This window comes from Copadichromis virginalis, linkage group LG11 (genome assembly GCF_057382275.1).
Source record: "Copadichromis virginalis isolate Kocher_CV1m ecotype Utaka linkage group LG11, C_Virginalis_male_GT1.1, whole genome shotgun sequence".
NCBI classification, from domain to species: domain Eukaryota; kingdom Metazoa; phylum Chordata; class Actinopteri; order Cichliformes; family Cichlidae; genus Copadichromis; species Copadichromis virginalis.
Window position 1 is genome coordinate 10,706,824 of NC_140628.1, and position 506,210 is coordinate 11,213,033.

The window sequence follows — 506,210 nt, forward strand, 5'->3', positions numbered from 1 at the left end:
ATTCACGCTCCCTAGGGGTTTCTACAGCCTGTGCGAGTTGGGGAGACGTCCCCGTGTAGCACATGCGTGTCCATATGTTTATAAAAGTGTTTGAAGTATTTTGTGCCACAGAGAAGCATGATAGGATTTCAGGTGATAAGGGACAACAGCATTACAGCAAGGACGCAGCGACTTTGACTGTTGTTTCATTTGACGAACTGAGCTGAGAGATAAGAAGTTAATCCACCACATGCAGGAAAGATTAACCTCCGGACCTTTATTTATTCAGATCAGATTAGATTCATTGAGTTCAGCCTGAATGATGGTCTCTGAGCAAACAGCAGGGTTTTAGTGCCTTGCTCAAAAACAAGTGCTGCTCTTTCATTTCCACACAAGTAGCTATACCTTGACCGGACACTTTGTTAGGGGGACCTTGCATGGACCCTCTTTTTGCCTTCTAAACTCCCTTAATTCTTCATGGCACATATTCAACAGAGTGCTCAAAACAATCCGAGATTTTGGTCAGTGTTAACATGACAGCGTCACAGGGTTGCTGATTTGCTGGCTGCACATCCATCCAAAAGGTGCTCTACTGGATTGAGAGCTGGAAACTGTGGAGGCCATTTCAGTACAATGATCTGATTGTCATGATTAAGAAGCCAGTTTGACATGATTTGAGCTTTCTGATGTGTTATCCTGCTCCAGCCATCAGAAGATGGGTACACAGCATGAACAATACTGGACATGGTCAGCAACAAATTTAAGCATTTAAACTGTGGCCATGTGGTACTAAGAAGCCAAAGTGTGACAAGAAAATTACCCCCCACACCTTTACACCACCCCGAATCATTGATACAAGGCAGGATGGATCTATATTGTGACCCTGCCATCCAAATGTGGAAGCAGAAATGGAGATTCATCAGACCAGATAATAGTTCTCCAGTCTTATATTGTCTAATATTGGGGAGCCTTTGTGACACGAGTAGCAGTGCAGTCTCCTGCTGCTGTCAACTGCTTCAGCGTTTGATGTTTTGTACGTTCAGAGACGCTCTTTTGCACACTTTGGTTTTAATCAGTGGTTATTTGAGTTACTCTTGCCTTCCTATCAGCTCAAATCAGGCCAGCCATTTTCACACTGACCTCTGACAACAAAAAGGCATTTTAACCCATAAAACTGATATTTTCCCTTTTTCAAACAATTCTTTATAAACCCCAGAGAGGTTTGTGTGGGAAACTCCCAGCAGATCAGCAATTTCTGAAATACTCAAGAAACAACCATGCCACATTCAAAGACACTTTAGTCACCTTTCTCCCCCATTCTGATGCTCACTTTGAATTTCAGCAGGTCTCTTTGACGATGCCTTAAAGCCTAATAGCTCTGAGTTTCAGCCACATGATTGGCTGATTTGATAATAATGATGTGTAACTAATACAGAGACTGTATGAATAAATTCTGTCTGAACAATTTCAGCCTTTATCTTCCTTTAATGAAGTACGTGTTAATTCTCTAAAAACTGACAATCTAATAAAATTATATTCAAGTTTTTTACACACATTCAGTGATGAAGCATCCATGAGAAATACTACAGCATCATTGTTGTGTCATGACCCCACTGATGGGGAACTTACCTGGCACACACATCTAAAATCTCAGAGTTTTTGTTGTCTGCAGGAATATGGGGCCAGTTATTTGTACTGCTGTAACGTACAGTTAGACAACCGTATGATAGGGTGTTGCCACATTTTATTTCTGATTAAGTCAGGGAATGAGGGAAGATTATGATCTTGCCTAAATTTGTCCCTCACAGAGAGATGTTTTTGAGCGTCCAACACAATTTTTAGTCGACCCTTCCCACGTTGATACTGTACCTCCTTTCTGAGTTAAAAGGCACTTTTGTGTAAGCATGCTCATTCTGAACATTCTTTTGTCCTTCTGTCAGGACAACCTATTAATGGGTATCTCCTGCTGGATACATAAAGCCTTGCTGCCGCTCAAAGATAGCTGCAAGTTCAAATCCACTCAGGTCTAATGACGGTGCCACACACAAGCTACACAGCTTCTCAGCAAGCACAGAAGGCCACTCATGAAAGAAACTGTCCACATCCGTTCTTTTTTCCTTTTCAGTCATAAAACAGCCGTTGCATGCAAAGTGTCTTCCTGTAGTTACCCAGAGTGAAAATGCTATCTTTGGGTTGTCGTTCATTCTGCACATGGCAGAGCCTATTCAAGACAGCATATATAAGAAAAAAAGAATGAATTTAAAAGCTTGTGTGACAGTTTTTTGTTATTTAAGTGTGTTACCTTCTCACAGACTCAGACTGCCCATTAAGAGCAACAATCTCTCTCCCCAAGTTGTGAAGAATGTACTTTACTCGGCATTGCTATTTTTAAAATGATGTGTTTGTTTTTCTTTCTCAGTCCGAAGCTTCTACTTATGAAGCTGTAAACCCAATAGTCCATAACCCCTTTACTTGTTTGCTCATCTACTCTCCGCCCTTTGAGCTTTCTTTATGTTGGTGCTTGTTTCCTTCGACCGTATTGTGCACTCAGGGGAAACCAGACACATCAATAAACATGTTCCTCTGCAGCAGCAGGGGTTTTCGTACACACTGTGTATCACCTGGCTGTTCTATCTGATAGGAGACACAATCCCCCGCCCGCCACCCTGCCCTCTTTGTGTTATGGATCCAGCACTTTATCACAAACGGCCAATATGATTACACCTACAGCTGGGGACACGGCTGCAGTTAATCTCAAGGGATTTTTTTTTAGCTCTAATGATAGTTTCAGTATTAGGACTGGTGGTTAAACACCTGATCGCTTTTTGGCAGGTTGCCCTGAGCTGCAAAATCTCACTAACTCCAAAAACTTGATGAGACCACGACCAACCTTTCTCCTTTTACCTTTTGAAAGAGGTTTAAACTAGTGTCTTAACATTTGGCATTTTTGAAGCATTTATACTTTTATTTATTAGAGATGCATTGCATTTGTTTTTGGTTTTTGTTTTTCATCTACAGCATCATTGTTTAGTCTTTTCCCTTTATTTTTCTATAAATTGCATTTCTAGGCTAGGCTTCAGCTCCCCACAACCATAAATTGCACAGGCAGGTAAGAAAATGGAAAGGTGGTCATTTACTTCGTGCCTTATGGTCATGTGTAAAAATTCAAGAGTTCTGGTCCAGAATATCTGAAAACATTCATGATCATTTAGGGATTCTGTCACACACGATTCATTTTAGGCAGCGACTCAAAATCAGAGGGAGAAGACTAACATTTTTTTGACTGTTTGGTCAGACACATGCACACGCTGGAGGTCGTTTTGTTGGGCTCTCGCAGTGCTTCTGCTGTTCCCCCTCACACAGGCACAGGAAGCAAAAATAGGACCTGCTGATAGGTTGATCCAGAAAGCCAGCTCGGCTCATGTAATTCATGTAATGGCCACTCTCCGGGATCTCCTGCATACTCATGCGACTGTGTTAGGAGACACAGGAAACCTTTATGTGACAGCAGCAATAAGGACTCTAGTAAAAAGCAAAAGTAGAGACAAATCCGTCAGGAGCCATGAGGAGAGAGCAACGGACACTGGACGCCGTCTGCAAAAAACATTCTTTTTGGGGGGGATTACCACTGCAGTGCAACTGTAATCACTTTCATTTGCATTAAAGGAATTGAAATGGGCTCACAGTGGTTTAAGTTTCCCAATATCAAGTGTTCCCTTCACTGTTTTGATCAGTGTAGTTTGTTTAAAGGGCTCCTAGGTGTGGAAAGACAGGGGTGGAGACCTGAATATGTGTTTTTATATTATTTTCTGTGCATTTTTTGGGCAAGCATAAATAAAAACTGTCCATAACAACAACAACAAAGCAAGATGGATGGATTCAATGCAAAAAAGCATCATGAGCAGCAACTGCTCTCTGCCCTTTTGATTTTAAACAAAACAAGACACTAAAGGTTTCCCTGAGGTGCAGATTGATTACGGCCGTTGCTCTTACTGTGTCCATCGTCCTTAAAGGGTTCAGGAAAAGCCAAATTATCCTCATGTCTTAATTGCTTAACTTTCATAACATTCTCTTCTTCAACTTTTTAAACAGAGGGTATGTCTTTGAGGAATTAATTATGTCTTTTAGCAGTCTACTTTTCCCAACAGCTTAAATATAATGCATCAGGAAAGATAATAAGCTATTGACAGAATTAGGGTGAGGATTATTCTGTTTTATCTTCGCAGAATGAGATGAGATATGGACGCCTCTTGTATGAATTGTTTTCTCCTGTGCTGTTTAAATGGTGTAATTTGCTCCAGAGGCCTGCCTTCGTGTATTTGATGTGAGGGCCAGCTGAAAGATACCTTGGCCTCAATTTGCACCTGAAAGCTCCCGTGTGCTCGCCTCTGTTTAATTATGACAGCGTATCCCACTCGGTCTTTTTCTCTTTTTTTTGCTTGAAAACAATCGTGTAGTTGTACTGCTCTCTTTCTGTGCACTGAGACATCTCTCTGGTGCACGCAAACACTCCCACACGTTTCCAAATGCCGGTCCCTCTGCATCAGAAATGCTCCAGACAATGTACTGGTGAGCCGAGCAGGAAAATGTAAATGACTTTCTTGTTCATTAATTATGCTATAAAAATGTAAATTGCTCTGGTGACAAAAATGCAAATGGACTAAGATAAAGGTCTCTTCTGCTAAAGGAAAATGTATGAAAGATTCATTTCTCAGAAAATGTAGCTCTTTATTTTGGAGACCAAAAGAGGAGAGACCTGCAGCAGCTCCTGGCTGGCCTTCATCAGCTCTGCGCTGGATCAGACGCCATTAATCTGACCCGCTGGCTCTCACACACAACTGACGTAATTAGAAGTCAAGGATTGGGGACGCAGCTCCTCATAGCTGTGGTGTTAAGTCGCTTGTTTTACATCTGAGAATCTCCTGTCTGTTTCCAGTGGTCCTGTCATACCACCAATCACTGCCAGGACTTATCACCACGGCAACAAAACTGCATTTCCCTAGTAGCAGGGGAGTAGTGGGGTGCCCGCTGATAAGGAATGAATGGTCTGTTTAGTTGGTAATAATAAAAATAATAATAAAAAGAAATGAAAATGAAAATAATATTATTATCTTTGTTTTTATTGTTATATATGGACTTTAGTGGTGAGGATGCTGCGGGAGATCAGAGCAGCCAAATATTCACAATAATAACGTGCTCAGGGACTGTGGAGGAAAAATAATGCACCGGGCAGCAGGCCTGTCTGTCAGACTGTCCCTCTCACTTAATTTTTGAAGAAGTAACAGGCTCCTAGTCAGAAAACGACTGGTTCAGGCACAGACATGATGAAGAAATGCAGAAGTGGATGTGATGCATCTTTTACATTCAGGTTCTTGAGGGAATTTTGAACAGGTTAAAAAACTGAAACTAACATAACTTACAGTGATGGAAATACAGTTAATGGTTTATTTATAGGGAGACTTAAAGATACTTCATACACTTTAGGAATGGACTCTGAGACCCTTCTTCTTTGAACTGATGGACAGAGGAGGTCAGGCAGGAGTATCCGTGGACTGTGATGTTCACAAGCAACACTGTGATCTGTAGTGAGAGTAGGGAGCAGATGGAAGAGAACCGGAAGAGGTGGAGGTATGCACTGGAGTGAAGAGGAAAGAACATGAGTGGAAGTGGGACAGAATAAATGTGTGTGAATGAGACACACAGGAAGACAGGTGTACGAGTGGACCTGCAAGGAGCTGAGGTAGTGAAGGTGTTTAAAATTCAACAGACGTGCACAAGTGAGGTGAATAGAGTGCTGGCATGGTGGAGTTGGTGGAAGTGAGTGTCCGGTTATTTCTGACAGAAGGATAGCAGCAAGAGTGAAAGGGAAGGTTTACAAGATGGTAGGGAAACCTGCTATGATGTATGGTTGAGAGACTGTGGCACTTCAAGTTTTCACTCAGAGTGACCAGAACAGACAGAATTAGAAGAGAGTACATCAGAGGGAGTGACAGCTTAGGGTGAGGCAAGGCTAAGGTGGTTTGGATGTGTGCAGACGAGGGAGAGTGGATATACTGGGCAAAGGATGGTAAATATGGAGCTGCTAGACAAGAAGGGAGACTACAGAGAAGCTTCATGGATGTAGTGAAGCAGGACGTGCAGAGGGTTGGGGTGACAGAAGAGAATACTAGGGATAGGGTGAGATGGAGGAAGATAATCTACTGGGATGATCCCTAAAAGGAGCAGCCAAAAGAGAAAGAAGAACTGTGTTCATTACCTGGAGTCTGATCTAGCCTGTGAAAGCTGGGGGACCAAGGCTTTTCTTCTATTTCTTTTCCACCAACACAATGGCCAACATAAGAACCAGTTTCCACTAAAAAAAAGACAGGTGCTCATGCTAAAAAGCTGCCACCAGCATCGCACTATAAACCTTAAACATGGGACACTGCGATAGTCCACAGAGGTAAATCAAACCTGAATAACACAAGTTGCTAGTGAAGTTCATTACGGGATCTTTTTCATTCAGCATTTTTAAAGGTTAACCCACATTTCCCCTCCAAAAAGCTTGTCATTTGATAAATGTATAATATCAATTCACTTTAGATCGTTCTAGCCTGTACATGAAGGTCAAAGGTCACTCTTTTGAGGACACCAGTGTTCACATTCTGAATCAAGGAGACGAATAGTTTGAAAGATGTGTAAAAGAGGCCATGTATGTCCACTGTGAACCACCATTGCTGAACAGAGGTGGTGGCTTACAACACCAGCTGTCAGCCACCTGCAGTGCAGTCTTGAGATCCCTTCTCGGGCACTTTAACCCCCACTCACTCTTTGCCTCTGGTGACCTCAATAGATCACATGTTGGGGTGGGACAAAGTCTCACAGAGGTTTGACCCTTATGCCTAACCTTCCATGTAACCTGACATACACCTCCCAACAAATGAAGCTGCATGTCAGGTTGATGCACCACGCAACGACTTGAGTGATGTGGTTAAAAGTGCTTTACACTTACGATTTCTTTCGGAAGTATGAATCAAGCTTTAACTTCCAGTGGTGGCAATTTCCCATACCTTTTTATTAATACCTTGGCCCATGTTAGGTTTCACATGACAAATAGTGGGTCAAGACCATCAGGACTACCTCCTTACATCTCTGGAGCTCTGAAAAGGAACTGAAGAAGCCTCTTGGATAAGAGTTGAAACATTCTTCGCAAACTTAAAGAAGTCCAGTTACCATTTTCTTCAAACTCCTAAGACTACTCGGATGATCGAGAACTTACAGAGACAACCGGCTCTACCAATGTGTTTTTACTAAAGCAGCAATATATAACAACAATAAAAGTAACCAGATATTTATCACTGATTCTTTTCAAATGTCAGCAGCATTTTAGAGGTGTAGTCTCTCACTGTGAAGGCACAAACAGTAATACACTGCTGGGTTGATAAAATATAAAGACGTATTACAATCTCTTTTAGATGAAAATTTTAATCTAAGAGTAATTATGAAACACGAGTTTTGCTGATTTTAGTTAAAGTGCTTGTTTTTAATGAATCCACTCAGTACGAACAGGACTCACACTGAGTGGATTATGCTGGTGGATAATTGCTTACCTCTGAGTTGTAGTTCAGTAGGACAAGTACAGGCATCTTGTAACCGCTACTGTTTCAGTGAATACTTTGAACATGAATATGATTTTATGAATTCTAAGACTGCATAAAGCAAAAAGTCTTTATTTGACTGTTAGATTGTGAAGGAAAGCAATTAGGACGCTCATGAAGACACGTAGAAATTACGTTTTAACTTGAGGACATAACAAGATGACAATTTGGAGAGTCATTGTATCGGTTTCTTAATCAGATTGTCGCCTCAGCCAGGCTTACAGACGGTCTGAGTGCATCTAGGAGACTGCAGAGGGATCTGCAGAACTGAAGAGCTGTACAGTAATTAGCAGCATTAACTGCTGAGGAACTGCTCTGAAATCAGGAGAAGTGCACGGGGAGCCAGAGAAGAAGACATAACAAATGTGTAGTTGTGTCAAACAGCTTGTGTGTCAGATGACTGAAGTCCTACAGCAGTGTGGGAAAATTAGAGCGGGAGCGATCAGGATAGATGGCGATACTGCCCGAGAGCTCCCAGCAGATTGTTTAAGATCTTCCTCCAGCTGCAGAGCTGGTGCTCTGTAGAACCACGTTTCTCTTTGAGGTCTTGGGCTTGCACAAGCACAGATAAGTGAAGGACAAGCGAGGCTGTTGACGTGAAACACAGTCTGGAAATAACATCATTCTTATCGGGCTCCCTGAAACACAGTGTGCAGAGATGGTGTGAGATTGCTTCTCCGTGGAGCCACTTCTTATTGAGGTGGATGTGGATTGTGAATCACACGCCTGTTCGGGAAAGGTCACCGTGGACAGGTAAAGACAAGCCAGACCCAGACTCCCCTCATTTGCTTCCCAGCTAACGCATTGCTGCTCCGGCAGCTCTGCGTGGTCGTTTGTCATCTGGTTCTCCGCTCGCGAGGCGCAATCGTCCTCCAGAGCAAGGGGAGAGGGAGCGATTACCATGGGTTGTTTGTCAAGGTGTGAACAAGGTGGATGCGAGTAGAAAAAGAGGATGATTGGTTGCTTTCAAAAGTGATTTGTTTGAAAAACAGCAGAAGGCTGGGGTGTACCTGAGACTCTGAGAAACAAAAACACCCTGAATACAACAAAAAATTACTGATGAAAAGACTTTATTTTACCGAGGAAGGATGCCATCCAAGTTTTAAAATGTTAATTAGAGGAGAAATATAAATAAGTGGAGCTCTGAGACAAAGCTGGCCACTGGAAAAAGGACGAGACTTTCACAGAACTGATTCCATGTGTGTGTGTGTGTTTCTCTATAGATTTAAGAAAAAAAGAAACAAAAAAGAAAAAAAACTCTGGCTTAGTTTAGTCAGACTCTCCCTGAGGACACGGAGCCTCCATCTGCTCCTGTTATATGATACCTAACACACACATCCTGTTGTTAGAGGACCATTATTTCTTTAAAAATGACTTTGAGCAGACAATTTTCACCTGCTGAAGTCTTCACAGCATTTAATGAGTTCATTAAATGCCCTGTAAACACATTTTATTTGTCAGCTCCTGCATGAACAGCAACCAGCAACATGAACATGAAGTCACCTTTAAGTAAGAAACATTTCCGTGATTGTTTTTTATCTTTTTATTTGATAGAGACCACAAGGAGAAAGGAAGCGTAAGTGGAGAAGGGAAGTTCATCAGCAGGGTTAAAATCATTGCATTAAAAACAGGGATGGTTCTGCCATGGAAATCACTGCATGAGCTCAGCAACACTGTCTGTGAACACAGTCCACTGTGTGTCCTCACAGTGTGCTCTACCGTTGCAAATAAGTCATTGTGAACACAATCCAGAAACACAGATATCCTCTCTGAGCCAAAACTTATTTAAAATGGACTGAGAGTAAAACTAACACTGTTCTATGTCAGACAGATCAAAATTTGAATTTAATTTTATAAAACATGGACACCTCATCCTCCAAACTTAAGAGAAGAGGGACCATCGAGCTTTGTCATTGACACTCAGATCAAAAGCCTGCATCGCTGATGATATGGGGGTGCATTAGTGCCCATGAAGGTTGCACATCTGGAAAGGCACCATCAATGCTCCCATACACATGGACATCTTTTTCAAGGGAAGACTTTACATATTTCAGCAAAGACAACAATAAAGTGCATACTGCACCTGTTACATGCAGGCTTCATAGTAGAAAAGGTGTTGAACTGGCCTGCCTGCAGTCGGGATCTTTTTGGAAACCTTTCAATAATCATGAAACGAAAAATAGGACACAGACAAGAAGACACAGGGATGACAAGAATGGGACAACATTCCTCTCCCAAAAGTTCAGCAGCTGCTCTCCTCAGTTTCCAGATGTTTACAGACTGTTGTCAAAAGAAAAGTGAATGCTACACAGTGGTGAACATGGCCTTATACCAACTTTTTTGAGTCATCTTGCTGCCCTCAAGCTCAAAATGGCCTCATTTATTCTTAAGAATTTTACATTTCACGAGTTGATATGTTTTCTATGTTCTGTTGTGAGTTGACTATGGGTTTATGGGGGTTTACTGGTAATATTCCAAACTGTTTTTGTTTGCAATTTGCACAGGGTCCCAACTTTTTTGGAGCTGGGGTTGTACAATGATGTCAGAGCAACATAGTTGCGCCTCATGTCTTGTTACTGTGTTGTGTGGACCAGCTGTGGCCTAAATGTCATGCCCAGTGGTAACATGGGTAATGGCAGGTGCTGATGTCTGACATCTGGCCCATGGTTGGTAGATCTGTCACTGAGTTGTGGTAGTCATATTCACCCTGAGTGTATGCAGTCAGTCAAATGTGGTCAGAGAGAACTGCACATGTGGACTGCACTGAGCTACAATTGGACCGCACAGCCACAGCTTTTTGGCTTATGACTTCAGCTGGAACAGGAAAGTCACAGTCATTTTAGGGAGGAGTTTTCTGACGTTTTCTAGGAAGGTAAACTTTAGAAACATACAAATCGAACATCTGTCATGAGGAAAACTTGGCTTTCATAAAAGAGAGAGCTGGGTCTGAACCAAGACCATTTGTTGCACTGTGATTAATTGTCTGATAAAATGATGGAGGGAAGCTACAAGCAAGTGGATTTTACTGAAAAGCAAAACTTAATAAGCCCAGATGATCAACAAGCCTTTGAAAACACACGGTTTAGATCAGTAGTTTGTTGTAGGAGCCATCTTCTTATCTGATGATGTGATATTTTCCCTTCAAAACATGATTGATCCATCCCCATGATAAACAGTTAGAGAGGTGTTTTCTTTTGATGTTTTTCTCACCCTTGAGAAAAATACTTTCACATCACATGATTCTTCAGTGACTTTTTTCTCCAGAATACATCAGGTTTGTTTGGCTGTTCATTTCTGAACTTCTGATGCTGAACTTCAGATCGTCACCACTCATCTGCAAAGTTTGAACAGGAAGTGAGTGGGGTTGGTGTTGTCACAGCTGTGTCACTGAGATGACCACGTTAACCTCGTAACATCGAGCACATCACTGCTAGCATGTAACCGGGTTAGAGTTGGGTCATGGTACTGAAATGTGTTTTAACAGCTCAACAACAAACATTAAAATTAAAGTGTTAACCTATGGGCATTCCTCAGGTCCACTAAAATGTTACCACACGCTACAATACTATACAGGGAGTGCAGAATTATTAGGCAAATGAGTATTTTGTCCACATCATCCTCTTCATGCATGTTGTCTTACTCCAAGCTGTATAGGCTCGAAAGCCTACTACCAATTAAGCATATTAGGTGATGTGCATCTCTGTAATGAGAAGGGGTGTGGTCTAATGACATCAACACCCTATATCAGGTGTGCATAATTATTAGGCAATGTCCTTTCCTTTGAAAAAATGGCTCAAAAGAAGGACTTGACAGGCTCAGAAAAGTCAAAAATAGTGAGATATCTTGCAGAGGGATGCAACAGTCTCAAAATTGCAAAGCTTCTGAAGCGTGATCATCGAACAATCAAGCGTTTCATTCAAAATAGTCAACAGGGTCGCAAGAAGCGTGTGGAAAAACCAAGGTGCAAAATAACTGCCCATGAACTGAGAAAAGTCAAGCGTGCAGCTGCCAAGATGCCACTTGCCACCAGTTTGGCCATATTTCAGAGCTGCAACATCACTGGAGTGCCCAAAAGCACAAGGTGTGCAATACTCAGAGACATGGCCAAGGTAAGAAAGGCTGAAAGACGACCACCACTGAACAAGACACACAAGCTGAAACGTCAAGACTGGGCCAAGAAATATCTCAAGACTGATTTTTCTAAGGTTTTATGGACTGATGAAATGAGAGTGAGTCTTGATGGGCCAGATGGATGGGCCCGTGGCTGGATTGGTAAAGGGCAGAGAGCTCCAGTCCGACTCAGACGCCAGCAAGGTGGAGGTGGAGTACTGGTTTGGGCTGGTATCATCAAAGATGAGCTTGTGGGGCCTTTTCGGGTTGAGGATGGAGTCAAGCTCAACTCCCAGTCCTACTGCCAGTTTCTGGAAGACACCTTCTTCAAGCAGTGGTACAGGAAGAAGTCTGCATCCTTCAAGAAAAACATGATTTTCATGCAGGACAATGCTCCATCACACGCGTCCAAGTACTCCACAGCGTGGCTGGCAAGAAAGGGTATAAAAGAAGAAAAACTAATGACATGGCCTCCTTGTTCACCTGATCTGAACCCCATTGAGAACCTGTGGTCCATCATCAAATGTGAGATTTACAAGGAGGGAAAACAGTACACCTCTCTGAACAGTGTCTGGGAGGCTGTGGTTGCTGCTGCACGCAATGTTGATGGTGAACAGATCAAAACACTGACAGAATCCATGGATGGCAGGCTTTTGAGTGTCCTTGCAAAGAAAGGTGGCTATATTGGTCGCTGATTGGTTTTTGTTTTGTTTTTGAATGTCAGAAATGTATATTTGTGAATGTGGAGATGTTATATTGGTTTCACTGGTAAAAATAAATAATTGAAATGGGTATATATTTGTTTTTTGTTAGGTTGCCTAATAATTATGCACAGTAATAGTCACCTGCACACACAGATATCCCCCTAAAATAGCTAAAACTAAAAACAAACTAAGAACTACTTCCAAAAACATTCAGCTTTGATATTAATGAGTTTTTTGGGTTCATTGAGAACATGGTTGTTGTTCAATAATAAAATTATTCCTCAAAAATACAACTTGCCTAATAATTCTGCACTCCCTGTACAGAGCATGATTATTTTGAACACAAGGCTCACTGTATTTATCAAACCTAAGTCAAATAAATAAGAAAGAGTGGAATCAACCACAGACAGTAATGAATGCATCTTTAATAACAAATAGGGTTCATGAAAAACAGGGACAATCTAAGTCCTCTGGGGTAATTGGCAGCCTGCAAATTGAAAATCCAAAAAGTTCCCTTTGGTTACGACTCCTTTGTCTGCCATGTGTTTGTATGGAAAGAGGAATGTGGTCAAATACTAAAAACCTGGGTTACTATTATGGAAGCCAAGGTAGTGTCTCCATTGAGGTCCACAAACACAGTTGCACTTTTGCATGCGTCATGGGCATCTCTCCATCTTTGCTGCTTGCATCTGCGTGCATCTGAGTAAACAAGTTCAAAACTGAACTTTGTGTGTGTCTAAGTCAACGTCTCAAAGAGAAACACTGAATGGGAGGCAAAATTTGGTCAGATTACACACACCAAAGTGTGGGAGACCTCTGACTGATGATGTATGTTGTACTCTGTGGTATCTGACCTTCATATTCACTTCCCACTTTGATCTGGTGCAGGTGAAAAATTTGGACTGATTTTATAGACAGTGAGACACTTATTTGAAGGGTGATCATCTTGTGGTTATGCTGTAAATACTTTGATGATTTTTGCCATGTAGGACAGTGTAGTGATGAATATTATTAAGAATGGAGCATTCGGATTTGAAGGATTTGATTCCAGGATCTCTCCAGAAACTTTGAGCTGGTCACAAAGCGTCATTCACCAGCACCTGCTGTCTTCTACTGTAGTAGAGGAAGTGAGATTCATTCATTCATCAGTGACGTTTCGTCTGTATCTGCACACTGATCTTTGAATGTATGTGGAGAGTTAGCATCTTTACTCTGTCAGAAACCCATTTCCCTCTCATTCATCCACTGCAGCCACATCCTGGGCGGAGGCACCCATTTAACTTTGATATATGATGGCAAGCCAGAGCAAAGCCCCAGGTTTAGCTCGCTGACGTCAGATAAAGTACCTTTCTTTAGCTCTTACTAATGATGTCCTCCCTCCTTCTTTCTTTCTTCCCCCAATGGCTCTGACTTGTTCCCCCTGCACTGCTTCTGTCTGCATGTCAGATCAAAGGTGAGAGCCACAGGGAGGGCTCATAGGGAAAAAAAAGACTGATAAGACACTGTCTTCTCCTCAGCCTTCTCCTCTTTGCCTACCTTGCTCCATGATGAAGATGAAAGTGAGTAGAGGTGCACTCTCAGTCAGCAATCACTTCAAGATGGAAATTGGCATCAAAGAAAGTGTACTTCCCTCAGAAGCCGCATATAATGATGGTCCCTCCGGAGCACACTGTAGTTGTAAAGCTGATCACGGCGAATCGTGGAATAATTTCAGTCAGCTTTTATGCAAACTCTTATCACTGAAGATCAGTTATTAAAATACTTATGAAAACATTGGAAATCTCAAAGAATAACAAGCATAGCGTATAAAGAGAACACTCATGTCAGTTCAGCGTCGGTATGTTAAGTTGGGAAGAATAAACCTTTGTGGATCCATTTCACCTGGTTTGGTGCAAAAGTGGCAACAGGTGCGCTAGAAAGGCAACAAGAAGGCAATGGCTGTTCACAGACCATCTCTGACTGACTTTTCTCTTATTTTGTTTTAGCCTGAGATAATACCTGCATCTCATTCAGGTTGCACAGGTATTCCAGCACCTCCAGGATGGCGCATCCATATGTGACACTGCAAGAAGGTTTGCTGTGCCTCGTAATGTGGTCTCAAGAGTATAGCTGAGATACCAGAAGACACCTGGACCTGCTGTAGAGAGGCATCAATCCATCTTTTGCCGTGTAAAGACCTATCTCCTGGTATCATCTCTGAACTCTTGAGATTGTGCTGGGAGACACAGCAAACGTTTATATGGAGGTTCACATGCCTTGTTGTGGCCTCTCCAATGCGGCTGTTGTCATGTTAATTTGGACCGCAGCAGATAAATTGGAATCACAATGGTTTATTCTTCCTAAACAAACACCCTGATATCAATGAAGTTTTGAATGACTTTGTGTGAAGATTTAGTACTCCCTTGAATTATGTTCAGTGATGTAGGTACAAACAAATGCTCAATAAAAATCAGGATACCTAGGGTGGACAAATATATATATAATCTGTAGTCTGCTTCATTAGTAAGCAATCTACTGTATTTACCATTAAATCCAAGGTTTTGTTGTTATCTTTTTGTTTTATCAGATTCATTCATGCCAGTTGCTGAATACATGCTTATCTGTCTAGAGGCTACAGTGCAATACAAAAACTGATTGGATAATGACAACTACATCCTTTTATTTATTTATTACATATTTTGTTCCTATAAACATAGTAAAACTTTTTTTTAAACATCCATTGACAGTATGTTCTAGTGTTAAAGTGAGATTTTCAAAAATCCCCTCTCTAGAAAGAAAATTTTTAAAAATGTGTCACAAAACAGGAATTGTCAACCTTTGTTTACTCAATTTTCATTTTATCCTCTAGAAAATAGCGACTGTTAGTACTAGTACTATTACTAGCAGTACTAGAAATAGTTATTACAGGGCGTTAATCGCAATATCCGTCAGGAATGTAGCTAAAGGCTGTCTTTGTCGTTGTGCACTGTGTTAATAAAGGTTATTTAAATCCAATATGGCGGCGCCTACAGTGCAATCGTGAGCCAGGAAAACAGGTCGTTTGCAACGGTTTTTAAGGCTGGTTGGGATGTTTTCTTTAACACGGACTGGCGTATTCTGTTATTGCGAGCACAGCGCGGAAATAAAGGAGTAGGAAATAAAACGGTGAGTAGCTTCACAGAAGACATTTTCCCTCCTTTCCTTCATCCTTCAGCGTGTGTGCAGCTGACAGACTCCACGAACATGCACACAGCAGGTGTAAAAAGGTGTTTCCATTGTGTTTAATTCGCATTAAAGAGAGGAGTATTCGCTTATCTATGCGGATAAAGCAGCAGGTCAGGTTTATCACGAGCAATAACAACACGCAATACCGCTGTAGCATAAAGACGGAAAAGAAACCATGTCAAAACCCCTATAACGTGCATGTAACAAAGTCACGCGATAATTGGCGTGACGCATGCTGTATCAATGTAACAGGATGTGGACTATTTGTGGTTTTAGAATCCAAAATGTTTTTGCTCTTACTTGATTTGCTTGCTTGGTGCTTCTTACAAATATGCAGGCAAATCGTGTATAACTCTCATGTCAGAAGCCATATAGCTTATTACACCTCATTGTTAACAGTGTAAGACAAGCTGAACTGAATTTAACGCCTGCATTTATATGATCGTTTTATCCAATGAGGCCAAAAGTTGTTAGGAGTTGTAAATTTGGGAGCATGTGGTCAGAAAGACAAGCTGTGGTAACACAGTTTTGATGGTGTTTTGAGAATATTCTTATAAATGTATCCAATACATTTGATTACTGGCAACATTATCGTTTCTTGAGCAAATGTAAGTAAGTGCACCTTTACTCATTGTCTTAATATATGTGAGCTCTGGCACCAGAAACAGATGCATTTGACTTCTGACATATTGAAACACCTGTCCTATCTGAGCATTTATAAAAGATTCTCATAATGACTGACTGCACAGCTCTCCCCCAGATCCTAGTTTTCTGCTTTAAAAATATATTTTTAAATTGTCACAGTTACTGTTCATTTGAAGAATTAATCAGCCACCCCCACCCCACCCCTTGCTGAGTACTGGAGTCCAGCACACAGACTTGGACATCAGCTTGAGATGAAGCAATGTTTTACTCTTTGTAGGAGACGCCCGAATGGATGAGGCCAGTCACCATAGAAACATTATCTCAGTCTTTCGCCTCAGCCCACTCACTCGCACCGTCAGAGACGCGCACGGCGTTGAGTGCTCGTCTCTCCCAGCTTCAGCCTGAGGGGAGGAGTGTTGGCTGTTGTGATGCTAGCTTATACTCGAGAGAATATATTGAAGACAAAAAAGTCCCACAAACAGGTGGGTGGAGGAGAACCAGTGGCAGCTGACAAAGCTCAGCTTTCTCCAAGTGATTTGTCCATCCTGGTCAGTTGTCTCCTTATAATCTAGGATGTAATTTTTTTTTAAAAAGCAGTGGTTTTTATTGCTAAAATCAGGTCATCTGAAACTTTCTCTCTCATGCTGATTTGTTTAACTGTCAAGTTTTCATAACATCAGCAATCCTACAATACAGAGTAACCTTTTCCTCTGAGCCCTCCTCAGCTTTAGTCATAATTTATATTTTCCCGACTGACTTGATGTCAGTCTGATGTCGGGGCGTGCTGATCATCTCAGCCTCCGCTTTGATGCTTTAAAGGTCTCTCCTTCTGAGATCCAGATGCGTCACTGCTGTGAAAATATTCTCCTTACAGGTCAGGTTAGCAGCAGTAGTCCTCCGCAGCCAAGACTGTGCTGATTGTACGAGCCTCTCAGGTTACCTTGGAAACTGTCTGTATATACACGTCTGTGTCTGGGTGAAATCAAATCAAGGTTAAATGGGTTTTCGTACATACTGCTGACTGTCTGACCGACATTAAGCCAGCAGAAAGTTTAGCCTAACTGCTCTCTGATCATTAAGGAGGAAGGGAAACCTTTCTGAAACAGCCTACAATCAATCTGTTTTTCTTCTTTCAAGTTGTTAGCAGTGGGAGTGGTAAACTTTTTTAAATTTATTTTATAGAGTAATCCTGTTCTGGATATTTTCTTTAATGTAGTATTTTGTCCTTTTGACCTACCAGTAATTACACAAATTGAGTGAAGCTGCCACTTCCATGCAGGTGATGTCCAGAGGCAGCTGGGTGCACTTAACCTCCTATAATGAAGTGGGAATAATCTAAAAGTACAGGGCCGATTTAAAGCCGAGAAATCGGTGTGTCATTTCATGTCATCTGACTGCAAATGACATTCTTTCATCCGAGCAGGCAGGTGGTTTGATACCTTAGATTCAGAGAGAGGCAGAGCTGTAATCACATCGCGCTGAATAAACCAGTCGTGCTGTTGTGTGAGTGACGTTGATGCGATGGACACAGGCTGTGAAGCAGCAGTGGTAAAAAGAAATTAAAAAAAAATCAGAGCTGCCATAAATTAATCGCAGTGGATGAAACTGTCACTCAGTCTGTTCACAACAAGTGGACTTTAATGTAATGTTGCTCATTCCTGTAGATTCAAGTCATCTGAAGTCATATGCACTGATGTGGGAAACCCTTTTCATACCTACTGCAGAACTATCAGAACAATCTCCAGACTGAAAACCTTTTTTTTTAAACCCCTCAGCCCTAAAAGGCTGATGGGGTATTGTTGTCATCCTGCGGGCAACATGGACACCCACGTTTGTGAATAAGATAACTCGAGAACGAAGCAATACAGGCACTTCATATTAGTAACATAGTTGTATCTAAATGCTAAAAATTTCGGACAAGTTTGAATCTCAGTGACCTTGACCTTAAGGTCAAGTTTAAGTTTTTAAAAAAAAAAATAATACTATGAATGCAATAACAAGAGAACAAGCCAAAGTGGGATTTTGATATTCATACCATAGATGTGTCTACTAAAAGGCTGGGTACCACCGGCTGCCGTCAGTATTTTTAAATCCTTCTAATCTGGAAGGGTTACGCATGCATTTGTTACATCTAAACTGGGCTATTCTAATGCACTTACAGTCCCTCTGGGAAATATTCACAGCGCTTCACTTGCTTCATATTTTTTCAGTCATTTTACAGTCGTAAATTCATTTTTTACCTCAAACAATACCCCACAGTGATAAGGTGAAGAAAAGGTTCTTGCAAATTTGGGCTCCTTAGTAACTCCTGATCATCAAAGCTTATTTCAAAAGAACCTCGTGTCTTTGCTGCTGCTGCACCAAAACTCTGCAGTGACCTCCCAAATGACCCAAATTCAAATGTTTAAATCTGAGTTGAAGACGCACCTTTTCTGTCAAGAATTTGGAACTGTGACCGGAAGATTTGGTTATTTCACGTAAACATTGTGACTGCGTGTAATGTCAGTGTTTAAGGAACCTGTAAAACACTTTGGGGTTTAAATGTGCTATAAAATAAAATATACTTAGTTACTTATTGAATATTACACCATGGAGGGCATATCTGCCCTGTAGCCTTTTAGAATAATAATGTCAGACTCTAGTGGGTTTGAAAAATAAGTTTAGCTTATTCCACTCCACAAAAACCTGACTATTTTCTTTCATCTCACCATTTGGTCACATCGATGGAGATCCAGCACACACTGCAGTTGCACAAGTTTGGCCGGTCAGAGTGAAACTTCCAGGAAGCGATCCAAGCGTAGGAAAGGGCCGAAGGGGCACGAAGAGGCAGCTTTGAAAGGGAGAGCAGCAAAATCTATATCAGATAAAGTATTTGATTCATGTGGGCGGAGTCACGAGCCTTTTATTGTCATTTCTATGTAAAGATGGAAACTGCTGTTTCCATTTTCTGTCAGTTAGATGTTTTAATGTGTGTGCATTCATGTTGTGTGTTTTATAAGCTATTTAATATATTTACCAAAGGTTAGGGGAAAGCTCGGTTAAAGCTGACCTCTACTGAAAAATAGAAACTTTAGTATTTCACTAGCATGTCAACATTTCCACCACTGGCTGTTTTCCTGTTTTATCAGACGCAATCATGCGGGTGTCCGTGAGAAGGCTGGCGCTGTATCCCCTGTTTGCAGCCCAAAGGAGCGGAGCCCTCCAGAGTCCATTTCTGCACCAAATTTCACCCAGGAGTCGCACCCTGTTCAGTGAGACGGGCGTGTGGGAGAAGGACTATCGAACAGAGACCAGACGCAAAGTGGAAGGATGGTGGCACCCGCGAATTATGGCGCAGTGGCGGAAGGATGCAGTGGAGGAGGTAAGAGGGTCTTTCAAAGTATCAAATAATAAGCTCAAGATTAAATGAATGATTGTTTTGCTTTTGGTAACCAGCAGTTACAAAAAAACCCAAAACTCAGTTTATATATGACACAGCAAGTGCTCCAGCTTCCTCTCACAGCTCAGAGGTATGCATGTTGATCTAATTGGTGATTTGTAAATTGGCCCTGAGATAGACTGGCAGTCTGTCTCTTGCTCAGTGTCAACTGGGATAGGCTCCTGTCCCACCACAATCCTGGTTAGGCAGTCTGGAACATGCATGGATGGAAATGCACTAAATCCTATAATAATCCTAATTATTATATAATCCTAATATAATAATCCAATAAATCCATATTTAGATAAGAAGCTGGAACAAGCAGATGGTTGGCATTTCATTTGCCCCACATGCTGCTGCTGTAAAAATGTGTTGAGGTAAACTGCTAGTAGAAATGAATGTCTGATATGTCGAGTGAGAAACATGAGTCATCCTCAGTAAATACTTGACATAACAAAAATACTTCTTTCAGATGTTCTATGGCCTAAATAGAGGTCATTACTGTTGAATGAGTTGGAAATCATAATTGTGCTCCACAAATCAAGGTTGCACCAACAAGTAGACGTCTTTTGTAGAATCTAAACATCATAAGCACAAACAAATGTTTTGTTTGTCCTTGCAAGAAAAACACAGATGTGTGTGTTTAAAAAACTGCTGATTTTATTTGAGTTTCACAAAACCTCTGCTGTGTCTACCTTGGGCCAAGTGCGTACTATAAATGAGGACAGTGGTAATTAGCTCCCCTCTTTAACCGAGCAAAACATTTTTAACCCACGAGTGAGTTCAAGAAATTCAAATGGATCCACACAATACAGAACAAGCCTGGTAGAGGTAGGAGCTGAAAGATTTCAAAGACTCTGGAAAGAAAACCAGTGAGAGATGTGTCTGAAGACCCCAGAACGACTGCAGAGACACAAGTGGATGACTTAACCAAGGCAGGAATGATATTCTCAAAGAAGAAAATCATCAAAAACCTGCACAAGAATGGATTGTGAGGTTGCAGACCATGGAAAAACTCCACTTCTGCAGAAGAGACACCTTCAGTCCAGACTAAAGTATGCTAAAGAAAACCTGAGGAAAGATTATAATTATTGCAAGTGCGTCCTTTGGCCATATGAGACAAAACTAGAGCTCTGTATCAGAGATACCGCTCATGTTTGGAGAAAGAAGAGGGAGGTAAACAACTAAAGAACTCCCCAGTGAAAAGTGGTGGTGGGAGTATTGTTTTGTGGGAAAGCTCCAGTATGTCTGGGATTTTGAATCTCACCAAGGTGAAAGAATCATGAAGAATTTAAAATAAAACTTCAAGCAGTCAGCGCAAAACTGGGTCTGCGTCATCGCTGTGTTCCAGTATGACAGCAACCCAAACATTCATAGCTCCTGGAAGAACAGCCTTCAGAATGCCAAAGTGAGCATTACTGACTAGCATGGATACATCCTGAAAAACTGAAACTCTGTGGGGTGAACTGAAGCCCAGGGTCCCTGCCAGAAGACCGTTAGATCTGGAAAAAAATGGGCTGTGATTGGAAAACGAGTGTGAGAAACGAACAACTGCAGGCTGTTATCCAGCTAAAACGGACTCCAGTGTCTGATTATTAGCATCAGTGGGGCTAATAATTTTGACCCTGGTAGTATTAGCTTTTGTGACATAATTTTTTTTTCTGTGTGCAAAGTAAAATACGCATCCAAAGTAAAACTCTGACGTTTGGAAAAGCTCTGTTAAAAATTCCTTGTTTTGTTTAACAGCAATTGGGAAATACTTATTAGCACCTGAGCTAATAATTCTGTCCTCTGATCCTGTATTGAAACAGATCCACATGTATACATTTGAGGCACAGTTAGACGAATAGGTGCATGCTTCTAAATTATGCCCTCATCTATTATTGCCACTGACCCTCGCAGCTCATCTCAGACTCGGAGCTCTGGATGATTATATATCCTAATGGCCTGACAGTGTGGCAGTCTGGGACTGGCTCACAGTGATTAAGTGCATTTACCACAGAACTCTGGACCTAATTAATTTACTGAAAAATTCATGACTCACGTTTCCTGTAATCACGTCTTTCTGGGTGTAACTGGTACTTACTGCGTTGCTGTGGCAACAGCATTGAGACTGTAAATCACCAGCGGTCTGCACTGACACCATTTAAATTCGGACACTATAATCAGCCTCTGTTAGAGCCTTATACAGTAATATACCCCGAGTCAGTCGGCGCTCACGATCGCTATGTGATGAGCAGCTATTCCTGTTCTCATCAGTTTAATGGAGTCTCTGTTGTATGGGATTCATTCAGAGGCCAGACTGATAATGGAGAGGCTCCTCTGCTGTGTGCTTTCAGGATTAAAAGTCAGTTTTATGGTCATTTGTCTCATGTCTCATGATTCTATAACGGCCTCTTCTTCTTCTTTTTTTTCCTCCAGAGTCCCCACAAGAAGAAGTTTTATGTCCTCTCTATGTTTCCTTACCCATCAGGGCGACTGCATATGGGCCATGTGCGAGTGTATACCATCAGTGACACCATTGGTCATTTCCAAAAAATGAGAGGGCATCAGGTATGTCAGCTTTTATTTTATTCTTTTATTTTGTTATGTTTCTGCCTTGTACCATCCCTATTGAAGCCGAACATGCTCTGCTCTCACAGCAGCAGTTGTTTAGCGGTGCCATATTTCAGAGTCCCGAGAGCTGTTTAGCTTTAAGTTTGCTGACTCTGTAAGTAAATTACAGGGTTTTATGGCCAACACAGAAATTCCATAAGTGATATTACAGGACACACTGCTGTTTGATGTAAATGGATTGGTACTTATAAAGTGCTTTTCTGCTCAGTTTAAACTCTCAAACTGCTTTCTTACAAAACTCTATTATTTCTTTGTTGTTTCAATGCCTCTTTGCAATAAGTCTAAAGGCTGTTTATTTCTAAATCATGCATTTGTGTGCACTCATAAAAAACCTTCCAGATCTTCTCTGCCAATGACAAACCGCTTATTCTGCTATTGACTGTTGATTGATGGTGTTTATCGGATCGGATGATGATGTGGAGGAACGTTATCTTTGGTGAAAAGCGCTATTTCTGTGAGGTCTGTCTAACATTCACACTCCAGTGGATGCATCTGAGAGCAGTTTGGTTAGTATCTTGCTCAAGGATATAACCACCAACCTACTTCCTGTGCTACAGCCAGTCCTGAATTCAACCCCACCGAACGCTTGTGGGATCAGCTTGGGCGTGCCGTTCGTGCCAGAGTGACCAACACAACTGGCCGACTTGTGACAAATGTTAGTTGAAGAATAAGACGCCATCCTACCCCAGTGTGTGACCAAGCTGGTGACCACCATGAGGAGGAGGTGGTGCCAGGGTGCTGTGCCTTTGTATGTGTACGTCAATCATCTTCAGTGTTGGGAAGGTTACTTTTAAAATGTATTCCACTACAGATTACAGAATACATGCCCCAAAATGTATTTTGTAACGTATTCCGTTACGTTACTCAAGGCTGCACTTTTTGCAGCAATCTCCTATAGAAAAATATTCCTCACCTGTAAAACAGGTTCGCAGCTCCGAACCGTAAAGGCGTAAAACCGTAAAGGGACCTCTGGCTAATACTTCGGGGTTCGTGTCGGGCTCGTAGCTGAAGACTAGCTTTACTTTGTTGTCTGAGTCAACTTTGCTAGCGAGAGACAGAGAGAGGCGTTGAAAGGCTGCTCCAACAGAACTTATTGCTTCGGAGGAAAACGCGAACACGGTGTACAGTCGAGTCTTAATAGCTTACTTACAACTTGGCTCTTTTTGGCTGCAGTGGTTATTGTTATATTTACATGCTTCCATCTCCCGTTTTTGCTCGGTGACAACTCGTACTTTTCCACTCTCCTTTTTCTCCCTCCCTCGCTCACAGACACATAACGGGTATGTCAGTCCATTCAACCTGCAGCACGGACTACACTGCCCATGAGGCTACATTGTTTACAGTTATGCCTGTAACACTTCTCCTATTGCCTTCATATTAAATAATTTTTGTGAATAATTTTTTAAAATATTTCTTCACGTCATCATGCGGGCCGCAAGTAGAGGTGACATGGACCACGAGATTGAGACACAGACATTAGAGCCTCCTAATGCGTGTTTTGTTTGGGTTTCCACCGGCATGGAAACTAAAAATAGAGAGAGCATAGCCTAACATATGAAACGGGAAAATACTGCCGTGTAATCCATTTATTTCAACAAAGTAACTGTATTCTGAATACCACCTTTTTAAACGGTAACTGTAACGGAATACAGTTACTCATATTTTGTATTTTAAATACGTAACGGCGGTACATGTACTCCGTTACTCTCCAACACTGATCATCCAATATCCAATAAGTGACACCAAACAAGAGTCAATAACAGAATAAGCTGTTTGGCACTGGCAGAGAAGATCTTTTAAGTCTTTCATGGGTGCAACTCACAAATGCATTATGCTTACGAATGTGGCAACATTAAAGGAGAAATACACAAGCTTTGTAGTGGTGTGGGATTTAGTGCCTAGAAGCATTGTTACAACAAAGGACCATTCACACACAAATAATACATACAGGAGGAGAAGCAGGTAACAGGTAAACACTGAGAATACCCCATGACAATAGCACATTCAGGTGTCCATCCCTGTAGGAATGAGCCTGTTCTGCCTTTGAGCTTTTAACTTTTAATGCACGCCCCAGTTTGGCTTATTGTGCGCTATCTTCCCCTCACCGCACGTCTCTCCCTGTGACAAACAAAAACTTACAAAGGACGTGACGCCCTCAAATGTGCTGTTTGAGACACACACTTGGTGTTATTGTGAGGAGTTAAATGTAATGGATGTGTTTTGGCTGTTGTTTAGTAATATTGGGAAAAATGGTGAGTCAGTCCTTCATTGAACTCGTCTTTGATACAAAACATGACGCTGCATTGACAGTATGATTGCTGCTTTCTCACTGGAGCCACTTCAAAAGGCTCCCCTCACCAATCTGTAACCCACTTTTTTTCTGTTTATTTCTGCTCAACAGTTCTTTAATATCAGCTGTGTTTACACTGCTGGACTCACTGTTTACTCTTCCTCCGAACTGTGAAGCTTCCCATCTATATACACGTGTAATGCTTATGCAGTAGTTTGACTTGAGCATTAATATGAGTGTGATTAGAAGCTTAAGTCTACCTCAGGGAGCCTGTTTCTTTCAATTAGATGGCCGATGTTTACACCGCCGTGAGAGCGTGTAATTAAATTGTTCTTTGTTGTACTTTGATTTCTATTGTACATCCCTTTGCTTTTTAAATGCTAATTTCAACGCCACACCCAGGTGCCAGTTTATTACTCTAAATGAGAGTAATGAATCCTACCTTCTCACAGGTGTTGATTCAGCTGTAATGTCAGCCTGTATCAGTGTCTCGTGAACTGTTTTTGGGGCAATTACCATGACAGGAATTAGAAAACATTTTACACTTAACCCCATCAAGGAGGAGGTAATGTTTTTTGTAATGTTTGTGTATGTGTGCGTGCGTGTGTTACTCTTACTGCCTCAAAAAAAAAACTGTGTAGAGTGGGCTTTTGGTTACAAGCCATTAACATTTGGATTAGATGCACCAAGGTCTTTAAGATAAGATAAGATAAGATAGAACTTTATTAATCCCTCGGGTGGGTTCCTCTGGGAAATTCGACTTCCAAAAAGCACAGCAACGACCGAAGTTACAGTTACAGAATTGTTATATATATATATATATATATATACACACACACACACACACACACACACACACACATATATATATATATATATATATATATATATATATATATATATATATATATATATATATATATATATATATATATATATATATATATATATATATAAATACAGAGACAAATATAAATAAAATATACAAAGGGGATAAATAGAATAAATAGGAATAAAAAATAAAAATACAAGTGAATTGCACATTTAAGGCCAACTTAATGCTTTATTGGTCAAAAATTGACAAAAACTTTCAATAAAATTAAAAATAAATTAGAGGTTATGATTCTTACAAATATAAAGATTTAAAATATTGTCTCATGTTTGACCTCTGACCTCTACTTCAAGGTCAATAGATTATGCTGAAGGTCATAGTGATAATAATCCTATATAGGGCTGTTTAAAACGGTCTTTCTTACTGCCGTTGTGTGCAAAGACAGTATATAGTGAATGATATATAGGCATTAATATCACTATACTTTAAACCTCTGACGTCTTCTTCGAGGTCAAATAAGGTCAAACTTTCGTAAAATGACTCATCTTTAAGGCTAATATTGAAATTTACTGCCTGCTGGGATTCTGAATATCACATTATAGTTTGCATTCAACTATCATGTCACATTTGACGTCTGCCTTTCTTTCAAGTTTCTTTCAATCCTAAGTTTGAAGAGTTTAATTTCAGTTTAGTTTTTTTTTCAGTATTGCTGTATTTGTGGCAAGATTTAGGAAAATCAGTGCACAGCAGGACATTTTGAAAGCAGCTGACTCAGTCTTGTAGACATCCGAAGCCTCAATAAACACGTCCACAAAAGTCTCTTCGGATAGTTTGTGATAACAGATTTGACCAAATGAACACATGACAAAACTACGTTTATTTCTGCTGCACAAAATTATTTCAGAGATCTGGTTTTTATTATAGTAGTTAACTTTCATGACTAGTTTTAGTTTTTAGTTTACTTTTCGTTAACTTTAATAACCTTGGCTGACACTGAATCCTTCTTACAATAAAGTGAGGAATGAGGTCGGCCCATAAGCAGCTGTTTTGCTTTTCCTATAAGGTGTTTCTATGGTTTTTAATACCTGCTGTGGTAATTTGGATCCTCGCTATGAGGTCTCCTTGTAAGGTTAAAATTAGGTGTAAATAGAGTAAAATCCATACTCTCGATTACCAGCGCTCTAGTCTGTTATTGACTCCACTCTGTTTCAGCTCCTAGTGCTGCAATCGATATTCAGCACTCTGTTTGATTCCACTAAACGGCGGCCGCTGATGAAGCCGCGAGCAGTGTCTGTCACATGGACCGTGCTCCTGCGGTGACACAAACACCTGCTCAGTTCTTTGGTTAGACTTTGTCTGTACATGATCTATCCACCCAAGAAGAAAGGTGGGTGTGTGACAAGTTTCTCTCTTCCTCCGTGTTTTCTGGTCCAGGTGCCGTCTTTACACGAGATGCAGTGTTATTTTTGTTTCACCTGCCCGTCTTCCTCTGGCTGGTTTGTCTCTGAACAGAAACCTGGTGTCACATCACTGAGAACTACTTTGTTTCTCTCAGCATCGGTCAGAAAGTTGAGTTTGTTCTGCTGTATGCACTCAGTCTACCCTATTCACTAGTTAACTGAGAAAGGTACTCACTCTCCTTTAAACAGTTATGTGTAATGGGAGTTCTTTCATGTGTCACATACTAAATTAGAGAAAGTTTTAACCTAGACCTAACCTAGTTCTTTATAAATATCAAAATATGAGGTAATCAAAACAAAAAAAGATGTTAACTTTTAACCTTTATTGGAAGTACAAAGCTCGTGCTAATAATCACAGTAAACAGTAAAAATTAAAGTTGTTCCTGAAACTTCAAGTGTGGTTTTTTTTTTTTTTACACTTGTTTTTGTTTGGTTTTTTTTACACTTATTTTTTCTCAGAATTCTGAGAAAAAGTCGGAGATTCTGAGATTAAAATCAGAATTCTAACTTTAATCTCAAAATTCTGACTTTTTTTCTCAGAATTCTGACTTTAGTCTTAGAATTCTCAGATCATAGTCAGAAGTCTGAGTAAAAAATTTTTCTCAGAATTCTGAATATAATCTGAGAATTCTAGGAAAAAAAAAGTCAGAATTCTGAGATTAAAGTCAGAATTAAAATCTCAGATTTCTAAGCAAAAATTTAGAATTTTGAGACTAAAGTCAGAATTCTGAGGGAAAAAGTCAGAATATTGGAAAAGGGGAAAAAAAAAGATGTGCCCACCTTTTTTTTTTTTTTTTTTTTTTTTTTTTTTTTTTTTTCTTCTTCTTTTTTTTTTCCCCTTCCCCCTTCGGTGACCCTAACCCTCTTCCGTAGATATTAAAATGAGTTTGATGCAAAACATATAAGCGTGACAAATGGTCCTAATTATTCCAACCATGACTGAGTACCGTTTTCAGTTTAGATAGATATCATGGGCACTGCTGCTGGGTGTAATTATATATGTGAAAACAACAACGCTTGTTTCTTGCTTAGGAAAAATAATAATTTTTACAGTCTATACCACATGTGTCAAAATCGCGGCCTGCCGACATTTAAATCCAGCCACACGTCACTTGAGCTTCTTCACACAGAATTCAACAAAAGGAAAGTTGATTTTTCAGAGCAGACAATTTCGGCTGAGACGAGACCCTGAGTCTACGTGATCACCAAGTGTTTTCTTCTCTCTTTTGTTCAAAAAACGTTACTTTCTGGTGGGTTTTTTGGTTTACAAAAATTCACTGTTAACTATTACATTTGCACTCAGTAACCTTCATGTTCTATTGGATTATAACCATAATACGACCGGCTGGCAGCCTGTGGAGTTGAGTCCTGTGGAGTTGTGCTTATTGACAAAGAGACTCATTGAGACTGATGGATATGTATCGACAGTCGGAATGATGACGCTGCTGATTATCACAAATCATTTCCTGACATAAGCTAGAATTAATTTAGTTTCAAGACTGTAACAAAACTATTAGTTTGCTTAAAAGTAGGATTGCTTTTAGTTTGACAGAGATGCATCTAATGGGCACTGATGGTACACAGACATCAATATCAGCTTTTTCATTATTCAGCTGTCAGAGCAAATTTTCAGGCTTTTTCATTTCATGCTTATAAATATTAGCTGGTGGTAGGTTCAAATTTATCAAACACACGTGTGTATTGGTACATTTTCACCACATTTAGAGCATGAAAAGGAATAAAAATGCTAAAGACGGGCGCCAGTATATCTCACTGCGTTGAGCAGCCGACAGATGTACCAAAAGGTTACTGCAGGAACCCGGGTCATTTCCTGTGTGATGATCCTCCTGCACCACCTTTTCTTCTGCCCTGCTGTCCTGTCCAATATAAAGGCTGAACTACCCAAAAATAAGCTATTTAAAAAGACTAATAGGGCTGGTCTGCCTCTACACATACACTGATGTGTAAGGGTTGGTAAGGGGTCGTTAACCTTTGAATGGGCTAGTGTAACGAGGAAACGTTTATCAAGTTGCATTTCAAAGTGTCAGATGGAGTGGAGTTTGTCTGGAGCTGTGTGGGTGGACACTTGCATGTAGCATCATATCAACAACATCAGTCTCCCAGCTCTTCTCCTCTGCTTTCATCCCATGGTGCCCTGCCCTGATTGGCTCTGACTTTGCATTACAGTGACTTCAGTGACTCTCTTGTCCATCTACCACAATCTCTTGTCAATGTGCTGATTTCACGGCCACAGATTCTCAAAAAGTCGGGGTAGCTTCACACTTTCTGTGGTCACAAGGATAAGTGGAGCTATTACCAGTGAAGTATTTACGCTGGATCAAGAGTGTAGTAGCACATCTGTCCTAACATTTTTCCGCTTGCAGTTCACATCGTGGCTGCTTTACTCACAGTGTGGCTGTATTCCTCCTGAGCTCTCTTAGCCTGATACCATCCAGCACTCGGCTTTACAAATGAGGCCCCTGCAGTTACCAAGGATACCAATTCGTCTGAAACATCAGACCAGTTAGGATCCGTTCAGCGATGCTCTCCAGCTCTCGAGTCCTCGTCGCTCTGCCTCTCCTCTACTTTACTCACGCCTTCCACTCCTGTTCTCTCATTTCGTCTCGCCCAGTAAGCAGAAAAACACCATCGAGGACCCAAAAAGATGTCGCCTCGAGTGTTTGCCTGGGGGAGCCGTGCGTTCAGAGAGGATGTGTATAGAAAGTGACAGTATATTTACAACAAGTTCAGGGTAATAATGTAAGCATGCTGACCCTTCTTTCTAAGGTTAAACCAGTTCCTTTTACATTTTAGTAAAACATCGGCTCTTAGTCTGTGTGCTTTCATCCCGATGTGTAAGCTCCCAGCAGGGATTTACACATCACCATAAAGTTGATGCGTGCAGAGGACCCTCGTTCCCTCCTAGACTGACTTGTTTTTTTTGGTTTAATAGTTACTGATTGCATAAATCCTGCTGTAATGTGAACAGCATGCTGATCAGAGGTGCTGTCAGTTAATTATGTGAATGATGCACGTTGACACCACAGGGCTATTTTCATTTTCCTCCTTTCACCTGGGAAACTTTCTCCTCTTGGTCTAAGTGTGATGTTAAGTCTGAAACCTTCAGTGACACTTTTGACCAATATTTAAACAGATTTCATATCGTTTCAGAGAAGCCATTTTTTGGTTAATTCAGCTCCTACTCTATAAAAAGTCCTAAAAAAGGAATATCGAATGGCTTTCACATTTTCCAGAAAGCTAATGAAAATGACGAGTTCCCTGATTGTGTCTTCAGGTCTTAAATCCAATGGGCTGGGATGCCTTTGGACTTCCAGCTGAGAATGCAGCCATAGAGAGGGGGCTTGACCCAGAAGACTGGACTAAAAGGTATTTGAACTATTACATCTCAGTGTTTGTTGTTTTTATATACTAACTGGAATTGGCCCACTTTTGTGGTGCTAGGTTAGACCCTGTCTTGACTTACAAATGTAGACCGTGCCTGCAAACAAATGAATGGCTGTCTAAGGGAATTCAAACAGTTCTTTAAAATGAATACTGGCATTGCCATTTAGTCATCATTTATAGTTGTCAAATACACAATAAGCCATAAAATGCTCTGAATTACAATTAAATTCTAAAATTGCATTTAAGTAAACAAAATACTAAATGGAAAGTTATACCTTTAACCGTTTAATTCAAACATATTTTGTATTTTTATATTTCTTATCTTTAATTTAAAATGACTTCTGTTGTTGCTGGATGTCATCACTCAGACATCCCACCGATGCGGTGAGTTTCTCATCTCGAGCTAACAGATTACATGCTCCGGTTTCTTCTTTTTCCTTTAAGTCTTTTTTTCATACCAATTTTTTGTCCAAAAGATATTCAGAACATCCGTTATTTCAGCCAGAGCATCGCTTTTTATTATTATGTGTTTTTTTTAAACAGTGCTCACAGAAACACTTTGGAAACGTTTGCCTTTTTCCAGCTTCCTCTTTGAAAACAATTGTTTCGGTTTCATCAGTCAGATTTTCGCCAAATTTTTTGCCTTAGTTGTCCAGACGTCTCTTTTGCAACACGTCACCGCTCTCTCTGCTTCACCTGGAGGTAAACCTGTCTCCTTATAGAGAAAATGGAGGCATGGCAGTATGCAGATTATATGCAGGCAGCACAAACCTGTTGGTTCAGAATGATTTAGTAACGTATGCATAGTGGTAAGAACAAAATAGGCTGGTGTACATGTTTCATAACTCCAAAGGTAATTTTGCTAAATGAGGGCTATTGTCATGTTCAAGAAACCAGTTTGTGGTGGTGGAGGTTTTGTGATATGGCCTGATATCCTGCTAGAAGAAGCTATTAGACGATGGGTGCACTGTTGTCATAAATGATGCTCAACTGATATTAAAGGTCCTAAAGTATGCCCAAAGAAAAACCTCTTCCACAGCATTACACCACCAGAAACCTGAAGCTTTGTTGGAAGGCAGAACAGATCCATGCTTTCATGTTGTTTGTACCAAATGCTGACCCTACCATCTAAAGCAGCAGAAATTAAGACTTAACAGACCAGGCAACATTTTTACAATCTTCTGTTGTCCAAATTTGGTGAGCATATGCCATCTGTAACCTCAGTTCCCTGTTCACAGCTGACAGAGTGGCACTGGATGCAGTCCTCTGTTGCTGTTGCTGATCAGTTTAGCTGATTAAATATTTGTGTTGAGCAGTTGAAAAGGTGTACCTAACAAAGTGGCCCATGAGTGCACTATATCCTAACTCTAGCGCCGTTCCTCTCGCTTCAGTAACATACAGTCTATGCGGGAGCAGCTGGACACTCTCGGGCTTTGCTTCAACTGGGACCGGGTAAGCAGCACGTGATGATGAGCTGAGCATCAGACAGAGAGTTTTGGCAGCTTTCAGGCCCCTTTTGCTCCCTTTTGAGTCTGATTCTCACTTTCCTGACAGGAAGTGACCACTTGCCTCCCAGACTACTACAGGTGGACGCAGTATCTATTTATCAAGCTCTTTGAAGCGGGACTGGCATACCAAAAAGAGGTATTAATCGTATTTGCGCTCTGGTTTATCCTGGATTTCTTTTAAATGAATAATATGACTTGCGCAGGTTTCAGATCCCTGACTGGTACAGTAATGATTGAAGCAGCTCAGAGTTTTCTCTTTGACTGGATTAAATGGTAGACAGGCTGGAAAAAACATTTTTCATTTTGTGTAATAAAATGCAGTGGCCTTAAAATATGCTTTTAAATATGAGCTACTTCTTAAGCTGTGCTTTTCAATTTGTGAGCTCATGTGTGCCGTTTGGGTGTGTGCTGTGTGCGTGCATGTGTGTTATCCAAGGCTGTGGTGAACTGGGACCCTGTTGATCAGACGGTGCTGGCTGATGAACAGGTGGATGAAAATGGGCACTCCTGGAGGTCTGGAGCTCTGGTGGAGCAGAAGCTACTCACACAATGGTTCATCAAGACTACAAACTATGCCAAGGTATGACTGTACCGCGTGTGTGTGAGAGGCAGTGCTAGAGCTACACCAGTATGTGTGTGACAAGCAGCATCTGAATGGCTGACCAGAAACTTCATGTGGGCAAAAATGAGCTGCGGAGCCCTCTGATAACAATCATGGCTGACACTTCAGTAACAGCAGCTGCAGTCCTGCTTCTCTGGTTCTGCAATCAGACCCCTGGAGACCATCATTTATAGCCTGGCATCTCTACTTCAAGGAAAAAGAGACCAGAAGCCTCAGTAATACCACCAGGTGGCCTGGCTGGCTGATGAGAAGCCTCCACCTTTAAGCAGAGGGGTGAACAGGGCTGGTGCACGGTGAAATTAGCCGTTTTGGACTTACATGAATCAGCCTCAGAAAGAAAGTTCATACATTTTTCATGGAACTCATGCATGTGTGTGCATGTGCTTGCACATAGAAATACACTGTACAGGCAGGTACCTATAAAAGAGAAAAGTTTGGCTTTATGTGCTCAGTGCTTGAACACTTTAAACTCGAATTTATCTTAGTTTGTTTACTGAGTTGAGAAAAATTGGGTAGAAATGTTTCTAATAACATTTTTTTTTGTTTCTAGAGCTGCAATGAGGAATTACATTCATGTTTAGTTAATGTTAGTTGATCTTAATTTTGTGGGGCATCTTTTTTGGTGTCTAAATGTGCAGAAAATCTCCCAAAAATTGCAATACCAACAAAATAATTCAGCTTCAAAGCCATCCAAAACTTTAAACATAGTCAGAGATACAGAACATCAAAGCAGTAAATCCTCACATTTGCCTAGCAAAAAAACAAAGTTTGACATCTCTGCATTCAAATTATGGGTTCAGTCACTGCCTGATTATTTCAGCTCTTCTTGTTTCCATCACAATATAAAAGAAAGCATAAGCAAGTTTTTGTGAGTGGGGTTTCATTTCATACTGAGATAACATTGAAACCAGTGCCTGGGCGGTGTGAAATAAATGTAAAAAAGAAAAACATTGGAAATGATGCAAAACACATGTAATTTCCAATAAAACAAACCCCAAACTTGCGAGAGCACCAGCGCGTCCGTTTGAGGGTTTTATTCGTTGCTTTGTCACTTTGATTAAAAAAATAATTTCGTCCGCAGTCGGCTGTCGCTCAGGTTCAGCCGCGGCGCCGAAGTCGCCCGTGCGTGTCCGTGTCAGAGGTTTGAGCGGAGGTGGAAGCAGCCTACTGTGACAATGTGTTCCTGCATTTCTAATTTTCTCTGAAGAGCAGAGAAGTGGGAAGGAAGGAAGAGGAAGGTGTTAAGGGAGAGAAGTGAGAGAGACAGATGGAGGGAAAGGCGGACCGTGTCAAACCAGAGCGTGACAAATAAAAAGCGATGTAATTGGACTGTGATTTCCTTTTTTTTTTTTTATTTCTGTCCGCTCGCCTCTAAACGTGTTCGAGTCTGTTAGACAACATTAACTTCAGGCAATATTTATTCAGTTTAGCTGTCAAGTTATTCCACATTGTGCAACGACTGTGTATTATTACTAAGATGGATCCTTTTTTTTTCTTCCCATGTGGAGCGTGCAGGATGCTAAATGATCACATGGCAGGAGCAGGAGTTTTCAATTTCATGCATAATCACACTTGTTGCACTCAGACAAATGCTGCCTGCCTATTACACCACGACTGACATCTAAATGATTCACAAAAAGCGAGAGCTCAGTGCGCCGCTCACATGCAGTATTGTTCAAATAGCTTCCAGAAATGTTTGATTTCCTCCAAGTAAATTAACACCCGACAACTGAACCCACTTCCAAAGTGCAGCTGTTTGTGTGTTTCCTCACTGTGTTAATATATTTCCCAGAAGTGTACTTGACATGTCTCACTCACACATGCACACACACAGTCCTTGGTTACTCTTATTTCATGCTCGAGCTTTTCTTTGTTGCCAGGGACTCATGTCCTTGCTGTTAATGTTTTTTCTGGCTTTTGTGAGAAAAACACTCACTGCCTTTCACTTTAAAGCCGTGCCCGATTCTCACTCGTAGCTTTTTTTTCGTCATCTTTGTTTTGCTGTGTCTCCTTCCAGCAGCCTCTCAGTTACGCTGACACACGTTCTTCGGGATTTATGCCCCTTTTTTCCCCTCTCGCTCTGAAGGGAATCCATAACTGACGAGCTGCACTCATGCTAGCGATGACTATGGCTAGTGTTTATGTTTGTATTGATAACTCTGTGATGAGGTACTGCATGCTGAACTGCACCACGATGGGGTGGAGGGGTGGTTTGTGGGTAATAGATGCTGACAGACTGAAAAGGAAATTGAGAATTATAACATCTCTGGCCTCAGACCAGCTGTGGCTTTTTGGCTTGAGCCTCGTTGATATGCATAGCTTCCTTTAATCATGCAGTATAAATGTTGTTGTGTGTCTGTGTGTGTGTGTGTGGGGGGGGGGGGGGGGGTGTATGGGCTTATGGGTGTGTATGTGAAGTGTGGGTGTGTGAGGTAGTGTGCACACTATATAGGCGATTGCTTTGCGATATCCAGGAAAGAGGGCGAGCAGAGGTCACAATTTTTGAGAATCCCTTTTTGTCTGCATAATGTGACCTGGTTGGCTCTGCTGCTTTGTCAAAATAAATTGGCTGCGCTTTGAAAGAGGCCACACGGAATTGGAGTCAATTGCATTATCCTAGACAGCCACATACAAAGAATATCTCTTTTCCACAGTGAAGTGGAAAATTAGCTCCTTCCAAACTTGTACAAAGTAGTAAACTTGTGGCTTTATCTCTTTCAGCCCCTCCTGGACGCCCTGCAGGACCTTCCAGAGTGGTACGGGGTCAAAGCCATGCAGGCAAACTGGATTGGAGAGTGCACCGGATGCTACTTCGACTTCAAACTGAAGGTGGATCTCGACTCCTTTCTCTCTCCTCTTCACTTTTCTTGTTTTCTTTCAGTCTCTCAGCACTTTCCCAGCAAGTGCTCCCTCTTCTGTGCTTCTGTTTTTCATCTCTTTCACCCCGAGCACTGATTGCCTGCTTTGAGTTTCTTTGACAGCTCTCTTTTTATCTGTTTCTATTAAAATCATGTACCAAAACATCGAAATCCATACTTATTATTTGCTTTCACTGCATCTGCTACAAGTAGCAATTTACCCAAACAGATGATGTCGCAGATTACTTGCTGCTGAAAGTCGTATTTAGGCTTCTTCACAAGCCTGTTGTCTCAAACTGAGAGACATCAAAAAGCCAACTGAGAACCCAATTACTGGCATTATTAAAGCAGTTTTCCTTAAAAATAAAAATCACTCAAGTCGGTTCTTTAATTGTGATATTTTGTAGTATTTTTATATTTATAGAGGAAAGAGGGTTGGATAATAATTGGAAAGGGTTGTTATGAAGGAATGTAAAATTAAAGTAAAAACTAGAGTTTGTAAAATGCTGCTGTTAATTGCAATTATCTCCTATCAGTATGATTTTTAGCGTGATGGGTACTAATTGTTAATTAGAATATCCTTAAATAACTGTGCGCCATCTAAAAGTGATCTCAGGATGTTTATTGTAGCTAAAAGAGCCCAGTAAGCCCTGAAGGTGTTTTATATGTCTGAGTCACTGTGGTCAAGTTTTATAAGCTGTGATTCAAAATTTGTGTATATATATATATATATGTGTGTATATGTTATAAAAATTGTTATGTTATAAAAATGCTAACCGTTGCTTTGTTCTAGTTTTATTTGCCATCTTACAGAAATATGGAATAGAAAGCCAGCAGGTCCTCGCTGTTTATTCGACCTCTGTGCCGCTGTGGATGTGACAGTTTCCCACATGCCTCCTCTCTTATTTTCCAGGTGAATGGGAAGGAAACAGGAGAGACCCTGTCAGCCTACAGCTCCTCCCCGGAGACGGTGTACGGAGCTGCTTACCTGGCCATCCTGCCCTCCCACAGACTGCTGCACGGCAGTAGCTCAGTGCGCTCCGCTCTGCAGGAAGCCTTTCAGCCAGGCAGAGGTTGGCATCTCTCCACACTCGCAACCAGCTTGTGCTCAGGCTGTTTTCAAACTGGAGTTTACACACTTTAATATGTTCTTGTATGATTACTAGCTTTTCTTTGAAGAATTGCGAACTATATTTTTTATACACTTCATTAAAGTTTTGTATTGTACTTGTCTTTATGTGTTCCATATCCTGGAGTGGATGCATGTTGGATACCTTGCGCTAATGTAAATATTTAATTTCGAACACAGTCGAGGTTTGGTTGTAGAAGCTGCAGTGGACTGTTTGTTAATTGGGTTCCCCTTGAACTAGTCTCAGTGGTGAACAGTTGTTGATAATGAGCTGCCAGGGGAAGCAGCGCTGCCTCTCATTCCCCTCCTGCCCTTTGCTCTTCAGACTCCCTGACAGACATCACCGCTCACAACCTGTTCACCGGCCGTGAGGTTCCCCTGGTCATCTCACACAAGGAGACTTTTGATGACTATCTGGATACTGTGGTTGGTGCGTTATGAACAAGTAAAAAGGATTGAAATAAGCAGCATCTTATGTCTGTTGAGTGCTTTTACCTTCTTGACATGTTAATGCTGCACATGTATGTTACAGGTGTCCCAGACTGTAATGAAGAGGATCTGTCTGTAGCTAGAGCTCTGAATCTGAGTTGGGCATCAGTGCTGAAAACTCGTGAAGATGGGACACAAACCCTCATCAACTCTGAGGAGGTCAGCACTAATACTAATCATTCTTTAATAAAAAGCAAACAACACTATTTTCATTCTTTTGTCCCTCTTCTTTTATCTGTTGCATAGTTCTCAGGCCTTACCAGAGATCAAGCCTTTAACTCTATTACCCAGAAGGCCAAAGAACAGAAGGTTGGAGGCTACCTAACCAGCTCCAAGCTCAGAGATTGGTTGATATCCAGACAGCGATACTGGGGCACACCCATCCCTGTGGTGCACTGTGGGTCATGCGGTCCGGTCGCCGTCCCTGAGGAGGAGTTACCAGTTACTCTGCCAAAGCTGCCATCGATTACAGGAAAAGGGGCGTCGCCTCTAGAAGCAGCACATGACTGGGTCAACTGCAAATGTCCCAGGTGAGAACGCTGAGTATTATCAGCCCTGTATAACGCACAGCAGGACTGTAGACTTCATTTATCCCACTTCATGTGTCTCATTAACCTTTCGTGCCATTACAAACAAATAGATAAGCAGTGTATAAGAAGGAGGGAAGGAGAAGGTACAGGATGTGACATCTTTCTTAAATCCTTAAAAAAAGGGCACATGAATTTGTGTCATGTCACTTCTGCTAATGGAGAATTAGTATTTGTAAATTGTCTATAACACGCAGTGATGCTCACAGGGCCTTACGTTCCTTCCTAATATTCAAATTAATGTAGAAAATGCACATGAAAGAGTAGCAGCTAGGAGGTGCTGAACCCTCTGTTATGCTTTTATAGACCACACAATAACAGTTTTAATGAGTGCATATAATTACTACTATAGCCTGTACTTGTTATACTGGTCAGCTGCAGTTTATTATCTAAGAACAAACATATAATGCATAAAGTGTCAGTGTCACTGCAGCCAGAAAATGCAGCTTGGGAAGCTGTTTATAGCAGCTTTTGTCATTTATGCACCTTAACATTTGCTTACAAGAGTCCAAAGAGTTTGTTGGCTACCATTGAGTGAGCCATATTATTTATTGCATAGCTGCAAATAAAATTCTTCAAAAGGCGCAAACTCCACAAAGAATGGCTGAGAGGTCTTTTTTTGTATTAGATTAACTGGAACAAGGCCCCACAAACAGGAAAAATAGCAATAGAGCAAAATCGTATTCTTGCATCAGGATTAAACATGTTTACGTCTGCTATAATGTTGAATCATTTAAAATAGAAGTCTCTGGTGACCGTTCGAGGAACTGCCTCGGAGGTCACTGCTCTGGTTCTTTTCTACAATTTGAAAAATCCGGTCCGATTAGTGTGGGAACTCCTGAATATGTTCACTCCAATCAAGCCTTTTGTTCAGTTCTGTATCTCATAGATCCCATTTGCACAAGTATCACTGGATCAACACCATCTCCTGAAGCACTGTTAGTATTAGCATCAGCACAGCCACACGTCCGTCTATGTCATACTGTATATGAGATACACGGTGTTATTCCTTTTCTAGCACAGCATAAGCGTTTTGGGGAAATGATCATGCCTGTTATGGCGTTTGTGGCCGCCTTTCCTTCCTGTGTTTCCTCAGGAGAACAACACTGACAAAATGAGATCGCTGTCAATCGGGCCTGAGAGGACTGACAGCTTTACAGGAACACTTTGCATTGAGTGCAAGCCTGTAAATTGCATGATTAATACTTTTGTTCATTCGGGGTTATGTAATCAGTGGCATCTCTGACACGAGCAGCATGAGATGATGATGATGATGATGGGTGTTATATAAGCCAGCTGTGTCTCGAGAGATGCACACGAATGCCCTACAAGCACGGACATGCATGCATTTACCTTTTATGCACAGTGCCTAATCATTCACACACACGGACACACACACACACATCTCAGCAGCTCATCAGTGAATGTGCTGAATGCAGAATGACTGCTCAACTGGCGTCTCCAGAGCGCCTTGCTGACATGGGAATTCCTCTCTGAATAAGACTAATCACCGCCATGGCACCATGTTGATTAAAACCAAGGCCCACTCAGTCGCAGATGGCACAAGTCATCAGATTGTGTTCACTCACTTCCACAAAGCTACTATAATTCCCCCCCATCAGCAGTGATTGATGGCTATAATCTCAAAGACGCCGTTATCTCCTCTCTTCCCATCTCCCCTCCGTTGTTAAGTGTCTGTTGAAATTTGTTCTCGTCACTTGTCGACCATGTCCAATTAAAGTTTGCGAGGAACACAGACGGGCAGGGCGATGAGAGATGGGTGGCAGGAATGCAGTTTTGTCTGTCCTTGACGAAGTCATTTCCTGCGTGCTCATCTTTGTCTCATAACCTCTGCAGTTCTGTAAATTGGTCTGCCAACTGAACCCTGAGCTTTGATTTAGTCTGGTTTAAGAAGGTGTGCGTGCAGGTGTGGGTTTGCAGGTAAAAGGCGAGACTGCTTAGTTAGCACAACACTAACATATGAGCAGGTGGACACACAGCAGATTGGGGCCACGTTGCTGTAGTGGAGAGCTTTCGAGTGGACAGCTGCCTCCTTTAGCTGCATCTGTTTGAGAGCCTTTTGGCTTTTTCTGGCTCACCCTCCAAACACATACGCACATTTTACACACTCTCTCCAGCACAGGTTTGTTTTAGCTACCAACTTTTGTTGTTGGGCTCCTTTCATGGCTTAGAGAAGGCCCATCTCTGGACAGAGCACCTTTGTGTCATCAAATCTCATCCTCAGTAGTCTGGGACCAGCTGTCCATCAAATAGCCACAATCTGACTCCTGATTGGTCCATACTGGCCTGTCTGAGGAAGGAGAGGAGCATCCTTTTTCTTTCTTTCTTTCTTTGTGCACACTAATTTTCTCTTTCCATTTGAGCGCTTTTGTGATAGACTGGGTTTTGTTATACTGCTGGGTTTTCATCATATGAAATAACACCTGACTTCCAAATATTAACTGTGCTACACCTTAGCCTTGTTGCTAGGCAACCTCCAGCTCTTACCTCATCATCACAGCCTTATTATAGACTGGTATGGTAGGTGGTCGAGGAGTTTTTGCCTCTCTACGTGCGCGTGTCTGACTAAAAAAATGTGACTGTGAGATGAATCAGAACGCGTCGAGCAGTAGACGGAGTTTAAGATGAAACGGAGGCATCCCACGAGGTCCAGGAGACGACACCAGCTCCGCTGCACACACTGTAGCAAAGCTCAGAGCTGTTTCTCTGTTTGTCTTTCTGGGACACTGATTTTAAATCTTTTGAGACTCATTATAAGTAAAAGGCAGATGCTTTCACCATTCCATTAAATGCTTTTAAACTGAAGCAGAAGTACTCTCCAAAAGCCCCGCCTCCTTCCCCCTCTTTGCCGATGTCCTCTCCTGCACTGTGAAAGTGTTGCTGGCAGATTCGCATCACATACCCAAGTGCTGTTTGGCTTGGATAGAGAGGGGCACAAGGTGGCATTTCCAACACAAACACATGATCGTGTGTGCGTCCTGCCAGTTCTTTTCCTGTTAGCACAGCCTGTTAGTCAGGGCACAAGAACAGAGCTCTGGTGCCAGGCTGGCTTCAGCTGTGCTTCTCCACGGGGACATGACCCCCACAGCCAGATGCAGGCAGCGTTACACACACACACATGCGCGCGCACACCCACGTTAATCACATAATGAGCCATTTTCTCTGAGCATACAAACAGACATCATTCATTTGTTCACTTTCTAATTTATCAGCCTGTTTTTTTTGTTGTTTTTTTTCCCAGTCCTTCCTTTGCCAACTCTCTCTTTGTCTCTCCTGTCAGATGCAAGGGCCCAGCGAGAAGGGAAACTGACACCATGGACACATTTGTGGACTCGGCCTGGTATTATTTTAGATACACAGACCCTCACAATGCATACAGGTATAAACAGCCTCCTCTTGAAGCTTTAATATGTTCCTGTTCATCCATCTCTGGCTCAATGAGGCCAACAAATGTAGACTTATTTACTTTTCTTTCTTGCATCTTTTTTTCTTACCTTCTTTCTCACCTTTTATTACAATCGTATTTGTTTAAGAGAAAAGAGGAAGTTGCAAAAGGTTCTCCAGCAGTAGGAGAAGAAGCATGTCTGTCTATTTAGATATGAAGAAAGGTCGCTGTGTAATCGCTGTGTAAATACAAACTCTATAAGTGCTATTGGTGTAAGTTGTACTCAAACTATGATTATGCTCATTGTTAGATCACCCACTCTCTCTCCCACTTGCCTGCTTGAAACACTTGTATTGGGTTGTGTACACGCAGATATGCATACGCACTTCCCTGAAAGTTGCACTCTTTGCCGATAGAGATTATGGAGCAATGGCCGTCACCTGCTGGGGTGGCGGTGATACCCTGAGCTTAACAAAAGAGATTAATTTCCCAGTGCCCTGACCTAGCCGTAAAGCTGCTTTAAAAAGGGAGGGGGACTGCTCTCTCCATCACTTTTCTTTGCCGGACAGATTACGGCACAACAGAAAAAGCAATTACACCATTTGTGCATTTCAGTTGGATTGCTGAGCCGTATACATGCGGGGTGGGGGGTTGGGAGCGAAAATGGGAAGCGAGTGATGTTTTAAAGTAGCAAGTGCGATGAAGGAAATGGGAACAGGGTGTTATGTATTAGACTTCCTTGGCCTCTTGCCAGAAGTGAGTCCGAATTATTTTCAGCTTTGTGAGTTCATAACTCCCCTCCACCCCGGTTCAATTATCTGGAGGTGCTATCAGGCACAGAGGGAGGGTTGGAGGCAGAGACGTGTGAAGGAGAGTAATGATGTAAGTCTTCCCTAAAAAGCGTCATTACCGATACTCCATCATGACAGCCAGGCTGACTACACGCGGCTGTCCTGCCAAGATCTGAAAGCAATAGTCATAGTTTCACTATTAACTTGTGATGGCAGCCAAAATGTAAGAAGGCATTACTTTGGTACTTTTTTCTGAGTCTGAAGAAACTGAAGAGGCTTCACGATGCTTCTTTTCCTCTCTGGATTCTCGTGTGTCAGATTAAGCCTGCCCCCTGGAGGAAGACGGCGTGCATGTCTACCAAAGCACGTAACTACAAACTAGTCTCATCTGAAAAAATGCCTACTGGGATTATAATTGGGCATTTTGCAGCTTTGAGTTGCTAATTCATTCATTTTTGGCATTGATTTTAAACATCAAAGTGCTTCAAGTGCAGATAACAAAATGACAAAGACATGAACGAGAAAACATAAAATGAATCAATTAAAATTAAAAAAAGGTAAAATAAATGATTACTGTGTAGTATTATGGCGTTAAGTGAGCAAAAGATAAAAGTTACATCGTGATAGAGCAAACCAGCAGCCTCTGTGTTTACTGAAAAGACTTCTTCCACAACATTGGTTTGTGTGGACAGATGATGATGTTTGCACAATCATTTATAGCGTCTGTGAGAGCCCAAAAAAGCTCCTATATGAAACTCAACAGACCTCATTTTAGGAAGGAAGAGATCATTCAAGGTCTTCAGAAATCCTCTCCCCTTCTTCACTGACACTTCTTCACCCTTCTTATTGTTCCTTTTCAGTTTAGCATTGTTCTTGATACTACTTTAGGCTAGTAAATGAAGTGAGCACCTCTTTAAATGTCCTCTCCGTCTTCAGGCCTTTTGAGCGCCACTTGGCAGACCACTGGCTTCCTGTGGACGTGTACATCGGAGGGAAGGAACACGCTGTTATGCACTTGTACTATGCTCGCTTCCTCTGTCATTTCTGCAAGGATCAGGGTCTTGTGGGTCACAGGTGGGGTACACTGTGGTTTATGTGTATGTTTGTTTTTGTTTTTATTTAGTGTGCATTTGAATTTTGAGAGTGTTTGTAAGTGAAACACTCTCTTTATGTGTTACAGGGAACCTTTTCGGAAGCTCCTGGTCCAGGGTCTGATCAAGGGCCAGACGTTTAAGCTTGCAGGCAGTGGCCAGTACCTAAAGAGAGAAGAAATAAACTTCACAGGTACATGCTGCGTGCAGCTGGAGGGTGTTTGTTAATGTGACACATTTGTAACAAGTAGAAAGGAGGGGGGCTCGGAGAAATGACTGATCTTTTTTCTCTGTAATGTGTGGTAACACTGCCTCCCCGCCTCCTTCTAGCGTTGTTAGCGAGAAGCCTTCTTCATTTAAGCGCTTCAGATCGCACTTTTCCAGTTGAATGACGGGTTAATCAGACACTCTCAGGAAAAGCCAAATCACATAAAATCCTTTGAAGATACCAAAACACTGTTATACTTAGCATTTAAGGATTTATTGATTGGTAACAAGATAAACAAGAGATACTGCTAGTTATCAAAGTAGGACGTCTATTGATCCCAGCTATCTCTGACCCCATCCTGTTTCTTCCAGATAAGGAGCCAGTGGCTCTGAGTGGCGGTCGCGTTGAGGTGACGTGGGAGAAGATGAGCAAGTCCAAACACAACGGGCTGGACCCCCAAGACGTGGTCCAGCAGTACGGCGTGGACACAGTACGACTATACATCCTCTATGCGGCACCGCCTGAACAGGACATCCTGTGGAATGCTAAGAGTGAGAAGAGTCTGCAAAATTACACAGACAAGTTACTCATGATGTGTGAACTTAAATAAATCTTGTAAAAACATGCTCTTTCCTGTGTCCTGTGTGTGTTGACCCACTCCAGCCGATGCTCTTGCTGGCGTTCTACGATGGCAGTCTCGACTGTGGCAGCTGGTGACCAAGCTGAGAGCAGCACGGCAGCTCGGAGATGTCCCCAACCCCAGGCTGCTGAAAAAGAAAGAGCTCGCAGAGGCCAAAAAGATCTGGGAGAACAAGAACTACGCAATTCAAGAGGTAACTGCTCTGCAGCCTAAAGGCCTTTACACACCGAGCGCGTCGTGATGATGAGTTGGTCCTGATGTTTCTAAACAAGAAAGGGAAGAAACTGAGATTCTGGGTTCATCCGATTCTCACTAGAAGGCAGCAGAAGGCAGACTTAATGGTTTGATCCAGGAGTTGAAGCTGTATAATGGCTGCTTTTGTCCATATTTCATGATGTCAGTTGGGCACTTTAAGCTCTTTTTGACAGAGCTAGGATCACATCTGTGTGTTTAGCTGTGTGTCTGAAGTAAAACAGTATTCTTTTACTATTTCCGTATCATCATTTTGAGCTACGAACACATTTATTCCCAAATGCAGTCTAACATATCAAGTGTGTTTATTCGGATCCGAAAAATTGAGCTTGTTTCGAAAAAAGTCAGTGCTGCAAATTTGTCTGTGTGAGCAGCTCCAGTGAGAACGAGTGAATCCAACTCCAGGCCTCGAGGGCCGGTGTCCTGAAGGTTTTAGATGTGTGCTTGATCCAACACAGTTGATTTAAATGTCTAAATAACCTCCTCAACGTGTCTTGAAGTTCTGCAGAGGCCTGGGAATGAACTATTCATTTGAATCAGATGTGTTGACCCAGAGTGATGTCTATAACCTGCAGGACACCGGCCCTTGAGGCCTGGAGTTGGACACCCCTGGCTTAAGCGTCTCATTGTGACATTAAACTGTGACATATTGCAGCACTTCTCACCAGCAGGGGTCAGATATGTGCCCGTTGTCAAATCTCGGGTTGTCAGTGAGATTTAACATTCACTGTCCTTCGGCAACATATTGCATCTGTCATTTTGCTCCGTTTTGAATTTCGCTCTCAGCTTGTTCCTCTTATCTGTGCTAAAGTTGTTGATGCCTGGTATTAATTAATATCCTTCAGCCTTTTGCCACTTTGTTAATTGTTACAGTTGGAAGGCACGTTAAGAAGTCTTTTCTCATTTATAAGGCACCAAATGACACCAAGTAATATATCACTCGTTACACAGTCTCGCAGTACAAAGTCCTGAGTTGTGGCATTTCAGTGCTAAACATCCGTCGCAACCTGAAACCCCTGGAATAAAGGGTAGCAGCAGAAGGCGCTGGAAATTGATTTTAAACTGTCTCCTTTCACACTTTATAAATAGCCTTCTCTGGCTGCCAGGTTTGATAGTCGCTCTCTACCCCCCGCCTCCCACCTCAAGGCCATTGCTTTCAAAGGACCTCAGGCTGTTTGCCCTAAGCCCTCAAAGCCGAGGCTGTCCTTTGATCTGTCCCTCAAAAGCCTCGTTGATAAACCTGCTCCCTGTGGACCCTCCCAAATGGCTCCCTTTTCCATGAAAGCTGAGCAGGGGAATGTTGACTCGCTTTGTGGCTTCAGCTGGTCCACATGACAATAACAGACTGGAGGCCCGTCTTCTGAACCTGTCATTGTTTTCCAGTGATTCATCAGAGGCACACTCTGTAATAATAAGTGACAACACCAACCCATCTGGAAGCAGCCATATGTCTAGGATCCAGAAACGCATCATAAAGCCTCAGACTGTTGTTTTTACTCACCAACTGTGCCGTGTTTCTCTGTTGGTGTTTTCAGGTGACGACTCACTTCACAGAGGACTTCCTGTTCAACGCAGCCATATCTCGCCTAATGGGACTCACTAACACACTGAGCGTGAGTGCACTCTCTTATATCTTGAAGGACAGTAATGTGCAAAAAAGTCCATTTCATTATATTTTATTTCCAAGGAGCCAGACTTCCTCTTGTAATTTTTTAATGTGGTCACAGACGATGGTTCTCCAGGGTTTCTGAAGGTCTTTCAAGGTTTTTCTGTGGACATTGGCTGCTTTTTCACTCATTTTCAGTCCAGTCTCTGTTTCTTTCGTTGAATCCATGAAAAATGCCTAAGATAACATAGTTTGACAGGCATAAAATTATATTTTTGCACCAAGCACTAAAGCGCTATTAGCCTAAAACTTAGCTAAAAATAAATAAATACATCAATACATCAGATGAGCAACATCTAAAGTCATGTCCTTAAGAAATAGGAAAAGGAATCCAGAAAAGAGCTGATAAAGGACCTGATAGGTCTTAGTGTAGCTGTCAAGAAGCTATTCTTAAGGCAGGGACAAATAGCTGAGGAGTGACATCAGAATCAGTGGTAGCATGTTTGATGGAGTGATGAATCCAACTGTGAAATTTTTGTTGTTAATATGTACAGAGGAGCCAGGAGAGAGATACAACAGCAAGTGTGTACAGTCATCTTTAACACAGTTGAAGCTCTGTCGTGGTTTGAGAGCCAGTGGTCATGGAGATCTTGTCCAAACAAAGTAGAATCAGATTTTGATCCATCATCAAGAAAGTGCTTGATTGGCAGCAGTTTCATTTTTCAGCATGACAATGATCTCAAACACACTGCCAGTGCAGTAGAAGCATACCTGCATAGAAAAACATCAATCAGTTGTAGATTGGCCTCCTCAAAGCCTGGACCTCAACATTGTTGAAGCAGTGTGGGATCATCCTGACACTGAATAAGACAGCGAACATCCAAACAGCATTAATGTTTGTCCTTCAAGATGCCTGGAAAACTGTTCCTAAAACTGCTTAAAGAAATGACAAGAAAGCTGCCTAAGAGAGTTCAGGCTGTTGAAGAATAAAAGTGATCACACCAAATATTGACTTTAAAGCTCATTGTACAAACTCTGTTTTTGCCTTCTATACTGTACTTTCGTCAGTGTTCTCACGTTTCAGTAAATCATTGCACCTATTTCCCCATTTTCCTTGCAAAATATGAATAAATGAGGCGTGACTCAACTGAGGCGAACTAACTGCAAATATGGTACAAGTATTGTTTGAACTGAACACACTGGAAATCACATTTTCTCCACTGCTTCTGTGTGTCTAGAGTGCAACAGTCAGGCTGTTGCAACACAGCGTGGAGTTTGAGGAAGCTCTGGCTGCCCTGGTTATGATGACAGCACCCATGGCCCCTCACTTAGCTTCTGAGCTTTGGGCAGGTTGGTGAAGTTCATGTGCATATTTAATGTAAAGAAGAAATGTGTCACATGATGACACACACAGCTTCTTACACTTAACCGCTTGTCGGATGATATTTAAATAGTTGTAAATGAGGATAATTTTGGCGTGTAAAAGAGGAAGCGGCCTCTGCTAAACTTCTAATTTACACTAGTGAACACCCAACGATGAGTGGTGATGATCAGTACACTCTGCCTGAAATAAACAGTGCTGAGAAGCTAAACAACAGAAAGGAAGCTCTAGCGTCACTTTCTGTGTCTTGTGTGGAAGCGTGCCCTTGCGCTGCCCTGGAGGACATCCTTTTCTTTTCATGGATGCACGGACGCGAGCTTTCTGCATACAGCCGAGAGAGGAGAGAACCAGAAAACAGAGTCCAGCTGAAAGGAAAGCGTATAGCGTGTGTGCTGGTTTTAATGAGTGACAATGAGCACGTTTTGTGTTTGTGTGTGCTCATGTACATCATGTACGTATAGCAGAAGAAGCTATAGAAGCTTAAGTTGTTTTTTAGTGAAACAAAGTTGAGCACGATAGCATCAGCAAACTTCGTTTTGTTTGTCCTACCCCCACCCCATTTAAAAAAATTCCTCAGTTATTCAGCTTACTCGAGTTTCACTGCATAGTTTCCCCGGTACGTGTTCGTCATGTTTTGCCCCCACAGTCTGAGAATCACCAATGCAGAGCGTTATAAACAGGACATACAAGATGTGTGACCTCTGCCGCACTGTACTTTACTCTCTGAGCCCTTCATCGTAATTTCACACACACAGTGCAGGATAGAGGAAGTTCACATCCTTCCCTTGGGCCTCCAGAGGACAGGAGCTCGCTGTAAGAATAGCTGCGTCGTTGTTGTATGACCCATTACCGAGATGTTGTCTCAGCATAAAGATTAACAAATACAAGCAACATTAAAGTAATCCGCAGAACTAAAAATTAAATGTGTATATAACTTTTCTTTCTTTAAAAAAACAAACATTTCTGGCTGACTCTTTTGTACCTCCGCATACGTTTCCTGAGAGTCGGCAAATATTGTCCATGTTGGGTCTTTCCCAGGTCTTTGCCAGGTAAAACACCCCCTCAGCCCCATCCTCCAACATGAAGGGGATGTCCTGCAGCAGTCCTGGCCGACTGTGGACCCAGAGTATCTGGAGGTCCCTGACTTTGTGGAATTGTCTGTACTGGTAAGTTCAGATAAACGTGAACTCACTCAATATGCATCACTGCTGAAGGTTCTGACTCTGTGACCGAACAATAAATACAGAAATAAATGGTTGTCAAAGTTAAATGAAGCGCTTACATTTCCTAATTCCTTTTCTTTTGTTGGTCATTGCACTTGTACATGTAAACATTGTGAAGACAACCTGCTGAAGTTCAAACTGAGCATCAGAATGCGGAAGAAAGGTCGTGTAAGTGAACATGGAATGATTGTTGGTGTCAGATGGGCTGTTCTGAGTATTTCAGAAACTACTGGGATTTTCCCACCCAACTGTCTCTGGAGTTTATACAGAATGGTCTGACAAAGCGAAACTATCCACTGAGCAAACGTTCTGTGGGTGAAAATACCTTGTTGATGCCAGAGGTCAGGGGACAATGGCCAGACTGCTTTGAGCTGATAGCAACAGGAATTCAAATAACCACCAGTAACAATCAGGGAACACTCCATATTATGGTGGTTAACACATTTACCTAACATGCAGAATAATCCTCAGTTTGACACTGGGAGGAGACACAAACTGGACAACAGAAGATTAGAGAAATGTCTTGATTTCTGCTGTGATATTTGGATGTTAGGTTCAGAATTTGGTGTTTTAAAAAAAGACAAAACGCATGTATCCATAAATAATGCTGGTGATGGTGTTCTAATGGCACACATTAGTCCCTTAGTACCAATGTTTTAACACCTACCTGAGTATTGCTGATGCTCATGTCTGTCCCTTTAAATGTGCACTCAAATGCCACCAGCCACCAGATCTCATCCAGTCGAGCACCCTTGGTGGTCCAATCCAGTACTACCAAGGTGTACCTAACAAAGTGGCCAGTGAGTGTATATACAGAACTTTATTAAGACTGTTTTTCTCATACGTCCTCTAGCATTTCCTGAAACTCTCCACTTTTACTTCCATGATTACTTCCATAGTCTGTAATTTTCAGGAGAGCCTATGATTAGCCTCTGTGTGCTTGTGCGCGCGCGGATAGATGTCTTTACAAGTTCGTGCGTACCTGTGTGTTTATGCGTCAGCATGTCGGACACTGTGCTTAAAGTTAAAAAGACAAGTTGGTCAGTAATTAGAAGTTAAGAACAGAGTTCCTGCCTTGCTGTCACTCACTCACTCGTGTACTTTCTTTACAAAAAACCCAACAAAAAAAACGCCTGTTAGCCAAAATGAAGCCTGTGACTGGTTCTAAGCGGAGTACATCATCATCGGGAATTCAAGTATCGGTGTTTTTCAACATGCAAAGACAATCAGAGGATGTATCCAGCTGTGATAGTGTTTTGGTTTTTTTTAAAAGAAAATCCATTTGTATCAGAGTGCTATTCTTCGTTCTGCCCTGGATATCCACTAGGCTAATAGATAAAAGCTCCAACTGCTGTAATGTGACTATTTTCTCTTTTAGGAGGTAGTATCCCCCTGAGAAAACCTGCTAATCCCTTCTCACACGCACACACACCTGTGATTTCAACAAACACTACGCTGAATAACAGCGCTGCTCATTCACTTGAGTTTTACGTGGAAAAAGAGACGAGAAACACGAGACAGAAATGGGTGTGTCCACTTATTCTATTCCCACTACAGAGATATAAATCTCATTGCAGTGACATTTTGGGAAATCAGCACATTTCTGTGTAAATACTCAGTTAGGTAAGGGTTACCTTAGCAAGAAGAAGTAGTGTTTATGGTTAGGACGGGTCTCCAGGAAACCCACCAGCACACGTCTGAGTGCGGGTGGGTGTGCCCAGTTCTGTTCTCACAATACTCCATATGTATTTTCCGTGTCTTAGTGAAAATAATACTCTTTTACACATCTCTGAGTCACACGCACTGTATATATATTTGAGCTTCCATTGCTCAGTGATGATGATGATGGTGGTGGTTTTCCCTTAGACTAAGAGCTCTGTTGTGGCTTTCCTCACTCTCAGTCCTCTAATCACGTACTCGGGTTTGTCCCAGAATGGAGGCCAATCCCGAGCACACGCACACACAAGCGTGCACACCCTTAATTTACAACCACCTAAAAGCAGCATCATGTTCAGCGTGTGCACACATACATTTGCTTCCAAACATACAAGACCGAGTGTCCTTACCATGCGTACCACTAACTATGTGTTTTAAAGGATGCACTGTATATGTAGAGGGAAAAGGTGGAGTCTGCTATTTTAGGAGTTTTGTGCCAGTTTATAATACAACTTTCAATGGCAGTACTTTTGTTTTTCAAAATAACCGAATGGAAAAAAACTTTCAGTAACTTCTTTCATCTGTCGCCTTCTGTTTCTTACTCTTAGATAAACAACAAGTCCTGTGGCATGGTGACCGTCCCTGTGCAGGTGTCCAAAGATACCAGTCGGGTACAGCAGCTGGTTCTGGAGAGCCCCGTCGGACAGACGTTTCTGCGCGAACGCAGCATAAAGAGAGCCATCTTGTCTCCCAGGACTGCTCTCATCAACTTCCTTGTTGATGAGTGACACTGGATTGTTCACCACTGCTTTTGAGACAGACAAAAGAGGTGGACTTTTTAAAAATCTATTTAAGAAAACCTGAAAGGCTGAACGTCAGTTCAGATAAAAATTGAATGATATCAATGTAAATATCTATATAGGCATTTTATTTATGTTTTCTATTTTAATAAAAGAGCAACTGCAGGTTTCCAGTCTCTTTAATGCAGCACCTATCTTTTCTAAATCAGACTCCCAATTATTCAGGACCTCACCTCCACCCAAAGACCACTTTAGATTCCAGTCATTGTTCACATTCTCTACCTTAAGCATCGCACTCACAGCTTCACACCTCTCAATCTACCAATGCACGTCTCAGCCAAGTCATGCAGATGTGCCTTATCAGCACTTGTGTGCACCTCCGAGCCTGTTTTTGGGCTGCACAGACATAGACTGCCATTTGGCTACTGGATGCGGCGCTGCGTGAACCCTGGCCAGCTGGAGTTAACTGAAGGGCCTCACGCGGTCAGGGGATTTTTAACCTTGCCACCGCATCATTTGTTCTGTCCCTCATGGCCAACTATGCCTATTCATGGGCTCTGTGTCTTGACATTAGACCAACATGACTCAGCCCTTAGCGCTGTCCTGGCAGAGCGCACACACCAGAGGCACTGAAATGTATCTGTGAACACGCCTACTGGCCTATCTGGAATGAGTATGAGTAAGCAGTCACTTGATATGTAAAACAATTTCCCCCTCGTCAAGTTATTGTGCCCACACCTCCGATTAGTTGAGTTTTTTAAAGCTATATGGATAATAGCTAAGGACATGCTTTTAATTTGATAAGAATCATATTGGCCAGCTTGCAGCTGATAAAATCATGGCTTGCTGTATATATTGTTTTTAGTTACTCATGCTGAATTTTTAAAATGTGCAGACGCACAAAAAAAATGTTTCTTACTGACCCCCTCAATCCTTTTCCCATATTTTGGTGCTTTATCTCTCAGCATCAGGTGACAGGAAGAGGCTCACAAGAGAGACAGAATAACAGGAAGTGAAACCAGGAATTAGAGGAGGGGAGTAAAGAACTTTAACTCTGTTCGTTGTTTTTCTCATTGTCACAATGGCTTGATGCCGTCGCAACCGAAAACAAAGCGAGACAAAGAAACGGAGGCATTTACCTTCTCTGTGCTCATCTCTGTGTCACACATTCAAACAGTCTGTTTTAAAATAGGCATTACAACCAGAAGGAGTTTGTTTTTAAACCCCTGATCTCTTCCTTTTTTGCAGCTCTTTTCACACCTTCATTTACTTTTCTCACTGGTAACAGCAGCTAATAAGCATGGCTGAACTTCAGGTGGCCTCAAAAATGGGCCCTGAGTTGCTGTTTCATTAAACAACAGTTACACTGTTGCTCTCTTTAGAGCAGTCTGAGTGACATGATAGAAAATCCTTCCTGGACTAAAGTTAGCCCCTTTGAATAAATTTGATCTGAACTGCAGTGATGCATTCGTTTTGTCACTTTCAGCTCATGGCATCATTTAACATTTTTTATCATCTCTGCAGTTTCCATGACGACGAGGATCATTGAAAAGGCAACAATAATCCACTGTGACTCACTTTCTCTTCAGATCGCAGTCATACCCTTTCTTACACAAGACATGTACAGCATGGATTGTCTTTGATGAGATTAACTAAATCACTCCTCTGCCTCTTGAGAAATTCTGCTGTTGAGACGGATGAGGGTGGAGCACACAGCAGCGCAGTCCCGGTCACCCTCCATTGCAGCAGTCGAGTCCCTGGACTGGGGCTGTGTGTTCCCACAGGGGGACGTTGTAATGCCACAGCTCATTATCTTGCAGGATGACCTCAAGGCTGGAAAAGTAGTCATCTGTGGGTACTCTTTGCTTACACAATGAGCTCACACACAGTTTCATTAGTTCCTTAATTGTATTTGAAACGAAACTCTTGGGTAGTGTGTGATTATACACTTAACTGCCACACCTTAATTTATTAATTTGCAATACTGTGCAAAAGTTTTAAGTCACCCTTCATTTACTTATATTTTAAATCTGAAATAGGTGCAGTGATTTACTGAAAGATGTTAGAAAATAGATCGAAATGGAGTATGTAAGGCAAAAACTGAGTTGGTACCATTCTGATGAGTCTGAAAGACAACACTTAGTATGGCCGTCTTTATTCTTCAACACAACCTAAACTCTCTTGCCGTTTCTTTAAGTAGTCTTCAGGAATAGTTCTACAGGCTTCATGAAGGACATTCAAAGCTCTTTGGATGTTTGCTGCTTTTTTTCTGTTCTCTATCAGGATGATCTCACACTGCTTCAATAATGTTGCGATCTGGGTTCTGGGGTGGCCAGTCCATGGCTGATGGGGTTCCACTGTGCGTATCTAGATACGCTTTTACTGCACTGGAAGTGTTTGGGATTATTATCAAGCTAAAAAATGAAACCATGGCCATATGGTATTCCATGGTGGATCAGAATCACAATTCCATTTTGACAAGATTCCCAACACAGCTGGCTGAAATCCAGCTCCAAAACCAGGACACTTTGACGAGCCCACTGTGTTTTACAGACGTTTGTAGACACTCTGTTGCACATCTTCCCTGAGCTCCTCGCTACATACTGATGACAATTTGAACCACAATTTTCAAATTTGGATTCATCACTCCATCAGACCTGTTGTCACTGATTTTTCAGTCCAGTTCTTGAGTAATTTGGGATACCTCAGCCTTTTCATCTTGTTCCCCTTCCTTAAGAATTGCTTCCTGACAGCCACCCTTCCACTGAGACCATTTCTCATGAAATTTCAGTGAACAGTCGATGAATCAACTGAAGGGTCAGGTGTTTGTTAAGGACATAATTTTTAAATTCAGTTCATCTGCTGTAGATAGTTTGCTTGAATGATTTCACAGGTCAGTATTGAGTGGCTTAAACAAACAAAACAAAAAGAAAACATTCATCTGAAAAAGGTCAGGTACAAGGACTGGACTAAAAATGAAAAGACTTTTAGAAAGCCTGGAGAAATACTGCTCAAGACCACTTAAAAAATGACACAGTCTGGCTGCTTGGAAGCAAAATGTAAAGAAATAAGGAGTGGTTTAAGACGATCCACTCTAGATTATGTTTACTGTGCCGGCTATATCCCTCTCTGTGCAGAGGAACACTTTCTAAGGTGTTTTGTTTTGTATTGAAAGGATCCATGTATAATCTTAGTACAAACACCGATGTCCTCACTGTAAAGCTGTCCAAGGCTGTATCATAAAGCATTGGCCAGTGTTCATTCTTCCTTTGCTGTTCTTTCATCCATCTTTACATGCAGGTTTTTCAAACATATCTATTTATTCCACCTATTTCCATCTAACCAGTCAAATTGTTGTGTCTTGTCACGTAGAGTTGTTACTGCTAATGCTTCAAAGTAAAAGCCGACAATTCCACAAACTGCATCTGCTTTTATGGAAGCGTTAATGCCTTACAACAACAAAAAAGACTTCTGAGCATTAGTTTAAGAATATATGGCATTATCTGCTGTGCAGATTTCATTAACTGCTACATTTTCATTGCTTGTTTACAAAATGCCTTGGCACATATCCTTATAAAAGAGTAACAACAGAGCTTTGGATTCCTGGAAATAATAGTAGTTAGTGCTACTAACTGTCCCCTCTAAGATATGATGTAACCATGAACATGTAGGAAGTCTGAAACCTGGCTTTTTTTGTTTGTTTGTTTATATCCCATTTTTCTCTTTTAATGAGGCTCTAATGACACAATTACCATAACGGGTGAAATTAAATGAGCTCATGTTTTCCAGAGTTATTGTCACCACATGCTTGGATTTTCCCCATAGATATTTAGCAAAGTAAATGCAGAACATAGCAACACCAATATTATGGATGGCACACAGATAATATTCAAAATAGTTTTTAATTTAAGTCAGTCTGGAGATATAATTTTGTCACTTTTATGATGCTTTCTCAAATGTTTAGTTTATTACGTTTTGTACAAGACATCCAGGGTTCAAATCCAGGACACTCACTGCAATTTCATGTCAGAGTGCCATGTTAGCAACATTTTAGATATAAGATTTTGGACATATTCATTAATGTCCCACACTGCATGCTGCAACTGCATCTTTATTTGAAATAAATAATATTTTATAACTTTGTGGATGCTGGTCAATTTATTTAAGCAATAACACATTTGAGCAGCTGCTCTGGTTTGTCCTTTTTCCCCTTCTTTACAGCAATAGTGCTCCCAGCTGTCCTGATGAATGTGTTTAAGGGGTAAGTAAAGCAAGTTAGGCCTCCTGCTTAGGGGGGGGTGATTGCATTACAGTGACTGTTTCTTCAGGCTAAACCTTTTACTTTTATTATGCCACCAGGCTTCATATATATATATATATATATTTTCACAATAACTGTGGCTGTCAGACAATATAAGCACACTCAGGCTTTATGTAGGACGCATAAAATATTTTCTGTCTACACATTATGAGTTTGTCCTGCTGCACCCCAACTCTGCCTCAAATATTCCAGACGGGTCAGGACACAATGCAAAGGGGTTACACTGTGTGTGTGTGTGTGTGTGTGTGTGTGTGTGTGTGTGTGTGTGTGTGTGTGTGTGTGTTTTGCATGAACAGGAATGTGTGATGTCATTCAGCAATAAACAGACAGGCCTGTTAATACCCAAACCACATAAAAACACACCCATGCAGTAGTTACTGTACAGCTTTATGAATATTAAATTACACAGATTGTTATGAGAAGTGGGACTAGTTTAAGCAGTTGTGTCAGGGGCTATACTTTTACTTTTTAAATCTTATTTTACCAATGCTATTTAATAACAAGTAACACGTTACTTTAAGTAATTTCAAGTTCCAGCTTCTGCCTTCTTTTATTTCCATATACAAATTGTCTTCATTTTTTCTACCCTCAACAGTGAACCCGTTATTGTCAGGATTGTGATTGCACCCTGTTGACTGTTTAAATAAAGGCAACAATAACACACGTCCTTCCATGGAAATGTGAAGTTATTAATAACGGTATAAAATGTAAAAAATAAATTTTAAAAAATGTCCAGTTTAAGAACAATAAAACAATGAAAATAAAGATTAGTAGAGGTTAGGGAAGTGGAATGGTATTTTTTTCTTCTTTTTCCTCGAAGAAGAACGGGAATTGAGTCAACTCGGTGATATTTTTAAAGATGACACATGATGTATGGAACAGTTAACAGAATGGATGCCTGCGAGCTGAGCTATTTTAAAACCAGATATATGGTATCTGGTTACATAAATAACGCTGATTAATGGCTGGTGTGTGGGAAAGCTCTTATCTTACTTGTCCTACTTGATTTGAGCGCTGTGCCTTTAAAGGAACAAACTGCTCCGTCGTTAAGTTCCAACTGTCGACCCGGCGGCCACGTACGGCTCGGTGCCCCAGCGGTTCTCCGGCGTTTTGGGTTAACTTCTCTGTTTTTGACTGCTTTCTAGTAGTTTTTCTTTCAGAGGTGCGAAAGACAAAGTTTTTGAATGAAGCTGTAAAGCAGCAACAGCAAGAGGAGGAGGAGGAGAGGGCGGTTTGTGGGGTCGTCCGGGGGTATCGGATCTGGGATCGGCTCACATTTATAACCAGACGGACGGCGGCTTCTTTGGGGCAGAGCTGAGCTTCACGGACGGACAGTTTCACCGAGGAGGACGTGGAGCTCGAACTGTTTGTTTAAAGGACGGGGAAAAGGTCGGAAATATCAGGCGGGAGGGGGAAAGTTTATTTTCTTCTCTCAAGACTGCGAGCTGTTGGACTACTGACTGTAAAGTTTGCGGATATTTGTGTTTAAGCTAGGCTAGATACAACTACTTGCAACTTTACTGAAGCAGAGCCGATACGCATTTTTAAAAATGGATAAATACGAGGATTTAGGGCTCGAGGCGAGCAAGTTTATCGAGGACCTAAACATGTATGAAGCATCCAGAGATGGCTTGTTTCGAATGAGGAGGGATGCGGGAAATAACCCCGACTTTGAAGAGACGAGGAGAGTTTTTGCCTCTAAAATGACTAAAATACACATGCAGAAACACCAGGAGGAGATAGCCAGAAACAACGAGGCCATTAAAATGAACGGAGGTCACAGCAGCATACATTACACCAAAGACAGACCGCCCATCAACAGTTACAGACAGCCGAGTGAAGCTGCTGCGAAGCCCCCACTACTATCTGGCCCTGTGCCGAGCACCGCTGCTGGGAGTCAGTACGCACAGTTTGACGGCCAGAGACACCACACGGGTATCCAGTCTGAACTTCCTACCAGCAGGACTTACGAGTACGGAAACAATTACGACAGTAAGGAGCGCTTGGAGCCCCATTCATACCAGCATACCACCCCTTCCCCGCCTAGCTCTGGAAACCCTTCTCATGCGCGTCACCCAGTGAGCCAGCCGCCTGCTTGGGCCCCATCCAGAGACAGCCAGCCTGCCCCATCTTTGTCTGAGTCTGGGAGCAGCAGTGCATCCCAGCACCTATCCCAGGCACCTTCTACCTTCAACAGTCTTCTATCCCAGCAGAATCAGGCCATTTCTTCACCTGTCAATAGAAGTCCACCATCTCCTGCTGGGCCAGTTAAAGGGTGGGTCGGAGAGCCCTCTGGCTCAGCAAAACCAGACCTGGCGCCTATCCTGCCTCTGAGTGCCTTCACAGGAGGAGCTGAATTGCATGTGCAGCAGCCCTCCACCAAGCCTGCGTCCCATTACACGCCACCGCCAATTTCTAAACCATCTGCCAGCCATAATGGTCCCGTGGCAGCCTCCTCTGTCCTTTCTACAACTTCTGAAACGCCTCAGCCCAAAGCCCGGGTGACATCTTCTGCTGTAAACCCAAGCAGTGTCTCCAAAAGCATCATTCAGGGTCAAGGTCAGAGCCAAATGCCTGCCTGTGGACAGACCAACAGTGCTGAAGCTGAAGTCCCGGGCTCCTCTAAGCCTGTCCAGCTACCCTGTCATTCCGTCCTGACACATCCACCTGAACAAAGTCCTTCAGCAGCTGAAATAAAATTAGAAGCCCTCACTAAGCGACTGGAAAAAGAGATGGATGCCCAGCCAAAGGCTGACTACTTTGGTAAGAATTCAGATTGCAAGTATTAACAAGGGGATTTCTGCCAGTTGGGCAACTGAACCACCAAACCACAGTCCAAAACATAAACCACCATGAGACATGTGAAACCCAGAGCAGAAGAACAACAAAGGGTACATGTGCCAGTGAATGAGGCAAGTTGGTCACTTGCTTCATTCATTGACACGTGTACCCTTTGTCAGCTTTTGTAATCCTTCTGTTGTGGGTTTCTGTTGCAGACGTGCATCTTGTGTGTTTCTTTTTTTGGTGACATGAATACATGCCAACACTTTTTTTTTTTTTTTTTTTGTCTGTGAAACTGCACGTCGACCGATGCCGTGGTGGTCCTTTCCCCCTTTTCCGCTCTGGAATCCAGACGGAATAATTTTCTAATTTGTCATGTCTCATGTAATTGCTTAATTGCCTACCCACAACAAACCCTTTGGCAGTAAAAGAATGTCAGAGGCCAGAAAGAAGACTGTTACCCTCTTATCTCATCTCAGGGAGGTAATTGATTACTATTGAGGCCCTTAACTCTGTACTTAGAGCTTTATCACTTTGGATCTGTGGGGCATTAAGTTTGTAATTGTATTGATGCTCCTCCCTCATCCAGTTTGTTTGATTGACACTAGAATGATGTCACTGACAGAGACCTGTGCTTGCACCCTTTTTTTAAGATTGCACTTTCTGTAAGCACGTTGTCAGGTTTGTGCATGCACCAAGCTCAAGCACATGGAAAACTACAATGTCTCCCATTCAGTTTGATATAAACTTGGGAATATTTGGCATAAAGTGTTTGACCTCGTTATATCGCAAGGAGCACTTAAAAGAAATTCCCAGCTTTCCAGCTCCATCTCTGGAGAATTTTTATATAAATCTGTCAACATTTGAGTAATTACTGCTAACAATTTAACAAAAAGACAAACCAAGGAGTTTATGTGATTGCTTTGGTTTAAGTTGATCAATGTGACTGTAAATGTTAGAATTTGGGTTCATATGAAGAACAAACAAGCCGCTGCTCTCAACTTGTTGAGTTTGGGGGGGAAAAACCCTGCATATTCTGGTTTTCATTCCTCCTGTTGGTGCATGTAGCACTGAAGCTGCTCTCTCCAGACTGCAGGTGCTATCAAAAAATGAATACGCAAAACATGCTGGGGAGAGAAACAAAATACAAAAACAGATGCTTGCCTTTGAGATCAGCTGATAGGCTGTAATCACAGATGCAGATCCTCAGGTGTTCAAAGCCAAAGTCATCTTTGAAAATAGGATTCGAGAGAGAAACATGGTGGGAAGGAAGAGAGAGCAGGAGACCCCGACACACGCACATGTAGCCCACCCATGAATCCTCGCTGGAGGAATTTCCTGCTGGAATGTCACAGATGTAATTCGCCTTCTTCTACCTCACTCCCCCCTCCCAAACGTGCTTATATTGGTGTGTAAGGAAAGATCCTCTGGCATACGCCACAGTCACTGATGAGGTGCACAAATAGCCAACGCAATGTGGATGTGTGGGAGAGCACAGTGTGCAACAGGCCGGGGTTGAAGATTTCAAAATGATGCTATATATGCCTTTATTTTCTCACACACTGTCCTACATAGCCCACACAGTTCCTATATGGAGTTTCCCACCAGACCATGGCTCATCCTCTGAGTCATCACTTTATACCAGAGGTGGGGGGTAAAAACTAGTGTAGGCTATTTTTTACATGCTTAAGTTTCTCCTGAAAAATCCTACTTTTGAGCTCTTTTAATGTTTTAATTTGTAAATCGTTTGTAGTAGTGCTTGAATATCAAGTTACTGATATATGCCTGCATATATTGGGCTATGTTGTTTGCATACTGTGCTGATTGGTACGGAGCCCCTCTGATGACATGGTCCAAAAAATAAATAAATTGTGGACACAAAATACTACTTCGTGCCCACGAAATGGGTATAACGTGCCCATGAAGTACTTATTTGTGGTCACGAAACACTTGACCGATAACCGTGATCCTTCCCAGGCCCTTGCAGTTGGTTGACAATGAAATCTATCCCGGCGTCCAGGTCGTACTTGCGTCTGTAAAGCAACTGGGCTCTCAATATCCTGTTTAAATGTCTCTCCGTAATAATGGTTCCTTGCATTGCAGGCTTTTCAAAATGCATTTGTAGCTCATTCCCAGCCTAAAATAAAACTCATTCATACTGTTTATGTCCATGGTGTATAGGTTTAGTCTAATCTTATGCTACGCAGCTGTCCAGGAATTGTATCAATGTGATGTGTGCACGCTATCTATTTCGTTGCCACAAATGCGTAATTCGTTGCCACGTTATACCCAATTCGTGCCCACAAATTAGCATTTTGTGCGCACGTTATACCTATTTCGAGGGCACGAAGTAGTATTTTGTAGCCACAATTTATTTATTTTTTGTACCATGTCATCAGAGGGGCTCTGTAGATTGGCATTAACTGCAGTTGGAGGTTCTGGGAAAACGAGTTCATTGCCAATGGCTGCACCAAGGGAACACTGAGGAATGTCTGAAGGAAGAGAGTGAGGAATTTAAGAAATGAAGTCTTGAGATACAAAGAGGAGGGGCAGGGGGGTGTCCCAGACGAGTTTAGGGGTGCCTGTGGTGTAGCTTGAATGGATGAGCAGACAGTCTGAGACATTTAGGGACAGGTTTGTGGATGCAGCTTTGTCCTTGGCTGCAAGAACTTGAGAGGAAGTTAGATTTATGGAGGAGTTCTTTCAAGAAAGAAGAAGCAACATCCCAGAGTTCTCCCTGGCCTCTTCCTCTAACTTTCACATACACATCCAGTGGAGAGTTTTTAGTGTTGCGTTAAGATGGAGGATTAATTTATCCCATCTGGCTGTTGAGTGGAAAGCTTCATCTTAACTCTTCCCAGGGATTCTTGGCTTCTGCTCTGGCAGGCCTTTTGGAGGCTAATTTATTTATTTTATTTTTGATCAAGTATGTGACTGGATATCCTCACAAGCTCACATCTGCATGGTTTTGTCTGTGTGCGTGCACTTGTATGTATATGTGCTACAGTAACTGGCAGAAGTTGGTATGCTGTGTCACTTGTCACTTCTGGGTGTGATGTGTGTGTGTGTGTGTGTGTGTGTGTGTGTGTGTGTGTGTGTGTGAGCAGATTATTGTATTGCATTCATGCGTGTGTCTTTTATAGAGTTCATGTGGTGGATGTGTTCATCTAAGTTAATGTAGGTGTAGTTGACTCATGTTAAAGTGAGTGAAGCACAAACTGCAACAGTGAGTAACAGTTTGTTTTGTTTTTTTAAGTTTTAAAACAGGAAAACGAAAGTGACACTACATTTTTAGCCTGTTTTCCCTTGTAGTGCATACAAATCAAACGTAACCCCCCCCCCCCCCCCCCTGAAAAAACAGTGTTCTGTGCTGTATTTGTACCATTTCTTCTGTTTTTGGTTTTGTGTTTTTGGGTTTTTGTGGTTTTAAGAAGACTTGAGATTTGATCTTGACTTATTCAAATAGGGTATTTTAGTCTTCGTATGACTGCTTTATCATGTTTTCATGTAAACAAAGAGCTTACATAAGAGCAACATTCTTTGGCTTTCTAATAATATCCCTCTGTCATCTCTAAATCTTCTTTCCAGCCAGTGGGGCCCCTGATGATGTGCACTCTGTGGTGGCATCAGGAGAGGTTTAGCTGAATTATAAATATATATATGTATATATAGCCCAACTGTATTACTGGAAGTCTGTTTTGAGAATCATTTGATGAGCGCTATTAAATGTAACAGCATGTTTGTGGAGGACACAGTCATATGATGAGTGTTGGATACAATGGAAACAGAAGTTTCTTTGTCAGTGTTGGAGAAGCTGAGCTGTGTTAGGTTGGGCTGGGCTGTAACACTCTTCTGCTGAGCTCCATTTCTTAGTCTCTGGGGAGTTTTACTATTAAAAACACACGCAAATAACCTCATGCCTGCCTTTACTTAACTTCCCCCTCACTAAAAGAGAAACTTGAGGTCTCACTTTCATCCTCCATCGGTGTCATCGCCCTTTCTGTTTTAACAATTAGGTAGTCATATCTCACTGATTGATTTAGCAGCCCATCAGTCAGCAGCGATGGCGGTCCATATGTCAGTTTGCCTTATCATACCATGTCCTACTGTTTCTGCTCAGAGGAGGGTTCTCTGGAAATTCTCTCAATCCTCATGCAGCTCTCGGTATAAATAGTTGCATATTGATCACACGGTAACCTTGTGTTGCTCAGGAGCTGTCCAGAGTCAAGGGAGAGGTTATGTAATGTTCCTGGCGTGCCATCATGTGAAAGGCTTGTTGAAAGGACAGAAATAGTAATCTTCACCCAACGAGAGAGAGAGAGAGAGAGACACTCCCATGTCTTGATATCGGGACACATTAACTGTGTATGTTGTAAAAGTAGGACTGCTCTGATTCTTATCAGCTCTTTTATTAATAGACTTCTAAGTCTTCAAGCCAAGTCAAATAAGCAAATACTGATGTGTTTCCCCTTTCAGTCTAAACCAGCTTCCTGAAGTTTTCTCTTCTCTCTCTCCAGAAACTGATGAAATAACCTTTTGTTTTTATATTTGAAATTAATATCGTGTGCTGTAGTAACATGAATTTACCTGAACCGTGACAGCCATGTTGGTTAAATGTGTGTCTTCTTGCCTGTGTTCTGTTCCAGGGCCGTGTGTGAAGTGTAATAAGGCAGTGCATGGAGCCAATCAAGCCTGCCAGGCTATGGGTAGCCTCTACCATGACAACTGCTTCACTTGCAGCGCCTGTAGTAAGTACACACAAACTCCCGTGTGCCGCATACTCTCACTTTTGCTCCCATTTAAACACTTTTCTCCACACATAAAGCTGCTGTCACCTCCTAACTAACAGGCTGCCAAAGAAGCTCTACTCTTGAATCAAAGTGGTACCTTCTTCTTTGCTCATTCACTGCCCCCAAGCAAAAACATGCAATTATTTAGGGATTACTGTCCTCTGCTGCTAGTGTTTGGTTTCTGGGTGTGCCAGTCACTCGTTCAGCCCAGACAAAGGCATACTAAAAGTCTTTTTGCCGGCCTAATTCATCTGTCTTTCAACAAGCTAGCTTTTCGAATAATACTTAGTGTCTCTCTGAGTGTTTTTAAGGAGTTCAACTCTTAAACCTACATCCACACTTGGGAGGAATGTGTGCTTTGTGGCACATGGACGGAAACAAGAGTGGCTTGTTTCACACTGGACCGGTTGGCTACAGGGTTTATTTGTTCAAAGATGCTTTGGCATCGACTTCAAAAACTAAATCTCTCATTTGTTTGTGTGTTTCTTTAAATATTGCTTACCGGGGGCAGATACAGTTTTTCAACTTTGAGTTTAAATGAAAAGTGTGGGAACGGCCGCACGTATAGATCCTGTGGATTCTATCAACGTTGTGCTAAATAATATTTAAAGGGTTTAGTTTACTTTGTCGCTTTCGACCTATTACTTATGGTTTGTGGTTGACCTGTAGCTAGATGTTAATTTCCTTCCCCCACTAAAGCATGACCTCACTCATGGCTTCAACCATTAAAATCTCTGTCCCAATTATCAGATCATGGGTATGCAGGGTATTTGTGGCACTCTGGAGATCTCTGCCAAGGCTCATTATTCTGTACCACTGCTGACCTTTCTGGTTATACACTCAAATGTGTAATTAACACCTCTATTTCCCTTTACCCTCCGTCATGTTTGTTTGTGAGGAAAATGGTGTAGCTGAATTATGATAAGAGATGCATAATATTGCTGGGTTTAGCAGTATCTTGTAGACCTGATTTCAGACATGGATCTCATTAATTTTTATGTTCCTTCAGACATGTATGTAACAGTATGGATTTAAAGGAGCTGCCAAAAATGCATCAAAAACGAACGCAAGTTGCAAATTAGAAACAGTGCATGAGATAAGATTTTATCTGTTAATGTGTTAAAATATAACAAATCATGTTTTTAAGGAACTGAGCATTTCAAAGTAAGTAAGAGAGATGGGCACAGTCCTAATATAGCTGTACCTAGTAACATTTATACTAGTAAGAAGTGACAACGGCGCTCATTCAGGCATGAAGACGATTAACGGAAAGGACTGCATGTCTCTAAGGGTTTACATGGTGGCTCAGAGTGTAGCTGATTCCTGAAGTGGTGGGAGAAAGTTTACACAGCACATACCTCTCATGGCTTGTTACAAGCGAGGGCATTAGGGTTGTGTTTGCTCCGAGCGGCCCCAGGGGAAAGCATCTCATCTGGGGAGGAATGCAGGCATGGGGGCCCTCTGTAGCCCCAGCTCCAGGAGGACAGTAGGCGCTGTTGTGTTAGCTGGGAGTACAGTGTGAGACAGGGAGACCATTTACCACGCAATACAGAGCCAGCACACAGGAACATAACGAAAAATATAAATGCATATGTAATACTTGCTGCATAATCGAGTCAGCTACGCAGTACTCATGTATTAAGCATTGCCCCTTTTTTTTTCTTTTTTTTCTCCTGTCTCCAAAATGTGTGTGTCAGCATAACTGCTACATGTGTTGAGTTGCATAAGATTTTATGACCATGAACCTCCTTCTAGGCTTTCAGTCTACCAATCTGCCCCCCCCCCCCCCCCCCCCCCCCCCACACACACACACACACACACCCCAGGTGACTGTGAAAGGCAGGCGGACATTCCTGGTGGCCAAGAGCGCTCAGGCTGCACGTCTGAGATTCAGCACTTCGCTGCAGGGGTCTTCCTTCTAGTTTAATCATTTACTGTTTACAGACATTTAAAGGTAAAAACACAGTTTCAGTTAGAGAGAAAAAGCCCAAGTTTTACTTCTCAGATGGTCTGTGGAACTGTTTAAAAAAAAAAAAAAAAAAAAAAAAAAAAGTGTAATTCAGAAGAAAAAAAATTAAAAACAGCTTCTTAAATTTATATGCTTGGAGACACTCAGGAAAACTTGCATCTGTAGAGTTAATCTTGATGGAAATAAAAAGGAAATTGTGGTTGTTGTGGTTTGTTTTTCACATTTATTTTACTATGATAGCCTAGAACTGCAGCAGTGACGCAAAGAACAGTGATAAACAGATTCTGCTTTCTCGATATCAGCCCATAATACAAGTCAGTCTGCAGGCTCTGGAGGATACAAGCCAGGATCCTATTGGTCCTTCAGTTTGCTGGTATGTTAACATCTGGAGGCTACATTTTCAGGGTCTTGACCAAACAACCGAAGTTCAAAGAAGTCTTAAAAATACTCATTTTCTTTGTAAATTAAAAGTACATCAGTGATTTCATAGAACAGGAAATGATTTTAAGGTGAGAACAATCTCTGACATGTCACAGTTGAGGACCTGATTCGTTGAGGTTGAGGCTTGATTGGGAAGTCATGGCAGGGTCATTAGGAGTTGCTCATTTTCTGAATGGGATCACATGAGGGAATTCATAGATTTGCTTAATTAGAACCGGCCCTGTGTTTTGGCTCTGTCCCTCAGGTGTTTTACATTTTTATGAAAGCGCCGTAGTCGTCGTTTCTTGTGCTTTTCAAACCGTCACTGCTGACTCCTGACTTTAATTAAGCTCTTATCTTTGTGCAAAGCCTTCCCTCTGTGACTCACTTAAAAAAAAAAAAAAAAAAGAAGAAGAAGAAGAATGTGAAGAAGAGGAATGGTCCATAATTCACTTTCATCCCCTTCATCCTTCCCTTTTTCCTTTAGGGACACAGTTCCAGGACTATCAGTAATTACTCACGGCCAGTTCCCCACCTTGGTCTGATCAGAATGACTTTGCTCTTCTTTAGGTAGTCTAGGCGACACTTTGGTAATGCATGGTCATTTTTACTCAGTTAAAATGGGATCATGAACTTGTAAATTCCTGAAGAAGTTAATGTGCTACCCAGTGAAAAATAGAAATCATGAGGTTTCATGGTTTAGATCTCATTTTACTTTTTATTCCAGCTCATTGCTTCCAAACAGTCCAGTTATGACTTTAAATCGTCAAACAATTAGCTGAAAGATGAAGCAATGAGAAATCATTTTCCGAGAAAAAAGCCCCAGTACTTATTCTATTCAATTCAATTCTTTATTTATTTGTCACATGTAGTTATAGCTGGTACAACATACAGTGAAATGTTTTTTCTGGCTAAAAAAGTACTCCCCCCGACTGTGCAAACATGCTAAAAAGGATTTTACATAAGCTAAGAAAAAAAGGAAAAGAAACAAAAGTTAAAAGTAAAAAAAATATATAAAAAAACAATGTAAAAGTCCATATGTTTGTGCTTATAAATATATATCCATGACGTGCAAGATATTGCACTGTAATGATTTGAATGAGAAGACTATAAAAATATACATATTTACATAGTACAGATGTATATAATAAGGTACGGATAAGGTTCAGAGAAGAAAGATAAAGTGCAAATTATGTACTGTGTGTGAGATTGTCCATCATGTTGTCCGGTTTGTGTTTTGGTTGAGGAGTCTCACAGTTTGTGGGTAAAAACTCCTCCTGAACCTTTCTGTTCTTGTTTTCAGGCTACAGAGGCGCTTCCCTGACCTCAGTGGCCTGAACAGTTTGTGGGCGGGATGGCTAGAATCCCTAATGATCCTGATGGCCCTGGATCTGCACCTTTCAGCATAGATGTCCTGCAGTGCTGGTAGAGATGTTCCCATAGTGCGTTCAGCTGTGCGCACAACCCTCTGCAGGGCTTTCTGTTGCTGTACTGTGCAGTTCCCGTACCACACCATGATGTTGTTGCACAGGATGCTCTCAATGACACCAGTGTAGAATCTCCTCTGTATATTCTTGGAGATCTTAAACCTCTTTAGACGCCTCAGGTGATAGAGGCGCTGTCTGCCTTTACTAATGAGGAAGTCCGTGTGTGTACTCCAAGTGAGGTCCTCGTTGATGTGGACACCGAGGTATTTGAAGTTGGAGACTCTCTCCACATTCTATCATGAAAAGGCTTTTTGTTTTTGTTAATTGGTATAGGTTAGGATGTGGATCTGTCTCCTGGAACAAGTAGACTGGTTACACAAAAAAAAGTAAACAGATTGTGGGATGGAGCCTGAGAGATAAAGAAGACTGCGGTTCACTAAGGTGAACCCCTCCCTCTCTGCTGTCCCCTCCCTCATCTCCCCACTTCCAAAATCCGAGGAATGTTCTTTCTTCCTGTGGGACCAGGGCAGGCGTAGCTATGTGAAGCACACAAGGGCTTGGTACGTGTGTTTTGACAAAAAGTAAGCATACCCAGCATATGTAAGGACATTGGATAGGAACAAAGAAGAGCAGTGCATTATTGGAGGATTTGGCCTATGGTGTCCATGACATTCAACAGGGCACTCTTTAATCAGTTTACCTGTCCAATAATTAGATTTAATGAGCCCTTTATCTGCACGTGTTAGATCCAGATGTGTTCCTTGCCTGATCTGTGCCACAGTAGTGTTATATTAAGACACCAAGACACTGTGAATCCCTGAATTTGATTAATCTGCTTGGAATTCAGCAGGACGTAATGAATACTGCAAGACGGCCCATTACCTTTTGAATAGCTGTAATTAATCACTACATTCTTAATGCCTTAGTCGTGGTGTAACTATTTTCTGAGATGAAGCTCGTGGCTCATGTAAGACTTTCCAGTATGACAGTTCAACTTTCTGTCGTTAAGTTATCTTTTCAAGCCTGTTCTAAACTGCCTAACGTTCGTATTTCAGTAAGAGGGAATAAGACGATTTTGTTAGTCAAAGCTGTGGACAACTTTGATGCTAATAGACTGTTCTCTCTGTTCTGCAGGTCGAAGACTGAGAGGGAAAGCTTTCTACTATGTTGGAGGGAAGGTTTTCTGTGAAGAAGACTTCCTGGTGAGCAGTCGATAAAGAGTCAATATTTAGTTTTCTTAAACTGGATTTTATGGTCTGATAACCATCACTGGGACTTAAAAATGCAAAAAAAAAAAGCATTAGATTTAGTTTAGATGCCAGTCAGTATCCTTCTGTCATGGCTCATTTCTAAAATCAGATAACTTTGTGATTTGCCTAAAATACCAGAAATCACAGGTTCCCACCATTTGTGCGCAAGATCGCCAGTTCAAGACCAGAAAGAGACGAGTGTCCCAAAGAGCGTTGCATCAGGAAGGGCGTTCGGCATAGGAATGTCTGCCAAATCAAATATCCCTCCACTGTGGCGACCCCTTGTAAATAAGGGAGCTGCTCAAAGAAGTTTTTTTTTGTTGGGTTTTTTTTTGGGGGGGGTGTACATCGTTCCTTAATCCAACCCATGATCATTGAAAACTGCTTCATTCCACTTGAATGCAAATGGCAATCAGAGACATGACCTTCTGACAGAGTTTAGAGAATTTCCAGTATTCAATGTGAATAACTTCCTTAAAATGAGACTGGAAAGAGGTCTGTTACTGGAGAAACAGCTTTCCTACTGCTGATGGGTTGGAGGGCAGTCAGGCCAATTGGACCATCAGAGTATTCCCACGTGTACTTTGCAAAAAATTGAAAGAACATTCCCTGTGCATAATCATGGATGCATTCAACTCAATTAAAAGCCTAAGTTAGAATTTGTCATGAATTTTTTTGTCTGCGTTTTACAGCTGGTGTTTATGTTGCGTTCATGTGAAAAGTATTTTACAAATTCATTCTTGCTCTCTCAGCAGCCCTGTGTCTGTTTACCCCGCGAGCCCTCTCTGTGTAAAACCTCCTGTAATTGCCCTTCCACCAAAAGCTCGTAGCTTCTCAATTAAAATCAACATTTATACTGACTTAAATTTGCTCCGGCTTTGCTCTCTGTATGAAGTGGTGATATATGCATATGTATTCTGCCAGGCCTGTACGTGTGCACTGTTCTCACTGATATTTTCCTACATAATATTTTTGAAATACTTAAATATACTCAAAACAAACTACACTGTACTGACTTTGTGACTAAATCGGAAAAAATGTCACTGAAGCAAATGTTACTGCAACAAACTGTAGAGATGGTTTTAGTTCAGCTGCCCAGATGGCCTGGGATTTGGCCTAGGGTAAACACTGTGGAGCTGTTGAGGGGTTCTATTGTGAGAAAATCCGTTAATAAACCATATTTGTGTTTTCTCTGTTGTAGTATTCTGGTTTCCAGCAGTCTGCAGACAAGTGCAACGCCTGCGGACACTTGATCATGGACATGGTAACTGTTGGGTTCCTCTCGTCAGCTGAATGGGCTTCTGTGTGATTTTTGTGTGTCAGAGTCTGGTGATCTCGGCACTAAACGTGGTTACTTCATCCTAAATGAGCATTCAGTGCACACATCTGGATGATGACTTAATAAAGAGCGTTGGCTCTGTGTCTTTGTCTGTCTCCTCAAACACAGACACACAGGCTTGTGGTTTAGAAACACCCCGATGTGATGTCATCACAAGTCAGGAAGTAAAGTATTTCTGTTGGCATGAGTCTGCATATGTTAACCATTCAGTAGGCTGAGTAAAGGAGATTTCTTAGTTTTTCTTGCTGTAAATAAAATGTGTTAAAATTGGGTCAATCTTTGTGATTTGTTTGGTAGGTAAGCTTGCTTCTTGTATTTTGCTGAGTTATTTGTCTTAGACTATTCTGGGCTGTGATGATGACTCAGTTAACCCACCAAAATGTTCTCTCTTTTTTTTCCTTTTGTTTTTTTTTTTGTTTTTTTTTTTGTTTTTTTTATATGATGACCATTCAAAATACCAAGAAACATGAAGCGTGTTACTCATTCCTCTCCATAGATCCTGCAGGCCCTCGGGAAGTCGTACCACCCAGGCTGTTTCCGCTGTGTCATCTGTAACGAGAGCCTTGATGGAGTGCCCTTCACTGTGGACACCGAAAATAGGATCTACTGTGTCAAAGACTACCACAGGTGAGTGTCGCTTGTTACACAGTAATTAAAGGAGCACCTGGATTTGTCTGGGGTGGATTTAGTTTAAAGTGACGCTGGGAAAACATGTCCAGGTTTCATGTTCCAATTGAACTCACTAGCACAGCCCTTTAACTTTCCTCTGCTATGGCGGGATCAGGTTGAGAAGGCCTGCACGGGTTGACTAAATTTCCCTCTGCCACATGTGGCAGACACATGAGAAGTTTATTCTGGCAGGGGGCAAGAGAGAGAGGGGGAGGGAGGAAAGAAAATATCACTGTCCAGTTAGAGGTGTGACTAGTGGCACAGAGCCATGGCTCTTCCCATTATTGGACATAATCTGCAATACAAGTAGGGGTCTGAAAGGTTTTATGTATGAATCCATGTGTGGGAACTGTTAACCACTTTGACAAACTGCAATCACATTTGAATGTGCAGCACCTGTAAAGGCTCGCTCTCCACAGCGGCTCTGCAGTTCCAGCTGTTTTTTTTTTTTTGTTTTTTTTCCTGCTGGGACAGCATGTACAGCAGAACCAAGCACGTGGCCGATCTCTGCCTGGCAGCCCCCAAATGTTCTCTACGCTGATTAAATCAGACAAGCCTTATTGTGTATACAGCTATGTGACTTTTGGCCACAGTCATGCCCATCCACACTGAGAGACCCTTTGTTTTTTCCTCAGACTTCCAGGTGCCTGCCACGTGTGTGGAAATAATGAATCCAGTTTGCGCTTTAATTTTCTACTCGTTCTTGGATTTGGGGAATCACGTGTGTGAAGTGAAGCCAGCACATCTGCAGACCTGGCATTTCCTTAGCTGAATCAGGAGGCGGGGGGGGGGGGTGTAACGTCTGGTAAAGGGACACTGCATATGAACTGTGATCTTTAAAGTCTGGATAGAGTTCATTTTAATTCAGCTCATTTAGTTACTACATTTACCTTAGTCGTTACAGTTTTGTTTTTTTGTTTTTTCAGTTAAGTTTTAAAAAAGTCTTTAAAAGTTTCTCTTTCCATCTTACTTTCCCAGGGTCCTTGCACCTAAATGTGCTGCCTGTAACCAGCCAATCCTGCCCTCAGAGGTAAGCTATCGCCACCTTGTTTTCTCTGCTGTTTTACTTGGGTAACATCAGCAATGTGCATTTGAACATTTTGAGCTTTTCTCAAAAGAAAACACCAAAAAATACTTTGTCCTGGGTTTAAAAAAAATAATAGGTGGTGAACATTTAGTTCCACAAACGGCCACTTGAAAAACGCTCAACTACACAGTAGAATCAAACGTGTTTACAGCCTGTGACACACAAACTGTTTTGCTCTTTCTGTAAACTTAAACCAACAACTGTCACATGCAGCAGGACGTTTTTAAATCACTCCTCCCGTTAACAAATTGTTTACTAAGTTTGCTAATGTTAGCTGATAAATTATCAATCCTCTCTTTTGTGCATATTTGTTCATTTGTAAATCAAAAAAGTGAAATTAAAAAAAAAGATGTCCAGTTGGCTACTCATCCCTTTATATATGCAGGTGTTAATTTAAATTACCATATCAAACTGGCACAACACAAATCATGTTTTTATACCCACATAAGATATATTTTAGTTATACAAAGGGTGGGAAATTCTTTGGTTACATCAGTTAAAAATAAGTGAAAGACAACCATACAGTATAATAAGCAGCTTAAATCAATCAAATAAAATATGACACAAAAAACGCCTGTCTCAATAAGGTAAAAACTAATCTGGGTAGAAATCCAAGTAAATATAATTTCATATTAAAAATGTAATTCATAATATGGTATGAGAGACCTGTATGCCTGGAAGTGCACAGACAGTAAAGAGAATAAATAAAATGCGATCAAGGCCACTAGCCAGAGTAAACTGGGCACCGTTCATAGTAAACACCTTCATCTCTACACCATAAGGACGCAGCTTTGTTGGTTAAAAGCAGCGCTGACATTTGAACTCCTCTATGGCAGCTTCAAATACCTTACTTCTCTGGTGACTGGACAATATCTGAAATATTTATTTAAACTTCAGATCCACTCAGTGGTTACTGTAGGCAAGCTGGACTGTGTTGTAGCACATAGGTGCTGAGAAAATTACTCAGTATCCAGATAAGTATATGTAATTTGGAGCTGAAATGTGAACCTGTGTACAGGATATGATCATAAAGTGCCAGGTTTTTATCTTTACTGTAGAGAATGATTAGCTCAGGTTCACAGGAGGGCAAAGACTGTGAGAAGAACCATAAAGCTAAGATGACTAAGAAACTGTAGGAGTAGAGCATGATCAGCTATTTTTACACATGGACTGTCATTCAGTAAGAACGTGATTGATTATAAATCCTTAAGACCCAAACACAGAGCTCAAGTTTCAAGCTGGTCAAAACAATGTGAGGGCTCATCTGAGTTATCGTTTGACGGGAGGGAGAAATAAATTGAGTACATTCACAACATGGAATGAAACTGCTCTGATACTGGAGCAACCAGTGGCAGTCATGTCTCAACACTCGCCAAGATGATTGCCAAGCACTTGAGCTCCAAAGTTGTGATGCAGAGGAGTTACAGATCATTCAGCTCGTGGCTTGCATTGACGTCCCTGGGCTTCTTATCGATCTTTTGAAGCTTTTGTCAAACTGAGAAGTTGAACAGAAGGAGAGAGTGGAGCATTTTCTAGTGATATTACCTTCAGTGGTTTGTTTGGGTTTTTTTGTTTTTTTCCAGGGGTCTGATGAAACCATTCGAGTAGTATCCATGGACAAAGACTATCATGTTGAATGTTATCACTGTGAGGTAAGTAAAAACACCTCGAAATGTAAAATGTGTGTGTTTTAGTGGCTCTTAGCCAGTCGCTTTCTGAATAGCTCATTAAATGAAATTATAATGAGTAGATCCCCGATCTTAATTACAGTCTTGGTAATTATGCTGTGCTGAGCAGAGCAGGTATGCAACACCTCATCATCACCATCTGATCATTTTCTCAAGTACCCGTTGTTTGTTCTTTTGCATGATTGACAGCTTCTTTTTTTTTTTTTTTTTCTCATAATCACTGAGCTGTGAGAAGTGCCTCTGTGTAACTACTGGATGGTTTCTTCTCAGCTTTTTTATTTTTTTTATTTTTAAGTCTTTCAGGTTGTTCAAAACACAAAATCTAGTGTTAGAAACATTTCTTTCAAGAAATCTTGCAGCACAAAAGAAAACCCCTGCTGACCAGAGCCATTATTGCTGTCAAATCTTCCAAGATCAATACAGAGCAACAATCACACCCTTTGTCAACTGTTCTATCTGCTGAAGCTCACTCAGTAGACATGTCTCAGCCATGTTCCTGCTTTATGCTGTGCAGGACTGTAAGATGGAATTGAACGATGAGGAAGGTCACCGCTGTTACCCGCTGAACGGACACCTTCTCTGCCACTCCTGCCACCTGAAGCACATCCAGCCTGGCCGCTCCTCTTCAGTCGCTGCTGCCTCCTACTAACAGCGCTCCAGGTGGTGGGAGACACCTGATGGATCGGAGAAGGAACTGCAAAATATGGACTTCGGGAATTTATTTGCAATTCTTGTTGTAAAGGATTGAGACGTCCTGAAATATAGTTTGATATGTATATTGACAGGAATGTCAATGAAGTGTCCTTTATGCAGAATCCAATAATGAAGTACTGCAATGCACCAAAACCCTACTTTAAATGAAGCATTGCATGCAGACTTTCCAGAAGTGTTGTCATATTATAGATTTTCTTTGTGTAAATATGAAATGCCTTGGTTGTGTAAATATCCTAGACTGTGTGCCTTCAACTTCGCCTCCAAACTTCTGCTGTTAATTTCAACATTTAGTTACATCATATAATAACTTAGACACATCTGTGTCACACGAGAATAAAACGATACTTAATTCCAGGGGTATAAGAGACGGGCATCATGGCACTGAAAGAATCCTGAATTGGAATCTCTGGAATGATTTGGCAAAACCAAAGATTGGAGTGGAAGTATAACTCTGAGGGGGAAATGTGTGTTTGTTTGTTTGTTTGTTTTTTTAACCCTTATTTTGGGATAAATCCTGCTAACATCAATGGGTTTTTTTCTTTTAAATGTCCCAGTGACCACTGAAATTAAAGCTAATTTACAGGATCCTTCAAAATAATTTCCCAAATGTGTTTTATCAAGTGAGAGACTTGGTTATACTGTTAGTCTGTTCTAAGCACATGGAGAAATAGAAGTGAGTTTTCTATGCACCTATGACAATGCTGGTATTAGAACTGTAGATCATTGCATTTTTTTTTATAAATATTTATATATACTGTAGGCCTATAATCATTTGTCTGTTTTATTTTTTGGGCAATTCCCCTTTAAATAGTTATTTCCCTTCCAGAACATTTTCGGTTTGATGCTTTTTGCCATCCATATTTCATTCATATACTAACTTAATGCTTGCTTGCTTGACATTTGCAGTCCTTATTTTGTAACCAACTGTGTTCTGTTTGATTGTTGTAAAGGAAATATTTAATTAATAAAATACAACAAGCCAAATTTGATTTAGACTATTAAATTGCTATTTCAGACCCCTTAACAAGCGTCTCCTGTTGCTTTTTCACCGTCGTTATTTATTACTGATTAATTATATTAAGCTGACAAACAGGCTAACAGTGTAACTTCTTCAACATTGGCTGATATCCATTCAGCATAGATGCTGGTGCTAAAGAACAACAGGTATCTGATTGCGTTGCCTGTGCTTCAGCCAGACCACGTTTGTTTACAGAGCCCGCACCACTGTATCCAGAGGACAAGTGGGGCTACGACTGTATGCTGAGGCTGACTAAAAGTGCAGTGAGTACTGGCAACTGCACTCTGTTGTCTAGTCTTTTTCCTCTAATCCCAAAGCAGACAACAGTGGGACCAATTATGTCAAGACAAGGCAACTATACATGTTTTAAGTTTTCAACGGATGAGGTAAAGTACGAATTGGGAGAAATTGACCCAAGCTGGTGTGCTGTCACACTCATGGGAAGAACCACCAACAATGTAAGTGACCCAAACACTCTGATTGGAACATGGGCTAGAAGTGGGTTGTATTATTACTGTGGACACCGCACTCTTTTGGTTCGGGTTCCTCTGGGAAGTGAGGGGGCATGTGCTATGGTACGGCTGGGAGCTCCACTCACACTGATCAGAAACCAGGTAAAAGCCCTACCACAACACAACACATGCACTTTAGCTGCCAGACGTAAGAGACACATTTTGGCAAAGAGAGGGACCCAGGGGGCACATGCGTATGACCCAAGATTGAATTCACCCACCTGGATTGACTCAATAGGGGTGCCCAGGGGAGTTCCAAATGAGTATAAACTAGCAGACCAAGTAGCTTCAGGATTTGAAAGTATATTCATCTGGGTAACTCCAAACAAGAATGTTGATTGCATAAATTATGTCCACTATAACTTGCTGAGACTCTCTAACCTAACCAGAGATGGCATGGAGGGGTTTGCGGAACAGTTGGGTCCGACCTCGCTGATGGGAGTGCAAAATCAAATGGCCCTTGACATGTTGTTGGCGGAGAAAGGGGGTGTATGTGCCATGTTCGGAGACGTGTTGTACCTTTATCCCCAACAACACTGCCCCAGATGGCTCAGTAACTCAAGCTCTGGAAGGGCTGAAAACTTTGTCTAAAACTATGCATGAACACTCAGGAATCGACAACCCGCTGGAGAGCTGGATGACATCCGTCTTCAGACAATGGAAAGGGTTTGTGATGTCTGTAATGCTTTCTATTGCATTATTTCTAGGGATATTGGTGACTTGTGGTTGTTGTCTCATTCCTTGCACCAGAGGATTGTTGGAAAAGGTAATCACGAGGCCAGTGGACCCCGGAGCAGTGACCCCGGTGTCCATGATGCCATTGATGGAGCTAGAAGTAACTGAGTTCTGTAACTTCTGAGCTACAGAAGGTTAAAACTGCATACATGCCTACAAAACACATATAATACATACAATCTAGAAACAGGCCTGAGCAAAGGCCTGAATGCATTCAGCAACCTGTTGCATTTGAGTTTGCTTAGTAACAGGTGACAGAAGATGTGTCAGAGAGGAGGACAAGTCCACGGGGGCCTTCAGGACCTGAAGTCATCGCCATATTTGGAAAAGATCTAAAAGCTGAAGGACAGTAGGTTTCAAGAACTGGAGTTGGAAGCCCCTAGTCTACACACATTCTCTTTAGGCGCAGGCAGACTGGCTGGCTAAAAAAAACGCAACAAGGAAGAACTCGACCCTATGATCTTCTGATTTGTTTAGGCGCCGTGTTCACTAGCTCTGAAAATAAGCACGATGGCGTCACCTGCTGGCATAGAGAGCAACTAGGCCGAGTTTTTTCTCATTAAGTTGTAACTACTACTATTTATTCATTTAACAGTTATTGTTCTTTTTAATGTTATACTTCAACCCGTTCTCACTCCCAAAGCGTAACATTTTACGCTAGGTGACAAATCGTCACCATATTACGTTTTCGGCTACCCACCACGTTCCTAAATGACGACCTCGAAAAAGAACGAGTAAACCTAGACTGCAAATACTTACACTGTTGTGAAATAGGAAGTTCTCGAGTGGAAACCGTCGTGGGCCAGTGGCGCAATGGATAACGCGTCTGACTACGGATCAGAAGATTCTAGGTTCGACTCCTGGCTGGCTCGCTCTTTTCCACTCTCCTCATATGTAAATTTAAGAAAGCTTCCTTGTTTTACTTTCACTTCCGTAGAACGAATTACGTCTCCATCTCCACGAGATCGTAGGTATTGTGATGGTTCTGACACAACCTCTAATAGTTATAACAATAATACTTATCTGTGTTTATCCAAGAAACTTTGTCTTCCCCCAAACAACCAAACTGAACTGAAGCTGTACTTGTTGCCAAGAAAATTGACTGATTGATAACTGATCGATTTTGATTCTTTGTACCACATTGAATTGGTCAAATCTTTCTAGAAATTCCAGCAAGTTCAGGCAACAGGCCTGCCTCTTTATTCTTCTGGTCACTAGCAAACAATATAATCAATACATCCACTATTTCTTGGAATTATACATCTCTAGCAAGTCATCCAGCATTTAACTCTTATATAAGAGAATGAAGGCTAAAAATACGACGAGCCAGCCAGGAGTCGAACCTAGAATCTTCTGATCCGTAGTCAGACGCGTTATCCATTGCGCCACTGGCCCACGACGTGACAGACTCAGTGCACACCTGCAATTCGTTAGCGTACCACTCTTCCTCTCTTACTTTAAAAGGCTCCGTTGGTCAGCAGATGTCGCTGTTGAGCTTTACACAAATAAGGTGGCAGGACGTCTCAAACTAATTGTCGAACACACTTTTTTCTCAATATACTGACTTTAATCTCAATTATGAGATTAAGTCTGAGAATTCTAAGGTTAATCTCAGAGAAAAAATTCTGAATTCTGAGAAAAAGTCAGACTTTTTTCATAAAAATTCTGGAAAAGAAAAAAAGAAAGAAAGACGTGGCTACTTTTTCTGTCTTTCTAGTGGTCCTAATCCTCTTCCATAAGAACAGGCTAATCAGACAGAAACACTAGTTACATTTCGTCACAGAGTGCCCACCACAGCAATAAACCAGGTAACTACACTCCCAAAGGCAAACTAATATTAATGGTTTATTTTCACCATCTTTCGCTAGCTCACCTAAATTAACCAATCTGTGTCTAACCACACAGACTAGTCCCGCCTTCTAAATCGGCAGCTAAAACTAATGTATCACTTTGGTGATTAAGGTGAAATAAAGGTGAAATGTGGATAAAAAGAGATTAATTCTGAGATTAGAATTCTGAAAAAAAGTAAAAATTCCAAGAAAAAAGCCAAAATTCTGACTTTAATCTCAGAATTCTAAGAAAAAGACACAAATTCTGAGATTAATTCTGAGAATTATGAGATTGATCTCAAATTTCTGAGATTAGAATTTTGAGGAAAAAAGTCAGAATTCGGAGATTAAAGTCATAATTCTGGAAAAGAAACAAAAAAGAAAGACGTGGCTACTTTTTTGTCTTTCTAGTGGTCCAAATCCTCTTCCATAAGAACAGGGTAATGACAATACAGAAAGAAACACTAGTTACATTTCGTCACAGAGTGCCCACCACAGCAATAAACCAGGTAACTACACTCCCAAAGGTAAACTAATATTAATGGTTTATCTTCACCATCTTTCGCTAGCTCACCTAAATTAACCAATCTGTATCTAACCACACAGACTAGTCCCGCCTTCTAAATCGGCAGTTAAAACTAATAAAGGTGAAATGTGGATAAAAAGTTGCTGGAAAGGTGCCAATGTTGTTTTACCAGCTACAAATATCCATCACTACCTGAGCATACTATTACAACAGGCTTTTAAAGATTTATTAATAATATTAAATATTATTATTTATTAATTTAATAAATATTGGTTATTTATTAACCAATGACTTGGTGTTTTTTCTTTAACATGTTATAGGTAAGGAAGTTGATCATAGAGACAATTGGTCTTAAAGGTGCACCATGTTTATGTATCTTCGGTAAACCATACAGACTTGGTGTAGATTCCTCTGGGTATAACCTGTGGTATGAGGTTCGGTCAATAGCATTGTCTATCACCCTCTTTCTATAACCACTTCCTGGGTCTCGTTTCAGGGGCTCATAAGACCTGCAGTCAGCTGAGCCTGAAGATGTCACGGTCTGGCTGGGGCAGACCGTATGTGTTGCAGAGGAGGACTCAAACGCAGACCAAAACGTGGTGTGGATTAACAAAACAAGCCGTTTATTGAGACTAGCAACGAGGGTACAAAATAATAGGGCATCGGTGAAAACTAAACAATAACCTAAACTGGGTGAACTAATAACAAAACATGAAAAACCTTAACCATAGTGAACTGACATGGGTACCTGGAGATGAGACATGGATGCGCAGACGACCTGAACATGGCATGCAGAAAACAAAGTGTAACACTGGTGGTGCAATACTAGACCTGTTAGTGCTACTTCTTGCCTTCTTTGCATGTAGTGCGGGCAGTATAGTTACCTTTAACCACAGTACGCGGACAGAAGGGAAATATGGACCAGATCAGACAGGTTCTAGATTCGTAGAAGCCAAGGGTGTATGACAACAGAGGACTTGTACACAGTAGGTGTAGAAAACACAATTGCATTTATTAGCAATTATTAAAGTTGTGCACATTTAACAAAAGTAGAGCGCGCTTCTTGAAAACAAAATAAAATAAACCCCACAAATGGTCGACCTAAGGATATATTGTCTTTTGTGTCTTTTTTTTAAAAGTCAATTTCAGTCTTTCAATGTTCAGTAGTCACTCAGTGTGTTTGTAACCAGTCGGGTTACAATCTACCAGTTCATCCGGCTCTTTGGGCTGGGCTCGCCATCCAGTACTGGAAAAGGGATCCTCGATTCTTCTCAGGTCCTCAAAACCAATCCAATCCAAATAAGCAAAGGAAAAAACCTGACCATGCAAAGCAACAAATGCTACACGGGGCTTCACAGTGCTCACGTTGGCTCACGGCCTCTGGAATACAGTATCACTCTTATTATTCTCGCCGAAAAAAGGACTTTCACTATCCAGCTAGCTTCTTCGCCGCACGGGTAAACTGATCTTTCACCGTCTGTGTCTCTGGCGTATCTTACTGGCACACGAAGGCACGCACAGGTGTCTCAGCAGCGCACAGACTGGGGGGAGGGTCAGACCGGCCAATGATTGGTCGCTCAGTGGATCTGACAAACACACTCTAAAGGACTAAGTCCTGCCCCCACACCATCTATATACCACATATACATATGTACATATTAAACTTATGTTTACATGCTTTTTATCAGTATTTATTATAATTAATTTAGTTTTTATCAATATTTATTCCCATCGTGAGAGTATGAATATTTATACTTTTAATCCCGTTTTTAACACTGGGTTACACTATCCCCTCTTAGAATCATGCAAGTCCCTTTGCATGGGATAGCTAAACGGTAATTGAAGGAAACTGTTTCCAGGGCCTACTCCGTGGATCGGCTTCCTCCGAGGCGTGGACGTCTATCAGCAGAGAATGTACCTTCACCTATCAGCAGAGAATGTCCCTTAGTCTGTAACACAGTCAAATATATTCTCAAGTAATATTCAAGCATGCCATTCAGCGTGTTAGTACGAGCAGCTCGGGAGCAGCTTGGGAGAACAAGAAAACAGAGACTGCTTTAGATTGTCTTCCCAAAGTGACTCAACTTTATTCACAAGTACAACAGTTTATATAGAGGGTAAAATTCATGAGACAGCAGATTTATCAGTTTAAACCAGTACAGACCAAGATAAGGGAGCGTCTTCCTGCCCTTGGGTGAAGAAGCATCCTTTGTGTAGTTTATTAGTTCAGCTACAATTGTGATTATCTCAGCGACATATTTTCAAGGCACAAAACGAAGAGTTCTTACATTAGTGAAATCTGAAACAAACCATTTGGCCTTCAACAGGCGTCTAAAAGATTAAGAAACTGATGTAGCTGAGGGAGTGATCTCTGTGGTATTTCAACCTTGTTGAATGACAGAGTTTTCCTGTATAATGTCACTATAAAACAATATCCAGTAAATGCTCCCATGGTACTAAAATACCTAACAGTTCCCCTCTTTTATTATTTTTAAAAATAATAACTCAAATAGAAAGGAAAAATCACAAATGTAATAACATAATATAAAAAGCAAATCATAAAATGTAATAGTTCACAACCTAATGTTCAATATACACATCAGGAACATCATTGGTAACATCTGGCACATCCTCAGGATCAATTTGTGCTAATTGCAAATACATTGAAGTAGCTGTACTGGTAGCTATATGGGTTATCATTGAAAATGTGGCTTGCAGAAATGTGAACAGGGTTGCACTTTACAATACGAAATAGTAAATAAAAATCCTAAGATTAATGCAGTAGATATGATTAATAACCTAAATATATAAAAAAGACAGTTCTTTAGTCGTCTCCTGGCCTGGTCCCAGGTTCGAGAGACACCGTATAAGCGTCGTGTGATGACAATGGGCATTTCATTTTCTCCATTATCAGGATGAAACGAGTCTATCTTTATCAGGTTAGACATTGTGTGGTACTCTAGGCTTTCTGTTCCTGCTGGATGTTCGAGTACCTTGTTGTTGTTCAGGCGGGGGATCAAAGGGCTTTCTGAGTCTTGGCTCTTTCAGGCGTTGTGTGTTAATCAGTGATTGTGTGTGTGTAGGTGGATTGGATCCGGGCGCTGGCTCGCCTGAGTCGTCATCTATAGGTGTATTGAATCCGGGCGCTGGCTCGCCGGAGACGTCATCTACTTGATCCGACGCCTTAGGTGGTTTGGTGGGGCTGGTCTTAACCCTGCTGGCATGAATCCACTGAGGTTGTCCGTCTGTTAGGATGCTGGTTCTCGTCACTGCAAGTACAGTCTGGGGGCTGGAACACGCGGCCTCCCCGAGTGCCCTTGGTTTTAGCGACTTTACCAATACCGCATCTCCTGGTTTCCACGGATGGGTTGGATCTATGGAAGGGAGAGGCTGAGAGAGACAAACTTTCTGATAGTTATTATTCAGTGTTTCTACCAGGTTATGAACATAGTCAGACAATGCAGTGTCTATGTCCCCTTCCAATAGCGGTGCCCCTCTGGAGGCTGACCATGGTGTTGGAAACGGTCTTCCCATGATTATTTCAAATGGAGATAATTTGGTTGCTGCGGATGGAGTCATTCTAATCTCGCAGAGGATTTGAGGAAGTAGTTTGATCCAGGTCATTCCTGTTTCTATCATTGCTTTAGTCAGGCGATTTTTGATGGTCCTATTCATTCTTTCTACAACTCCTGAACTCTGAGGATGGTATGGCACATGATATTTCCAGTCTATTGCTAGAGTTTTAGCACACTTTTGAATTACTTCTGATGTGAATGAAGGTCCTCTATCACTGTTAATTTGGTGAGGTATTCCAAATCTGGGTATTATTTCATTGCACAACTTTTGACAGACTACTTCTGCAGTTTCTTTTGATGTTGGGTAAGCTTCTACCCATTTACTAAATTGGTCCACTATTACCAGTAAGTACTTGATGCTTCCTTGTGCTGGCATGTGTGTAAAATCAATTTGTAATGTATGAAATGGGAAATCTGGTTGTGGTAAATGCTGATGTTTTGCTTTTGGTTTTCCTACATTAGTTCGTGCACATGTTAGACAGGTTGCTAATATGCGTTTTACTGCGTGTGATGTTTTCTCGATTACAAATCTTGATTTTATTGCTCCTATTACCCCTCTTTGTCCGACATGACTCACACCGTGAAAATGGCGGACAAGGATTGGCAGTAGTGAAGATGGGAGGGCAATCAAACCCTCAAGGTTCTTGTATAAGCCGTCTCTGTTATCTAAGGTACAATCATTACTTTCCCAGTAAGTGTAATCTAAGGCAGAGGCTTGCTCTTGTATGAATTTTAGGTCAACATTTGTTTCTAAATAGTCTGGGAGCGTGACAAGTGGCAGCTGTAAAGGCAAAGATAATACTTCCCTTCTGGGTGGTTGCTGTGAGGCAGCAGCTGCTTTCGCGGTTACGTCTGCAAGAACATTTCCCACTGCTTCGTCTGTGTCAGCCGTGCTGTGCCCCTTCGTTTTAACAACTGCAATTGCCAATGGCAGCTGTATAGCCTGCAAAAGTCTTTGAACAAGGTCAGAATTAGCGATCGATTTTCCATCAGCAGATCTAAATCCTCTTTGTCTCCACAATGTGCCAAAGTCATGCACCACACCGAATGCATAACGGCTATCAGTGTAAATTGTTACCCGCTTATCCACATGTAACTCACAGGCGCGTATTAAAGCCATGAGCTCTGCTTTTTGTGCTGAGTGAAATGGTAATGAGTGAGCCTCTAGTATGATGTCAGGCAATGTCACCACCGAATAGCCACAAAGAAATAAGTTGTCATTTGGTTTTGAACAGGACCCGTCCACATAAACAATGACTGAGTCTGGGATTGGTGTCTGCTCTAAGTCTGGGCGTGGTGCTGTGGATTCCTGTATACGTGTCATACAATCATGATCGTCAGGGTCGTCTGAACCATCCTGTCGGTCAGAGGAACACAGCATACGAATGAGTAAGTGTGCTGGCGAATTGGGTGTGCTGCTTGCTTTTATAGTGAGATTTGCTGTTGAAGTCAGTGTAGCTTCATAACCTGAGCGACGTTGTGCGGTCATGTGTTGTGTAGTTATGTTTGCTAGAATGGTCGTGACCTGGTGATTGGTGTGTAGAATAGTGTCATGTGAGAGTGTGAGCTTCTCGCAGTCCCTTATCATGATAGAGCAAGCTGCTACTGCTCTCAGGCAGGCCGGCATCCCCTGAACTACTGCTGGCAGCACCTTTGAATAGAAGGCTACTGGACGGTAGCCACAGCCATGCTCTTGGGCCAATACACCTGCACAGGTTGTGCCGTTCTCTGTGACGTACAGGTGGAACGGTAAGTGGTAGTCAGGCAGACCCAAACAAGGGGCGGAGGTCAGCGCTCCCTGTAATGCATTGAAAGAGGCAGTCATTTCTGTGGACCACAGTATTCGAGGAGGCTTGTCTTTTTTGCAGCATTCACGCAGAATGTGGTCATGAAAAGAACAGTCTGGTATCCACTGTCTGCAATAGTTCACCATGCCTAGGAAAGACAGCATTTCTTTCTGTGTAGTGGGCTTAGGGACAGAGGTCACAGCTTTGACCCTGTCTGTAGTCACAGAACGTTGTCCGTAAGACAGTGTAAATCCCAAATATTGAACAGAAGTCTGACAGTACTGCATTTTCTTTGCTGATGCTTTGTGGCCAGTCTGTTGGAGGTGCTGGAGTAGCATGTGTGTGGCAGTTTGACATAGTTTTTCACTTTCAGCACAGAGGAGGAGATCATCTACATACTGGATCAGAGTACAGCCCTCTGGAGGAGTGAAGCCGTCCAGGGTAGCACGTACCAGCATTGAGAAAGCCGCAGGGCTGTCTACCATGCCTTGGGGTAAGCGAGTCCATGTGTACTGCTTATCTCTATGTGTAAAAGCAAATATCGGCTGTGTGTCTTCATGCACAGGTACTGAGAAAAAGGCGGAGCACAAATCCACCACAGTAAAATGTGTAGCTGTTGCTGGAATAGATGTCAGTATGCTGGGAACATCTGGGACAAGAGGAGGTAGAGGCATAATGACTGCATTAACTTGCCTTAAGTCTTGTGTGAAACGCCATACGCCAGGTTTGTTAGGCTTTGGCACAGGATTGACAGGAGTGTTATATGGAGATACTGTGGGCTTTATTACTCCAGCTGTCAATAAATCTCCTATGATGATGTCTAAGGCTGCGGCTTTTTCAGCGGAAATGGGATATTGCTTGACATATACCGGCTTGTTGTTTTTCAGCTGAGCATGATAAGGTGTACAGTCAATAAATCCTACATCATTCTCACCTCTTGACCATAATGTCATGTTTTGATATTCAGCTGGCAATGTGACAGCAGAGATAGTACAGTGTATGGGGTAGGTTAGATCTATGTGTCGACATGGTGCAGTGATGTCATAGCCTATGTCTGAGTTATGTGACAAAACCACTGTTTGGCCTTCACTGGTGTGAGCAGTTATCATGTTGTTGAACAGTGTGAGAGAAACAAATATGTGGCTTCCAGGCATGGGGCTACCTGGTAACGGTGTTTGCACATGTTTTTGACACAGAGTGTGACGTGGGATACCAGTCAGATGGATATTGAGTTCATTCTCCGCTGAGGCGTCCAGCTGACACAGAGGCTGTTCCTTCTCCATGGTGTCGGTGCATAGGGCAGAGAAAACATAGCTGTTATCAGTATCTGCAAACATTTCACCCTTTGTGTTAAATGAAATACACAAGTTCATTTTTGCCATTAAATCTCTGCCTAATAGATTCACAGGCGAGTTTGGAATAATTATGAATGGATGATATGTAATTTCATCTGGTTTTGGGCCCCAGCGTGTTTTTAGAGAATGAGTTTTGGGGCATTGCACTAGAGTTCCGTTTATTCCCATGGTGTTGATGCACACAGAGGAAACAGGCCCACTATAGAATTTTCCAGACAGTGAACTTTTAGTGGCTCCACTGTCAACTAAAAAGGAATAAATCTTTTCACCTATCTCTATATCTAACATGGGCAAGCTTTCTGTGTTACGGGACAATTGCAAATGCAGCATCGTGTGTAGTGCTTCACACTGTCCCTCATCTTCACCTGGGCCTCCCTATGGTTGGTCCAGTCTTTCGTTATCATATGGGTGGGGATTAAAATGTGGATTATAAGGTTGCTGCCTAAGTGCAAAGGGGCCATTATTTTGATGTGATTCCTGTCTGCGTTGCCAGTTACCTTGTCTGTAAGAGCTCTGCTGACGCCTAGTGGCAGGAGCTGGTCCTGTGTTTTGTGGTTGAGACCTATGTGCTGCTGATTTGCATTCCCTCCTCCAGTGTCCTATTTTTCCACAATAAAAACATACGTCTCCACTCCTATCTCTCCTTCTGAAATCTCCCTGCTGCGCTTGTTGAGGGGACGGGGCCCCTGCATACATCATTTTTTCACTTTCCTCTGAGCCTTCAACATCAAAATTCAACAACATCTTAACACTTTTAGCCTTCGTGCTGTTGGGGAAAAGATCTGCACCAGCTTTTGTTTTGACAAGTGTGATAAAGTTCTTTATTTTCATGTCATAGAGATTATCAGTGGCAGTCATCTTCAATAGTTGTGAACATTCTGGATGAATATTGTTTAAGAATGTTGTTATGAAAATCTGATCATTTCCTCCTTCAGGCATGCATGCCTCATTAGTCCAGCAGTGTGTGAAACGTTTCATAAACACTAGAATAGATTCATCTGGCTTTTGCTTACACATGGTTACTGCATTTAAATCAATTTTATCTCTAGACATTGTGAGCAGAAATTTCTTTAGATTTTGAAAAAAGGCTGTGATTTTGTCATCATTTATCCACAAAAACGAGGTGGTGTTGGCTGCTTGGTCATTTTTAGGGTCTAGTTCCTCTACTTCTTCAATAAGCTGAGATTCAGTCACACCTGGGATTCGTTGACATAATATATATCTATAGTCAGGCCCACCCAAGTGGTGGTATCTGGTACTTCTCTGTAATGCAGAAACAAAGGCTGTAGGATTTTGTAGAGGATCGGGAAGTTCTTTAATGGTTGCTGCTAACTCTGAAATTTTAGGGGGTTGAATGCAACACATGTCCCCTATTATCATGAACGGGAGGGAGGTGCTGACGTCATTAAATTGTGATCCTTGCTTTTCTTTATAACGGGTGTTTTTGTGGGGGCCCTCTTGAGTTTTTTCCTCTTTTTTCTGCTTTAAGTAGTTCCTTATTAAATTTCTGGTGTTAGTTATTGCTTTTGGCACAGTTAAACCATTCGCTACTCTAGTGTGGCGCTGAACATGATTATCTATGACGGAAACGGCTTGCTGCAGTTCAGCTTCCGTACGTTCAGTTAAAGGATCTTTCATGATTTCCTCACACTCTGTCATTAACTGTTTTGTTTGCTTTTTATGTTCCTGTAACTCTCTTTCTCGTTCAGTGTATTCTCGTTCCTGTCTTTGATCTAGGTTAAACCAGTCATCTTCTTCTGATTTAGGTGTCATTTCAGTGCCTTCCTCACTCCTTTGGGATTTTGCTGTTATATCAGGATATACGCGCTGATGACGTGCAGCCGCCGCAGCAGCTATTAATTCTGTTTTTTCATCATAAGGCGGCGGAGCCGTAGGTTGAACGGATGGGCATATAAGGCTAGTTTTTTCTGCAGTGGATTTACTAGAGCCTACACTGGCTTGATTTAAAGCATTTACGTCTGGCTCGGGTCCTTTTTTCCATAGTGGTAGCATGCGATTGGTCACATCACGACATTCTATCATATATTTTTTACAGGACTTTTTAATCAGCCTACTTTCCTTATCACAAATAGTATTTAACATTTCTACTGACCTGTTTTCTGGCGATAATCGTTCGGGATAGGGCTCCGGAAATACATTAGGATGCATTAAAGTTATAGTTCTTAAGTTCGAGACGAAATCAGTCACGTAAGCACTTCCGCATGTTCTGGATACGTAATCATGGAAGTCTTCATTGATTCGCGAGCGTGGGTTAAACGTAACCGGAAGTGGGAGTCGTACTGAGCCGCTATTTGTGATTTTATATTTTATTTTTTTCGGTTTTACAGTTAATTTTGATTTTTTATCGGACCCGTCTAAGGTCTTTGAATTATTCTGACCCATGGTCAGTGATTTCCAGAGGGGTTTAGACGCTTTGAAGGATTTAAGTTAGTTTTTATTTTTGCTGTGGCACACCTGAGGTTACTTGATTTTTTTTTGCTAGCAATTTTATGTTTTTAGTGAGCAACTTCTCACTTTTTAACGAGCAACTTCTCGTTTTATGACCCCAGGCAACTTCCTGTGTCCTTTCTGCTGGTGAGCAACTTCTTAGTTTATGACAGCAGGCAACTTCCTGTGTCCTTTCTGCTTTTATTTACAAAACAACAGGCAACTTCCTGTGTTTCTATGTGGGCCACTAAAGAAGGCTCCTCAGTGTATCCCACTTGTTACTATGTGGGCCACCGAAGAAGGCCTCGTCAGCGTATCCCGTTTCTATGTGGATCACTGAGAAAGGCATAACACAGTCTTATAAAATAAAAGACGAGTGCCTACCTTCGTCAGGATCCCACTTCTCGACACCAAAATTGAAGGAAACTGTTTCCAGGGCCTACTCCGTGGATCGGCTTCCTCCGGGGCGTGGACGTCTATCAGCAGAGAATGTACCTTCACCTATCAGCAGAGAATGTCCCTTAGTCTGTAACACAGTCAAATATATTCTCAAGTAATATTCAAGCATGCCATTCAGCGTGTTAGTACGAGCAGCTCGGGAGCAGCTTGGGAGAACAAGAAAACAGAGACTGCTTTAGATTGTCTTCCCAAAGTGACTCAACTTTATTCACAAGTACAACAGTTTATATAGAGGGTAAAATTCATGAGACAGCAGATTTATCAGTTTAAACCAGTACAGACCAAGATAAGGGAGCGTCTTCCTGCCCTTGGGTGAAGAAGCATCCTTTGTGTAGTTTATTAGTTCAGCTACAATTGTGATTATCTCAGCGACATATTTTCAAGGCACAAAACGAAGAGTTCTTACATTAGTGAAATCTGAAACAAACCATTTGGCCTTCAACAGGCGTCTAAAAGATTAAGAAACTGATGTAGCTGAGGGAGTGATCTCTGTGGTATTTCAACCTTGTTGAATGACAGAGTTTTCCTGTATAATGTCACTATAAAACAATATCCAGTAAATGCTCCCATGGTACTAAAATACCTAACAGTAATGACAGGGGAACCAGCCTTCATGGGGATGACCACAGAATCTTGTTCTGTCAAGGCACTGGTAAAAGCCAGGCTTAGACCTTGAAACAGGGACTGGGCAATGGAAACAAGAGGATTTCCCAACTGACTATATTGCAGTCGTTCTGGTTGGGTTCTTGTTCTCTCTGAGCGCCTTACAGTCGCTGTGGCTTCACTCTCAGTATTTGACTGACTTGAGTTTGCTTGATTATCATTTGAGTTGTCTTCTTCCACTGGCCCATCACAGGTAGATCCATCGGGTAAGTTGGCATCACTCTCGCTTTCATTGTCAGTGGTTGAGTGTTCCACCATGGTTTCACTCTCCTCTAGGCTTCCATATCCAAGTGGATTTCCACATTCAGGTAAGTTGTCACATCCGGTTAAATTGTCAGCTCCAATCAAGTTGTCATGTTCATGTAAGTTGTCTCCTCCAGGCAGGTTGTCATGTTCATGTAAGTTGTCTCCTCCAGGCAGGTTGTCATGTTCATGTAAGTTGTCTCCTCCAGGCAAATGAGTTTCAGTATGATCGTGATCATTAGGGTGTGTCTTTGGCTGGGGAATCTCATAGACTCGAGTGACCTTTATGGGCTCTTGAAGAGGTTCCTCTCTGAACCAACAGATATCCTCATCTTCCAGTTCTGAATGATCACATCCCTCATGTTGTTTAGGTGATTGCCTTGTTTTTGGTTTGCGTACATGAGTTGGTTGGACAGGTTTCTCTTCAACAGGGGCAAGAAAACCACAAGGGAGCAAGAGATCGCGGTGGACTGTGCGGACTGGGCCCTCTTTTGTTAGGGGTTTTATACTGTAGACGGGCAAGTCACCTGCTTGGTTCACCACAACGTGAATATCAGTCTCCCACTTGTCGGCTAGCTTGTACTTGCCTCTGAGACGGACTGCACGCACCAAAACTCTGTCACCTGGCTCTAGTTTTGAGGGTTTCACTCGCATATCAAATCTTGTTTTGTTTCTTTCTGCCATTTTGTTAGCATGGTCTGTTGCTAGTTTGTAGGTCTCTTGTAGAGTTGCCTTTAGTTTTGTTATGTACTGAGAATGCGACTTGAAACTTTTGTTGTTAAAGGGCAGCCCAAATGCTAGATCGACTGGCAATCTTGGCTGACGGCCAAACATTAACTCATATGGGGCAAAACCAGTTGTATCGTTTTTCGTACAATTGTACGCATGAACGAGTGGTTTGACATAGTTGTGCCACTGAGTTTTGTCCTTTTCCTCAAGAGTACCTAGCATACTTAGTAACGTCCTATTGAAACGTTCTACCGGGTTTCCTCTGGGGTGATAGGGTGTGGTCCGGATTTTACGAATGCCCATGATCTTGCAAAGCTCTTGGATAATGTGGGACTCGAAGTCGGGACCTTGATCGCTATGCAATCGTTCGGGTATCCCGTAGTGGACTATGAAGTTGTCCCAAAGGGCTTTTGCAACGGTCTGAGCTTTCTGATTGCTGGTAGGGATGGCTAATGAATATTTCGTGAAATGATCGGTTAATACAAGCACATCCTTTACATTACTTCGATCAGGCTCAATGGACAGGAAGTCCATGCAGACTAATTCGAGGGGTCTGGTGGATTTGATATTCACAAGTGGAGCTGCTTTTTCTGGAGGAGTTTTACGTCTTACACAGCGGTTGCATGTTTTGATCTTATGTTCTATATATGCTGCCATGCGAGGCCAATAGAACCTTGTTCGGGCAAGATCTAAGGTACGTTCAGTGCCTAAGTGGCCCATGTCACAGTGGAGGCTTTGGAAGACTGAGTCACGGAGCTGTTCAGGTAAGACAAGCTGGTAAGTAACATCTCCTCCATCTTGGCGAGTTCGGTACAGGATGTTATTGTGCATCTCCAATCGATTGAGCTCTCGGAGTAGAAGGTTGATGTCAGGAAGTTCAGCTCGCACAGTTGGTGGGATCTTTTCTCCAGTTTCAATTTGTGCAATAACTTCCCTCAGACAAGGGTCTGTTCTTTGTTCGTTTGTAATCTGTTCAGGGGACATATGGGGCATAACAGGAAGACCACCACAGTCATTTTCATTGACAAAGTCACCTGGAATGGCAGCTGCGGAAATGGCTAGCGAGTGAACCAAAGGGATGGTGTCATTTTGAGAGCTGCAGACAATGTGTTTCTCACAGATGGCAGACACTACTTCAGGACTTAAACTGCTGTCAGGTAGGGACAGGTGAGTCTGTGTGAACTGCTGTATGCGGTCGAGCTCTTTTTGGGAGACTGCGTCGTTAAGCAACTCGCCATGTGGCCGTCTAGAAAGGCCATCTGCATCTGAGTTAAGCTTGCCTGCTCTGTACTGGAGCTTAAAGCTAAACGTTGACAGGGCAGCTAGCCATCTGTAACTCATGGCATCCATCTTAGCAGTAGTTAATATGTACGTCAGAGGATTATTGTCTGTTACGACAGTAAACTGATTTCCATATAAGTAATCTGCAAACTTTTCCGTTACTGCCCACTTCAAGGCTAAGAACTCTAACTTATGGGCGGGATAACGAGATTCACTCCTAGACAACCCACGGCTTGCATAAGCTATCACCCTGGTCTGGCCATTCTGCTCTTGATAGAGCGCGGCGCCAAGCCCTGTAGTGCTGGCGTCGGTATGGAGCGTATATGGCAGTTTAGGGTCGGCAAAACCCAATACAGGCGCAGTACTGAGCTTTTCAATGATGGTTTTGAAAGCAAGATCACAAGAGGGAGTCCATCGCTCGCCGAAAGGTGTCTTGGGGTCATGGTACTGGACAGACTTAGCTTTAGGCTTTGTGCTTTTGCGCAAAGGAGGGTAGCCTGATGTTAAGTCAGTGAGGGGCTTAACGATACTCGAATAGTTCTTAATGAACCGCCTGTAGTACCCTGAAAAGCCTAAGAATGAGCGGAGCTGTTTAAGATCACGGGGCACAGGCCAGGTACTTAAGGCTTCCACCTTTTCAGGGTCAGTCTCCACTCCCTTGCTGGACACAATATGCCCAAGATATCTGACAGAAGTTTGGAAAAATTTGCATTTTTCGGGTGAGAGTTTGAGCCCATATTCTTTCAGGCGATCAAGAACTTTCATTAAGCGAGCCTCATGTTCTTCAAGTGTCTTGGAGAATACAATGATGTCATCGAGAAACACGATCACTTCGCGCAGGTTCATGTCGCCCATACATTTCTCCATGAGCCGCTGGAATGTGCTGGGGGCGTTTGTAATGCCTTGGGGCATTCTATTAAATTCCCAAAAGCCGACGGGACATATGAACGCCGTCTTTGGTTTGTCCAGCTCCTCCATCTCAATTTGGTAGTACCCAGCAGAGGTGGGACCAAGTCATTGTTTTGCAAGTCTCAAGTAAGTCTCAAGTCTTTATCCTCAAGTCTCAAGTCAAGTCTCAAGTAATGTCAGGCAAGTCAGAGTCGAGTCTCAAGTCACTGGTGTAAAAGTCCGAGTCAAGTCACAAGTCTGAAACTTTGAATTTCAAGTCCTTTCGAGTCTTTAAAAAAAAAACAACGAAAAAATAATGTTGCAGTTATATGCTAAATGTAAATATTAGACCATGTAATTTTAAAATCTGTGTTTTTCTCAACACATGACAAAATAGTGAACTTAGAAAATATACACAAATTGTGAAATTGCACCTCTATAAAATGCAGCTCAATTAAACCTAGCTCCAAGAATAATTTTCACCGACAGTTCTGAGATAAGCTGCATGTTATTCTTGGATGCGGTTGTAGGACCAGCTTTAAAATCGCATGACAAAAATATACACATTAAAAAAAACTGTATCACCAACGTAGCCTGGACAACATTTGCTAGTTAGATGAAGTCAGCTATCTCATCTTAGCATATTTATATGCATATTTATAATTATACGCTTCTTGGAGTGAGTGCATACACTCATGAAGTTTAGTAACTTCAGGTCACTGCAACAAGCCCAGGTACAGTTTACCGACGGATGGGTACAGGACCTTGAACTGCACCGTGTAGAACGAAAGACCATCGTACGTATCATAAGTTTACCAGTCTCACAAATTGTCGTCATAAATACACATTCGTTAACCGTTTATTAATATAACCTTTGAGCTCAACGGTAATTAATTAGTAGTGGAAATAATTTCTGGTAGCATCACAGAAATGTAGCAGTGACAACAATATTGTATGCTGTAATCGTACTGGGCAATTAGTGATACAAAAACCTGTTTTATCCTGTGAATAAAAGTATATGTTTTTGTCAATGTACCATAATAACAGAAGCGAAACGCAATATTGTGTCAGGACAATTCACTATTTATGCACAATAAATAAAGGAGCATAGCGCGACAATTTCTGTTCAGCGCCAGACTTGCTTGTAACCTATATCACCAATTATGTTATGAAAATGACGTATTAACTACTAAAAAACACTGACCTTCGTGTAAATGCTTGGAGCAGACTAACCTGTGAGCTGGAGTGTTCTGGGATGTTATATTTGATCTTTGAATGGCTGCAATCCAGGCCATCCGTCGCGTCTTTGTTACTTCGGAAACATGGCTCGAACAATTTCTCTTCAACGACGTAATCCGATAACAACCGATCTCTTTACCCGTCGGCTTCCCGTGGCTGTCATGCGACCGGCTATTGCAGTTAATCATACAACGGCTTCTTGACATTTTTGTGTTTCTTTTTATCGCTGTATAACTGATTTTAATTGAAAGCCTGCGTGCGCTAGTACCGCTTGCCACGAGTTCCCAGAATCCTTTGCGGTTCTACCCGTGAATGACGTCACATTTTCAATCTCTATATAATATGCATGTTAGATTTTATATTTGGGGTAAAATATCAAGTCTTTTCAAGTAAACCGGTTCAAGTCCAATTCAAGTCCCAAGTCATTGGTGTAAAAGTCCAAGTCAAGTCACAAGTCTTAGAACCTTTTTTCAAGTCAAGTCTAAAGTCATAAAATTAATGACTCGAGTCTGACTCGAGTCCAAGTCATGTGACTCGAGTCCACACCTCTGGTACCCAGATTTTAAATCCAGGACAGAGAACCATTGTGACCCGATCAAGGTGGAAAACGTTTCCTCCAAATTGGGGAGAGCGTAAGCATCTTTTATAGTCTGCGCGTTAAGCTTTCTGTAGTCGATACAGAGGCGGACTTCACCATTTTTCTTCCGCACGACTACAATGGGTGAAGAGAAAGGGGAGGTAGATTCCCTGATCACGCCAGCTTCTTGCAGTTCTTTGAGGTGCTTACGGACTGCTTCCAGGTCGTTCGGATGTATGGGACGCGCTCTATGCTTGAACGGTGTTTCATCTGACAATCTGATTGTGTGTTTCACTTGATCCGTCTTTCCAAAGTCAAGATCATTCTGTGCAAACACTTCGGGCATTTGGCTTAGCTTTTCGGTTATGCGTTCCTTCCATTCAGCGCTAATAGGGGAAGAGTCAAAGTTATATGTTACATTTGACTTCTGCTCAGTTCGGGATCTTGGAGTTCTCACTGAGTGTTCGTGAGATAGAACTCTTTGATATGCACTGACTTCTCCGATGACACAATTTAGAGGGATTGTCACATCATGTTCGGATTCATTAGTAAGTATAACTGGAACAAGGTAAGGTGCTCGTTCAGGTAGGTCTATGAGACAAGGTTTCACAAGGATGTCACCAGGTAAGGCTGACATTCGTGGATACTCTAACAAGACAGACTTTTCACCGTTACCGGCTGACACAGCTACAGCACCATCTAGAACAACAGTTTGGCCTGCTGGAATCAACTGTGGCTCTTTGTTGTGCATCGTCACTAAACCAAGACTACTGTCTTTGGACTGTTTGTGTCGTGACTCAAGAACTTTTAGAACTGCCCTATAGCCATATGGCAGGTTCAGCTGCAGTTCATGGCATGTGTTAGAGTACAGCTCATAAAGTACATCTAATGTGTTTGTCCCAATTAGCACTAAGGACTGAGAAGCTGTGCGCACATCGGGGACAACTAAGGCAAGTGTCGGCACTTCAGCTTCGATGCCAAGGAAGTCCTTTGGGAAAGTGACATGCAGTTCAATGTAGCCTAAGTAAGGCACAGACTGACCGTTGGCACCCTCAACTTCTAAAAGTTCAAACAATGGCTTAATCTCATGAGAGGACAAATGCTGACGATAGTAGGACTCGGGGACTGTAGTCACCTGGGAACCAGTATCTAGCAAACAACTCACTGTGTGACCATTAACTTTCACTTGTGCAGTACTCTTTGTACCAATTAGACCTTTAGGAAAGTCGAAGGAATCTGATCTTGTGTGTGACTTTAGGCTGGCACGCTTTTTAGGTGAAGCTTTTTGTTTAACCTGGGTGGGACGGGTTAACAAAGCATCAGCCTCCATTTGTCCCGCAACGGAGGCAGAATTTAGTTTAAAGAAAGCTGGTCATTCTGCCTGTCCCATATCTGCCTTCTCACTCTTAATTCCCTTCGTTTTGCAACTACAAGGGCAGGATTGGGCTCTGACTCACAAGTGGCTACTATATGTCCATCTTCCCCACAGCGGAAGCAATACCAGGGCTTGGGCCTAGTACTGGGGCGGCTGGGTGGAGGTGAGTTTTCAGGTTTGGCATGGTCAGGTTTTTTATTTTCAGGTTTCCTTGTTCGAACTGTCTTCAGTGTTGCTTGTTTCTTTGGCTTCAAAACGGCAGCTAATTGGCTTTTTAGATCGGCAACTTGTTTTTTCAGCTCTTCTAGACTATCTGACTGTGCTTGGCGAACATCTGCATTTGTTTCAGTGACCGTCTGTTCATGAGACACTGCTTTTGGTTTCGTGGCGCTAAAGTGTTTCTTCATTCGCGTGTTTTTAACTTCTTGTCGGTTTTCTGCAGTACGCAGGAGAAGCAATAGCTCTGCATAAGTGGGCGGCTCCTTATGCTTTAGCTCCAATTGCAACTCCGTTAGCAAGTTATCATCCCAGCAGCCTCTGTAAAACTGTTTAAGAAGCTGCTTATTTACTTCATGTGGTTCAAGCCCACCTCTGCGCACGGTGTGATTGACTGCCACCTGCAAACGAAGCAGATAAGCAGAGGGCTTTTCACCATGATCTTGGAGGGTGTTCATGAAGCGTACAAACAGTTCCTCACCATCTTCGACGGTGCCAAAAGCTGAATCCAGAAGTTTAAGATAGTCTGCAGGAGTGGCTTCTGGCCCAAGAGGGCGGATGACATCAGAAGCGGGAGCAAGGAGACTTTCAAGAATCTTACGAGTTTTTCCCAACTCGGACAAAGAAGCATCTTCCATCAACAAGTCAACATGAGAACGCCATGTTTCATAGTCAGCTTCGCTGTAAGGTCTGGGCATCTTGCCAGAGAAAGCTCTGAGTCTTAATGTAGAGTGAGCATGTGATGTCTTTTCAACACTCTTGACAACATGCTCGACTACTACTTTCTGAACCTCTGGTGGGTTGAGGTCAGTTGGACTCAACATTTGAGGTGTCAAGTTTGGTCTCATGGGGCGTTGGAATGTGCCCTGAATGGGTTCAGGAGGGTGAGGCAGTTCAGTTAAGACTGAAGGTGAGGCTCCAAGTTGTGTGGATCCTACCACAGGGCAAGTCTGATCAGCAGCATCATTTTCAGGGTTTCTCTCAGCTGTCTCAGCAGCTTCAATGGTGTTCCCTATTGTGGATAGGGCCTCCCGCAACACTTCTTCGAAATCCTTCCCACTTAACTTGGCTAAACCCTTCAGGTTGCTAATGTAAGCCTCAGTAACACTGCCCCCTACGGTCTTAGTATAGACGTCAGTTAAGGCTCGAATGCGGTAACTGACATCTGGATTGTCAGTGGACTGTAAGAGGTAAGGCAGCTTAGGTGCTAATATTTCCACGGCTGCACCGGACTCGAACTCTACAATCTGACTTTTGTGGAATGCAGAAGAGTCATCATCGACAGCGAGTACTCTACGAATAGTACCATGTTGCTCCAGAAACTCAAATACCTCTTTGTCTTTATCTCTATCTGTAACACCGCTAACAATAATGGCATTTGGTACTTTAACGGCATACTTCTCGACAAAATCCATTTTCATAGTATGTGAGCGTCTGATCAAGGGTCAAAGAGGATTCCAATGTTGTCACACAACACTCTAGGCTCCTGGCTGGCTCGCCACTTTTACTTATGTAACACTGGTGGTGCAATACTAGACCTGTTAGTGCTACTTCTTGCCTTCTTTGCATGTAGTGCGGGCAGTATAGTTACCTTTAACCACAGTACGCGGACAGAAGGGAAATATGGACCAGATCAGACAGGTTCTAGATTCGTAGAAGCCAAGGGTGTATGACAACAGAGGACTTGTACACAGTAGGTGTAGAAAACACAATTGCATTTATTAGCAATTATTAAAGTTGTGCACATTTAACAAAAGTAGAGCGCGCTTCTTGAAAACAAAATAAAATAAACCCCACAAATGGTCGACCTAAGGATATATTGTCTTTTGTGTCTTTTTTTTAAAAGTCAATTTCAGTCTTTCAATGTTCAGTAGTCACTCAGTGTGTTTGTAACCAGTCGGGTTACAATCTACCAGTTCATCCGGCTCTTTGGGCTGGGCTCGCCATCCAGTACTGGAAAAGGGATCCTCGATTCTTCTCAGGTCCTCAAAACCAATCCAATCCAAATAAGCAAAGGAAAAAACCTGACCATGCAAAGCAACAAATGCTACACGGGGCTTCACAGTGCTCACGTTGGCTCACGGCCTCTGGAATACAGTATCACTCTTATTATTCTCGCCGAAAAAAGGACTTTCACTATCCAGCTAGCTTCTTCGCCGCACGGGTAAACTGATCTTTCACCGTCTGTGTCTCTGGCGTATCTTACTGGCACACGAAGGCACGCACAGGTGTCTCAGCAGCGCACAGACTGGGGGGAGGGTCAGACCGGCCAATGATTGGTCGCTCAGTGGATCTGACAAACACACTCTAAAGGACTAAGTCCTGCCCCCACACCATCTATATACCACATATACATATGTACATATTAAACTTATGTTTACATGCTTTTTATCAGTATTTATTATAATTAATTTAGTTTTTATCAATATTTATTCCCATCGTGAGAGTATGAATATTTATACTTTTAATCCCGTTTTTAACACTGGGTTACAAAAGGGCTTAAATACATACATGAGGTGATCAGGGGAAGTGGAGACACATGGGGGAACAGCTGACTGACATAAACCTAATGACAGGACCAGGAGAGGAAAGCTAAATACAATGAACAAAGAACACATGACACTGTCAGAATAAAACAGGAAACACTAAAACTAGACATGACAACCCGAACTTGACAATGTAAGACACAGACATGAAACACATGAAGAGCAGGGGAGATTTACCATAGTTGGAAACACGAGGGGGAAATAATAACTAGAAACACTTAGGCATGATAACAAATGAACTTGAAAACCTGAAGGGCTTAAACATAAACTATAAACATCAAAATGAACTAAAACTCAAAACACTGGGTCATAAGACCCAGGATCGTGACAGAAGAAGTCACTTGAATGAGTGACAAAACGTTTCTCCCACTGAAAACGCCACATCCAGATGAACAGAATCAACTTTTTGGAATCACTGTTGTCAAGACTGTCTCCAGGATCCACCCCTTAACTTCAGTGAAATTCTGACTGCCATGAAGACAGTAAGTCGAAGTTTATAACATAATAATAATAATCATCCTGAAGGCTAATCAAAGTTTATATATACTTAACCCAGCTATTTTTAATAAAGTAAATTAAAGTTAGGAGAGTTGTGAGCAAATTCTAATTCATATTCTATTAGCTAATATACAGCATTGTGCGACAAGCTATTATGTAGCAAGCTATCATATGCAACCCTGATAATGTTAAATACTACACGGTTTGTTTAACATACTAGTTTGCACATTGGGACATGAGCAAATAAAGTAAGAGTAGCACAATTAATTGCCCATCAGAGACTGACCGAGTTTTTTTGTCCTTTTTTGAAACAGAATGGATCCTAGATTTAGAAGAAGGAGAGGGGACGGCTGTGCCAGTCTCTTTGACACAGAAGAGGCCATGACAGTCAAAGCCGAGAAAAGCCCATGGGCCTGAGCTCTCTCACCTGAGAAGGTAAAAGAGTCAGCAAGGATGGCTGTTCTGTCAAGGTGGGGACCCTGATAATGAACACCATCTTCTGCAGTTTGGAATCTTCAGGGGCCATAAGCTTCAGACTGGCTGAAAATGTACTGGATTATGCTAGGTATGTAGTTCCTCTCTCACACACACAAAATATAAGTTAAAAGATTATTGTACTTTTATTCTCTGTTATCGGTTTAATAGAGAATTTTCCTTCCTGCTGGCTGGATCCATACCAGATATTGACCAGAGGTGGATTTCCAAAACCTTGTACAAGTGGTTGCGCTTTAATCAATCAGAGGTGGACCACACAAAGGTAGACAGAATGTGCAATTCACTGACTTCAAGTGCTCTGCCTGCACTGGAGCAGTACTTTGGCCAGCCCCTGTTCCTTTGGATGGATAGGACGCTGTGGCGTGTGAGGCTGTACTGTCCACATCCAGACTGTTGCAAGTCAGATCTTATATCTGCTGGACTACATTAGTAGATCAAGCTCATAGTTGATATCGGCAACTCTTATTACTTGGCTTCAGAATATCTTGCCTGTAGGAGCTGCAAACAAAAGATGATCAGCTGGAGCCACACCATCATTTCCCAGCTAGATGTTGGCCATCGCAATTCCACTTCCCATGTCTTCTGACATACTGTACAAGCTGGGATGTGACATCCAGGTTGTGTTCTTCATGCATCAGCGTAGGTTGGGAAACAGAAGCAGCCAAAAAAAAGCAACTGGAGGAAGAGCATGCTAAAAGCTGGCTTGAGAAGCAAATTCAGTTTCTCACTGCCTGCAGGACCTAAATATCATTGACTGATGCAGGTATATGCCCAAGATGTCCTCAGCAGGCTGGATAAAGTGAAGGCCTCCATCACATCCCTGTTTGGACAGGCTATCAAAATGGACTTCGCCAAGAAGATTGTGAGGAAGCTGGCAGGTGAGCCCCGGTATACAGCTGCTTGGGTAACAAATGTTACTAGGAGATTTGCTACTGGATGCCCAACTGATTCCCACGCTCTCTACTCTGGTTTCATGGCCCAAGTCACCAGCTACATCTTTTTGTGGCATGACAGCGACCTGCAATGACTCAGGGCAGCTAAGCCCACAGAAGCAAGGAAACAAGTCACATGTGCCCTACAGAAGCAGATGTGACAAGCTACATCACCAAAGCAGAGATGAGGACGGTGAGGAAGTCATGCTCAAGCAGTTGACTGAGGCATAGGATGGAGAGAGGAGCTGCAACACTTTTGTTGTCCCTCTGATCCACTCTGCAAGGATGCCAGAAATCTGGAAGACCCTACGAAAAAAAATCCCTGCCTTGAGTATGAAGGGTTCCTATGGTTCCTCACCCACCTGCAGCTGCTTGGCTGGTGGATGTGCCTTACACCACCCAGCACTATTATAAGAGGAAAAGACAGAAGGAGAAATATAGTGACAGTTATGTAAGGAAGACTAATAAAATCATGTGTAAACAGTGTCAGCAGAGGGGGACTCTACCACACACCAGCAGTAATTTGGCATTTGGTACTGCCAAGCCACAGCTGCCATGACTCTGGCTGAGTGGGGGGCTACTAGCTCATATAAAGCATTGGGTGCAAAATTATTATTAGTGGTGACAAACATAAGGCCTGGGGGTCTCAATCGGCCCACTGGATGGCTTTGGAAAATATGAAGAAGAATATGGGGGCCTACATTTTTTACTTAACCCTGTATTTTAAGTTTACAGCTTTTGTTGGTGATAAGAACCCCGACCTGCCGCATACACCCACACAGAAATAGTTAAGTAATTTGTCCCACACGCCATCAAACTGTTTAACTCCTCTCTGGAGGGGAGAGGGAGGGGAAACAGGAGGACAAAGGAGGGGGGAACAACTAAGCTGTAGTGCCTCTTCACCTCACTGTGCAATACCTTGTGCAATACTTATGTAAATAGTCAACAGTGCAATAGACCTCAATACTTGAAATGTGCAATTCACTTGTATTTTTATTTTTATTCCTATTTATTCTATTTATCCCCTTTGTATATTTTATTTATATTTGTCTCTGTATTTATATATGTGTGTGTATGTGTGTGTGTGTGTGTGTATATATATATATATATAATATTCTGTAACTCTGTAACTTCTGTCGGTGCTGTGCTTTTTTGGAAATCGAATTTCCCAGAGGAACCCACCCGAGGGATTAATAAAGTTCTATCTTATCTTATCTTATCTCTTATCTTAAACAATTAAATGAAAGCAGTCGAGAACTTGATAGATTATTTACCTTATCAAGAGAGAAGGAGGCTATTACAAAAGTATTTCAGTTGTGTGGTTGTTCTGCCTTTGTTCTGCAGGGATGGCCCAACTGAAACAGATTAAGCTCCCAAGTGGTTCCATTTCCTTGTTACCTCTGAAAGAAACCTACCCAGCTGCCTGCCCTTTCCTGCCTCCTCCCATTCTCTTGTACCTCACCAACCTGTGATGGGTTCATGGATGTGCTTTACACCGCCCAGCATTATCATAAGAGAAAAGGGCAGGGGGAGAAGAACAGTGGCAAAAATGAAGTGGTACGCAAGGAAGAATAATACCATCACATGTAAACAGTGTTGGCAGCAGTTGGTGCTGCCAGGCCACAGCCACCAAGACTCTGACTGAGTGGAGGGCAGGAAGAAAGATGCTCTACCCTGACTCTAGTACACTGCATATTTAATGTAATTTCAGTTTATTATAGACCATAGAAGTGATCCGTTCATTGTGGGTTATGCCATATTACACCATAACCCAGAAGTTCTTGTCTATTGTTCAATTTCGCCACGTTTCTCTTTTGTCTTGGTGCATGCTCAATCATCCAGGTAAGGAAATCCCAGAAGGCTGGACTGAAGGAACAGGGAGAAATAGCCGAGGTATGCCAAATTGCACAAGGACTGGACTGAAAATCAGTGGCAACAGGTCTGACAGAGTGATTAATCCAAATTTTACATTTTTGGTTTGTATTATTGGTGTTTACTGAGGAGCCAGGAGAGCTGTACAGCAGTGAGTGTTTACAGCCATCTGTATAACACAGTGGAGGCTTCTGTCATGCTTTGGGGCTACATTTGTGGTGGTGGAGATCTTGTCAGAATTGATGGAATTATGAAAGCAGGGCCATCAGATTTTGGTCCACCACACAACAACATCTTTTAAAATGTCCAATTAGCTACAGCTTCATTTTTCAGCATGACAATGACCCCAAACACAGAGCCAATGCAGTAAAAGAGAAAGATGCACAGAGGAAGACTATCAGTTATAGATTGGCCTCCACACTGAAGCGGTGTGGGATGCTTGTGACACAGAACAGGACGCAGCCAACATCCAAAGAAAATATCGGCGTAACTTCTTAGACAGGTACTAAATCTGTTTTTTGGTTTGTTTGTTTGTTTTTTGTTTATATACTCTATCCAGAAAATCAGTGGACCTGTTTCCAATTTTCCAAACAAAATATAGAGAAATGAAGGAGTGGCTGTACATAAATGTACAGTAACACAGAATACTTTGTTTTTGAGTTGGAACTAATCTTCCAGTTCCTCGACAAGTTTCGACATATGTTGTTATTTTATACATTGAGCAACACATGTAAGGCAGTGTGCATGTCCACAGGAATTTGTGTGCTGCTGCTGCGTAGGTTGAGCTACACCCTCACATGTCATAGGAGGATGTTTTGGTAGCTTATGATTGGATTCCTGTTGCCTGTGAGAGTTTGTCCTGAGGCCTTTTTAGCTACAAGTAGGCTACACTGACACACTTTATTTGAATAGAAATTGCAGTTGGCATTCTTTGTCTGCACTGAATTGCTTTATAGGATGTTACATAATCTCCTTCTGTGTCTTTCCCCCCTCTTTTGTACACTATAGCATATACATTTAACAGGTAAAGGAGGTGGAGACGTCCCATTTTGTGGAATAAATACAAACAAATCTTATTATTAAGCTCCAAATTGTTACTAATTTAGTTTGTGTAAATCACAGGTGTTACAGTTGCTTTTACAGTTGTAAATGACAGAATGCCTTTTTTTCCTCTAGAAAATACACGAACACGTGCAAAGAAGAAAGGTGTACAACCCGAATTTGTAGCTAAAATTACCCCCTCATGTCCCACCTATCCTACCTCATTCTTTCCAGAAGCGAGCGCACGCACACCTGCACACGCTCACACACACATACATCTCTGCAATCCCGCCCCTTCGGTGAACTCCCCCAGTGACGTCAGCAGAGTCCTCCCAATGGGCTTTGTGGATGGGCTCCGGCTGCTCCGTGCAGAAAACGTGCAGTCAGCTCGTGTGGTTGGTCGCACGGGGGGACAAACAAACAGAGCACCGCACGGAGGGAGAGAAAGAGAGAAAGAGAGAGAGAGAGAGAGAGAGAGAGAGAGAGAGCTGCTGTCACTAGCGCTGAATTCAAAGATTAAACGCAGGGGTTCAAGGAGACTACGAGGAGGAGGGGGCATGCATGCATGCACTGATCTGTAAGAGTAGATTTTCTTGTTTGGGTTTTTTTTTCCAATCCAGGGAACTGAAAGTGGAGAACTGCTGATGAAGCTGCAGGCGCACTGAGGCGCTGCCTGGATTGTTTTTGCGTCTCACTCCCGGCATTGTTGCTCGTGTTTCCCGGGATGGAATAATTCCTTTCTTCGCTTTCATCCAAGGAATACCTGCGAGCCTACCCTCACCGCTCTCCATGGTGCTTGAAGGGTAAGCAGAAACCGAGGTGTCAGTGCATTGTTTGTCATCAGCGCACGGATCTTCTCCACGCCTTTGTCCAATCCGGTGATTCTTTATGCGTTTGTCACCTAAAAAGCAGTGATGCACATTTGGATGCATAGAAACACAACCCCCCCTGCCCTTTGCTTCTTGTTTCAGTAGAGAGATGGACGGCATCGGGAACACCATGCAGAAGAAGGCTGCCGAGCTGGAGCGTCTGGCCGAGGTGCTTGTCACCGGGGAACAGCTCAGGTATGTCGGTCGGTTCAGCTCCAAGTTCTCGTAGAATTCACAGGGTGTAGCGTCCTACCTTGTTTTTGGCAAAGTTTGTGGTACCTTTCGTGTGATTTGACAGCTTTAATAGCAAGGAATTCCTAGCAGTTTTTAAGTTACTATGCATGCTCATGTCAGCATGTTTTGGGTACATGTAAAAGGCCATGACAGTAAATAAGGGAAGCGGGTTTTGGGAGATATTTGACAGCAGGTTAATAACCATGCAACCACGTGGCTCCCTCTCCATGCAAACGGGTACAGCAGCCTGTTTTTGTTTTGTTTTTTTGCCCCACTGCACCATGCACAACCAAACAAAGACATTCGCACATGCATAACCTTCCTCGTGCACGCTGTTGCTCCTCATCTCCACTATGTAACGCATTTTCACGTTACTATATCACTTTAATGTCCAGAATCTGCAGGATCCTGCTTTGCAGCATTCATTTCTGGTGCTCCATCTATACAGTGCCCTTTGAGCCCCGCAGAGAATGATGAACTTACTAACCCGGTGTCATTATCAAGCCCTGCCCATTCATCCTATCAGGGATTTGTACCAACACTGCTAGCAGTGTTGTTGACATGCTGTACCCTTTGACCCACTGTACTGTAAAAAAGAAAAAAAGACTACATAACCAGCAGTTCATTCACTACTTCATACCCCCAGCAATGAATAGAGGCCCAGTTGGTAAAGCATGGCATCAATGCCTGGAATTTCAGCCCCCAACTGAACTATATGGAAATATGTGGCTAAAGTATGTTTTTGTGGTTGTGTTTTGAAGTATGTTGCTTTCCAAAAAACCACAAGCAGTATCACTTCAGTCTTCCTAAAGAGATTAACAGTTTGCTTGCAACAGTTTTCCCTGTTTATCATTATATGCTCACCATGTGTGTGTGTGTCAGTGTCCTTGGCACTGCGGCACACTGAGATTGCCAGCTGGCATTGTGGTCAGTGTCAGTGAACGAAAGGTTGGTTGTGGAGGCTGTTCCAGGGTCTCCTGAGATGCCGCTGTTCTGGGGAAAGGACTCAAGGTTGTGGCTTGTAAGACTTGCTCTCTGGCCTAAATCTTAATTCCTGACAGTTTCAAAGATGTCTTTTTGTCACTGCCTTGCTTCACGCTTGAACAGTTCAACTGTTTGATGGATTGCAAAAAAAATTGAATATAATAAAATAAAATGAATTTGGTACACATATAGATTTTGGTGCCACGCTTGATGGCTGCTTTTTGGATGGACAAACACTGAGGAATAAATTTAATTTTATCTGTTGCCATCGCCAGGTCAGCGTTTCCCATACTATGGATAGTGCATGAATAGAAACCAAAACTGTTCTTGGCTGCTTTTTTGTATGTATGTATGCATATAAAAAATGACCTTCAGTGAATATAGTAAACATTATTTATGCTTGCAATCAGCATGTTAAATTGCCTTTGTGAGCATTTAGGAATGCTGACGTTAACATTTAGATTAATGCGGTGCAGTGGGTAAGTGCAGTCTCCTTCAGTGGCTAGTGTGGCTATAGAAAGTCGGAAAAATTGTGTCAGGCACTGTCCTTTATTTCTAGCACTCAGCGAAATGAAAACATAGTCACTGTTTCAACCCGGTTTCATTACCTCACTGTTAAATCTTGTGGCCACCGTATAGTTATAGTACAGGGCAGCCAAAAATCACGAATCAGTGCTGTGCAAAGGTCTCGGGCCATATGTTCTCTATTTTCTTATTTCTTAAGGACATGACTTTAAGAGTGGTTTTTTAGGATCACCACTTGCCCAGTTTTCCACACCATGCTGCAAAGTCTTCAGCTAATAACACCTTGTTGGTGCACAAGCACAATTTTATCTTTGGCATTTTTCATATATTTAACTAAAGAAATGCAAGAAAAACTGGCTGGTAATACACAGTGCCTAAAATACAATTAAAATTCATTCTTGGCTAAGTTTTCTCTTATGTACAGTATTTGTTTTATCTTCTGCCCTCAGCTGAATGTCTCTATCCAGCTTATGCAGTGAGCTAAACATAAAATGGCTTCAGTAAACACTCAGGAGACCGCGTGCCATTCTTCGGAGCTTTACTGATCCTTATTTTCCTTTTTTGTAAAACTGTAATAACAGAAACAGAATACAGTGTATTCACTCTCCATACAAATACACAAAGATTACATTAAATATTGTTGACTTATGTAAACAGTCACTACACAATCAAGAGATACAGAGATGGTAAGAGATACAGCTAACACCACATGCTGGTATGCTTCATGTTAGCAGGCTAAACAAAGGGCTAACAGCTAGCTTGTGCTAGTAATGTAACAAACTCGCTAAACACACAAGAAGCTCATTACTTTGCTGAACAAGGTACTAATAAGTGGGAACAATAAACCGTTTTGCCACACTTACAGATTATGCCTTTTCAAGGGCGTCAGATGCAGGAATTTACAGAGACACAGCCAAATGGACCTTCCCTGTCGAGCGCTGGGAGAAAACCACTGCTTGCGCTCTAACATGGTGCTACCCTGTCAACCCACTAGATGGCAGGCTTTGCCCAGACAAGATCAGGAATAAACATATTTTCTGACATGTTGCAACAGTTAATTACAGAACGAATGATTATGACCCGCCATATAACAAACTTATAAAAAACATGCCTTAGAAATAACAGGAGGGACAGAATACTCCCCGCCTGACGTCTGCAGGACGTCACACCAACTAAAGCTGAATCCCACTATTACAAAGGATATTAAGAGTCTTTCAGACTTAGCTCTTAGGTACCAACAAGACGACTTCACTGATGGGTCTCAGGTACACTCTACATTCGCCACTGCGGATGATCTTGACTTCAATCTTCCTTACTCTGCCATCTTGACTGGGGAAGGTCTTTGTGACTAGCCCTAGTGGCCAGTCAATCCTGTTTTCTTGTCCCTCTTTGAGCAGGACCACATCTCCAATTTGTAGATTGGGCTTTGATGCCCTCCACTTGCGACGACCCTGTAGTCCGCTGAGGTACTCTCTCCTCCATCGTCCCCAGAAGGTACTGTACACGTCTCCATTGCGCTCTAAACAGGTCCTGATCGTGGAACTGACCTGGTGGTACTGGGGGCGCACCAACCTTTTGTGTGAGTAGCATGGCAGGAGTGAGAATCTCAGGATGCTCTGAGTCAGCAGAAACTGTGGTAAGTGGCCTTGAGTTGACTATTGCAGTGACCTCCGACATGAATGTCACTAACACCTCATGTGTGAGCTTTGCATTTCCATGCTGCAGCAGCATTACGTCAAGGATCCGCCGACTGACGCCAATCATGCGCTCCCAAGATCCAGCCATGTGCGATGCATGTGGAGGGTTAAATTGCCACTCAGCTTCTGTCTCCAAGATACTTGTTGATTTTGTCATTATGACAACCCTTCTTGTCGATTTGGAGTTCTCTGCAAGCACTCACAAAGTTTGTGCCGCAGTCGGATCTGAGTAGTTTAACAGCACCTCGCATGGCAACGAAACGGCGCAGAGCATTAATGAAAGATGAAGTGTCCATTGCTTCTATCACTTCGATATGTATGGCACGAGTGCTCATACACGTAAAGATCACTGCCCATCTCTTGGCCTCTGCTTGACCTCCTCGTGTCTTTCTGACTGTAACAGGCCACGGACCAAAAACATCTAGGCCCACACACGTGAAAGGAGGGTCTGTACACATTCTGTCTTCTGGTAGATCTGACATGATCTGCTCTTGTTGCTTGCCCCTTAATCTGCGGCATATGACACAGTTGAAGATGACACTACTGACGGCTCTTTTCCCACCCACAATCCAAAAACCTGCAGCTCTGATTGCACCTTCGGTGAAGTGTCTGCCCTGATGACATACTTGTGCGTGAAAGTGTCTGATTATGAGCTGGGTTATGTGGTGTTTACTGGGAATGAGCATGGGGTGTGTCTCATCTGTTGACAGTTGAGCTCTTGCGAGCCGGCCACCGACCCTAAGGACTGCATCAGCGTCTATGTAAGGACTCAGCTTGCTAAGTGGACTTTGTGTGCGAATGGACTCACTCTGCTCCATGCGCTTGATGTCATCCGCATACACCTCTTTTTGAACTGCACGAATGATAGTAACCTTGGCCTGCTGGAGCTGTTCTTCTGTAGCATAGTTGTTGCACTTGTGCCATCCACGACATGTGCTCTCTGTTTCACCTTTAAACGACTCGGCAATGTGCAGCAGTCTGGCAATAGTTTTTAGCAGACGACTCCAATTTGAGAATCTCTCGAACCTTGTGGTCCCGAGCTCTTTTTTTGACAGAAAGGTGGCACAGGATACGATATCTGGGCGCAGCTCAGTGTCGTTTTCAGGGCAAACAAGGTCAAAAGGTTCTTTCTGTATTTGTCGTTGGCCTGAATCTGTAAGGAAGGCAGGTCCGCTAAGCCATGTAGAGTGAGACAGATGCTCAGCGGGCAGTGCTCGTGTGGCATGGTCAGCTGGGTTTAGCTGTGTGGGTACGTAATGCCATTGGTGGGTCTGGGTAGAACGCCTAATGCGCTCCACACGGTTATGCACATACACATAAAAGCGTCTTTTTTCATTGAAAATATATCCAAGGACCACCTTCGAGTCGGTGTAGAAGTTCACCTCATCGATAGTAGTGTGAAGCTCCTGCTGGACCATTTCCGCCACTTCTACAGCCAGCACAGCAGCACAAAGTTCCAGTCTTGGAATTGTGATGTCTGGTTTTGGAGCCAGCCTGGCCTTTCCAAGAAGAAACCCAACTTCACTGAGCCCATTGCCTGCTGTGAGTTTCAGGTAAGCGACGGCTCCAACAGCTTTTGTGGATGCATCACAAAAAACATGCATTTCTTTTCTCTGAGATTCAGATAGTGAGATGGATGTATACATGCGGGAGATCTTGAGCTGTTGTAAGTGCTTTAGGGAATCTTTCCATTGTTGCCACTTGTCCTGTTTCTCCCTCGGCAGCGGTGCATCCCATTCGCTAATGTCCATAGAGATCTCTCTCAGAATGGAGCGGCCTTCGATGCTGACTGGCACAGCGAAGCCGAGTGGGTCATACAAACTGTTGATGACTGACAATACACCACGTTTGGTGAAAGGCCTGTCATTGATTTCAACTTGAAATGACAATTGGTCTGTCGACAGGTCCCAGCCTAACCCAAGGCTGCGTTGCATGAGTGGGGCGTGTTGTCCACGTTGGAGTTCCTGCGGGCCTGTGGCTAGATCTTCACTTGGGAAGGCACTGACGACTACAGGGCTGTTGGATGAGATCTTGTGAAGGCGGATGTTAGACTGAGCCAGCATCCTTTGTGTTCTGTGAAGGACGTCAATCGCCTGGGTCTCAGAGGGAAATGACTTTAGCCCATCATCTACATAAAAATGGCGCTCAATAAATTCCCTTACATCACTGCCATATTCTTTCTCTCCTTCCACAGCAGTCTTCTTGAGTCCATAGATGGCAACTGAGGGGGACGGGCAATTCCCAAAAACATGGACTGTCATGTGAAACTCGTCCACTTCTCCATCGAGGTCGTGATCGCGGAACCACAGGAAACGCAGATAATCACGATGGTCCTCTCTGACCGTGAAGTTGTGAAACATCTGCTCCACGTCAGCCATCACAGCATGTGGGTCACCTCGGAATCTGAGAAGCACGCCCACAAGGCTGTTATTGAGATCTGGGCCTTTACACAGTACTTGATTCAGAGACACATTTTCGAACTGGGCGCTTGAATCGAAGACTATTCTGATTTTTGCTGGCTTTTGGGGGTGGTAAACACCAAAGTGTGGGAGATACCAGCATTCTTGGTGGGGTTTGAGAGGGGGTGCCCTTTCTGCATGACCTTTGTCGAAGATCCTTTTCATAAACTCCACATAATGATCTTTCATCTCCGTCTTTCTCTTTAATGTCTTCCGTAGGGACATGAGGCGGTTGAGAGCCTGCTCTCTGTTGTTGGGTAAGCGACGTCGGGGATGACGAAAGGGCAGGGGGGCGACCCAGTTATTTGCATCATCTTTAGCAAACTCTTTGTGCATAATGTTCAGAAACGTCTTATCTTCTGCAGAGAGTGCCATTTTGTCATCATCAGTAGTTTGTTGAAAGATGTGTTTGCCCAGTTCATCTTTGACCTGTGTGCTCTCAAAAAGGGGGCATTCTTCTGTGATCTTCACTTTTGTGTAGATTCTGTTGCCACAGGGAGAGAGAAAACTGGGGCGGCCATTATCCAGTATGTTAGTCTTGTAGGAGTTCAATGTGGGTCTGTGAGCTCCCGAGAGGCAAACATCCCCAACAATTACCCATCCAAGATCAAGCTTTTGGGCATAAGGTGCTTCATTGGGCCCATTTGCCTGGCGTCGAACCTTGTGAGCCTGAATTACATCACGGCCTAAGAGGAGGAGAATATCTGCCTCTGGATCAAGAGGGGGTATTTGTGCAGCTATGTGAGCTAGGTGATGATGAGCAGCTGCAGCTTCTGGGGTGGGTATCTCACTCCTGTTGTCAGGAATCTGATTACACTCTGTCAGTGTTGGTAGTGGTATGGACACTTTTCCGTCCACACCCTCAATGACAAAGCCGTGAGCTCTACGGCCTGTTTTGTTCGTTGTGCCAGAGCATGTTTTCATTGTGTATGGAAAGGCTTCACCATGTACATTAAACATGTCAAAAAAGGGAGAACGAGCCAGTGACACATTACTTTGGTCGTCTAAAATTGCGTACATTTTCGTTTTCATTTGAGGGGCTGTGCTGTGATATACTTTCACCATGCAAATTTTAGAACAAGACCGTCCTTGTTGTCCCTGTCCACATACCTCAGTGCAGTTAGATGTAGTCACTGTGGAGCTCGGGATGTCTGGCTCCCCGCCGTGTGCCTCTGGTGTAGAATCAAAGCTCCCACTTCTCCAAGGGGGTGGCCCGGCATGCATGGCGGAGATGTGGGTATCGCTTTTGCACTCCAGACAACGAATATCAGCTTTACAGTCTTTGGCCCTGTGTTCTGTTGATGAGAGACACTTGTAACAGATCGAAAGCCCTTTGAGCAGACTTTTCCGCTCATCCAGTGTTTTCATCCTAAACCCTCTACATTTTGCAAGTGAATGGGGCTTCATGTGTACTGGACACCGTTTGTCGGGATCAAGAGAGTGAGTGTTAGATTTGTTGCTGGGTGTGCCAACCTGTGTTTTGTTTGCTGTTAGCGGGGCTCTAAAATGTGATTGTCTCACCAGTGGCCTTTCTATCCTCATGTGCCCAGTGCTGTAATTTTGTAGGATAAAGCTGGGGTCAGTTTTCATTTCAGCATTGCTATTTACGAACTGGACAAAGTAGGAGAAAGGCGGATAGTGCACTCTGTGTTCTTTCTTATACTTGGACCCCTGTTTGATCCATGACTCTTGCAGGGTATGTGGGAGTTTTTCCACAATTGGGTTTATGCCTCTTGGAGTGTCAAGAAAGCTGAGGCCTGGCAGATATCCTTCGTTTTTTGCTGCTTCAAGTTCCAGGAGGAGATCTGCAAGTTCCTGTAGAAGGTGATTGTCTCTCGGAGTAACTCTGGGAAAGCTCTCTAGGCGTTTGAACAGAGAAGCTTCAATAACTTCTGATGAGCCATAAATCCTGTCTAGCCTTTGCCATAAACGCTGAAGACCTGTTTCTGGATTGTTAACATGGACAGCCCTGATTCTCAGAGCATGCTGGAGAGACTCCCCACTAAGCCACTTAGTGAGCAGATCGAGTTCTTCACTGCACTTTAGGTTTAAATCTTCAGTGGCATTGTGAAACGTAGATCTCCATGCTAGATAAGTCTCTGGCTTGTTATCAAACACTGTCAGTCCTGCTGTCAGTAGGTCACGACGCGAGAGGAGGGCAGCGAGGTCTGATACATCTGCTTGTCGTTGTGGTTTGGCTGCTCCAACATAGTTGGACCAATGGGGAGGTGGAAGTTTGGGCTGCCAAACAGGTGGAGAACTGGGGGGGTACCCACGCGCAGCTGCTGCTGATATGTCCGGCCCTGTAGTGTGGGTGTTGTCTAAGTCACATTTTTGCTCTCTACTGTGTTTTGACTCACCTTCCATATTAGTGTTATTGTGGAAGTGGGTATCTACATACTCTTGAGTGCGGCTGACAGCCGCAGCTATTGTGGCAGGAATGTCTGGTGGCTTCACAGACTCTGCTTGGTCCAGAACTGCAGCCTCTAGGACCCTTGCAGCTGCAAGTGCTGCTTCGGCTTCTCCCTCCTGCTTCAGAGCATTTAGCGCTGCCTCCATCCGGGCCTTTTCGACCTCCATGTCTATTTGGCGTTTGGCATATTCTGCTCTTGCTCGAGCAGCTTCGGCTTCAGCTCGTGCTCGTGCTGCAGCAAGGCTTGCTGCTGAGCTGTTTGACCGGCGTGAAGCTGCTGAGCTGTTTGACCGGCGTGAAGCTGCTGATCTGCATTCCGACCTGACTTCCAGCTGTGAAAGCTGCGAGGTGTCCCCGTGGTTGGACATGATTGCTGTCGCTGGAGTGTCTCAGGATCCTGGCAGTGCACTTGATGCGTGGACAATCTTTTTACTCTTCTGCCCTCAGCTGAATGTCTCTATCCAGCTTATGCAGTGAGCTAAACATAAAATGGCTTCAGTAAACACTCAGGAGACCGCGTGCCATTCTTCGGAGCTTTACTGATCCTTATTTTCCTTTTTTGTAAAACTGTAATAACAGAAACAGAATACAGTGTATTCACTCTCCATACAAATACACAAAGATTACATTAAATATTGTTGACTTATGTAAACAGTCACTACACAATCAAGAGATACAGAGATGGTAAGAGATACAGTTAACACCACATGCTGGTATGCTTCATGTTAGCAGGCTAAACAAAGGGCTAACAGCTAGCTTGTGCTAGTAATGTAACAAACTCGCTAAACACACAAGAAGCTCATTACTTTGCTGAACAAGGTACTAATAAGTGGGAACAATAAACCGTTTTGCCACACTTACAGATTATGCCTTTTCAAGGGCGTCAGATGCAGGAATTTACAGAGACACAGCCAAATGGACCTTCCCTGTCGAGCGCTGGGAGAAAACCACTGCTTGCGCTCTAACATGGTGCTACCCTGTCAACCCACTAGATGGCAGGCTTTGCCCAGACAAGATCAGGAATAAACATATTTTCTGACATGTTGCAACAGTTAATTACAGAACGAATGATTATGACCCGCCATATAACCAATGGCGTGTCCAGCGGGGTGGCCTGGGGGGGCACAGGCCACCCCCCAAACCAGACTGGCCACCCCAGGTGCCACCCCAAAGGCAAAACAATAAAATTCAATCAAATATCAAATGTCCGATTATGTTTTCACGGTGACGCTCAGATATCCGAGTGTAAGTGAATGCAGCATCGCTTCTGCGCTATGCGCATCACGTTAGCAAAGGTAGGAGAGGAAAGATGGCACTGCAGGAAACAATTTTTCGGTGAAAGAAAATGAGGACAGAATAAATGTCCCGGTAAGTAATATCAAGTTTGTTGAGTTTAGTAAACTTCGGTGAAATTAGAATACCAAGGAAAAAAATAACACTTAAAGAATTATTGCAGCTGTGGAATATTTCAGACAGTATGCTACTGAGGGCAGCTAACATAAGAGTTATGCGTTATAAGATATAATCTAAGTCGTAACATTGCTGTATGGGGCTGCAGATTTGGTTGCAGGTTAACATAGCTGGACTGGCCATCGGGCATACCGGGCATATCCCCAGTGACTTATTTTTTATTTTTTTTGTAATGGCATGAACAATGAGAGGTGGTGGATTGGCCAGATGCAGGTCGATGTGTAGAAATAACTCCGTTGTTTGGTGGTGGCTATGACGGGGCTTCCACAGAGGCAACAGGTGGATGAGGGAAGGGGAGGCAGGAGGAGAGACCCGAAGCAGCCACCAGTCCGAGTGTCAGGTGAACTGAACTTCAGGTAAGAAGTTATGACCTGCAGTCTATCTGGGTCAGATATAAACCAAGTTTAGGTGGAGTTTATTTTCATGTTGCTGACTTTTTACTGTCAGTTGCAATAACTCATACTGCGTTCTAGCCAGTTTGACGGAGTTTTTATACAGCTGGGTGGGTGCTATGATGTTACTGATAGTGAACTTTATTTTATTCATAAGGTTAGTAGAGTTGCCAACGGCTCCTTAAAAAAATGGAATGGTCCCTCATTCAGAGAAAATATTACACGTTTCGTATTGAGCTGAGAAGAGACGCAGTTTGTCCCGGACTTTAGCTAGAATGGAAAAAAGACACAAAACTGGATTTATTCTGTCTTTATGCTGCACAGCTGCCTCTTCTCTCATTCTCTCCCCCTCCCTCTCCTGTTGCTACTTCAATCATGAAACTGATCAATGATCAGCTGATCGGCTTTTCTCTCTTGTTTATCGCCCACTTTGCGCCAGAAAGAGGAAACCAGCAGATGTTGCGCTAAACAACAGCAGCACGTTTAAGCTTGATCGGCTGTTGTTAGAATGTATTTAATATTAATTTCTAGTATCAGCTGATGTTTGCTGGAGCCACAGCTGTAAAGCTGCTGGTCATGATGTCTGTTTAGATATGTGGTGAGAGGGAAACATGAAGATGAAACCAGGAGATGTCCTTACTGAACCATCAGAGCTGAACAGGTGATGGAGAAACAGGTTTACCTTTTAGGTGACATGAATGAGTTGAAGGGAAGTTATGAACTGTTTCTGAGAGACAAATAACACCAGGATCCTTTTTTATGTAGCAGACAGCTGGTAACTGTGCAGGGGCGGGTCTAGCAAAGTTTTGCCAGGGGGCCAGGTAGGGCATTAACAGGGAAAGGTGGGCACAAAGAAATACTTTTCTTTCTTATTCTCATTTAAAATACCTAGTTTTTATTAAATAATTATCTAAATCTTACAACCAAAGTTTTTATCTGACGTAAAATGTATAGAAATCATACATATACCAACAAGACTGTACATCACTGTCACAACAGGGTTTGTTTTCAGTCAAAGTCTTTATGGCTTTACTACCTGGTGGGTCGGTCTGTAGTAAAAATGCCCAATTTTTTTGTCCCAGTCCAGCCCTGCAGGTTAATACTGGCAGTGTCACCATGCCAGCTGACTGTATTTTATCATCAGCCAGTGTTGTTCTTTATCAATATTACCAAAGTTTACGATAAGGCAGCATAGAAAGTATTTACTTGCTTTCAGGTTTCATTCAAATGTTAGTCTTTTCAGTTGTTTCCCCACTTTTTTCCTGTTTCAAAATCAAACACCAGTTTGTGAGAAGATTATCTTCTTTTTTTAACAGGCAGATAAAGTTTTGCATTGGCATTGGCTAATTTGTCAATTGTTTGTTACAAATGTTCGTATTTTAATTTTCAAAAATGTTTTTGCCCAAAACATATGTGCACTATATGTCAGTAAAAATACTATGCAAATATTGCTGTCCTTGACTGCTGAGTAAACACTGACAAAGCACTGATTGTATCTCTTGTACTTTATCAACGCAGTATCTAAAAACTTTGCACCGTAGTGGTTAAAATCTCATTCTAATAAGAGTTAAAAGTGCATTTGGTTATTAGGTTTATAGGATTATTGAATTATGGTTAAGGGTTGGTAGAATTTTTTTTTAAAACATTATCTGCCAATTAAATCTGCCACCCTTCTCCAAATCTGTGCCCCTACCTGGCCCCCCCAACAAAAATTTTCTAGACACGCCACTGCATATAACAAACTTATAAAAAACATGCCTTAGAAATAACAGGAGGGACAGAATATTTTATACTCGAATGACTCAAAGGTCAGTGTTAAGTAGCTTCACAGACAAAAAAAAATTCCTCCGATACAAGGACTAAAGTGAAAATGAGGGTAACAAAGCAACCAATGTCAAAAGAAAAATTTTGAAAGACCTTCAGAAAGCCTGGAGAACTATTGCTCAAGACCAATTAAAAAAATACAATTAGGTCTGGCTCCTTGGAAGCAAAATATAAGGAGATAAGGGATGCCAAAACCTTTGGACAGCACTGTAGCTTGTGAATATTTGTAATTTGTTTTGTTTCATATTATTAATGAGAGTTTTCTGATTAAACATGACCCATGGTCCTTCTCGGTTTCCCTTCGCTGCATCCTATTTAAAAAAAAAAAAATCCTGGAAACACTCTTACACACGGGACAGTTTAATGTCTGACTTTCTCCTTTTGTGTTTGGCTGCAATTCCTTTGTTTTTTTAGCTTTGTCCTGGAGTGTTTGCTCATACAAAACGCAATGAGAGATTTAAAAACGTCACATTCCCTTTCAGTCTGAGAACCGCAGCATTCATAAGTATAAGATTACACTTTGCTGATGAGAGCAAGCAGTGCCCACACCTTTGTTAGCTCACTTTATCATGAGTCAAGCTCATGGAACATGAATGACACAGTTTCCGTTACTGATAACAGCAGACTGTTTTAAAATATGTTATCACTTGTTTGTGCTCTATCGTGTTGACTCCTTGTATCACAGAACAGATCTGTTTCAGGCAGATGGCTTAAAAACAGACAGAGAAGCAGCTATATGGAAGAACAGGCACATGCAGCTGTTGTAGTAAGTCTTGTGACCAGTTCATAGCTGTGAATAGATAATGTGTTGCACTGTGGCTGAGTCTGATGGTTATTAAGTGTTCATGAATGCTTCCAGCCTGGGACTCAGCATGCCAGTAGGCAAAGACTCTTTGAGAAAAGCTTCTCCCTGTTACTGTGTGATTCAGCACAAGTTAAAGAAATGAAACGACTTTGCTTTCTGCTTCCTCTCGAGTTGAATTTATGTGAGGATTAGACCGGAGCTAAATACACAGAGAGGATGATGTCAGGATTGCATGGATGCAAAGTCTCCAAGTTTTTCAGAGGAGCTTGTTTGCCCATCGTGAGTCTTGGCAGTAGAGTTGGGTCGGCTTGGACTAATGCTGTCATAGCTAATCCGGCGTGATGCTAGCCAGCTGCATACAGACTCAGCATGAAGTGGAACTAGCTAGCTGGAGGAAGCTTGGCTAAGACTGGTGGACTGTTTCACAATACCTAGGTTCAGCTAGAGGTCACTGTGAAGCCAGCACATGAAGGATCTACACCAGGGGTGCCAAACATAAAGCCCGGGGCCCAGAATGAGCCCAGCAAAGACTTCAATCCAGCCCACTCAATAGCTTTCAAAAATGTGAACAAGTGCATTGATTTTTAACTTTTTAACTGTATTTTCATAGGTTTTACTAATAAGTCTTCCCAGCTACAGAAAAGTTATTAAATAAACAATTAAATGACAGAGAAGTTCTTATTTTTCACTATTTACTATAGAAATGTCCACATTTGCTTTTTTTTATAGTGCGCTCACATTTTAAAAACAAGAAACTTGAAACTTTAGATTTTATGTATGCAGGACAGTGTGGGAATGGGTTACCAAAGCTTATCATGCAGAAAACCGAGATGTACTGTTGAACTAACACTTTGATTTCTTATATCAAGAGATCTCAGGGTTTAAATGTTTATTTAAATGTTTTTACACTGGCATAAGGAGGAGTTTCACTGGTTTGATCTCAAGATCAAAGTGGGCGGTATCTGGCCCATGATGGAAATTAAGTTTGGCTTGAGAGGTTCATCATGTGATCATGCAGTCAACCTTATAAATCCCTGCAGATAGTGTTTGAATACTGTGTTTCATCTCAAACCAAAAATATGCATTTGCTGTGTTTTCATTCCACTTTAAATTTCAATTGTGATACCCTCACATCGATAACCAAATCAGGACATGTAGTCAGCAACAGTGCTTAGCTGTTTGTTTTAGAACAATATGAGCAAAATGAGTGTAAAATGATACACCATGCTGCTCTGGTCTCTCCTCACTGTTATTACAGTCTCTTTATATGTTACAAAATCAATGCACCCTTTCAGGTGCAAAACAAACAACAACAACAACAAAAAACCCAATTTCTGGTGTAATTTCTAAGGACTTGTGCTGAAGTCAGATTTTCTTCCCCTCTGCTACTTGTTTACAGGCTGCGGCTCCATGAGGCGAAGGTGATCAAGGACCGGAGGCACCACCTCCGGACTTACCCGAACTGCTTTGTAGCTAAGGAGCTCATTGATTGGCTAATCGAACACAAGGAAGCTTCAGATCGAGACACGGCCATCAAGATTGTGCAGAAACTTTTAGACCAGAGCATCATTCACCACGGTAGAGCTTTGTTTCTGTGAGAAAGTGTATGCGTGTGAGAGTGGATTTTCCATTTTCTATAACAGCAAGGGTCCCTCTCTCACCCTCTGTTTTCTTCCTGACATTTTCTGGGAACAAGCCGTCCCTCTTAATGGATGATTCTCTGGGTCTCCTGGCCAATTTGGCTCCAGTGGAGCGTCTCATACCTGCTTCACATTTGACCACTGACAGAGGCCTTTTTCCTCTTAAGTTATTACTTAGACAGAGCCAACGTATAGAAACTAGGCTATAGATTAATGACCGAATGTCAAAACCCAGTCTGTGATCCTGTAACGCTTCTATACAGTCTGAAAGAAAACATCAGGACAGCTTTTGTTTCTCTGTGTGCATCTGTGTTTCTTTGCATGAAGACAGCGTTTGCCTGCATTATAGGCTTTGGGTTCTCTCAGTCACTCTCTAACAGCCGCTTCCTGTAGTGGCTCTTTGTCAACAATTGTCCATGTTGTTATTTAGGCATTGTTTGGGGGTTCTCGTTAAAGCAGTTTCTTTTAAATGTCTGCAAATTCTGCAGAAATTTACAGACTTCATGATCGGAACTGGTTTTGATGATCGGGTTCCTTAGTGTCACCGTGTTACTGCAGTATCACAGAAAGGGAAGGAATTCCATTACATTTGCCAAGTACGTTATCTTGGACTCAATGATGAGCTGATTAGAATTCAGAAGTCAAAGGGCCAAGTCACTGTGACCTCATTGGCCATAACTCAGGAATTTATGGGCTGGGTGGTGCTATAGCTAGCTGTGATATACTCGAGGCTAAAATCCATGTCACAGGGGCCTGGATTCAAGTCTGACCCAGACCATTTCCCCTCAAACTCTCCTACTCTCTGTACCATCTTGTCCAATGAAGGTTAACATGCCTAAAAATAAAATACACCAAATACTTATTATGGAAAAATTGGACGCAAATGTTTGAAAAACGTAACTTGAAAATTAAAAAAGGTAAGAGCCACTATGATATTATAATGTATAACTTAGAAAGTTATAAGTGCTGATCATAAGTCACCAAATGATGACGGACATCATTCAGACATGGTCGGCTGCTGAACTGGTAGCAAGAACCTTTGGTCTTCTTTCGGCTGTTCACCTTTTGTGGATCATCTTCCTCCATTTCACACTATTCCTAGCATCCTCTTCTGTCACATCATCTCTCTGCATGACCTCCTTCAATACCTACATGGATCTTCTGTGATCGTCCTCTTTTCTTCATGACTAGCTGTTTCATCGACAACATGTATCATTACGTAAAGCTACTTGAAATACTACCAACATTTATTTAGAGTCTTGAGTAACTTGACCCAGCTGTCTTAGCTAATTATAGGCCAATCACCAACCTTTATTTTGTCTCAGAAGTTCTTTAAAGAGTAGTTGTATGACCTCTGTGGTTGTCCTGCTTAACCTCATTGCAGTGTACTACACTTATGACCACAATAATTTATTACAGTGACTAGAGCATGCCACAAGTATTACAAGGTATTGTGCTGCAGTTTGAATCATAAGATAAGATAAGATAAGCGTTATTAGTGCCACATGTGGGAAATCTTTTGGTCACGGCAGTAAGTACAAGTTTAAGAGCAGTAAAAGTTAAGAAAAACACAATAGGATAGGGTAAGATAAAATAGAATAGATACTATACAGCAATATGTAATAGACTCCAATTTGTTAATGTAAATGGAGCTTCACACACTAAGGTTAATAATGGAGGTTAATAATAACAATGGAGTTCCACAGGGTTTTGTGCTAGGACCAATTCATTTGACATTATACATGCTACATGTATACGTGCTACATGTATGCATTTTACATGTCACCGTTTGTAATGGCAGCCTGTGTGGAGGGAGGAAGAGGACCCAAATGCAGACACTTGGAATGAAACTATAATTAAACAAAAAGCGAGCCATTTGTTTGTGGCTGGGAAAAGGTACTAAACAAAAGGTAGATGCACACTTAGGCAAAGGTTCAGGTGACAGACAACAAAACCTTGAACATGATAAAAACATGAACATGAAAAAACCTGAAAACATGACAAGAACTCAACAGGCAAACTGACACTGAACAAAGGATGATAAAGGACTTAAATACACAGAAGGGTAATGAGGGAAGCGGAAACACATGGAGAACATAGCTGACACATGAACATGACGCCACAGGGGAAGCAAAACTAACTATTATACGCAAGGAGAGGAACATGGGAACAGATAAGAGGAACGAGGCACAGACATAACTAAAATCATACATAGAGGAGGAGAGACTTACACAGGAAACAGAGCATGGAAAAAACTTTAGCTAAACGAAACCTAATTAAGGCATACTAATAATAACACCAGAACTTACCATTACTCTAATACATCATAAGAAATCAGACATACAAAATAAGCTCAAAATGCTGGGTCACAGACCCACCGCCATGACATAGACAGTATTACTGGAAGGCAGAGCATTCATTTTTATTACTACTCCTCCATCCACGATCCCTCCTTTGTACATTTCCAGGCTATCTGAATCTTGGCCGTTTGTCTCCAAACTGCTCAGCCTGAGATATCCCTCTGACATACTCATTTCTGTCTGCCAAAAATGAAGTTTAAGCTAGTAACTGAGTTTGGACAGACAAATATGTAAACCACATCTCGGCTGGTTGGGAGAGTAAACAAAAATGTGGCAGTGTTTTTGCAGATTAGCCCTTTAATCTAACTTTCTTTGCCTCTTTTTGCGTTCAGTGTGTGACGAGCACCGGGACTTCAAAGACATGAAGCTGTTTTACCGCTTCCGGAAGGATGACGGCACATTCCCGCTGGATAATGAAGCCAAGGTGTTTATGAGGGGCCAGAGGATCTATGAAAAGTATGAACAAATAAACTTTTCTGTTTTACCTTTTTTAAAATGTAGCATTAAGGATACTGTGTTGCATTTGCTTTCACACCAAGTGCTAGATTAGAAGAAGGTTCTTATATCTGCATAAAGACCAGGAAGTCTCTGTGTAAAGGTGAGAAGATATGCTCTCAGTAATTAGCTTCCCAGTTGTGAAGTTTTTCTGTAGCCAGCAGAACCTGAGTGAGCTGATCAGTGAACTTCAGGGATGATTTTCTAGATTCTTGATTGAGCAAATTTTGCCATTTACCCTTTCCCAGTGTTAGAGTCAGATTTACTAAACAGGACAAAATAGCATTTAATGTGTGCCATCCCTAAACAGTGCTCATGGGTGTGGTTGGTTTTACTGGTAAGTCACCAAAGTTGCACTGTTTGCTAAACACAGATGCAGTTAAATTCATATTTAAAAACAAAAGATGATTTTTTTTTCCATTAATACATATTGTCACTATCAGCAGCAAATTGCATGCCACAAACGTTAGTAAATCAGTTTACATACTTGATTTAAATATTGCCCTCCCTATATTTTGGCATTGAGAAACCATTCCCAACGATTACATGTAATTTTTCACTGTGCTCTTTTTGTAAATACAGACAATACTGTGTTTGGTGCATACGTTAGTAAATCTGGCCCTTAACACTAAGCAAATGGACTTCTGGGTCAAGCTTTAGTTATAAAACAAGCTCAAGAGTAGCATCAATTTCCCGATTTGACTCCTAGGTAGATGAAAAATTTCCCAGAATGTTAAACCTCTGGTGCATAATGTTAAGCATACCGCAAATGAATTCTCTGATCAACATGATGATTATCTCTGTGGCTCATTTTAGGCACAGCAGCTCAAACTAGCTGCTTGTCAAACCTGTTTGTGAAGAGAAGCTGTTCACAAGAAAGCTGATTTACAGGGAGGGTCATGGGAAGCAAAATTACTTGTTTTTTTTCCTCCCAGAAACTGTGGGACTGCACCGAGGCTCAGAACAAGATAAATTAGGAATATTTTGTGCTGTACATCATGCAAAGCCTCTAGTCTGGGCTTGGAAATGAACCTAGTAGGTCATCTTTAAAGGCCGCAGCTGTGAAAGCATTTGATAGCATGAATGGTGAACTGTGACTTTATGTTGATATGTGGTTTCAGTTTTTGGAGCTTCATGGCTACTTGGAAAGCTGTGCCACATTCCATCCACACATTTCCGGTTGTCCTCTGTATCTCTTTGTTAGTCTATGTCATTCTGCACAGCATGCTGATTGAGTGCATCTGACATACCACCCCCATTAATTAGAAAATTTGTCCTGCTGCTGAATTCGATTCAGTTAGATTAGAGGACACTGCATTGAGCATGCCTGTTTTTTGTGATAAAAGCCTGCAAAGTTAGGAAAATTAGAGGATATAGAGATGAGTCATAGCTTTATTTAGAGGAGCGCTTGGGTTTAAAGGGGGGATGCCACAAATAGCATGATCAGCTCTGTAACCGTGTTGTTTTTCCAGTAAATAGGAGACTAACAATTTATAAATATAAAAAAACCACCAAACTCTTCCTTTCTGCCTCTCGCGTGTGTATGTGGCATTATTTTTTTGGACTTGTGCACTGTAGTCTTCCTGTGCCGCTTTTAATTTGTACACAGTGTAGGGCTGCCACAAACGATTATTTTGATAGTCGACTAGTCACCGATTATCTATGCGATTAGTCGACTAATCAGATCATCATCCACTGGACATAAAACTACAGCTTATTGCACCAGCAGCATCTGCTCTTATATAACTATCATTAGCTTACAGCTTTAAGCTTTTAAGGTGCTAACTAAAAATAAAGACAAGATGATAGTTTATTCAATTTTAATGAAATTTGCAGATTGTTTCGGTAAAGTTTAATAAACTCCTTGCTATCTAAAATATAACAGGACACCGGAGTATATTCTCCAGCATCTCACACTTCTGATAATCAGCTGTCTGCTTGACGTTTATTCAGCTGTGTAAAAACTATAACTTTAATCTCAGCCAAACCGATTTACTCAGGAACAAATAAAATACAAAAAAAAAGCCAAACAATAACATTTTTAATTTATCTAAGTGACTCATATATATTTAACCTGAGTCGCGAAAGACGGCGGTGGGTTTGAAAACAATTTGCCGGGAGTCCGGTGTTCTCACGGCGCTAGTGACCTAGCCCCCGGCTAGCTATCGAGCTAGTGGGTAACAGACGTTTCCGAAAACGTCGGAGCGCTTTTGAAAATATGTGGTGTCCTGATAAACTGAGCAGATATTTGAGGTTTACACAGCTACATTCTCGCCTGAAAATATGTTAAACGTTTATTTTGTGACCCAGAAAGAATAATAAGAGTAATATTAAAACTAACTAGCTACCGCCATTGTTGGAAACTAAGCTGGGCCGCGCTATGAATTCTGGGACACAGCTGCTTCTTCTTCTTCGGGGTTTAACGGCAGCTGGCATCCTTGTACATGCTGTGCTGCCATCTTCTGTTTCAGTCCGTTATTACACTCTTAAATCCTGCTATTATTCCTGCGTCTTTTGCGATCTTACAAAGCTTCAAACGACACGTCGACTATTAAATCAGTCGTCGACGATTTTGATAGTCGACGTAATCGTGACTAGTCGACAAATCGTGGCAGCCCTAACACAGTGGCACACTGTTATTAACAGAGACCTATTTCTTATGTGTTCCTGAGACAGCACACACAAACACAGTTATTGCATAAGAGAAAGAAATATTCCAAGGGGAGACATCTGTCGTTTCAGCCCTCAAAGCTATGTGTTTATGTAATCACCGCGGTGCAGTCCAGGACACACACACACACACACACACACACACACACACACACACACACACACACACACACACACACACACACACACACACACACACTTATCCTAGTGGTTGAATTGCTTCACTGCTGCACTTATGACAAAAAAAATCTCTGTGTCTCTTGTGCTTGAGTGCAAAGTGCACTCATGTCCCACTGAGGGAAGGTTGTTGTCCCTACGCTTCCTGTTTTCATAACAATCTATGATTTAGTTCCTGGTAATCACTTCACTTGTAAACACTACACAACTGAAATGAATGAGACTTAAGATACACAAGAACCAACGACCACAGCAGAAGTTATCAAGCTGTCAGGAATGTGGTTTTATTATAAGGCTTCTATACAGCACATCGTACCATATAATACTTTGATTCGTTTATTAAAAAAATTCTTGACTCATCTCTAAAGTGCCCAGGATGTTTCATCCTTATGGCCTCAGGGTTAGGCTCCCACAAGTTTGATAAGTGGATATAAAAATGGTTGAAACATCCTTATTTCTAGATGAACAATATTTTCTATAGACATTCGTGGTTGCCAGAGGATGCATGAGGCATTTTTAGTACAAGAATTATCTGTTCATTCATTTCAGTTATAGTTTGCCAGGCTAGCACAGTAAAATAAGATGGAAGACATTCTAGCATAAATCTTTTTTTTCAGTGAAGACACCTGTCGTGGGATGGAGTTAGAAGAGGACCCGAATTCAGACTCAGAGCAGAATTAACTCAATTTGGTATTTATTTTAGTTGTGACAGTAAGTCCATAATACTGTAGGAAATACAAGTGCAGGTGAAGAGAATCTAACCAATGGGACAAGAGGAAGCAAAACTAAACACAATACACATGAGACTAGAGAAGAGACAAGAAAGCAAAACACTAACTGAAACCCAAACCCCAGACTGAAGAGAAACGTCCAGAATAAACAAACTAAGAACCCAAAGGAGCATCAAGTAATAAAGAATTTAGTGCAAAACCCAAAGTGTTCGGTCAAAACTCCAGGATCATGACAACATTTCACAGAAGAAAAAGAAGGCTTTACTAACAGAATACTACACAAAAGTCTTGAGCCACACTTTAATCCCTTATATGCTGCTTTAATTTTTTTCACTCATTTTCAGTGCAGTTCTTGTCTCTGACTATTTTCTTAGTAATGGTTTTTGTCTGTTAAACCACAAAACGCTGAGCTACGAATCATGCAAGCATAAAACTACCACCTAACTCAAGGGATGAACCAGTGTGTCTACACATACCCGAAAACTTAACAAAGGGCTAATTTTACATGGTATCTTTAGGCACTTTGTTATTATCTGCCAGTTTTCCTCCTATTTCTATAAAAATGCCAACGAGAACGCAGTTTGGCAGATAAAAAATAGTGTTTTTATTCCAACAATTTGCTCTGTCATGGTTTGGGTTGCATTTCAGCCGGTGATGTTGAAGATCTTGGCAAAACCAATGGAATGATAAACTCAGAAAGGTGCCGTCAGATTGTGTTCCACCATGCAATACAAACTGGAAAGTGTCTAAATTTGCAAAAGCGTCATATTTCAGCATGACAATGATCCCAAACACCAATGCCAATACAGTAAAAGCATACCTGGATAGATAAAAAGACAATGAAACACCATGAGACATCCATAGGCCTCCTCAGTGCCCAGACCTCAACATTATTGAAGCAGTGTGGGATCATCTTAATAGAGAACAGAACAAAAGGCAGCCAACATCTAGAAATCACTGCACCTATTTCTAATTTTTCCAGCAACATATATAAAAATGGTTTGGCTCAAGACTTTTGCACAGTTCTGTACATTAAAATAGCTTTGTGTTTTTTCCTTCAGCCAGTTTTACGTCTATTTTTTCTTCTACTGGAAAATAAACAGTTCTTGTCACACGTTAATTGATCTGTGATACCATCAACTGTCAAAACAACATAAACAACATACTGCAAACAAACCACAAGAAGTTATTTTGACAGAAGTTCCTAAGCGACAGAGGGGACACTTTAAAACGTTGTTTATCATGTAGCTGTTTGTGCGTGTGTGCATTTGCACTCTTGTTGATTATGCCCGAATTTCTACAGAATTTAACCTCTTCCACCTTAGAGACCCCTGTTCAGGGTCAAAGTACCATCCAGAGTTGTAGCTGAAATGTTTAGGTTCAAAAACATCAGTGTTAGTGACTCGTTGTTTGACAAAAACTGTTTATTCTGTCATGTGCAATTTTGATTAATTACAGTAAAATATTTTATGATGAGTGTCTCATCTGAAGCACCCAAACTGCACAGTTTTGGAGCCCAGAGTTTCAGAGGATAATCATGCTCATGTAGATCTCTGATATAATAAATTACCTTTGAGTAGCTGAATTCAAGTGGCTCAGGTGGTAGAGCAGGCTGCCCACTGTTTTCAGGGTTGGCGGTTTAATCTCGAGCTGCCTTTGGCAACAGGTCAAATATATATAGAATGCACCTACATGCTTAATTTGAGCCTTTTTGAGATTAGCCTAACACTGCTCTATCCTCACATACATTCACACCTGCAGTAGTTTCTGGTAGCCTCACTGGAGCACCTGTGAGTTATGTTCTTTGGTGACGGATGGTGGGTTTTCTACCCATTGGTGCACACACAACAGCTGTTTGGTGTCATAGGGGGCTGGAGCCTATTCAGGCTGTCAAAGGGTGAAAGACAGGGTACACTCTGGGCAGGATAAAGGTCTGTCGAGCTAACGCAGAGAGACGCAGTTTTGAATGTGGAAACCCTAACCTAATGCATGTCTTTGAACTGTGGAAGGACGCTGTGCCAACATGAAAATTTTACAGAAATTATTTCATTTGCACAGCTTTGATGCAGATCACCTTAGCCAGCATTTGAGATTTAATCTAGGTACATTACAAGATGTAAGATACAATCTCTTGTCTGTGCGCTGCTGTTGTCATTCCCCACGTTCATGCAGGAGTTTTTTCATGTTTTTTCATCAACGTTTGCCACATCAGTGCGTACAGACAACGAGATAAGGGCAGGCAGGGATGTTTGTTGATTTCACAGGACTTGTCAAGTCTATAAAACACACCAGTTTCAAAAGCAGAGACTGCTTTTCATTCCCAAGGCCGCCCTTCAGTCTGAGCCTGGTCAGCCTCAAGGAACCACAGCGCTCACTCAGTGTACTGGTGGTTTTACATGTTTTCTACTTCAGCTGCAAATTGTATATACTTTCCGTTATTGGTGACCATTTTTCCGCATTCCAGACATCCATCATGCTTAACCTATATTTTGTTTTTTTCCCTGTCAGAGACACACAACCTTTAATTCCTTAACATAACAAGTTATAGCTGTGAGTGTGGTCACTGCTTTATGTTTGCGAGGAGATGTGACATTTCCAGTGGTGGAAAATCTTGTTTTGTTTCAGTAGGAAGTCGTAATAATAAGTGATTAAAAGAGGAAGATTCATCAAAAAAGGAATCAAACTTTTTAGGATGGAGGCAAAAAAAAAGATTGGAGTACAGCATTGCAAAAGTGAACTTATGTCATAGTAAAGGTGTTAAACTAATCCTTCATTTAAGAGCCTGAGATTAGGACTGTAGAAGTAAAGGTTATTTGATATGACAAGGTTTTTTTTGGCACTGCAGGGTGTCATTCACATAATGTGTTTGCTACACAGTCTGTGTAAAGGAAGTGCATGCATTTAGTTTATTAAGCTGTAAGTAGCCATAACTGCATAAACTCCACAAGGTCCACTTGTGTGAGCATGCCCAGTGGAGAAAAGTGCATCCGCCCCATTCAGCCCTTGCACGCTAATACATAAAAGAGAGAAGTTGATCAGCAACTTATAGCAGGTGAGCCAATCATTCCACCTGGCACTGCTCCCTGAATTAATCTGCCCCACCTGGTATCCTGCAGCTCAGCCAAAAACCACCCCTCACTGCTGCAATCCCATTCATATTCTGTGATAGCGTGACTCATGATAAGATGGCAGGTGGGTAAAGTAAGTAAAATAATTCATAGCACCTTTCAAGATAAGGATCACAAAGTGCTTCATAAAAAGAGGAAATAAAAAAACCGCAAAACTAATAATAAACTACAGCAATATCCACTAGTTAAAAGCAAGTCTATACAAATTAAGTCTTGAGCTGCTCTTTGAAAGTTGAGTCCACAGATCTCAGTGGAAGAGCATTCATAGTTTAGAAGTTGCAACCTCGAATGCACAGTCTCTTTTAGTTTTCAGTCTGTAACAAGGAACCACCAACAGGTTTTGGTCAGAAGACCTCAGGGACCTGCACCTTATATTTGGGAGAAAGAGTTTGGTAATGTAAGCAGGCATTTGACCATCCAAAGCTCTGAACGTGATCACCTAAATCTCAAACTGGTTTCAAATGAGACAACTTAGAGGACCTACTAAGTACCCTCACAGTCACATTTTGGACCATCTGTAGGTGATTCAAAGATGACTTACTGAGGCCAGTGTACTAAAATAGTCCAATTGTGAGGAAACAGAGCCATGAATAATCATTTCTAATTCTGATTTAGACACCATTCGACTGAGGCAGTCACACACAAGGCTATTAATGTTTATCAAAATGAAGAGCCTAGTCAAATGTACATCATCAAATGTTCACCATAGGTTCAGTCATTTTATTCATAAATACACAAGGTTGTTGATCACAATGGGAACAAAGCTGTCAGGAACACAAAAGAGAACCAGTCTTCCCAGTGTAGGTGAAAGACACTTAGCTGTCACCCAGTTATTTATAGCATCAATACAGTCTTGAATGACAGATATTTTTGCAACATTTGTTAGAGAGAAAGAAGTATACAACTGGATATCATCTGCATAACAATTATATGAGACGCAAGATGTGTCTTAAGTGGTTGTAGTGCAAACAGAGCTGCACCTTGGGTTTACACCACATGACAAAGTGGCAGATGAGAACATAAACATGTCAGCAGCAACTGATAAAAATCTGAGGTAAGAAGAAAACCGTTCTAGAGATGATCCAGAGATGCTCACTTAAGACCTTAACCTGCCAATCAAAATACTGTGATCAGTTATGTCAAATGCTGCTGTTAAATCTAAAAGTACAAGAACAAGATATTCTCTCTTTATATTTCTCTTAGAAACCCTAAGAAGAGCTAAACCTTGGACAGGTCATCGGCCCATCATAGGTGCAGACCACCACTCACTCTCTTGTTTGCACCTACAGCCAGTTTAGAAGGCCAGTAATCAGCACGCCTTTGGACTTCAGGATGCCCGTCACACAAAGATACATTCAAACCAGTTAGGTTCTTGTGGGAGACAGAAATGCAAACCACTTCACCATGCCCATCTTACATAACCATTAGTGTTGCATCCTTTAAAAGCTATTCTTTGGCCATAGAGTCATCACTACCCCACCCATATGAAAGACTAAATTTAAAAGCAGGGAAATGCCAAGTCTCAGTGTTTGTCACTCGGAGTTAGGTAAACTGACTGAACAGACACTCTGAGTTCATATCAGGGTCGTGGCAACTCCTCTTGTTCCACTTAATGCTTCCATGATCCATTTATATGTGTATGCAAAGCGTCATAGTCCTTTCTATTACTTAAGTGGTTACTATTCAAAGTTCAGAGTTCACTTCACTGAGCCTGTCCCTTGGAGGTAGCATAACACGATCTGTTGACTTTACCTGTTAAAATGGATTAAATTGCATTGTGTAAACAGATCTTGTGGAACATTGTGTCCATTTCTTTTAACAGCATGTTATGATGTTTGCTGCTAATGTGAGCCATAGCAGTTTATTCCAGTAAAGCCACCAATCCTTCAAAATTCTGCATCTAAACCAGCCAGTGACCTTAAATGACTAAAGACTTGAGCAACACTGGGCTTGCACTTGTTCTATATTTCACTCAACCCAAAGGTTGAAATTTGAGGATAACACTATGTCCCTGTGAGCAACTCAGTGACGTCATAGTTCTTCTCTTGACTAGTTTCGGTTTTCTGTGGATGTCAGTCAAAGTTTAATGAACCACAGTGAGAGCATGAATGTGCTTTTTTTATAGAGGCGGCTTTTCACATCCTGCAGCTGAGTTGGATTTCATTTAGTTTTCCATTTACTTTCATTTCTTTCATTAGTCTCTCTATTTGTGTTACTTAGCACAGAACCTGTTCTGTCAGGAGACTAATGGTTTTGTCGCTAAAGCTTTCCAATCAAATATTAATTTGTCTCCATCGAGATGTTGAAAGAGTAGGAGGTTTGTCTGTGCCAGGTAAAACTTGCTTACTACATATACTGATTAATGATATACTGTGGATTGCCTATACAAAAAGCGAATAAATAAATGCATGGCAGGAAATGTATTGGCATAGTTGCTCTTCTCTGAGAATTAGATGAGAAGGCCACTCTCCAATGATAGCAATAGAGTGCATAGCCTAGCTTAGAATAAAGGCAAGAAACAGAGACACACTTAACCTGTCAGTATGTTTAAAGCTCATTAACTTACATATTATACCAGTGCCTTTTTGCATTTGGGTTATGTTGCCAATTTCCTGGCTGAGTATAGTTGCACACTTGTCTGTAGAGGTTTGAACAGCTTTTTGGCTTTGGTTAAGCCAAACTAATCTGATGGTTTCTTTGGAAATAGTTAATAGTTACTACACAGACATGGGAGTGACATCTTCTCTTCTAACTCTACAAAAAAAAAGGGAAAAAAAGCCCAGAGGAGCTCTCGTTAATATGTCTGTCATCTCCAGATTCGGGTTTAATCTCATCACTGAGTCGCTGATCCGGTAGGGACTTACGGAAACTGTCTCCTCCATAGTTAAATTAATATAGCTTTAAAGATTATCCCATCACTAGTTCTTCTGTCCTGCTTGGATCAAATGTTAAGTTAGTGGCTGATTCTTAGTCTGGAGCCAAATCACCCAAAGCTTTTGGATGCATCTGATGTTGAAATTATTACTTCTTTGAATAAGTTCTTTGAATATTATGATTATTTATACAAATCTCCAAACTGCTGATTCATTCATGCATGATATCTGTGTGTAATACACAGTCCAGGCTGTGATATTAACCGCTCAGTGAATGATTGATAAGCCACTAAAACTGAATGTGGGAATACGTTTTGTGCCAGCAGAACAGGACCAACAGCGTAGAAAATACATCTTTGAGGCTGTATTTCATTTTAAGCATATGTTTTGACATGCAGATGGCAGAAAGCCCCCTGTAACTTGCACAGCTCTTTGATGGCATTGCTTAAGTGTATAGGCTGGTGAGTGCTTGCATGTGAGTGACAGGTGTGAATGTGGTTTTGAGAAAGTGGGATAGCGAACGAGTCGACAGTTCTGCTCCTTACAGGCGTGCACATGCCTGTTTTTGTTTGAGTCTGTCACCGGGTGCCACTCAGAACAGACTACAACACCTGTTTAATGCAATCCTTGTTTTGTTTTTTGTGTTTTTGTGGAAACTATATTAAATCTTGTGCCTTTACATTCAACTCAGCTGATTCCAAAAAACAACCCTCCATTTATCAGTGAAGCTTATCCAGAAGGTTTGCCTCAGTGTACTTACTTTGTAATCGTGTAGGTTTGATATATGAGGTTTAAGGAATGGCTTGAATTTATGCACACTGCTCATGTGCTAATCTGGAGACAGCTACAGCACAGGCTTTGTGCATTTTGAAAGTGAAGATTAGAGAGTGAAGGAATGACCAGAGTTGCTGGTTTATAAGGTTTTCTCCACAGGGAACTACCTCTGAAGAAAGTTTACTTTTCACTCAACCAAAGGCTCGTAGCTTCCATAAAACCTTACTTTATTTTCCAACAGCTAGGTGAGACTTTTATGTAAAATCACTGTAACTTTAAATAAATTTGTCGGTGCCAGGTGCACCACGTGCACCAAATGTGCCGTTTCATCTCTGCAGCACCCCACTATCACTCCTTTCCCTCGGTCTCAACTTCATTACTCTGTTCGCTCTAATTTTCTCCATAGATTAATGAACACAGAGAACAACCTACTGCAAACCAGAGAGGAGGAAGGCAAGTCGTTTGAGCGGACGCTGGTAGCCTCAGAGTTCATCGATTGGCTGCTGCAGGAGGGGGAGATGCCAACCAGGGAGGAGGCTGAACAGCTGGGGCGGAGGCTTCTTGAACATGGGATCATCCAGCATGGTGAGGATGGAGTCAAGGGAAGGGCCTTGTTTCCTCCTGTCAGTTATTTGGTTAATCAGTACAATCATTTATCTCCCCGTTGAATTGGTAGTCAGCAAAGGGTTTACCAGTTTACCGTTTTAGTGTCATAGATATGTCTAGATAGAGCCAACCTAAATTACAGTTTCTTTCTAGGCAATACCCATAAGTAGGCCTCAAACCTAACAACAAAAACTAGGTTAATATGGTCTCTAAAGGGTGCCTAAAATATGAAATCTTTATTAGTTTTGCTCCTTAAAACTCATCACTGCCCATTTTGGGCTTCTAGCCATTTTGAATTGACCCACATTATAGTGTCACACTGACTGGGAATGCATTTCACTGCTTATGAGTAGCACTGGTGTCATTTATCCCCCAAAAAGTAATGTTTTACATTACAGTATTTTAAAATATTTTTATTCTAATTCAATACATTACTTATAGAAAGTAATTACTTGCACTGGGGCATTGCTCCATTACTTTTGTGCTAATTTGCACTGTCTGAGATGCAGTTTCACCCATGTGATTGCCAGTTAAATGTATATTATTAAACTATATATGTGCCTACATAGCAGTAAAAGTCCTCTTCCTAATGAGAACACAAGCTCTTTCACTTCATGTACTGTTAGTTGGTAAAAAACACATAATACTTAATACATACTACATAATACTGTGGCAACAGCGTTGCTTCCATAGAAACCTCGTGCTTTTGTCACCTGCTGGAAATCAAGCTTTTGTTTCTTGCATGGTGCTGAAACACACTCAGCTTGAGGATCACTTTCTATGTGCGTCCTTTGCTATATGGAACCTTTGCAAAGTTCTTGGAGAGATTTATTGCCATATTCCAAGCAGCGGATTGTTGTTTCTGGCCTTTGCACACTTTGCAGTTTACAGTTGGAGATCACTCTTCTCTTCATCAGTATCCTCAATGAGATGAGTATAAGCCAATGCAAAGAAATGTTTAAAACATCATACAGATAACTGAAGAACTTATGTAAAAGAAGGAACAATGCAGTTGACATGCGAGGCGTGTGTTTTTTGTGAGGACCCAAATGCAGACCACAAAAAATGAAAACAGGAATTAACTGAAGCGTGCCGTTTATTAAGGCAGACATACCCAACGGGGAGAAACATAAAAAACAAACTAAACAGAGGAACGCCTGAACTGGGGGAAAGACATTAGAGAAATCTGAGCATTAGAGAAACCCTGAAAACACGGGAGGGACACAGGAGAGCCACGGGTAAAGCAGATGTGACGACAAAGGTCGGGGGAAAACTCACACAATATATACAGACAGGACGTGATCAGGGGAATTGGAAACAAATGGGAAACACAGCTGATACAACCGAACATGACGCCACAGGGGAAGCAACACTAAACACGCTTAACATAGACCACGTGACTGTCAAAATAAAACAGGAAAAAAGGCAGACTAAGACACTCTGACTTAACAAGGGAACAGGGAAGTGACAATGGGTGACAACGCACATGACAGAGAGGGGAGGCATGGAATAAATGCGAGGAGGTGAACGTGGGAGCTAAATGGGGGAAAACCCAGACATGAGGAACAAACACATGCGCATAAACAGAAATGCAAGGTGAGCCTTTCCGAAAGGTCGCTTTCAACTGATTTAAAAGTGCTTTTGCATGTGAACAAATTTGATGTTTTAAAAACTTGTGTTTGTGCAGACACAATTTTGTGTGGAGGGTAATCACTGACATATACATTCATATCGTGTCCAGTTGTAACTGTGCGTTTAATACCTGCTAAGGTGTCGCTGATATTTTCCTGAACATGCTTGACTCACACACTGTGGATGTCAGTATTTTTCCAGGGGCTTTGGTTCTGCGTTTGTTGTTCAGGGCTTCCATGACAGGTTGGCATTTTGCTGAATGATGGTTATTTGGACCCTGAATGAGTTTCTGCTGGGTCATAACTGCATCATGAAATTTCTCTGGTTCCCGTTCATGTCTGATTTAATTTGGCTTGCTGCAGAGAGATCACATGACCTTTGTATTTTCATTAAGGAAAATATGTCTTCAACAGTGTTGGGGGTCGTCATGTCTGGATTCCAGACTGTAGATAGCTAAACGGAACAAAACGTTTTTGAAATGCCACTGCTGTACATCATGGTTGCCATGTTCTGCAGTCCAGACAGATTTAAACAGAGAGGCAATGATAACCTACAGATGAAAAAGAAAGAGGAAAGACATGAGTGATGGAGAGGTGGTTTATCATATGTTATCAAGTTATTCCTACCAACTCTTCCCTTTTGCTACTGCTTCTCTTCAGCCTGAATGCCTGTCGTCACAGAGTAGGTCCATCTGGCCCCTCTTTCTCTTGTTCACTTCCTAGTTTCCATCTCTCAAGGACTGCTGCAAAACTAAGCATCTCGAGGGACTTGGAAAGTGGTGTTACTCCACACATACGCATGCACACACACACACAAAAACACAAACAGCAGCCTTGTTACGTCACTTATTTAAGGTGATAGAAAACTTCATTTGCTCCGTCACAGAGACACGGCACTGCCATCCCCCTTGCAAAAATAAGTGCTCTAGTATTACAGAAATAATATGTGGACTGTGTATGTTGTTAACAACACTGTGTTGCAGTAAAGTTATAAATAGCTTACTCGTACACACCCCGAGTTCCCATGAAAAACACATTATAAAGGGGGTGGAGAGTAAACCAGCCAGATTTCTGTTCTTTTCTGTTGTGGTCCGTAGTCACATTCATCTGTACGATGTATGGTTGGTCTGGATGGATCTACTTTGTGTTTGGCCCAAAGCCTGTGTTTGGTCAGTGTGCTTAGTGTGGCGCGCTGGGGAAAATGTTTTCCTACACTGTGCTTCTGAATGAGGTACAGACAGGCAGAATAAGCAGATGACAGAGTTCCAGGTAATGCTTAAATTAAACAGAGCAGGGCTGATATATCACTGTGCAACAGGCAATGAGCCAGGAGCCAGCTGTCATCACCAGGGGTGAGGCTTTACATGATAAATCAGATTACAGAAGAAAAACCAGCATTTCACGTCAGTCTGTGAAGAGGAGTGTAAAGCACAGTACAGGCTTTTTACTTTTAAAAAACACAATAAAGGGACTTTGTTGAGCTGACAGAAACCACAAAATTGATGCATGACATGGCCACGAGCCAAATGTGTGTTGCTCATAAAAATGCATGATACCTATAAATGAGAAATGACTATGAGAAGGCTCATTATGTAATGATTATTGTAATAACATAACATGCACTAGTGGACACCTGCGCACTTAGACTTTCTTCTTACAACTTACTTTATATTTTAACCTTCCGAGACCTTTAAGCTCTTGTTTGGGATGGATTTTTATTTTCTTCCAGCTATTTGTGATTAGAAGTATATAAAGTAAGCTTCATCTTTGGACAGAAAGTCATTCTTACAGTTTTACATTCTGTCTGCCCGCGTGCTGAACTGAAAAACGTTTGTAGTGCGAACTGTAACGTGAATGCTTGATTTACTACAGTAATGAGTCTCTGCACTACTGAAGAATGTAATTTGATTACAGTAATGCATTACACACAAATCTGAACTTTACATATATATATATATATATATATATATATATCCAATATCCAATAAGAAGCAGCCATTACTATGAAGGAAATAATGATTTCTACAGCTCTCTTTTTTTTTCTCCAAAAAGGAAGACATTGAGAAACATCAGTTATTTAAATATACTTTAGGTTCACTAAAACCTTAATAGTCTGGCTATTTCAGTGTGGAGTAATGTTGTATTTGTCACAGCCAGAATGGCCGGTGTGTTTGTGGAGCAGACCCGAAAGCAGACAAGGGAGAGACAGAACTGAATCTTTAACAAAAAGCGAGCCGGTTATTTTGTGCTGATGTCAAAAACGGAAAACAAGACAAGGCTGGTGCAAAACTAAACTGGGAGCAGCTAAATTACTATTATAACTATAACATGAAACATGAACCTAAGCAATAGAAATAAAACTCTGTGACCAGCCGTGACTTGACGTTGAGACAGCAGACAACCAAACAAAGAACAGAGGAAGACAGAGGACTTAAATACACAAAAGGGTAATGTGGAAAGTGGAAACACCTGGGGAAACACAGTTGGCATAAATGAACCTGAATGCCACAGGGGAAGCAAAACACAATGAACATGGAACACAAGACTCTTCAAAATAAAACCGGAAACACAATGGGACATAGACAGGACAACATGAAACACATGACATACTGTATTAGAAGAAGAAACATAAACCAGATTAAAAACTCAACCAAACGAATAATACTAGAACTTAACGTATCTCATTAGTAATACAGAATACAAAAAAACTCAACTACACCCTTAACTTAAGAATAACACCTGAATTTAACATTATTTTAACATAGGAAATCAACGATACTAAATAAATGAAAAGACGCTGGGTCACAGACCCACCCCCTGACTGTATTGTGCTGTTTTGCATTGTTTTGTGGGTGAGTATTAACAGGAACTCATTTCTAGACGGCAATAATCTGGCTTCAAGAGGTTAACTTACATAACCTGAAACAGGAAATTGGGTTTCTGTCTATAGCTGGTTGGTTGAAAAGATTAAAACCCCCAAAATACTTTGAGGGGGTTAAAAAAGACGTCACGCGGGCATTATGTGACTCTTCAGCCAGGAAGAAGACAATATCAGCTTCTCTTCTCTCTCTCAAACTGTGCATCTCACCTCTTTTGAAACCACAGTAAGAGCAGTGACATTGACAGCAGTTTGACCGGTTTACGTGATTAGTTTCACCTTGGCATGCTTGTTAATTTTGATAAAAATGTACTCATATCTCATCTTATCAGCACAGCGAAAATAAGTGAGGTCAGTGCTCTCAGTGGTCATCGTGTTCTAGCGCAGCTCCAGGGAAATTGTTACTTGCGTTTGAGGTTCTAGATCAAGGCTCAATAGGAGTAAGCTTATACATTTCAGATACATAACAAAACGTATTTATGATCTTCATGTCCATTTTCCCTGTTATTAGTCACCAACAAGAATCACTTTGTTGATGGGCCGCTCCTCTACCAGTTCAGGATGAACTTCCGGCGACGTCGGCGACTGATTGAACTTCTTCACGAGCGAGGGCGCAGCATCCCAGAGAGCCACGACAGTCCCTTCTGTCTCCGGAAACAAAGCTCTGACGGAGGCAACACCAGCTTTCTCTCAGGTGCACACTCCATCTGACTCTCAGTAACTGTGTAAAAGCTTTGCTTCATTATTTCCTTTAATTCCAAACTGACAGATCAGCTAAATAATCTGTGTCCTCCTTTCAGTCATTTTAAAAGTAAAACATTGTTTTTTAAATCTAAACTTTTGCTGAACCCCAGCTCCTCCGTGAGAGTATTCGCAGACGTTTGGTAGAGACCTTGGGAAGTTTGTCACCTTTCATAGGAAACCTTCACTGTGTCCATGTGTTCATGAAACATTACTCTTATTAAGCAGTTTAAATATTGCCCCTGGTTATTTGATTCAGTGGCATATTTATCCAGTTTGCCTTATCTTCTGTTGACACACATACCCAAATCCACTCTCCGTAACCTGTGTCCTTGGTGGTGTCTGCCTTATGAAGATAACAGAGCAGCCCTGTTTGTGTTACTAGGCATAAGAGCAGAGCACAAAGTCTCTGTCTCACCAAAGTGGCACAAAAAATATGGCAAAACAAAGAGAAAGTTAAGCATGCACATTTAAAACTATTAAATAGTTATTAAAAGTCTAACCTACTTAGGAGGTTACACAATATATTCCAATGAGAAAAGACTCAATATTTTATATGAATGAAGTAAGGGGCTCTATGTAGTGCTGGTTTTTCCTGTCTTTAGATTGGTCTGCAGCTCCAGAGGCCACACTGGTAGACTGTAAATCAAGCCTTTATTCTGCTTTGCCTTCTTTCTCTTTTTTCTGGCTGTCTTTCAGACTAACAACTCAGTTTGTGTTTCTCTGTCTCAGTGAGTCCCACAAAAGAGATAAAGGTGTCTGTCGGAGTTCGTCGGAGCAGCATGAGCAGCAGCTGTGGCAGCATCGGTTATTGCAGCAGTGGTTATTACAGCAGCAGTCCTACGCTCAGCAGCAGTCCGCCTGTCCTTTGCAACCCTAAATCTGGTATGACAACATAGATATCGAGTGTATTTTGTAATGGGCCCCACTCCCACTGAACATAAAAAAAACTATGGAGCAAGAACTATATCGTCGCTTAACTGTCAGGTTTTCTAAAGCTGTGGTTTAAAGTTGCTGCATATAGAGTTAAATGAAGTCTTCAGTAGACAGTGGCAGTTATAATAGTTTAAACTAACCTCATTAATAAATGGGAATAAGTCCAAATGATTTTAGTTGTTGTGTGTTCTTACTGACAGATTCATGTTATTTACTAATTGTAAAGTTATTTTTTAATATAGTGGCTCTACTTTGGATTTTTAAAGCGGTCATTTAGAGAAGCAAAGAACTTCTGACTTTTTCTCTTAGACAGTGGACAGCTTCAGTCTGTGTGCTGCTGCATGCAGCTCTGTCACGTGCTAAACCAGAGGTGTCAAAACCCTTTTTATGTAGTGGTGCACACAGAGCCCAGTTTGAGCTTGTGTGGATCTACAAACTGTTCCCCGTCCTTTTAGTGTAAAGAAATCCAAGCACACATTTATTCCATAAGATTTCTTAAGAAAAATAAATTAAATTTTGAAAAGAGTTTTTCCACATTGTATAAAGAAATATTACATAAATAAATAAAAAATCAGCACAGGTCCCCTGACGTAAACTTTAATGACTAAATACTTAAAATGACAGAAAAGGTTGTTGTGCTGTTCTTTTAACCAGTGACTCAATATAACAAAAAAGAGAAACATTTCTATTGTAAATGCTGAAAAATAGGAACTTTTCTGTTCTTTAATGTAACACTTAAAGCAAAACACTGTTATCTGGTGCTTAGTTAGTTTGTTGCAATAAGCCAGGTCATGGGTGATGTCTGGGGGCCAGGCCAGCTGTATGTTTGACACTCCTGTGGTAAAAAAAACAAAAAAACAGAAAGAGAGCTGTTTGTGTAGCAGGAACACAAGACCTCCACTGCACAGCAGGTTTCTCACTAGATATTTTACTTTGTGTTTTTTGAAATTAAAGTTACTAAATTAGGCTTCAGACTTGCTCAGTTGGAAAGAAGGAAATGAAGCGTGAGAATCAGCTGCCGTCAGTGAGAGAGGCGTCAGGTGGACTAGTTGAAATCCTATATAATTCAAATTGACAAATATCCATATTACAAACTTGACAACTAAACGCATAGAAGACTCACAACAGGTCATATAACAGACTGCTTAACCCACATTTATTCTATCGCAAACTGTGAATTAGCTTGTTTTTCTGTGGGAAGACATGCTGAAGAAAAATCCTAATGAGCGCACGTTTACTTCAGTGGAAAGCAGATATGCACTGCTTAAAGGAAAGTGACAATCATACCTGTCATTTGGAAATGAACGGCTTTAAATTCTCTGTGCAGATTTGAAAACTTGGCAGTGACGCCCTTGAGCCGTGTGTGTGTTTCTGAGTGTTTTATTTTGGCTACTTTGAGGTGTCCTCTGATGTGTTTGATTCAAGCAGAGTCCTCGACAAGAGTTTCTTTGTGCCAGCAGCCCCCCCTTTTACATTAGCACTTGCTCATGGTGCACAATGAGCAGGAAGAGGAAGGCACACACACACACACACACACACACACACACACACACACACACACACACACACACACACACAGAGTAAGGGTATTTCTCTTTTGCTTCACATACGAGGAGGAAGAAACTCCATATAAGATGAATGGGGTGAGCTTTGACCAGTGTTTTGTTTCTATAAAGTCACACCATTAAAAAAGGTTATGTCATCGTGACACAAAGGGGGCAGATAACAGAATGTTAAGAGAAATTGTCCTGTATATCTGATCAGATTGGAATTCCACAGAGAGATTATGAAAATTTCCAGCTCTAGAGGATTAGCGGTCCTTTGCACTTCACTTCCTCTTCTTTATCAGATTACAGTTAAGTGTTGCGATGTAGACCATAAGTGATTTGTCAAGCACGGGCCACTGGCTTTCTAAGAAATGTCCTTGCATTTTTTGCTTTTAGATTTTTGAGAGTTATTCAGTGATCTTTGCGGCACATATCGAGTTGATTTATAGTTTGTTATTAAATACTAAGCACCTGTTGAAATCTGAACTCAATGTGCACACAAAGGCTGAAAGCTGCTTACTTATTTGTATTTTTCTACTTTACAGAGGCTATAGACATAAGAGTTTGTTAGACCCTCCAATTCTCCAGTGGTAAAGGAGATCTGGCTATTCTTAAAAGCCTATCAGCTAAACATATGCAGCCCTATGATAGGTCCTATTATAGGAGATGAGGAACTGAAACACCACCCTGCATAAGAAAACTTAAAACATAGAGACAGAAAACCATTCGCACTCACATTCACATGGATATAAACTAGAAAAAAGCAAAAGGAGTGAGGCATGAATATCTGTCTGGACTTAATCTTCAATAAAAAAGCTTTCAAAACTGGAACAAACAACTTTGGTTTGGCCAGTCAGGGCTTCTTTGACTGAGACACCATATTGATAAAATATTTAAGAAGATGATATGGAAAAGGTCAATGGACCTGACCTAAAGGAAGGAAAACAACAATGTGAAGGAAATGTCCAATAGATGAGTGGGAACAGCTAGCGGGAAATCAATTAGTTTAATGTCCTGGAGAGGCTTTAGTTGGAAAAACTATGGTCAGACGCTTCATACTTATGGCCATTACATCGCATAAAGCAACTATAGCTTCATTCACAGACTCATCATAAATGCTCATAAATCATAGCAGTCAGTAATAATGCGATCACCAAGCCTAAGAAAAGTTGTTAATAAAGAGCATTGTCTAAAGAGCATTGAAAGATCTTATTTATTTTAACTTTTGTATCTCACCTTTTGCTCTCCAATTTCTTTTCATTTTTCCTCCTTAAAATGAGGACATTTCCAATTAATTTAATCTAATTAATTAATAAGACACAAAAGTCTTTTGGATCCTTGTGGAGAGTCATGTCGATGCAAGTACTGGTAAGGGGAAGCTGGACTAGAGGAAGGAAAGCTATACTGTTTCAGGAAGCAGGGTGCCTCAAAGGCATTATTAGCATGTGACCAACACTCATAGTTTCTACACACACACGTACATGTTTAACCAAAAATAGACCTGTTTCATGTGTGCATGCCCAAGCCAGTGTGTCGTCTTATTGCTGTAACATTGTGTGTTGTGTTGATGTGTCTTTCTCAACAGTCCTGAAGAGACAAGTGAGTCCAGAGGAGCTGCAGAGACCAGGAGGACCTTTTATAAAGAAGACATTCACTGTAGGACACACACAGACACACACTCGCACACAGAGAGCTGAGGTCTAACGGAGACTATTTGAGCAATCACACATGTCCTCACACACACACAGACACACGCGAATATATGTGAAAGGTCCCATGATTCATGGGCGTAAGCAGACAGCACACATACATCCCTCCCTATTCTTTTTAAGTTAAGTGTGATCACCAAAGAGTCTCAGCTGAGCATCACACGACAAAAATCCAAAGTATAATGTGCAAACAGTACTTTAAAGTACATTATTTCACCATCTAAAGTCACTGAGCATGGGATTGAAAAGAAGTGAGATATTCTGCGTCTCATCTGCTGCTGTTGTCCTCAGATTATAGGCGATGCTGTGGGCTGGGGGTTTGTGGTGCGAGGAAGCAAACCCTGTCACATCCAGGCTGTGGATCCAGGTGGACCTGCTGCCGCTGCTGGCATGAAGGTAAGACTGGTAGAAATGTGTGAACTCCTGAAAGAATGATGAACCCCTGCAGGCTTCTGTCATCAGATGAATTGAAGAGAAGAACAATAGATGTACTACACGCACTTCTTAGTGAAATCTGAGACATAAACTTGCTTTTTGCACCTCTGCGGATGCTTTTTGCTGTGGATTTTGATTTCAAGAGGGCAGCTCCGTTAAGTCTGTAGACTGTCGGAGAAGCATTTAAATGTCAAACAAGAGTTTAAGGATTCTTTTTGTAGATTCAGCCCACAGGAGGAGGATGCTAGGATGGGAGGAAAGAGTGGCACAAATGTGCTGTAGTAGGGGTGGGGAAAAAATCAAGGAGTATGAAAGGATAATGGTAGCTGTGCTGCTACAGCTGCCATGAAGGTATGTCAACAGAATGGCAGCAAGGAATCCTGGGAATGCAGAGCACAGCAACTTTACCACAACATGGAGAGCGGGGCCAGAGTGCAATGACTGAAAAAAATTGTAGAAGGAGCCTGAAAAACAAGAAATTAATTACTGATAGCGTGTTACTCATGTAGGGTGGTCACCGATGGAAGCAAAAGGGCTTTCTTGTGTACATATCACTTTCCATATCCTTTAGTACACATCATTTAGTTGTTCTGTTACAGGGATGTTTTCTTTTAATTAAAGGAGAAAATGTGTGCAACTGACTGAAAGAAAGGATGGTTGCCATAGCGAAGACACATGAGCTGAAGATGAAAACTGGAAGAGGAGGAAGTAGGTAGAGGAGATGAGTTTGAGTATTAGCACTAAAAGAGGAAAGAGCCTCTGGAAATAATATCACTTCTGCTCTGGTGACTGATTATTACCATAGAAACATGTTCAAGTCAGTCATAAAGGTGTTGTCGCTCAGAGAGCGTTTCACGTGTGTTAAACTTATTTTGGACTTAATTGGGACAAAATATGAAGACCTCATGTGGAAGCTGTTTTGATTGTGCACCATTTTTATTAAACATTTAACATGGTCTGTTTGTGTTGAGCATCTTTTATACCCATTAAGCCAATAAATACCACGCCAAAAACCAGATTATTACATTAGCTTTATCTGATTTCCATCGTGTCAGGTTTGTACATTAAGTTCCTCGTGTGCAGCGGTGTGTGCAGTATCGTCATCAGTTTATTTGTGTGGAGTTAATCGCACTCCTCACGTTTCCTCGGAGGTTCCACCTCACCTGAGTGTTTTTATTACTGTTTAATGAAAGAAGATCGCAGTCCTGAGAGGGGCGTCATGTTGTCAGATGTTGAAACTACAGTCCAGGCAAAAATCCAAAAAAGCGACAAGTCATCGTCTTCAGATTACAGCCGAGTCGTTTCACACACCTTTTAACTTGTTGCATCTTTTCCTGTTTCTGTCATTTCACTTTGTGAGAGGGGTTTTAACCATCTCAGCACAGGGAAACATTTCGTCCAGCTAGGGTCCAGCCAAGATTAACAACCCTGCAGCCCGAGAGAAGGAATGTTTGGATAGGGGAGAAAGAGGAGGGATAAGATGGGGAGTAGTTTAAAGATAGTTAAAGATATTGGAAGGAAAGGTAGACTAGAGAGATGAATTCAGGGAACCAAAGATAAAGATGAGATGGTCAAATGAAGAAGAATGAAGAAGACTGTTTTGGCTCTGAAAATAGTGCAGTATAGCCCGTAGAGATCTGGGTGTGATTACAGTGAGGGTCTTAAATTCCTCTGCTACATAGGATTAGCAGCCTGGCGTTTTTTTCCCCCTCTTCTTCATCACACTTAATCTCTCTTTCCTCTTATTTCCTTTGCCTATTTTGAGCTTTCTAGCACAGAAACATTTAGGAGTGCTGGAAAAACACTGAGCAACGATTGCCGTGAGAATATTCCTAGAGGCCGCTCTCTGCATGTGTTCACTTTTCTGTGTAACAGGCAAGTTTAGGTAGCTGTTCACTCCAAGAAATTTTCCACATGCATAATGTTTCCTGTATGCACAGTCAATAAACTATCTGTTAGAGTTTGTTTTTCTTCAATCTTTCCTCGGCTGTCTGCACGTGGTTGATTTATGGGCTATTAAAATATCAGAATAATGAGGTGCTTTTGTTCTTAATCGATCTTTTTTGGCATCGTGAAGAGAAAAAAAAAAAAAAACTTTTAGGGGCCAGTAAAGCAGGGAGTGCTTATGTGAGTGAGTATGTGGTTTAAAAGTTTGCAAAAAACACAGCAGCAGGATCATGTTGCAAGAACGGCAGCTAGAAGGCAGTTTTGAAAAGACGCCTTATTTTTATCTGCAGCTGCAGAAGTGGTTAAACGATAACATAGGGGGCATTCAGGCGTGACAGGAGTGGTTTGGAGTGAGGCAATCATGTTGTACCTCTTGTTATTCAAACTCAGTTATATTTTTTACATCAGTGAGCTCACAGTTTTGAGCTATGACTGTGCTCTGTGCTCACTGACACCTGTGTTAGGTTACATGTGTTGACACTGAAACTTGTGCTGATAAAAAAAAAAGACAACCCAGAAGCATTTGCACTCTTGCATGTTAAAGTGAAGGACGGCCAAATGCTCCTTTGTATAATTGTTCATAGACTGTATATAAAAGATGGCCACCTATTGCTTTGAATGCTCACAACTTAAAGCTTCCAAGTTTTTTTTTAGGTTGTTTTTGTGTTTTAAAATAAGCCTTAAACTTATTCAGATGAGAGTGTAGGGGATTTATTAGCTTTTGCTGGGGCAGGTTATTAATAACATGTGTCTTTAATTTACTGTTATAATTTTGACGAAAGAACAGACTTACTAGATGTAGACACTTTTTTGTCTATTAATATAAGTGAACATTTAACAAGACCAAAGGGCACTCACACTATCCCCTCAGTGATGTGCTTTCCCAACTTAAAGCCCAAAGAACTGTAAGGCAGGAGTAAGGCAGCTATAGTTTATACTTATAAGCTTTGACCGTAGAGCTTTACAGATGAAAACTTGATACAGAGAGAAGCACAGTTTGGATAAAGTATAGCAGGCTGTCTTTCATTGCAGCAAATGTAGATTTCGGCTTTGTAGAATAAAATTCGAATTCTTCTGTAGGCCTGATGGCTTTTTGTAAAACTTTGCAATGTGGGCCACGACTAAGGGTATAATTTCCCTGTAATTAAAAGGAATTTCAATGTACTTTATTTGAAATTACAATATAATTATATTTGCTTACAAGCCCTTAAAGATAAATACACCTGTATTATATAACAAGTCAGGTTTTTATAAGAAACAAAGAAATAACTATACTGTGAGTAATTGTAGGTAATGTATGAGTAACTTTCATTGTAAGTACACTGCACTTTTCAGCGTGTGGGTTGTATTATGAAGTAGGACAATGAATTTCTCCATTATCAGATCACATAGGGCTGCAAATTTTGATGGGATCTTTTTATTCTTGTAAGTTGGTAAGAGAGAATAGTCCTCATCACATTTATGTTGATAAAATAAAAATACAGTTGAATAATAGCACATCAATACTCAAAATTGCTCATCAAAATTACTCACACATTACTTACGTATGGTATAATTGTTTCCTGTAAAAACCTGACTTGTTAACTCCTTATTTATGTGTGTCTACCGTTATGTATTTGTAGGTAAATATAATTAATTCGTAATTTCAAATCAAATAGTTGTGCCCTTATTTACAGGCTGTATTGTAAATATCTGGGGAGTTTTTTGCAGCTATAATTAAATATATCGCTATCTGCCTCTTTTCTTTTTTCTCTATGAGTGGCATTAAAGGTGATCAAGCATGTCTCCTGTTTCTGTCAACTTTCTCCAGGTGTGTCAGTTCGTGGTGGCGGTGAACGGATTGAACGTCCTCTGTCACGACTACCGAACCGTCAGCAACCTGATCCTGACCGGTCCGCGGACGATTGTCATGGAAGTGATGGAGGAGGTGTAAGCATTAAAGAGAGCTCCAAGAGGAAACCTCTCAGAAGAGTAATGCAGGAAAAAATGTGGGGACTGAAGTAGTACTTAACCTCAAAACCCCATCGAGAGCGAAACACTGAAGACTTGAAACCACGTCTCACTAGCTCTGTTCCAGCATTGTTTGAACAAGGTGGATAACCAAGAAACTGTGTGTGTGCTTAAAAATGAGGCTATTGTAGTCAAGCAAACGAGTCAATATTTGGAGAAACTAGGTTGTTTTGGATTTTTTTCCTTTGGTTTCGTGGTGTGCGCACTCACACACTGACACACAGAACCAAAACAGACACCACGGAAGAGCTTGGAGTCAGAAAACTCACCCTGGAGAGTGTGTTCAAAGGATGTGAGAAGATGTGAAATTAAGTTTTGCCATTATAACTCGTGGATCAGAGAGTAGAAAGCTGAAAATGAGGACGAATATTCCTGGTGGCTCAACACTGCCCTCTGCTGAGAAGGACAGGAAGACACACTTCACACTGCTACTACATGTAATTTCAGGGTTTTCAGGGGTGCCATAATGGAACCATTATGTTCAACGGGAAAAGACAAACACCTGCCGTCGCCATGTGGAAAATGTAAAATACCAACTTAATCGATGTTGAGGTAGATTTTTTCCTAGCTGCTAAGAATGTTATAAAGGCGATAAACTTACATGCTACATTAATAAGCACATTGTATATAGAAAAGCAATTAAAGACTTACAGACACAAAGTTTAGAAGTCTGGCTTTAGAAAACCTGTCTCCCATTAAACCTTGTAACCTATTCTGATTACCCGTGACAGCGCTCTGTTAGGCACTTTAACCTTATATGCAGCCTAGAAAATAGACAGTGACCGACAATATCACTGTCTGTAGTTTTTTTAAAAGAATTCGGAGGTTTCTGTTATACTTGCCTTTGAGATGTGGACACAAGATGTGTTACATACCATTAAGAATTGCCAAAAGAGGGAATACTAAAAATAAAAATGACTCTAATTGGAGTCATACCAACCAGCCTTAATGTAAACTTAGAGAACATTTGATTGACCTTTTAACTTTTATATATCATTTGATGTTTGATGTATAATAAAGATAAGAAGTAAACAACCAAAGCACTTGGTTGACTGAAGCGTCCTTTTTGGGGGGAATTTGATTCAATCAGACTTCCCTAATTTGAAACTAATGTGGAAGAATGACTTCCTCCGCCCCTCCCCCACATCCTTTTCTCCTTTATTATCTGTACATGCGGCGCAGTTACACATCAAGCACCATATCGTGTATGCGCTAAAGAGTTTTCAGACAGATAAGAAAAGATGTATATGTACAGAAATTTAATGTATGATGGCCTTGTCTGATTTTTGTCTCCAGTAGCAGATAAATGAGCGACACGCCTGAATATTCAATCATTTTAAATAAAGGGAGCAGTTTTCCTCAGAATCAAAGAACATTTTGTTCATTTTGGGGACTTTTTTCCAGCTTTTTCTGAAGGTTTCATTTTAACTTTTTCATAAGTTTGAGTCAGTAAGTTAAAATTTTGAGATACCTAACTTGAATTTTGAGATAATAAGACAGATTTTTGACCTACGGATGACACTTTTTAATTCTCTCGTAGTAGTGGAAACAAGCTTTTGACCCTACAGGTTTTACTCAGAGCGAAAAATAGCTTCATTTTTCAAAATTAGTTTTCAAACTGAGAGAAATAAGAGTTGGGCTCTAATGAAGGCTCTGTGCCAAAACACTTTGGTCGTATTCCTACTGTGATGTAAACCAGTAAACATGTGAAACGTGAGTAAAGTATCCACTGTTTATGATGCTATCTTTCTCTTTTTTAATAACGTTGCTTTGGAATTCTTTCTTTAGATTTCAGGTTTATCACTTCACTGCTTCAATGGGAAAAAGGTAAATAAGAGAATTGTTTCTAATGAATCTTTAAATCCTTGAATCAGCTTGATGTAGCTCGAAGCTAAGTGGATTAGATCAGGCTTGAATTATAGCCTCTAAATAATATGAGGATCCCGCGTATGTTACTACTGTGCCATCTTGTGTTTATACATACTGGCATGAATTTAGAAAAAACAGAGCATGGATAAGTGATACTCATATCGTTCATACACTATGTGTCTGTAGTCCTGAGCAGCACTTGTTCCTTGTTTTGTCTTAGACTAAACTATATTCCATGTCTGGAGGAGGAAATTATTACTGCAAAAAAACACAGATGCAGAAATGTAAACTTTGTTTTCAACCACAGTATATTCACAGTTGTTACAGCCAAACTGTAGAGTTAATATGTCCTAGTGAACTACCTCCAAATATGTTTTTGTGCCGTTGCCGGTTAATTCAGTCGACTATTCATTGATTTATCTTAATGTGCTTGGATGTAGTAGGCAGTCAAATAATGTAAATATGTGCTTGTTTAGCTTTATCTCCTAATCTAAAGCCCACTCCTTCATCTGATTTATCTGGCAAATCATTTCAGATACAACAGCAGATTTTAGGCCTAACTCATTCAATGATCTAAACAGCTGGAATATGTTGTTGCCGAATATGTCCTCCTCAGATTTACAGAATTTTGCCTCAAAATCTGTAATCTGCTCACGTTGTTACATGGATAATGCCATATATTGTACTGTTAATGTATCGTATTAATGTTCTCCAAAACGCTTTCAAGTAGTTGCACTTTGCTTTTACCCAGCAACCGTACAATATGTTTATTAGAAAGAAATCTCAAAGCACAAAATAATTTCTTCTCTGGGTTTTCATTAGTCTGATGTAGCGATTTCATTAATCTTTAATGTTAATATCTACACTTGGTATGGATTCAATTTTTCTCTGTTTTCTCTCATTAAAATTCATCTATATGCAGTTTGTAACTTAGTAATTCTTCTTTTGTGCATCTGGAAAGTGATCTGTGATTTTCTTCTGTAGATAATGTTTGATGCAGTTTCATTGGACAGAAGCAGATGACAGTTTGATTTGGAGGAGAAGAAAGTTTCAAGAGTGTTAAATCTTGAAGGGGTTGTGCCAGGTTGGCTTATATGAGTTTGCTGACTGTTAACCGAAAGCGTTTGCCTTAAGACCTGAGTTTGCTGCCAATAAGAGATGGTGGTCACTTTGTTCCTCCTCTTTTCCCCCCTCTCATTCTCTTCTCTGTTCAGTCATTTGCAACTTTGCAAGGTGGTTGCTCCAAGTCACCACAGCTTCAGTTTTAGTGACAATCAGTGTTGTATAGATAACAAATGCACAGTCATTTGATCTGACAGAACGTACATCACCGCTGTCTTCGTTTTTGTGCCGTTGCCGGTTCTATACTTCAACTTTAATGTGTAATAAGATCAATGGGGATTCTTGGCTATGAGAGGTTACACATTTTCAGCACAGCTGTTTGTTCTTTTTTTCTGCTATCCGAGATTGAATGTTTGTTATCAGAACAACAAAAGCTGACAGTAGCAGTCTGTTTTTCACAAAAAAGCTAAATCTCATTGTAAGTTCGAATGTATTAAAGAGCTGATCAAGTGTCAAATAAATAAACTGATTTCACAAATTCATTGTGCTTGTGGTTTCATCCTCAGGACTGTCTGAACCTCTTCATGCACTTAGTATGACTAAATTTCACCTTTTTGATAAGGATAAAGATAGTTATTTTAAAATATATAAATTAAAGTTGAAAATAAAAAAAAAATAACTATTGTGTATAAAATAAATATATATATACACAATAACAGCAGCTGTACAAGTAATTACATTCTGTATTTCTTTGTCACACTTCGCCTGGTTTTCCTTCATACCTCAGATGTATCAGTTGTACAATGATCACCAATTTTTTTCCCTGGAGTCAGCACACACAATGCCCTATTGCAGTACATGGTTCCCAACCTTTCTGTGTAAACAGTTAAAGAAAGAAATACTGAAGAAAGTGTTTGTTTTGGCTAAAATAATAAATACAAAAAAGCCTTTAGGTTCGGTCTTTTATCAGTTTGGTCAAATTTGTCAATACCACCCATCTGATGAAGGTTTAGTACAAATGTTTTCTGAGACTGGGATGTCTACATGGTAGATCAACATCAACGTTTGTTTGCTACCTTCAAAAGGTGCAATGTTTACAATACAATACCTGAAGTTATCTCTTGACTGTCACTGGCAAATACACGCTTAGCAGTGATGTGTTAAAACTGACACATCATGTGTTAGATTTTAACACATGTGCTGTATCTGCTCAGGGACAACACATGATGTGTCAATTTTAACACAAAATAATGTGTCTGCTCCTTTAACACATCTTCTGTTAAAGTAAGTCAACACACAGATGTGTTATTTTGACACAAAGATGTGTTAAAATGTGTTTTGTTAGTAAAACATGTAAATTTTATTTTTTTTAAGAAATGAGAAAAAGATGTGTATATATAGTATACATTTATTGATCCATTTTATACTTGGCGCATTATTATTTATTACAAACAGAATAAACGACAGTTTTCAGAATCTTTTAAATTTAAATCTATTAAAGTCAATTTTAACCAAGCCTATATTACTAAATTTATATGTCAAAACAATTTCTATTCGACAGACTCGAACAAAATTAATATGTGACTAACGTTCTAGCTCTCTAGATTATTAAAACGTCAAAAGAAAAACCTTTGAAATAGTGCAATTATCATATATATTCTGAAATAATCATGTCCAGACAATACATGAATGCAGTTTTTTTAAAGGTAACAGTTGTCATCGTCAACAAATTGTCAACATTCAACAAATATGCAGCTGTGTGCAAACAAAAAAACATTATAACATCCAAGTTATACAATTTTGTACCTTGGGTTCAAATACAACTTAATGGTATCAAAGCTTGTCATTACATATATATATATATATATATATATAATGTGAACCTGATCCACAGCACACGTCAGTCCATCATTCAGAGGAATAATCTGGACTGAAACTGTCGAACCTCTTTGTAGTGTATGCCATTGTGCATTTGACCCAGACAGCCTCCTTTCATCAGGCAGTCCTGTTCGAAGCTCATCTCACTCTAAAGAAGTAGGTTACAAGTGTGGGGACCACACAACAAACAAGGAGGTGAACAGATACAAAGCACGGCATTCAAATGAGACTAATTTAATTTTTTTACATTGCAATTTAAATGACACCAGTGGAATGATTATAACATTTATAATAAATAAGTTAGCTGAGTTTTTTTCTGGTAGCTTACACATGATTATACACCCTGCCCTCTTCTTTGTGGCAGTGTATAAAACTGGTAAATTTTAGCCCTTGCCTTGCTCCTTAGTTGACCCAAGGAAAGATTTTTCTCTTTCTGTATCAACAGAACCAGATCCTTATATACAGATTGCTGAACTGAGGAAGAAAAAAAAAAGTATATATATATATATATATATATATATTAGAGCTGGGCGAAATGAGATTTTTTCATATCACGATATGTTTTTTTCATTTCAGGCGATAACGATATCTATCACGATATAAGCCAAATAACTATATTTGTAAGATTTAAATGTGCCGTTGCTCACAAGTAAAATGTGAAATAATCAGCAGCTTGTTTTTATTTAAATATTTATTTCCCATAATAAGTTCAACAGGGTAGATGTACTTAAGGAACATGAGACTTTTTCAGATAAATAAAGGCAAATATGGCAAACTACACAAAAGGCAGCCGCTAAAGCGTTTAAGTTTCAAAATAGAACAAACAAAACAGACTAAATTGTCAATTCCACTTAGAAACAAAATATTAATTCTAAAAATAAATCTTAGTTTGTTTTACAGAAGAACAGACAAAACTAACTTTTGTCAATATCAAATAAACTGAGAACTAAAAGGAAATTCTCAATCTCTCCTTGTTGTATAGCTTAGCTTTTCAAACAGTTTTAACAGTTACTTTAGTCTGACAAAAGCCGAATGACGAATTAACGCTTCCAGTCAGAGACTGAGGCTACGTCCACACGTACACGGGTATTTTTGAAAACGGAGATTTTCCGTTTTCATTTTAAAAAATAATCCCGTCCACACATAAAGGCAGAAATGAAGGAAAACGCTGCTATGAACATGCCAAAGCAGCAGGTGGCGCTAGATTCCTAACCGTGCAGAAATGTTGGCCAATCAGAAGTCTAGAAGCCTCGGTGGGAAAAAGTAAACAAAGCTGGGGCATAGAAGCAGAACCGAGTCGTATGTGTGGAGGGACAGTAACTGTGTGTGTGTGTGTGTAAGCATTTAAACACTGCAGAGAGTAGAATTAACAGTAACAGTATTGTAGAAATTCATTTCACCGAAACAATAACGTGGCGCACAGTGTGACGCATGCACCAGTTTATTGTATTTCCAGACTTGCTTTCGGCACAATTGACAGTGCACGCTACTCTGTTTTTTTTGTCAGACTTGAAATAGCCGAAATACCTTCACACTACGGAACTTCTTTGGCTCTTCCGTTTGACAATCTCTCCGGCATTGGAACCATCATCTGTTTTCTCTTCGGTCACGCTCGGTTGATTTTTCTAGTCGGCACACTCATTTCCTCCATTACGCGCTGCCTGCTTCCCAAACAAACACACGTGCGGCTTGGCACTTGTGCTGTACGTAACAAGTCACGCGACGTGACGCTGCGGCTGTGATTGGTTCGGCTCTGCGCTACTTAGTTTGGATTGGCTGACCTTTTTTTTATTTTTATTTTTTTATTTTTTATTTTATTTTAAGAGGACAAGAGCGGCGAGGTCTATCGCGATAGCTTAATTTCTCTATCGAGTAAAAGTTATATCGCGATACATATCGTTATATCGCCCAGCTCTAATATATATATATATCAAAAGTCAAAGTCAACTTTATTTGTCGATTCTGCCACATGTACAGGACATACAGAGAATAGAAATTGCGTTACTCTCAATCCCTAGATAAATAGCAAATGAACATTTAAATATATTTAAATATAAAAGTGATTAAAAATGCAAGTAAAATAATTAAAAAGTAAAAATTTAAATAAATACAATTTTACATATAACAAGAAATCTATACAATATACAATATAATGGGTAAGTGACATTGAGTGTAAACCAGGCAGAGTAGTGCAAATAGGCAAATAGTGCAAATGGAGATTTAGTAATGTACGGTAAGAGAAAGTGTAACAACAAAGTCTTATGAGGTAATGGCAGTCCAATGCTCCACAAAGTGACTGGTAACTGGTGCAGGCCAGTGAGTGAGTCAGAGAGTGTGTGTGTTTGTGTGTGTGTGACAGAGTTCAGTGAGACCGTGGAGGAGAGAGGGGAGAGGGGGCAGAATCGGGAGGGAGTTAAGCTTCCTGACAGCCTGATGGGTGAAGCTGTCCTTCAGCCTGCTGGTCCTGTATATATATATATATATATATATATATATATATATATATATATATATATATATACATATATATATACATATATATATATATATATACACACACACACATATATATATAAATGTATGAAGGCGATAAAGTGATACATATGTTGAACCTGTGAACACAGACTCTCTACATGATGGACACGTCAGTCCGTCATTCAGAGGAAAGGTTACTTTGTCATTCTTAGCAACAATGACGTACTGCCTGGTTGCACTCTTTAGATCACCGATGCATATCAACTGGGGTTGGTGTGTTGTGGATGATGCTTCAGGATCACTGCAAAGTGATGCAATACTTGTTCCAGGCTTGGAGACAGGGAAGATAAAGATAGATTTTTAGAGAGACTAAAATAAATTCTGAATAATAATTAAATTGATTTCATCCTTGTAGTTGCTACTTGGCAAATAAATCTGATCCTGACTAATTGTTAATAACAGTTGAAACACATTTTATGACTTAGGAAGCGCGAAGTGTACCTGATTTTGACTAGTCTCCCCAAGAGAGGTTTCCATCTGTGGTCCTCTGGCTGACAGGAAGATATGGAATCTATCAAAGTCCTTAATGTCTACCTCACTGTCAACGTCAATAAATTCCATGAAATCAGTGTTATACTTCAGCAACCTATCAAGCACACAGCCCACGTGCTGAGCTTGGTTTTGAACAATGATATCTTTGTCACTGCTGACATGAAGAATTGTTTTTACAAATTTCTTTCTCATCTTTAAAAGTGGTTACAAGGACTTTGACAGATTCTAAGTTGTCATTTGTGTGCTGAAAAAAAAGAAACACATGGCTAAATAGGTGAGATAACTTGAATAGTCATGACATACAATCCTGCTGCAAAGCTGTTGTTGTTTTCTTAATAACACTGACTATTACTTGCTCAGACATTTTGCATAAAAAAGAAACAATATCAGAGCATGTTTCCAGCAATAAGCCTTATAAAATCATTATTTCTGTGATATGAGGTATATATAACATGAGATATATTTCATGTTAAACAATGATAAGTAATTCTAAGAGATACTTATCACAACACTGCTAACTGCTAACTTAACCCTTTAAAGCCGGTCGGAGTGGACACGCTCCATTTTGCCTAACTATTTTAAAATCCCGGTAGCTCTGCAACCACGTAAGCTAACGCAATAAATTTTTTTGCATATGAAACCGGAGGAGTTGTACTTACATCTTATGCCATCAGCTTGTCCTCGGTCACAGTTTCCTTCCACATATAGCTTTGCAAAAATTGCATAAAAAGCACTTGCAGCAACAAAAACATAATATTCCAGAAACACAGCTGTTCGTAACACTTCCTACGTCCATCAGCGTGAACTGTCGCATGTCCGCCATGACCTGGCTGAAACCGGAAGTGACGTCATTTTGCGGAAATGTAGTTTTTTACCATCAAGGCCTCATGAGCCTATACTGGTGTTTTTAAAAGTTATGTTTGACTTTATGACTGTCTGTGTCATTTCTGGGATGCTTAGGACTCATATTGCACTGCTGGAAATAGTTTATTTTGATGCATATGCTGTTATTTTGCAAATTTGCATTATAATATTTATTTTCGTTTTTCCTGCAGTATATGAAAATTGGTGTATTTCAAAAATAAAACTATGAAGACACTCGAAATAAGTTTCCTGTGGTGGGAAACTAGTTTGTGCAACTTTTTTGTATTTACAGTTTTGAGGGATAAGCCTCTTAAATTTCTCTAACTAGAAATATATGTTAAAAAAACAAAAACAATTTTCAATTTTTTTGTAGTTTATTGCACGTTTTTGCAATTTATGTAAGTACTATGTACTTAATGCATACATATTATTAAAATTTGGGCTATAATGGTTGTATTGATGTATAGCAACTTGAAATGCTCCCAAAAATGTAAAAATATAATATAAGCTCTGGCGGACTTGGTTCTATGGTAGGTCTTAAAGGGTTAAGTGTGACAACAGATGGCAGATGGGCGACAGCAAACTAAAGTTACTTAGTCTTTATTCCTATTCCGTGCTAGTAAACACATGGTCGTGGTGATAACTACATTTGCTATATTCAGAGCTAACATTTGTCATTTTACACAACTCCGCTATGGTTAAGTACTGACTTGCTCATAGACACCACAATGACTGTCGGAGCCACTAGCTCAACTACAACACTGGTACTAAGAGCCATTTCTGAATACTGAAAACTGAATTTTAGGTAATACATAAAAATGCTGCCAAAACAGTTTAACTCTACCGAAGTATGGCACTAAAGCCAAGAACTAATGCTAAAATTAAGAGAAGGATATGTCAGCAATGACTGTTACCTTAAGGTTAGCTAGGTATAGTTAAGCAGTAATTAACAGCGCTTTAACTCAAAACTCCTAAATAACTCCTATATTTTATAAAAATTCAAAGCTTCACATTCTTCCAGAAAGCTGACATATTTTCAATGCATTAAGATAAACTGATAAATGATACTTACTGTAAGGTCTGACAACACACCAGGCGATGCACCCTCCATCTTTGTTTCTTTTGTTTCAGTGGCGCGAAAAGATAGGTATGTCCTGTTGCTGGGCAGAATTTAATTCAGTTTTCAGCATGTGCATTCTTTCTTACTTCATTTTCTGCTTTCACTTCAATTTTATTGCCTTAGGTCACATGTGAAAGGTCAAAATTCAGCCTGTTTTCTGTGTGTATACTTAAGGTTATAGTACAGCCAGGGCCAGTAATTGGTATGCCATACATATTGAGAAATAAAAGATGAATCTTCTTTCAGAATTTTAGTACACCATACACACCTTGGTCCATCTAACATCATAAAATAAAATAAGTTTAAGGTCCTGTTGTTGTTATCTGAAAATAACACACAAAATGTGCAACACATCAAGTGTGTTAAGCTTTTTACACATCTTTTCAAAGTTTACACATTTTCTTACACGTGTTATGTACAATTCACACAAAATGTGTTTATAGTGTAACAACACATTTTTGTTTTGCCATTTTTAATACATCCTTTCTAAGAGTGTACCATCCATATTCTAATGATTAAAACTAGATTAAACTAAGAGTAAACAGTTTAGACTACAATAGCTAATCTGAAACAAGCAAATCTAATCTTTAATCCAACTAAACCTATTTTAGCTGCACTAACAGAGGCTACCAGCAGGGGGTAATATCATACCACACTATTCAGCATACACGTCGTCATGCTCCTGATTGTGTTTATTAATTTTTGGGGATGTTCATGGATTTCGAAAAGAAGGAAATAACTTTATTATTTGCAGAGCAATTTTTACAACTTTGTCAATTGTGTGAACGCAGGGGGCGGAGACAAACAGTATTTGGATGATTTCTACTCATTCCTCTTTCACATTTCTTATTCATCTTGCTCAATTTAAATAACATGCAAATAAAAGAGCAAAAAAACAAAACAAAAACCCAACCCCCAAACCTCTGCTCTTATTTTATTATAAGTATATAAATTTATCTGAAAGGGTTTTGTTCTGGATCCTAAGTCAGACTCATGGTATCCCATCAACAATCAATCCTTAGAACAGTCTGCAGTTTTTCTCCATCACATAACACCCTCATTTCTAATCTGGCTAACAACTACGGCTTCTTTCACTTACCCACCCATTTATTCATCTGCCCCTTTTATACACGTCCATTGATTCGCTCGGCATCCAGCCTTCACACTTCCACCATCCATTCATCTTTGCATCTAATCTTCTGACTGTGTGTCTGTTTGTCTGTGTATCTGGTCAGTAAACAGAGTGATACATACACAGGAAATTAAAAGCCATGTCACAGAAACCTAAGAACCCACTGGACTTATTTTTACTCCGGGGATGAGACAAAAAGAATGAGATCAGAGTAAGAACATTTAGAGTCGATCTGAAGCAGTCGACTTTTACAAACTGCAGTGATTGTATAAGTTTCTATTTTGGGAGAAATGTGTGGCAAATAGGAGTGATGTTTTTGGAGGGGAGGTGAACATTTTTATTGGCAGATTATGTTCTGTTCATGAGGCCTTGGAGAATAATGTGTTGACACAACGTGACATCGATTGTGGATGCAGGATCACAGTCGTACTGCCAAAGTTGGGAGTCCAGCTGGGGCCAACACACAAAAAAATGTATGTCCTCTGAGATCCTGAGATTAACGTATTCACTCTGTGGTATAAATTACTTTATAAGATCACATTCAGGCTTGAAAAGCCCAGTTGGTCCAATTAAAGTAACACCGGTAGACCAGAAGAGCCAAAATCGAATCATTAATACATATAAAAAAACTCTCTTGTGACAGTTACAGCATCCAAAATAGGAAAGTTAAGTAGAAATAGGAAGCATATTGAAAGCTGCGGGGCTGGTTTTAAAGATATTTCTTTTCAGACTGTATTTTTTATAACACTGTGTCCTTGATTATGAGTAAAAGTGATGAAAATCCTGCAAGGGCCAAAACTGGGTTTATGAAAAAATGAATTGAATGAAGTGTTGAGATTGTTTGTTGCACCAGAAGCGTTTTCTTACTTTGTTCTAGGATTTAAATGGTCAGAAATTTACTCTTTCAGTTTTTTACATATTAGGACATAAACATATGTCTAGTAGTTATCAGGATTTAAAGTTGTGTAAAAACAGCCTCAGACGAACACAACATATGATATGTTACACCCTGTCAATATTTATTTAGCAAAAACTGAACCAAAAGTAGTGTGTGAAACACCAAGTATGCACCATAATCTGGTAGTTTGTAGAACCACTGTTAGCACCAATAATGTGAAGTAATCGTTTTCTGTTTGACTTTATCAGCCTGTGAAGCAGCTATAGAGAAATATTGGCCCACTCTTTTTTACAACATTGCCTCAGTTCTTTGAGGTTTGTAGGCTTTCATTTATTCACAGCCCTCTTAAGGTCACAGGATTTCAATCAGGTTTAGGACTTTAGGCCATTTCAAAACCTTGATTATTACCTTTTTTTAGCTATTCTGTTGTAGATTTGCTTAATGACATTAACGATGATGGCAATGCGTTTGGCCTAATTGTCCTGTTGCATTAACCAGTTTCAGCCAAGCTTTAATTGTTCAACAGATGACCTCACATTATTTTGGTATATAGGGGAGGTTTTGATTCACTCGGTGAGTGCAAAGTGCCCAGGTCCTGTGATTTAAAAAATAAAGCCCAAATCATCACCCCTCCACCACCGTGCTGACTGTTAGTATGAGGTGTTTGGTTTTTGCCAAAGATGTCACTGTGCAGTGATTCCAAACATCTCCACTTTGGTGTCATCCCTCCAAAGGACATGGCTGCAGATGTCTTGGAGTTTGTTTAGATGCAACTTTGGAAACCTAAGCTTTGCTGACATGTTTTCTTCAGAGCGAAGAGGCTTTTTCCTGGAAGCTCTTCCAAATAAGACATGCTTGTTCAGTCTCTTTCAAATTGTCAAAATGTACCGGCATGAACTTTAATATTTTACATGTTAAGTGGCCTGTAGAGGCTGAGATGTGGCTTCTGGTATTTTGCTGTTTCTCGGGGCTTAAGTTCAGTGCTGATGTGTTTCCACTTTGGCACTGTGTTAGCACACATGAATGCTCCACAACAGCTAACTGCCAAAACTTCAGGTTTTATTTTGTTCTGTTTTTCTTAGAGGTGTTCAAACATGCCATGTGTCGTTGTTAATTTCAGGTTAAAAAACTCCTTTTAAGATTATTTGTATTGTGTCCTGATTCATATAAGGTTAGAATTTAAAGAGGTTGTACTAATTTTTCTTTTACCATGACTGTACTAATTGTACCTATGTGTATCAAGTTATTCGTTGTACATTTATCACCCCTGCTTTCAATACATTAATGCATACAAAATACCTTGAAATAAAAAATATATCCAAGAATATAAAAACATCTAGTAAATAATTTATTTCCTCAAAATTAACCATAAGTATTTGCTGTGTAGTGTTTTTCTAGTATTTTTATTGTATGTTTTTTGCTTTCTGAGAGTGGAAATAATGAAGCAGAAAAATTAATTGGAACAGTTTAATTAGCTTTTTGACACAGAGCGCCAAAGAGTGTGAGTACTGCCTTAATTAAATAAAGGTTATCTGTGTTATAGTGTGAGAAATAAGGAGCCTTTGAATATTACTTAGAAAGGAAAGAAAAGAGGAGAAGAAAAAAAACCCCAATGCTTCAGTGGTTGCTCAGGTTAATGAGCAGAATGGCTTTCAGGCATGACTACAGTGTTTTCAAGTGAATTGTCTCCTGTCCTCCACTTCTCTTCTCACAGGATGAGCTCAGGACAAGTCACAGCAAGCAGAACTGGTAGCTGCCTGCCAAATGCTTCTTGGGCTGTGGCTGCAAGCTCTGTGAATTTGGCTAGCAACTCTGGCAAGAAGTCACCTTTGGCTCACACAGAATTTCCTATTTCAAACGTATTTTAACAACTTAATGGTGGAGAAGTGAAATCAATATATGTGACACTGTTTTTAATTGCTACGATTGACTATAAATACAGATTCTTTTTCTTGTGAAATTGCAACATGCAGTGTATTAATATCAGTCTGTGTTGTTTTTCCATTTCTGGAATTGGACATTCAAAGAACCTAAGCATCTGCAGCCACACTAGAAGTTCTTTTGGGCTGTTTGATGATGCACAGTGAGGATAGTGAATATCATCATTATTAACTAGCACTTAGCATGCGCTAGGACTTGACTTTATGCTAATTGCTACCATGGCTAAAGCTTTGAACTGAGGAGCTCTGGTGAATGTGCATGCATGAGATACCTCAGCTCATAAGCACTCAAACAGCCACCTTTGCCCAGAGTTTTCAAATAAATAACTTTAAGAGTTAATGACCTCTATCTCTGAGCTGCACCATGAAGTGCTGCTTTGTGACCTTAAGAGCTGTCGGGTTAGCGGCACTGAGAATGGCAGGCTTGGTAGCAGTTGACAAGATTGCTAACAACTGTGGCTAGTGGACTAATCAGTAGGCTGTGGTCACTTCTGTCTCCTGCTGCCCTCATATTAACCTGCTGCTTGTCATTAACACAGCGCTCAAGAGCAATGTGTGTGTCCGGCATTCACACGTCTGCGTGTGCGCAAGCTTGGCCTTGAATGTGTCAGCTCTATTTGAACTTGTCCTGGTGTTTAGCTTAAGCCTATAAGACTAACAAATTAGGCTCTTCTGCTGGTTTAAATGCAGCTTTGTGTGTGTGTGTGTGTGTGTGTGTGTGTGTGTGTGTGTGTGTGTGTGTGTGTGTGTGTGTGTGTGTGATACAATGAGTTGTTTTGTCTCACTGGGGTAGAGAACAAAGACTCAATGCCTCAGGTTATCTCTGCATCTTAAACATGTCAACCAGCGGGCTTCAGGTGTGTGTTTGTGTGAAATGGAAAGAGAGCACTAAGTGGAGGAAGTGGTTGTTTAAATTTGAGAATGAATGTTGTTGAAATTATGCATTGTGCGAGCGTGTGACCTGACATGCAGAATCTAATGAGCATTACTTCTTGTTGCAGCTTTTGAACTGCAAAAAGGTTGTGCTTTTATTTAGGGATGTTTTCAAGAAACCAGCTTTTTCTTCTTTCTTTCTTTTTTTGTTTTTGTTTTTGTAAAGAAGGGCGTGAGTAAATTCGTGGCTCTCATACTCACTGCTGATTGATGCCACACAATGAACATTCGTCTTTCACACACGTCGAGCTTTAAACATGTGCTGATTCACGCAAATGAGGGGGTTCGTGTTTCCTGGGGAAAATCCTCCACAGCACTGGAAGCGAGGTTTTCTCTGTTTGTCTAAACAACAATGGCAGCTTGCTCCTAATAATTACAGTAAGATAAAGGAACTGCGAAAGACCGTGGTGTACTTTGATCAGTTTTTATTACAATACGTTGACCAGGTGTAAACAGGAGGTCTTAAACACCAGCCGAGTGACCAAAGGAATCGTCAAAAGAAAACAGCTGTTATGGGGATTACAAACCTTGGAGGTTAAGTGTGCCTTATGAACACTTTTATTTTATAAAAGAAACTGTTTTTAGTGTGAATAACACTATGACATATTACATCTCTCACATACCATCTGAATGCACTTATTATTTGTGTATAATGTTTCATGTATAAAATGTTTCATTATATTTATATAATGAAACATTTCTTGCAGTGCTGCAGTCTCCCAGGCTCTGTCCTTATCACAAGGTAGAGTACATGCAGTTTTTACAGATATCAATAGCTGTTTTGTGACTTTAAAAACTTTATGAAGCATCACAGTTGGACCATATGGCACCGAGCTAAATGACCTGCAGATCAACTTCACCACGTGAGTGATTTATTTATTCAACAAAGCCCCAGTCGGGATGGACAGTGATGGCGGAGGAGACAGAAGGAGGATGAAAAGATCAGTAAGGGAGGTGAAAAGGGAGGAAAAAATGGAAAGGACAATGAGGGAGGCAAAAAAAAGGAGATGATAAAAAGGTGAATAAAGAGAGGACATCAAGAGGGGTGAATAGGAGGAAAGGGACCTGCGGTGAGGACAGTGCTGTGGTTCATACATCGGGTCCGTTGGCCTGTAAGTCAGTAGAGCAGAGCTGTCAGTCAGATCCCACTAAGGACTCAGAATATAAAGTGACATCAATAAGGATTACACATCACAGCCAAGCTGGATTTATCTGGTTTTAGTGCCTCTTTATCTGGTAAATAAACCAGTTTGTCAAATTCCTTTTCCATGCTAAATTATTCACAAGAGTAACAGAGACATGGTGAATGGACTGGTTGTTGTATAGTGTTTTTTAACTCAGCTTGAGTAACCACAGTGGTTTATACTACAATCCTCATTCACACACAGGTTCATGCAAGCACTTTTTCCCCTTAAGCATATATATATATAATGAATATATTGTGGAATTTTTAGTTATAGAAATACCACTGATTTATTATGCTTATGTCTTAACCTCAATCCCTGAATATGACAGCAGACACTGTGGCGCAGTGTCTACACGCGCTGCATTTATCTGCTGTGTGGTCTTCTACAAACAGAAAACATGAAGGGAGAGGGGACAGCAGAAGGACAGGAAGGAAGGACGGGAGAGAGGGATGTGGACGCAGAATCCTTATCCACCTGATTATAGTGTTTATGACATCTGGACAGTACTTTGGCGCTAAAACGTGCATGTCTGTGCTAAGAGTATTTATGTGCCCCAGGGACACACCTGGAGTGTAGCTGTTCAGCGTTTCAACTCAGCCACTGGCACATTTCACCTGTCTCAGTTTCCCATGACTCCCATTCTTCCGCCCTCAGGGCAAATTTCCTCAGTTTCTTCAAGAGCAGCAGAGCTGAGTGCATAAACAGGATTTCAAAGTGCGCTCAAGTCTTTCTCTCAGCCTGATGGAGGAACCCGTGGTGCTGGCTAATCCATTATAATGCTCATTTAGTTTGAAAGAATAGTTTGTTGAAGAACACAAAATGTTCTCATCATATAATGCTGTTTTGCCAGGTGCTGCTAATTCTCACTTTTGAGCTGAGTGCCTTTACTTTCACTCACTGATTAGGTCTAGGCCCTGAAAACTGTTTGGTTAGGTTTTGGTAAAGGTCATGGTTTCAGGAAACATCCTGAACCCTGCAAAATGACAGGTGGGGATGACTACTCCGTCTTACTTTTGCCATAATCCTGTGCATCATGCTCAAAGGACACCTTGAATGCATAAATGTTGATAAATGTGACCCACCACAGACTTTGACAAAACAACATTAGTCAGCAACATTAGTCGTGCATCAATATTCACATTTCGCAGCAAGAAAGTCGAAACTAAAGGATTCATTTCAAAATGTCACCTAATTGTGTCACATTTTGGACAGCATTGTGTAAACTGGCAAAAAATTTGCAGTCATCTATCTGAAACCAGGTTTTTCAAGTGCTTGAGAGTCTGCATCAAGCACCATAGGCTGTATATAAAAGGAATGTATGTAGGTGTGAAGATGTCACCCACTGGACACAGCATGTCTTTTATCCTGTCTTCCTTCTCTCACCCCAACCGGTCGCAGCAGATGGCCGCCCCTCCCTGAGCCTGGTTCTGCCGGAGGTTTCTTCCTGTTAAAAGGGAGTTTTTCCTTCCCACTGTCGCCAAAGTGCTTGCTCATAGGGGGTCATATGATTGTTGGGTTTTTCTCTGTATCTATGAAGCGCCTTGAGGCGACTTTTGTTGTGATTTGGCGCTATATAAATAAAATTGAATTGAATTGAATTGGATTTAGACGCTGCACTCTGAAGCCTCTGTTTTTGACCACAGCGATGCTGGTTCACTGGACCATAGATGTTACCATAGATGGACTACATGTCCAGGGCTGGTTAGGGCTTTTTCCCTCATGTTTTCTTTCTCTCTCTTAACTATCCACTCTTCTCCTTTCCCCTGCGTGCCCTCAGGTGGAGTTGGGAAGCCCCACCCTGCAAGTGAAGCCTGTTGCCTTTCCACTCTGCACCTGTGTGCTGTCAGCTCATTACCTTCCTATACTTAAGGACCAGCTCGAGCCCACTCTGGTAATCAGGCTCTCTGATGTTTGTTGAAGCTCCCTGTGAATTCTCCTCACAAATGCCTCATTCCCCTCTGCTTCCTAATGACTCTCAGTTGGCTGAAGGAGCTCTTTCACCAGAAATCGTCTGCTATCCCGAGCTGGTTAGTTTCTGTGAAAGGATTAATCTAGTTAAAGCTCACCTGTCCGCCTTCCACTGCCTTACCTTCTAGAAAACCCCAGCCTGCAACTCTGTCCTGAACACTGGAACAAGAATTTTTTTAAAGCGCTCCCATTCAGTGAACTGTTACTCACCAGTGATTTCCCCGCTTCACACTCTTTCCCTGCTGTTAAATAAACGTAAAAAAACAAAACAACAACAACTGTATGAAACAAGAGGGTGTAGTGCTGTGCTATCTGCTAAGCTGGAAGGCCAGTCATAAACCATACAGTTGGAATTCACAGAATCGCTACAAATTAGTAATTAGTAATTAGTTCCAAGTAACAGGCTAAAATACTTGAATTGCACTCAACAAAACTGAAGCACAAACTTCTTGGAAGGTCAGTACCTTACAGTAAACCATAATATTAGTCATATGGCTTAACTAATGCTTCAAATGGCACCAACAGTTCATAGTTGAGAGTTCAGACATTGGCTCTCTTCCACAGCATGTCTATTGTCCTGTCTTCCTCCCCTCACCGCCCCTCCTGAGCCTGGTTCTGCCAGAGGTTTCTTCTTGTTAAAAGGGAGTTTTTCCCTCCAATTGTCACCAAGAGCTTGCTCAAAGGGGGTTATCTGACTGCTGGAACTTTTCTCTGTATGATAATTTGTATGATTGTAGGGTGTTTACCTTGGTGCTATAAAATAAAATAAAATTGAACTGAATTGAATTTATAGAGGCCAAAACTATTTTTGTACCATGCTTGTAAACTTGCTTGAAATAAATAACACTAGGGGGTTTAACATGGAAGTCTATAGAGAATGACTTTTGTAGTCGGCCTCAAGTGGCCATCAGAGGAACTACAAGATTTGACATTTCAAAGTTGGATCCAATTTTGGACAACTAATCCCAATAGCTAGCTGACTGAATAATAATACATTACAAACTTGAAATTAAGCCAACACCCAGAGGTTTGAGAGACGCCGTCTTAGGTTAGGAACAATTAAGAATCTTATAATTAGATTAAGCCAACATTGTGCACTTATTTGTTTGAAAATGTTTTGTACTAGATACAAATTTCTGACACAGAAGAACTTGAGCTCATATTTGAATTTGAATTTCAAAATATTTCGTTTTATTTCAGGCAGAAGTTTAATTGAATTGGGTAAATTGCGGAGACAGGATTGTTCTACCGGGGAACAGAAAAACAGTCATGAAAGATTTCAAGTGATTTCCAAGCTTTTTTCATAAACCCAGAGCTGAACATTTAGGCTTATGGATGCAATAAAGTGAAACTGTGAAGCTAAAATGTTCCATATGGTTCCTGTCAGATTCTTTCTTTTAAACTCCAGTTTTGAGCTGAGGTGAAAACCTGTGTCATTGTGCCTTCAACATCAAAGCTGGCAGCGCAGCAGGGCATGGCCAGACACCTGCTCTGAGCGCACAGAGCCTTTTTCAGAAAGAAGAAGAAAAAAGACCGCGCACATACAATAACCGTGTGGGTCCTTTAAAGCCGCAGATTACAGATACGTCCTCCACGACAAGTCCCGTCGTGACCGCGGAGGCGCACATAAGGGACCCTGAGGAAGCCAATTTGAAACCTGCAGGTTGGCAGCGGAGTATTTTGCGCAGCGCCACTGGTTCGCTCCTCTCTCTCTCTCTCTCTCTCTCTCTCTCTCTCTCTTTCTCTCTGTGAGATGAATCCGGGTGAAGGAAAGGGTTGGGACAGGGAGGAATAGCCGGAGGGAGGGATGGCTGAATAACGAGGAGAGAAACACCCACTCCGGACTGAACGAACTGTATCCGGAGAGAAGGAGTGAGAGAAAGGAAGAGGGGAAGAAAGAGTGAGAAGAAAGAGGAACCCTTTTGGGAGGCAGAAGCAGGAGCGGTCTTTGGTATTCACAGGATTTCCTTTGGGGGATAAAAGGACGCTTTGAATTGATGACTGGAGAGGTATGAAAGGCGATTTCATTCATTGTGCGGGCAACTGAGTCGGTCTCAGGTGTGCTGCTGGCGCTGGAGTATTTCGGCCAAATCGGTTCATTTGAATAGGTCTGATAGTTTGAGAGAAATCTGCCTGAGAAACTTAAATTAAATCACTCTGGAGCACTTCAACATGATCACCGGGGGACGCATTCATGCTGCGGTCATGAAATTAAACTTGCAGGCTTGAGAGCAGGTGGAAAATAGACAAGTAATTTAGCGTATGTTTAAAAAAATCTCTTAAGCTAAGGAAAATTTCACCTACGAAACAATCAGTTTGTATTTTACTCCTGATGTGTTAAAATTATTTACTCTTAACTGATCCGCGTGTCTTTCTCGGTCTTTCTTATTATATTTAGTATTTTTCTAAAAACCAAAAAAAAAAAAAAAAAAAAAAAAAAATTAAAGGAAAAATGGCTAGATTTTATTGAAGTTGACGCCTTTTCTCTGGTCTTCATTAAGCAATTAAAGCAGTAAACCGGTTGCAAATTTTCCCCTCGAATTAAAAGACGGATTATCGTCATCATCGATGCAATCCGGAGACAAGGGAAACTTTGGTCCCTATTTAAAGGTTTGCTGTTAGGACCACGGGAGGACCGTTTACGTTCCCTCTGAGTCTAATCATCTTACTTTAGCAGCCCCGATGAAGTTTTTGTGTGTGTAAAATGTTGCATTGTCAGTGTGTGTGAAAGATTTATTACAAATGAAGTAGTTTCACTTTTCCATCCCTCTCCATAAGTATGAAAAACTAGGACAAATAATCCCCCATTCTTGTGTATTCTTATTAATTCTGCTTTTTCACAACGTCTGAATGAAAGACCTGCTGCTCATTCAACACCACAGAACGATCGATCGTCATCAAAGGACTTTTTTCTTCTTTCACATGTCCATGCGGCGACAGGTGTGACTGTAGTGAGGTGGGTCTAAAAGAGAAAATCAGAAGGTATCTGTGTGTCCATCAGTGCTCATACTAAAGAGTGGCAGAGAGGTGGGAGAGGAGGCGAGGGGTTAGGGGTAATGTGGAGGAGAGAGAACAAAAAAGTGAGGGGTGAAAGGAGGAGATGAGATACGGAAGAAGTGTTTGCTCTTTTGGTTGAACAATGGCTTTGTGAAATGTTCCCTCTCTGGACTGTCAATCAAACTGACTGTCACTCTGTCTGACCTCTTCTCTTCTCTTCTCTTCTCTTCTCTTCTCTTCTCTTCTCTTCTCTTCTCTTCTCTTCTCTTCTCTTCTCTTCTCTTCTCTTCTCTTCTCTTCTCTTCAACAAAGTGCTCCACTGTTTTGCGTCTGGCTCGTTTTGTGTAGGCGGGAGGCTCAGCTGCAGCTCTGTGGTCAGTGTAGACTGTGAAGCTTCTGCTCTGTAACTGTTAAAAAAGTTGATATTAAACAAAATAACTGATTCTAGATCAGTGAACTGAAGCATTGAGTCGCCCCGCAGCCGAGTGACATTCATGCAGTTAAATCTCCGCTCTTGTTTCTTTCTTTCTTGCTGATCTGTTTTCTGTCCTTGCAGGTCTAGACTGCTGGTTTTGAGGATGTTGTCAATGGGGCAGATCAGTTGGTGTTTGTGGGCTCCACTGGTGTTACTGGCCCTTGTTTCCTATTACCCCAGTAAGGCACAGGGTCAAGGTAAGTGGTTTTCCTCTTCTCCAATTCCCCTTGCTGTCTCATTTCTCTTATCCCCCCGATCAGGTCACCCCATCCAATCCCCTTACTCTTACCTGTTTGAACTCCACTATATCCACATACCCCCCCCCCCCCCCCTCTCTGCTTTCTCATCCTCCGCCTTTCTTCCCTCATCACCCCCTTCATCATCTCGCTGTTTGGCGTGCAGGCTCAGTCCAATCACATCATGCTCTAGTTCATATCACCTTCATATCATCATGCCGACTTACCCTGGCAGCATGGCAACAATTGCCACCCCGTTGCTGATGCTGCCGCGCTTCAGAGAGGCTTTAATAAAAGCGTAATAGTGCGCTTCACGCTGGGATGATTTGCTGCACAATGTGCTGCTCAGTATATAACACTCCAGTGTGCTTTGCAATTATCTTCACCTCAGCAAACCTGAGTTTCATCAAAATGTGCATTGTTGTCTGATTTGTGCCATATTTTTGATCACATTAAGTATCTGGATGGCATCCACTTGAACATGGGTTATTATCATCATTATGAGGATATATCAGCACATTTGTGTTAAAATGAAACAGTGTGTGTTTTTGAATGATACTGAGACTCTTCCTGCTGGTCCTCCCCAATATTTGTTGATACGTTTACTTTATTGGCTTCAGGGAAACAAACAGAAAGAAAGTTTCCACAGGACTCTTCGCTGTCATGTGAAAAGATCTAAGTACACAACAGGAATTAAGATGGTAAATATCATCAAGGTCCTGCTAACCAAATACATTTCATTAAGTGACTATCAGGAAGTCTGAGCACCTTTATAAAAGCAGAAGCTTTGGCAGTTGGCTGGTCTGGAGCAACCAGTCTCACAATCTTCCAAGTAAATTCACCCCAAAGTCCAACTGTGCAATTCTCAAAGAAACTGCAAAAAAACCCCAAAACAAACAGAACAACAACAACAACAAAAAGGTTTCAGTTTTCGTTGCATCTGAACGAAGCACAACACTTCTGTAACAACGTCCTTTTGACATACCAGCACACCACCTCATACCACCTCTGAAGCACGGTGGTGGAGGGGTGATGATTTTGGTTTGTTTTAGGAGCTGGGCAGCCTGCAGTCACTGAGCTGTATACCAAAGTATTCTAGAGTCAAATGTGAGGCCGTCTGTCCGACAGCTTAAGCATAAAAATGGGTCATGAAAAAAGACGATGCAAAGCAGCAGATCTCTAACAGAATGAGTGAAAAAAATAGTTTGCTGCTAACGGTGGTTCTACAGCTGTTGAATCGCCGGGTGTACTTTGTTTTTCACACGACTCTGTGTGGTCCTGTGAAAACATTTTCACATGTGTATGAGAAAACCAGTCCTTTTCAATTAGGTTATTCATGTTGTGCTACTTCATTGGTATTCAGATGGTAAATATAACCATCTGATATCTCCTCTACGGCTGTAGGATGCATTACTGGTAAATTTCAGCTTATTATAACTAATGGATCCAGAGGCTCTATACTCAGTCTTATGGATGCAGTGAATGAGTGTCTGTGTGTGTGTGCACCTGTGTGTGTGTTTAAGTGGATTTTGTGCATAAGTTGGCTCTGTTTATGTGTATTTAGCAAGCTTGTACAGATGGTCAGACCTTTCACGATCAAGATAGTGATCATATTCAAATGACCCTGAGGGAAGATGAGATATTTAGTTGAATGTTCTTTGTTTGTGTGCGTGTGTGCTCGCGCGTGTGTGTATGGGTGAGCCGCTCATATTCCTTCCAGGTTGTGACGTTCAAAATTCATTAGCCACATCTGTCAAAATCCATTTATCGATCTGTTTTGTACAGCTGCGTTAAAAGAATTCCACCTTAAACATGCGTCAATCACTGGGTGGTGTTCCAGAGGTTACATAGCTTTTGCTTAAAGCTAATCTTTTAAAACTGGATCTGATTAGCACGTGGCTATTTGTGTCTGACCATTGGGAATCCCTAATAAATAGCAACTACTTTAAAATTCCTTCTCTGTATGTTTATCGTTATGTCAGCCTCACCCATTCCCCACCGCTGCCTCTTTTTATCAAAGATCTTTCTCTGCACTGTCGATAGTTCCATAAGTCATATTTTTCACTGCAGACGGACAGAAATAACAGGTGAGACAGAAGTGGGACACAATTAATTTGATGCCAGTGAACCACAGCAGAACATGGACGACCTCCCAGACACTACAGGACTATGCCCTGTTCAATCCCTTCATTAGGGAGCATGTGATAGCCATTAATTTTGTGCCCAGTCTGTCCCTGTAAGCTGCAACATCTGGTCAGAGGGGATTTTAGCTTGAGGATTAGCATGTGCCCTTCCCATGCAGGATGTCTGTATGTACAGAGCAACTGTCTGGATATTGTCAGGAAGTCCCTTTAACGAGGGCACCGGTTAAGAATTATAGAAAATTATTGAGTATTTAACAGTATTATCAGAAAATAATACTCTAATCTCATTGTTGCTTAATATTAGTTTATTCTTTTGGAATAAAATAAAACTAATATTGTATTGTATAGCTTGTTTTTGTATTTTAAAAAAGTTTTTCTGAGACCAATGAAATGACAGCTTACCGCTGAAACTGATATGATGTAAATTATGTACTCATGATTTTTTAGTCTGCTACAAGTCTGCTCCAAAAATATGCTTATTGTAAGATTTGTATCCAGTGAATACCCAATAAGAGTTAACTGTCACATGTGTTGTCCAGATGTAGGCTCACTCTGTACTTACTGGTAACATTAACATTAAATTGATGATGTCTGTAAAGCAATGTTGTTGTTGTTTAGTTAATTTTTAGCTGAAGTTCTGGGAGATGTCTTTAGTTTTGCAAGTATTTGTAAATTAACCAGTTGATTTGATAAATAGCAACTTTGTGCTACTGTTTGCACTACAAAGGACAGTTAGAGAATTTGTATGGCACTGTGCTTGAGCCAGGAAATGCACTATATAAGGTATATAAAACAGAGATGTGCAATTCTAATCAGCTTGAAAGTCAACATTTGCTATGATCACCTTTAGTCCTCAACACAGCCTCTCTCAGGAAAACTTTCTAGTAGATTCTTTAAGTACAGTATTGTTCACAGATGGCTGTAGACACTCAGTGTTGCACTTCTCTCCTGACCTCCTCTGAACATATTGATGATAATTTGAATAAAAAATTTCAGATTTGGATTCATCACTCCATCAGACCCATTGCCACTGATTTTCAGTCCAGTTGTTGTGTAATTTGGCACACCTCATCCTGTTCTTCCTGTCCGCCTTCATTATGAATGGCTTCTTGACAGCCATTCATCCACTGAGACCATTTTTGATGAGGCTTTAGTGAACAGTAGATGGATCTACTCAAGGGCCAGGTGCATCTCTTTCAGATATTTCTTAAAAGACAGAACTTTCAGATACTTTTTATCTGCTGTAAATAGTTTTTTAGGCCAGCTGCTTTTTCTTTTGTCCTCCTCTTGTCCAAAGTACTCAGGTTTTTCGAGGAGAAATGTACACTGTGCCACCATATGCCAAGTTTTCAGCTCTTTAAATCACCTTGTTGGTGCTAAAACACTCATTTATTTTGTCAAACTGTGTTATCTTTTGCAAAAATATGGGAAACTAATTGTGTTCTTGTAACAGAGTGCTTATAACAAAGACACAATTTAAAATACACAACATTGGTTCATCTATCTCACGCATCCATCCATTCATCCATCCCCTTCTGCTTAACCAGTTGAGGGTCACGAGGGGCTGGGGTCTCTCCCAGCTATCACAGGGTGAGAGGCGGGATATACCCAGGACAAGTTGCTCAAGAGTTTCACAAAGTACTGTGTCATAGTCAAGATGTTTCATTATAAGCTCAAGATATTAACTATGTGATAGCACTAAAGGAAAACAAACAAGATCATCCAAAACATCTGAGTTTCTCCTCACAGGACCATAAATATTGTTCTCACTGTTTTGTGGCAGCCTGTCCAACAGTTTTGGTGACCACTTCATTTCTCTAAATGACCACCAGCCCTGCTGGTGATGCTAAGTAAGTCTGAAAATCGGAGAGAAATTTAACCTGAACTAATCCTTCAGGACAAGATAAATCTCTCACAGACATTGTCATCCGGTATTGAGCTGAAAGATGTCCTCTTGATGGCATACTGTTTCCTAGTGGTTAATGTATGTATTTAGGATTTATAGATTTATGCTCATCCGTCGGACTTGCAAAGAGCATCTGATACTATTTCTAATGAAGAAAGGCAGAAGTGTGCAACAAAGCACATTACAGTTGTTGTTGTTGTTTTGTTTTTCTGGCCTTCTTTTTTCTCTTTGACCTTGAGATGTGACAAAAAGGGAAATGTAAATTTTATTTTCTGCTCCAACTAAGACGATGCCAGCCACGACCTGACACTGGGAAGATGCTTCCAGTACAGCAAAAGCAGAATAGATGGAGGAAAGATGGTGGTGATGGTGGATGTCTGCCATGATTAAATCTGAACTCTGACCTCATTTTAGAACAAATAGGAATAATTGCCAGTCGAGCATTTATTCATTATATTCAGTCGTGGATGGGTGAGCCAGTCATTGTAAAGATGCTTGTGTGTAGGGGTTCTCTGCATGTGTGTGTGTTAGAGGGCAGCCTGGTGAATTAGTATGAGTGAAAGTGCGGGCCAATAATTTCAGTTATAATGAACAGGGAGAGAAGCCAATGATGAGAAATAATTTATTCATAAACAAAAAATGAGAATGAGATGGAACAACCTGTTTTGAATTTAAAAAACTGTTAAATTATCTGAACCAAGGCCGCTGTCACCCTGTCACTCTGCTGCGGCTGCTGCTGCTGGTAATCCAGCTTGTCATAATCATCAGCCACTTTAGACTAAATGGAGCATTGGATTGTAGGAGATGTGACTCGCTGGAGTTTTTCTAATTTTACCCCCTCGTTACCGACAGAGCACGTAGATCATATTCCGTGATTGTACATAACTAAATTGTAATTGCATCTTAATTTGAATTAATGAGGATTTTTCTTCTTTTGGTGGTCTGTGTGTATACACTACATATTCAGGTGACTTCCTGCATCTGCTAAATTACTTACATAAGATAAGATACTCACATACTGCGGTCTATAAATGAGGTCCTGCTTTGACAGAAATAATATGATGTTGTTATAATGTTTAAAAAACACCACTAGTTTGATAAAAACCAAGCAAACAACTTAGTTTCATTGAATCGCCTCTATTTCTTCACTCAAATCAAAAATCTTGTGAATACAAACGCTATGTTTTACAGTTCTAATAAAGCACACTGCAGTGTGCTCATACTGTGAGTTGGGCTCCGTTAGCGGGACACAAGCAGAAAAACAATGGAGAAACTCAGCTGAGGGAAAATTATTTACTGTTATTTCACTTTTTTATTTTTAATGGCTGATCAAATTTAAGCTTTTTTTGTTGTAGCATTTAAAAACCACTGCCTTCACAAGTTATTGTGGACTGCAGCAGATAATTGCAGTAGTTTGAGTAATTATAATAATTTCAACTTCATTTACCAAAAAAAAAAAAAAAAGAACATCTTCTGTGCAAAGCTTGTTTTTTTTAATTCAAGTCAAAGTTACTGCTGAACTCTCGAGTCGTGTTTTATTTAGGGACACTTGAAATGACACCACGGTCCTGGATTTTTGTTATATATTCATGGGGTTTCTGTCCTGGTGCATTCGTTCTTTCCTTGTCATTGCCTCTTTCTGTCTCATGCAGTTACACTTGTTTATGGTTTTTAACCTTGGAAGCTTGTTTACACCACTGAATAATAATAATGATTAAAAAAAAATACCATTAAAAAATAACAATTCCAGGTTTTTACCTCAAAATTTAGACTTAACTCAAACCTGAAAGTTGTTTTGTCAGAAGTTAAATGGACTGTTTCTTAGAGCACCCTTCTGTTCAGTTTTGAACACTCAGACCACTTTCATGTACAATGCGGGTTCACCCAGTCACACACAAAGCACTTTTATTTGACACTCACCGCTGGATGCATTGCAGCCAACTCAGGGTTCAGTTTCCTTTGCAAGGATTCGTCAACAGCAGGAGCTGGGGATCGAACCGCCAACCTTCCAGTTGGTACCTAACTCTAAATTTTTAGATAATCCCAAATGTTGAGATTTTGAGATAATAACCTGAAATTTCCATCCATCCATCTTCATCCGCTTTGTCCAGGGCCGGGTCGCGGGGGCAGCAGCCTAAGCAAAGAGGCCCAGACCTCCCTCTCCCCAGCCACCTCCTCCAGCTTATCCGGGGGAATACCAAGGCGTTCCCAGGCCAGCCGAGAGATATAATCTCTCCAGCGTGTCCTGGGTCTGCCCCGGGATCTCCTCCCGGTGGGACATGCCTGGAACACCTCACCCAGGAGGCGCCCAGGGGGCATCCTTGTCAGATGCCCGAACCACCTCAGCTGGCTCCTTTCGATGTGGAGCAGCAGCTGCTCTACTCTGAGCCCCTCCCGGATGGCCGAACTTCTCACCCTATCTCTAAGGGAGAGGCCAGCCACCCTTCGGAGGAAGCTCATTCCTGCCGCTTGTATCCGCGATCTCGTTCTTTCGGTCACTACCCACAGCTCGTGGCCATAGGTGAGGGTAGGGACGTAGATCGACCGGTAAATTGAGAGCTTCGCTTTTACACTCAGCTCCCTCTTCACCACGACGGACCGGTGCAGCGTCCGCATTACTGCAGCTGCAGCCCCAATCCGTCTGTCGATCTCCGGCTCCCTTCTCCCATCACTCGCGAACAAGACCCCGAGATACTTGAACTCCTCCACTTGGGGCAGGAACTCATCCCCGACCCGGAGTGGGCACTCCACCCTTTTCTGGCTGAGAACCATGGCCTCAGATTTGGAGGTGCTGATCCTCATTCCCGCTGCTTCACACTCGGCTGCGAACCGTTCCAGTGCGAGCTGGAGGCCCTCACCCGATGAAGCCAACAGAACCACATCATCTGCAAAAATCAGAGATGAGATTCTGAGGCCACCAAAGCGAAAGCCCTCCGCCACTTGGCTGCGCCTAGAAATCCTGTCCATAAAAATTATGAACAGAACCGGAGACAAAGGGCAGCCCTGGCGAAGCCCATCACCCACCGGGAACGAGTCCGACTTATTGCCGGCAATGCGAACCAAGCTCTTGCAACGGTTGTATAGGGATCGAATGGCCCGTAGCAATGGGCCAGACACCCCATATTCCCACAACACCTCCCACAGGACACCCCGAGGGACACGGTCGAATGCCTTCTCCAAGTCCACAAAACACATGTAGACTGGTTGGGCAAACTCCCATGCACCCTCAAGTATCCTGGAGAGGCTAAAGAGCTGGTCCAGTGTTCCGCGACCAGGACGAAAACCGCATTGTTCCTCCTGTATCCGAGGTTCCACTAATGGACGAACTCTCCTTTCCAGCACCCTGGCATAGACTTTCCCAGGGAGGCTGAGGAGTGTGATCCCCCTGTAGTTGGAACACACCCTCCGGTCCCCTTTCTTAAAGATGCCAGTCCACAGGTACTGCCCCTGATCTCCACGCAACATTGCAGAGGCGTATCAACCAGGACAGCCCTACAACGTCCAGAGCCTTCAGGAACTCGGGGCGGACCTCATCAACACCAGGGGCTCTGCCACCAAGGAGTTGTTTAACTGCCTCAGTGACCTCGCCCCCGGAAATTGGCGGGTCATTCCCCTCATCCCCAGACTCTGCTTCCTCCTCGGAAGACGTGTCAGTGGGATTAAGGAGGTCCTCGAAGTATTCCTTCCACCGCCTGACAATTTTCTCAGTCGACGTCAGCAGCGCTCCGCCAGCACTATACACAGTGCAGGTAGAGCACCACTTTCCCCTCCTGAGACGTCTGACGGTTTGCCAGAATCTCTTCGAGGCAGTCCGAAAGTCTTTTTCCATGGCCTCTCCGAACTCCTCCCACACCCGAGTTTTTGCTTCAGCCACTGCCCGAGCCGCATTCCGCTTGGCCTGTCGATACCTGTCGGCTGCCTCCGGAGTCCCACAGGCTAACCAAGCCTGATAGGACTCCTTCTTCAGCCTGGTGGCTCCCTTCACCTCTGGTGTCCACCATTTGGTTCGGGGATTACCACCACGGCAAGCACCAACCACCTTGCGGCCGCAGCTCAATGCAGCAGCTTCGGCAATGGAGACGCTGAACATGGTCCATTCGGACTCAATGTCCCCAGTCTCCCTCGGAATGCTGTTGAAGCTCTGCCGGAGGTGTGCGTTGAAGATCTCGCGGAAATTTTGCAAAAAAAAAAAAAATGCTTCCATATTCACATCTCACCTCTCCTTGTTGCTGGTTGACACTAGTTCTAGTTCTTAATTAAAACCAGACATGATTCCAAAACCTTTAGAACTAATTATTGGAACTCAAATTGGCTTGGTAAGCTCAGTGACCCCTGACCTACATACACAGGTGAATCCAATAATAAGCAGAGAGAGCTGAGATTTAAGCTGTCTGCTTCCACAGTTAGGAGCATATTGAGAAAATGGAAGACCACAAGCTCAGTTCAAGTTAAGGCTACTAGAGTTCATTCTGGAGTCTAGAAGAAACTAGAGATGTTTTGTAAAGAGGAATGGTCCAAAATACCTTCAACCACAATCCAGACTCTCATTGGAACCTACAGGAAGCGATTAGAGGCTGTAATGTCTGCAAAAGACGGATCTACTAAATATTGATTTCATTTCTTTTTTTGTGGTGCCCAAATTTATGCACCTGCCTGATTTTGTTTAAACAATTATTGCACACTTTCTGTAAATCCAATAAACTTCATTTCACTTTTCAAATATCACTGTGTGTGTCTCCAGTATGATATATTTAACTGACATTTTTTATTGTAACAACCAAAGATTTATACAGGAAAGTAATGACTATTAACAAGGTTGCCCAAATTTTTGCATCCCACTGTTTTTGTATACACACACGTATATATGAATATATCTAGCTCACAGTCTAAAGTGCTTTGAGTGGTCATTTTAATGTAATTACATTACATCTAAAGCACGTGCACCTTTGTAACAGTGACAAGCTCTTTTTATATCTGGCCTCAGCACATCACAGTCCATCATAAAGCACATTTGATCTCTAGAAGAAGAAACACCAACAAAAAAAATCCTTGACCAGTGTGGTTTAGTGGTAGTGATATGAAAATGTTTTGTTTGCATCTTTATTCATTTATTGTTATTTATTGGCCCATCTGTACTAATGTGACAAAGCATTTTTATTACAAGCTGCCCCTGCCTTAATCTCCTCAGGACCTGAAGTCCTCGTGTGAACATTACATTTTGGCTTTTCTGCACCTTACACTTCATTCCACTCAATAAAGCATTTTGCAGTCTGTTAAACAATTCTGACTTTCTTGTCATGCTGTAAAAGAAACCCCCAGAGGAGGAAAAAGAAAAATCTGTTGAAGACGATGCTTACTTTAATGTTTGTCAGGTCCAAGGAGAAATAAGAGCTCAGATCTTAGGAGGTTAAAGTTTATCAGCTACTCATTACATTATCTTTGCAACAGATGTGACACAATACTCTATATAATCATAATATTGACTGTTACTGATGTTAGGCAGATATACTGAGCCCTCATTTCCTTTGTTTAACATGACAAATACAATATTAGTAATAGATTCGTGGATGAATTAGACCAAATTATTCCTGCAAAATACATTTTATTTTATGTTGCGTTGCACTTAACACTTCTCTGGGTTTTGAACATGTCGGCGTCAGTGTAATAAACTCCAGAATTTAATATTTCCTTCCTGTTTAATGTCAGTCATCTGCTGCAGAATTTACCCGACTGAGTATTTCATGGTGATATTTTTTTCACAGATGGTTGGCAAGTATGTGGAATATTATGGCTTCTTTCACCAGACTGCACATGGGGACAGATTTTTCAACAGACTCTTAATATTCAGCCGACTTAAAGAGAGATTTTACACTCTGTCTCTCTCTCATACACACACACACACACACACACACACACACACACACACACACACACACACACACACACACACACACACACACACACACACACACACACAATGCAGTAGAGAGATGAGGCATGAAGTAAAAAGGCATCCATTACACAGGTAAGCAAAGAGAGAAAGAAGGGGTGTGAGTCGCTAAAACGCTCATAAAGGAGGGGGAAACAAGCAAACATGCTTAAATAACTTGATAAAAGAGCAGAATATAAGTGAAGAGGAGCGGTACAAGGATGTTAAACTGGAGGATAAGAAGAGAAGGTGTGATGAAAATTTTTTTTTAAAAAAGGAGCCACAGTGATTTTGGGTTAAGTGTTACATCAGTGAACAGAGTAGTTTACGTGCAAAACGAGACGCCGACCACATTGAAGGATGCATGCTGTGGTGCTGAATAGACACTAAATGCACACACACACACACACACACACACACACACTCCTACACTTCCCCTGATCTCTCTCATGTACAGCACAGTAGCTATCTTATGGTGACATTGCAAGCCAACAGTTGTCGTACATAAATCCTGAGTAGTGAAGGCCTGAACACTCAAAGTGGAGCCTGTAGGTTTTCTGTAAAAAGGAAAGCAGCAACTTAAAAGAAGGAAGACTAAACTTAAAGAGAGTCCAGGAATGAAGATAAAAGGGAAAGAAAGAAAGAGAGAGGAAGTAACAAAGTACTGTCAACTTAAGAAGAGGGTAAAAGTGGAAAGTAGGGGACAAAGAAAGGAAAAGAAATGGATAGGGACAAAAATGATGAGAAAATTAAAGAAATGAGAGGCTAAGAGGGGGTAAAGAGGAGACAGAGATGGAGGGAAAGGGGATGGTTGGCAATGAAAATAGAGATTGACAAAAAGCAGAAATCTCAGCAAAGACAAAGGAAAGACATGAGATGAAACAGAGCATAAAGAAAAGAGAGATGAATGGAAGTCGGATAGAGAGATTGTTGAGCACGGAAGAGAGAAGGGAAGAGAGAGCACAGGAGAGAAGCTGGATGAAATTAAGCCAACACAGAGTGGACAGTGAGCCAAATCAGAAGATGGGAAGAAAAGCAGAGGAAGTTTGAAACGGAGACAAGAGCTGAGTGAGAAGATGAAGTGAAGCAGAGGATTGGACAGCAAGCATTTACTCATCTACCAGGAATCCCTGCTAGCTTTCAGCGCTCCTAATCCTGGGAAGAGTCATCTCTTCTGAAACTGAGGCATCAAGCTGTGCTTGTATCGCTGGAACCCAGATAATGCCAGTTCATACTGGGCCTCCAGTTAAAAGATTTTTCTAGTCCAGGCTCCCCACCGAGTCGGGAGATTACTCAAGTTCAACCTTGAAATTGGAACTTGTGAATTAAGGTTCAACGGCACGAGGAGAACATGTTAAATATTGTTTTTTCAAAGCGCGTATCATTTTCACACTGGGGGGTTTTTCATTGAGGCCTCAGTGATTCAGACTATTTACCGAAGCAAAATTTTGTTGCTATGCAGAAGTCGTGAAGCTTTTGCCAAAGGTTTGGAGGAGCATTTACTACCTGCCAAAAAGCTCCTGCGAGTAGCTGTTGGGGGCTGGCTAATTCCAGTGGTGTAACTCTTTCAGATAAATTACTCTGGGCTGCGTAATACACCATTGTGTTATAGATGGGTATGCACTGTGCAAGTCCAGGGCAGGTCTAGTATTTCCGCAGAGTATTTTATTGTGAGATACAGAGTGTGGATGTGTAATGTGTTCCACGAAAGCATCTTAGATTTAGAGAGGCAGTGCAGAATGTGGAGCTCTTGGATGATATTTACGGCTGTACGGGGATAAACAAGAACAGGCGTGTCGGTTTTTTGAAGGGTAATTTATATCAGAGAACTCTGTATCCTGTCAGCATCCACAGCATTTGTGTCCATATTCATTAATCATGGTTGCTGTCTCTGGTATTGCCTCCTACTTAAAGATCTTGACAATCATTCTGAAGGGTTACAGTTGGATCATTTAGATTTTACATTGTCTTATTTTTTATTATTCACTGTGTGTATGCGTTTTCATTGACATGCCAAGCAAAAATCCAGACATTCAACGCAATTGTCACCACATTATTAGTACCCCTGGCTTCTCTAAAAGTCGAGGCTTGATTTTACATTTGTGAGGTAATGCCATGACTAACATTTTAAAGTTGTTTGGAAGGGAGGGCTGATGTTGGTTTTGATGAGTTGGACTTTAAGAGGAAAGTGTTTACTTCAAGAAGATGCACGGGTGTATAGAAATTTCATGGTGCGCGACTGAAGATTACACAGAACGTCAAGACATTTCAACATGAGGCCATTAACCAAGCTGAGCACCACGGGTCGGATGTTGTCACCTTTATTATAACATCAATTTATATGATACAGTGCCTTTTTTGTTATGGCGTTAATGGGATTTTCCATTTAGAGGGTTGGAAGTCTGTCCTCACCTCTGAGTGGAAATCCTGAACAGCACGTCTCAGATTTGTCAGTGCATTATCCCCTGCTTTTGACTTTCTCCTTCATGCCTAATGCAAGCTCTTCACATGTTCACACTCACTATTGTGACTTATTATAGGCTACAGTCCCTGTAGACTGAAAGATTATTTGGGTGTGCAGTTAAAATATGAAGCCATTCAAGCGTTATTACTGCTTGAAGGGATACTTTGACATGTAACATTTTATGTAAAGCGCTTTTTCTTCCAGTGGTAAAAAACTTTCAGGCTTTCTCAACAGTTTCTTGATTCAAAACTTGCTCATGTGAAAAATTCACATGATCCTATTAATTACTAGATGTGAAAAAGCAAAGACCTTGCTATTTGCCTAAAATTCAGGCAAATGGGATGCCCCCTTTAGGATGCCCCCTTTTGCACCTCTGGACCGCTCCAACGTGTTGCCGTTTAAGTTCGTCTTTCATGTATGCCCCTGGATATATGTTTGCTCTTCACACAATACTTATGTTCTAAATAGGCCCAGTTTTCAGTCAGGATGGGAGCTGGGGTTCTGCCAAAGAGCTGTTTTTAGACGAGGAGTTTCCAAAGCCCAAAAGCCGTGCATTAGGTTGGGAGTATGACCAAGAGGATGATAGTCATGTTTTTGACATTCCCTGTGATGTGCATTACAAATTTGTCCTTCCTGGGGTCAAACTGTTGATGCATAGTTCTGCTAAATTGTAGATCTGGCCCCCTGCAACATTACTCTCTTCTCCAAAGTGAAATTCAGCTTCTTGACTCCAGAATGAACTGCACAAGTGCAGATCAGAGCTTCCACGGAGTGATCTAAAGACTACCTATAACGGGACACCGGCCAAGCGCAATTTGACTTTCATGGGTGGAACTTTATGATTTCATACTGTTTTCATTCAGCACCTTTTTGTTCATATATTTGTCATTGTTAAAGTTTCAGTTGTTTCCTTTTCCCAACAAACTGCCTTTTTTAAAAGAGACAATTTATTGACTGAAAAATGGATCCACTTCTCAAGGAAGCGTGACAAAAATGCATGTGCTGGGCTTACATCTTTTGTATTAACACTAGCAAAGAATAATATACCAAAAGGGTGAAACGAGGCATAAAAATTACATCCATTTTCAACTAAAGTGAATTAGTTGGATTCCTACTCATTCCTACATTACATTGCTCTGTCTGGAGATGTGAAAAAGTCGTCTGCCTTTCTGCCATACTTTTATTTGAAAAAAATGTGCTCTCTTTGTTTGTTAGAAACCACAGTCTGCACAAACTCAGACTCCTGCAGAGAAAGTGTCACGATCCTGGGTCTTTTGACCCAGCGTTTTGAGTTTTAGTTTATGGTTTATGTTTAAGCCCTTCAGGTTTTCTAAGTTCATTTTTTTATCATGCCTAGGTTCTTCTAGTTCTTTGTTAGATTCCCCTTGTGTCTTCCACCCCTGTTAAGTCTCCTTTGTCCTTCATGTGTTTCATGTCCGTGTCTTACGTTGTCAAGTTCAGGTTGTCATGTCTGCGTCTTATGTTTCCTGTTTTATTTTGAAGAGGTCTTGTGTTCCTGTGTTCATCGTGTTTAGTTTTACTCTTCCACTGTGACATCGTTATGTTCATGTGTCAGCTGTTCCCCATGTGTTCCCACTTCTCTCATTAGCCTCCTGTGTGTATTTAGTCTGTGCCTTCTCATTCAGTCTTCCCATGCCATGTCCTGCGTTCAGGTTTTCATATATCCTCATCATCATTGCCATGTTTAGAGTTTTGTTTGTTTTTCTGTTTGCCAGGGTTTTTCATAGTTCGTGTTTCCTTTCTAGTTTACCCAGTTTAGGTTATTGCTTAGTTTGCATTGTTTTTGCCCTTTTATTTTGTACTGTTCTGCCTTAATAAACGGCTCATCATCAGTTAAGTTTGAGTTTTAGATGTCTGCACCTGGGTCCACTCTTCACACTCCACGCAGTTTGCCTCGGCAAACTGGGACAGAAAGGCTGCTGTCACTGTTTTTTAACAGGCCACAGCGCATCTGTTTTCATTGACAGAGGGCTGCAAGGGATAAGATGAAAATGCCACTGTACACCAATCACTTCTCCTTTATGTATACACTATAGATTAGATAAGTGACACATATATTTGCAAAATAATTTTTTTTGCGCTGTTTCTTGTCTCTGGAGTGGTGTTTAACATAAATTGATCATAAGAAGACATTCCTCTATTTTTTTCCTCTTTTATACTCTGCCTTATGTGGCTCTCATGGATGTAGGACCTTCAGCCCTCTCTGTGTCCTTCCATGCAACCATTCATTCATTTATTTCCTGTCAAAGTCGCATCGATTTGCAGCTTTTTGTTGGCCATTCTGGATTTAACTGCTCACATATTTTTTTTCTATTTATGTTGACTGATATTTAGGACATTTTTCATTAATTTAACATGTTTTTTTGTTTGTTTTCTTTTTAATAATTCCCAAACTTCTTTGGAGCCAATTTAACTGTAAAATTGTTTTTCAGTTCCAGCTCCGAGGAAGCTGCGTTTCAAAGTGCTGAGCTCAAGCAAACTCCTGGTTTCATGGAAGGAGCCCAAAGGAGACTTTGACAGCTATCTGTTTTTCTACAAAAGTACCCCAGGTAGGATTTTTATTTTATTTTTTTTTACTGCACACACTCATGCACAAAAGCACATGCACGCGCACCTCTATGCCAAAAAGAAGCGGAGCTTAACTTTGAAATTTTGGAGGAAGGATCCCATTATGACTTGGATTTTCTGTCTGTCAGGAAGGATTATGTAATTTACTTCTTATCAAAGCTCCTTTGAAGGGATTACACTCTTGAGAGATATAGAGGACTCAGAGTTTGTCTTGTACCTCGGCCAAGTTTGAGACAAGGGAGAGTTTCTGCTGCGTATGTGCAGCCTGTCAGCACATTTTGAAAATGGGGCTGATAGGTACACAGGACATGATGGAGAGGTTTAGCCCAGGACAGCCAAATGTCAGCACAGGAGTCATTTTTCAGTGTTAAACTGAAACTCACTGAAAGCAGTTACAGCCATAATGGACACGTGGAATTTTCACTTTTATTTGATGCTTGTCATGAGGTGCCTGTCACAGACAGCGGCTATACTTTTGTCTCTTTTTGAGTATGCACAGTGTAATAGAAGTCTAATAGAAATCACCCGAATTACCGCTGATGTGCACCCACGTTTACAGCCATAAATCCTCCTTCACATCACTTCCCTCTTTATTGATATTGTGCTGAATACAGCAGGCAATTCTTCTGCAGCTGATGTAGAAGTGAATAAGAAGGACTGAATAAGCACTCTATAGCATAAAACCTGTTTCTTGCAAACAATACTTTTTGAAAATGCCTCGTCTGAAATTTTTTTTGCCGCTTCCAACAATAGAACTAAAACTCAAATTTATGGCCACTTTTCTTGAAGGGAGGAGTGCAATAGTAGCTCACTGGCATTTAACAAATTCAGCAGGAAATTTAAAAAATGTATATGATGGATAAAGCCTTTGTCAGTTGAAAAATAGCCATGAAAGCCACAGCAGCTGCCATGTTCCTGATGTCCACTCTCTTTGTTCTCTGAATCAAATGAGCTGAACTTTGTGTGAAGAATAAAACCAGATGATTTACTTTTACCTACAAAATTAATATTTTTTCCTTAATGCATGTGTTCTCCTGTAATTTAAACCATTTTTATGGCACTACAAATTGTTTAAAATGTTCTACTTTTACCTTTACCCTGCTTCTTTGTCAGTCAGCTGGTATTTCCTGGATATCTGTTGAATAGCCTGCCTTTTTTCTGTTTGTACATACACATACTCGTGTGATAGTTATTAGACCCAGATGTCCATATTTAATCTTTTAAATCTCAGCGGACATGAAGCCAGACCCAGATGAAAAAAAGCTGAGTTTTTGTAATATTCATGCATCGGTACATAATGTGATTACTGGAAGGTTTGCTTGTTTGCTTTTTGAGCACCAAATAATACAAGTAGTGGTGGAAATCACTGGTATTCACTTACGATACAGATCTCATAATAATAAAAAAAGTGTAATCATCTTCACATGTGTACACATTCATATTTTAATCACATTCTTATTTGAGTAAACGAGTTTAAATTAGCCCTTTGAAGTGGTACAAAAAATACAGGTAGCCTACCCAGCTGCAAAAGGTGCTTCTACAAATTCTTAAACAATTTCAGAGTAATGTCCCTCAATGTAAAACAACAGCATATACTCCTGTCCAGCTGATGTCTTTTTTCAGGAAACACCTTGCATATTTCAGCAAGACAATGCTAAACCACCAACTACATCTATTACAACAGCATGGCTTCATGGTAGAAGAGTCAGGGTGCTGAACTGGCCTACCTGCAGTCAAGACCTTTAAATAAAAACATTTGGTGCATCATGAAACCAAAAAAACCCCCCAACAACAACAAGGAAGACCCAGGACTGTTGAGCAGCTGGAATCTTATATCAGACAAGAACGGAGCATTTTTACTCCCCCAAAAGTCTAGCAGCTGCGCTCTTCACTTCCCAGGTTTTCACTGACTTTTCTTAAAGGAAGACAGGATACGATACAGTTGTAAACATGGCCCTGTACCAACTTTTCTAGTGTTGGGATTGGGCCATGGGGTGTATTCCTGCCATCAAATTCAAAATGAGCTAATTATGCTTTTTAAAATTTTACAAACTCCTTTTCTGAGTTTAGACATTTGATATTGTCGTAATAAGCTGCAGGACTCAGCTCAGGACAGAAAGAATTAACTAAAAGAGGCAGCTTGCAGTTTCTGTAGATGAGCGGGTAGTCCTGGAGTGTAGTCATAGTACAGTCCCGATCAAAAGTTTAAGGCCACTTGAAAAATGGCAAAAAGAAATCATATTTTACGTGGTTGGATCTTAACAAGGTTCCAAGTAGAGCTTCAACATGCAACAAGAAACAAAAGTTTGGGTCTGTATACAAGCTGATGACCCCATTGGTCAAACAGTGGATTGTGAGCTCCCGGTTTGAAACCTCGGTATGAGCATTTTCACATCATGAAACAACAACCTTACTGTTCTGAAACCAGATGTGATGAGCAAAAGCCCAAGCGGTCGGTGAAAGCACATGTTCTCTGACCATGTGGTTACCTATTACCTATCAATCAGAAGTTATTAGCCTGTGAGCAGTGATACTCTCACATCCCCCTTTCTGATGTTTAGTAGAGGTGGGACAACCAGTTTCAATCCTGATTATTTGGTAATTGATTACTTGGTATCAGGTCAAAAACAAAATGTGCAGTAATGCAGCACACTAACGACCAAAGCACCAGTCAATTTTCTATCGCCCATTTGCTGGGAGTAAGGGCGCCCTCCGTTTGCGAGGTGGCCTGCTGCTTGCGGCACAGGGAGGAGAGGGCGGGGCGGCGGGGGATTCTCTGGCTGGCTGGAGCGGCATCTAATAACCAACTCGCAAAATAAAATAAAATAAAAACAAAACAACAAACACGTAAACACCAGAGATTATGATACAGACTTATAATTTGCACCGATGTTTTTTTGAAATTCTATATGTGAAAAGTGAGCGCGAGAGCCCTCGGTGCGCCTGCTCGCTGCTGAAGACAAAGTAAACTTTATTGTCATCTCCGCTACATACAGTGCAGTATCTAGAGAGATGAGAGAACGAGGCTCCAGTTACAACAGTGCAAGTAAACAAACAATAAATATAAGAAGAGTAAGAAAATATATATACACTTTCGGACCAGGGATAAAGAGATCAATAACAATTTAAAATTTATAATTTACAGTTTGCTGATTTAAAGTCTCACACACAGCCTGTCGAAAGGGGAGAGAGACCTGCTGCTTCCATATAGAGCACATTTCATTCATAATGATGTAAATCCAAGCCCATTATGTATTCATGATTTGAATCCTGGGTTGTGTGAAATCCCAGAAATAAACCTTAGACAAAGCGAATCTGTGAAATAAGGTGTAGGTCTATTAGGTTATCATCCTCGGGTTGGTGGATGGGTGTTCATACTGGAGTGCAAAATTAAAACCAAGATGGACAAGAAAAGTTCAAAGCCATCAGGTGCTCAGTTTAGAAAAAAGAGAAAAGAGGAGGAGGAGAAACGAGCAAAAGATACAGGTAAGCAGATGTGTCATTGGATAATAACAGGTCATTCTGAAACAATCAGAATCAGAATACTTTATTTATCCCTAAGGAAATGATGTGGGTTACAGTTGCTCCAAGAAGAAATGGTAAAAATAGTAACAGTAACAGACTAAACTCCAAACAATACATTATGTTACAGATTGTAATATTAATTAGTCAGTGTCAATTGTTGATTTGTCCTGTTCTCATTATATGATGAATTATGATGGCTGTCCGGTAGCCGTTTGCATACTATGCATACTCTCTCTTCATATGTGTGTGTGTATGTTTCTCTGGTGAATTTCAGTATGATTCTGGCAACAGTTTTATGTTAATGTACAATCCTTTATATGTTTTCTGTGTGTGTGTGTGTGTGTGTGTGTGTGTGTGTGTTGGGGGGGGGGGGGGGGCGCCAGAGGGAGTGTTCGCCCAGGGCACCAAACAGGCTAGGACCGCCACTGCAAACATCTATCTAAAAATAAATTTCACAGAACAAACTAGAAAGATATATGCAAGTAAAGCTTAAATAACATTCAAATGCAGTTTAACTTAGAGATAACAGGCAGAGACAGAAGAGCGCAACCTAAACTATCGAAACCATTTTATTACCTCTTTGTTTATGATTTTTTTATTTAATCCCTCTGTGTTTTACTTTGTGTTTTATGGTCTCTTTTTGGGATGTACTCTTTCTGCACATTTTTGTCACTTTAAAAGGATTTTGTTGGCCAAGAAAGACTGCAGCAGTGTGTGTGCTGCCTGATGGTTGTACCAGTACTTATGTTAAGTAGATTACCATGAGCTCCTAGCCAACTTTCTAACGCTGAATATTTAGAAAGTAACATAAAGCACAATTTATTTGCCATAATCTTCAAAAATCTGCTTAATTACACTCGATAATGATAGATGATGATTTTAATGAGTTTTCCACGGCTGATGTACTTCACTTCAAACAAATCACTTTGTGCTGTGAGAATTTGTGAGACTTGCAATGACTTTAAAGGATTAATTCAACATTTTGGAGAAAAACACCTTTTTACTTTGCATAAGAGCATTAAATTAAAGGATCAATATCACTCGGGCACTGAGAATTGATCCAGGGCCTGAACATAAAAACTGAAAGCAGGTCCAAACTGTTAGCCTGGCTCAGTCTAACATTCTTCTCTAAAACTCACTAGCTGCAACTTGTAATGCCTAATAAGATGACAGTTAGTAGGGTTATTGTCTTTTTGTAAAAATAAAAATGAAGATGTTTTGATTGCTGGGGTTACTGAGATGCTAAACTAAAGAGGATCTTTGATCCATCGCTGTTCCCATTTAATAAGTCAGTCATTGAGGTGATCTGTGAAGGCGAAGGACTAAAAAGAAACTTTAGGAGGAGGCTCTGAGAAAAATAAGACATGAACAGTCAGTTTTCATATATAGACCAAGTCAAAGCCTTAGACTTGAGCCCTGTTGTTTGGTTGATTAATAGTAGTTTGGTTCGCGTGCACGGGCCGAGCCTCCAGTTTGTGGAGTTGATCAATGCAGTTGCCTCACCTGATCTTCAGTTGCCTTCAGAAGGATTTATCTCCTTTTTCCCAGAGGTGTCATTAGTCAGCACCCCGCAGGGACGGGCGACAGAAGAGCTGAGGAAGTGCATGCACGGACACGTACTCCCCTCTCTCTCTCTCTCTCTCTCTCTCTCTGTCTCTCTCACACACACACACACACACACACACACACACACACACACACACACACACACACACACACACCTTACTGATGGCTGATTGATTGCTGGGTCAAAATTAATGTGAGGAGATAATACGACCTGTTGGCCTGATGAGGATTAACGGTTGAGGAGAGGACATGTGCGCGCGCACACACACACACACACACACACACACACACACACACACACACACACACACACACACACAGAGGACTGTGAGGATTGGGGGGGACATGCAAAAATTGGGCAACTAGTCACAAAGAAGTTGCTGTTCTATTTTTACTGGGCAATAAAGATTTAGTGCTTAATTTTATCCTGCCTTCAGTGTTAGAGCGGAGTATTAGTCAGTAACTGTGCTTCATCTGCTGGTGTCTTATGGCTACATGCACTAAAGTGTTGCACCAGTGCAAACAAACTGCTGCTGCTATTTACAAAGAGAGCAAAGCGACAAGAACGTGTGTAAGAGGTGGGAACTCGGGAATGTCTGGGACTGACCCGGTTTCATGTGTATTTCTGCGAGTTCCTTTCTAAAGGTGCAAAATATTGTGGAGGGAGGAGAATAGCACACAAACCAATTTACTAATGTTTGTGATACACAACTTATTGCTTATTGTCCTGATATTTAATGCATCAAAAACATGTTCTTTATTTTTTCGCTTGATATTCAAATGAACCAACAACATCTGTGCTTAGAAAACTACACAACTTAAAACTTGCAATTCACCCATGAGTGGGATTCAGGGATCGCCAAATTTACCAATCTGGCACTTAGAGTACTGATGTTTGTCTACCAGAGACTCAAATACATGAATTAAAGTCTCTGAGTCGAACACTCACCACTCCACTTCTTTGTCTTCTTCCCTTTCTCTGTCAGGTGGTCAGCAGAGGGAGATCATAGTATCTAAATCAGACACCAGCGTGTTGATAACAGACTACAGTCCTTCTAAAGTCTACACTTTCAGTGTTATCGCAGTCAGCGGCAACAAGCAGAGCAGACCACTTCAGGGCAGATTTAAAGGTTGGTTCATCTTGTACTCCTGCTTTATATTCTCCCAAATCTTTTCTGCCTTTCTCCTGATGACTAGTCTCCTCTTAGTGTTTTTCCTACCCTCTGCTAAACCTTACTCTGTTATGCGACTCACTCCTATTTCATCTTCTTATCCATCATTTCAGTTTTCTCTACTTTTATCCTGTCTCGACTTCTTCTCTTTCCCCTCCTCTCATTTCCTTTCCTCTTTTCTGCGTATTACCTCTCATCGTCTTTCCTCACCCTCTTCCTCCTCCTCATGTAGCCCTTTCTCTTATTGTTACTCAGCTTTGATCTGTTGCGTTACACTCTGTTTTTTCCTCTGCCGTGTCCTCGGCTGTGTCTATTCTTGAGTAATGTACTACTTGGTTTGGGATATTTTATTACACTATAATGAAGGAGACCCAGATAGAAAGAAACTTTCTGAAATAACTGTTTTTAAAATAATTTAAAATTATGAATTCGTTATATTCTGCAGGTGAAAGAAATGAGAGTGACAAGACTGAGTCCCAGAGGTTCACCGATTCAGCTGCTCCTCCGAGGAACGCCAACGAGATCTCTGGAGGTAGGACAAATGCACTGTTTCCAGGAGATGAGACGATATGCAGAGTTGTCCTCACATGAAACATATAAATAAAACGACTCGCGCTGATGAATTGGACTCTGCTTAAAGAGTCTCCCAGTCAGTTTCCATAGCGATGTTTGGATGAAGGATAAACAGCCACCGGGGCAGTTACATAGATCAGAAGGCCAAAAAAGTATGAGTCAGCGTGTCTGTCCGTGTTTCCCTGCATGAAGAGTTTTTATCCAACAGGTTAACAGTGAAGTTTTTTGAGATGAGATGCCAAAATCATCTTTGCCTGACTGGCAAATCATTTGTGGCTGTGATTTTTTTTGGGAATTTATTTATTTATTATTATTATTTCAGCATAACTCCTAAAGTTAGGCAAGTGACCAACAATGTTCGCTTGTGTCTGTGTGGCTGCCTGCTAACTTGAGTTCCCGCTCCCATGCAAGATGTCTGGATTCATGCGTGTTTATTCTTAAAACCGAGATGTTCTTTCAGCTGGCAGCATGGATGTCCTCATATTAAAATGCGTAATGGTTCAACCTTCTTCCTATGCAATGTAAAAGAAGACAGGGATGCATTTGTTTTCTTTATTGAGCGTATACTTGCATAGCAACTGTCCCCTGTCTGCTGATTTCTTTCCCATAACAGTGAATTCAGCTGGAAATCTCTGGCTATAGATAATTGATTGTTGCAATTCAGTTTTCCGTGTGTGCTCGTGTAAGAAAGACGAGCCCGGTAATGTGAAGACATGAACGGTGTCAGATTTGAAACACTGTAACTGCTGCTGGTGCAATAGTTTTTTGACTTTCTCTAACGTTTTCATCACAGTTTTGTAGCCTGAAGTGTACACAAAGACAGACAGTCATTATTCAGTGGAGCCGTACTTATTATTTAAGCATACTTGCTTCAGGCTGGCTTATTGTTCGGTTTTTGTGCTGGTGATCATTTATCACAGGGCCCTAAAAGATTGAGGTTGTTTAGAAATATAAGTGTGGTTATATAGTATAGTTTAGGCGTCCAGTTTCCATTAAACTGTACAGTGTGTCATCATATTTATTGACTATAGTACATATATATTATTTAGGCAATTTACCGTGTAACTGTGTATGTGCATTTCATAGTTGCTGTTGGAGCAAGAGACCGACATGCACTCTCCAGGAGAGAATCACTGAGCAATTCATATCCATGAATACTTAATAAATTGGCTCTTGGGTGGAAAACACACTGATAGTAAATCACAGGTTTCATATTGAATGCAATCTCTAGTGGCACTTAAAGTGTCTTATTATAGTATATTAACCTGTACAGCGAGCGGTGGAAGAGTGATGAATTCACCATAAATAATGTTTGATTGTCACATCTATATATTTCTATAGTAATATGAAAATGAGATGTATTTACATTTTTCTCATGTTACGTTTTCATTTTTGGTAAATTGCTTTTCTGTCTGCTATATCTGGCAAATAGAATTTAAACAACAACTAAAATGACAGCAACGGTATATGTCAGCAGAGACTGAGGTTGTAGCTGTTTCTATAGAAAACAAATCTAATCGAAACTGAGCATCAGAATAGGGAAGAGAGGTGATTTAAGCGATTTTGAACATGGCATTGATGTTGGTTTTCTGGTCTGAATACTTCAGAAAATGCTGATCTTCTGGGATTTGCCCACACATCCTTCTCTAGGATCAAAACGGGAGAAGGCAACGGCAGTTCTCTGGATGAAAATATGTTGTTGATGCCAGAGGTCAGAAGAGAAAGGTCAGGCTGCTTTGAGATAATAGGAAGGCAACAGTAACTCAAATATAACCACTCATTCACTAGCAATACGTAACTGATACTAGCAATACGTAACTAGTATCAGGCTGAGTTTCCCAAAAATACTCTATGTGAGCTTGCTTGGTGAATTTGCCTGCAGTCAACCCAAACCACACATGCACACACACAGGTTTAGATCTTTGATGTTATTCCTCTTTGTTTCTCTCGTGCTGTCCTCCCCCTCCGCTCCTCTTCTCCTTCCTATCGGTAGGCAAATTAGAAAGCTTACTTCAGTTTGCTGTTATCAGAACCACTCGCCCTCCACTAGAGGTGACCTTGATTGGTGTTCTGCCTCCTACCTGTTGGGGATTATAATAATATCCTGCTGTGCTTCAGTCGTATTTGTGAAAGTGTGTGTTGGTGTTTGCATCTTTGTGTACTGTAGTGATGATAATGGGTAACTGTGGATGAATAAAGGAGGCCCTTTTATGTACCGTAACACGTAACGGTGTCTTTCTTTTCCTCTCTATCAGGCTCAGTGTGTGTGTGTGTGTGTCTTCTACTGTCCTCGATCGTGATAATAACAATGAAATATCAAGCTCCAAAGAGATGGCGCTGCACGATGCATTAGAAAGTGTGTTTCTGTGTGTGTGCAGCACTTTGTTCCAGAGTAGTAATCAGTTTGCTTCCTGTTAGGGTGGGTTGTTTACAAAAACTTTTATTAAGAGCTCGCACATAATCCCATCTCTACATCCCGAATGTATGTGTTCCAGACATCAGACAGGTTGGTTATTTCTTTGCACTCGAGCCAGCTGTGTGTACAATTTATGAGTGTGTGTTGCATTTAAGCTTGATGTTTAGTAAATACGTCAGACACTGTTAAGCATCTCTACTTGGAAAACCAAGTTGGACAGTATGACAAGTACCACAACAACTCTTTTTGTGAACATTATTACGACGATGCATTGAAGTTGGGCAGCAGAGCTACTTCGGCCAACCTAAAAATGTACAAACGACTTAACCATATCTTGCAGACTGTAAGCACAGGCTCCTCTGCACTAAATACAGACTTTGTTCTTTCCAGGAGCTTTGAATGAAACAAATTTTCTGTCTGCTCTTGGGGTGTCGTTGACTGTCTCTGGCTCTGAGCAACAGCAGAAGCTTTTCAAGGAGATTTTACCTTGGTTTGTACCTCGGTTTGTAGTTTGGAGTCTGTCCATGTCAGTCATTTGTAGGCCTGCACCCCTTAAAAGCTGATGACTCAGATCATTGGTCAGGGACTTAAAGCCTTTTTTTTCCTACAGCCTCTAAATCAACCCACTGGATTCTGCTACTCGCTGCTGGAAGATGTGAAGAGATTTTGTTTTCTCCTTGAATATCCGTTTCTAAGTTGAAGACTCTTTTGCTTTTTATCCCTTCTTTTTTTTCTTTAGTGGCATCATCTGTAGGGAAAAGCAGCAAAAATAAAACCTAATTTTCATAACAAACTGTGATGGAGCAAGGGCAGCTGAGTCAGGTGTTATATTATTTGGTAAAAAATCAGTGGAGCTGTTGAGTAATGTCAGCGAGGTTGTAACTGTGAAGCCTAATTGCATTAATCTCATTCCCAAACTCCTATAATTACTTTTGATACACCTGACATTTGATCATTTCTTTTTACAAGCGATAATTATAGCACGTGTGACGCTTTGATCATTACCCTGCTCCAAAGAAAGTGTTTTTTTTTTTTTATCTATAACTATGAAGGCAAGAAGAGAGGCAGTAAATAAGTGAAACAGAAAATATACATACATACAAGTCAATCAGACATTTGGTTAAGTGACAGAAAAAGTGCTTAACTGTGTGAACTACACGCATGGGTGCAGTGATGTCACAGTACTCTGCTCTTCTCGTGAATTACTGTATGTCTGGGAAAAAAAAGTTTGTTTTCAGGACAAAACTACTTTAAACGAGGTAGCGGTTTCATTGCTCTTCCCACCAGCTAAAAATGAAAAAAACTTTATATTTACATTTGTCTCTGGAATACAGTTCTCTAAGAAATCTTTGTTGTGAATCTCCTTGTGTTAACATAAGGATGGATGGAAACGAGATGAGGGAAAAAAGGACAGATGAGGTACAACAGCAGCTCATAAAGTCTATAAATTATTCCAAAGCTAATGACACTGAATGAAAAAAACATATTCAGCTCCTTGTCAGCAGGAGCTGCAAACGGAGTTTGTCAGACATTTAGTTTCCACTTGTATCGGACAGTTTCATCTTTGCCAGCAAAAAAAGAGGAAAAAACACTGAAAAACAGTCTGCATACTTGATTGTTCATATTTTATTCCCACAGTCCAAAGTGTCAAAACACCAACATATGCTTTTTTTTCCATTTTTAACTTGGACTAAGAGGCAGAGCAAATAGTGTGTAATGCTATTATCCATTGAGACCGAATGACATCAGTTCAAAAGGTTGCCATGTTTGTGTGCTTGATTCGATGCCGCCACTGAAAAAAAGTCTGAGTTCATTTCAGCAGCTTCTCTCCCAGAAGAAGCACAGCTTTTATCATTCTTCCCTCTAAATGACACAGACAATTTAACTTGGAAATCCTTTGCAATATTTCTTCTCTAATTAGTGTTTTTAGGGCATCCGGTGAGTGTTAATTATGTAGAATGTCACTGTGGGGCCGCACACTCTCCTACAAATAGGGGAGGGTTGTGTCAGGAAGGGCATCCAGCGTAAAATATTTGCCACATCAAACATGCGGATCATAAGGAACATGATTTCTATACCAGATTGGTCAGTGCCTGGATCAACAACAACCGCCTCAGGTGCTGCTGGTCAGCACCTGAGCTGGAAACTGCTACTGTTAGCCAAAGACAAAGGAAGAGGAGAGGAGGAAGGCATGTTAGGAGGCAGTGAAAGAGAAGGATACAGATGCTACACATAGGATGGAGGTACATGATCCTCTGTGGCCACCCCTAAAGAGACCAGTAATACAAACACCTATGAAATGAGGCTGAAGACTTGAGCTCCTAACACAAATGAGAGGACGAGTTAAAAGCTATACAGATTCTGCCTCCATTGTTTTTTACATGAACTGATTGCTGTGGATGATGGTTTCTTCCAAAATAAAGTCGCATGGAATCCAGCAGCCAGCAATAATAAATATTTGAGTGCTTTTTTAGCTTAAAAAAAGCTCAAACAAATCCATTAGTTGTCCCCTGACAACTACTACAAGACAGTAATGTGTTTTCTGTGGAAATTTGCACTAAATGTTTCTTTAAAAATAATAACTATAATTTAGACAGCTGGAGAATATTAGACCATAGACATCTGTGTGTCTGTGTATGAGTGTGTGCATGTGTCTAGGTATGTCCATGACTATATTTTTTACCGATTTAGCTCAGTAGCCTGTTAGAAGATGTAAAAACAGATGTTTTCCACTCTGAAGAACATAAAGATTCAGAAGACAGTGTAACTATGAGTAAGTACGAGTGTCTTTTAATCTTTATTGAAATCTTAACCCTGTAATGTCAAATTAACCACAGTGATTTAAAAATAAATAGGAGAAAAAAACAGTTTGTAGAAAAAAGCAAATTTATCTCTTTTGGCAATAATGTTGCAGAAGACAGACAGCCCTCCTCCTGCAGCTCTCCCCTCTTTATTTCTAATCCCACCCACCAGAGTTTTTATGGATCATCCGACCAACGATTGCTCAGAGTGAGAGTCAGTTTAACTCATTTCTACATATTATAGCGATCACTTTCTGTTTTCATATCGATGTAACTGTTCCTGTTCTGAGTTGTCAGCGTTACTAACGGTGCTGATGCCTTTCAGACCTTTTCAACTGATCTCATATTATTACCGGTCTGCTCGTTAAACGCTTGAGTGGATTTCGTACATGAAGCAATCGGAGTGAAAATCATTGAGCAGTAATGGGTAAAAGCCTCTTCGTTCCTCCACGCTAACGGCGCCTTCTTCAATAGATATTAGCTGACAGGATGTGAGTGGAGTGTTGCCTTCCTCCCTCCCTGACTGAGGCCTGGATCCAGTGCTCACACACACACAGACAACCCAAGGGACAGATGCAGTTAAAGTTGAACTCGAGGCCAATGAGATTCTGTTGACATTCACCACACTGCTAGTGTGAGACAGAGAGTCCTCTGGTATCCATCATCTCTACAGAGGGTAACAAACACACACCTGAGGAGTGAGGTTTCTATATTTACAGCCAACCTTAATTTGTCACATTAATACGTATTTCAACTCTGACACCACGTTTAGCTCCGTGTGTGCACATCTCTATATCTTTTGCTCTGCTAATTTCTAGCTTTAGGATTCATTTAGCCTCTCTATCTCTCTGCGTCTGTGTCCACTGCTTTTTTATTGCCCTATTAGCTTCCTGAATTACTACTTATAGACTTCCACAGACTTTGTGTATTTCTCTCTCCTTTAAAAAAAAAAAAACATTCCTAGCCTTCTTCTTTCATTTAGTCAGTCTGTGCAATGCTCACTGGACACACAAGATGTCAACTGTTTGTGGCCAGAGAGATGTGTCACCCTAATGGCACACGCCCAGAGAGATTAAGGGAAGAGGCCCAAACCAACACCGCAGATTAAAGGAGGCAAATACAGGGAAGGCATGCAGCCCGTTCAAGCACGTGCAGGCCACAAAATAACTAATAGGGAATCCTATCATTTCCTTTGAAGGCCTCTTAACATTACATCACTTCTTTCCATTTGAGAGCAAAATGAACCAAATATGTATGTCATGGTGAGAGCGTGAAAGGCTCCAAGAAATTTAAAATGGATGTTGTAGACGTGATGTGAAAGTAATGATGTGACGAATGTGAAACGCGGTTTTATTGCAAACTGGTGTGGCACATGAAGGGCTAAGAAAGGATGGGACTGAAGAGAAGTATTTAGGGGAAAACATATACGAATAAACCACACAGGGAGCTCAGGTAAACGTCCTGCAGAAATACACGTTTCATCTCTGTCTGCTAGCACTTATTGTATCATTACAAGAGCTGCTTTACTCTTTACTTTGGATGTTTTCCAACTACTAGATTATTCCTGCTGAAAGAGGACTAAAGAAATGTCATCTTCAAATATGCTGGATGTGCTCGGAGATGCGTGAGCAGGCCTGCACACAGTGTGTGTGTGTGTGTGTGTGTGTGTGTGTGTGTGTGTGTGTGTGTGTGTGTGTGTGTGTGTGTGTGTGTGTGTGTGTGTGTGGTCTTGTGACATAGACAGATTTTTGTCCTCCATTAACAGCAGACGTTCATGGGTGAATTGAGCTATTTGTATGATACTTGGTTAACAAGTGTGTGTGTGTGTGTGTGTGTGTGTGTGTGTGTGTGTGTGTGTGTGTGTGTGTGTGTGTGTGTGTGTGTGTGTGTGCTAATGGCACTTTAGTCATTAGTAGCAAGGACTTCTTAAGTGCAGAGGTCAATTAGAATAATTAGAGCCCACTTCCTCACAGATTCCACTGCTATAACTTCTCTTCACTCTGTCTTCATTGTGTTCTGTGGATGTGGGGTGAGCTATGACATTTTGTCTTTGCCTGTTTCTGCTGAAATACTCCGTCCTCTGCAGGTGCAATTAAAGCAGACCTGAGCTAACAGTGTTTTTAAATAGGGTGAAAATGATGCAACATCACATATTTTTACATAAACCTTAAGTTTTATATGGCATTCAATAAGTGAAATGGGGCAAGGTTATTACCTACTTAATATGGTACCATTGCTCTAACAACAAGGACATTGTCATTGTCCTTGGTGTTAGAGCCATGGTTTTGAGTCATTATTACTACATTTCTGTTCAGTCCTTGGTGGCTTGTTTCAAGTTCGGATTGCATGCTTGGTATTGCTTTTACTCTTTTGTACCCTCGGTTTCAGTTACAGTTAACACTGGTTCTTTTTCATATTCCTGTTAAATCTGCACTTTTATGTATTTACTTTCATGCTCCGCGTTTAGTTACTTCCAAGTGCCGTTACTTTTACAACTGTCGTACTTCGAGACCTCCTGCCTTCTTTCCGCTATTCTCACATGCCCTCCTTTCCTTATAATATATCGCTCTTTGTCCTTTGCAGCTGATAAAGCACATGAGACCTGTTGATTCAAGTACAGAGTTAGAAAACTGTTTTATTATGGTATACAGGCAGAGCTATAGCTATGTTTTGAATACATTTCCATGATTTTCCATAAATGGGTAAGCTGCAGTAAGGTGTCTTTCCAGAGTTTACTGGCCCATTTCCCTTCCCTTAAGTTGATGAATGTATACATTTATCACACTGTAATTTATGCCTGACTAAGACAAACTAAAAGATAGAATAAGAGGAGTGGGGAGTGGGTGGGATGGCAGGCTATGCCTCTGACCAAATTAATATTTAAGCTGGTATTTTATTGAATGGCAACAAAAATGCCTTCTTTCAGTGCAACACCCATGTCTAGAGATCTTAATGTGCATGGAGTTAAAATATAACCAGATATGATAAGAGAGTGCTATCAATGCAGAGACACACATATGTAGTTCAATAAATGTTTATATAGACATAAAGTAGAAAGAAAAGACCAAGGATAGACAAACAAGCACAAGTAGAGGAATGAGTGAGAAAGGTATAGAGAGAAAGTTTGTAGGCCATGTGCTGCTTTCCGCATACATCCAGTGTCTGTTCTGTCATTGCGTCTGTGTATTCAGTGAAGAGGTACAGAACAAGACAGTGGATTAAAGATCAAGAGGACAAGCAGCGAAAGGTCTCTGGTGGAACGACACAAGCCTTTCTGAAAACAGCTGTTGGATTTACACCTTAAAACCCAGTGGAGCTCAGTGCTTACGCTCACACAGGCCTATGGGTCTCACAGATGAATGTGAATGCGTGTGCCTTCCTGAGTGACACTGAAGGCCACTGAGCAAACGACAGGTGTATCAGTCTGTTGCGTGTCTCTCGTCTGAATAAACAGGCAAACAAAGAAAATCTTTTTCTGAGCTCTTGTGTACCATCATTTTTTTGTAAGAGAGAAAAAGAGAAAGCCTGTTCTGGGCAGGAAACCGCTCTATGGGGCAGCGCTCAAGCCTTTCCGAGCATTGAATATGAAGTTGTGCCACTGAGGTGTTTGCTATTTGTTTGACTCAATCCAGCTACAGTGGGGCAAAAAAGTATTTAGTCAGCCACCGATTGTGCAAGTTCCCCCACCTAAAATGATGACAGAGGTCAGTAATTTGCACCAGAGGTACACTTCAACTGTGAGAGACAGAATGTGAAAAAAAAATCCATGAATCCACATGGTAGGATTTGTAAAGAATTTATTCGTAAATCAGGGTGGAAAATAAGTATTTGGTCAATAACAAAAATACAACTCAATACTTTGTAACATAACCTTTGTTGGCAATAACAGAGGTCAAACGTTTACTATAGGTCTTTACCAGGTTTGCACACACAGTAGCTGGTATTTTGGCCCATTCCTCCATGCAGATCTTCTCGAGAGCAGTGATGTTTTGGGGCTGTCGCCGAGCAACACGGACTTTCAACTCCCGCCACAGATTTTCTATGGGGTTGAGGTCTGGAGACTGGCTAGGCCACTCCAGGACTTTCAAATGCTTCTTACGGAGCCACTCCTTTGTTGCCCGGGCGGTGTGTTTTGGATCATTGTCATGTTGGAAGACCCAGCCTCGTTTCATCTTCAAAGTTCTCACTGATGGAAGGAGGTTTTGGCTCAAAATCTCACGATACATGGCCCCATTCATTCTGTCCTTAACACGGATCAGTCGTCCTGTCCCCTTGGCAGAAAAACAGCCCCATAGCATGATGTTTCCACCCCCATGCTTCACAGTAGGTATGGTGTTCTTGGGATGCAACTCAGTATTCTTCTTCCTCCAAACACGACGAGTTGAGTTTATACCAAAAAGTTCTACTTTGGTTTCATCTGACCACATGACATTCTCCCAATCCTCTGCTGTATCATCCATGTGCTCTCTGGCAAACTTCAGACGGGCCTGGACATGCACTGGCTTCAGCAGCGGAACACGTCTGGCACTGCGGGATTTGATTCCCTGCCGTTGTAGTGTGTTACTGATGGTGACCTTTGTTACTTTGGTCCCAGCTCTCTGCAGGTCATTCACCAGGTCCCCCCGTGTGGTTCTGGGATCTTTGCTCACCGTTCTCATGATCATTTTGACCCCACGGGATGAGATCTTGCGTGGAGCCCCAGATCGAGGGAGATTATCAGTGGTCTTGTATGTCTTCCATTTTCTGATGATTGCTCCCACAGTTGATTTTTTCACACCAAGCTGCTTGCCTATTGTAGATTCACTCTTCCCAGTCTGGTGCAGGTCTACAATACTTTTCCTGGTGTCCTTCGAAAGCTCTTTGGTCTTGGCCATGGCGGAGTTTGGAGTCTGACTGTTTGAGGCTGTGGACAGGTGTCTTTTATACAGATGATGGGTTCAAACAGGTGCCATTCATACAGGTAACGAGTGGGGGACAGAAAAGCTTCTTACAGAGGACGTTACAGGTCTGTGAGAGCCAGAGATTTTCCTTGTTTGAGGTGACCAAATACTTATTTTCCACCCTGATTTACGAATAAATTCTTTACAAATCCTACCATGTGAATTCATGGATTTTTTTTTCACATTCTGTCTCTCACAGTTGAAGTGTACCTCTGGTGCAAATTACTGACCTCTGTCATCATTTTAAGTGGGGGAACTTGCACAATCGGTGGCTGACTAAATACTTTTTTGCCCCACTGTACTTTGTTTTCAGCCGTAGACAAAGGTCGCTTTGAAGCTGTATACAGTCTTCAGATCGTTGCTTTACAAGCTGGTGTTGTAGCTCTTTGGTGTCAGGATTTTTGGCATTAGGCATGGTAAACAACCACAAAGTTACTCACAAATAAAACTCACTTTCAGACCAATTAAATTTCCATTTAAATGTTCAAATGGTTTTTGTGCTCAGTGTTTAAATTGTTTTAGTACTTTTTCCACAGCTCTAAGAATCACTATGTTGCTGATGTGGCGTTTTAGTCATATTACATGACCTGTATCAGCAAGGATGACTAACACCCTCATTATACTGATGCAAGCTTGACCACATGAGGTAATGCTTGCTTTAAGGATGACTGTGCCATATTGGGGAAAATGCGTATTTGCCGTCTTGCCACCGGTTAGTTAGAAAGCTTATTAACTCTTTGTGTGTTCACTGTGGATGTGTATAGATGTGTATAGACAAGTCAGACAATTCCTGTCTATTACAAACACCTGTTGTCAAGGTTATTGTGGTGGAGGTGTGGCCTAGTTTCTCTGCAGGGGAGGGGTGGTGCACAGGGCTGGACTGGGACAAAAAATCGGCCCGGGCATTTTGACTAGAGACCGGCCCACCAAAAATGTGACGTCATTCAGGGGTAAAACCGCAAAGGATTCTGGGAACTTGTGGCAAGAGGTACTAGCGCATGCAGGCTTTAAATTGAACTCAGTTACACAGCGATAAAAAGAAACACAAAAAATGGCAAGAAGCTGTTGTATTATTAACTGCAATAGCCGGTGTTGTGCCAAAAAGTAATTGTCTGCCAAAAACTGATTGCTCGTATTTAAATTGCTATAAGTAACTTGTTGGGCTATAATATGTGAAACATATGTCAAATGCATCCCTCATGGATGACATAAAGTCATCTCTCCATCTCTCTCTCCTGCTCTTTTATTTCTCTCTCTTGCTCCATCTCTCTCTGCTGCTCTTCTGTCTCCTCTGTCACAGACTTCTCCACTTTTGATGATAAATCAGCCTGGTGCAACATGTAAGGATTGGCACAATTTGTTAAGATTTTGAGGAGTTTGAGAAACTAACCTTAAGCATAAAATAAAATTTATTTTATATTTATCAGTTATTCTAAGCGACTGTAAAAAGTCAGCACAACGAAAACAAACTACAACTAAACTTGGTTTATATCTGACACAGATAGACAGCAGGTCATAACTTCTTACCTGAAGTTCAGTTCCTCTGCCACTATGACCGGCGGCCGCCTCGGGTCTCTCCTCCTCTTGCCTCCCCTTTCCCTTATCCACCTGCTGGCCTCCACCACTTGCTGATGTTGCTAAATCTGTGGAAGCTATGCCATAGCTACCGCCAAACAATTCAGTTATTTTTACACATTTGGCAGCGTCTGCCTGAAGGGCTTGTTTCTTTTTGGCCCTAATTTTTTCTGCACCTCCTTTTCTTTTTTTGTTCTTCATTTTCTTTAGTTGTCTATAAGATTGCTAAACAAGGGGGAGGGTGCATCCGACCTCCTCGGCTGTAATTGGTCCAGCCCAGAGTGGATCATGACCAATTGGCCAATCCAACACCTTTCATTATTTAAACCCTTCCAAAAAAAAAAAAAAAAAAATATCGATCGGCCCATAAAAACAAAAAATCGCCAGCGGCCCACCGGGCAAATGCCCGGTATGCCCGATGGCCAGTCCAGCTATGGTGGTGCAGCAGGCTCGAGGGGCAGTGCCAGGGAGGCTGGCAGGGCAGCAGCTTCTCATCCTGTAATCATGCTCTCACCCCTTTTTTTTAGTGGAGTCACCTGGGAGGCTTTCTGGTTGTGGACGAAACAACTGTGCCGAAATGAAACTTATTGCAAATAAAAAACATCACAAACACGCTGAATAGTGCGAGTCGTGACTGGGGTTCATGGTTATTTCAAACATTGTTTACAAAGTTAGGATGGTCAAAAACACAAATATCTACAAATGCAAAGTTACTATTTTATATTGCCAGAAATATTTGCTCGTCTGCCTTCACAAACATATGAATTTGAGTGACATCCTGTTCTTAATCCATTGGGTTTAATACGATGTCGGCCCACCCTTTGCAGTTATAACAGCTTCAGCTCTTCTGGGAAGGTTTTCCACAAGGTTTAGGAGTGTTTATGGGATTCTTCTTCTTCCAGAAGCACATTCACTGTAAACCTGGATAAGTTGAATCTACTTTTAAAAAATCAAGGTAACTTGTTGCCTTATATTTTTTAAGTAATGAAGCATTAGTTGAACAAATGCACTGGACTACGTTCAATGTACTTGAGCCCCTAAAGGAATGGAAGATTTGAATGTACTAATACAGTAACTGAAGATACTTAGTTACCATGTTTAACTCAGCTTATTAAGTAAGCATTACTCCATTACCAACCGAACTAAATTGTATATTCTCACTGATCAAACTTAACTTTTACAGTTCTTGAAAATCAAAATATATCTTTCAATCAATAGAGCCAGTAAAAGAAATACATGCAACAATTTACTATTGGTGATGTCTTTGTTTCAGCAACAAAAGTAATAGAAAATGTATTCTTTACAATACTGAACTGTGTCTGTTGAAATATGGTGAATAAACTAACATGAGAAACTCAGCCCTGCAGGACACTGGTATCTTAACATCAACAAATAACAAATTTGTCTGTGGAACGGCAAAAAATAAAGAATACAGGGAGAGAACTGGAGGGTGAACAAAAATCCAAACAAAATACTACATGGAGAGCCCATACTTCCCCTCCACCTTTCTGCTGATTCTTGAGTGTTTGAAGTTTGAGTTCAGAAGTACTTTTTGTAAAAAAAACTTTGGGTAGTTGAGATGCAATGCATAGGTAAGGCCGAAGACAATGTGCATGGCCTGGGGCAGGTTCTCAACATCCATCACAACCTTGCCCCCTAAGATGATTCCCACTGAGGATGCATTGCGATGAAGGGACTGCATGTGTGGAGAAATTTTTCTTGTTCATGGAAGAGGATCTCCACTGGCACATCATTGTACAAATGTTCCTCATCATCAGTGTTGTGAAAAAAGGAACACAGGATCATCACGTCAACATGACAACACAGTGCTATAAACAGGCTCTATATGTACAAAGCTGATGTGCCTGCCCTGTCCAGTGTCCAACCACTGCCACAGAAAATCACTTGGGATAGTCAATGACAATAATAACAATAAAAAAGTAACTATTAACATATGCAAACCTTTAAATAATATGTATGGTAGAGAGAGAGAAGGGGAGGTGGAGAGAGGGGAAGGGAGGTCAAGGGAAAAGTGGAGAGGTAGTAAACAGGTGGAACTAGGGAATGGGGGATAAGAGGAGGTAAAGAAAAATCAGTTCCTTACAAGAACTTGAAGAAGGCAGATGGATCATTGCCGAAAATGACAGGAAGCCCCTTGAGGACAAGGCATCTGACCTCCGTCACATCCGAAGTCTGGTGGAATGAAGGAGGAGAGAGGAGATCACACATTTCGAATAGAGTCAATATGTCACCCTGAACAATATGATCGCAAACATAATAAAAAGCACAACCATTTAAGTACTGGAACCCCTGTTAACCTGTTAACATACCCAGTGTCACAACAACAGTCACCTCAAGGCGCTTTATATTGAAAGTTAGACCCTATAATAATACATACAGAGAAAAACCCAACAATCATATGACCCCCTATGAAAAAGCACTTTGGCGACAGGGGGAAGGAAAAACTCCCTTTTAACAGAAAGAAACCTCTGGCAGAACCAGGCTCAGTGAGGGGCCTGGTTCTGCCATCTGCTGCGACCAGTTAGGGTGAGAGAAGGAAGACAGGATAAGACAGGATGTGATCGTTCAAGTTCAATCAAGTAGCCAACTGATTTCTATTACGTAAAGATTTGAAAATGAACTAACATTTGTTTGTTGCATAAGGTCAGGTAACATCTGTCTGTGAGACCCCTCTTTGACTTAAAGATCTCCATTAGTCTGGGACTGTGATGGTCAAGGGCCTCGTAGAACTCCAGTCTCAGGCTCTTAACAACCACTGTGCTGAACTCCAGAAACACCTAAAACATGTAAAAACAAAACATGTTCATGTTCAGATGAGTTAACCATAGTGTTATCTTTTTATGCATCAACCCAGACTGCAATATTTCTCTGTAATATAATTTTGATGAGTACAACAGAGCCCCTTTGGTGAAATCAATTTAAAAACAAAGAACTTGTGGCTATAAATTAGCTAGCTAACATTCTCAGTGAATTTATAGCTAACATTAGCTAAGGAAGTGTTGGGCGATGTTAGCTGGTTAACTACCTTATAACTTATCGATAAAATACACTAACTTATCAGTAATTAGGTTTGTTACTTCACCTATCAGTGGAGAAGCAACCAGTGTAGGTTTTGTGCTTGTTTTTGTTTTGTGACTAAACTCTGGTCATTCACCGAAGGCACAAAACGTGGGCTGGACAACTTGCTCGCTTCAGTGCAGCTAATTGTTCATGTGTGTTCGGTTCCATGTCTGCTCTGTTTCACAAGGTCCAGAGCTCCTCAAAGCCACTCTGTCAAAACTGGTATGAACTAGATTTTTGATTATATTAAGTTGTTTGAACTCAAACACATAATTACAATAAAATAGGCTAATAAAAAGTAGAACTTACTTAGAATTTATAATTAATGTAAAGAAATTACAGATGTTTAAGTAATATGCACTTGTTTCAGTAGAAGCTATTATTGATTGGACTTAAAAACACAATTACAATAAAAAAGGACATGAAAAAGCTCAGTTTAATCAAAAGTAACAAGTAATGTTCACAAATTAGACATATTTAAGTGATAAGAACTCATTATTTTTAAGTTGAATCAAAATCTGGGTTTACAGTGTTTTAGAGGTCAGACACTGATGTTGGATGAGCCTAGCTCTAATTCATCTCAAAGCTGTTCTGTCAGGTTGAGGTCAGGAGGACTCTGTGTAGGCCAGTCTAGTTCTTCCACACTAGACTTGCTCATCCTTACCTTTATGGACCTTGCTTTGTGCATTCCGAAATTGTTCCCACAAAGGTAGGAGCTGAAATGCTCTAAAATGTCTTGGTATGTTGAAACTAGTGCTGTCAGCGTTAATCTTGTTAAAATGACGTTAACGCCATAACCGCATTAACGCAGCAAATCTCCATTAACGAGTTAATGCGGATCGCTCCGTGCGTGGGGCTACATAGCGCTAACGTGTTAACGAGCTAACCGTGCTAACACGTTGACGCCGTGCAGCCCTCCCACGTTAACTCCCCCCAGGGATCAATAAAGTATTCTGATTCTGAAACTGAGATTTGCCGCGTTAATTCGGTTTATCCTTTTAACGTCATTTTAACGAGATTAACGCTGACAGCACTAGTTGAAACATTAAGAGTTGCTTATCTAAGGGGCTGAGTCCAAATCCTGAAAAACAACCCCACACCACAATTCCCCTTCCTCCAAACTTTACACTTGGCACAGCGCAGTCAGACAAATACTGTTGTCCTGGTAGCCGCCAAACTCAGACTTGTCTGTCAGATTTCCAGATACAGAAGCATGACTCATCACTCCAGAGAACACGGCTCCAGAGCAGTGGTGGCGAACTTTACACCTCTGCATCTGACGCTTTGCATTGCACTTGGTGAGGTTAGTTTTGGATGCAGCTGCTCGGCCATGGAAACCCATGCTATGAAGCTCTCTCCTCACTGTACTTGGGGCCACATGATGTTTGGAGGTGTATAGTGACTGACTCCAGAGAAAACTGGCGACCTCTGTGCACTATGCGTCTCAGTATCTGCTGACCTCTGTGATTTTGCGTGACCTACCCCTTTGTGGCCGTGTTGCTCTCATTCCCAATCACTTCCCATTTGTTATAATACCACTAACAGCTGACTGTGGAAATATTTAGTAGTGAAGAAATTTCACAATTGGACATGTTGCATCTGAACAGGTGGCATCCTATCATGGCCCCACGCTGGTTTTAACTGAGCTCCTGAGGGTGACCCATTTTTTTTGTAGTAGTCTTCATGCCGAGGTACTTTATTTTACGCACCTGTGACAATGATTGGAACTCCTGAATTCAAAGATTTGAAAGGGTGAGTGAATACTTTCAACATTGTAATGTATCTTGGAATTTGCCTGTTACTGTTCTTACTGTAATTTAATGGAAATACAACACCACACGTATCAATGGCTAGTTGGACACTTCCTCTAAATTTAGCCAGTTATTATTTTCTAGAAAGTAAGCATTCAGTCACTTTAATAAATTTGTCTATGTCTCTTTGTAGCACATATGCTAAAGAGGTCTGTGCTAAATTATGATATATAAAACTGGCTAGCAAGGCCAGTTCACCTAACTGGTGCTTCACTGTGGTTGTCTCTTTAAATGCGATCCACACTTTCTCTCCCGTTTGGTAGAGCACTCAACAAACACACCTACACATGATCAGAGGGGGCGGAAAGGACCAGACAATGTTGAGATTAAGTGGCCTTTTATGCTACAACTTAGAGGAAATTGCCTATATGAAACATTTTGGTTCTTTATGGTAATCTGCTGGGTGGAGAAATTGATCTTATTACTATTCATCCTGAAACTATATATTGAGAAAACACCTTACATAAAATAAGTAATTCACCCCACGGATAACATTGTTTCAGTGAAGCTAATACTTTGAGTATTATAGCAAAAAAAATTAAAAATCAACTTGAGTTAAGCTGTTTGGGAGTAAGTGTCAAATTATTTGTGCAGTGAATTAGCCTCATCTTAGAGGTGAAGTGCACTTGTAAGAGTTTGTTCACTAAGGAATCAGTCTAGGATAATAAAGGAAGGGTTCTCACTGATGTGGGGACTCTCTCTGCTGCTACTCTCCATCCATCTGCATGCCTGTCACTGTCCTCAATGTTAATTCCAGACACTGAAACACAATCACAGTGACGGGGGAAATAAAACTTAACTAGAGAGAGATTGAAATGACAGCACACTCTGTCTGATCCCTGGCTAAATAGAGGTCAGCAATAAATCAAGGCCGGCTGGGAAGAATGACTGTTAATGAGAACAGAGACAGACAAAGAGAACAGAGACGACGAGGGTGGAAAAGTTTTCTAAACTACATACGTGTGTGTTTAGATGTGTTGATAGGAGTCTCTCAATTTATCTGTTACTCTGCTGCACATTTATTACTCTCTGCATGCATACGTTTGAGTGTAAACTAAAGCTGCTTTGCTTTAGTTTATCTCTCTTTGAAGAAAGCATGTATCCAACAGTGACTGTGTTTTTAAGCCTCCATGAGCATTTTTGAGTGGCTATGTAGTGTAACAAGTGTTCCCACTAACTGCTTGTCTCACAACCCTCAGTCCTGTTTAGTCTCTGATGCTGCTCCCTGACTTTATAACCAACAGTGGCTTCCATTGTTACAGTGCACATTTCTAATACCCATTACTCTACTCCCACACAAGTTAATCCAATTGTCTGGGAGCCACATACTTTTCCCCACAGCTCTGCAGACTCTGTGGGCTTTGAATTGTAAAACATGGTCTCGTCTTTCCCATAGACACAGGTGGGCAGTCTAATCACGCTCATGCATGCCAGTTATGCTTGGGATTATGTCCACGTGTGTGTCTGTATGTAAATAGTTTCATTCAGCACCTTTACTAACCATGTGCTTCCAAGCAAACAAGGTTTAGACTGTAAAGTAGTGGTGTGACACGGGGAAAAATGGTCTTGTGGGGTTTTTTTCAGTCTAACCTATAAAAATGTAAAATCATCACCACCACGTACAGTATTTATGTAGAAAAACTACATAAAGAATTGAAATCAGCAGTAAGCGTCTAATAAAACATGATGACTGAACATAACAGCTGCTTTAGTTTCAGGTTTCCATATGTATTTTGGTTCACCATCACACTATTCTTTTTTCTGAGCTCTATTGTACCACCACTAAAAGGTAAGCCTTTTAACGTTAAAATGTTAAAATGTAAATTTGAGCCTTGAACATCGGGTGGCTTGTTCCCATGATAGAATTGCATTATTTTTGGCCTATGAGAAAATTACTTTTACTTTACAGTGCTGTATAAAAGTCTCGATCCAGGACTAATTTCTAGTTGAGAAAATGGGAAATAGGCAGAGTGAATTACAGAAAAATGACCAAACACATGGAAATACAATAGCTAAGGCAACAGAGGCTGTATAGTTCTTACACAGTACTGTACACATGAAATATAAAAATCTAAACTCAATTGTCTTTTATAAAACACAGTAACAATGCAGTACTTCTGTAGACAGAAATGCTTACCTATATGAAAATTATACTCTGTCATAACACTTTGTATGTCATGGCAGGAGTGTCGCCCATTAGTCAGGCAGGTGGAATGAGCTTAGCAGTGAAGTGGAGAGAGGCAGTGAAGTGAGTAAACATAAACTTGGACAAAAGAAAGACTTGGCTCCACAGAAAGTGTCAATACATCTGTGACCTTTCACTGCCCTCAGATACAGCACTTTGGCTTTTTACCTTCATTCCAACTTTGGTTCTCTTCTTTGCTTTCACTCTGTTCCCCCCGTACACACTTTGACCCACAGCAGAGGCGTTAGATGAGAAGAAAAAAGGGAAGAAAGAGGTAGGGCAAAAGAGGAGAAAAAAGACAGATGGGGCTTATAAGAAGGAGAACCTCTGACTAGCCTACTGGTGACTATCAGAGAGCATATTGAGATTATAATACAGCTACAGTAGAAACATACTAGGAGTGCTTTTTTTTGCTAGGAGAACTACGTTATCATGTCCATGAGCCTCTCAATCTGATAATGCTGTGTTGGTGATATTCCTCCACCATCGTAATCAATGTTGCCACAGAGACTATCACGTTTTTGTGATGTCACAGTTTTGCAGCTTGTGGGGAAAGACTACACATGGGATCAAATTTATCTACAGGGCTATTTCTGCCAAAAAAAACTATTAAAAGCCATTTGAGCACCTATGCGCAATTTAGAGTCACCAGTTACCTAAATAGAATAGAATAGAATGCATTTATTGTCACTATACAGTTGTACAATGAGATACAGAGCATCTCCTACTCAGTGCAAACATGCATATACAAGCTGGTTTAAAAAAAAAAAAAGTCATATGTAATAAATAGTGTTGTGTATATACACTAACTGCATGTCTTTGAAATGTGGGGGGAAGCCGGAGGACCCGGAGAGAACCCACACGAACACGGTGAGAGCCTGGGCCTGATGGTGGAATTGAACTCAGGACCTTCTTGCTGTGAGTGCTAACACCACCGTGCCACCCTACATGGTTAATGTGAAATTAGTAGCAGTCCTAACCAGTGAATAAGTGAGATGCATAATTTCCCTTAGTGTCTGTCAGTATTCGATTACTGTTGCTTGCGCTAGGAAGTGAAAGGCAGCTTTGGCATCTAGCTCATAGTTCAGTGTAGGCCGACTGTGGTTCAAATAAAATCGAAATAAAAAATTGGTTATGTGAAAATTTAAATAAATGTATGATATTAAGTAACCTAAATGGTGACAAAATAACCTGCCCTAACAATTAAATAAACATTATGGTCAACTCAACAGAGTGCTGACAGATGTCAGCAGGAGTAATGTGAAGGACGCAGCACCCTTGATTGCTGGGTCCGATGGGTCCTAATTAACGTTCTCACCACCCTGACAATAGACGCAGGAATGACCAGCGAGCTGTACTTAGCTGTAATTACTGACCCTCTAATCCTCTGTTTACCACCTCCTGCTGGCTTTTCACATTTAACAACCCCACACCCCCACCCATTAACCTTTTCCTTGCCATTCTATTTAGTTACTATAGATAATAAAAAATGAATATCTATAATTTTATGTCAAAGAGTAGCTGCTCGATTGATTTGATCTATATGTCCTGTTTTGGTGCTTATTTATGGTTGTTCCTATAAAACCTTTAACGCTAGAGTCTCTTTAAAGGCCACGTTTGTTTGTTTTGTAATAGAGTAACCTCCACAAAGATATCGATATGATCTTTGGCCTTACAACCTTTTGCCATTTTGCCGAAAGTCCCGAACAAAGCCTTCTTTTTTTCCTCTCCTTAAAACAAGGGGTATTATTCAACTCTGATATAAAATCACACTCTTTTTCCCTTGTCAAAACAATAACCTTTGTGCATTTCACGGGCACCTTTTTCAATGTTCTGCATTTGCAAGCCACAGATTGTCATCAGCTATCTCCCGACCTTGTTGTTTTCCCTTCTCTCGTTTGTCGGCCGCCTGTAGCAGATGGATGGTTCAAACAGTCAGACGCACACAGACAGCAGACAGAAGGCTCCGTCTGAAAAATTGCTTCTTGAAATAAATACCTGTGTATCGTTAGACGATGTAGCTTATTTATTAATTTTTATCTTGAGAAAGTGTTGGCTTGAATCGATAACACGGAAAGCACAGATGGTGAGGTAAGTGTAAATGTTACGAAGCATGTTTTGCTGTGTTTATAGCATTTATGCATCACTGCCACTGTTTGAATAAATACATCCCAGCATGTTTTATATTTGTTCTTTATTTTCAAGCAATTTAGCACACGCCTGTGATAATTAACATGTTAAACCAAAGACCCTGTTGTGCTTAGTTCCAAATGGCTTTGTTAAAGTTGGCAGGAGCTGAATTTTTAGTCAAAACACAAATAAATCCACATTTCCTACTGTCAGCTCTTTGCTTTATGGATTTTTCTTCAATGAGACACAAAGGTCCGACATTATGAGCATGTCATAGATTAATAGCGATTACTTTCCTGTAGACAGGAAAGTGGTTTATGTTACAAATTTAAGTAGATATATTTCTTTTCAGGATACCAAAGAAAGGTGGATGAGCTGTTATAAATTACAATCAATGAACTGATTTCTGTGCTGTGCTTATATTGCAGTCATACTGTTAAAAAAATGCCACTCTTATGAAGTCCCTGTATTGTAAGGATTTGTTTGGAAAGAAACACTTGTGGTAGGTCTCCAGTAAGTTTATGTAAGTCTGAAGCGATGGAAATGGGCTGCTACTTTTATAATGCTGCTGTTTCAGTCTTTTAAACCACTGGAAGCGCTTTTACTCTGCATGCCCCAGTCTTCATTTGCGCTTAAGTGCTTTTCCTACCACACTGATGGATGTGCGAGGGAGCAATTTACATTCATTTGCTACTTTGTTAGGTACAGCTGTTTAACTGTATGTTTGAGATGGTATAGATGATCGTCTGATGTTCAAATTGAGCATCAGAATGGGGATGAAGGTGATATAAATGACTTTTGAACATTGCGTGGTTGCTGGTGCCAGACATGTTGGTCTGCGTATTTCAGAAACTGCTGATCTGCTGGGATTTTCCCACAAAACCCCCTCTAGGTTTTACAGAGAATGGTCTGAATAAGAGAAAATATCCACTGAGTGGGAGTTCTCTCAACAAAAATGCCTTGCTGATGTCAGAAGTCAGATGAGAATGGCCAGACTCCTTTGAGCTGATAGGAAGCCAACAGCAAATAACCTCTCATTACAACAAACATGATGTGCATTTAGAGATGCAGAAGAGCATCTCTAACTGCACAACATGTTGAACCTTGAAGAAAATGGGCTGGTACGCAGAGTCTGAAGGCCACTCTGCGTACCAGTTCTGTCAGCTAAGAACAAGAAACTGAGGCCAAGATTAACACAAGTTAACCAAATCTGGACAATAGAAGACTGAAAAATGTTCCCTGGTCTGATGAGCCTCAAGTGACATGCAGATGGTAGGGTCAGAATGCAACATAAAAAACATTGGACACACATTGCACATTGAAAATAAAAATAATGTGGATTTAGTGGTATTATCGTTTTCTTTAATTACTAGTCTTTCTCCCTTCCTCCTTTTTTTCAGTTGACCAGTTTGTGTGTCACACTGAGGCTATTGCGGATATTGTGATCCTGGTGGACGGCTCCTGGAGTATTGGCCGACTAAACTTCAGGCTGGTCCGTATGTTCTTGGAAAACCTGGTCAATGCCTTTGATGTTGGCATTGATAAAACAAGGATAGGTGGGTCCTGGCTTCTTTCCTTCTTGAACAGATGGGTTCACCATGGGACCAATATGGCTGTTTTAGCCATGAATTAAGTTGTTTTCGTCTATCGAATTAGTTCAAGTTTGAGTGAATATTACTAGGAAATGACAAGCTGTGTGTAATTGTGTCATGTTGTTCATTTATCAGGTCTCGCACAGTACAGTGGCGATCCCAGGATTGAGTGGCATTTAAATGCTTTCTCAACTAAAGATGCAGTCGTTGATGCTGTCAGGAACCTGCCCTACAAAGGAGGAAACACCCTCACAGGTACTGACCCTCTGTGATTTTGACTTTTGTTTTACAATAGTAGATTAAAAAGTTCTTCCTTGCCATTCTCTTCCCAATTGTCTTTTTAAAAGTCCTGTTATGATCGCTACTTTCACACACTACTGTTATTCTATTGCTATTTTTACTTATCTTTGCTGAATATTTTTGAATACACACACGCACACACACACACACACGCACACACACACACACACACACACAGACACACACACATATATATATATATGTATAAAATTTATATTACTGTGTCATCAAGTATGCCACCTTACAGCTACCTGATTAATCCTTCTTCACTTACTATCCTTTTTACTCTCTACTCTTTTTTTTCACAGGTCTTGCACTGACTTTTATCTTTGAGAACTGTTTCAAGCCTGAATCTGGTGCAAGGCCTGGAATACCCAAGATTGGGATCCTGATCACCGATGGAAAGTCCCAAGATGATGTTATACCACCAGCAGAGGAACTGAGAAATGCTGGTGTTGAACTGTTTGCTATCGGTGAGATAAACTACAGATCATATTTTTAACTTATCTCCACAGTGGCAGACCTTAGTTTTTGGACTACTGTTTTTAAGGCTGGAGCTTAACATTCTAGCTAGTGTCAACTTTTTTGTTTTTATTTTTCATTCTGGACATGATTTACATGAAAATATGTGGCAGAAAGGTGTTGTTAGCTAAGGCTGGTTAGCTAGCTAGCTTGGTTACTAAGGTGCATTTGTTATATTAAAATGCATGCTGCCGCTACTCAAAAACACAACAAAATAATTGGTACTTAGAGCAGTAAAAGTATTGATTCACCCCATATATCGTTATATTGTGATTCCAAGTAGCCAGGTTTGTTTTTCTTTTTGTGTTTATGAGCAGTAGGTCTCCAGGCTTTCTGGTCCATTAAAGTTTTTTTCTTTGGACATTGGGTGCTTTTTCATTCAGTTGCAATCCTGTTCTTGTACTTGCGCATTTTAAAAAGAAGTGGCAGGGCTAAAAAAAAAAACAAAACAAAACAAAAAAAAGACAGCCCTTCAACAGATCCATCTAGTGTTCACTGTAACCTCATCATTAATGGTCACTTTGAAATGGTGGCTGTCAAGAAGTCATTACTAAGGAAGGGAAACAGGGAGAAAAGGCACAGTTATGACAAATTACTCAAGATTTGAACTAAAAGTTGCTGAATCTGAAATTTTTGGTTCATTTCATCATCGCTATAGAGAAAGGACAAGAGAGACTCTAGCGTTTCCCCTGACAAATCTCCCAGTTAAATGTTTCCTTGTTTTTTTCTAATTTTATAATCCAATGCAACATTGAGGCATACTTAAGCCTCATTATTTGTCCAGATGCAAGACTCACTTTTTCATATTTTTGCACATTTCCCATCAAGGCTTCTAATTATTGGGCAACCTTTTTATAGATTTAGCGTTGAATTGGCATCAGTTGGTTTGTCATGCTTTTGACAGGACTTGCCATTCTTTTTTGTGTATTCATGTGGATACTGTACTCATGTGAGTACTCATGTATTTTTCCAGGTGTAAAGAATGCTGACGAGAATGAGCTGCGCTCCATCGCCTCACAACCGGAGAGCAATCACGTCTACAATGTGGCTGACTTTAACATCATGAGCTCTATTGTAGGGGGGCTAACAAAAACAGTGTGCAAACAGGTGGAGCAGCAGGACAAAGACATCAAGCAGAGTAAGAGCAAATTGGAAAACTGAAGAAACCTTACTAACATGCAAACAAGAATACTAGTAGGAACTCTGTGTCATGAGGAGTAAAGCATAAAGGAAAAGAGTTGTTAAACAAATAGTATCCTCACTTTGACTAGTTGTGTATCAATAAATGACCAAATGATAAAAAGTCAGAGTTAAAGTCTAGTTACAAAGTAAATTTGTTTACTATGAATCAAACCTTGTGTATGTAAAAAAAAAAAAAAAGTTCGATGGCCTATAGGAACTGTTTAACAGGACACTATTAAGTCAGATCAAATGTTCATTTGATCTGACTTAATGGGATTTGCACTTCAAAGTTATATCCAATCTGAGGCAGCCTGTTGGCCTGTCCTTTTTGTCTTTCAGAACATATACCAGAGACAACGGGAATGCCACTTAACCTAGTGACATCAGACATCACGGCCCAAAGCTTTCGGGTTTCATGGAGCCATGCCCCCGGAAATGTAGAGAAATACAGAGTTGTTTATTATCCCACTCAGGGAAGAGACCCAGGAGATCCACAGGAGGTAAATAGTGTATTATTTGCTGAAAACCACACATCAAACCAGCCAGAGCTGAGGAAGTCAACATATTTTATGTCGTGATATATTTATCACGACATAAAATCAAGAAATATCCATTTTATTCCATGGACATGACTCTCTCACTCTGTTCAGCTTTGGATACAGATGTGCTGAAGGATAAGCAGCAGCTAAAAAATCCTACAGTCAGTAGGAGTGTGAGGTGGGCAAAATGTACTTTTCCATAATATTTATGACACCAGGGGGAGTTATCAAGGATCGGGCAGGTTTATAGTTTGAGATCAGTTTTTCCTCGAGGCGTCAGTGCTATCGCCCATCCATACCTCTCACTTTCATCTCTCTATTCACTTCTCCCCAGAATATCTTTGCAGGTTATGACGGCTCACTAGAAATGATACTGTTGCTGGAACCAGGCACCTGCTTGATTTTTCCAGAACATTTGACCACAGAAGCCATTAAATCTCTCACTTAGCTGGGTTTACAGAGACCAGATGTTCTGGAGCCTCATGTAAAGAGACCTTTCCAGCTGGCTCACCGTGGGCCTAATCTTTATCACAACTGTCATCCTTTTAGTTCACAATGAAAAAGAAAAATATTCTTCAAGTTTTAAGCGTTTGTGCTTTATCCCATTCAATAAATCGATTGTTTCCTTCTTCCTTTCCCATTCTCTTCCAATCTCTCCTTTCTTTCCTGGTTTTATCTCGCTTTCCTCACTTCTGTTTTTCATTTTTATGTCTCCCTATTTATTGGCTCAATTACCATTTTTCATGCCATTCTATCCCCTCCAACTCTTCACACCTTCTTTTCCATCTTTCATATTCTCTTACTTCCCTGACTGACCCTCCTGCACCCCTGCAGGCTGTAGTGGTCGGGAGTGAGTCTTCAGTGGTGTTACAGCATCTTAGCTCCCTCACTGAGTACCAACTGGCGGTGTTTGCTGTGTATGCAAACAAGGCGAGTGCAGCTCTGAGAGGATCAGAAACAACGCGTAAGTTTATTCTTGCAAACACACATAAGTGTGCTTATAAGGCTCCACACTCAGAACACAATTTAATAACAATGGCTTAAAAAGTTACAGCTGCAGAAGCCAGACATATTGAAAATGCACTTACAGTGCTGTGCAAAAGTCTTGAGCTATTTCTTTATATTCTGCTTCCAAGGAGTTTTCCTATCATTTTTTAAAAAGGGTTCAGTCTTGAAGAATAATTCTCCAGGCTCTCTATAGGTCTTTCAAAGTTTTTCTATCTTTCTATCTAAAACTATAGAAAGAAAGTAAAGCAGATTAACAGTATCTGAAGTTCATGTGAGTACGAAAAAGGAAAATGTCCAGCACAGGACCTTAGAGATGCATTTCGGTTGCTTTTTCACTGCATTTCAGCGATGTTGGAGATCTTGTCAAAACTGATACAATTATTAATGCAGAAATCCACAGTCAGATTTTTGTTCACCATGAAATACAATCTGGACAGACTGATTGGCAAAGGCTTCATTTTCCCACATGACAATGATCCCAAACACACTGCCAAAGCAGTAAAAAAATATGCTTGTAAGGACTTCATAATAATATCACATTATTAAGGTATTAGTAAAGCTTTAGCAAGTTCTTAATTCATCATTTATATATCATATCATCATTCCAATATGAATGATGAATTAAGTACTTGCTAATATCTTACTAATAATATTAATAAAGCTTAATAGTGTGACATTATTGTAAAATGCTACTGTATTCTTATATATACTCCACAGTGGAGTACTATCTGTCATGGATTGGCCTTCCCAGAGCCCAGACGTCAACATTGTTGAAGCAGTATTTGAACATCTCGTCAGATAATAATAATCTGTCAGAGGGACATACAACATCATTTAAATACCTCTGACAGATGGAAAGAAGAGCTTTGAATGTCCTTCGAGAAGCCTGGAGAGAACTTGAAGATGTCTTAAAGAAGAAAGCTGGAAAGCTTGGATAAATATATTAATATATATTAAAAATATATGGTTGGCTCAATACTTTGCACAGCAGTAACTAATACAGCAATAAAGAATTTTATGCTTAAAGGTCAAATCCACCTTAAGCAGTATACCCTGATGTTTATAGTTATTACAAAAATACATTCATGTGATTCCTCCTTTATTGAAATTTGCCATGTTATTTAGTTGTTTGCTGTGTCGCGATGTGTGTGTATGCTGTGTGTGTATGCATGTAGTGGCTCTTCCCACAGTCACCGGCCTCCAGCTGTTTGATGTGAGTCACAACACCATGAAAATAAAATGGAACAGTGCGGATGGAGTCTCTGGCTACATGCTGCTTTATGCACCTCTGACAGATGACTTGGATGAGAAAGAGGTAGTAACAAAAAATAATAAAATAAGGGGAGGATGAATTGTTTATTTAGTTCAAAGTTGTAAACCTGGAATTTGCTAACATGACAGCCAAAGTTTTGTTTTAAATCCTGAAGTTTCTTTTTGTCCCTAGATAAGGGTGTCAGATGCAGTGACGGAGCTGGAGCTGGATGGGTTGATCCCTCACACCGAATACACCGTCACTGTTTATGCCATGTTCGGCGAGGAGGCCAGTGAACCTGTTACAAACCAGGAAACCACATGTGAGTAATGCACACCCAAACAGTTTTTAATTCTTAGCCTTTTTTATTAAAATTAATAAAAATTCAAATAACCCAATAGTCAGACATTCAAACATTGTAAAAGAGAAAACTGGATCATATGTGTTCTTCATAAAAAGTGTCCTTAATCTCAAAAACTCAGACTGGTTCTCATGAAGCTGGTAAAAATGGCTGAAACAGTGATGTTTTCTCCAAGGTCAAAGCTCATAGTTGTTATGCGGCAATAACTGTAGACAGCTGACCTTCTTTCCACATATGATAATAGTCTGCTCTGATTGTCTCTTACAAAATAAGAAAAATTTGCCTATTTATTGTAATAAAGAAATTAAATCCAAGTGTCTTTGACTGATGTCTAATTTAGTCACTTAATCATTGTGAACAGACGTCCATACCATGTCCACTCCGTGTACGCAGACTACTTCATTGTTTTCCAACCATTTGGAGCCACGGCACATATTTCACATTAGAAAAATCACACAGCACAAAAAGCATATTTATAATTTTTCCTCGTGCACCAGGAATAGTGGAATTGGCTCGGTTTGTCACCAGTATACCATTTTTTCTTTCTTCTGACCACTACTCATGCTAGGGCCTTCTCCATGACCCGGGTCAGATTGACTACTTTTGCTTTTCAAATATTTATCGACTACTATCTGGCTGTGTCGTCTCACTCACGGCATGACTATTACGTAATTTCGTCTTTGCCTTCTTCTGTTTTTACTGGCAGTTGGCAACCCAACTGCTAGTGGCAGTACAACTACTACTAGATGGTAGTTGTATTGCCCTCTAGTGGAAGAGAATGTAATTGTTCTGCCCGTTACTCATGCCGGTTGCTTAAAGGTGGAACCTGATTAGTTCACATGAAGCCTAACAAGCAGCTAGCAGCACCCACCCATCACCAACAGCTTTATACTTAATATTAATTTAAATGGGTGAGGTAAAAAGAAATCACACCACAAGCAGTTAATATGTCCAAAAAATACCAAAACTACTTTTATACAAGGCTGAACACATGCTCATTTTTGCTCCAAAGTTAGACTCAGTCTTTGGCATGGGCTTCCTTTTTTTTCACAGCCAGGGTTTAACGCCTGATCAGCCTGAGCTTTCTGTCTCTCCCCCTCCAGTACCACTGAGTCCTCCCAGCAACCTCCAGTTTTCTGACATTACCCACAACTCGGCCCACATCAGCTGGGACCCCGCACCTGGTGGAGTTAATGGTTACCGCATCATGTGGGACAAGACAGACGGACTAGTCACAGACGAGGTGACGTGTGACCGTTTTTTTTTTTTTCTTTCATGTTTTGGGAATTTTGTTTCTGAGTGCCAAGATTAAATAAGAAATTAGGAAAAAAAGAAATGAGAAAGGGATGAACAGTCGAATAATAAAGGGCTAAAAGCCTAACAATAATCATATGAATGGAAAATTTACAGATACTGCAGTTTACGATACTGATAAAGCTTAGTCTTCTGGAAATGTTCTGTGTTATGAATATCATAGATGAAGACTTGAAAAATATCCCTACATTGAGTCTTAGTAGACTTTGCTGTCTTTCAAGTTAGTAGTGTTTATCTTGTTCTCTGTTTAAGAGGCATAGCAGTGGGTTTGTCTGTGGCTACATGATGTTTCTCTGTGTTTCCTGCAGGTGGAGGTTGGTTCAGTGAGTTCTTATGACCTCGGTGAGCTGACGTCTTTGACGGAGTACTCAGTGGCAATTTTTGCCCTGTACAACGAGGGCGAATCAGAACCGCTCACCGATGCGTTCACCACCAGTAAGAAACTGGCTTTTGACTTTTGCGAGTCGCCGTCACCAGTGGAGAACAAATTTTTGTTTTCTGTATTCTTGTTTCCCAACATCTCTGTTGAGGACAATTTAGCCTCAATCTCCAGAAAATAGTTCTATCAATATCATTAAAAGGCAAACCATTTCTCTTATAGTGCCAAACAGTGGTGAATTTTATTACCCTCAGTGGTCCTTTTGCTATTTTGGCAACCTGCCCATCACATTTACACCTCAGCATAATAGCCCAGTCACATTAAAAGGTCATTTCACTGTCCCTGACTATTCCGTCACGCTAACAGATATTGATTTGTTGGAATATCCCTTTGCAACAAGCAGTTGGGCTCCAGCGCTGAGTCAGCTCAAAGAAATGCGTCTGGCAAGCAACTATTAAACTATCCACTTTAAAAGGACTGTTTGCATTTTTTATTTATCTCCTGGCAAAGTTTGTTTAATGGACCAGTTTTCAGAAAGGGGGCTTTATGAACTAACGAAAATGCAATGGCACGTTTCAGCTGTTTGAGTGGGAAGCGGTAGGTTCACACCAAAACGGTGCGACGGTGCTTTTCCGAGAACATTTTGCTGAACTGACAGTTATGTTATAAATTGGCCCAGCAAAAAAGTTTCATAAACTTACAGTGTAATCAGGGCAGAATTGAAAATATTATTGAATTTATGTGAATATTAACACATGAGAAAAAAGGAGGGGAAAAAGAGTCTCAGCTTTTCTGTCTTTCAGCTCCAGTTCCTGGTCCTCTGAATCTACACTCCAGTGAGGTCCGCACGGACAGCTTTAAGGTCAGCTGGGATCACTCAGCCAGTGACATTATTCTCTACAGACTCTCCTGGACACCATTCGATGGTGGCAACACAAAAGAGGTTAGTTCCACTAAAATACAGAAGGTACAGCACTGTGCAAAAGTCTTGAGCCATCCTCCTTTTTCTATATTTTGTTAGGAAAATACTTTAGTAATGTTGACGTCCAGGCTCTGGGGAGACCAATCCATGACAGATAAGACTCCACTGTCGGCTTTTCTGTATAAGTATACAGTAGCATTTTACAATAATGTCACACTAATAATTATTAAGGTATTAGTAAGCGTTTAATTCATTATTTATGCCGCATTTCCATTTGTAAATACAGATATATTATTATTACTATGATTATTATTAGTTACTAGCAGTGCATGCTACACCATGCACAGCAGTATACTAAGGAGGAATGATGATAAATAAAATATGAATTAAACACTTGCTAAAACTTTACTAATACCTTACTAATGCTTAAAAGTATGATATTATTATGAAGAGCTATCAAGTATATTTTTACTGCTCTGGGTCTGCGTTTGGGATCATTGTCATGTGGAAAAATGAAGTGTTTGCCAATCAGTGTTTCCAGATGGCTTTGGCTGGTGAATCAAAGTCTGACTGTACTTTTCTGCGCTCATAATTGCATCACTGGCTAAAATTCAGCTCCCAAAGCATTACACAGTCTCCACTTGTTTGTAGTTGCAGATACACGTACGTCTCTCCTGACCTTGACATGTTGATGACAATATGAACAAAAGATTTCAGACCTGTTGCTTCTCATTTTCATCCCAGTTCTTTATCCCAGTTCTGGCCCTTCAGGTCAGCTGAAGTGGCAGAGGCATCTCTCAGGTCCTGTGTCAGATGAATTTTCTCCTATTTGTTAAATGCAGGACTTTCAAATACTCTTCATCAGCCTACCACTTCTTCTTTTGCCACTTTTTCAGTTTCCTAAATATCTTGGGACTGCACGCCATCCCAAGATATTTTATCCCAGGTTTTGTACTAATAGCTCTTTGGGAATCTTTAAAAATGTATAAGAAAGTTTGGCTTCTTGGTAGCAAAATATAAAGAAATAAAGGCTGGCTTCAGACTTTTGCACAGTACTGCATGTGTTTTAGATCAGTAAGAGTCAAGCATCCAACAGCATAGAATCACAAGGTTAAGCTTGCAGTGTTATTATGCAAACAAAACATATTATTAAGCATCTGAAGAAAATAATCTGCATGGATTTCATTTAGCCTGGAGTCCAGTCATTATCTCTTTTTAAGAGGAAGCAGTAGCTCCACTCCATGCGCATGGATAAAGAGCAGTCTGTCTCCTATAGACTTACACAGAAGCTTAACTACACTACCGGTTGCTGGTAAAACCTCTGGCTTGGTTGAGTATAAATAAAGGCTGAATAAATCTAGAAATTAATGGCTAGGGTGTTTTATTACTATGATCTGGGGTTTAGAGACAGCTGCAAGGCAGCGATAGAGCCCTTAGAGTGTGTGTCTGTGTGTGTGTTTGTGTGTTTTGCTGAGAGTCATCGAAGCTGAAAATAACACTCTGGGGAGCTGGAGAGGTGGGCTGGTAATACCGCCAGACTAGAGAAAGGGATACATGCAGCTTTTCTCTGTTTCTCACCCACATACTCCGTGTGCTGGCACACACACACACACATTTACATCCTTCATCGATTTTCTCGGTATTGTTACATCTGAGAGGGGATTAGACATAATGCATACAGCACAGAGTGAAATGTTATCCATACAAAAACTTTATGATAATTTGATATCTTTCTTTTTAAGTTGTCTTTTCTTTTTTCAAAAACGTATCTGCATGAGTCTCAGGAAACAATAAAATAAAACAGAAAATTTTACATTAAATGGAAGAAGATGTAAAAAGGAAAGGGAGACAATGACTCATAAACAATACACTTGCTTCAGGGAAAGCACAAATTGCCCCCGTTGGTAAAATCTGCATGCAACTGTACCTCGGAGGGTTTTGCAAAGAAACAAATACCTCCGCATAATCTGGTTATTGAGCCATCTGGAGCAAATACTAATTTCAGGGTTTCTCTCGGTAGAAGTGTGCTGTACTCTTGTTGACCTCTTTGTGTGTACCTTGGGGTCTGATTTTTTCCTGTATAAAACAATTTGTAGTGGTTCTTTGGACTAGTGCAGATGCAGCAAGTCCAACTGGAAGCATTTTGTGTTCGTAGGAAACCACACACACCTGTGATAGTTATATCATAGGAAACATGTAATCCAGTAAGACTTATGCTCATGTTATTTTTGTTTTGTTCAACATAACAATGAAAATACTACATGTAATCTCCATGCATACCTGCTTCATTACCACCTGCACTACCATTTCCTGCTGTTTCTCCCTCTACCTGCAGAAATTATGAGATGACTTATTATTTTAGGTTTTCAGCGGCTTTCTCTCCTAAAACTCAGTCACGACCTTGGAATTTGACAGCCTGGAGTTTTTCATTAGAGTATTAATAACATCATCAGACTGTTTGATAACATTCTTGCTGTTTTGCAATATTTGAACTTACAAAATTCTTCAGATTCAACTTGTTCTGGCAAATATAGCAGCAAATAAAAACACAAATCACTTAAAGTTTTTAAGTAAGTTTATCACTTAACTGTAATTGCTTCAGTAACAATACTGCTGAAAGTACTGTCTATATTTTTTGTTTTGTCTGAACAAAGTTATAGAACAACAAATCTGACATTTTTGGAAACTATCAGCCATCACGTCTCTAAAGTTTGGAGAGACCGCGCTGTTGGAAATCAGATCTAATATGAGGTTTGTTTCTTTCCTGTAGGTGGTCTTGAGTGGAAGTGATAACAGATACACACTGACCGGCCTCAGTCCCTCCACTGAGTATGAAGTTATGCTGACGGCCATATTCAAAGACAAGTCTGAGAGCGACACAGTCTTTGTCACTCAAACCACATGTAAGTGTGACGAGGTTGTTTAACTCACAGAGCTGTGAGTTTTTGCTTTATCTAATCAATATTAAACTTGACAATAGTAAGGCTCACGGCTTTCCTTGAGATGTAATTCCTCCTGATAGAGCACTGCTGTCTGCTTATTATAACAGATCAGTGCAATCACATGTGCATTTAGGATAAGAAAATGAGCATTTCTGAGTCAAAGCAAAGCACTGCATGAACACATTTGCATTGATTTGTTTGTCTCAGCTTATCTCAGGAGAAGAAAATCTATTTTACCATCAGTGATTTGTTACGTATTCCTGTCTAATTGGCTTACTTATCGACACAAAGAGTTGTTGAGCAGAGTTTGAATCCAATTATCTGATTTGTCCTCTTTGTATTTCCCCAGTGCCCACACAGACAACAACAACTTCTACCAAAACCACAGGTAAGAAGAGTCTGAGCTGGCTTTCTGTAAAGCTTCAAAATGTCAGCAAAAACCAGGTCAGCTAGTCTTAGGTACAACTGTGCCATGAAACTTAAAAGCAGTTGCTTTAATTTTTTTGCTAGCATGTGTCCAGTGGACAGAAGGCTAATTTCACTTGGTACTTTTTCTGAAAAACTATCCCTGCAAAGAGACTGGCCAAATTTTAATCATGGCTCAAGCCAAGGCATCTGTCAAGGAAGGCAATTTCCATTTTAATGTGAAAGGCTCCACTAGCTGCCAGTGCAGGCCTATGTTGCCAAAGTGAAAACGTAGTTCTCTTAGTCCTTGTAGCAGATTTTTGGCCATTGTTGCTTATTTATTTTCAAGAAGCAAAAGCAAAATTACCGAGTAATTAGAAAAAGAAATGTTGAAACTGTTCATTTTAAAGAGAAAGTTGAAATGCTGATAAGAGTCTCTCCTAGAAGTTTGAATTTATATAAGTGTGTTTACCAAGTTGGCTTCATCCAGAGACTGGAGTTCAGATTCTGGCTTCTCAAAGGTGACCAAAGGCCATCTGGAATGGGTTTTTGTTGTTTTAGAAGCAGACTACAGCTAATTGAGTCTTGTGGCTTCAAAAGCTTACAAAAGCAACATGTCTCCTTTACTTAAGTTTTTGCCCACTGTCCTAGAAAGTTTCACACAGCACATCTGCTTTGTTTAAAAATCCAAGTGGCCCTCTAAAAAGCACAGTTCAAAGCAGCCGACTAAACACCAGCAGGTTGCCTTTGTTTAAGAAAGAAGAAAAAAAATCATAGTTAGTGCTTTAAGGATGCATCATATAAGCTAAACAAAAGCATTTTGTGAGTGCTTGTGAGAATACTTTTCTTTAGCACCCCAAATCACAGTGTGTCGAGCTGAAACTGAAACTTTCACGCTGGCTTTTTCCCCCTGATATTTTTACAGTGTGAAGAAAATAAAGTTTGAGCCAAGCCTAATTTTTTGAGAAATAATATCTAGAGTAATTTGGTACAGTAACAGCGAATCTGTGATGTGGTGTCTCAGCGGCACGTCAGGCTGTGAGAAACCTTCAGCTGAGTGACGAGACCACCCAGAGCTTAGAGGCTTCGTGGGAGCTGGAAGACCCCAACGTGGAGAGCTACAGGGTCGCCTACACAAGCCTCAGCGGAGATCACAAGGACTCTGTGAGTTGGAGGTTTAAGGGTTTATGTTAGTTCCCAGATTTTAATTATTTTTTTTCCCTCTCAAGAGGTGTTTTAGATCCGGGTTACATGTTTGCAGCTTCTAAAGCTGCCCTCCATCACAAACTGCCTCCCTGGTGAATTGTGAATGCTGATTATGTGGAATAGACAACACTGAAGTTGTTTTTGGAGGAAGATTATTGTTGTTTCCCACCTCCATCCAACTGGATGGCCCTACAGCGGTCAGCGTTGGGTCGTCTGCTACAGTCAGAAAACTGATTACACTTTTAGTCCCGGGCCACTTAGCCCCTCGTTCTTTATCCCTCTATCTCTTCTAAGAGCCCTTGAGCTCAGTGCCATGTACTGACCCTGATCACTGATGCACACACACACACACACGCACACGCACACACACGCACGCACGCACACACACACACACACACACACACACACACACACACACACACGCACACGCACGCACACACACACACACACACACACACACACACACACACACACACACACACACACACACACACACGAGTAGTCAGCCTTTCCCTTATTCTTCTTCTGTCCCTCTATCTCTCTGTTTCTCTTCTCTATCCTCCAGCCTCCCTTCACTCCCCCTCCCCTCTTTTAATTTCCCAATGTGGTGTCAGAGCCGTAGAAGATGGAGAGTCCAGGCCAGGCCGGCAGACATTCCATTATCTTTTCAGCAGCCATTTACCTCACTGCGAGTGGGGATGGAGGGCAGCAGAGAAAAGAGCAAAAGAAACAAAGGGAGGTGGGAAGAGAAACAAAAGCTGCACAAAATGCGAGGAAGCTTAAACCTGTCTGCCGGCTGATGGCCAAGGGCCGTTCCAGGTCACACGTCTTTTCCAAAGTTTCGGCATGTTTTGTTGCGGACGTGTATGAAAGACAGATGAAAGGAGAAAGAGAGAAAACTCTGTTTGTTTGTTTATGTACCTGAAAATGCACGCGTGTGTCTGCACCTCCACTTGGACACAGTGTTTCAGCACCCAAGTCACAGTGGACAGCTCCTCCCCATCCTTTGGGTCTGAATAGCCTTGTCTCAACACTCATGTCACGTCTTGGTGTAGAAGTTGAAGACCAAGAAGGCAGGACGTGCAAAAATGAGATAAACACAAACAGTAAATTGTAAAGAATAACTGTAATCCAATAGGGTCCAGAAAAGATGAAGACCAGGTAATACAAGACATTCACAACTGTACATGGATGATGCAGTTCACACCTATTGCTATTTATAATATCAGTTAACAGGAGTTAGTCAGTTTTTAGTCCTGACAGTTTTCAATGAGGAGAGAAAATTTGAAAGAACTGAACTTAATTCATAGTAATAAAATTTTCAGCAATTAGACTCCGAGGAAGCTACATTAGCAGAGCATAGTCCAAAAGTGATACAAAGTAGGACAGGACCTACCCAGGGCCTAAATCCTGGTGGTGGCAGAGATGAAGCAGTGGAATGCAGGCAGAAGAGTGAATACTGAATAATCTTCCTTACTGAACTTGCACATAAGTTTCATTATTGAAAGATTGAAATAACTTGGTTGTGTCAGTGCCACGTAGTTTTTCAAGCTCAAATGACTTACAGTTTAGTTACAGATATCCTCAGTTAGATGCCAGAGCAGTCAAAGTGTGCTTTTAAACTGCGTTGCATAATCTCAGTAGTCACGGTTGTTATGGAGCTGCAAATGACTGTAATTTTCATCATTCTAAGCACTTTTAGAGGAGCAATTCGTAATGCTCAACTTTTAGTGCTCAAGCCAACATGACTGAGAGCATGAGTGCCCTGCGTAATGAAAACTTTGACCTCCTACAGTTTCAGGACAGCTGCGGATGAACAATATGTGTGCTACAGTGTAGCTGAAAGCACCTTTAATAAAATCCACTTGGTGTAACTTATCGAGATTGTTTTGCCAGCCAGTGAATCTCATTCTTAGTGTATCTCTATCAAGTTTTAAGTATACTGTAAACTATCAGTCTCATCATGATTAGCTTGTTGCCGCAGAAGAAATACTCAGAGTACAGGGGGTGGAGGTGCGGGCTGTTGGATAAAAAAGGAGCTAATTTAAACCAAGTGGTACTTTTAGGATGCAAGCAAACATCCAGGGAAATATTTCAACAGTTATAAATGAAGACGGGGCAGTAATGGGGTTTTTCTCAGCTATTCCCTGCCCCACTTTTGCCATCAACTGACTTTATTGACTGAGCTGAATTGAAAAGACTTCTTAAACTTCCTCCAAATGTCCCTTTAACCCAGCAGAGCAAAGATGCTGTTTCTATACCCAGTGTGCTATATATATATATATATATATATATATATATATATATATATATATTTATATGTGTGTATGTGTGTGTGTGTGTGTGTGTGTGTGTGTGTGTGTGTGCCTGTGGCCCATTCAAATGTTCCCAGAATGTGTGCATTCACGTGTGTGTTTGCAATCGTAGATGTCAGTTTCTGGAGGTGAGAGGAGAGCAGTGCTCGAGCCTTTACAATCAGACACCAGCTACAAAGTGACAGTCACTCCGGTGTACAGCGATGGACAAGATGGCCTTGGTGCATCTGCCATGGGTTCCACATGTAAGGCTAACAAACACACAAAATGCAAAGCGCACACACACACACACACACACATCCCTGGCTTACTGTATTGACCATAATGCTGCGTTTCTCCCTTTTCACAACACAAAGATGCAGCTCCTGGTTTAGGAGAATACTGGAAGTTAATTAATGACAATGAATTTCATCGCTGTGAGCAGGGCTTTCATTTGCATTGCATTAATTTCATGTTCATTTACGTTCTTGAAGGAGATTATAAATCAAAGCCACGACAAATACTGATGCATTCCTAATTGTCTTAATGAAGGCCACTCATAATTGCTGCAGCGCCTTTCATTAATGAGACGATTAAATTATTTTGCTCAGGTCTAATTGATTTTCTCAACTATTCTCTAGATTACCTCTTGTGAGCCAGCAGTGGCTGTCTCCTCATCGCACAGAGAATTGAAATGTCAGACAAAACATGTCTTCTTTTTAGATGAGAGCACTATAAGTCATTGTAATGCAAATAAAAATCTACTTAGCTTGAAGAATTATGCATCAGAGCCTGGTGTACAGTAAGAGATGATTTTGTGTGTTTTTTTCAGTGATGAATATTATTCCCTAAATCAGTTCCTGAAGTAATGTGTTATTTCTCTAATGTGGAAGTGCACAACTCACACTCAGCCCTGTCAAGGCTGGATATTAGACCTGTAACACCTAAAAGCGTCTCTTGTAAATTCAAAGACTCTCAAGTGCTGAAAGCATGAAAAACTGTCCCAGTGGACAGCAATTGTTCTATCAAGCTGAATATAAGCGCTGAGCTTCAGATTTATATAATTAAACATTAATTTTATCATTTTTATTTAGAAGTCCTTGGGTTGATTGTCTTTATAACTGATGACTTAGGTGAATTAGTTCTTATGTTAAAGTTTTAGCATGTGTTAGTAATATCAGCTGCAGTTCTTAGAAGCTCTTCTATGTTCTGGTTTTGCTTTGTTTTTGGCAGTGCCGCTCTTGCCTCCTGAAAATCTGCGTGTGTCAGAGGAGTGGTTCAATCGCCTCAGGGTCTCGTGGGATCCACCTCGGTCTCCTGTTGAGGGTTACAAGATCGTCTACCAGCCCCTCTATGGTACACACACACACACACACACGCACACATACATTCTGTTTATTACTATTATTCTATCTAAATATACCTTCTTTTTCACCTTCCTTTGTCTAGCAAAGGAATATACAGTCACTCAGGGCTCTGCTAGGTATGGCTAATCACATGGCAACAACAGTGCATTTAGGCATGTAGACAAAATCAAGATGACCTGCTGAAGTTCAAGCTGAGCATCAGAATGCATAAGAAACATGATTTAAGTGACTTTGGGCATGGCATGAATCTTGGTGCCAGATGGACTGGTCTAAGCATTTCAGAACTGCTGATCTGCACACACATAAGACATGAAACCTTGAGGCGGATGGGCTACAGCAGCAGAAGACCACTCCTGCTTCCAGTAGGTTAACGCCCCCTGTCACAAAGCTCAAATTATCTCAAACTGGTTTCTTGAATATGGCCATCTCAATTAAACAGACCAAATGTGGGAGAACATTTTGATCATGTCAATATGTCAATATAGCCCCAAATCTATGAGGAACGTTTCCAGCATCTTGTTGAAATTAAGACAGTTCTACAGGCAAGTGGGAGTAAAACGTAGTACTAGCAAGGGGAACCTAAGAAAGTATCCTGTGTGTGTGTGTGTGTGTGTGTGTGTGTGTGTGTGTGTGTGTGTGTGTGTGTGTGCGCGTGTGTGTGTGTGTGTGTGTTTTATATCGTGTATAGCTGATTGTTAAGGACCCAACACTGAAAAATCTGTGACAGACACATAATGTCTGACAAAACAAAAGGCTCTCAAGGTGTTTTGGTTTTCCTGATAGTGGCTTCTTAGTTTTTCTTTTAAAATGAAGTTCAAAGCAAATGTCACCATTTGGCACTAAAATAAGACGTTACCCTAACTCATTTATTTATTTTTTGTCTTGAGGCATCATCAAAAGCCCATTTTCACTGTCATACTGCTTCTCTAGTTCTAATTGTTTCATCTTTCCAAAACAAAACAGGTTTTTTTCCATTTTTCCTTTCCATGTCTGTTTTTAGTCATCTAAACACAATTACTGTGTCTCTGAGGATCCAGCTTTAAGCAGGACAGACTGCTGATTTTAGGAAATTGTATTGAAGAGAAATAATTTTCAGCAGGCTGCTGTTTTCACGGTAAGAGCCATGGAGGGAAGAAAAGTGTCTGTGTGTGCCTTCCTACACACACGCAGCTATACAGCTACCATATACTTAATACAGGTATAAACACACTAAGTTTAGCAAATGATTAAAATGCACAGCACACTTGCAAACACACAGCTTATTTCCCTTCACATTGTTCCAGTGGGCTGTGTGCTGTAAAAATAATTGCTACTCTGTCTGTATTTATCTGTTTTTATTTATTTATTCTATTGTATTTGTTTCATTTTTAATTTAAATCTTTAATCTCTGTATTCAAGGTTGTTATTATTTTGTAAAACACTTTGCAGCAGTTATCTGGGAAAGCTGCATTAATACAGAATGTTACTATTATGTCTTTGTTTTTAATTTAGTAGTCAAGTTGAGGGCATCGCTTCGTGTGTTTGTGTATATAATTAAATTCAGGTTTATTTATATAGTGCTAAACCAAAACAACATTCAGGGGCTTAAATGTGTATTATATGTCTTGATTCAATCCATGCTGAAAGCATTTGATATATTTCATGACACATGAAATATAGGGAAACATTATTTTATATTAAAATGTAGAAAGGAATTATTGTCATTCTAATATTATACTGTTAGAGGCTTAGTTTACTCGAAGATACTCGAATAGTTGGTTTTGACTTCCATCCATCCATCCATCACTTTTTTTCCACTTATCTGGGCCAGGCAGGGGCAGCAGCCTAAGCAGAGAAGCCCAGACCTCCCTCTCCCTGCCCAGCTCCTCCAGCTTTTCAGGGGGAATATTAAGGTGTTCCCAGGCCAGCTGACACATATAATCTGTCCAGCGTGTCCTAGATCTGCCCCCAGGGCCTCCTCCCAGTGGAATACCTCACCCAGTAGATGCCAAAGAGACATTCTAGTCAAATGCTCGAACTGGCTCCAAAAGGAATGGAGGACCAAGCTCCTGCAACGGTTGTTTAAGGATTGAATTGCCAGTAGCAATGAGCCAAACACCCCATACACCCAAAGCACCTCCCTGAGGGACACAGTCGAATGCTTTCTCCAATTCCACAAAACGCACGTAGACTGGTTGGGCAAACCTTTAAAAGACCCGGTCCAGTGTTTCGCGACTGAAAACCGCTTTGTTCCTCCGGTATCTGAGGTTCGACTGACGGACGGACTCTCGTTTTCAGCACCATGACTTTCCCGGGCAGGCTGAGGAGTTTGATCTCCCTTTAGTTGGACACACCCTCCGGTCCCCTTTCATGAAGATGAGAACCACCAGCCCAGTCTGCCAATCCAAAAGTACTTCCTCTGATCTCCAAGCAACATTGCAGAGGCACGTCAACCAAGACAGCCCCACAACATCCAGAGCCTTCAGGAACTCAGGGCGAACCTCGTCCACCCCAGGAGCCTTGCCACTAAGAAATTGTTTAACTGCCTCAGTGACCTCACCCCCGGAGATATACAGTGGGGCAAAAAAGTATTTAGTCAGCCACCGATTGTGCAAGTTCCCCCACCTAAAATGATGACAGAGGTCAGTAATTTGCACCAGAGGTACACTTCAACTGTGAGAGACAGAATGTGAAAAAAAAATCCATGAATCCACATGGTAGGATTTGTAAAGAATTTATTCGTAAATCAGGGTGGAAAATAAGTATTTGGTCAATAACAAAAATACAACTCAATACTTTGTAACATAACCTTTGTTGGCAATAACAGAGGTCAAACGTTTACTATAGGTCTTTACCAGGTTTGCACACACAGTAGCTGGTATTTTGGCCCATTCCTCCATGCAGATCTTCTCGAGAGCAGTGATGTTTTGGGGCTGTCGCCGAGCAACACGGACTTTCAACTCCCGCCACAGATTTTCTATGGGGTTGAGGTCTGGAGACTGGCTAGGCCACTCCAGGACTTTCAAATGCTTCTTACGGAGCCACTCCTTTGTTGCCCGGGCGGTGTGTTTTGGATCATTGTCATGTTGGAAGACCCAGCCTCGTTTCATCTTCAAAGTTCTCACTGATGGAAGGAGGTTTTGGCTCAAAATCTCACGATACATGGCCCCATTCATTCTGTCCTTAACACGGATCAGTCGTCCTGTCCCCTTGGCAGAAAAACAGCCCCATAGCATGATGTTTCCACCCCCATGCTTCACAGTAGGTATGGTGTTCTTGGGATGCAACTCAGTATTCTTCTTCCTCCAAACACGACGAGTTGAGTTTATACCAAAAAGTTCTGCTTTGGTTTCATCTGACCACATGACATTCTCCCAATCCTCTGCTGTATCATCCATGTGCTCTCTGGCAAACTTCAGACGGGCCTGGACATGCACTGGCTTCAGCAGCGGAACACGTCTGGCACTGCGGGATTTGATTCCCTGCTGTTGTAGTGTGTTACTGATGGTGACCTTTGTTACTTTGGTCCCAGCTCTCTGCAGGTCATTCACCAGGTCCCCCCGTGTGGTTCTGGGATCTTTGCTCACCGTTCTCATGATCATTTTGACCCCACGGGATGAGATCTTGCGTGGAGCCCCAGATGGAGGGAGATTATCAGTGGTCTTGTATGTCTTCCATTTTCTGATGATTGCTCCCACAGTTGATTTTTTCACACCAAGCTGCTTGCCTATTGTAGATTCACTCTTCCCAGTCTGGTGCAGGTCTACAATACTTTTCCTGGTGTCCTTCGAAAGCTCTTTGGTCTTGGCCATGGCGGAGTTTGGAGTCTGACTGTTTGAGGCTGTGGACAGGTGTCTTTTATACAGATGATGAGTTCAAACAGGTGCCATTCATACAGGTAACGAGTGGGGGACAGAAAAGCTTCTTACAGAAGACGTTACAGGTCTGTGAGAGCCAGAGATTTTCCTTGTTTGAGGTGACCAAATACTTATTTTCCACCCTGATTTACGAATAAATTCTTTACAAATCCTACCATGTGGATTCATGGATTTTTTTTTTTTTTCACATTCTGTCTCTCACAGTTGAAGTGTACCTCTGGTGCAAATTACTGACCTCTGTCATCATTTTAAGTGGGGGAACTTGCACAATCGGTGGCTGACTAAATACTTTTTTGCCCCACTGTATCAGTTGTCCGCCTTGTCTCCAGACGCTGCTTACGCTACAGAAGACTTGTCAGTGGGATTAAGGAATTCCTTGAAGTATTCCTTCCACCATCCAACAGTGTCCTCAGTTGAAGTCATCAGTGCTCCACCCACACTATACACAGTCCAAGTAGAGTACTGCTTTCCCCTCCTGAGTCGGCTGAGTCATATCTTTGTGTTTATCTTGTTTGTAGCGTGTGCCTTAAAAAAATCAAAAACGTTTATCATTGTTTGTTTCCTTTTTACACCAGTGTGTATGTGTCTTCTTCTCAGTTCACGGTCCAGTATTGGAGACAACAGTGGATGAAGATGTGAACTCCATGCTTATTGTCAATCTACAAAGTGGGACAGAGTACAGTGTCCGAGTCAAGGCTTCCTACCCTGCAGGAGAAAGTGAGCCACAGCTAATAAATGCCAAGACATGTAAGTGTCCTTCTCATAAACCTGCAAGTAACAGCACAGAAATGTAAATGCTGAGGAACTCGTTATCCCTCACAGTCTCTTGGCTGTTACAGTTCATTACCATAAGATTGTGAACATATGCAAGCATAATTTTAAATTGCACTTTCATTGAAAAAACATTGACTTACTTTTGGGAAGTTATTATATTTTTCGGGGATTTACTCATTCGCCTACCAAGTGAAAGATGTCTGTTTTGATCCCGGGAGGAAACACAAATCCCTTTGGGGTTGTGTCAGAAAGGGCATCTGGTGTAAAAATCTACCAAATCAAACATGCACAAGGGGTTGCCACAGCAACCCCCTATGAATAAAGGAGCTTTATTGGGATGTCACCACCAGCTGGAAATTTTTTAATTATAAATTTGCCACAAAACGTTGTGTGGCAATTAGACGGCAGCAGAAAAGCAAAGTAGTTTAAGGAAAGTGGGGAAGGTACAACATGCATATTAAACACCTGCTGATATCATACTCTCTAATTTCCATTGAGACTTTGGCAAACAGACAGATGGATATTAATATTTTCCTTGCAGGCGGTGAGAACAATCTCTTTTGCATATAGATTTAGTATCAGTAGGTGCAGTAAGAACTAATGCAGGCTTTAATGCTTCTTTCATCTAAAACAAATAGATGAAGAGAGTGGGAGGCTGAGACACCGAGAGAAAAGAGAAAAGTTAAAAAGCACTGCATGCATGCTTTCATTTATGTTGTCTTTTTAGTTTTTTTTTCTTTATGTTTCTGTGTAGTCATGTGAGTTTTCAGAAAACTGCCCTATCATCCCTCTCTCAAAATCTATTGCGGTTTTCTAGGTTTAAGGTCTAATTTCAAGTGGTGGGGTAAATACAAATAAGCTTATACTGTAGTTTTAATAGGTCATCACCACACTATTTCCCTCTGAAGCAAAGTGCTGAGACACGTAAAGCCGAGTGATTAATCAAGTTGCACATCACCTGCAAATAAATGGGCTGCTTTTGATTTCTTTTTATTAATTTGTGCTGCAGTGATGTGCCATCCTTCATCTGTTTTTCTCTGTGCCCCAGTAGGATGACTTACAACTCCCTCACGCCTTCCTGTCTATATAAAGCACTCATAATGAAAGATGCTTTCACAAAGAGAGAAAGATAAAACACGAAGCACTGGGATGCAAATTATACCACCTTCCATATATAAACTTTACACTCTGACACCGGCGTGGCAACAAATTTTTAGCAGTGACTTCAGGACTAACAGAATGCATGTATTTTGTTTTTCAACTTTATCCACATGTTACTCTTTTGGGATCCATGCTATCTACCGCATTATGCTTGTAGTACTGTTTTTCATGCTGTAATTAGTTTTTCTACACTGTTGGCCAGGGATCAAGAAAATATCTCATCACTAAATATTAAACAGAACACATATGAGATGCAATCAATTCTCAATGTGCCGATACATTTTCAGATGTATCGCATTTCCCCATGTTACACAGTGCTTAGTTAAATTCATTGCCAGTAGTTTGGTCTTCTCTGGGGGAACCCTGATTTATAAAGGGAAGTGCATGGAATCATTTGTCATTTTAATAAGGTGGCTATAGTGTCATATTTCCCCGGGCACACTGCATTCATGGCAGCCTCATCAACAGAAGGTTATATGACATGTTTGCACAAGTAATTTGCACATACTAACATGTAGCATAAAAAGCAAATTTAGTACCCGTAGGACCAGTGAATGAAATTAACTTGTTTCCCTCAGACAAAGCCTAATATATTTTGAAATTGGGTGCTGGAGCTTTTATCATATAGGTTAGCACAAGACTGCAGAAGAGTCTCATGATGTTTTGCAGAAGAAAAAGAGAGGTTTGACTCAAACTTTCCAGTATGAAAAGAAAGGCATGATGAGAAACATCCTGAATCAACTAAATATATACTTTTCCTTTGGGTGCAAAGACTTTTTTTCATCCAAGTTGTAGCAAAGGAAGCCAAAATCAGACATTATTTTAACGCAGTGTTTATCTGCATGCTGCTGCACCCACATGTGCATCAGCACCAGCTTGTAGGTGTCTTCCAGTGCCCCGTGAATGTTGCATGTTTGTATGTATGAGAGTAAGTTTATGTGCATCTTTGCATATTATTAATAGAAATGATGGGTTGCCCTATGCATTATTCAAAAGTATTTAAAATAAGGCACCTGCCATATGGTCCCGGCATAAAATATCCATTTACTGGCACAAGAGCCGAGTTTATTTTATATCATCAGCAAATTCTGTTAACAAGGAGGAAAGAACAAGAGTGAGCGAGAGAGGGAGAGAGAGGAAAACAGAAGAGAGAGTGACTCCAGGGAGGTTTGCTTGCCTGTGGTACACTCAAATAACACTACCAAACAAGTTTCAGCTATTAAAACTGCTCAGCTGTTTTGCATTTCACTGCATAATGTCTCTTGTTCCCCCACAAGACACATCAACGCTGACTAATTTTGTTACTTAATGATTTATTTTAACATCTACCCAGCTGAAAGTTTTAGACTATTTACACTTGGTGCACTGTTAATGTTCTGACCACTTTTCTGTTTCATACATAATCCAGACAATTCATTTTGTCCGAAACACTAATAACTGTTTACATTTCCCTTAAAGTGCTTTGCAAAAGAGCTTTCTGTTTGGGGATTTCAAAATTTCTCCTACTTAAACTCTTCATTGTTTGGTGTGTGGAAGGGCTGGGGACAGCAGGAAGTAATAGTGTGTGTGTGCGTGCGTGCGTGTCGGAGAGAGAGAGAGAGAGAGAGAGAGAGAGAGAGAGAGACATTACGAAATGCATATTAGTGAGTGTATTGGAAATTGAAAACTAGAGGTTAATCTGACCTTTCTATCATCTCTACAACTCTTTGTTTCTCTCTAGTATTCCTTGGTGTGTCTGGCTTGTCAGCCTACCAGGTGCGACCCAACAGCATGTGTGTTCAGTGGCAGCCTCTTCTACATACTACAATATACAGAATCTCTATACAGTCCACACTCAGTAAGTACTTTTACTCTTAAGACCTGTCAACAACCCTCTGGCAACCTCCATTCACTAGGGAAGAATGTGTATTCTCCACCCAGTTAGCGAGTGGTTGCTAGCTGAGGGTGCTGCACCAAAAACTTTCCCTGTGTTTGCTTTGCTTGTTAGCAGATTGCTGTGTGGTTTGCAAGTGTTTGCACATGTCTACAAACACTCGCCATTTACTCTCTGAATGCCTTGCAAACTGGAGACAGAGAATGGTTGCCATCAAAGTTAAAGTTGATTGAATTAGGAAGGTGCCTTCCTGCTTCAATCAACAGATTTCAAAAGGTGCAACTTTTATTTCAAGGTGACCAGTTCAGTACCACTTGGCAAGTGGTTTGCAAGTGTTTGCTGACAAGTCGGTCTCTCACACGGTAACCAGGCTCTAAGATTACATGAATGGGGAGACTGTTCTAATTCCCAACACGTAACATACCGACAATTAGTTACGTCCTGAGGCGTCCCACAGGAACGAGAAAGGTAACCTTCTGCATCCCTATGGTACGCGCCAGATTGCAGATGGAGTCTAACAGAATGACGCTCCCGGCAGTAACACACATTCCAGCCGTGTATTCCAGCTCTAACCCTAACCTTAATCCTAACCTTAACCACAGTCTTAATCGGCTTAGATAGTGTTTTCCAAAGTGATTAATGATGAGGAAGTAAAATAAATATACATGTGTCAATTAATTCCAAACTGTTCTCATGTTTCCGAGAGCGTAACATACCGAGGATTTGTCACATAGCGTCGTACGCTACGTTTTGGGTCGAGAACGTGTTGGAATGGGATGATAACAGCAGCAGCCAGCAACATCATGCAATCGGATGGTTGCCGACTCATCTCCAGACCTGTGTGACTGAGACCTTAATTATATTGTATACTGGCATATACTTGTATCTGTGAAAAGTGTAATTATTTTAATTTAGTCCATTGGTAATTTGACCTGTTACAAGCTGCTCACTCTCTGAAATATGGTCTGAACCCCACCTCACCTTTACTGTAATAAAACTTCATCCCAGAAACAAGCAGGAGTTCTCTACAGAGACACATAGTCAACACGTACATTTTTACTGTGCACCCCCCCAGTTGTCCCAACATGTGAGAAACAATATTTTTGCCAGTTAAGTATCTGGAATACAGTTCAGTCAGTAAATCAAACTCTTTACTAGAGTTGTGCTATGCGGTGATGCAGCTGGATTCAGGCTCCGACCTTTTGAATGTGTGTCCTCAAAGGTTTGCAGTATCCTCGTGAAAATGTCTCCTCTGTTTATTATTAACACAAAGACCAGTCAGCTCAGGACACGTGTACTGGTTACGGGTACCTTTCACATTCATGTTGATTTATATTGATATGAGCAACTGGGGAAATACGTGTTATATTTGTTTCATTCTCACATGGCACTGGTTTCTGCTGTGAGGGATCATCGTAAATCTTGCTATTTGCAGAAGGGAAGGGGAGATATGATATGCTCGATAAATGACATGGGAGGAAACTGCTTTGAGAATCGCGCATGTCATCGCAGCAGAAATGAGACCAGGAAAGACACAGAATGTGACCTTTAGACGCTGTTTAATACACAGATCACCTTATTAATCAATGGAAAAAGGGAGCTGGAGGAAGAAAGGGGGTTGAAGCAAAGGGAGGAGGGCGCACAAAAAGGAGAAAGTGGAAAAATATGTTTTAGTTAAATAGAATCAGCCAAGGAAAAAAGTTGTGTTTAACCCCAGCTTTGTGATAGTTTGACAAAAATATAAAACCCACGTTGTGTTGACCGAGAAGTTTGGAACTCATCCTATCACAGTGAACAATTTCAAGTCGGAGCTTTATTTTTATTCGTCCTCAGGGGGCTATCCCACAAGTTCATATAAAATCTAAAGCCCTCCTGATATTTTTCAGAGATGGCTATCATGTAGAAATTGCTGTATAGATTTGTGGTCATCCTCAAAATAATTTGTTAGTGTAGGCAAGTGTCACTGCTTAGTCCACAGGGTTATTTTTGAAATATCAGTGCAGTAAAAATCAAAACATATTGTAGCAGGCAGGTTGGACTACCGTATGTGCTTCATGGGTTTACATTAAGCCTGAAAATATCCTGTCATTTATTCCTTGATTGCCGTTCAGTGAGATTCGTAGTTGGTAAATGGGTTCCACCCATTTGATTTGCCATGGGAAAGAAACCGCAGGTGTGACTAATACCATTACCAATGATCTTGATTTGCTTTGGTGTGCAAGCAAGGCAGTGTGCACAACATCAAAGCAATGACAGCACAGCAACAAAATTGAATGCAGCTTTATTAAAATTAAACTGAATAACAGGAATGCACTGTGTATGTATATCAGATCTTGGCTCTGCTTTAAAATAGATTTTTCCGACGGCGTTCAGGTTCGTGGTTGCTGTTGATTAAACTAAATTGGAAGCTAGCGTTGGCTGATAAATGTATTAGAGACACGAACAAATTCGGCGTGTGATTTGTGCACGCATTTCATTGCCTTTCGAGGGAAGAAGACAGCAGGAAGTAGGGAGATTTCTCTCCCGTCTTCCTCGCGAACTTTTCGATTTGTCTTTGTCTCTCTCTCCCTCTCCTGCCTGAGTAGCGGTGGGATGTTGAAGTCGAAAGTTTAGAGATTTACTTTAATCCACGCAGAGCCAGCCAGCTGCTTAAACACCTTCTCGGATGGAAACGTGTGGAGCCTCGACAGCTGTTTCCCTAAACTTTATTATCTATGGCTGCTTCCTGCGTGGAGGAGGAGCTAATTTGTCAACCTCCAAGATGAGAGACACATTAGGAAATAAAATTAGACTAAATGAAACTGACAAATGGCAGCCATTAGAGTGTGTACTGTATACGCGAGTTTCCAGTTTGTACCTTTTGGGCTGCCAACATAAATTCTCATGTCTTTTCTTCTCTGTGATCCTCTCGCTCTGCAGCCCGTCAAAACAGACACTACAAAGTACGTGTTTGCAGTCTGCAATCCAGGGGAAATTGTCAAGAGAAGACAAAAGAGCTCAATAACGTGATTTATTTTGATTTTCAGTTGATTTAAGATGTTTTCCCACACTTTTTGAAAACTTTCTCGCTTACCTTTTTGGTGAAGTGAAAGCGGCACATGTGGCGGATTCTCAACCAGTGTATGTGTGTGTGTTGTGCTTTCATCATGAAAAAGATGCCTGAGAATGAATCATTTTGATGCATCACAGTTAATTCTGTAAAGTCAACAAAACATTGAGCTTCATCAGAGCCTTAAACCGGACTCAAATCTGATTATATTTACCCTAATCTGCTAGAAAATACATTATTAATATTATCTTAGATTTTCATTGAGAACACAGATGAAAATGAAGGTGTGTCTTTTGTAAAAGTTCGTCTAAAAAGCATCTCCAGGCGATTTCAGTCTGTTTGGCGTGCATGACTTTTACTGGGAATTTTAATCACTCTAAATCAGCTCTTTTATTTCTTGTTGCCTTGCAGATGGTCAGAGACAGGAAGTGAGGCTGGGAGGTGGAGCTTCCCGACACTGCTTTTACGACCTCACTCCTAGTAGCCAATACCAGATCAGCGTTCACGTGCAAATACAAGAAACGGAGGGACCCTCTGTGTCCATCACTGACATGACACGTATGCTGGGTTTATGTTTGTTTTATGTCAAAGCTGTCGATCATTTCATTCATTTCTATTTATCGTGAACATTTTTAAAGGGGTTGCAAGTTTTATTCTTATTTCTTTTTTACTCATTTCTCATCTAATGTAATCAGTTAATCCTTTACGTCTCCATCTTATGTATATTTTTCCCTCTTTGCACACTGTAGCCATCTCGTCGCACATCTCGTAGCTTAGGTTTTCTTTAATTTGCTCGGTTGCACTCTCGGAAAACATATCGTGTTTGTGCAGTTCATTGGTCTGTTAATGAGGTGAGGTGAACCACACAGCTCCTGGGATCAAGAAGACTGGTGTAAAAACCAGGAATACCAAAAAAAATGAATAGATAGATATGTTCTCATATTCACATTGCTATGTAGCAAGACATCTGTTGGATGACTTAATCTGTTTGGTTTTGGAAATAGTTGAAGGTCTATAGACAAGTGAAATTTCACTGATGTATTCACTGTAAATGTAATTAATACGAGTGTGTCTGTGTATCAAAACCTTTAGCTGTTAGCCACAGCACAGAGAAGTATCGACTACAAATTGTCATAATTGTATTAAGTTCAGTACTTGAAATTGTACTTGTTGCTTTTACACACAGCCAACAGCCACCTTTCCATATCATCTGTGTAAGTCTGTAAACAACCGATAAAGCGCAAAGGGTGAAAAGACACAATAAAAGCAAGAAACAGCGTCAGGTAACGAAGGCACGAATTTCACCTGAACTCCTCACTGTTTATCATTCAGTGACAGCTGCGTCAATCAAGCAGATATTCTCAAGCAGGCTACATATCTTTGTTTTGTCACCACAGCGGTGTGGTGTGGAAGCCGAAGAAACATTTGTTGAGATAATCTCATCCAGTTTTACAAAGTGTGTGTCGCTTCTTTGCGCAGTAGCAAATCTCTCCGAGATGATTCACTTTACTGCTCTCTGGTTTGACAGAACTTTCTCCAAAGTAAGTAATCTGACACCGAGGCACAGACTTTAACTTGGAGCTGTTTTTGAGTCTTACAGACAATAGATGCTAGACTGATAAAAAAAAAAAATCACTTGTGCTGTCCCCAATTTAGGATGTATAGAAGCAATTTAGAAAGTTCAAATCTGAAATAATTCCAAAATGGAGCAAAAGACAAACTCAATAAAACACAGAAGCTGTTTTGCGTATGTACAATATCTACAGATTGCATTAGAAATCTTTTTTTCTGTAAAGGTCCAGAGCTCAATCGCTGGAGGAAAGGTTAATAGAAACAGACCACTGCTATGTCTCAGTGTGCCAGCTGTGTTTGTGTGCTCATGCACAAGTGTGTGTTTGCGGTCTGCATGTAGACCCCATTGATGGTGCCACTTGTCACTGTCGTCATGATTGATGACCTTGCCTTCTATCTCTGTGTCTCTGTGTGTGTTTGTGCGTGCTTCCAGTTGCAGCACCCACTCAGGCTCCGACTGAACCACCCACTACGGAGCCCCCACCCACAATCCCACCAGCCAAAGAGGGTGAGATGAAGCTTTTAATACTCTTATGTTCAATGTGGTGGATAATCCTTGCAGTTGACATATTATGTCTTTTTAGAGGAAATATGACATCCATCTTATTTCTGTTCCTTATTCCCACCTGGTGTATTCATTGTGTACTTTGAAAAACAAAAATGGCCAATACATTCCTTCTCAATAGTTTGTTTACATACAAAACATGTGCGTTCTGTAAAACTGACGCACGTAATTGCTGAACTTCTTATCTGAACTTATTTTGCCTGTGTGTGCAGGAAAAATGCGACTGAAGCAACTTAGGAAAATGAATGTGAGACAGAAGAGTGTGTTTAGTGGATATATTGGGAAAATGATGCCAAAGATTGAGCTGCCAGAGGAGAGGAAAAGGGAAATACCAAAGAGAAAGTAGTGATTGAGGGCGTGCAGATGGTGTGACAGAGGAGGATGCTAGGGAGACGGAGGCACGAAAGAAGAAGGCACAGTCCCCAACGTGCTATACCGCTCTGCTGTGGTACTGAAACTGAACATACACAGTAAATCATAAGGAAATTTGGAGAGTCGGCTTGTAAATTTAGGGTGTGCTAAAGGAAAATCTCAGACATTTTTATTCCACAATGACTTAATTATGTGAAATATACTGATTCTGCTGCAGCTAACACCAAAATGAAGAAAAGTAACCTCTTATCATATTACCACAGGCTCAGCTAGGCTAATCTGATCACTCTTACTCAGCTTTATTTCTCCTCAAATCATGCAGGTTACACTTGACTCACCGCTGACCAGCAAGTTATGATACCTGTGAAGTTTCTCTTCACTGGATCAATCACTAAGTAAAATTTAGAAAATGAGCCTCAGCTGTTCTTGATAAATTCAAACTACAATCTACGTAATAAAACACATCCAATCCAAGCACTATATCTATTTTAATACATTAAAAAAGAGAGCATGGCAAATTAAGGCATTTGAACCATTTTTAAAAAGCCAATAATGAATATGATGTCACTAACTTTTTAATAACACTTGAGCCTTTGGAGAGCAAGGAGCCTAATTCCTCTGTTCTTATGCAAAATGCTTATAAAGCCATACTTAATATAGGATTTTGTACGCTCTTTTATTAGGTGACAGGTCTCTACAGCTGGCATGCCAGTTTAGCTTTGGGCTGTTTTATTAAAGAGCCATGCTGTTGTAATACATGCCGATTTAGCACACTTGACAAAACTCAAAAAAAGTCATCTGGAGAGCAGCATGTGTTGCTCCAAAACTATAATTTCAGTGTTAATCTGAAGAAATTAATCAAGTTCAACTTTTGTTTTCTCTTTTTGATGCTTTCAAGTTAATAAACATGATTTGCAATTTAGTCTTTATTAGCACACAGCTTCTTTCTTTCTTTTCTAAACAGGGTTGTGAATGACTCATGAGTTAGGACAAGCAAAAATGTTTTTCAAATGTTTTTTTAAATCGAAAGCTCAAGTAACGAAGGGGTTTGAGTCCTCCACCGTTTCACCTACTACCCAGACAGGCTTCGTCCTCCTCTGTTCCTGTCTGATGAGCTCAGGTAAAAGGTCGCACCGCAACACGAGGTCCACAAAAGTGAAAGACACACCTGCTGAGCCCGCCTGGAAGCGCTTCTGTCTAAGTTTCTGACCTTTGTCAGACCAGTGCCTCCATCTGTAATGACAGGCAACCTTTATACGGGACAGAACTGCAAAGATGGGAGAAACAGAACACAAGGACCGTGTTTTTGTTCTACGTAGGAGGGAGAAGACAAAGAAACAAAGTTATGCCGCATGAAGAGATAGAAAGAAAATTTACTGAAAATGGTCAAATGTTCAAGACAGATGGCAACGCAGACAGGAAACACAAACAATCCTCTCTAACATTGAAGTTTTCTCCTCTCCTTTGTTGCATTGGAATTTATGGATACTGACATGGTCATAAACAAGGTTAGAAATTTAGCAAAGACTTGGAGGTTCCAGACTTGTTAAAACCACAAAACAACTTTACAGCAGTGATGAAAAGGCTGCTGGGAGTCATCAAGAAACCTGAGACAAATAAAAGAGGGAAACGTCGCTGCAGGGCCGTGGATATATAAGAGCGGCACAACCAGACAGGATAGAGATGATTTTGTGTTCAGAAAAATCAGAGTTTAAAAATGTGTGAGCACCATACCTTTAATCTTATGAACTCCACAGTTGGCAGATTGCTCTGAAGACCTAGTCTTTGCATATTTACCCTTTTCCAGCAGATGTATATTTGCAGAGCTTCATACTTTGCATATTTACTCTGAGTCTGAATATATTAGGCAGCCAGTTAATATTCCACTTACGCTTTGTCCTCTGCTGACATTCACACTGTGTGAAATTATTTTTTTGTGTAGACACAAAGCGTTGTGCTGACTAAATCTAAACCCCTCCCTTATCTGTCTGAAGTATGTAAGGAGGCCAAGGCTGACCTGGCGTTCCTGGTCGACGGCTCCTGGTCCATCGGAGACGACAACTTCATGAAGATTACACGTTTCCTCTACAGCACCATGGGATCGCTGGATCTGATTGGACAAGATGGCACCCAGGTCAGTCACATGACAGCATTCTTAGTGAACTTATCTCGTTTTACTCATTCATACCAGTTTTCCCCAAAAATCTGTCATTACATGGGAAAGGAAGATTTATGGATTAAAACGTCATGCTGTGTTGACCGCCTCGCTCTGACTCACAGTGAAGTGAGACTCTTTGCAGGGCTTGGATTCACATTTAGGACTGTTAGTGGTTATTGTGTCTAGTCTAAATTCCTGTGTCTAGTGAAAATTACCGTTTTGCCAGTTTACACAGTTTAACCAACAGAAATCCAAATTGTCCCTAAGGCTTTTCATTTCCTTTCAGTCTCTTTGCAATTTATTTTCTTTGTTTAAGAATTTTTCCTCATGGGAAATATGATGTATAGCAGACAGTGGGGCTCCAGCCAAATGCAGCCGTACTCAAAACCATAATAATGAGGGAATAACTTAATTGCATATCTGAGTATAATCTGAGGGTTAGGAACTCGTTCACAGACGAGAGAATTATGTGTATGCGGGTGTTAATCCCTGCAAAAAGATAGATTACAACCCCCTGCCGCTCTAGCGAATTACCTCATCCTCTTTCCTCCAGCCGTTATGCACTGCAGCCAATTTCACCAATAGCCAGTCACCAAAAAGAGAAAGAAAAGCTATTTTTAATTTTTGCTTTAGGATCTGCTGAAGCTAGACTAACATTCAGCGGAGAGTAAAATAAAGGAGCTTGGATGCTGATAATGAGAGGATGGAGGGGACTTATCGAAAAGCCACTTAGTTTCTGTAACCTACTGTTTTCTTTGTTTCAAAGTTAGCCACTGAAATTTGATTAGAACAGAAATTTTACCCATATAATGTATCTTAGATCATTTGAGTTTAGTCCACATCCTTCGGATCATTTATTGTTTAGGAAAGAAAGGTGCTGACACTGGCATTCATTGATATTAGAAGGATGCTCTGGAGCCAACCACTACCCTGAAAACCCCCTGATAAATCAGCAGGACCAAAGCTTTACATCTGTTGAAAAGTTTGGGAAAGTGAGAAGAAACTTTAAACTCCCCGTGAGTCAATCTTTACTTTCTGGAATGACCTTTTGTTGCTGAGCGGTATTGAGTTAACTCCACTCATTTGCAGCCACCGTTCCAGAAAACAATACTTTTCCTGCAGAAATGGTGATTTTAATAAGTTGAGTGCAGATGCATTAAAGCTGGTATAAACAGTGAGTGGTTCTCTGTCAACGTGATTCTAACAGAGCAAAAGTTTGACTCATGTTACCACGGGGGATATTACCATCTTCACTCCCTCAGACTATCTCCCATTTATCAGGTCCATCAATAGTAATGCTAAGCTCTAACTCGGGGCTGTTGCTCCCTGTTGTCACTGTGAACTCATTTATTTGCGCTTCTGTCCTGCATGGCCCCCACTATGTCAGCAAACCTCAGCTGGTTCATTTATCACACTGTAGAGGTGCTTGCTAAACCCTTTTGTTTCATTTGTGTAATGTCTGCTGTTAAGGAGTTCACTAGCCTTGCTGTGCCCCATAACCTTCTGGCAGTAGGCTACCAGCATCAGAGCGCTGGCTGTAATGTGAGAAAGTTGGCTGCACAATAAAGAGGGAGTTGGCTGGGTAATGTAGGCTGACCAAAGCCAACAACAGCACCATTAGCAGTCTGGAGGTAATGACAGTTGTCCGACGCTCTTAGAGTATGGATATTAGACTGATTACAGTGCCAGTTTGGGAATGTGGATGTATGTATTCCTAAGTTTCCCCTATGCTTGTAGAAAAAGTTGCATTATTCCCTTTTTGCATCATGAGTGTTTCTTAGTGTGAAAAATATTAAATACACCAGGAAGGACCAGATGAAAAAAAGGTGATAACACTGCCCCGTCTATAAAGCTATAATTTTAAACTGTGAATTGTATATTCAGGCCTCTTGTGCATCATGTACAGACAAACCCATCTGCACTACATTCGCTTTGTGGGGCTATTTTGTCGCACCCCAATTAATGTAATTACACAATTACCATCAGTGAACAATAGCAATATCTGTTTGATACTGTTGTTAATGTCCAGAAAAAATTCAGAGAGTGTTGGTGATAATAACGTGGATATTAGGTTGTTTGACCAAGATCGCAATCATTTGGCTTCATAACACTTGACTAATGCCAGATAAGCTTTTTTTGTGTGTAATTTAGGTTTTTTGTACTATGGGGCGAGGCTGAAACTACCCTGAAAACCCTTTGTGGCAGTATCGTGAATGACATGACTGTGAACAGATGATGACAGAATTTTACTATTTTCTAAATTCTCCCTTTATACGGAGTTTAAACCCAAACTGGCTCAGGCAAACGGCACTTTAAATTTGCATAATTTTATTTGACATGTGTCTCTGTCTCTCTCCAGGTGGCCGTTGCTCAGTTCAGCGACGATGCTCGGACCGAATTCCAGCTGAGTTCTCATAGCAACAAAGAAGCACTGCTGGAGGCTATTCAGAGAATCAGCTATAAAGGAGGAAACACTAAGACAGGTTAGAACAGCACAATGGCAGGATTATAGTGGTGATAGTTACTGCAATTCCCTTTGTTTAGCTCTATTTATTAGCAGGACATTTTCATTATAATCTATGTTAGTACACTGCTCAAAAATTTAACACAGATGAAAAAGAGAAAAATCATGCTTTATGGCCTGGATAATGTTTTAGGAATAAAAGGATGCCAAATCGTTTTGATAAAAAATTTAAATGATGAACCTACAGAGGGCCTAATTCAAAGGCAACCTGAAAATCAAAGTGAAAAAGTGATGCTAGTCCATTCTGAGGGAATTTCCTTGCAGCAACTCAAAATGGTACTCAGTAGTGTGTATGTGCTTCTAAGCATGACTGGCAACGTCTGGGCATGCTCCTAATAAGATGGATGGTGTCTCGGAGTATCTTCTCCCAGGTCTGGACCAGGGCATCACTGAACTCCTGGACTGTTAGGTGCAACCTTGGGGTTTGGATGGATTGAAAAATGATGTCCCAGAGGTGTTCTATTGGATTTAGGTCAGGCAAGCATGGGGGCAAGTGAGTGGTATCAATTTCTTCATCCTCCAGGAACTGCCTGCCCTCACTGCCCAGCCCTTCGTGGCATTTGCAATAGAATACCAGAAGTGACAGGCTCTGTAACATCGTTCAGCCTGACTGTTTGGGTGGTGCGTCGGTGATGGTTTGCGGAGGCGTATCCATGGAGGAATACAACAGACCTCTACAGGCTAGGCAACAGCACCCTGACTGCTATTAGGTATTGGGCTTAAATTCTTGGACTCATTATCACACCCTATGGTGGTGCAGTGGGTACTGGTTCCCCCAGGTGTAATGCCTGGCCTTATGTGGCGAGTATGCAGGCGGTGTCTGGAGGATGAAAGAATCAATACCACTGACTGGCCTGCATGCTCACCTGACCTAAATCTAACAGAACACCTCTGTGAATCTATGTTTAGTGACTCTATGTTTGGGTCTATGTTTCCTTCTTTTTTCACTTTGATTTTCTGGCTTCCTTCTAATTCAGCGCTCTGCAAGTAGCTAATTTTCATTCCCATCATATAATGTAGCTTCCTTGTGTTTCAAACACATTACTCAGTCCATATCAGTACAGATATCAGCATGATTTTTTTACCGCTTGATATCTGATGTGTTTTTAAATAAAGTTGTCCTTTATTTCTTTTTTGAGCAGTGTGTATAACTATAATACACACGTGTACAAATAACTTGACTAGTTTTATTCGTATCAAATGTGCGTCATTAACATCAAATCAGTATTCTGTCCATGTTGGTATATTGTACCACTCCTGCTTCATTGTCAGTATGCATAACAAACACTACGGATGATGAATCTATTGTAAAACTCATGTTGAAATGTCCCGCTGCGTTAGTCTACACAAGGTGAAAGCCATTAACTCGATGTGGTATGTGACTGTGCAGGTAATGCTGGTCGTTCAGAGCGCTTTCCCTCTGCTAAAGTTTGGGTCAGGGCTCAGTGTCTGCACACAGTAATTGTGTCCTTGAGCTATACCTGTGTGATACAGAGCCGATTCCACTAGTCTTCCTACATGTGTTTTCCTCTACTCTCTTTCTTTGTTGCTGATCTTTGTTCCTTTTCTCTTCTTCTTCCTTTCAAGCGTTCTTCTCGGCATTGCTTTTTGGCCACTTTGTTTCATCCCATCCCTCTTTCATTTGTCTCCTCTTCCTAAATGTTCTCTTTGGTCCAGCTTCCCAATTATAGTTTAACAGGTGAAAACAGGTGGTGTTTTAGCTGACAGGGCAATGTGTATATGAGTGCATGTGGTCTACTGCGGAGCGGAAAATAAACCATGAAATTTAATCTTCACCACACAATAAAAAGTAGGAGTCAGTTGGTTCACACAAGGTTAAGCTAATGCTCACAGACTCACTAGTGTATCTCCAACCCTGATCTCTTTGTCTCACACACAAACACACAAACGCACACATAACTGGAGCCAGCACAGTAAAACTATTCCTCAGCAGCTCAGATACACTGTGAGTTATTCAGGCTGTTTTTACTTCGTCTAAGACACCAACACAGCATGTATTTTATTTTTAACTTGATTTTTATACTTTTTACATATTTCATATAGAAAAAGAATAATAGAATATGCATAGTATATCTAATACTTGTATTGTGCTTTTTTACAATGACAAAGGTGAAGAGTATGTCTCTGTTTGGTTTAATGGTGCTTCTTCTATGGTTTCTCCTCTGTGATCCATCCATCCATCCATTCTCTTCTGCTTATCCTTGTCAGGGTCGCGGGGGCGCTGGAGCCTATCCAGCTGTCTTAGGATGAAACGCGGGGTACTCTGTGATCCAATATTCATAATATAGCTTCTAAAACATAATGAATCTCTGTTTTAATTACACAGGTATGTTCAGTTTACTTGTATCACTCTTGGACTCAGGGTTTGAGTTTTGTTGCTCTTGTTGTCTTTTTTGTGAGGTCATGGTTCTTGCTTTTAGTTGTGTTTCTGTTACTCTTTGAAATTCAGTTAGTGTTCGTTATATTTGGTTCCTTGTGTTTTTTTTATCCTCCCCGGTTGCTCTTTTATGAAGTTTTGTCTATTGCTTGAGTTTTGTAGCATTGGTTATCATTTGGTATTTGTTCACTGGATTTCTTATGTGCTTAATTTTGTACTTTTTTTGGTCTTAGCGTTTGTTTATTTACTCCCCTCTGTGTTTTCCCCTTATTCTTAGTTTTTTTTATTTGGTTGTTTATTTGGTGCTTTAGGTGCTCTTGCCATAGATCATCTGTAGATTTACACTTTCTCAGTGTCTTCTTTCACTTCATATATAATCCTAGAATTGCTACAGTGTGTTGGGATCAGAACTATGCGGGGGCCTGACAGTCGGCAGCAGAAATCCTTATTCCTCTTGTCACTGAGGATAGTCTTTTAGGACTGACTGTGTTTCTCAGGGTTGATATGCTGCTGAATGAATTTTGGACAGAGAATGTTACAAAATGAAAAGGCCTAAATCGCCTAAAGCGCAAAACCCAATTCCCCTTCCTTACAGTACATTTTGCTCCTCTGGTTCGTTGAGGGAAGGGTCAGCAGTTCCTCTGGCTTTCAAAACCGAGGCTTGCAATACAATCCATAAGTTCTGTTTGCTCTCCAAACCCAAACTATTCCCTTTTCATTTTTTCCAAACCTCAGATTCTCCTCAAAGGCCCCATTAGGGACCCTCATTGTGTCCAAAGCCCCCCAAAATATGTACTTTTATTCCTTTTAAACCTTTAGCCTCTGACTATCTGTGTGAATACAACAGCTAGCCAGCAAGAAGCCCTGCAGTGTTAATGCCCTTTTATGTTTACTGTAAGTGGTTTGTTCACTTTATATCGCCGTCCTATGACCTTTGGAGTAGAAGAAATGTGCTCGGAAGTGTACTTGTTTACGGTAGGATTTCCAAAGATGGAATCTTTTTTAGGTATAAGTTCAGTCTGACATCTTTATTAATTCTGAGAAATAGTTCTGCCTCCTTACCTCATACAGTTGGTTGAGAGTGCAGAGCTGTTTCTGTAGCAACATGGATTGAGTTTCTTGTTTGAAGGCCTGCAAAGGTTTTTGCTTAAGAAGATCCGACAGCTACTTATTCATATTCTGATCAAACCTGTAGTGCAAAGCCTTTTCTATATACCCATTTCATAAACAATATGTAAATGATGCTGCATCCTTTTAGACTGTATAGTCAGTTTCTGTTCCAGCATCAGTACGCTCTGATACAAGTTAGAGAGAGAGCACGCTGAGGCTTATATTCTGGGATTTTGTTTGTCACTACGCATTTCATTAACAAGTTGTTGAGCCTCTGGCTGGCTTAGTCAATGATTGATGTAACATAGATATAGCTGCATTAGTCTTTATCCCTGTATACACAATGTACATGAGTACACTGTGTGTGTGTTGAGATTTTTTTTTTTTTTTTTTTTGCTGTATACAAGTAATTGTGTTAATCCCTGGAGCGGATTGGCAGTACAGTATACACGTGGCAAATTGTGTTTCTGTAGCTTCTTGTGAGCAAATGTAAAAGTGTGTAGTTATGTGCATGTATTAAGGAGACACGGCATGTGCTACTTTTGATTTTCAGCTATTTAGCGATACACGCACTGGTCACTTTATTAGGGACACCTTGATGGTACCAGGTTGGACCCCTTTACTACAGAAGTGCCTTAATTCTTCATGGCACAGATACAACAAGGTGCTGGAAACATTGCTAAGAGATTTTGCTTCATATTTACATGATAACATTATACAGTTACTACAGGTTTGTCAGCTGCACACCTGTGATGTGAATCTCCCATTGCACCACAACACAAAAGTGCTCTATTGGATTGAGATCTGATGACTGTACAGGCCATTTAAGTACAGTGAACTCATTATCATGTTCAAGAAACCAGTTTCAGATGATTGAGCTCTCTGACATGTTGCGTTATTGTGCTGTAAGCGGACATCAGAAGATGGGTACGCTGTAGTCAGAAAGTCAGCAACAACCCTAGACAGGTGTGGTGTTTAAATGATGCTCAGTTGGTACTAAGGGGCCACAAGTATGCCGAGAAACTTTTTCTCACACCATTACACCAGCAGCCTGAACTGTTGATACAAGGCAGGATGCATTCATCCTTTCATGCCAAATTCTGACTCTACCATCCTAATGTCATAGTGGACATTGAGACTTATCAGACCTAGCAATGTTTTTTTTCCAATTTTCTGTTGTTCAGTTTTGGTGAATTGTAGCCTGATTTCCTGTGTTTAGTAGACAAAGATGTGGTCTTCTGCGGCTGTAGCCAATCTGTTTCAAGGTTCAATGTGTTGTTCATTCAGAGATGCACCTTTGCATTCTAATGATTGGTTGTTTGAGTTACTTTGGACCTCTGTCATCATCTAGAAGAAGTCTGGTCATTTTTCTCTGACCTCTGTCATCAACATGGCATTTTCACCCAGAGAACTGCTCCTTCAGTTGCAGGAGTAGTTAGTCTTATAAGAAGTGTTTGTGAACACTTCTTTGCATGGGAGCCCCTTAAAAAAAAGCCTGTCCATTATGCGAGCAGCGTCCAAGCATTTTTTTTCTTTTTTCTTTTTTTTCTACAGCCCCCCCCCCCCCCCCCCCCCTGCAATGGCTTCACTCACTCTGAGAACCTCTTCTCTAAGATCTGCTGACAAAAGGCTAAATGCATTGGGTTGCTGCAATGTGATTGGTTGATTAAACATTTTTATTAAATTGATCAGGCATACCTAATAAAATGGCCAGTCATACATTATATTATGGGGCAGGGATAGCTCAGTAGGTAAAGTGGTCGCCCCATGATCGGAAGGTCGGCGGTTCGAATCCACTTAACGGCTACCCTGAGGTACCCCTGAGCAAGGTACCGTCCCTACACACTGCTCCCCGGGCGCCTGCTTAGTGGGCTGCCCACTGCTTCACTGAGTGAATGGGTCAAATGCAGAGAAAAACAAGTAATTTCCCCATGGGGATCAATAAAGTATCCATTATTATCATTATTATTATTATTATTATATTAGTAAGGGTGTGACTTTTTTTAAAGAAAGCACCCTTATTCATCTGTATTAATGCAGTCTTCTGGGACCCTCACTCAATTCATCTAGGTTTATGACTCCTTTATGAATTCAGAATTAGTGTATGAATGAGTTTCGGTGACTATAAAACTCATCCCACCAGTACATTAGTCAAACCAGTGAAACCAATAAAACCCTTTCTAAAGCCTTTGTATATGTTCAATAATGCTTTTCATGACCCTGATTAAAATTTTAAGTACTCTCATGAGCTTACTGTAACTTTTTAAAGATTAGAGGATTTAATGGCTCCAGAGGGAACATTACAGCCTCCACCTACAGCCACAAAAGAACAGGGAGGGAGCGTTTCCTACTGCAATATAACTTTTTTCTGTTTTTTTCTTCTTTCTTTTGCATGAAGCCTTTGAATTTTAAAACATTTAAGCATCTTTTGTTTTCCCATATTTTTCTCTTTCTGAGTGTCAGCAACAAAGCTGGTAAACTGCCAGACACCAGAACAAATGTAAAATGACACAGATTACACAAACACACTCAAAATAATGAATCGCTGATTGATGATGGGCTTTCCAACTCAAGCTGTCCTGACATGATTTGGTTTTGCAATAATTTTTTTTATCACTTTTTTTTAACTTGCTCTCCCCATCTGGATCCACTCTTCTGTCTTCTTTCCTATCCTCAACGATCCACTTAGCCCCTCCCCTGTCTCACTTTCCTTCTTTCCTACTCTGTCCAGTGTGTCACTTCATGCCTGGCTAGCTGCTGTCTCACCCATCACGAAGAGAAGACAGTGTAGAAACAGATGTAGCACTGGCAGATATCTGACATCAAAACACTTTACAGGCCAAGCACTCTATCATTTTTCATCAGTGACAGCTCACTCTAAAAAAAAAAAACAAAGAGGAGAAAGTGAAGATATGATGTGGAGTGTGGTTAAAAATTGAAAGACATCATGCACACATAGAAGAATTAATACCAGTGTTTAGCAGTATCAGTTAATGGGCGGGCCATGTATGGATGCGCTGGTTTTAGTGCAAAGTTTCCTGAGTCTGCACCTCTTGTTATAACTCCTGGAAACACATGAGAAGTGAGAGATGAGAGTGTAAGAGGACAGAGAAGGACTGATGGGTTTTTTTTATTATGAAAAGGTCATCTGGATATGAGCAACATTTAGCACAGCTCAACTAATCATTTCCAGCTAATTATAATGGACAAAATGCAAATGATGGAATTAAATAGAAACTACCTACCAATGTATGACTGATTAGACTTATTGTTGGTGCTCTGTATGCATTCATTTGTGATAAATGAAAAAGAAAAAAAAACGTAAAAGTTTCTCTTTTATTTAGATGACCATCCGTCACCTACTCAGAGTTAATTTTTCGAGGCTTTTACCTGATGGCAGCAGAAGGAGCTTCCTGAAGGAAAAATTATAAAGAAAAATGTGCTGTAGGTGCTACAAAGTTTTTCTGCTGTTTGGATTTTATTTTGCATAACTTTTCAAGGTGCTTAAAGCACAGTGATGCACATAAATCATCATTAAATTCACTGACAGGTGTGCACAGAAATCCCCTCAGTTGCTTTGCTGTGGGTGGCTCCTGAAACCTTTTAAAACTGTCTAGACAGATTTTATTGACTGATTACATCCATTAGCAAGTGACTTTTAATTTTTTTGATAGCATGCTGTAAACCACATTGTGACGTTGTCTATCTTTCTGTCTTTGGGTGTCATTGAGATACACGCCACACAAGTTGTTTTCTGGCTTTTCTTTTTTTTCTAAATGCTAATCGCTCAGCCTAAATCTAATTTCAGGGGCTTTTGGGTCACTTGTCTGATAATTATGGAGTCAGTAAAGTATTTTATTAATGTCAGTGGAATAATAAATTAGGAGGTCCATTAAAATTGCATCAAAGGTCACATGGTTTCACCTCTTTGATTGATGTGGGGAAGAGAATTTGAGATGATTAGAGATGACATCCGTGGTTCCAATAGCTTTCATTTGCCAAAACATTTATCAGCATCGAGCCTCGCTTGGGAAACATGATTGATGATAAAATGACTGCTCCAAAATGTGAAAATATGAAGCTACAAATCTAAAGAGAGGTGTTAAAAGTGGTCAGCAACGGTATTAAACACTATCTACAGGAACCGAGAGGAAGAAAACATTTTGGGGAAAAAGTGAAATGATTTGAAAATGATTTCAAACTTGTATTTAATTGTAACTTATACACACAAATGTTCAAAAAACGTTTAAACATTTTGACTAAGTTGATGACTGGGAAGTTTACTGAAGGCTACTGGTGCCATCTGGCCGGGAACAAGTGTGACTTCACTGCTTTGCCTGAACCGTGCTTCATTTGTGTAATGTAACAAAACGAAAACATGTGTGTGAGTTTTCTGCTTTATGCTGCTTCTGGTTTGTCTCTTGTTAGGTAGAGCCATCAAACATGTGAAGGAGTCTATTTTCACCTCAGAGGCGGGAGCCAGAAGGGGCGTTCCCAAAGTCCTGGTCGTTCTGACCGATGGACGTTCACAAGACGATGTCAACAAAGTGTCCAAGGAGATGCAGGTGGAGGGTGGGTATTTACGTCATTAATCCTGAAATGCAATGAACGATGACTTACTCTGGCCCTAAACTATGAGTCTGTGACAGTCGGTGAGATATGTAATGTTGTTATAATGAGCGTGTGTGGTTAGAGTCCAGGAAGAAGATCAGAGAAAATCCTCATTCGACCTCTCTGTTTTAGTCCTGTATCTCTCACGCTGCTGCGGCAAGAAAACTAACAGTGTGTTAGATTAAAGGACTTAATTAATTCCAGCTTGTAATGAGTCTTCTTTTTTAATTTCATTCTCAGGCTACATCATCTTCGCAATTGGGTTTGCGGACGCAGACTACGGCGAGCTGGTGAATATCGCCAGCAAACCCAGTGACAGACACGTCTTTTTTGTGGACGATTTGGACGCTGTGAAGAAAATAGAAGAGCAGCTCATTACCTTTGTCTGTGAGGCTGCCACTGCCAGTGAGTAACACCAGCTCATGTTTAAAACAGAGAGAGAGAGGCCGGGAGGAAAATGAGTTCAAGTCAGATGGGGATACAGGTAGACAGAAGGGAAGAGGGACAGAATAAAATTCAGCTGGGAGAAAAGGAGATATGTATCCTGAGGGAAAAAATGGAGGAGAGGAGAACTTGTGCTAATGTTGAATGAACTAACAGACTCAGTTTTGTTCTTTCAGCTTGTCCGTCTGTTTTGATGAGCGGTAACACGTTGGCAGGTAAGAGTTTCAAATACCAATCACACAGGGCCATGTACTGTGCTGAAATCCCTGGAGAGGAAGTAAATAATAATGACTGCAATTACATCATGATGGCCCACATAGTGGTGCTAGCAATGATTATTGATTATTACACCAAAGTGTTAATGGTGATGATTCTGCTGCAGGTTTCCGTATGATGGAGAAGTTTGGCCTGGTAGAGAAGGAGTATAGCACCATACCTGGAGTTTCTCTAGAGCCGGGTTCATTCAACAGCTTCCCTTGCTACAGGTTACACCGTGATGCCCTGGTGTCTCAGCCCACCAAGTGAGTAAATGAACATTGATCCATCCGTTCACATCACAAGAATTGTGTCCTCCTTGAGTATTGGTCAGATTTTACTGAAACTTACAAACAGTGATCACCTAATGGGCTTTCACTCAAACTGTGCTCAACGTTAATGAGCTTTATAAACTCCAAACACAGCTCCAAATTCTTTAAGGTTGCATGTTGCTACATTTTGCATGAATAAAATGATAAAGACAGAAGTTCACTGAATGCCATTTGATATGATAGCTTGAAACATTGCTTTGTATACCACTTGTATCCTGTTAGATGGTTAGATAATAAAATAATAATAATGGATTGCATTTATATAGCGCTTTTTGAGACTCTCAAAGCACTTTACAATTCCACTATTCATTCACTCTCACATTCATACACTGGTGGAGGCAGCTACAGTTGTAGCCACAGCTGCCCTGGGAAGCGAGGCTGCCATATCGCGCCATCGGCCCCTCTGGCCATCACCAGTAGGTGGCAGGTGAAGTGTCTTGCCCAAGGACACAAAGAAAACTAACTATAACAGTGATCTTATTGGTCATGGTGAAGGATGGAGTGGTCCTAATGGGTGAATCCCACATAAGGAAGGTGTGGTTTGGGACTTTCTATCACCATTATGCTAAAATCAGTATTATGGCCACTGCCAAGTATAACATGCTGATGTGTTTACATATTTTTACCATACTTTTTGGTTATGGTTGTAAATACTCCTGAACTCAAACACTTTCTTTTGGTGGTGAACTGAATAAATTTGTCCTGGGTATGACTGCTTGAGAGACTTTTCGACTTCTCATTGGATTTTTATTCTCATTAGTTTGTGCAATACAGCCAACCAATGGCAAGATAACTTATCAGTTTCTACAAATTACACTTTACAAGAACCTGTGAACTGTGATGGATCACAAGACACATGAGTTACTGTGCCACTGAAATTGTATTTCAGTTGTGCATCATTATTTCGTCTGATAAGGAAGTGGATTTGCTCAGATTACTGTTCTCTTTATTTTCATTAATGATTTGCTCTGTTTTAGCTGAACACACAGTTTAGCTTTTCTAATTGATTCTCTTGTCAGAAAACTTTTAACTGGAGTCTGCATCTAATATAACAGTAACTTTTAAACAGCCAAAAAACATCCATCCATTTTCTTAACCACTTATCCAACTTTAAAATGGGGTTGGAACCTATCCCAGCTGCCACATGGTGAAAAGCTGGGTACACCCTGGACAGGCTGCACTTTCTTCGCAGACTTAACACATACAGACAGATAGCCCCTCATCTAACATCCAACATGCATGACTTTGGACTGTGGGAGGAAGCCACACAGGCACAAGGAGAACACAAAAGCATGCCAGTAACCTTCTAACTGTGAGGTTATTGTCCTAACCACTGCAGCACCACGCTACCCAAGCCAAGAAACAACTGATCACATTTCTTCTTTATGACTGCTAACTCGCCTGACAGCACAAATGCTTGATGAACAATTGGCACATCTGGAGTTGGCAGCTGGGCATAGCTTTATTCAAGTGTCATTAAGAATGAGATTAGATCTTAGAGCAAATAAGCAAAGATGATTTTGGCCATAAGAATGATCACGACACAGGGACACGATGATAAATGAATCAGAAACATCTGTAATGCACTACTTTCTCCTTCTTAAGGTCTGGGTTCACACACTTCTGATAGCTGTGTGCCAAATCAGGAAGCTACATTTGTGTTTTTAATATGTTTGCCTTTTTTTCCTGATTTATGGTTAAAGTAAATGCCTCTGTATTTACATTCATGAATGAGAATTTTTAGTTCTTGGCGATGATGCACCTACTTCGTTGAATGTGTTCTTGACTTGATGTTGTAAAGGTGTTTTTCTTATCCATGGAAATAATTCTGTCATCATGCACTTTAGTTGTCTTTTGTGGTCTTTCTGGGTTTTCGATCTTGTTGGCCACTGTATTCTTTCTTTTTAAGAAAGAACTAGATTGTTAAGCTGGTCACTTCTAAAGTTTTCCTTTTATCTCTGATAGATTTATTTTGGTTTTCTTGGTTAATGATCACCTTTTTTATTTTGTTCGGCATCTCTTTTGATCTATTTTTGATGGTTTCCACGAAAAGCTCCCAAATGCAAGTTAAACACTTTGAATCACCTGCAGGTTATTTATCTCCTATTTGTCATAGTATAATGAGAGAAACTGCTTCACCTGGCTATTAAACTGCCTGTCAGCCAGTTGTCTAATTATTTTTGAGCCTCTAGAAATGGAGGACTGTTTATACAAATTGCTCTAATTCTGAAACAGTTACAATACAGTACAGCACCTTTGTTACAACCCTTAAATTAAACCTGAAAGTCTGTACTACAATCACACATTGATTGTTTGATTTAAACTGTGGTGGTGTACAGAACTGTGTCATTGTCCATCGTACCTTAAACAAAATTAATTATTTTGTTTGGTCTGTGTTTTTATATCTACAGTTTTAAACATGTACAAGGTTTTGAATAAACAAACACACAATTAAATAAATAAGTACATTTTTATTTTAATAAATAAATAACATTTAATCAATGTTTTGATAATTTAACATTGTGTACACTTTATTAATCCCATAGGAAATTCCTCTGCATTTAACCCATTCACTCAGTGAAGCAGTGGGCAGCCACCAATCCAGCACCCAGGGAGCAGTGTATAAAGGCAGCACCTTGCTCATGGGTATCTCAGGGTAGCCATTCGGTGGATTTAAACCCCCAACCTTGCTATCATGGGGCAAACACTCTACCTACTGAGCTATTACTATCCCCGGCTATCCAATATATTCACTTTTTCTTGGAATTACACATCTCTAGAAAGTCAGGTACAGAACTTACAGTGAAAGAGAACATGTTGTTTTAAAGCTAAAACTGCAACGAGCCAGCCAGGAGTCAAACCTAGAATCTTGTGATCCATAGTCAGACATTGCGCCACTGGCCCACATGCAAGGTGCTGGAAAGAACTTGAAAGCATTCGAAGAGATTGTTCATATAGGTTAAAAGATTTGGTACGTATCTACAGTAGCACTAGACTTCAGGTACACGTTTAAATACAACATACATGTTTGCTTACACTCAGTAGCACTCAGAGCTTTCAGTGGCTCCAGTTTCGATCCCCAAGGTCTTTTCTGATGTTTTCGGAGCTTATTTTCACTTGATGCTGTCAACAGACTTCCATTTCAGCTTCCTGTTCTTTGATTGCTCCTTTTCTGAAAAGTGACAACCACTCTGAAAAACTGAAGCTTAGGAGATTTAAGCCTGAAGTGCTCGGAGGCAGCTACCTATAAAAAGACTAGGCTCTGTGATTAAAAAGAGGCTGGTGCTCATAGTGAGTCTCAGGCATCTGAAAACACTCTAAAAGCAATCACAACAGCTAAAAACAGACAGCACACTTTTTAAACACACCTAGTGCATACAAGCCTTTCAGGCACCGCTAAGCTTGCTATGTGTGTGTTTGCCTGTCCTTTCATGTGTGTGACAGGTATCTTCACCCTGAGGGTTTACCATCTGACTATACTATTTCTATGATGCTCCGCCTACTTCCCGAGACCCCACAGGAACCTTTTGCGTTGTGGGAAATCCTCAACAAGGACAACGACCCGTTAGTTGGACTGATTCTTGACAGTGAGTTTGAATCACCTATTTTCTTTCTTCTTTACCTTTTTTGTCTCAGCTGGATTTTCGCACATCACAGTTTGACAAGTATAGACTTAAATAGCAGATGTTTGCTACAGCTTTCCCAGCACCTCCAAGTAAACCGAGAAAGTGCATAATGAAGCCAAACTTAGAAGTCGGGCTGCAAAGATATTAATGATTCCAGCTGGGATGCTACATTAACTACAGTTTTAATCCACTATGGTTTATGCAGCTTTAAGAAGTTGGGACGCGTTGTGAGAAGAAAAAGAGAAAAGAAAGAAGAGGAATGCAATGATCATTTAAACCCATGGTTAATTGTATGCATGCTATATGTGCTTATTTTCAAATGGATGCTATTAATGTGTTTCAAAATATTGGAGTCAGAGGCATCAAAAGACTGGAAAGGATGTGTACGCGGGGAGAAATGGTGCATTTCAGAAGTCACTGACAGAAAAAGAAAATGATGCTTTACAAGTGAAGATGGGGATTCATTACTGTTTTGAATAATGTGGCATATTGCTTCACAAAATGAAGAATAATGCCTTGTAAAAGTAAACATTAGAATTCAGAGATTGGAGTATTATCTACTGCAGTAGTTATTACAATATATTAATACGTCTGAAATCTGGAGAACTGGAGAAAAATCTGTCATGTAAAGAAACAATCATCTAAACAAGAAAGACCACCTTCTGATGATCCAAACTTATTACAGACTTTTTAGAGATGGAAGGCTGTTCTGTGGTCCGACCAGTCCACATTTGATTTTAAACGAATCAAAGGCTACTGGTGCACCTCTGTCAAGGTTAGCTTTCACATCTCCAATGATGCTGCACACTGTATACAAGCCTATATATGCCCTGAAACATACACAATGGTCTCAATGATTTCAGGAACAAAATGCAGTTTTCCACTTTCAAAATGTCATATTTTAGCTTGTTTTGCTTTGTGGAAACAACAAAAACAATAAAAAGTATTTTCTATTTAACCTCGAGGATTAATAAAAATCAAAGATACAGACATGGTTAAAATAAAGCATGGCCTTTTTCAAATCTAAGGTTTAATGTGTCAGGACATTAAAATGATCTTTTCCTTAGCAGGTCTTAAAATTATGTAAATACAACTTTAGGTGAACTACAAAACTATTTATTTAACAAAAATTAGGTCAAAGATTATAGGTGTGCAAAACTAAGTACACCTGATTAACCAGTGTGGGCACCTCTATAAAAGCAGAGGTTTTGGTTTGGAGCATTCAGGTGTGTGTTTACACAATGCCAAAGAGGAAAGACGCCAGCAATGATCTCAGAGAAGCAATTATTGCTCCCAATCAATGTGGGAAAGGTTATGAGTTGATTTCCATCATTGTGTGGAAGACCTTCTGACAGTGGCCCTGCAAATTCACCATAATGTCAGGTTTAGCATTGCTCCCAAACTGTAAAAATACCCAAGAGCTTCATCTTAGACTCTATAAGCCTCAGTCAGCATGGTAAATGTTGAATGGCTGCCAGGAGAAAGCCTGTTCTCTCTAAAAGGAACATGCCAACAGGGCTTAGGTTTGCAAAGTTGCATCTGAACAAACCACAAAGCTTCCGGAGCAATGTCCTTCAGACAGATAAGACCAAAATTGAGATATTTGGTCCTAATACACAATGCCACATTTGTGAAACACCACCTACCAGCTAAAGGTTGGCCAAAACTGGGTTATGCAACAGGACATTGATCTCAAGCACAGCAGCAAATCTCCAAATGCTGCGGCAGAACCTGAACCTGAAGGGAGCTGTGCATAAATAATTACTCAACCAGTGAACTGAACCAATGTTATAAAGAAGTGTGTGACAAATTCTTCTACAATGATGTGAGGGATGATAAAGTCATACAGAAAATGATTAATTCAAGTTATTGCTGCTAAAAGTGGCTCTACGAGCTATTGAATCATTGGATGTACTTAGTCTGTCACACACTCTTCCTACTTTTTGCCTTAGTTTTTGCTAAATAAATAATGACATATACAAGAATGTCATATTTCTGTTTATCTGAGGTTGCAGTCATCTGATTTAAAGAGCTGATAAGGACCAGATTTGTCATTTTGTCCTGATACATAAAACCTGACAGACTGTATACTTTCTTTTTACAGTGACTGTTCCTGCTTTTTTTGGTAAATGCCTGTATTATTTAACTCTTTCTGAATGGTACTGATTATATGTATGAAAAGGAGTCATGGCCTTAAATTTACAGCTGTGGATCAGCCACAGCTTGAGTACGATATAAAGTCAGTTTTAGTTAAAACAGATGGGATGATGATGATAATGGTGGCTGAAGACTTACCATGGTGCAGTGGCTGTATAGTAAGTGTTTGTGTCATACTGTGATAAGCCCTATCACAGAAAACAGTGCACACTCGGTAAGCTCACCCCTAGGGTGAACTTTTAGAAGTGTTTTGGACATCACTGACTTGGAGAAGACTTGATCTGCTGCCATTTCCATATCAGTGTATGAGATCCCATGTGAGATCCAAGGAGTAGCTGGAGGATGTTAAAAAATCATTTAGTTTTCTGTGCTTTCCCAATTGAGCCCGATACAGCAAGGAGGCAACAAAATTGCATTTTAGTTTGGGCTTGAGTTACTTTTGAGTGAGTGACATATATTTGCTTACATCTTGAGTCTTTAGTGTGAATACAACAGTGTATGTGTTATTCAAAAAGCTGTTTCTGTTAGTCCAGACACTTGAAATATGCAGTTTGATTTTGTTTGTTTCTGATTGAATTTCTTTTTTTTAGGGAATGCATGTTTGTAATACTTAGTCATGTGCTCAATTCACATTTGCACTGAATGGGAAAATTATCTATCCTCCCAACCTCACTACCACCACTTTCCTCCCACAGACTCTGGAAAGACACTGACGTTCTTTAACCATGACTACAAAGGAGACTTCCAGACTGCTACCTTTGAAGAGGCAGCAATCAAAAAAATTTTCCATGGCAGCTTCCACAAGGTTAGTTTTTTTTTTTGCAACTCTACGCTGAAAATAACTTTACGTAGCTGGATTCAAAATGTAGGCGTCAAAACAGACAAAGTATTTTTGCATTGTGGCTAACATGCTGATGTCAAGTGTTTGCGCGTGCGTGGTGTGAGAGCCTGCGGTGACACCATCACGACGGCCAACAAGATTTCAAGCAGGTTTGATTTTCTTACGACCAAACGATTGATGATCGGGAGCTGGTCGTGAGGTGTTAATCGCTTCTCGTTACCCCATGTATACTACACGATGCACGACACACGATGAAGGCGAAACTCGGGCCGATCACCAAAACAGTGAAATCTGCGAAATAGCCAACTTTATTTTTTACAATTATTATAGATGTTTTAAGGCTGTAAAACCCCTCACTACACACTTTATACACTTTTCTCAGACAGGCATGAACATTCTCACACTTTTCTATCTTGTTTAAACACTCTCAAAGTTCTAACCTTTGTAGAAAAATAAGTCCAGTATTACAGAATGAAAAGGCACCCGCAGTTGCCTGTGACGGTGCAAAAGTTTTGTCGACATTGTTTTGGTGTTGGGGAGAAAACTTGCAGCACTTCAGAGTCACACTGCTAGTGATCGAAGATTTATGTAAATTTGACAAGCTGAACGCATTCTGACTGTACAGGAGACGCGGCACGAGATTGATTGACAATGGTTTACAGCCAATCAGCACGAAGAACACAGTGCGCTGTAAAAAATAAATCGAGCAAAATTGCATTAAAAAATCCGCGAAACAGCGAGGCCATGAAAGGTGAACCAAGGGAGCACTGTATTATGATACGTGATTATAGCATGATGATATTACGTTGCCTGATGATTACATTAAAAAAGACTAAAGTGTAAATCATACAATAGAGCAGCTCGTGACCATTGAAGCTTATCTACAAAAATGTCCTAATTACTATACTTAATCACATTCTCTCAAAGTAGGACTACTTCCTGCTTGATTTATGACCTCAGTAAACCATTTCCTGTTGAGTTTATTTTTCCAAATAAATGACTTTATGTCTTATTTTAACATTACCCATTTTCTAAATTATGATCCCATTTATAACAAACTTAGCAGTAAGTATCTGCTTCAGGGTGAGCGTGGGTTGCAAAGTGGCTTTCACAGGTATATCATCTGTGTGCATGCTAAAGCAGCTTCAGTATAACAGAAAATGAGTCATCAAACGATGTGGTCGGACTATAAGATTAACTGATCTGCTGGGATTGCAGCTGCTAATGCCATGCTAACGCAATATTTGGCTTAACATATTTGCTGTACCCATACAGTGATAAACTCTGTTCAGAACTTTTAGGTGGTAGTGTTTCACATAAATGTTGAGGTTTGCTGCCTTGAAACTCTGGAGAGCAGATTGGGACAGAGAGAGAAGGAAATGTGGCGGTAAGCTGCCGTAGAGAGCCAAAAACATAAGAAAGCTCTATTGTATTTTTGGTGTTTTTGAAGCTGTGGCTCCTGTTGGGTGGTTTTCCAGAGGCTCCTGGGCTGAAATTTTTCTCTCGATCTGTCAGCACTGCTGCGGAGAGTGTTTAAAAATGTGATGATAGCCCCCTTTCCTATTCCCTATCTCCCTCCCACTCTCCACTGCTTTTCTTGCACCAATTGGTTTTTTTTTAAACCAGTGGAGAGTGCAAAGTGGGAGTAAAACTGCAGATTTTAACAACCTTTAAGTATTTTCTATGGTCTCCTGTGATAAGGTTATTGTGGACTTTTGTCATTATTTTTGATGTGAATTTAAAAAAACAAGAATAATCTTATTTTAAACAGTCTCTTTCTTTAATCAGTGCAACACAAGTAACTTTTTTTAGAGTGTAATCCCTTTAAAAAAGTAGATTTTATGAGTACACCATTAGAACAAGGTCTTTAGTTGTTTATGCAGTCATACCTATTCCCTGGAGAAACCATATTATTTATCCCACCCAAATGATTTTCTTCCAAAGGCATTTCATATTTCCCTCGATGACTGGGATTACGTCTGAGCATTTTTATGTAAATTATGTTGTATCTAATTACTCTGACTGAATGAAAATAGCAGATTCTGATGGCTTTCCTCCAACAGAAGACAATTTTGTGCTCACTTGAGAGGAAAGAGCATTTTGAGAAAAAAATAAACACAGAAATAAATACTGATGCAAATGCCCCCGCTGAATAAATAATGACATTGATTTAGCCTCAGCAGGCCCAGGAAATGACTAATTCACATTGCAAAACAACATTAGCCGAGATAAACGAAATAATGATAATCAGTCCTTTTGTCTTTACATGCACGTTCTCCTTTGAGTGCCGATCATTTCAGGAGCTCTTTTAATTCAACCAGTCGGATTTAGATTTTGCTTTATTTTCTTTATTTTTTTTAAAGACTAGTAGATGTTTGTTTGACAAATGAATAGAACTCCAAGAAAAGTTTCTATAAACATTATTTTGCCTGGAATTTCTGTGGATTTCTTCTGAAAACAAGCCAACAGCAGCCCACTAACTGTCTCTATCTCAGTTCTCAAATGTCATGGAGTAGCTGTCCATCATTCTCTCTGCCTTTTGTCTTCTCTGTTGTTTCTCGCCTTTCTCCCGGAGAACATGACAATTTTCAGAGAGGGAACAGATGCAGAGGACTGCCTGACCAGAGGAAGTCTCCCTCTCCATTTAGACAGGATGACAAGTGAATAAGAGGAGTGTGTGTCTGTGTGTGCATGTTTGTGGGTCCTTTATAAAGGGATTACCATATGAAGACGCCTCATGTGAAAGCAGGAATACTCAGCGGGATCTGGCACTGGTGGAAGCACACACACAAACATACACTCAGCATGTTTGTGTGTGTGTTCTCTCTCTGTACACAGAGGGAACAAAAACAGGTAAAGGAAGAGAAGAAATGGATATGATGAGGAGTTTTAACTCTTAGACACACAGAGAGAAGAGGTGAAAGTTATCCGCGATACACAACTCATTTTGCTCCAAAACTGTGCGGTCACTATTTCTGTGACCCAAATGATTGAATGCCCCGCATTAAAAAGTTACAAGCAGCACACAAAGCTGTCGTTGTGTGCGCTGTAAAAAATCGACACTAAGGAAATTTCCACCTGTACATTTGTTACTTTCTACAGCTATCCACCGTATCTCACTAAGTTTAAAGAAGCACTTTTAATTTGTTTATTGATTGTTATTATTATTATTTTAAATCTATATTGATGAATGTTGGTAGGTCCCCGCCTTTGACAAAACACTTTAGAACATAAACTATTTGGTCTAGAAAGTAAAAAGAGTCCCTGTAGGAAGTAAGACGTTTTTATTGTCCAGTGTAAAAAGCAAAGGATTTTCACCTTGGAGAGAGTTTGAACCATAAGTGCATCAGTGTTTAATGAACTGTTGTGTGGAGGACACATTTATGGGCAGAAGTGCAGGATTCTTGAGACAGGAATAAACTTTAAACAAGCTTTAACGCTTCCGGTTCCAGAAAACCAAAAAGAAAGCCCAAAATCTGAATGGTGACAGGGTACCATTCCAAAGACTACAAACATACTCAGAAAAGTCAGGGAAAGCAGAGCAAGGAAACGAACAACAATGTGGAAAATAAAACACAGGACAGGGGGAGACTCAGGAAATGGATACATACAGGTGGGGAACACAGCTGAAACTAATCAAGGACGAAGGGACAAGGGCAAAATCAAATAAAAACAAACAAACACCAGAGGCAAAAATATTATCAACATAAAACAGGAAGAGAAAATTATCTGTGGAGCCCATATACATGCATGGACTCAACATATGGGTAATGACCAGAGATGGGCAGTAACCCTTTACAAGTAACGTCCAACATCCAGGGACCATTCTTGTCTTGTGGGAGAGGTTTAGGGAACAGTTTTGTTTGTTTAGATTTAGTTTGTTTCTGCTTTCCTAGATTTTTCTATATTTATCTGACAGATAAACCCAATCCAATACTAGTGATGTTAGTCTTGCTATAGAAGACTATAGAAAATACACAAGGTTCATAATGTACATCCATGGTTTCACTTCCTGCTGGTAAATCTTTTGATGCATGTCATACTGTTCTCTTACATTTCCTGTTGCTCTCTGCAGTGACTGTTCAAATAAAGGCATCATTTTTTTAAAATTTTTTTTAAATGTTTATTTTACCAGAGCTAGAGTAAAAATGCTCAAATCTGCTCTAGCTTCTCATTATGTACACTGATCTTTTTCATAAAGACAGGAATAATAAGACTTGTTTGTTTGTTTTTCAGCGACTCTAATTGTCAAACCAGACCCAGTTACAGGCCAAATAATTGTTTACATCAACAAAACAAGTTGAGCATTTAATACTGTACTATAGGACTGGGCTTCTAGTCAATTCTACTTGTGTCTAGCTTGATAATCAGTGTATGGTCAGCTTACAGCATACAGTATAAGCTAGACAACTTTTTTTTCTCTTGCAACTACATAAAAAACACATGCAAGAGCAACAGTTTCTTCATGTGTAATCAGGCATCCTCCCCTCCCCCTTCTTCAAAAATGAATCTGCTTCTAGGGTGTGAAGATCTCTGTGTTAAAACCACAAAACCAGATACAAATTGAACTTAAGAATCCAACTTTATTCATGTTAAAGTGATAATTCAAATTTAATAAACAAAACACTTTATTTATCAGGCACAGAGAGCACCAGATGAGACAAAACATCAAAAAAATCAACAACGCAAAAACGTCAATGCTATCTAAAATGACCAATCGCAAATTTATCCGAATCATAGCCAGGCTGTGTAGAGCTGTAGTCATCAGTGCAGAGGTTAAACAATAAAGGCGATAAGACATAAGTTAGCCAACACCCTCTATGTCCAGTCTGTAATAAATCAATAATGCATGAAATGAGTCCAGGTGAAAGCTCAGGGCCATGCAGAGATGTTTGAAGTTAGAAAGGGGCACGTAGAACCAGGCTGAATAACAACAACCCACATTCATCAAGAATCGAATATGGAATCGTATCATACTATATCACTGTCATTAGGTGTTGACAATGCAACGCAAACATGTTTTTCTTGATGGGTACAGTGTTGCTGTTGAGGGGTTACTGCTGCTCCTGCTGCTGATAGTGCTGGAGGGCAGGGCTGTGTTGATCTGAGACTGTAGACATTTAAAGTCCATAGGAGAGATGGTCTCTGATTAAACAAGTGTTATGAGACAATAACACATGGAACCATAAAGCAACAAATTAAAAAAAAAAACTGTGGGAAATAAACTCTGCTCTCTTCCTCCTTCCATCTCCTCATCTCATCTATCTCTCCACTCCCTGTCCATCAGAGAACAAGGCACAATTTCCTGTTGCATTAATCTATTATTTAATTTTCCACACTTAACAACACCTAATCCATAATAAAGTAACGATAGAAAAATGTTATAGAACCAAAACAATTGTGTTTATTATTGTTTCTATACTTGAGTATCTCTGCAATGCAACAACTGGTACATGTGTTAATATTACCTGTGCTCTTTGTAATCCAGCTGCTGAAGGATCAATTCAATTCAATTCAATTCAATTTTATTTATATAGCGCCAAATCACAACATAAGTCGCCTCAAGGCGCTTCATAGATACAGAGAAAAACCCAACAATCATATGACCCCCTATGAGCAAGCACTTTGGCGACAGTGGGAAGGAAAAACTCCCTTTTAACAGGAAGAAACCTCCGGCAGAACCAGGCTCAGGGAGGGGCGGCCATCTGCTGCGACCGGTTGGGGTGAGAGAAGGAAGACAGGATAAAGACATGCTGTGGAAGAGAGACAGAGGTTAATAACAGATATGATTCAATGCAGAGAGGTCTATTAATACATAGTGAGTGAGAAAGGTGACTGGAAAGGAAAAACTCAATGCATCATGGGAATCCCCCGGCAGCCTACATCTATTGCAGCATAACAAAGGGAGGATTCAGGGTCACCTGGTCCAGCCCTAACTATATGCTTTAGAAAAAAGGAAAGTTTTAAGCCTAATCTTAAAAGTAGAGATAGTGTCTGTCTCCCGAATCCAAACTGGAAGCTGGTTCCACAGAAGAGGGGCCTGAAAACTGAAGGCTCTCCCTCCCATTCTACTTTTAAATACTCTAGGAACAACAAGTAGGCCTGCAGAGCGAGAGCGGAGCGCTCTAATAGGGTGATATGGTACTACAAGGTCATTAAGATAAGATGGGGCCTGATTATTTAAGACCTTGTATGTGAGGAGCAGGATTTTGAATTCAATTCTGGATTTAACAGGAAGCCAATGAAGGGAAGCCAAAACAGGAGAAATATGCTCTCTCTTTCTAGTCCCTGTCAGGACTCTTGCTGCAGCATTTTGGATTAGCTGAAGGCTTTTCAGTGAGTTTTTTGGACATCCTGATAATAATGAATTACAGTAGTCCAGCCTGGAAGTAATAAATGCATGAACTAGTTTTTCAGCGTCACTCTGAGACAGGATATTTCTAATTTTAGAGATGTTGCGCAAATGGAAGAAAGCAGTCTTACATATTTGTTTAATATGTGCGTTGAAGGACATGTCCTGGTCAAAAATGACTCCAAGGTTCCTCACCGCGTTACTGGAGGCCAAGGTAATGCCATCCAGAGTAAGAATCTGATTAGATACCATATTTCTAAGATTTTCAGGGCCGAGTACAATAACCTCAGTTTTATCTGAATTAAGAAGCAGAAAGTTAGCGGCCATCCAGGTCTTTATGTCTTTAAGACATTCCTGCAGTTTAACTAATTGGTGTGTGTTATCTGGCTTCATGGACAGATAGAGCTGGGTGTCATCTGCATAGCAGTGAAAATGTATGCTATGTCTTCTAATGATACTGCCTAAGGGAAGCATGTATAATGTAAACAGAATTGGTCCTAGCACTGAACCCTGTGGAACTCCATAATTAACCTCAGTGTGTGAAGAGGACTCTCCATTTACATGCACGAATTGGAGTCTATTAGATAGATATGATACAAACCACTGCAGCGCAGTACTTGTAATACCTACAGCATGTTCTAATCGCTCTAATAGGATATTATGATCAACAGTATCGAACGCTGCACTGAGGTCTAGCAGGACAAGCACAGAGATGAGTCCACTGTCAGAGGCCATAAGAAGATCATTAGTAACCTTCACTAAAGCTGTTTCTGTGCTGTGCTGAGCTCTGAAACCTGACTGAAACTCTTCAAATAAACCATTCCTCTGCAGATGATCTGTTAGGATCCACTGCCTTTATCAGCCTCACACAGCTCATTCTGTCACTGTTTCCTGCTCCTGTCCTTTACAGGGCATGTCTGGACAATGTTATATCATGAGGAATAATCTAAAAAAATCTATACACATAAAACACACACGTGCACATACAGTGACATTTTAGACCTTTCTCCAGAATACTGTGTATACTATGGCCACAAGTTTTCATCATGTTGCTGATCCAGAATCCTTCCCTTATTATTTATTCCTAGTACTATAATAATAAAATAATAAGAATAAAAAATAAAGGAATAAATATAAAATAATGTATTTGTGAGGATTTTGTTTCACTATCCACTCTGTGCAGGCAGAAAGCTTATTAAATGTTTAAACTGTAGAGATACATTAATTCTGCTGCTGTAAAATCAGTATTTTGTCATATTTGAAATATTAATCTAATATATCTGTTTCTTAATGTAACTTTTTTAAAACAGTGTGTTTTTTAAATATCATAATTATAATCATCTATAATTATGTGGATATGCATATTAGATAGTTTTTAATGAAATATAAGCCCTGTAACTTACTTTAAAATTAAATATGTTCCCTAAAAAGGTGGACAGAGCTACAGATCCATGACACCCTTACCCAGTTAGCTAGCAGCTAATGACACCACTACTTGTGCAGTTAATAAAAGGACAGGTAATGTTTTATCGCGCTGTTGCACACACAGCACGCTCATTTGTTTCAATTCGTCAGTTGCCACAAGACAACTTAACGTGTACGTAAAAACCTAATACTCCTGTGTGCTATAGACTATAGCGTGAGCTGTACATCCTATTTACTGGTTTCCCAATGAATTTGTGATTCCCCACAGCTCCGCACCGCCCAGGTGGCAAAAAATCTGGGCGCTCTTTGCGAGCTCGTTCCCAGCTCGTAACCAGCACGCTCTGCCGTCAAGGGCGAGCATTGGTTAATGGTAGTCATGTGTAAGCCAGATCCTTTTATTTAGCAAAATTGTGATTTGTAGTTAAATGTTACTGTTGAGGGGTACAGGCAGACTCCGCACATACACATAAAAGGGGCAGGTGCCCAAGCCCCCCCCCGCACGTGCCTGGTGCAGCTGCATAGTTGAATCCCAAAGATAATAATGTCTACATATTTTACTTTATTTTGACATTCATATAGACCCATTATAATAGTGATAGCTCTGTGTTATGTTTTTGTTTTTCTGATATCAAAGTACTTTTGAGTTCAATTTGTGAGACTCCTTATCAACCAAGTCATAACGTAGCGCTGTCAGTCACACAGTCACAAATGTATTTATTTATTGAACCTGAGAAATAAAGCAAAACAAGTTAAAGTGAAATAAACTATCTGTTGACAGGAGATACAAACAAATGAGGTACTTTATATTACACATGCAGCTGATGTTTAAGACAGCAGAAAATAGCAGCGTGTGTGTGTCTGTGTGTGTGTGAAGGAGAACGAGAGGGAGACACCAACAGAGTAATTTATCTTGTTATGGCAGCAGTATTGGCTGTGAACGGCTCCAGCCAGCCATCTGACCTGCAAGGTACAGCTCAATGCAAAAAGCATTATGCTAGTTATGTCTTAAATTCCATACTCAGTTATTGTTGCCATGGCTTTTGTTTTACTTTATTTTCTTATTCCGCACTGATAAGTTATAATTCCAAGTCTTTGAGAATCTATCTCTTGTTAGGTGTATGCGTGTGTCTCGAATGGACAAATACAAACACAAAGGACTCTCGTAATGTTGAAGGTAGTTTTAAAGTCACTCATTTGTCATCTTTTTAATTCTGTGTGTGGTCTTTACTGGGTCCTTCTCTATGGGATGCCACAAGGCCAGTGACAATGGGTGGTCTTTGCTGGTATATTAGAGGATGTAGTTGATTTTACCTAACTATGATGTGAGATCAAGTGCAGCTCTTTGAGATGAATCTCTGTGGAAAGTCATCACATAATCAACAGGGTGAGAACAAAACTATTAAAACAACTGGGGAGCTTCAGTGCAAAAGTAAGATATAAGCTATGAGAATATGAGCTACGGATGAAAATAAATATGAGCTGCATGTGCTGATTGTTCACAGATAACTGTGCATGTTTAACTTCTAGCCAGTCATGATACTTTCATATGCACGTCGTAGGACAATGGTGTCAAGCATAAGGTTTGGGGTCCTGAATTGGCCTTGCAAATTCACCAATCGGCCCCATAGGATGGCTTTGGAAAATATTAAATCAAATTCAAATTCAAATTTTATTTGTCACGTACACAGTCATACACAGTACGATATGTAGTGAAATGCTTGGACAACTGCTCGTGACCTAAAGAAAACAAAAAAAGGAAAGGCTATGAATAAGATAGGAAATAAATATGCAAAATTAAAAAGGGTAAATTTAACTAGGAAGGAATAAAATATAAATTAAGGTTAAAAATGAAATAACTGTACAACACAAATTAGAATGAAGGGTAAATTTAACTGGGAAGAATAAGATAAAATATATAAATTAAAGTTGAAAATAAAATAACTGTACAACAAAATACACAATACACAATATAGAACTATATAAGAATGTATGAAGAAATCTAAATATAAATAAATATATACACAATAACAGCAGCTGTACAAGTATTAACTGGAAATGAAGAATATAGTGACCAGTGTTGTGCAAAAACAATGTCCAGAAAGTCCAGTGTGTGTGTAAGAACCATATGTGTGGGTCAGTACTGTGTGGTGGTGTGATTGAGAGACCGTATCGCCTGCGGGAAGAAGCTCCTCCTCAGTCTCTCTGTGTTGGTCTTCAGGGAGCGGAATCGCTTTCCTGACCTCAACAGAGAGAACAGTCTGTTGTTGGGATGGCTGAGGTCCTTCACGATCTTCCTGGCCTTGGTCCAGCACCGCCTGCTGTAGATTGAGTGCAGGTCAGGGAGCTCGGAGCGGATGGTGCGCTCAGCTGACCGCACAACCCTCTGTAGAGCTCGTCTGTCCTGCATGGTGCTGTTCCCGAACCAGGTTAAGATGTTTCCCGCCAGGATGCTCTCTATGGTGCACAAGTAAAAGTTCCTGAGCACCTTGGAGGGCAGTTGGAAGTCTCTCAAGCGTCTGAGGTGGTAGAGACGCTGTCGGGCCTTTTTCACCACGGTGTTGATGTGACAGGACCATGATAGGTCCTGCGTGATGTGAACTCCGAGGTATTTGAAGCTGTCCACTCTCTCCACTGGGCACTCGTTGATGACGGGGGTCTGGTAGTTCCTCTCCTGCTTAGTGCTGAAGTCCACTATCAGCTCCTTTGTCTTACTGACGTTTAGAAGGAGGTTGTTCCTCTGGCACCAGTTCTCCAGATTCCTAATCTCCTTCAGGTAGGCCGTCTCGTTGTTATCAGAGATCAGGCCCACCACGACGGTGTCGTCAGCAAACTTGATGATGGTGGTGGAGCTGGTAGTGGCCACACAGTCATATGTGTACAAAGAGTACAGCAGGGGGCTCAGAACACACCCCTGGGGGGCTCCAGTGCTGACAGTGGTGGAGGCTGAGACATGTCCGCCCATCCTTACTGCCTGTGGTCTGCCAGTTAGGAAGTTGGAGATCCACTGACACATAGATGAGCTGAGTCCCAGATGCTCCAGCTTGGTGGTGAGTGTGGAGGGAATTATGGTATTAAATGCAGAGCTGTAGTCTATGAAGAGCATTTTAACATAATTCCCCCTTCTAGTGTCCAAGTGAGTGAGTGATGTGTGGAGGAGATGAGAGATGGCATCGTCTGTGGAACGATTTGGACGGTAAGCGAACTGTAGTGGGTCCAGTGTGTCTGGTAGTGAAGAAATGATGAAGTCTCTGACCAGGCGTTCAAAGCACTTCATCACTACTGAGGTGAGGGCTACAGGGCGATAGTCATTGAGAGAAGCAGGGTGGGGTTTCTTCGGGACAGGAACAATGATGGACTCTTTGAAGCATGTGGGGATCACCGACTGAGATAAAGAGATGTTGAATATCTCAGTGAACACAGGAGCTAGCTGGTATGCGCAGTCTCTTAGGATACGACCTGGGATGCCGTCTGGTCCTGCTGCTTTCCTGGTGTTCACTCTCTTGAAGGCTCTCCTTACTTCATGCTCGGAGATGTCGAGCACGTTTCCGGTGCTGGCAGTATCTTCCTGTCTGCAGCCGTTAGCGCCGCTAACACTAGCATTGTTGGAGACCTTAGCTGCAGCCTTGAAGCGAGCATAGAAAGTGTTCAGCTCGTCTGCCAGAGTCACGGCCGCGTTCGTCATACCGGTTGTTGGTGCTTTATAGTCCGTTATTGTCCTTAGTCCCCGCCACAGGCTCCTAGAGTCACTCTGTTGGAGTTGTGACTCTAGTTTCCTCCCGTAGCGCTGCTTCGCCTCTTTCACCGCCCTCCGCACGTTATATGACGCGGCTTTGTACGGGTCCATGTCCCCCGTCATGAGTCCCGTGTTGTAGGCAGCGGTGCGGGATCTCAGAGCGTCGCGGATGGTTTTATCCACCCACGGCTTCTGGTTGGGAAACGTTGTGATAGTCTTTGTCTCCACGGTATCATCCGCTAGTTTCCCGATGAATCCCACAACCGCTTCCGTAAACACGTTGACGTCATCGTCGGAGCTGTTTCTGAACATGCCCCAGTCTGCGTCATCGAGTGCGTCCTGTAACGCGGCCACCGATTGATCCGTCCAGCGCGCGACCTTCCTCTGAACCGGAACTTCCTGTTTCAGCCTTTGTTTATATTTTGGCATGAGGAAGATGGCGGCGTGATCAGATTTGCCAAACGGGGGGCGGGATTGTGCCTTGTAGCCGTCCTTGACCGTAGTGTAGCAGTGGTCCAGTGTCCTTTCACCCCTGGTGGGGCAGGTGATGTGTTGATAAAAGTTCGGCGCTGCGCGTTTGAGGTTGGCGCTATTAAAGTCCCCCATCACAATAAGCGCAGCGTCCCGGTGTTGTGTCTGGTGCTGTGTGAGTGCCTCATGCAGCTCGCATAAGGCGGTGACCGTGTCCGCTTGTGGTGGAATATAAACGGCACTTACAATGACCGATGTAAATTCCCGAGGTAGATAAAAAGGACGACACATGATGGACAGTAGTTCCAGATTTGGTGTGCAGGAGCGTGTGAGAGGAACAACGTTCGCACTGTTGCACCAGTTGTTGTTCACCATTAAACACACGCCGCCTCCCCTTGACTTCCCCGAGTCCCGTGTCCTGTCCATGCGGTGAACCGAGAAGAACTCGGCCGGCTGGATGGCGTGGTCCGGCACCGCTGGGTTCAGCCATGTCTCGGTGAAGCAGAGGAGATTGCAGTCCCGAATGTCTCTCTGGAACTTTATCCTGGCCCTGAGGTCGTCAAGCTTGTTCTCCAGTGACTGGACGTTGGCGAGCAGGATGCTAGGCAGAGGTGTGCGGTGTGCACGAGCTCTCAGCCTGTTCCTGACGCCGGCTCGCTTCCCTCTAGGCCGCCACCGCTTCCCTTTGTTCTCCCTCGAGATCTCACTCGGCCAGCTCGGATCCGGAGTTAAAAACTTCGAATTGTGAGTACATTGTATACCAATAGAAACAAGAGTGTCACTGTCATACCTAATGTACCCAATGGTGATGATTTTGCCGATTTAGAAACGCTGAAAACTAACTTAAAAAACAAAGACAAAGAAAAAGTGGTCGGAGCAGTCGTGACGGCAGCCGACCTTACCGGCGCCATCTTAACTGTATTTTTACATTTTATAGCAATATAAAACATTTTAGAAAGCATTATAAAGATTTCATTTTATGGCTTTAAAATAAATAAAGACCTCCAGCATTGGCCCTTCATACTGCACCAAAGTAATCAACTAAGACATGACAGAAAAGTTCCTGCATGTTCTAATAAAATGATATTTTCTGTCAATTATAATTACAGGACAGTCTGACCATTGAGCTACTTTCTGTAATTTTACACTTTTATTTCTTTAAATTTAAGTCCAAAGAGCTGCACTGACAGATTTCTTTCATTTACCACAGCAGAGATGTATTATTTAAATTGCACTTCTTTTTCTTACATTAAGATATGTCAAATGTGTAGTTAAACATCTTTACACTGACAGAAAATAGAGTTTCACAAGTCCGGTCCATGTCTTAGGGTATAGATACTGGAAGATACTGGCAGCAATTTGGCAACCTGGGACTATGAAATGTTAGTGAATTCAGTGGCTTTAGACACTGATTCATCCATTTGCTTAATTGCTTATCCATTTCAGCGTTGTGGGGGCTCGAGCCTATCCCAGCTGTCATAGGACAAGGGCAGCTAAGTAATTGGTGATGAGTGCATTACACATGGAGAGGGGCTTTATTTTAGTTCAGAGATTGTTTTTTAATGAGTCATCAAACAATGAGGAAAGCAATAAAAGAAATTTAATATCAATCTAAAAACCTTTCAGCTAGTCTGCTGATTTAAGCTTCAGGGGATAGACAGAGGATAGCAGGGGCAAGACTTTTTGTTGCATCCACCATTCATGGGTACAAAAACATATATAATCAAAAAAGATATTAAAAATGCTAAATCAGCACTACAAGATAGCCGATTATTTCAAGATTGTTCCCTAACCAAATGCTTTTTAAATGTGCTTGGTCAAAAGTGCTCAGGCTGCAAGCAAACTATAAAAAGAAACTCTTAAATAGTTAAAAACACATTTGTCTGTTTGTCATGAGTGCAAAATAGAGTGAATGACAAGTAAACAGCGAATATCTGCTTCCTGCAACTGTCAACCCGATTATTCCGATTTCACGGAATCCACTGTTAAGAAGGGAAGAGTGTATCAGTCTTTAGCCTGAAAATCAGTCATTGCTTTAGGAAATCCAGCCACCCAGAAGGTGAGTAACTGACATCTTTTCTGCACACACAAACACACACTGGCCTTCATTCATTCCCTAAACACCAATGTTAACCTGAACTGAAACCACTAAATGCCACAGAATGTCGGCAAAATGTCTGCACCTTAGAGGATTTCATCATCTTTTATATCATAAAAGTGTAGCACTCACACACCCTTCATGCCCAGTGAAGTGTGCAGAACAGAGGATGAGAACAGAAAGTCGTTCTACAGTAAAGCGGGCGCGTACGCGTCAGCTGATGAATGGTCTCTGACACTTGAATATGAACTTTGTCAAACTCCACATTAGCTGTAGCTTGTTTGTGTGGCTTTGTGCATGCATTTAGACGTGGACACATGCATTTGTAGTCCCGTGGCTTAAAACTGGCTTAAGCAATGTGAAAGAGCAAAGTAGTTCACGTAATTGTGAATAATGCGGACACTAATAGTCTAGTTTATTCCTGTCCTTCAGCATGATGCTGCCCTCTTTGCTCATTAACTGTGTGACCAGTTGAATTTCACGGTTCATGGCTCTGGCAGTGGTTTCCTCTAAGGAGGCAGTTTTAGCTCACAGGCATCCGACACTCAGCTCAGACAGGGTAATTTAAGTGCATGGATGCTTTTAGACTGGTTTTATTAGAAAATACATACACAAAAGAACTCATTGTGACTGATTAGTAAGTAAAAAGATTGCAGATTGTTGATGCACTCTTCTGGAACATTCACACTCAAGGGAGTCAGATGTTTTCTACTCTGGCTGATCATTACCTGTGACAGTGCTGCACTTAAAATCAGCAGCTCCATTTGACGTCTGTGTAGCTATTTGTGTGTTTGGGCAGCCCTGCAAAATGGTAAACTCTGTGTAGTGCTCCATATAGTGTGGTGTGAGTGATTTCAGGCACGCCGCCAAAGCATTTCTAATGCAACCAATTATCTTTTTGCCCATTCAGCTCCATGTAACCATCAGCAAGACGTCTGTGAAGGTGGTACTGGATTGCTCAGTGGTTGGGGAGAAATACATTAATGCAGCTGGTAACATCACCACCGATGGAATGGAGGTCCTCGGAAGGACGGTTCGATCCAGAGGTAGACAAGACAGCTCTGCTCCGGTTAGTATGAATACTTGTTTGGATCAATGTAAAAAGGAAGCATTGACTACAACGTGTATTAACAAATGCAGATGTAGGTTTTGTTTCAAGACAGCAGCCGATAGGATGACTTGAAAAATGAACAGGCAAAGGTAAAGTTGCTTCTTGCTAGAGTTATTTTACAATCTGTTTCAAATTACCAGAAATGACCAGGCACCTGAGTGAGTGAGTGTGTGTGCGTGTGCATGTGTGTGTGCATAATTATGGCCTGTTAAGTGGCAGCCATAAATATTCACAACCATTTCATTAAGTCACTCAGTAGGAGTTCATTTTATTTATTGAAAGTGGAAATGCACAAAGTGCTTTATATATTCTGTGTTAGCTGTTCTCTACCCATTAAATAGCACAGGCACTCAAAAAAAAGAGCTTTTGGCAGACACAGTGAGGGATGAAGGTAAGATAACCTGGGCGTTTGGAAATACTAAGTATTTCCAAACGCCCAGTAGTAAATGTATACTACTGAGCTTTTCCAAAGAAAAATATTAGCTGATAAATGCTCTTTAATTATATTTTCTCTACCTAACAGATTGTTCTCCACTGCCAGTGAAGAAAATGGCTATTTATTTAAAAAATGTCTACTGGCTTGCCAACAGTATTTGCAAAAAGCACGTGAAAATGGAACTTGTTGTACAGAAGAATCAATTTAGTCTAACAATTCTATGTTTTAAGTGGCAACAAATTGAACTGGAAACAATTGTAAACATGTTCGTGTTCATAATTAACTTTGTGTTTAGTTGATTTAAAGGAGTACAAGTGTAACAGAATAAAATCGTACGCTCACTGGGTGCTTCATTAGTTACACCTTGTTAGCAACCGTTTCAACCCCGATTTGTCATCAGAGTTGCCTTAATTCTTTTTGGTACAGATTCAACAAGGCGCTGGAAATATTCCTCACAAATACTGGTCCATGTTTACATGACAGCTTCGCAAAGTGATTTCAGATATGTCAGCTGCACATCCGTGATGTGAATGATGTAGTGACTGTGGAGGCCAGCCAAGTATTACTAGGTAGGCTGTGGTCATGTAAATGATGCCCTGTTTGTACTTAAGGGCCCAAAGTGTGTCAAAAAATATCCCTTAGAAATTGAGACTCATCTGACCAGCTAATGTTTTTCCAATATTCCCATTTTAGTGAACTAGTGATAACTGCAGCCTCAGTTTCCTGTTCTTAGCTGACAAGAGTGACGTGTGGTGCGGTCTTCTGCTGCTGTCCCCCATCTGACATGCAGATTTGACTCGCTTTACCTTCAGAGCTTTACCAATCTAAGCTCTTCCTTAAACTGGTTGTAATGAGGGGTTATTCGAGTTACTGTTGCCTTCCTATCAGCTTAAAGTAGTCCAGCTGTTCTCCTCTAACCTCTGGCATCAACGAGGTACTTTTTACTCAGATACACACTCACTGGATGTTTTTTTCTATTTTGGACCATTCTGTGTAAACCTTAGGGATGGTTATGCTGGAACATACTAAATCATCAGCTTGCAAAATACTCGGACCAGCCTGTCTGGCACCAACAACCATGCCACATTCAAAGTCACTTAAATCACCCTTTTTTCCCATTCAAATGCACCACTTGAACTTCAGCAGGTCATCTTAACCATCTCTACATCCCTAAATGCATGGAGTTACTGCCATGCATTTGATTAGATATTTGCTTTAACGAGCACTTGAACAGGTGGACCTAATAAAGGCTCTGGTGAGGGTATAAAGAGACATGTAGCATTTGTCAGTGAGCTCAAATTATGAAATGAAAATGGGTCAAACCCCCAAACGATTCACAGCAAATCCGTATCTTTTGGTCTTAACATTAGTTCCAGCTTTACTGTAAGAACACAGGCTCTTAAATTCCAAGACCCCCTGCGGTGCTGCAATAGAAGCACTACATATATAATTACAAGCTGTGCCACATCAGCAGCAGGGGAGCGCTCCTGTCTTTAGGAATGAAAAACCTCTGAGCCAAGTTTTTACTTACTGTCATACATTTTCCCAATAAATTGAACTGCATATGGTATTATTTATCATCTGATGATATTATGTAAATAAGGGTGTTGGGTATCTTTTAAATTAAATGTAATTTAACTGATTTTTGTTTAATGACCTTAAGACTTTTATCAGCTGATCTGAAAACAAATGTGCATCCCATCATTATAATTGACAAAGTAAATCTGATGATTATAGGAATAATGCAACAGTGTAAAGAAATACAGTTTTCTACTATATTCAGCATGAACTCGGTGTCCTAGATGAAACTGCTTTATTTATTTATTTTTAAGTTTAAGTGAGGGTTTCCGAAAATATAGGTTGTCTCTGATTGTATATGCATTACACTGGAAACAATGTTGACGAAGTTTGAGGTATTGGGAATGTCAACACTGCTTTTCTAATAAAATAAACAGTGTACGGGAGCAGAGCCCCTCTTAAGTTTTGATGCTAAAATTTCGAAATGAATCAGACATAAGCCAGGGACATAATTTATAGCCAGGCCAAGACTAGCGGATCATTGAGAACATCCAGTTTGTTTATTAAAGCAATCAGCTAGACTCCATATATCTGTCTTCCAGCACATTTCAGCTTGTTATTAAAGCTCATAAGCAGCCAAGCTGTCTGTCTTCTTGCTTCTTATCAACACAGAAACACAGCATTACAAAAAATCCTGGGTAATATTCAGTTTCTAATGCAACTTTTCTTTTAATTCAGCATTTTATTTACCTAATGTACATCGCAACTGCAGTATTAATGCAGAGGTTATGTGTATATCCATATGTACTCATACATGCACATGTGTTTACAGTTCCAGCTCCAGATGTTTGACATTATCTGCAGTACTTCCTGGGCCAGCAGAGATAAGTGTTGTGAGCTGCCAGCATTGGTAAGTAACATTTCTCCCTCTACTTAAACCTACTCTATGAGATAATTTGGTATGTACCTGATCTCTCTTCTTCTGTGCATTATTCACAGAATATTAAAACTCCATATAAATAAAGTGATAAGTATGGTTCCAATCAAAGCCAAAATGCTCATTCAATTAATTTAGTTTAATGTGAAAGAAATTCTCTTAATGAGACCAGTTGCGTATTATGCATATACAAAAAGTCACAAAAAGTGTGTGTCTGCCTTTATGGTAGCACCAATCAATTAACGCCCCAGGCATAAAATGTAATCCACTGAGCAAACACTAAGATCCTTATTAATTGCACACCTGTACAATAGGGTTCAAAATGCAATGTCTCAACGTACTAACCAATTTCTCCGAGGCCTGAGTGTTATCAACACATCACTGGGTAATAAAATGCATGGCAGTTACTGTCATGAGTGCGGAAACTCGCAATGTCTGAAAAATTAAATACATTCAAAAATTAAATAAATTCAAGGTGATGAACTGCATTGACTTGTTTATTTTCAGTGTGATGTTTTTAAGCTAAGTTGCACAGCTAACACAAAAAAGTCAACTCTTACTGTAATGCACACAATGTGTTTCTTTGGCTGCCAACTCCCCCTACATGATCAGGAGTTGAGCAGCCAAACTTGGCAGGTAAGTAGATATTATGATATCACCATGTTGCCTAGTAACTACCTTGCAACAAAGGCCTGTTTTTAGCAGAGCCCTTGAGTAAGTCGGAGTCTGTCGGCAGGGGTTCAGAATTCGGGTCTTCACATGGGTCATGTAGCCTTCAGTGCTAGTGGTTAGCTGGCAATTAAAATGTGTGCTGGGGCTGGGACCCAGCGTTTTGAGCTTATTTTGTATTTCTAAAGACAGGTATGGTTTAGCGAACGTAATGTCCTTATGTAAGCGGGCTCCTCTATACACAAGAAGAATGAAATGAAAATCCCAAGACTACTAAATTCATGATTTTTTTTTTTACTGATTTTTTTGAGTGTTTGCATTTTCAAATATGCTCCATACTCATTACATACACATTCAAAAGTACAGATTACTCAATGAAAAAGTAGGCATGCAAAAAAGTATTGATTACTCCGTCGTATTGAAGTATATTTTTGAAAATAACTTTATTTAAATGCACTTTGTAAGGACATTGTTTGCATTTACAGTTTGTAAATAATTATGCAGTTGTGTAGCAATAATAAAGAAAAGAGTTTATGCTGCATTTAAACTGAAAATACATTGTTTTTGACTTTTTTAAGAGGAAAGATATGTTTTTCTGTTAGAAAAAGATGCAATTTTAGCTGGTTTGTCCAAAGAACTCCAAAGTATGATATGAGATTTGTGGAATATGAAAAATATTAGTTTTACTGGGCTGTAAATTTAACACGGATCCAAACACCTAAGACAAACTGGCCAACGATAGCATGTATTACAAGTGTTATCTGTTTTTTTTCCGGCAAAGTCTAAGCCTGTTTATGTGTGTTTTTAGTGCAGCTCAAGCCTGACCTGAATATTGACCAAAGAGACTGCACACACATTCTGTGAACTGTCTTTTCAGAGAGTTGAAGAGCAGTGCCCTCCCATGCCTCATGCCTGTACCTGCTCTCAGGACAGTAAAGGACCTCCAGGACCATCTGGACCACCTGTAAGACGATATTTATACACATTTACTCTTTAATGTAGTTACTTAAACACTCATACTCTGCCTTTTATGAACAAATCACTCCGATGTGGCAATCCTTTAAAAGTTTCCTCTGCTCTCTGTGCTTTTTATCCTTCTTTGTGTTGTTAGAAACTCAATTGAACTCTTTCTTTAGATCAGTTACTCATTCGCTTCATCTAGTCTCTCAAGACTCTCATCAACTAGAAAATTCTACAGAAGTAAAGAAAAAGTGTTTGGATGGTCATTAGTGGACACTGCTCGTAATGTCAAAGTCAATCCAACATTTTCAATGTGAACATACTTCGACTGAATTAATTTTAGTTACGGTCAGTGCTTTTCTCAAGACCAGTCTTAAAGTTATTGTCGATTTTACTCCACATAGAACTTCTATTCAGCAAGATGTTAATTTTGGGACTGAGACCTTAAATTTACCAGGGAAAGGTTAATTGATTTCTGCATAATCATACTTTTGCAATCAAATTTGTTACCTCCTGCTTCACAGTTCAGATACAGAAGCTTAGTCTAACTATAGTTTATGACAAAATCACAAAGACCAGAGCAAAAGACATCTAAATATGTAATATATCACAGTGTGAATAAACTCTAGATGGAACAGGGTGAATATATCCAGCAACACAAAAGGACATGATATCAAAGGGTAGATAAAAGTGCTTTTAGAGTCTACCCTGTGTTTTGTGACATATACACAATAACAAGTCTTTTTTCTTTTCATCAATTAATGCCTGAAGACACTTTTCCATTTCTTAGAGGCATTTTCTCTGGGGTGGCTGAATGTTAGAAAGAGTTGGGGTGTACATGCCAAACAGTTGTATTCCTCTCACGCAATCGCAGATTGTACCAGAATGAGGTCGGGAGATGAGAGCGACTAAATGAGCTAATTTGCAGCCCGAGACTTTTTGTCTAAATTCTTCTTTTTCTCTCTTCACCACTTTCATTTGCGCTATCGCTCCTTAAGTTCTCTCTCTTTGTCTTTGTCGGCACCTTTGGGTAGCGGAGCAGGAGAGGGGTGTAGATCCACACTGGTATAGTTTGAGAAAGTAATTATTGGGCGACTCCATTTATCACAGCCAAGTAAAATTCCCCCCTATGTTTTTTTCCTTGTCCAACGAGCCAGATCTGCTTTCTCATTATATCCACAGGTCACAGCTCTCTCCCTCTGGATTTGTTAAACCTCCAGTTCTATAACAGAGGAAAGCTCTATGTTGTATAAAATATTCACATTTTATGGGGAAACTACCAAAGAATTGAAATTTCTCATGTAATATTTAGGATTACATATTGTTCTCTGTGTTTCTTTCATGTTTTCTATATACAGTCTCTTTTGCTTCTTCTGTTTTCCAGAGATTAATATAGCATAGAAAATACCTTAGCTTCTCACTTTTCATTGTTTTTCTCTGTTTTATTTATTTTACCTCCTCCTCCTGCTTGGGGCTCTTTCTCTCATTTTATTGTCGTTTTATGCCTCTCTGTAACTGTTTCTGTCGCTCTGTCTGTGTCTGTTACTCTCGCCCACATTGAATGGGCTTCTTAAATCACATTTTAACTGCAGGATATGGGAATAGATGAATGGCGTGATGGCGAAATCATAGCTGCTTTTGTGCTAAAACTACACACTGTAGTCACTGGGATTTAGAGAAAGGATGAAAAATTATCACAACTCCCCTTGTTAAAAACGATATAACGGTCGGTTCACGTGTATGTGAAAACAGATTTACTCTTCTGTTGTTGCAGTGCTAACACTTTGTTCTCTCAAAAAAGGGGGGGGGGGGGGTGTTAAGCTCAATCAAATAAAGCTGTAAAATAAACGTGTATCAGGTAGATGGATACCTGATACAGCGTCTAATACTACAGTCACATTGGGGGGGACACAGTAGTTGAAGATTACAGTTCAACTAAAATTAATGCAACTGTGTGAAATGAATTTGCAATCTAGTTGCATTTGAAATGGTTGCATTAAAGATGGGGAACAGGTCTGCAATCACTGGCACTCGGTTGCTTCTTACTAAAGCAAGCGAGCACCAAACGGGACTTTGGTACAAAGATGGCAATAAAAAGGTGGTAAGATGGCGTTTGTCAGCCATCAGTTTGCGATTAAATGGGATCAAGTAGGCAGTTACATTTAGTCTAAATTGGTGAACATCGTAAATCTGTTGCCATCTACATACACATACATTTACACTAAACATATTATTAACACTGTAACTACTTACATTCAGAGTCCAGCCACAGCCTCTTACACTTGAAATAGAAGTTCCGAAATTCCTCCTCAAATAGTGACGTAGTTGCTGCAGGATGGTGATTTCATTGCATTTCATTAAAGATGTATGCTGTGCATTCCACCCTGTAAAAAGAACAGTTCCTTAAAAAACTAAAATTACTGTGACATTCATCCTCAACAATGAGTGGATGTAAACTTCTGACCACAACTGTACTGGGGCTATAAACCAGAATACAGGCAGTGGGTAACCAGTCCAGTCGAATCTTCTCTTGCAATTAGACATCTTGCAGAGATGTTGCATATCCTGGCAGACTTACTTAGACTGATTTCAAGTGAGCCTGTAGATTGTAAATGGTAAAGTGCTTTACTGGGTCCTAAGGACCCCAAAGTGCTTTACACTATACACAATCATCCACCCATTCACACACTGGTGATGGCAAGCTACAGTGTAGCCACAGCCGCCCTGGGGCGCACTGACAGAGGCGAGGCTGCCGGACACTGACCACCACCAGTAGGCAACGGGTGAAGTGTCTTGCCCAAGGACACAACGACCGAGACTGTCCAAGCCGGGGCTCGAACCGGCAACCTTCCGATTACAAGACGAACGCCCAACTCTTGAGCCACGATCGCCCCTGATTGTATCAGTCTGTGTTTATAAATTAGATGCTAATTATTTGCAAGACTTTGCTAATCTGTCTGAGAGTGACTGTAATAAGTCCAAGTTGGACCACAGTCGTTAGAAACAGGTTGACTACCATCAAATAACCATTGCAATTAGCTAGCGATTAAAAGTGGTCACCTAGAAGTTGAATATTTTGCACACTGGGATAATTGTAGAAAAATATTAAATGGGTAATTTCAGTAATGTCATGAAAACAAAAACAAGGAGCCAAATAAGAAACTGTAATAGCAGAAAGAAAGTTTTTGTAATAAGCAGAAAATGCACTTTTGTCTGCTGTATTTTTCCAGTGTGCAGACTACGGACGTAATCACTCACAACAACGCTGAGCCTTTCTTCCTCAGAGTAATTTTTATGTTTGCATTCACTGCCAGATGTACGTCTTTTCCTGCCTCACGCAGCAGCAGACCTCTTCACATTTCAGCATTTCAAATACTATTGATTGGCTGAGCTGAACTGCAATCTGTGCCATCTGATTTGGCACAGACTCAACTTAACGCTGAACGTCAGTCAACAATCAATCTAAAATAAGGAAAGCAAGACATGCTCAACCTGCCATGTCTGTTTGTTCAAAATGAATAGTGCCCATGCTGTTTGAGATCCAAGCATTATTTAAAAAATGTAAATTTCCCTTCGGCATAAAATTGCTAAGTTGAACAATAATTGCTCCGTTTTTTCCACATTCATTAAAGTCTCGTGGAAAAATCCAAATGTAATTACATGTGCTGTTACTGTTGGAAGCTCATTTCAGTTTCTCTGCAGGTTTTTCCGTGCCTCCAGCAAGTGCTCTGATTGTTTAGAAGAATCCATTAAAACAACAGAAATACATTTTTGAACTGATGAACAGGCCCAGTCATTTTAAGTACTACTTTTCCCCTGATGTGATTTTACAAAGACACAGTCATCATAGGCCCATTTCACCATTGATTCAAAGTATTTCAAAATAATTCTAGGGGTCATTGGTCATTGTCATCATTCCTGTCCTACCTGACAAAATGAATGTGCCAGTTCAAAGCTTCATGTTGGGATATTGGCTGTCATCTGTAGGTTTTTTTGTTAATAGAGTTGTGGCCCAGGAGCAAACCTTTGGCAGTCTAACAATGAGTATTCCTCCACATCGAAAACTAAAAACACACTGGAAAAAACCCTTTTGATTTGGTTAACTTGATCTGCTGTTACATTCGCCTTTATTAAACTTTGATTATGGTTTTGTTAACTAATTGAGCCTGTAAATTCTGTCACTTTACGTTTAAGTACATAATCCAAGACCAGCACACACATAAGGAATCCCTGCAGAGAGCACTGACTACATCTAAAAGAGACAATATATCCTACGTCTACCAATTAAAGCAAACTGATTGGTGTTGACTTCCAATTGATAGAAATTATCGAAAAGAAAATGACCTCTTGTTTTTACCACATCTGCATGTCTCTTCTCATATTCCTCCCACCCTTGTCTCGTCTGGTTAAATACTTCAGGAACTACCTAGTTGCCCCCAGCTTCCCAAGGCAGACCTAGTTAAGAAAACATAGGAAGGGGATATATCCCAAATGGGCCAATGATTAGCAGATGTGTGTTGCCTGTCCCTGGATAAACCTCGAGAAGGGTCAGCCCGAGGTTTATGGCTTTAGATTCTCGCTGTTAGTCACAGATGCAGCGTAATAAAGTGTAGAGCTCACAGGAGCAGTTTACAGCATTATGATCAGCGCTGGCTTCTCTCCATGAGCCTCACAATCCATTCATATGAAAGACACGTGGCGTTCTACGTTTAGCATATTTTTAAACATAAACCCCAGTTTCCATGTTTTAGTGGAAGTCTTGATACATTTACAGTCTTACAGCCCATGTTTTTTTCTTATTTCTGTTATTACCGTGTGTCTCTGGTGTTTGTTTCAGGGTGGTCCAGGCATACGAGGAGCCAGAGGAGACAGAGGCGAGCCAGGAGTGACGGTTTGTAAAATGCTCTTAAATTCTGGGACACTATTGTCCTGCTACAGTCTTGAACATTTACTGTATTTCACACGGTTAAGGCATGAAAAATGTTCCACAGTGGGAAAGCAGAATTGCTGCATGAGTTAAAAATAATGTTGAGACTGGATTTTGCCAGACGAAATTTTGGTGTGTTGTGGCAAGGAGCAGGTGGGAAATGGCTGCGAGTACGGCAGCCAGCATAAATGGGCATAATTTCTGTGATTTTTACAGAGGGATAAATTGAGCCTTGAACTTTGAAATATGTTTCTTGGATGACATCTGACCCCTTTAGTAGAGCCTTGTGATTTCACCTGTCACAGTTCAGTCAGACTGAAGTCTGCATGAACGAAATGAAGGTGGATCAGTTTGCAAAAGCCAGTGAGTTTGTCTCTCACAGTGTAATAAATTTAAATGGATGCCCGGATCATTTGTTTATTTTTGTGTGGTATTCTGCACGTGGTGGTCCACACCAGTGGGTCCAAGAACAAAGCAACCATCGCCTTCTGTTTAATGACACATTCAGTGATGAAAGTGTAAAATATCGGACTTTGAAAGAGTTTCAACAGCATTCAGGTTACATACCCGTAGTTTAAAGGAAGCTGATATTTGCAAGGGTATATCTCACTTGTCTAGTTTACCTCCACTCGCAGCCATCCTGACTGACTGTAATGTTTGGATCTGCTCTGGTTTTGGTATGGTCGTCTGTTCCAAACTTTTACTAAACATCCAGCTGCAGCAGTCGCTACAGATCCTGATCCTGGTGGAAATTTCTCTGAACAAAAACTCCCATGAGTGAAATTTAATCTTAGAAAAAAGTTCTGACGCTTTTTCTTCTTTGAAGGAGGCGACATTGGTGCTGCAGCTTGTGTTGAAAACCACACTACTATCAGTCAGGGAAATAAGGTTGTATATCGCAACCATATGTCCCACTTTTTTACCTCAGCGACAGCACGTCAAGTGCGACACATGAAGTGTCCCACAAAAAAAAACCCAAACAACATATAGTCAGTAATGACTGTATGTGATGTGTTTCATGGGTGCAATGGACTACCTAGTGCAAGTAGTCCATTGTGTTAACTATGAAGAGAGATGTGGATTTCTGTACTGCAGGCACACACACACACACACACACAGTAGAGGATATTAATATACAGTGCTGTGCAAAGGTCTCGATTCACCCCTTATTTCTTCAGATTTTGTTTCCAAGGAGCCAGACTGAAGTGCTATTTTTTCACAACACATTCTCACTCCCAAAGCATAACATTTTACGCTAGGTGACAAATCGTCAATATGTTACACTTCCGGGCACCCAACACATCCCTAGATTACGAGATCGGAAAAAATGAGGAAACATGAGAACCATTTGGAATGAATCCACACATGTACATTCATTTTACTTAAATCACTTTGGAAAACACTATTAAAGTTTAGACTTAGAGACTTAGAGAGCTGTTAAGTGCTGGTTAAGGTTAGGGATAAGGTTAGGGCTGGAGTACATGGCTGGAACATGTATTACAACAGGATCATTCTACTGGAGTTCATCCATAACCCGGCACGTAGCATACGCAGACGGTCACCTTTCGCGTTCCTTAGGAACGCCGTGGGACTTGACCAATCAAAATTATATTAGGCCTCGGTAGTGAGAGCGGGCTATTTTTTCAGAGGAATTTTTACAAACTCTAGTTTTGCCTTCTATACTGTATTTACATGTATGTTTGCATGTGTTTCAATAACTTATTGCACTTTTTCCCTGTTTTTCTGGCAAAATATAAAGAAATGATTGGTGGATGAAGACTTTCCCACAGTACCGTATTCCTGCTCGATCAGTCTTACACCATTCGTACATCTGTGTCATCAGTATGCTCCTCCCTGAACTCATCTTTATTCAGTGCTACTAATTCATTTTAGTGAATTACATATTACAGGATAACGGTGGATAAAACGCAAAATAAATTATTCTTTTTGCAAAATAAACCTTAAAGTGATTTACTTTGGTGCAATATTTTTATGAGAATAATATTAAGTTAAATATGAGATAAAAAACAACAACATTTCTCTCTGTTTGTTTTTATTTCCTTTCCACTCATGTATATCTGATCCATGCTTTATTTTGATCATGTGCATGGATAAGGCAGCCCTGACCCAACAACCTCTAAGGCTGAACTTTAAAATAATAAATACAGCTGGAGCAACGATTACTTTGGCTACTGCTGCCGCTCGGCCAACAAGCCACAAATACTGCAAATCAGTCGTGGTTTGTAGGAATTTCTCTTTTCTGTCTCCTGTTTGTGAACTCGGTTTGTAATCCACATACACCAATGAAATGAGCTGCAAAGACCTGACTTCAGATGGATGGCAACCATCTAAACCTGATGGACATCATGCTGAATTGGCACAAAAAATCTCTTAAACATTCTTTGGAGATTAAATTGATCAAAAATGTGTAGAACGATCTGAACAGAAGCAGCGATCGTGTCCGTTTTTATATTTAGTAAAGCTATAAAGCTCTCACGCTCTTTTTAGCCTTGTTTATGAAAATGAGCCTCTGAGCCCGGTTCAGGCCAGTTCCTTTATCTCTCCAACAGAGAGTCTCACATCAGGAGATGCTACCGACGGTTAAATTGATGTAAAAGGCTGTCGTGCCTTTAAATGACATTTTTTATTGCTGACTATGCAGTCGTGTTCTGCACTCTTAAATTTTGCCATTCCAGATTCTGGAGAGTGAGGAGGTCACAAAAACATTTTTATCCTCAGGGGGTCAGACTAAAGAACCACAGGGTTTATCTTTCTCACCAATCTGTGTTACTATATGTAACTTAAAGTTGCTACTTTGGTTCCACGTGGTGTTTTTCACAGGGACCTCAAGGGCCCGTAGGAGAAGTTGGCCCTTCTGGACCCCCAGGGCAACCTGGTCCTCAAGGACCCAACGGACTCTCCATTCAGGGGCCTCCGGTAAGACTTTACTGGCGTAAAGGTGGATTTTTCCACAATTGCTTTAGCGTTGAAACTCGCACAACTTCCTGTAATAACAAAAATAAAACTTTGGGATCAAGTAACATATCAAGTTTTGTCATTCTCAAGCAGCACTTTCACTGAATTATGATAACCGGTCACTGGACGTGTGCTTTTTGCAGTTTGTTCCCATCTTTCTTCAGCAAGTTCAGAAATGTGTGCAATTATGACTGCACTTGATATTAAGCTGTCTACCACCTGCCATTGTGAACTGACAAATGTTGACATATGCCTCAAATAGACTTCCAGACATTTCTCGGATCTTGCCCAAAGAAATGGCCCGGCATCTTATTAAGATAACTGATGTTGGCTTTTCCAGTCCGTGGCTATCACGAGGCCCACGAGTCCAGCCCAGCCGCAGTGACATTGTTTGTTTTACAGGGAGCTCTTGGGGAGAAAGGAGAGAGAGGAGAGATCGGCCCTTCCGGACCAATGGTAAGAACATTTCCCAAAAATGTTGTAAAACATAGCAGTAAAGTGTGTTTACTGATGCCCTACATTTACTGTCTGATTCCCTACATTACAAAGTACAACACGGAGAGGGAATTACTTTCCACCCTGCCTGAAATACAATGTTTTCCTCCTGTGTTTCTGTCTTACTTATAGGAGCTAAGTACTACTAAGTATACCCAGCTCTGTGTGTGTGTGTGTGTGTGTGTGTGTGTGTGTGTGTGTGTGTGTGTGTGTGTGTGTGTGTGTGTGTGTGTGTGCGTGTGCAGAATTGAAATGAATCCTACATCTAATAAAAGGTGCCCTGGACCTGTACGCTCACAGAAGTGAGACGTGTTACTCTATAAAAGCATATTTCTGTGTTTTCATTTGATTTTTTACAATTATTTTTCTTGTTTCCTTGATACTTTCGGCCGTTCTTACTAAGGCTGACATGGACTCGGTGTGTTATTTCTGATTAACTTTAGCAGATAACTTAGTTAGGGATAAATAAAATGTTTTACCAAAATGATTAGCTCACCAGTACATATCTAATGTGATAGATAAAATGCACTGGACTGAAAAAAATCCAAAATGACTTGCCTGTGTAGCCAATATTGGTGACATGTTTGCCAGGCCAGTGCTGACAGGGCAAATTATTGGTTTGTTTAGAACTACTGTGGCTTCATTTGATCAGTTGTAGACACAGTTGTTGTGTTGCTCCTGATCATTTCATAATTACACTATGTAAATGAGCGGGAGAGAAGGGAGGGGGGAGAGAAGTGTGATTAACTCTGATTCACTTGTTACAGTGGCCTTCTTCAGGGAGGTGGACACATTATAGCAGCTCTTGAAGGTGATGTTTTGAAACAAAGATAAATGTCCAAGTGTGAAGATCTCAGCAACGTTTCCTCAGACTCAGCTTTAATTGTCATTGAAATATGTGACATGATACAAATGAAACAGTGCTTTACAGTAAGCCTCAGTATACGCAGCATTCTACTGAACAATAGGTAAAACAGCTGAAATAAATTTAATAAATACTCAAATAAATGTAAACCTAAGTACTGAAATAACTAAATATAAATAACAGATCTTATAAATTACTATATGGGACAGTGTGTGGCAGGGAACAGCAGCAACTCAAGGAGGTCAGTGCATGGGCCAGGGTAACGGCAAGGGCTGAACTTGCTGCTCTTGTGGGTGTTTCCGGTTTAATACCTGCCAAATGTGGTCCAAAGGAAAAAAGGTTAGCCTGGTCTGATGACATCATGTAGACGAGGCATGGCTTGAGGCTCTGGGCAATATTCTGCTGGAAAACTTTATCTGGATGTTACTTTTGCTTGTACCTAAACACATAACCCCCAGTTTCATTACAGAGGTACACCCTGACAGCTGTAGGGTGTCGACTTGGCCACCTTATTTCCCTGATCTCAGTCAGGCTGAGCATCTGTGGGATTGGCTGGAATAACATGTCAGATCCAAATTACAGGACTGGAAGGATCTGGTCTTAATGCTAGTGGTTGGTGGGTTTTAGTGTGTGGGGGTGTGTTTTAGCAGTCTACACATGCACATGGTCATGATGCAGTCTAATGGAATCAGTGAGATGTGAATAATCATCACAGGCGTCTCGATTATTCTGCACTGAACCAATCCAAAGTAATACTGAATTAATTTAATGGTGTTCTACTGGGAGCCCTGGACATCAGCAAAGACACAGTCATTGTTTCAGTAGCTGTGTACCAGGAGACGCTTATTTTTCAAGGAAGAATATGTCACTTTTGTGCTTCTTTTAATGTATCTGTATTATAATAAATCTCTATTTAATCAGATTCAGGTTAGGTCATTGTGGAAGGTCATAGGCCCAAACCACTAATATACAATGTCTCCATCACTTCAGAGGACATTACTTTTACTGCCCCCCCAAAAAAACCTCACCCTACTACAACCTTGGATCAAGTTTGCACCATAAAATTTAATGCTATGGTATAAAGACTTTGGTATTTAGCCTCCAAAGGGAAATAAGTCTTAAGAATGTGACTATGTAAACAGATTTATTTCCCCAGCAAAGGTAATATACACGCACCACTCCTGAAAACAGAGCTAATCAGGCTAATTAAGTGAAAACAACTGTGAGGGTGAGTAATGGGTGTGTAAGCTGAGCTGGAGTCTGAATCTCTGCTGTTTTGCAGCTAGACTGGTTAAATATTAAATGAATCACTTACCTGTAGGAGTCTGCAGAGACTTTCACTGTTGTAGAAGTGCTTCTTGACAGACCGTTTTTCTAATTTTTTCAAGTTTGTTTTTCTGTTTTTAGCTGATAAATAAAATAATACCTGGTGATGTGCATGCATTTCAGTGAACGAAGGTTTGCTGAATTTACTTTGTTTGAAAGCGAAGAAAACGGAAGGCGTAAAAGTTCTGTCTCACTTCCTCACACTTGTTCGCACTGAGCTAAAGCAGCTCCTGACGCAGCACTATCCTCGCCGCTCTGTGCAGGCCCGCCTGTTGTAGAAATGGTTAGTTTTTAAACTTATGAACTGGAACAAGAACACAGATAACGCCTGCAGGCTTCTGGCTGGGAGACTGAGAAAATCCATTGACATTTGAAGTGGCCAAGTACGGAGCCCCCCAGGGGACATGGGAGAAAAAAAAATTACGGAGGGAAAAAAAAAATTAGGGAGGAAAAAAAAAATTTGGGAGAAAAAAAAAAATTAAGACTGACTTTTGCGAGATCTCGCAAAAGTTTTGCGAGCGCTCGCAAAAGTATTGCGAGATCTCGCAAAAGTCCAACAATGGCGGCAGCTACTTAGTTGTAATATTACTCTTTCTGGGTCACAAAATACACTTTTAAGATATTTTGAGGCGTGAATGTAGTTGTGTAAACGTCAGATACCTGCTCGGTTTACAAGACATCACATATTTGCAAAAGTGCTCCGACGTTTTTGGAGATCTGACGCCCACTAGCTCGAAGCTAACGGGAGGTCGAGACCTACTACAGCCGAGAGGAACACCGCTTTCCCGGCACATCGTGCCTCGACCTCCCGGTCGGCTTCGAGCTGGCGGCCACTAGCTCGAAGCTAACGGGAAGTCGAGACCTACTACAGCCGGGAGGAACACCGCTTTCCCGGCACATCGCTCCTCGACCTCCCGGTCGGTTTCGAGCTGGCGGCCTCCGAAGAATGCGGCTAAAACTTTTGCGAGCGCTCGCAATACTTTTGCGAGATCTCGCAAAAGTCCGTCTTAATTTTTTTTTTCTCCCTAATTTTTTTTTTTTCCTCCGTAATTTTTTTTTCTCCCATGTCCCCTGGGGGGCTCCGTAGCCAAGAACCCTTTCAGGCGTGTAGTATTTATCTGGATGCATCAGCTTTGGTTGAAGAAAAGAAAATGTGTTTCAACGCATTTGAGATGGAGTATTGATATAATATATGAGTGTCATTTATTAGCACATGGACTAACATCTAGAGGCCTTCTGTCTTGTGTCTTTGCAAACCATATCTCCAGACGTTTACGGGGATAAGCATCTATGAAGCGCCTTGAGGCGACTTTTGTTGTGATTTGGCGCTATATAAATAAAATTGAATTGAATTGAATTGAATAAGAACGTTTCAGAGAATAATTTGATAAAAGTTAAACTTAAATTCATTACAACAGCTGCACTCGAGCTGACAGTGCCAAGGTTTTGATTTTGAGAGATGGCTTCAGCACAGAGCAAAAAGAAAGGAGCAGTCTTATATTTTATTTATTTTTTTTACATCGCTGAGCACAATTTGTTACAGTCACTGTTCCCATCTTCCCCCTGATCATGTCACACTCGTACATTGATCTGCAGAGCACACAGGCTCCATGTTTGGACGGTCGTTTTCTAATGGTTTCCTTCGACAGTTGAATCAGCCGATTTTGTTCGGTACTGTAAGAATGATTAAATAATTAATAATTCTCAGTGGTCAAGTAAAGCCTGGGTAGTCAAGCTAATGGCACTCGACATCTTTGCACACAACAGGATATTTAACATAAGAACTCTTTTTAATTTTGCGGTTATAATAAAGCTTGATTGAATGGGAGTGCTGGATTGTCTCCGACCCAGCGCTCTGAGTACATTTTGTATTTGTCTCATTTTAGATTTGTGATTAGTTCATGTGTCATTCCTATTTAGCTTTTAGTTGAGGTTAAAGGCAGTCATTATTTATTGTTTCCTTGGTTTCTGTATTTGGGTTCTTATATTGTTCATCACGTGTTAGGCCTGTTAAACTTGTGTTGTCATGTCTAGTTTCAGTGTTTCCGGTTTTATTTTGAAGGAGTTGAGTGTTCTTGGTTCACTGTATTTAGTTTCACTTCCCCTGTCCTGTCATTAGGCTCATGTCTTGCCTTTTGCCTTTTGTTTGCAGTTATTTTGCCAGCTCAATAAACGGCTCATTTTTGGTTATTCAAGTCACGTTTCACGTTTTGTTTCGTCTGCATTTGGGTCCACATTACACTCTACACGCAGCCAGCCCTGCTGATTGTGACAATTTTAATTCACCTGCATTTCAATGCCCAACAAATTGCAAATTTTCATTTTCTGAAAGAATTTGAAAATGTTTTCTATTTGTCCCCCCAAAAAATGTTTGTTTCTATTAGTTTCATTTTCAGAAGCGCAGCGAAACGTTAGCCACTCTCAGGAGGCGAGAACAACTAGTCTCCCAACGAGCTCACGGAGAGCTTCAGCAGTCCTCGATGCGGCACTATCTAGCGATCTCTGTGCCTGCATAGCCCTATTAATAAAAGCTGGCAGTGCTGCCCTGTGCTGCACTATGTTACTGAGTAATAATGTGTTTTGTCACAGCAAGGAATATGAATGGGTGTGTGTGTGGCTCAGTGGGGGAATAATGTAGCTTCCAGGGCCCTGTTGTAATATACGAGGGACCACAGAGAGTATCACAACTCTAAAGCATCAATTACCTCAGTCTCTCTCTCTCCCTCTCGCCCTCGCTCTGTTTCTTCCTGCAGTAAATACAATGTAACCTTGTCGTCAGCATCCCCTCCACCTCTGTTTCAATTTGACAATGAAAAATGCAGCTGCATTGAAGAGCGGCGACTGTGTGTTTGTGTGCGTAGCCGTCTCTCTCATCTCTCGCTTTCATTTTGTTTATCACGCGCATGTGAGGTTTTGTTATCGACTAATAATTTTGGTTTTGTCTGAGAGAGGAATGGGGGTTGTTTTGGTATAGGCAATAATTTCAAATTGGTCTCATTCTTGATCTTGTGCGGATATATACAGTTGCCCCACATGACCCCCTCATCTCAGTCCTTTATCTGCCGGACACCATGGAAATTTACAGCTGTGCATTTCCGTGTGTGTGTAAATCCCGAGGCTAATGTATTGAATCAGAATCACTCGCACACTCCAATTATTAATTTCTTTGGCCTGCCTGTTCATTTTATTCTCAGGGTGTTGTGAATTATGCAGCATTTATCAAGAAACAAAAGAATATTTTAATATTTTATGATCAAACACTGAATATTTTATAGTTAGACTATAACTGAAACTTGAAGCTTTTTTTCTTAAAAGTGGTTAAAAAAAATCGGTACAGGTAGAGAAGTTCAGAAAATTGTTCCAAGTTTGACTTGACTGAAAGATTTCTTCAACTGCTCTCCAAAAAAAGAAACCAAAAAAACTAAATGGGACAATGGAAAATATGAATAAGTATGCAATACCATTATATCCAAATTAATTAAACTCTATATTAAATGTAATAATACAAAAACAGCCTATTTAATGTTGAAACTGACATTTTATGTGTTTTCAGCACGTATGCTCAATTTGAATGTTATACAGGGAACTCCTTCAAAGGAAAGTCAAGACAAAAGCAAAATAATAATAAAAATAAATACTTGAAAAACTCTCTAGTTCTCTACAAAAAAAACCCCACATGGTGTATTAACTCAGAGCTAATTGGGTTAAATAGTGGCATTATTATAAGGGCGGAGGAGGGCGGTGCCCCATCAGTAAAACAGAGCAATCTAAATTTGCAGTTTGAGTATTTTATCTTGCACAGTATATGATATCTTTAAAAGATTAAATTAAAGCCAGTAATAAACAGCTGTGATCTTCAGGGCCTCAGACAGTGTTGTATTATAAACACAGCACAGTTCTGTCCTGGAAATCACTGCATGTGGTCAGGAGGACATCCTAAAGCCTGTCCGAGAACAGAGTTAATCACTATCCACAAATGCAAGCTGAAACTCGATCATGCAGAGCAAAAAATGTATTGAAATAACATTTAGAAATGTTACTGTGCCTGAGCTAATTTCAGAGACTGAGGTAAAGTGGAAAACTGTCCTGTGGTTTCAAGTTTAAAAATGTTGAATTCTTCCTTGAAGTAAAGAATGTCTCATCCTCCGAGCTAAAGAGGATGTGGACCATCTAGACTGCAAATTTAATATAATAATATAGTTTTGAGGAAAGGTTTGGCTTATGAAAGCAGGAGATCGCAGGACACATGTACAGCTTATGACAGCGGGGCGTGATAGTAAAACAGTACAGCTGCTAAACTGGACGTGTCACGCACATATTTTGGCATATTTACCATAAAAGAAACTCAGAAGTGTCGAGCAGCTGAAATCATTTTACTATAAAGCGAGAAATAAATGAGAAATTAGTCTTATCGCTTTTTTGAAAGAAAAGGTGATGCAGCGCACTTTTTATTTAACATTTAATATGTAGTGTTTGTGGATGTAGTGTTTAAATTATTGAATTATTATTTTTATTTACATTTTACATAGAGCCACGATACTTTCATAACATTTTTTTTGCTATAATTATTTTTCTTTTGCAGTTCGCTTTACTAACTTCATCTTTAATGTCAACAATGGTTTCATCAGTCTTTGTGTTTTGTGCAGACGTGGAGGTTTGCCTCTCCGCTCCACGTGTTTCTTGAAGTTTGTCGATATCTGAGTGAAAGTTGCAGGGGAGGTATTATTGCAGATGTCATGGGAGAGTGCACATCAGGCAACATCTGAACGGCGGCACATCGTTAATCATATGAGGCCTGTCCTTCGCGACCCCGTCCTGTAATTTGTAGAACCTTTAACAGTGTTAACTGTCCTGTTTTATGAGCCCTCCACTAATACTGAAGTGCGGAGATAAATCTCCTCAGCACGCAGTCCGTGGCTGCATTTTGGAATTGGCTGTGTGTGCATTGACCTGCGGAGAGGCGGATGAAGGGGAAATGGGGCAGGAGATGGAGCGGCGGGGTCGACTGCTGATATGAAGACTGTCTGTGCCCAGAGGGTTAAAAGCTGGTCCTTTTTATAAATCAGATTTATGTCCACTGCCGTCAAAGCATTGTTGAGCAAGATAGCAAATCCTCAGCTGTTCTGACCTTTAGTAGCACGTCTGTGCGTATTTTAATTATTATGAGACATTTATGGATAAAGACTTTCCTTGATATACTGTACGTGATTCGGCAGCTAAAACACTTTTTAAAAATTCACTGGGCTGCGATGGTGCAAAAAGAAGAAGAAGAAAGAAATTAAATGAATTCACAATTTTAAAGAAAATCTGATTTTGAAGGCTGATTTAAGTCCTTTGGTTTCCTGCTCATATCAGGTCAGCAACAACCAAGATGACTGCATGGAAATACTACAAATACATTTTCCTAATTATGATGAGATTCCTGCTGATGGACAATGATGCAACCTACACAAGCTGCCGATGATGTCACTGGCATTTATGAATCTGCGTTGTGCATTATGTGTTAATTACCGTTCGGTCATGTCATGTCTGATTTATGCATGGAGCAAGTGTCGTGTTCAGTCTCCAGGAAGTACTGGAGAATGTCTGTTGTTTAAAAAGATTTAATATGCTTCAGCAGTTGAAATTACAAGTTACAGCACTGGACCTCTCTGTGAAATCAGCCATCTGTCTTCACAGAAAGTATGACCCCGGATGGAGCCGTGCAGTTTTATACCCCAACAAAAACAAGTATTCTTCCGGAAGCGATGTGGTGGTCCGGCTGTTTCCCTACGAGTCTTCTCTCCGACCTCGTATCTGCTCCTTCCTGGAATAACAGAAACAGAAAAAGAAAACACCTCCCTGCGTAGCCTTGATTATAAATCTCTTACTGATTCTATTTATTATCTAAGTTCGGGATATTCTGTTCAGACTCCCTTGGCCTAGTAAATATCATCCTGAGTGTTAGCTAGTTATGATGTGTAAGCATGCTGCGAAAAAACCCTCTGGACTCTACGTCAATCACAATATTTCAATTCAGTCATAGCACTGAATGAAGCTTCCGACCTTCAAAACATGGAGCTCCAACTCTTTAATGATCCCATCACAATGTGCATATAAAAAACAGCTTAAATAATTTTAATCCTAACACCATCTGATAGAAACAAATAAAAAGCTGGAACATCTTTCCCTCCTGGGCCCTTGCTCTTTGTTGTGATTAGTTTTTTTCAGGGACAGACATCTGTGTTCCTCAAGTTCTTCCATTTATTTGTCCGTTCCTTCACATCCATTCCCACAGTTTTAACAAAATCACTCCATGATTATGCCGACATTCGTGAGTTCTTACATTAATGCTGTTATTATTTCTTATATTGAAATAAGTTGTCACTGGTAAATTCAAAACCTGGTGTAAAAAAGTAGCTGGACATTGACAGTGCTGAAAAGCTGCGCGACATGCCGTGTGGTTAAGGTTTTAGGCAGGTTAGCATCAGTTTGGACCGTAGGGTTTCAGATTTGTTAGTGGTTGCTACGTAGCTATGGCGTAGTTTTCTCACTGAAGCATAAATCCTCAGTCAGTCTGTATTGCCACAGTAATTCAAACCCCTGTGTTTGTGTTTTTCTCAGGGAGTTCCCGGAGGTCCTGGCTCACCTGGTAGAGATGGTCCCCCAGGATCAAGGGTAAGATACTGACATGATGTTCAGCTTTGCTGGTTTGTGTTACGCTGCCTGATTTGTTGGTTGTTGGAAATGTAGAGTGTAGTGTACTGTCTATTGCATGCATTTGGTTAACTACAGTCTGAAATACAGTACATAGGTACATAGGGGTGGACGTTTTAATTTAATGGGGTGTAAAATACAATTCTGAAAGTGAACATCTAAATAAAAAAGGCACAATGGATGAGATCTGCAAAGATAAAACAGTAAAACAGCTGCATAATCACTCCGCTGTCATCACGAAAATATGCTCTAATACACTAAATAAGTTTTGAGGAAATATACATAGATTCATTAATATTCATGGCATTTCTTTGTAGTTTCTTTAATATGAAAATCAAAGTTTGCATTCAGTTAAATGAGTTAGATAAATAATACCATACAAAAGAAAGTGAAAACAGAGGCGTGTTTATTGAGAACGTTTTTTATGGTCCATTTCCAGCTTTGCACAGCGCCTTAATGTCCAGCTGCATTTCTCTGTTTAGTTTTATGTGTCTTCATAAAACCATGCATGTCTTCCCCCAGTTGTTCAGAGCTACATCACCCTGGTTTCATGTACAGCATTCACAGTATATGAGATCCAGCACTTTTAGGGCTCTGTGATACCAGCTGGTCTGTAGTTGATGCTGACAGCGGGATCAGGCCTTACAATGCTCAACTGGACTGTAAATACCAAAACAGAAACATAGCCAGAGGGTAATGTATCAGCAAGCAGAAAAAAGGAGGTTTATTCCAAATATGTAACATAGTCATAGAAGCCTGTTGTCCGTGTCTGGCTCCTGGAGAGGTGAAAGTCTTGCACTTCATCCATCTGCTGTCTCTTTTTTGGCCCACACATGTCCAAGCACTCATCCCCTCAGTGGTAGTTGTCAGAAGACGTCTTGCATAGTTTTCAGGCTTGTCATGTGGTTTCCTTGAGGATGCTTGCATGTTGGCCAGAGTTTCTTCTCACAGTGCCAGAGAGGTTTGGAGTTCATGAACTTTTAGAAGGAAAACAACCAACTTATATTATAATTTGGTTTAATTAGATCAGTCAGTGACATCTTTGTAAACTTAAACTTTTTTTTACTTGATCTTTTTGCCACCTGAATTTAAATACAGTATTGAGAAAGTTCAGATTTGATTATCAGAAATTTTCTACAGAGTCAAACTGAATTCACAGTGAAGTTTCCACAAATTGTACAACTCATGCTGACTTAAAGTTGTGTTACACTCAGTACTTACTTATGTAGCACATGACTAGGGATGGGTATCGTTTAGGTTTTATCCGATACCGGTGCCAAATCGGTACTTTTGAAACGGTGCTGGTGCTTAAACGGTGCTCGAACCGGTGCTTAAAGAATGGAGAACACAAACTTTGTCCAAAAACCTCTCATGTTCAGCTGTTTTTTTTTTTGTAAAAAGATAACAATGTTAGCCTTTTCTGCAGCTATGTGGCATATATGGTATCACTCTTGGCTGGAAGCAGTGCTTAAACAATGGAAAAAACACAAACTTTGTCCAAAAACCTCTCATGTTTAACTGTTTCCCACTTTTTCTTTGGTCATTTTAGCCTTTTTAGCCAGGGTGAAGGGAGTATCTGCCATCAAACAAGAAGACAGCCACATGTAGCTATGATGATGTTTGCTAGTTCACCTTACCTGCATTAATGTAATAACGTGGTTAGCCTACTCAACGTAAATTACACATGAACAACATTAAGCTACTCACGCAGAGAAGAACGGCTGCTGCTGCATCATCATCCTCATCATTTCTGCTACACTGGCAGGGCTAGGGGCCAGGACTCTATTCTTCGGGTTTTTGGGGGATGTTGCTCCGGGTCCGATAACTGGCAACCCACCCGACGTGCACGGTGTGAGGTCTCGCAGCAAGCTATCAAATACGGCGCATTTCTCGGCTTTTAAAAAGAACGCTATGCGTCGCCAGCTGTTTAATCGGATTCTTGGTGTTACCTCCTTTGACAGTATCACAATATCACCTTAAAGCACTTGTTGCAGGCTGCTGAGTTTGCATATTTTGCTGTGAAGTACAGCCAGACTTTTGACCGCTTCGCCTTGGGCATTTTTAATCTGTAGCTCTGCTCTAACAGAACGTACGTACCTGGCCCCGCCTACTATCCTCGGAAACGTAAAATGATTGGCTAGAATCTAAAGTGTGTCACAGCTCAGGAAAAAAAAGCACCGAAATAAAGCACCGAAATGTGCGCGGCTTTTCAGTCTGGTTACTACCGTTTATGTCACCGGACACCGGTACCCATCCCTACACATGACTTTTAAGATTTGTAATGTTGTCTCAAAGCAACATCACACTGTGTACTACTAGAAATGCCACTTTCACCAAAAACATTTATTAAGATCTGCAAGCATTTGTGCCTTTGGCCTTATGTTTTTGCTACACTTTCGCATGAATACAATAAATACTGTGGAAAAAATCTCGAGCCGTCCCTCATTCTTTATTTTTTGCTAGGAAAATGTGAAATGTATTGAAATGTGCAAATGTACATGGATATACAGTATTTAAGGCAAAAAAAGAGTTTGTATAAGTCTAACAAGCTTGACAAGCTTTACCTGAGCTGCACCTCATCTTTGGAACTTATTACCACTTCACCTTTGTCCACTACAATCTCTGACACAGTTCAAATCCCATCTTTTTCCATCAGAGTATCACTCACAAGCATCTTGTTTTATATGTTTTACAATCTTATTCTTCCTGGATTTGAAATCTCTTTTAATAATGTTCTTGTTAATTTTGTACTGAAAGGTGACCCTGAGTGGTTTGAAAAGCACAAACAAATACAGTTTATTATTATCGTGAATTTTAACATTTAACATGCTAACTAAGGCCTGTAGAGTCTGAAATGAAGCTCTTGGATTTTTTTTCTGCACACACTTACTGATGATCAGACATCCAAGTGCTTGATTTGCAGAACCTGACTGCTAGTTATGCTTTTCCCCACATTTCATCAAATCCATTTTAAGACAATTATGTCTTTTGTTCACATCTTTTTGTTTCAGCAATGCCTACCAGTGTTAACATGAATTTTTATAGAGGTTTCCAGATGATGTACAGGGAGTGCAGAATTATTAGGCAAGTTGTATTTTTGAGGAATAATTTTATTATTGAACAACAACCATGTTCTCAATGAACCCAAAAAACTCATTAATATCAAAGCTGAATGTTTTTGGAAGTAGTTTTTAGTTTGTTTTTAGTTTTAGCTATTTTAGGGGGATATCTGTGTGTGCAGGTGACTATTACTGTGCATAATTATTAGGCAACTTAACAAAAAACAAATATATACCCATTTCAATTATTTATTTTTACCAGTGAAACCAATATAACATCTCCACATTCACAAATATACATTTCTGATATTGAAAAACAAAACAAAAACAAATCAGCGACCAATATAGCCACCTTTCTTTGCAAGGACACTCAAAAGCCTGCCATCCATGGATTCTGTCAGTGTTTTGATCTGTTCACCATCAACATTGCGTGCAGCAGCAACCACAGCCTCCCAGACACTGTTCAGAGAGGTGTACTGTTTTCCCTCCTTGTAAATCTCACATTTGATGATGGACCACAGGTTCTCAATGGGGTTCAGATCAGGTGAACAAGGAGGCCATGTCATTAGTTTTACTTCTTTTATACCCTTTCTTGCCAGCCACGCTGTGGAGTACTTGGACGCGTGTAATGGAGCATTGTCCTGCATGAAAATCATGTTTTTCTTGAAGGATGCAGACTTCTTCCTGTACCACTGCTTGAAGAAGGTGTCTTCCAGAAACTGGCAGTAGGACTGGGAGTTGAGCTTGACTCCATCCTCAACCCGAAAAGGCCCCACAAGCTCATCTTTGATGATACCAGCCCAAACCAGTACTCCACCTCCACCTTGCTGGCGTCTGAGTCGGACTGGAGCTCTCTGCCCTTTACCAATCCAGCCACGGGCCCATCCATCTGGCCCATCAAGACTCACTCTCATTTCATCAGTCCATAAAACCTTAGAAAAACCAGTCTTGAGATATTTCTTGGCCCAGTCTTGACGTTTCAGCTTGTGTGTCTTGTTCAGTGGTGGTCGTCTTTCAGCCTTTCTTACCTTGGCCATGTGTCTGAGTATTGCACACCTTGTGCTTTTGGGCACTCCAGTGATGTTGCAGCTCTGAAATATGGCCAAACTGGTGGCAAGTGGCATCTTGGCAGCTGCACGCTTGACTTTTCTCAGTTCATGGGCAGTTATTTTGCACCTTGGTTTTTCCACACGCTTCTTGCGACCCTGTTGACTATTTTGAATGAAACGCTTGATTGTTCGATGATCACACTTCAGAAGCTTTGCAATTTTGAGACTGCTGCATCCCTCTGCAAGATATCTCACTATTTTTGACATTTCTGAGCCTGTCAAGTCCTTCTTTTGAGCCATTTTGCCAAAGGAAAGGACATTGCCTAATAATTATGCACACCTGATATAGGGTGTTGATGTCATTAGACCACACCCCTTCTCATTACAGAGATGCACATCACCTAATATGCTTAATTGGTAGTAGGCTTTCGAGCCTATACAGCTTGGAGTAAGACAACATGCATGAAGAGGATGATGTGGACAAAATACTCATTTGCCTAATAATTCTGCACTCCCTGCAAAGCACACGTGTGGAATGGACAAGACCAAAGAGCTGTCATGGAAACAATTGTAGAAGCGATTGTGGAAACATTATGCTTTGAAGCTGTTTTTCTGTTAAGGGAACAGGACAACCTCACAGCACTGAAGGGCTAAAGGACGGGGCCATGTACTGTAAAAATCTTAGATGGGAACCTCTTTCTGTTTGCTAGAAGAGTGAAGATGAGTCATGGATTGGTCTTACACCATAACAGTAACTCAAAACATACCACCAAGGCAACAACTGGCCTAGCCAGTCCCCAGACCTCCATCCTATTAAACAAAATCTGTGGAGGGAGCTGAAGCTTTGAGTTGCCAAGCAGCAGCCAAGAAACCTAAAGGACTTTGAGGGTTTCTGTGAGGAGTAGTAGGCCAAAATCCTTCCTGAGATCTGTGTAAACCTGGTAACCAACTAAAAGAAATGTCTTACCACTGTGTTTGCCAACAAAGGTTTCTACTTTGGTATCAAATACTTATTTTATTAACTGATATGCAAATCAGTTTATAATTTTATTGTGCTTTTTCTGGATTATTGTTTGATATTCTGTCCATTAAACAGTGAAACTACCATAAAGCCATGAAGCCTGTTCATTTTCCCCACTGTAATGATGACTACTTGAGACAAAAATTGTAAATTTAGATTCATCGGTCCATAAAACCTGTTTCCACCGATTTTCAGTCCAATACTTGTGTAATTTGGCATACCTTAGCCTTTTCCTGTTTCCTCTCCTTCTTGACAGCCATCCTTCCATCGAGACCATTTTGATGAGGATTTGATGAACAGTAGATGGATGAATTGAAGGCCAGATGCATGCTCAGATTTTTTTTTTATTTTTTATTTTTTAAGGACTTCGAGATACTGTTCATCTGCTGTAGATAGTTTTTTAGGCTTGCCAGTTCTTCTGTCCACCACGTCTCCAGTTCCCTCAATTTTTGTTTTTTAGGACACATTGCACACCATCCTGATTATATGTCAGTTTTTAGGTAATAGGTCTATGGGAATTATCTCTTTGGTGCAAAATTGGTGCATATTTTATGGCCACTGAACTGTGTCATCTTGTTTGTTTTTTGTAGATTCAACTAAAGAAATTAGAAAGGGGTAGCTCAAGACTTACTGCACAGTACTGTAAGCACCTAAACAGTGTAAAAGCACCTAGCATCTGCATCATCAGCTGATGATGTGCCCGTTCCCTTTCCCTCTTTCCACTGCGTAGTCACTCTGGTGATATTTGTTCACTATGAGTGCACCATACAGATACTTGTAGAGCACCTCACGTAGCAGTACTGGATTGTGTGAAGGCTCTTAAGCGCTTAACTTGTGTGTAAGAAAGAACGTGATTTGAGAAACACAGCAGGTGTATCTGTCAGACTGTGCAGCAAATACAGTATAATGATGCGGGCATTTAGTAAAAGAGTCCAGGAAACTGTTGCAGGATCAGTAGCAGCACTTCTCAGCTGTCTTAGTACACTTAAGCCAGTGAACTTAATGCTGACAGGGATTTGTTCTTTTTTTTCCTATTTCTTTTTTTTTTCTGGACTCAGTTCTTTAATACTTTTAAAATATTAATGCTCAGTTTGATACCGCTTGACAGACTAATGTACATCATTTATATTAGAGTGTGCACCATATTGTAATATTTTTAAACGTTAAAGGCTCTGCAGAGCTGCTACAAATGTGGATCGAGAGTTGGCTTGTGTGTTCAAACGCTACGCTACAGACTGCATCCAACAACACTCTGACTGTAATGGAAAGATTTACAATCCAAAACACTGAGTCAGAATACGCTTGGTTTTTCACAGCTGACATTTTGGCTCATAGTAAAAGAAAAAACTGAAAAATTGCTGTTAACATAAATCATAAGAGTAAGCTAGCTAGCGAGCAAGAGCAACGCAAAGAAAGTAACACTGAAACTAAAGCAGCTGTGCTTCCAACGTATGTTTACTCAAAATGTCTTTACATCATCACCTCAACCTGCTAATTAGTAAAGTACAGTATTCAACTAACTGATGTCATAGTTGCCCTAAATTAACAGCATTATTAATTACTAGAATGTTTTTTCTGTTTCTGTAATGATCAGTATGTGCAAGCTCATTAATCAAAATAATAATTTTAATGCTATAATATAATTATTGTTGTCATCCATGAATATTCAAATTGACTGCTTTACAAAACGGCAGATAGATTAAATAATAAAGCACATTATTATTATTTTTATTAAGATTTCAAATGAAAATCTTTACTTGCAGCTGAATATTATGCTTGATTAATTTCTGACTTCTCAGAGAACTCCAGTATGCCAGCTCAAATGTGGCTATAACAACATGAATTCAGGAATTTTTTTGTTTTAAAAGGTTTTTGACAGGTTTCTAAAATAACATAACATAATACTGTATATAAAGTTTTCTGAAGCTTCTTAACTAAGCGTATTTGCACTAAAAACAGATTATAAAACAGTTCAGGATTATAGCTGAAGCAATATATTGAATAATTTCCATCTACAGCTTTTTTCCTCTACCACTACCTACAGATGCTAGGGCAGCTTTTACTTGAGGGGTTTAGTCTGCGAGCGACTGGTCCAACACAGCTAACAAAATGAGAATGAGTGTCAGAAACAAAGCCAGACACACACAGGCCGATTGACACAATAAAGGGATTACTGGACACTTGACACATTGCTCTAACGCTGTCTGGCAGAGGAAGATGGAAACGGCTTGAATACACTGAGGGGGAGCAATTAAACACAGGTGCAGCTCATTAGGGTGGAGCGCACATTCACAAAGGTAGGAAATGCACCAGAGCTGGAGGTATCTGAAACAACAGACACGGGGAGGTACAAAATCTAACTGGAAATTACAGATATAATCAACAGTGAAAAACATAATTTTGGAGCCCTGGTGGGATATCGCAATCACCAGCCTGCACTGTATCATACACTCAAGGAATACCGTGTTTACCAACCTAATTATTGAGTGTAATCGTGTTCAATTACTTTTCAGGAAGCAATTTTAGCTGCTCTCGATTGGAGAGGCGTCCCCTCTGCGCCACTGTGCATGACTGACCTCCCACATTAATATTTCATCAACATGCTACAGATCTGCCGTGAATTTTATGTTTTTAAAAATAACCCACAGTGCACTGGTGTGTAAACTCGCAAATTGTTAATGAGAATTCAGTTTCCATGCAAATAGAGAAAATATCTCTAATCAGTGCTTTAATTGCTGTGGAATTAAATCCAGCAGTGCTCTCAGGCTGAATGCATCCAAAGAAGGAGGGAATAGCGCTAAATATCAGTTCATCAGATGTTATCGATGCAACAGCAATCTCTGATATCAACAGTCATTTAACTGCAATATAGAAAGGAAGCTTTTACCAATTGAGCAGTAATTAGAGAAACTTAATAGCCATTCACAATGCGTGTGGTACTTTTGGGATTAGCAATAAATGGGGATTTACACCAGCCTGTATCATCCAGTGTGTATAATGCCAGCTAGGGAAAGAAGATGATCCTTTCCTGATACGGTAAAACTGTATCAGTATCACTCTCCTCCTATGGGCATACACACAGTACAGAAGTCTTTAAGAGGTGTATATAAGCCAAAGATAGCCTGGCTTGGAGAAAAAACAAACACAAGTCTGCCTAAAAGTGGACTGCTGCCAGTTAGATCAGATGAAACAACAGCAACTGTCTCCGAGGTGCTTTATTTGTTCGTAATATCACAGAGAAATGGATCAAGCAAAGCTATAAATCTTTATTTTGTCAAAGTTTCCCAACTCAGGAGAAAACTAAGTTGATCCAAGTTTTCCCCAAGATCCAGGCTCATGAAACCCTGATGAAATTCTTGTGAGGGCCATCACTTTGGCTCGCACATTTATTATTTGGGATCTACTGGTGACTTATAAATTATCCAACACTGCGACGCTACAGTTCTCACCCGTCTGTGTCCTCGCAGGACTTTGCATAGAAAGTTTAAAATTAATACAAAGACTTTTTAATAGAGGTTACAAAAACAGAGCCTGTGCACTGTTGATGGATATTATGCTGCAGTTAGATTAGGCTCCCCACAGTTTCTCAGACTATAGCCCTTAAACCTGCAGCTGCTCTGATTCTGAAATGCAACAGCAGTGATACATTTTCATGAGCCTGACCTCTGTGAGAAAAGGCCGGAGACTGAATTTCTTATTTGAACCTCAGAGACAGAAAAGGAAAAATCAGGATTGCACTATAGCTGTAACTGATAATGTTTGTGTGTACATTAGACATTATATTAGTGCTGGATGGATACATCCTTACTATACTTGCATTAATGAAACATTTTGTGTGATTAAATGGTGAGTATTTAGTGCGACTGCTGGCGGACTTCTGCCCAGGACCTCAGCAGATTTGCTTCACAAAGATTTGAATTCTTGTTGCTCCTCATTCGCTTCTGCTCAGAAAGAAAGGATTTCAAAGTATGTATTCGACATTTTCAGGCATGACTACTGGGAGGATCTGAGACCCTCTCCAGAGTCCCATTAGTGGGTTGACGAGTGTTTACTGTGTGACACCAGAGTAACTCTCGCTGAAGAGTTTTCAGATGTCTCATAGCAGCTCAGCTATTTCAGAGAAACTCCGGCATATCTTGTTGTGCAATAAGTGCAGATTTTGTTGTGCTGTCACAAACTGCTTATATTTATTTGAAAGGATGACAGTTTAACTTTGGTGACAGTAGGATGTAGCCCCACTGGGGAGTCTTCATTTGTGTCATACTCTCCATGTTTATGTTGCTTTGTTGTTATTAATGGATGGCTTCCCCTCACAAAGGTTAATCTGAGTCTGTTAAGACTGAAGGGGACTCAGTGTTTAAGTACATCCAAACTGGAATGAAAGGATTAGCTTAACCTCAGGTTAAGCTGTTCTCCAGACCACTACGATGCCGTGTTCAGCGTCCAAACTGTGTATTAATAACAGGGAATTTGTTCAATTCGAATTACAACTATATTTTGACCTAAAACAAGTCCACCATCATGTCATTTAACCTTCCTGCCTTCTTGGGACCTTTTTGTGCCACTGCTATGTGTTAAATGGCTGCCATTTCCACTGTGTTCAGTGGAATATAACCAAACTTGCCACAGGATAGTTTTTACCTGTCAATGTTAATATTCCAGTGTGAATTCCTTAAATCAGCCTAAAATGGCTGAGCAGCAGAAATCCCCACACCCATCACCCTGGGGACCATTTTCTGCCCATTGACTTCCATTATAAATGCTATTTTTCAACCCCAAATTATCATCATATGATTTTATTTTTTCTTCTTTTCTTGGATGTCAATGAAGACTCAGGGCCTTGAAGTTTTAATTTTTAAATTGCAAAAAAAATGCAAAAAAATAATGGCAGGTCAAAATGTATGTTGGTGCCAATCTTTGGTCCATCTAAAGGCCTACTTATAATGACAATCACATATTACTTCAACTGGTTTTTTGTGGAAATATTTAGTTTCGTTTTTTGGTTTTTGGGGCTTATAACACAGGGCGCTCATGTAATAACACTGGGATTTGAAGGGTTAAAACAACGAAAATATAATTAAAACTTTACATGAATATTTCAGGGAGAAGTAGTTTTACAAGGTTGGCTAATTTAAAGTGGAATAAGATATGGATATATGGTCTTTTTATGGCGTGGCTGAGAATGGTCCCTAGGGTGATGGGTGTGAGTTTTTTAAAGGATGGCAGGAGGGTTAAAATCATGTTATTATATGCGGGCATTCAGAAAATTGGCCTACACAATTTCAGTGTGCTTCTGATGTAAAAACTGTGCTTTTGAAAAAGAATCACCGCATAGTACATAAATGTATCATGCATGAAGTGGTAGAGGTGCATTTAAAATCACAATAACAATCACCTAAAGGTTTTGTAAGGTAAAGATCCTGCAGCTATAAGTGAGCACTTGGTAACAGTGGGAAGAAAAAACTCCCTTTTCACAGGAAGAAACCACCAGCAGAATCAGGCTCAGGGAGGGGCGGGGCCATCTATCAGGACCGGTTGGCGGTAGGGGGTGAGGATAGACAAAAGACGCAGTGTTGAAGTGAGTCAGGGATGAATAATAACTTATGATTAAATGCAGAGCGGTGTGTAAAAGTAAAAGAGAGTGAAAAATAATAAAACTGTGTTTTGTATAAAATGAAAGTAGATTTGATTTGGTGTGTGCAGTTACCACCAGCAGAAGCTGCAGATGCAACAGCGTTTGGGTTCCCAGAGAAGCCCACAGGAATTAAAAGAGTGCAGCCGACTTTAATAAATGTACTGTATTTCACTCATGCAGGGTCTGCCAGGTAATACTGGACCACAGGGGCAACGAGGACCCCCAGGACCAGTTGTAAGTCTGTTTTCTTATTAGTTCCACTGTGATTTTGTGTGAAAAATCCACTTGATCCCTCAGCTTTTAGCCATCTTTGTTCTCCATCTGCACCTTTTTCAGGGAGCACCAGGAGCACCAGGAGCTCCAGGACCAGGTGGGCCAACAGGGCCACAAGGGGATCAAGGAGTTCCTGTGGGTGAAAATGTTTTTTTTGTTTGTTTGTTTTTCGGTTTTGTTTTTTTGTTGTTGTTAAGATTAGTATGATACTGCATTTATCTGAGGACTTTGCAATGAAATATTATGACATGATGCGCTGTGTATGCTAAGAAAACACCTTATTGTCTGACCAGAACCATATTAACCAACCTTCACATAAACCTACCTACACAAAGTTTAGGAAGTGTAAATACACATTTTGTTTTTTCCTCATATTCAGATGTAATTAGTCCTTGAGGAAGTCTTGTTCTCTTCCACTTTATATTTCCCTTTTCCTCCGCTTTTGAGCAGTAATCAAACTAACATCACAACCTCTGCCAAGGAGGTCATGTTTTTGGTACTGTGTGCATATGGGTCATGTTAACATGTTAACAAGAATTCATCTTACATCCACCAAGGTGCTTAAGGTCAACTTAATGATTTACTGGTCGCAAATTGAGAAGCCTCAAAACTTTTATTTTAGCTTTAATATCCGAAGTACAGTAAGTCAGACTTGTTTAGCCCTTTAAAAGAATTTGTGCAGGAAACATAATTTTAGATGAGGATGCTGAGGAGATGGTGTGGGGATCCATGCTTTGTGTAATGCTAACAGGAACAGATGATACTGTGGAGTCCTGTGACAGCTAATCTAGTCTTGGGTCAGCTTTGCAGGCCAGCAGCAAGTTTGGCTCAGACAGTAGGGCTATAAATCACTTCCTCTCTCCTCAACATATACCCAAAAACAGTGAGAGATCACATCTGGCAATTCTACGAGATACAGAAGGAGGGGGGGCGCAAACACTTTATGAATGTACAAACATGCATCTATTAAATGAATGGAAAAACATTTCCCTTCCTGGCGTTTTATTAAACTTTGAGTTTCAAACTTTATCTCAACCAGAAATTACTGATTCAGTGTCTGTTCTGCCCCCTGCAACCTTTCACCAGTGCTGCAGGAGAATATTTTTCTTCTTAAACAAGTTGTTTAAAATAGCAGACAGTTAATTCTGGAGGGAAATTTACCACTTTGCTTCAGAAGTGAGTCCTGGAGTACTCTACCTGTTTGTCTGAGGTAGAACCTGGTACATCTATCCCACTACTCTGACAAATTAGATAAGTGTGTGAGCATAGAGTTTAAAAATGCAGAGAAGAAGGTCATTCTGCACTTTCTACAAATTCTTGCCTCGAGCATCTAATGTGAAACCCAAACTGTTCTGTTAGGGAAGACATGGTGCATCTGGAAATGCTATGTGCCATCTGTAAATATAGGGATTTATGAAGCTTTTTAATAGAGACTTAGAACAAAACATATGCATGGAGGTCTTTGGAAGGGAGAAGACTGAGTGAGAATCTAAATATGCTTTACTCCTTGATTGACTTGCATATTTGCCAAATCTCATTCTGGTTGTCAGTAGATGTTGAAACACGTCGTAGCTCTCGCCAACGTCCTGAGTTTGTGGGACTGAGACCAGATACAGTTTCTGGATGTGGTTTCCAGCTAGTCAACCACCTGAGGGGTTGACTAGCTGGCGTTTGCCAGTTATGAAAAGGAAAAAAAGGAACAAACCTAGTGGCTGTTTTATGAGTCCACATTTGAAGTCTTCGCAAGTGGACTTTCCTTCTCAGATAAAATGGGAAATATTTTGAGTGAAAAAACACCAACTCTGCACTTTGGAAAGACTCTTTGTATACAAGACATGATGGAAAGACACTTTTGATTGAGTCATAAAAGAAATTTGATTTATACCAGAGCTGTACTTCTGTCTTTCTTGTGCTCTTTGGCACCTGATGAGATAGTCGACATTTATGTGCCCAGGAAGATTCAGAACCTCCAAACAGGCACGCAGCAGAGGTCCAGGAAGAGACTTTTATTGTTCAGACCTGCACTCCAATTCAGCCACTGTGTCAAATGTTGGCAAAGCCTTTTTATCATCTGTGGTATAATATGCATATAATATCCCAGGCCAGCATGCACGCATTTTCTCTATCCCTCTCAGCTCAGCCTCCCTCACACACACAAACGCAGCCTGTCAGTTGGTGGTCAAGGACACGTTTTCCCAAGATAAACAAAACTCTATTCAAAAGCTGCAGCAGCATCAAACTTATATTTATTGTATCAGCTCACGGTCCACGCGGCCAGGAAATCTTTGTCTTTTATTTGCCTCTGATGTGCAAGCTTGGCAGGTATTTCAGAGTATGCGCGTACCGTGTTCAGATATGCATCTCTGTGCTTTACAGTGTTGACATTGGAGGAAAGCAAGCCCATCCAAGACACAGATGATGCCCTCTGTTTGTGAGCACTCTAACTTTGGAGCTCATGAGTGTTATGGAAAGAAAACAAAGACTCTGGGCTCATTTTGTCATATTTTAGATGTATTTAGTTGTACTAGCTGTTATGTCAGAGATGAAAAGAGATGAAGAGATGGGGCTTGATAAGATGGGGACAGAAAAAGAGATGGCTGTGTGTGAGCATTCAGCCCTGTTGACTGTTTATTCTCCTCATGTGCTTTTATGTTCCAGGGTCCTGCTGGTACCAAAGGCGATAAAGGAGAAAGAGTAAGTCTTTCCACTGTTTTGCAGCTCTTTAGAGCAAATCTTGTTTTACTGGTTTTATTTTGCTGTGGAAATACAGTTATTTTTGCTGAAGTAAAACTTCTAACAATTACTCACTAATACATCCCGCCCATGTTGTGGAGAAACCGCAGCGTACTGCAGCACGCAGTTACCATTTCCTGTTCGTCTTTTTGCACAAACGTTCACTCTATTCCTCTTGCTCTCCCTCAGCCTCGTTTAAGGCGCACCAAATCAAATCAGTGTTCATGGTCCAAATTTGCAGCAGTGCAGGGTCTGTATTTCTGCTGACACGGGAAAGAGGCCGTCACCGTCGAGGGCTTGAGAGACACGCAACTTGCCAGCTTGAATCGAACCTGTAATTCCTGTTTCTGCTTCGTTTTAAGCAACTATTGGGGACATTTGTACCCTGCTGCAGTTAATTTCAGTACAACGTGACATGAAAGGCTGGGAGAAAACGTGCGAGAGGATTTTTTTTTCTTAGTGTATATTTGGGTGAGGTGGCCCAGTTGTGATGGTAGGAAAGCTCTAGTGAATTGTGTAACTCTTAAACAATACATTTTTAATGCAATGTTATTTTTAATGTGTATTCTTGCTCTTATATAAACAAACACCTGATGCTCATAGTCAGAGAGACAGGGGTTCAGATAATCTGACATTAGGGGGCAAATTTAGTAAGCAGGACAAATTAGCAAAGATGCACTCAGTCGAGTGCAAGGTAGCCAGTTCACTTCAATAATGATCCACATTTTATCGAAAGCAGCACACACTTCAGTAGTACAAAAACAAGCAGACCTGCTCATCGGCGGTGGATGTTTGCACAGCTGTTCTCTGGGTAAATCCGACAGCACAGGTGGAGCATCAGAATAACAGCTGACCAGCACGATATGTGAGAAAAGACAAAGAAATATTGTCAGATTTCCATCATTCGCAAGTACTGCGATTGATGCAGGTATTAATTAAAGTAATATTACATACTCTAAGATAAAGACATTAATCTACACATTTCAGATCTCTATGAGTCCTGTTGAATGCTGCATTTGGTACATAAAAGCTCTGATATTAGCTTAAAAACTACATGAAAGTTACGCTCTATGTGTGTTTGTAATGAGATTTCCCTTCCTGAGTTCTGATCTGTTTCATTAAAATACTTGTTTTTTGAAGACTAGAAATATGGGACCATGCTCATAGCCCTGAGCCATCTACCAGTGGCAATTACACATGAATCCTGCTCGTCCATATAAATGAGACATGCTTCTATTCTCTGTGAAATTTGATGACATTTGTGGTAAATTACAAGCTACAAACCTTTTAAACATTTTCCTCTCTAAATTTTTGCTCGGCAAAACTGACACAGTGCCTCTTAAGTAACTACTGACAGCCACTTTTTAAACAAAATGACAATATGAAAAAAAATATGATAAAGAAGATCATGATAAAAAAATCTTTCTGAGCAGGTAAAGTCCCGTGTCAATCAACAATGGGACAACATTTCTCTCCCAAAAGACCAACAGCTGGTGTCTTCAGTTACCAGATGTTTATAGGCTGTTGTTAAAAGAAGAGGGGATGCTAAACATGCTGTTGCTGCTATCAAATTGCTAATATTTTTCCTAAAATAGTGAATACTTTTTAACATTTGATATTTTTTCTATTTTTATTGGGAATAATATATGGGTTATGAGAGCCACAAATCATTTTACATGCAATACAACGTCCCAAACGTTTTGTTATTGGCTTTGTAATTTCATCTTTTTTGAGATGTAGTCTGGGTTGTTTTTCACACCTCCTGTGTAGTACTCCTCATGACAAGTTAACTGCTTAAAAAAAAAAAGATTAATTTTTAAAATACAAACTATAGAAGCACACTCAACAAAGTTAGCCCAAATAATTAGTGTAATTAAATCTGGATTTATATTTAATCGTCCAGTTTTCACGTACTTGCTATGGTTCTGGCTTTCTGTTTTGTGTCAGTGTGGAGTAAAGGTGGAGTACACTCATTAAACACCCATAAAAAAACACCCGCCCACCACTTTATCAACGTCTGGTCTGGCAGTTTATGTCTGTGTGGTTGTGTAAAGTCAGATCCTACGAGCTCTGTGTTTGTTCTTCCAGGGTGATGTGCAGTCCCAGGCGACTGTGCGAGCTATTGCACGTCAAGTGTGTGAACAGCTCATCCAGAGTGAGTAATCTCGATTTTTTACAGATTAACACGAGCATGCTTCATTACTTCTGATTATTTTTTTTAAATAACAAAACATACATGAATGTCAAAAGTTAAATCTGGGTGTTTTCAAATCATTCAATCTCCACCATCTATTTCAGGCCACTTGTCGCGTTACAACTCCTTCCTGAACCAGATCCCCATGCAGCCAGCGGTGTCAGTCCGAACAGTGCCTGGACCACCAGGAGAGCCGGGTAGGAGAGGCACCCCTGGTCCTCAGGGAGAGCAAGGTCCAGCCGGGAGGCCAGGCTTTCCCGGTACTAACGGCCAGAACGGGCAACCAGGCGAGAGGGGTGAGACATAAAGCTGTGCTCATGGTTAAAATCCGAGTTTGTTGACATTAGACAGCTCATGTCAACAGGCACACATCGGTCATTTTTTTCCCCTTATCACTGCTATGGCTGAGGAGTCAACATCCCACATTTAACAGCATCAAAAAGACAGAAACTTGAGTATTTATTAGGCATGTGTTTGTGTGTAATATTTAGCAAGACATAAAGAAAAATACAGTCACAAGCCTTTGAAGTAATTTAACGTCTTTAAGACAGATAATAGGAATATTAGCTGCGAGATACACATGAAATAAAAACTGCAGTGAGAAAAGTAGAGCCCCTAGTGTGAGTTGCACTCTGAGTAAAATAAGTACCAATTTTCTGACTATGAGTACCATCAGATGAACCTGTCTGGTTCTGCTGTGCTCATTATTTCAGCTGTACATTGTCAGTGTCCAGACAGAAACCCGTCATCTCTGTGAATTATACATTACAAATGCTGAATTTTGAAAAGTTGCTTTAAACCCCCAAAAGCTCAACACATTGAGCTTCCATGTTTTTCCATGTCACTAATTATCAGTGAGAAAAAGAAAGGATTCGGGGAGGGGAAAAAAGCAAGAAATTCTCAATCCCGCCTGCTTGTTTGCTGTATTTTGTGGTCTGTGTAGGTTCCAGACAAACTCACAGTCAGCATCAGCGCTCCTGTGAGGTTCAGTCCAGGCCAGAAGACAGTAACTCTAATATCCATGAGGTCATTCCCCTGCCACGAGCCCTCAGAGGAGAAACAGCCTTTATGAGGCTCCATTCTCATCACGAAAACACGCAACCCACACTGAAGAACCACATGCTGAATGAGCCTGCGCACACACACACACCCACACACTCACACGGAGAAGGCTTTGGAAAGCTCAGAGCACTTGAACTTGTGTCAGGAAGTGTCAAGGTTCAGGTCTTTGAGTCTCCCTAATGACATTTATGATCTGTAGCCACTGGTCTACTACAAACACACTAATTTACTGTTTTAAAGAACTGAAACCAGAGTAAGCATCCATTCTAAGATGTATGGCTTTCTTATGAACAGATGGTGAGCGCAGGGCTACCAGAATCAGGCTCAACATTAGAATATTTTCAGTAAAATTGACAGACAGTGAGACAATGGAGTTGCAATCATCAAGTTACAGTCATAATGAAGCCACCGTAGTAGAAAACGCATTTTTATTTGAGGTAATGTCAAATGTTTTCCAGCCTCGTGGTGCTTACTTCCTTTTTATTGATGCGATTGATTAAGGCGGTCGTAAAAGCAGCACGGCAGAAAATCTGCACATTAGTTTTATGTGGTTCTTTAATATTAGAGTGTACAAAAATATTCCATTAGGTCATTCGAACAGCTGCGCAGAGCAGACGTTGGGTTTATCATACATTTTATTGGGCTGATCACAGAGGCATAATTCATTTAGCAAATTTTCTATGAAAATATTCATATAATACAACGTTGGAAGAGCAAGTATTGGACAATTACTCAGAAGCTTAACTACTGATAGAGACAGTAAATGTAAGACCTACTCATCCGAACAAACAAACAAAAGTAAGAGGTTGTGCCATATTATACATTGTTTGGTAATAGTGTTCAAACTTAACACTTGTGAAGGTGCAATGAACTCATGTTACAGTCTGTAGACACCTTTAGGTTTGGGACATTTTGGAAGGACGACTACAACAAATGAATGCTTGAAACTACAGTTAGGCTAATAATTTGCATTTTTGTATTTTTGGCTCCACCGTGGTGGATTCTAAGCCAAACAACCAAGATGGGAATTATTATTTGGAATGTTTTTTTATACACTGTACCTCATTTTTAGACAATCTAAAGTAATTGGACAGCTGAGTGAGGAGCGGATTCATGGCCTGGAGAGGCCCGTTCCTTTGTTATTTCATGAAAAATTGAGCAGACATATATGACATTAATTCACTGTTGAATTTGTATTTGATATTGTAAGTAAGGCTCAAAGAGATTGGCCATCATTAGACTTCAAAAACAAATGAACCTGTTTGAACATCAATAATCTGGTTCATTTGCCAAAAGGCATGAAGACAATTAAAATGCAGATAAAGTGCATTAAAAACTCATAAAAATGTTTTTATTTGGCATTTTTAATCAGGAATAAATAAAAAATATGGATCTTAAATATAACAGACAAATAAATAATAATATTAATAATAAATTAAATAACTCAGATGCAGTTGAAGTCTTTCAGATGTTCAGCTTTGATTCAGCAGGCTGAACAAAAAGATTGCATAAAAATGAGATGAGCTAAATCATTTTTTAAACACAATCCCTTCGTTTCAGCGGCTCAGAAGTAATTGGACAAATTAAATAACTGTAAATAAAATGTTTGTTTCTAATACTTGGGTGAAAACCCTTTGCTGGCAATAACAGCCTGAAGTCTTGAACTCATGGACATCACCAGATGCCGGGTTTCCTCCTCGATGCTCTGCCAGGCCTTTACTACAGTGGCTTTCAGTTGCTGTTTGTTTGTGAGCCTTTCTGTCCGAAGTTTAGTCTTCAGCAAGTGAAATGCATACTCAACTGGCTTAAGACAGTATGTATCTGAACACCTGTGCCACATTATCAGTAAACACGGGTTTCCAAGTACCACTGGCAGCCGTGCACGTTCAAGCCATCACACTGCCTCTGCCATGTTGTACAGATGATGTGGTATGCTTTGGATCATGAGCTGTTCCACACCTTCAACATACTTTTTTCTTTCCATCATTCTGGTGGAGGCTGATCTCGGTTTCATCTGTACAACAATATTTTTCCACAACTCTGCCAGCTTTTTTTTTTTTTTAAGTCCAATCTACCCTTTTTTTTTTGCTGAGATTTATGAGTGACTTACACCTTGCAGTGAACCCTCTGTATTTACTTTCATGCAGTCTTCTCTTTATGGTAGACTTGGATATCGATACTCCTACCTCCTGTAGAGTGTTGTTCGCTTGGTTGGCTGTTGTGAAGGGGTTTCTCTTAAACATGAAAAAGATTCTGCGAACATCCACCACTCTTATCTTCCATGGACGTCTAGGTCTCTTTGCTTGCTCAGTTCACCAGAACTTTCTTTCCTTCTCGGGATGTACCAAACTGTAAATTTTGCCATTCGTACTATTGTGGCAATTTCTCTGATGTTTTTTTTTTCTATTTTCGCAGCTCATTTTTTTACCTGCATGGAGACCTCCTTTGACTGCATGTTGTCTGTTCACAGCAAAATCTTCCAAATGCAAGCACCACACCTCCAATCAACTCCAGGCCTTTCATCTGCCTAACTGATGACATAACAAAGGAATTGCCCACACCTGCCCATGAAAGAGGCTTTGAGTCAATTACTTTTAGTCCCTTTACAAAGAGGTTGGAACTTGTTAAGGAGCTGAAATTCCTAAACCCTTCATCCAATTTGAACGTGGATACCCTCAAATAAAAGCTGAGAGTCCAAACATTATGTCCCTGTCCATTATATAATTGTAATTGTAATATGTTACAGCAAACCGGTAAAAAAGTATTAGGATGTTTACCTGCCCTTTGAGAAACATGTTGGTTCACCATCAGGTTCACCATTTACTCCACCTGTGCCTTCCCTCCTGCATATAAAGCTTATAAACCCTTAATCTGTGCAGACACCCAAGAGGACAGATGTAAGATGTGAATTTATGTTTAAATGTGCATCTCTTTGTTGGTTTCCAGGTCTGCCAGGAGAGAAGGGAGAAAGGGGGACTCCAGGGGTTGGGACTCAGGGGCCTCGAGGACCACCCGGATCTCCTGGTAAGAGACGAGCCCGGGAATACTCAACACTCTCTCTCCAGCGTTCTCCAAGCTACACATCAAGGCGCTGTAGCTGCTTCTAAATCTGATCATTTGGCATCTTTCTGCTCCTGAACATTTATTGGTGTTTTCAGCTGGAGCTACCGTATGGGAGATATTCACTGTGTTTCCACTGAATAAACCACAGCGGCTTCAAATATTGAAACAATGGAATTAAATGGCACAGAGACTTAATCTGCTTTGGATTTACTTTACTCTCTGTTGAATCGCTGTCTGAGGAAAGCAAGCAGGCATTTTGGACCATGAATATAATTCTCTGTATTGATTTCCCGGTACGCTTTGTGGAATTTGAGGCTCGTGTTATGAAAATATGTCAGTGCTGGGATTTTCTGTTTACTGCGATCAATACTTCTAGAACAAGCTGACAAAACTTTGCTGTGATCAGATAACTAAAAAAAAAGGAAGCCCAAACTTCAGATTTTGAAAAAGGAAGTCTCTTCTAAGATGAGGGTGCTGAGGGGAGGTGTGGGGACGGGGGGGCTCAGTCCTCATCCATTGTACTTTTCTGAAATATTTGTGGGATGATAATTTTAGCCCCTGGCAAAAGAAACTCCCATCCAAATATTGATTTCATATTTCTGCTGACTGCTGAAGTGAGTCCTGGTGGGGCAGTTTCTCCTGTGAAAACAGAAAACAGATGCCTCTGGCTCAGCGTGAGCGAAGAACTGTGTTATTCCTGCTCCTGCCCTCATGACATTCACCATCACCTTTCTTATCCACAAGTGACAAACAAACACTTGCTGCCTTCAGATCATGTTTTTCCAGCTAATAGAGGAGACAGGATTTAAAAGCCATTGAAGAGGTGATGGTACAGTGACAGGTTGTACACAGGCTGCCATTGTTAATTGTGTGGTTTTCCCTTTATTCCTTCACACCCAGCATCATCTGCTGAGAATCGTTTTACTAAATGTCAAACAAACACTTGGATTTTGGGAGTTTTTGTTGTTTTTTTAACCAGAACACTTTCCTTAATCTTAAGGTTTGCCAGGTGAAGGACGGACAGGTAGCCAGGGCCCACCTGGTCGACCTGGTAACCCAGGGACACCGGGGAGGCCCGGGAATCCAGGGACCACAGGACCAGCTGGTCAGCCTGGATACTGTGATGCAAACTCCTGTTTGGGATACAACGTGGGAGGTAAATATCATTCAACTTCATGCATTGGTACCATTTTAAATAAAGGGTGTAGAATTTGGCAGAGGTACATAAAACCTGACCAATATTGGATTTTTAGGACTGATACCAATATTTGTCAATTTAAAAAGCCAACATATCGGCCAAATGTTTTGGTTTTTTCAGACACACAAAACATATGTAGTTGAGTTCTTACTAAGGTAACATGAGATTGCAGTTGTATCACAGTTATAAACAGAATGAAAGATGCATGTTGCTACCGTGATGTCACACATTTATTTCTTAGTTACAAAAAAGCAGACGGGATGAGGAGGGATGGATCTGACCGCACACTCACTGGCTACTGATGTGTGATTGACAGATAATCCTCAATATTGAATCATAGTATGACCAAGATTTACAAAGCAGACTTCACATTTTATTCAACATCAGCAAAGAACCTATAAAATCATCAGGAAAGAAGTCATGTCAGAAAGACGTTTTCCTGCAGACTTCAAAAGGAGCGGAAGTAATCCCAATATCCAACATCTTGTTACTCATGATTTGTTTTTCAGCTAAATTCTGGTGAAAATCGTAAATACAAAAATGCTTAACTGATATATTTAGTAATTGTCAGTTAGGCTGATTTTCTTTGAAAATATGATGAATGCAATTAACAAAGTATAACTTAAAATTATGACTCACGATTGCAGTTACATTGGCAATACTGGTTCCCACGTGGAAGTAGTAGTACATACAGGTTTCTACAGGGAGTGTTACTATGCTGTACTTGTTTTTAAGGCTATTTTAAAGAGGTGTAAAAAAGTAATTCATAATTCCCAAAATAATTGTTATTGCACAAATGAAAAATGTCACTTTGATGAACCTCAATTTACATTCAGTATTCCTGTTTTCAGTGTAATCATTAGCTGTCGTAACCTGTCAGCTGTTTTAAAGCAGCAAATTCAGTCCCCATCATTGAGATGCCACTCTCAGATATTTAATGACTGGTTGGAACAAAGCTGCATTACAAAAACAGAGAACGAGGTGATCCACATATTTGTGTGTGCTTTGCTTTTCTGTAATAACTCTTTATCAAATCAAGGCAATGAAAAAGAAAGAGAGGTGCAGGAAACAAAAGCATCGGTGCAGTTGCCCTAATTTTCCCCCAGTATGGAAAAGCTAAAATTCCACATTAGATTTTAGGTTCAAATTATCAGCAAGAATCCAACTACAATGTTGTCTTATCCACACAAAAGGATCAACTGATTTCTCTTTAGGTTTAGTTATGTGTTTTTAATAGCTTCATATGGGGGGCATAACAGAGCAGAACGTGTGCTGCAGACAAATGAATACAAAAGCACATTCATAAAAAGTGTGCACAGTAGGTGAGGAGCTGCCACCAGGAATCGAAATAACATCTTGACTGGAATATTTTTGTGACCAGAGTCAAAACATGAAATATCCAGACCTTACCAAAACATTCTTCACTGCTGTTTATCCAGACTTGCCCTGATTTGTCCTTCTGTATTCGAGCGATATTACTTTTATTCTGAGCAATTTGGTTTATTTTTATGTTTGCTAACTTGCTGCTCTAAGCAGCTTAAACAAAACCAGGCCTGTTTGGTCTTTATACGCCCTTATAAAGCATCTTTTATATGTGTAAAACACTCAAATATTGTTTTCACAGTGACAGCTGTTTCTGGCACAGTTATTGTTCTTGTAAAAGTGTTCGGAGAATTTGAGAGCTACCCGACTTTTATGGCTGTTCCACTGTGAAGTTTATACATTCATGTCCACACCGATGGATTAAGACGTTAGAAGGCCAAAGCTATTCATCTGTATTTAGATCAAATAAAATATGCAGTTGCACACACGTCTTTGACGACATTGAATATTCATACCGATGAGGCCATTGCAGGGCTTTATAGGGTCTTGGGCCATCTCAGCTTGGACGTTACACGTCTAACAGACTCTGACAAGTTGCCCTGATGATGTATCATCGTCTAAAAGTAGCTGATAGATGAGACATTACTTCATCCATCAAACCAGATTTATTTTATAGTGATGGATTCCAGTCTGAATGGTGTCTTTTTGTACTTTATGACTTGCGAGAATCCTCAGTGCTAGTCCCAAATGTGCACAGATTAAACACAGCCTCCCTGACCACTTAAAATAAGTTTTTTTTTTTTAATTTTAAAGCAAATAAAATGCGGCCTCAAACTGTGTCTTTGTGACAAGTAGAATTTATTCCTACATTTGTATTTGTCAACCTGAATAGTGTAGTTAACATGTCATGGCTCAGTTAGTGCATTACACAAGGATCAGTGTCACGGCTTCAAGATGATATATGAGGTTTTTAACCATCAAATGTCAGCCATTACCAATCTAAATATATGGAAAAAGTATAAAATATTACATCAAAGGATATATGTAAATTATTAACTTTAGTTTGGCCTAATTGATCTTATCCCAAACAAGGGTGATTAAAGTCCTTTTTCCACATTCCTAAGTTGTTAAAATCTTGTAAAATACACTATTTGGATAAAAGTACCGGGCCACCTTCACGTTACGCCTACAGGAGCTGCTCGGCCATGTAAACTCACAGTGCACACTTTCTGTGCTGATGTTAATTCAAAGGGAGGTTTTTCAAAGTCTCCAAAGATATTGAGTCAGCAGAGCGTCTGAGACTTTTACACACTGGCATTTGATGACCTCACTGTGTGACTTTACGTGATCTGTAACTATGTGGCTGAGTTGCTATGATTGATAAACCCTTGCAATTTGCAATAATCACACTTGAAGCTGATGGGAAGAAACTTACTGCAGCACAGTTCCACGCTCAAATCCAGTGAGCTCTTCAGAACGACCCAAGCTTTCACGAATGTTTGTAAAGGAAGATTGCATGGTTAGGTGCTTGATTTCCTACACCTTTGGCAAGTCATTAAGAGGTGTGGCCCAATACTTTTTTGCCTACAACTAAACCAAAAGCTGCTTAGCTAAACATTAAGATGGTACAAAAGGCAGTCCAGCTGTCTTCAAACATACACACTTCACTGGGGTGCTGTTTGCCAAAATAATCTGGTGCATAGCCTTTAGAAAATGCACATTGGTTTATGGGCCCTTTAAGATGGTGAAAGACAGGATGTTGTTACTTTTAGACAGAGCAATGTGAAGTGTTTCACACTATATGTTATGCTCAAGATCAGTTTAAACTGTTTGTTTATATTGATCTTGTAAGAAAAATATGTTTTATGTAGATATAAATGGTGATGCATCAGAAAAACTGGCACAAGCTTCATAGGTCTCATTCCTTTAGAGCTATTTTTTCTGAATTTGCCTGAATGTACATTTTTGAATGTGTTGTATTTAACTGCAACAGATGTCTTCCTAAGATCTCAGTCAGGGTGACTCATAAGGCGTGTTTTCCTTGTCATCTGTTTTCCGTGTTAGAAATCTTTATTTGCACTTTCTAACATCCAGAAAGGTAAAATAAAGATCTGACACATTTTCTAAACATTCTCCAAACACTTTATAAAAATGTCACAGTGTTTATTTGAACTAATTTCTCAGTTTGTGCTTTTTGTTTCTCCTAAGAAGAAACATAGATTACAACACTGATATTTTTTTCCACCTCAAAGGCCACATCGAAGCAGCTGAGGAAGCACAGTCGGTGTCGTTTATGAGGTTTAACTCTTTTGGTTCACTGGGTTTTCTTTCTGATATGAAGTAACATCTTCTCTCTGGTTCTTTTTTTCCTTCTCTCTCCTCCCTCTTCTCTCCTCCCTGCATCTCTTGTTCTGAAGTTCAACAGGATTATAGGAATGACTACTGAGGAGCATTCTTGAACCATGCTCCTCTCCTCCACCTGTGCTCACCTCCTCCTGCGTCCTCTTTTAAAAAGAAAAGACTAAATACTGAAGAAACTCCTGTTATTCCCTAAAGGCTGCCATATTTCCTGGGATGGATAAGTCCTGACACTTTTGAAACTGCAGTCCCTGCAGCAGCGATTATCACATTTTTCTTCTCTGGAGACCTTTTGTTTTGTTTTTTTTAGCTATTTCTAAGATTTTTTTTTCTTTAGGGTTTTTTTAAAGGCACATCAGTTTAAAAGCAAGCTGGTTTTCTCATTTTAGAAATCGTTACGCCGTCGTTCGGTGCAGGTTTGTACACAACCACACCAGATTTTCAGACTTCATGCACCCGTGAGTAAAGTATTTTGATAAGAACTGCTTCATTAAACTAGTTATTTTCCCGTGTCGAAGGAAAAATACGAGCAATTTGACTCACTTTTCCACAAAAAACAGCCCCCGCTCGTCGTCAACAGGACCACCTGTCGACAGATACTCGTGTATGCAAAGCTTTGCTGCCGCAGCCTTTGCTTCACCCTGCTTTAAACTCAGATCTCATAAAAGCTAATCTCATCTTTCAAAAGCCAGACAAATCAGCTAAATAGTGATGGATTGCTTTGATGTTGACTGGCTGCTTTCATTACTGAACATCCCAGCTATTAGTGCATCTCAGTTTCTGCAAGATGGACAGAAAATCTCAGTTTTTACGCCTGATATAATGTGATCATTTTCATTCCTGGAAAAATAATCACATCTGGGCGATACTGGGGCAGAGATTAGAGCCGTCTTCAGTTCCATTAAACTACTTCCTTATTAACCCAATCTTTTGGACTCTGTCCCGGGTCCTGAATCTGCTTCTGCAGAGAAGTCATTTCACCATCAAAGAAGTAAGAATTGTTGACTGGTTGAAATGATTTTAACCTGCTGTGAAGCTATTTCTGAATCTGTGCATGCCTCACTTTCCCACTGTGCTTCTTTTATACCGTACTCTTGTGTTGGCCTTAACCTCGCTCCACGCTCTCCTGTAGTACTGGCTTTGTGTTTGCTGTGCTGATGCAGAAACACTCTTCACTGATCCTAAATATTCCCACCACCCCAGTTCAAGCTTTGCCTCATGGCGCCTACCAGCCCTACAGTCCTCCCTACAATCAGCCACACCACCCTGCTGCAGAGGCCTACAACAACCGAGGAGGGGGTGAGGAGGAGGAGGAGCAGGACCCCTATTATCGTGGTTATCCCCCTCAGTACTACCCTCAACAGCCTTCTCAGCTGGCACACATCAACTACGGTTACCACTTCAGCCCCACCTACTCCGAAGACGTGGAGCTGAGGTCACCGGGCATCGCCGGGAGGTTTTTGCGGGATGTCGACGTAATGGAGGAGAGCGAGGATGGAGGACTTTAGATGAAAGACGAATTAAAGTCCTCAAGATAAAGATGTTCCCACAAAACGCAAAGAGCTGAGACATGCATATAAAACACCTGAAACTGTGGCGAGAACTTCCGTCCCTTCCCTCCCGTGTCCCCGGTGGGATCCCCCAGCCCCACCCCCATCAGGTGAAACATTGTAAATAGCTCTGTGGACTCTTGTACCATATCTCTGTAAAAGGGAGGTCCGAAAAGTGCCTGATCTATGTTTAGCAACGCCCATTTGATAATGTCAAGGTAAGACTTGTTCCTTCCCATCTCACAGCCGATTTAGCAACTTTTGTGTGGAGCTGCATGGAAGTGGAACCCGCGCCTCTTGTTTTGGTTGTAACTAACTGGGTTGTTTTAGTTCAGCTGGTAACATTTGCGCAGGCTGCTTTTTTATAATGATGAATCATGTTTCCTCTGGTTGTCTTTGTTTTTGTACCAACTGTTGAAAAGTGGTGTTCTTAGTGGACATGAAACCCAGACCAATCAAACTCCTTTCCCTGAACACTTAGAAGCACACTTAAAAAAAGATAATTTCTTTTTAATTTGAACATTGGCGCTTGTTACTGTTCTGGATTTTATTTTATTTCGGGGGGCTTTTGTGAATTTAAAGAACATTGTTATGTTCATTATGTTCCCTTTTATTTCTTATGCAAATTTGGGCCTGCTCACTGTGGAAGCTGTTTGCTCACTGGCTGAACTCTGACCTCTTTCTGGAATAAGACCTGAAGTCAGTTATTATTACAAAAAAAAAAAAAAAGAAGAAGAAAATCCTCTCGCCTCTCTGTGAAATCAATAAGAACCCCTCTTGCACTGCAGTCAGAAAAACAAGCAGCAGACGTGTTGCTACGAGCTGGTCCCGGTCTGGATTTTAACTGTCAACCGTGAATAGCTTTAATAAGGAATGTGTCTCGCTACCGCACCCTTTGGTACAATATGGACTTATTTATTTTCTATTTTGTTTGCTTTTATAACCAATAAATCTGTAATGAGACTACAAGAATTGGCTTGGGTCATTTGTTTAACAGTGCAAAAGGGTCAAAAACCCAGAGTTTACAACACTTTTGTAAAAACAACATTCGACAAGAAGAGGTTCGTTAAACTCTTTATTAGCCTTTTTACAATTCACTTAAAAGGGGAACCGATTTATCGATGGAAACTTAATAACCAAAAACAAAAAAGCAGCTGTGTGATCAAGTTAACATTTTGGGATTCTCATATAGTTACACATTAACTGGTTTCACTGTGCATCCACGAGCCTTTAAAGGCAGGATCAGCTCTAACAGATGTCACTTTTAATGGACCAGATCGGATCATTTCATGGTGTGTAATCAGAATCACCCACAGAATCTGATTTTTCTCACAGCTGAGCCACATGGTCAAATCTCAAGCTGTCATTGGATAATTCAGGCCCACCGCGGTCGCGCTGGAGCCGACAGGAGCGACAGAGAGGTTCCCCTGGTAGGATAATGTTGATGTTCTTGGCATCTATGTTATGTTAAGTGCTGTCGAGCTTTGATGCCAGTTCTGCAGGCATAAACTGCGGGCTAAATTTACACAAATCAATAGCAGAGGATGGTGCTGCTTTCAGTGTTGTGTTGATATAAGACCTTTTTTTCCCCCTCCATTTCTCGGTCTCATTGGGCAGCCTTCATTTCATCTTGTAGTCTTCAGGTCTGTGGAAAAAATACAACAACGCATTAGTATGAAGGGTGGGGAAAGGACCGATTACAAGGAAAAACATGGATAGAATGGGACAGATGAGAGAGTGGGCAGATCTTATCTCTTTTTTCCCCCCGCCCCTTTTTTCAAAATGACTTCAGAGACTGTGTCGTTGTTTTCGGTTTTTCCGCTTTAATTTCAAGCAGAGTTTGCAGCAGACAGATATTATCAGAGCGTGCTGTATTGGTTTTGATACAAAGTAGAAAAAATGTTGTTATCAAATGTAATAGCTCTGCTATCAGCTACACCCGTATGCTGTCGGTTTTCTGTGTCTGAGCACTTGTTTGTGTGTTGACTGTGTGCGTGTGTGTTGTACAGGGGTGGACAGGGAGCTTACATTCAATAATAATCTCTCGCCTGGGCTCCAAGGTTTTTCTGAGAGAATATTAACAGTGTGTTTAATAAAGGGGAACGATTGAATCGCCCTGGATGACCTTAACCCCATCTCCCCTGACACACTCACACGATCAGTAAAATGACTGAGGCAGCGTATGAGCGAATATTAACTAGACTGAGGCCTATCTCTTAAATAAACCAGGATTAGTTTGACCTTGATGGCCACACAGCGACCAGCCTCAGCACACAGACTGATTGGCTGAGGAGATTGAAGCAGTAAACAATAAGAAGTAGCTCATTTATCACCTCGCACAGGCACACACTCTGACAGCAGTGGTGAACGCAGCACCGACATGCTGTACATATCTGCACAAGGCATATACACAGAGTGAAAACTAATGTCAGAGAACACAAATAAAACTATTGGCCCTGTGTGGCACCACTGTACCTTAAAAATTTCATGTATGCATTTTTCTACTTAACAACACGTCCTGCGTCATCACTGTTCAATAGGACGAGGAGCAGAAGAGGGCCTGACCTTCGACCTGGGGGTGGAGCTATCCTTTTAGGAACCAAATCTGCATGAGCCAGTCCCTGCAAATGCTGACACTATTCTCATGTACCCCTAAATAACTATATTGTTTGAATACATCTACTTGGTGGTTTCATTTATTTACTAGCATTTTTGGTTTGCTGCCTCAGAAAAGTACAGTTAGACCACATAACACTAGCAGTGCTTCTAAACTCTGATCACTCGAATGCTCATTTTAGGTTTTTCAGGGGTTCCCTGCTCCAACACACTCAATTCAAACGATCATCTTTAACCTGCATGCAAAACCTTTACTAATATTTTCCTACTCAAGTAGGAAAATATGTATACAGAGGGGTGAAAACACTGATTCTAAAAACTGATATTAGTTTAGTTCAAATGTGCAAAACGTTAGGATCATACGAGCTAAATTGTTCATTTGACTGTTGTGAAGCAGATTTGGTTTTGATTCTGAGAGTCTGAGATTTCTGTGTCGACACAGAGGAGATCAATGGTGTTTTGCTTGTGGTGTGTGCAGCACCGCAAACAAAAAACATCAGCATTATTTCCAACAAAACAATGTCAGTTTTGCTCCAAAAGATCACACCACATAAAAAGGAGGAAGAACATGACGAATTTTGCCATTTTGCTCAGTGTAATTGTTAACATGCACCGAATCCTGTTAACAAAATCCCATTAACATTTATTGAAGTGGGACATCACAGAGGCATCCAGCATCTGAAAACCACAAAGGAAACCTAGCTGCAGAAATAGATTCATGTGTTTATGGGGGTTTTTACATAGAGAAAGTACGATGGCAGGAAAGCAGGGTTTGGATTTGCCAATAACAACAATACATTTGTTAAATCCTGATTTAGCTGCTGTCTAAAATGTTTACAACAACCTGGAGAAACAAAATCCAAGCTTTCGAATTAAGCACCTCAGACTGGGTACAAGAAAGACCATCAGAGGTCCTGGGTGCTGAGCATGTCCGGTGGGTGAAGAGCAGTGACCCTGACTCAGAAGCAGCTGGGCCGCGGGTGAACGGATGGATTGATGGATGAACGGATGCAAAGGCTACTGCTGAGCAGGTGAAGCGAGAACGCTCTTCGTTAACCTGTCAGAACGATGTTTACTGCGGCTGAGGCCGGGGAGAACGGCACGATATTATCATGCCGGCAAACCGCGGGTCACAATGCCAGTCTAATCTCCAACCAGAAAATACTTGACTCAGAAAAGCTATGAATATGATTAGGCCGAGTAACAGATGCTCTCTCACACATCCTTCAGAGAAAACTTGTGTATCCAAGCGCTCAGGACGTGAGGGAATACAGCTGATTTTCCCAGTGTGCATCTGAGAGAACCGTCCTGCTCTGTTTTTGAGGTTTGGCTCCTCGTTACGATGTACAGTGTCCTACTTTTTTACAGCTTTTCGATCGAGCTCACAATGAAGCCAATTTGCATCAACTTAAAAAAGAAAAAAAAGTCAGCTTGGGGACAACTACTCCTATTTTCATGTAGTAGTGCACACAGGAGCCAGCTCCTTAGTGGTTCAGCACTTCAGTTCTTTGTGCATCGCGTCACATAATGACAGCTCTAAGTTGGCTGACAATCATTCGCACCGCAGCTACATGTGTTTGTAGTTACGATGAAAAATGTTGCACTTTTTTTTCCTGCTTGAGGAGAAACTGTCATGTCACAATGGCCACAAAAAAAGGAGCTGTCATACATTTGAATTAGATCCATTTGTGTGCGTGTTGCTTAGTAAGACCATGAAAACATTACAGGACTGCGTCAAAGCAGAAGAAGGCAAACCTGGGTCAAAACCTTCCCGTCTTTTAAATATCTGAAGATTGTGCCAGCACACACACAAGTTCATAAGTCGTCTGTTTCTCATTTTAAATGCTTAATTTAAAGCTTTGCACTGCTTTTTTTTTTTTAAGATAAAACAGAGTAGGCTGGCATAGAGAGAGGGACTGTGAGATGGTACACAGTTCAACATCACCCCCTTCTGGACCATCCTCATCAACACAAGACTGAGTGTGACGCGTCACCATGAATGTTTCAATTTCTTCAGTATAAATGCAGCAAAATGGGAGACTGTGATAATTTCATTGGCCAATAATTTTCATCAACAACCTTTCTCGCCCCCCCCCCTTAACGAAAATGTGACAACACTACGATGAAATGTGATGAATGTACTGATACTTTAATCCCGAATAAAAACGAGATGAAAATATTTTGGAGAGATGGCATGATAAGAACTAATTAAAGTTGTGTAGAACGGCGGGACGAGTTTGGAGGTGATCCAATCAGAAGTAATCTTGTGCGGTAAGGTTAGACGGGCACATTTGATCTGGTAAAACCAGCGCCCATCCTCCCTGTTTCTCATGAAAACGAGAGAAAATTTCAACACTTGGCAGAAAGATCAGAGTAGAAAAGGAAAATAAGACACTGAGAAACTCTCACCGGTAAAAATACGACAAACGCTTTCTTTTAATCGTCTGAATTAACTTTAGATTTACTCTGATGTAATCTTATGTTATTTAGTTGACTAAAAGCATTTAAATCCCTAAATTATGACTAAAACTAAATCAGAATTTGCTGTCAAAATCAACACTGATGGGAGTTTGGGCTTCTTTTTGGATATTAATTGAGAGTTACGCTTCTACATACGGTGTCCACAGCCTGGGGAAGGCATCGATTTCCTCCCGAGTGTACTCGCTGAGCTTCTTCGGTATTTCTCTGGGCTGAGGCAGCTCCTCTGTCAGGTTGGCTTGAATGTCATATGGCAGCTCCTGGAGAGAGGTGGATGAAGGAAACGTTAAAGGCATTTGATCCAAGACACAAAAATTCAAAGAGAAAAGGGAGGAAATGGGAGAGAGGAAAGAATTTATAGCAACTGACACAAATAAGGAGACTGTGTGTTACAAATGGTGCCTTATTCAAAGGCCTGGAGGAGGTTTTAAGCTGGGAATAACACGGAGGAAACGAAAAATAAATAATCAAAAAACACCAAATGTTCAATAGAAACACTGCCTAAACTGTTGTGAAATGCCTCAGTCTTAGAAACGCCATCTCTAAGTACTACTTAGATTCTGCTGTTAGGACCAAAGTCAGATAATCAGTCGTTCCTCTGTATATGGACACATTCATTCACAGTATTACAAATCAAAATACCTGATGATGGCACTCCCACCATGATAGTAATTACAATCCGCTGATATTTAGATGGACCCCGTGTGTCAGTTAACAGCCCATCAAGCACTTTTTATGTTAAATTCATTCCAGAGGCTGTGATGTGTGACGCTGGCTCTAGCCAGTGTAATTTGAAACCAATCAATATGCTCTCAAGTGCCAAAAATGCATGCGAGGCATAATTCACTGCGGCAATGATACGACGCATCTGCTCCGCTTTAAATCAACGACTGAGACGGGACAGTTTGTCAACTCTGATAACCGATTGGACGCATTATTTACATTCAGCCTCAGCTGCATTTAATGACTTTTGGCAGCCAATAAGATGCCATTTTCCACAGTAGGCAGAAAACAATACTTCACTGACATCGACAGTCACTCGTTTATTTACGCGTCCCTATTTACATAATCCCAGTATTAGCATTCATTGGAGGTGTGTTTACTGGCCGCCCTGTAAACTTTAATATTTCCTCATTTTATACTGTTTTGGTGTACACTACCACCTAAGGGTCTCTTGAACAAATGGCCAGTTACATATGCTTTCAGGTACACACTTTGGGTTAATCTGACGGCATTTAAGTACCCTAGTTACTTTTAAGTAACAGCTGCAACAGTAAAGTTACCACATCAGACCCAAATAAATGGACATATCACCTTTAACATGGCGCAAGAATTTACACTAATGTAGTCGCGGCCCCCTCCCTGAGCCTGGCTCTGCCAGAGGTTTCTTCTTGTTAGAAGGGAGTTTTTCCTTCCCACTGTCACCAAGTGCATGCTTGTAGGACATTGTTGGGATATTTTCTCTCTTATTGTATTGTCTCTCTTATGATATAAAGCACCTTGAGGTGGTTAAATTGAATAATAAAATAAAATAATAAAATTAAAGCAAACTAGTCTAAATAAAGCCAAACAAGCTCCCCTATGAGTGGAGGCAGTTTAGCACCAAGTGACACACAAAACTGCAGTTACAAAAGCCTAAACACTTCCCCAGAGTTGATGCTTATTAAAGACAAACTACAATAAGTCTGAATGACTTTAACACAGTGATGAAGTCGGTGATGTCATGTCTAAATGTCTAAAAAGAGCTCATCTTCATGAGTCCTCGCCCTTTTCTGTGATTTGTTCTTCTTAGGGCATCAGCAGAAAGTGAAACAATGGCCTTAAAGATTCATGAGATGAAGTGCAGAGTCACGAGACAACTCTGGTTCCTCAATATTCTTGGTGACGCATCGTAAATATAGAGCTGCTGACAATCCATCCATCCTCTACCGCTTATCCTTGTCATAGGACAAGAGACGGGGTACACCCTGAACAGGTTGCTAGTCTGTCACAGGGCTAACAAATTGAGACAGACAACCAGTCACACTCACATCCACATCTAAGGGCAATTTAGAATCACTAATTAGCCTAACCCCACTAACTGCATGTGTTTGGACTATGGGAGGAAGCTGGAGTACCCGGAGAGAACTCATGTAGACACGGGGAGAACATGCAAACGCCACACAGAAAGACCCCAGCCAGATGATGGAGCCGAACTTAGAACCTTCTTGCTGTGAGCCAACAGTGCTAACCACTGCACCACCTTGCCGACCAGAACTGCTGATAAGTAAAGCTTTAGACAAAAGGGAGAGAGACTAGCGCTTCTGACAAGAGGACAACAACAACCAGATTTAGTAAAAAACCTTAACCTCACAGCCATGCACTCATTTATTGTACTATTCTTAGTTAGCGTATTGTCTGTCTTGTCTTAATGTTGGTTTAAAATGGAGCACTGTAACAAAAAATAATTTCCCCCAGGGATCAATAAAGTATTCTGATTCTGATTCATTCTCTTAATGTACCCTGACTGTCTTTCATTAGTGAGATGATGTGAAACAGGGCTTACATCTTCAGGAAAGATGTGTAATCGCTGCATCATGGTGCGCCGGTGCAGGTTCCGAGGCAGCATGCCGTAAACTGCTAACCTTACGATCTGGAGAGGAGAAGGACAATGAAAATATTGACATAAAAATATTTTCAAAAGTCTGTGTTTATAGCAACAAATTTTCTGTTTTTCTTATATTTTCTTCTAAATTGTTCCTCAATGCGAAGCAGGTTACACAACTTGGATGAAGTTACTGGATTGAGAGAGATGTTGGACAGACGCAGTGCTGACAAATCATTTATGTGTCCAAATCTATTTCTTCCTCTTCGCACGCCAACCCTTCAAATGTCACATCAACTAAATCACCTTCAGGATGCACGTCTGTGGTCGCTGACTGGCCTGAAACCAGCAGCTTAGTGCATGTCTCTTCTGGTTTAGTGCACTTCAGACTGGAGACCAGTGCAGGTCATGCACCTACATCGAGTCATTCCCGCATGTCAGGAGCAATTTTACGGTGTACTTTTAGCACACTAGCTGCATATGGGAAAAAAAGTCTACAAACCCACAACTTCTGCAAAAAAACAAAAAACAAAAAAACAAAACACTCTTACTGAGTGCACCACTGCAGAGGCATGCTTATCCTTCACACAGCTTCAGGCGAGGCCTTAACATGCAAAACTCACTTTTATACATTTAAAATAAAATAAAAATGTTTGATAGATGTCTGGGGGAAAAAAATCATGATAGATATTCTCCAATACTTAATGGATTTAATATTTAATGAAACAGAAAATGCTGTAAATATGGGACTGACTATAGTGAGGCAAGTACTTGAGTTACGATTATGTGCACTTCTTTTCGCCCACTGATGTCTCTGTCATTTTTGTAACGTTTGAATGAGGATCTGTGGAGATTTTCTTTCCCTTATATTCATATTTATTCATTTATATCTTCACCCTGTCTCTGTGTGCCTCGAGTTCATTCATCATTTTCTCATCATTTCTTTTCAAAAACATTTTTTTCAAGGGTTAAAAAAAAAACTTCCTAAAACAGCTGGATGCTGTTATTTTCTAATCACCTCTAACCAGAAGTATTGAGGTGTTCAGGGACTGTGTAGCGGTGCAGAATAATACACATCTGGTTTTCTAGTAAGTGTCCCAGATGAATAAGGGAGCAGCTGAATGTATCTTTTATTTTCAGTGTGTAAATGGTAAACGGGCTGATTCTTTTCTATTTTATTTGTGCACTCGTAGCCCTTTCTCCTACGAGCCTCACACACACACACACTTTTTATACTTTAGAGCTTTTATCTGTCACACATGGACTCTCCAGCGGATGCATTGGGGGTAACTTGGGGTTCAGTATCTTGCACACTGGAGGAGCCGGAGCCTGCAGCACCAACCAACTACAGTGCCCATTTTGATTATAATGACGTGACACCAGAGTACATGCTTGTGTCAGGACTGATTCAATAAAAAGAATCAATGACCCTCACTAGAGTTATCCTTCAGCTCCTGTTCTGTTGTTGTTCCTGTTTTTTGAGTCGCTGCTAAGTAACACAGGAGTTTGCATCATTTGTTAAATACAGTATGCAGGTCACAGTAAGTTTGCCTGGAATAATCATGGATTCATGTAAAATATTATGTAAAAAAGCTGCCACACTGGGCTCTACTCTTCTTTCTACACAGGAGAAGAGTTCATTACCTTGAAATCATAAATATGCATCACAACCAAAATCCCAAGAATTATCCTTAAACTGACATTCTTGGTCTGAGTTTCAGAAAATATCAAAATACCTCCATCAACCAGCACAAATCCACTGCTGCTTAATCCCACTCCTCAGCACTTTATATTAATATGCATGAGCAGCACATACGAGGAAAGGGATGAGTGTCAAACCAGGAAGCACCTCCACTGCAGAGCATGTGGCACACTTATCTCTGTGTGGTTTAATTAATCATACCTACAATATAATCAAATTCTTGGTGTGAGCTAAGGTTTAAAATTCACTCTAAACAACACAAAGAGGAGAACAGAAGCCAGCAGCACTTACAGCTTTTGGGTCCTTATGATGGAGCTGAGCAGCTGTGACTTGTTTGAATCCACCAGGGTACCTTTAAAAGAAAATGAATAAATTACGACAAATCTCTGCCAGTCCAATTTTATTTCATGAACTGAAATTGGCATTTATTGCTCTGATGATGCTTTTTTAGTTACCAGTTCGGATTATTTTTTCAAATTAGCCCAACATCATGCTATCCATTTTACAGAAATACACATGCTGAAGGCAACATTTACTGTAGTATTTATATGTTCATGTGAAAGCCAGCAGGCTCACTGAAAATCCAGAGGTAATTTTTAATTATAACGTTTTGTGAAGCAGTGGCTGCTGCTCTCATTAGGAGGCGTGTGTGGATGCAGACTTTGAGTCAGAAGAGGAGGGACTGTGACATGAAACAATGAAACGCAGTATATTCTAAATCTGAGGATTTCTGTTCATACAACTGCCAGAAAAATGTTGCAGGAACAAACTTGAAAATTCTGATTTAACTTTTCAGACTGAGCTTACACAGCAAAGACGTCAAATCAGACATAAACGAGTATTTCTGCTGTTCAGTAGAGCTGGGCGATAGAACGATAACGATATGTATCGCGATATAACTTTTTCTCGATAGAAAAATTAAACTATTGCGATAGACCTCGCCGCTCTTGTCCTCTTAAAAAAAAACCCAGCCAATCCAAATTACGTAGCGCAGAGCCGAACCAATCACAGCCGCAGCGTCACGTCGCGTGACTTGTTATGTACAGCACAAGTGCCAAGCCGCACATGTGTATTTGTTTGGGAAGCAGCCAGCCACCGTACCGCCCGGGTAATGGAGGAAATGAGTGTGCCGACTAGAAAAATCAACCGAGCGTGACCGAAGAGAAAACAGATGATGGTTCCAATGCCGGAGAGATTGTCGAACGGAAGAGCCATAGAAGTTCCGTAGTGTGAAGGTATTTCGACTATTTCAAGTCTGACAAAAAACAGAGTAGCGTGCACTGTAAATTGTGCCGAAAGCAAGTCTGGAAATACAATAAACTGGTGCATGCGCTACGTCCACACGTACCCGGGTATTTTTGAAAACGCAGATTTTTCTATGCGTTTGCACCTTTCGTCCACACGTAAACGGCGTTTTTGGTCACTGAAAACGAAGATTTTTGAAAACTCCGTTTTTGCATTTACGTGTGGACTAGAAAAACGGAGAAAACGCAGCGTCAAAGGTGTGCGCATTTTTTGACGTCACACTGTGCGCCACGTTATTGTTTCGGTGAAATGAATTTCTACAATACTGTTACTGTTAATTCTACTCTCTGCAGTGTTTAAATGCTTACATATACACACAGTTACTGTCCCTCCACACATACGACTCGGTTCTGCTTCTATGCCCCAGCTTTGTTTACTTTTCCCACCGAGGCTTCTAGACTGCATTTCTGCACGGTTAGGAATCTAGCGCCACCTGCTGCTTTGGCATGTTCATAGCAGCGTTTTCCTTCATTTCTCCCTTTATGTGTGGACGGGATTCTTTTTTAAAACGAAAACGGAAAATCTCCGTTTTCAAAAATACCCGTGTACGTGTGGACGTAGCCTCAGTCTCTGACTGGAAGCGCTAATTCGTCATTCGGCTTTTGTCAGACTAAAGTAACTGTTAAAACTGTTTGAAAAGCTCAGCTATACAACAAGGAGAGATTGAGAATTTCCTTTTAGTTCTCAGTTTATTTGATATTGACAAAAGTTAGTCAGTTTTGTCTGTTCTTCTGTAAAACAAACTAAGATTTATTTTTAGAATTAATATTTTGTTTCTAAGTGGAATTGACAATTTAGTCTGTTTCATTTGTTCTATTTTGAAACTTAAACGCTTTAGCGGCTGCCTTTCTTTTGTAGTTTGCAATATTTGCCTTTATTTATCTGAAAAAGTCTCATGTTCCTTAAGTACATCTGCCCTGTTGAACTTATTATGGGAAATAAATATTTAAATAAAAACAAGCTGCTGATTATTTCACATTTTACTTGTGAGCAACGGCACATTTAAATCTTACAAATATAGTTATTTGGCTTATATCGTGATAGATATCGTTATCGCCTGAAATGAAAAAAACATATCGTGATATGAAAAAATCTCATATCGCCCAGCTCTACTGTTCAGTGACCCAAAAAACCTCATTTACATCACTGTTGGCAGCAGACTAAACAAAGCTTTATGTAGGCCTCGCTTTGTCCTGCTTTGAACTGGAAACATGAAATTAAAATCATGACAGATGGCACTATACACTTACCCCGTGTGTGATGAGTAGACTTTCTGTTCCCATTTGTTCCCAGAGAAAGCTATGTGTTTGCTGTTTATCACCACCACATGGTCACCACAGTCACCTGTGAAGATGTTCAAAAGGTTTGTTTTCAGGCTCAATGCATGATTAAAAAGCCACATTATTCTGTTTTAAAGAGAGGAAGACTAGCACATATAGCTGCTCTACCAATGACGCCACTACTAAGAGCAGCAGCTACCTTGTGAGACTAAGGCTTAGCTTTACTAAAACATATTGTTATTCCAAAGTATAACTGAGAAGGAAGGGAAAAACATTTTTAAAGCTTGTCCTCTGCTGCCACCATGTGGCAGTTCTATATAAAAGTAGATGCTTCTGTCATAATGTCATAATCCAGACGAGGAAATCCCAAAAATTGATTCTGTTTAACTGGATGTAGTGTTTTCAGTGGTAGAAATGTTTCATCACTCATCCAGGTGACTTCTTCAGTCTCAGCTGACTGCAGGTTTCCCCAACCTTATAAAGGGTACATTTGTACAATGACTGCAATTAGAGCTGGGCGATAGAACGATAACGATATGTATCGCGATATAACTTTTACTCGATAGAGAAATTAAGCTATCGCGATAGACCTCGCCGCTCAAGGTCAGCCAATCCAAATTAGGTAGCGCAGAGCCGAACCAATCACAGCCGCAGCGTCACGTCGCGTGACTTGTTACGTACAGCACAAGTGCCAAGCCGCACGTGTGTTTGTTTGGGAAGCAGCCAGCGGGTAATGGAGGAAATGAGTGTGCCGACTAGAAAAATCAACCGAGCGTGACCAAAGAGAAAACCGATGATGGTTCCAATGCCGGAGAGATTGTCGAACGGAAGAGCCATAGAAGTTCCGTAGTGTGAAGGTATTTCGGCTATTTCAAGTCTGACAAAAAACAGAGTAGCGTTCACTGTAAATTGTGCCGAAAGCAAGTCTGGAAATACAATAAACTGGTGCATGCGTCACACTGTGCGCCACGTTATTGTTTCGGTGAAATGAATTTCTACAATACTGTTAATTCTACTCTCTGCAGTGTTTAAATGCTTACATATACACACAGTTACTGTCCGTCCACACATACGACTCGGTTCTGCTTCTATGCCCCAGCTTTGTTTACTTTTTCCCACCGGGGCTTCTAGACTTCTGATTGGCCAACATTTCTGCACGGTTAGGAATCTAGCGCCACCTGCTGCTTTGGCATGTTCATAGCAGCGTTTTCCTTCATTTCTGCCTTTATGTGTGGACGGGATTATTTTTAAAACGAAAACGGAAAATCTCCGTTTTCAAAAATACCCGTGTACGTGTGGACGTAGCCTCAGTCTCTGACTGGAAGCGCTAATTCGTCATTCGGCTTTTGTCAGACTAAAGTAACTGTTAAAACTGTTTGAAAAGCTCAGCTATACAACAAGGAGAGATTGAGAATTTCCTTTTAGTTCTCAGTTTATTTGATATTGACAAAAGTTAGTCAGTTTTGTCTGTTCTTCTGTAAAACAAACTAAGATTTATTTTTAGAATTAATATTTTGTTTCTAAGTGGAATTGACAATTTAGTCTGTTTCGTTTGTTCTATTTTGAAACTTAAACGCTTTAGCGGCTGCCTTTTGTGTAGTTTGCAATATTTGCCTTTATTTATCTGAAAAAGTCTCATGTTCCTTAAGTACATCTACCCTGTTGAACTTATTATGGGAAATAAATATTTAAATAAAAACAAGCTGCTGATTATTTCACATTTTACTTGTGAGCAACGGCACATTTAAATCTTACAAATATAGTTATTTGGCTTATATCGTGATAGATATCGTTATCGCCTGAAATGAAAAAAACATATCGTGATATGAAAAAATCTCATATCGCCCAGCTCTATCTGCAATTAACACCACTGAAGAACAATGGGTGGGATGAAGGCCAGTAAGAAATAAAGTTCTCCTTTTTACTTCAAGTGCTGCTTCAGCTTTTACCTCTGCAGTGCTGTACCACAACATGCTTAAACTAAGGGTTTGTTGTGGTTTAAAAACAATACCTCATATATACACAATGAAACAGTTAAAGTGAGTTACAGTGAGAATTTGTTCATGACTGTCTGGTGAGTGTGAGATGGAGTTCCTACTCACTCAGAGCATGGTAGATAGGTTTGTGTTTCCCCTGTAATCTAATAGAACACATAGTTGCAATCTTCCCAGGCGGCTGCATCCTGGCATCAATCAGGAACCAGGAACGGGCAAAGGTCGCCCATTGCTGAATGAAGTCAAGGAGAAAAACTTAAATTACATATGCTAACAAGCTGAGACATCTCAGCATCAGAAACCAAAGAAGGCCTGTTAATTTTCCAAGCTCCAAAATTGTAAAGATGGGCAGCTTAAAATAATGGACATGCCAAACTGTCCCTTCAAACTATAGTTGGCAAAATGTTTACTCTTCCTTGTAGACAATTTTAATATCCTAACCTTTCAGCAATTAGTCAGCTGCTAAGAGAGAAAACTGGTTTCTTCTGATCTTTTTCTCCAAAACACTTAACCTGACCGGTCCCTCATTTCTAATCTTAGCTATCCTGGTCACTCCAAGCAAAACTTTCAGCATCAAAACTCAAAACCATACATCATAACAAAGTCTCGCTACCATCTTGTAAACCTCAGGGTAAAAAGTTATTGCCAGTGTTTGTATATATTTTTTAATGTCTACGTTATAATCAACCCAATCCTTTCTCCCAGTTAAAATATATTTATAGAACTGGTGTCACAACAAGACATTTGTAACATTTGTCACTGAGCAGCTTCTACCTGGTTACAGAAATACTCTTTCTGGTTCAAAATGACAAGACATCTTTCATGAGATAAAATATAGATCAATAAATCATTTAGAACAGGTGAAATGCATTTTCTGGTAAATACAGGTGGCAAATGATCATCATTTTTTTAAACACTAGATCATGTGTTTAAATTATTTTAAGTATTTCTTACTTCTTACTACAGAGCCAAGTAAGAAGTAAGATAGAAATGGTGGCGAGGATTAAATCTCATATTAAGACAAAACTTAAGAGTCTGTAGAAGAACTGTTACAAACAGCTAGCATCAAAATAGCAGTATAGCAACTCTCTAGGATAAAACCATATGAGAAACGACGTTAAGTCAAAGACTAGACGTTTTAAGTGGTACATTTCACTAACTGAAGGTTAGAGTTATAGTAAATGGACAATAAGACCTTCGATTTCTTTTAGAAAGCCTCTTAACTACTGGAGGCAGTGCACTCGTTCACAGCTAGCTGTTAAAATTTCTCTCATGTAACAGTGTCAGTGCCGTTCAGCGACGCTAGCTACCAGCAACCGCAACCATTAAATAACAAAAAATACAAACATAAGGTGGAACTAATGCAGCCCACAGCGTCTCAGATTACCTGTGCAGATCTGGAGAAACTGGACATTTTAGATTAAACTACTAGCGCATCCTCTAAATAGTTGACCCCAACGTGAGCTTCGGTCCGCTACGAAATTATGTTCGGTTGAAATAAGATATTTTTAAGGGTTCCTAGGTTCCAAATTAATCTATATTTATCGTGAGCTCATGTAGTGTCCGGCACTACTGTATATTCACGATTATACATATTTTAACTGACAGTATAGCTCGATATTTAGCTAAAAATTAGCTTCAATTATAATTCTGTAGTATTTAGTTTCTACCCGGTGGTATTTTTACGTGACATCTTAACGTGGTTACCTCACTTCCTTCTCGCGAAAGAGAGAGCGGGGAAATTTGACGGCCCTTCTTTGGCAGAGTGATCAAATTGCTTTGACTTGTTTGTTATTAGAAAAGGAGTGTTTGCTTTGGTTTGTTTCCCTCTGTAAAACTTTTGGTTATTGTTGGCCATTTATTGTTGATATAACCTGCCGTCTGACTGACAATGAGGACTTTAGAGGAGGTGCGGGCCACTCTGCAGATCGCCAAACTCAAAGAGGAGGACTTACAGAAAACTATCCACTGTCTGTCCTTTGGGCCAAACGTTTCATCTGCGGACTACTGCCTGATGGAGCTCGACGACACACTCTGCAAACACATCGAGGCTGGCCAAAGGTAAAGCTGATTGTAGTGAAAATTCCCGTGAAGAGACTGACAGCAAAGAAAATGTTCCTCTGCTAGTTTGGGGAACAAGTCAACAACCTTTCAAAGTTATTGTGGATTTAGGTTTTAATGATTGATTAGTGAAAGTGTAGGAACTACAATTTTCTGCTTCAGAAAATCAGAGCTGAAGTGCAGGGTGGACGTGCATGAAGCTATATGTAAATATAAACTAATTGACCACTTTTTTAGGTATACCTGTTCAACTGCACATATAACGCAAATATCTATTCATAGCAGTAGCTCAGTGCATTTAGGGATGTAGACATGGTCAAGATAACCTCCTGAAGTTCAAATTGAGTTTTAGAATGGGGAAGAAGGGTGGTTTAAGTGACTTTCAACATTGGTTGTTGGTGCCAGACAGGTTGGTCTGAGTATTTCAGAAACCGCTGATCTACTGAGATTTAAATAGAGTGGCCTGAAGAGAGATAATATCCAACGAGTGGCTGTTTTTCTGGGAGAAATCCCTTGTTAATGTCAGGGAACAAAGGAGAATGACCACTTAAAGCTAGCAGGAAGGCAACAGTAACTCAAATATCCACTTGTTACAGCCACGGTCTGAAAAAGCATCTCTGAATGCACAACAGGTCAAACACCGAAGCAGATGGAGTACAGCAGCAGAACACCACACCAGGTGTCACCCCTGTCAGCTAAGAACAGGAAACTGAGGCTACACTTCGCACAGACCGGTCAAAATTGGACAACAGAGTTGAAAAACATTGCCTGGTCTGAATACTCTCAATTTCTGCTGTCACATTCAGATGGTAGGGTCAGTATTTGTCATGAAAACAGTTCAGACTTGTGGTGGTTTTGTAAGACAGGGAGAGATATTTTCTTGACGCACGTTAGTGCTAAAGGACCATCGTTTAAATGCCACAGCCTACCTGAATATTGTGGCTATCGATCCTTTTGTGATCAGTGTACACATCTCGTGATGGCTGCTTCCAACAGGATAACATACAAAAACTCAAATCATCTCAAACTGGTTCCTTGTATCCACAGTCACCACATCTCCACCCAGTAGAGCACCTTTGGGATGTGGTAAAACAGGGGGTTTTTTATTATGGATGTGCAGCTGACGAATCTGCAGCAACTGTATGATGCCAACATGGACAAAGAAATGTTTCCAGCAACTTGTTTAATCTAGTCCATGAAGATTAAAGGCAAATGGGTCCAGCTAGGCAAACTTGAAAGTTAAGTTTACCTGGTGATAACTAATAACTAACTTTTTTCCCTCTTTGCCAGTCTAGTGATTCGGGGCGATAAAGACGAACATGCAGTGGTTTGTAGCGACGACAAGACCTACAGTCTAAAAATAGCTGACACATCCAACCTGCTGCTGTTTCTTCCTGGATGCAGAACACCAGACCAGCTGACCGACACCGAGGACAGCTCTCATGTTGTGCACGCTCAGGTAGGACCTACACGGGTGTCTTTCTTTGACTGACAAGCACAAACTTATAGTCGATGCATAAAAATAGATTCCTGTTGCAGATATGGGGGTTTTGTAACAGCTACTGGGAACTGAGGAAACAGCGACCAAGACTGAAGAAGCTAAAGAGGCTTTTAATGGAAAATCCTTACGAAGGACCTGCGTTAGGAGGGCAGCAGGAGAATACAGAGAACAGGGTGAATACACCCCGTTAGATCTTTTCATGTCGATGCTGATGTTGCTGTAGCTGTTAGTAACCAGTTTGCCCTGTTCCCAGTACACAATGCAGGATCTGCTGGAGAGGATTCAGGCCAGTGAAGAGGAGATAAGGACACACTTAGAGACCATCCATGCCTGTCAGATAGATGGTAAACAGTGATGTCATTTTTATTTAACATCATGACAAAACAGATAGCTACCAGCTCTTCAACAAGAGCATCCTTTTTCCTTCCAGGATACTGGCGCGTTCTGGACTTTGACTATGAGATGAAGCTGCTTGGTCATGTGACTCAGCTGGTGGACTCTGAGTCTTGGGCCTTCAGCAGGGTTCCCCTTCAGACCAGTTTAGATGAGCTGGCCCCACTCGAGCCCAGGTCTGTGATCCTTATCTTCACCTCCAGAGATCAACAAATAGTAACATAAAGATGCAGATGGAGTAAAGTTGCAGTGATTGTTTTTAACATACCCAAGTGACACAGTTTAAGAGGCTATAGTGACTTTCTGAGCTTGTATTTTATGGCTACATAGTGATGTTTCCTTTTCTGTTCACAGAGAGATGATCGAGCACTGTTTGAACTGCTATGGGAAACGCTATACTGAAAATGGTGAAAATTTGACCTTCGCACCACAAAACTAGAAGGATTGCACACAATTCTCAGCTGCTTGGTAATGAAATGTGTTTTGTGTCCTTTATCTATACAGGTGAAGTGTTTTATGCACTAAATGAGGACAAAGTCTGTTGGGGTATCGCACTGATGCTGCTGCACAATGCTGTCAAGTTCAACCTGAAGGAGTTTCAGGAGGTCTGGCAGCAGAGCGTCCCAGAGGGCATGAGTACAAGACTGGACCAGCTAAAGGTGAACCTGTACACCTTTTGTCCTTTATGATGTATTCAGAGTGAGAAAAGTGTTGGGAGTTAGAATATAAGCTGTGTATTTGGGCATTTTCATTGTTTTTAATTAAGGAAATCCTCACAGGCTTGGCATTCACTTATCCATAGGATTCCCCAGACATATCTTTAGTTTACTGAGTTTTTCCTCTGTTTCTCTCTTAAGCCAGTGTGTATCCCGTTGTGTTTGAGAAGCTACTTTCCAGAGTTTAGCTTAGTTTCCTGACTGGTGTTGTCTGTATTGTATATCTTCCAGGGCATTGCCCTGTTGGACCGCACCTCCCGCCCAGAGACCATCTGCCTGCTGCGTGTGGAGGACCTCCCAGAGGACACGGTGGAACGCTTTAACCACCTTTTTACACTCCGAGAGAAATGGACAGAGGAGGATATAACACCATACATACAGTTAGTGTTATCCATACAAATTATTAAGGGCTTTAATTAAAGAAACACAAAGAGCTTGTGAGTAACCCGAGTCCCATTTTTTGCTTATTACAATGTGTAACGCTCCATTTCCTCATCCAGAGATCTGTGTGGAGAGAAACAGACCACCGGAGCCCTCCTGACCAAATACGCTCGGTCTTCAATGCAAAATGGGATCAAGGTTTTCAACTCCAGAAGGCCCGTGGCTACGTGAACACTCCTACTGTAAAGTTATTTTTACTGTTTGAAGATGTATCCATGTGAATCTGTTCATTTCACCCTGTCACTTTTTTGATGCTCTGTGAAAATCTGTTTGCTAAAAATGCCTGTTAGCACGTTTTCAGCTGCTCCTTTTTGTCTCATGTGTAAAATCATTCAATAATAAAGGTATCAGAAAAACAAGTTTTTGTTTTCTGTTGACAAACTTAGACCTTTTTTATTGTCGGCAGGTTAATGCAATGTTGGAATTGTCCACAAGGTGGTGCCATATGCGGAGTAATATACAGCTGTCAAAAGTTTATGTCCACTCATCTTGGGGATGAATGTCATGGTAATGATTTCTGGGTTTTAATGATTTCTTTGACGTGTTTCTTTTCCAGAGTGGAGTGACTGTACAGAAAACATCATTAATGACTTTCAAAAACAAGAATGCTTGCACAAGTTTGAATTTATTTTAGGTTTTCTTTAATCCACACAGGGTCAGACGTATACATATAGAATAAAATATATATACATACCCCCACTAATATTTTGTTATAAATCCCTTGGCAACCAGTCACTTTTGAGAATTCATCAATACACTTCTGGCTTCTTGATCTTTGACCCACATTCTTGGCAGAATTGGTAGAGTTCATTTAAATCAGTTGGTTTCCCAGCACAGACTCGGGTTGAGGCTTTGGGAAGGTCATTCCAAAAGCTTAATGTTAGCCTCCTTATCCTTTCCACAACCAGTTTTGTTTTGTGTTTGGGATCATTATCCTGTTGGAAAACCTAACTATATCCAGGTTTTAACCATCTAGCTGTCAATCTGAGGTGAAGTTGAAGAGTAGTCCTCCATAATTTCATGCACTTTGTGAAATGTACCGGTAGGAAAACAGCCCAGAGTATGATGCTACCACCAACATGCTTGACAGGTGGTATGTTCTTAGCTTTGAAAGCCTCACCTTTACTCCTCCAAAGGTACCGCTTGTTGTGGCCACACGGCTCTTTGTATCGACCACAAAATCTTTCTCAAGAACACTTTGGCTTGTCCATGTGGGCAGCTGCAACTTTCAGTCTCGCTCAAAGACATTTGTTTTGGAGCAGGGGCTTTTTTCTTTGTCGGCACCCTCTCAGTCCAGTAAAACTTACTTCACTGTGGACCGTCACGCTGGTGTTTCAGTAGTTTTCAGTTCGTGCCAGGGTTGAGCTTTGGTGGTTCCTGGGTTGATCCTGAACATCCTAACCAACCTCCAGCCATTTGAGGGCGACAGTTTGGGTCTTCTTTGAGATCTTGGTGACAAATCTTAAATACAGTTCTTTGAAATGCTGATCTTGAAATCTGTAGTTGTTTAGAAATGGCTCCAAGAGACTTTCCCAACTTGTGAAAATCTATAATTCTTCTTAGAGATTCCCTGAGTTCCTTGGACTTTCCCAGTATTGGCCAATCCAGTGAGTGCTGTTGATCAAATCCCTTTTATATTGGCAAAGGCAAACCACAAGTTGTGGTCAAGCATGAGCACTAATGAGAAGTTAATAGGCTTTGGCCATGTCAAGTCAAAGGTTGTTGTAGGGTGCTGGTTTAGCTCACTGGATTAATCAGGGAACCCATATGCTGCTACGGCTAGTACAGAGAGCTGGTTGAAATCTGGCCATTTGCTGCATGTCTTTCTCCTGTCATAAAGGCTAAAAAGCAAAAAGACAAGTCGTAGCACCACTTATTAAAAGATTTAAGTCAGTGTAGAAATAAATGTGAGCCTGTATCTGTACTTTTGACCCTGAGTGGGTTAGAGAAAACCCAAAATAGTTTCAACCTGTTTTTTTAAAGTCATTAAAGATGTATGCACTACAGTCATTCCACCATAGAAAAAGAACAGCTCAAAGAAATGATGAAAAGCCTCAAATTACCATGACATTCATCCCCATGATGAGTGGATGTAAACGTCTGACCACAACTGTACATAAACCAAGCATGCTTTAATAAGTCTGGTTCTCCAAAGTAAACAGATTACATTTGAAATTGATTGTTTTGATTTGCTAGCCTGCCTGATGTCTTCTGGTTGATTCAGACTATCGGATTACTCCAGAAAGGAAATGAATATGTTTCATGTTTGGACAAAAAAAGACACGTTAAGCACAGTGTCATGGTTTACAGATTTGCTTAACAAATGAACGATCAGTTTGATCTTGGATACTTTTGACCGGATCTGATCCTGGGAGGAGACAGAAAACCCTTTGGGATTGTGCCAGGAAGGGCATCCGGCATAAATATCAGTGGAGCTATCTGCTGTGGTAACACCTTGTGAATAAGAGGTCACAAGCAATTGACAAAGCCTTTGCCATTTTCCTTGCAATATTCCAACTAGCCAATTCATTGGTAAGTAAAATAAAGCAACACTGCTCGCTACATCATGGAATAATGGCGTCCATTCGGGATGAATATTTGAGGATACTGAAATTCAGTCAAGCAGGATAAAATAAATTCAGAAAGCACTGTGCTTTAAATAGGACACGTCACTGGCACATATGTTTAACTCGAGCATGCAAAACACCCACAGATGCAGACTGTTCCTTCATTACCACAACTGTCTGAATGTGAGTCAGTGTCAGTGACACATGAAGATCTCACCAGACACGACACAAAGCTGATAATTTCCGTGTTTCAACACACACGCTGAGTTTATCTGGCTGGCCTTGACTTCACCCACTGGAAGTGCTGACTTGTCAGTGCATGGGGTAAGAGATCCCAGCTGTGTTTGTTGCAGCTGCTGTGATGGTCTACATAACACGCACAAAGTGATTAATAATCTTTACTTTCTCTCCTCCCATGTGTGATCCACCATCATATCTGCTCCTGCTCGTCTATTCTGCTTTCTTCTTCTTTTTTCTGTGAACTAGATGTGTAGTGTGATTTGCTCTGGTGTCATTCTTCCCCCTTTTTTCACAGAAACAACATTAAAAGAAAGAACTGCAGCTAATGAGAAGATGGGTGTTAATGTGTAGTACGATCAATGTCAGCTGTTACTTAAACTGAAACTGGCACTGGGGGAAATACAAAGACTCTGAAAATACTTAGAAAAATTAACCACAAATGATTTTTTTTCTTAAAGTGAAAACCATTACAGCTTTTAAAGGTTCCTTAAAGAAGACTAGAAACAGAGAAAGACGTGGACTCAGGAGTTCCCCAACTTTGTAGTCCATTTCTTTAATTTCACACACCTTAAACAAACCTCCTATTGCACATAACATTACAGTACTCAGATCTATATTTTATCCCTCCTTGTCTACAATAACCCTAAATTTAAAAACATATTCATTAAAAAAATAATTTCTCCTCATTCATAACATAATATACTCTTCTGTGTTAAAAATCATTATGTAAAAGCATCTCTTTGATACGAAGGAGTATTAGGGCCACATTAAGAAAAACATGTATAGATCATTTTGAGAATAAAGTTAAAATTTCGAGTCGAAAAACTTTTTCATGGAAAAAAAAGTCATAATGTGAATATTACAGTTGTTTCAAGACAAACTGCCATGGTTGCTCTACCCTCTGCTTCAGATTCAGTTTTAGTAACAATAAAGGAAACAGCACACAAACACAGTGTGGTTGATAAGTATAAAGATGGTGCAGAAAGCTGCATGTGGTCAGATGGAAAAAACACAAACTCGGAGGAGTGCATTTGTGCAAAATGAAATAGCTGTTAAGCTTTTATCGATGGTTATACTGTCGTGCAAAAAAGAGGATGTATGTTGTATCACAAGACGGCTGATCAGTTTGTGTCACTAACTAATCTACACAAGGCATTTTGTAGATGGTATAGCAAAGGTGGCAGTTTGTCTTGAAACAAAAAGAAAGAAATCATTTTGAACAGAATGTCAGTTTTTCATCTGAATGGACTTTGGATCAAGTCTTTTTTAGAAATATAATTTAACAAGAGTTTTGCTTTATGTAAAGATGTACAGTTCACAGCAGGTCGTGCTATCTGGGCAGCATTTCCTGCAGGTCTGCCACGACATAAGCAACCACGGCCCACAATGCCGAGCAGAGGTCCATGTCTCGAGGGTCCTGGACGCTCATGGTGTCGCCTTCACTGTGGTGGAACCAAAAGTAACGGCTGTCTGCCACGTGGAGGCTGGCACCTGGATGACACAGGGACAGAATGATGCACAAAGAGCGTCACAAAACATGCTGGAAAATCTGAAACTTCAGCTCTGGAAACAGTTCTGGACTCAGAGTTTCGCAGCTGTAAAGAAGCATCGTCATTGTGTCTGGTTTATTCCTTTAGAATATTTCTCTTTATGACTGGTCACAGCTGTAATTTGTAATTTGTGTCCTTGTAATTTGAAACTAACGAAAACCACCAAAGGAAAATAATCTGCTCTGAGCCTCAGTTTACATTCTAATTTTATATCGACTTCTTGTCTAAGCTATTAAAAATGCTTTGCTTATGTTTATGTATTAGAAAATGTTGTATTTACTGTGTACTCAAGGCTTTAATTTAGTTTGTGACCTAGAAATCATATTAAACCTATATTTAGTAAGTGACATTCAGTTAACAAAGGATTTTCTGAGCTAATAGCTGAAAACTGGGCATGTTTCGACATGTTTTACAAGCGTTTACAAAAGAAGATGTGGCAGGCCTAAAAAGAAAAAAGAAAAAACTATCAGCAGATGTAGAAGCCTCATCAGAAATAGTCTCAGTGGAAGAATGGCTGTCAAGAAGCCATTTCTAAGGAAGAGAAACAGGGAGAAAAGGCTGACGTATGCTAAATTACACAAGTACTGTGATATTTAGTTTACACAAGAACTGGATGAGAACAGAGGAACAGGCTCTGATGGAGTGATGAATTCAAATTTTAAAGTTTTGTTCAAATCATCATCAATTTGAGGTCAGCAGAGACATACAACAGTGAGTGTTTACAGCAAAACACGGTGGAGTCTCTCATGGTTTGGGACTGAATTTCAGCCAGTGGTGTTGGAGATCTTATCATAATTGATGGAATTATGAATGTAGAAAAGTGCAATCACTATGCAATACCATTGGCCTCCCCAGACCTCAACAATATTGAAGCAGCGTGGGATCATCTTGACAGAGATGATGGGAGAACTGACAAAAAGGCAGTCAACATCCAAAGAAGAGCTTTGAATGTTCTTTAAGAACCATGGAGAACTATTCCTGAAGACTTCTGAAGAGTTCGGGTTGTCAAACCAAATATATATTTAAACTTGTTAGAATTTTGCAAACTCTGTTTTTGCCTTATATAGTATATTTCCGTGTATGTTTGTGCTTGCCTCATCAAATCACTGCATTAATTTCCCATTTTCCAAGCAAAATATAAAGAAATGAGGGGTAAGTTAGTAGTGTACATTAGTATTGTTAATGTTGTATTGTATATGAGTCTGTATGTAATGCGAGAGTTACTTTATCAGCTAAAAACACACGTATAGGTTTAACAGATTTGTTGTAACAAAAAGTTCTGTTATGGTGACTATTTGCTGTTCTTCTTTATAGGGTGTAGTAATTGTTATTCTGCTTTTTATACACTTGTATTCATTGAAGGAACCGCAGACTACTATTTTCTAAAACCATTTAAAGGCCAAGATGACCCTGCTTGTACTTGAGTTATTCTTTATAATGTTAAAGTCTTAAAATCTCCACCCATTCCCTAAATAAATCTTTTAGCTTCCATCCAGATTATTAAAAAAAATTCCCACTGCTAGTAATGCTGACCAGTCACTCACAGACACGTGAGTTCCCTTTAGAACAGTGTGGCCCCACATTTATCCAAAATTAGCAGAAAGTTCTGCTTAAACATCACTTCAAGGTTAAAATGTAGGATATAATGGAAAAAATATAATCCTGTGTCACATTGGTGACCTGTCCAGGGTGCACCCTGCCTCTCCCCCTATGGTAGCTGGGATAGGCTCCAGCCATTTCTGCGATTCTGATAAGGATAACAGGACAATAATTGATTGATGAATAGAAAAATATACATTTATATGGGAAAGTTTAGGAATGCTAAGCAAACTGTAACATACCTGAAACTCGATGAATACAAAGTGTGAAATGCATACAAACTGAAATAAGATGTGAAAGGTCAGAGAATGTAACACATATCCTAATAAACAACTCAACTGTTTTGTTTTTTTAATGTATTGATTTTTTTAATCAATTTCATCAAACTATAATAAACTGCAGTAAACAGAACCTGCACTATATAATACGGTACTGTAGATGGCAGTGTAAAAAACAGAAATCTGCCCAGAAACAAACAGAAGAACCCAGGAGCAGTTTGGTTTTGGTTAGCGGTGTCAGTCACGTCGAGGAGGTGTTATTTTCTTCAATGCAAACGTAAACTCCCATTGTATACACTGCCACAGGAAGACGAAGTGAAGGAGCAGTGGTTAAATTCATTTTCACTACTATTCCTCAGCAGTACAACCCCAACCGCGTATAGTGCTCATTCATTTTACCGAGAGCTGCTTCCTGAAGCGGTTCAATGCTGGATTTTCGCAGTGGTTAGTCCTGAAAGACGAGTCAGTTCCCACTTTGCTGGGAAAATCTGGAGAGTCATGAGTGAGTGTGCTCTGTTATATTTTTACTGCTGTTACAGTGCAGAGCTGCTTGTGTAGCAGCAGTAGAGCACTGTAAAATAATATAAACCTACAAATAAGCCCTTTTAAAAATGTGTATTGCTTTAATTTAACCATCCGCTCAATCTACCAAATTGAAAGAAGAACCCAATATAAGGCAATAATCCTGCAGGCATTTCCTACTAACACTTATTATAATGTTCACCCAACTCTGATGCTTGATGATGGTTGATGGTTTCAACATTGAATAACTGGAGTCGATATGCAGTGCAGATATCCATCGGTCACTTCTTCCCAATCAAAAAGAACATCTCATTTAACCCTAACACGTGATAAATGACTCATGGCCCTCAAAAAACAGCAGGTGAACGGAAACACTGACGTCTATTTTGAAGATATAAAGCACTGGTTTTTTGTGTGTGTTCCAAATACATGGACCGGTTTCCATTGCTTCTAGTGCTTTCTTTATTTGCTACTTTAGGATCGACTGTGACCATCCTTTGCTAAATGGTAAATGGCCTGTATTTGTATAGCGCTTTACACATTCAGTCATCCACACACATATTCACACACTGGAGATGGCAAGCTACATTGTAGCCACAGCCATCCTGGGGTGCACTGACAGAAGCGAGGCTGCCGGACAACTGACCACCACCAGTAGCCAGCGGGTGAAGTGTCTTGCCCAAGGGCACAACGACTGAGCCACGATTGCCTGGAGAGGAGAAAATGCTGTCCTACATACTGAACTTAGAGGAGAGAATCAAAGCATCGATCCTATCACACTATGATCAATCAGATATCAATACCAGCGTTGGTATCAATACTGTTTGGATTGAACCACTCTCCTCTACAGACCATTCACGACAACAACCGACATAATAAACAAAGTGATGCAGATCATGTAAATGTTCATTCATTCATTCATAAATGTATTTTCCATTTCATTCCATGACCTGCTGATATATTTGGTTTTTAAACAACAGCCTGTTGAACGCAGAGCTGAACTCTGAACATCCCACTGCTGTAATAAAACCTACTTGTTCAGTTGTTGCCTTGCATGAAAAACAGATGTATATAAGCTCTCTAAATATTATGAGATATATTAACTGATCAAAGCGTGTTTAAGGTTCTCTATAATTAGTTTGCGTTTGCAATTGCTGTTAGGATTATCATAAATCAATGTATACTTCAGGTGAGCTGGGATAAGTGATGGATGGATATGTGTGTTTCTCTTTGAAAACAGTGAGGCGGTTCAGATAAATGAGAGGACGCTGAAATCAATATTCTTTTGATATAAGAAATAACTCTTTCATAGAAATTGCTGAGCATTAGGACTCAGGTGCAGAGCAAGACTCCTGCATATTTACAAACTGAAAATGTGTAAAAGTGTGCATCGCTTCTTATTTTTAATAGCGTATTGCAGCATTCACGCATTAATTTAACACACTAAGGACTAATTAGCTGCCGTTTTAGAAAATCCAACAGTTTTTTTAATGTCTAACGTACAGGCGTTAGTATTTCCAACCTTAATGTTCCCTTTTCTTTAAAATTCCAACCTTTGTACTGAAGAGAGATTTTTCACAGGCTGTTCTCATTTATATGGCCTCCATAAAACAGCAGGGTTTACACATGGCAAAGTAAGGTGTGTATTTTTTGAGTCCATCTTCTGATCATTGTAGTTACAACACAGCAGATATCTGGCATTACAATGTTAGGAGACTAGTGTATGTTCGAATTCTCAGCACACCGCTCTTCTCTTTTTTAAACTCCTTATCAGTTCTCCTACCCACCCTTTTGCCCTTGATTAAGTACAATGACGTTTTCCTTGGGGAGAAGAGGCAAAGGAGATAGGAGGTACTTTTGGAAAGCACCCTTTGACTAAGAAGCAGTTACTGGGGAAATCTATAGATATCTGCTCTCACAGTGTATTTTCAAAATGCCAGATCAGATAAGCCTGGTTCCATCCAGCCTCTAAAAATACGTGCAAATCCTAAACTTTTAATGAAACACTTTTGTTAAAACCTTTGAATTTAAGCTGAAAACCTGCACTTCAGCCACATCTCAGTGATTTGATTTAAACTCCTCTGTGGTGTCATCATTCAAGGACATGGCCCCGAATGTTTCTAGTAATGCTCAAACTATCTATTAAGTTGTCCAGCTGTAGCTCAGGAGGTAGCATGAGTCATCTAGTAGTTGGAAGGTTGGTAGTTCAATGTGTGTATGATTGAGTGAATGAAGCTTTCAGTAAAAAGTGAATTGAATGTAGAGTTAAGAGTTTATAAGCACCAATTCATTTACAGTTTATTTGTAAAAAACCTGGCAGGTGATTGGCTAACTTAACACTAAATGGAGAAAAGTTTTGGGCCACACAATCACTTAATCTCTGCATTCAAGTATTTTCAGTCCCATTGCCGCAGGTGTTTATAAAATCAAGCACCTAGCCATGCAGCCTGCCTTTGCAGACATTTGTGAGTGAATGGGTTTGCTTTAAAGAACTCATTGTATTTGAGTGTGGTGCTCTGACAGGATGACACTGCTGCAACTTCTCATGAATGAATGTATGAAATGTATTACCTCCTACCTACTCCATGCTGTTAGTAATATTGTTGCAAAGTGCAAGTGTTTAGGATCAATAACTGCAGAGTTGCAAACTCCCTCTGGCTTTAGCATCAGCACAAAAAGTGTACACTGGGCACTTCATGTTATGGTTTTCCATGTCTGAACATGTTGTGTACATTTACGTGGCCCAGTACTAACTAACCACATGATATGCAATAGGAGAACAGAAAGAGGAAAGATTAACTAACGTCTGAGGCACTTTGAAAGCAAGCAAACAGCCAGTGCAGCAAGTTTTGAAGTTATAATGTTGGCACTGAACCTTACCATCTTTGGAAGTAAAATTTGCACATAAAATGCACACTAAAAAGATTTGAAGATTGAAGTAGGTAGTAGATAAGAAAATTCTTAACAGAATTAGGTTTAAAACTATGTGAAGATCACGATCTACAGATGATTTTGCCATCTGCAGAAAAAGCAAGAGGAGGAAATGTATAAAAACTTAAAAAAAAAAACAACCCTGCTGGTATCTGAAGTGTGATGACAACTCTCACGTTATTTAAGAACTGAAATGTCTGCAAGGTGAAGCCTGACAGAGACAAATTACTATGAAATAAAAAAAGTCTTTTAACATTAGATTACAATTTTTTTGTCTATACTTGTGCGCATTATTTCATGGCACTTAATTTCAGCTTTATTCACTAGCAGCGGAGTGCTGGTATCAACATCTCTGCTAATTTATGTTACGATTCAGTAAACCTAGAAAACTGCTGAAAGCAAGTCCTGTCACAGCCACTTTCTGTGCTTCTGGGCAGTTATTTGGGCAGCTGAAGTGCTGATTAAATGAATAGGAAGATGGTGGAAAATTTAATTTTAGTGGTCACTGGGACATAAAACTGCATGTGCAGACTTCACAGGTCAAGCTTGAACTGCTTAAAATTTATTGCAATTTGGGCACAAAATAATCATTTAAGAGTCACATTCCTTACAAAGGTTATACTTCAAAAAAACATGCAACATTGCATTCCCTCAGAGAGCCAGCATGATCCATGTCTGTGGCTCTCCCAGCAGAGCACTGAACAAACTCCATGCTAATATCACAATGTGGTCAGCAGATAGCTAAACATGTTTGATTTTGCAAATCTTTTTATGCCGAAAGCCCAGTTAGACACTTTGCTGTTAGGCCACTACACTATGAGATAGATAAATAACTGCATAGTTGAAATGAATGAAAAGCATTTCAACTATGTATTCAGCCAGTAAAATGACTGGCTTATATGTGTTGCACATTGGCTGCTGTAAAGCAAATGATTGCTTTAGAAAACCATTTTTCATATAATGAAATTCTCACATGGATTCAAGTAATTGCTATGACACTTAAATTATTACTTGAGTGTCATAGCTCTGCTTTGTAATTGCTCATACTGTTATTGCTTTTTAAAGCTACTTAATGCCACAACTCGAGGTTTGACTAGTTTCAGTTCTTTATTTAGATAGATGGCTCTTGTCGGGCAGGCCCTGTTCCTAAGTCATAAAGCCACAGCAGACATTAACGGATGAGCTTAATCTCATTAAAATTAAATGCTAGAATTTTCTTTTGTTAAATAAATATTAAAAATTTGGGGCCATGAATCTTTTTTGCTTAAAAAAGAAGTTTAAGTGAAGAGCTAATACTGCCTGTGTCATTGTTTAGGGCAGTAATAGAGGCCTTTGTGGCATGCTGATCTCTGTCTGTAGCTTCCCAGACTGCTGCCCCAGAAAGAAGATCAGTCAGCACACAGCTGTCAATGAAAACCCGGCAGATTTCCCTCCGCAGTACAGGTCTGTGGCCCTTCAGATGATCAAGTCATGCAAAAAAAAAATCCTTTTTTGCTTCCACTATAATGCATATATGTGGAGGATCCTGTCAGGGTTACTTGTTCCTTGTATTTGCACTTAAGCTACACAGGCACAAGTTCCCAGCACAGATTGTTGGTGTTTGCACCGTCACCTTTCCCTTGGACAGCCCCATGGTGTTCCTACAACCAACATTAGTAAAGCGATCATCTAAGAGTCCTCGACTCAGCCTCGAGGAGGACCCTTAAAAATGCACCTTCGTCGAAGGCGGTTTGTAAAGAAGAAGAAGATTTAGCGTGATTGAGGACGGCATTTTCATAGAGGGGAGTTAATGAATAACACACCAACACTATGTACTACAAAATCAATTCTCAAGTGAAAGGCAAGAAATTGGCCCTCACTTATGAATAATGTGCACAGAAATGATCTTTTCTGTGGATAACTCTAGCATTCAGCTGCTGCGTCAAGATGTTAACAGTTGACACTTATAATGGTTTTCTACTACAAAAAGCAGTGTATGTTGTGTATATCCTACAATCACCAGAAAAGAGAAAGTATTCTTAAAGCACAGAGTGTCGTGAAGCAGGGCGTGAGCCACTCACAAACCGTTAACAATGTAAAACTCCAATTAACTGTAATTGAGGCAGCTAAATCTCTGTCTCTTCAATACATCAAAGAAGGGGTGTTTCTGCACCACATGTTTAATGAGGTTTTAAGTCGTCTTTCACACATTATTCTATGGTGTCTTTGTGACTGCAATGTTTCACTTCTACAAAACGCCTCATTTTAACGTTTACAAAACCACTAAGAGAAACTAACCAATGCCTAGTCAAAGGAGCTTGCAAAGAAAAGCGTCTGGACTTCTTTAAGTTGCTTGAAGACGTTTCACCTCTCATCCGAGAAGCTTCTTCAGTTCTAACCAATGCCTACTCTCAAAATCCTGAAAAACTGAGGTAGACTACAGCTTGGTGGAGATTGTTGTATTTACTGCTTGGCACAGTTAGTTTGAAGTACTTGGTTTCCCACTTGTAAAAAATGGTACCGTGCAGGTCTTCATGAAAACTGATTTAGCTGTTGGCTGCTCAGCTGTCAGGAGCCTTTGTCAGCATATGACAGCTCCTGTTATATAGGTTGCAATATGATGTGTAGAGGTGCTTATATTTCTTTTTTATGGAAATTATAAAAACACATACTGTTTTAATAAAAGTCAATTCTTCTCCACTTGTAAGTTTTTTTGTATTTGTGGGTATGTGTGTTACTTTTTTCCTTCTCACTTGATTTTGTAGCTGCAAAATCCTACATCGAATCCTATAAATGAATCTCAGAGTCTCTAAAGTTAACGTGACCTTACTTGTGCTCAGGTTATTCCTCTTACTTACAGCAGTCCCCTGTCTGCAAATAGGAGAACTTCAAATCTAGAGGACTCTAAGTAACCCCACTACTATTAATATTGACTAATGACATCTGATTCCCAGTATGAAAACTCTAAAGGTCAAACACCAAAAATGTTTGCACTATCCTCTCTATCATCTCCCCTGAGATTGTCACTGTTGCTCAAGTAAATGGACTACAAGGAAAAGATGAAAACTTGTGGAGGACAAAGAGCGCATGATGTGTCAGCCTCAGATAACAAACTCACTGCTGTGAACAAAAACAAGAACCAATTCTCCAGCATCGGTGGGATAGTGCCAAGAAATTAGAATGCAAGTGGTGACATCCAACATGAAAGAAATCATTTTTGAGATACGAGGTAGTGGAACATGATTAAATTAGATGGTTAAAGTTTACACCAGGGATGTCAAACATAAGACCTGGGTTCCAGAACTTGTCCGCCAAAAACTGGCCCACTGGACTGCTTTGGAAAATGTGAAGGAAGGGATCAATTTTAGACTTTTAACTGTTTTACAGCTTTTCTAATGGATAAAGACTTTCCCATTGCCATTCATACTACACGAAAGTAAGAAACAGAACAATTAAATAACAGTAAGTTCCTGTTTTTCATTATCGGCTCTCAAAAGTTCACAAAAAAGGAACTTATTCTCCTTTATCGACCAAGATTTATACAGGCCTAATGACTTATTTTTGAAGTTTGGCTTTAAAATAAAAAAAAAGTAATTCTCATCTTTCGGTAACCATTTGAATAGGTGCAGTACCTTATGCCACCGTAATAAACCAAATCTCCTTGTAAAGCTCGTCTTCTCCCCTTTCTGTAACTGTTTAAACTTTGTCTCTAGCATAAACATTAACGTGGTAAATAAAGGGTTAACAATTTTTTTTTATCATAATTACAAGAAAGTGTGTGCAATGAGCTTAAGGAACTTTTTTTGTAATTATGCATTTAAAAGTTTCGTGCTAACAGATTTTTATCATTTCGTACAGCAGCATTTCTTTGTCATATAGACAAAATTGAGAGGTTAAGAGGCTGCAATCAGACTCCTTTTTCTTATATTAAAATATATGAGACATTCAAAGTGTAGTTAAACTTCTTTACACTGACAGAATGGGTAGTTTCTCTTAAGGTCAAAGTCGACTATACCATGTAAAATGTGGCATCCATGGTCTTCAGATTTCCATTTAGTATTTTGTTTTCTTTTCACGCAATATATAAATTTTTTTTATTTAAATGTAATTCAGAGTATTTTGTGGTTTGCGATGTCTTATAAAACTGTAAATAATGACTACAAGGCAATAAAAAATATTACTACTATTAGTGGTAAAACTGTTTCTAAACTACAAATTCAGTTGTGAAAAGACTGATAAATTGCTTGTGCCCAAAATGTATTTATACTGTTAATATATGAGTCAGTGTCTTTCTATATGTTACAATCCATCTTCAACAAACAGTAACACATGTGTAGAAGAAAAGAGCAGAAAATAGTTCGACAAATTTCTAAAGTAACAAGAAGACAGAAACGGACTTCGATATTAGGTAAAACCTTTTCAAGGGTTCATTGTTTTTTCATAACATGCAACACAGAATAGCCAATTCAAAAATGTAAGTAAACCAGCTTGAGATGATTTGAGTTTTTAGGCATGTGTGTTATCCTACTGGAAGATGGGTACACTATAGTCATGAAGGGATGAACATGGTCAGCAACAATACTCAGGTAGGCTGTGGTATTTAGACGATGCTAGGTGGCCCAAAGTCTGCCAAGAAAATATCTCCCAGACCATTACACCAGCAGCAGCTTGAACTGTTGACACAAGGCAGATTGGATCCATGCTTTCATGTTTACCCCAAATTTTGATCTTAATATCGTAGCAAAAATCAAGAATCAACAATGAAAGTTTCCAATTTTGGTGAACCTGTGTGAACTGGAACCTGTGTGCTTATTGTACGGTGTGGTCTTTTGCTGCTGAGGCCCATCTGCTTCAAGCTTCAATGTGCTGTGAGTTCAGAGATCAGAGCCATCAGATCAGCAGTTTCTGAAATAGCCTGTCTACCATCCACAACCATGCCCCAATTGAAGTCACCTTCTTTCCTCATTCTAATGCTCAGTTTGTACTTCAGCAGGTTGTCTTGATCATGTCTACGTGCCTAAATGCACTCCCATGCGACTGGCTGATTAGATTTTTGTACTCGCAGTTAGAGATTTAAACTGAGATACAGTTAAAACCATTAAAATATATATTCAACTTGTCGTTTCAAAAAGGAGTTTTTCCACAAAAAATGAAAGTTGCTAAAGTTATTCCCATTTACAAAACCGGTGAAAGACATCATTTTACAAACTATAGACCAGTGTCAATACTCTCCCAGTTCTCTAAGATACTGGAAAAACTCTTCATAAAAAGATTTGACAGTTTTGTGGAAAAATATGAATTAATGACAGATAGTCAGTATGGGTTCAGAAACAACAGATCAACAGCTTTGGCACTGATAGATTTAATGGAAAAGATAACGGAATGTATGGATAATAAGAGGTATGTGCTCGGAGTTTTCTTAGATCTAAAGAAGGCGTTTGATACTGTTAATCATGAAATTCTATTAAAAAAACTGGAAAAGTACGGGTTTAGGGGAGTGGTTTTGGAATGGTTAAAAAGCTATGTAGGGAATAGGCAACAATATGTACAAATAAATGAATATAAATCTAATTTGATGGATATAGCTTGTGGAGTACCTCAAGGTTCAGTACTGGGTCCAAAAATGTTTATTATGTACTTAAATGATATCTGCAGAGTATCGGAGATTTTAAAGTTTGTAATATTTGCAGATGACACAAATATACTGTGTGCAGGTGGGGAATTGCCACAGGTTTTGGAAATGATCACACAGGAATTAATGATATTAAAGAAGTGGTTTGATATAAATAAATTATCATTGAATCTCGATAAAACCAAATTTATGTTGTTTGGAAACCAAAAGAAAAACATCGAAGTAGAAATATGTGTTGACAATGTATATTTAGAAAGAGTAAATGAAATAAAATTTCTTGGGGTGATCATTGACCACAAGCTCTGTTGGAAGCCACACATTACTTATGTTCGGGGGAAATTGGCACGGGGCATTGCTGGGAAAAGCAAAGCATATGTTGGATCAGAAAGCACTGCACATTTTATACTGTGCTTTACTACTGCCATATATGAGCTACTGTGTAGAGGTCTGGGGAAACACATACAAAAGTAACACACAAACAATAACTATAATACAGAAAAGGGCCATTAGATTAATAAATAATGTAGGGTACAGGGACCATACAAATGCACTCTTTGTCAAAATGCAAGCTATTAAATTCCAAGACTTGGTGAAGCTTAAAACAGCGCAAATAATGTATAAAGTCAGAAATAAATTGCTTCCCAAAGAAATCTGTAAATTGTTCATAGAAAGAGAAGGTGGGTATAACTTAAGAGGGAAATGGAATTTAAAAATACAAAGTGCTAGAACAACTTTAAGAACTATGTCAATCTCAATTGCAGGAGTTAAATTATGGAACAGTCTAACAGAAAAAATAAAAGACAGTCAAAACATAAAACAGTTTAAAGTAAAATATAAAAACCTAATTTTAAATAAGTATAAGAATGAAGAAAACGGGGTTAACCCAGGATGGTAATGTTGCTGGTAATGGTGTTGCGGTTCTTTTTTGGTTGTTTTTTTGTTTTTTTGTTTTGTTTTGGTTTGTTGTTTTTCCATAACTTGTGTATCTGCAAATATACACATTCTGTATTTTTCATATGAAAGAAACTATACTGTGGTGGGGCTTGCTAATTTCTTGTTTTTGATTTATGTATGTTATGTTTTGTTTTACTTCATATGTTTATATGTTTCATATGTTGTTTGTTTAATTTAAGACAAAAAAAATTAAATGAATGAGAGGTAAAACTTGAGGGGGTAGGGACAAATAAGTAAATACTTCAGCCTACTCCTTTTCAAACAAATAATGGAATGATATTTTGTAATGATTGTGAAGGCACATGTTTGAAATGTTTGAAATAAAAATGAACTGAACTGAACTGAACTGAACAGTTGAAAAGGAAGTAGAAGAGGTCTGTATGTTTTTTTAAAAATATAAAACTAAACAATTTCATACAATTGATTTGATTAATCTATATTTATTACACTTTATTTCAACTCTCTACTGTATTAGCAGTAACAGGACTGTTACAACTTTAACTTTAATATCCATAATTTAGACGTCTTGAAGTGTTGCTTCATAGCTTTAAGTCATTCTAGTTACAATACACAACTGGCTTTAAGGAAGTGGAGCCAGATTGTATTAACTAGAATCTGTTCATAGACCATCGGTGAGGATGTGATTCCTTGTGCTCAGCACTTTCCACCGAAGAGAGATCATTAAAATTCCCACCACTAAAAGTAGGATGTGTTACTTCCTTTTTAACTTTGTGCTCATTAGTGATGTGGCTTTCCCCAGCCTATCCCAGCTGTCATGGGGTTAACACTCAGAGACAGACAGCTATTCATGCTGGCATTTACAACTATGACCAATTTTGAACAATCAATTAAAAAAACACGCATGCTAGGTTAATTGGAAGGAAGATGGAGAGAACCCATGGAGGCATAGAGAGAAAATGCAAACTCCAATGTCCCTACTGTCCCCTTTAAAATAAACCTTTAGTTATACCATTTAGTTGCAGACAGGCATATTGATTAGACTGACCTGGAACTCCTGCCTGCATCCATGGTGAGATGTCTGTCCCTTCACCGTGGGCCTCGAGTTTGGTTGTATTAATGGGAGCCAAAAGTTTGACCACTTCTTCCATCACCTGTCGAGATGGAAAAAGACACAGGAAATTATCTTTATATAACTATTATGACAATATTATGATTGTAATTTCTAGATTTGAGCACTACTGGAACATTCAGTGACAACGTACAGATGCTTTGGTTCCACATTAACATGATAGATGCTGTGGTTCCTACTACTTCCTTTTTACATGTAAATATATGGAACCTTTACAGACTTTAATGAAAAAACAAGTACATTTACTGGACAAGATGCTATTTTCATGTCAGTTTGCAAAATCTGTGTGCGGCAGAATTCACAATCTAATACCACTATTTTTTTTAAATAGTTGGGTTTTAATATCACCTTTTGTGCTGCATCACTGCCTGTAAATTGCAGGCCAATGGGGGTGAACGTCCCCAAGTCGGACTCCATGACAAGGTCAAAGTTGGACATGTTTACCTGTGTGCAGAGAGGACGCAAAAAGGGGGAACATGTCATGATCAGAGATAAAAGGTGAAAGAAAGCAAACCGAACCAAAGTACTCGCAAACAAAGCATACACACTCAGCCAGCCACTATAAGTACCTTGAGCAGCTGCCTTAACTAATTTAGGCAATTTAAAACGTAATTATACATCAAATGTAAGAACTGGACCAGTCCCACGGGCAGTTATGGTACACTGGTGTTTCTGGTTTTTAAAACGCAGTATATTACAGGTCAGGGTCTGGTGTGCAGCAAGAACTCCAAAGAAGGAAATTGTAAGACTCCAGATTCTTATTTAGATCCTTTGCACAGGAAAAACATGGGAGCTAGCCAAGTCCCTTCAGTGTGGTGGAAGTGCCTTTTTAAACTGCCTTTTCACAGTTGTGACCCTTCCTGCTTTTTGGGCAGCTGGAATAACATTGGCTCAGTGCTTGTTTTCTACTGATTGGCACGGTAACAGCAGACAGTACCTTGTGTAGATTAAAGTATTGCTGTGCTCCGACTCCGCCCTGCTCCTCGGCTGTCCACAGCACTGTTCGCAAAGTTCTCCTTGGACGCAGACCTACAAAGAGATGAAGACACATACACAGTATAGAAAGAGGAGGATAACGGCTCCAAATATTAATAATGACATTTTTCTTTTCTTTTTTTTTTTGTTGAATAAAAGGTCTTTGTAGTCTTTGTTTGATGACCCAGTCCTTGTCCAAGGCTCATTCAAGTAAATTGTCCACAAAAATACTGAACTTTATATGCAGGTCTGCCTCCTGTTGTAGTTGTGTGTATTTTGTTCCTCTGCAAACACTGGGGTGAAATTACTGTTTACAGTCAGAGGATTTGTTTTTCATTTTGTCCCTGTGTTTAGAACTGGAAACTTTAGCTCCACTTAATGATCTTTTTTTTTAAATTGGTCTCAGTATCGCCACTGCTGGTTATTCTGCTTTCTGTGTCGGCACATACTGATTGTTTCCTCTCTTTTTAATGAACACATTCACTTATTCTAATAGAATTATTAGATTTCATAGTAATTTTGTGACTCAAATAAATAAAAATAAACAGAGGATGCTCTGCTAATCCAGCGTAAAATGTTTTAGATTAATAACATGAATAGGTACGTTTTCCATCTCCTTTTTCTGATTAACATTTAAGCAAAACTAATAAACTTGAGCTTTTATTGCATTCTACAATATGCACATGTTATCATTGCTGAAGTTTATCTGTGATTTACTTTAAGTATTTCTCTGTATATTACCAAGGTCTTTGATGAGTGACAGGGCCTCCCAGGAAATCATGGCTCCGCCTCCGTCATCCATGGCACCCTGGCCCACATCCCAGCTGTCCAAATGTCCGCTCAGTAAGACAACCTAGAGAGATTGTACAGATAAAGAGAAAATGTGTAAACAAGAAACAGAGGAGCAAATCTGAGGAAACAGATAGGCAGACAGTGCTGCCCATATCCTGTTGACTTTTTATTAATGTCGACACAAATAGTTAAAAGTCCAGTTAATTTGATTCTTTTTTTAACAATAAAAAGGTTTGTATCAGCAGGAAAAGTGAGATTCGTTTAAAAAAAAAAAAAAAAAAAGAAAAAGATGAGAGCACACGGGTCAGTGTATCTGTACTCACAGGAATTTCCAAGATTCCTGTCAGTGGGATGTAGATGAGCCGTTGTTCAAGGTTGCAAAACATTTTCTGACCTGATCTAGCCCTGTCCGTGCAATGACCCAGAGTCTGCACATTCCCGTAAAAACCAATGTGTTTTTTTTTCACAGTGTTTGCTTTCTTATGTAACTGAAATGGTAATATATGCCAATGTGTTGGTTAGTCGCCCATTTGATTCCAGACTGAGATGTCTAAACAATAACATTGGAATGTGATTATTTCCAGATACAGATGTTTCTCACAGAATGCTTTGCAGTAATTAATTTTTTTTCTCCGAAGTAAGTTTAAACTGGGGAGTCTAAATTATAGTATCTACTTAGCAAAGGAAAAGTGTAAGGAGTTTACCTTTATTAATACTGGTAACATCACTATTTGTGAATGATGCATAAATAGTGAGAAGTTCCACCCTCTTTTAATTCATACGTTTTCATGTAGAAAAGATTCAGACTAGATGAAACAGCAGTGTGTGAAAAATTAAGTTCACCTTTACTGCTTCCAAGAGTTTAAGTAGCAGCCAGCTGCTGCTAATCAAATGCACTTGATTAATTTCTCATCAGCAAGTGTGAGCACAGGTATAAAACAATGTTACAAAGTAAAGATATCAGCAATGTCTGAGAGAAGAAACCACTGCTGTCTATCAATCTGGGAAGGGCTATGAGGCCATTTCCCAGAAACAGTGTACAGTGAGAAATACTATGCATATTTATCCCAGCAAATTCATCCCAAGGTCAGACCATGCAGTGCTCAAAATAAGAAGAAGATTAAACAAGTATGACTAGTTTTTGGAAGAGGTTCCAGGAGGGGTTAAATTCCTCCATATGTGAAAGACTGATAAAGTCATACATGAAATATTTAATTCAATTCAATTCAATTTTATTTATACAGCGCCAATCCACAACAACAGTCACCTCGAGGCACTTTATATTGCTAGGTAACAATAACACACAGAGAAAAACCCAACAATAAAAATGACCTCTTGTGAGCAGGCACTTTGGCAACAGTGGGAAGGAAAAACTCCCTTTTAACAGGAAGTAAGCAGGCAAGTAAGCAGAACCAGGCTCAGGGCCGGCCATCTGCAGCGACCAGTTGGGGAGAGAAGGAAGACAGGATAAAAGACATGCTGTGGAAGAGAGCCAGAGATTAATAGCAGTGCAATCAATGCAGAGAGGTCTATTCACACATAGTGAGTGAGAAAGGTGATTGAAGAAGTAGTACTGGGAATCCCCCAGCTGCCTACACCTATTGCAGCATAACTAAGGGAGCATTCAGGGTCACCTGATCCAGCCAACTATATGCTATATGCTTTAGCAAAAAGGAAAGTTTTAAGCCTGATCTTAAAAGTAGACATAGTGTCTTTTTCCCGAATCCAAATTGTAAGCTGGTTCCACAGAAGAGGGGCCTGAAAGCTCAAGGCTCTGCCTCCCATTCTACGTTTAAATACTCTAGGAACAACAAGTCCAGAGTCCCCCAGTCCAAGAGAGAAGAGCTCTAATGGGGTGATATGGTGATACTATAAGGTCATTGGGACTGGTTATTCAAGACAAGGATTTTGAATTCAATTCTGGATTTAACAGGAGGCCAGATATATTTACTGTTTCACACAAACTCCTCATTTATGGGAGCACTGTCATCCTAGAAGGGGATCACTCCCATCAAGTGACTCACTACAACAGTGATGCTCCCATCCAAGGAGGCAAGTGGGCCCATTCCATTACAGCATAATATTCCCACGCTGTAGTTCTCAAGTATTTGCAAATACATTACATTAGTAAAGAGGCCAGTCCAGCAGCGAGCCTGGTTTCACATTAACAGAATCATATACAGCCAGTTCATCCCAGGTTACAAACTGCATGAGGGATTTTGCAGTCAAGTCGTCTCTGCATTTAAACCATTCTTATAAACACACAGATTTGGGTCACCAATAGCACTGAAACATCAGGACATTTGTATATAAAATGAAACCTCAAAATGTGGATTTATTTTTCTATTGTACTGTAATTTTTACATTGGTTACACTCAGAAAAATAATCCTGCTCCTGTTAACTTGATATTATATTTATATACACTCAGCCACTTGGTTAGTTTTGCTATGACTCTGTTTAAAGCCTGATTGTACATTGTGGCCATAGCAGAGACCGCATAATGTGCTTTGGTTAAAAGTGTAAATTATAAGAGACCACAAATGTATTTTTTTTAATGATTCATTGTGGTGTATGTAATATCCAAGCATGTTTTCCCCAACAAAGAGAGGCTAACATTTACAGTCAGTTCAGAAATCATTCATACCACATTTAATATTTGAAAGCTTAAAACTTTTTTAAAACTTCAAACTAAAAAGAAGGAAGAAGAAAGATGTAGAAGTTGGAGTGGGTGGAAAAATTCTGTGACAAACTTAACTGTGGGAATGACTCATTCAGCCCCAAATGTACATCTTCTAATGAACACACACACACAAATGCACATACACAATACGTCAGCCACGATAACTGCTACTGCAAGAGCACAAAGTCACAGGGCCAGAGATGATGTCAGCCATGTCATGTGTTTCATTTCCCTTTCTATAATAAAGCTCCAAATGCTGGTTCCTATATCAGAATAGTAAAAGCTTACATCAGCGCTCTGGTTCAAGAGTCCTGACGGATTTTATCTTGGACTTTGCATTTAGGATGTGAACTTTTCAAACTGTTAAAGGGGGGGGGAGGCTTGCATTTGTGAGGGAGTCAAAGTTTACACAGATATAGTTCATATATCCCACATTAGTGGGAAATTTTCAAGAACAAACATTGTATACCATCATATACCTTCATCTGCCAATAAAGCAAATACCACATTTAATATGGCACACACACTTCCTTAACAACAACAGTAACATCCGCATACCAGGCAACCTCTACAAATATACAGTATACACCAGGGTTATCAGATGCCACTATGGAAATTTCACACAGAGCGTGATAAACTGAGATGCAAAATTCAGTGTAGTCAAATTGAACAAGACACCCCCCCATTTCCCTGCATGTTTGTTCCACACACCTTTCATCACTTGTCTTTGCAAATAACTGCTACTATAATTTACATACCCGCTCAGCTATTTAGGACATGTTGGTTTAACCCATCATGAGCTGCCTTGTGTGAATGTACAAACTCCAAACAGTTACTTCCAGTACGCCAAGATAAATCTGTCCCTTTCGTTTTAACTGCAAACTGTTATGTTCTCTGACCTTTTGGCCTCTTGGTGAAAGAGAGCTGCTCTCTCCCTATCCAGTTCCAGGTCTCCCACACAGCATTTTGCTCATTTAAGTAACTGCCTATACGGCTCCAGCAGCCAGCGCTCCTCACTGTTTGGCCACTGGGCTCTAAGATGTGTGGTTGCTGGAGCTGTGCTGTTCAGTGTAACCTAAAGTGATCTTTGGAGTTGAACTGTGGCAAGCCTGTGGGACCTGTCATGCTCTGTTGCTCTGTGTTTAAGGAAACCAATCTGTATGTTAGTGGAAGTTTGGTAAGGGTTTGCTGTCATTTTATGTACACAACTGTTCTCCTGTTTTGTGGCCAGCCAGAGCACTTGGGCATTGTATTTTTGTTTCAACACATAGCTCAGTGTTTCTTCTCATTCTAGTAAGAATGGGGGATTTTACTTGCTTTGGCCCTAGAACCCCTGGTGTCTATTTGCTTTCCTTTTTCTACTTAATTTAATATTGTAAGATAGTTGTAAATAAATTCTTTGTTTCCTATTCAGTAATCTTTCTTGGAGATGTATGGTTATGTTACAACTCAGCTTCTAGGTGAGGCGTTGTAACACAAACTCAAATATATTTACATACATCATGTACATGGCGCTGAGCATGCCTCTAAGCCCATTTAGCACTAAAGCCCAGAAACCTTGGGTAGTATTTCCAGGGGACTCTAAAAATATCTCCTCTAAAAACTGTATTTGCATACACTGAGGTTTCTGCAGGAGCACATAATCTATTCATCAGGTTCTACCTGTTAGATGTGTCATAAATACAAAGCACCTGCAGTGAACTGAAAAGGTATACTCTGCAGTTCAGTAGGTAGTAATTTAGTCCGCTCATAGGCTTAGAGTTAAAGCAGGCCATAGTTTGTCATCTCGTTCTGTTCTTGACAGTCTGATATTGAAAAGGTTTGCTACTTAAAACTGTGAGTTTGCGTTCCCTTTGTGAAGTAACAACCTTACATATAATCCATACTGGAATAATATGATATTTATATCGCAACCGATATGCTTCATGTAAACTGAGTAGTTGCAGTTTGCAGTTTTATGCATTATATTACCTTAAAAAATACTGTGAGTAGTAAAAAGCTTGGTTACATTTAGCTGAGTTGAACTGATCAACTATAAATTTTATTTTTTTATGGTCAAAATGTTATAATTGGCTTACGAGGCAAATGAGAAGAGAAAAGAAAATAATCACTTATACTTACCAGAATATCTCTGGTAAGAATACCTCAAGGTGCTTTGTATTGTAAGATAAAGACCCCACAATATTACAAAAACAACCCCCTATGAGCAAGCACTTGTTACAGTGGGAAGGAAAAACTCCCTTTTAACAGGAAGAAACCTTTGGCACAACCAGTGGTGGATATCTGCTGTGACGGGTTGGGGGTGGTTACTGTATTGTTTAAATAATGCAGTGTTCTCACGAAAGCCTATTTTATACTGGTTCCTGGAAAGATTAAATCACATAAGCAAACACAAAATACAGGCAGAGTTAAGGGCTGTCGGAATATCTTCAGTCAGCAAAAACAGCCCACACTATTATTTCCTTCTCCACCGAGCTAAGATAAAAGTGGAAATAACTAAGAAGGAGATTTAAAAATGGATTATTGGGACATCTGATTTCCTTGTGGTTTATGTGTAACATCCGACAAAACGGATTTACTGTAATATCAAAGTGGAAACTAGACAAATAATAGATGAGATAAATTTGTCAAACATGCATATCTATGTTATGAGTGAGTGAAAGCTACCTGCTCAGGGTGTTGCCAGCCTTTTATCTCAGCCACCGTGTTGAAAGAGTCAGCATCAGGAAGGGTCTTGGCTCCCATGGTGAGTTTAACCACAATTTTCTGACCTCTTTGTGCCATACGCCACATCAGCTCAGTATCCTCCACAGTGATGCAGGCTGTGGGGATGCGCTTCACTCCATCTTGGTAGTCCTGCCAGCCTGTGTGGGGACTACACAGGTAGTGATAAAGACAGAGATGTATGTAATATACCAGTGATAAAGTGACACTACAACATTTCTAGACAGTCAGATAGCTGGACACTTGGAGAAGATAGATATACCTGTTAATAGAGAATGGAGTGACTGATCGAATGAGTGTAGCCACAGCTCCTACTTTGGCTGCCTCAGAGGCACCATAAGCACGGTATGCCACTGTCTCTCCATAGCTAACATATGGCTGGTTAAAAACCACAATCCTTCCTGCGGCCTCACTGGCTCGACGCTTCAGTTCCTCAAAAGACTGAACTACCAACACCTCTGCCTCAATACCTACAGGAATAACAATCAATCAGTGAGCAGTAAAGGAGAAACAGATGAAATGAAAGCTGTTTTGGTCTTTACCTTCAGGGGGTGTTCCTACGCTGCTACCCAATCCCAGTATAGCCAGAGTCTTGGCTCGAGGAGCAGTCATCTCTGCACTCTCCTTCCCCCGTACCCAGTGTGGGATTTTTACTGGCTCTAGATAAGACAATTAAACTATGTTTATATTCACCAGAAATCAGCTAGAGTTCCCGTACGTTCTGAAACACATGTTGGATAAAAACTGTAAAACTTACCCAGGTGTACATCCAACCCATCCTGCACCATGGCATTGTACATGTATTTAATAGCCATCTCCAAGTTGTTTGAGCCACTGACGCGGTTTCCTATAGTGTCAGTAAAGTCTGCGAGCCGTCTGTAAGAGCGGTTCTGGGCAGCACCGAACACAGCCAGGTCAATGATCTGTTTGGCCACATCAGCATAGCCTGCTACCTCAGCTGCAACCCCAGCTGGGATCATGCAGAGACACACAACAAGAACATATCAAAACACTGTAAAGGCTTGCAAAGACTGTTCCCGTTCCACCAGTTAGTTCAGGTACACTGTTGTCATTGTAACTCAGTACATAAATCCCAACATTAAACTGATCAAAGGATCCAAAGTAACTGGAAAAAAATGCATGGGTACAGAAGGCATTTATTAGCATTAATTATAAACTGGTTGTTTTAATAAAGGCCTTACTCTCTCAGAGTTTGGGTTACCTCTCTTTGCAGTATCATTGGATAAGACTCTGACAGCAGATCCTGAATTTATAGTTTGTGCAGAGTGGGGATGACCATCACAGAAAGAGGATAGGTTGAGAAACACATTGAGGGAGAGGAGGATACATAGTGTCCCCTTCCAAGTCATCTGTGAAAAGAAAATATCAGTGTGTTGTTGTCAGTTGATGTTAAATTGCTACTAAATCCTCCTTAAACCGCACACACACTGCAAGTATCCTCTCATCTTAGTACGAACTAAAAAGCAAACATGCATCACCCCTGCTAACACAGTTAATCTAGCAGATATGATTCAAACAGGCAATTCACAAAGACACTTACTTTGCACTACAGCAGGTATTTTCTATTTTTGATATGCGAGTGTGTATATGTAAATGTATAGGCATGTGTTTGAATATGTATATGCAGTTGTGGTATAAAAAGCAGGCATAAATTAATCGTAGTTTTGGGCTTTTAATTATTTTTTTCAACTGTGTTTTTTTCATAGTGCAATGATTGCACAAGAATTTGGTTGAATTTATTTTGGATTTTCTCTAATCCACACAGGGTCAAAAACAAATATACAGGCTCTACAGTGTACTTTAACTTGACCGGGCCAAGGCCTATTAACTTCTCATTAATTATCATGATTGACTTCAAATTTTGCTTTCTCTTTGCAACAATAGAACCACTGAACTACCAGCATGACTGTGAAGTAAGGTTTTACATTGCCATGGACCGAGAGGGTACCAACTAAGAAAAATGCTCCAAAATCAACATCTTCAAGCTCAACTGAAATTTGCAGTTGCCCACATGGACAAGCCAAATTCCTTCTGGAGAAAAGTTTTATGGTCAGACGAGACAAAGATTGAGCTGTTTGGCAACAATGACCTAAGAACACTTTACTAGCTGTGAAGCACGATGGTTGTAGCGTCATACTCTGGGCTGTTTGCTGCCAGTGATACTGGTTAACTGCGCAAATTGGATACAACAATGGAGGACTACCTCCAAATTCTTTAACTTCACCTCAAATCAACAGCTAGACAATTGAAACTTTTGAAACAATTGCATGTTTCAACAGGACAATGATCCCAAACACATATCAAAACTGGTTTTGAAATGAATAAATTATGCTAACATTAAGCTTCTGGAATGGCCTCTCAAATCCTCTGAAAATGTTTAGACTATTCTTAAAAGCCAAGTACAATACAATACAAGGAAACCAACCAATTTAAATTAAATCTACAAATTCTGTCAACAAGAATTTCCAAATAACCAAGCCAGAAGCTTGTTCGTGATTACCAAAACGACTACCATCCGGTGACTTGCTAAGGGACATTTAACTAAACCTGTATGTATACTTTTTAGCCCATGTGGATTAGAGAAAATCAAAAATAATTTAATACTTGTGCACCCATTTCTTGTTTTTTTAACCAATTACCATGACATTCATCCCAAGATGATGTATATGTGTAAATACCTCTTTTTGGTATGTTACTGGGTTTATAAAACCAAATATATGCGGCAAATTTTAAACAAGGAATTATGATAGGAAAGGACATAAACAGGAAGTAAAGCGATAATTACAAAACAGTGGAGAAAGGGTGGTATTAAATAAGTTTGTGCTTATTCCTACTCCTTTTTTTCAATATGTTAAGCCATGTATTTTTGTATGCTTTTTGCATATATTTTTTAGATATTCGAAATTAAGCCTTAAGCAAGAAAAGCTATTATTTTACAGTACTACACTATACGTGAATGGCGTTTTATTGGAAACGTTACGCTATCCCCAGTTATAGTTTTACTTTCACTTTAGGACATTACAATTATACTTTATTTCTTAGTAAATGTAGCTGGACACCACAATTGTTAAATTATCATATTAACACAGACGGCTTCATTCTCATTTTAAAAAACAAACACGATATATAAAAAAACTGCAACACAGACGAATAGAGAAGGACAGAAACGTTACAGCGGTTTAAACATTTCACAGTAACAATGAGCGCAAAAAGCGCTTCTCCATAACAGCACAAACCCTTCGAGTCAATTCAAAGTCTTTGGTTTTGTTGACGTTGCAGGACTTCGTCCAATTTTAAGGATATGCCAAATACACAAATACCGCAACGTAAACAGTTCCGTACTCGTGATTACAACCTGCATAGCGCACTTCCGGTTTGTCTTATTTCAAAATAAGAGCGTCATGCTTACCATAACAATAGTTTTGTTATGCAGGTATTAAAATATGGTTACACACACACAAACACACACAAACACACAAACAATAAACCACACCCAGCCCCCCACTCTCCCGTTTTCCCCTCACAAAACTAAAATAATTCAATGAAACCTTTTAGTATGCAACAACTGGAAATTAATAGTTACAATAGTTCATACAAAACGATTTTTGTTAAAATTACCCCTCATAAGTAGTATAGTCTATTCACATTATGGACATTGTTACTATTATACTCACCAAGCTTTCAAATATGTAAAATATGTCGGACATACAAAGATTAAGGAACTCATCACAGACTCTCATGGCCAGCTCTTCCACATAGAACACTTATAATCAGTGTTTCGGTTCACAATTGACCTGCTGTTCAGCTGTGCATAAATGATACCTTTCATGAGTAACTAACACACAACAATAAATATTATGTTCCAGCATAAATCAGTGTTTAAGTACCCAAACCTGCAATTGCACATTATTCCAAAACTGACATTTCAAAAAAGATGCTCTATTTGTCTGTGAAGCTTTTGAGAAAGCTTTGTCTACCTTTCTTTAACATGTGTTACAGGCTGTTTTGGGTTCACATCTGACCTGCTGTTCAACAATTTGAAGAAGAAATTGAAAGTTTACACACAGAAAAATACCACTACTGAATGAAACAACACAGCTGTATAGAAGAAGTGTATCAATCTCACTTTTGGTATTAAGTCAAGAAAAAGGAACTGCCTATTTAGAAACTATTTAAAACCAAATGCTAAATCATGCACTTCTTTTTATGAGTCTTCTCTTAGTCATCCTTCCTTTTTGCAAACAATGTTATGGTTAAAATGATGCCCAGTGCTAACAGTGTATTGTGTGCACACTGTGGGAAACACAGCACATCTCAATCTGTGGTTTTTATTTCTCATCTTCCCCTCCCACTGATCTTCTGCATTCCTCACCAGTCATAGATATTCACATCAAGTGCCCCACCCATGTCAGATTCATATTAATTTATTTTATCACACTTTACTACCACTTTTATGCTATTAACTTATGTGCATGGCTCTACTTTCTATTCCTGCTTCTTTTCTACTACAGCCATCTTCTGTATACATAAAAAAAAACCAACCTTTTGTGCATCCACATGTTCTCCTTTTGTTTCTGAAGATCTTTAAAAACATCTGACCATATGACTCATTTCACATGCTGCTGACCAGGTTTGATATTGCAAACCTTTTTCTCACTTTTGCCTGCCTTTGTAAAAGAATGTTTGTTGAGACTTGATAGAAATGCTTTACTCTACATTTCAGATCAGCTGAACAAAAGCAACAAATAATAGCTTTTACCTGCAGCTGAATGTTCACTTTTTGGTTTTGTCTCACACAATAAAAACAAAATGCAAATCTGTGAGAACACGTGGGCTTCAAAATGATGCCCAGAAGGTGCTTAATTAACAAATAAACACAAAGATCGTGACCTTGAAGAAGATTTTAAGAGCACACATAATATTAAACCTGTCGTGTTGATGTGTGTATATGGGGAGGGGGGGCAGTATTGTTGAGAGACAGAGAAAAAACAGCCACTGCATTAAAGCCACAACTTTTATTCATTAGTGAACCTCATGAGATACACCAGCAACAAAGTTCTCTATTGGTCATCTTGGTAAGTTGATAATTGGCTGGTCCTCATACCTGTGTAGTTTATTTCTAAGAAGCAGGATTTCAGTCAGCTTCGATAAAAAATAAAACTGCAACATGTCTCCAATAAACTTTCTGTACTTTTATAATTTTTAGAAGCATTCATAAAGAAAAAGGACTTTTTAAAAAAAAAAGATGCTAGAAAATCTTTTAAAGAAATTGACAATAATCTAAAGCTCATCAAATGCACCAAGATACAAATAGGCATATAAAACTCAAGCTGAAGGCACAAAGAGGCTTCAACCACCAGTAAATACTGTACAATCCCAATAATGACGGACATATTTACCTACATTGTAGTCTAATTAAGTATAAATTATTACATGAAAATCATCTCTTTTATATATAATGCATGTAGATGATAGAAGAGAAAAGTTATTTTGTCTTTGCCAACAAGTGCTAACCTGTGGTATTAACCCTCTGGGTTTGTTTTTGTTTCACACAGAAGTTGTTCAACCACACTGGCATAGTAGATTTTAACTCCAAACTTGCAGTTCTGTACAGCTCACAGTTCAAAGTATGAAACTAATACTTCAACCGCACTGCAAAGCAAAGGATATAATGTAACATGAGGCACTGAAGACTCAACAAATGTCACGTTATCAACAAAGAGTCACCGAGGTGGGTTAATGACTACATCTTCCTGTTTATTCTATGCACAGTGAATAGGTAGCTTGCAAATGCATTCAAATGTACTACTTGCTTTAAAATATTCATTTTTATTATGACAAACAGTAAGCAGTGTTCTTTGAACCATTACAGGCAGTAGGTAGCTGGTTAAAAAGCCATAAAAAGGCAAATTCCTAATAGGTTTATGAAAAGGGTCTACACACTTAAGTGCTGTCGAAAGGGAATAGAACCCTGTTGTCGTTATCTGCTTTGTGTATCTTCATTGGAGCCATAAAACATGCTATGCTGCTCTTGTTGCTTGAGGTAAAGTCTGAAAATCAGGAAATACATGTGTCAAACAAAGCACATTTACGCTTAAAAGAAACAGATTAGTTAAACAGACACAATTAACAACTCTCTAACCCTGCTAAGTTGATAAACTCTAAAGTGTAAAAGAGCAGTAAATGCTCTCACTGGCCTTTAAACCTTGAACCAACTATTATAGCTGTATACAGAGGACAGCGAGAAAGGAATGCGCTTTGGCTGTTGTCAGAAAACCTTGATCGCTTCTATGGTTTCTGAATTATAGTCATTAGCTTTGACTCCACCTGTCCACACGCTTGCAGCACTCAGTCACCAAAACCCCCCCAAAAGTCCTGAACATATTACATGTGTTCTAAAGATGCCTGAGGGAGTTTTACTAAGGCTGCCACACTGTATGAAGTCAAAGACAAATTGCTTAAAAATGGCTTACAGAAATATAATCTCTAAACATAAAAAAAAAAACTACCACAAATTTTTTTTTTTTTTTTTTTTTTTTTTTTACAAACAACAAAGCGTATCTATATTTGGTCAGTTCTGTAAGTGCCTGTGTGACAACAACAAATGTTTGTACCTGCAAAGTAACAAAATCTCTCAATGCAATACTGGGCAGCATATGAAAATGTTCATTCATGTAACCCCCCTCCCCCGCCCCGCACAAAAACCAAAACAAATTAAAGAAAGCATACAGAAAGTAAAAAGAAACACAGACCGTTTTTAACACAGAAAAAACAAAACACAAAAACACAATCTGACCTCAGAGGACAGAAAAAAAAAGTGTCAACTTTTTAAGGTCCATCTTAATACTATTCTTATACAGAATATAGTACCAGGCTGAACTGGGCTGGTTCAGCGTACATCCATCCAAAGGAGCAATCAATTTCTGGGTCACACAGAATCAGCTCTTGTCCAGCGTAGTTCATCTTAGGTCTAAAGGCACAGCGTCGGACCGTTTCATACTGACGACTCGCCAACACTACAATGATCCACTTCAGGATTTCATTCTTAAAACTTTGAATGGGTATTTACTCCTTCCTTAGCATGGGATGACAGGAAAGCATTTTAACAGTTTGACTTTATTTTATTATGACCCCTTTGTCACAAACACTGAACATTAAGTAGAAAGATAAAGTGGCAGCGGATGAAGTTGGGAATGGCGAAGGAAAAAAAAAAAAGACAGAACAAAGAAGCAGCACTGGAGAGGAGCAGAGGTGTCTACTTCAAACTTCATCAAGAAGAATCATCTTCAGCTGGTTATAGATCCATTTGAGTCTTAATAGGCAGGAGCCAAAATCCACCCTGCTTTGTTCTTATTAGTCAGTTCAGGCGTAGAACTCCTTGGTGGGTGCTTTGTGATATGCAGTTGCAGAAAGTTTGTTATCTCCCAGGTCGTAGCTACCTTCATCCTTCTTCTTCATGCGGTAGGCAAGGAGAGACAAGAGGGAAACAGCACAGAGGAATCCAATGACTCCGCACACTATCACAGCTGGAGACGGAAAAAAGAAATACGAAATTATTTTTAAAAAATAACATTTTTATAACAGTTATCTATACTTAACATTTCAGATTCTTCAACAGAAGTCTAAATTTTCTTGAAAACTCACTACTGTAATTTTGTAATGAACTGGTAAGACAGTAGAAACCTAGTCCTTACCTGCTAGCACCTCTTTTCTCTCCAGCAGGTTCTCAGAGGATACCTCCATAGAGTTCTCACCAAATAATCCTTCTCGATCAGCTTTGGTAAGAGTTTCATCAGACTTTTTGATAGGCTCTTCATATTGGGGATTTAACACATCCAGGCGTCTCTCCTTGCCAGAATTGATTACACCATCAGCTCTAGTACTGCCACTGGGAGGCACATTGGTGGTGCTGGGACTAGCATCCTTTCCAAACCAGTCAGCTGTTGGGCCAACACCAAGCCCCTATAAGGATATTAGCACAGTTTAAAAAAAATGCTGAGACATTATGTGGCTTTAGATACTTTCCATTTACCACTATTCACACCTTAAAGCGGTAGCAAATAAATCACAATTAGTTTCTCTGCTCCAAAATTAATCAACCTTAATATTTACTCTCACTATCACCAATTGAAATTAAAAGAATAAATATCCTTGTGTGTGCGATGAATCATCCTGAAGATGGACATAAGTCAGGCTTCATGAGGACATGAATCAAAAGGAACAGTCATACTTTACCTTGTCTCCATCAGGGAAAATGTCAGCCTCCTTCGCTGTAGTTGCTGGATCATGGCTGCGTGCCACTGTGGTTGGTGGGTTGTCTGGAGAGTGTACTGTAGGCTGTGGTTGACGCTGCTCTGTTTTGCTAGAGGGGCTAGGCAACGTCAGGACCATATCCCCGGCATCTGAATGGGCACGGGAAACTGAGAAATCACCAACACAAAACACTTCAGAGCATGTCTCTTTTCATTATTATAGAATAGTTGTTTTTTTTTTTAAATCTATTGGATTAACTGAAGGAATAGGACCGTTTTTCTTGGATAACGAGTTGACATCTGAGGTTACTTGGTTCTACAGCAGAGTCTGCCACAAATGTGGAAACAGTTCCTACTGCAAGTTTTATAACTTACTGAAATTCACCTGAACGTAATGCAGTTTTATATCACGCTGAATGTGCCACGACATCACTCACTACAGTTTACGCAGGTGAGTCATTCAAAGTCTGTGAGTTTCCAATAAAATGTCACCTGGTTCCACTGTATCACCTCAGGACAAACATCTGGTATATTGTAAGTGCATCTGTGTCTGAACATACAAGCACTTGTGGCTTACTTGTGTATTACTCACCAGCCTGCATGTATGATCGAGTGGAGTTAAATAATGTCTAATAATCTGTGATGAAGTTTCTATTTAATAAGCAATACAGGGAAAATATACATATAGATATATTACACACACACACACACACACACACACACACACACACACACACACACACACACACACACACACACACAGATAGATAGATATATATGCATACATATCCTTACCATAATCTCCAGATCCAGAGCCTGACCCACCATCATCACCATCTTCATCGTCTATAGGGAGGTCACCAGATGTTCGGCCCTCTATGTATAAGTCATCACTTGGGCTAAATGACTGGGAGAAGACAAAGAGCTGCCAAAAAGAAGGGGGGATAAAAACATGCAATTTTATTTAAGTAGGAGAGAAACGCACACATAGATTCACACAGAATTCCTTTCACTAATTGACAACATGTGGATCTCGCTACAGTTCTGGAGTAAGACAATACCTCTCACAACCAATGATGTATGCTGGCCAAATATGCAGCAGTGCATGCTGCTGTCTGAGAGTATTACATCCATACTATAGTATGTGCAGTAGATATAGGCTGTTTTCTTGATCATTTCACATGCTGTGGCAGTAATTTGTGATACTTTGCAGAACCACGCAGCAGAGAACTAAGTGTCTTTGAAAGGAGGAGGGATGAGATAAAGCAGCTTCAAAGACAACACAGAGAGCAAGCAAGTAGACGCACACATGGAAAGGGCCGCTTCACATATTAGATTGCACCTCGTGAAATCCTTCCGCCAACCCGAATGCTACACAGAGGAGTGTGATGAAAACCAGTGACCTTCTTTTCCCTTGATCTAAGGCCTAGGCAGACAGAAGGTAATGAGACGAGTGGCTCAAACACAACCGGAGATCACATGAATCAAAGAAAGACACTAACTGTGCTGAAATCGATAAAGAGCCAAAGAAAAAGAAGCTCAAACATATGCTGGTGTTAAGAGAGGGAGAGACACTCACACACAGAGACATGGATGAATATGGCCCATTGAGACCTGAAATATGTCTGGTATGTATACTACGCTTCCACTAACACAGGTGCTGAGAGAGGGTGAAAATAGGGAGAAAGGAAAGGAAGCACAGTTTAGTGTACTTCTCATAAGATACCTGCTCCAGAAAAAGGTTTTACTCCAATAAAAATTCACAAAATATGTTGTCAAAGCAACAGTTCTTTTCAAGTTAACACCATTTTTCTTTTGCTAACAAACCTTTTTATCAGTATGCAATAATGCAAGCAGCCCACAGAAGGGATACAGATATAAAATCTATCTGATCTGCAACTGTACACCTAACATTTAAGGTCATTCTGCAACATGTCACCAAGATACTGGTGTATTCATGTGAAGCATTAATAACACGTAAACCCAAGGGTGACTAAAATAGCAGAAGAGGTGCTGGCGTTCTCACCGACTTCAGCCAGAGATTAGAAGAGCAAAAGCTGTGACTGTCTGTGTCACATACACAATGAGAAATATACTCTATGCCTAGCTTGAGAATTATCAGGTTATAAGGCTATAATCAGACATCAGCAAACTTATGGTAGATGTATGCAAAATCTGTCCAACTATTTTAAAAGACCTCTAAAGACGTACCTTTTTTAACTGCTAACAGTCAAGTCTGAGGTCCATCACAGATTGGACAAGTTCTTTTATATAGCTGTTTTAACTATTGTTAGAGTTTAGTTCTGATTTTATTCTTATTTTCTGACTTCTTTTTAATCGTTATGTTTACTATGCTGTTTATGTGAGTTCTGTGTGTTGTAACTGGCTTCTTGGATTGCAGATGAGTGTGCCTGTAAAGCACTCTGGGTCAACGTCGGTTGTATTAAAATTAGCTACATAAATAACATTGACTTGATAGTCATACAAAAAAGTATTAGATCAAAGTGTTGTACTGTGTTTCACTGGCATTTATTTTACCAGACCAAATCCAGATGTTAACCACACGATTAGCTGAGTCAACACATTATCTTTTTAAACGGATCAATCAAATATTTTTAATTTAGAATTGATTTCACTAAATGCCATTAAGCTTTGACCTCCCACCTACTGGCAGTTTGTTTTCTGCTGACTCTGAATCAGTTCTCCTTGACAGATACAAGTTTTACACTGGGGTTTACTGGAAGATGTGATTTAGAATTTATACACATCTGGAAAGCATACGTATGCATGCAGGATTTACACACCCACTCTGTATATAACATTCTGATATCCTGGTGCTTTGTCACAATGAAGACAGTTTACTGGAAACAGCTGTATCACTCCACAGACTGAGTGTTGGTGGAGGGCAACATTAAAGCTGACAATCATCAAAGTCTTATTTTTTGTTTCTCCTTAGCTGATAGCTAGCTATATCCCCAGTGAGCTGCAAAGTAATGAGAGCATGGTCAGATCGAGAGTTAGTTTAGATAACAACGAAAAGCACACAACAGATCTGTCATCACTTGGATAGCAGCAGCAGCAGCAGCAGCAGAGTGCTGTGTTGAAGGTGGTGTATGTTTGACTAAGGCATAAAAAGAATAAAATGTCCACAGACATTAAGTAGCTGTAGCCTGTAAGGACAAAATTATCAGATGCCAAGAGAAAATGAATATTCCTCTTAAAACTTTAGTGATCAGACAGAGTTTGGTAATGCAGTCTTTAGTGATGCCAACAGGCAAAATGTGACACAATATCTACTTCTGTCTTACATGTGATTGTTATGTCCTTAATTCAGATTACAGTAATTTGAAACTGCTGACCAGAGACTACAGGTCCCAGTCCACTCCATGTACGCAAAGACCTAATATAGCTTTGTCCATTAGTTGTGTGGTGGTCAAAGAACAGTCAAGATAATCAGTGATATGTGGTTAAAAATAAAAAATATATACTGAAAAATAAATAAATAAATACAATAAAAACTCTCCAAGGGCATGCTAACACTGAAAGTCAAACAAACTGCTACAGCAACTCATCAAAAGAAAAACCTCTTGCAGCTAATCGCATGTGTACAGACTGCCTTTGACACACAGAACAATGTTGTGACTAATGCTGATTAACTGAGAACACATATCTTCCGCCCCACCAGGCTTTTTAGTTCTCCACAGCAGCAAGTGTCAAACTACATAGTTTATATTCATGTTCTTTTGTTTCTAAACGTTTTTTTCCTTCCTCACATGTAGGCGTTTCAGTGGAGTGCTTTTGAAGCCCTACGAAAATCGTCATTAATAGCACCGTGAGGAGGTGTTACCCTTTTCCTCTCGCTCTTAGCATTTGGATGAAAAACTGCTCATATCCCACGCAGCTGCGTGCTTGCCTGGACTAGCCCAGTGGAACTCGCTGTTACTCATCCATCCAGAAAAATGACACAACTACCAGATCACAAACTGTCAAAGGAAGAAAGCCTGTTTAAACATTCATCCTTTGGATTGGAGCAACGTCACTGACTGACTAACCAGTAATTCTACAGCCACACTCATGGGGCGATCGTGGCTCAAGAGTTGGGAGTTCGCCTTGTAATCGGAAGGTTGTCGGTTCGAGCCCCGGCTTGGACAGTCTCGGTCGTTGTGTCCTTGGGCAAGACACTTCACCCGTTGCCTACTGGTGGTGGTCAGAGGGCCCGGTGGCGCCAGTGTCCGGCAGCCTCGCCTCTGTCAGTGCGCCCCAGGGTGGCTGTGGTTACAATGTAGCTGCCATCACCAGTGTGTGAATGGGTGGATGACTGGATATGTAAAGCGCTTTGGGGTCCTTAGGGACTAGTAAAGCGCTCTATAAATACAGGCCATTTACCATTTTACACTTGGGGACACAGATAGTTTGGATGTAAGATGTAGCCCATCACACCCAGCAATTTAAGACTGGAGTCTGTGTATTAGTGGTATGACATGAAGACGAATCAAAGCATCTGCGGATCAAAGTATGAGATGACACAAATTAAAGTTAAGCAGAAAAAAGGTTTGTTTGTTTTTTGAGTGGCCACACCTGTTTACAAGCTATTATATTCAGAGATTACAACCTGTGGGGCCTTAAAGCAGGACAGGAATGCCAAGCTGTATTCATTTTCACCATATCCACAACTCCCTGAGTCCTACTAAGGGATTGCATGTCTCTTTCCTCTGCTACAAATATACACCAGAAGCAGTATCGTGTTTCAGTTCCGTCTCCTTTCACAATATACAGTCCATAAATCTTAAACAAACTGCATTTCTGCAGAGGTGGTGAGGCTCCCTGGCTCTCATTAGAGATTTCTTACAGTCAATAAATCACCAGCCTGGATATTTTTCATACTTTGTGACGATGAACAAAGCTCTGCTTCAGCCTGTCATCCCCAGGTGTTTTCCAGCTATAAAGCAGCCGCACATAGAGAAACAATGGAAGGGGTAAAGGAGGAGGATTTTGAAATACTCTTTTTTTTTTTCCTTAAACCACCTTGGTTAATATGAATGATTTCCTGGTTTAGAATTTGAATTTGCAGTATAACATTATAAAACGTGTGGGTGAGAAATTCAGGCCAGGTCTGGTTTAAATGTCAAAGCTGTGAGCTAAATGATGAACAGACTTTGGCCCTGTGTGAACTTGACACCAACTGGACGCTTGGCCTCGGTTTGAAAAGGCTGCTGAGGTCAAAAATCACCCAGCTTATAGATCCGGAGGTAACATTTATTTATGTTTTAAAAAGACGAATTCGTGCTGTTCACTTTAAAGGTACATTTAACGTAAATACATAATAATAATAATAATAATAATAATTAACACAGACAAAAAACTGAGGATATAACATTAAGAGTAATATTTTTATTTTATGTGTAAACTCTATGGGGTAGAACTCAAACAGTCCACATGAACATAACAAACGTTACCCAGGGCTGTCGTTTTCAAAAATATCTTAAAGTTTTAGCCTTCTCGGTTATTTTACATATTAAAGATAATTAATATGTATTTTTCCACTAATACGTCAACTGGAACATGTTTGAATTAAAAAACATTTAAGAAAAGCCACTTACTTTTCCACTGATTGGCCCAGTTGCCAGCCCGACGAGGAACAACCACCACAGATTCCCCATTTTAACTTCCAAAACAATTTAAAAAAAAACACGCTAGTTGAAAACGAGAAATTATATGTTGGTACAGTGAAAACGGTCAACTCGCTCTTCGGTGTTCAGTAGTACGGATAATTTGTTGTAGCGCTGTCGCTGTCGAGCCACTTCGTTAAATCTCAGTAAAGTTCCCGAGTGTGTCCCGGACTCGTTGTGAGAAGGACTTCGTCTGAAAAAGTTGTTTAGCCTGGTCGTGAAGCGTGGCTCTCTGCGGTGACGTCAGCACGCCGGTCCTTGACGACGGTAGTGGAGACGCACACACGAGCCGGAACCGTTGACAAGGTGACGACATTAGCTCAACTGCCTTACACCGAGGTTAATTAATAATAGGCTGAACGAGCGGCTTTTTCTTATTTACATTTTTAGTGTGGATATACGCTTTTTTAAATCCAGCAATTCATTTTGCCCTTTTTTGGAGGACTTGAGTCTAAGGCAAAGGCCATTTATCTCTATGTAATTCACATGAATCCTACTGTTCTATTGATGCCATATTTGCAGGGGCTGGGCAAACATTTCTTTTCAAAATGGACTCCCCTCCCTTGTGGCTATAAAATATGGTGATAAGCTTTTGTTTTGTTTTTTTTGTAGCTATTATGATTCTATTGCTAAAAAAAAGAGGTTTTTAACTTTTACTCCTTCCAAAACAAAATTTTAATGCCGCACATTTTCAGCCTATTTCAGGAGACAGAAGACAGGGTTTTACTCAAAATTGTGGTTTGATTAGAGCTGTCATGAAATGAAGTGGAGGGAGGTCAGACAGGAAGGTAAAAGCTCAAAGGGGGACACAACAGCAGGTTTGTTATCAGAAGTATTGCTTAATGTTTAAACAAATCAAACACAAACAGAAAAAAGTTTGATTCCTTCTTTTCTCTGCTGATTTATATAATTAATGATGTATAAGCTAAAGGTGCATTAACCTGTACCTCTCCTGTCTCATTAGAATGAAAAATGAAAACAGGACAACGCTGCTAACAACCACCAGGACAGGAGGCCCTATGATTACATCAAAGTGTAAATAGGTAACCAGGTTTCTGAAAAACATGTCAGAGCACACAAACCAGAGGGACGTGCTCATCTGAAAACATCCATTTCATGGCATGACTCAGATATCCTAGGACCTGAACTTGCTGGTTCCTTGTTACAGTCAGTTCAGTAAGTCAAGGCACATTTTTCAGATATTAGGGAGTCCATCAAAGTAACGGATTATCTTAATATCTCCGTTAAAGGGGAAAGAATGAAGCTCTCTGGAAGGTGAGACCACTGTTAAACAGAATGCAACAGGGGTGCCAAAAGATTATTGCCCTCACAGGCCGGTGTTTTAAATGGCAGCCGAGAAACCAAATGCCACAACTTCAGAGCCCTAGCTTTAACAACATTTCTATATTTGTCCCTGCTCGGACTCCTCTAAGCTTTCACCTTCTTGCTCTAAAATCTGGCCCTCTTCCACCTCACCTCCTGACAGCAGTATGAGTAAAATCCTATCTGCCACACCCAGCGCTCTGTCACACCATCCATGATCACTGTTACTGCCATGGGGAGCATGACCCAACAACCCATGTTTAGGTGAGTATTAGGAGTGCAGAATGGAGTTTAATAAAAAAAAAAAAAAAAAGGAAACAATATCATTTCATCATACTAAGATAAAAAATAAATAATTTTCCAAAAAGAATCTTCTAAACATTTATTTCAACTACTATACTTAAATTATCTAAAAACAAACAAACCAACCAACTATGAAACATTTATTCTTCTGGGTCTCAGGAGATTAGGAGCAATCATCACAGTATGGATTGATTTGAGACTAAACCATCTTTTGTGTGTTGGAATATACACACATAAATTTTACAACAAAAATAAGTTTCCCTTTGAGACATCGGAGAAATTAGCACATAGATCAGACGGAATAATTTCCAAAAACATAGATTTCAATAAAAACTTTATGATTCCATTGATTTTTATTGAAGGACAAGCTTGTTGTGACACACGGTGTGGTTCATGACTCCCTCTGGTGGAGAAAGGCTGTAATGACAACCAAGCAGTTTAAATGGCCGTTACTGTCAAATGCTTTACTCCCTTTCAAACCAACTCATATTTACAAAACATGAAGCCTAGTGTAGTTTCCAAACCTTGAAACCACTTAGGCAGTGAGGATATTTTGACTCCATGTGAGGTACCTCAATTAATATTAATAATAAAAAACATTATCCAGCCATAACAGTTCTTAATTTGACACAGCAAACCAAGGATATTAGTCTTATAGCCTAACAGTCCACATTAATAAAACATCTTCCCAAGTATTGCTCATCAGAAATCTGAAAAATCTGTCATTACATGCGCTCAGCTTTAAAGAAACTGATGTTTTCTACTTTGTTATTTATATCCATTTGTGTGAATTTTGTTTCACTGAGACATTTTTGCAGGTCAATGTCACAAAAGAAAAGTGGATCCACGTAATTCAACGTTCCCTGAAAATAATATATTTCAGAACAGAAAATAGAGTTAAAACACGCAGTAGTCAAGCTGACACACTCAACCAAAAAGAAATAAATCATGTAATAAATAAAAGCATTATCTTATGGGTGAACTCATAAGCTGTTATTATAACCTCCCCAATTCGTTAATAACCTGAAAACTCATCTGATTTAATTGGTGACCCTATGTTGGTATCCTGACCTTTGGCCTGGGAACCACTAATGCAAGACCTAATCTATGGCTTCAGTTGACATCATGCAGATACACCAAACCTTTCATCAACCAATTTATAATTATTTTTTATAATACTTGATTAAGTTTATAAATGATAAAGCTTCCCTTTGGTAAAAGCTGAAAACATCTTTAAAGTCACTCTAAACTCTGCATTTATAAGAAAAACAATGACATTTTTGAGCAAGTGCCTGTCGCTCATGTTGACACAAACACCATGCCACAAAGCTGCACAGTGTACTTCCTCCGGTTTAATAAAGGCAGAACATACAGAGTACAGAGGGACAGAGTCACAGGTTTACTGCTTCCACAGTGATATAAAGTTTTTTTTTCTTTGTTCTTCACCAGTGAAATGAAAGAAAGCACAACTCCACAATGAGATGATTATTATATGACCTGGCTTTTTTTTTTTTTTTTTTTTTTTTTTAAATACACATATATGGAGATGTGCAGTATTTCCCCACCACTTCCTCGAGGTGTGGGGTGGCGGTTCCTGCTTCAAAGAGTGCAGCAGAGCAAACAGGTGAAGACGTCACTGGACCCGGCAACAACGCTGTGCTCATTACTGTAAGTGCAAAGAAACCTGCTAATAGCAGTGAAGCTAGTCCTGACCAGAGCACTAGCAGCCGCTGATTACGTTACAGTTGCACCCACAGCAAGCACAGGACGGGCTTTGTCCTGCTGTTCCTGGCTCTGCAACACTAAGAAAACTCAAAGTTTTATCTGCACTGGACGTTGAAAGGAAAGAAAACAAAAAGATAAAAAGCAGAAATGAAAAATGACCGTCAGTCAAATGAAGGGAAACAGTGACACGCACACACTGGAGCAGAGTTTCTTCTGACATGCCCCAAACCAAAAGCAGATCTTCATGCAAGATGGATATCGTCCACACCTCAAAATTCGCTACAATTTTTTCCCTAAAATAATAATAATAATAAAAATCATATTCACATCATATAACTTCATGTGTGTTACGTGGTTGTCCATGCCATACCAGTGGGGCCCGCCCCACAGTTTGAGAACCACTGCACTATAGTCTCCAGAGATGTGAGCGTAATCTCAACCTCTGCTGTGGCCATGGGACAGTAAAACAATGAGGTGTGTTAAAAATAAAAATTCTAGCAGAAGTCTTTGCATCAAGTTAAAGAGGACCAAGAGCGCTGCGAGACAACCATCATCTGCGAGGTAGAACTTCATCTGACCCCAGCCTTGATGTCTGATGGTCTCATATTCCTCTTCCAAATTGGAGGGATCTGCATCACAGAGAGAAGAAATTATTTTTACGGATGCATTTCTCTGGATCAGTCCAGGGAAAGGTGTGCATAGTGTTACGCAGACTGGACTTTACAGGAACACATAACAAGGCACAGTGTCTGTGTATGCGTTTGCATTACTCGTGGGGGTACTGAAGTCTCTAGATGCCGTCCCAAAAATGATAAAAGTCGCCTCCATATCAGCCCACTGCCCAAGAACATGAAACCTGTTACCAGCCAGAAAGCGCGGGGGTCCTGTAGGGGAGAGACACAGGCAGAGCAGTGCATAAATATCTGTTCATAAACATTAAGCACTAGTTACAACTATTAAAAGTATTGATCAGAAGTTGTCTCACATCTTCGAAAGCTGTTGTCAAATTCATTCCAAACGCCACACCTATTAGGCCAAATAAGGAAAGGGAGAAGGACCCCATGGTCAGCTGCAGATTCAGTCGCATCATCACGTTCCGGTGGCTGGAATAAAGCACACAGTGCTCTCAGTGGCTGCAAGAAATCATACAAAACAAGAGAACGCCTGATCTGGCAGAGAGGTGTGGGATGCCAGATCAGGCGCCCCCCCTTCCGGCTCTCTTCTCTTTTGTCTTACTTCTCGCTATCACCTTTTCTATCCCTTTGAAGAAGTGAGGCTCTTTAAATATTAAAGAGGTAAGTATTACTTTTGTTTTGCAGTGAATTGATAGAAGAAAATAATTTAGAAAACTAAACAAAAGAAAGTAGAAATAACAGTGACACACTCCTGATCAACCCTCGCAGGGCCTCCTTGGATGAGGGTGTCTAGTGATAATGGCTGAAACACCCAATGAATCCAAGGTCCACCACTGATGATGGGTCCCAAGTTATATATTTCTGTAATTCAGACACACTGTTGAAATAGCACTTCAGTTTTGTCTCATTTTATTTATTTTGTAAAAATGTGTACTGAAACTTCTGTACTGTGGCAGAAAAGGTAGTTTTGCTGGTTTTCCTTATGAGAACAAAGTGGGTTGCATGTCGCCCTCGATATAAAATGAGTCTCACATTCCTAACCTAGACGATATCTGACATCTGGGGAAAAAAAAAAAATGCTAATTAGTAACAAAACTGGGTATATATTAGGAAAAAAGAGAAAAAAAAAGGCATCCCACAGATGGTAAGTGTCTCTGAAATAACTTCTATTTTGAAATAATGGATGCCATCAGCTTATTATCAGCAGGCGTGTGTGTGTGTAACTGCACATGGCAGGAGTAACGAGCACGTTTGTGAAGGCGCCACTGTTTCTGAATCACATTTACAGTCCTGTGAAAGAAGAACATTCTGACAGGCGACTATCCAGTCGTGCGCCCAAAACTCTCCTTTCACATGACTGTACTTATTTTGGAGCAACATTTACTGTAATTCAGATAAAAATCTTTTAAATACGACCTTGCCTTCTTCAGGATGACAATACCAAACCGCAATCTGGACGTGTTAGAACATCCCCCTAGCTCACAAAATTCCACACGAGTACAAAGATGCATCAATTTTTAGTAAATTTAATTTTTCTTGTTAAATTGTAGATGGCAAAGCATTTTTTTTGGGGGGGGGACTGAATAAGATCAAATTCAATCTTCAAAAATAATGGCTTGTTAAGCCTCATTATCAGTGTTTTGAGTTTGTTGCTTCTCAAAAACATCAGTCTATAGTGTGCATGTATACATAATGTATAGCCAATTTGTACGTACCTGTCCAGATTGATAAAGATTACACTCTCAGAGTCGTCTATCAGACCCTTCAGCTCTCTGGCTCTGTTCCCAAGTTCCTCGGCCTGTGTGAAGTATTTCACGGTCAATATGACAACAATTGTACAACCTACACCTTACTGACAGCCCATCACAACTGCCACAGGTAACATGTAAAGTGTTTCAGTGCTTCGGATATTAAACTAAAATAGAGGCAAAGAAATAAGTAATCACCATAGCAGAAGCATAAATGGGTATAAATGCTTAGATGAAAATAAAAAAATAAAAACATACGAAGTGGTCGTGGCTTGATGAAATCTATGACAAATGTGTCCTATACAATGTGTGAGCATGCAGCCTTTACCAAGACTTTTGCATAATTGCAATATTTGTTGATCATGTTAAAACTCGGGAATTTAAAGTACAGCTACCTGCATATAATAATTCTCCAATAAAAGCTCCATCTCCTCAGCGTGGTCAATACCCAAACTGCTCTCTTCACTAAAAAGGCAGACAGACATGAGGTTATATACAAAATAGAAGCACACAAGTTGAAGAGAATGGATAGATGGATGAAAAATAGAAGTACAGCTGGGCCTGGCAGTTTGGGCAGAATTAATTTAATTTGAAAAAACAAAACAAAAACCCACATACACAGAAAAAGGTTAACCTGTAACGTATGATCTGCAGGTGAGTGAAAACAGACTGGAAACAGACTTTGATCCTTGGCAACTCAACAAATTCGTGTCTTTCTTTTTCAACATGCTTCACCACTGACTGGGGATTTCCAACTATTTTTAAGATACTGTGTTCAGCACCCATATACATGTGTCTGAGTGCATGTGTGACATACAAAACTCTTGGGTCTGTCCATTTTGTGAGACAGAACTCTTCAACCGTCTCATCCTCATCCAAGACCTTCAGCATGGAGTCCTTAAACATTTTTATGTCTGTCTCCAACTCTGATAAGCTGTAACAGGCGTGAGAGAAGGGAAAACTTACAAGACTGTAAATCTTTAGGCTGAAAACTTCCATTTACATATATGCCAGATGCCATTAATGACTTCTTCAAATACAATTACATGTCTTGAGTGATTCATTACCTCTTGCTATTCTGCAGAAGTACATGTAGTTTACTTCTATCAGCAGAAAGGATTTTAGGGTCTACGAGGGATTCCAGCGTATCCAATATGACTGGTTCAACTTCATTCAACCGGGCTTGCAGCGTGTTTACCTGTTGACACAGATAATACAAAGCTTCAGGTGTGTGTCCTTGACTTTCATTCAGGCTTTATCTAGGTTAGACCACGCTTAATTACACAAGCACTCTGTCTGGTCTGATCGGTTTCACCTTGTGCTGCAGGATGGCTTCCAGTGCTCTGAACTCGAAGGGCAGAGTGTGCGTCTGTGACGCTAGCTGGGGGGCGAGCTCCAGAACTAACCAGCGCTCCAGTCCAAGACCACGAAAATCCAAGACCATAAGAGACTCCGGGGTCAAGATGGCTTTCAAGGCCTGAAAAGACAGCGAGTAGAGGTTATGGGCTAGAGCTTAAACAAACAGACGAGGACAAAATTATTACCCTCCCTATTAAATATAACAGAAATTTTCTGTTATATTTAATAGGGAGGGATTTTCAGTATAACATTTCCAAATACACCAATTGTCTTTTTACTAAGTATTAATTATTTCTAGCTCCACACAATAAATTATTTCAGAAAAAAAAATATTAGTGTCAATATTATTAGTATTACACACAGAGGATGCTTCAGAGTGTGTGTGGAACTGGGAATTTCGTCAAGGTGGAAGGAATTAAGCAAAAACAGAAAGCCTCAAGCAGTCACCAGTAAACCTGGGTCTTCCAGCAAAACATACGTTCTCCTGGTGAAGAACAACCTCCAGAAGACTAAAGTGAACATTACTGACTGGCTTGTAAAAAGCTCCAACTTGAACGCTAACGAAAATCTGTGGGGTGAACTGAAGACAAGGGTCCATAGCAGAAGATCATTAAATCTGCAGGAGCTTAAGAGATTCTCTAAGGAAAAAATGGGCTGTGAGACTTACTCACAGGACACAACTGACTATTAGCATCAGTGAGACTAGTAATTTTAATCCTGGTTTATGTCAATAGTTTTATTTCTTTGTGCAAATTAAAATAATGTAAGCAACCAAAATGAAACTAGGACGTTTCCCGTGTTGCAATTTCCTTGCTTTGTTTAACAGCCCTTGGGAAATGCTGAAAAATAATAATAAAATTTCCACAGGGAGGGCAAAAAAGTCTGTCCTCATCCACATACTCTGATCCAAAGAGTGAATGTTTAAAATATGCTTTTTTGTTAAAGACTCCATGGCTGAATTTCCTTTAAAGGCTTTGGAGACATGACATGGCGCCCGGTTAACGTTTTACTGTTAACATGTCAGTGCTCTGTTTGACTCTGAACTGTAAATATTTGTGGTTAGAGATTTGAAACTTGAGCACCAATCAGGATCTAGTTGTGCCTCCCTGGTCCTGAGTCCCACTTAGATACCGCCAACATACAACTGTGAATGGTCAGCATGTCACAGCCTGCAGAGACCTCACGACGACATAACAGAGCTGAAAACTTTTAGTTCTTCAGGTAATGAAGCATTCTGTGTGTGTACATTTGTTTATGTAGCACATAACTACAAGCTTGTATTGCAGTAACTGCAGTCTCAGTCACTTACTGATCAGTCCTTGCTTATGTTTGCTTTACACTTTATTTCCTCTAATTTTAGACTGAAACATATCTTCTGTGGTTTCTACCCTTGTACAGTCAGGACTAACGATGGCTGTGAAGCTGTCCCATCTCTTCTTGCTGCTGGTTATGCCGAGTTTCAGTTTGACCAGTGGACAAAAATGCTCCACATCTGACTCCAGCTGCAATCAGTGCATCCAATCCGGCCCTGAGTGCGCTTGGTGCACTGCCCCCAACTCTAACATTCACTGTCATACTGTGAAGGGGCTGCAGAGAGCTGGCTGTCATAAAGGTCATATATATAAACCTCAAAGCAGTGTGCAGGTCATCAGGAATGACAGCAGGTAAGCTGTTTTAAATACCTCTTTAGTCATTAAAGGACACCTGACAGTTTTTTAGTGTTCCATACAAAAAAAAGAAAAAGAAATTAACCTTCCAAAGTTTTCTTTTGTTTTTATTAATATGAAAGTTTCAGATTGGATTCAAATATATTTTGGAACAGAAGAGGGCCTTTGTTATGATGTTAAAAAAAAAATCTTACAATGTTATTTCTTGTGATTCTGAACTTCTGCAGAACAGACATAGCAGATGCCAAAACCATCTTCCTGCAGCCCCAGGAGCTCGCCATTCATTTGAGGCCAGGTGTGAGCCAGTCCTTTCCTCTGTCAATCTCTATGCCAAGTGATCATCCTACCACAGACCTGACTCTAGACACCAGCAACGTGCCAGCTGGTCTCAACATCACATTCAGTAGCATAACTACAGGAAACCCCTTACTCATGCAGGTCAGAAAAAGAAATCCTGTCCAACACAGTCTCTTGCAGAAAGAAAATGTTCCTTCTTGTTTGTCCCCCAAAATCAAATTATTCGAACAACAGTTCCTCTGGCGCTGCAGGTAACTGTGGAAGCAGCACAATGTCCCAGTAAGAGTGACATCTCAAACCAGAACAGCACTGGACCCTGGTCTGTCCAGATCACACCCAGAGGCTTTGCAAAGAGTGTGGCGTTGGAGGTAACTTTGCAGTGTAAGTCTGCAGCAACTTGCTACGAGAAACATTTGAGTCTGAAAACCTAAAGCAAGTCTTCATGAGACTGTTAGAAAATTGAGAGTTCAATAATTCAGCTCATTTTTCTTCAGTGTGATAATAACATTAAAAATCTATTTGCTTCACCAGGTCAGTGTAGTTGCACTGAAAACAGAGAGGAAAACAGTCCCACCTGCAGCAGCCACGGGACCCTCGTGTGTGGGCGTTGTGTGTGCTATCAGCCTTATGTTGGAAACCTTTGTCAGACTGACATAACTTCCTTTGAGTCAGAAAATGAAGACTCCTGTCGCTCACGCCCTGGCGCCCCGGTGTGCAGCGGCCGGGGTGTGTGTGTGTCGGGCATGTGTCACTGCAACCAGCGGGAAAATCCAGAAAAGATACGCGGACAATTCTGTGAGTGCACAAACTTTGACTGTCCATACCACGAGAACAGGTAAAAACAAAAAGTTGCCACGAGTTTGTATATAAAATATACCGATATAAAGTTATCACACAGCTTCACAGTTAAAACACTACATTTTTAATCTGACAGAATATGCGGAGGCAATGGGATATGCGAGTGTGGAATGTGCCGCTGTTATGCGAACTGGACAGGTAGTGACTGCAGCTGCAGCACGGAAACTGCTTCCTGTGTGGCAAAAAACCAGCAGCTGTGCAACGGTAGGGGGAACTGCGTCTGTGGAAAGTGCCAGTGTTTGCCACAGTACCAAGGGCCGACCTGTGAGGACTGCCCTGTTTGTGTAGCACATTAGAGATGGGAGCAAAGATGAACACGTGAGACTGGATATTTATTTACTTCTTATACCGTACGATGTTTTGCAGACACTATCATTACTACAAGAAAATGAAGATATAGAAACACACCATCATCTGAACACTTTATAGACAAGAGAAGCAAGACTGCTTTAACACCGTATCCTCTATTTGTCTTCCACAAACTCTTCACAGAGCCAACATTGTGAAACTTTAACTTTAGTTAAAACTGTTTGCTAGACTTTCTGTATCACTGCTGGTTATGATGAATGAGCAGAGTGTGCATCTCCTCCTCTGAGTATAGTTCTTGAACTGACTGTGCCTTCTCATTCGTCATCAGGTGTGACAGAAAGTGTGGCTACCTCATCGTGACAACGGTGGAGATAAAATACGATGTGCTGAGAGAACAGAATTCATTCATTCTGTAAAATGATGAACCATGATGGTTCCAGAGGATGATAGATTGTAGGTTGGACTAACATATATATGATAACAGGATTTTTACTTTTCAAAAACATGATAAAGATCATCTTATTTTGATTGAAAGCAACATCTGAAAAATTAAACTCCAGTTTTTCGGCTCAGGTGCGGCTCATGCTACGCCTCCTGTGGTGTAAGAGGAGCGTGGCAGACAAAGGAAAAAGAAATAAAACATACCGCCATTCGTAAAATAATGCAGTTATTTCTAGCAGTGAGGCTGGTAGTGTGTTGGAAGCGTAGGTCTCTGGCTTGAAGACTTAACTCCTGGCAAAGCTCCGTCTTCTTTTTTTCTTGAAGAGAAAAACAAATAAGGAGGAGCAGAGGCACACATGTACATATAGTTGGGCCAATCTCTACACATGAAGTAGAGGTTGAAATACAACTGATTTTTACTCATGGATAACAGAAGTGAGTCACTGGTGGTAACACAACCCATTAGTGGCTGCTGCACAGGGGAAGTAACACAGAAACACAGCAGTGATGGACAAAAATGTGGTGCATGTCCAGTTCCACACATAATAAAAAGGATACGGAAGAGTACTTCAGGGACATGTTAAAAAAAAAAAGAAAGAAGAAAAGATCCCTATGCTCTGTCACAATGCCAGAGATAAGAGAATCATCAGTCTCAGTGCCAACAACATGTAAACATTAATGAGGTTAATTTCCTCACACTTACCAAATGACGTCACATTTCCCTCTTGGTCAAACTTCATCTGTCAAAGAAAGAAAACATGAAGCTGATTGGTTACATCAAGCAACCACATCTTCACTGCATTTTTGCACAGCGTTGAAACACAATTGTGTGAAATGTAAATAATAACAATAAATTACTTGAGCATTCCAAATGCTATGCTCATTTGTTTTTTTTAAATATCTATCCATCTCCACACACACGGCTGATCAAATGACAAGTTTGTTTGTTACTGTTGGGTTTTTTTGTTTTTTGTAACAAAACCTTATTTTTGATGCCAGCACCAAAATAATAAACAAATAAATAAATAAATAATGGTGTAAGCTGATGACAGGTCAGTAACCTCACAGGTGCTGAGTGTTTCTAAGGTAAAGATGGGGAGGATGTATGTTAAATTATAAACGTGTGAATGAAATCTACAGGTTTTGTAAACAAAATAATAAGATATTGTTTATTGCAGCAAGACAAAGTGACAAACCACATCCCAAAACCTTTCAAGTAGTATTAGCAACTATTAATTAATGACTGCTTAAATTAATTTCTCTCTTACCACTACAAATGCCGGAGCTACAGTGGAAGGAGGGGCGTCTGAGACTCTTCTGCAGATAAAGGACACTGTTCAAAGAAAAGACCAAGTTAAACCATGTGTGCAGGAAAGTATTTGACATGTAACGTTGAGCAGTACCTTGGACTACAGCAGAAAGACAATAGCTTGGTTCTCACCTGTATGTACAGAGCTTTGGGTCGGGATAATAAAGTTTAGAATTACAAACCTTAGCATACAATTCTTCATTATTCTAACTTAAAATGCAGTCAAGTGGAAAAGAAAAATTTAAAGGGACACTATGTATTCCTGTGAAAAACTCACTACATCCCATGATGGGCAGCAACAGTTGCTTCTCTAAGATCAGTGCTAATGTGTTTTCTTCTTGGCACTGTGTTAATATGCATCTAAATGCTCCAAACCAGCAAACTACCATAACGTCTGCTTTTATAGGGATGCTCACGCTTGCTGATGATTAGCTAATCAAATACATTTGATTAGCAGCAGCTGGCTGCTCATTACCCTCCTAACTCATATGAAAGCAGTAAAGGTGTAATTAGTCTCTTTTTTTACATGCTGTAATAGATAAAACCTTAGAATTGAAAGAGACTATTTTTACCATGACTGTAAAGACAACTATAGGTCACGTGGAATACTTGTATACTGTGGTCAGTATGAGCCAAATTAACTACATCATCTTACCAGGCCACACTACGCCTCTCTGCAGCAGGTTTCTCTCAGTTCTCACTGCAGCACACTGAGGTCTTCTGGTCTGACATGTGGATAAAGGCAGTGCTTGACTGACCAGTGAATTCAAGCAGACATCACTGTAGTTCCTGCTGAATGATCCCAGTCTTACATTTCCCTGTGGCACAGAGTGTCCCGTTGGACAGAACTCTGCAGCTCTGCTATAATAGCTGAGGGTTCTTGTCCCACCAAGTCGTGAGGAAAAAGGACCAAGAGAGTTTAAAAACCACTTTGGATGAAAGTTCGCACAGCCGGCCAGCAGCAACTTGTGCATTTTGATCTCCACACCAACGCAACACAAAGCCTTTACGCAGACCGCCATACTGGCGCTGGAGAGCTGATGTTCACCACAGGCAAGGGATTATACCAGGCACAGCAGCAGGGAAGGGAGGAGGATGAAATTAAGACACGCTTTAACTTCCATAAGCAAAGAAAGCTGCAAGCACCAAGTGTTTACAATCCTCTCATTAGTGGTGCCTCGGTGCCCTCCAGATGTTTGCCAAGCTATGTGTTAGACGAGACAGTCCTGACCCACAGGTACAACAAGAGTGAAAACTTCCGTTACATACGTTACAGTAACTTCACAGTACACATAAGTATCTCTCACGCGCACATTGCCTCGCTTTCACCTGCTTTTATAACTTTCTTCAACTTTGTCTCGCGGCTGTTTGTTATGCTAACTATCTTAGCTGCTGCAGTATAACAAACATGCTTCACTCACAACAGCCGACAAGTTTTAACGTGACAGTAAACGCAGACACGAGTATCACAGACAGGTCACCTGCCGATGCCTGTAAAGTGTCCCGAGTCTACATGTGCGGCTGTGTTTCAACCCGAAAACACAGCTCCCCGGCTTAACGTGATGACAGGAGGACAGAAGAGCACGGGCTCTCTGGACCATAATGCACCGCGGCGGCAGCGCAGAGCGCCGAAGATCGTCCATGATTGAGGTGATCACTCCGACTGAGAACCTTTCCATCAAACACACCCGTGGCTGTAGAAAAAGGTCATTGAAACACACAAAGAGGATTAATAAATACTGAGGCCACGAGCGATCCTTTTGCATTACATATAAAAGCCAGTATCCGCCAGGGAGAGACAAGTATGGGAAGTAAATAAAGGAACTAAATGTATGGAAGCTTGTTTCTGGAGAAGAATTCAATAAAATACATAAAATAACAGGTCGACTTACTCTGTAAGTTTGTTTTGCGAAACAAACTATGGTACGTCAAAATGCTGAAATTAGTTAAATACTAATATATTGTATTTTTAATAAATTATTAAATTTAATAAATTCTAATTATAATAAACTAGTCAAAGGCTGCCACAAAACGATTTAAAGTTTATTTGTTGTTGTTTTTTTATTTGACCGTTGTCTTATTTGAAGTATCACATTAATACTTCTGTTTCATGTATTGCCAGCTGTAACAAAGGATTTCATGAACTTAGCTATACATTTAATTGTTTCCTAACTGTGGACTTCTCTGTTTTCATTTAAAGTGATCTTACCACTAACATGTTAATTAGCTAGGTGAAAAAGAGCTTTCGTATTTCCACCCTAATATTATTATTTCTGTTTCCTTTGGAGAAATTGTTTCCATGTAATCTCCCGGCATAAATGGCGCTTCGGTCCTCTAACGCAGTGAATAAAACTCTGCCTGTAAAAGCAGAAGAAAACATATTTTCTCGCTCTGCAGTGATTCTGCTTTTCGTGCATGTCTATAATAATGTTTTAATTAATTATTTTTCTCCTTGTGGGCTCAGTGGTAAAAGCGGTGTGGGCGCAGCCGCGGAGGTTTTTGTCAGCATCAGCATCTTCTGCTGGATGCGGATAACCGGAAGATGGTGAATCAGAGAGGAAGCGTGGGGATTGTATTGTTACAGTTACAATCCCGAACCAGACCGCGTCCATTTAAAAAAAAAATAATTTCTTTAAATGTTCAGTATTTTGCGGGTGAAACTCTGAGTCGCTTGGCTGCCATGTTCCCGTCTTGTTACTCCAAACCTGCGGACAGCGGCAGTAAGAGGAGCTCCATCGCTAAGCTGCTGCTCGGGGTGTTTGTGGTTTACATGCTCCACACCGCCTGGCTGTTGTACGGTTTCCTAAACACCAAATCCTGCGATGGAGGCAGAGGAGAGCACTGCATCACCTCCTATCTGGCAGCCAGACCCAGACTACAGGTTAGAGCTTGTCTTATTCCTGATGGCAAATCTCTGAGATCCAGATCCATAGGTTTGAAAAAAAATCTGTCCATGTGCTGCTCAGCAAGAAGCCCTTATTGCTAAAGTGTACTGTCTACATGGTAGTTAGAGAAAAATATGATAAATTGTCATTTGGCATTTAGGTTTGTGTCGTTTTTGTGCACATCTACTTTAAAACTATGGCATTTTCATGCATTCTCTTCATGAAAATATTGATAGATCGTTTTGTTTGCAGGTGTTTACTTTGTGAAATCTGTAAAACAGACACACATTTGAAGCACAGTCAGGATTATCTCGTCGCTTTCATTTTGAAAGGAATCTCAAACTAAGATGGAAACCTTGTTTTAACATCTCGTCTTCTCCTTCATTCAGATGAGTGTTTTTACCTGTCTCGTGCCAGACAACAGCCCCCTCGAGCTCGCTGTAAAAATAGACCCGTTCGACCCTCACTCGAGATTTGAGAGGTGGGTTTGACATGTTGATAGCTGCACAGGAGCAGACCAACAATCTGAAAAATTATTTGTTTATTTTTTAACATAATGGTAGCAGCATCGCAGTTATTGCAACATAAATCTTTAGTCATATAAATATATAGTCATCAAAAGACTTTACCGACCACTGATCACAGTGACAGTCACAGTATGCTGCAAGTACTCAGTAATGATTAGCATATTTGATTGTTTATGAAGGCCTAAAACACGCAGTTTTTATTTTTTATGCCTATCTCTCTCTCCACAGAAAGGTGCATGTCTCTCTGCCAGGAGAGACTCGGGCTAATGGCACCCTCTTTGCAGTTGTTTATGTGCACAAGGCTGGCGTTTCACCTTTGGAGGACAGCAGAGAGGTCCACTATGCAGTCCAACTCACCACCTACATCACCCCCTCACGCACCGACATCCAGAAAGACAAGGAGAAGGTACATCATCACTCAGGACTGCTTCATATTTCACCCAGCATGTTGCCTTTACATATATTCGATATAATGGGGCCTTTTTATGGGGCCCAGCTGCCTTGCACAGTGCATTATTTATTTATTTTTTTGGTTCCACCCAGAAGCCGAGATCTGAGAACCCTGTATCCCACTGGAGACCCCACCTGTCACTCACTGTCATGTCAGAGGACTTCACCTTCACAAAGGCTGGGCTTCCCAGTGACGTGCGCCGCTACATGAGAGTGTAAGTCAGATGAAGCTTTGGAGGTCAAAGCCAGGTGAGCTGTCAGCGTACTGCTGACTTCTGCTGTTTTGCTGCTGCAGTGGCACCGAAAGGCTGAGAGGAACAGATACTTCTGACAGAAAATCAAACACACTGGTGTTTTGTTGCAGGTGCTGTGTTATTATTCAAAGGGCGCAATACATATTGAAAAACATCTAGAAGAAAGTCCGCTTTAGATACAGTGTCTGGTGCAGTAAAAGTATCATCACAAGGGTACATAAATAAATAGCCCTTTGTCACTGCTCGCTAGCCAAACAATTCTTTAGTCTTTAGTAGATATTAATTTATATTAATTAAAGAAAAATAATGAAAATGGGGAAAAAAGTTCTCTTATCTGTAAAAGATGATCCTCTAGATCTGGATCACAAGTTACAAACAGCCACTGGTAGACTCTGTAATCTCTCAGCAGGCTGGAATTTAAAGGCAAAGTAAACCTGTTAGACCTCTCAGCTGCTACCATTAAGGTGCCTCAGGGTAAGGTGTTTAAGTGTATGGATGTGTACTGTAAACGTGTTCACAAATTTCCCGGGGTGAAAACAAGGATCACTTTGAATTAAAGAACCTTCCTGCTTTTCTCTGCAGCTCTCAGGAAGGCAGACAGATGATGTACCTCCCTCTGCTGATGGTTAATGAGCTCAACTTCAGAGTCAGAGACCTCATGGTATAGGAAGCTTTTTCTAGTAAACTTTAACAGACACTTGCTTATTTTGATTATTACTATTTTTTTTTTTGGCTGATTTAAAATGAACACATATCCGTTTATCCATTCACCGACAGGAGATCAGCAGCGGCACCGTTCAGCTCCCTCTCACTGTGTCCTATGAGGGAATCTCTCTGAGAGGATTCAGGTTTTGGGTCCACCTACAGGACATGGTTTATTCCCTGCAGCAATTCGGTGAACTATTTATATAACAGACATATGATTTAAGGCATTATAATGATTCATTAATCTTAATTATATCATATTAATTATATGTGGTAGCTTTTATTTGTACTCAAATACAACCCAAATAATACCTCAGCTCATCAAAATGAGCTCATCCGTTGCTTCTTTGTGTCTCCAGGCTTCACAGACGAAAACATCGATGAAATTAAAGAAGCTCTGGTGGGATCCAACCTCTACCTGTTAGTGCTGACTGCTTTCATCACAGCTTTGCAAGTAAGAGAGCATATTAACACGGACTTTGTGGAAGGAAATGTAATTTCTTTTCTAAATGCTTTATTTCCTTTTTTTCAACAGCTGATCTGTGAGTTTCTGGCTCTTAAAAATGACATCAGCTCATGGAGGAAAAAGAAGAGCATGGCGGGGATATCGAGGAAGACAGGTGACCATAATCATGTTAGGAAAAAAAAATATGCGTGGCATCGGTCAGCTCAGAAAATGTTAAATTCCTTTTTTCGTTTTCAGTTCTGTGGCGTAGTCTCGGTACTTTGCTGATTTTTCTCTATCTTCTGGAGGAGACCAGCCTGCTGGTGCTCCTTCCTGTCGGACTGGGAGCGTGTGTGGAGGTAGTTATTAGTATATCTGGTGTTGCTCAGACAAATTAGAGTCAAATAAAGATCAAAACAGAGAGTTATAAACCAGTAATCGCTTATCCCACCAGGTGTGGAAGGTGTTTACAGTATTTAAGATCCAGATACAGTGTAAAGGCAACAAGCTTCATGTGAGTATGGAGCACTTGCACATCTGTGTTCACAGCAGTGTGGAAGAATGCATCATACAAGTTGTGATCTCTAAGTGATCCGTCTTACTCTATAGGTTAATAAACTGGATGAAGAGGAGAGAAAGACAGTGGAGTACGACACACAGGTATCAGTCTGTTTGTTTTATGGCTCCTTTAATATTCTCCCTCGGGCTTTCTTTCATTTTTACATTTTCATCTTTGGCTTTTCCCTCGAGGCGTCCAGATACTTGTCCTACTTGGTGTATCCCCTGTGCATCAGTGGAGCCGTTTTCTCTCTGGCCTACTTACGCCAAAAGAGGTGAGCCAATCATCAAATTCATCTCGTCGCTACTTAATTTGTCATTATTAAAGCGGTGCCAGACTTCACATTTGTGCCAACCTCCTTTAAAAAGTCACCTTTTAAAGATTCTCGTCAGATCTGAATGTTTCTTACATTTTAGTCTTATCCATAGCTGCCTGACATCCACGTTGTCTATTTTTAAAACTCATCTTAAACGCATTCTTTCTCTTTGGCCTTTGACCCAACATTAGACATTGATCTTGTTCATTTTTTATTGTGTTATAGCTGTTTTTACCTTTCATAGTTTAGAGTGTATTTATCTATTTTTGTGTATAGGACTTTGTGTCTGATGTAGCTTTTTTAAAAAGAGCTTAATGAATAAAGTTGGTATGGATTGGTTATTATGTATACCCTGAAAAGCCTCTGATTATTTCATTGACAGTTACTATTCCTGGCTGATCAGCACTCTGGTGACTGGTGAGTTTTCTTGCATCCATTCTCAAAGATTATCTATAATAAGTACAGTACTTAATTCTTAATAATCTTTCTTTAAAACTAACCTTACTACTCCCTATGGGCTCATTTAAAAAACAAAAAAAAAACAAGGCATCTTATTTCATTGTTATGCTGACGACTCACAGATTTGCCTACCACTGAAAAGTAAATCTGTGAGTCCTCTGAAGGGTTTACTAGATTGTTTGGAGGATGTTAAGGCATGGGTGGTTTTAAACTTTCTTAACTTAAATGAACAGAAAACAGAAGTCATTTTGTTTGGTCCTTGTGACCACTACGACTTGGGCCCTTTAGAAGTTTATTAAAAAAATAATCTTTGCGAGGAACGCAATCTAACGTTTGGTAAACAGATCAATGCTGTAATCAGGACCAGTTTCTTTCATCTCCGGCTACTTGCAAAAGTGAAGCCACTCCTCTGTTTTAGAGACTTTGAGAGAGCTATCCATGTCTTTATTCAGGTGTCAGTCTGTCATCAGTTAACCGACTGCAGCTGGTCCAAATCACTGCAGCACAGTCACTAAGGCTACGTTCACACTGCAGGCGAAAGTGCATCAAATCCGACTTTTTTGACCCTATGCGACCCATATCCGCTCATGCTATGACAGTGTGAACGGCACAAATCCGATATTTTCAAATCCAACCTGGGTCACTTTCGTATGTGGTACTGAATCCGATACATATCCGATGTTTTAGAAAGCGACTGCTGTTTGAACGGTCATGTCGCATTAAATCCGTCTTTTACGTCACTGACACAAGACAGACGCCAATTATCAGCGCCGGAGAAGACATCACGAACACTTCCTGGCCTTCCAGTGTAGATGTCAGTGAAACTGTTGGGAAGACAAAGTTGGAGAAACATGAACATTTTATTTGTACTGTATAATCTGCAGATTCTGACAGAAATCTGCAACTATCCTTTGAAGCACCGCTCCTCTAAAACAGCAATAAGGATAATAATTAGGCCATATATAAATAACAAAATAACTTTATAACTTAAAGCAAAATTGGGAAACGTAAAGTCCGAAACAAGCCTTTATATTAAGGGCCATCAGTCAAACAATATTGTTTGCTCTGGGTCTAAACAGAGCGCGTTGTGTGTGACGTCTTCTTTTGTGCATGCGGGCCGCTTTGAGCGTTCACACTAGAGCGCGTTTGCTGTCGCATTTTATTTGTAGTGTGAACAAGCAGACAAAAAAATCGGATTTGATCAAAAAAATCGGAATTGAGCATTAAGACCTGCAGTTGCAGGACTACATATCTCTCATACTAGCATCCTCACACTGGCTGCCAGTTAGTTTTGGAATTTATTTTATTATTTGTTTTTAAGGCGGTTAGCACCCTCATACCTTTCTCATCTTTTGAATTGGCACACTCCTGCAAGATCACTGAGGTCTGCTGATCAAATGATCCTAGCTGTCCATTAAAGCACAGAGGAGACCGGGCCTTTGCTGTGACTGCTCCTAAACTGCGGAACAAACTGCCGCTTCACATCAGGACCTCTCCAACATTAGACACTTTCAAAACCCATCTGAAAACCCACTTTTATTCCTTAGCTTTAAATCAGCTGAGTTTGCACCACTTTTATTTGTCATATCTCCTCATTTTATTCTCCGCTTCTTAAATTTTATCATCTCTTCCTATGTTTTTATCTCTTTTGATTATCTTACATTTACAGAACCTTGGTCAAGAGTTGTTTTAAATGTGCTATATAGATACATTTGACTTTGAGTTTTACTATTATTTACTTTTGTATTTATAATACCTGCCTCCTCGCCTCAGGAGTGTACGCCTTTGGCTTCCTGTCTATGGCCCCTCAGCTCTACATTAACCACAAGGTTTGTGTGGCAGCTAAACAGCAACACTTCAGAAATATTTTCTTTGGCTAAAATTTCTACGTTAAAAATGAAAACAAACCAAACCTCCTCCCCCTCCCTTGTTTGTTCACTTTCTACTGTGGGACAGCTGAAGTCTGTGAGTCACCTGCAGGGGACAGTGTTGATGTACAGGGTGAGTATTTCTTGAGCTCATTCACAAGCAGCATCGGCAGGTTTCCTTTGTGCTGCGTTTGGTGTTAAAGCGATTGAGTTCGGTCAGCTATCCTCTCTCGTCTCCAACAGGGAGTCAACACGCTGATTTCAGATCTGTGCTCCTGTGCCTCCTTTTTTTCCTCCTCTGGATCCTTCTCTTCCTCGCATCAACTTTCCTGCTTCAGAGATGAGCTTCTCTTCTTTCTCTACCTCTACCAGCGAAGGTACGATGACCCAAAAATAATACCACAGTCCCAAACACACATGGAGCAAAAACACTCACTGGCCTCTTTATTAGTTACACTTTGCTATTAAGTTGTTTTACCCTCTTTTTCCTTCAGAACTGTCTAAATTCTTTATGGCACAAATTCATTAAGTGCTGGGAACATTAATGTGATATTTCAGTCAATATTGATATGATAGCACCACAGATTTGCTGCAGATATGTCAGCTGCACATCCTTGATGTGAATCTCCCATTCCACCACAACCCAGTATATATATATTGAGTATATTGTAGGTACTCCAGTACAGCTGCTTTGCTGATTGTATGTCACAAATACAGATAATCAACACGACATTCAAATACTACAACAATATGCATACTTATATTCAAGATAATCCCAGTGACTTTAAGTTGTATTATTTTCAAGTACAAGCCATATTCTGACATTTTAGACACTCTTGAGCCTTTCTTCTTTTCTGTTTGTGTAAATCCATACTCACAAATCAATTTGTATTTCCAACATAACAGCAGTACTCTCTTGCTTTTGTCTCACTCATGTCTGCACCAGCCGTTTCGCCTCCAAACCCAGAAAACGAGAGCCCGTCCCTCACACCAAGAAAGTGAAGACTCAGTGAGGAGAGGACAAGCTCATCTTTTCAGAACTCAAAAGATCAGCTCAAAGAAAACAAAACAGAAGTGAACTAATGAGCCTTGGGGATGTAAAACAGAGACACAGGCAGGACACATGCCCACATGTGTGCCACAGCAGCTCCTGACCGATTCAGACTCTGCACTGCTGCATATTCGCGGCGCTGCTGCTGCTTTTTGCTTGGCATTGATGAAGCTTCCCCTTGACTGCTGCTTTGACTCGGCTCCTTCATCTATCAACATCTCTGCTGTACATTTTATGCTGGGTGACCTTTCACAAATGATTTCTGCAGCATCACATCAGCGCTTGTAACGTGGATTTATTTGCCGGATCCTTCTCTTTATACAAACACGAGGGAGCTGGAGTGTTTGGGTACGCTGCGAAGGATTAATCCTTCAACTCGGTGATTCAACAATTAGTCTTTCTGTCACTGAGCTTCACATGATTCACAGTTCAGAAGAATCCTTATGCATCTTGCAGGGACACATTGTCCCACATCAGCTCAATTTTAATCTCAAACAGGTTATTTTAGCCTTTTATCTCTCCTCATTAAAAGCCAACTTTCTGCAGAATGCAGTGCCTGTTAACCCCGCCTCATATGCCATCGGAGAAAGTCCCTGCCAGCTGGGCTGCTAGGAGGCACCAATTCTGGAAACATATTAATCAGACTACATAATGCAGCTTCAATCACAATATGGAAACAATGGGGTAAAATACAGAGAACTGGATCATTTAAACTGCTACACGGTGAGATGTGGACTTCTTTTTGCACATTTTTCCATAAACTAAACATTATTTTCCTTATCAACACACAATCTATCTTTATAACAACGATGAGAAGAATCGATCTGCAATGTTTGGCTATTTTTTATTTGAAGCATGATGCTGTGTTTTAGCCACACCCTGGATGCTGATTGGTCTGTGTTAGAGGTCAAGTCCAATACATCATAGGGCACTCTAAGTCACCTCCAGTGATGCTTCTTTTGTTCATCTTAAATGGCATGAGATAAAGTCTTCCTATTCACTATCAAGTTGTACATGCCGAGTTAGTTTTCCTGTCAGTTTACTGCAAACCGATTTGAAAAAGACTATCTTTGCCAAATTAGCACATAAAAAGAAATATAAAAGATAAAAGCATACAGCACATCTGCTTCATTAAAAGACGTCTATTCCTTCTCACACGGCACTGTCAGTCCATCTGAAGCTTTTTACTGTGCTCGCAGGCCCGCTGCATTAAACTCAGTGCTGATTTCTGACTGAACTGCTCGAACACAAACATTTACTTCAAAATTGCTGTTTTTTTATGTTTTAGTAATGCACTCTGCCTGTTCATTGTTTTGTTTTGTTTCAAATAAACTGGAATTGTAAATGTAAATTGACTGATTAAGCCCTTTAATCGCCACTATCAATGTTACACATACATGCAGTAAAATAGGACCCCTTTCGACCGTACTTACATTGCACAAACATGACGTTGGTAAGACAGGTCAGAGTGAGGAAGGATGGTAAGAAAAACAATGAAATACACACTATATGAGGGAAGAGGAGGGGAAAAAAGAACTCCACCCACACTGAGCTCCTAATGGGAGAGCAGTTTGAGAACAGGAAAAAAAAACACTCAGCACAATGAACCACATGAATCTTCACACCTTACATTATGAAAAACAAAACACGGGACTGTATATCTGTGTCTGAGTACATGTTGAGTTGTCTTAAACTATAGTTCTCCAGCCCTTCTGAAGCTCTTCACTGCTTTTTTACTCGCCTTCAGTCCAGTCCTTGTTCCTGACCATTTTCAAGCCACTCAACACACGATTATGAACACAGAAAGGTACCATCAGATTTTGATCCACTATGTAATACCATCTGGAAACCATCTGATTGGCAACATCTTCATTGTTCGTCATGATGATGATTCCAAACACACTGTTAATGCAGTAAAAACATACCTGATAGAAAAACCCACAGTGAAACACCCGAACTGCAACATCATTGAAGCAGCGTGGAATCATTTTGACAGAGAATAGAACAAAAGGCAGCCAACAGCCAAAGAAGAGCTCTGTAGGTCCTATATTATGTTTCATCGTTATACCTATTAAATGTAAAGAAATCATAGCAGTACTGCATATTTTTAGCTTTATTAAATAAAATCCACAGGAATACTAGTGTACTGTTTTTCCTTAGTGGTAAGAACTCATATGTTTATAGATTAAACTTTGAAAGAGCAGGATTTAGAAGAAAGCCAAAAAATTGTGGGTAATGTATTCTGAACGATGCACTGTTTCTAAAATTGTGGTTTCAATGTAACCACACCTTCACTCATTAACTTATTAGGAGCTTATATTTACATTAGGTTGTTTCAACCGTTTCTCCTTTTCTATAGTTTGATAGAGGTGATTGTTCAAGAGAAATGAGAGTTTCCTCTTGGTGAAGGAAAAAAAGCCAACAAATCCTCAGACTGTACTTAAATTATGCCTCAGCCAGCAGAGACAAAGTTTCACTGCCTGACGTTAAGTTGGTGTCTGTGATTAACAAGAGAAAGATAAAGAAGATAAACAGAGCAAGTATCTGTGAAACCAGCAAAAACACCAACCCTAACCCACATAGCAACAAACAGTAACTTTTATTAAATGCTTCCTGTTTCATGTAATGATGGTGTTAATGTGGGTGGAACAGTTTCACCACACACACACACACTTTTTGGCACGACAGCTTTAACTGCAGACTGCAAACATTCCGGTCGGGAACAGTTCAACACCAGTTAGGAAGATGCTGCTTGTGCTTGGGATCTTCTTCCTGCTCTTTTCTCCAGGTACGTAATAAACATCTGACTGCTCGAACTGTAGGTCAAAGGTCATGGGAAAAAATTTTTTTTTTTTCAAAGTCAGGGTGACAGTTCAGTAAATCTGAAAAATACATATACATATATACTGAAATTGCCAGAATGACAAATAACTTACGAGCGTGCAGTGATGAGTTTCAAGCCTTCTCCTAATGAAAAACAAGTATCTCACGCTGTCGTTTCCAGACGTCTGTTTTTTCTCCGTCGACAATGTCACCTTTACCCAGAAATAAGAGAGGTTTGTAATGTGTTGCTGAAGGACATGTGGTAAATATCAGTGTTAGTCTCCGCTGATTTATCTTGATTAATAATTCACTAGTTTCAGACGTTTAACTCTAATGCCCTTCACCATTTCATTCCCACAGCAGGTTTATGGATTAACACCAGAACCGTACTCAACTGCCCTTCACAGTAACGCCTGATTGACAGAAACATTACTAGTCCTCAAACCAGTAGAAAAAGAAATCTGCCTTTCAATCAAGTTTCAGTTTTTGTTGTTCCTCACATCTGCAGCGCTGCCACTGAAGTGCTACGTGTGCAGCTCATCGGCAACCAATGAAGAATGCAACCAGAGTACCCAGGAGTGTAAAACACCTCTCAACACATGCATGACTGTCGTCGACACTTTCGGTAATTTATCTCACAACATCAACGTGCAATCAAGAAACCTGACAGAGGTTTAGTAGCACGTATAAATGAATCTAAACATTCTTCTAAAGTTCCTTTGTGCAGTAGGATTTTTATGAAGGGCACTTACTTATTAAACTCAGCTCTTGGTCAGTCTCAGTGTAGAAACTATAATCCCTGCTGTTTGTCTGTGTGCTGCTCAGATACAGCGACAGCCATAACAAAGCAGTGTGCCAGCCAGGCCACGTGCAGAGGAGCTGCCTCCACCGCCTCAGTCGACTCCAACGGAAACGGGAACGCCGTCAGCTGCTGCAGCAGCTATGACTTGTGTAACTTCAGCAAAGCCGACTCCATCAACAGAAACAAACTGCTGCTCCTGACTGTCGGTGTGGGATTTCTGCTGTCACGCTGAGCTCAGTGGGATGCGCAAACCGTACAAACTGCACCGCTACAGTCTCCACACTACCTGCAATCTTATGCATCTTGTAAATACTGTTTATATTCGAGGCTGTTTAACAAAAAGCTTTTAAAATATCACTGTGTACTCCACATGCACAATTAGATATCATAGTATTTATAATACTGACAGACAGGGCTAGTTGTTACACGTTAAAGGGTTCAAAAATTGACTTTAGCTTTTAATTCCACAAAAGGTAAAGGCAGTAAGCTTATATTAGCTTAATCTGACAGAAATCTGTGGATTTCTGGTTTTCCTGGATATTTGATCGTCAAAAATGTCTATTATGCTCAAGAAATGACGGCCCAGTTAAAAAAATGAATGAATATAGACATTAGTTGCTTAAAATGTTTATGATTTTCCTTAGTTTACTGTAGTTTCATTTTAATTGAGAGAGAGAGACAGAACAAGAAAATAAATATATTGATTTGCATGTCAGTGAGTGAAAGTATTTGATCCTAAAACATGACTTAGTACTTGATGGAGAAACCCATGTTGGCTGCACAGTGGTAAGATGTTTCTTGTAGTTGGTCACCAGGTTTGGACACATCTCAGGAGGGATTTTGGTCAGGCGGATGCCTGAGAGCTCATTTTGGTTTCATCTGACCAAAGCTTTTTCTCCCAGGGCTTCTCTGAATCATGTAGATGTTCACTGGTTGGTACATGCACCTTCCAGAGCAGGGATCTTTCAGGTGCTGTAAGATTTCAGCCATTTCCACCATCATATCTCCACTGAAACTTCAGCAGCCCATCCTTAACACTAAAATCCATGCTTGTGCAAGCAACAGCATTGTTGTACAACAGGTTATTATTGTTATATACAGTGCAATGTGTCCTTTCTTATTGTGAGAAAGTCTAATTCTCTTCTTTATGATTTTCTGAATGCTCTTTAAAAACATCTACGCCAACATTAACTTGAAATTATAAATATTAATCCTAAAAGGCACTTTAAATAAATCCCAATCAACTACAAAGTGGACAGACTTATTTCATTTCATAATTATTTTTATTCCATTGTTTTTTTTGTTTCCTCCTATTTGACAAGATGGCTTAATTAGCCCAGAAGACAAAATAAATACCAGTGTTTACTAGTACGAGTTCTGTACAATTCACCAGTGATACACACCAGTATAGCTTACAATATACCAACATGAGCAGATTTACGCAACAACAAGGAAATAAAATAGATTGTTTCGTTTGGGGTCTTTTTCTCCTCCGTTTTACATTTATTTTATCCCTATAACACCCAGATTGATCGATCTGATAGTTTCGTTGCTGGCTAAACATGGAAATCACATCTGGATAAAACGGGTTTAAAAAAAAATAATAATAATAATAAAAAACAAACAAACAAGAAACAAAAAAGGAAACAACTTAGGATGTGTTATTTTGGTGCTGTGCAAATATGCTCTTCTTTATACCAGTATATCATGCTATACCAGTACAGTCACCAGTATATTTCATATAGCAGTATGTGACACTCCACATGGGGTCAGTATTAACAAAGACAAATGTGATTTTCAGTTCAGTGTTTTGTGTCTGAGAAACAAGTTCCAGTCATGTGGCTCCACATTTCATGTGTTTGGTTCCATGGGGACTATTATTAAGTCGGGGAGGGGGGGAATTTTTAAAGTGTTACATCTGACAAGAGAATTGGAGTCATAAATGTGATATGAGGTTTGTTCAGGTCCCCGGGAAATATACTTTAAGTGTCACTAGTGGGTGATCGGACAGTTAATGTAATCTTATATTATGAACGTACGATTCATATTGGGACTATATGTGAGGAGACAAAAAAAGGAAAAGGAGACACGAACCTCACAAAATTAGCGACCACTCTGAGACGTGTCACTGTCTTCTTCCTCGTGAACCAATCGGAAGCATCCTGCCACTCACGCTGAACACATTTTTTCCAATTCTTTTTTTTTTTTTTTTTTTTACACAGCAGTCAATTGCTGGGGTTGAAAGTTCAACATTTTTCAGTATAGAGGACGAAGATTCCTCAAAACAACACAAAAAACATGGAGCTGATCGATAAAAAGAGCAGACTGAACTGAGTGCGAGTAGGGGAGGTTTCTGTCTGCGGTGATTACCCGCACAGAGCTGGACTCTTCACATTTGGAGTCTTTAAAAGTGGCTCAGAGAGGAGCTGAGGAAGACTGTGGGAGTAGGGGAGCAGTAAGGGTGAAGGAAAGGAAAAGTGAGTGAAATAGAGAGAAGAGGGGAAGAGAGTGTTTTCTTTCCTCAGGCAGTAGAGTGTTACTAGACTGTCCTCGAGGCGTATTCTGCTTTTTTACGTTCCTGCCTCTGTTTCCTCCTCTGCAATTTGAGTCTATAAATAAAACATGGTGAGATGGAGGAAACAGAGAAAGAGAGATGGTAGGAGGCATGACGAGTCGGAGAAGACCAAACCGAGACTGTTGTTACTGTACCACCCCAGGCACCAAAAAAACAAAACATAACAAACATGTGATGTGTATGGCGATGTAGAGATATTTGATTGGAGAAAGGAGCTCCCATTCAGGAATCGGAACGTCAGCAAACGGGGGCGGCCGACGTCTAAGATCCCACAGTGAAGTTTCATGCAGATATGTTGCAGATCGGGTTGCAATCCGCCCGATCTCACCAGCTTTCATGATAGCGTTTCTGTCGGAAGTTTTGAATCCATTTAAAACTCTAACCTGCAGAATCTGGCTCATCCCAAATCCAGATTTACAGCTTAAAAAAAAAAAAAAAAAATCACGAGTAGATTTCTTTCTTCCTCCTCTCGTCACTGTATTCCACTCTGAAGAGAGCGAAGCTGCCAAGTCCCTGATTCAGGAAGTGTTTCTGCGCTGTTCTCGTATACAGAAAGTCACAGTGGTGGAGATTTTAATCCCAGTTGAACTAATTACCTCGGCTATAGCGGGATTAAAAAATTCTAACGATTCATCGCGGACCATTATCAGATTATCAGAGCCACTGCTCTCGCCGTTGATTTGTAAAGCAGCCCCCTCCGTCAACACATCAGGACTGACGTCTAGAACCCAGGAGTCTTTAGAAGTCACGATGATGCCACCCTCTCCTGTTGGTCAGCTCGGACGACATGGGGCTAGTGTGGGCGGGACTGGGCCATCATCTTGAGCCGGGATTGGTCGATAACATCCAGCAAGTTCTTGGCATCAACAGCAAGAGCATGAGCCGCCGTCAACATCTGCTTCTTGTAGTCCTGCTGGAGGCTTGGAGCATCAATACAGAATATATGCAAGATCAGAGTTTTAATAGTTAGTGCAGTATTAATGATCATATGTGCAGACGTGACAGCATCAAGAACGTGAGCATGACACACACTCTCACTGGCCACTTTATCAGGCACATCTGTTCAACCTACTTGTTAGTGCAAATATCTAATCATCCAATCACATGACAGAAACTCAGTGCACTTAGGCTCATTAGTACCAACTAGAGATGGCACGATACCACTTTTTATGTCCGATACCGATACCGATATCATAAATTTTGATATCTGCCGATACCGATATGAATCCGATATAATGTTTTTTAATCAACAAAACTGTTTTTTAAATATCTTGCTGCATTTTGTATAAGTTCATACTCAAGTTTAAAACAACAACTACACTAAAGCTATTCTGTTATACCTGTATGCAAAAAAAAAATATTTCATAGTTCAGCAATACTGATCAATCTAATAAACTTGAACCTGCACCATCCTCCCTATTCTGGTATTTTAAAGAGTACTTAGCATAAATATTAAGCAACCTAACTAATAGGGTTCCAACTCCCAGCAACAACAAAAATAAATAAATAAAAAATAGGGAACCACCCCTCACGCTCCACCTCATGATGCTTAATCGACGTAATCAACCTTAATTTGATGCAGTGTGAAAAAAAAATGCACAGAAATCAATTATTTTTCAAGAAATATTAAATAGATTCAACATCTTTCTTCAACAAAATTGCAGACTGCACAGATGATACCTTCCCAAAGGAAAAAGTACTATAGCTTACTAGGGTATATTAGACTTAACAGTTACCATATGCAGTAATGGACTTCTATACATTTTACATCAGATTAAAACTTTGGGTGTAAGATTCAGATAAATATTAAATAATTAAAAGCGAGACATTTTAAATGAGAATAAGAAAGAAAAGTATGTCTTTGTGCCCCCTTTTCCCTGTTAATGCCCTATCGGCCCCCCTGGCTAAACTTTGCTAGATCCGCCCCTGCACAGTTACCAGCGTCAGCTACGTAGAAAAAGATCCTGGTGTAGAAAGTAATATTAAATAAATTCTAACAACAGCTGATCAAGCTTAAACGTGCTGCTGTTGTTCAGCCGCTGGTTTCCTCTTTCTGGTGCAAAGTGGGCCAAAAACAAACAAGAGACACGGACTTGCGACAGAAAAGCCGATCAGCAGTTTCATGATTGAAGTAGCAGCCGGAGAGCGAGAGGCAGTCGCTAGTTAAGCTTAACGCAGGAATGCTTTACAAACATTCAGAGATGGACTTACACACTTGCTTTACTTCTCTCGGGGATAACTTTGTCGGAGATGAAATGCCGGGTTGCTAGCGAAGCTCCAAATGCTATCCAGACCACCAACAGGTCCCGCATGCCACAGCCGCTCTATCACGTGATGCATACTGCTCCGACGTGCTAACGTTCTGAGGTGAGTTACGGCGTGTTGCAAGTTTTGTGAGGTGCTTTCGTGATATTTAATGGATCGGATTACATTTTTTATTTTTCTCCGATATCCGATCCAGTAATTTAGGTCAGTATCGGACAGATACCGATACGTAATATCGGATCGGTCCATCTCTAGTACCAACTGAGCATTTTTTAAATGGCATAGCCCACCTAAGTGGCAGCATAATGCACCAAGTCACAAAGCTCAGATCCAGTTTGAGATGACTTCACTGTACTCAAATGACGTTCACAATCACAGTCTTAGTCCACTTTTGTAATGTGGTAGAAAAGCAGATTCACATCATGGATGCACAGCTGACAAACCTGCAGCAGCTGTGTAATGCTGTCATGTCACTAAGGACCAAAACCTCTGAGCAATGTTTCCAGAATTAAGGTAGGTAAGGTTTACCTAACAAAGTGATGCTTTTAGTTTGTGCACCTACCTGGTCATCACATATTGTTGGGCTAACTTCATCTTTGCAATCAGTTCTGCCAAGTCAGAGTTCAGCAGCTTCTGTGCCATCTCGATCTGGTGAAGAAAAGCGTAACCGTATAAAATAAAATACAAGCTGGAGCAGCTGTGTGATCAATAATGTGCTTTAACGTGATTTATTAACAATCATTAAACTGTTTAATAACATAAAGTGAATGCTTGTTAGTAAAAACGGTGTCTACCTCTCTGTGTGTACTGGCTGGAAGTTGAGGTAGAGTCTCATCTACTGTGGCCAATAATGTCCTCAGTGCCAGACCCACATCCTGAAACACATTTTTTTCACAACAGGACAGCTTACACGTGGTATCAATTAGGGCTGCCACGATTAGTCGACTAGTCACGATTATGTCGACTATTAAAATCGTCGACGACTAATTTAATAGTCGACGCATCGTTTGAAGCTTTGTAAGATCACAAAGGACGCAGGAATGAGTAGTAGGATTTAAGAGTGTAATAACGGACTGAAACAGAAGATGGCAGCACTGCATGTACAAGGATGCGAGCTGCCGTTAAACCCCGAAGAAGAAGAAGCTGTGTCCCAGAATTCATAGCGCAGCCCAGCGCAGTTGTCGACAATGGCGGCAGCTAGTTAGTTTTAACTTTACTCTTATTATTCTTTCTGGGTCACAAAATAAACGTTTAACATATTTTCAGGCGAGAATGTAGCTGTGTAAACCTCAAATATCTGCTCAGTTTATCAAGACACCGCATATTTTCAAAAGCGCTCCGACGTTTTCGGAGACGTCTGTTACCCACTAGCTCGTTAGCTAGGCGGGGGCAAGGCTAACTAGAGCCGTGAGAACACCGGACTCCCGGCAAATCGTTTTCAAACCCACCGCTGTCTTTCGCTAGTCAGGTTAAACATATATATAAGTCACTTAGATAACTTAAAAATGTTAGTTTGGCTTTCTTTAGTATTTTATTTGTTCCTGAGTAAATCGGTTTGGCTGAGATTAAAGTTATAGTTTTTGCACAGCTAAAACTGTCAAGCAGACAGCTGATTATCAGAAGTGTGAGACGCTGGAGAATATACTCCGTCCTGTTATATTTTAGAAAGCAAGGAGTTTATTAAACTTCACCGAAACAATCTGCAAATTTCATTAAAAATTAATAAACTACCATCTTGTCTTTATTTTTAGTTAGCACAAACACTTCAAGCTGTAAGGTAATGATAGTTATATAAGACCAGATGCTGCTGGTGCAATAAGCTGTACGCTGTACGTCCAATGGATGATGATCTGATTAGTCGACTAATCGCAAAAATAATCGGTGACTAGTCGACTATCAAAATAATCGTTTGTGGCAGCCCTAGTATCAATAATTCACATAGTTTGTTTTAAATAGTCTAAAATCTGAAATTTCTAATAGAGAAGACAGAAACGACACAGTGCTGTATTCCCTTCTTAAGGTTAGCAGCTTGGCTAAACATTCTGGAGTTAGGGATGAACACTCCAATGTTAGCTGTACGGGCTGTTTGCCCTGCTCTTCCCTTTCTACCAACGTGAAAAAACCCTTTGGAGAAATAAAATGAAATGTATTTTTGTCAAAAAGACTCACAGGAAAACTAATTATTAAATCCCTTTGGTGAAAAGCTGCTTAGGCTATCTGCAGAGTCAGGTTAATATATGAAGCAAAAATTATTCATGAAGGAGCAGAAGAAGTGTCGAAATTCCGTCCTTGGAAAGCTGCACCGGCCAATTAAACTGAAACAGTGCGTCACAGTGCTCAAGGACATAGCGGTTATTAAACTGCACAGAGCTGCTTTGATCTACTGTGCTGAGTTTTTAGCTCAAAGCCTGCAGCTCCACTTCAGAGAAATAACAAACTGCCGTTTGTGCCTCTGTTACCTTGACCATGGGCACGTACTCCTCGGGTGGAGCCGGCTGGATCTTGCTTGACATCTCGATCACAGCTTTGACCAATCCCGTCACGTTCTCGTACACTTTGTCGTTCGACCGATCCAGATTGGCGGTGGGAGGCGGGCTTATCTCCTGAGGCTGCAGCTAAACCACAGAAGAAGACAAAAAGCAGTGAGTGAGAGGTTCTTTGAGTGAATGTGTACCTGGGAAAGAAGTGTGGGAGACTGATGACAAAAACCAGCTGAAACAGTGTGGATGAAAAAACAAAACATTTGTTAAAACATTTACCTCCACAAATCCTGCTAGATTGTAAAGATGTTCATCCGCCTTACACACTAGATACATTTAAAGGTCCAAAGTAAAGTAATAATAATCAAGAGAGTTAAACAAGTAGATTAATGAGTGAATTAATATCTATTATGTTTCTACTTATGTTAAGTGCATCTGATATACCCATGTTGTGATGCCATTGTTTTGCGACATGGAAACACCATCACACCATCGACCCTAACCATAACACCGTAACCATAGCCATAGCCCTAACCCTGACCCTCTCCACCCACTTATTTGCACTTTTTCCTGAGTGGACATCAGCAAGTCTTGTTTCCATGTCGACGATGACATCATAACAACATCATAACATTGATTTGTCACTTGCAATGTTGAACCTGGGCCAACATTAATTATGATGATCCAGGAACAACACCAGCACTCTGAATATCAGATACTATGTCTAAATGTAGAGGTATTCTCTGGCCACTAGATGGCAGTGTCACACTACCATAACCTGTGCCGTAAACCTATCAGTTGAGGATTTTAATTGAATACAGATTCCCCGTAGGAGGTCACATCTTCCTGAACCTGCCATATAAACCAATCATCATCTTGCACTAACATAAAGCGCTTTCTCATTTCTGTCTTTCCATTTTCTTCACCATCTCTCTTGCTCAGTGACATCACCTGACTACTACCTGCAGGTATACTTCCCACATCTTGAATACAAAGACTTTCTCTCGCCCGCAGTCATGCATGCATGCATGTATAAACTCTAATCCTCTTTGCAATTTCACTTCATTTTGCACATTTTTTCTGCATTCCCCTTCACGCCCTCACTTTTCCAGTCCTTACTGAATTCTGGGTAATCAGTAAATCACCGCCTACAGTGAAAACAATACAACGCTGTGCACACAATGACCTACTGAAACCACTTGAAGCATTTATCTAGAAAAAATAAGCATTTGAAAACTAGCTGCTTTATAATCTGTAAGAAATATGACCCTATTTTACTAGGATGAGGAAAACCTTTTAATTCTTAACTGGGGAAGAAAAAAAAGATTAAATCTTATTAAAGACTCACTTGTCTACTAATTACAAAGAGAAGCATATAATTAGTGCTCAAGTAAATAAAAAAAAAATCTATAAAAGTTAAAAGCACTTAGATCTGAGAAAAGGAGAGAAGACAATATAAGCAGGAAAACAGACAAGGGGAAGTGCAGAGATGAAGTTAATACTACAACAGAATGTGATTTGTTGGACAAAGAAATCAAAGGGCTGATGGAGGAGTAGGACAACAATATGGAACAGGAGACAAGACGCACAGTAAACACACACAGACGGTGTGCTGCTTACCCGCCAGGGCTAGGGGTCAACAGTAAGGCAGAGTGCCGGAGAAGAATGGGGGTGAGGGGGAGGGGAGAGAGAGAGAGAGAGACGGAGCAGCCAAAGGAAAGAAGATACAAGGGTAAATATTAATGCTCCAAGCATTCAAAACATGCACTGTGTCCACTCGGTAAATGTGTCCCTCCATGTGCTACTGGAGGAGCATTTCATTCATTCATTCATTCAGTGTGTATTTCTGCTTGTACTTTTGCTTCATGCATTCATGCACGTGTGTGTGTGTACCTTGACTCCATCATTGTAACTGTCTCCAGTATTTAGACAGGCCAGGCTGCTTACTTGGCACTGGGCCCCAGGTCGAGGGGGTTTCTTTGGCGGGGCCACATGCTCTGCAGGAAACAACATACGACAACGTGTGAAGTACAAAAATATTTCTACTCACAATTTATTCCTAAGAAGTGTGGGCAGATGCTTACTTTGGTTTCGCAGCAGCTCAGATTATAACACAGATTATAATTAACTCCAGGCTAATTTTTGCCAAACAAAGCGTCACCTCGTAAGATTTGGTTTTTATTTGAATTGTATCTATGCTTTCTACTTCTTTTCACACCTTTTAGCCTCTTTTTCTCTTCTGCATTTGATGATGTTCTGTAAAGAACATTCTATTGCAAAGTGGTATTAAAATTGTCGTATGAATAAAGTTTTGATTGATTTATAAAGTCTCCCACAAACTGTTTCAAGTATGAAACGTCTCTCTTCCTCTACATTAGTATCTATCAGGAATCAGGAAACATTAAATGGACAAAAACGATATTCCATCCTGGAAAATCATCCCCCAGCTGGCTACTATATGTTTCTGTTTTCTCTGTATATTAACGCTCTGAGCACTGAACATACTGAACATGACATGCTGTTTGAGTCCATATAACCAGAGGTTGGTGTTCTCACTAGCAGGCCAGCAGGTTCACAGCTGGATCTGTCTTACTGTGACCACAGACTAAACCCTGCAGACAGACGCTGACCTCAGAGATACACAGCGTGCTACACTGTGTGATGGTATATGTGTAAGTTACACATCTTGGGAGAAAGAGAAGACAGCATATAACAATAGTGGTTGCCCTCCTGTAATTGTGGCGGAGTTGAGGCCCCATCTATTACCTGGTTTGCCAACGGGCTGGTATATGTGCTGGTTTCCTGTCTGCGCAAACAAACAAACAACAAAACAAAGCACTGGGTTAGCGATTGCACAGACGCAGACATAATCAGAAGCTTTGCAGGAAATTAGAACTTCACAGCTTTAAACCACCAGCGGCCTCAGCACAGAATCCAATTTACTTTGTCATGTGACACCGAGCCTCAGCTCGCACACAGCTAGCTCACAGTCATTTGCGGCAGAGGAGCTGTGCCTGTTATTTTGTGCTGTGTGGTCCTGCGTTGGGTAACTTATGGTAACAAAAATATTCTGTTTGTTTTGTCATCCTCTTCCTGTCAAAGTGTTTCTTTTGTTAGAGCTAGCATTTTAAAACTGCAGCATGTTTACATGATGTGATGGTTGTGAGAACAAAATGCCAGGAATGTTACATATTTAAATTTATTGTATTTTTACTGCATCCCTGTTGTTTTGTGTGTGTGAGAAAACAGCACAGAAGGACTCAAAAGCCATGGTGCCATCATTGTGTTGTGGTCTGACAACCACCAACACCCAAAAATACTCCACCAAGGCAGGCACACACACACACACACACACACGAACGAGGGAGATTTTCCCACCACAAACCACAACCATTCAATGGGAGGAGGAGGAGGACAAGCAGTGAGATGAATTACAGAGACGGAAATATCTAACTCATGGCAACTTCAGACTGCTGAAACAACTTCTGCTGGCATTGGGGAAATAACATCAACATGCAACTCTGCGTTCAGCTGCAGAGATTCCAGCTTTGGGATACAGTTACACACACGCACACACACACTAGATATTACAACAGGAGGAAAGGGGAGAAGTTGCAAGATGCAAATATCTCAGCAACTCTGTGTTTTGTGTGCAACCAAAGGGCTGCCAGCAGTGCCCAGATCTTACATCCTTTACCAGTAACGTTGCTTCTCACACTCTGAAGTATTTATTTACAGATGGACAATCACTAAAATCGGCCACCAGGACACTCTGGGACTGAGTGCAAAACCCTTCCATTAATATTCAGTTTGTGAGAAACTGCTGACCCCACATTGCTGACTTTACCCTCAACAGGTCACTTCCTGTCCCTGAATCAGTCAGTTGAAAAGAAAACAAACACACGCCGCAGCAGTGAGTCTGACCATAACACGGACGTCCGTCAACATTCGTCTTCATCAGACATCCTCCGTGGTTAAAAACACAAACACTTCAGGAAAATAACTTCCCATTCATAAAGTGGCGGGGACAGCAAATTGGACAAGATTTGGACAGTGAAAGTTTAGAAAGAAAGAAACAGAGACAGTTCAACTCGCACCTGTAGGAATGTTTGTGAGTTATTGTCCTGATGTGAATGGGTATAACTAATTAATGAGAAACAAGAAGAAGGAACTTACCGGTGGCTGGAGTCCACTGTCTTCTCTGTCCAGACTACCTCTTGAACTTCTCGTGTCGGGTTTCTAAGCAATCACAAACAATCAAACATTACATCTCCATTTACCAAATCCATATACATATACTTCGATTTGCAGTAGGGATTTTTTCAAATAATCCAAATGTTTCACAAAAAAAAGAGATAGACTTCATGGATAAATGATGAAGCTGTGGCAGAAAAAAAAAAGCACAACTGTCCAAACACAAAACCTCCTATGAAGACTGGAACGCAGGATACACAAAGGTGTAGTGTCCAAAAGGCTTTTTTGGATCCTCCACACAAAGTTAACTTAAGAAAAATGTTTCTATTGGTGCTGCCATGCAAACCGAAATAAAACCACACACAAAACAACCACAAAGTCCCACTCATTGCCCTCTCTGACACACACATATCCACTCATACCAGCTTTCCAAGACAGGACTTGAAGACCAGCATCGCCGCAGAGTTCATCAAAGAAGCCTGATGTGTGAACCGTTCGTGTGAGGCGTTTAGTCTCTGCTGTTATCTCGGGATCTTTCCAGTATCTCGCACTGTACCCTCTGTTACTGTCTGGTTTTCTCTGTAACCTTGTCAGTGCTGCAAGTTTCATCCAGAGAAGACTTCAGATTCAACTCCAGCCTCCACCACTCTTATGTCTGACGGTGACGCACAGAGAGAGGGAAGGAGAGGAGGAGGGAAGAAGCACGCTGCCAACAAGCTGTCAGTATGCGAGCGTGTCTACCCTTCTTTCCCAAAACCTCCTGCCTTTCTCCTCCCTTTCTTTCCCACCCCTTTCTAGTCCCTCGCTCAAGTGACAGTCTTATAAAAACCAGGCAGCCTATAAGAAACACCCCCCACCCACCCCTACACACACACTTTATACCTCCCCATCTTTTCAGTAATCTCGCGTGTTGTCATTTAGTGGTTGTGGGTCAAAGACAGACTGTTGACTGGGCTGTCAGATTCTGTAAGCCTATCATTAGCCTGGAATTTGCACAGGCCACACCTGCCTACAAACTCACTCTCTCTTACATGCACGCACACAAACACGCACTATAAAAGTCTTAAGCAAAAAAGAAAAACTCCAACAAAAAAACCCAGACAGTTCCTTAATTCTGTGTTCACAGAAAAGTGCATCCTACATTAAAAAAACCCCTCTTTGCCAACCTCTTCTTGTCATGTCAAACCCTGCGCTCACTCATCTTCGTCTGGATGAAGAACTGAGTGGTATCCAGCTACCCATTACTAACAATCAGAGGAGACATGTTTTCTTCTTTGTAAATTCCAAACCAGAAAGTGACTCACAGGAAGTATAGATTAACTTTTTTTTTTAAACTGTGAAGACATGGACGTTATTGTCCACACACTTCACCCATATATGTCAGCACATGCTATGAATGAACACAATTGATGAGACTTATGTGATGCTTATGCATATCCTGTGCAAAAAAGCAAAGTGTAATTAATCTACATTTGCACATTGCTGCAGTGCCGAGGCTTCAGCAGCATGGTATTAAGGAGGAATGTAAGTTGATGAAATACTGCACAGTAACTGTTTAACAGGTCATTGTAAAACTCTTTTGAAGACGACAGTCATTTTCATAACCACATAGGATGCCTCCAAAAGTCTAGTTCCTAACTGATTCTTTCTCTAACCAGCACTGACTGCAGCACATCAGAGCAGGGTCACTGTAATAGCAGCCTTAAGGTTTCTAGCTCAAAGACGCCGCAGCAGACAACTCAAACTGCAGTGCTGTTAAAAAAAAATATAATCAGCTTGACACCACTGACACCTTCACCTCAAACTTCAAATGTCTGTGGCTGAATTCAGACTGCAGAGAAAAGGGTTTCAACTCTGTTTTTCCCCCTTTTGCTCTTATGCGACTCTTAGTGAACTTTTTTTTATTACAATGTGAACAACACAAATCACATTTGACATCTAATATTCTCACGTAGCAGATTTTCATTTTTCCCACTTCTGTGTGTGGTTGTAAATCATATACAGGTCAGATTTTTCAGGAGTGTGACCACGTCACAGCGAAATCGAATACAGCTCATTTCCCATCACAGCTACGAGACTTCAGTAACTTCAAGGCAATATCAAACACGCTTCTGCACTTCTTAATGAGCATTTCCATTAAATTCCTTTCAGTATCTGGTGGCATTTTCTCACTTTGCAGCATTTTATTTGTCTTCGTGTTGCATACGTGCTAGGAAATTAGCGAGAATGGTTTCCTGTTGGTTTGATTCGCTTGTGTTTTCTTAAGTTGCAATGCACTGAGCTCTCAGGACCACGGTAAAAACACACATTTAAGTGCAATAGTGTTTTCAAATCAAATAATTTAAGAGCTTAAGTATATTTATGTGTGTTGACACAATGATAAACTTTTTAAAAAATGAGTCCAAACTAAGTGATTACACTTTCTGAATACGGAATTACGACAGCATGCAAAAAGACGGCAACTAAACAAGACATCTTTTCCTTACAGTGAGCACTGACACAATGCACCATACACAACCTCTCAGAAAAGCACAAAATAAATCCAACAAGAACACGTCAAACTTCCTTAAATGTAGCTGCTTTTCCTTTATTGCTGCAAAGAGGCATGTTCAGGGCTGCACAAATGTGCTAGTCTTTAGACATTTTTGTTTACCCCACACAGCTGCTTAAATCTAGCCAACCATACAGAAGCAAGACAAAGTAAATCTCAATTAAATGCACTGTGACAGCATCCGTAGTGTGCATGTGTCAGTTGTGCATGGGTGTGCTTTACCAGCAGCCTTTCCTCCTGCTCCAGCCACCTCTGATCCTCCTCCATCTGCTGCTGTTGTATGATCAGCTGTTCCTCCATTAACAGGCACTGCTGGCCTACACACTGCTGCATGTCTACTGCCCTGTCCTACACACACACATACACACACATCCACACACACAAACGTGCAACAGAAAGTCAAGCATAGCATAACAGACATGCACACCAGCACGGGGACACACAGCCAGACATGGAGATGAACACACATATACACCAGACTGATGAGAGGCTGAACTGAGGTGGTGGACGCAAATACTAAAAACAACTGAGGTGTCAGGGGGGTGTTTCTGTGAAAAAAAACTGGTGTGGAAACTGGAAAACTTTTGCAACCCATTAAAAAAAACAACAACAGTGTGACTGGTGTGTAACTGCCTCCACAGAAGAAACAATATGTTTGTCACACTTGAAAAGATGATTCGTGGCCACTAGTAGAGTTTCAGGTTGTCTAGGTAACCTTTTAATGTATTTATTAGCCTGTCAGGTGTTAATCAATGGTATCCTGTCCTCTCAGTGATTTCCACTTCAATTGCTTTTTTATTTTGGGACTCGCTTTACACTGAAAGCAGAGTTTTCTTGAAGTTGCTGAATTTGAATGCCTTTCTATGACCTCTGGTCACATGACTGCGTTTCACTTATTGTATACATGTAGCGTAACAGCCAGTGACCACAACCAACAAACAGCACAAAACTCACATCACAGCTTAAAATGCTTCTTTCCCTCAGCTATGAGATCACTGAACTCTCAAGGGGATAATTAGATGAATTTTTCTATGACTGTTGATTTTTGGACAAATGTCCTTGTTATTCTATTTGTTTATTATATAGGTTTTTTTGTTTTTTGACATCATAGTTTGCTAATTTGTGCCTGCGTCACATCTTAGTTGAGTTTGCAACTAAATTTCCCTTTTTGTGTATTAATAAAGTTGTCTGAGTCTGATTTCAGAGTGAGTGAGTGAGTGAGTGAGTGAGTGAGTGAGTGTGTGTGTGTGTGTGTGTGTGCGCGCATGTCTATAAGAGTGAAATTAGAGTCCTACCTCCATCATAGAGCCCCACAGCGCCATATCCTGTCCGTGAGGCTGGGGAAGGAGCTGTGCGTGTGAATGGGTGTGGACATGGTGGCGGGGGTGTGTGTGTGCGTGGTGGGTGTCCAGCATTGCCGCCTGAGGTGGGTACAAGGCGCTAGGCACAGAGGGGAGTGTGTGAGGGCCTGGATAGCCTGCCATCTGAAACCGAAGTGAAGACAGGGACAGAGACACAAGGTTGTCCTTAATGTTTTGATTCTGAAAAATCTCAAGACGTTGATGCAATTATAGCAAGTACACATGCAGTGACAGAGCTGTTGAGTTCGTCTACATACCTGATAGTGTCCAGGATGCTGGGGACTGGGGTAAAAACCTTCACTTGAGCGAGGACTGGGATAGCCAGGTCTACTTGGCTACAGAGGCGGAAAATGAGAAAAAAAGGAAGAGAAAGACAGAAAGAAAGATCAAGGAAAGGTATTTTGAGATACAGAAAGACAGGTGGGAAAAGCAAAGGTGCAGTTATAACACTTTATATTTGTAACAATTATATTTTCTCCAAAGAAATGTTAGAAGACACTTCATTCAGACAATCAACACACAAACCCCCCCAGGAGCTGTTTGTGTGGCCGGGTTAGCTGTCAATCAAAACAGGGAACACCCACTGGGCTGCAAGTACAGCAAGCTGTTAGTCGAACGACTACAAACCACGACACCCATGGAGAACTGCTAGACAACTATGAGACAATCTGCTGCTCACATGTTAGATGTGATGCAGGTGAGTTACATGTTCACCAAGACCTCTCTTTCAAGCACGCTTATGAACTATAAAAGCAAAAGGAGTTTAAAATATTCCCAATAAGCAGAACAATCATCTGCTCTGTGTTGTTGGCCAGAGGAGCAAAGTTTAGTAGAGATCAGCAGCTCTCTAACACAGGATACTCTTCCTCTCACTTGTAGTTTCAGCTAAAAACAGAAGTGTTTGGTGAACCCACGGTGTTGTTTCCTCTGCTGCTGGTTGATGCATAGTTGATGAACTGTTTTCTGGACACATTTTTTTCTTAATGATTTGAACTTCTCTAACACATTGAGCTCGTTTCCAGCACGGCAGTGTTGTAACCTCTACCTTCCACAGTCTCTCATAGTAGCTTTCTCTGGACCACACCTCCGACAGCAAGACGAGAGACAACGACACATGAAGAGGGAGGCAGAATGCAAAGAAAGGCAAAGTGGGATAATAAGGAGACAAGGAAAGAAAATAAAAATGGGAAAAATAAACAGAAAGGGAGGGGGAGAAAGGACAAAGAGAAGCAGACAAGACAAAGACACTGAAGACGAGACAAAAACTGGCTTCAAATGTTCAGACACAGTCAGGGCAAACGATGGAAACGTTCAGCCTGTTTGTGGACAGGCTCACACATGGAAGGGTTTACATGAACAAAACTATATCTTGGAAGGTTAATTTTCCTTTGGCAGTCAATCCACAGGGAGGGGGGTTTCCCTGGGAATACCCAAGATAAAAATAGGAAGATAAACACACAGGGACAGACAGATGGGAAATTAATCACACCGGCTAATAAAGCCAAACATTGGCTAATATCTGCAAAGCTTTGGGTGAATAACTGAATTTCATCATTAATAACCAAATAAAGAAAGGATTTTGGATTAACTGCACCACCTAATGTAAAAACATAATAGTTACAGGAGTTTAGACCATTTGAGAAACAAATAAGCTGATGCACTTCTGACGTTCATGCAGGTTCTGACCATTGCATCCATGTGCAACCAGCTAAGAGGTTTCTATGACCTTGCTCGAAGAGTTGCTTTGAATTGAAAAGGTTTATGTACATGAGCAGGAAATGCCTTCATAAACACCATAAACTTTTTTTGGTGTTTGAGGTAATTGTTACTACACAAAACTGCAATAGGCGCATGCGGATTTGGTTTGTTCTGTAAAATGGTGCTTGATATGCCTAGAAGCAATTTATCTTCATTTTTCAAACTACCTTTAGCATTTACAGGATACAGCACTTAGCGTTTATATGAGATATTCAACTCAAGCAGCATCAAATAAAGCACATAGAGTTAAAAGCTCATAGTGGGCCACCACCATGGTACAATCCAAATCTGTTCATCATGTTAGTGTTTGTGAGCCTGTCCCTCTGAAAGTGCTGAGGTGAGATTTGGTCAGGCCCATAAGTATTTGGACAGTGACACAATTTCTAATATGTGTCATAAACATTTACAGGAATATTTTGTTAAATCCCTTGAATTAAAACTGGATTTGAAATCAACTGTGTTCCAAAAATGTACAGATCGAGCACTCTTAGTGGAGTGTTCGGCTAGTGCGCCTTTCGTGCTATTTACCAAATTTATATGCACTCTTTTCATCTCAGCTCCGTATGATAGCCTGAAAACATTTTTGCTGCTCTTCTCTTTATTTTCTTTAATCTAAATGAAACAAAAAAGGAGAAGGGGGGATAGATGTGGTTGAAATGAAAGATTTTTTGGTTTGAGATGCTGCTGATGTACGGTTCAGAGGTTCTGAAATCCAGTTACTACACCTTTGAACAGAGTGTGTCATTTAAAAATACAATTTCTGCACAGCACAGTTTGGAAAAACAGTAAGTGGAATTTTTATTTATTTATTTTTGAATCAATTCAATAATTTTGAGAGACATGCATTGTTACAAGTGTGACGCCATGGCAAAGCTCCACAAGAAAGGAGTGATTAAAGCTTTTCTCAGTGTAGTGATTCACACATTACCTAATAAACAAAAGTTCCCCAGTTCGATCTCAGGAGGACATATAATCATGTCCAATAACAGGAGCTGATCCTGGTTGTGGTGAGGATTGAACTTTTCAGCAAAGAGCCAAACAGGCCAATGTGAAAGCTTGTTCCTCGCTGATTTCTCACCTTTAGAGAAATTGTAGCCATATATATTTATTTTACAAGAAGCCATACACTTCAAGACAGAAAATATGTGAATGGTGTTTGTGTGCTGCCATGAGACTGACCTTTTACCCTGAAAACAGGATTACCTAGAGCTTGTGTGTACTACTACTACTACTGGCTGCCACCCATAACCTGGTTCAAGGTGACAGAGTGTACACATGTGACACACGCAGGCCTTTTACCCTCATCTGGTATTTATAGTTACGGTCTTCACATGTTCATCTAAACACTAGTAGAAACTTTGAATATCTTTTCTGCATAGATCTCACTTGAAAAAGATCTCAGTGAGACAACCTGATTTAATAATATTATGCAATAAAGGAATGTGATATAGTACAATGCATAAGCAGGTCCATATGCTTAGAGGGTATTTAATCACAGTGTGTTACTGTGTTACATTTGCCTCTGGACCTCACCAAAACTGATCAGATATTTGTGTTTTTTGATTTAACATGCACTCCACAGAAGTGTCATGTTTGTTCGATTAGTCAGTGTTAGCCCACTGGATTAAGGATTCGTTGAAGGCATTCCTGAGCAAGCCAGAAATAGGGTGCATTAATCCGAGGACACGTCAAAACTATGCCCGACAGACGCAAACACAAATATATGTGGCCGCATTCAATCACAGAGTGCAGAGGACGTTTCAACGGCCTGTCCTGCGAGAACAAAGCATGCAAGCAGTCTTAGCATAAACCCATGGAAAAAACTCCCTCCTGCACAGTAATTATGATAATGGTCTAAAGATTAGAGTTTTACTTCTCAGTGGAGAGTATTAAAAAATGCTGCAACTCTCATCCCACTTTATGTTGAAAATGGAATTTAGATTGTGAAAATCAAGGTTCACATAAAATAATGTTAAAAAAAGTAACTATTTACTTATGTTGAGCTACCCAACATGCATCACTAATGGGACTGTTGCAGCGTTTTTCTTTTTCTTTTTTTAAATACGTGCACTCACATTTGTTCCTGTTAGTAGAAAAGCTTTAGTGTAGTTTAGCAGCACACCACCTGCCTTCAATGGTGTAGACTTGGGTCTTTCAGAGCAGAGGATGGAAAAAGGTACGTGGGTAGTTATGGGGAGGTTATGCATTTGGCTGGATGGGTGAAGGTGGGTAGAGGACAGATTACAGGCAGATGCTACTGTGTGTGGGGCAAGAGGGGGGAGCGGGGACTTCTCACATGACTGCACAGCAGGATGGCAGGTCTGGGCGTCAGAGTGCAGTTGGAGTGGAGTACTGCGATTAGTCTGACGGTGGGTATGAGAGCTGCTGTTTCTGTGCAACTGCAGGGTCTTAAGATCAAAATTTGACTCGGGCTGGATGCTATGGAGGGTGTGGGGACAAACATCTGACGTGCTGAAGGGCAGAGAGTTAAAGTTGGGACTGGACTGTGAAAGGAAAGGAGAGAAATGCCGGGGATGGAAGTGGGTGTTGTTTGACTTTGAATGGGAGGAAGGGAGCAGGTGGCTGTTAGTAGGTGGATTTGTCTTTCGTGGGCAGCTGCTGCTGGACAGGCTGTCCAAATGTGTGTGAAGTGGAAAAAAGACATTAGTTTGTTCTTGAACCAACAGGGAGGAGTAAGATTTGAATTCACTATTTAACTCTGGGTTGCAGGGAGACAAAGAGCTGCTGTAATAACTGCTGTTTTGAGGGGGTGACTCAGGCTGAGGGCTGGGAGAAGAGGAAAAATGCTGCAGACGTTTTAGAGATGATAAGTTGAGAGGATAAGTGGGAAGGTGAGGATGAGGGTTCCCAGTGCAGAGGGAAAGCTGCGAGGCAAAGCACTGTTTTTGATGGCAGTGAAGATGAGAAGGAGCAGAAACACAATCCATACTGAAGGTGGGCTGCAGGGAGGGACGACGGCTGGGCTGCAAACAGAAACACAAAGGTAGAGGAGGGACATGTCGAAATAAAAGTGTCACAGTGTGACAGCCGGGAAGAGATAAAGCATAGACAGAGATGTACACAACTGTATCCTAAGTCATGCAGCAAATAAGCTTACAGATTGTACTCAAACCAATCCTAAAAAGTTGATTGTGTTCATCTGGACGTAGCGTTTTCAGAAACATTTTATTGCTCATCCAACTGACTTCTTCACTTCACTACGTCCAGATGAACAAAATAAACTTTTTAAGATTCCCTTACCTGAATGATTGAGCATGCATCAAGATTCCCAAACCAACAGCTTCAATTCATTATGTTGCCAATGAACCAGCTGTTTACTGGCAAACAAAACTAGCCTGACCCTAACCCTTTAAAAAAAACATATCTCCATCTCATGAACTTCTGCTCGAGACATCTGGCTTTCATTGCAGTCGAAGGAAGCAGTTAAATCAGATGCTAACAGCAGGGTAGCATAAGGCCGTAAGTGAGGATAAAGCAACCAGCAGCTGAGGCAACAAGCTGTGAGGAGTAATGGTAGCAGTTGGGGGCTGGGTTTATGGATTAGCAAACAGAACAGTTAAAGAATTGTGCATTTGTGAGAAAAAATAAGAGACAAGTCTGGTTTTCAGATTGGATGATGACAAAGTAAAAGGAAAAGAAGAAAGAAAAAAGTTTTCTCTTCTTGCTCTTGTCTTGTGTAACAGGGTTTGGTTGTGGTCACGCATTTGCACAGTCATCACAATCATCATAGTGAAAAAGCATAATAGGAAACTCTGGCATCACTGAAATACAAACGGCGATTTGAATGCAGAAAGAAAAATCAAAAATCAAAGACTATATCAAGTTAATCCATTCCTTCCTTTTCAGTGTTAGCATTTTTACAAGGAGGGACGTGGTCACACACACACAGACACACACACAGACACACACGGCACTCCTTGAAAAGTCTGTATGAAAGAGCTTAAATCTTTTTGTTTTGACTTCTGCTATGACTCGTCTGACTGCATCACAAGGGTGCAAACTGACAAGTCATCATGTGAAAAGTGTTAACATAAACTTGCTGATTTCTCCTCTTTAGACTTAACAGTGCTTAACACTTAGATATTTGGGTAATACAACAAGTTGGAAACAAACCTATCACAAATCCAAAAGAAAGAATACTAAAAGTCTGTAATTGTGGCTATAAAGCACTCAGTGTTTGCAATGATCAGGGTGTCAACAGCACAGAAAACACCACTGTGCACTCGTACGAACACAAACGCACAGACACACAAACACATGTGGTGTGGTAGTGTCTTACTTTTGGTGGTGCTTCATCAGACCCTCCAGAATCCCACGAAACAGTGACCTGTCTCCTCATCTCCATCCTGTTTCTCTCCTTCTGCTGGACCTTCTCTTCCTCTAATATTGTGCTAAAAGAAAGAAAAACAAACAGCAGGGTACTTGCATACACTCATACTCAATGATGCATAAGCACATATGTAAATAGGCAGGGGTGACTCTGTCACAAATATGATAACAAACACTTGAGCCTGTTTATTAGAATGCAGTCCCGTGTTACAGAGGTCCCTGGTATTTAACTGTGAATAATGATGATGTCCATCCACGTGCAGCATCCAGAGGCACGTAAATGAAACAGTTACTCCCACTGCTGCAGAAAAAAGGCTTTTGCATTCAGTGTAGAAATTTTATCTCCGCTCATATAAACGCATGCTCTTAGACTAACACACAATTCCCACTTTTTAGGGTCTTTCCCCACTGGCGATTCTTTACAAGCACGCTGCTGGCTTAAGTGGTTTTCTGCCTCCCCCTGTAAATATGAAAACTTGCTGTGAACCCCATTTAAAAGGCACACACTGTCCTCAGTATTAGTTTTATTACACTGTGCTGTGTACCCACTAAAAGTCATGCATTCCTCGCACTCTGTTTGTACAGACTCTCCAAGCAAAAACTACTTAAGTGAGAGTAAAATCAAATATCATTTTGTTATGAAATGCCCTACTGCTGCTTCTTTATGCCTCCACAGTTTATCCCACATAAATCACTCTCATGGGGCAGCTACTCTAACGCAACAAATTGAATTTATTAGAACTTTTGCCTAATAAAAATCATCACCGTCTCTCAATTTTCAGTCTTTGTCAGTTCTTTGCTGGCCAACTGTGCCAGCTCGCTAAAGCACTTAATCATTGACTCGCATTGCTTAAGAATGGACTGAATCACTCACAGTTTAAGAAACATCCCACGCCCCAAACCCAACATTTTTAGGTCTAGCGTAGCCAAAGATACCACATTGAATTTAAGCGATAAAATTACTGACCCGTTTCCTGGGAAAGCAGCAGTTAGATGAAGCCAAGCCCCGAATCCCAGAGGGAGAGCAGATGGTTTACTCTTTTTACAAAACAGAAAACTGAACTTCTATTGAACAATCCAGCACAGCACCCTCTCCGCACCGCCACGTGCTCTTTCTGCTCGCCTTGCCTCAACAAGGGCAGGCGCTATTTCTAGCAGCATCGTTACGCTGTTCCTGTTCTGTTGTCTCGTCGATTGTTTGCGTGTCCTTGCACCTGCCCGAGTCAGTCTCCAGTCTGCTCTGCTTTTCCATCACACTCGAGATCCCTCTGACACACTCAAACACGGCGTAAACATAGACTTGTGTGAACCGACAGTCAGCAGCTTGATTATTGAGCTTTAAAACCCATTATTAATTACAATTATCTAAACTTACAGTAGAGGCAATCCTTACTTTACTCAGCTAAAGACCTCAGATAAAGTTAAATCCTTTAGCACCAGTTTTTCAGCAGTACCTTTTACTTCATAATAATAAACAGTAGTAATCCCAGCATGAACAAATACAGATACAACACACACAATTACTTTGCTAAAACTAAACAAAACAACCTAACTGTTCGCGATTGATTTCCCAGTCTTTCTCTGATTATATATTTAATGTGTGTGCTTTCTTTTTTAATGTAAGCAGTCAGCAAATGAATCTGCCAGTCTTGCTTAGCAGTTGAACAGTAAATGACATCGCATACATGCAACAGCAATACCATCAACACCTGGCAACATCAACACAGACCGTCTCCTACCCCCACCTGCACTGCACCACCTGGAATAACAAGGCCTCCTCAGTTTATTTACGCAGGCCCTGCGGACTACATATTCTTAGGGTTTCGAGCAACACATTGCTCTTAATCTCACATACTCTAGTTCTCACCTGAGAGCTCCCAGTATGACCACGACTGAAGATTATCAGGATACTAACATACATATGGCATCATGATGACTTGATGAGTGTGAGACTTTGCTCAGTAAAGTCTATAGTCCATATTTAAATCCTCCATCAAAAAGGAGTCACTGCTATCACAGCATATTTATGCTTTTGTGAACGAGCCAAGTTCTCTAAAAAACAAAATACTGGCAATAAGCCTTCAGACTGAAACTCTGAAGACAAAAATGTCAAAGAGCATCAAAGAGGAACGCCAGAAGAACAACTCTGGTCAAAGGGATACTAATACAAGCTCCTCTAATAGCTGATTATATGCTAAATGAAAAGAGTTCTTCAAAGCCTGACATCACAACACTTAGAAAAGTCAAATGAGATAGAAGTGCAAAGAGATCAGACAATACTCTACCTTAGGGAAAAAAAAAAAGTGTCCACATCCGCCCGAGCACCTAGGAAGAATTAAAGCAGCCACTAGATGGGTGATGGCCCGACAGCAGTCAGCACTAATACTTTACTGAAGGTCACCGTGAACTGCAGAGGATATTAGCATCACTAGAATCACAATGCCTACTTCTTCATATGGGATTGCATAAACCTGCTCTGTTGCAGCTCAGATACGTTTCGCTGCTGGGATAACGCGATCTGATCTTCGTAGGCTAGCTTTGACCGTGAGGAGTGCAGCGTTGCAGTAACTCTGCTCGGCTTTTTCCATTCTTCTTTAATTCTATCTGTCTTCTCTCTCCCTCACTCTCTCTCTCTCTCCCTCTGTTCTTTGGTAAGCTGTGGCTCATGGCAGCTGCACACTGTGTAAACACACACACACGCGCACACACACAGACACACACACACACACTAGTAGTAGCTGAGAGTTGCATATTTGGCAGCAGGGACCTATAATTGATATTATGATATAAAAGCCAGCCAGACTGAAAGTAAACCAAATCGTATAACCTTATATGGCTCCACTTTCTCCTATTAATAGCCAGTGACCACGTCGAACATGGTCAATATTGACTTGGTAACCAAGACACTGGCTGAGGCCCACCGAGGGCTCCTTCGCTCTCAGCCATCCCAATTTGAATAAATGCACTTAATTTTGCCCGCTTAGCAGCCACACTGCACATGCACTTTTCCACACTATGTTCTCACCCTGTTAAAACATACAACCGCAAACATATGGAAGCATGTGTCAAAGTAACGAGCGGATTTCTGCGACGTGAAGGCCTCCAACTTGCTCTGAGCCAAAAGGAGGAGATGGTAAAAAAAAAAAAAAGCATAAGTCAAGGGGGGGGGGGGGGGGGGTGCTGGAAAAGGTGGTAAAGGGAGCCTAACAGAAGCAGAATTACAGGAGAAGCAGGAGAGCTGACACTGAGAAAAGTGGAGGTGGAATGTGAGGTGTGAGTCATGCTGGTTTTAAGCAAAACTCATAAAACCACAGGAGTTAAATATGCGCCCTCATTTTCCTGTTTCTGTGTAAGAGAGTAAAAAAAGGTTAAGGTAGAGAGAGAATGTGCACGCTGAAGGAAACAATGATGGCATCTTGTTCCGCTGCTGCTGCATGCTCCACATGTTTCACACAGTAAGAATGTGACTTAAAATGTATAAGGTACACAAACTAAGTGCAATATGTTTTGTCAGGAGGGATTCAGTCAGTTGTGGAAGCTTAGCTGTCATGAAGAGTTCATGAAATGACTAAGGAGGGCCTGTCTAGACTAAATAACTGATAGCAGCGCTTGCAGACTCCTTTCATAGCTCTCTTAAAGACTAATTTCCTGTAGACTATATGCAAAGGACAAAAATAAAGGCGAAACAATGTTGACAAATTAACCTGAACTCTATCTGCAGCATGTTCTATTGTTAAGTGACACCTGGAGAACCAATGTCACGATTACGAGAAACAATGAGGATATTACTTCAATGAATATGTATACCAAGCATCGTCTTTATAGATTTTAGAGGTTCAGACTGCACTCTAATAAAAGTTTCATATCAGTCTTCCTAATCTCATAATCCATTTCTTTCATTTCCCATAAGGGGCAATGCTGAAACATCGCTTCCAAAAAACTGCAGGTCTGTTCATGCCAAAAGATTATGAACTGTTGAGTAATGACGGGTGGGTAAAGCATTGTCCTTACTAGCCTCTACCTAACCCCACTGTGTAGCACAATGAAAGAAAATATTCATAGTATATGTGGTAATAGAAGAGTCAGATTAAACTAAAGCTCCTGATCTGCTACACAACGCCGAGCAAGAGGTCTTAAAAAGTGCTGTAAAGCATGAACATACTGTAGCTTAAATAAATAATTTCAACTTGTTTGTGTGGCTGTTTTTCTGCATGTGATGGCTTATAAATTCAGTCTCTTTCTTTGACTGTACCTGAAGATGATGACAGCTGACATGGTGACCAGATTATAGGCACACCCCTCTACCTGAGACTGTGCAACTGTAATGTCTTGATAAATGATAAATGGTGAATATATTCGAGCCTTCCCATTAATAAGAGACACACTAGTCTGGGGCTCGGACTCGGGGAATTTTAAAATTACCAGCAGTGAAGTCTGGTACTGCCTTATCTGATCGCAACACGCCCGGGATTTCGCGGAAAATGCGATCTACCCTTGCAAAACCATCTCCAGGCAAAATCTAGTAATGAAGCCGTGATGTATCATCTAACAAGGAAAGGCATGACTGAAGTTGCTTACTTGTCTCTGTCAACATCACAACTCTGTTACCATGGCAGCCATTAAGTCATCAGCCCAAACAGAATGCAAAGTGCACCCTGCTTCATACCTGAACAGGTTTGTGTTACATCCTGAGCAGTAAAGGACCCTTTTGTGTGCACTCAGTTAGGCTGTGAAGACTATTAATATTGTCAGTTGGATATCCTCTCACTGGTAAAAAAAATAAATAAATAAATAAAAATAGGTATCTGAAAATATGTAAACAGTATACTTTGTAACATATCAAGAGAAGTTGTAATACTTGCTAATACTAGCATTATCCTTAGTGCTGATTAGTTGCAGAAGCTGTCTGTGCATATATATATAAACTCAGGGAAGGAGGACCATGGAGGCTCCCTCACTTTCATCAGCACCAGTATTATCATTCCGTTGGTTGTATGGGTTTACAGCTGGATCGTTTCATCCTCTTTGAGCCATGGATTTAGGGACTCTGACAGGTGGTCAAAATGACCTGCTCAAGATCAAACTGAGCATCAGAATAAGGAGGAAAGTTGATATGTAGGATCTTTTACTGACTTGTTGATGCCAGAGGTCAGAGGAGAATTGCCAGACACTTTGAGCTGAAAGGAAGGCAAACCTAACTCAAATAGGCACTCGTTACAACAAAAGCACAATATGTTGATGGGCTACAGCAGCAGAAGACCAGACTGGGACTTATGTTAGCAATTCACACAGGCTCACCAAAATCGGACAATAGAAGATTGAAAAATGTCACCTGGTCTGATGAATCTTGACTTCTGCCAACATTTGGATGGCAGGATCAGAATCTGCCGTAAACAACATGAAATCATGGATCCCTCCTTGTATCTATAGAGGCAACTCACTGTCAACTATATATATTCAACTTTGTGCAATGTACTGGAAGTTATTTGCACATATTAGAGCCATTTCATTATATTTTATTACTTTGTAACAGATTGTAATATGTCATTACTGTCTCTGGGATTTATAAAGTATTGTGATTCAGGCTGACTGTGATGTAATGATGTAATAGTGTGGGGAAGTTTTCTTGGCACACTTTGAGCCCCCTTGGTACCAATTGAGAAATTGTTGCCCATGTTGATCAAGATCAAGACAGTTTTGAAGCCAAACCAGCAGTACAGCATACCTAATGAAATGCCAGTGAGTGTGTGCTGGAATACAAATGTTACCTATAAACTAGTCTACGAGACCTACAAACTTGTTTAAACAAGCCAGAAAAGAAATACCTAAGCTTGAATGAACAAAGAATCTTTCTTGGCACCCACAGACATTTTCACAAGTCAGACTGTCTGTGGTTAATATTTCATTTTGGTCTGATGTTAAGTCATCAAGAAAAACAGAAAACTACAAGACCACAGTATGTTTCAGACTTTCAAAAGTGCATCTACAGCGTTTCCTCGTTTGTCCCACTGCTAGTGACACTGCCGTGATTACAACAGACTGAGAGTGACACCTGCTGTCAAGCAAGTGTAAAAATACTGACGGCCCCAGTGGTGGTCCTCAGCCTCCTAGAAGGTGCAGCTATGGTAATCAAAGGTGCGTCTTGAGTTATAGCATTCAATAGATTCTCAGAAAACTTGACCTCTGATCTTGAGGTCACTGAGTTTTAAACGTTTCTAAAAATTTTAATAGATACACCTGTGGTATCAATTTGCAGAAAGTAGAACAGAAAAACATCCACTGGATTTCACAACACATTTTCACCTATAAATGACATAAAAGTACTTTTACCTTTTCAATGTATTCAGATTACCTATTGTTATTTTTTATAAATCCAGATGGCAATTGGCAATTTAAATGTACATAAAGGTTCTCTTTCTAATACGATAATGTAACAACTAAGTAAAATAAATGTGCCACTGCAGTCATTCTTCAGCTTTCTTCACCAATATCATTTAAACCAAAGCTTACTAAAAAGGACGTGGATGGTACACATGAAGTTGGGTAAAAAATACTGACGGATCTGAAATACAAATATTTGTGCTTCTTTGGATTCTGACCCTATATACATGCGTCCTGCCAGCTCACGTGCTGTAGGTGCCACCCTTTTTGTACAGCTGAGTCTACTCTAATAAGTACTACTCTAGTAAGAGTATTTAAGGCTAGAAAAAGGGGATCTGTAGAGCCGCAGAGCATTTTTGTTTCGCAGCTAGTGAGCTGTGTGTGGTGGCTGCTTACTCCTGCTCTGTGGGCAAGTGTGTGTGTTTTGGTGATTTAACCTTTTTGACTTTTCTGATTATTGACCAATTCCTGGGTTTGTTTGTTTGTTTTAACCTTTTTTTTAAAGGTGACAGCAACTTGTCTGTTTCTTTCAGTTTAATTAGGAACAAAAATATTAATAAAACCTTTTAATTTAAGAATTCTGACTCCACATCTCCTTTTGTTTTTTTTTTAACCCGACACCTTTTGTGACTTTTTAACAAATGGAATATAACATGTTATCAGCATAACACCACGCCATCTTCAGACTTATTTACATCTGTCAGAAGTGGTGCCAGTGGTAAACCTGCATGCTGTTGGGCTCTGAGCACAGGTCCTGCTAAAGGACATTGAGCCCTCATGATACCATAACGGAGTCCAATCCTTTCATTCTGATTCAGATGGTCTGTTTAGGATTAGCCTGCTCAAGGTCATTGTAAGGTTCTGCTCCTCCTGTTCCTCCATGCATAAAGGAGCAGATACCGGTCCTGCTGCTGACGGTCCTGTAACAACCTCCCTCCTGGTATCTGCTCTAGATTTGAGACTGTGCTCAGAGACAAACCTTCTCAGAATGACACATATGGATGTGCCATGTCGCTAGAGCCGGACTACCTGTAACCTGAATGGTCTGTGGCCACCGCCACAGACCGTTTTGTTTTTGTTATCTCGATCTCTGAAGTTTAACTGACTATGTCATTGTCTTCATGACTGTTTCACTCATTCCTTTAGGGTTTAATTGAGACGTGTCTATAAAGTAATGATGGTTTAAGGTTCCTGCAGCATAGTTCATTCAAGCATTCAAACAAAAAAATCAATTTGCAGAAAATCCACACTCAAAGTGCCTCACACACAGTCACACACAGTCTCTCAGATCACACGCCACTGACCTCAGCTGTGTTTTAAGTTCATTAAAGCGTGGCCTCTTGCTGGGATCGTACGACCAACACTTTGTCATCAAGCTGTAGAGAGTAGGAGGACACTGAGGGGGCATAGCCAGTCGCTCGCCATTCTCTATCCTGCCTATGACATCGTTGTTCTTCACACCCTGGAAAGGCTTGATGCCATACATCAGAATCTCCCACATGCAGACACCTAAAGAAAGACAAATAACGTGAGTGAGAATGAGACAGCTACAGCCTACAGGGGTCGTAAAGCAAAGACACAAAGCAAGGGTAAAACAGAAGCAGACTGGAGCGGGACAAAACTGAAGCAGCACAGACTTAAAACATACCAAACATCCAGACATCACTGGCTGTAGTAAATCTTCTGAAGTTGATGGATTCTGGAGCCATCCATTTAATAGGCAATTTACCTTTAGATGCTGAAAAACAGAAATGAAGAAAACTGTGTCACACTTCACTGATCAGGTCTGCTGTGAATAATAATGGAGCTTCTCTCTGCCGGATCACAAAGAAAGTAAGACAAAGGTGGCGATGCTTTTTTACATACCTTTATAATAAGAGCTATCCTCCATGTATCGCGACAGCCCGAAGTCTCCCAGCTTCACACAGTCGACCGTTGATACCAGCACGTTCCGCGCTGCGATGTCTCTGGAGACGTCAAAAAGGAATTAGAGGAAGAGAAAAACACACTGATATAATTTTTTCTATTCAAATTCAGTGGTCGCATTCATATCTAACATGCGTCTTCTTTTTTGACAGAACAACAGTGTTTCAGTCCAGTAGGTGACAACGCCACCTACTGGAATTATATTTATTTAGTAATTATGAATATTTTGCTATATTATTTCTGTATGGCTCTTTCCTACCTGTGTACAAATCGTTTGCTCTCTAGATACGCCAACGCTGTGCTGAGCTGGTAAGAGTACAAGATGAGAGTAGCCAGATCCAGACTGTATTTCCTCACCTGAAGAAACGACCGAAGCTGTGTAGAAAAACACAGGGAGATACTATATAAATAAAGCTGAAACGAAACACAATGAGAAAACAAACCAGAAAGCATATACATGAGTTAATGTATAACACCCATAATATTTAACCCTGGGGAATGTGAGGAAATAACTGACAGAAAAGTGTTTATCATCTGATCTGTTCTTAAACAAACACACAACAGGGTTACAGGTCACGTCTCAAAAACTCTGATCTAATTTATAGTTTCCAGTTTTTAAACAAATATAGAAAACAGCAGGGCTCACATACCACATGCACAGGGATGTAACTGTGCTTTACACAGATGCAACTTATACATATTCTTATTAGTGTCATACCTCTCCAAATGTACAGAGCTCCATGATGATCCAGACTGGATTCTCAGTGATGACTCCCATCAGCTTCACTATGTGAGGATGATCAAACTGACGCATGGTCACTGTAAGAAACACAAGAGGGAGGAGTCAAACAATTCCCCAAAAAGAAACCTTTTTTAAAAACTATTTAGAGGGTACTATGATTTTACTGCTATGAGGTCAGCATCTTACGTGCTTCTTGGAGAAATTTTTCCCTGACACTGTCTGATGTTGAGTTTTTGCACGTCTTCACTGCCACAGACAGAGCTGGGTTCTCCTGCAGGAAACGCATCCAAACAAGCAAAATCAGCATCATTTCAACACCAACACGCACCATATTCACTGTCTGCTCCACAGAAGTCACAATCAAACTCTAAACAGTTTGCAGTTTTCACTAAAGGGCCTTTAAAATAAATACTGTTACCTATTAAATTTGTTCTACAAGACCATCCCTTTATGCTTCTCTGGTACAAATGCTTTGACTGTGCTATGTGTCGTTACTGTGATATGACTGAATCAGTTTAGCCTCTCTTGAAAGTGAGTGTGCAGAGAGAGCGCGAGAGAGCAAAGACAACAAACATACCGGGCTGATGTAAATTCCTTGGTGGACGTCTCCGAACTGACCCTCGCCTATGCAGCGTCCCAACTCGATACGATCCCGCTGAATCTCATAGTCCCGCGCTGGATGCACAAAATAAACACGAACACACACACACAGATGAAAATGAACAGAGTAAGCCTTCAGATCAAAACATACACAGATTAATGTCCACACACTGGGCTTGCATTAACCAAGCTTGTCAGAGCACTTTATAGTATTTTTACAGCCTGTCTAAACAATCTGTAGGTTAAACAGCTTAAATACGCATGTTTGAGGTTAGTTTCAGACCGCACCATGGAAATAAATTGAATTCTGTCAGATGCAATATTTCAAAAATCTGACCTACTCTGACAAGCTTGAATTTATAAACAAGCTCACCATCAACAGCATGCAACAAGAGCATCAGCAAACCACAGCCAGACATGCCATGTAACACAGACAAACAGGAGCCAATTACAATGAGCATGAATTTCTATGTTGATTCAAATGTAATATGGATAAAGTCAGGTGGTATATGGTGAAAACTCTCAAAAGGCTCACAGGCCAACAGAAAACCTGTTGCTTTTGCTCGGGACGCAGATCACTGGAACTGTAGCAGCTCAATATTCTTTGTGTTTTCTGTCCAAAGTGGTTGGTAAAAATGAGTTTTTTTAATCTTTTGTTTTAGGTTGGTCTGTGAGATGCAGGCTGTTGAAAGCTGACGTTTGCTCATGACACTGCTGACCTGACTTTCTCCATGTAATAAGCTTATGAATAAAGCACACGTGAAGCCATAAAGGTCACTTTACTGCATTCTCTGCACTTTTATGACAATCATGGCTGTTCAAGCACATGGGCGACTTTTAGAGACAAAAGCAGCGATGACCTCAATGTGGAAACAGGCTGCATGAAAAAGGGAACCCTAATTATTGCTTTTGCTCTGTTCTCTGCCTCTAAATGTCACCCGTGTGGCTGACGCTTTCAAAAGTCCAGTGTTAAATAATGCAGTAAGACTATCCTGTTTGTTAGTAGTCTGGGTTTAAAATGTTCCAGCGTATAAATGTATGCATCTATTTAAAGCCGTCCCTCTCACTGCACTTACTCCTCCAGGCAAAAATTGCAATAAGGAGGATGCTCTGAATCAACTTGCCTGGTTACAAAAATATTTCTGAACGCCTGCCATGTTTCTGTTACTCTGAGCAGTGAATAGTGTTTTAACAGCGGTCGACTGTTTATATTATTATTGATTTTTCTGCAGAGTAACCTAAGCTCATTCTCAATTTGTTCCACCTTTTAAACACAGACAAAAACAAGATCCAAGTCCATTTGGGTTGTCTCACTTCTGAAGCTACCACCAGTTTAGCAGAAAGTCACAGCACATCACACATGAGCAGAGGGGTGTTTGGTGGTGGGGGGAGGAGGAGGGGGGTCAAATCAACAGGGTAGAGGTACAGACAAACTTTTTTTTTTCCAGTCACAAGCAAACGTAAAAGGGTCACAACAACCACCAAGTCAAAGTGCCATCACAGTACAACCAGAGTTATGGTACTTTTTCAATCATTACCTTGGTCTAGTCCATAGTATTCTGGGAAAATGGGTTAGTGATAAGAGACAGAAATAGCTAGCTGTGAGTACAGAGAGCCACATGTTGTTACTGGAGTCTCTACTAATTAGGTCAGTGTTACTTCAACAGCTGCAGCGAGTGTGAGTGTAACAGTGATGCTGATGGATTAGAGCTACTGTAAGTCAGAAACAGTGTTATCACATTAAATAACTAATAGGTAAGACAAATAGATAAAAACCTTCCACTGTATAACTGCTGCAGTGATTCATATGTTTTGGTGGTCGACAGGTTATTTAACTCTATTTAACCTTAACTGAGTAGCTTTTAATGTCTTAAGAAACCATATCAGAAAAAAACATCCCGGGGTCTTTAAAAAGCTGTTACTCAGTTTCAGGGTCAAGCTCCTTGCCTGCTTCAAGCAGATTATTAAAACTACTAAAACTGGGTTAAGAACTGTTCAACGGATTAAAACCTGGAAGGACAGCTGTGAAACATCACCAGAGGAATGTGGTCAGGAGAAAAAAAAATCTTGAATATGATGTTTAAAAGTGAAAGTAAGAGCATTTCCACACGCACAATGTGAAGAGAACTCAAGGGACCAGTGGTAGTGACTTGCCAGTGAAGCTAATTTGAAAAAAGGCTTCAGTTTGGTGGAGAGCACAAAGACTGGACTCTGGAGTAATGAAAAAAGGTCATGTGATCTAATAAGTCCAGGTTTACCCTGTTCCAGAGTGACGGGTGCATCAAGGTAAAAAGAGAGGCAGATGAAGTGATCCATCAATCACGTCATTGTTTTGCTTACTATAACAGTCCGTGGGCGCACTGTTATGATCTTGGGCTGCTTCAGTTGGTCAGGTGTAGGCTCTGCAACATTATGTGCCCAAACAATGAGGTTAGCTGGATCTACTGAACGACCTGACAATGTCAGGATTCACTGGGATCAAAGCGGGAAAGAGCAAGCCTAAACCCTGATAACAGTCTTTGGGATGTGCTGGAGAAGGCCAGTCCGACTCTTCCATCATCAGTACAAGATCTTGGTGGATAATCAAAGGAACACTGGCTAGAAATAAATGCTGTGATATAGCATACAGGCCCGACAAGCCCACAGCACATGTCATCACTAGCTATATTAGAAAGGTGCAAGTTACAAAGCAAGCAACTTGCTAGCCAAATAGTGAACTGCTTGGAAACCTGCCGTTAACACAACCAAAATACTTATTAGCACACTCAAACTACCCAAGTACCAACATAAACAGCTGAACTTGACCTTTTTGGAGAAAAAAAACAAAAAAAGCTGAATGAGCCACTTGCAGTTCTGATGCAAACGAATGTTTCAATGCTTTTTGAGATTAGTAAAAAGCATTGCTGCTGTAGTTATTACTTTGGTACTGTGTTTACATGTGTAAGTCCAGAAGACTGAACTACAAAACTATAATTTATGAATGATCAAAAAGCAAAGCCATGTTGGGATTCAGCTGCATTCTGCTTACATGGAACGAGTGCTTACGATATTCAGGCAACATTTTATGGCAGCTTGAACAGGCAATTTGTCAAAACAGCTTAAAAAGAAAATACACTCCATCTTCCCATCCCACATTAAGCTGATACTGCCCGTCTACTCTGCCTTCTTATGCTGCCTATTCACCACAGCCACACAGCATCGAATTCAGCTTAACATGAGTCTTAAGCCTGGTTCACAGGCATCGCTCAGCAGCAACAGCAGCACAGCAGAACCTCTTCATATATATTTCTTATTTATTCAGCAATGTTTTAATTAATGCAAAGAACTGTTCAGCCTCCATGTATGACACACAAGGTCAGACAAATGCCTACGCTGATGTCTCATACTAAAAATATTACCAGCCTTTCACACTGAGTGCTATCACGGGAGGAATCAGTCATTTGTAAATGTTCACTAAAAATGCAGACAATGCGCGCATAATACGTCAAAAGAATCTGAGGAAGCTGCGGCTCTTGCCAAATCTTGTGGGAACTCGTGAAAATAAATATAGACTGCGAGTGTAAAAATACACACAGAATATGGTCGAAGTGGCTTCCCCCTTTTAAATAATAATAATAATGTGACCACGGAAAATGTGATCATTCACACAGGAGTCTGACCAGATCAAAAACCTCTTGGAACATATCTAACTGCACTCAAATTCATGCTTTAAAATTATGTCAAACAAAGGAATCTTTACATCAGGTCTGCAAGGTGACTTGATTTAATTTCAAGTGCTGGGTAAACTATTTAAGAATAAAATAGTGTGCAAACGTCTTGAGCTACCCATTTTTCTTTATATTGTGCTTCCAATGATCCAGACTTTCTTGTCTGGGTGATTTATTTATTTTTTATTTACTTTATTTTATTAAATTGTGGGCATTAGTTCTCCAGGCTTTTTGAAGGTCTGACCTATGAATGATTCAAGCATAAAAAGGCGCCCAACTAAAGGGATGAGCCAGTGTTGTGTTTACACAAAAACACAACTTGATCTATTACAAAAACACAAAATTTGTTCCCATTTTATTAGTTGAATCGATGAACGATAGTTGAACGATAACACAGTTTGAGAGGTATATAAAAAAGAGAGCTGTTAGCCAGAAACTTTGCATATATTGGTATGGTGTGCAGTGTGACTTCAAAAAATTTGAGGAAACTGGACAAGTGAATGACAAAAGAAGTGGCCTAAGCATATGCAGCTAATGAGCATTTTTTTAAGAAAGCAAGCAAAGAACCTCAGAGATCCATGAGACCCTTGAGTTGAAGCCTCATGAGAAATGGTGTCAGTGGAAGGATGGCTGTAAAGATTCTTAAGGGAAACAGAAATAAGGGTGAGGTACGCCAAATTACTCAGAAAACTGACTGAAAATCTGTGACAACAGGTCTGATGGAGCGATGAATCTAAATGTGAATTGCTGTTGATTTTTTTGAGATAGTGTAGTAGTGAAGAGTAGACAGGAAAGCAGACAGAGAAGACGAGGAAGAATCCTGTATTCAGCCTTGCAGAATATATGGTCATCCTGAACTACATTAGCACCCAGTATTGCTAGAGTCTTTTTCACCATACAGCACCATCTGAAAACTTGTATTTCCATGTATGCATGTTTCAATAAATCACCGCTCCCATTTTCCAGTTTCAAATCACAGTATATACAAATGAAGGGGTGGCTCAAGACTTTTGCACAGTACCGTATACCAAGACAAATTAAATAAAATACAAAGATTTTCACAAGTGAACGTGTGCTACAATAAAGAGGTTCCTGACTCCAATCTCATCCAAATTTAACTCCAAAATTCATCTAAAATGCCACCACACTCAGACAACATGCCTGTTCATGGCTTTTAATCTTCATCTATAATGAAATCAACAAAAAGAAACGGTGAAGTAGACAGAGTATAAACAAAGTCCCTCTATAAAATGCCTCTGATACAAGTCTGACACGGTCCACTGATAGCGCAGACACAAACAGCTATCACTGCCTCGCCACTTGTCACTTTAGCTGCCCACAACATTTATGGGTATGTGTATCAGCGTATGTCTACTTACTCGAAGGCATGGTGTAGGTGTCCTCCTCGTCTATGATCTCAGCATAGTCGTCTGTTTCTGCAGAGCAAAGAAAAATCAGGATGAGAAAAAGAGCCGAGAACAAATCAACAAGTTCTGAGCTGATGACAAGCTTGCATCTAAAAATCACTACAAAGTTCTCGGTATCAATGATTTAACTGTATAACATGCCACCATGTCTAAGACCTTCCAACATCACTAAATAACTGAGTCCGGTGAGCACACCTTCACCGAGACAAAGACTGCAATTTGCAACATTAAGAGATGCACCATGATCAGAAAGAGCTACCTTGCCAAAAGCCCGTCACCATACCCGACTCCAAACACATGCACAACAACTGAAACGTTCGTGTACTACAGTGTGGCCTCACACAAGGAGTGACACGGAACAATTGAGAGGGAGAGAGAGAAGAGGAAAGGGGAGGGATGGAAATATTCTTTCTTTCCAGAGAAACAAGCTGGAGAAAAACAGGTTTAGTCATGGAGAGAACTAATACAGAGTCGAGCAGGGACAGAGAGAGTTAGAGAGATATTCTCCACACATACGGCAGCCTTAATGAAGATACAGAGCAGGAATTCCACTGTTACTAATGAAGGAGGTTTAAAGAAAATGCAGTTTACCATCGCCACTAATGTGACCTGCAGAAGCCACAAGCAGCATGAAACACAAACACCGGGGGAGAAACATGGAGAGAAGCATTAGTTTTACTGTTAATGGCTCTAAAAGGTCTTTTTTAAAATGTCATTTTAAGTACACGTGAATGAATCTGAAGTCAGTCGACAGCCTGACCAGAGAGAGTGACAGTGACTAAAGCTCTCCACCAAGACATCTGGCCAGACAAGGACTCTTCACTGCGCACACAGATGAGGCTTTATGTGGTAACAGCACTCGCACACATATCTGTGAACCCTTTATCTAACTCTTAGCCGTCACTGTCATTCATGACATTTAGAGCAGAGGACAGAGAAGCACAGTGACAGAGGAGAAATGGACTGGCTAGCAAGAGGAAGCACGACGGGGGGGGGGTTATACCTGAGACGCAAACTGCTCGAGTTCGTACTCCGTCCATCCGCTTTTCCATCCGCTTCTCATGGTTTGAAACTCTGGACCAGAGAGAAGAGAATTATTTTGGGGATTTGGCTCACATTGTCTTAAGACAGAATGAGCTGCTATTTGCAGCTACGAAGACAGCGGTGCAACGAGGGAAACGAAGAATCCTCCCACATCCTGTCATGTGTGCTTCTTCAAGTGTCAAACATTAAAAACCAAAAAGTTTCTAAAGTTTACAGAGAATATTATATTTACCTTATAAGCAATTCAAGAATCCATGGATTTGAGACATGTTTATGCTCACTTTAGTTTCAGAGTCATAACAAAATGCGTGAAACCCATAATAACCACCCAATCAATCAAAGAAAAGATAACAGGCTCCACTGGTAAAAGAAGGAAGAAGATAGCTTGTTTTCACTTAACACAGCCCTGAACGAGCATAAAACAAATTAGTAGACTTACTTTGGTATAGATGGCAGAGCTCTGTCTCCCTCTGCAGAGACAAAATCCACAATTTAATTGGTCACAGAGCAGACTGACTTCATGCTAGAGCTACGATTTCACAATTTCTTTGTAGCCATAGCTATTTTTAGGAAACACTAGCCAGACACCATCTGGTTAATCAAAGCGACAAGCATAAAGCCTCACTAGTCACAATCAAGACTCCACCTCAGTCTGAGAGATGACTTGACAGCGATTTCAATGCGGTACTATTTACAGTGTTTTCTTTTTTTTTAAGCTACTGTTAGGATAGAAACAATAGAAACATGACCACAATCATCATCTTTGCACAATCTTACCGCTACAAAGCTACAAAAAACAAACAAACAAACAAAACCCAAACAAACAACAACAACAAAAAAGTGAAACATTAGACTATAATATAAAATCTGCACAGCTGAACGTCATACCTTTGTGGACCCTGACGATGAAGGAGTGAGTAACTGAGGAGACGAGCCGACAGTAACCGTCAATCAAGTCGGCCATGTTTTCTGCCGTAGTCAGCAATGCTGTAGTGACAGTGAGGGGCTATACACACACACCCACAGAAGGATTAGTGTAAGAACGGGACAGAGAGCTACTTCACAGTGACACAACGAGGGCTTTATTAGGAAGAAGGCCTCCTATTAGTGCGTGCACACACACACATACAGTCCCATATAGACACATATCCCTGCTCCAATACTGTGGCAGTGACACGTTTTCTGTAAGCCTGCTGCAAACACACAGTCAATATGAAACTCAGGCTCCTCTCCTTTTTCCTGCAGCTCACCTAGTTTTTCATGCGTTTTAATATAACTTGAACTATTATGTTTAAGTAATTCTATACACAGTCTATTTTATAAAGTAAACAGTGACATTAGCATTCATCAGCTGGATGGAAATAATCTCTGTGACAAGTGTGATTTCATCAGCAGCCAACACAAGCAGGAAAACAACATCCACTTATTGGCACAGAGACTTTGCATTATATGCATTTTCAGTGAGAATGTACATGAGCCACATGTTTGAGAGGAAACGCATACAAATAAGTGTAACTCAAATTTAAACAGCAATAGGTTATATTTCACATTGTAACACACACAGAGAGCCAGGTGAAGAGTATACAGGGTGTGTGTTTTTACCTCGGGAGCTCCGGCCACATTCAGCTGCAGCATGCCTTTCCTGTCCTTCTCGTCCAAAGCAGAGTACTGGATGGACTGCACCTGATTAAAGTTAGCTAAGTGTGTGGGCTGCAGAGACAAAGGCAGAGTCACAGTCATTAAATACATCTGGAAATAGTCAAAAAGAATCTTTAGATATTTAAAGCCTAAGAATTATAAGAAACTATTCTGCATTATATCCTGTAACGTTTCAAGCAAAAATGAAAATGGATGTCAGTCAGCTTGTAGCACTGGATTGTATTGTCTACCTCAAGTTTCTAACATTGCTTACTACGAAGCACAGCATCAGTGAAACACGTGGCATGTGAACTAAGTGAAAGCGTCAGAAATATGACTGCTGCACTAAGCAAAGAGGAGCTTTCTCAGCGTCAAACCATGTCTAGACAGAAGGTCTCTAAGGAGGCTGTGCACCGCACTCTAAAACATTTTACAGAAACTTTATCAGCTGTATCCAAAGTACAGGCAAAGTGACCACAACATCAGAAGATCAATACATCAAGTTTGGTTCACTGACAGATAGAAAAGCAACTTCATAACAGACATTGCCTTTAAAATATTTAAAAAAAATGCAAGACTCCAGTCAGAGGAGTAGTGCAGAAAGAAGATTATCTGGATCTCTTCTCATCTGCACGAGTTGAGGTCTATAAACCGTTTCTCAGGAGGGGAAACACAACAAACGCTTGGTTTGGCATTGGAAAAACTCCTACAGTATTTACTCAATAATCAAACGTTTGACATGACTGCAGTACCTCACTTTAGCTGCACAGCGTAGGCCTACTTACATGAAGGCATGGTGTAGTAAGGATGTGCTGAAGAGAGTTATTATAGTTGTGAATTTTCTAATTGGTTACTATTTTTATTAAGCTTTGACTTTCTGTCTGTAGTTTAGTTTCAGTTGATTGTTTGTTTAGTTTAGTTTTAGTTTCACTGTTTTAACAGTCTTTTTTTAAATATTACTGTATGTATAGAACACACCAGAGGTAGGATTTAGGAATATCAGTATAGGTATTAAAATAAAAAGACATAACTTTTTGAAAAAGGTTGACTCGCATTCTTGTAAATATCCAAAGTCTCAATAAACGTGTCCATTAAAGGCTCAAGACAAGTTGTAATAACAAATTAACAAGGACTAAAACTAAGTCTTTTGTTTCTATATTTTTATTTTATTTCAGTTTTCCCACTAACAAAAACATATTAGGTTGTTTTTGAAAAGTTTATTGTTGTTTTTATCTTTGTTAACTAGAATGCTAGTTTTAGTTTTAGTTTAGTTTTAGCTAAATATAAAAACATTGGTGCTAAAGCAAACAAAAATATAGAGAAGAACACCACAGAGTGTCAAAATTCAACTTTGAGGGTGTTTTACTGACTACCCTGTGAACAGGGCGAAGCGGCACTCCATTCCTCAGAGATATGCTAAACCTTCTGGTTTCAAAACAAACAGACATTTTCAGCGTGTGACCTCAACCCCATTAATAATTTAAGGGGTTCTGAGAGAGACAAGAACTTCTTAAAATAATAGAATTGGACGACCTTGAGTCCACATTAGCAAGAAAGCATCAAGTCATTAAAGCAAAAGAAGTGTAAATAAACTTTTTGCTTAAAATGTGAAGTTGATCATTTATGATTTATTTAAAAAACAAAACAAAACATTAAAGTTAAATCTTCACTTGTGGTCTCAGATTGGTGCTTTTTAAAAATACATTTTCATTAGTTATATATTCTTCAATGACTGCCTATATTTTTACTTACTGCCAATAACAGTTAGTAATGTTATCACAGCTAGAGGTAGAGCAAGTCATCTACCAACTGGAAGGTTGGTGGATCAATTCCCCGGCTACCATAATCATGTCCTTGAGCAAGATACTTAACCCAATGCTGAAAACTGTTCTGTTTTCCTAATCCAACTGTGATCTGCATGCTGTTTCCCAGCTTTTTCCAATCTAACTGTCTTTTCCGACCTATTCTAACTTGGACAAGTGAGGAGATGAGAAAAGAATGAAAGAAAGGAGGCAAACCAGTAGAGGGCAGTATGGTGAACTGTTACTGTGACCTTACACCTAAGGCATACAGCAGTACACAGATGTGCTGGAAGCCTTCTAAAGAGGCAGGAAAAATACAGAAGTAATGCTAACTTTCTGTGGTGGGTTGTCTGTGTGTACACTCACCGTTGAGCCCTTATCTGTGAGGTAGCTGATTCCTTCCTCTGGTCCGATAGCTAACTCTACTGATATTACCCAGCTAGACTAGAGGGGGAGGAGAGACACAGTGCAGAAATGTAAATTTTGACACATAGCTCATATTTCATCACATCATGTACTTACACAAATTTTATAAAAGCTCTAATATACTCCTTTGTTTTTGATGTCTAATGGCATTTATAACAGAGTTAGGTTTGAAGTTAAAGTAACTGCTGCAGAAAATAAAGTAATAAGAAGAAATACTGACTCTACAAGACCTGAAATAAGTAAGTGTGAAAGCGAACACTACCCCGTGCATGATAAAGAAGCTCTAGCCTCCCACCTCATGACTTTGGCTATATTTCAGTGTATGGCTAATACATTAAAACATGTCATTATTGATCTTTACATGTAACATTATCTCAATGTACCGAGAGTCCTACCCCTAAAGCGCATTTGAAGCACTCCTTGTCGAAGCGGTAGATGGGAGAAAGTATCTCAAAGAACTTGTGGATGCTCTGTTCATCATTGAGGTTAGCAAACTGCTTAAAGGTCTGCTGGATCTGCTTACGAAGAGCCTTCGGCTGATAGAGAGAGAGAAAAGGGGAAGGACAAAACACTTAAAAGAGTAAGGGCTTTCTGGGAAACAGCTGAGAACAAGCCAAGAAAAGCACAGCACACAACTGACAGGCCCCACTGTGAGTGACAACAGGAAGTTTAACTTAATTCCAGACAATCTGACTGATCAGACATTTAGCCAAATGTCCTTTCAGTCATCGGGTTTGTTTCCCTGCCAGTCACCCAAACAGCCTGTCAGCTCTAACTCAGCCGATACACAAAGCAGGAATCAGATGCAATTTGTGCTTTGACACCATTGTTACCAGGAAGTGGGTAGACAGTTAGTCACTAAGTGGGTTTAGATTATTATATTAGTTTAATCTCACCTTAAGGGAGTCAAGGAGGCTTTTGGGGAAAAACCTTCTCAAACCAACATCTTTCCTGAAATGAAAGAATAGTGCCACAACATTTTTCTTTGGACTAATTTACCTCAAAATAAAAACATTTTGGAAGCATACACTCAAGACAGCATGACATGACATAACACAATCTTACTCTAGTAGCTCGTAGTTTGATTTCTTATCCAGGGCGTTGCCTGGCATCTCTCTGAAGAACCGCCTATATAATTCACAGAAAAGATTAACATATGAACAGGATCAACAACTAGCCTCAAGTATTCAGGACAACTTCTACATATGGGATTTAGACAGATTTAGCAAACACACATGACACACTCAAGTTCATTGTGGTTTGAAGTGTATCAAATACCAAAACACCTGTAATGTGTGTGTGTCTGATGAGCGCGTTCTCACCTTATTTCCAAACAGCCCAGTTTCAGTGCAACATCTTGATCCACCTGGTCAGCTATGTGTTGCATGTAATCACTCTTTACCTGGAGAGACACATGGTGTGGCAGCAGATTTTTAATAAATATAATGAGCTAAGGACTGGAAATGTCTAATAACAGCATACATATTAGATACGACGGGCATCTTTTTACATGATTTAAAGACATGTCTGCCTCATTTGGACATAGCAGAAATGAGGCAATCATACAGAAGACAATAAATGACAGAAGTCACTTAAGAAAACCAGACTAGTTTTCTTTCATTCAGTATCCTGTTGTGTGGCCTCACCTGGTGATAGAGGTAGTTGAGAGAAGGTTTGTCTTCAGAAAAATGGCTGAGATAACCTTTAGGAAAGTACCGTATCCGCAACTCATACCTGAGAAAGACAGCAACAATGTTACCAAATACCAAATACACACACATGCACAAACTCATAATCAAAAATGTGCAGTATCCAAGCTCAATAGTTGCCTGAGGACTAAAAACAGAAGGAATAAGCTCTCTCTCTCTCACACTCACACACACACACACACACACACACACACTTAAAAAAAAAAAAGTGTGTCTGGACAAACTACAGGATCATTAAAGCGATATTACTTGATTAAAAAGACACACTGATTTCAAAGCATACAGTTTAAAATTTTAAAAATGAGGAACTTAACATGTCACATGACATCTACTGTGACAGATTGAGGCTAGCAATTTAACAGCGGTTTGTCTCTAATTGACTAATATCTGTTGACTTGGAAACTGCTGTGGTTTTACTAACTGATAAACACCAACGTTTTATAATGTACCTTACGGTGAAGTTAATTACAACTGTTATATTCATCAATGGGCTTTCAAAGAATCTGAAGATTTTTTTCAGGGATAATGCAGAAATATCTAAAAAAAAAAATGCATATTTTGCATTATGTTTCATGCCATCAAAATGAACTTGAGTATTGCCTGATGATAGAGCGTTTTGAATTAGAAATTCTGCTTTCTGTGAAGATGGAGAGGTTAAAGTATATGTCAGTGACAAAGCAGCACTGATGCATCTGGTAGCTTGCTTGCTTTTCTCAGTCTCCGTCACTTCAACAGGATGGCTGTTTGCCAACATGTGCTTAAAACTGAGTCTCATATTTGAAATATGTAGCCTTCTGTACTCACTACATTATGTCTCGTGGACTCGTATGACCATAAAGAATAATGAGCTTCCTGCAGTTACACTTGCCAATAGCTATGTCACAGAAGCACCCAGATGGGCCATCATTGTTTATAGTGATATATTATCTAATGAGTGACATATTGCAGTGACTACAGGGGAGAGAAGTGGGTCAGGAGAGTAATGAGCTCCAAACTGCTCTGATGTTACAGGACTGTGGTTAGGTAGCAAAGAAAATCAAGGCTGAGGACTGAATGAATAAAACATGTTTGTTCTATAACAAAAAGGGAATATGACAGAGGAGATAAAATGGTGTGTTTAATAGAAAAGAGGGGAACGATGTGAAGGATGAGAGTGAACAGTGACTGAATGTAAGAGAGAGAATGAGATAAATCGCACAGGGAGTGAGAAAGGAGTGAGATAGTCGGTTCATCCCCTGGGCCACTGCTGCTGTTCTAACAATAGCTCGGCAGCAGAAACTCCTGTGGGCTTGCAGCTCTGCCGCCCTCCAAGGCAGAACTGCAACAACTGGCGGAGCTCCTCTGCTGTATGTCAGCAGTGTGAACAACTCGTTCTTGTTGAATTCATTTAAATTTAATGAGTGGGTGTAACACATCACAGCAGGACAAAGGACTGAGTCTTAAGGAGAGTTAGTAACAATATCTACATCATCCACCCAGCACCAGCATAGTTTGAATCCAGGCTATAATTGGACAGAGATGCCCTCAAATAAGCAGCGACACAGAGACCAAAATGTTAGGCAGGTGCATCAAATAAATGAGAAGAATAAAACTTTATTCATTTTAATATAATACTAGGAAACCACGAGTGCCAAAAACATATCCTCACTGCATGCAACAAATTCACCTTTAACAGCCCAATTTAAGTTAAGTTTTTCCTTTTTTTACTGCTTGTATAAGTAGTTTAAATAGTGATTTAAGGTGCAGTGCCTAGTTTACCATTAAGTGATTTATTGGAGCCCATGTGTTTGCAGCAGTCAGTTGCAGCTGTTTATTGCAATAACTCCCGTCAGAGACGAGGTGGTGTCATTTTACTTTGGTTTCTGACATTATCACAACATTAAAGAAGGAAGGTAGCTACTTATTAAACCTATGCATATTTATAGACAAGCTTAAACAACAGAGATACTTTCAACCACAAGTGAGTACTGGTGCTACTTTAGGTATCCATTGATCAATATATCCTCATGCAAGACTGACATTACTGGTCAATCACAGGTATATTGGAGTCACTGTACAGGCTGTACAATATGGATAGATAAATACTAAACGTTATGCAGAAAAAAAACATGCTTGGGTTAACTTAGAAATGTGTCATCACACTGCTCTGAGCAGAGCTGCTGAATAGAAACTGGAGCGGATTCAAGCAGTTACGTTGTTAACAAACTCTGAATATCTTAGCACGGTGTGCAGTTTGCCCTTAAAAAATTTTGAGGAAACGGGAAAAGTGAATGCCAAAAGAAGCAAATGAACAATATCTAAAAGCATTTCCTTAAGAAACGAAAGACTTGACACATCTCAACTGAAAATCAGCGGCAATTATCATATGAAGTGATGAATCCAAATTTGTTGTCAGTGTGTACAGATGAGATGAGGAGAGAGGTATGACAGTGACTGTTTACAGCCAACCAGTGAAACATGTTTAAAGCTCTGTCATGGTTTGAAGCTCCATTTCAACCAGTGGTGTTCATGGAAAGATGACTGAAGAAAAGCACTGTTAGATATTGATCCACCATGGAGCACCATCCTCAGTGGGTGGGCAGGTGACCATATGCTGTGTGGCTGCAAAGCAGTAGGGCTGGGTTTGAGTCCGACCTGCTGCACTTTGTCTTGCCCTCTCTCTCCCTCCCTGCTTTCCTGTCTATCTACACTGTCTCTATTGAATAAAGGCCAAAAATAAATAAAATTAATAAAATGGCTCTTGCTTATGTATATTTAAATTTTACTCTATAGTATTTGTTAAAAAAAAAAAAAAGTTAGAATAGTCCGAATGAGCAGTGGGAGCTAAGCACAAAACACAGAATCTCATAGTTTTACCTCCACTCTTCTTGCGGGTGCTGTTTTTCATATTTCTCCCTCACATGAGACACACCTAAATCAGGGTGTAACCAATGGAGAGCGTCCGAGCGCAAGTGGGTCAGGCGGAGACCTAAAGAGGCAACACAGCGCAGTTTGTGGATCTCCGCTATCTTCTGGATTACACCCTGTGGAAACAAATGGTTTGATGAAGAAAAAGAAAAGCGAAAATCAGGGAAATAACAACAATACCGAACTATGCAGGTAAGAAACGTGTGCACGTTACCCTGACGTCTGTAGCATCTCCGTGCCTGATATTGCTAGCCCATGTACATGGTTCGCTGTTTGTCTCAAAGTAATGGAAGATCTTAAGAACGCGTTCCATGGAGCCCGGGGGTCTCTCTAGACCTCCAGCAGAGCCACTGGTGCTGGGTACACCAGGCATTCCAGACCGGGATTTAACCCCGCAACCACCCGCAGACGGGTGGTTGATGTTGGGTTCCAAGTAGGAAGACGATGCCATGCCTGACTCGGATGCTCCTGCTAGGGCTAACTGGCCATCATATTCTGAAAAGAAGACAGCAACACAGTAAGGACCCGGTACTCAAATGAACTGGTATTCTGATTTAAAACGAAGTTGGTTATCATATGAATGAAGAAAGCACTGCACACATTAAATGAAAAGGAAACTTTGGAATTTGGATTTAGAGTTGGAGCTAATGAAGTCACAGTTCTTCACATAAACATTTCTACTAAAAAATTCTCAACCAGGGGGAAATTAGGCAGCTATAGAGGACAACTGCTAAATCAACCAGGCGGACAGCTTTTAGACTGACTGACTGCAAGTGGCTTGGTCATTCAGTCCCACCTGCAGCATAGCATGGATGGAGTCTATGCTAAGCTGCCGTCTCTATTGTGGTGTTTCTTAAAATCTAAAAGCTGTATGAGGATAACTAAACGGTTCTGGAAAAACTGGTGCCAGCTAAAAATGGCTTTGGCTCATTTTACAGAAGATTTCTCAAGTAGTGGTGCACCAAATTGAGTTTCAATATCTCAGCATTGACAGCTCATTCTACACGATCACGATCCAGACAGTAACCATCATTTTTCCTTAAGTCCCATTTCTAATGACAAACATTAGAAAAAAAAGATGTTTTTCAAGGATTAACTATAGATTTATCCAAAGTTAACAATAGCTGCCCTGATACCAATATATAAATCACAGAATATCACAATGCAGATTTCCCGTTTCCAAATTCAAAATGACAATATGAGCACAATAATAAACTTTATTATCAAAAGGAGGCAGACACAGTAATAAACCAGGCTACAATAAAAATGCTGGCTTGTCTAATAAACAAAAGTAAACAAGTTATTGTCTCTCACTCTTCTTTCACCCAATATCCTTTTTTATTAGTTGCCGATTTGTTTCTCGTTCGACTGTATTTTTGTGCATGACACCCCCACCCCCCGATGCTTCCTGTGTCACACTCTCACTTCCTGGACATCCCCGCAGGGTTTTGTCGAGTCATCACCACTGCAAGGACTGCCTTCAGCTGACTGTGATTTCTGGCTATCAGAAATCACAGTCATCAACAAATTAGGCACAAGTGGTGCGAATCAAAATTACTTCACGGCTCATTTCCAGTATTTAAAGTGTAATCTTTGACAAAATGTGAAAGTGATCTGTATCATTAACATCTACCAGATGCTGGATCACAGGCAGATTATTTCCTATCGATAAGAACCGAAGCAGAGACAGACTTATGGAGACTGAATGATGGAGATGCAAGACGTTTCAGCACTTAACCTGTTTGACCTGCAGCTGGATAGAAACATTTATTCTTCCCTCACTGTGAATCCAGGGTTTACCACAGCTAAAGAAAATTGGCTTTTTTGTGTTAAAATTTGTGTTTTTTAAAAAATCGTTTTTCAATGATAGGGGCTTTATTTGCTCAAGGATAACCTCTGTTCGCTCAGAAGATTGCTGTATTTTCTTTTGCACACATTCTTTCCATATTGGTGGTATTAAAATCAACCTTTCAGTGACCAAAGAAGTCCCAAAACTGATATGCTACCTAGATTACATCATGCTGTACGAGGTTATATTCTGAATAGCGAAAATGCTCATTGTGTCCTTGTAATACATATAGGTCAGTGTGAAATGGTCAACCAACAAATCCTCAAGGCACGAATAAAGTAGATTAGTAGATTAGATTATAAATGCCCCTCTTACTGTCATCATCCAATTATAATTTTACTTCTGGTATTAGGATTATTACATGGCCTGTCACAATCCTCAATAATCCCATTAATAATACCACCTTCTTTTCAATAACTGCTGAATTTATTTGATGAGATAAGTTAAAGGTAAAACATTTCGTTGCACATAATAAATATATTAGTGAGTTTTTGCAGCAAAGAACATTTATAATCCCTCCACTGTTACTCTGACAGCAGCTGAAATTTCAAGTTTCATAAGGCGATATATGCAAATCAGCTCTGCTTTATGCTTCAAAATTCCAGGCTTTCTGAACCATTCCTTGTAAAGTATCAACCCAGCACTTTAAAGTACAGGTATGACAAACCATTTGCTGACATTGCTCATGAAATGCTTTTGGCATATGAATCTTCTCAGTTTAGTTTACTGTGCATGTTCACTGACTGAAATCGCATTAGAATGGTTTGCTGGGGTTTTTTCTTTCCCCTTTGGTTGGATATTGTGTAACTGGGTGAGCAAAGCAATGTCTTTTGTATTTTTAGTTGTGGTAAATATACACTAAAAACACTCTTAGTGCAAACCCCTGTACAGACTGTGAGCACAGAAAGAGTTGCAGATGCAGCTGCCCAGATTATCTTCAGTTGTTTTAACAGCACTAGCTCCAGCTTTCATGCCTTGTCTCAGAGGGACATGTTAAAAAATGTATTGGGGGCATTATTTTGACTGCGAATTCTTTTTACATGTAAGCAACTGCAGCATTTTAGCTACAGAATCACAAACCAAAGTCTGCGGTCTGCTGCTTTCACTTGGTCAGCCGGTAGTCAGATTAGATATTAAGTATTCGAGCATCGTAACACATAAAACACAGGAGCAAAAATCACCTACATGCACCGATAACCTAAATACTACATACAGCTTTGCTAAATCCTGTTAGAGAAGTAAGCATACCTTCATTTCAGTGCAGACATACAGCCACTTTATAATCCTCATACTCTTACATCACATGTAAGTAGGAAATTTAGTATGAGAAGACGTATATAATGCACGATAGGTTGGAAAAAAATACTATAATGTATAGTTACAATAATTATATTAGCACACGCATGCACACACACACACACGTATATACATACACACTCACTCAGTGACAATTAGGGCACTTTATAACACGTATGGCTCTAAATGCAAATTAATAACCGTTTTAAAATAGGTGCCCTACACAACATAAGGTAAATGACATCATCTCTCATTTCCACCAATCTCTGCTCAGTGCAATTGCACTAAATTCCCACATGCAAGCCCTCCCACACACACACAAGCGTGAAGACATGAATCAAATCAACTAGGCCAAGTAGACAGCCAGGAGGGGTGCGGGCAGCTTCCAGACCCACTGCCCGCGCTCTCAGTGGGGCTCCACTGACTGACAGTAAGCCTGTTGAACCACAGAAGGCTGGAGTTGAGCTCAGTCCCACAGCAGCAGCAGCTGGAGGATGGTTTATCTCCTTTTCTAACGGGTATCTGGGTTACTGGGGTTAGCACAACCCTGGGGAAGCAGAGGCTTGGCAGCAGTGGCTTGCCATCGCCATCTCTGTACCATTGCCTTTCTCTTTTCTTCCTCCTCACTCGTTCACATCTCTCACATCAAGCCTATCTTTCTGAAAATGTCACAATTTTTTCCGTTTACTTCCATTTCTCATGTATCAAAAATCCCAAAAGCTTCTTTCCCCATGCTTTCACTCTTCATCTGCTCTTTTCTTCTCATCCTCTTAAACACATCCCTTCTCTCTTCTCACATACTTACAGACCTTTTAGCCACTGCCTTCACAAGTCCATTTGATCCTCCTGTCCTATTGAACCACCTCTCCTCCTTCCTCCCTCTCATCTTCAATTTCCTCTGCTTCCCCCCTCTCCACGTATTTCTCTCTCTACTTCAAAGGATGCGCATAATCTATATTAGACTGAGGAGCAGACATGTGAAGGCTAAACATTAGTTGCAAATATTTCAACAGTTTAATACTGACAAAAAAGCAACCATATATACTACTTTAACACTAAAAGCACTTTATACAACATGTCTCATTCACATAAGCACGTTTTTTAATCTGTTTCTATCTAACACTCACACTCCAATCAGTGCATCAGGAGCAACTTGTTGTGTCTTGCAAGTACAAATACAGCAACCGAGGTTTGACTCAAGTGCTGTAAACATGGACTGACATACACTCTTATTAGACAGCGTCGGCAACTAACTAAGTTAAGTTCAGCCATTGTTGCAACTGGACCTGACATGTAACAAATTCTGACAGCAAACAGAAACAGTACAGATCATTATGCCTGTAGCATACTGTGAAAACACCCAAAGCTCAGCGTGATGAAAAGTACAATTCATCTTGTTCAGGATACCTATATCCACTGGCAAACACAATCATTTACCATATGTGCACCTAATGAAAGAACAGTGCACTGCCTTCAAGATACTGCATCACCAATTATTATGGATTTAATGTTATAGTCATAAAGAGCGAGAATTAAGTGAAATAAACAGCAGAAAGTACTAACTAGACAATGCATAGTATACATCTCCAATTTCTCTACTGATGCTTCTTAATACCTACTTGGTAAGGGGTGCTGTGCATAAATGCACCCCCCCTTGGTCCAGCAGAGAGGGATGCAGCCGCTGCTCTCCATTTGTACTGTAGGGGGAGCAATTCCAGGTGTGGCCACGGGGCCCAGACAAAACTACTGGGCCCTAAAAACAGCATAGAGCCTATGACTAGGGGCAATTCCTCATTGGGCTTTATGCAACAATTTTAAAAAAAGATTCCAGGTAGATAAATCTGAAGACACCCGTTGAAAAAAAAAAAAAATCAACAAGATGTGAAAAACAGTGGGAATTTGTTGTGCTGGTGACTGGAGTCTTTTTGGTAAAAAGCTTATTGATTGTAAAAAAAAAAATATCGTAGTAAAAAAAAAAAAATCAATTAGCATCCCAGAATTGAAAGTAATGCCAGTAAAGGAAATAAACTAATAGGAGGAAATAAAGAGTGTCAAATATCTTTTGTACTGACGACACATCAAACAGAGAAAACACTGGCTGGCTTGCTGTCTATGCTGTAGCAGTCACTACATTAGACTAAAAGTGCAGCTGATAGAGAAGATCCAATAGCTTTTAAATAATACTGACACAGAGGTCCATCAGGGCTTCTTGTGCATAATAATCTAATTTATAAATATTTCATGTCTAATATTTGGTGAGAAAATCCAAGCTCCAATCACAAGACTGCAACTCATTTCTCCACAGCTTTTTGAAACATTACTCCACTTCAGGAGTCATCAACTTGGATTCCTGGTCTTAGTAATCAGCCGGTCTGACTCTTGCCATGTCCTTTCACACAGAAAATTTTGCAACGTAATATGTAACGATCCTCTGTCAGGAAGCTCTTTCACCCCAAGGAGACTGAGCCTCTGAGGGTAAAGATAATTCAGTAATTTGCTCAAGGACACTTCACTGGAAGCTTCCAGAAAAAGATTCTCATGACTGATGATTTCCTTCCCTATTAGGCCATCTTGTAGGCCAATAAATTCCCACAAAATATCAAATTCAGGTCATCGGTAGGGAGTTAGTGATCCAATATATCAATCCTTGATAATAAACTCAAAGGTTTCTTTCCTGCAGCCATAAATCTTCAGCCACCGGGGTTTGGCATTACACGTCAAATTTCCAGGATACAAAATAAAAGTGACAGCGCTCACTGGATACGTAGGACTCCATAAAATCACATCAAGCGATCATTTTCCAAAGGAAGGTAGCAGTTCTGTTCTGTAAATCCACAATGCTGTCCAGAGGGGATGGCAACGCAGATCACAGCAAGGAGACCAGAGAAACAGGCATCAGTGAAAAAGACACAAAAATGTAGGGCACAGAAAATGAGCCTAGTGAGGGAGAGGAAAATAAGAGTGACTGAAGCAAGGGGGATAAAGAAAGAGCAAAGACATAAAGCTGAAAGAAATAAAAATTAGAAAAATGAGATACAGTTAGAATTAAAGATGAGTGGAAAAGAACATTTTGAGATGGGGAAAAAAAGAGAAGAAATGAAGCGAGCGGAATGATGAAAGAGAAGCAGAGAAACCTCAGGGAGAAGCTGAGCCTCACGTCCTCCAAAGCTTTCCCACAATGCTCAGAGCCAGCAGGAGTTAACCAGGTCAGAGCAGGTATCTGACGCTAGAGCGGGACATAAGTGAATGAAGAAAAGAAAAAAAAAGAAGAGCAGGATGGAAGCAGGACTAAAAAAAAAAAGGGAAAAATATTTAGCAAGAGCAGGTTTGATGCTGTAAATCCATTTCGAAGTCAGGCAGCGGTGTGTTGCTTAGTCTTTCTTCTGTGGCGGCGGAAAAGAAGCGAGAGCAGTTACAACATAACTTCCAACCTCTCAGACATACACAGATACACCCAAACACACGCACGCGCACACACAGACTGCTCATCCAGCAAAATCTTTAGGGAGTCAAAATGAGTGCACCGAAAAGCATGAAGATCAGACTGAGTGTAAGCCAAAAAGGGTGTATTAGAGTTCCCATATGTGTGTGTGCGCGTCTGAGAGAGCGAGAGAGAGCGAAATGCATAGGAAATATGAAATCAAAGTGACTGCATGTGAGTGTCAGCAAAAAGTGAGAGTGCGCGTCTGTGAGCCAAGTGTTTCTCCTCTGCTGTGTTTTAGGTTTAAGCTGCTGCGACCACACTGCGAAAAAGCTGCTCGGATTGCTAACAGGCACAACCATGGAGGGGAGGGGGATGTTGGTGTGTTTGCAGAGGTGTGCGTGTGTGTAAGGCAGAAGGGGGGGGGGGGGGGGGGGGGGGGGGCACACGGAACAGAAGCAGGAAGAAAGATAGATATAAACATTGTAAATGAGACTTGATGCAGTGGAAAGTAGGTGCGCTGATTGGACAGAATGCTAAAAAGGACCCGGTGACTTTAATAAACAATTATATGAACACACAAACCTGTCACACACACACCCACGGTTTTACCAAGATTAGTGATTAGCCACTGAAAACACACATTCCACTCTCCTACCACTTACGACATTTGTTTGTCTACATTTCTCTACACCATCCCTCCCCCTTTTGACTCTGCAGCCCTCAGCAGGTCTACACTGCCCTCTGTCCACGCTCTCCTCCTCTCCACACATATTTCACCTGCTCCTGCAGCCTGCGAGCTTCACTGGCAGCAAAGCACTCCAACATTCAATCCCTCTAATGTGACAACGCACAAGATGTTGTGAACGCTTTACAGCTAAGCTTCTAGTGGCTAAGCGCTGCAAGCAATTACTCACCGAGTATGCCCAGCCATACAGGAAACGTGTTTAAATGCTAGGATGTCTACTTTACTTTTTTATTGAACAAAAAAGTAAACCAAATAGAATAGCACAAACATTTTTAGTTAGTTAATTCTGCAAATATATCAAAAAGGCAACTTTTTGTGTTTAATATTCAGAAAATAAAATTATTACAATAAATTCGCCACTTTATTAGGTATACCTGATTAAGACTCTTAATTAATGTAATGTCAACAGAGGCTATGAAGTTCAAACTGTGCACCAGGATGGAAGAGGAAGCCCACATCGAATGCCACTCGTATCAGCTAAGAACAGGAAACTGAAGCTACAATTCACTCTCGCTCACCAAATTAAATAACAGAATAATGGAAAAAGAATTGTCTGAACTGACGAGCCTCTATTTTTGATGCAATATTCAGACGGCTAGGTCAAAATTTGGCGTACCCAGCATAAAAGCAGACATCCATCCTGCCGTGTATCACAGGTTCAGGCTGCTGGTTGTGGTGCACAGTAATGTTTGTCGTACCAACTGAGCAATGTTTAAAAACCACATCCGACCTGAGAATTGCTGCTGACCATGTGCATCCCTTTATGACCACAGTGTACCCATCTTCTGATGGCTGCTTCCTCAGATTAAGACATCACAAAGCTCAAATCATCTCAAACTGATTTCTCCATAACAGAAGTTCACTGGCCACCACAGTCACCAGATCTTAACCCAATAGAGTATCGTTGAGATGTACTAGAATGGGATATTCACACCATAGATGTCTTCAGCCACTGCGCCATTATGAACCAAAATCTCAGAGGAATGTTTCCAGCACCTTGTTGAATCTATGACACAAATTAAGCCAATTCTGGAAGCGAAAGGAGGTCCTAGCCAGCACTAGCAATGTGTGCATAACTAATGCAGTGGCCGGTGAGTGCATTTCTAAAACTTGGCTCTGGATACATGCTGTGCAAACAGAGAGGAGAAAGTGTAATGCTGCTACTGCAAAGAAATGACTCGGGATCTTTGTTTTATGTTTTTTGCATCATATCACTATTTGACTGTTACAGGACAGAAACTGTGTCCAGAAGGTGTTATAGAGGAAGTTTACCCTGTGCCATTATCAGCCACAAAGGTTACATTCTGCCAGTCTGCACGCTGGATGGTTTATTGTTGTCGTTTTCCAGCAAACTGAGGAAGCTTCATGTGATTACAGGTTTGTGCCAACTTCAACTTTGGCATTAGAGAACTCCCAGAGTTAAGAAATGTAAATTTTGTTTTGGTCTTTCTCAGCTCAGAATATTCAGCATCCTGCCTGTAGACATACAGTAGGATCAACAGTTACCTAGCAACAGCTATGGAGAGATACTGGTGCTAAGGGCTATAAAATGTCTCATCTATACCTTTAAAATTATTCCGCTCAACTTCAAACCGCTCTCAGTAACACTGGCCTTGTTTAAGTCTGCGATAATATCAAATAACATCTGATTTAAAAATAAAAAGGAAAAAGCAGAACAGCACCTCTGTACAAGTGCTCTAAACCAAACTATGTACAATATCCACTTTTATTCAACAAAAAGGTTGCAAAAGGAAAGTATATTCAAAATAAAGCTGATATAACCATTCATGTACTGTATACTTCACATATTAGCCTGCATTGTTTATACTGGCTTTAAACATTTTACATGATTTAAACAATGTTTAAAATAAAGCCTGCTGATATATTTTAGCCAAATAATGGTAAATCCTTACCAACATACACCAGTATGAAAATATCTTCTACAGAACAGAAAAAGATGTTTAGAGTAATTTACAAATCATGTCATAGTTTTTCCAGCAGCATATGCTACATCACATCTGAGCAGGGCGACAAACACTAATTTGCTCACCAGTTTGTGAAATAAAAAGCTAGAAAGTTAATAAAGAAAGGGCTCCACGATTTTACTTTTTTTTGATAGAACACGAGTATGTATTTAAAAAAATACACATCTAGGAAATTTGACAATACCTTGATATTACAATTTTTTTTTAACTTTCACAGAATTGATTCCTAAACTCAACTAAACTCAATAGTTTTTTAATTCCTATCATTAGTTGATAGAAAATAGACATAATACCTTCATATATTGAAAACAACTCAAATTGTACTCACCGGCATAGTATGATATTCTGGAAATGTCTGCGAAAAGAAAGAGGGAGAAAAAAAAAGTCTTAATTGATAAATTTGTGAAAACGACTCAGTGACTTACATCCTGCGTTATTCTCGCTACAGCACTCAGCTGTAAATGGGGTAGATATTCTCTAAAACTTGTCTGTGACCAAAACCACAAAATTAGCACATTTTAAAGCCATTTTTCTCTGCATCTCATTCAGTACCTGACAGAAGATGATTTTTCATGCATGGATAACTTGAAACTACTTTAACATTTCAGAGGTACTGTACAGCAGAGTAAAGAAAAATAAATTAAGAGACAAAGAAGACTTAATAAGAGCTTGACAGGTAAAAAATAAAACAACAGATAACATTACTACCAAAGGTTTCACCAGAGAGGATGCTGACTACTCCAAAAGTCCCAATTTAACTGAATAAAATTCCCATTTTAATTCTGAACACACAAAAATGAATTTCTAATCATGCTCATCACTTCACTTCTTTACACGTTTGTCAGCACTGAGCACACAGCAGCAGTGATGAATGAAGAGGATTTGATGTGAGCTGCGTTCCAGACGGATGGAGCGAGGCGAGAATCATGACTTGGCAGAATATATCTGCGCCGTCATGCTATAACAGCTTCACCTCCAGCTCACATTCAAATCTCAATCTGTCCCCTGACCTCTCTGCCTAACGCTCCTCTCTCCCATACTTTCACTCTCTAGATTCTCATACAACAATGAAACCAAACTGAACATTATGCAGAAATGTCCAACACTCTGAAGCTAAGCTGACATCGGTTACTAAGCAACAGACAACAGGCTGTGGTGCTAATAAGGATGCTGAGGCTTTGTCTTTATAATACGTGTAGGGAAAAAAAAGGTTAGTCCTAGTTCCGTACAGTTTTATGTTACTTTGTATCAACTTGAAGCACATCAGGGTTCAGGTATGTACTGTGTTACAGTCTCTCTAGAAAATTGTGTTGAGAAGCACGTCACCAACCTGCATTTAATAAAGCTATAACCAATTAGACTGGGATGAGTAATTGTTGGCTTCATTAATAATCATTTTTAAGCTGGAGGTGTGCACTGATTCAATATTAAGGACTCACTTTAGGCTGTGTACAAGCTAAATATTTTTTATTTTTATCAGTTGCACAAAGGAATTAGATGAAGTGGCCACAGATGGAAAACAGCTAAATCATTTTTGGTTGGTACGGCTTCTCAGTGAACACCTGAGACGAGATAGAATAAGTGTAAGAGACTGGTAACAGAAAAGGCATAATTTTAGAGTTTCATTCAAAGACAGATGCAAACACTGTCTGCTATTAGCAGAAGACAAATAAGTTCATTTTCAATAGGCAACAAACAACATGTAATACTGTGATAAGAACTTAATGTAATTAGTATGAATTTGGTACTGGAACATGTGTGAATATCTTCTTGCAATATGCTGTCAGACAACATAACTGTTTTACAACAAAATATTTCAAAATTAAATAAATGCAACACTAATAATACACTGTATATAGAACGTGGTAGATATAGCCATAAGTTCATGAAGTCTCATTTTGAAGCCCTGAAGCCTTCCACTGTCACAATCGCGCAGTTTTAAAACTGGAAATTTAAGACTACACTCATACAAAGCAGGCTCACCCTAAAGCATATCCTGCCTGATTATTCTTTTTATCTCTGATAAACACCATAATTTACCAAATAAGCATCATCTTTTATTTAATAAGACCTGAGCCTAGCAATTGCAAACATAAACTAATTAGGAAAGTGTTTACTGAGGTCAAACATCAGGGAAGCCAGAGTTGTTTTTCCCACCTACTTCTATAAAGCCTGACTTGTTTTTCCACTAGAGTCACCTCCTGAGGCTTTTCAGTGCTGGCTTTACTATTTAATCTATCATTTGAATACAATCTGTGGTATTAAAGCTAAGATCTTTAGTAAACTGCGCTTACTCACAATTCTGACATAAATAAAACTGCAGTATAGCATGTACTGTACTGCTATACAGTGGTAGAATGCTTTGGTGGCCTCAGGAATACCTTTTGTGGATTATGTAGATCTTTTGGCTTCATCAGACATCTACCTCTGGCTCACACTGGGGTAGTTTGCAGTCGAGTGTGAAATGGTGGGAAGGAGAGTTAGCACCTCCAAGTCTCGAGCCACAGTTTTCAGCCAGAAAGGGCGTGGAGTTCCCTTTCCAGGTCATAGAGCTGCTCTCCCAAATGGAGAAGTTTATTGGGGTCTCTTTCACAAGTGAGAGGAGAGTGGAGTGGGAGAATGATAGATGGATCAGTGTGGATTGGCAGCGATGCAGATGCTTTACTAATCTGCCGTGGTGAAGACAGAGCTGGGTGTGAAAGTGAAGCTGTCGATTTATCGGTCTATGTTCCCTTACCTCACCTACGGCCACAAGTTCTAGGTAGAGACTGAAAGAATGAGATTAGGGACACAGGCGGTGAAAATGAGCTTCCGCTGAAATAACGTTGTGCTCTCCCTTTAGGACAAGGTAGGGGATTTAATCATTCGGGAGGGGCTCAGTGCAGAACCGCTTCTTTTCCACATCGGGCATATGAAAAGGGCATCACAGATGGGGTGTTTTCGGCATGTCCTACTAAAAGGAGTCTCTCATACAGTTCTAGGACATACTCTCGGCTGGCTTGGGAACACCTCAATGTCCTCCTGCGCTTGTCACCAGTTAAAGGGCAGAAAATAGGATGGATGGATGAATGGATACCGTGTAATAACTTACCGTGCGTGGATTCCAATAAGTTACATTTTATGGTGTGTTTTTATTACTTCTCATTGGTTCACTGATGCTCAGAGTATGCTCTACCACTTTACACACAGTAATTTCCTGTAAACACATAATCCTGTTTGTTCCTGACAGAGTTGAGTCCAAAGCGCTGGCTACAAGTAGCATGCTGTTACAAAAAGCAGCACAACTCCAATCCTGGCATTATTCTCCGCTGTACCTCACACCGAGTGTAATATTCAATACCGATAAATGCAACATGGAGGATTGTCGGCAATTTAAAGCTAGAACTGGCAGTACATTCAGCAAAGAACACCAAAGGATTAAGGATGTATCGAAATGTTTCTTGACATTTAAAAATATACATCAAAGAGTAATATCCCAAACCGCCACTGCTCTTTAAAATGTGATAAATACAGCTGCACATATTTTAAACATTTACCGTATGCATGGCAACATTAGTACAACACAGACACAAAACATCTTCATATGTAGTTCAACAGACTTGTCTTTGTCATGAGAAATGATTTAAATCCAAATCAAACTTTTAAAATCCACAAATAATGTCCCCAGACTAGAGCCTGTTAGAGAGGATACATCTGTCAATAGAGCCGCTGAAGACATTTTCAGTTGCATAAACACACTTCAGCGCTTCTCCTTCCTACTCTGTCATATTTGCTCCCTCATGCTCTCGGCCCCTATTCTTTTGCTTTCCCACTCAGAGTGAAAAAGCTATTGCCTCTGGCTGTAAATCGCAGAGGCTACACCAGTTGACACCATGCTAAGGGCATTGCACAACTCCATTCTCATCATGAAAACAACAACAGCCTTTTGCACTGATCAGCCTGTCAGAACACAGTACAACAGAATAGCAGGGAACAGAACTGAGTGCAGCATCAGAGCAGTCACCACAGTGGCAGCTAAGGCTTTAATGAGGTAGTTGTCCCTGTACGTAGCAGCTATAAAAAAAAAAAAGGTTTATTGCAGTATTGAGACCACAAGGAAGGGAAGTTCTCATTTACACCAGAGCAGTTTTTCACATCTGGATTTTTAATGTTAAGCAGAAAAAATGAAGATTTGCTGATGATACAAAGCTTAAGTTTTCTTCACCTGAAACACTTGTGTAGTAGCCTTTATAGCCTACTCACAATACACAGACCAACAGAAGCCAGAGTAGTTTCAGTATAGTGGTTTATGTATTCACCTAATCAGCAATATATAGCTGGTTCTATAGATCTCTCTGTTCCCCATCAGGAAGGTCATCGAGTGTTAGAAATAATAATAAGAAAAAGCTGCCAAATTAATCAGCCCCTTGTGAATAAGGGAGCAGCCAAAAGTAAGCAGCTAATATGTTCACTGCTACACTTTCCAGTGCAGTCAGACGAACTCAATTCAGCAGAAGAATCAAAAAAATTCTTAGGACTTTATTTAATTACATTTTTACCGCTATAACATTAGAGAAGAAAAACAAAAATAAGAACCTGAAGACATTACAACTTAAACTCAAATGGACCTTTAAAGAACTAGGTATTAGGTATATCCTGTCAGTAGTAGGTTGGATTCCTTTTACTTTTTTATTTAGAATTGCCTGAATTCTTCATTGCATCCAACAAGGTGCTGAAAACATTCCTCTGAGATTTTGGCCGCATTGGCACGACATCATCAGATGGTAACCGTACAACTGTTGGCTGCACATCCACGATAGGAATGTCCCGTTCCACCACATTGCAAAGATGCTCCAGATAGGCCATTTGGAAACATTTTAGAACTCTGTCTTGTTCAAGAAGCCAGTCTAAGATTATCTGAGCATTGTGACATGGTGTGTTACACTGCTGGAGGTATCCATCAGATGATGGGCACACTGTGGCCATAAAGAGGTGGACATGGTGAGCAGCGACATCCAGGTAGGCTGTGGTTTTTGCTCCAAGGCTACCAAAATATTTTCAAACAACTCACACAGTGGATCAATGCCTGTTGGTCGATCATTCATGCATCACAGCAGAAATCAAGACTCATCAGATCAGACAATGTTTTTATAATTATCCGTTTTCCAATTTTGGAGAACCTGTGCAACGGTAACCTCAATTCATAGGTTACTTCGGCTGGTGTGGTCATCTGCTGCTGAAGCTAATCTGTATCTACGTTTGATGTGTTGTGTAAAAAACCATGCCATGTTCAAAGTCACTTAAAATCACTTTTCTTCCTCATTCTGAGGCTCAATTTGAACTTCAGCAGGTCATCTTCTATCTTACTTACTTATCTAACTTACTTCTGATTGGCTAATTAGTTATTTGTATTAACAAGAAGTTGAACAGGTGTACCTAATAAAGTGACTGGTGAGACAGGTTTATTTTTTGAAACCAGTCAGCGCCTTGTGAAGTTGGATCATGTCTTCTCTCTGGCTGAACAAATTAATGATTAAATTTCAGATCACATTGTTTTCTTTATTATTTATTTTATTCAAATCTGTGATTTTACGAGGCACGTGTGCAGTATGCTCTCTCAGATACCCACTTTATTCCCTCCTGTTCTTGCAGGTTTTCCACCGATTTAATAGATTTATAGTTTCTTTCGTTTATAAGCCATTTTATGGCTCTACCTCAGTGTGCAGTACACTGCCCCAAAGTTAACATTTATAAACACATTAAACCAAACCACAGCAGCCCCGGGGTCTAGCAGAACCTTCTCATCTTAGAATACTTTCAGGAACTGAGAAAAAGGGATTAGTTACCCAAAACGTTTGATCTAATATATGTATTACATAAAATACCTCCCAATCCATTTACTCTATAAAAAAAAAAAAAAATACTGTCTAGCATTAAATAGACCTATGAGCCAAGAACCTTCACAGCCAAGGTGACCGATCACAGATGACTATATCAAACCTAGTTTCAAAACACTTGAGGTTCATTTCATTTTCTTACACAAGCTTATAAGCAGAAACATTAATCTGTAATGTCAATGGCATACCTTTTTTAATCTCTTCTATAAATACATATTTGCTAATCATCTCACACCTTTTTATACAAGTCAGTGTGAGGTGAAGGACTTGACTTTTAACATATTATAACATAGCAGTCTGGACTGATTCTGGACTGAACACAGATATGGATACTAACTGACTGTCATGTAATTCTTTCTAAAATGTTCAGTTTGATTTCCCATTTAGTCTTTGCCATTTCAGTCTAATACTGCACGTTTGCAAGACATCCTGATGGCATAGAGTCATGTGAAAGTTTTCACAGTGAAAAAAATAAATACATCCCATGAATCAGTAGTTTGTACCATGTTACTTCAGTTCATTTGAGGTTAATTGGCATTTATTTGCATTTGTTTACAGCTCTAAGCTTTGCAACACCTTAATTCTTTTCTTTTTCAGCCATTGTTATAGATTTGGTGTTGTGTTAGGGATCATTGTCCTTTTGCATGACCCAGTTTCAGGCAAGCTTCAGGTGTCAGTCAGGCAACCTCACATTTGACTTCAGAATACTTTGATATACAGAGGAGCTCACGCTCAACTCAATGACTGCAAGATGTCCAGGTGCTGTGGCCGCCATCATCACGACTCCACCATCTTGATGACAGTTGCTATGAAGTGTTTGCTCTAGAATGGTGTGTTTCTGTTTCGCCAAACATGGTGCTGTGCACTCTGGCCAAACATCTACAGAAGTCTTGCAGTTTGCTCAGATGCAACTTTGCAAACCGAAGCTGTGCTGCCATGTTCTTTTTAGTGAGAAGTGGCTTTCTGCTGGCAACCCTTTGAAACAGGCCATACTTGTTCAGCAAACTGAGAACTACCCAACTATGGCAAAAAAAAAGAAAGAAATGAAAAATCATGATCATAACCACTTTGCTAATAATGATATGATAGGTAATGGATTTTGGAATAACGTAACTGTTAAACTTTTTTGTGTGTGAAAATATCTTCACAGTGGACCTTCTTGAATTTCTAAAATATTCATGTGGATTGATCTAAACCTGCCACAGTGAGTCTGAGTTTAGATGGGGGCAAAAGCCACAGCTGTACAGGAAAGGAATGTGTTGTATTTACAACAAAACAAATGTACGACTGCAAAACAGAACGCAGAAGAAACAGGAATTTTATCTTCATTATAATTATTCTTGTTTGTATAATGTTAGGAAGGCAAAACTGTAATTGAAAAATAATTATCTAAATAATTACCTATTAAAGAAAAGCGCTGTCAGATACAGGCGATAGTCAGATGCACTGCGTATACATTTCCTTAGAAGAGGCTTTAAAACTATGAAAGCTAAACAGCAAAATTATGTTAGAATGAGGCCCTGAAATTGATTTGAACGTCTCACAGGCAGTCAGTGATGACCGACATGGAATAACTTAAGCAAAACAGTGAGCTGTGGATGCAAATAAGGGCAGACTGATGGTGATACATGAGCGCTCGCTTCCAGTCATACAGTCACTGATCTTTCAAGACAGCCTCCTTCTGTATTACCTGAAAATATGACAACAACTTCAACAAACCAACTGTAACACTGTCCTCCAAAATTTGTAGCAGAAATTAAACGTCTATATGGCTACAGTTAAGCATATTGTATATCCTATGACCTCATGTTTAATCTGTCACTTTACAAACTTGGAAAGTTTATGGATAGCTACTTCAGCTAAGGAAGCGTTTAAAGCAAAAGCTACTTTTTATTTATGATTGTAAGCGTGAAAAATATGACACAAGCCATCAGGTATCTTAGTTATAGTTATTGGCGCAATAGCAGAAAACATGGCCTGGGGCACAGGATGGGTGTTGGAGCTCGAAGTGTCCTGGAATTCAATGCAGCACAATAAAGTAACCACATTTAAGGCAAGACATGAGACAACACAACTTAACTGAGATCATAAGCTGGAGTTTTATATCCTTTATAGATTCTACGGGTGTGTTTGTGTTTTATATGTAAGCTAATATTGCAGAAACAAACACACTGAATTCCCTTTTTTCTATAGGCGTAGGGACAATCTGATTTTCAGCTATAAAGGCAATATGAAAAACTGTTCAGCTACTTACAGTCCTCTGAACAAGAAAAAAGGGACATTTGATAACTGTGGGCAGTTGTTGGACAAAACAAGAAATCTGATGTTTAACTCTTTGCGGTGCAAGTATAACCAAATGTGGCTGAACAAAGAAGACTACAAGCTTGGACTCCAATATGCTTTTTAAACCACCTTAAAAAGCTGTCTGTATGAATAAAGACTTAGATACAGTTTTAACTTAGGAAAAGCTGGTTAGGATTTAAAAAAGAAAAGAAAAGTCAGGGTTACATGTGATCATCTCGCTAAGAGTTAAACCTACTCCTGTTTAGCTTTTGGATTTCATTGACATAGGTGCCAGTTCCTCTAAACTATGAGAGCAACGTTTAGGAACTATAATCACAGCAGTTTTTGTTATAATCGAACGTCAAGCTGAGGGGGTTTCAGAGTTGTTCCCAAGAAAAGTTTAAATACGCTTCGTGCAGACAGGACAGCGCACAGTCACGCTATGATTCATAAGTTACGTCGAGTCAGCAAAATAAGAAAAAGATTTTTTAATTTAGGCTTAAAGCTACAAACAAACAGATCTCTGCCACTTAATCTAAAAAAATGAGAAGGAACCAACCAGGTTTAACAAATAAAACACAATGGGCCGACACCTTATCAGTCCCCTAATCTTGTTTGTTTGTGTTCCACTCTTTACCTGTCTGTGAGGTTTTTCACATGCAACTGCTTGCACAGCAGTGCACAGAACAAATTCCTTTCCAGCTTTCTGCCTGCCAGACCCTCTCTACCTGCCTCGCACAGAGCACACACCGATCCAATCAATGGCAAGAAGATTCACAAAGCCATCAGTATAACCGCACACATACATACCTCCATTGGTGCAACCCAGGAAATCCCAGAACTGCATGTTGGCAGTCAGTACGCAGAGGCCCGGTCCACCGCTAAATCATGAATGTCTGTGTGTTCCTCTCCTCTCTCTCTGCACTTCCTAGTTGTACTGTATGCTGTCACTTATAGGAGAGTGAAAACACCCGCCCACTGAATGTTTAGGACTGACACACCTGGGGGGCTGAGTTTCATTTCCAAACTGTTGCCTCCTCCTTCTAAATGCTTGATTCTCATTCTTTCCCCAACTAACTCTCCCATCATATCCCACCATTCTGCCTGTCGAATTTGTGAGACCCATCATCACTAAAGAAAGGGATAAGGGAAAAAAATCAATCCAATATCCGAATTGTTGTTTCCCCATTCATGCATCTTCATCTCAGTGGAAGTAACAAGAGAAAAGGTGAGGAGACCAAGCAGCAGACACGGAAACAAAGCCATTCCTTTCCCTTTCAAGCATCACTTCTAAAAATAAAAACTCATGCACGATCATCACATGTGCACAATTTTTCAGAATAATGAAAAATGTGCTTGATATGCAGTCAAAAACAGAGAAGTGAAAAACATCAACTGCTGCACTGGTGGGATGTGCACTCGAGCAAACATTAATGAGTGCTTTAATAGTATCTACACAGAAAGGCATCCGCTGGAAGGGAAATTGTACCAGAAACTGACATTTCTTGATAATTCACTAAGAAAAAAAAAAGTGGTCATATCCCTTTTTCAGGAGAGAAGTATATTCCATGTCAAGCATGGTTATTTTGTCCATGATCAGATCATAATATCTGCGAACACACTTTGGTTTCCTGACCCAGTGGTTTTTGCTGCTAGAGGATGTTTGCAGGGATGTGATCTGTGGTAACAGCCACATAAAGGCAGGAAACAAGACGGCAAAGCATCAGGAAAACAGACATCTGTAGGAGACAAATCAGGGCAGCTTGGATTAAAAAAAAACCCTGAAATCAAAAAAAGCAAATAACTGACAAACCTTCAACCACAGAGCTGCTGGGCACTAAGCTGTGAACCAGGTTTAATTCTGTCAGGTTTACCATTATGCATAGATTTCTGTTTAATCCCATCAAGCACGCTCACGAATGATTTGTGGCCCTAAAAAACACACAAAAAAACCCCACAGGATCTGCTCAAATATTAATCCATTTCAATCGGCCTAGTTCAGTGATCAGTGTGCAATATTGAGGTTGACAAGGCAGCAAACAGCCCCCAAAACACTTGAGACATTCAGGTTTAAGTAAAGGCTGTCTCCCCCTTTTGTCTCCAAACCATTGCCTGCAAAAGATAAGTCTCAGTGTGAGCCACTCACTGCTCAACAAAACATAGCTGTTTTGCAAAGGCGTTGTTACTCCGCATGACAGAAATCCTGCCTGGTTTGGACCTTTGCACCCACCGGAGAAACACAGAGGGGTGGTTTCGGCCACTGCACCACTGTCTGTCTGTTAGGAATACAAATTACTCCGCCGTGTATAAAACGACTTGTAATTCACATCAGCTAATTCACTCTAAACCCTCATGCCAGCTCCTAAAAACACACCCACACCTAAGTGCATTGTCGTTAACCCCCATTGTCTGTGTGTGTGTGTATGTTACCCCCCTTTAATGCTAAGCTAGCTAAGCTAACCCAGGGCTATTCCCACTCAGTTCGCCCCCAAGAGGGATCAATACTCACCCGCTTCAGCCCTGGAGCCCGACCGCACCTACTTTCCGTAACCGGACACCTTATCCAGCCAGCGCGTCTGAATTTTATTAGCACATCCACTGATAATAGAAACCGGCTAGATGGATGTCTCTGTGCTCCAGGTCCCTCTCCCCTGTCTGTTTTTGTCCACAACAGCGCCGTGCCCGGTAGTCGGTGTCCACTGACGCTAGCTGTTAGCACTGCTGCTGCCTCTGCTGCTGCTGCTGCTGGAGGAGCCTGATCCTTTACAACATGGCTGCAGCTGGCAGGGCTCATTGACAGGAGGAGAGGGGCCCTACGTGTCCACGCCTGCATCAAGGGACCCCAAATCTTTCTGCATATGAGATCCAGATTTTGGAGAACTACACTATCCCCCTATTTATTTTGTCACATGAAGAAAAATGGCACAGGAGAGTAAAACCGCCTTATATTGTACACTAATCTTGGGGTCTTAAAAATCCACACATTTAACATACTATGGTGGTATTTTATTGTTTTACGTATTGATGACCAGTTAAAAAGGACGTTCTGTAGTGCCGTGAAGGGAAATCTATTTTGAGCCCATATTTTTGCCATATTAAGGAGAAAACACATTATGTTCTGAGGTTTTGATTCTTTCTTGCAGTTGGTTCTAGTTAATAGGGCATCCAAACAATAGCACTTCATGAAATTACTGTATATATGGTTGCTGACAGGCTCTAAATTATACATAAACATTAGAAATCAAACACTGAGTCCTCGCTAAATCTGGCTAAAGTATGTGCACACATTGAAGTACACCTTTATTTGATTTTAAGATTTAAGAGGTGCATGTGTCTGTGTGTGTGTCGGGAGGGACTGTCAGAGCAGGATGAAGTAAAGCTGTCATTGCCACTATCAAACTGCAACACCGTTTGTCTGTAACCATGCGTCTTTGCTTCTTCACTGAATAAAAAGATGTACAGTGAGTTTCACAAATGTATGTCAGTGCTGATGGAAGCTTTAAGTTTTCTGTATTTTCATAGTGGAACACACTACACAGAGGAACAGTAAAATAAAGGACACAGCGAACCTACAGCTGTGCTAGAGCTCATGTTTAAATTAAATCTTAAGAGATTTATGTCATACATTATTCATCATTGCTTTATGATGTAAGGCAAACAAAAGAGGTCTTGAAATAAAGATCCCCCCCCCACACACACACACACACAATTATTGACTTTGATGCTGGCTGCTTTGTTTTCCTCTAACTGTGTATCGCCACTGTCTCGCAGCCAAAGCCCAAAACAATCCATCTACTCACACAGCTCCCCCCTCCTCACACATACAGTCCCACCTACACATCTACTACATTCATGCATGCAGCCAGCTTATGCCCATGCAAACACACATTCATGCAGACACATTCTGAATACAGAGATTATTTTTATCCACGCACACGTGTGATGCAAATTATGATGCAAGAGACGGTGACACTTGGATTAACTCACAATGCCGTGATTACGTGGCAGCGCAGCCCACGTATGCACGTCACACACCGTGGCATCTACTGGGACAAAAACATTGTGCTTAATCTAAAAGGAATTGTAAGAAGGTTAAGGCTTTGTATAACACATACATTTCTGCTGTGTTATTGACTGGTAGAAAGTCAAATCACAGTTTAATTGACTGGTTTCAGAAAAAAAAAACCCCCTGCTGCAGTGGCCAAATAAATGCATTTATATTGTATAAACTATTTGGCTTGTAAAATAATGACTGGCAGTTGTTTGAATAGAAATACATTTCATTACAATTTGTTACCAGATTTAAAAGGGTTATTTAAAAAGAATCACATTTAAAACTGTGTCCAATTCTTTCCAGCTTCCCCTCTTATTCACTTTAGCTCTGCTATTTTTCCTTGGCACATAATTTCTTGTGTAAACAATAAAAAATACCCCCCCCCCCCCCCCCCAACAAAAACAAAACAACAAAACAACAAAAGAAAACAAAGAAAACAAAAACCCAGCTATAACACTGAGATTGAAGAGTAATGTTAAAACCCAAGTATGTGATGAAGGATGACTCTATGTGACTGATTTCAGTGCAGCTCTTTTAGACAGTCTGTTAGGATTGCGTGTGGCTGCATAAACCTGAGTGGTGCCTGACTGCAGATGATATCAGAGTAAAAGAGGAGGTACAGGCTTCCATCTAGTGGTACATTTGAAGAAGCGCCATATAAAATATCATGAGTTTTTAGGATTTATTACAACCTTATAAATATCTTGTTATTTAGGCAACAAGCTGAATCACAGAAAAGACACATTTGGCATCAAAGGCATTCTTTTTTGTAACACATGCAATTTAAAATCCCCCCCAGTGTTTTTTTGTACTTAAATAGAGCAGTTTAGGTACCTAGAATTGCACATAGACAGTATTATCAGATTCTTGGTGAGGGATTTAAAAAGTACAAAATAAACCTTGTCAAAGTACTTGTCAAAACTCGCCGTGTAACTCGAGCTCAGACTGGATGTTTGTGATTCAGTTGTGTTATCACAAAAGTCACTAGGCTCACTTCTTTCTGTTTCCACACTCTCAGCTTTTTGCAGGCACAAACTTGTGACGTTCAGATTCAACCACCATGATTAATCAGATTTCAAGCTGCATTTTTTTTAGTAGTAGTCAAAGAGCAGTAAATAGAATTATAGTAACAGTTACCCTGAAATGCAACTGATGCTGTGAACAGTGATTCTTTACATAAATGGTCGACAGAGTGCAATATTTTATCAGTAATTGTATTGATTGTTGGTATCTGGCTGTACTTATTTCTGTTTTTGTATTTAGGGATTTCAATGTAATATTTTATAGTGTGCTTAGAGAAATAATTATTCACTGACACCACAAAAATGTTTAAATTGTGCTTTAATATTATAAATATAAAGTGCTGAACAAATGTAAAGTGCTTTAAATTTTGAACTTAATGTAAAACTTCTCACTAAAGCGTAAGCATTTTGTGAACTACAGTGAATATTCATGGTATTTTCCAATAGTTAATAATACACTGCTGTCATACCTGCATATAATCAACATACATTCCTGGTACTAAACATGCAACTGTTGCACCAGTTAATCCATATTTCTACATCTTTATTATCTCTATAGTGAATACACTTCAAGTTTTAGTGAATACATTCAGATTGTATGAACCTCTCATGCATTGTATTTGATAATAAATATCAGTAAATAAGGAACTCTTATCCAAACCAAGGACTCCTGCAGCAGAAATTGTGGTAAAAGGTCAGTCAGAGACATGAATAGAGACATGAATAGAGACAGAGTGAAATGGATGAAGGTAAAGAAAGAGAAATTGAAGGACAAAGAGACATGTAATAATAGTTCAGTGCAGTATACAGAGAAAGAGGCTTAGGAAATGAAAATGAAGTATGAGGTACTAGGAAAAGAGTAGAGTAGTGAAGGTTTAAGAACATACAGAGTGGAAATTTGAGAACGAATGGGGGGATGGAGAAAGTCACACGGAAGCATATCCTGTGGCCTTTCAGGCAGAGATAGTGCAAATGAAAGGGCATAATTGGAAGATGATGGCCAGAGATGGGAAAGTTAAGAAGACTGTGAGATACACCTGGGTAGTTATGATGAGGTAAAAGTGCATGAGGCTTAGAAGTGCCTGTGCTCTAGCATGCCACTTCGGTGGTCTTTGAGACACTCTGGTTCACACTGGAAATACTATCCATGGAAACATCGGTGTGAGAGCGCACACGCTTCTCGTCGTTGCTGTGTGAACTTATTTGGCTACGTTGCAGCTCGTTGGTATGTGCTCGGCTTCGTGGGCCATCCAAGGACATAAGACTTGAACTGGACGTTGTCCGTGAGCGAAGTCTGGTCATGCTGGCACTGGACACTGTAGAGGAAGAAGAGCAGAGTCCTTTTATTATACTGTTTGAGCCTTTCAGTGAGCAGTAGTCTCATTCCCCCCCCCCCCACACACACACACACACACACACATTCAGAGGTGGTTCTTGTTAATAAAGTGAGATTTCAGGAAAGTTATATGAATTAATTTTTTGCTCATTGCTATTTCAGAACATTGCCTTGACCTATATAAAATCCAGCTAGTAAATTAGTGACTTAATGAAATAAAGACCATCACGAACAGGAAATTGAGATATTGAATTAAATGCTGTCATCATTAATGGTTGGCGGTTCATTATCACTTACAATATCCCATGCCCTGGATGAAATATTTGAAGGCTTCAATCACTTTGGCTGGCTGTGGAGAGAAAGATCATAACTATTAGGAGAGAATTTGCATTATTCTCAAAGCAGCCAGTAAAATGTGTTTTCACACCTGATCCACTTGAGGAAGCCCTCCACAGTCCGACATCTAGAGGAGGACGAATGAGAAAGAAATATGCATAATTCACTCTAAGGTTATGAACTTATCAGCACCACAGTTTTAAATAAAATACATCAGATATTGCACGTGTGTTTATTTTTGAGTCAACCAGTTCTCCAGTTACCTTAAGCAGTGTGGTTTTGGTGGGGTTGAGCTTAGAGTTGCAGTCCACCACAGCTTCCACAGCTGGAGAATTATCGCCTACAATGAGCAGAGTGGAGCACCTACACACCAACAGGAAGATGAAACAGTCAGAGAGACTAAACATATGGTTGGGATTGACTTGGCCTGTTGCAAAGATGCAAGCCTGTGATGGGCAAACGACAGAATTAAAAGAGGTGATTTTGTAGAAGGGTCATTAAATAAGTAAAAGATTCTGTATGAAGACAAATGGTTTTACTAACTTGAGAGTCCTGACGTTGATGTTTCCTCCAGGAACGGGTCTTTCCACCTCAAGAGCGTTGCGGTGGTTGTAGGAGCGGAAGAACTGACTGACATTGGCCTGGTTCATTGTTGTTGTGATGCGGTGGCGGTATGTGGCGATGAGGTCGTGATTGGTCAGGATTTCATCCTATAAGTCGGAGACAGATGTTCTGTATTTAGCAGTTGCTGTGTATATATCTTAAGTCATCTTCATATTTTAATTTAAATAAATATATTTAATATATATTATGTATTACTTCATCTTATGATGAGCATTTCAGTTTTTCTTCTGAGGCTAACTAAAATTAAACACTGTAGAAAAGGCTTGACAACTTGCCTTTCCAAACAAGTGTGCGATGACAGTGTCTGGTAGAGTCTGGGTCCATCCAGTGAGCTGTAACACAGTTTCACCAGGTGAAGCGACCTTCATTTAGTAATCTTTAATGCATTGACATTAGGGCTGTTTAAGAACAATTGAAAAAGGGAACAATGAAAAAATGTTTCATTGCAGCCGGTGTAAAAATGAATCAAATTTAGGTTGTATCTGACTACATATTGTCTACCTTGGTTGCAAACGTATCCATTAAGCCTTCAGCACTGGGGTTGATATTGATCAGAACCAATCCATCCACCAAATCAGGGTGATTCAGCTGCATGCACAGATGAAAAGATCTGACTCTGTTAGTCTACATCAGCCACAAAAGAATTTGAAGTACTCCCAACATCTCTGATTCAAGACATGTCTAACTGTATCTTTGTAACTTGACTCGAAGAGCAAAGATCCGCATAGAGAAGCCCAGAAGATCAACAACAAAAATGGCTTTATGCTTTATTTATTTTTAAAAGATTCAGACTCACAGCAAATCTAGCCAGGATGTATGCTCCCGCTCCCACTCCCAAACCAATTACACTACGCAACCTGCAAAACACACAGCCAAAGATTAACTGGTCCAGATTTAAATCAGAGGTGAATCCAAGTAAGGAGTGTCAGGTCTGTCTTACCCAAAGTGTTTGAGGACAGAAGGCAGTGCTTCAGACAGTTGGTCCATGGTAGGGTAGGTGTGACTGAGGGGTCAAAAGTCAGTTTTCCCATCAGCATTCACGGGATCTCATATCAAATAATTTTACAATCCCATCATTAATTCTTAAAATACACATGTGGTGTGAGAAATGGGTAACAAAGACCATCTACTAACTCAGCAGGCAGAGTTTTGGCTGCCTCATGCTGTCCTGGGGCTTCAACGTGACAAACAGGAAAATGTCTGATGATTTCGTACATGTCCTGATGGTTGAACAGAGTCTCAAAACAGGACTTGTCTGTGGCAAGAAAACACAAAAATGGAACTGTTAAGCAGTAAACATTTTAAATATAAGAAAAAATAAGAAGACAAGTAAACAATTTGTAGACACTTTAGAAAGTGTGAAACAGGCCCTTACATGATAAAGCCAACATGCTGTGTTCCAGATACAAAAATAGATTAGAAATGGAAACATGTTTGGACATCATTGCTCCAGGGATTTCCACCTTCATTTATTTCTGTCCTTTGGTATTTAGATCTATTCTATTTATTTAGAGGATATAGAGATCACAAAAACTGTATTGCTGGGGTTGAGAGCTGCTACTTACGGTTCAGTCCAACATCATGAAAGGTCAGGATGGCAGGGTGATTTCCCTTTAGTGTCCCGGTCATGATACAATGGACATTCCCATACTGAGTCTCTACATGCTCCTCCTGAAACAAAGATGCATCAAAGAAGAGTCCAAATCTGGAACTAGTATTCTGTATAAGTTACCCACAAATTAAAACATGTTAAATATAGCCAGGATCTCCTCAAAGTGCTTTACTAGTATAGCCTAAAAGCATATGATATCAATATAAAAGTCATTAAATTTGCACTGCAATCGCAACAGATTTACCCCTAGCCTCCTAAAACCCGAGCTGTTGTTTTGGCATGCATGGGATGCAGCAGATCTATGTTGAGCAGAATGAGGTATAATTTGCAGAAAAGCAAACAGGGTCTCAAGAAGTTGAAATTTCTCTATGATACTCACAGTGATTTGGGGGTTGAAGACAGAGTCACAGTCATTCTCCTCCAGAACCATGGCTGCTGTTGCAGAGGAACGTCCCTTAAACTCTTTATAATTTTTTTCTTTTTCCTTGTTAGTATATCTGGATATTTCTGTAGTCAGATACCATGTGAGAGTTGGAGCTCTTTGTGACACACTGTGTGTTTGAGCTGGTTTTTATATCCTCTGACTCTGATCTGTTTTTAAGCCCTGATCGCAATCTGGTTGACACGCGACCGAGTGGACCTTCCTTTTTTAATCTGACCTCAGGCTGCTGTGCTTCCACAGAACCAGCACAGGATTTGTACAAGGAATTATCCCCAACAGTTGCCCTGCAAAATCAAAACTTATCTTATCTTTAAGTGTCATTGCATTGCAATCAGAAATATTGCATGCAAGCAAGTTGATCCTATGATTTTCAATTTTAATTGATTTTTTTCTGGGATTTTAGTACACCACTTTTTAAAACTTTAAATATGTGATTTACTTTTTGTACAATTGTAAGTGAAATGTAATAAAACAACTCTTAAATCTGACCCATAGGGAGCTTGATAGACTGAAATAAATTCATAACAAAGAAAAAATGCTGTGAGGCATCACTGGAATCACAGCACCTTCAGACGTGAGCTAAGCAGGTCAGCTGTTTAATCTCAGTGAGCCATCTGTTTCTCACAGCAAAGCAGTCTGCTCTCCGTCGCTAAGCTTGACCCTTCTGTTAATGCAGAGTGTTATGATTTAACGCCGATAGCTGCTCTGAACTCAGCATGTCATGTAGAACTTGCAGAGACCTGCAGCTAAAATGATCTCCAGTGGCCTATAATTTCAGTCCTCTCGACAAAAACATCCAACAAACATCTTTTACCAAAGCAATCCGTGCTAAGCTTGAAATATTTCGATAGCCTAAAGCCGCTGCAAGAGTTCATCTGAGAACAGTGCCTTTTAATTTAATCTCAGTGGAACTTTAAAGCACTTTATGAGAGATACTTTCAACCTCTCCTATATTCACAAAGAATCACCAGAGGAGAAGCTCCACATGTTCCTGGGATTGAACCAGGGATCTTTTGCTTGTTGGGCAAAAGTCTAAACCAAACATGAGGATAAAATCAGATGTGATCCTTCGAGAAAAACAGAGAAGACAAATGTGAAATTCTAAATTCCGTGAATATGTGCCTCCAATTTTACATATCAAATTTCTGGTTTTACAAAAACAGCAGCAAATTTAAAATCTGCTTAAAAATAAGTCTTCAAGTGAAGCAATGCCATCTTTTCAGGTCTGTTTCAGCAAATATTATTATTCTTAAAAGAAAATATTTACATATCAATGCTGCATGTACTATGAACCGTGTGTTTCTGAAGATGTAGATTAATAATCAATACTTTAAATATGCTATCCTTTTTTCTGTTTGGGTGTTTTGAGTGTTTGGGTGTTTTCTGGCGACCTAATGATTAAGACAAACTCTATCATTAAAAACGTTTTTGATGCTATGCATCAGATATCAGATATTTGTGCTGCAGCGTATTTTCTAACAATCTGAGCAGTTCGTTGAGAAAATGCAGTATCATATCTTGGCTTACAGCTGGTTTTAACAGTACTGTACATGATGTATTTTACTGGTACACATCAATCTTGACTTTCATACTACTATATGGTCCAGATAACAAATAATATTGTATTATATACTACTTCTTTTCTTTCAAGGAAAAAAACCTTTATTATATTATAATGAACTGAAAATGTGAATTTTCTCATGATGGCAAAAAGTCAGAAGTTTCTGGATTAGCTTTAGAAAATCATTTCTGGCTAAAGACGAATTCTTTCATCTTGACTTTACAAACCATGACAAAGTGCATCACATTTGCAAAGTTGATAAAACTCAAATATGCAATTAGAGAACGACAGAGGAACGACATAGGTACCTGGGATACTTCCCAGACAGTAACAGCTGGTTGAACGGAAGTAGAACAGACTGTATCATGACTGCCTTCTTTAGGAGATATTACCACCACTGCTTTAACCATACACACAGAGCCAGATGAGAGCTGTGTGCACAGGAGATTTAATCCATTTAGTGGTGAGTGAAGAGTAGAAGGCAGCAGATGGGTCTTACCCAGCTTCACGTCACTGTGAAGTCAAAATATCAAAATGTGAACCCTGGCTAAGCTCTGCCCTGCTAGCCTATTTCTCCACTTGCCACTGGCACAGATACTAGTGCTTATCAAAACAGAGTAAGTGACTGTATAGGAACAACAATAACATGAAATTGTTTTAGCAGTTAACTATTCAAAAGTGGGTTGAAGAAGTAAATGAACATAGCTGGGTGAAACTACTGAAAAATGTAAACTACATTTCTTATTAGATGTACAGTAGTTCACTTTTCTTTGTTAGATATGCAACTTCAAAATCAAAAGATAAAGCAGATTTTACACAGTTTGCAGTGTATCCTGCAAATCAGATCATCATAATCTTTATTCCGTGCTATAAATACTGTCAGATTTCACGACGTTATTCAAAGTTTTCGGGCAATCAGGAGAAACATGCAGGGTAGGAGCTGGGGTATATCTCAGATAATGGCACAATGTCCAGCTGACTGAGTGAGCAGGCGAATGGCTGTATGTGACTGTAGCCACCGGTGCTGTTATTGCTACTTGCGATTCAAAAGAATATGTATAAACAAAAAAATATTTAAATAAAATATAATTAAATATTTCTAGCTATTTACAATGTCTATTCAGTGTTTTACAAATAACGCTTTTGCTGCTGCCAAATACATTAGATTATTAATTAAAATGAAATGTTTTTGCTGACTTGTGATTCTTTTAAAAGGTATTTGTTGAATTAGTTACGCAGTTTTAAAACATTATAGATCAGTGTTTTAACTTTAGACAAAAATACAATTTGTGTTTTTAAGCCAACTGTGGAAAACATAAAGTAGTTGTAGATATTGTTGTTTCTTATTTTTGTATATGTCATATGAAACTTGTTTTCATTCACTTTTAATGGAAAAAGGGGGGGGGGGGGGGTGCACTAGGGCTGTATCCCAATTCAGGGTCTGCAGCCTTAAAGTACGCAGCCTCAACGATCCTCAAGGGCCGCGTACTCAAAGACCGCTAAGGCCGGAAGTGCGAGGCTTATGAAATGGGACGGCCTAGCCTCCGTTGCGCTGCCCAGGTTGACTAGCAACCATGATACTAACAGCTGGAAACGTGTCATACAGCTTTGTTTGACAGAAATGAAGGAGAAAATCTTTTGTTCATTTGTTTGTTTGTTTCTACATGAGCTTTGATCATTCTCTGTAAGATTAAGCTCAGCTATTAAACGGCGTATATTTTAAAGTAAAGGCTTTAAAACCAAGTTAGTACAAACGTCACTAATGTCACATAACTTTGCCGACATGTGGCAACAGTAATGTTTTAATGTTCTTCGTTATTAAACATTTGCACATAAATAAGTGACATAATATTCAGTACTTACTTAAAGTTTACTCTTCGGGAGCCCCCCATCCGCCGTTTGTTTTTCGGCAAAATTATCCACACCCACCGCCGCGCTATGCATTCTGGGATATGTTGGGCCACGAAGTCTACACTGCCACAGCCTTAAAATTCAGGGATATGAAGGACGCATTTCAGGGCCGCATTTCGAGCAGCCTTTGAATTGGGACAGCCTTCGGCGCGCCGCTGTGATGTAATCGGCCTTGAAATGCGTACTTTAAGGCTGCAGATCCTGAATTGGGATACAGCCTAGATCAGCCCTACAATCATCATTTCCCTGCAGAGTCCACTAGATGGAGTGCCATTACAATCTTCTGGATGCTGAGTCGTCGCATTATAAAGAAGAAGGCCAGCTTCACCTTTCTTTATTTTTCACCTGATAAACCTCTAACACCCCATTCTCAATACCCTGTTATTAGTTTGTGTCGATGCTCTTAGTTCGTCTGTGTGACTTCTACACACTAACTGCCTTTAAATGTATTTTAAACGTTTGGGGAAGAAATTTGAATTTTTATTCGCTTTGATAATCACCCGTGGGCGTGTCTGCTAAAACACAGACGGGAGATGGAAACAGAGTTTATGAAAGGAGAGAAATCTCGGCATACGGTGAAGTAGCTGTTCAGTCATAAGTATCCCCACACTTCCATCTTCACTGCTTCGCCTCAGGGCACCAGTGTCACACGCAGAGACGCTAAATAAGCACATTAACGTCCTATTGCTGATAATTGGTTGTCACGGTAACCGTTAAGTCTGCAGGTGAAAGTCTTGCTGTCCGACTCTCAGCTTTCAAAACACTCTAATTATACACACAGCAGCTGCTGCCGCTTGCCACACGCTCAACTGCGTGTGCGCATGTGTGTTTTTCTTGTTTGACGTGATTGTGAGGGAGCACTCGGTGCGTTGATGTTTACGTGCAAAACCACACATTACCCTTTCCATGCATATATAGACCAGTTGTAAGAGTATATGTGGTAGGATTTCCATGACCAAACTTTTAAAACAAGCAGGAATCCTCTGAAAGATGGATCCAGCGTAATACGAATAAGAAATCATTTATTTAACCCATATTTAGGAAATTCTTTTGTGAAAGCGATTTAAATAGAAATATCAGTTTTGCAGTGTGTATATACTAATGTGTGTAATAAATTCTATACTTATAAAGTAATATAAGTAGGCTGTATCATGAGTTTATTAAAATATAAAGTCTGGCATGGTGTGGCTTTGCGCTATTTCAAAGTCATTAACACACACTTGTTATGTGTGAAATATGGAGACTGATTACAGTTTAAGAGCTACAACTAATGGATGAAAGTACACTTCCTTTTCATATCCAGTTGCTTTTTTTTAGCTGCCAACGGAATTGCATACGATTTCACACAGTGGCAGCATGAGTGGTGTGCCTGAGAGACAGATTTACAAACAGCTCCAGAGCAGGGGCCCCACTTTGTAATTGTGTATATGAAGATGGTAAATCAGTGTAAGCTTGCCTGCACTCCCAGTTCAGGCATTGATTATAAAAGAAGGATTAAGAACTAGACTTAATGGGACAGTCAAATAGTGCAAAAGTGTGTTTATGAAAGATTAAACTCTTAGTAATTTGCAGCTTCGCATGGGGTGATGTATGGATTTAACAGCTGTAAATATACTGCACGAACACGGTGGTATTGTGGTGCAATAACAGATGTCACATTAGTGGTAGTAAGTTTTTCATAAAATAATTTTATAGCTTGCCCCCCCTCCCCCGTTTTTTTATTTATTCATTTATTTCACCAGACACAACAACAACAAATACAACAGGGTGACACCAGAAGCTCCTGAGCCAGATTAGAGCTCCTATGTGGAGGCCACACGAGATTTAAATGGAAACAAGTCATTGCGTAATTCCAAGAATGGCTTACCAGGAAAGATGTAGTGGAGCATTTACTCAAGCTTGTGAGGAATAACTAAGAAAAGCAACAACAACAACAACAACACTTCTTATTTAGGCACAGTCACCACTGTGATCATCACAAAACTGTTTTTCTTTTAACTCAAGCAAACCTTCCAGCAACTACCACCATAACAGCTAGAATTCATATTAAAATTGTAACTAGGTTAACATTTTTAACAAAGCCCCCATCAGTTCCCTCAGCTAACATATATAACTCACTTGCACTAGTGTCTACAGACACCTTCGATGTATGCACACACACACACACACACACACACACACACACACACACACACACACACACACACACACACACACACACACACATTTTGAGCCTCAAAAAGGCCTTCAAACTTGTGAGGACCGTTGACTGTTGGTTCTCACAAGTATAGTAGAATGCAGATTTTGGTCCTCACAAAGATAGCTAGACAGGAACACACACACACACACACACACACACACTTATGAGATATTAAAAGTTGGATATGAGCAAAATAATAAATTATCTCCAGCCTGTGCATGGTGTACCCTCTTGCCCTATGACAGCAGGGGTGGGCTCCACCTTCCCAATGACCCTGAATTTGATAGGAGGTTAAGAAAATGGATGGATGCACACTTATTTATAATTACCTCGATCATGACCATCAGCAGTGCTTCTATTATTAAAGCAAGCCTTGAATACTTCCTTGTTATTTCCTTGTATCTTTGGGAAAGGAATTAGCACTGAAGTCTTAGCAGGTCAGTGCTTTAATGAAACCGGGAGAGCGGCCATGACCACTGCTCACAGTGTCCTTTGGGCTCCTCATAAAGCACAAGACTGTCAGGACTGACCTACTGAGTGTCAGCTCACATTTCCAGAAACCACTACATCAATGTCCATGCCAGCACACTCAGGTTTGTAGGATTAAAACAGATGGTCCCTGCAGAGCTGAATTTCCACAGGGTGATCTGACAGAGGAAGCCTTGAAAGCAGGACTATGTGGGTCTGAGAAACAATTAGAAGTGTCATCTCACAGGCACATTTTACTGTTATCACAAATGAACTGAATTAAAATATGTTTCAGTGGAGAGGGACTGGATCAAGCGATGCTATACATGGTTCATTGACTTTCTAAATTTCACAAATGATTTTAGAGTTATTTTGTATGGAACCGACGACTGTGATGATAATTTGCACTTGATTTTGAAAGAAATGTGTGGATCATAAGGCTCACAAAAAAGTAACAAAAAATATTTACAAAAACCAAAATATTTACTCCAAAAAGCTTCATAAAGATGTGTCCAGATGTACTCAATGCTCATTATTTTACATTAAACAGGGTAAAAGAGAAAAAGATATAAAATGTGGCGGACAAAGGCGTTATCGTAATTTACTAAGTATGATCTGGAATATTGTTTTCTGTGCATTGAAGATTTGGGCAAAGATTTGCCGGATCGCATTATGCTGCATGATTTCTTTGCATTTATAACAAAATCCGCATAAACAAAAAAGCATTTTGAGTATTTTGTCATATTTGATCATGAGGTGGAGGGTGGTTCCCTATTTTTTTTTTCCTGGGAGTTTGCAACCCTATTAGTTAGGTTGCTTACTCTTTAAAATACCAGAATAGGAAGGATGGAGTAGGTTTAAGTTTATTAGATTGATCAGTATTGCTGAACTATGAAATATTTTGGGTGCAGTATATTTTTTACATACAGGTATAACAGAATAGCTTTAGTGTTGTTGTTTATTTAAGCTTGAGTATGAACTTATACAAAATGCAGCAAGATATTTAAAAAACTGTTTTATTGATTAAAAAACACACTATATCGGATTCATATCGGTATCCTCCAATATCCAAATTTATGATATCGGTATCGGACATAAAAAAGTGGTATCGTGCCATCTCTACTATATGCAATAATGAATTTTTATACATTTTACATCAGATAACCACTTTGGATTCGGTTGTATTTATTAAAACCTAGAGATTTTAAATGAGAATAAGAAAGAAAAGTATTTCTTTGTGCCCCCCTTTCCCTGTTAGTGCACTACCTGCCCCCTGGTAAAACTTTCCTATCCGCCCCTGCACAGTTACCAGCTGTCAGCCACGTAGAAAAGGATCCTGGTGTTATTTGTCTCTCAGAAACAGTTCATAACTTCCCTTCAACTCATTCATGTCAACTAAAAGGTAAACCTATTTCTCTATCACCTGTTCAGCTCTGATGATTCAGTAAGGACATCTCCTGGTTTCATCTTCATGTTTCCCTCTCACCAGATATTGGTTTGGATATCTGGTGAGAGGGAAACTGTATGTTGACTGTGTGTTGACCAGCACCTTTACGGCTGTGGCTCCAGCAAACATCAGCTGATACTAGAAAGTAATATTAAATAAATTCTAACAACAGCTGATCAAGCTTAAACGTGCTGCTGTTGTTTAGCGTGACATCCGCTGGTTTCGTCTTTCTGGTGCAAAGTGGGCGATAAACAAACGAGACGGGACTTAGGACAGCAAAGCCGATCAGCTGATCATTGATCAGTTTCATGATTGAAGTAGCAACAGGAGAGGGAGGGGGAGAGATTGAGAGAAGAAGAGGAAGCTATGCAGCGCAAAGACACAGAATAACTCCAGCTTTGTGTCTTTTTTTTGCTGAAGTTCGGGACAAATTGCATTCCTTTACACCTAAATACAGAACTTTAAAGTTCGACCTCATCGGCTAATTGGTCCAGCCCAGAGTCGATCATGACCAATTGGCCAATCCACCGCCTTTTATTGTTTATATATGCTAAAAATCACCATCGGCCCACCGGGCAAATGCCCGGTATGCCCGATGGCCAGTCCAACTATGCTGTCTGTATAGTACAAGGCTACTTACACAGCTGCACACCTCTGATTTAACCTCTTGCACTTTGTATTTTCTCATATCTCCTCTGCTATATCTTCAACAAACTTCATTATCTAAAGAAGTCATCTACTTTTACTTTGACTAAAACGAATGAAGGATTTTGTGCCTTTCTGTTTCAGCTGCATTTGAGAATATTAAAAACATATTTGATAGTACCAGTGTTGCTGGGTCAATGTTTTTATAACCTGAGGTGTGACTGGAGGAAACAGGTTCTCTAATTCCACTCTGGGCTGGAAACAAGGAGCCTTGTTGCATTTCAAAACTTTACAGAGTGTCTCTTATCTGTAGAGTCATACTAGGTTTTGGGGTAAAAACTGCAAAATAAATTGGTTTGGTTTTGCCAGAGTTCGTGTTAAAAGGGAGTTTTTCCTTTCCACTGTTGCCAAGTGGTCAGTTGATTGTTGGGGTTGTCTCTCTATTATTGTAGGGTCTTTGGAATGTACAAATAGATGTTTGCAACACAAGCCCTGACTGAACAACAACCAGGTAAAAAAGTATTCTCCAGAACTGCTTGGGACCTTGTAATAAACATGTGGATGTGTTTATGCTATAATCGGGATCAAATCAAAAGTGAGATAACAGCAAACCATATTAAATAACAGATGACTACTTATCACCTTGATGCATGAAAAACAGCTCCAGCTCTGAGAAAACATTCACAACCCAAAAACTCATGCCCACTTTAACCACCAGGAACACTGAGATTTTTAATTTGACGAACTGGAAACAGTGTAAGGTGTGCTTTGGCTAATTTTAGCAAATAAATGGTGTTTTTTTTTAGCTTTCTGTGTGGGTGAACAGTCATGTTAACCACCACTCAATATGATTGATAGTAAGGTGAGGCCCTGGCTTGTACTACAGGGTGGGCCATTTATATGGATACACTGTAATAACATGGGAATGGTTGGTGATATTAAAGTCCTGTTTGTGGCACATTAGTATATGTAAGGGGGCAAACTCCTCAAGATGGGTGGTGACCAAGTTGGCCATCTTGGATACAACTTTTGTTTTTTCAATAGGAAGAGCGCCATGTGACACATCAAACTTATTGGTAATGTCACAAGAAAAACAATGGTGTGCTTGGTTTCAACGTAACTTTATTCTTTCATGAGTTATTTACAAGTTTCTGACCACTTATAAAATGTGTTCAATGTGCTGCCCATTGTGTTGGATTGTCAATGCAACCCTCTTCTCCCAAAAAAGTCTAAGGGGGTCAGATCGGGAGACCTTGGGGGCCATTCAACTGGCCCACGACGACCAATCCACTTTCCAGGAAACTGTTCATCTAGGAATGCTCGGACCTGGCACCCATAATGTGGTGGTGCACCATCTTGCTGGAAAAACTCAGGGAACGTGCCAGCTTCAGTGCATAAAGAGGGAAACACATCATCATGTAGCAATTTCAAATAACCAGTGGCCTTGAGCTTTCCATTGATGAAGAATGGACCCACTATCGTTGTACCCCATATACCACACCAAACCATCTCTTTTGTTGTTCCAACAGTCTTGGAGGGATCCATCCAATGTGGGTTAGTGTCAGACCAATAGCGGTGGTTTTGTTTGTTAACTTCACCATTCACATAAAAGTTTGCCTCATCACTGAACAAAATCTTCTGCGTGACCTGAGGGTCCTGTTCCAATTTTTGTTTTGCCCATTCTGCAAATTCTGTGCGCCGATCTGGGTCATTCTCGTTGAGATGCTGCAGTAGCTGGAGTTTGTAAGGGTGCCATTTGTGAGTAGCTAATATCCACCGAAGGGATGTTCGACTAATGCCACTCTCCAGTAGAGATGGCACGATACCACATTTTTATGTCCGATACCGATACCATAAATTTGGATATCGGCCAATACCGATATGAATCCGATAGTGTGTTTTTTAATCAATAAAACTGTTTTTTAAATATCTTGCTGCTTTTTCATACTCAAGTTAAAAAAAAACCCAAAAAACCCACTAAAGCTATTCTGTTATACCTGTATGCAAAAAATACACTGCACCCAAAATATTAAATAGTTCAGCAATACTGATCAATCTAATACACTTAAACCTACTCCATCATCCCTATTCTGGTATTTTAAAGAGTAAGCAACCTAACTAATAGGGTTCTAAAAAAATAAGGAACCACCCCCCCACCCTCCACCTCATGATGCTTAATTGACGTAATCAACTTTAATTTGATGCAGTGTTAAATAAAATGCCACTTTGGTTGTAAGATTCGGTTGTATTTATTAAAAGCGAGACATTTTAAATGAGAATAAGAAAGAAAAGTATGTCTTTGTGCCCCCTTTTCCCTATTCATGCCCTATCGGCCCCCCTGGCTAAACTTTGCTAGATCCGCCCCTGCACAGTTACCAGCCGTCAGCTGCATAGAAAAGGATCCTGGTCTAGAAAGTAATATTAAATAAATTCTAACAACAGCTTATCAAGCTTAAACGTGCTGCTGTTGTTCAGCCGCTGGTTTCCTCTTTCTGGTGCAAAGTGGACCAAAAACAAAGAAGAGAGACGGACTGGGGACAGAAAAGCCGATCAGCTGATCGTTAATCAGTTTCACAATTGAAGTAGCAGCAGGAGAGGGAGGGGGAGAGAAGAGGCAGTCGCTTCATATGTCGGTTATTAAGCTTAAGGTGGGAATGCTTTACAAACATTCAGAGATAAACTTACACACTTGCTTTACTTCTCTCTGGGATCACTTCCTGGGAGATGAAATGGTAGCGAGGCTACAAATACACACAGCCGCTCTATCACCTGAGGCATACTGCTGCAACGTGCTACGGTTATGAGCCGAGTTATGCCATGTCGCAAGTTTTGTGAGGTGCTTTTTTTGATATTTAATGGATCGGATTACATTTTTTATTTCTCTCCGATATCTGATCCAGTAATTTACGTCAGTATCGGACCGATACCGATACGTAATATCGGATCAGTCCATCGCTACTCTCCAGTGACATGCGGTGAGGCTGTGGGCTCTTGCTGAATGAAGCTAGGACAGCCACTGATGTTTCTTCATTAGTGACAGTTTTCTTGCGTCCACATTTTAGCAAATCCAACTCTGAACCAGTTTCACGAAACTTAGCAAGCAGTTTGCTAACTGTAGCATGGGAGATGGGTGGTCTCATAGGGTGTCTTGCATTGAAATCTGCTGCAATGACCCGGCTACTGCGTTCACCAGATATCAACACAATTTCGATCCGCTCGTCACGTGTTAACCTCTTCGACATGTCAATGGCTGTGAACAAAGAGAAACCTGTAAATAACTCATGAAAGAATAAAGTTACGTTGAAACCAAGCACACCACTGTTTTTCTTGTGACATTACCAATAAGTTTGATGTGTCACATGGCCCTCTTCCTATTGAAAAAACAAAAGTTGTATCCAAGATGGCCAACTTCTAAATGGCCACCATGGTCACCCCCCATCTTGAGGAGTTTGCCCCCTCACATATACTAATGTGCCACAAACAGGACTTTAATATCACCAACCATTCCCATTTTATTACAGTGTATCCATATAAATGGCCCACCCTGTACTTTTAAAAAGTATGGACCTGTGACTGCCTTGTGACTCTTTGGACTCACATTCTACACCTTGTAAACACAATTATCAATTTTTTCTCTTTTTGTGTGTATTTTTTCTGGGCAAACACAGTGATGTGCTGACTTCACACTGTAGGCTGGCTGCAAGAAAACAATTCTTGGACTATTGTAACCCCAAAGAGAAAGTTAATTCCTACAAATGGGATCCACAGGTTGACTTGGGCAATCTGTCTGGTAGCTTAAAAGACCGTCTATTTTTAGATGGTTCAGGGAGGGGAAGGCGGGGGGTCGATGAAGGGAGGGAGAACAAGAAAAAGTCCTGACAGATGTGACACTGCAGCAAATATTCATGAGACCACTCGTTTTATTTTTTTTTAGGAGCATGATGTGAAAAAACTGTGACCATGGACTTCCCTGGTTGAAACAAGTAATCTTCAGCCACATTGAAAAGTTAGGAGCTGAACTCTCACCCAGTGCCTTCCAGGCGAGTGGGAGAGAAAGGAGTAGAGTGGATGAAGAAGTGGAAGAGCTGGAGGAGGGGGAGTGAGGCTCTTCTCCTGTGGCTCTAAGAGCATTAACTGTAGTGCGTTCTGCTGGTGACAGGGCTGTCAGGGTCAGATGACTGCTCAGCCTGATTAGACCAGCTCATAGCAGATCCTAAGCCCAACACACACTGCACCTTTATACCAAGGTGGATCTACGAGCTGGCACATTCAGTACGTCGCAGTTGAGGAGGCCAGAAGGGACACGAGGTGGATAGTTTAGTGTTATAGTGGGGCAGAGCTAAAGGTTATCAAGGAAACATTTAACCTTCTGCTGCTGCTCCTTCCTGCTTGACTACCAGGACCAAAGACTGAAAGAGGTGTTGTTTTACTGTAACAAGAAGGCAGAAGAACTGGTGTTTAGCCAGTGTTTGGAGATGACGCTGAAAAGCTAAGCGGTAAGAACTAAAGCACTCTGCATTTGTTTTGTTGCTATATAAATAGGATAATTATATAGTGTTTCCCAATGCTGTCACAAAGCCAGAAGTGCAACACCCTGCATTCTGGATACGTGATGCAGAGAATTATAGAAAATCTCCATAAACATTTTTATCCGTGCTATATTGCTGCCACAGACGGTGAGAGAGAGTAAAGCAGAAGGGTACTGTTGTTCCTACAAAAATCTGATGTGTCATAGAATCACACACTAGTACAGATGGAGCTAAAAATACAGCTGCAGGTATTTAGAGTCTACAGGGGTTTACTATAACAGGCAGTCAGCTGGCTGTATGTCAGCACTCAAACTGTTGTAGAACTGCTGCTGCTGCTTCTGCAGGACTTTGGTGTAACTGCCAGTCAGAGCCCTGTGGATTTCCCCTGTTCAGCAGACAAGCTGTCCTCTGAGGTAAGAGGGAAGTTAAGCTTCCAGAAAATAAGTAAAAACGTAGTTATTTAGCACAACTTCTTTTTCTGAGTGATTTGAGTGATTGAATCTGATGCTCTTATCAGCTAACTGGAAGTCAGTAAACGAATGTGTAATCTAATCTGTTTAAAGACCACTACTATCCGTTTCATTCAGCTTTACATTTCAGACCTTGTGAAGAAGTAGCCATAAGGTGGCTCTAAAATAATACTGAGATCCATTTTAGCCTCTCTGTGTCCTGATCCACCATGTGACAGTGAAACAGCTAGGCAGCCAGTCTGGAGACATGCCTATTTTTACAAACCAAACTACACTCTAAAGTAAAAGTGCCAATTGGCTTTAAGGTTTAACTGGAATTACTTCTGTCTGTTTCTGTATGTTACCCTCATATGAAATCATTCTACTTCAGATGTTTGCTAAAATTGTGAACAGTTGACCTTTTAGTTAAGTTTAGATGCCTTAAAACAGGTTTCTGTGTACTCACAGAGTGTCTGTGACAGTGCCAGCTATGCTGATTTGCAAATTAGCTTTTATCCTGTGTCTCCGTTGCAACTTTGGTGCCCTCGGGTCGCACAAGGCTTCAAGTGAAATGAATGTTCACTTTTAACCAGCTCAGTGGAAAATAAGCGACCTCTATCCCGATTAGCGGTGACACAGGATAAAATCCTAAATATAGATTGTCAACAACTTGGAACTGACTACCCTCTTCTGGAAGAGTGAGTGTGTAAGTCTGTGAGTGATTATGTGTGTGTGTGTGTGTCTGCGTGTGTTGTCAGTGCAGAGGCCAAAAGGTGACCAGAGATTACCTCTGGACCTTCCTTTGTTGTTTATTTGATTGCCTTGTTTGAGTGGTAGGTAGAATTATTTGGAAAGCTAAAAGTATGCTGCATTTTTATGAGAAATATTATTAAGATGATTCAGTGCTTTGTTTTGAATCATACATTAAGAAGAGCCTAACACAACTTATATCTGTACTTTAGAGAAACCGCATTATAACTAACAAGCAGTGTTCATCCTAAATGCTTTCATAACTCTGTATGTGCTGAACTGCTGAACAGAGCCTTTTTTCCTGAAAATATATTAAACTGATATGCATGTGGGGTTAAGGTTCAGAATAAATCAAAGCAAGTTACTTCAGATTCTCCACAGTTTCACAAAATATTTTTATCTTGTCTTTTTTTGTGCCGAGCCACAACAAAAAACACCTAGGCTAGATTAATCAGAGCATCACTTTATATGAGAATTTCTGCTCATTTTTTTCTTCAAAGCTAACTTAATTTTGTTGATATTGTACAAATGTCATTATCATCATCAAACAATATTATATGGGTTATATTGAATGTCTATGTTGGTATGTCTTCTTAAATAAAGTTGAATTATATGTTTCTTGAAAGTATTAGTGTCGTTGAACATGTAATTGAGTTGTGATCTTAGTATATGGCAACCTTGATCTTGTTGTTAATTTAACATTAACGAATTAAGTTTTTACAGGGACTAGTAGTAACTAGTAACTACTCCCACATTTTTCATTCATTTTCATTCTAATGCCCCACGATTATCTTTAGTGTTTCTTATATCTTAATAAATACACACCCTGTGTATTTAATTGGTGTGTCTGTTCTTAATGTGTCATCCACTAACTAATCAAAAGGTGTTTTATCCTCTCTGTCTAATAGAAGGTCTGTATTATCATACTGTATGAGTAAGAATATTTATAATATGTGTGAATGCTTATATGTGTCTTTTAGATCCAGTGTAATTGGGTGTAACTGTGATGCACATGTAATAAAATAGTGTATATATGGCAGCATAATATAACTGGGTTATATGGAACTGCAAAAAACTGAATATGTGCTAAATTACTAAAAGGACCACGATCAGTGTCATTTCAGTGGAAGCTGACTTTTAATATATTTTGTATTTCAGAATTGCTGGTTGATGGAGTTTGTGAGGCGAAGTGGTGACTACTGCCACGCCCAACACATTTAAACCCCATCTGGGATAATGCTGCACCATGTAGTCCTAGGGTTATGAACCCTACAAGACCACTGGCCTTTGACCTCTGAACCTGTCAGCTCATGGGGTAACAAGCGGAGCCTTGACACTGAAAGCTAACAGGAGAAAGACGGAAAGAGAGCGTGACTAAAACTGAGTGTGGTCAAAGAAATAAAAACACAGAGAAAGTCGACACACTGTAACCTTCTGGACTATAGCAGACTGTTAACTGATGGGATAACAATCAAGACTATAGGACGTCAGACCTGGGAAAATATCTGAAAATAGGAGTTCTGGCTCACCTGGAGATCAAATATAAACTGAAGACATAGCTGCTAAACGCAACAGCTGGAGCTAAAGGTGAGGAGTCAATGACCTAAATCTAGTAATGCATCAACACTTTCTTAATATTTCATGACATTTCATTGGTTGTATGATTCAGTAGAAATTTCTTTAAGGCAGTCAGTATGAGATTAAATGATTTGCCTTTCTTGGAGAGTAGGTTTTACTAACAATGATGCTTTTAACTTCTAGGTCTTACATGGAAAAAATGACTTCTCTGTTTTCAGTGTTATTGAATTTCACCTAAGATCAAAGTCACATATTTCCTTCTCTTGCTCAAAGTGCTACTTTACACATCAACAATGTTTTGGTGTCTTAGTCTAAGTTGCCGTATTTTGTTGCTGACACTTACCTGATACTCCTGGAAGAAAATGAAGAAGAAATTTGAAAAAAAAAATGAGAAAGAAATGTCACTTTCCAGAACTCACTCACTAGCTTCTGAGAAAAAGAAAGAAAAAGTCTCCAAACCCTGCTGTGAACAGTTACATGCATTAACTATTTTTCACTGTTTTCAGGAAGTGTTAGGTAAGCATACATTATGGTACAGCTAAAAACTCAGGAAGCCATTTCACTTCCTGTTAATCCTATTAACCATCAGTCAGAGGCAGCAGAGAATACTTGCGAGCTAAGGCTCTGTCAGTTGGAATGAATGGAGCTAAACTGCTTAAATGACTCTACACCAGCTTCTAGTATTAGTATTCACGGATTAAAATTCTCTTATTGGGTTATTTTACTCATTTCCTTTCATTATACTTACCAGAAAGCGAATGCTGCCGGTATAAAGCTGGAATTCTGATAATGCATGCTGATTGGTCAATTAACAAGAGTTTATAGTCTGCTGATGGCACTAGTTTCCAAATGACAGACATTAGAAACATAGTTAAGCTTAAGATGTGATGGTTGATGTTGAGTGCTGCTAGAAATTCTTTGCAGCTTGTCAAATGTGTGAAATCAAATGTCATAAAATGCCTTATGGTGTTGGGACCTCCCTTAATATTTTTAAGTATTAAGTATTGTAATTGTAATTGTAATAAGTATTTTATTAATAATAATAATGGATACTTTATTGATCCCCATGGGGAAATTACTTGTTTTTCTCTGCATTTGACCCATTCACTCAGTGAAGCAGTGGGCAGCCCACTAAGCAGGCGCCCGGGGAGCAGTGTGTAGGGACGGTACCTTGCTCAGGGGTACCTCAGGGTAGCCGTTAAGTGGATTCGAACCGCCGACCTTCCGATCATGGGGCGACCACTTTACCTACTGAGCTATCCCTGCCCCTATTACATTTACAATCCAACGCAATCTAAAAATGGAAGTATATCTATTGATTTTGCTATTGCAGTTCTGCTCAGTGTTAATAACTCTTTTTATAAACTACCAGTGATGAGAGGAGATGTTACAATCACTATTTAATCAACATTTTCAAACAGCTGTGAAGAAAATGTGCATGTTTTGCAAAGTTTTGAAGACCTTTAGCTTAGTACAAAGTGGTATTTTACTTGTAATTTAATTACTTCATCTCCAGTTTTTCAGTTTTCTTTCCTGTTCATGAGGGAAGTCCAGTTTTGAGCTTGACCAAGTGCATTAAAATGAGGTTCAGCATCTGGGGTGGAAATGCAAAGGAGAGACCCATTAACCGCAAATGCATCCGAGAGCTCTGGAATATCTTTGCCTTTCTTCTCACAAAGCTCTTAATTTTTCTCTCAGGTCCCATGCAGTACTCTTCAGCACTTTACCCAGGCTGAGCTACCCAGCAGCTGTGTGGTAGCCTATGTCACCATATTCAGCTTCATGCTCCTGCAGAAGTACAACAAACTGTCTTTGATTCAGTCCTCTTGCCCCAATGAAGTTAGCTATTTTAGCTACATCAACAATGTGGTTAATTTTCAGCGCTGCGTTTACACTGCCAATTTGTGTCATTTAAGCCCCGGCCTATCCAGACATACAGTTACCTGTGTGAATAAATCATTCTCTATCGTAGTCCCTCTGCGAGAAATCACAAAGCTGGTCTTGACTGCTCCATCCCTGGATGTGTAAAGCTTGGTTGCTTTTGCACCTTTACTAGCAAAGCATCTAGTGTCTGTCTTCGTTCTGCATCAGTCAATTTCCTGTGTTTTTCTGCATGTTTAGGCTCATAATGACAATTTAAATTGTTATCCTTCAACCCAGCAATCTGCTAACCACAAACTAAGAACACAACTTTATCTCTGATTTTAGTAAATAAATACTTTTTTCTTTTTCCGCCCCAAACACACATCTCATAAATGTTTGCTCTGTGAAGTTTCATTCACATACACACACATATGTACAAATGTAAATAAAGAAACAAACAAAAAATGTAGCAATCACCTTTCAAATAGAAGCAACAAAACTGTAATGTGATTTCCAATAAAATAATTTTTTTTAAATGGGAGAAAATGAATGACGTATACCTATTTATATCTTAATTCTAATTTCCCATTGACCACATGGGGTGGATCGGGGAAACCAAAGGGCCCAGGTCTGCATTAATAATACATTCTACTGATCACATTATGACAGACCTACAACATGGACTAAAGCTGCATAGGGTCCTATTCTTTCTGGATTACCTTGTGGGAAACCCCAGTGAAACCCAAAGTTGAGCTTTAGTATTTTGAAAGTCTTTATTACAGTTCAGCCATTAATATTTACATCTTATCATACTATTACTGGTGTTTTTTCTTGCTTTTACTAGCAAGAAAAAGCACATAACACATAACATTACATAACCAGTCATTTCTTGGCATTTTTTATCCATATTCTACAAAAACAAAATGTGAAAAAGATGACTTCTGGTTTTTACAGGGGTTACACACGCAACAATTCTTCACACTGGTCAACATGAATCGCCCAGCTCCAGTCGAACTGTGCCACAAGAACATGAGATTTCTTATTACACACAACCCAACAGATGGCACACTCAGCTCCTTCATAGAGGTGAGAAATATATGTGAGTATGTGTGTCCTGCAAGGGTAGACAATATTATAATGACAAGCGTAATAAAATTAGGATATTACCTGCATGCTTGTTTCCCTCTGTGATGTCAGCTTGTGTATTGTGACTTCAAAAAAAGTTTTTTCCTCACTTTACCACTTCCAGGACTTGAAGCGATATGGTGCCACAACAGTGGTCCGAGTTTGTGATGTCACTTATGACAAAACACGGCTTGAGAAAGATGGCATTACAGTGGTGGTAAGTTCAGAAACACACACCTTTAATATGAATATTTACTCATTCTATGATCAAATACAGTACACCAGACAGCACCTGTTTGGACTCTCTTTTAGGACTGGCCATTTGATGATGGAGCCCCGCCACCCAGTAAGCTGGTCGATGATTGGTTGAATCTGCTAAAGAAGACATTTCAGGAGGATCCAGGAAGCTGTGTGGCTGTTCACTGTGTGGCTGGATTAGGGAGGTAGGAGACATTTAAAGTAAAAATTTAATTTAAAAATACAGAGGAAGACAGGTGTGTGTGCACACATATAAGTTAGCATCACTGGACAATAACTCATATGTTTGATTTGGAGTGCTTATACTAAAAACTATGACTTAAAGATTTGCCAAGAAACAGATAAGCAGAATTGATTGGACATGTATAGCCTAAAACATGGATTGTGTTGTATTTATACGTGCACACAGGGCTCCTGTGCTTGTTGCTTTGGCTCTGATAGAAAGTGGGATGAAATATGAGGATGCTATTCAACTCATCAGACAGTAAGTATATCCTGTGTCATATTGAGGATAGTTTTTCTTTCCTTTTTTTCACTTAATGAAACTATTTCAGAAACCAGAGTGGTCTTATATACTCTATATCAGGGGTGTCAAACATGAGGATGGGACCAGAATCGCAAGTAGTGCATCAGGCCCACTACACGGATTTAAAAAAATGTGAAGAAGGGCGTCAATTCTGGAATCTTTTTACTCTATTTTCAGAAGTTTTACAGCTTTTGTTTTTGACAAAGACCCCCCACCCCCCCCCCCCCCCCCACCCCCCATTCTGCTACAGTAAATTACTACATACCAAACTTAGAAAGTCTGCTTTGATGGTGGACTTTATCATCTTTTAACTCCTGGTTTGAGAACTAATATGCGGAAATGATTTTGCTCTGTGATTTGTTTTACTGCATCATGGGAGGGTTAACTGTTTTGAGGGCTGAAATTGACCACAGAAGGCAAAACATTTTCTGTTCCGTGCTGTAAAAATGCTTTTATTGCTATAAGTTGGGCATTTTAACACGGGAGCCTATGCTGATTGAAAGTAGCTATAGAAAACAAGAACTGGTAGGATTAAGTACACTTTTTCTATCATAACCTAGAGAGGAACACAATGAGAAATGCAACACAAAAAGGTGACAGAAAAAGACTATTATACTTGAAAGTACAGCGTGCAGTGGAAGATAAAAGGTGTCTGTGAGCTCTCTGTATTTAATGAACCTCTAAAAGCTTTTAAAAGTTCACAGCATTGTGTTTGTGTTTCAGGAAGCGTCGTGGAGCCATCAACAGCAAACAGCTAACCTACCTGGAGAAATATCGATCTAAGCATAGGCTCCGTTTCAAAGACTCCCGCAAACACAAGAACAAATGCTGCATCGTATGAACACATGCACCATGCACACACACACGCAGGCACACACACAGAGACATTTCTCAGGAATTCAGCAGTACAAGGCTTCAGTCATTGTCACAAATACTAAAAACAGAGGCGTCAGTGCCCATGTTGAATCTTAAAAAGTTTTTCTTCTTTGTTTCCCTTTCTTTTCTTTTAATATGTTTTTTTTTATTTTTGCTTATTTGCTGTAAACAAACAGCTGCAGGATGGATAAAGGACAGGAAATCATTTTAAAAAGTGTTATAGAGGATTGTTTTTACAATATAATTCTGCAGGGAATTTAGCTATGAGGTGCATGAGCCACATTCAAATGTTCAACCGAACAAGTCCTGAAACTTATACAGATGTGGGGTGAAACTTTGATTCTGTTGTCCCTGGTGACTGGTTTTCAGCACCTTAAGTCTGACCTGACTTTAATGAATGTTTAACACTATCAGGATATAAAATTATAAACAGTTAAATTTGTGTTTCTCTTATTTTTTCTTTCTTTTTGGGCTTAAAAACCCTTTAAAAACATGTTTTTAACAATTTGGAGAGACTAAAATTTTACACTCCAACAAATCAGGTTTAATCCAAGGGTAATCTTAGCCTGAGGTATTAGTCTCATCCTAGCGCAAATGTTGCTGTGCATTATTAAATTATCCAGTCTAGTTTAAAGTTTTATTATTTTCATATGTATTGGTGTGGAGTTTATTTCAGTTGTATTTTACCTGAATGATGCATGTAAACAATCACTTTGAAAAAATCATTTAAAAATCTGTTTTTGATGATGATGATGATAACAGAGCATGCACTTTTTATGCAAAAAGTAGAGTCCTTATGACAGTCTCTTTTATTGTAAAAGCATCTTCAACCTGAATTGATATACATACATTAAAATGCATGAAAAACTAAATGGACAATGAAATAGGCAGAGGGTGTAAAACTGAAGTTAGGAGAAGGGAAAATGTTAATAGGATCTAGCAACCCTTTGATTTACAATCTTTACCTGAAAGCATTTTAAAGCAAATGGCAAATATTTTCTTGTTCACATGACGTGTGTGCATATTTGTTTGCTTGTGTGCGTGTGTGGGTGTGGGTATATGGGGCGGCCTCTATACATTGTTTACTACTGGGGCAGGCCTGAGCTGACACTTTTTTATGTAAAAAAACAAACAAAAAAACAAGCTGTAAATGATAGTCTGTAAATTTTTTGCATTGTTTAATAAATGTTATGCCATTATCTTTGTATGTAGTGCGTGGTGTTTGTTGTCAGTGTTTGATTACATCATGTAATAATTCAAAGATTCGCTCTTCCTGGCAATTTAGCTGTTGCTAATAAACGAAATATATTGCAGACAAATTCAAAACACCAGAAACATTTTTGTCAAATATTCCTTAAATTCCTGAAATTATTAATTAGTCTGCACTTTTGATCTACTTTGACTATGAGTGCGTTAATGAGTCCTAAATAGTAAAAACAACCACCTTTAATTGCTATGAGCTCTTTATGATTGACTTAACTCTCACTTAGAGCTTCTTCTATTCTTACATATTATTATGTTCAGTGTCTCTTTATATAATATCCATACCTGTAAACAACATGATGGCTTACTAGGGATATGTTGTGAAACACGTTTTTTTCTTTGACAAATATTTTAAAAGAAGAAAATGAAGAAATAAGGAAACCTAAGTATATTTACTGTTTTTGTACAATGACACATTTCTGACTATATTTGTATAAGTATATGATAAATAGCACAGAATCTGTAACACGTTCGTTTTTTTTAATCTCTAGTCTTTTTGAGGCCCGAATGTGCAAGCGAACAGCCAGGGGCGCTTTTTGGTCGCTTCTATCGCCCCGAACGCCTAAACGCGCTGCTTTGCGCTGCAGTGCGGTCCTCCTGCCACAGAGGGCGATGTCTGTTACAGTGCTGCAGCTCCAGCAAACTTCCGCTGGCCTGAAGGATTTGTGCCGCAGATTCGACAGAAATGTGTGTCTTTATTCAGTAAAAAATAGACTCTAAATCACGATTTAGTGAATAAATTTATTCGCATATAGGTTCTGGCCTGTATATAAATTAGTATTACTTCGCTCGTTGGTCGCAGAGGGAAATGGATGGACAAAAAGCAGGTAAGAAATTTGGCTAGCTTCAACTCGAATATGTTTTTCGGGTCTTCATGTTAACTCGGGCCAAATCAAAATAAACAGACGTGCATGGTTAAAAAAAGGGCACCGTTTCATTTGGCGTTTTTTAATATTATGCTCAAACTATGGACACTATACAGAAAGAAAAGTACAAATAAGCTACAAACCGTAACCTGTTACGTTAACACACAGTGTCACCTGACTCCACGGTCAATGTAGTTCCCACACTTAAATCAGCATTAAATGACAAATTATACACGTGTACTTTACTATAGCAATAATTATCATAGAAGTTAACAATGTCTGGTTAGACGATCTGGTTAGTTTGGGAGTGGCTTTTAAGCTATTGTTCCTGTAATAATATGTTTCATTTGAGGTGGATTGGGAGTTGAGAGAAAACCGATTACTTGTTTGTTATTAATCTTTTTACATTTTCCAGCAGATTACATACATGCAGTATATAACACGGTAAAATTAGCCAATATCCACCCCACAGTTTCTCATATTGCCGCAAAATGTATCTTCTCTGTGCTACAAATATTAGTTGATTAACGCATAAACCTCTACGGTACAAGAAAAAAAAAACCACGACGAGATCAACTTATTTAACAAAAGGCTCTGGATATGCCACCTTTTCTCTCTGTGTCCCCAGCTGGTTCTGTGTTTATGTGTCGCCTGTGCAACGTCTTTTCTCCAAGTCGCTCCCAGCTACTTGCACATTGCTCCCAGCTGCACCCTCAGCAGGAGCCTCTAGATGACATCATTATTGCGCTGCAGCCTCTTGTGGCAGATCCTGTGGAGAAGCTGGCAGGTCAGAGCACCACCACATCACCACTATTACTATCACAAAAAAAGACCTTACTCAGGTCTGTAAATGTTTTGGCTACACAGACAATGATTGCAGAATAATGTCTTTGTTGATGCTGTTCTCTTAGGTGGATGTGTTGCAAGAAATGAAAAAAAAAAAAACAGTGCTGCCTTTTTTTAACTGTTCTGTTGGATTATTGGCCCACAGAGACCCCGGTGAAGCGAAAACGAGGAAGACCAAAGGGCTCTACGAAGAAGATACGCACAGATTTGACAGAGGGCACGGCCATTTCCAGCCATTCTCCAGAGAATAACTCCAGAGAAAAAAAGAGAAAAAAGGAGGAAATTCAACAATTTAGTTCAGCAGAAGGTGGTATTGTTGCCTTATACAGTGTAAATCAATCTTTTGTTACCTGGTAGTACTGGTCTGCAGACTGCTAACTGATTATATTAGTTGGATAGCTGGTTCTTGTTTTGTATTCCTGATTAGTAATGTAGCTTTGCTGTTACTAATCTGTGGTACATATGTTTTTGTAATAATGTTTTTTAGCACAAAAAAATGATGGGATATCAGGCCTGGAATGTAGACACTGCCATCGCTCATTCAGCAACAGGCGTCAAATCCTTAAACACATCTGCCTAAGAGAAGAGGATGAAGATGCAGATGAGGAGGAAAATGGTGAGGAATCAAAGGGCACAAATGTGAAATAATTTATCAGCAGGAAAGTCAATGCCTGCCGCAGATGATTTCAAAGAACAGTTAGTTGGAGAGCATGCTAGAAATGTTGCTTGAAGACTGTTAAATCTTTTCACACACACACACTGAAGATGTTAAAGTAGATCTAGCTACTGTACCTAACATTTGAAGTTTATCAATTTAATACACACAATAATTTTCAGGGAGCATCTCTGGTACAGCAGAAGGTGAGGGAACGGAAAATGTGGATCCCGGAGGAGTTGATCCAAACCAGAATAAACACAACCAGACACAATCAGGACTTGATCGAGAAAGCAGTAAGATCACGAATATGGTTTCTTAAAATTAATCATTATTGGAAGAATAATGATCTGATCTATCTTTTGTTCTCTGTTTATAGAAGGGGGAAACTCTAGATCCTTAAAAACCAACCACAGTTGCATCTCCAAGGAAGGAGGCCAAGCAACAGGAAACAAAAAATCTGTTATCAGTGTTGTTCTGACAGAATATGAAACACTTCCAGGTTGGCATTAAAGCGGTATTTAAGCCTGCTTTTACTTTCTGGCTAAAAATGCAGTTTTATGAATAACTATAATACTTCACTTTTAATTCAAAAGGTGTTTTTAAAATGGTTCCTGTAGAGGAAGGTTCAGCAGAAGCAGAATCTGGTTCTATCAAACCTCAATCTCAACCTCAGGTAAGTGCTGAAATGCTGTGGAACAGCAAAGAGTCAGTTCACACAGATTTTAACCCCTTAAAGCCTGAACCATGGAATTGCCCAAATCAGTTTCTTAAATGGAGTGTTTATCGAACCTTCTGACAAATAAAAAAATAAAATATAGTAATTTGCATATATTAATTTTAATTTGTATCATGTTTGCCACATCCAGCTATTTTTGTAATTTATTCCTAAAAAATGTAACGTGCAATTTATTTTGTTTATCTGGGGGTAAAACTATTACACTGATTATGTTTCTAGGAGTCCTAAAAACTTATGTATTAAATACATTACATTTGGCTTTAAAGGGTTAAAATATGTTTTTTTTATGTACAACAAAGTCTTCTAACAAAGTTACACAGTTTAATTTACACATGGTTTGAGACCTCTTCCTTTTGTAACCATGTTAGCCACGTGGTGTTTTGATTTTATGTTGCTCATAAAACTCGAAATTACACAGAAGTAAAATTCAATTCTGTCCTTTAGAAACACAGGATTGTGCACAGTGTTTACATTATACTTACTTTCTGCTGACATCTCTATAACTTGTTAACAGTGTTTTTGTTGCAGTGAAGAAAGTTTTAGTAGTTCAGCTGAATTTGAACTCGTGATTCTGTCCTAAAAAAGATACCGTGTTTGTTGTCCAAAAGTATTTTGTGACATTATTATATTGATCTTTCTGGACATTCAGCACTCTGCAGTCGTCCAGAATGAGTCACATGATGTTGCAAGTGAAGCCATCACAGATAACCCTCAAACAGACCAGGAGCCAAGGTAATTAATAAATTATTAAACCAGAAGATTTCTTGTAAGTAATTAGAAGTCAGTGTAATTGATTTTAGGTGAAATAGTTGGTTTGTGAACATTAACAATCTTTTACAAGATTTTTAAGTTTCTGGTTGTCGCTGTGTGACCTGTCAATGTTTTGTTTTGTTTTCTATTCCTAGTTCTAATCCTACCACAACAACAACGACAAACAGCAGGGGCTTCCAGGAATGTTCTATCAAACAAGATGCTTCCAAGTACTTTTTGAATATTTTAATATTTGTAGTTGTATTTTCACTCAAATGTTGTTTCTTCATATGTGCATCATGTGAAAAAATAAGCGCACCCTTACTGCCTTTACAGAAATTAAGAAAGTAAGTAGCATCCAGGTGCTGCTAATCAAATTCACTTGACTGTTCCAGAGCAGCTGAGAATAGTTTTAAGGCCAATTCCAAACAATTTGTCCATCATTCTACAGAGAGAAAGATTATTTACAAGTATACAAGACAGTTATTAATCTAAGCAGGAGTGGGCGTCCCACTAAATTATCCTAGTATTAGACCACTACATATAATACCTTGCAGGCCTCAGTTAGCATGTATAATATTAAAGTTCATGAAAGAACTTAAAAAAATGGAAGCATGGATTAGGTTACATCTTTTGTAATAAAGTCCTTAGGACAGACAAAACCAGATGCAACATATTATCAACACACACACAGCTCATAGCATGGTGGTGGCACTATGATGATTAGAGCTTCTTTACAGCTGCATGACTTTGCAGTCATTGAGTGGACTCCTCTGTATACCAGAGTATTGTAGAGGCCATCTGCCCAAAAGCTAAAATGTGCAACAGATTAATGATCCCAAGCACAACAGCAAATCTATAACAGAATGGCTGAAAAAAAAGAATCAAGGTGTTGTAATGGCCCAGTCAAAGTCCAGACATCATCAGCCCGACTAAAATGCTTTGACCGGATCTTAAAAGCACTGTGCATAAATGAATGCCCGCAAAACCTCAATAAACTAAAGTAACGCTGTAAAGAAAAAGAGGGCAGAATTCCTTTACAGTGATGTGAGAGACTGTTAAAGTCCTACAGAAAACCTACTTCAAAAATTACTTCAAGTTATTGCAGCTAATGCTAACTACAAAATGCTGGCTCATGGGGTGCACTTAATTTTTCACACGGCAGTATAGACACGACTGTATGTGGATTTTATTTTACACAGTTTTTAGATTTGGGGCTACAGTGTAGCTAAAAGCTTCTTCTTATGTAATATGACAGAGGTTAGGTCCACCCTGTTTCACCATGATATCAACAGGAGTGAAACTGATCAGCTATGAGAAATGTAATATTGTCACCTGCTGTCTTACAGTTTGCCTCAGAGCCACCTGAAAATTTTTGCCTGTGAGTTCTGTAACAAAATCTTTAAGTTCAGACACTCACTGGTTGCTCACCTGAGGACACACACCCAAGAAAAACCGTTTCAGTGTCTGCACTGTGACTACGCATCGGCCATCAAAGGTAAATTAGTCTATAGATTTCAGGATGGCTGCGTAAATGAATACAAAGTTGAAGTTGATCGTGT

At 40.4% G+C, this 506,210-nt stretch overlaps 17 protein-coding genes, 2 long non-coding RNA genes, 2 other non-coding genes and 2 pseudogenes across 35 annotated transcripts in view; 12 read left to right on the plus strand and 11 right to left on the minus strand.

The window, feature by feature from the left end:
• Positions 1–15,420: 15,420 nt before the first annotated feature.
• On the plus strand, positions 15,421–50,712 carry lars2 (leucyl-tRNA synthetase 2, mitochondrial). Of its 2 annotated transcripts, XM_085473120.1 has the most exons (21): positions 15,421–15,574; positions 19,408–19,640; positions 22,119–22,250; positions 30,191–30,282; positions 31,692–31,752; positions 31,855–31,944; positions 32,245–32,388; positions 35,152–35,259; positions 36,202–36,361; positions 36,743–36,847; positions 36,950–37,065; positions 37,153–37,436; positions 40,795–40,893; positions 42,627–42,764; positions 42,871–42,974; positions 43,361–43,540; positions 43,653–43,822; positions 45,417–45,494; positions 46,726–46,837; positions 47,907–48,034; positions 50,356–50,712. In XM_085473120.1, the coding sequence occupies exons 2-21, from the start codon at positions 19,416–19,418 to the stop codon at positions 50,533–50,535; spliced, it is 2,706 nt and encodes a 901-aa protein (XP_085329246.1). In that variant the 5' UTR covers positions 15,421–15,574; positions 19,408–19,415; the 3' UTR covers positions 50,536–50,712. The 2 variants fall into 2 exon arrangements, with proteins under 2 accessions (XP_085329246.1, XP_085329248.1); XM_085473122.1 differs by lacking the exons at positions 15,421–15,574; positions 19,408–19,640 and adding an exon at positions 21,915–22,044 and having other exon boundaries at positions 22,171–22,250.
• Positions 50,713–56,242: 5,530 nt separating this feature from the next.
• Positions 56,243–74,029, plus strand: limd1a (LIM domains containing 1a). The gene is made up of 8 exons (XM_085473123.1): positions 56,243–57,631; positions 62,296–62,397; positions 67,390–67,457; positions 68,707–68,769; positions 69,341–69,471; positions 70,492–70,543; positions 72,184–72,252; positions 72,803–74,029. The coding sequence occupies exons 1-8, from the start codon at positions 56,419–56,421 to the stop codon at positions 72,935–72,937; spliced, it is 1,833 nt and encodes a 610-aa protein (XP_085329249.1). The 5' UTR covers positions 56,243–56,418; the 3' UTR covers positions 72,938–74,029.
• A 2,037-nt stretch (positions 74,030–76,066) lies between these two features.
• On the plus strand, positions 76,067–76,139 carry trnar-acg (transfer RNA arginine (anticodon ACG)). The gene has a single exon. It is a non-coding gene; the product is annotated as a tRNA-Arg (tRNA).
• A 450-nt stretch (positions 76,140–76,589) lies between these two features.
• On the minus strand, positions 76,590–76,662 carry trnar-acg (transfer RNA arginine (anticodon ACG)). Its single transcript has one exon. It is a non-coding gene; the product is annotated as a tRNA-Arg (tRNA).
• Positions 76,663–79,639: 2,977 nt separating this feature from the next.
• On the minus strand, positions 79,640–87,165 carry LOC146698120 (uncharacterized). Of its 2 annotated transcripts, none has more exons than XR_014922990.1 (2): positions 86,453–87,165; positions 79,640–84,258 (listed from the first exon to the last, which is right to left on the minus strand). It is a non-coding gene; the product is annotated as an uncharacterized LOC146698120 (long non-coding RNA). The 2 variants fall into 2 exon arrangements; XR_014922989.1 differs by having other exon boundaries at positions 79,640–84,261.
• A 15,033-nt stretch (positions 87,166–102,198) lies between these two features.
• Positions 102,199–145,168, plus strand: deptor (DEP domain containing MTOR-interacting protein). The gene is made up of 10 exons (XM_085473124.1): positions 102,199–102,644; positions 102,813–102,905; positions 116,913–117,091; positions 119,846–119,969; positions 130,768–130,946; positions 135,988–136,170; positions 136,950–137,102; positions 140,286–140,356; positions 140,701–140,805; positions 144,602–145,168. The coding sequence occupies exons 1-10, from the start codon at positions 102,631–102,633 to the stop codon at positions 144,722–144,724; spliced, it is 1,224 nt and encodes a 407-aa protein (XP_085329250.1). The 5' UTR covers positions 102,199–102,630; the 3' UTR covers positions 144,725–145,168.
• LOC146698122 (uncharacterized) lies at positions 106,270–112,098 on the minus strand. Its single transcript, XM_085472760.1, has 2 exons — positions 111,884–112,098; positions 106,270–111,589 (listed from the first exon to the last, which is right to left on the minus strand). Exon 2 carries the CDS (start codon positions 111,388–111,390, stop codon positions 106,270–106,272), a length of 5,121 nt encoding a protein of 1,706 aa, XP_085328886.1. The 5' UTR covers positions 111,391–111,589; positions 111,884–112,098.
• Positions 145,169–152,168: 7,000 nt separating the features above from the next.
• On the minus strand, positions 152,169–154,623 carry LOC146698123 (uncharacterized). Its single transcript, XR_014922883.1, has 3 exons — positions 154,574–154,623; positions 152,587–152,881; positions 152,169–152,415 (listed from the first exon to the last, which is right to left on the minus strand). It is a non-coding gene; the product is annotated as an uncharacterized LOC146698123 (long non-coding RNA).
• A 9,824-nt stretch (positions 154,624–164,447) lies between these two features.
• Positions 164,448–324,721, plus strand: LOC146698124 (collagen alpha-1(XIV) chain-like). Its single transcript, XM_085473125.1, has 47 exons — positions 164,448–166,348; positions 181,284–181,400; positions 187,497–187,640; positions 188,128–188,214; positions 210,595–210,750; positions 210,922–211,041; positions 211,395–211,559; positions 212,582–212,746; positions 213,130–213,290; positions 214,164–214,293; positions 215,513–215,652; positions 215,782–215,911; positions 217,054–217,193; positions 217,573–217,699; positions 218,447–218,586; positions 221,336–221,468; positions 221,857–221,895; positions 222,937–223,076; positions 225,546–225,678; positions 226,646–226,768; positions 231,234–231,383; positions 234,292–234,408; positions 237,905–238,051; positions 239,499–239,573; positions 241,997–242,136; positions 244,520–244,643; positions 252,621–252,764; positions 253,044–253,208; positions 253,424–253,462; positions 253,630–253,768; positions 257,279–257,421; positions 260,313–260,422; positions 275,448–275,606; positions 278,435–278,512; positions 280,086–280,172; positions 285,006–285,059; positions 287,937–288,032; positions 288,474–288,527; positions 297,361–297,414; positions 308,398–308,451; positions 308,554–308,625; positions 311,149–311,184; positions 313,312–313,378; positions 313,522–313,713; positions 317,426–317,503; positions 318,543–318,698; positions 323,625–324,721. Exons 1-47 carry the CDS (start codon positions 166,255–166,257, stop codon positions 323,927–323,929), a joined length of 5,619 nt encoding a protein of 1,872 aa, XP_085329251.1. The 5' UTR covers positions 164,448–166,254; the 3' UTR covers positions 323,930–324,721.
• Positions 201,253–204,410, minus strand: LOC146698125 (uncharacterized; annotated as a pseudogene). The gene is made up of 5 exons (XR_014922931.1): positions 204,198–204,410; positions 202,634–202,785; positions 202,098–202,180; positions 201,821–201,829; positions 201,253–201,770 (listed from the first exon to the last, which is right to left on the minus strand). The product of XR_014922931.1 is annotated as an uncharacterized LOC146698125 (transcript).
• A 311-nt stretch (positions 324,722–325,032) lies between the features above and the next one.
• mrpl13 (mitochondrial ribosomal protein L13) lies at positions 325,033–339,410 on the minus strand. Its single transcript, XM_085473127.1, has 7 exons — positions 339,318–339,410; positions 338,039–338,162; positions 335,907–336,000; positions 333,643–333,703; positions 331,611–331,697; positions 329,204–329,325; positions 325,033–325,616 (listed from the first exon to the last, which is right to left on the minus strand). The coding sequence occupies exons 1-7, from the start codon at positions 339,342–339,344 to the stop codon at positions 325,592–325,594; spliced, it is 540 nt and encodes a 179-aa protein (XP_085329253.1). The 5' UTR covers positions 339,345–339,410; the 3' UTR covers positions 325,033–325,591.
• A 79-nt stretch (positions 339,411–339,489) lies between these two features.
• On the plus strand, positions 339,490–343,505 carry dscc1 (DNA replication and sister chromatid cohesion 1). Its single transcript, XM_085473126.1, has 9 exons — positions 339,490–339,991; positions 341,282–341,450; positions 341,531–341,665; positions 341,746–341,836; positions 341,923–342,061; positions 342,240–342,292; positions 342,390–342,544; positions 342,833–342,981; positions 343,102–343,505. The coding sequence occupies exons 1-9, from the start codon at positions 339,822–339,824 to the stop codon at positions 343,211–343,213; spliced, it is 1,173 nt and encodes a 390-aa protein (XP_085329252.1). The 5' UTR covers positions 339,490–339,821; the 3' UTR covers positions 343,214–343,505.
• A 2,872-nt stretch (positions 343,506–346,377) lies between these two features.
• Positions 346,378–370,946, minus strand: LOC146698128 (carboxypeptidase Q-like). The gene is made up of 11 exons (XM_085473128.1): positions 370,814–370,946; positions 368,779–368,926; positions 368,314–368,526; positions 368,099–368,215; positions 367,819–368,026; positions 367,500–367,707; positions 362,101–362,212; positions 361,322–361,413; positions 360,733–360,828; positions 360,301–360,406; positions 346,378–347,340 (listed from the first exon to the last, which is right to left on the minus strand). The coding sequence occupies exons 2-11, from the start codon at positions 368,924–368,926 to the stop codon at positions 347,180–347,182; spliced, it is 1,461 nt and encodes a 486-aa protein (XP_085329254.1). The 5' UTR covers positions 370,814–370,946; the 3' UTR covers positions 346,378–347,179.
• On the plus strand, positions 348,545–354,487 carry LOC146698129 (uncharacterized; annotated as a pseudogene).
• A 1,627-nt stretch (positions 370,947–372,573) lies between the features above and the next one.
• On the minus strand, positions 372,574–381,742 carry LOC146698130 (uncharacterized). 2 transcript variants are annotated; one of them, XM_085473136.1, is made up of 5 exons: positions 381,430–381,742; positions 376,625–376,754; positions 375,813–375,979; positions 375,272–375,539; positions 372,574–375,103 (listed from the first exon to the last, which is right to left on the minus strand). In XM_085473136.1, the coding sequence occupies exons 1-5, from the start codon at positions 381,487–381,489 to the stop codon at positions 374,940–374,942; spliced, it is 789 nt and encodes a 262-aa protein (XP_085329262.1). In that variant the 5' UTR covers positions 381,490–381,742; the 3' UTR covers positions 372,574–374,939. The 2 variants fall into 2 exon arrangements, with proteins under 2 accessions (XP_085329262.1, XP_085329261.1); XM_085473135.1 differs by having other exon boundaries at positions 375,813–375,997.
• A 1,948-nt stretch (positions 381,743–383,690) lies between these two features.
• On the minus strand, positions 383,691–395,122 carry mrs2 (magnesium transporter MRS2). Of its 2 annotated transcripts, XM_085473130.1 has the most exons (13): positions 394,954–395,122; positions 394,128–394,509; positions 393,432–393,496; positions 392,867–392,903; positions 392,368–392,480; positions 388,548–388,709; positions 388,300–388,430; positions 388,050–388,166; positions 387,628–387,697; positions 387,200–387,282; positions 385,835–385,952; positions 385,620–385,733; positions 383,691–385,478 (listed from the first exon to the last, which is right to left on the minus strand). In XM_085473130.1, exons 1-13 carry the CDS (start codon positions 395,113–395,115, stop codon positions 385,419–385,421), a joined length of 1,614 nt encoding a protein of 537 aa, XP_085329256.1. In that variant the 5' UTR covers positions 395,116–395,122; the 3' UTR covers positions 383,691–385,418. The 2 variants fall into 2 exon arrangements, with proteins under 2 accessions (XP_085329256.1, XP_085329255.1); XM_085473129.1 differs by lacking the exon at positions 394,954–395,122 and having other exon boundaries at positions 394,128–394,938.
• Positions 389,721–392,408, plus strand: LOC146698132 (integrin beta-1-B-like). 3 transcript variants are annotated; one of them, XM_085473134.1, is made up of 7 exons: positions 389,721–389,812; positions 389,990–390,255; positions 390,486–390,696; positions 390,807–390,936; positions 391,087–391,390; positions 391,490–391,617; positions 392,051–392,408. In XM_085473134.1, exons 2-7 carry the CDS (start codon positions 390,002–390,004, stop codon positions 392,080–392,082), a joined length of 1,059 nt encoding a protein of 352 aa, XP_085329260.1. In that variant the 5' UTR covers positions 389,721–389,812; positions 389,990–390,001; the 3' UTR covers positions 392,083–392,408. The 3 variants fall into 3 exon arrangements, with proteins under 3 accessions (XP_085329260.1, XP_085329257.1, XP_085329259.1); XM_085473131.1 differs by having other exon boundaries at positions 389,724–389,812; positions 391,490–391,731; XM_085473133.1 differs by lacking the exon at positions 389,721–389,812 and having other exon boundaries at positions 389,987–390,255; positions 391,490–391,731.
• Positions 395,123–395,803: 681 nt separating the features above from the next.
• Positions 395,804–404,342, plus strand: LOC146698133 (lipid scramblase CLPTM1L-like). Of its 2 annotated transcripts, none has more exons than XM_085473143.1 (17): positions 395,804–396,353; positions 396,747–396,838; positions 397,113–397,290; positions 397,428–397,549; positions 398,171–398,249; positions 398,366–398,483; positions 398,653–398,747; positions 398,829–398,913; positions 398,997–399,097; positions 399,193–399,252; positions 399,348–399,398; positions 399,489–399,571; positions 399,996–400,030; positions 401,846–401,901; positions 402,029–402,073; positions 402,184–402,317; positions 402,887–404,342. In XM_085473143.1, exons 1-17 carry the CDS (start codon positions 396,015–396,017, stop codon positions 402,951–402,953), a joined length of 1,740 nt encoding a protein of 579 aa, XP_085329269.1. In that variant the 5' UTR covers positions 395,804–396,014; the 3' UTR covers positions 402,954–404,342. The 2 variants fall into 2 exon arrangements, with proteins under 2 accessions (XP_085329269.1, XP_085329270.1); XM_085473144.1 differs by having other exon boundaries at positions 397,431–397,549.
• A 1,281-nt stretch (positions 404,343–405,623) lies between these two features.
• On the plus strand, positions 405,624–408,201 carry LOC146698134 (uncharacterized). Its single transcript, XM_085473145.1, has 3 exons — positions 405,624–405,779; positions 406,323–406,439; positions 406,640–408,201. Exons 1-3 carry the CDS (start codon positions 405,737–405,739, stop codon positions 406,846–406,848), a joined length of 369 nt encoding a protein of 122 aa, XP_085329271.1. The 5' UTR covers positions 405,624–405,736; the 3' UTR covers positions 406,849–408,201.
• A 608-nt stretch (positions 408,202–408,809) lies between these two features.
• LOC146698135 (focal adhesion kinase 1-like) lies at positions 408,810–470,909 on the minus strand. Of its 4 annotated transcripts, XM_085473138.1 has the most exons (35): positions 470,728–470,909; positions 462,087–462,113; positions 452,674–452,954; positions 452,409–452,575; positions 449,490–449,577; positions 449,166–449,245; positions 448,909–448,971; positions 448,740–448,794; positions 448,239–448,379; positions 447,784–447,861; positions 445,580–445,687; positions 444,866–444,983; positions 444,417–444,447; positions 443,937–444,007; positions 443,525–443,542; positions 442,886–442,942; positions 439,338–439,358; positions 437,777–437,874; positions 437,386–437,470; positions 437,176–437,276; positions 436,717–436,832; positions 436,398–436,498; positions 436,180–436,269; positions 435,836–436,040; positions 428,101–428,212; positions 422,300–422,377; positions 421,977–422,165; positions 420,904–421,029; positions 418,113–418,175; positions 416,703–416,742; positions 415,830–415,933; positions 413,916–414,071; positions 412,251–412,331; positions 412,019–412,104; positions 408,810–410,111 (listed from the first exon to the last, which is right to left on the minus strand). In XM_085473138.1, exons 1-35 carry the CDS (start codon positions 470,762–470,764, stop codon positions 409,985–409,987), a joined length of 3,399 nt encoding a protein of 1,132 aa, XP_085329264.1. In that variant the 5' UTR covers positions 470,765–470,909; the 3' UTR covers positions 408,810–409,984. The 4 variants fall into 4 exon arrangements, with proteins under 4 accessions (XP_085329264.1, XP_085329263.1, XP_085329265.1 ...); XM_085473137.1 differs by lacking the exons at positions 462,087–462,113; positions 470,728–470,909 and adding an exon at positions 457,224–458,831; XM_085473139.1 differs by lacking the exons at positions 439,338–439,358; positions 443,525–443,542; positions 462,087–462,113; positions 470,728–470,909 and adding an exon at positions 457,224–458,831.
• Positions 470,910–475,316: 4,407 nt separating this feature from the next.
• On the minus strand, positions 475,317–482,833 carry LOC146698136 (protein NDRG1-like). 2 transcript variants are annotated; one of them, XM_085472637.1, is made up of 12 exons: positions 482,768–482,833; positions 478,855–478,960; positions 478,424–478,544; positions 478,230–478,292; positions 478,086–478,146; positions 477,791–477,877; positions 477,565–477,621; positions 477,209–477,375; positions 476,929–477,028; positions 476,757–476,792; positions 476,627–476,678; positions 475,317–476,309 (listed from the first exon to the last, which is right to left on the minus strand). In XM_085472637.1, exons 2-12 carry the CDS (start codon positions 478,916–478,918, stop codon positions 476,083–476,085), a joined length of 1,035 nt encoding a protein of 344 aa, XP_085328763.1. In that variant the 5' UTR covers positions 478,919–478,960; positions 482,768–482,833; the 3' UTR covers positions 475,317–476,082. The 2 variants fall into 2 exon arrangements, with proteins under 2 accessions (XP_085328763.1, XP_085328762.1); XM_085472636.1 differs by lacking the exon at positions 482,768–482,833 and adding an exon at positions 479,281–479,703.
• An 8,863-nt stretch (positions 482,834–491,696) lies between these two features.
• LOC146698137 (protein tyrosine phosphatase type IVA 3) lies at positions 491,697–500,728 on the plus strand. 2 transcript variants are annotated; one of them, XM_085473146.1, is made up of 7 exons: positions 491,697–492,071; positions 494,462–494,890; positions 497,699–497,830; positions 497,994–498,086; positions 498,182–498,312; positions 498,537–498,611; positions 499,377–500,728. In XM_085473146.1, exons 3-7 carry the CDS (start codon positions 497,735–497,737, stop codon positions 499,492–499,494), a joined length of 513 nt encoding a protein of 170 aa, XP_085329272.1. In that variant the 5' UTR covers positions 491,697–492,071; positions 494,462–494,890; positions 497,699–497,734; the 3' UTR covers positions 499,495–500,728. The 2 variants fall into 2 exon arrangements, with proteins under 2 accessions (XP_085329272.1, XP_085329273.1); XM_085473147.1 differs by lacking the exon at positions 491,697–492,071 and adding an exon at positions 492,414–492,517.
• Positions 500,729–501,412: 684 nt separating this feature from the next.
• zfat (zinc finger and AT hook domain containing) overlaps positions 501,413–506,210 on the plus strand; it is a 17,368-nt gene continuing 12,570 nt past the window's right edge. For both annotated transcript variants that reach the window (XM_085473148.1, XM_085473149.1), the window contains exons 1-10: positions 501,413–501,619; positions 502,287–502,445; positions 502,650–502,811; positions 502,992–503,120; positions 503,342–503,455; positions 503,539–503,661; positions 503,756–503,835; positions 504,548–504,630; positions 504,804–504,878; positions 505,998–506,146. In XM_085473148.1, the coding sequence (XP_085329274.1) occupies positions 501,601–501,619; positions 502,287–502,445; positions 502,650–502,811; positions 502,992–503,120; positions 503,342–503,455; positions 503,539–503,661; positions 503,756–503,835; positions 504,548–504,630; positions 504,804–504,878; positions 505,998–506,146 (1,093 nt within the window). In that variant the 5' untranslated portion in view covers positions 501,413–501,600. The remainder of the gene's footprint in view (positions 501,620–502,286; positions 502,446–502,649; positions 502,812–502,991; positions 503,121–503,341; positions 503,456–503,538; positions 503,662–503,755; positions 503,836–504,547; positions 504,631–504,803; positions 504,879–505,997; positions 506,147–506,210) is intronic.

Bases quoted from the DNA above. Each gene is read 5' to 3' on its own strand.
- lars2 (XM_085473120.1), top strand. From the start codon at position 19,416: ATGCGGGTGTCCGTGAGAAGGCTGGCGCTGTATCCCCTGTTTGCAGCC. The intron at 31,753-31,854 runs GTAAGCAGCACG...CTTTCCTGACAG, and splicing joins TTTGCTTCAACTGGGACCGG to GAAGTGACCACTTGCCTCCC. The intron at 40,894-42,626 runs GTATAAACAGCC...CTCCGTCTTCAG, and splicing joins GACCCTCACAATGCATACAG to GCCTTTTGAGCGCCACTTGG.
- limd1a (XM_085473123.1), top strand. From the start codon at position 56,419: ATGGATAAATACGAGGATTTAGGGCTCGAGGCGAGCAAGTTTATCGAG. The intron at 62,398-67,389 runs GTAAGTACACAC...TCTGTTCTGCAG, and splicing joins CTTCACTTGCAGCGCCTGTA to GTCGAAGACTGAGAGGGAAA. The intron at 69,472-70,491 runs GTGAGTGTCGCT...TTACTTTCCCAG, and splicing joins TGTGTCAAAGACTACCACAG to GGTCCTTGCACCTAAATGTG.
- deptor (XM_085473124.1), top strand. The intron at 119,970-130,767 runs GTATGAACAAAT...TTTTCTCCATAG, and splicing joins GGCCAGAGGATCTATGAAAA to ATTAATGAACACAGAGAACA. The intron at 140,357-140,700 runs GTAGGACACACA...TGTTGTCCTCAG, and splicing joins TTATAAAGAAGACATTCACT to ATTATAGGCGATGCTGTGGG.
- LOC146698122 (XM_085472760.1), bottom strand. From the start codon at position 111,390: ATGTCCAACCACGGGGACACCTCGCAGCTTTCACAGCTGGAAGTCAGG.
- LOC146698124 (XM_085473125.1), top strand. From the start codon at position 166,255: ATGTTGTCAATGGGGCAGATCAGTTGGTGTTTGTGGGCTCCACTGGTG. The intron at 297,415-308,397 runs GTAAGATACTGA...TCACTCATGCAG, and splicing joins ATGGTCCCCCAGGATCAAGG to GGTCTGCCAGGTAATACTGG. The intron at 317,504-318,542 runs GTAAGAGACGAG...CTTAATCTTAAG, and splicing joins AGGACCACCCGGATCTCCTG to GTTTGCCAGGTGAAGGACGG.
- mrpl13 (XM_085473127.1), bottom strand. From the start codon at position 339,344: ATGTCCAGTTTCTCCAGATCTGCACAG. The intron at 336,001-338,038 runs GTGAGTAGGAAC...ACATCTTCACAG, and splicing joins ACCTATCTACCATGCTCTGA to GTGACTGTGGTGACCATGTG. The intron at 333,704-335,906 runs GTAAGTGTATAG...TTTCTTTTAAAG, and splicing joins GTCTACTCATCACACACGGG to GTACCCTGGTGGATTCAAAC.
- dscc1 (XM_085473126.1), top strand. From the start codon at position 339,822: ATGAGGACTTTAGAGGAGGTGCGGGCCACTCTGCAGATCGCCAAACTC. The intron at 342,062-342,239 runs GTCTGTGATCCT...TTCTGTTCACAG, and splicing joins CTGGCCCCACTCGAGCCCAG to AGAGATGATCGAGCACTGTT. The intron at 342,982-343,101 runs GTTAGTGTTATC...TTCCTCATCCAG, and splicing joins GATATAACACCATACATACA to AGATCTGTGTGGAGAGAAAC.
- LOC146698128 (XM_085473128.1), bottom strand. From the start codon at position 368,926: ATGACTTGGAAGGGGACACTATGTATCCTCCTCTCCCTCAATGTGTTT. The intron at 367,708-367,818 runs GTATATCTATCT...CTACCTGTGTAG, and splicing joins ACTCCATTCTCTATTAACAG to TCCCCACACAGGCTGGCAGG. The intron at 347,341-360,300 runs GTCAGTCTAATC...TGTGTCATCCAG, and splicing joins GATGCAGGCAGGAGTTCCAG to GTGCCAGCCTCCACGTGGCA.
- LOC146698130 (XM_085473135.1), bottom strand. From the start codon at position 381,489: ATGGGGAATCTGTGGTGGTTGTTCCTCGTCGGGCTGGCAACTGGGCCA. The intron at 375,998-376,624 runs GTAAGGATATGT...GTGATTTCTCAG, and splicing joins CTCTGGATCTGGAGATTATG to TTTCCCGTGCCCATTCAGAT. The intron at 375,540-375,812 runs GTAAAGTATGAC...ATATCCTTATAG, and splicing joins TTTTCCCTGATGGAGACAAG to GGGCTTGGTGTTGGCCCAAC.
- LOC146698132 (XM_085473131.1), top strand. From the start codon at position 390,002: ATGGCTGTGAAGCTGTCCCATCTCTTCTTGCTGCTGGTTATGCCGAGT. The intron at 390,256-390,485 runs GTAAGCTGTTTT...GAACTTCTGCAG, and splicing joins GTCATCAGGAATGACAGCAG to AACAGACATAGCAGATGCCA. The intron at 391,391-391,489 runs GTAAAAACAAAA...TTAATCTGACAG, and splicing joins TGTCCATACCACGAGAACAG to AATATGCGGAGGCAATGGGA.
- mrs2 (XM_085473130.1), bottom strand. From the start codon at position 395,115: ATGGACGATCTTCGGCGCTCTGCGCTGCCGCCGCGGTGCATTATGGTC. The intron at 394,510-394,953 runs GTGACCTGTCTG...GGTGAACATCAG, and splicing joins CACTTTACAGGCATCGGCAG to CTCTCCAGCGCCAGTATGGC. The intron at 385,479-385,619 runs GTAATGCAAACG...TCTGTGATGCAG, and splicing joins AGACTTCAGTACCCCCACGA to ATCCCTCCAATTTGGAAGAG.
- LOC146698133 (XM_085473143.1), top strand. From the start codon at position 396,015: ATGGTGAATCAGAGAGGAAGCGTGGGGATTGTATTGTTACAGTTACAA. The intron at 396,354-396,746 runs GTTAGAGCTTGT...TCCTTCATTCAG, and splicing joins CAGCCAGACCCAGACTACAG to ATGAGTGTTTTTACCTGTCT. The intron at 398,484-398,652 runs GTGAACTATTTA...TTGTGTCTCCAG, and splicing joins TTATTCCCTGCAGCAATTCG to GCTTCACAGACGAAAACATC.
- LOC146698134 (XM_085473145.1), top strand. From the start codon at position 405,737: ATGCTGCTTGTGCTTGGGATCTTCTTCCTGCTCTTTTCTCCAG. The intron at 405,780-406,322 runs GTACGTAATAAA...TCACATCTGCAG, and splicing joins CTTCCTGCTCTTTTCTCCAG to CGCTGCCACTGAAGTGCTAC. The intron at 406,440-406,639 runs GTAATTTATCTC...TGTGCTGCTCAG, and splicing joins GACTGTCGTCGACACTTTCG to ATACAGCGACAGCCATAACA.
- LOC146698135 (XM_085473137.1), bottom strand. From the start codon at position 457,296: ATGGAGAGCAGCGGCTGCATCCCTCTCTGCTGGACCAAGGGGGGGTGC. The intron at 444,008-444,416 runs GTAAGTCTACTA...TCTCTGGTCCAG, and splicing joins GCTCTGCCATCTATACCAAA to AGTTTCAAACCATGAGAAGC. The intron at 437,277-437,385 runs GTAAGATGCTGA...TGTTTCTTACAG, and splicing joins AAAATTTCTCCAAGAAGCAC to TGACCATGCGTCAGTTTGAT.
- LOC146698136 (XM_085472636.1), bottom strand. From the start codon at position 479,331: ATGGTTCTGGAGGAGAATGACTGTGACTCTGTCTTCAACCCCCAAATC. The intron at 477,029-477,208 runs GTTAGTAAAACC...GTTGGTGTGTAG, and splicing joins ATCAACGTCAGGACTCTCAA to GTGCTCCACTCTGCTCATTG. The intron at 476,679-476,756 runs GTGTGAAAACAC...TTCTCTCCACAG, and splicing joins GGCTTCCTCAAGTGGATCAG to CCAGCCAAAGTGATTGAAGC.
- LOC146698137 (XM_085473146.1), top strand. From the start codon at position 497,735: ATGAATCGCCCAGCTCCAGTCGAACTGTGCCACAAGAACATGAGATTT. The intron at 497,831-497,993 runs GTGAGAAATATA...TACCACTTCCAG, and splicing joins CACTCAGCTCCTTCATAGAG to GACTTGAAGCGATATGGTGC. The intron at 498,313-498,536 runs GTAGGAGACATT...ACGTGCACACAG, and splicing joins TGTGTGGCTGGATTAGGGAG to GGCTCCTGTGCTTGTTGCTT.